General features: G+C 37.7%; 2 protein-coding genes across 3 annotated transcripts; one reads left to right on the top strand and one right to left on the bottom strand.

Moving 5' to 3' along the window:
* Positions 1 to 13,371: 13,371 nt before the first annotated feature.
* Positions 13,372 to 282,428, bottom strand: TRPC5 (transient receptor potential cation channel subfamily C member 5). Of its 2 annotated transcripts, XM_081124814.1 has the most exons (12): positions 281,524 to 282,428; positions 232,479 to 232,522; positions 150,926 to 151,324; positions 116,339 to 116,860; positions 63,666 to 64,002; positions 62,159 to 62,298; positions 56,617 to 56,939; positions 46,234 to 46,429; positions 18,220 to 18,423; positions 17,725 to 17,766; positions 16,828 to 16,917; positions 13,372 to 15,107 (listed from the first exon to the last, which is right to left on the bottom strand). In XM_081124814.1, exons 3-12 carry the CDS (start codon positions 151,301 to 151,303, stop codon positions 14,415 to 14,417), a joined length of 2,925 nt encoding a protein of 974 aa, XP_080980940.1. In that variant the 5' UTR covers positions 151,304 to 151,324; positions 232,479 to 232,522; positions 281,524 to 282,428; the 3' UTR covers positions 13,372 to 14,414. The 2 variants fall into 2 exon arrangements, with proteins under 2 accessions (XP_080980940.1, XP_080980939.1); XM_081124813.1 differs by lacking the exon at positions 232,479 to 232,522 and having other exon boundaries at positions 281,524 to 281,916.
* TRPC5OS (TRPC5 opposite strand) lies at positions 105,061 to 105,393 on the top strand (the record flags this gene model as incomplete). Its single annotated transcript, XM_081126058.1, has 1 exon — positions 105,061 to 105,393. The coding sequence occupies one exon, from the start codon at positions 105,061 to 105,063 to the stop codon at positions 105,391 to 105,393; it is 333 nt and encodes a 110-aa protein (XP_080982184.1).
* Positions 282,429 to 496,807: the final 214,379 nt, after the last annotated feature.

Raw genomic sequence — 496,807 nt, 5'->3', positions numbered from 1 at the left:
CAACTCTAGATTCGCCTCGCACAGCTCCAGTCCACTCTGCCCTCCCTCTGCCGGAGCCTAAGGTGAGTGGCTGCACACAAAACTTTGTGCCTTGGCTCTTTAAGAGGGTGCCTGCATTTCCAGCTGTCTCTCCCTGGCAGACAGAAACTCAGCTGCTTCTCACAGCCAGATGTTATGCGGGCACCTTTCTCAGTTCTGGTGCTCTTGGCTGGGGAGCCCAGCCTGGGGTTTAGGCCCCAGAGTCCTCAGTGGGAACCCCCCACAGCTGAGATATCCCTCCAGACCTTCAGCTGCTGCCTGTGGGAGCCTAGCCAGCCCTCTCGCCTCCGCACTTCCTACAGTCTCTATGCCGTCTCCACTTTTCCTCCTTGGTTATGACGGTGCTCTCCAGCTCGTCTTCAGTTGCAGTTGATTATTCAAGATGGTTTTTCTATTTTAGTTGTAATTCGTTTGTTCCTGGGAGAGTGTCAGTGTAGCTTCCACTCAGTCCACCGCCATCTTTAATCTCTCCCTTTCATCTACCTAAAGAACACAGATTTTTCTCTATTCATCAGTTCTCGTCTGAGGGGTAATTTGTCATGAATCCTTTGTTGTAGCTCAGCTAACAAACAGCTATTTTTAAAGTGTTCCTTCATTGCGACAAAACCTATTTATATTGCCTTTTTAATCAGTTATTTATGCGTGTGAATCAGTTTGTCCTTTCCCACCTTCAGCCATACCCCAGACCAAAATACCTCAGAACTCGAAGTGCTTAAACAGTTGAAAGAATTAAGAGTGGCATCCATTGAAAAGAAGATATTCTGTCTTCAATGTACTGTTTTCAAGATGACTGACATTGAGTTCCAAATCAGTTAGTGCACTAGTTAAGGCCTTGTAATAGACATGGAACTGGTTTTATAAGTGCTTGCTCTACAAGTTGGCATCTGACAACTGTAGTAAAAAAAGATGAACAATAATATGCTGATCTTTATAACAACCTAACTCTGTGTGTTAATATTTATTTTCTCTGCTAACCTCCTGAGTTTTCAATTTGTGCAGCCTACAAATTGTTTTATATTTTAAGTAAAGGTTTATTTTACTCAAGCTTAAATTATGGAGTTAACTCCCTCTCCAACATTTTTCAAACATGCTAACATTTCTGAAATATACACAACTCACAGCAATTAATTGTCCTCTGTCTTCAGCTGTTGTCAGTGGTTCACTAATTAGCTTCTAAGGGGTGTTTTAGAAGATTGTAGTCTAGAGAATGTGGGTCCGGAAATTGTTTGGTTTTGAGACAAGCACATTTGCCTTGGGCTTCTAGTTGATTTGTTTTTATTTTAAACTTGTAGGTTGCTGCCTTCCCTTGAGTTCCATTACTAATTAACTCAATTTAATGAGATGCTTGTTATTAACTTAAACCAGAGATTAATGATCAACCTTATTGTCACTGTCACCAGTATTCAAGTCAACAGTACTTATGGTCTGTTTAAATCATACAAGTATAGTCCACTTATTCATGTAATGCTCTCACTCTTCTCTAAGAAATAATCAAAGAATGTACCCTGACCCTGCTATTGTTTTGGGGGTTGGGCTGGTGAAGGTAATCTGTTCTGCTGAAGAAGTTTGCATTGTTTTTTGAAGGCATCTTCCAGATAAAAAGGAAGTGGTTTCTCTTGGTAATAACAAAAACCTTAAGGCTTAACATGTTTAATCAACCTATTCTGTAAACGTAGTGGTAGACTTATTTTTACATATTACCTCTAGTTGCCCTTGATGTTACAAAAGACGTCCTGCTTTTCCTCTGATGTTATAACCAAATTTCATCGGTTTAGAATTGTTGGGGTAAGGAGATACATTATAAAGGTACTGTGGTTTGTTTTGGACCCTTTATTTCCACTCCCTTCCTGAAATACTGGTCACACTAAAGGTAGAAAGCTGACTTGTTTTCATAGGAAAAACTATTAGAATTCATTTTTAAGCCATGTATATTTATTCTCAAAACTAATTGTGGTTTTCTGCCTTGATTAAGAACAGATGAAAATATTGAATCTGTTTTACTGTTGAAATTCAAGACCTGTGAATTTGAAACATCTTTCATTTCTTTGGATCCTATAATCAAGGCATAACCTTTTAATTAGCTTTGGAAATAAAAGTACAAACAAACCAGGATTTTTTATGTGAACACCAGACATTCAGAACTTAATTCAGACATAAATCTCTATGAATAATGAAATAGTCCATTGAGGGAGAGTGGTGCGTGTAGTTAATCTAGACTTTTTAAATCTGGGACAGATTTGGTGTATTTTATATGAAACCTTTACAGCCGTTTATATTTTCATTTATAATGACTAAGAATTCAAGAGAACTAATATAGCAAAAGACAACCTATTGTTTCTCCCCATCTTACCCAAAATGTTAAGCTTCAGTCAGAACACTTGCCTTCTCTCCTGCCTCAATTATCAAAGGTAGTTTCAGGTATGTGTAGGGAGATGTAGCTTCAGGAAGCTTCAAGTGGACCTGAGTTTAGGTATCTAACTACTGTTGGAATAAAACTGCATTAGAGTGTCAAATCTGGGTATTGTCTCAAAATAATCTGGAAAGGGGGGTTATAAATGAAAGATTAGCTGCATGTTAATAACTTGAACTATAACTGTTAAAACTTAGGTTCATTATGTTATTCTATTTTTTTTGTTTGAAAATTTTCATAATAGTTAAAGAAAAACTGCCTTTGTAACTGGCCATCTGGAGACTAAATGTTTGTTTATGAAGTTAGTAAGAGTTCAGATTTTTAAAAATGTTTTGAATCCTGAAAAGAATTAAACGTGATTTTAGAGAGGCTGTCTCATAAGGCCCATAGGTACCTTGTTAAGATATCAGGGGATGTAGGAAGCCTATAATATAGGCAACTGATTTAAAATTCTGTAATTCTTAAGAATATTCACTACATATAAAACTAAATTTTATTAAACCATGACATTTATTTGTAGTTTAAACTAATTGAGGTAAGTGAACCATTTCAGGTTTTACTGCTTTGCTGTTTAATAATCACCACCACTTTTGAGTTCACTTTTCTTTTTATGACTGCCAGAGGGAAGCTTGGAAACCAGGAAATTACTGTTCAAAAGCTATTTATTTTTTGTTGTTTTTTTCCCTGGTAGGTGGCTCTTGCCAGTGACTAAACATTTGGGGGTGGGGTGATTCAACAATACTGAGGCTAAACCAAATCAATTCTTAATTTAGGCCAGTCAATGAATAAAAATGTTAAGATCTACTTTGGCCAAACATTATTGATTAATAGTAGTGATTTATTGGTGTTATATGTGTGGTTAGTACCTTCACCTAGTCAACTAGTAAATCTTGCAAACCTTATAGCTTCGTCCAAACTATATAATACAGATTTTCCAAATCTTTTGCAGAATTGTAGGAAAAAATGTATCCTTGTAGTGGGGTACTAAAGTTATAGACTTAAAAAAAGAATGTTTTATTTCCTTGCTGCTATATTAGCCCAATCAAAGTGACTATTTTAATCTTGGTAAATTTCAGTTGTGCAAGATGAGTAAGTTGTAGAGCTCTGCTGTACACCATTGTGCCTATAGACAACAGTACTGTATTGTACACTTAAAAATCTTAAAGGGTAGATCTCATGGTAAGTGTTCTTACCACAATAAAAAAAAAGTTCTACCACATGTATAGCCCTACAAAAAACCAAACACTTGCCTTGGCCAGTGTTGCTCAGGGGTTAAAGCATCGGACCAAAGGGTGTCAGGTTAGATTCTTGGTCAAGGGCATGAACCTGGGTTTTGGGTTCAATCCCCAGCCCAGGTGGGGGCAGGAGCAGGAGGTTAGGCAACCTGTCAATGTCTCTCTTACATTGATGTTTCTCTCTTTCTCACCCTTCTCCCCTCTAAAAAAGTCAATGGGAAAATATCCTCAGGTGAGGATTAAGGAAAAACAACAGTTATATTCAGGTGTTTTTTGTGTTTGCTTCTGTAGTTGAACTTTAATTTTCTTTCATTCCTTTAGATCTGCTGAAACAGTTTCAACCATCTAAGTTTTCCTCTTCATTGGTATAGACTTGGCTTTTGTTAACCTAGTTCTTTTGCTTTACTCAATGCTTATTTTTACAATGTGTTATGAAAAATGTTAAACATAGAAAAGTTTAAATAATTATGCAGTGAACATTCATATATCCACCACCTAGATTCTACAGTTAGCATTTTACTATATTTGCATTTTCACTTATCCATCGATAAATCCTTATTTTTTAATTCATCGCAAAGACAGATTAAAGTATGCCTCTTACCCCTAAAACATTTCAGCCTGTACATTGTTAGAGTTCAGTATTTGTTAAAGTTTCTTTTTTTCCTCTTGAGATAAAGTGTACATGCAATGAAATGCACAAATCTTTGATACAGTGCATTTTGACAAATTATATCTGAAACCCAAGCCCTTATCAAGATAACATTTTCACCCCAGAAGATTCCCTCATGCTCCTTCCCAATTTCTGATTCCCCATTCCTGTCCCCTGGGCAACTACTGTTCCTTCTGATTATTTCCCCCATCATATATTAGTTTCTGTTTTTCAGACTGTATGCTCCTTTGTGTAAGGCTTCTTTCAGCCTTATGTATTTGGGATCCATCCATGTTGTGTGTGTCAATAGTTTTTTATGGCTGAGCAGCATTTCATTGTATAGATAAGCCATTGTTTGTTTATCCAGTCTCCTATTGATTGCCACCTGGGCCATTTCCAGTTTCCAGATACAAATAAAGCTGCTATGAACATATTTGTGAAGTCTTTTTGTGAGCATTTGTTTTTATTCCTCTTGGAATGGAATTGCTGGGTCATAGGTTAAGTGTATGTTTAGTTTTGTAAGGAACTACAGGATGTTTTCCAAAGTGACTGTAGCATTTTATACTCCCACCAGCAATGTATGAGGGTTCCAATTGTTTTTCATCCTGATCAACATTTGGTGGTGTCAGTCTTCTTTATTTTAGCCATTCTGGTGTGTGTGTAGTAAGTGACATCTCATTGTAGTTTTAATTTGCATTTCCGTGATTATGTGGAGCACTTTTTCTAGTGCTTGTTTGCTAGTTGTATGTATTCCTTTTTGAAGTGTGTGTAAAAAATTTGTGTCTTTGCATGTACTGGCTGTAGATATTTTTCAGATATATTACTGCCTCTTTTATTGTCCTTACTTATCTAACCAGCATATAAAGGTTATACACCCAGGCACACTTAAAATAATTAGGCCAGGACTTGCAAGTGAGTTATTTGGCTGAAAATTAAGCTGTTCTGGTATGCTAACCAGTGCTCTGGTGGCCTCAATGTTAATGTTAATTAGTAAAATAAAATATAGTAACACTTTAGGAATCTGAATTAATTAGGGGAAAGCTAATTGCTGAAAAGTCTATTACTACAAAAAAAAATTTAAAAGAAGTGTCAGCTGATGCTTAAAATATTGCCCAAATGTACTCCAATTCTAGTTTAATAACCTGCTTAACCTCCATTTGTGTGTCTTATGCACAGAGTCACACTGTTCTATACAATATGTATCATATTTTGGGTACTCAAGAAGAATAAGAAATTTGCAGGATAAGATCTGTAAGGTTTCTCAGTTGTTTAAGCTATAGCTTTATAGCTCTATTGCTCACTTCATGTCATCATCTCCAAGTTCTTTATGAATGTATATTCAATTTTTAAATATTTAATAGTCACAGCTTTGTTTAATAGGGAGTATAAAAGTTAGAATAATATTAATAATGTTTATTCTCAGTAATCTATTTTTCAAACTATATTGGATAGCGGACGTCTCCCTTAAGTATTTCTGCTCGTTATAATGTGAAATCTATTGTTCATACATGTTTATTAATAATAGGTGGCTATAAACGATTACATTGGGAAAGGGAGGAACAAAACACCTTAAGTCTGAGCAGCCATACATTTCAGGGGGGGAAAAAGCAAATGCTTTATTTTTCTTTATACTGAAGCTAAAAATACACAAAATCATTTTATTGTACAAGATTCTTTTTACACATTTAAGAATAACACTAACTTTGTACTTCTTACACAAAGTATTTAAAGCACTAGTTACTAAAGGAGGCTTTAGCTTTTAAGATAGTAGTTTGCAAAGCCAAAATGCCATTTACACAAACACACTTGGGATTTTCCCTTTTCATGATTAAGCTCAGGAGATAAAATTTGAACTTTAAATTTGATGCAAATATTTTATGTATGGTGATGTGTGATTGTGGCTAAGAAAGTGAATTTAACACCACCTGTGTTTTCTAATATTCTTTATCTGCTATCAAATGTTAGCTCCAAACTAAATTCATGGTTTTGAATAGGAAGATACTCTTCATCCTCAATTTCAACCCTGTTTTTGAGAAATCTTGAAATAGAATCCTTTGAAGAGTTTAAATATTTGTATTTTCTTGAATACTACCACTGATGTGCATTCTTATAAGAAACAGACAAATTAAAACGTTTTCACTTGAGAAGGATGTATTTATTCTTATTTCAACTGAAATGTCCTTGAACAGGCCTTTGTCTTTTGTCTTTATAATTGAAATAACCACATGGGTTTACTTTTACTATGTTAAATGAGTAATCTGAAGAGTTAAAATTTTGAAAGTTATCAACTTGGATTGCCTTTAACATTAAGAAAACCATAGATTATGTTAAACATTTGACTTAACTCTTGAGCACACACGTTCATTTTTGTGCCATTGTTTCCAATGATCCTGTTAGACACTTGAGAATTCGAAGTGCATCTCCTGCCCAAGAACACTAAAAGTTATCACTGTGCTTATTAAGACTACAGGCTATATTGCTTTGGTTATTTGAACTGATTGCTTAATACATATTGTAAAAGGAAGTCCTACACTGTTTGACCACAAATAATGAAGCTGTACTTAAAATAATATGACTAAATCTTATACAGAAAATACCTAGTCTGAACAGGTGATTTTCAAATGACCCGAAAATTCAGCTATCTGCCATCATCTTCTCACTAGAGTTGCCTCCTGCTTCTGCTACCAGACCCTCTACTGAGTCCAAAAGCCCCCCCTCCATTTTTCTACAAGGGCTATAGCTTTTCTTTACTGCCCCTTCTTCCTGCGAATAGCCTCGTTGTCAGAACCTCTGCATTATAAAGTGACATTTTTTAAGCATCAAATAAGGTTTGAGAAGCCAGTTCTGAATTTATGTACAACATAAGTGATTGGAACTTGGAATGTGTTTTACTGTTTTAAACGCAAATGTTTCAAGGCTTAAGTCATTATGCTTATTCCTAAATCAGTGAAGGTTCGATACCTAAATACAGTGTTCTTTAAAGTATCCTCCTTGGGAAGCTATACACTTATGCCAGTTAGGCTGCCACTGTTCCAAACATGTTTGAAACTAGAGTCCAGATAGCAAAGAGAACAAGGAATCTTTTGGGGATGGTGGAAATGTTTTGTATCTTGATTTTGGTGATGGTTCCAGGGGTACATACAACTGTAAAAACTCACTGAATTGTACACTTTAAATGGATACAGGAAATTGTACACAAGTTATTTCTCAATAAAGTTGATATAGAAAAAAAACAAACTAGATTGCAAAGAGGAGTTTCAGGTCACTTTACAAACTACATAACTACTGTCTCATTAGTTTATAACTGTGCATATCCAAGTGCCTATTATGTAACAGCACATGAAAAGTATTTTTTATTTTTTTTAAGTATATCTTTATTGATTTCAGAAAGAGGGAGGGAGAGAGAGAGAGAGATAGAAACATTAATGAAGAGAGCCATTGATCGGCTGCCTCCTGCACGCCCCCTACTGGGGATCGAGCCCACAACCTGGGCATGTGCCCTGATCCGGAATCGAACCGCTATCTTCTGGATCATAGGTTGATGCTCAACTGCTGAGCAGCACTGGCTGGGCAAAATGTTTATTTTTTATTAGAAAAAGTAGAACTCAGCTTGATCACTCAATTTTTTACCAAATATGGATCCAAAGTTACTTTTGACTTTTTGAAAATTTAATCCTTTAGGATCATGATTTTCTACCATTGAGGATATTAAGAGGTTTTATTGTAGATTTTGAAAATCCTCCCAAAAGCATAAGTCTGCAATGGTTGGAATAATGGCAGCATTCAAATACGGGTGCAGCTTATGGTGACTACTTTGAAGCACAACATTTGTTTTGGAGCTTAAATTCTGGTATGTTTATGAAAATATCAGTCTCATTATTTTATAATTTTACTTTGCATATTTATTCCAAATTCATGAGGTTAAAATATGACACCAGATACAGAATCTAGCTTTCTTTCCTACTACCCTCCCCAAATTTTACCTTTTATTTTTCTTTCATGTAGAGTTTTGACATTCATTTTATTTCTTAGGTAAAATTTCGAGAAATCTATCTTTCCAATAATTGGTCAAATGTGCATATTTATAAAAGGCAATGAATGTAATCTTACTATGGGTCTGATGTGTTGAATTTAAATACAGTAATCACAGGAGAGAACTTGATACTATCTAAAATTCAACCTGAATATGACCTAACCTGTGAAAAAATGATTTATAGGTTGTTCAGAGCTAGTTTTTATATACTGTTGCACTTCTGGATTTTTCTGAGGGTGAAAATGTTGATATTAATGTTTTACTTTTTTATTTAGATCAAGGAACTCCATCTCAGTGCGGACATCTAAAAAGTTGGACAATCTGGTGTTTTAGCCTTATGTTTTAAAGTGCTTTACTCCATATTTATCCTTACTTTGAAAGCTTTTCCATCTGTCCCTGTACTACCACCATCTAAGTACCTCAGGCACTCCCATAAAAACCCAAACCCTCTTCTTTGTCCTGTCTTCCAAGAGTCAGTTTTAAGGGTTGTAGAAGACCAGAGAACTGTCAAGAAGGTTTCTAGGTTGGAAGGCAGTTAGTGGCAATGAGTATTTGGAGGATATATGGAAATCTGTGGGAAAAGGCATAAAATGGCCAAGCCCAGCATAACTGTACTTGCAAATGGTCAGCCACCTTAGGCTATAATTAAAGGCACACTTCCACCTGCTTGTTCAAGTGCCACGGAGGATGGTGCCTTCGTATGTGTGCATATGTTGAAGTGCAACTCCTAGGATGTTAGGTTGCCCTGAAACCTGCTTATAGATAAAGTCAAAGGACAAAATAGACTGTAAATTGGTGAAAATGACCTTCAAACTGCAGGTCTTGTGTACATCTTCATGTAGTCTTTTTGGTTCTATCAAGTCCTTTGGAGCTACAAAGAAGGCTTTTTGAGGGTGAGAGATGAGAGTAGGGCACATGTGTCCTGCAATCATGAACTTATGAAGGTTGATTACAATGGTCAAAAGTTGCAGGCTCTTTGTGTTAACTACAGAAATTGTTTGTTTTTTATTTGTGTAGTAGCAAGAAGTTCCTACAGAGCTTTCACAACTTTACACATCAGATAAGAAAACTAGCTTTTGGCATAAGGGCGTTCCAATTAATTTTATATTTAAACATTATAATTCTTAATATGTACATGTCTCTCAAGTACCACAAACACTATTGGTACCTCTTTAGAAAAAGACCATGACTCAGATGCAATAAACTAACAAGTGCATATGAGATACAAATACACTGCAGAGTGGGAATAAAACAAATAATGAGTTTTAAGATGCTAGAGCACTCTTGCCTGCTGCCTGTATCATTCCAGTAATTTACTCCTTTGTTTCTTAATAAACATTCCAATCCATAGAAGTAAAGTTCTCAAAACCACCTATCAGCACCTTCTCTGGACCAATATGCAGCATATAGATGGAAATCCTAGGCCACACATTAGCACATGAGTAGCAGTATCTCAGTGTACAGTAAATACGAAGTATGCAGCTCACCAAAAATGTATATTTTTATGTTTACAAGTTAGTGTTTTTTTTCTTGTGACCTAAAAGTTTTATTTTTCCTTCAAACTGGAAACCTCAAATCCTGAGAGCTCTAATATTAACAGTTGTGCTACAGCAGATGCCTTGGTGGCAGTTCATTTTAGCAATTCCTCACCACATCTCAGGAAGTTTTTTTAAGAAGTTTTTTTAATTGAATGTATTCCTGCTTGTCCTCCTTTCAAAATGATCAAATAATTACCAAAATGGATGAAGACCCAAGGCCAGAGCAGTCAAATGGTATTAAGTTTCATTGTGTGCATGGTGTGCACACATGCATCTGTGTGTATATACACAGACAAGGTTCTCACTTTTACAAACATCCCCCCAGAAGTAATGCAAGCCAAAACCCACAACTATTGGGAAAAAGTGATGAAAAGGGCCATTGGAAATATAGTAAAAAATAACATTTCTCAGTACTAAAGTAATATTCACGTTGAATTTGGGTACTCCGTTCCCAGTGGCTAGTTCTATACAGCAAAGTGGATATTTGGAACAATTATGTAGATAAAGCAAGCCAAAGAAACAATCTAAAATACCCATAGATTTGATGCAAAGCTGCAGGGGTTAGGGTTGGAGGCAGCTGACAAGTAGGTATGAAGAGGTTATTTAAATGATCCAAACAATTATATCAACTTATATTGGCTCTGTCTATACAAGCAATCTGTTTATTAGCACTGTTTTGAAAACTTGATTACCAAAATAATATCAATGTTTCTTGTGTACTTTTAAACAGAAAACAATGTCTGCCTAACTTCAAGCACCTTTTACCTGGTGGTTCAACAAACCAAGGTCTGGGCAACTTAAACTGTTAGTCAAAACACCACTTGAGTCTCACCCACAAAGTAATATGAACATCAAATTGTTATATTTTCTGGCCAAGTATCAACTCATATTTTTCACTGAAATTCTCAGTGAAGTTTGCAGGGGAGAGTTTTCACTGCCATAAGAACTATAAAGTTCTTATTGAAAAGGTATTTATTATTTAAGGCATTCAAAAGGTAGAGGACTTTTTTTTACATTCTTTAATCAAATTGCAGACAGATGTTTGGATATTTTGGACTTAGCCGAGATAGCCTACATTAGGTCAGAGTAGAATGAAAAATGACTATGGAAGGAAGAAAGAACTGGAAATTTTCCAGTATTCCCATGTAAATGGACAGAAGTATAACTTGAAGCATTTATATCCCTGTAAAATTTTGCATCTTCCTAAAGTAATGATTTTGAATTTGGGACCTTTTCTCTGTCTTTGTACTCCACTGGACTTAAAGCTATAAGTGGAGGAGATTCCTGAATAATGGTCATTTTTTAATATAATTCAAACATTTTCTTTGTATTAGCATTACCCTTACTAATTATCAGGGCAATTTTAATGTAATTAAACAAATGAATGCATGTGTCTAGAAGTGATAAGAAAGCCACCAGTAATGGAGGTGAACTGTGATATAGATATTTAGACAAATAGTAAATTATTTTTGTACCATTTATAATTATATTTTATTTTTGACCACTTTTTTAACTTTACGTTTAAATATGTCAGTCTGAGATTTGTGGAGTTCACAGCATTTTGGGTAAATGAACAAAAAGGTCTCTATAGTGGCCATTCCATTTTCATATATACATATAAAATAATAAACATCTTATTTCTGTGATCTTCAAGATTTGAGTTTATTTACTTGCTCTGTGACCTTGAGCAAGTCATCCTTCTCTGGGCCTCTTTTTTTCTATTTGTAAAATAAGAGTTTGTGATAGAAGCAATAGAGAAGCAATAGATCCCCTCTAAAGTTCTCTTTTAGCTCTAAAATTTTATGTTTTTAAACTTACTCTCATGTTGGTTCATACTTTCCCTAGGGTCAGAGGACATGTTTAAATTAAGCATTTGATTTGAAATACGTCTCTTGACAGTAGCTGATCCAGAGGTTAGAGAGGTGAACATAAATCTTTCCCTCCCTACTTTCTACTGAGTTAGAGCTAATAAAAACATTAGTGTCACCAACATGGAAGTTAGGGCAATAGCTATTTAGCTTTAATAGCAAACTGGCTTAAACATAGGTAGGCCTAAACATAGCCAGTGAAGTTTGAAGTCCAAGTCCCAAAGATAATAACCCTGAGAAGATCTGAAAAGTATGCACTGTCCATGAAATATTTGCACTGGTTTCTTTCAGGAGTAGAGATTGGCTACTATGATCTATACATATTCTCTCTTTAGAGTGTAATAGAGAGGAGACTGGATTTTGGAGCATGGCTCTATATCTGGCTACCCTTGTTTTCTGTCAGACTGATAAAGTAACTGCCAGAACAAGGTTATACAAGTACATGCATTTGTGAGAAAGACATATATTTTTCTTTTGATAGAATAGGGCCACGTATTGGGTTTCGGTGCCATCAATATGAATTAGGAATGTAGCCCAGGTTCTATTTATTATTCAAAGTAAATTTGATAATTGGGAAAGTTGATTCTATAACTTTAGAAACCTTCCTTCTGGAAAGTAACCTGTTATTGATGTCAAGGCTATTTATGATAGTCCCAGTTAGAGAAGCAGGAGGGCAGTGGGATTTGAGTAAATGATCAGTTCAGATATGATTAAGGAATTATTTTGGGACCATCTATTGTCAAATGGGAATTAGTTCGAATAACAGAAACTACACTGTCAAAAGCTATTTTGGAGGCATGTTTGCATTGTTTGAAAATGCTTCGTTTTGTCTCCTCATTATGGGGCAGTGAAGCTATAGACTGAGCTGTATCTGTTTGGGAAGGGAGAAAAAGCAGCTGACATTCATAGCAGCTTCTCCAAGTGAGTGGTGCTGGAGAGGTATGTAGGACTCTGTGGCCAGCCACAAAAACAAACAAGCAAATAAATAAATAAATAAATAACATATAAATTTTAAAAAGATAATGCTTCATTTCACTTATTTATACCAAAAAGTATGCACAGGAATTTAGTTGGATTCCCATTACAATTGACATTTACAAGAACAGTGTGACACCTAACTAGCTCTCTTACTTTTCTGAACTACATACTGTTAATTTAATCTCCAGGACCCAGACCTAGGGCTGTTTCAGGTTAAACTTGAGGATACCTTTGTGCTAATGTTCGTAAAAACCACCCTTGTTCAGCAGGTTATGTCTTGGCAGTTATAAGGTCTAACACGACCATATGCATCATGGACTTCATTTTCTTAACTTGCAACTTTGTATTCTGATGAGGCCCTCTTATGCCATGGAAAATAATATGTTGAGATGTATAAATGCAGATTTCCTTGAAGACAGTAGAATTTTGACCATGTGTATAGTTCCATGAAATCACTAGGGTTATATTATGTATATAACATAAGTTTACACATGCAATCACATTGGCTCCCAGTGAATATTAAAACTGCAACCAGAATCAGGCGATCTAGACCTGAAATTGTTTTGTGGTGGTTTTTCTTTTGTTGTTTTTTTTTTGTTTTTTTTGTTTGTTTGTTTTTTTAATCAGCAATTAATTAAAATGAAGAGGCTCTTTTCAGATTTTGACAACAAGATGTCATTTTTCTGATAAAAAATATTTTCAAATCCAGTCCTTTACCTTAGAAATACTTTTCAGTAGCAATGATGATTAAAACTATCAAAAGTAGATAGGACCCTATATATATACCAGCTAATTATTTTTTCTTGCCAATGTATGAGATGTAGTAACTTGATTACAGTGCAGTAGATGTTTTTGAAAACAGCACACATCCTAAATATTGATCTCAGTACTATCAAATTTTAAAATGTAGTAAGTTAACTGAAATACACAAACACAAGAAAGGAATTCACTAACTTATTAGATATAACATATACTATGGGGTAGATACTCATTGGCACGCATCAGGAAACTCACACATCTTTAAGAAACAAACAATAGCCCCCACGATAAGGAGAAGTTGTAGTGTTTAAAAAAGAAAACAAAAAGGCCAATTATACCTAGAAACCACTATCTGACAATACTTTGCAGGTTGTTCAGGCTCCCTTTGATGCTGCTCATTGAACCAAAATGGGCAGCATGGAGCACTGAAGGGTAACAGAGAGAGAGGCATGTTTGTTTGCCTTATCTGATAGCTGCTGGGGACGGCTAAGCATAATCCTCAGCCCTGTGGGGAAATGGTGTGGAGATCCTGAGGAAGGTCAGGAACCTGTACGGCAGCAACAGTAGCAAACTGGCACCAGGAGCTTCAAGGAAGCAAGGGTAAGAAAAAGCAAAGCCAAAGGGTTAAGCACCCGACTGCATGTCTGCTGATTAGGGGCACACACCCCTTCAGTTGGTTGTCAAATGGACTTAGTGTTTATAGGTATACAAAGGCAAATAATAGTAATATAATAATAACAACAACAAGTGGAGAATGGGACTATAAAAGATGGTGAAAATAACAGGAGCTTTACTCTCCTTTCTAGGGGTGGGGGCAGTGAGGGGATTATATTCTATGTCAATTCTGAGAGCAAGGAAATTACAAATTTTCGGCTGAGTTCCAGAACAGGTGATAGGGGCTTGACTTAGAGCCGGGTTGTAACTTGTTCTTCCTGTACATCACCCCATTTGTGCATGAGCAGGTCACAAGCCTCTCCCCAAGTTTCAAACACATCCTCTGAAGAGTCTAAAAGTTTAGAACTTGAGGAGCAGATGCTGGGTATGCAGTGAAGAGAGCTGGCACAGGCTAGAGGGCATTCACTGCTCTGAGCAGCTCCCCGGGCTTCACCTGATTCTACCTCACTGAGGTTAATTTCACTCTGAGAACAGGCCTGTGCTTTCCCTTTCTCCATCTCAGAATACCTGATGTCTTGCCACATATAGTGCTGCTGAACGATTCCATCAGAAATTGTGTACATTGGCTCTGAACTGGGTTCAGATGTATGACCATTAAACTTGGAGAATAGGAGACCCAGTTTCTTGAGAGAAGGACCCATGAAGGAGCGTTTGCTTGATGACTCAGCTTTTGACTTTCCTTGGGCACCACTGGCTCTTGGCCTGGTTCTGATGAGAGGTGGCTTGTGGCAGGCCTTTTTCTTGCAGCCTAAACTGAAAGAGACACTCTTGGATTTGGCCCGAGCCCCACCACTGCCATCATTGGTATCATCCCTGTGATAGAGTTCAGTGCTGCTGGTGGAAAAGCTTCTCCGTGGGTGTTTTCTATTTCCTAAAAGGTCAAGCACTTCATATCGAAAGCTGGAGATGTCCTGCTTTAATTCCTAGGGCAAGAGAGAAAGTACATTATGCTAAGGTGTGTGGTCTTTAGTGCAAAATAGGCACATTGGGTATTCTTTGCAATGTTCCAGGTTTTGCCTAATAGCAAATCACAAAGTATACACGAACTACCAGGAAAATCTCACATTATTCCAGTGCAAGAAAAACATTGCACTGTGGGCAGGGCTCTGGTCATTGGAAAAAATGTGCAATTGTTAAAGTTGATTTCAAAACCTCTGCATCAGGAGCACACCAACAGACTAACCCCCGCTAAAGCATTAACTAGCAATTAAGGAATTAGATTAGGGAACTAGCTCTCATAGGTATAAGCATCTGCAAATAAAAGGGCTCCTGAACAGGGAAAGCTTTTAGGACTCTAAGATTTAAAACTAAGGAAGTGGAATGTGTCAGGTAATGAGGCTGCTATTTTGGAAGAGGGGGCCCTGTTCTCCTTATCAGATATCTTCTATCTCTAACTGGCTGCTCAGATCTTAGATTGCTCCTTTTAAAAACTATCTTTTAAAAGCTTAAAACTCTTTGGTAACTTGTCACTGACCATAGAAAAAAGTAGAAACTCCATATCACAGACTACAATTTTTCAAGGCCTGGTATCTACTTATCTCTCTGGTTTCATCCCTTCCTACTTTCCCCAGGCTCTTTACTGCCTACCTGTATGGACATAATCTCTCTTGCCTCTAGTTCTTGGCCTGTGTCTGTTTTCTCTGTCTAGAACACTATGCTCCCCAACTTTCCTTTATCTGGCTCCTTCTTCAAGCCTTAGCTTAAAAACCTGCCCTGACTCCCCAAGTCCCAGTTGAGTGTCCCTCTTCCCTGTGTCTCTACAGCACCCTGTCAGAATACTCATTTATCAGCCTCTATTATTATTGTTTGTGTGTCACCTCATGAGAGTAGAGGCTAGCTATATCTTGCTCACCACTATACTTCAGCACCTAGTGGAGTGCTTGGCACATAGCAGGCCCTCAATAGATGGGTTATGTCTGTGGATTAGGAAAATGACTTTCCTATGTTCCTTAGAAAATATACATGTGTTCTAGGATAGGGTTTCTCAACCACTTGACATGCTCACCTGGATAATTCTTTGTTGTGGGGGCTCTCCTAAGCATCATAGGATGTTTTGTAGCAACCCTAGTCTCTACCCACTAGGTGCCAATAGCACACACATCCTAGTGTGACAACTAAAAATGTCTCCAAACATTGCCAGATGTGCCCTGGGGAACATAATTGCTCCAGCTTGAAAACCTCTGTTTCAGGCTAATGCTAGTATTGAGAGAATTTTAATGTTTAATGGTAGGATTTCTTAAATCTTAGATTTAATAATAGATTCTGTTGGTTTTTACCTTATATTTTTAAATAAAGAGAGCCTTTAAATCTCCAGGCATCTTCCCTTTGCTAACTTGCCCCTCACCACACATTCTTGCCACATCATTTAAAGCACTCAATTTCTACACTGAGAAATATCCAGAATATGAAAAGAATGCATATGGCAGATTCTTTTGTTCATAAAACTGATTGTGGTGACAGATATTGGTAAAATCTACCCATCCACTGGATGACATGTTATTCTAAGAGAGAGAATAAAAATTGTAGCTAGTTTTGCTGTAATATAGGCAGTTGAAATTCCATCACTAGAAACCTCACTGTGAAGATTAAATGATGCTTCAGAAATATGAAATGAAAAATTAAACCACTTCATGGTTAAGTTACCTTAAAATTTTCTTCTGTTAGTCCCTCATTTGTTTTAGAATTTCTTACCATAGCAGCCACATATCTTTTGACTAAATTCCTGATAACTTCCTGGAATTAAAAAAACAAACAAGAAACGTGAAGAGGCATTTCCTTCTTGGGATCTCAGTAAAATAAGAAACATACACAGGAAATAAAATATGCTTAGATCTTCTTTGCAGTAGAAAATTCTCCCAGGATCCAGCTATTTTCTGCAAAACCCCAGTTAATTTCATTGGCTAAATGAAGAATTATTATGTGTCCAGTCAGGTGGCAGAGTAGGCCAGCAAGATCAAATTCACCTGAAAGGAAAATTTTCCACCCAAGGATAAGGTAAACAAGGATTCACATTTGTGGAATGATGAGAGCAGAATAATCCTTGACTGCTCATAGTCTATATCCTTTCCAATCAGGCTGGATTAAACTTTGACCTGTGTAGTTAGTAAGATGACAGTTTTCCTTTTATGAAGTCAAGAAAGTCATTCTTCAGTGTCACAAAGTCTGCTGATTTCAATATTTACTAATTACACAATCAAGATATTTTTCTTAAAGTCAATCTCACTTCTCCTTTACAGAGATAACCTCTTTTTACTTAGCTCTCTGAGAATGGCACACACACAGTCACTATGCTTTGTATTAGTAATGGTAACAATAATAACTATCACTTACTGCAATGTGCCACACACACACACACACACACACACACACACACACTCATACTCATACATACATACTTATCACGCAATTCTCACAATAACACTGAGTTTTGCCCCCATTTTACAGGTAAGGAAACTGAGCCTCAGTGAAGTTAACTGACTTGTACAAGTTCACACAACTGACCAAGAGCTATTGTGCTTAGTCTCTGTGAGGAAGCTTTACCTGATAATGTTGATTCTGTATCAGGCTGTCAGCATGGCGTCCCTATAAGTAAAAATGGACAGAGATTTCATCAGCAGTCTCTAAGCAACCCATCTACCCAAATATTATTTCTAAATATTAGGACTAGAGAATGAAAGGAGTTCCTGCCTGACAAACCCCCAAAGATTTTAGGTTGGAATGATTTTAGTATATTTAAGATAGGGAGTTTCACAAATGAGGAAAGGTAGGAAACAGTTTTGTTTAAAAAGAAACATAGCATGGCTGGCATGACTCAGCGGGAGATCACCCTTAGATTCATGGTCAGGGCACATGCCCAGGTTGTGGGCTCGATCCCCAGCAGGAGGCGTGCAGGAGGCAGCCGATCAATGATTCATCATTGATGTTTCCCTCTCTCTCTCTCTCCCTCTCCCTTCCTCTCTCTGAAATCAATAAAGGCATATTTTTAAAAATAAAATAAAATAAAATAAAAAGAAACATAATTTTAAGAAGCCTTACTGTGAAGCTTCGCAAGTTGCGCCTTCTCCGTCTACCATCAGGGTCTCTTTTGGGGCAGAAGGTGTTATGAAACCAGTTGCCAAGATATAGAAATGACTTGGGACTGGGGATGATGTTGAAAGGAGGTGGCAAGGTACCCCCTTCATCAAAGTAACTCATCCAGAGCTTTGTCCTTGCAAATTTCCACTCAATATCTGCATGATCCTGTGAGAGATATTCAAGGATTCAGGACAGGGAACTCCAAAATGCACCCATGTCACAACCTAAAAGTTCTACCTGCTACTAGACGGGTATAAAAATTCAAATTGCACATACTCTGTGATTCAGTAATCCTACTTGGAGAAATTTATCTTATAAATATACTCATAAGATGTATGTACAAGGCTGTTCACTATAGCACTCTAGCTTGTTAATTGCAAAACATCTGGCAACAACCTAAATATCCATCAGTGGGAGACCAGTTAAATAAATGTTACATGCATAAAATGGCTTACAATATATAACTATTTAAAAATATCTATGAACATTTTATATATAGAACATGTATATGTCTATATTCATTTGTATGTATATTTATAAGACCTCTAATACCTCTAAATCAAAAAAGCAACATAAAGCACAATATATATTGTGTACAATGATCTCATTCATGCAACTGAAAAACCCTTTATGTTGCATGCTTACATGTCCCAGACAGATACGTACTAAACTGTCAACAGTAGTTATTTTTAAGGAGTGGAATTGGTGTGGAGAGACTTTCTTTTAAAAAAATCATTATTGAAGTATGATTTACTCAGAGTAATATTCATCCATTTTAAGTATTTGATGAATTTTGACATATGTATATACCTGTGAAATCACTAACCAAAACACACACACACACACACACACACACATTGGAGTTTTATTCTAAGAGTTTTTGAACGTATATGGACTGATATAACTACCACAATCAGGATAAAAAACCATTCTATCACCCGCCAAAATTCCATAGTGTTGCCCCTTTGGGATCAAACTTTCCCCAACCCCTAACCCCTGGCAACCACTGTTCCATTTTCCATCCCTATAGTTTCCCTTTTCCAAAGTGTCATATAAATGGAATCATACAGTAGGTAACCTTTTGAGACTGGTTTATTTCACTCAATATTATCTTTGAGATTCATCTACATTTTTGCATGTAGCACTAGTCCATTCTATTTTATTGCTGAGTAGTTTTCCATTATATGGATGTACCACAGATTGTTTATTCATTCATCCCTTGAAGAACATTTGGGTTAGTTCTAGTTTTTAGCAAGTATGAATAAAGCTGCTATGAACTTTCATGATAGGTTTTTGTGTGGGCATAAATTTAATATCTCTAACTTAAATATCTAGGAGTGGCATGGCTGAGTCACGTGGTAAGTACAAGGTTAACTTTATAATGAACTTCCAAATTGTTTTCTATAGTGGCTGGACTGTTTTTTCATTCCCAGTACCTGCTCTATATCTTCCTTAGCACTTGTACAAGTTTTTAAAGTTTAGTCATTCTAATAGATAAGTAATGAGCTTTCATTATGGTTTTAATTTGTATTTCTTAAATGGCCAATGATGTTGAGCATCTTTTCATATGCTTATTTATTGTCCATAGGGTGTCCCAAAAATGTACACACACACTTTGAATAGTTATAAAAGCAGTGTTTATTAAAACACATTTTATTTTCAGAATTGAGCTATCAGCTGTCAAAGTGTGTATACATTTTTGGGGGACACCTTGTATATATCCTCTGGGGTGACGGGTCTGTCCAGATCCTTTGCCTATTTTTATTATTATTTTTTTCCTTGCTGGTGTATTTTGAGTTTTTAAAAAGTATACTATAGATACTAACTCTTTGTCAAAAATGCAAGTTGCAAATGTTTCCTCCAAGTCTGCATCTTGTCTTTCCATTTACTTAATGGTGACTTTCACAGAGCAAACTTTTAATTTCCATTAAGACAAATTTATCAAATTTTTAATGGATCATGCTTTGGTATTATATCTAAGACCTCTTTACCTAACCCAAGGTCATGAAGATATTTCTCTTATGTTTTCCTTTATAAGTTCCATAGTTATAAGATCTGCATTTAGTTCTATGATTCACTGTGAGTTAATTTTTGCATAAGATGTGAGGTTTACATTGAGGTTCTTTTTTCTTCTCCCCCCCCCCCCATGGATGACCAATCATCATTTGCTGAAAAGGTTATTGTTCCTCTATTGAACTGCTTTTGTACCTTTGTCAAACATCAGTTAGACATGCTAGGACTACAGGAAATCTACATTCAAAAGAATGAAGTTGGACTCCTGCTTCACACCATATATAAAACTCAACTCAAAATGGATCAAAGAAATAAAATTTGAGAAATAAAAACTATAAAAGTATAAGGAGAAAGCTTAGGTGTAACTTTTTATGACCTCAGTTTCTTAGATATGATACCAAAAGCCAAGTGATAAAAGAAAAAATACTTAAATTGATCTTCATAAAACTTAAAATTATTGTACTTCAAAGAACGCCACAAAGAAAATGAAAAGACGACCCACAGACAAAGAACAATACAACTCAACAATAAAAATATAAACCGATTTAAAAATGGGCAAAATACTTGAATAGACATTTCCCCCAAAGACATACAAATGACCAATAAGCACATGAAAAGATGCTCAATATCATAGAGTGATTGAAACTGAAACCACAATGATATACAACTTCATATCCGCTAGGATGCATATAATAAAAAAAAGATAATAATCAGTGTTGGTGAAGATATGGAGAAATTAGACTCCTTATATACTGCTGCTGCGAATGTAAAATGGTGCAGCTGCTTTTGAAAACATTATGGTAATTCCTCCAATTGTTAAACATATAGTTACTATTTGACCTAGCAATTCCACTACAAGTTATATACCCAAGAAAAATAAAAACATATTCCACTCAAAAACTTGTAAACAAATGTTCATAGCAGCATTATTCATAATAGTCAAAGAAAGCATTTTGATTTTGACAAAGAATAGAATCATGTAGTGGGCCAAGTTAAAAACCATAGGCATCTTTTTGAGCTTAGGAGACCTTCTGGTGCCCCTCATTGCATCTACTCCACTTAGGTGAGGATATGACTTTCGATAAGCATTTTGAAAACAGCTTATGGACCCTAATTGCTACCATTCCATTCCCCTGGTGCTCAAGTTAGCTCAGGTTGGGAATTACTATGTAATAGTTTAGCAGAGAAGTTATTGCAAATTATCATCTCAACAGTCCTTTTCCATTCATTTATTAAGTATCAGTTCATCATCCATCCATTCATTCTTTGATTCCTGTGTCAAGCGACTATCATATTCCAGGCACTCTGCTAGATACTGAGTATAGAGAGGTGACTGTCCAGTAGTGGCAGTGGGACTACCACACAGAACACAACTGGAGTACAGAAGTAATACCTGAATCCTGAAGACTGAGAAATAATATACCATGAGGCAGGATTGGTTGAACAGGTTGAGCTACAAAGTGATGAATAAGGTAAGCATTCATTCATTCATTCATTCACTCATTCATTCATTCAGCAAATACATATATGTTGAGTGCCTGCTATACACTAGGTGTTAAAATTGAACCAGTGAATATGGTCAGGAAGGTGATTTGGTGTGTAGAAATCTGTTTTATTTTCAATCCTTGATCTAGTTTGAATGCCAGATTATGAATATGGCTTTTGTAGTTGTATGTCTCTAAAACTTCCCTAAAAATATTATGTCTAAGAGATTTTCATTCATTTGCATGGGGCTAGCCTTTCACCTTATATGATAGACAAATCAGATGTTAGCTTTGTGTTTGTTTTGGTTTTGTTTGTTGTTGTTTTCTTGCCTATTTTCAGTGTTTCCTTGTGATACCCTCTCCTACTCTCTGCCCTACCCTCTCTACCCAACTATGACTTTTGAACACTCTCCATGATCAGCCCTCGGCTGGGTGCTTTTGTGTAAGACATAACCTACACAATCATAGGCTATGGTCCTTCCTATTCCCAACTTTCTAAAAATTTTAGGACTTTTCTGCTACCATAATGTGCTTTTAACAGCACATAGCCTTACATGTGTATTCTAGTTTATGTGTGTTCCCTGCAATACCTTTGAGATTGTCAGGTCCTGTAGAGTAGGCCAGGGCTTCTATTTATTTTAACTACTTTCACAGTGCCAGTGTAAAGTACTATGACTATAGAGCATACCCTCAAATGTTGTTGACTTGCTCAGATTCTGAACACATGGCCATAGGTAGGTCAAATGAACATGCCTGTTCAATTTCACATTTCTCAATAAATTCAAGCTCAAGGTTATTTTCCTTACAATCAAATACAAGGCCAATTTCTTACCAGCTTTTGACAAATTTTTATATACTCTTTCAGATCTCTTGCCAGCAACCATCTTGCTCTAGCAAATTGGAAAGCTTTATAACATAAGGCAAAGGGAGTGTGGCAGGCACAGACAGAGCAGAGCAGAGCTAATAATAACCTTTAAAAAGAAAAGTTACTCCCAGGAATCTTGGGACTGATGGCAGGTTGGTTAGAGGGATATTTTGGGGAGGGGGACATTTTGGCATCTTTCACATTAATTAGTAGCAACACAAAATGCTCTGACATACGCACTCAAAATTGAGGCAAGGTCATTAACTTCCCTGGCATTTTAAGGGAAGTCTACCTCACTTGTACTGCTTTCTTCTGGTAGAATTCAGAGTATGCTTCTCAAATGTTGGTGTGTATCAGAATCACATGAAGCATTTACTTAACATGCAGATTTCTGGGCCCCACCAGATGTTATATATTGTATTATAGTTTTGCCTTAGAGCTAAAAATGCAATTTTTAAAGCATGTAAGTATTTAGAGTTGTTTCTCGGTATCCTTGGGGGATTAGTTCCAGGACACCCGTCAGATACCAAAATCCAAGGATGCACAAGTCCCACATATAAAATGGTATAGAACAATGCATACAGTCAGCCCTCTGCATCCTTAGATCGAAAATAACATTTTCAATTCCTGGTTGGTTGATTCAGACCATGTAGAACCCACAGATATGGAGGGCTGACTGCATATTACAGTTTTTGTAACTTTGTTTTTGCTTTGATTCATTTAAAAGATACTATATAGAAATCTTCAAAATACAGAATTAGCCCAGGCCCCCTGCAACCTCTTGGTGACCCTGAAGTAGAGAAAATCCTCAGTGTTATCATAGCCCTCCATGCCCTCACTTCCAACTTATTCCACATGTGCATTGGTCTAGAGGAGAGCCAATTCTGTCACTAAATGGTCAGCAATCCTCCTCTGTTCCCCAAGGCTGCTAGGTGGTTAGAATTTCCTGATCTAATCATTCTGGGGCCTGCTGGGAATGACTTTTTTTGGTTTATCTAGTTTAGAACCCTTGCAGCAACCTCAATTTAAGTGCACCTAGGCAACAGGACAAAAAAGAGAGCCTCCCTCCAGCTTCAATTCATTGCCCACCCACTGCTCCCAACACTCCCTTGCACACTAGCACCGATACCGCCCCCCCCAACAGCTCATATAAGCCTTCCCAAATGGGAAGAGCCCCCTCAGTTGATGTTACAAACTGGTCCTTCTCTCTACTGAACATGTGCAGTTGTCTAGTGGGCAGCCATTATGCCTGTCCCCCCACCCCAGGCATAAAATGGCTGTTAGTTCCTCTCCCCAGTTAAATTGCTACATGGTTGGAGTTACTGCATGGCACACTCTGATCTTTCTTTTTTGTTGTTGGGGTGGAGGTGGGGCTGATTATATTTATTTAACATTCTCTGCAGAATTTTTTTCTTTCAGTTTTATTGAGATATAATTGACATCCAGCACTGTAAAACATTAAGGAATGTAGCATAATGACTTGACCTATATATATTGTGAAATGGCTACCACAGTAAGTTTAGTTAACACCCATCACCTCATATAGATACAAAAAGAGAAACAAAGTTATTCTCCTTGTGATGAGAACATTTTAGGATCTACTTTCTTAGCAACTTTCAAATATGCTATTGAGCAGTGTTAATTTATAGTCATCATGTCCTACATTATATCCCCAGTACTTATTTTTCTGGAAGTTTGTATTTTTTGACCACCTTCATCCAATTCCCTCACCCTCCACCCCCCGCCTCTGATAACCACTAATCTGATCTCTTTTTCTAGGACTATGAGAGTTTTTTTGTTGTTGTTATTTTAGATTCCACATATAAGTAAGATCATATAGTATTTGTCTTTCTTTGTCTGACTTGTTTCATTTACCATAATACCCTCCAGGTCCATCCATGTTGTCTTTCTAATGAGAAGGCCGCAGGTTGCTTTGTACTGAGGATAATAAAGTGGAAAAACAAAGAATAATTGCAAGTTGAACCAGTGCATTAGGTCCCTGAGACTACAGAAGGATCTATTTCCTATCTTCTAAAATGGTCCTGCAAGGTCCTCAACAGAATTTCCGGATTTTATTTAGAGACTATTTAGTATACAGAACACAATCATATACCCAAAACAATACAGGTCATAAACAATGAAGCTTAATTATCTTTCCCTCTCTGATTCCAAGGGACATGGCATGAAAGGAGGCAAACTAGTAAGGGCACTGGCTGCTCAGGATTCTCTACTCGGTGATCCACCTCTGACCCACTCTGTTGCCTTCAAACAAATTATCTACTTGTTGAGAGTCAGAATGAAACTAGGGCAGTTTTTAATTTATTTCTCATGAAATTAGCCAGTAGGATTGCAGTTCTTCTGTTCCTCATTATCTCCTCTGCAGTCATTTCTCCAGTTTCAATTTTTCTCCCTTCTTGTCCTCCCTGCCCTACCGCAGGGTGCATTTGGGTTGTGAGGCGAAGAGAAAAATGCCTCAGGGTAGTTGTTATGTAAGGAAGGTGGAACCTCAGTGGAGTTGGACACTGTGTGGGTAAGTTTTGATTAAGGAACAGGATGTAAAGAGAAGTTGGTTGCAGGATGCCCTATCCTATGTAAAGTCAGGAAGGACAGCACCATAAAAGCCTCTAGGTAATATAAAATATATATGTCATGGTTGAGGTTTGGAAATGCACATGTTACTTTCTCCAGACCTTACTTTATAACTGCAAAAAATATTCTTGCAATATCTCAGGTGCTTTGGGTTGTGAGGAAATACAGACGCTCCTCATATTACAATGGGGTTATGTCCCAATAAACCCATTGTGAGTTGAAAATATCATAAGTCAAAAATAATACACCTAACCTACCAAACACCATAGCTTAGCATAGCTTTCCTTAAACATGCTCAGAGCATTTATATTAGCCTCCAGTTGGACAAAATCATCTTGCTACTGCTGCCCAGCATCACAAGAGAGTATTTGACAGCATATCACTAACCTGGGGAAAGATCAAAATTCAAAATTCAAAGTATGGTTTCTACTGAATGTGTAACATGGCTATTGCACCACTGTAAAGTTGAAAAATCCTAAGTCAAACCATAGTAAGTCAGGACAATCTGTAAGCTCTAATAGGACTCCCAGACCCACTGAGCTTACATGGGGCAAGAATTGGCCTTCCTACATCTTGACAACAGGTGCCAGTCATCACAGATAGGGGCTCAGTGATTTCTGAAGCTACCATCTTCTCTACATAAGTGGCCAGTTTCAAACTCAATGAACAAGAAAAAAAAATATCAAGTGTTTCACCTTTTAGCATCCCTCTTGGAAAGGGACATCAGACAACCAATACCTAACATTTTTGTCCAGAGTTTTATACTTTTCTAAGTGCTTTCACATACTTTTTCTCATTTGATTGTCACACCCACCCTATAAAGTTGTAAGGACACCAGTTATTATCTGGAAACTGAGGTCTGGAGAGAGAAATTACTTCGTGAAGCTTACACATCTAGTTTGTAGTATAGCAGACCTAGAATCTTGAATCTTTTGATGCTGGCTTCCACTCACTTGGCTCATTTACTATCTATAGGGATACTGCTCAGACAGGAACAACCCTCACAGGATTTAGTGGGATAATGGTTGGAATGCTCAGCCTCTCTTTAACATCTTGCCACACCCCGTTCCCCATCACAAGCTCCAGGTAGCCAGACCTTCTTGTATCCTCATTCCTCAATCCTTGTTTCTGATCCTTACTCTCCGTCCAGTCCTTCTGAGTCTCGGTATGGGCTCACCAATACCCACTGAACAAATGCTCCTCCTGCCCTCTCACACCCTCAGTTAAATTGCAACTCAAGGCTTTACTCCTCCAAGAGCCTCTGTACAGTGACTGAATAGATAATGACCTGGATAAATGGGGAGGGATTTGGGGACTTTTTTTTCCTTTTGTATGTTATTTTGTTTTATCTATTTTTGAAAATATTTTTTATTGATTTTTAGAGAGAGAGGAAGGGAGAGGGAGAGAGAGAAACATCAATGTGAGAGCAAAACATTGATTGGCTGCCTCCTACATGCCCCCTACTGGGGATAAAGCCTGCAACCTGGGCATGTGCCCTGACCAGGAATTTAACCAGCAACCTTTCCACATCCAACCAACTGAGCCACACTGGCCAGGGCATACTTTTATATTTTAATTATTCTTTTTTCCTAGACAGGAAAATAGTTTATTGTCATCTGTCTTTTCTCAGCTTAACTATCACCTCCTCAAAGAGACCTTCCCTGAGCAACCAAATTAGAGTGGACTTCTCTGTTACTGTATCTCACAACACCCTGTCCTGTTCTCTCAAACCTATCATCACAGATCACTTTTGCGTATTTTTCTCTACTTATTCTTACGCTCCTCACTAGAAGGAAAGCCCACTGAGGTTAGAGACTTTATCTAGTTCACTATTTAAGTCCTAGAGACTGGCACAGAGTGGGTGTGCAATAGATTTTTGCAGAAAGAATTAATTGAAGATCCGAAGGCAGATAGATATATTAGTGAATGGAGCATCAATAATATTATGTAACATTTTTAACTAGACCATCTTTTTTAGTCTTCAAAACAGCCTGATGAGGTAGGTTCTATTTCTATTTCCATTTTATGAGTAAATGAATAAAGCTCACCTGAGTGAAGAAATGTGTCTAAGAACACACAGCTAGAAACTGGGGACCACAATTCAAATCTGGATCAAGTGAACACTAGAACTCAAGCTCTTAACCACTAAGATAGACCATGTCTTTGGGAAGTGCACTGAATTGGATTTTACAATAAGCAGCATGCTCTCCTATGTATCAGGAAAGTACCTACAAACAGTGCAGAAACAGACCCTAATCAGGGTTTTGAGATTTTTACAAACAGATCCCTTTACATACTTGACCAGGCCTCTACCTGCCCATGTTTCTCTTCTTGTTTCCTTTAGCTTATTGTTTCTTTATCTTTTTGCTACAGAAGCGAACTTTGCAGGGCTCCTGCATTCAGCTGTGCAGGCTGTACACTGCATAATTTGAGAGCACCATTCACAGAAAATGTGGCACTGCCATAGCCCACTGAACTCATCACCTTTTCTTGGCATCTCCAGAGATGTAAATTGAACCCTTCAGTCAAGGAGGCACAGACTGTTCTGCTTGCCTGTATCTTTCAGTTTGGGAGTGGGGGAAATTTTTCCCTTTAGAGGATGGAAGCAATTAGAAGGGAGTGAGTGGTGGTTTGCTGAGCTTGCTTTTCAGTGTTCAGAGATAACTGGGACTAACCCAGTCAAGGCTTTCATCTCTGAGCCTGGGCAGAAAAGAAAGGTATGTTTTATCACCTGGGAATGGGAAAATCTACAGGTTTGGTCTCATGTAGTCAGATTGTCATAGAATATGTCTTCTAGCTTCCTGCTTCACTTATCAGGAGCTTACTTTTGGCCCCCCTCCCCAAGCCTTACTTCTATTTTCTATATTGCTACTTAATATTACCTCCTGCAGAGTCACTGGACCTGAGTTTACCTTGATCTAATTCCTTACGCAAAGCAGACATTGTAGAAAGAAAGAGAATGAATGAATGAACTTGCCATGTAATGCTGGACAGGTCTTAACTTTTGGAAGCCTATTTCCTCATTTGTAACATGCAGATAATAGTGCCTACACTCATAGAGTTCTTGTGAGGATCAAATATGACAATATATGCAAATGTGCTTTGGAAAGTATAAAGCACTATATTAACTATAATTATAAAATCCATCATCTAAGCAGACTTCATTTCAGTTAGATAATGCCCCTGCCCATTGCCATAGAAATTTATTCATCTCTAAACGCTAAACACTTGCAGTGGATATAAATCAGCATTATATATTTTCTAACATGGGTGACAAACTATAGTTCCCATATTTCCCCAAGCTTCTCCCTATTAATCAGTAAAAAAGTATGTCTTAAGTACCTACTGTGTTTCCCACATTTTACTCGACATCAAGGAAATATAAAGAAAACCTAAAGCAGGATCTCTATCTTCTGGAGCTCAGTCTACAAAGGTAGAAAAGACATTTGGAAACAGAGTAGGGGTAGGCAAACTATGGCCTACAAGCCAAATCTGACCTCCCACTTGGTTTTGTATAGCCTGCAAACTAAGAATGGTTGTTATATTTTTAAATAGTTGAAAAAAATCAACAGTATAATAATATTTTTGGACACTCAAAATTTACTTGAATTTCACATTTCAGTGCCCTTAAATGAAGTTTTATTGGCATACAGCCACACCCATTTGTTTACACATTTTCAATGGCTTCTTTCATGTTAAAAGGACAGAATTAAATAGTGTGATAGAGATCTTATGGTCCACAAAGCCTAAAATGTTCACTAACTGCCCCTTTACAGAAAAATGTTGCCACCTCCTGAACTAGAGGAAAAGAAGCTTAGGCTTGGTTAGCTTTGTCAGTTGCTCCGTCTTCAACTTTAAAATATTCTGGGAAGTCATATGCATAAAAAATTCATTAATTTGTTCATTTATTCAATAGACATTAAATGAGAGCCTACTATGTGTTAAACAGTGTATCATAGTTAAGGAGGGAGGCATTTTAGCATAAAGTATTTTTGTGTTGGTTAGTTTTCCTGTATGGAATGTATGAAATAAAGTATTAAGAGCAGAACTCTGTGGCATAACCTCTTAGAGAGTTCTTGGGGTGGTGAAAAGTTTTCTGTAGCCTGACTGGTGTGGTTCAGTAGTTGAGTGTCGACCCATGCACCAGGAGGTTGCTGGTTCAATTCCCAGTCAAGGCACATGCCCAGGTTTCAGGCTCAATCCCCAGTAGGGGGCATACCGGAGGCAGCCAATCAATGACTCTCATCATTGATGTTTCTCTCTCTCTCTCTCCCTCTCCCTTCCTCTCTCTGAAATAAAGATATATATTTTAAAAAGAAAAAATAAATGATTGGTGTTGATTATCTCATGAAAGTATCTGCAATACCTTCTTTTCTTTCACTACAGGTATTGGGGACTCCTGATATGCCACATTGATTAAGATCAGCTTTAAGATAAGCATATTTCTCATCAAGCCTTTGTGATTAGCTCACAATTTTATAGGCCCAGGTACTTCTATAAGTTCAAACACCCAGAGGAAATTGGGAAAGAGGCAAGAGGAGAAAGCAAAGTTCTTTCAGTGAAGAAAGGAGAATAAGGGAAAGATAAAACTAACTTTCTCCCTCACTTTCACTCTTAGAGCTTCTCTTTTTCCTTTTTTAGACAAAAACAGATTTACCTTGACAGCTGAGATTGCGTAATTTTACTGTCAGATATCAAGTAAAAGGCAGAGTAATGCAGTGGGTTTTAACCTCTGATCCTCCTGCATATTGTGACATCTGTGTTGTAGCTAGAGGACACCTCCTGGCCCATGCTGTCTCTCACATTGAGTGGGGCTACAACATAGGGCTCCAGTGACCACAGGGAGGGAGAGAGGCTTTATTAATATTAATAATTCAGCACTCACATTTAGTTTCTAATCCTCAAGCTGCTAGGAAATTAAAGAACATTTGTATCACTTAGCTTTCCTGTCAACTGATTCCTGGTGCCCAGAACAAGGATAATGGGAATAAGGCAGAAGTCAAGAATCATGTTCCTGAACTATGAACTTTGGGCCATGGTCATTTGACTTGTCCACAAATATTATTTGTAGCCTATGAAGAGAACATTCTCTTCCACAAGAAACAATTCTTCCTGAGACTCAGCTCTGAAATCTTTTAAAATATAAACAGAGTCATTTTTATCTCCCAATTGTCCATTGATAGTTGCTATTTTATGTAGGGGTTGAAGGCAACTTTGGCTTGGGGACTGTTGCACAGACCTGATCCTTTACACAAATGTGATAATGGTGACATTTTCCTCCAATGCCAACAATCTCTCTTTCTTGTTGGTATTCCCTCCCCAGTCTTCTCCAACTCCCTTTCCTTCATGGTATCTCTTTATTTGCTTTGCCTCATAAGAAAAACTGATCAGTAAAAGATTGGACTCATTTACACCTAGTCATAACTGACCTACTAACAGCTCAAAACACATTTGCATTGTAACTGGGAACAAAGTCCTAAGGTGAGGGATTTCTGGATTACAATGGGAGGATGTCTATAAATCTTCTGAAATTTTATACTAAATTTTAAGTATGTTTGCTCATACGTGCATTTTTTGTCCATATTCATCAGATTATCAAAGTGACAAAAAGTCATAAAGGTTAAGGGCAGTATTGAGGTAAAGAAATGAAATGCAAATAATGATATTTGAAACTGTAGTTCAATGATTGTAGACCCTATGAGTCCTGTTCACCTGTCACCTTTTGCATCCCTAGTGCCAAGAACAGAATGTGTATTACAGAGTAGTCTCTCAATAAATACAGGGTGGGCAAAAAAAGGTTTACAGTTGTTTTTATGGAAAATAATACAATAATGGATAAATAATAATACAAGAATAAACTGTGTTTTATGTACTCACAACTGTAAACCTACTTTTACCCACCCCTGTATTTGTTAAATTCATTCATTTATCCATCCAAGAGATATTTATTGTTAAGTGAATGGATGTAAGAGTAAAGGACATCAGCCAGCAGATAGGCAGAAATATTTTGGGGCATTAGGCCCTTCCTGTCACTTGCATAGTTGGTCCTGTTTCTGTTTGAGTTACCCAAGGTAGAGTTTCCATGACAACTACTAATGTTCCTAATGCACATCCAGGACACGTGAATCTGGAATGCAGAGGAGCAGCCCAGGCATCTATCTGCTCTGTTTGGTTGCCCTTTGGCACAGGGAAAGAAAGCCTACTTCCCTTCATTTGTCCTCTTCCCATTCTCATTTGCATCTTTGTCAGATACCCAAATCATCAAAGGTTGCTGCTGCTGTTGGAAGCAGAGGCTGCTGCTTAGCCGAGACCTGCCACAGTGTATTCTCAACATTTTGAGGCAAAAAGCTTTTGTCCCTAGCAGATTCCGGCTCTCAGACAGTTTGCTGACAAAACCATGAGTGAGCATTGATGCAGAATGACAAAAGAATCCATTTCTGTGTCATACCACCAGAGGGAGGGCCAGGCCAGGCCCAGGCTGGATGCAGAGGTCTGAATAGTTAGCCTTTGGTGCCCCCTGCTGTCTTTGCAGAGAGAATGTTCCTCAGGCCTCTCCTGAAAAGGGAAGGGTGGATATTTCATTTGCTGGTGAAGATATAATTTGAAGAGAGGCTTTAGGCATGTAAGAACTGTGTGGGAAGGAACAGGGATGAGAGGTCCCAAAGCAGGATGTGTAAGTTGAATGAGGAGATCTTGTCATTCAAATGAACTTGGTATCTCTGAACTTTTTACCCTCTGTGGGTGTGGTGATTTCAGATAAGTTGCCTGAATGTTCATTTGGGGAGCCTGGGAGTATTAGGGGCAGAGCTGAGGAGAAACCTTAAGTTTGAAGTCTGATGGACACACTAAGGAGAAAAAGAGAGCTACTGGGTGTCGGGGCAGTGGCAGTGGGGAATCTCAGCTCAGGAAAGAAGGTATACTGGAGATGTTGCAGTGCAGTGCATATCAGGTGCTTCTTGGCCTCAATGTAAGTGTCTATGTGACAAACATAGTAGTTCTGTCCTGGGGTTAGACTACCTTAATTCAAATCCAGCCTCTACCACTCTCTGGCATATGACCAGATCAGTAAACTGGGATATTAGAGTATTATAATATAGTATATTAGCTTGGTTTTTCTCCTACCTCACTGGTTGTTATTTCTCAGTCCCTTTGGGCAATCTATCCTATTTTTCCAACTTCTATACATTAAAATACCTTGGGTCTCATTTTTAGACTTATTCTTTTTACTATCCACATACACTCCCTTAGGGATCACATCTAGTCCCATGGCTTCAAATACTATGTTGGTGGCTTCCAAATCTCTAGCTCTTGTCTGGACCTCTCCTCTAGACCTGTGAAACAACTGCCTACTCAGCATCTCCATTCAGATATCTCATGGGCATTTCCAACATCACATGTCTAAAACTCAACTCTGGATCTCTGCCCATCCCCCTCAGCTGCTTCCTCCCTACTCTTTCCCAACTCAGTAAGGGATAACTCCACCTTCCAGTTACTCAGGCCCAAAATCTTGGTGTTATCCTTGACTCTTCTCTTTTGCTCACACTTCACATCTGATCCATTGGCAAATTGGATCTATCTTCAAAATATATCTAGAATCCCACCACTTCTCATCAAATCCATCATGACCACTCTGGTCTAATCCACCATTATCTCTTGTCTGGTTAATGCAGTGGTCTCATAATTTGTCTTTCTGTCTTTGCCCCTGCACCGTTTTCATCTTTTCTCAATCAGCCACAGCAATCTTATTAAAATGCAAGTTAGATCATGTATCCCCTCTGTTCAAAACCCTCCCATGGCTCCCCATTTCACTCAGAGTAGAAGCCAAAGTCTTTAAAAGGTCTGTCATTCCCTACATGATCTGTCCCTCTTACTTCTGTCTCCTTTGTTTACTTCAGTCACAGTGGCCTTCTCAAAGCTAAAATCAAGGTGTCAGCATAACTGAGCTGTTATATAGAGGCTCCGGAGAAGAATATGCTTTCAAGTTCATTTCCATTGTTGTCAGAATTCATTTCCTTGTAGTAGTAGGACTGAGACCCCCCTACTTCCTTCCATGCTGTCAGCTGGGGCCACTCTTATGACCTAGAGACTGCTCACATTTTTTAAAGTTATTTAATTCTTTATTATTTTTTATTATTTTATTATTTTTTATCCTTTGTATTGAATTTATTGTAGTGATACAGGTTAAAATTATACAGGTTTCAGGTGCACAATTCTACAACATCATCGGTTTACTATATTGTGTGTTTACCACCCCAAGTCAAGTCTCTGTCCATCACAATTTATCCCCCTTTACCCTCTTCTACCTCCCTCCACCTCCACTCCCCTTGGAAATCACACTGATCACACTGTTGTCCTTGTCCATGAGTTTTTTCCTTGTTTTTGTTTTTTTTCTTTTTTGCTCAATCCCTCCTCTCTTTCTCCTCAGCCCCCCTCCCCCATCTGTAACCCCTCTCTCTATGACTCTGTCACTAATTTGCTTGTTAGTTCATTTTGTTCATTACATTCCACATAGGAACAAAACCATATGGTACTTGTCTTTCTCTGATTGCCTTATTTCACTTAGCATAATGCTCTCCAGGTCCATCCATGCTGTTGCAAAGGGTAAGATTTCCAGATTTCCTTCTTTTTTTACAGCTAAGTAGTATCCCATGGTGTAAATGTACCACAGCTTTTTTAATCACTCAACTACTGATCGACACTTGGGCTGCTGCCAAATCTTGACTATTGTAAATAATGCTGCAATGAACATAGGGGTGCATATATTTTTTCAAATCAGTGTTTTGAGTTTCTTCAGATATACACCAGGAAGTTGAATTGCTGGGTCATAAGGCATTTCCATTTTTAATTTTTTGAGGTAACTCCATAGTGCTTTCCACAGTAGCTGCATCAATCTGCATTCCTAACAACAGTGAACCAGGGTTCCCTTTTCTCCACATCCTCACCAACACTTGTCTGTTGATTTGTTGATGACAGCCATTCTGATAGGTATGAGGTGATATCTCATTATAGTTTTAATTTTCAGTTCCCTGATGATTAGTGATGTTGAGCATTTTTTCTTATGTCTATTGGCCATCTGTATGTCCTCTTTTAAAAAATGTCTATTCAGGTCCTTTGCCAGTTTTTTAATTGAATTGTTTGTTTTTTTGGTGTTGAGTTTTATAAGTCCCTTATAAATTTTGGATATTTACCCCTTACTAGATATATCATTGGTAAATATGTTCTCCCTTTCAGTGGGTTGTGTTTTCACTTTGTTGATGGTTTCCTTTGGTATGCAAAAACTTTTTAGTTTCATGTAGTCCCATTTGTTTATTTTTTCTTTTCTTTCCCTTGCCCAAGGAGGTATATCAGAAAAATATTTTTAGGAGAAATGTCTGAGACTTTACTGCCAATGTTTTCTTCTAGGATTTTAATGGTTTCAAGTCTGACATTTAAGTCTATAATCCATTTTGAGTTTATTCTTGTGTATGGTATAAGAAGGTAGTCTAGTTTCACTTTTTTGCATGTACCTGTCCAATTTTCCCAACACCATTTATTGAATAGACTATTTTTACTCCATTTTAGGTTTTTGCCTCCTTTGTTAAATACTAACTGACTGTAAAGGTGCGAGTTTATTTCTGGGCTTTCCATTCTGTTCTATTGATCTATATGTTTGTTTTTATGCCAGTTCCATGCTGTTTTGATTACTATGGCTTTAGAGTATAGTTTGATATCAGATATGGTGATTCATCCAACTTTGTTCTTTTTTCTCAAGATCACTGTTGCTATTTGGGGTCTTTTGTGGTTCCATATAAATTTTTGGAATATTTGTTCTAGTTCTGTGAAATATACCATTTGTATCTTGACAGGGATTGAATTGAATCTATAGATTGCTTTGGGAAGTATGAACATTTTAATGATGTTATTTCCTCCTATCCATGAACACAGCATATGCTTCCACTTATTTGTATCTTCTTCAATTTCTTTCTTCAGTGCCTTATACTTTTCCAGTATAGGTCTTTTACATCCTTGGTTAAATTTATTCCTAGGTATTTTATTCTTTTTGAAGTAATTATGAATAAGATTGTTTTCTTAGTTTCCCTTTCTGATAACTTATTATTGGTGTATAAAAATGCAACTGATTTCTGGATATTGATTTTATGTACTGCCACTTTACTGAATTTATTTATCAGTTCTAGTAGTTTTGGTGGAATCTTTAGAGTTCTCTATTACAGTATTGTGTCATCTGCAAATAATGACAGTTTTACTTCTTGCTTTCCAATTTGGATGCCTTTTATTTCTTCTTTCTGTCTGATTGCTGTGGCAAGGCCTTCCAGCACTATGTTGAATAAAGGTGGTGAAAGTGGACATTGCTGTATTGTTGCTGATCTTAAGGGAAGTGCTTTTAGCTTTTGCCCTTTGAGCATGATGTTGGCTGTGGGTTTGTCATATATGGCCTTTACTATGTTGAGGTATGTTCACTCTATTCTCCATTTGCTGAGAGTTTTTATCAAAAATAGATGCTAGATTTTATTAAATGCTATTTCTGCATCTATAGACATGAACATGTAGTTTTTATCCTTCATTTTGTTTATGTGATGTATCACATTTATTGACTTGTGAATATTGTACCAACCTTGCATCCCAGGAATAAATCCCATTTGATCATGATGTATGATCTTTTCAATGTATTACTACATCCAGTTTGATAATATTTTGTTGAGGATTAGTATCTATCTTCATCAGGAATATTAGCCTATAATTTTCATTCTTTGTAGTGTCTTTATCTGATTTTGGAATTAGAATAATGCTTGCCTCATAAAATGAGCTTGGGAGTCTTCCCTCCTCTTGAATTTTCTGGAATAGTTTGAGAAGGATTGGTATTAGTTCTTTGAATGTTTGGTAAAATTCACCCGTGAAGTCATCTGGCCCAAGACTTTTGTTTGTTGAGAGTTTTTTGATTGCTGCTTCAATTTTACTATTTATAATCTGTTTATTCAGAATCTCTGATTCTTCCTGTTTCAGTTTTGGAAGACTATGTTCCTAGGAATTTATCCATTTCATCCAGATTGTCCAATTTGTTGTCATATAATTGTTCATATTGTTCCTTTATAAAGTTAGATAGTTTATTTGAGATTTTTCTTGTCTATTGAGATAGGCTTGTAAGTGCTGTGAGTGTCCCTCTTAGGACTGCTTTCGCTGTGTCCCACAGATTTTGGGTTGTTGTTTTCTCATTTTCATTTGTTTCAAGTTATCTTTTGATTTCTTCCTTGTTGTCCTTGTTAACCCATTCATTGTTTAGTGACATGTTATTTAGCCTCCATATCTTTGTGTGTTTTTCAGGGTTTTTTTTTTGTTTGTGACTGATTTCTAGTTTCATACCATTATGGTCAGAGAAGATGATATGATTTCTATCTTCTTACATTTATTGAGACTGTTTTGTGACCTAACATGTGCTCTATCCTAGAAAATGTTCCATGTGCACTTGAAAAGAATGTATATTCTGCTGCTTTGGGGTAAAATGCTCTGAAGATATCAAGTAAATCCATAAGATCTAGTGTGTTATTTAAGACCATCATTTCCTTGTTGGTTTTCTGTCAGGAAGACCTATCCATTGATGTCAATGGGGTGTTAAAATCCCCTTTTATGATTATATTACTGTCACTCTCTCCTGTGATGTCCATCAAGATTGTTTACAAGGGTTATGTTTTGTTGTTGGACTGCTTAATTATTATGTAGTGTCCTTCTGTTCTAAAGTCTATTTTGTCAGATATAAATATTTCTACCCATCTTTTTTTCTAAAATTTCCATTTGCATGAAATGTGTTTTCCACTCCTTTACTTTTAGTCTGTGTGTATCTTTCATTCTGAGGTGAGTCTCTTGTAGACAGCATATATACGTGGGTCTTGTTTTCTTATCTATTCTTTTCTACCCTATGTCTTTTGATTGGAGCATTTAAGCCATTTACATTTAAAGTGAGTATTGATAGGTACATATTTATTGCCATTTTATTCTTCTAACTATGTTCCTCTGTTTGTTGTCTCCTTCTCTGGCCCCCCTCCTTTTGTCTTCTTTTTAAAGCAGGCCCGTTAACATTTCTTGTAATATTAGTTTGGTGGTAACAAACTCCTTTAGCTTTTTCTTGTCTGGGAAGATTTTTAAAAAATATTTTTAAACTATGGACACAGACATTGGTATGGGGAAGGCCTGGGGGTGGGGTGGATGTGAGGTGGAGGAGATCAATGGGGGAAAAATGGGACATCTGTAATACTTTCAACAATAAATTAAAAAAAAAAGATTTTTAAAATTGATTTTTAAAGAGAGAGGAGGGGAGAGGGATATATATAGAGAAACATTAGTGTGGGAGTGAAACATCCATTGGCTGCCTCCTGCATCATTATCTCATTGTCTTTAACCTTTACCATCTTAATTATGATGTTTCTTGGTGTGGGCCTCTTTGGGTCAATCTTGTTTGGGACCCTCTGTGCTTCCTGGATTTGTGTGATTTTTTTCTTTGCCAGGTTAGGAAATTTTTCACTCATTATTTCTTCAAATGGGTTCTTGACCCCTTGCTCTCTCTTCTCCTTCTGGTACCCTATAATGTGGATGTTTTAACACTCTATGTTGTGCCAAATGTCCCTTACACTATCTTTATTTTTTTAAATTATATTTTCTTTTTGCTGCTCTGATTGGATGTTTTCTGCTACCTTGTCTTCAAAATCGCTGATTCGACCCTATGCTTCATCCAACCTATTGTTTATTCCTTCCAGTGTATTTTTCATTTTTCAGATATTGTATTCTCCATTTGTGACTTGTTCTTTTTTTATGGTTTCTATGCCTGTTGAACATTCTGATAACCATTACTCTGAATTCTATATTGTCTAAATTGCTTTAGCTCTTTTTCTGGAGATTTATCCTGTTTTGTCATTGGGGCCTGTTTCTTTGTCTTCCCATTTTGGCTTCCTCTTTGTGTTTGTTTTTATGTATTAGATAGATCTGCTATGATTCCCAATCTTCTTGGGGTGTCCTTATACAATATGTGCCCTATGGAGTACAGTGGTGCAGTCTCCTTGATCAGGTGAGCTGGGTGCTCCAGGAATGTCCCTTGTGTGGGTTATGTGGGCCCATTTGTTGTAACTGAGCCTTGATTGCTTTTGGCCTGTTTATGTGTGGGATCAACTGACCCTCAGGCTGGCTGACTGTGAGTCACAACCCTGACCATGGCATGCAAGCAGAGGTGCAGACCACACATAGCAGAATTTGCCTCAGCAAGTTTTGATGCCTGCTGAGATCTCCCTTTAGATATGTTGCTTTTTCAGCTTATTGGATCCTGCTCTGATGTTATCTAAAGCTAGCCACAGGGTATGTTGGTTGTGGGCCTCTTGGCAGGGACTCTTGTACAGGCTAATGTAAGACACTGTCTTTGACTGGGCCTTGACAACCTGTTTAGAGCTACAAGCAATCCAGTTTGTGGATGACTCTGCTTGACCTGGGTGTGCATGGGTAGAACCAAGCTGTACACTAAGGCTGGCTTTTATGAGCACAGGGCCTGGGGGCAGGTCAGCAAAAGTCTCAAGGCACCCAACAAGATCCATATCTCTGCTTATCTCCATCTGTCAGCTGCCTGTTAGGCTGAGTCATTGAAAGAGCCTCTGTCTGTGCTCCTCAGCAGGCATAAGCTCCACAGGGTAGGGGGACAGGAAGTCTAGAGGGTGGGGCTATTGCTTTTCCCCAGGCTGATGCCACACAGATGGAAGTACTCCACTAAAGAAAGATGGCATCTGCAGTATAGGAGAATGGCTTAGCACAGGGATCCTGGAGGCTGTCCCTTCAGCCCCCTCCTCAGAGCCACAAACCCCAGACTCTCTTCATGGGGCTCTAATAGGCTCTGCCCTCCCTCCTTTGGAGCCCAGGATGAGTGGCTGAAAACAAAATTTTGTGTGTTGGCCCTTTAAGAGAGTGCCTGTGTCTCTAGCAGGCTCCCTCCTCTCTCAGGTGGACAGAAACCATGCTGCTTTTTACAGCCAGATATTATGTGTTATCTCTCCCTGGCTCTGGTTCTCTGAGCTGGGGAGCCTGGCTTGGGATTTAGACCCCATGCTTCTCAGGGGGAACACATCACAGCTGAGATATCCCTCTGGAACCTCACCTGCTGCCCATGGGAGTGGGGCAAGCCCTTTTCACGTCTCTGCCCTTCCTACCAGGCTTCTTCTGTATATCCTTGGTCATAAGACTTCTCTTCAGCTAGTCTTCAGTTGGTTATTCAGGATGATTGTTCTGTAACTTAGTTGCAATTCAGGCTTGGTCCTGGGAGAAGGTGAGTGTAACTTTCACTTATTCTGCTGCCATCTTGGATCCTTGTCTAATTATTTGTTAGTTTAATGTAAAGAGAATTTTACATTAATTATGCTTTGGGGGTGTTATATGGCTCTCTCCATCTTCAAGTCACCAGTGGCACATCAAATCCTTCTTGTGCTTAGAACCTCTGATAGTCTCTTCTGCTACCAGCTGGAGAAAACTCTGCTTTTAAAGGACTCATGTGATTAGATTAGGACCACCTGGATAATCTTGATTAGTAACCTTAATTAGATCTGCAAAATCCCTTTTGCCATGCAGTGCAAAATAATCACATGCATGCTATCTCATCATATTCATAGTCCTGACAACTAGGGTGGGAAATCTTGGAAGAGCATTTTAGGATTTTGCCTACCATAGTGATATTCAGACTGTTTAAGAAACTGACCCGTAAGAATACATGCTAGCAACAGCACTGGAGCAGGAGCATGGCAAATACCTGCTGTTCCAAATGTTAACCCTTTACTTGCTGCAGTTTGAGGTGGTCTGGGGGCATCTGAAGTGGAACATCTTGAGTGGCAGCTATTTACCAACTGGTTTGGAAATATTTTACTATTTTAACAACTAGGTGCCATATCAGTGCATAGCAGTTGGTTATCTGCTTGGTTAGAGGGTTACAAATCATGCTATAGTGCGTGAAGTGCTACCTTCTTCACTGTGCTTTGGGAGGCTAAGGTTGGCCCTAGATGACTGGAAGAGGGTGGAAAGACAACCTGCCCTCCTTGGCACTTTGATGGTGTGCAGTGGCTGTTCCCAGCACTTTATTTTATTTTTTTTAAATATATTTTTGTTGATTTTTAGAGAGAGGAAGGGAGAGAGAAACATTGATGTGAGAGCAAAACATTGATCAGCTGCCTCCTGCACGTCTCCTACTGGAGATCAAGCCTCAACCTGGGCATGTGCCCTGACTGGGAATCAAACCAGCAACCTTTTGGTACATGGGACAACACACAACCAACTGAACCACACCAGCCAGGGCCTTTCCAGCACTTTATAGTGCTAGATTTGTTTTGATGAATGCCTTCATTTACATGGCTGTCTTCTGCAGTGTGAGAGTCCATCCATCATTTGAGCCTCAAATGTTGTCACACCAAGGGAGACAACAATGGTATGTATTTGAGCTCTCCCCAAGCCATCCAGTATCTGTGGCTTATTGAGGCAAGTGCTACTTACTCTCAGCATTAGAGTGAATATTCCACAGCAGCCAAAGAAACCGAGGGTTCTTATTAACTTTCTGAATGAGGCTCTATTACAGATCATCATGACCCTATGTTTTGGGAGGACCAATCTCAGGGAATAGAGATACCCTTTGTGGGTGAGCTGGGGGTAGGAATAGGGCCTAAGGTCAATTAACTTTGTGGGACTGGTCTGTCTCTCCCACATAATATTTTTTATATAGGTGAATTTGTTTAAAATGGCACCAGGGGCAGCTTCGCTTGATGGAACTGAGAGTATACACATCAGGAACGGCAGTGACAAGGTGGATGTATGAATGAAGTGTCACAGAGGAAAATAAGCAGCTTGAGGGAGATTTAAATTACAGCTAATTGCAAACAACAACAATATTATACAATATGGCCAGCTTCACCTGCTGATGCTGGCTGGGATCACAGAGCACATGCCTGGAGTGATCCCTACTTTTCCATATTTTGAGACTGACTCTATTCCACCAGAGCAGTAAAGCCTCTTCTGGCATAGAAATATGAATTGCCATATATACACTTCATCAGCAGCTATGCATCCTACACAGAGCACTGAGAAAGAGTTCAACCCTTCAAGGGATTGCTGTTACTTGGTATTCTTGGGCCTTGTCCTAGAATATAAACTGAACAGATTCACAGTGAAGCACATTGACAACTGAGTCTCTACTTAGACTCATTTAATCTGTGATACCTTTTGAAGTAGGAAAGATTTGTCTTCAGTGGATTCCCTTCTTGTAACCTTTTCCCCATATTAAGACCCTTCTAAAAATTGGATTCACTGCTGAAGTGTAGATGTGGCAAGTGGAATCAAATCTATTTGCTGGCCTTTACCACTTAAACAGATCCAGGTATTTTTGGAATCAGGTTGTTTAATATCAGGATTCCACTGGGTCCAGTTCTAAATTGTAAAGATACATTACCAGGGGATCCTAAATCAGCAGGTAGTAGTGAGAATGGTTGGGTATGACCCCAGATGTGTGAGATGGTATAGGTCCCATTCAGGCCATCTCCCCACAACTCACCCATCCCCAACTCCCAGCTCTTTCCCAAGCCAACGTATTTTCCTCAGATGCAGCAGTAGCTAGCATTAAAACACAACATGTTACCAGCAGATAGGGTGACAAAAGACCTGGAGTAGATGATTTCCACTCTTCTTAGCAAAATGTTGCTGAGCTCAGTGGGAAACACCACAGCCATGCATTAAGTGACAAGAAAATATCTCCCTTTCCCACTATCATTAGGAACAATCAGCTGTGAGACAGGCAGGGAGAAAATGACAAATGCCTCAGAATGAATATGGCCATCTTTGGCAAGGGTAGTGGGTTAGCATAGTAGGTATAGGGTTGAAAAAATACCCCTCCCCTGAGATTCTTTGCCTGTCCCCCTTACAGAGACAGAGTAGGAGTGAGCATAGATCATTTCAGATTCTAGGTCTAGTTGTGTTTGAACTATCAAGAGAGAGAGGGATAGAGAGATGGAGAGGGAAAAAGGGAGAATGAAATTGAACACTATTCCATTTCAAAAGCAACAGGTGGACAGAATTTCAGAAGTAGAAAAAACCTTGTGAGCCTATTCAGTTCATGTATAGATACGGAGACTCACAAGATATCAGAGTTGCCAGGGGTATTAAAGACCACTGAGTCAGACATACAGATGCCCAACAGGTACCTGAAAACATGCTCAATGTCACTAAATCATTAGGGAAATGCAAATCAAAACCACAATGTGATAGCGTTTCATACCTATCAGAATGACTATTATAAAAAATATAAAGGATAACAAGTATTGGTAAAGATATGGAGAAAAGGGAACACTTGTGTACTATTGGTGGTCATGTAAATTGGTACAGCAACTATGGAAAACACTATGGAGGTTCCTCAAAAAATTCAAAATGAAAATTGCTGTATAATCCAGCAACCATACTTCTGAGTACATGAAGGAAATGAAATCACTATTTTGAAGTGATATCTGTAACCCCATGCAGCATTATTCACAATAGTCAAGATATGGAAACAACCTAAGTGTCCACTGATGGATGAATGGATAAAGAAAATGTGGTGTGTGTATATATATAAAATGGAATAATATTCAGCTATGAGAAGAAGGAAATTCTACCATTTGTGATAACATGGATGAAACTGTAGGGCATTATGCTAAGTGAAATAGACAGAGAAAGACAAATACTGTATGATCTCAGTTATATGTGGAGTCTAAAAAAGCTAAACTTACAGAAACAGAGTAGAATGGTGGTTTCCATGGGCTGAAGGTTCAAACTTCTAGTTAGAAAATGAATAAGTTCTCGGGATCTAATGCATGGTGAATATAGTTAACAGTATTGTATTGCATACTTGAAAATTACTAAGAGAGTAGATGTTAAATGTTCTCATCACAAAAAGGTGATGAGATGTGAGGTGATGAATGTGTTAGCTAACCTTATGGTAATCATTTCACAATAGATATGTGTATCAAATCATCATGTTATATACGTTAAACTTACACAATATTATTCAGTTATATGTCACTTAACAATGGGGATATGTTCTGAGAAATATGTCATTAGGTGATTTTGTCATGGTGCAAACACCATAGATAGCACTTACACAAACCTAGATGGTATAGCCTACTACATGTAGGCTAAATGGTATAACCTATTGCTCTTAAGCTACAAACCTGTATAGCATGTTACTTAATACTGTAGGCAATTGTAACACAATGATAAGTACTTGTATATGTGAACATATCTAAACATAGAGAAAGCACAGTAAAAGCATGGTATAAAAGATAAAAAATAGTATACCTGTTTAAGGCACTTACCATGAATGGAGCTTGCAGAACTGGAAGTTGCTCTGGGTAACTAAGTGAGTGAGTGGTGAGTGAATGTGAAGGCCTAGGACATTACTGTACACCTCTACAGACTTTATAAACACTGTCCCACAAGCCCTCCTCCTGCTTCCTTCCTACAGGGTCAGAAATAAAACATCAAAGCTGCCAATGCTACTGGTCCATGAACTCTGTGGGCTGGACGAACATGAACATGAAGTTCTATGTGGGATGGATGAATTGGAAATATCGAAGAGAAACTGGCTGGGTAAAGTGTGGATCACCACAATAGCGACTGTCAGGAGGGAGTGAAAGGTGGCCTGAGGATTATTAGGAAAAAGAAACCAAGATGGAGAGATAAAGGAATAAAGGAACATAGGGATAGTCGTGGCAATGTGGTTTTTGCTATCGCATATTGGAGCAATGGTCAGATTAAGACACTCTGTGGTACTCATAAAAAAAACAGGGTGTTTAACATGGAGAGGTATAGAACTGGGGACTCAGCAGTTTGACTTTGGAAATTTGTTTTTGGTCCCACTGACACTACCTGGCACAGGGGCTCTCTCTGGCATTGAACTGATGGAAGAAATAAAACTTTTCTATGCTTTATATATAACAACATGAACATATTTCCAAAGTACAGGGACAGGCTGGCTCCACACTATCACAGAAAGCTTTCACTGAAGTGTCAGTGGCACTTAATACCTGTTAAAGTCGCTCCTGTGGACTTGTGTCCTTGAACAGAATCTTATGTCCTCAACAAAGAATTTATAGCCATGTACTCTGAAGACCATTGGCTAGATCTGGGAGGACTGATTGTAGCACCCTCTGAATATGTAGTGATGGGGGGACAGGCTCCTCTGTGCTGAAACAGGTCAGTAGCTGACTGATGGGGATGTGATCTGTGTACTCACAACTGAAGTGCTGTGAGTGAGAGGGAATCTATTGCCACTCCCCACAGATATTGCTCCTGTCAGAGAAAAAGAATTCCTCCTGAACTGAGTATCCTTCCATTTCTTACAGGAAATTCAGTTCCATTTTAATCCTATGGAACCACCATCATATATGTGGTCCATTTTTTACCAAAATGTCATTATGCAGCTCATGACTAGATGTCAGTTGTATCTTGATAAAGCTGGGGGAAAAAGACCATGCATTCCAATTCCCTCAATTTTTGGATGAAGAACCTGAGGCCACCCAAAATGAAAGTTACTCAAGGTCACAGTTTTAAATGACAAAAACATGACTAGAATCCCTGGTCTTCTAACTTTTACTATATTTTTTCACTATAATCCCATCCCTTCTCCCCAACCTAAGCACCTAAAATCTTAACCATTCCAGTAGATAATTTTATATACTGGTTTTTACAACTCTCTAGTGAAAGAAATTCTACAAATCCACCTAGTAGAATATATTTCATTGCCATTTATGATTAGAAAGTTCTTTCATACATATAACCCAAATGCTCCCCACTACAACATAAATCCATTCCTCTTTGGTCTGTCCTTAATAGAAATGGATCACAGATGTTCACTATCACCAATAACATTTATGAAATATGTCTGTATATACGTGTGCCTGTACAGGCATAACTTTCAGATTTTGCGGGTTTGGTTCCAGAGTACCGCAATAAAGTGAGTATTGCAATAAAGCAATTCGCAATCTTTTTGCTGGTGGAGGGTCCTGCCTCCAATTTGTAAAAAATGCAACATCTGTGAAGCACAAGAAAACAAGGTATGCCTGTACACACACACACACATGTAACCAAAAATTATGTTTTTTTTCTTTAGGCAAAATGACTCAGTGGCAAACCAGATCAGAGAAATAGCATCTATGAAGGCCTATAAGTCACAGGTCTTTTTTATTCTGTGCCTTCAATGCTATAGCAAACCTTGAGCAAGAGATGAACCCATGGGGGTGATCTAGCATCTTAATATGAACCAAACATCCAAATTCATTAATATCCAACTAAATAGGGCCTCAGATAGCCAGACTTCTTTGCTAGATATTTATTTTGGCATCACAAAACAAGGCAGGGCCTAGAATGATCTCACATCCTATATCTTTGCCATTTCTAGTTTAGAGTAATAAATATTGCTGATCCAAATGGTAACATGATGGGGAAAAAATATTCAGCAATGGACTCTATTTAAGAGCATCTTACAGTGCAGTACAGTTATTCATATATCCTTGATAGAAAAAATAGCCACTCTGTCTGAGAAGGTTCTCCTTGTTAATGGAATGCTCAGTTTTGGGAAGAAGATAATTGCAGTGAAGTGGGAGGTAAGACCCTACTGCCTAGAGAACTGGATCAGCTCAATCTCCCTTGGAGATTAGTGGGGTGACATACTGTAGCAAAGCTGTGCTCATACTTTCTGAGCCCTCTTTACTAAGGAAAGAACACAGATTCAGAGATTTAAAAATATTTCTATCAGGTAACCAGAAAGCCTTATTAGAACATCTTTTAGATTTCTGAGATTCAATGGACTAAGAGTCCAAAATGAGTTGCCTTGGAAAGAAATAATTCAATCTAACAACTGGGAAAGCTAATGTAAAATAATTGAGGCAGACAGATTGTTTCATTGAGTTTCCAGTGAGCTCCATGCCAGTGTGACCCCTCCTGAAACCACCCTTGTAAAGGTAACCACCCTTGTAAAACAAAGCTACTCACGGCAATAAGCTGGTAGGAGTTGTTCATCATGGCGATCAGCATGTTCAGCAGCACTACCAGGGAGATGACATTGTATGTCCCAAACATGGTAGCTCCCACAAACTCTGTGAACTCATGTCTGGCTTTCACATTGGTGACATAGAGATTCAAAAGGCCAAATACAGACCAGAAGAGTGATTGAAGGGTTTCAAAGAGCCTAAAGAGATAAAAGAGCAGGTGAGTTAATTCTTTAGGAAGAGCAAAAAGAGAGAGAAAATGTGAGGTGATTTGCTTAATAAGGAGGCTGCCATATTTACATCCAAACAAGTAGACATATTTTGGTCTCTGTCCCATCCCAAATTAGCCAGATCAGTTTGTTTATTTGTTCCCACTTCTATGTCTTATGCTTTGCCTTTCTACCTGTAATATTATCTCCCTATTCTCTATGCAGACCTATAATATTCCAAGACTTATTTCAAGGGCTACTTCCTCCACCAAACTTTCTCTCTCATCTTCAGACCATGTGATTTACCACCAGTCTAATAACATAGTGGGAGAAATGCAGTGGTGCTTGCATTAAGAATATGGTGCTTGGGTTAGATTGCTCTGGGTTAAAATGTCAGCTCTGAAATTTGCTAGCTGAGTGAACATGAGCAACTTACCATTTCTGATACTTCTTTTATGGTTTCCACAGGGCCCAGGATGGTTCTCAGCTCAGATGAGGAGCTTAAAGATTCTTGAATTAACACTATATGCATTATTTTTAATGTTATGTTAACTAATAATTAGTGTGTACTTTAAAAGCATACTAGGCACTTTTACATACATTATCATTATGATCCTTATAAAAACTTTGTTACTGCTAATGAAATAGAGGTTCAGAGATTGAATGACTTGCCCCTGGTCACCCAGCTATAAGTGCTTGTTAACTGTTTGACTTTGGAAAAGTTACATAGCTTCTTTAATCTTCAAGTTTCCTGTTCTCTAAAATGGTTATTGATAAGATAAATACTAATTGTTAACATTTGTTGTCCTCTTTCTATATGGCAGGCACTGTGCTTTTTTCAATGCATTATAATATTTGATTCTCAGAATAACCTTATGAAGTAGCTACTATTTTTTTTTCTATTTTTCCAGATGAGAAACTGAGGTACAGAATGGTAACACAGGCAGGAAGTGGCAGAGGTAGGGTTTGCACCCAGCTCTTCTGACTCTATAACATAAAGTACTGCACTCAGCACAGTGTTTGGCATATGCTTAGCATTAAAAATGGCAGCTATTCTAATTATTTGTGTTCTCCATTAGATTATGAACTTCTTAAGGATAAGGATGTCATCTTACTCAATATCTTCATTGCCTGGCACATAGCAGTTGCTGAATAAATGTTTGTTGAATAACTCTATAAAAGATGACAAGAGAAGCAAATAGCTAAGGAAAATACAAATGAATGGCACCACCCTGTGATGACAGGAGCAACAAGGCTATGAACTGAAAACAGGGGGGAAAGCTGGAGACAATCAATAAAAACCTTTAATATCTGGCCAGAAAAAAAAAGAATAGCCTTTGATGGGGACTGAGTTTGTATCCCTGTAAATAATATGGGAAAATATTGACTGAATGTTGGGTAGAAAAATCAACATTGATTAAGTAGGAATAGCCACAAATGAATGGTGGTTGTCTACAAGGAGGTTGCAAATGACCTTCTAGGTCATGGCTCTATACTGTTTATTTATACACATATTAGTGATTATTGTGATTACATGACTTTACAAAACCAGTTATATCTGCACTCCTGAATAAAAGCACAAACTGGAGCTTGTATGCCTAGATTGAAATCCAGACTCTGCCACTGATCATCTATGTGACTTGGGGGCAGCATGCTTATCTGCTTTGTGCCCTAATTTCTCCATTTGTAAAATGGCTTATAATAATACTGCTTACCTGATAGCATGGTGTAAGGATTAAATGAGTTAATTCATGTAAGGTTCATTTTGTAATAGTGCCTGGACCTAGCACTCAGTATATATCAGTTATTTTTATGAGTATTACTAATCTTCCACCTAAATACAACCTTGTTGTTTTACCTTTCTTTATTGTCTTTATAGATTGCCATCCATTTGCATATCTAGTTGTACATATTTGCAATCATCGTATATATAATTTTTGTGCTTTTGAAAATTAAAGATTTTGCATATATAGTCTTCAAAGGTAACATTTTAATAGCTGTCCAATATTACACCCTGTGAATAACAAGCCTGTCTGACAGTGTTATCAATGCTTTTGATGAGAATAGATGGTAATCTTAGATTTTCAGGTGACACAAGAGAGAGAGCGTTAGCTGGTAGATTGGGTGACAGGATTAAGTTTCAGAAACATTTTAACAGCTTGGAACAATGTGCTAGAACAAATAAGATGAAGTTAGTAGGGATCGATGTAGAGCTTTGCTCTCAGGCCAAGTGCCCAAGTATAGGATGAGGGAGGCAGGCCAAGTGCCCAAGTATAGGATGAGGGAGGCAGGAGAAAGGCCAAGGGTTTTTGCTAACAGCAATTTCAGAGTGGATTAGCAGAATGACAGAGCTGGCCAGCTACTTCAGCCATATGGAGGGAGGGTGAAACAGAAGTAGATCTTCTAGAATTAAAGATAGACTTGCTACTGGATTTCATCCTTTTTACTCAATTGTTTAATGGACATGTTGAGCACTTTTATGTCTTAGTCTCCTCTATGATAGGAACAAGGCTTACTAAGGATCCCAGTCTGATGAAATGAGAGATAAGAAATGACTAAAATACTACAGGTTACCTATTGTAATGGAGATGTACTTATAATACCATGAAAAACACAGAAGGAGCTTGTTACTGAGAACAAGGTCAGAGTAAGAAAAGAGTTAAAAGAGTAGGTAATACTTTGGCCAGAGGCTTAGAGGATGGTTAAGAGTTTTCCAGGCTGGCCAGGTGGGGATGGGCATTTTAAGCAGAGGAAATGGTATGTTATGTATGAAGGCCTGTAAGGTTGAGATAGATCCTCTTCTGTAGTTGGGAAAGAGCAAGATGTTGACTATGAAGGATAGGAGTAAGTGGGTGGAGAGGTGAGGTCCAGATAACTAAATCCTGTGTGATATGGTAAAGGGGGGGATTTTACAATGGAGAAGATTCAGATACCTGGTGAGCATGAAGCCAGGGGGATGACAGGATAACACTGATATTTAGAAAGAAACTTGCATGTGGCAGGTGGGAAGTTATCTAGAGGAGAGATAAGACTTAAGGTTGGCACACAGTACATTTTCTAGGATAGACCACATGTTAGGACACAAAACAAGTCTCAATAAATTTAAGAAGATTGAATCATATAAAGCATCTTCTCTGATCATAATGCTATGAAACTAGAGATCAATCACAAGAAAAACACCTGAGAAACAGACAAAGACTTGGAGGCTAAATAACATGTTACTAAACAATGAATGGGTTAAAAATGAGATGAGGGAAGAAATCAAAAGATACCCTGAAACAAATGAAAATGAGACCACAACAACCCAAAACCAATGGGACACAGCAAAAGCAGCCCTAAGAATGAAATTCATAGCACTACAGGTCTACCATTAGAAACAAGAAAAATTGCAAATAAACAATCTAACATTACACTTACAGGTACTAGAAAAAGAACAACAACAACAATGAAAAACCAGTGACTAGAAGAAAGATCAGAGCAAAAATAAATAAAATAGAGTCTAAGAAAATACAAAAGATAAGTGAAACAAAGCACTGGTTCATTGAAAAAATAAACAAGATTGACAAACCTTTAACCAGACTCATCAAGAAATAAAACAGAGAGGACCCAAATAAATAAAATCAGAAATGAAAGAGAAGTAACAACAGACTCCACAGAAATAGAAAGGATTGTAAGAAATTATTACAAAAAACTATATGCCAACAAATTGGACAATCTGGACAAAATGGATAAATTCCTAGAATAATACAATCTTCCAAAACTGAATCAGAAAGAAAGAATGAGATGGCCCAGATGAGTGTGGCTCAGCGGTTGAGCATCAACCTATGATCTAGGAGATCACGGTTCAATTCCCTGTCAGGGTACATGCCCGGGTTGTGGGCTTGGTCTCCAGTGGGGGGTGTGCAGGAGGCAGCCAATCAATGACGGCTCTCTCATCATTGATGTTTCTATCTCTCTCTCTCTCTGAAATCAATGAAGATATATTTAAGAAAAAAGAAAAAAAAGAATGAGATGATCTGAATAGACATATCACAACTAGTAAAATTGAAGCAGTAATAAAAAAAATTCCAACAAACAAAAGTCCTGGACCAGATGGCTTCACAGGTGAATTTTACCAAACATTCAAAGAAGAACTAACACCTTTCCTTTTCAAACTATTCCAAAAAATTCAAGAGGAGGGAAGACTCCCAAGCTCATTTTACAAGGCCAGCATTATCCTACTTCCAAAACCAGATAAAGACACTGCAAAGAAAGAAAATTATAGGCCAATATCACTGATGAACATAATGCTAAAATCCTCAACAAAATACTTCCAAATCAGATTCAGCAATACATTAAAAAGATCATACATCATGATCACCTGAGATTTATTCCTGGGATGCAAGGCTGGTACAGTATCTGCAAATCAATAAACATGGTACACCACATAAACAAATTGAAAGATAAAAACCACATGATCATATCAATAGATGCAGAAATAGCATTTTATAAAATCCAGCACACAACTATGATAAAAACTCTCAGCAAAGTGGGAATAGAGGGAACATAGCTCAACATAATAAAGGCCATATATGAGAAACACACAGCCACCATCATACTCAATGGGCAAAAACTAAAAGCATTTTCCTCAAGATCAGGAAAAGCCAGGGATGTCATCTTTCACCACTCTTATTCAACATAGTACTGGAAGGCCTCACCACAGCAATCAGACAAGAAGAAGAAATAAAAGGCATCCAAATTGGAAAGGAGGAAGTAAAACAGTCATTATTTGCAGATGACATGATACTATATACAGAGAACTTTAAAGATTTCACCAAAACTACTAGAACTGATAAATAAATTCAGTAAAGTAGCAGGACATAAAATAACTATCCAGAAATCAGTTGTGTTTTTATTACACCAATAATGAATTATCAGAAAGGGAAACTAAGAAAACAATCCCATTTAAAATTGCATCAAAATAAATAAAATACCTAGGAATAAATTTAACCAAGGAGGTAAAAGTTCTGTATTCTGAAAATGATAAGACACTGAAGAAAGAAATGAAAGATGATACAAATAAGTGAAAGGATATACCTGTCCATGGATAGGAAGAATTACCATCATTAAAATGTTCATACTTCCCAAAGCAATCTATAGATTCAACATAATTCTGATCAAGATACCAAATGCATAATTCACAGAACTAGAACAAATATTCCAAAAATCTATATGAAACCATAAAAGACCCTGGACAGGCACAGTAATCTTGAGAAATAAGAACAAAGCTGGAGGAATCATGCTACCAGATATCAAGCTATACAGTAAGGCCATAGACATCTAAACATTATGGTACTGGCATAAAAACAGACATATAGATCAATGGAACAGAATAGAGAACCCAGAAATAAACCACAACTTTATGGCCAATTAATATTTGACAAAGGATGCAAAAACATACAATGGGGTAAAGATAATCTATTCAATAAATGGTGCTGGGAAAATTGGACAAATACATGCAAAAAAAAAAAATGAAACTAGACCACCTTCTTACACCATACACAAGAATAAACTCAAAATGGATTAAATACTTAAACGTAAGACTGGAAATCATAAAAATCCTAGGAGAAAACATAGTAACATTTCTGACATTTCTCTTAGAAATGTTTTTTCTAATATATCCTTGGGAAAGGGAAACAAAAGAAAATAAACAAATGGGACAACATAAAATTTAAAAGTTTTGCACACAAAGGAAACCATTAACAAAATGAAAAGACAACCCACTAAATGGGAAAACGTATTTGCCAATGATACATCTTATAAGGGGTTAATATCCTACATTTATAAAGAACTCATACAACTCAACGCCCCCCCCCAAAAAAAAAAATCCAATTTAGAAATGGGCAAAGGATATGAATGGACACTTCTCCCAAAGGACATACTGATAGCCAATACACATATGAAAAAAATGTTCAGTTACTAATTATCAGAGAAATGCAAATTAAACCACAAGGAGATATCATCACCTCACACCTGTCAGAATGGTTATAATCAATAAATCAACAAACAACAAATGTTGGCCAAAATGTGGAGAAAAGGGAACACTTGTGCACTGTTGGTGGGAATGCAGATTGGTGCAGCCACTAAGGAAATGAGTATAGGTGTTCCTCAAAAAATTAAAAATGCAGCTGTCTTATGGCCCAGTGACTACACTTTTGGGGATTTTTCTGAAGAAACCCAAAACACTAATTTGAAAGAATATATGCACCCCTATGTTCATTGCAGTGTTATTTACAATAGCCAAGATTTAGAAGCAGCCCAAATGTCCATCAGTAGATGGATGCGTAATACAGCTGTGGTACATTTATACAATAGAGTACTACTTGGCCATAAAAAAGAAGGAAATCTTACTCTTTGCAACAGCATGGATGGAGCTGGAGAGCACCATGCTAAGTGAAATAAGCCAGCCAGAGAAAGATAAATACCATATGATCTCACTAACATGTGGAATCTAATGAACAAAATAAACAAACAAAATAGAAAGACTCATAGATACAGAAAACAGACTGATAGCTGTCAGAAGGGATGTGAGTTGGGGGGCTTGGTGAGGAGATGAAGGGATTAATTCCCCAAAATTCATGGACACAGATAACAGTATCATGATTGCCAGAGAGATAGGGGGGTTGGGCAAAGTTAAAGAGGGTAAAGCGGGGATAAATGGTGATGGAAGGAGACTTGACTTGGGGGGTGGTGAGCACACAATACAATATATGGATGATGTATTATAGAATTGTATACCTGAAACCTATATAATTTTATTAACCAATGTCACCCCAATAAATTCAATAAAAATTTTTAAAAAAGAAAGACTTAAGGCTGGGAGACCAGTTAAGTATGCAGCAGTTCCTGGAAGAGATAATTCAGAGCTGAACAAAGACACCAAGACAGTGGGTGTGTGTGTGTGTGTGTGTGTGTGTGTGTGTGTGTGTGTGTGTGTTTTTAGGATGGATTCAAGAAATATTTAGGAAGTTTAGGAAGTAGAACTGACAAGGCTGAGAGACTAGATGTGTTGCATGAGAGAGTGGGTGAGAGTCCCAGATGACTCGTAGGATTCTGGCTGATGTCACTTAATGAGATGAGGAATTAAAGTGAAAATAGGTTAGGGTGGGGATATGGAGATAGAGAATTTAGCTGTGGAAATTTTGTGTTTGAGAGGCATGTGGCACAGCCAGTTGTATTCAGGAGGCATTTGGAGATGAGGGCTGGGGACTAAGAAAAAGATATAAGACTGGCAAGTTAGCTTCTTACCACTTCCACCCTTTTTCTCACAAGTCCTGTGCCCTCAGAATGATGATGCCTTCCCAGTTGCTTCTCTTGACAGTAGATGAAGGCCAGGTACTCCCAGTATGGAATACTGAACAAGAACCATCAATAATACTGTCATGTGGTTGTCAGCAAGGACAATCAAGTTCCCTTGAATTGTGTGCCCAGGGGGAAAAAACATTTTTTTCTCTTTTAAGTCAAAGAATAGCAATGGCATCTCTGGAGAATCAGAAGGAAAAGGATGACAATAAACATGCCATACTTTGTTCTAGGTATACAAACAAACTCACTTTCCCCTACTCTAAAAGCTGAGTCTTTCTGATGTTCGGAGTAGCATGTATTTTAATAGGTTTATAAATGCCTGAGTTGAGTAATTTAAAAGAAAACGTAAATCTGAGTCAGACCTCTATGGAAGAAAAAAAAATCAACACCTAGAGGAAAGTTGAGCTAACATTACTGCTGATTTGGCCCCAGCAGGATGATGCTTCTTCATACCTGACACCCCAAGATATAATTTTGTGTATGGTGGTGCAAATTCTTGTCAATTGTCCCTGCTGGGCAAGTGATAGGAGCAAAATGTCAGTTGGCAACAGGGGTGTTAATAATCACTACAGACTTGCAAGGCAGTGTTTCATAAACTTCCTCAGCAGAGTTTATATGAAATCGCAATTGGCAGAGACCTGGAATCCTGGAAGGCACATTGCATTCAGGTGTTCAGTTCTATTGAATGCTTTGATGGGAACAAATGCAGTCTCCTAGTGCTTAAGCCACTACAAGATTGCTCTTTATATTGAAAACAGGTTGATGTGAAATCTGTCTCTAGAGTTATGCAGGAAAGGAAGCAGTTTCTCGTCTGGAGGCACTGACAAAGTGGCCAGTTGCCATTATACATTCATGGTTGGCTTAACCAAAATAGCACTATTTCTTTGTTAACTCATTTTGGCCTCTCTTTCCTTTCACATGAGTCTGGTTTCCTCATCCAAAATTTTACCCTGAGAGGGAAGAGGTGTGGCCTAGTGGAGGAGGTTGTGTACTGCAAAATGGGCAATGGAGTAAGCCAACATTTTTCAAACTCTATTCAGTGGAACATCATCCTGGCCAATACATTAGGGAAACCTCTCCCTAAATTGTGCATTCACAATGGAAAGTCTCTGAGTCCTGCAGTGAAGAAACCTTTTAAAATTTGTCCTGGTGTTTTCATGTCTATTAACTTTTCCATGAACTGTGGTTATTTGTAACCCATTTTAGGAAATGCTGCTAGAGGCAAATAATAGGAATAAACTAGATAGCATTGTTTTCCCCCTTCTTGATATGTGCAACTTGGGGTCAAGCAGAAATACTTTTTTTCTTGGCCTTTGTTAATAAACACATTTCTAGAATATCTGAATCTCCTAAAGCGCATCAATTTATAGAGTTAAAGCGAAAAATTGTATCTTAGTTTAATGACAAAGAATAAATATCTCACAACCTTGGGGTCATTGCTGTGATACCATTGATGAGTGGTACTCCCCAGAACTGGGGTGGCGGGGGGGAGATGGGCAAGGTATAGGCCACTGAGACCAGGGTAAGCCTATGACCACTCCTGGAACCTAACAAATTTCCTAAAATGTGCTTATTTGCTTTCTCTTGTCTATTTCCCTGACAGTGATTTGTCAGAAAAAAAAAAGTCACTCTTAAGGCTTGAAGATTCCTAAAGAAGCAGGTATTGAATTTACAAAGAAAAGGCACAGGAGTTCCATGTGTCTGGAGGTAGTGGACTCATGGACAGAGAGTCTTGAGCTGTCTACTGTGTCCCAAGTAGGAATGGGAAACATTTCCAATCAGTGCTTGGTACCCGAAGCCTTAAGTTAATCCCAGAAGGTAAGCTGATTTTAATCAGGCCTGCAACCTGTCTCCTCTCTCCAGCTAACTTCTATGAAAGGGGGTACGTTGTTACTGGGAGTTGCTCACAGGCTTTTGCCATAAATCCCATTCTATGCTCCACATAGGACTATGGCACAGAGCATTTGTCCCTACCAGCATTCCAGCTTCTATTCTATACTGTGCTCAAGCAACCTTACTGGTTCCCATTTAGCATATCCAATTAATGTTGCTTGAAAGGTAGAATTTACATGCCTTCTGTTTTATAATCCTAGGTAGGGGACGCATTCCTCACTCAGATACAGTGTTCATCCCAATAATACAATCAGGTAGAAGAGATGAAACCACTTCACATAAGCCAGTTCAAACATACCAATTCTACAAATATTGACCTTAATTTCATCAACCCTTATGTTCCTAACTGCAGCCTCTATTAGGTCTTCATCAACAGGTTTTGGTTTTATAATACTGGGTAGGGAAAGTGTTCTACTGTCAGAAATAATATCTATTCTCATAAAACATTAAGGTAGAGGAGACATACCTTCTTTACATAAAGCCCGCTCAAACATTCCAACTTTCATAATCCTATCAACACATTTTTATATTATCTCAATCTAATTGTAGCCTGAGTCAAGGCTTCACCAATGGGTTTTGTACCACAGTTTGTGGGACTCCTGTATTAAATGAGTCCTGGAAACTTCTCTTTTCCACCTCCTGACCATTTTACTTACTCTTGTGAAAAAGATTTTGGGTCCCCAGCCAGGTGTTGAGCCAAGAGACCCTTGCCCTTTTGTCAATCTAACTTGATTAATTTCCCTAACCACTGCCCCAAGAGATTGCTGGTCATGGTTTTCATTGTAGCTTTTGCCTTCTGGCTTTTAAAATTTCTCCAAACTGGGGTAGGGTGGACTTGTTTGGGGCCCTTTAATGTCAAGAGACAGTAATGAAACTTTGAACTGAAAATAGGGCAAGAAGTGGAAGGCAGAAAAAGGCATAGAGGAGAGAGGGAGTCTTACGTGGAGAAAGCATTGTTCTGTTTCTCACATCGGATCCCCTTGCAGTTGTTTGGCTCATCGATTGCTCTGGTCTCATAATAAAAGTAAAGCTGGTTCAATCCATTGGCAAAAGCCAGAAGGACCAGGCAGTAGATAAAAAGGAATTTGAGGATATCAAGCAGCATTCGCCCCAGAGAGATCTGCAGAGGCCCTAAATGGGAGTTGGCTGTGAACAGGGATATGAGACGCAATGAACTTAAAATGTTGGATATCGCAAAGAGTGCTTCTGCAATCAGAGTCGGGTGCCACATTTCCCATTCTTCCCTTGGACGAGAACCATTATACTGAAAGAAACAAGTGCACAAGATGAGAAGTACAGTGAGCATTTATAAAACTTTTCCCTCTTTCCTATCTTCTGCACCCAAATAAAGCCACCAAAGTAAACATCAAGCATTCATTTATAAACAGGTCCTGTGTATGACACTATTTGTCCCCCCCCCCAATCAATACATGATGCTAATAACTCTCTTTCTCCCACTCCCATCCAAATATATACCCAGGATATAGACATAGAAAAATGAATTTCGGAATAATCATCTGGAGCAGCTACCTGTGGTTTGTCAACAGACATTTTCTAACTGTGAGTTTGCCAGATTGTTGGCGAGTGTCACTGGAACTGAGCCACTGGTATGCCCAAGTGGAGATGAACTACTCTGCTTCCTAATGAGATTTCAAATTAGATTTCCCTCCTCAACTGCCCCCCTGCATTTTGTTCTGAGCACCATGGGCCAGTTGTTACTGAAGGACAAGGGATAGGTTCAGCCTCTGCAGTGTGCAGTGTTCATCCTGACTTTCCTGCTGATTGCAGTTTGGGGCTGCTGGAGCATCCTTAGAGGGTTGTTACTCAGAGTTTTCTGCTAAATTTTTTGCAGTCTGTAATGTATTCCACACTATTACAAATGACATGTCAATCTTCCATGTAGTGAATTTAGTACTGCCCACACAGTGGTATATGGACATATCTTATTGTTCCTTTGACAGCCCTACAAGTTCAAATGTCTGTCTAGCACAAATGAACAACCTGGGGATTGAAGGTGAAGAGGCAGTATTTCTTGGGTTATTATCCATTTTTCAGCCCTGTCCTGGACTTCCAGCTCCTAGAACATTGGCTGTCCAGTCTTGTAGAAAGATGGCTTCATTGTGAAACCTAAGGCACAATTGGACTTTGTCACTTAAAAGTACCTTTATCTCTCACGAAAAGTGGCCACACAATAGCCCAGAGTCTCCAGGGCATAGCAGCAGGCAGACATGAGCAAGCAAGCATGTGGGCAGTAGCCAGAGGACCTCCTAGCATAACCAAGGCAGCTCCAGGTCCAGGGCTCCCATGGTCAGGGCCACCCAGGCAGAGCTATTGTGCTAATTTTGTCATTTTGTCTAAAAACAAAACAAAACAAAACAAAACACAAAACAAAATAACAACAAAAACCCCAAATTGCCTTTATTTCTCAACTGTACCATAGAATAAGGATAATATCTGCTCCTACCCACTCTGCACATTTGTGATTATGTATCCATATGTGAAAGTCTGTGTACTCCATAAGGGGAGATGTTATAGAAATATAAAGAATTGCTTATTACCTTCCCAAGACAGAAGTAGATTTGGCTTGGAATTCAATCTGAAGCATATTGCCTTGAGCTCTCATCTAAATATCACAGTTTCTCAGGACTAAATGTAAACAACTTTCCTGAGAAAATGTTGCATTGGGGGCATATTGTATTGTTAGCATTTCTAAAATGTGCTTCAGTTCCAACAACTGAGAAACTGGTGTTGTTAAAATCATTTGTGTATATCCAATATTCTTTACTGTCAGAGGAGTTTGGAGAAACCTTGCCACATTCTGCTTCTGTTTCAGATATACTTTAGTTGGCCAATCAGTTTTGTACACTCCTGGCCAAATCTTGTATCTCTACATTTTTCCTTCCAAAAAATTTGCTGCCTTGCTATGGAGGGGTGGTATTGTTATGCCTGTTTTACAAGTGGAGGAACTGAAATACAAAGTGGCAGAGTGACTTCCTTAAGATCACACAGCAAGTTGATGGCAGATCCAGGATTAAAACTCAGGTCTTTAAACAGCCTAGCACTATTTCTATTAAATGTTACTTATATGATAGATATGGTAGATAGGCCTTTAAAGTTTTTGAGGTATATGTAAAAGACGGAGACTTGATGATAAGAAAACAGACCTATGTTTTAAAACTAGAAATTATTAACTGGAAAATGTATAGCTCTTAACTTAGGTATTTTTCTCTCCACAGCCACAACTGTAACCACAGGAAAGTCTGCTGCCCATGGAATGGTAAGTCTGAATTTGCAGAACACTCAGAAGTATGAAAGATAATTCTTGTGGTATATCTATGCTTTGCATATACCTTTGGAGAAAGATATAAAATATGAGAGCAGAGAATAAATTTGGAACTCATTTAAAATGGAGGTCAGCAAAAATGTTCTGTTAAGGGGCCAGATAGTACATACACAGAGTGGGGCAAAAGTAGGCTGGCAGTTGTAAGTACATGAAACACAGAATTTATTCTTGTATTATTATTTATAAATTACTATATTATTTCCCATATTAACAAACTGTAAACCTACTTTTACTCCACCCTGTACTTTCGGCTTTGTGGACTATATGGTTCCTGTAACCATTACTCAACTCATTTCTTATAGAACTAGGAGAGAATATGTAAACAAAAAGATGTGGCAGAAGGCCAAATTTGTCCTGCAGACCATAGTTTTCTGACCTCTGATCTAGTACAAGTGGTTTTCCAACTGTGTTAACTGTGTTTCTTGAAACCTGAGGGCTCAGTGGAGGTATCTGGTGGCCAGTGCGGGAGCCATAGAGGAGGCCTCGAAGACCCATTCCTCAATCCTTTAAGCTCTTTAATATATTGAAGTTCTGCATAAGTTTTAATTTCAATATGTGGTTCCATGGAAAAATTAAAAGGTTGAAAGCCACAGATCTAGTCCAGTCTTATTTTTCAGAGGCAGAATTTAAGGCTCAGAGAGGTAGAAGGATGACCTATGGTAATTCAGTTTGTGGGTAGCACAGCAGGTATTAAATTCAGGTTTCCTGACTCTTGAGTTGGTGATACTGGGAAGCAAGGGATTTTTCTTATATTTTTTGAGATCAATGCACCTTAAAAATTGGCTTCAATGCCTTTCAAACGCATGTGAATTGCATTCTGTTAACTCAAAAGCAAAATAGGAAAAGGGCCAGCTTAATGTGGGTACTCAATCATAACAAGGATGGGTGTGTGTGTATCTACAGCTAAGTACTGGCTAAAGAAAGAACTACAATTCAATGAGTATCAAAGTTCAGATTTAGTCTGTATATATGGAAGTAAGGTAGTGGTGGAATAAATCTAAGTGGTGCTATCCTAGAAGACAAAAGGACAATTATTCTTCATTTGTAGGGATATCTAGGGGGCACTGAGGACCAACCTTATGTGTATTTGCTCCTTTTGAGTACTTTAGTCTGTGCCTTTTGGTTCCTATTGTTGTAGACCATGTGAGGTGGAGTATATATATTGTTGACTAGTTTTTCACTCTAATAAGCATCTTTAAAGGCCAGCTTATCCCATGGTGCTTCTGTACTTCCTCAGTATGACAGTAATCTGAAATGTTTCAAGGAGCCTGGAGACCAGCTCTTGTTTTACCTTATAGTGGTTGGCTCAGCTTACATGGTGCTCAGAAGAAGTTCATCTCAAGCTGGTGTGCTCTACGGATGAGTGGACCAGACTGCCCATTTATAATTTCTCATTGCATGTGGCATGTCTTGCTTTGTAAATTTTCTTTTTTATAGGACTACAGCTTCTTGGAAAATGTCTCCTTTGAGTTAAGTATTTTCAGTTAAGGGACATTCATTCAGCTTAGCAGAGCTGATTTATCCTTACATTGTGTGATGGGGAAGTATCTAGCTCCTTGGAAGCCTTACCAGTGAAGTTGGACAGGTTATATAATTAGCTAATGTTGGGCATCTATAGATAAATTTTCATATCCCCAATAGTTAATTATTTTCTTGATCATTTATTTTAAACTTTCCTATTTAGGCAAAACCCACCAATTTCTAGATTGATAATTTATTGTCCCTCCAGTGTATAAATACCAGTTCCAAAGGAAGAAATGTATTTTTTTGGCAAACAGTGTTACTTAGTCAGCAGAGTGCCAGAATGACATGGATTTCATCCAGGCACATTAACCAGAGCTTCAAACATTTCCTCACCAGCTTTTTCTTGTATAAGGAAGTTGTAAGTATGTGTTAAATGATCACCACAAGTATAAGGCATACTCTTAGGCTTCTTAAAAAATGTTCCATGACTGCATTCAATATTCATGCTCTATATAACTAACTCCCAAGATCTTAAAATTTATGCAATATGCATATTATGGATATAAAAATAAAGCAAGTTGTTGGAGATTTGGAGGACAGCCATATTCCCATTCTAAAACTTAATGTGGAATTTAGTGCCAAAAAGCATGAGTGACTAGATAATCTTGGAGACTGAATTGTCAGCCTTTCCTCATACTGAAGAAGTTCAGCTTAGGGTAGAAGGGGGATGGCCATTCCATTATCTAATGAAAACCAAATTTGACCTCGAAGCCTGTGACTACTTAATATAAAGGGCTGGACATGAAACTATTTTTCAGGATAATTTAGGCTGTACAATGTGCAGGAAAAGTATCCAGGTGGTGTGTGTGTGTGTGTGTGTGTGTGTGTGTGTGTGTATCTGTGTATTTGTGTGTGTATATATGTTATCTGAATTGGTAGAGAGATATAGGTTGGGTGATACTAGAAAAAGCTGGATTTATAACAGCTTGAATGATGATCCTGGTGGTGGAAGTGATGAGGGAAGCAGAGACAATTAAAGGTCTATGTCTCATGCAGTGAAGTTTCTAGTGTTCTGCTATCTGTCACAGGAAGAACACTTGAAGAAATGTTAATATTTACTTTGAGAAGAGAAAACTCAGTGGGGTAGGAATAGAACACTTCATATCGGAAGCACTATTATGGAGAAGGAACAGCCTTGTTCTGTTTGACCCCACAGGGAAGAAGGAGTACTAATGAATATGTCACAGGAAGAAAATATTAGAAAAATATAAAGTTAGCACTTTTTAATGAAGTGACAAAAGTTGAGAGAAGCTTTTGGAGATAGTGAATTCAGTGAATTTTTTGTCGCTGTCCTATACAAGCATCGGTGGGGTGTCTTCTTGGAAAAGATATTGTAGAGTGGATTTAAACACTTATTGGATGGATGGGTGGCTGAAAACCATTTTACTCTCAGAGTTTAAGAAGCTAAGGATTTATTTGCAAATTGCTCCATTCTCCACTTTCTTTTCTTAAGCGGACACTGCTTACAAAGTATTAAAAGAATGTTTATATGATACTTTCCCACATGGATGGGACTGTCATCAGAACTTTTCCCTTAAACTTTTTATGTCCCCAGTGTTAAAACTTAATTTAACCAAAATTATTGTTTAAAAAAAATGGCAGACATTCCAAGTTACCTTGACATAGGCCACAATCTTCAAGGAAATAGTTGCCAGGTACAGTGAGTTCATTGCAAAATCCATCAGGTTCCACCAGTCGTGGATGTATTCAGTAAATCCACCATCCCACATTTCCTTAATCTCCCCCCAAATGAAACCTGAAGAATGGAAGCAAAAGGTTTATTTCTTCACAGGGTCAGAATAATCATCATAGTCGGATTCCCCCACATAACTAAACATGAAAGTGAATCAATTGGGGTCAGTGGAGTGAAGCCCCTAGAGACAGTAATCATTTACCTATTTTTCTTTTCTATCTCACCTCCCACTCCTGAACTTACCAAACCTGATAGGCTTTACCTAAGTATACACATAATGTTATACTTTTCTGGCTACTACTCACTTTTAGCATTGTTGCTATAGTTACTGGAATGCTGTTATAATTTTGGGTGCCAGATTCTACCCTCTTCCCATTTTAGAGTGGGGATAATTTCATCAATAAATTAATTAAGTCAGGATTATCCCATAGTCCTTAGTCTCCAATATGTGCTAGTGGGAAAATTTCTTAATGGGTTTTGAGGTGAGCAAGCTGACCATGGACCAAAACACTCGATGTTGGGGCTGAAGCCAGGCAGTGGGGCCCAAGATAACTTAGAATCCTCTTTTCTCCTATCTCTTCTCATTGTGTGGTGGTTTCATGAAATTCTGACTGATAGCATAGATACCTTGGAATGTGGAATGCAGCAGTGTATGACTATAGTCTAAGGCAGTGCTTCTCAGACTTTAAAGTGCATGCAGATCACCTGGGGATGATGTTAAAATGCAGATTGATTCTATAGATCCAGAGTAGGACTTGATATTCTGTATGTCTAATAACAAGATCCCAGGTGATGCTGACATTGCTGGATTGGGGACCACAGTTTGACTAGCAAAGACTTGGAAGATGGCAATGCATTAGAGGGTCCAGTGCAATCTAATTATGCCTGGAGAGTACTAGTAAGGCTGTTTTTACCATGAATTGTGTGAATTTCCCAGGTTCTCCTCCTGATTGTGAAAGCAGTATCCAAATAGGAAGTCTGCTCTGAGTAAATACTTACTGGGATTGTATGGAATAGCCATGAGAAAGAAGTAGATGCAAGTGCCGCCCCCCCTCCCAGTTATGGGAAAGTGAGCATTGAATAGACTGATCAGCACATGCCCTGCCTAACTTACATGAGGCCTGTTCTGACTGACACTTGGCTTTCCTTCTAAACCAACTGACAGACACCTTCGTTGTCCTTGATGATGTTAATTGAGCAGAAACAAGCCCTGGGTGCACTGCCAGTCTCACTGTAAAACAGGCAATTCTGAGTTACCAGGGACTGGGGCAAAGAAGGGATTAAATTTCTGAGACTCCCAACAAAGGACTACCCCACTGCACAGAAGGAAGGTGCCCTAGTTCAGAGCCAGTCCAACTGACTATTCCAGTAGTTTCTTTAGATAGGACAAGAAGTCAGTCTGGTCATATCTCCGAGTCCCTTTGACTCACCAAGAACCCAAGGCAATATCATCCATTCCACGACAGTTGGGGGAGGCCCCTGTACTTGAAGGTCTGTTCTGACGATGTGTTGAGAAGCAAGCAGAAGCATGAAGAGGAAGGTCAGATATGATGCTGTGTGGCAGATAAACTTGATAAAGGGTTTCTTGATGAATAGACCAAGGTTGCTCCTGGGTGAGATCAGATAAGCTATAGACAGCATGGGAAACAGTAACCCAATGGTCATGCAGGTCAGAAGCTTGATTACCCAGTGTTTCCGCCGCCATCCAGGGAAGCCATCATACCACAGAGTGGCAAGCAACTGTTGGCAATTGGGCTGAGCAACAAACTGGGAAAAGAAGAGAACAATTTAGGCATCTGAGATTACCAAGAGGAAGTCTACATTTGTAATACCTTTCCTAGTTTACAGCCAGCTGCGTGGCCAATTCCCCGAGGCCTGATTTCCGGGTTCCCACGAATGGGTCTGACCCGAGATAGCTCTGCATGTCAAGCTATGAGATTAGATCTTTCTTAGGATTATTTGTTTCATATATTAAACAAAATCACTTTGTTTGATTTGTTCTTTGACATGCCTCCCTATTCCACCTCCCATCATGTTAGAAAAATGGTTCCTGAAACCTGGCTCTGCATAAGAATCATCCAGGGAACATTAAAAAAAAATCCATATTCCCAAGTGGCACCACAGGCTGACTAAATGAGCCTCTGGGGGGGGGGGGGTAGAGCCTGGGCAGCTGTTTTACAAACTTCTCCTGAGAACTTACATGCCTCTTAGCAGAGAATCGTGGGGATTTTTCATTTCAAATTGATTCACATTTACTCATTCCCCTAGCCTATGTGAGGTCATCAACAAATGTGCACTTCGGGCAAAAACAAACTGGCAGGGAATCAGCTCATGACTGTGGCTATGGTTTGGAATGGAAATGAATTCCCTTTTTTATTTTGTCTCCACGCCCCCCGCCCCCCTTTGGTCCTGAGCACCTCTTGGTTAGCTAGCAATAAATCAGGTTGCTACTTATTTAATGCCATTTATTTAATGCCCTCTAGTCTAGACATGCAAAGGAGGAAAATATATTTGGGGGCCAATATTATAACATGTATACAACTTAGCTGGGATTTTATTTAAAATCAATCTACAAAGTGTCAGTGATTAATAGTTAAGGAATCATCAGCATTGCAAGTTGCCTTCCAGATTCTCTTTTCTTAGTAAGCAACTCAATAAGGAACTCAACTGTCAGCCATGATTTTAAATACTTGACTACTAGAGCTACCCAGGGGAAAGGTTAAACAGAGCTGCACTATGTATCTTACTTATCCCACTTTACTGTTAATATATTTATGCAGGTCATTAGCTTCTCCACCAAAACCATTCTTCTCTTTCTTGAGTACATAGCTAGACTACATCTCCCAGTCTCCTTTGCCGTGAGGTGTGGCCACATGACTAAGTTCTTGATAATGGAATGTTCAGAGAAATGATGAGTAGCACTTCCAGGCCTGCCTATGGAGATCTACCATGTGTGTTCCTCCATGTTCTTTCCCCCTTCTGGCTGACCAGGATGCTGTAACTCAGGATGATTTAGGGAGTTCTGCCAACCTGTATCCCCCAATGACCATGTGGAGGAGAACTATCCTGCTCACCAATAATACCTGTCTTGGAATGTTATGACTGTGTTTGAGCCATTATATATTTGGGGGTCTAGCCTACCCTAAAGCAGTTTACTCTTACAAAACTACCAAAACTAAGCTGTAAAATCTTTTTATGATGTATTCTCAATTTCTCCAAAGGTGTTCATGATCCCTATTATGGCCTCACATCTCCTTTTCACACACAAAAAGACAAAATCCTATAGTCCCTTTCAACTCTTCTTGACATTACATCCTATGCCAAAGGCTGGGATGAAAAAATGTCCTAGAAAAAAGTAAAGAAAAGTAGAAGGGTAAAACAAGATATTTGGATGCAATGGGGAAAAGCACTGGGAGCACACAGTCTAGTGATGGAGACAGATGTATAAAAAGACAATTATAAAGCAATATAGTAAGGGCACTAAAATGGATATGAGCAAAGCAAAATGAGAGCACAAAAGAGGGACAAATCTGGACTGCTCATCAAAAGCTTCTTGGAGGAGGCAGTACCTGAGTAGAGCATTAAAGGATATAGAAGTTGGCTAGGTGTAGGGGAGGAGAAAGGAAGGGAATAAACAGCCAAAGAAAAGGGGATGACATGACTAAAGTCATAGAGGTGAAAAAGAGCATGACTTGTACAGGGAACTAAAGCAGTCTGGGATACATGCGGTTGAAAATGCTGGAGAGGTAGGCAGGGGTTAACAGAAGGTCAAAATGGTAGTCTTAGGCCATTATAAATAGTATCACTCATTTTAAGAGCAATGGGAAGCCACAAGTGATGTGTGTGTGTGTGCGTGTGCATGTGTGTGCGTGTGTGTGTGTGTGTGTGTGTTTGTAAAGCAATATAGTAGAGTAATTAAGACTATAGACTCTGGAGCTAGATTGCAGTGGTTCTGTTCTTTAACATCTTCATCTGAAGAATGCAGATAATAGCATCTGCTATATACAGTTGCTGTGAGGATTAAGATCTGTTACTACATATGAAGCACTTAGAACTATGCTTAGCACATGGTAAGGGTTTATTAAATCTTAGAAGACTTAATATTGTTAAGATGGCAATACTCCCCAAACTGTTCTACAAGTTCAATGCAATTTATATCAAAACCCCAGGTATTTCATTGCAGAAATTAACAAGATGATTAGAAAATTCATATGGAAATACAATGGAGGCAGAATAAGCCAAGTCAATTCTGAAAAAGAGGAACAAATTTGGAAGACTCATGCTTCCCAGTTTGTCAAAGTGATGTTGTATTTGTGTGTAGGTTAATGAAAATAGAGTTCTTTTCCAATTTCCTCCTTAGGGGGCTTAAAAACAACAACAACAATAACAGTACAGTATGAGCAGTTATAGGAGCTTCTTAAAAGCCAGAAGATTGGGTGTTGCTGAAGGACTAGGAGCATGTGTTAGTTTTTATTATATTCCCAATATTTTGCTAAATCCCCTACACAAGGTAAACACTGAATAAATATTTGTTGAATGAGTGATTGAATAAATAAATCTGTGCTGGATGAATCTTGGCAGAACCCTCTATTTCCAAAGACGCCTTTCCTTAGTGTATGTGGTAGGTGAAGTCTGGTAGCTAACTCAAGTCTTTTAGGAGTTGTAACTAGGAGCTGTTCTTAACATAGTCAGGTTAACTACCATCTATTGAGCTCTTACAGTGTGCCAGGCACTGCACCAGATTTTCACATACATCATCTCACAGCAACACTAAAGGCAGATATTAGTATACCCATTTTGTAGATGATGGGACAGAGCCCAAGCTTTCATTCTTGGTAAGTGGTGGAGCCAGGACTGGAGCCCTAGCTTGACTGACCATAGACCAAGCTCTTAAACACTGTATGCTGGCAATCCATGGATGGTATGATCTGAGGCCTGGAGAAAGCTGATATTCCCAGTATCTTCCCCATCAGCCTTAACACAGTGATTGAAATGCCCATATCACTTATTATTTTGGGTTAAGGCACTGTGTTTTTAGGAAGTAGTAATATATGAAACTACTAACTACCTTTATGAGTTTAAAGTGAGTATATCATACTAGCTAGTTATTTAGCTATAAGGGACCTGCTTGCCAGCAAAGCCCAGAAGCAATGGGGCTCTCCTAGGTCTAGGCTCCTGAGCAGCAGCTAGGAAAGGCAGGAGTAGCGATGCATAGCTAGGAACATGGGGGAAACCTTGAAGATCTTAGCTGCTTGGTTTAGCCCCAGGCCAGATCTTTATGGAACCCACCTTTTCAATCTGTCTAAATATTTTCTCCATAAACCTCTTAGGGCTCTCACTGCAGGTTTTTTCCCCCCTCTAAAATGCTTCATTTCTCCAATGCTTCCAGGCAAGGGCTGAAAATTAATTTTTTCTCTGCTGCTGCACAGGATTTTTGGAAAAGCCATGGTTCTTTTCCTTTTGACATAAAGCTATGTTTTAAATGGAGTGGCTCAATAGCTCTTTGCCCCTCCAAAGGATAATTCTTGATAGGAACAATGCCAGGTTCTATTGGAAAGAGCCCACCCCTCCCCCAGACAACTAGCAAAACTGGTTTGATTTCATCTCAGCAGAGCTCTGACTTCATTCATTCAGTGAAGAGAATTATTTCCCTAGCTCCTCACCAATCTATTGTATGCAACTTTTGTTCCTACAGCTGTCTAAATAATCGTGTGGTTTATGCCTGATTCACATGCTGAACACAAGGCAGGACAGAATTTGACTTGCTCATTGACAAGGGAGTGCAAGATCAACATGATTCAATTTAGGCATTTCAACAAGTATTTCTGTACAGCTGCTCTGTGCCCAGTTCTGTGTGGCACATGGGGAGAGGGTCACAACAAGAGAGACTGACAGTGATTCTGGCCTGCAGCATCTCATTGAGAGACCAGCCAAACCCATATAAAACAAGTAACAGGACAATAATGTTTGTTTTCAGACACCTCACCTTCAGTACAAATGGGAAAAGTGTCAGGTTGCCAGATGGTTGGCTCTCACAGACCTGTACAGGCCATTCTCCTCCAAATCAAAAGCTTTTTGTCAGTAAGGACAAAAAAAGACATGCCCCTTTGATCTCCTGTTAAAAGGTCAGAATAAAATCTAGTCATGCAAACTGGGTCTACTTAATGTTAGGAAAAGCTCACTACTTTGTTATGAGGCACCCTAACATAGGAACTCAGGGCATTTAGAGATGGGACAAATCAGCAGACACTAGAGTCAGAAGAAAAAGCTGCAGAGAATCATTAAATCAGAGAACCTCACTTCCTCTGGAAGTCCTCCCTGATTGCCACAGCTAGAGGAGATCCCTCTTCCTTGAGCCCAGACCACTTTGCTTCTTCATTGTGGTACCTCTTAGAACCTGTTTTGTGTTACACTAACTTGAGTGTAGAACCCATGACTTGGCCTTCTTACAGCATTAAGCTTCTGAAAGGGAGGGACAATTTTGTATGTTGTATGACATTTTATACGTCAAAGGGCTTTGCAGGCATTAACTGTATTTGTTAAAGTGAGAAATTTCTCCTCTCTGTCTCCCTGCTAAAAACTTCCGACCTGAATATTCAACTGCCCAGGAGCATTTCAAACACATAACCCCAACAGAACTGTTTCCCCCCAAAGCCCCTAAGACAGACAGACAGACACACACACACACACACACACACACACACACACACACACGATTTTCTTTTCACCTCACATTTTGTGTGCCTTCAAAGCACTACTACTCTAGTAGTAGTTATAATAGTCACAGATTAAATGTACATAGAACTTATGTTTGGGGTATTTTAAAAAGCACTGTATATGTATTAACAAACCCAGAAGGTTGGTGCTATATTTACACCCATTTTACAGATGAGAAAACTAAAGCTCAGAGAGGTTAAATTGTGATAATAATAATAACAACAACTATCATTTGAGTGCCTACTATGTGTCACACACTGTGGTAAGTGCTCATTTCAGACTAGTGAGCTAGGGATAGACTTCCCTGGTTATTGTTTGAGTCCCCATTCTCTGAGGAAGCAATAGTTAATGAAGGAAAGTCTACTGGTAGGAGCAGAGGGTCTGGGGGTAGGAAAAAAAGCTCTTGAGAAGTAAGCCAGGCTGTGAGGCAGAGAAAAAAGCCAGTAGCAGTGCACTTCCAGTGGCTCCATTAAGAAAGGGGAATGGTCAGAGGAGAAAAATCTTTAACTCCCACAATCCACCTTATTTTCTGCCATGGAAGCTGTCAGCAAGAAAAAAAATTAGATTAGGATCATACAATTCAGTCCCACATTTAGTCACGTAATTGGTTATTTTTAGATGATTTCAAATTGTTCAGTGTGTACAAAAGTGCAATAGGTAAGACTGGAAATAAGGTCACCTTGACATGTTTAGCATTCAGAGGTCTGTAAAGCAGTACAGGCTTGTTTTTCTGGGAAGTGACTAGCAGTGGCTTATCTTTGTGTGTCTCCTAAAAGATCAGCTGACTTCAAGATGGGGAATTTACAGCTGTAATCACTTCCTCCTTTAGTTCATTTGGAGGAAAACAACATCTGAAAGCTGAGAATGAGTCGCCCCCCAACCCCAAGAAAGAAGGTGAGGATCTTGAAGAAAAACTGAGTTCCAGGCTATGGCAGGATAGGAGCTGAGGGTCTTTTTTGGTAATTCGAAAAGTTTTACTGATCTTTCCAGAATTTCCTTATGCTCCCTCAGTGAATGGCTGCACATTGGAATAGACCCAATTTTCATTGCATCACATGTCAGTTCTTTAAAAGATAGCTGGGTTGTGTTTAAGGGTATATTTAAAAAGCCAGCCAGCAGAAATGACTCAAGATAGAATGAGTTTTGTTGGTTTGTTTTGTAGTTGCCAATCAAGCTGGGCTCAGATGAGGAGAAAAATGCTCAAAAAGGAAATCCGTGGCAAGGCAAAATTTCTCGAAGAGGCAGAAATGTTCAAAAGACCTTTCTTCCCTCACCATTGCAGTGATCTTGCTGAGACATATTTTCACAAAACTATTCAGTGTTTTACCACTGCAGCAGAAATTTGAGACGAAGAATAGGTTTATGCAAGTAGTTTAGGCCCAGATTATGATTTTACATGAAGTCTCTGTCTAAGGCAATTTGATGCTTATCCACTCAGATCATTAATCCATGGAGATTTTTTTTTTAAGGGAGATGCGTGTTTACCCAGGGATTACTCAGACATTTTGTACTCAACTGGCTGCTGTTGCAATTAGCTAGCAGACTTGGTTTTGGAGATGGGATACCAATATCAGTGGCAACCCAGGTGCAAAGTCATAATATAAGTCAAGTGGCAATCATGCCTCTAATTTCAAACTAGAGCTAAGCCTCACTAATTTGAACTAAATGGAGGAAGGTGAAACTAGATGCTAAGAACTCTGTTTTGCAATACATTTAAAAAATATAAAACTTTTTATTTGCAAATATACACAGCAGCAGGAATTAGCTAAATGGGGTTTTCTGGCAGATGTTATAATTCTCCTGTGTTGGAGGTGATGGACTCTGAAAACATCTAATGAGGCTGAATTGCTTCCAATGCAATGGCTACTTCTAGCCATGAGATGGCAGCAGAGGGTGATGGGCACTCACTTGTTTCTTCAAAGAGGGACATTCTAGAAGGGAAAATGGGAGATTGTATTGGAAAACTTCTCATCAGGGAGAAGCAGAGAGCACTAGCTCATGAATCAAGCTAATGACACATGGAACAGAGAAGGGGGGTAAGTATAATGAGAGCCAAATATAATGATTCAGATGGCCTAAGTCTTTGAGAGCTGGGTGCCCTGGCTCTACCAAGCCCAGGGATGGGAGGTTGCTACAGGCACACATATCCACAGTCCCTATTCAGAAACTCTTGGGGCCAGATGTGTTTCTGAATTCTAAATTTGTCAGATGTTAGAGCAGTAATATGCTGTCTGTATTATATATTATGTAATACCCCAAGTGGAGTTTGAGGCAGTACTCATAATTAGGGTTGCCAAATTTAGCAAATAAAACTGCAAGGTATCCAGTTACATTTGAATTTAGATAAACAGTGAATAATGTTTTAGTATAAGTATGTCCCAAATATTGTAAGGGACATACTTATACTAAAACATTATTCATTGTTTATCTGAAATTTAAATTTAATTGGGTGTCCTGTTATTTATCTGGCAACCCTACTATAATCAAATACATTGATATTTCAGCAGTGAAACCTGTGGATGCTTAGACTCAATGGCATAAATCAAGACCATAAATTTCCTAACATCTGTTTATCTCAGGGTTTGCCATAGTATGAGTTTTGATAGAAAATTTATTATTTTTTTTTCTTTTGGTTTTCAGAAGTTGGTAGATTTTAGAGTTGTAGACCTGTAATTGTTCAATAAATAAAAGAAAACAATGGTGAGATCTATGGTGAGATACCTTCATGCCTTCAGTGTATCTGTTCCTAAGGACCAAGTTCTCCTCCCCGCTTTTTAGGTGACATGATGTGTTCAGATACTGCAGATCCTGAAGGACTGGGGTGAATGGGAGACTAAGTTAGGTATGACCAAGTAGTTTTCACATTTTTAACAAGGCTTGACTGGAGGTTTCATGACCTGCTGTGAGCTGCCCCCTTCCATTAAAATCTTTAGCATGAAATCAGAAAAAAGGAGATGGAGGAAACTTAATCCCTCTATATAATAACACATTTTGAAAACATATATATTGAACTCTGACTCTGGTTTGGCCTCTGATTTGTGGTGAGACTTGGGGCAAGTCTTTGTGTTTGGGCCTTTACCTGTGCAACAGTGATCCTGCCACCTATCTAGCCTTCCTCATAGGGATGTCATGATGATCATGGGTCCCAAAGTGCTTTGAAACATTCTCAAAATGGAAGATGGCATTACTCATACATCTTTGTTAGCTTAACAGTACAATGTAGGCTGTAAGCACAAAGATATTTCCAATAAGGTAAAGAGGTAGTATGGTCTTTGTTGTCAGACAGAAAGACTTGGAGTTCAAATTTCAGCTCTACCACTTCCTGGCTGGGTGACCTTGGAAAGCTGCTTAATCTCTCTGGCTCTCAGTTTCCCCATCTGAAAAATGAGGATTATACTAGTAACCCATGCTATAAGGTCATTATAAAGATTAAGAGTTAATTCAGCCCCTGGCAAGAAGCAAAAATATAATTTTTTCATCATAGATTATTGTAAAGATTAAATGAAGAAGCAATCAATAAATGTTAGCCATTTTCATCATTATGGCTGTTATTTTAAGATGGAAAATTGTTACTTCTTGGATAGACAGTCTTGAAATGACTGTATATGTGACTTGACACAAATCTCGCCTAGAAAATTTGCACACATTAGCACTGCTTCCATTATCAATTTCTCTGAATGTTCTAAGGGTGTGTTTTGTCATGCCAATTATTGGCTTGAAATTCTGGAAAGGAGACTGACCGTGGTGGTAGTAGGGTTAGGGAAAATGAGGCAGGGAAGAATAGTCCATTGGAGAGGCATATCCAGTTGGAAACTACAGTTCTGATTGTACAGTCAGATCCTATAAATAACTCTAACAAATCCTGGAATGAAAAAGTGATTATACAAGATACATTTTAGAGCAAGGGAGGTAACTTCGTAGATAAAGAAGAGAATTTTTCATTGAGAAAGATTGGCAAGTTAGGATTGCAGGAAGGATGGCTTTTTCAGGGCTGGATGACAAGGAGAGATATCTCAGGGGGTTTCTTAAAGCCTACATAGAAGATTCTATGAATATGGTTTTAGCTCAAAGCAGTACACTTGCTTTAAGTGGCTTTAACTGGATGATTATTCAGGGGCAGGACCTAGAGACCAGTGCCGCATGGCTCTTGTGTGCTTAATGTAACCCAAGAACAGGATGTTCTGCATTTCCTGCCCACCCAACCATCCCTCATACTCCTGCACCTTCCCCTCTCTTTCCCCACATTCATATTCATTCATTCTCTCTCTCTCTCTCTCTCTCTCTCTCTCTCTCTCTCTCTCTCTCTCTCTCTCTCTCTCAGAAAACCAGGGTCCTCCATGGTTGAATGTCTTTTAAGAAGTCACTTTCTTTCTGCTTCCAGACAGGACCACTCTGAAGCCAATTCAATTAAGCCAGCAACATTTACTGAGCACCTACTCTGTGCCAGGTACTTGGGACACAGGCATGACTCCAGTGGCCAGAATCCTATTCCTGAAGGAAACACATAACACATAATAATAAAATTATATTCCTGCCCTCCCATGATCGGGTCCCCAGGGCCTGATGAGAACTGCAATGAAACCAGGAGACTTTCTCACTAAGGACTAAAACAGGAATGTAAACTCACAAAAGAAAAAGGTTTGTGTAGCTGAAGGGAGAATAAAATGAACTGGAATCCTGCTTCTGTGTATAAAGATGATCAGGGCTCTGGTAGTTTGATTTTCAAGAGAGTGGTACCTATCCTAATTCCTTTCCTTTCTCTTCCTTCTAGGGACCAACCTTGTGGTAGGCTTTTATTAATGACTTCTTTACTATGTGTCAGGTAGTCAAGTCTCTCTCTCTCTCTTTAATCTTAATCCTCACAATGACTCTATGAGGGAGGAATTATTGCTGTTCTGCAGATGAAGAAACTGAGACACAGAGAAACTAAAGAACTTGTAAGTGGTGAGAGCCAGGTTTTGAACCCAGGTCTATCTGAGTATACATTTGATACTCTGACCCAGGAGTTATCAGTCTACAGCCTAATCTAGCCTGTTACCTGCTTTTGTAAATAAAGTTTTATTGAAATACAGCCACTCTCATTTGTTTATGTATTATCTATGGCTGTCTTTGCTCTATAGTGAAAGAGTTGAATAATTACAACAGAGAGCATATGGCCTACAATGCCTAAACTATTTGCTATCTGCCCTTTACAAAAAAGTTTGCTGACCTCCCCTCCCCACCCACTCTAACCACCATATCACACAGTCTCTGGTATGTAGACTTTGGAGTTAGAGCTGAGGTCAAACTCTGGCTTTGCCATTTGTTAACAGTGTGCCATTCGACAAGTCTTTTTACTTCCTTTGTGCATCAGTTTCCCCATCTGTAAAATGGAAGTAATAATATTGTCTATTTCTTAGCCTTGTTGTGAGGGTTAAATGAGATGCTATGCATGAAAAGTTGTTAACACAGTGGTTGGATGCCTGGTACATAGTAAGCTCTTAAAAATGGTAGTTAAATTATTTGGAATGGTAACAACACATAGAATGTAGCTCTGTGCCTGGCACTTAGTGAATGTTCAATTAAACACCAAATATCTGTATTTATCTTATTCTTATTTTTGCTAACTTCTCTAGGGCCTTCTAGTGCTGAAGAAAAGACTAACGTTTAGAGCTAGAGGTACAGGTGTGGGGATGAGCAGGACAGGGCAATGAACACAGTGGTTCTAGCCTAGAGAGGGGTTGAGAGCAGATAATTTACTCTGGAACAAGCTGCTTAATGCTTTAAGCATGAACCAGATTATAAGACCAAAGTGAGGCATGTGAGTGAGCAAGAGCAAGCACCCCCAATTCTGTGAGGGTTTTTTTTTTTTTGTATCTTTAAAATCCCTCTTTCTGTTGTGCACTTGAATAAACTGTAATTCCATTCTTTGAAAATTTGGGAGTTTTCTTAAAGATTACAATGTGTGCTGACCTCCCCATTCTCCCAGTTCCTGTAGCAACTATAGCAAAAATGACTATGTGGTATACTTTGTTCACAGTTGTGCTTGACTGGTCTCCCTGATTAGAATTTAAACTCCTGTAGGGCAGAAACCATGGCTTTTATCTCCCAGGTTGAGGGAGAAGGAGAGTGTTACTGTTATTAAACAATGAAGGTGTGTGTGTGTATGTGTGTATGGTTGTCGTTGTGTGTGTGTTCCTGACTGGGAAGGTCCTTGATAGAGAAGGGAGAATGAATTTCAGAAGCAAGGTCTTTGGGATATAAATGAAATATTTTAGTGTCCTCTTAAGTGACAGAAAAACTAGAAAAACAAACATGGCAAAAAAGGCAAGACCCTAGCAGCAGGGAACCTTCTACTGGGTGGCTACATCTTTCAGTTACCCAGAAGGGAGAGGAAGTTACCTACAATGGCAATTCCTCCCATTAGAGAGGTAAACCACTGGGTTATGACACTATTTCTGATGGCCATCTTTTCCTAATGTCTCTGTGAAGGTTAGCCCTTCAGTCCCAAGGTGAGTTCCTTCATAAACAATTCACCTCTTGCAAGTGTCTGAGACAAATATGTTTTGCTGAGGGAGGAAGGGATGAGCTCTCTTTCCCTTAGGAAGAGCACTTGCCTTGTCATCTGGCAGTTTCCATTTCTCATAATCTATATTTTGAGTTCCCCTCCCCATTATTCAAATGGAATACATATTTCCTGTCACTGATATAAACATTATTCGAGCAAATTCTCTTTTTTTCTTGCCAGTTTGTGATGGAAAACCTATGGCTCTTGCAACAGTGGTGATTTGGGAGTAGGGCCACAGATAAGTTAAGAACAAAGGGAGCAAATGGATTCTCTCTCGAGCTTAGTTCCTGCATAATGTAACTTCCATTTGATTCTGTTTCAGAGGAATGTCAAGGCCATAACTGATTTATACTACCCAGAATGCCCTGGAAATACTTCCTTGCCTTAACCGTGACAGTCACTTCTCTGAAGAAATGAGCAGATGTAATAAGTGACAGACTCAGATTTTCTGGCTTCCAAAGGTATGGTGGTTGTTTTTGTTTTGTTTTACTTTTCCCTTTTACTTACAGCTCACATTATCTCTCAGTGTTTAGTCAGTTATGGCAACATTTCTTAGTTATCACACTGTGTAGTCATCATGCTCAAATGCCGGGGAGCCTTGGTTTAATACTGTTTTGGGGGTTCAGTTTGCAAGATTTCCATATTGATAAGATAACTATGTATGTATGATCCAATTTGTGTTTCAGAATAATCAGTCTTGGCTGTGGAAGATGAATTGGCAAAGGGGATGGGAGCAGGGTTATGGGGTGACTAGAAGCAGAGGAACTGATTAGGGATCTGTTATAAGTTTCCATGTGAGAAGTAATAAGAGCCTGAATTAGAGCAGTGGGGATTGAAAGGAGGTGATGTTAACGGAGCTATTTTGGAGCTAGAATTGACAATATTTGGCAATCAATTGTATGAAGGGGTGAAAGGTAAAGGAGTTGAGGCTCTCTCTGATATTAAATGATATAGGGGAGTCAGGAGATAAGTAGGATGACTAAGTTTGGAACAGATATGGGTGAGTTCATTTTCAGTATGGTGACTTAATGTTCCAGAGTGTCTGCTATTAAGGGGATTCCAAGGACAATGAACTTTCAATGCTAAAACTCTGAAATTCCTGGGCAAACTATGAGTTGGTCCCCCAAAGTTTAGGATATGTTGCATTTGAGGTGTCTTCAGGCAGTCTCCAGTAGGTGGTTGGGCAGTAGGAGTGGTGTGTAGAAAGGATATCAGAATCAGAGGCACAGTTTGGGGATTTGCCAAAATAGAAATAATGGGTAAAACCACATGAATGGGTATGATAATTAAAGGAGAATGCATAGCATGCAATTATAACTACCTCAGATCCCTTGTGGAATTATGTATCCTTGTGGATATAAATGAATGAATAAATTAATAAAAAGAGAAAGATGAGTGAGAAAAAGGCTTCAGGCTGGAGCCTGAGGTACATTTGTATAGGATAGCTGTGGAAAGAAACCTGAGGCTGAGCCCCAAGAAATCTAAAAGAAACCAGAATAGATGATGATGTTGTAAAAGTCAAGGAGGAAGAGAATTTCAAAAAGGTGGAGATTGAGAAATATTAATATTGAGGACAGGTGATTGGCTCTGGTTATTACTGTGTCACTGTTCACCTACATGAGAACATTTTCTGTGGCGTTCTAGAGTCTGAGGAGTCCTGAAATCAGATTGCCAGATGCTGACTGAACAAAGAATGGGAAGAAGGAAGAAAGGAAATATGGGTAGTAAGCATAGATTCATCTTTCTCCCAACAATGAGATGAGAAAGTGTAGTTTTCTCCTTCAGATTCCAGCTCACTATCCAACTCTTCTTAAGTTTTTCTGGCCTGGCTGTGTGGCTCAGCGGTTGAGCATCCACCTATGATCCAGGCAATTGTGGTTCGATTCCCTGTCAGGGCACATGCCCGGGTTGTGGGCTTGATCCCCAGTGGGGTGCGTGCAGGAGGCAGCCAATCAATGACTCTCTCTCATTATTGATGTTTCTATATCTCTCTCCCTCTCCCTTCCTATCTCTGAAATCAATAAAAACATATTTAAAAAGAAAAGTTTTTCTGAACAATTGTCATGGCTGCTGTTATCCTTCTCAAAGTTCCTGTAGCACCCAGAGGCTATATCATATATATGGGGGAAAAACTCTATGTGACATACTTCTTTATTTTCTAGTAGCTTCTGTGTGCTTGGTTGGTCTCCCTATTAGACTCTAATCTTTCTTAGGGTAGAGACCATGGCTTACATCTCCCCCTTTGCCCACAGAAAAGATCTTCAAGTACATTTGCTAGATGCTAGGATGGGAAGGGTGGAAAAATTCTCTATGTTCGATTTTCTCAACTTGAAGCTTTTACCTTTTGGGATGGAAATATCTTTGATTTGGGACACTGTCCTGTGCATTTTAGAATCTTTAGTAGTATCCCTGGCCTCTACCTGTCAATTGCCAGTGGCAGCTCCCTCTTCACATCCCACAACTGTGACCGCTAAAACTGTTCCCAAATATCACCAAATGTTTCCTGGAGGTGGGGGAAATAAACTGAGTTGCAACCTGCTGCTCTAGATGAGCTGGACCTAGCTTGTTTATCCCTTGTCCTTCATCACATCTCCCATTGTAAAACATTGGTGTCCAGTTCATGGGCTCCAGAAAGAGATGTATAACCTCCCTTGGTTACTTGCTGTCAGTTCTGAGACCCTTCAACTCATTCCTTTCCCTGCCTCTCCCTGGAGGGAGTGAATGCCTCATTACTTGAACTTAAACACAAAGTACTAAAATGATGCCAACACACTTCCTTTATGATCCTGAATATCAAAGCAAAGCCAGGGAGATATCTAATTACAGCAGTGGTTTGCAATGTTTCTGGAACTATAAGGGAAGCAGTTGTTAATTTGTTCACAAACTGCAGCTAGTAGTTAATAATGCTTTTCCTTTTCTAATTATCTTTCAAATATTATATTTTAATTCTGACTGTAGCCTCCTTAGAGATCAGCCAGAGGCTGGGAAAATCAAAAAAGAGGGAATGTATAAAATAAAGGTACAGAAGGTTTCGGTGCCCAGGCAGAGCAGAGAACTCAGAATTCTTTGGTTCTCATTTTTTCATGTTAAACCTGGAATATGTTCCTGACACGTATATGTATCATCCCAATGGGGTCTGTAGTTTCAGGAAACATTTCTTTGTTATGGTCACAAGGAATGAATAGATGTGGGCTGAGTTGGACAGGGGGTGAAGATAAGGAAAAACTGATATCTTGCCCTATTCTATTACCATTTTCCAGGCTTCTGAGGTTCCATGGTATTGCCCTGTGAATCTTCCAACTTCTCTACGGGAAAGTCCAATAAACCAGTCAGTACATTTTTGTTGAGTGCCTAATGAATATTCTTTTTTATTTTATCAGTTTATTTTGTTTATTATATTCCACATATGAGTGAGATCATGTGATACTTCTCTTTCTCTGGCTGGCTTATTTTGCTTAACATAATAATCTCCAGTTCCATCCAGGCTGTCCCAAAGGGTATGATATACTTCTTTTTACAGCTGCATAGTATTCCATGGTATATACCATGGAATATACCACAGCTTTTTTATCCACTCATCTACTGATGGGTACTTGGGCTATTTCCAGATTGTAGCTATTGTAAATGATGCAGCTATGAACAAAGGGGTGCATAAGTTCTTTCTGATTAGTATTTCGGGTTTCTTAGGATATATTTCTAGAAGTGGGATCACTGGGTCAAATGGCAGTTTTCAGTTTTTAATTTTTTGAGGAAACTCTACACTGTTTTCCATAGTGGCTGCACCAGTCTGCATTCCCACCAGCGGTGTACTAGGGTTCCCTTTTTTCCACATCCTCGCCAGCATGTGTCATTTGTTGATTTGTTGATGGCAGCTATTTTGATAGGTGTGAAGTGATATCTCATTGTCATTTTGATTTGCATCTCTCTGATGATTAGTGACTTTGAGCATTTTTTCATATGTCTCTTGGCCATCTCTATGTCCTCTTTGGAGAAGTTTCTCTTTGCCCATTTTTTAATTGGATTGTTTGTCTTCCTTTTGTCAAGTTGTATGAGTTCCTTATATATTTTGGATATTAACCCTTTATCAGATGTGTCATTGGCAAATATAATCCCCCATACAGTGGGCTTTCTTTTTGTTTTGTTGATTTATTTTGCTGTGCTGAAGCTTTTTATTTTGATGTAGTATCATTTGTTTATTTTCTCCTTTGTTTCCCTTGCCCTAGGAGATGTATCAGCAAACATATTACTATAGGATGTCTGAGATTTTGCTTCCTACATTTTCTTCTAGGGTTTTTATGGTTTAATGTCTTACATTTAAGTCTTTTATCCATTTTAAGTTTATTTTTGTGTATGGTGTAAGTTGTTGGTCTAGTTTCATTTTTCTGCATGTACCTGTACAATTTTCCCAGCACCATTTATTGAATAGACTGTCCTTACTCCATTGTATGTGCTTGCCTCCTTTGTCAAATATTAATTGAGTGTAATGGCTTGGGTCAACTTCTGGGTTCTCTGTTCTGTTCCACTGATCTATTTGTCTGTTCTTGTGGCAGTACCAGGCTGTTCTGATTACAGTGGCTTTGTAGTATAACTTAATATTTGGTATTGTGATCCCTCCAACTTTGTTCTTCTTTCTCAAGATTGCCGTGGCTATTTGGGGTGGTTTTGGTTCTATATAAGTTTTTGAAGTGTTTGTTCTAGATCTGTGAAATATACTGTTGGTTTTTAATTGGGATTGCATTAAATTTATAGATTGCTTTGGGTAGTATGAACATTTTAATGATGCTGATTCTTCCAATCCATGAACATGGTATATTCTTCTACTTGTTTATATTTTCCTCTATCTCTTTTTGCAACGTCCTGTAGCTTTCTGAGTATAGGTCTTTTACCTCTTCATTAAGTTTATTCCTAAGTATCTTAATTTTTTTTGTTGCAATGATAAATGGTATTGTTTTCTTAGTTTTTCTTTCTGAGAGTTCATTATTGGTGTATAAAAATGCCATCAATTTCTGTGTGTTAATTTTGTATCTTGCTACCTTGCCGAATCATTTATTAAACCTAGTAGTTTTTTGGAGGAGTCTTTAGGACTTTCTATGTACGAAATCATGTCATCTACTTCCTCCTTTCCAATTTGGATGCCCTTTATGTTTTCTTCTTGTCTGATCACTGTGGCTAGGACTTCCAGTACTATGTTGAATAAGAGTGATGAAAGTGGACAGCAGTGTCTTGTACTTGTTCTTAGGGGAAATGGCTTTAGTTTTTGCCCACTGAGTATGATGTTGGCTGTAGGTTTGTCATATATGGCCTTTATTATGTTGAGGTATGATTCCTTGATTCCCACTTTGCTGAGAGTTTTTATCAAAACTGGGTGTTACATTTTATTGAATGCTTTTTCTGCATCTATTGATATGATCATGTGATTTTTGTCTTTCAATTTGTTTATGTGATGTATTACATTTGTTGATTGTCAAATATTGTAGGATCCTTGCATCCCTGGAATAAATCCTACTTGGTCATGATGTATGATCTTTTTAATATATTGCTGGATCCAATTTGCTAATATTTTGTTACAGATTTCAGCATCTGTGTTCATCAGGGGTGTAATTCTTCTTCTCTGTAGTGTCTTTATCTGATTTTGGAATTAGGCTAACACTGGCCTCGTAAAAATAGCTTGGAAGTGTTCCTTCCTTTTGAACTTTTTGGAATAGTTTGAGGAGCATAGGTGTTAATTCTTCTTTGAATGTTTGGTAAAACTCCCCTGTGAAGCTGTGGAGACCAGGGCTTTTGTATGCTGGGAGGTTTTTGATTACTGCTTCAACTTCATCAGCTGTTATCAGCCTATTCAAGTTTTTTGACTCTTCCTGATTGAGTTTTGAAAGGCTGTATTTTTCTAGGAATTTTTCCGTTTCATTCAGGTTGTCCAGCTTGGTGGCCTATAGTTGTTCATATTATTTTCTTAGAATACTTTGTATTTCTGTTGGATCAGTTGTTACTTCACCTCTTTCATTTCTGATTTTGTTTATTTGGGTCCCCTCTCGTTTCAGGGTGAGGCTGACTAAAGGTTCATGAATCTTGTTTATCTCTTCAAAGAACCAGCTCTTGGTTTCATTGATTTTTTTTGTATTATTTTTTTAGTCTCTATGTCATTTTATCTGCTCTGATTTTTATTATTTCCTTCCTTCTAGTTATTCTGGGCTTTTCTTACTGTTCTAATTCTAAGTTTTTAAGTTGTAGGGTTAGATAGTTTATTAGAAATTTTTCTTGTTTTTTGAGGTAGGCCTCTAGTGCTATGAATTTTGCTGTCAGGACTTCTTTCATTTTTTCCCATGGATTTTGGGTTGTTTTGTGTTCATTTTCATTTGTTTCCAGAAAGTTTTTGATTTCTTTCTTCATCTCTGGTAACCCATTCATTGTGTAATAACATGCTATTTTGCCTCCGTGTGTTTGAATGTTTTTTAGTGTTTTTATTGTAGTTGATTTCTAATTTCATGCCATTGTGATCCGAGAAGATGCTTGATATGATTTCAGTCTCCTTCAACTTGTAGAAACTTGTTTTGTGTTGTAACATATGGTCTATCTTTGAGGATGTCCCATGTGCACTTGAGGAGAATGTATACTCTGCAGCTTTGGGGTGGAATGTTCCGTAGATGTCAATTAAATCCATCTGATTTACTGTGCCATTTACAGTCACTGCTTCCTTATTGATTTTTTTTGTCTGGAAGACCTATCCAGTGAAGTCAGTTGGGTGTTAAAGTCCCCTACTATGGCTGTATTGCTGGCGATCTCTCCCTTAAAGTCTTCCAGAAGCTTTTTTATAAATTTAGGTGCTCCTATATTGGGTGCATATATGTTTATCAGGGTTATAGACTCTTGTTGGATTGATCCCTTTAGTATTGTGTAGTGACCTTCCCTGTCTCATTCTGGTCTTCATTTTGAAGTTTATTTTGTCAGATATGAATATTGCTACCCCAGCTTTTTTTTTTTTCATTTCCATTTGCATGGAAATTTTTTTCTAGCCCTTCACTCTCATTCTATGTAGTTTTTGTTCTGAGATGTGTCTCTTGTAGACAGCATATATTTGGGTCATGTTTTCTTATCCACTCAGCTACCCTATGTCTTTTTATTTGACCTTTTAACCCATTTACACTTAAGTTTATTATTGGTAGGTACTTATCTATTGCCATGTTAATTCTTTGTGCCTATGTTTCTCTCTTTATTTCTACTTCTTATTACAGCAGTCCCTTTAACATTTCCTGCAATGCTGGTTTGGTGGTGATAAACTCCTTTAGCCTTTTTTTTTTGTCTGAGAAGCTCTTTATTTCACCATCTATTTTGAATGATATCCTTGTTGGATAGAGTATTCTTGGTTTCAGATCCTTGTTTTACATTACCTTGAATACTTTATGCCATTCCCCTCTGGCCTGTAGAGTTTCTGATGAGAAATCAGCTGACAGCCTTATGGGAGCTCCTTTGTAGGTAATAGATTGCTTTTCTCTTGCTGCCTTTAAGATTCTCTCTTTGTCTTGAATTTTTGGCAATTTAATTATGATGTGTCTGGGCGTGGGCCTCTTTGGGTTCTTCTTGCTTGGGACTCTCTGTGCCTCCTGAACTTGTGTGATTTTTTCCTTTATCAGGTTAGGGAAGTTTTATGTCATTATTTCTTCAAACAAATTCTCTGTCCCTTCCTTATTCTCTTCCCCTTCTGGTATTCCCATAATGCAAATATTGTTATGCTTCATGTTGTCCCACAGCTCCCTTAGACTGTCCTCCAATTTTTGATTGTTTTTTCTTTTTGGATGTCTGTTTGAGTGAATTTTTTCTACCCTGTATTCCAATTCACTGATCTGATCCTCATCTTCCACTAATCTGATGTTTATTCCTTCCAATGTATTCTTTATTTCTGCGATGGCATTCTTAATTTCCATATTTCTTTTTCATCATCCTTACGATCAGTATTCTGAATTCTATACCTGATAGACTGCTTATATCCATTTCATTTAGCTCTTATTCTGGAGAATTCTCTTATTCTTTCATTTAGGGCTTATTATTATTTTTTTTGTCTCCCTATTTTGGCTGCGTATTTGGGTTTGTTTCTATGTATTAGGTAGATCTGCTAGGACTATCAGTCTTCTTAGAGGGTCTCTGGTGTAGGTCAGTGTCATACACTGTTTGTGACTGGACTTTAGTACCCTGTTTGGAGCTATCAACAACCCACGGCTTGTGGTTACCTCTGGTGGGGTTGGATGCATTTGGACAGGACCAAGATGCATACCAAGTCTGCATTTCTAAGGCTCAGGTCCAGAAGCAGATCAGGCAAAGATCCAAAGCGACTCTTCCTAGTGAATATTCTTACAACACTAAAAGGTGATGTGAATAAAAGGAGTGAGGTTGCACAAGGCATAGCTCATTCTTCCTGGTTCTTAATGGAGCATGTTAACTTATTGAACTAAGCATTTTCCATGTATTCTCAGATTTTGGCCCCATAGTAAACCCAGGAAATAGGTATTATTTGTACCCATTTTCTTTTTGCAGAGAAGGAAGTGTGAGGCTCAGTGAGGTTAAATCATGTGCCAAGGGCTTATAACTACAAGGTGACAGAGCTGTCATTCAGATCCTGATCTGTACAATTCCAAACTCTGTGTTTCTACCTACAACACTAATATGATACATTTATCTAGTATACTTTTCCTTCATTTTTTTCAAATGGGTAAGCTATTCCATTTTATTGAAGAACTGAGGACTAGAAACTCTAAATGACTTGCCCAGGATGATGTTGTGGTGGTGGTAGTGATGGTAGGAGGAGAGCAGAAGGAAAAGCCAGAAAACACATTTTCTTCCTTATACTGTGTGTCTTTTTTCTACCTACCCCAGTCTTTCCAGGTCAGAAGATAAGACACTTCTCATTCTGGGAAATAATTAAAGACTAGAAAAGGCAGTGTGCCATCAATTGTGTGATACTGAATTTCTGAACTCTGTGGCAATGACAAATCAAATGATGGAGCCATTTTCTTTCCCAGTCGATGTTGGAGGTCATAAGCTATACTTAGCTTGCCAGCAGGCTTTGAGTGGAGAGTACATTGTGTCCCTGAAGGATCTTCCAGGGGAATTGAGGAGACTGAAATATATACTACATACTTTGACCAGGATACTGGGATAGAGAATCTAGCTGCCATGAACACAGAGTTTTGCCAGAGCATTACTAAGTTGCTTCTGAGTCACTTTGAGGAGGGGGATGGAGAAGAGATCAGAGAACAAATTAGCATCTTCCAATGTTTAACTGAATGATGGTTGGAAGTTCTTAACAACGTTGGGAATTTCTTGGTCTTAAGGCAGTTTGGTTTCCTATTCTTAACTGGAATCTCTTTATACAGGTATGGGCAAAACTAGGTTTACTGTGCCATTGTGCCATTCCTTTGAGTTAATAGAGCTATTGTAATAATCATAACCTGCATGTCTTTTTCCATAAGAGCAACTGTAAACCTACTTTTGCCCATCCCTGTATACTCCTGTTCACGAAACTCCCTCCCATCATTGGATTAAGGTGAATAAATCAGAAAGATTGAGCTAACCTCTTGCTTCCAAAATTTTATTTTTGCTTGATATAGACTGTATATATGTGCAAGCATTAGTTGTTTTGTTGGCAGGATGTAGACAATTAAGTATTATCATTCCTTACAACCCCAGAGATTACTGTAAATCCTTAGAGAACTTTGTTGCACTGGATAGCCACAAATCTTCCAGTTATTTTCACCCCATCTCAATCATTTACTACAAAAGAATCCTCATGAAATATCCATTTTTGTTTCTTTGTTTTTCCACTAAAATGGTCATATCCCAGAGGTTTTATACTATTGTAACAACCTCTTTATGCCATGCTCCTGGGGGCCTGTCACCAGATTTTCATTCCTCTCTCTGCATCAAAACCATATCCTTGCCCCAACATCTAGAAACAGGCAGAACTAAGGAGGAAAGACTGAGGTGGTGGTTAGTAGCTTTAGTAAATAAATGTGAGGACTCTTAAAGTTCTTTACTTTGTTTCTTGAGATTTCTAGGGCCAGACATCATTACTGTAGTATGGTGGCACTGGAAAGCATGTAGGCTCTGGAGTCAGTCAGTTCTAGGTTAGAATCCTATCTCTATTGTTTACTAGCCAGGTGACCTTCAGCCACTCTCTCTTTCCATATTTATAAAGTGAGGATAATACTCTTTTGTTACTGCTGTCTGTTTTGATGACCACATGGCCATTTGCCCAGGTTTTTACCCCTACTTTCTACAGCAATTCTGTCATTTTGAGCTTTGCCCATCATATTTGATTTTGCCCTGTGATATTCGTAAGGTATAGATTGTTTTATGCTAGGCTGCAACCAATGGCTATACAGACACTTCCTTGGTTTTGTTTGTACAATGAAAACTCCATGAGTGCAAGGGCTGTGGTTATTTGAGCTTGTCATTATATTCCCAGTCCCTAGGACAATTTCTGGCACATAGTAGGTGATCAATAAATATTTGTGGGATGAACGAATGCACAAACTCCATGATCCTGGTGCCCAGATTAGTCTCTTTGACCTACTGCCACATACAGCCTAATATAAGGAGTAATTACATCCTACTGGAACAATCCCTGTTCTGGCACTATTCTATGTGAGCAGGACCAGTTATCCATCTTGTCCTGGATAGTACCTACAAAGTTCATTCAAGACTGATAAGGAATTACCCTGTATTTGAAGGGGATAAGACTGTATAGGCCTATTTAAGTTTAACTTAGAACTTGATAAGGATGATGAAAATCATTAGCTGAGCCTAAGTGAACACTCAATTAGAAATGAATCAAATGTATTTTACTAAAACGTGAACATACATTCATGGGCCACATAATGAAGTTACAGTCATTGATGGACTGCATTTACAACAGTGGTCCCATAAGAATATAATGGAGCTGAAATTTTTCAATTGCCTAATGATGTCATAGCCATCCAAATGTCATAGTGCAATGCATTACTCACATGTTTGTCGTGATGCTGGTATAGACAAACCTGCACTGCCAGACATATAAAAGTGCAGCAATACAATTATGTATAGTATATAATAGTTGATAATGGTAATAAGTGACTATGTTACTGGTTTATGCATTTACTACACTTTTAATCATTATTTTAGAGTATATTTTCTACTTATAAAAAAAGTTTGCTATAAAACAGTATGTTGTGTTATGCCAGCAGCAGCCTCATATATCTTGTGTTTATGGTGTCTCTTGATTGCATCATATTATCTTGTGCTTGATTTAATTACATGGTGTTTTGTACAGTAACATGCTGTACAGGCTCATAGCCTAGGAGCAATAGGCTATGCCATATAGCCTGGGTGAGTAATAAGCTGTAACATCTAGGTTTGTGAAAGTATACTCTATGATGTTTGCACAATGTCGAAATTGCCTAATGATGCATTCTTTAGAATGTATCGCTGTCATTAAGTGGTACATGACTGTACAGGTTTGGGAGTATATATTTATATACTAATATAGCAGGGTTTTGGAGCCAATTACCAATCTCTCATTGCTAGAGTATTGAGGAAACCATTAGACAGGAATTCATGGTTCATGCTCCAAGCTACATTCATCATCCTCTTCTTTAGTCATCAACTAAGGTCTTCAGTATTCTTTAATAGTCCAAGCCAGTGTACATCATACTGGCTACTTCCTTACATTAGGCCTGATAAAATAACTGTGGAGAATTCAGTGTCTATAAATGCTCAGGGTTTGTCCTTGTGAAGCTTATACTCCCTTTGCTGCAAGTGTTGTGTGCCAGCTATCTCTTTTCTTAACTGATGATTGCACATTATGAGCAAAAGCTGTAGATATATCTCCTGTACTATCTATATCTGTTACAAACTTGTTACAAAATATAGTTGAACAGACCATCTTTTTTTTTTTTTTTTACCTAAAACAACAGAAATGTATTCCCTCACAGTTCTGGAGGTCATAAGTCCAAAGTCAAGGTGTTGGCAGGTTTGGTTCCTTCTGGGGGCTCTAAAGAAGAATCCATTCTATACTTCTCTTCAGCTTCCGGGGGCTAACAGTAATCCTTGGCATTCTTTGGTTTCTAGTTGCATTGATCCAGTCTCTTTTTGAGTCTTCATATCACCCTGTCCTCTGTGTATTTTCTTCTCTTCTTTTCTCAATCTTTTCTTTTTTAATTTTTCAATTATAGTTTATATTCAGTACTATTTTGTATTAGGTTCAGGTGTACAGCACAGTGGTTAGACAATCATATACTTTACAAAGTAGTCTCCCAAATGGAACTGTACATAGTTATTGCAATAGTTATTACTGACTACTTTCTTATGCTGTACTTTATATCCCCATGACCGTTTTGTAACTACCAATTTTTACTTCTCAGTCCCTTCACCTTTTTAACCCAGTCCCCCAAGATCCCTCCCCTCCGGCAACCATCAGTCTGTTTTCTGTATCTATTAATCTGTTTCTGTTTTGTTTGTTCATTTATATTGCTCTTTAGATTCCAAATATAAGTGAAATCATACAGTATTTGTCTTTCTCTGACTAACTTATTTCACTTAGCAAAATACCCTCTAGGTCCACCCATGCTGTCGCAAATGGTAAGATTTTGCTCTTTTTTATGGCCAAGTAATAATTCCATTGTATGTATGTCCCACTTATTTTTTTATTGAATTTATTGGGATGACATTGGTTAATAAAATTATACAGGTATCAGGTGTACAACTCTATAATACATCATCTGTATATTGAATTATGTGCTCAACACCCAGAGTCAAGTTTCTTTATTTCACCATTTATTGCCCCTGTACCCTCTTCTACTTCCCCTCAACCCCCTTCCCCTCTGGTAATCACCATATTGTTGTCTGTGTCTATGAGGGCTTTTTTTGCTTAGTTCTTTCACTTTTTTCACCCAGCCCTCCAACTCCCCTCCCCTCTAACAACTGTCAGTCTGCTTTCTATCTATGAGTCTGTTTCTATTTTCTTTGTTTATTTTGTTCACTTAGATTCCACATATAAGTGAAATCATATGGTACTTGACTTTCTCTGATGGGCTTATTTCACTTAACATAATACTCTCCAGGTCCATCCATGCTGTTGCAAAAAGTAAGATTTCCCTCTTTTTTACAGCCAAGTAGTATTCCATTGTGTAAATGTACCAGTGCTTTTTTACCTACTAATGTACTCATGGACACTTGGGCTGATTCTCAATCTTGGCTATTGTAAATAACACTGCAATGAACATAGGATAGGGGTGCATATATTGTTTCAAATCAGTGTTTCAGGTTCCTTCAAACATATTCTCAGGAGTGGAATCCCTGGGTCATAAGGCAGTTTCATTTTTAATTTTTTTAGGAAACTTCATACTGTTTTCCACAGTGGCTGCACCAATCTGCATTCCCACCCACAGTGCACGAGGGTTCCCTTTTCTCCACATCTTTGCCAACACTTGTTGTTTGTTGATTTCTTGATGACAACCATTCTGACAGGTGTGAAGTGATATCTCATTGTGGTTTTAATTTGCATCTCTTTAATAATTAGTGATGTTGAGCATGTTGGCCATCTGTATGTCCTCTTTGGAGAAGTGTCTGTTAAGGTCCTCTGCCCATTTTTTAAATTGTATTGTTTGTTTTCTTGGTGTTGAGTTGTCTGAGTTTTTTATACATTTTGGATATTAGCCTGAGTCTAGTTAAATACTACGTAGCTCATTTAGGGCCTAGTTAGTCCACTTATTGCCTAATCAGGGCTAAGGCCCAGTTAAGGCTTTATTAGCTCAGTTAAGGCATAGTCAGGGCTCAGTTTTGGCTTAGTAAGGGTTCAGTTCACTTTTAATCAAAACCTGAGATGGCTTAAGGCCTAACCAACCCAGTTAAAAGTTATCTAGGGTCTAAACATAGTTTAGCTCTAGGTAGAATATGTTTAAGCTCTAGCAGTGCCAAAGCCTAATTAAGTTCTAGTCAGAGCATAGTTAAGGCCTAGCTGGGACTTAAATCTTGAGAGGGCATATTCAGAGTCTAGTTTTGGGATTGCTAGGTCTAAACCTAGTGAAGACTTTGCTCAGTGAAGGCCTAGCCAGGGCTTGTATTTAGGAAAGTCCTCCTCAGAGTCTAATTAAAGCCTAGTCAGTGACTAAATGTAGTTAAATCCTAATCACAAATGAGTTAAGGTGAAGTCAAAGCCTAAATCTAATTAAGGCATAGTTATCCCAGTTAAGTCCTAGTAATCCAAGTTAAGGGGTTGCCAGTCCCTAAGCCTAGTTAAGACTTAGCCAAGTTAAGGCCTAGTCAGCCCAGTTATGGCCTAGTTAGAGATAAACCTGAGTTAAGGCTTAATCAGCCAGTCAGGGCCTAATTCTAGTTAAGATCTATTTGAATCCCAGTTAAGGTCTAGCCATGGATGAAACCTATTTAAAACCTAGTCAAAGTATAGTTAAGGTTTATCTGAGGTCTAAGTATAGACAAGGCCTAGTCAGAGTTTAGTTAAAGCTCTGCCTGGGTCTAAGGCCTTGCCAGAGCCTAAACCTAGTAAAGGTGTGGTCAGACTCTAGTCATGGCCTAGACACAGCCTAAGCCTAGTTAATACCTAGTCATTGTGTAGTTAAGGCAAAGCCAGGGCCTAAGTCTAGTTAAGGCCTAACCATCTCACTTAAGGTTTATTCAGGCCCTTGACTTTGTTAAGGACTAGTCAAGATTTGTTATGGACTAGTCAAGACTAGGTAATCAAATCATTCCAGTTTGTCCAAGACTTTCCATACTTAGCACCAAAAGTTCTAGAACTTAGAAAATCCCTTGGTCCCTGGTAAACCAGATTCGTTGGTCACTTTAGTCAAGGCCTTCTAAAGAAGACTTTTCTTTGCCTTGGAATTTATAGTTTAAAAAACACATTTTCAACAATATTTTATTTGATTATAGCAACCACTGGAGATAGGTGTCATCCTCCTCCTCAATATACAGGTGAATAAACTCAGGTTTAGAGAGAAATGCCATACAGTTAGTGTCAGAGGTAGAGTTTAAATCTATGTTTAAATTCAAAAGCCATGCTCTTATTTTTTAATCTAAAGGGACATCTCTCCATAATTAAAAGTTATGAAAAGGCCTGGCCAGCATGGCTCAGCAGTTGAACATCTACCTATAATCCAAGAGATTGTGGCTTGATTCTTTGTCAGAGCACATGTCCAGGTTACGGCCTTGATCCCCAGTAGGGGGCATGCAGGAGGCAGCCAATCAATGACTCTCATCATTGATGTCTCTCTCTCTCTCTCTCTCTCTCTCTCTCTCTCTCCCCCTCTATCTCTGAAGTCAATAAAGATATATATACATATATATATATATATTTATAAAGTTATGTAAATCATAAAAGTAGTACTTGCTCAAGGTATTATCATCCTATTTTGAGATCAGAAAGTAAATCACAGTGAGCTTAAGCTACCTGTCCAAAGCAAGAAAATTTTAAACTTGAACCCAGATTTCTCTGCCTCCAAACCCCTTACTCTTCCCCTAAAAAATAATTTCTTTCCTCCATCCTTTCCCAGTGTCAAAAACTTTAGTACCTGTCTGTGTGGCTGAAATTGTTGTATATGTCTTCATGTTTCAGTAATGTTTGCGTCCATGTATTATCTGAAGCCTGTCAAGCATTTGGTAGACTGTACCCGTGTTATACTTCTGTTTTCAGTCTGAGGTTTATTTATTGAATTGATACTTTCTGTTTCGTTAGGGGATATTTGTTGAGCCTGGAAACAGAGCTGACTTGGTAGTAGAGTCAAGCCTCAACTACTTGATTTGCTGTGGTGAAAGGACAAAGGCACTGAAGAGAAACCTGGTCTACTTAGTAATTCTTGGGAGAGTTACTGGATATTTACATCCTTGTAATAATATTCTGGGGACCAGGGAAAGAGATCAGGCTATCCTTTCTGATACTGTGGATTCAGCTGCCAGAAGGAACTGAGAACTTGGCTTGCCTTTTCCTGGCTGTGCCATTTCTGTTGCATCCTGTGAGCTTACCAGGGGTGACGAGTGTCTCTGTTAAAAAGCTTGTATGTAAATATAGCTGTATCTTCCACTATGTTATCCTGAGGACAAAATAGTTACCACCCCTGCAGAATGTAGCAGCTTCTGGATTGGATGCCAATGGTAGCAGTATGCCAAGCATGAAGTATACTGTTCCCCCCTGCCAAGTAAACACCAGCTTCCTCTTCAGTAGTACATTTAAAGGGACAGTATTCACTCTTCTTGTGTGGCAATGGCAGTAGGGGAGAGCTTTCAACATGGCCAGTCAGTGACTTAGATGGTGGCACAGTGGAAGAGGCCACTAAAATGCACTTTAGGTAGCAGATGCCTTCTTGGACAGTAATTTCCTCCTTTCTTCTCTTAAGTTGCTTTGGACAAATGTTTGGTTTAATGTGTAATACAAAAGGTAGGCAGAGCTGGTTAGGAAGAAACAAATGATTTAGTCTACTCAGCAGCTGGTATATTCAAATGTTGCTTCCTTTCTTGGAGAGAGCATCATTTGGGAATGGCATTATTTTCTCTGACATTCACATGGAGATTCCCCCACACAAACTCAGGTCTTTAGATGACTTTATGTGTATATATTTCCATGATCTGGAAAATTCACACATTCAGCTTCAAGGCACTGGGTTAATGAAATAAGCAGGACATGTCTCTGTTCTAACAAAAAATCTGAAGGCCTTTCCTTAAGGACTGGGGGCTTTGCAGTATAAAGTTGGAGGCTCCGGTAAGAGAGCACAGAACTGAGTTCCTGTTCTACCACATTCCAGCTATGTGACTTTGGGTAGATGGTTTTGCCTCTCTGAATGTCAATTTTCTTAAATGTAAAATTGAAATAATAAGCTCTGTGTTGCCCTACCCATGTTATATGGTAATTGGGAAGTAATGTAATGTGAAAACACTAGAAAAAGTACAAAGCACTATAAAAATATATAAGGAGTTGTCAGTCCTATTATTCAATCAACAAACATTTATTGAGCACCCACTACATGCCAGACACTGGTTTTGCACTTGAACAAAATAGAGATCACTGCCTTCATGGAGCTTACCTTCAAGAGAGGAGAGCCATAAAATAAAGGATAATCATAATAATTAGACTGCTGGGTATATATTTGAAGAAACCCAAAACACTAATTTGAAAGAATATATGCACCCTCATGTTCATTGCAGGATTATTTACAATAGCCAACCTATGAAAACAATACAAGTGTCCGTCAATAGACAAGTAGATTAAAAAGTCATGGTACATATATACAATGGAATACTACTTGACCATAAAAAGAATGAAATCTTACCATTTGTGACAGCATGGGTGGACCTAGAGGGTATTATGCTAAGTGAAATAAATCAGTCAGAGAAAGACAAATACCATATGGTTTCACTTGTATGTGGAATCTAAAGAGCAAAATAAATGAACAAACAAAACAGAAACAGACTCATAGATATAGAGAACAAACTGATGGTTGCCAGAAGGGAGGGGGATTGGGAGGCTGGGTGAAGGGATTAAGAAGTACAAATTAGTAGTTACAAAATAGTTACAAGATGTAAAGTATGACATAGGAAATAGAGTCAATAATATTGTAATAACTATGTATGGTGCCAGGTGGGTCCTTGAAACATTGGAGGGAATACTTGTAAAGTATATGATTGTCTAACCACTATGCTGTACACCTGAAACCAATAGAAAATGATATTGAATATAAACTGTAATTGAAAAATAAAAAAAATTTAAAAGAATAATCATAATAAATAGGTAAACTATATAACATATATAGAAGGTGGTAAGTTCTAAGAAAATTTAAATAGGAGAGCAGAATAAGAAAGACTCAGAAGTGTCAGTTTGGGAGCAGGAGGTTCAATTTTTTAAAAGGTGGTAAGAGTCAAAGATAAACTCAAGAGTTTTTTAGCCTGATTGGTTAAAAGGATAGACTTGCCTTCTACTGAGATGGAGAAGGCTATAGGTAGAGTAGGTTTTGGAGGGAAGACCAAGGATACAGTTTTGGATATATTAAGTTTTAGATGTTAAAAATCAATGTAGCCTGGTCAGTGTGGCTCAGTGGTTGAGTATCGACCCATGCACCAAGAGGTCCCCTGTTCAATTCCCAGTCAGGGCACATGCCTGGGTTGCGGGCCCAATCCCCAACAGGGGGCATGTAGGAGGCAGCCGACCAATGTTTATGTTTTTCTCTCATTGATGTTTCTGTCTCTCTCTCCATCTCCTTTCCTCTCTCTAAAAATCAAGAAAAACATATTTAAAAAAATCAATATAAAGGAAATAAGAGTCATCTGCATATAGGTGTTATTTACAGTCTCTATGAGATCAAGGAAATGACTGTAGATGAATAAGAGGAGGACTTGGGGAGTGATGAACCATGTCAAATGCTGCTTATAGCACAAGTAAGATGAGGACTGGGAATAGACTATTGGATTTAGGAGTGTGGAAGTTACTGGTGACTTTGACAAGGATAGTTGGGTGGAGTGGCTACTATACTTAATTAAAAGTATATTTATTTTAGAGCAGAAATACTTAACCTGGTAATATCAGTCACAAGAGATAAGAAAGATATTTTGTTCTTGTTGAGTGAACCTCCTTTGAGACTCCCTTGCTTTTAGCTAATACTAAAATATTATAGGATCCCTGTAAGGAATCCTCTAAGGTCAACTTCATCCAGCCTTTCACTTGAGCAGCATGCTGGTCTGGTATTGGGAGGGCTCTCGCCAAAGGGCAAGGCTCTAGGGCTCTGGTGTGTTTTTCTGAGTAATAAGCAAATACACAATGGAATTTGCTCTTTATCTATGTTTAAAATGCTAACCTTTGGCTCCTTTATGAACCCTGAGAGGCAGAGGAATGGAATCTTCAGAGGGAAAGGAAACAAATTTATGCTCAAGGGCAAAGCATTTTTCTTTTTCGGAGATTACGAAATATTTTTTTCTGCCTCACTTCCTCCAATTTATTCTAATTGTATCTATCTCAGAGGTCAAAAGGGAGAAGTTAAAAAACAGGGGACCAAGAATACTCTTGTCTTATTTTTTATATTCATAGATTAGCATATGCTCTTACAGTGATTTTAATGTTCATTTAGGTTTTTGGTGTCTCGTTTTTTCTAGAGCATTCTAATTGCAGGTACACTGTGGGAACAATAGTATGGAGCACTGAGGACAATGAAATAAATGGTTACTCTCAAGGGGACTTGTGGCCTATGATCCACTTGGTAAGCCACTTACCATGGCTATATTGTGTTCTTGTTGACATCTTAAAACTGTTCCTTATTCTGCTGGTGATTTGAAGCTTCCCACATCATCACTAGGCAGATCACAGTGTGACAGCACAGAGGGCTGAGAGATGAAAGAATCAGATTCTTACTCTTGCTCTGTGTTACTAACCAGCTGTGTAATCTCGGCAAGTCGCTTATCCTCTTTGGGTCTTCATTTTCTCATTGTAAAATAGGGATGATCCTTGCTGCACCAGATTGTTATAAGAATTAAATATGTTTATGTATGTGAAAGTACTTGAGGATATAATTAGCAGAGGAAGGAAACTGTAAAACACTGAAATGAGCTACCAAGGGAGGTTATGGAATCTTATTTTGAGATCATTTAAAACAGAAGCTTATCCTTTGGTGGATAAGTGGTAAGCACATTTGCAGGCAGCAGGAAGAAATGTAAGACCTCTGACCTTCTTTCAGGTGAAGTCATACTAGACACAGGGTAATGGCCTTCATTATCTTGCCTCAATGATTTTGCCAATTACTTTCCAAGTACATTTTTTCCAAGGCATAGCCAGTTAGTGCTTTGAAAGATTCATTGCCATAATACGAAGTGGAAGGCTTTCTCCATGCAGCTGGCAGTGTTTGGGAGGAATAGTCAATGAGCAGTCCGAAGTGTAGTCAGCTTTTGCCTGCCAGAGCTCAGAGCCAGAGTAAGAAGTGTTTTAAAGGCAAGAGGAGATTAGACTAGGAAAATCCACTAATCCTCAAGGATTCCCTACTTGATTGGTCTCAGGTCTCCTGAAAGTGTTATGTGTGAACAACAGCCACAAGACAGTCCTGCTCTCTCAAATCTTTATCCAAGTTCAAAGTCATGTTGGTTCCAACTATGAGATGAATTGTATTTCTGGTGCTTCCTTTCAGTTTATGTAATGTCTGCAGCTATCTCCCCTCCTACCTTCCAGGGATCACTAGTCAGCCCCCAGGATGCACCACATCCTGGTCCCTGAATCCTGGGATTTCTCCAAAACAATTATATTAGTTAGCATTTATTAAGAGCTTACTACATACCACGCACCATTCTAAACTTGTTCATGTATTAACTCATGTAATTCTCACAGTTGTTATTATCTTCATTTAGGCAAAAAATAGTTTAGCAAACTTCCAGTTAATAAGTGGAAAAGCTAAAATTAAAATATAGGTCTGTTTGACACAGATCCTATCCTTACGACTAGCATCATTTTATTGTCTCTTCCAAAGAAAGTATACAAATAAACACAAATAATTTTTTTGAGGAAAGGTTTAGGAATAGAATCCCTTTTCCTGTTACCTCCAAGTTCTGTTTATATTTCCCTTATTTTAGACCCTGTCCTCTGCACTGGTAGTACTTAAAAACTAAGACTCTTCCTGGAAGTATTACAATTCTTTTCAGGCTCTCTGGGGGCCTGTGGGCTTCTCACAACAGCCAAGATTCAGAGACAAACTGGTGCAGGGTTCTACCAAGTTGAGATGGGGTGGCTGTCCTCTTGTTTGGATAATGTTTTGAGAAAACTATGTATCTGTCTAGGAAAATAATCAAGAGTTATATTTTCAAAAGTGATTGTTTTCTCCAATGACTAGGTTGTTTTTCTGAAGAGTAAGCAAGAATCTGTGATTCTCTCTGAAGCAGTGAGCAAATTTGAAGGAGGAGGAAAGAAATTCAGTAGAATTTGGTTTAAATTGACCATAAGGACATTTCCTACTCCCCCTTTTTTTCAGCTTCTGTTTTGAATTTTTCATATATTTTCAGGAAGGGGCCTTGTTTAGCTACTCAGCCACACAATTCCTTTCTTTCTTGATAAATTAAAATGGTTCATGGGGATTTAAAATGTCAGATTCTGTAACAGGCAAATGCCTTATTGCACCAAGATTTTTTTTAAGGCAAAGGTTTGTGGCTTTAAAAAAAGAGTTTAAAGGGTAAATATTGTTGCTTTGTTCACTGTGGCCCCCCAGAGAGCTCCTGCTATGTCAAAATTATAAAATTTGCCCTTTGGGGATAAGGACCTCTTGATGTTTTCCTCAGGAGTAAGGAGGGCAATGAGAAATAATGTCTGGGGGTGTTTTTCAAAAAAATCTATATTGAATGCATTTATCCAAATGGTACTGCAGCAGTAAAGTATGGAACATTATGAAAAAAAAAATTACTGCTTGTAAATAGGAAACTGGCACCTATATTTGCCAGAGGCACATTTTAATTTCTCCCACATAACTGCCTGTGCTCCCTTTGGATATGAACTAATTTACCTTGCCTGATGCAGAGAAGCTTATCGACTATAAACATAGGCTGAGAGGATTTGGATTCCTTTGCTCCTTTTCCATCCTCCTGTTAAACACTTATTGCCACTTTGCCACTTGTGAGCATCACAAAATAGCAGGGTAAGACTGTCAGATAAAAGAAAAATGGTGGCTTTTGATTAGTTGTACTGACAAAAATGTCATAAGTGTGAAATTAATAAAAATCTATGAGATTAAAGATCCTAGTTATCAGATAGAGAGCATGGCCTCTGCCCCAGCTAGCTTTCTGAGCTACTTGTAAGATATGGGTTATCTCATTTTGCCTCAATTTACAACTCTATCTAGCTATAAGGACCTCTTTCTTTACTTAGCACTAACAAGAAGTAGAGAGCCACACAGGCCAAAGGGACCCTTTTCTGTACCTTCAGACTTCATTTCATTTTCATCGGCTGTGATTACTGGCTAGCCTACTTTGGGAAAACTCTCACCACTTTCTCACTGTCCTTACTGGCTTTATAGGAAGGAAACCCAAAATTAAAAATAAAATATTTTTTATATATACCATTCATACAGTGAAGTATATAAATTATAAGAGTATAGTTGAATGTTTTCTTTACATATGTAATTATATCAAGACATAGAACATTTCTAGCAACCCCCACCTAGAGGAAACTACTGTGTTTACTTCTGTTCTATAGTTTCATTTGCCTGTTCTTAAATCTCACTTATATAAATGAAATTACATGATACACACTTTCATGTATTTGGCTTATTTCAACATTCTTGTACATGTAGTTTTATGGACATTTGTACTCTTTTATTTTGGTTATATACTTAGGAGTAGAATTATAGAGTCATACAATAAAGGTGTGTTTCATCTCAGTGCATACTGCAAAACAGTTTTCCAAAGTAGTTGTACCAGTTAACGCTTTCACCAACCATGTATGAGAATTCTAGTCAAGTTGCTCCACATTCTTCTCAGTGCTTGGTCTCGTCAGTTTTTTCAATTTTAGCTATTCTGGTGGAGTTTTGTGTGTCTCACTGTAGTTTTAAATTGCATTTAACTCATAAGTAATAATAATGAAAACCTATTCGTATGCTGGTTGGACATTTAGATGTTCTTTTCTATGAAATGCCATTCAATTTTTTTCTACTTTTTAAAATTGGATAGTCTGTTTTTTTTTCTTGATGATTTGAAGGAGTTTAAAAATATATCTATATACTGGATACAAGTCCTATGTTGGATATATGTATTGTGAATATTTTCTCCTAGTCTGTGAGACTTTTCAGGCTCTTAAGGTGTCTTTTGATAAATGGAAGTTCTTAATTTTAATGAAATCCAATTTATCAACTAATAAGAAATTTTTGCCTACCAAATGTATTGAAGATATTTGCCTATGGTTTGGTCTAGAAGATTTAATGTTTTACATTTCATATTTAGATCTATTATCCATTTCAAGTTATTAGTAGTATTACTTTGGTATCTGGTGTGAAGTGTCATGGTTCCATTGATTTACTCGCACCAGTGCCATGCTGTCATAATTACTGTAGCTGTATAGCTAGCCTTAATATATGATAGTATATATCCTCCAATTTTGTTCTTCAAGATATTTTGTCTACACTAAGTCCTTTCTATATCTTGAGTTTTAGAATCACTTTGCCCAAAGTGCCCTTTGGGGATGGTTTTAAGCTTATTAACTTATTAGCCACCCCAGGCTCTCCCATCTTCAAAATCCCGCCTTCAAAATCCCGCCTTCAAAATCTTGCCTTCAAATCCCGCCTTCAGATCCCGCCTTCAAATCCCGCCTTCAAATCCCGCCTTCAAATCCCGCCTTCAAAATCCTGCCTTCAGAGAGCGGCAGTGTATTTACGGCAGTTCCTCTCCCACTACTGAGAATTTCTCTGAAGTACCGCGAGACTGCGGTACATTTCACTGAGGCTTTCACTTTTCGGCGCCAGCCTAGAACCGAGCTAACTTCAGGTAAGGAAAACTAGCCCTGTATTTCAGGCTTCTCAAATTTCCAATCTATTATGCTAGTCTCAAATTTTATGAAAATTTCTCCTTTTCCTTAGTAGAGTCACTCTGCCTTGGGGCCAAAACTCATCTTCAACTTCTACTCAGAATTAGCAATCACCTCATGACTATCGGCTCACTTACGAAGGATTCTTAGTTCTCTGAAATTTTAGTTCGGCTTGTCTTTGTTTCCAAAGATTGTGGATATCTTTAAACCTATCAAATTTGCTGTTTATCCTTTTTCGTTGTTGTTTTTTAGTTGTGACGGGAACGTTCGTATTCCATTTGAAAGCGAAAGCCCAGAAAACGTTTACTAGGCAGCACCTTGACCCTCTCATCCATCTCGGCTCTGTCATAGGTGAGTTAAAGTTTATGAGTGTTTGGGCCAATTCAGTAGGTCAGTGGAAAGGCAGATAAAATGGACGCCACATTCCTGTAACAAATGATGTGGATCCCTGAGGGGACTGATCAGGCTCTCTCCGTCTCTCTGCTGTAGGACTCACTGTCTTAAGAATTTGGAATTCAGCCAGTTTCCAAGGATGGCAAATTAGATTAACACTGTCAGTTCTATTCCTGCTTAGAATGTGATGTCTTCTTTGGTGCAAATAAGGCAAATTTTGCTCCAGTAGGCACCAGAATTTGTGTCTCTGGCAAAGGACTTTAGGACTCAGACCTGGGCTGATTTCCAGTTCTGCAACTTTACTTACCATTTTACTATGGGCAAATTAATTTCTCTGATCCTCAGTTTTTCTTTCTGTAACTATAGAATCATTGTGAAGATTAAATGTACTAATATAAGAAAAGTAGGTTTCACAGTGCTTAAAATATAATAGGTTCTTCCATAAATGTGAGCATTTATTAGAATAATTATTTATGGGCATGTCATCTCATCTGATATATAGTTCTTGAGGCTGGGGATTATACTTGGTTACTTTTTGAAGGGAGTAAAATTTACATACAGTGAGATGCACAAACCTTAAAAGCACCATTCTATGAGTTTTGACAAATCCATACTCTGGTGTAATCTAAAACTCTTAAAGCATGATTATTATCATCACTCCAAAAAGTTTTCTTATGCCTCTTCCCAGTCAGTTCCCAATCCCCTAGATGCAACCACTATTCTGATTTTTTCTACCATAGATAATTTGGCATTTTATAGAATTACATGTGAATGGAATCATACAATATGTATTCTTTTGTGTCTTTTTTTTTCATTAAGTTTAATGTTTTGATATCCATCCATATTGTCCCTATCAGTAGTGGCTTTCTTTTTATTGCATATTAGTATCACATTGTATGAATATACTAGTTTCCTTAACCATTCTCCTTTTGATCAACACCTGGGCTCTTTCCACTTTTTTGGGGGAGAGGTATTATGCATAAGGCTGCCATGGCCAGTATTGTGAAAATCTTTTTGTAAACTTTCATTTCTTGGGTAAATACCTTGGAGTAGAATTGCTGGGACTGCATAGGTGCTTGCTTAATTTAAAAAACACCAAACTTCCAGATGTTTTAAAAGAGGTTGTACTATTTTTACACTCCCACCAGCAATATGTGAGAATTCTGGTTGCTCTACATCTTTGCCAACATTTGATGTTACTAGTCTTTAATTTTAACCAGTCTAGTGAGAGTGTTATGGTGTCTTATTGTATGTTAATTGCATTTCGATGATGATTGATGATGCTGAATATATTTTCGCTTTCTTATTAGCTACAGGCATACCTTGGAGATATTACAGGTTCAGCTGCAGACCACCACAGTAAAGCAAATATTGCAATAAAGCTAGTCACAATGTTTTCCAGTGCATACAAAAGTTATGTTACACTATACTGTGGCCTATTAAGTGTGTGATAGCATTATGTTTCAAAAACAATGTACATACCTTAATTAATGCTTTATTGCTAAAATTGCTAACCATCATCTGAGCCTTCAGCAAGTCATACATTTTTTTGCTGGTGGAGGGTCTTGCATTGATGTTGATGGCTGCTGACTGGTCAGGATGGTGGTTACTGAAGGTTGGGGTGGCTGTGGCAATTTCTTAAAATAAGACAACAGTGATGTTTGCCTCATCAGTTAAAGTTTGCCACATTGATTTACTCTTCCTTTCATGATTTCTCAAATATCAGTGATCACAGATCACCTTGTTATAACAAATATAATAATAATGAAAAAGTTTGAATTATGAAACAGGGATACAAAGTGAGCAAATGCTGTTGGGAAAATGGCATCAATATATACTTGCTCAATCCAGGGTTCCCACAGACTTTAATTTGTAAAAAACACACTATCTGTGAAGCACAATAAAGTGAAACACAATAAAACAAGATATGCTTGTATTTCTTTTTCTTCATGAAATGTTTGTTCAAATCTTTTGGCCATCTTCAAAATTGGTTTGTTTGTCTTTTTACTTTTGAGTTGTAGGAGCTCTTTATACATTCTGGACACAACTTCTTTGTCAGATATATGTTTTGTGAATATTTTTCTCTCAATCTGTGGATTACCTGCTCATTTTATTAACTGTGTGTTTTAATTAATTGGTTTAATTTTATACCTCCTGCTATCCCCATGCATGGTTGTAACTTGATAATATTTACTGAATAAAAGACCTAAAAGTTGTTCCTCTCTCCTTTCCTTCCTTCCTTTATTTAGCAACACTTACTGTTTACCTACTATGTGGCAAGTTCTCTTCTGTGCTTTTGGGGATACAACAAAAAGCAAAACAGACAAGCTTCCTAATCTCATGGCACTTGCATTTGTGTGTGTGTGTGTGTGTGTGTGTGTGTGTGTATGCTGGTGGGGTGGAAGACAGAAAATCAAATAAATAAACAAGAAAATATGAGGTAATTATAGGTGCCATAATATAAAAATGCACTGTATGCATAATGAGAAAGGGATGATTAGGGAGTCTTTTCATGTTGGAGGATCAAAAATCTGAAGAGATAATATTTAAGCTGAGACTAGAATAAGAAGAAGCCATTTTTTTCCTGGGGGAAATGGATCTCAGGCAGAGGGAACAGCTAATAAAAAAGTCCTTAAGGTGATTTGGGGCTAAGCATAAACTATACAAATTAAGCATAAACTATGCAAACTAAGGTGTCCGGGATTGGTTGCTTTGGAAATTATCATAACTGGAATAAGCTGATGCTATACTGTTACTCTTTCTTAGTACTACAGTACTTAGCAGTTTCTAAACATCTTCCTTGCCCTCCCACACCCCCAGCTCCTAGGGTCCAAGATGCTTTGAAGATAGGAATTGTGGATTAGTTAACACAGTGGTCATCTGGGTTAAGGCTAGGTCAGGAAATTTTTCCCATCAAAGGTAACCAAGTGGTAGACAAAGTAAATCAAGGGTTCCATAAGTAATAGCTAAATTAGTCTTTATAAGATAGTAAAGTATGAAATGTTCTACCTCTGCTTTTCATCTTTAGAGTGTGCAATGTGAGAGTCTATAAACAAAATACCATTTTGATAAATGGAATATAATTTATTTCTAAATTTTCCCCATTTAGAGAGAGAGAAAAGAAAATATGATGGGAAGGGATAGTGGAAGATAGAGACAGTAAGTGAAATAGAGTAAAAATCATGAAGAAATGGAGGTATATCGACCAAGAAGAGGAATGAAAGAGTTCTAGAGGGAGGTAGAGTACCCGAGAAAGAACTGGGTGAAAGGGAAACCAGAAGTTAAATAGTTTTTGTGTGAGAGTGTTCCTATCATCCTCTCATGCCTTTAGGCTATGGGTACCATAGTAGGTTATTGTTTCCTTTGAAAATGTGACGGTGTTCTCTAGTAAAATTTAACACATACCTTTCTTCTGTGTTTCCCTTCTGATGAGCTGATTCAATTCTACATTAATGCCAAATTCCTTGCATGATTTCTTTTCATTTGAGTTAATAAAACAAACTGTTATGCCTCTAATACCCATTCTCCCATACTTCAGATGGAAAGTTGCCTATAACCAAAATCATGCCTTCTGATCATTATGGTTTTGACCATTAATATAGGGCAAACCCCATTTCTACTGTGAGGATTTTAGACCAAAAAATAGTGTGGTGCTGACAGGACTTACGCTAAGGGCAGATAGTTTATAACTGAGTGGGTCAAACTAGGCCCTGTGGAGACCAGCAAGTTCCATGTGAAAATCACAGGCCATCTGGCTGATGACTTGCTGTACTCCAGTAAAGGTCTAAGGTATAGTGAGCTGAGCATTGCTGTGGTCAGAACTGCTGGAAACAGGGCAATAACAGATTTGGAATTATTCTAAAGGAGTGAGGTGGATGGCTGCTTCCTAATACTCTCCATTAGAAGAAGTTTGAGGCTGGAGAGAAAAAAACGGCCTAATATGCAGGACTGGTAGCTAGGAATTTAATATATATACATTCCCAAGAAAACAGTCAAAATATATAGCTACAGTGATCAGCCACAAACTGAAGATATATGCTGTAATGTAAAATTATAGACTGGACTATAGCAGGAACAGCAATCCCATAAAGGGCGATATAAAAATAAACCAATGAAAGGAATTTAACAGTTCATGTAGGATATGTACCAGCTCATCTTAATCTACATAAGATGAAGCAATTGGATACCCCCAAAATAATGCATACTCTAAAGTCTTGGGGACTCCAAGTCCCAACTCAGTTCTCTTGCCAGTTCAATTTAAGGTTGCAGAATTGGCACATGAAACCTCAGGGCATATGGACATGAATGTCCTAGGTAAACAGGGGAGAGTTAAAAAAAAAAAAAAAGTAAAAAAAGTATGAATCAAACAAGAAAGCAAGTAAGCAATATAAGGTACGTCAAATTACTAAAAACTTGAATCTTCAACAAGCTATTTTTCTTAAAGTATATTTGACATGGAATATTATATTAGTTTCAGGTGTACAACATAATGATTTGACATTTATATTACTTACGATGTGGTCACCATAATAAGTCTAGTAACCATCTGTCACCATACACACTTATTATGATGATATTGACTATTTTCCCTATGCTATTTCCACAGATATTACATCTCTATGACTTTTTTATTTTTTATATATAACTCATTTTTAAGGGAAGTGGTGGTGGTAAACCAGACAAATGTGACATGTAGATTATATTGGGCCAATTCCTAGATGTTTAAACAAAGAATATTGCTTTATAGAAGCATAAGCACTCAGAAAGAAGGTTTGCAAAGCACACCAGATGAGAATAGTATGACCATGGCTTTTAGACAAAGTTAGAGAAACTATATGCTAGATATGGAATATTGGCAGTAATAGGAAATGACCAAAGAACTAATTTTACAAGAGAAGCTGTCCAAAATTTGCAAAAGAAAGAGAATGTGGGACTTTCATTTACCATAAATTTCCTAGGCTCCAGAGGAAGTTGGAAACTTTAGTGCGTGGATTATTAAAAGCACAGAAAGAATTTAGCAGCACCAGATATAAATGGCAATCAGGCAAAGATGTTAATAAAGACAGAATTAACTGAAAGACTGAGTGAATATATCTTCTTTAATAGAGTTGTTTAAGAAAGATAGATAAACTCACCTACACTCACTTTGTTCTCTAATCCCCTAAGAAGAGATAAAGACCATGAAGTATTTAAAGGAGAGTATGAGTAGTAGATCCTTATAAGGATCACAAAAAGAGGAACAATAACATCTAGGGATACCTTTTCAACCTTACCCTGTAGCCAGAACCTGTAGGATGCATAAAGGCTCAAGGATACTAATCTTTATATTTCTCTTTTTTGTTGTTAGGTCTGCTTTGCTGTTTTCTCTTGGCTGTGACAATCTGCCAGATGGTCATTATAACAGCAGTTCACCACCAGTACCAACAAGAATACCACATGTAATTTTGTGGAAGGTTCACCAACTTTATCAAAAATTGTTATAGGACCACTGGCCTCATTCTGTACTTGATCATCATCATAATCATATCAACAGCCTGATTTCTGGACCAACCAACCACAGAACCATTGCCAGCCCCACAGGATTCATTGTCACCAAGAGTCCATTTGCAACAGCTTTTAAGATTATTTTATCTTCTGAGAAGAGCATTGAGGCATGGAGGCTGTGCCAATCCCTGTGCTAGTTGGTGGACTTGTTGATTGCGTTGCCCAGTTAATAAGAATAGCTGAAGAGATTTTGCAATTAATTTCACAAGAACAAGTTCCTTGTGCAGAGCAAAATGATGTAGCAGAACAGATAGAAGCGGGTGCACCTCATTCCGAGGAAGATCCACTACCAGATCTCGCTGATCTCTCAGACTTAGAATCAATACTGACACCAAGAGAAGATGAAGACCTAGTGTTTGATATAGATCAAGCTATGTTAGACATAGAAAACATATATGATGATGTACTCTCTGGTGTAAATGATGACTTGAGAAGTGGATGAGACCCCACTAGCATGCAAGAACTGATCGTTTCTCTGTTTCAAATAATTTCTTTTCTTTTTGTTTCAAATATTTTCTGATTTTTCTGAATATTAGTAATACAAATTTTCTCCTAGTTCTGCACATTTTCCTTACTAATACCATATAGCACCAATAATATTTGATTTAGTTCCAGCAGAGGCTGGTCTCTTTTCTTCATTGTACTTGTTTTAAAAGCTCTTACTTTAGCCATATGGTTCTTTCTTTGCCTGTACTTGTTCTCCTGCTAAGATTCCTGATAACAGGCATAAACAATAACAAAAAAACTCCTCACCTAACAATGGAGTGAAGACCTGATGAACTCTATTACATCTTAAGACCCAATTCCATTGTTCTGCAATGAATGGAAACTGAAAGGGGAATAATCCCTAGGATGACCTTTAGTGAATATTTTCACATCAACAGGACAATACTGGAACACTTCTATTTAAGAAGATATAACTTCTTACTTTAAAAGGCCTCCATACTAGGCCTTTAGGAAAGTGTGTCAACCAACGGATTCTATAGCCGACTAGGGGAAATAATTCTGGAAAAGCAGCATCTACCAGATAATAAAACTGCAAAAATGTTTTCAGATAACTTATGCAGGGGAAAAGTTTTCAAAAAGCAGAGGCCAAGAGGTTGCAATGCAGGACTGTTTCCTCCTCAAATGCTGACCCACATTGAACTACTCTGCAGTATTGGTTCCCCGAATGGAAATGGCAGATTATACCAAGTAATGAGAGAAGTACTAGTACTAGAAGGGGGCTAGATAAAGCCCTACAAGAACTAGTCACCAATGGAAAGCCAAATACTTATGGCATAGACTTAGAGATAATGGTCTATAAGTAGTAATGGATAAAGTATATCTCCTTGGGTATAGCTAGTAATGGATAAAATATATCTTCTTGGGCATAGCGAAATGTATAAAGAAAAGCTGATAGGCTTATTATAGTGAAACTGCTGTAGCATTGACAGAAATTTTAACTCACTATTTTGCTAATTAGTTCATTAGATTCCACATATAAGTGAAATTATATGGTACTTGTCTTTCTCTGATTGGCTTATTTCACTTAGCACAATGCTCCATAGGTCCATAGATGCTGTTGCAAGGGGTAAGATTTCCTTTTTTATGACTGAGTAGTATTCCATAGAGAGAAGGCTGACAGCTGCCAGGGGTGGGTGCCTGGGTGGGCATGGGTAGAAGGATTGAGCAAAAAATAAAAATAAATAAAAAAACTCATGGACACAGATAACAGTGTGGTGATTGCTGGGGGGATGGGGGGAGGAGGGTGGTGGAGGAGGGTATAGTGAGGGTAAATGGTGATGGATGGAGTTTTTACTTGGGATGGTGAACACACAATACAGTGTAAAGATGATGTGTTATAGAATTGGGCACCTGAAACCTGTATAATTTTGTTAACCAGTGTCACCCCCAAAATTCAATAAAAAGAAAAAAGAAATATAAACTACCTTTAAAAAAAATTTTAACTATTGAGAGATGGAACAATATGAATTTAAACAAAGTATGGATTGGTATTTACTTACAATAATTCTAAAGATACCAGAAGGGGGAAATGTAATAGAGGACCCCCATATCAAAAGAGAGGGCCCAATTAAATGTGTGGAAAATTCACTGATCATACTAATTCCATGCCATGTAGTATCCTTACTTCCATTTGGAAGAATAGCTATCCTTCAGACAAGTCTATGGACACTATGGTCCTCCTTTCCAGAGAACGATTTTTGCATCTCATGACATGGGTAACAACTATATAAAGACATAAAAGTGTACCATTAGACAAAGTGATATATGCAAATTGTGAAGAAGTGACACGTAGAAGTCAATCCACATTGACAGAAACCAGACTATACCAATTCATATAGAGTCCTAAAGCATATTATAGTCAAAGGGAATAAAGACACTTAATTCAGGTAACTTTAGAGCTAACCAACATGACCTGTTGCATCTAATACAGAGGTTTGCATACACAGACAATTGGCTACCTTTAAAGGTAAATGGGGGAAATTATAGACTATATAACCAGGTTTTATTTGGATGAACAGTAGCAGGAGAAACATAAATCATTTTTGTTACTGAATTTCAGGACAAGTTGATTTAACAAATTTAAGAAAGAGACTGCTTTATCAAGAAAAGCTACCACAGATCTTTTTGAAAACTCAGAACTTATGGAGCTGCTCAAACACACAGGTATGAAGAAGTTCTACAACAGACTGCTATTTAGAAAGATTGATAGAGTAGATGAGGATACAGGAGAATTGAATTGTACCACGACACCAAGAGAAGAAATAAAAATTATATCATTAAGCAATTACTGTGCATAATTACATGCCATATCACACAGCAGCTTGAGGAACTTTGCTGCTGTAATAACTGGACAAACTGAACCTAATTTTTCCAGTGTAGGGGACTCTAGAGATACAGTATGTCCAAAATGGCAAATAAAAAATGTGGTGTAAATGGACCCACCTAACTGGAGCAGTGGAAAAGGAAGAAGAATGTCTATCCTACCATTCCAGTAAAAGCGGTTTTACAAGGAAGATTAGTGATAACGGTTAATCAAGGAAATCTATACATGTAGCCACCAAGAAGAAGAATAACACAGGAAGTGGATAGAAGTTAATAGGATCTATGCTTTTAAAAATAAGTTTTTAATTTTTATTAAAGTATAGTTGGCATATAATAGTATATTAATTTCAAGTGTACAACATAGTGATTCAACATTTATATACCTTATGATATATTTACCACACAAAGTCTAGTAACCATCTGTTACTATGCCAAGTTATTACAATATTATTGACTATATTCCCTGTGCTGGGAATTATTACATTACTACATCTCCATGGATTATTTATTTTTTAACTGGAAGTTTGTACCTCTTAATCCCCTTCACCTTTTTCTTTCCTTTCACCCCCCTACCCCCTCTGGCAACCATCAGTTTGTTCTCTATTTTTTTGAGTCTTTGTTTTTTTTGTTCATTTTTTTAGAGACCACATATAAGTGAAATCATGGTATTTGTCTTTCTCTGTCTGACTTATTTCTCTTTGCATAATACCCTCTATGCTTTAATTAAAAGTTTAGAAACGGCCAGGGACGATGTGAACTCTGCACTAGGAATTTGGACTTTGGGAAATTGGGCTATAATTTTGTGTCAAAATAAAGACTCAAAGCATAAATACTTGGGCAAGATCAGGAAACATATCCAAGGAAAGCCTATAAGTTGCTACAAATTCTCTTTGATGAGCAATTGAACTGTAAATAGATCTGGTGCTCCTCAAATATATGCACTAAAGGGTAGCTATTTCTTCTACTAGGATTCCGGAATATGGACTTTATACAATTCTACAACAGATTAGTTAGAGCTTATTAAAACTGTTAGTATTATGAGAGAATACAAGCAACCATGCTAACTTAAGGAAGTCATCAAATAAACCAAGAGGAATCTGTGAGACTATTCCAGACCTTGAAACAAGATAAAACTTGAACTAGCCTATAAAACAACAAATGGTCAATGTGATCCTTAGGTATCAAAGCAGGAACATGCCACAACCTCGTAATATGTGGAGCTGGCTAGCCGCTTGGCTAAGTGGGTCACCTGGAAAGACTGCGCTATAATGATGCCTCAGGAATAGATAAAATATATTGCAGTGTTTACTTTGATTGTGTGGTTTATGTGTTTAAGAATTATTAGATGTGACCCTGCTCCAAGCAGTGATATTTGTGTTATGTTTGTTCTTTGGAACAGAATTAGAAATAGAATCAATAGTGATAAGAAATAAGTGTAGGGCCCAGCCGGGCGTGGCTCAGCAGTTGAGCGTCGACCTAGGATCCAGCCCATCAGGGTTTGATTCCTGGTCAGGGTACATGCCCGGGTTGGGGGCTGTAGCCAATCAATGGTTCTCTCATCATTGATGTTTCGATCTCTCTCTCTCCCTCTCCCTTCCTCTCTCTGAAATCAATAAAGATATATTAAAAAAAAGAAAAGAAATAAGTGTAGGAAATAAGGGAAGGTAATTAGGGAAGATATTTTCAAGAGAGAGAAGAAAAATAGTAAGTTGCCAACAGTTATGCAGCTGTTTATGGTGGAAAGCCATGGCAGAGAGTTAGTTTCTAAGCAGGTTTATGAACCTACCCTTGTTTTTGTCATATGGAAATTAACCAACCCTAAGTTGTTGATATTGATAGAAATAGCTGGCTGGAAATTGACACAAGTCATGCACTTAAAAGCCCAATTAGAAAGATATATTAACTAGTCAGTCTACTGATTGATACCTCTAATTGGAATCCCGAATTTCTTCTTCAGGAGAATGAAGAGAGTTGCTGGCCCATTATCCAATGTAACCCTTTTCTGGATCTTTTTTAAAAAAAATTATTGCAGTTACATTAGTTAATAAAATTATATAGGTTTCAGATGTACAGTTCTATAATACATCATCTGTATATTGTATTGTATGTTTACCACCCAAAGTCAAATCTTTCTTTTCTGGATCTTCTTGAGACCAACACCAAAGCCAATTCTTGTATGGCATGGAGGGATAGAGAGGGAGACAGGTTCATCATTCTGAGACAGACTTAAAGGTGTGAAAACCAAGGGAGTTAGGCTGGTAAATGGCAATGAATTAGGAAGCACAAGTCTTCATCCTGTGCACTTTGATTAAAGTGTGTGGTAAATTGTGATTACACTGTTGCATACTTATGTGTGATAATTACTGCCAGTTATTAGATTATAATAGAATATAAACCTTATTAGCTATTGAATCCCACCATTTTATTGTTATGTGTTTTAACAGATTTAACTAATAACCTTTCATTCACAAATCAAAGAACTTGTAGTCATTTTAATTACTTGGTGGTGAGTTTGGAAGCTATGAAACAGGCATAAAAGAACCCCACTCAATAGAAGGTGGAGTATATTCAGAGAATATTATACCAGGAGTCTGAATTTCTACTTCTGGCTTTGTCAGATAATCCTGAACAAATCTTTGAAAAATAGTCTTTTCTTTTTTGTAAAATGAGAGTTAAAATAATTTTTCTGCCTACTTTCAATGGTAATAAGGAACAAAAAAATGATACAGTTTTCAATGGCCTTGGTATGATATATCTGACAATAGGACAGAATATATGAAATAATGGCTTTTAAGAAATATCTGAAAATGTCTATATGACAATACTTGCAAGTCTATGTGACAAGTAAAGATTATCCAATAGTTTTATACCTGCTTTATTAGAGATTAGCACTTTCTTAATTTACTCCATATCAAAGTTATAGTTTGGACTCCATGTCAAAGTTATAGCTTTTGTTTCATTCTTCTGAGCTTGTTTTTTTTCCAACCAAGTTAAATTCTTTTTGGGAGTCCACTTGAGTTCTAGTAGGAGTATCAATGAGGAAAAAACAACAATGAAAAAGCCTTTCAGAAAATAATAAATTATATTCCATTTAAGGTTAATATTTTGTTCCTGAGGGGTTATGTAACTCGGAACATTATTAATCCCTTATTATTCAACTAGATTTTTACAATTTTTTTTTACACCAAAGCTGATTATGTGTTGTTGTATTGATAGCCTTAACAAACTAGAGGTGTTTACTCATTTCCTCTTGGACATACTTATTACTTTTGCAAAGACCTTATCCCTCCAGTCCACATTTAAAACTTATTTTTCATATAAATATAATACGCTTAGTTCACCAACCATCCAACTAACCAACCAACCAAAAAACCTTAAAAATAACCCTTTGCTCCTAAAGTTATTTGGGAGTTATTTGTATTGACAGATAAAACTATACATCGGTCTCAAATGTCACATCTCTTGAGGGTAATAAAGAATCTTTGAGGTTGATTTCCATTTATACTCCTGAAGAATGGAACTAACTACATTTTAGTAGGGTAAGGAAAGTCACTGAACCCTTTACCCCTTGTCACAATTTCATCTTAAAGACCCTAGTGAAATTCTGAAAGGATCTCAAGAGGTAGAACACAGCTTTTTAGCTCAAGGTTTAAGAGACATAGAGGCATGTTGTCTGTTTGAAACTTTTTGATGTGGGTGGGCTAATCTTTGGGTACTTTTCCCTGGTGCAGGAGTCTCTGGTGCTCCACTCCTACAATACCTCTACCTGTTGAAAAAGTTTCTTTTTGTACGAGTATTTCTGCCTGGTTGGAATCACAGAATGCTTTAAAAGAAGATTGAACATGGTGTCAGCAGGGATGACACTAGAGAATGGAGAAATGGTGCATCTGCTCTTTCCTTTTCTGAGTATAGATACTGAGGAAGTAACCTACCTATCCTTGAAGATATAACCTCATGGTCCAACTGGAATTAAGCATGGAATCAGGTGTGAAAACAAAGACAAATTTTCTCTTTTAGCTCAATTGTCCCATTCCCATCTACAGTTTATTTCTCCTTTGAATAATTCTGGTACTGGAAGAGAATTCTTGTCCAGCTTTCTTTAGGGCCTGAAGCTCATCTGGAAAAACTTACCTTTCAAAAGATGTCTCCAACTTTTTTAGGGGCTCCTAACATGCAACTTTCAAACCAAATGTGTTCCACCAGACCCTGGAGTATGATTTACTTAAGATGTTAGTTATTTTTCTTCTTGATGAGTAAGCACCCATAAACTATATGCCTCCAAGGAATTTAAGGAATTTTATCTAACAGAAAAGCTGAGTTCATTTGCTCTCTATATAATCTAAGGATAGATTAGTTTTCATTCATTTATTTGTGTCCTATGTAAAGATTAGTTTGTCTAGTTCTATAACATCCTACATAAAGAGAGTTTGTTCTGTGAAAATTGGTGCTCAAGTGTATTGCATAATATAAAATAAATTATCAAGATCACAACACTTTTTATGCTTGTGGCCTTAAGCACTATTTGTATGTTTCCCTTTTTTTTTAAATTTTCACCTGAGGATATGTTTTTATTGATTTTTAGAAAGAGAGGAAGGGAGAGAGAGAGAAAGAAACATTGATGTGAGAGAACAATTGATCAGTTGCCTCTCGTATTCGCCCCAACTGGGGATAGAACCCGCAACCTAGGTATGTGCCCTGACCAAGAATTGAACCCACAACCCTTTGGTGTATGGGATGATGCTCCAACCAAATGAGCCACTGGGACAGGGCTATATGTTTCACTTTTTAAAATACTAGATTGTGGATATTTATTGAACAGGCTTAGACTACTTCCTCAGTTCAAGGACTTCTGAGAATGAAGTGCTGACAAACACCTAAATTATTAGAAGACCAGTAGCTCAAAGGATTGTGTTTTTTATCCAAATACACTAAATGTGAAACTACAAAAACACCCCAAAATAACAACATTGCTGATTTGTTCAAGGTGAGAGTATTCAGTATTAAACTAGACGTGGATTAGAGAACAATTAGAGACTGCAGCTGATTCTTGAACAACAGGTTTGAACTGTCCAGGTCCAGTTATACATGGATTTAAGAAAAAAACGTATAATACTTTAAACATACTTTCTCTTCTTTATGATTTTCTTAATAGTTTCTTTTCTTTAGCTTATGTATTGTAGGAATACAGTATATAATACATATAACATATGAAGTATGTGTTGATTGACATTTATATTATCGGGAAGGCTTCTGGTCAATAGTAAGTTATTAGTAGTTAAGTTTTTGGGGAGTCAAAAGTTATAGGTGCATTTTAAATTGTGTGTGTTTGGGGGGGTCAATGCCCCTAACCTCTTGCTTAAGAGTTAAGTGTGCACCCATTTGAGACTCAGTGGAACCATAGATTTAAAAAAACTATTTCAGAGATTGGGAAGGATTGCAGAGTTCTTTAGTGGAAATGAAGTCACGATTCAGAAGAGATTTATATAGATTTTGATGAATATAAATCATGTTTTGCAGTCTGGAAGAAGTGTATTTGAAGTGCAAACCTTAAGGTATATCTAAATTTTCAAGCTTGCCCTGCTAATCAGTGTGGCTTAGTTTGAAGAGAAACTAAACTAAAATTGATCTGTAGTCATTGTTAAGGTAATTTATCTTGGAAAATTTGGAGCTAAATATATAAAGCCTGAAATAATTCTGAAGTCTCAGGCCATGTAATTAAATTTTGGGCCCTTTGGGGGTTTACAGGAAAGTATATTCTTTTCCATGAAATTATTGACATTGGAGTTGAGGGTCACTCACTATCCTTGCTGTATTTGCTGCAATCCTGGAGTTGGAGTTTGATGTGCTCTGACTGAAACTGTTCAGTCTATTAAATTCCAGAGTTCTCATTGATTTGATTCACAATGATGAGGGAATACCACCAGGCCTAAAATTGTTGATTTTGCATAAACAGTGCTTTTTGGATTGCTTTTACATTACTGCTGAATATCCATAATTTGGAATAGTTAAAAGGTGCTACTTTGCCTGTGTTATTGATTAAAAATAATGTTGTCTGTAAAATATGAAACTTTAATTGCATGAGCTCACAATTGAAAGAAAAGTGGACACCCCAAAACTTGTGCATCTTCAAAAAATGACTCCTGGTGGTGATGGTTGCCCAACACGTGAAAGTACTTAATGCCATTGAACTGTAAACTTAAAAATGGTTAAAATATAAATTTTATGTTATGTATATTTTACCACAATAAAACAAATAACCTTTTCCTCCACTTGAATGTACATAACAAATGGACCCCCAAAACAGTTTTGGAATCTCTGGTGCTTAATTAAGTGAGCAAAAAGAAATATAGTTCCTTCTTACATCCAGGTTGGTATAATGATAGCTGAGAAATATCTTGTATGAACATATAGTAACATAGAGACATTATGTAATAACAATAATAAGATAAATTATGAAATAAGAGACATAGGGAACAAAGTTTCAGGAAAGTAAAAGACTAAAACATGAGGGGAAAAATGAGGGTTGGAGGGCAGTGAATGTAGAACCCAACAGTAAGTCCATGGTCATATGCCAAGCAGATCCCCATGAGAGTAAAGAACTCATCACAATGGTTTACAAATGGAGAAGGAACTAAAATTGGCAAATGAAGATTATGTGAGCAGGAGTCAAGTGGTAAAGTAGTTGGGAGATAATCCATTAATACAAAATTGATGAAATATTGCAGTGAAATTGTTTAAAATTAAGTGTTCTGTCAATTTTCAGGGGGATGAGGGCCTAAAATTATGAAGTGTATCTGCTATCTAGTGAGGTAAGGAATGCAAACTGGAGTTATATTCTCTAATATCTATTTTTTACAGTTGTTTGCTCATTAACCATTTTGTTACCTGGAAACAGTTCATTTTCTAAAAATACCTGTAATCTTTTTCTCACAGTATTAGAACAATTTATGTAAAGTAAAAAACACACTGAAAGTATAATATACATCATTATTAGAAATATACACATAAATCAAAGTGAAGAAAAGTCAATTAGACCTTCTAGCAGACTACTTAACACAATTACTACTATATATCAACAGTAAGGCTGTGGGAGGGAGGAGGAAGTAAGGGAGAGGATGGGTCATTACTGTATCTATTACCTACAATTTTAGTACACAGAATCAGACCATATACCATAAAAATGAATAATAATAGCAGCTAATATTTATTGAATGCCTAATGTAGGCTGAATATTCTGCATAAGTATATTATGTTTTATTTAATTTAAACTTTATATTTTTCCAGGGGGGTAAGTGTTCCTGTTATTATCCCCATTTTTTGGAAGAGAAAAGTGAGGTAGAGTAACTTCAGGCTAAGTGAAATAACTTAAAGTGATTAGTGAAAACAGGATAAGGAAACTTGGGTGGGCCTATCCATCTGCTATCTCCCTGAATACAGTCTTTCAATATTCATGTTGTTCTTTTGTCATTTTAAATCCCCTTCAAGGTTGTCCCTGGTACTCATTTTTGCCTCATTTCAAAGGCATGGTATTTTTTTTGTTTGTTTGTTTCAGATAAAGAGACCAGGTGAGTACACAATATGATTTGCCTCAGGGTTTGGTGGACCCACGAAGGGGTGGCCCTGCCAGTTGCCCTTCAGATGGTAAGCACCTCTTGATTCAACCTATTTGAATCTGCCTCCTGGTAGTGTTGGAAGAAAGATGAAAATGGACATTAATGTACTTCCTGTGCCACACTAGTATTTTCTCATTTATTTCCTTTAATAACCCTATGAAGTGGAGGAATTACTGTCATCTTCATTTTATAAATGAAAACACTAATGTCCTGAAAATTTTGAGTGACTTTCTTCAGGTCATAGAGCTAATGGGTTGGAATTGCATCGTGTTGTTTTCGCTCTAAAGTTCCTGCGCTTTCTACTGTACCATACTGCCTCCTTAAAGAGTTAAATTAGGCTTCTGGGGTTGCTAGGAGTCTCCCCCAAATTGTTTGATTTAATGGTATAGAACATCACTGGCCAGATTGTAAATGTGACCAAGGTGGAAAACAAAGCCTTTCATTCTGTGTTCTGCTTGAACTGACCTACCTCAAAGTGGTAAACCCCAAAAGTTAGGAGGCCATCTTTCAAATGCATGCCTCGGCCTTCTTGTTGAGGGGCTTCCAAGGACATAGTTCTGTCAACAATTACCAACATCCAGACAGTGAGCCATCCATAATTACTGTGCCCCATGTCTACCATGAGCTTGTAAGCTCCATGAAGACAGGGTGAGTATCTAGTTTTTGTATCCTAAACAGCTAGAAGAATGCTAAATAAGCATTTGTTGAATTAATAAGTGCTTTCCTATCAAAGAGCCAGGTGATCGGTATTTTTCCTTACTTATCTGGCCATAAAGAAAATATGCAGAGGCTGTATGCACCTTGGATAAGTGGATCTGTTTTTGAGGCCTGTTTAACCATTTGTTTCTTAAAGGGCTAAGAGGTAGAAAAATGCTGACTCTGCTCCACTACTCTGGACTCAGAAGGGCTTAAGCTTCCCTGAAAGCAGAGAAGGACTCAGCTTACCTCTTTCTGGTGGTATTTGATTGCTACCTTCAGCTTGGCCAGGTCATGGCACTTCTGAGGGTCAAGGTCTTCACTATGGTCATCTCGATGGTTGAGAATGATCTCCAGTTCCCGGGAGCTCCGAGCTTGGTCCAGCAGGTCTTTCGCAAAGCGCTTGCACTGTTGGGAGAGCTCCTCATACTCAGCCTTGAACTCATTCTCTACCTTGCTGAGCTCCTTGAGCTCCCAGCCCAGGCGGAAAGCAGTTAGGATAGGGTCCTCGCTTGATAAGGCAATGAGTGAGGGACTTGCCAGAGCCTTATAGATGTTCAGACGGGAGCGGGAGTGACGCAGGCTGTCTACCTCTGAACTGGACACACACTCCACACAGTTGCAGCGGATCTGGTGAGGCCGTGGAATAGTGACCCGTTTTTGGACAAGCAGTTTGATGATTTCATAGTTGTTGGTGTGGGCAGCCAGCATGATGGGAGTGATGTCTGGTGTGAACTCGGAGAACTGGGTGTCCATCATCAAAGTAGGAACCTAGGTAAAATAAAACAAAAAGCATAAGAGGGCAGGATTAAGGATTGGAGAAAAAGGGAGCACAGGGCCCATCAATGTTAGTGAATTGGGAGTTGGAGTCACCATTCCTTTGTCAATTCTCCTCCTTACCATAGTGGCTATTTGTGAAATGCTTATTGTATGCCAGCCACTTTTCTTAGTGCTTTATGTGTATTTACTAATTTAATCTCCACAACAACCTTTTGAGGCAAATATTCTCCTCAAATGAATAAACACACACACAGAGGTTAAAAACATACCTAAGATTACACAGCTTTTAGTTTCAGAGCCAAGATTCAAATTCAGGCAACATGACACTAGACCATTTCTCTTAAAATTATGCAATCACAATATGCCCAATTCTGTCAAAGGCACAATGGGAGATACAGAAAAGTAAAGGACATTTTTCTTGACCTTCTGGAGCTTAGTTTGATAGATCAGACTTACACAAATTTGGTAAGTAGGAGTACATAATAGTTTGTGTTCAGTTTCAAAGGAGCAGCAGAGATTGCAGATATATGTTTTTATTGTTGACAGTATTACAGATGTCCCCCATCTTCCCTTCCTTTGCCCCTCCCCACCTAGCCCTCGCCCCACCCCAGGTCTTCACCACACTATTGTCTGTGTTCATGGGCTATGCATATATGCATATATGTTCTTTGGTTATTCGTTTGAAAAGCTAAAGGCAACTAGTAATCTTAAAGACCATGCCACTAAATCAAGCTAAAGAGAAAATACCCTCAAATGGTTGCACTGGCTTTGTATATATATAGAACATCAGGGCACCAAAGACTAAGGCGATACAATGTTCCTCCAACTTCCTGTAGGTCAAAACAAGGTAGATTGCATCCTTTATTGTCAGGCAGAAGTAGTCTGTAAGGGAGGACCTCTAGGCTTAGGAGAGGGATTACCAGTAGGAAAAGGAACTTTGATAAAATTGCTATGTCCATGATGTGATGCTTGGTGTAAATAGCAGGTATAGGTAAAAGGTATGGAGTTCTTCGGGTATTCAGGAGCATCTCTGGGTGAATGCAGAACCTGATCAATGAAGAAAAAATATTTGAACTTTAAATGTATCTTTTGGAACCCAGTTTGTTCACACTCGAACAGTGAAACTTAGGCAGCTCACTAGACCCAAAAAAGAGTCTCAGTATGGTAGAATCTAGAACTAGAGAATAAGGAGGACCAGAATATTCAGAAAAGGCCTCATGGAGGGGTGGGGCTGAGTATTCAAAGCATATATAGGATTCCAGGAAGTAATGAAATATTGATCTTTATACACTTTAAAAAAAACAATTTCAAATACTTATTTTAACTGGGGGAGAATATGGAAAACTGATATTCTCACAGAATAGACAAATATTATTTTAATGGATAGTTTCTTTTTACTCTTAATTTTTTTTTAGAAACCCACAATTGCTGGAGAACTGACAAAAGGATGAGTTACAGTTTTTCATCATCTTTGCCTCCTTCCTACCTTGGATGAAAGATTCCCAAACAGGAAAGTGTTCAGAAAATAGGGAATAGGAAAAAGGTGGAAGAGAAAGAGGGGGAGGAATGTGCAAGAAATCTGTTTCCTTCAGGAAATGGTTGCATCAGCCTCTGAATAGTTGAGAGCTGGCTGCATATTGGTCATCAATTGCTTGGATAAAGCAGCAAATAAACATTGTTAAACATTTAGAGGGAGCAGCAACAAACAAGACAGCAGGAAGTGAGCAACTGGCTCGTAAAGTAAATTGGACACAGGACAGAATAATTTCAGAAATTAACATATGCCTACAGGCTAAGGAAGAAGTAGGTCGGAGTGGGCCTGGTAATAAATATAAATACCACAACTAGCACAAAGCCTAGAGTTGGGAGAGATGGTAAGGGAAAAATGAGTCACAGTTGGCCCAGGAAGAAAGGAGCTCAAATCTAAGAATCTGCCAATTCTCAGTGGGCACGGGCATTCCTCAATCTCTGTCAAAATCTAGAGGCAGGAGATGGAAAAAAAAAAGTTAGTAGCACAGAATTCCCTGGGTTAGACTGAATGTATGTGTCTTCTCCCTACCATGGTGCTCTTCCTGTCCTTTCTCTCCACTTCCTTGCTCTTTCTGTTTTTCCTACTCTTTTATTTTCTTCTTTCTTTCTGTATCAGTGCTGCCTAGCCTGTCCAAGATACACAATGGTACTTGTGAATATTGCTTAGCCCTGTGTGTGTGATAAAGCTAAAAGGTTGCTGTCTATGCCTAGAATATGAAATGGTTTTCAGAACCATCTGATTCCGTTGTCTTTGACTTGGTACTCAACAAGGAGCGTCTGATTCTTCATTTAGCTTTCTGGGTATGTGACAGCAGAGATGAAAACTATTCAAAAGAAAACTGGTGTGCAGTGACCAACCATATCCTCCTACCCAGACTGCCCTTTCTCCTTCAGTCAGCCTTATCATTCACAGGTTGCTGCACCTAGATCATTCATTGCTCTCTGTGTGTATGTCCTTATGGGATCCCTGTGTGAAACAGTCTGCCTCATTTTTCTGCCAGCTAAGGGCAACTGTAAGCCATGGCTCCTTCAATAGCTAGTTTCTTTACTTGATCTCACTGCTTACTGACCACTCAGGTGTTGTGGGCACTAGGTTACATCCAAGATCTCACCTTTCTGGTACTGCCATATGTTGTTCTCTGATTATTTCACATATATCTTATTTTGCCCCTTCAATAAGGTTGTGAGCTCTTTGAAGGCAGAGCTGTCTTAGTCTGCTCTTGTTTTTCCCATAGTTTCCAGCACACTACTAGACACTCAGCAGGCACTCAGCAAAAGGAAATTAAGTTTCCAAATCTCAAATTAAGAAATTGACTCTCATTTACAAACCTGGCTCCTACAATTTGAGTCAATGTGAGCTAATTTCCTTGGGTCTTTCCTTCCCATGTCCAGCTAAGAAGGTAGACATTCCAATACTCTAATGAGGGTTAACAAGCAGACAGGTTCTATAAGGAATATCCTGACATCACAAAAGCTTAGGACAGTCCCTGCCTGTCATTTTCACTATTCTATTGCTTCAAAATGGAGACTCTGACCCAAAGTCTATAGATTTCTACTCCTCTTCTACTCTCTTCTTCCTCCTCTCTTCATCTTGCTGCTTTCGCCTTCCTAAACTGTGCAGGGACCATGGACTATCACAAGAACATCATGGTAAAGAAAGAGAGATTCTATAGTGAGGGTCAAAGGTTTCTGTTAATAATCAGGAACTTTATGATATGATTGACATCAAGGGCCAAACAGTTAATAGATACAAAAATGAAGACTAGGTTTGGATGCACATGCACAATTTTGATGAATAAATGGTAGGGACTGGTGAACTTTAGAGCACGTACCTTCTCAAGAGGGCCATCTGCTGCTCAGCTTCTTGTTGCTATAAGCACAAATGAGGGCCCAGTGTTGCAATTTTTAAAGAGAAATCAGAAATATGGATTTGGGGACAGAATTTTTTAAAGATATAAATGTTGGCTCAATAAGGTTAGAGACAATGTGCAAGCCAAACAAAATACATGTATGAAGGAATTTAGGCTTGAGTGAACCAGTTTGTGATCATTGAGCTAGCATATAAGTTCTGAGACTAATAAAGGAATGGGAGAGGGAGCTGGACATTTAAGCAGGAGCCAGATGATAACAAGCTTTGTTTGCCATGTTAAGGAACTTAATGTTATTTTTGGCCATAGGAAATCACTGAAGAGTTTTAATCAGGAAAGGTGCATAGTGGAATAAGAATTTTACAAAGATTAGTTTGGCCAAAGTGTGGTGAATTGGCAGTGGTAAGTGTGTTGCTAATCTTTAATAAGCAGCTTTCCACACAAAAAATCTTGATTTATAGTGTTTGCCAGTTTCTATGGTGTAAATATTCCCACTGTGGCCAATTTCAAGTTATCAATATGACATCATAAAACACAGAGTTGGGAAGAGATGGACACAACCAGTTCTCACCAGCTGGTGTAAGCCAGCTCCAGCACAACATTGGATGAGTTTCAGAAAGATAAAACTACTTAAAATATACACTAGTCTAGGTGAAGAGATGGTGAGATGTTAAACTGTGATTCTAGAGATATACAGGAAAGAACAGATTTAAACATTCATTGGATGTATCAGATTGTACTGGAGGGAGATGGAAATCAAGGAGGTGAGGTTTCTGGATTGCATGTCTGGTTGATTATGGTGTCACCAATTTAGATAGTGAATACAGGAGGAAAAGCATGGTTAGGACTTTTTAAAAGGTTCAATTTTGGACATGTTGAGTTTCACATACATATTGGGACAGTTGCAGCAAATTGTATAACTCTAGCATGAATCTCAAAGGAAAGGTCAGGACTGAAAATGTAGATGTGAGAGTTCTTAGCCTATAATAGTTGAAACCAAGAGAGTGGATGGGATCAGCTTCCACCTGCTCCAGCTTCCCCATAGTTAGGCCTGCTGATCTACCCCAAGGACTCAGTCCTGTCCCAGTTTCCAGAGCAACTGAAGCTTGAAATAGGAAGCACTCAAGTGGCCAGCCTCAGCCTCCTTCATTCCATCTTCCAATCATTGGGGATTTGCATTATGACACTCTCCTTGTTCTGTTAGTCTTTGAATCCCAGCTTCTTCCCCACCTTAACCCTAGTTTGTAAAACAAGATTTCTCCCTGGATCCCTATGAGTTTCTGTTCATGTAATGGGCCCAATAGCCCAGGCCTAGAATATTTTCTGAATTATCTGTGCCTTTGATCATCTTTGAGTTATTTTATACCTTTGTCAATTGTAATGCAAATATTTCTTGTCTGGCAGAATGCAATTATTGCCTTGTGCATCTACTTGTAAATTTTTTTCAGCAATCCTGATGGCCTATATCAGGGGCCAACAAACTTTTTATTGTAAAAGATAAGATAGTAAATATATTACACTTTGTGGACAATGCAACTCTGCCATTGTAGCAGGAAAACAGCCATAGGCAACGGATAAATGAATGGGTATGGCTGTACTTCACAAAATTTTATATATAAAAACATGCGACAGGCTAGATTTGGCTTTTAGGCCATAGGTTGCAGACCCCTGGCCTCCTGGTTCCGTCGCTAATTAATGAGTTAAACAAAAATTTTGACATGTGTTCTCTTGAATTTTGCATGTAGATCAGGATTTAACCATTTAAAAAATTATCCTTTAACAGCTAATTGTGCTCAGATTGAGGTCATGTGGAAAATTCAATTTTATTCTTTTCATATCAAATTTTGCTTCCCCTTTGAACTCCAAAATTATACTGAATGGTCTTGGGCTTACCATTAAAAATCCTGTTTTTTAAAAGGAAAAAAGTGTGGTGGGGGCTGGAGAAAAGGGAATGAAATAAACACACCAAGAAATTAAATTTGGTTCATATTACCTACAACTGTACTTCTAAAGAAACCTGATACATAAAACAACTTGATTGAGTTTTTAAAATTTGCAGTGATGTGACTTGGGCCATGGCCATTAAAGAATACATTTCCTCTGTCTCCCTGGGGCTTTGTATTCAGGCCTTAATGAGTTTGCCCCTGGATCTGCTCTAGGTCTTCCTGTTAAAAAGCTAGCACTGTATTCTAGAATCCTTCAGGATTTATGAGCACAGGACAGAGTTGCTGGACTCAGAGCTCATCATATGAAACACTGGCAGTACAATGAACAGAGAGAGCTCAAGTAAGTTCTTCATATTTTCAGCTATATTCCATTGCTGGAGGACACAACAGAGGAATAGATGATGCTCCACTTTCCCCACTCTCAGAACTGACTAGAGCTTTTACAAGGTTATTGTTCTCAAGGGGCCCAAATGATACATTCATTTCCATTAACCTCATGGTTGGACACAATCTACTAATTGGAATTTTTCTGAACCCTATTGTTACCAGCCTTAGGCAGACATCCTTGCTGGAGTTTATCACAGACTTCTGAAATTAAACCCCCCAGTGGGCAAACCCTTATCAGGAGCTACCTTATTCATACCCACAATGCCGTCTGGTCATAGGCTAACCTATCCAATTGGCACTTCCTCACATGAATGGCCTGACAGTATCATGTCTGAAATAAATCTCCCATTTTGTGCCGGGATTTAGTGAAATTGCAATACCTCTTTTTCCATATGCTGGGCCTCCTCCTCCTCACCCTAACATGCTAGATAAAATCAGTGCTCAATCTTTTCAGCAGTTCGAGGGACTGTTGGAAAGGAAATTTCATTTTTCTGTATTACTCAGAAATGAAGAACACCTGCATCTAATCACATCATATTCCAGCTACCCACTCTGCTTTACCTATAGATTAGTTAGCTAGTAGTGGTGATGCAGGAGCTTACTCTGGAGTAGCCATTGGCATCAGATGGGAAATAATGTTTCCCAGACTCTGATAAGAACAGAACCATCAGAATTAAGATTTGGTGTACCATCTGAGCTGATGTCAAAGCCAAAGTGTATATAATTTAGATTGGAAGACTAAAATGGACAAAACTTATTTGGGGATAATGTCACAAAACATGCCCTGTGTTTTTAAAAAGTCAATATTGATATGTAAAAATCAATAATGTATATAACAACAGCCAACATTACCCTTTGTAACAAGGATAAAAATAACATTAATGGCTACTAGTTATGGAGAACTTTCCATATGCCAGGCACCATTCTAGAGTATCTCATTTAGTCCTCCCCTTGACTCTAAACATAATAACTATCCCCACTTTACATCTGAGGAAAGTCATCCATAGAGAAATTAAGTGCCTTGCTCAAGGTCACATGTCTAGGAAGTAGAGTTGCCAGACCTTGAACCCAGGCAGTTTGGCTCCAAAGCCTGTACTGTTAACCAGTATGCTGCTTCACTCCCAACTAGTGAAAGACCAACAACTTGATTTATTATATCAATAAAAAATCTACAATCATAATATTGAATATTCATACATATCATAATTATGTATTGCAGGTTTTATTGAGTAATAATTAACCTCATCAACTAATATTCTACCTTAAACCCAGATACACATTATGTAGCATTACTAAAGATTTGGGAGCCATTCTTAATTTCTTACCAGATAGGGGTTCTTAATTTTTCAAAACACAAGAGCTAACTCTATGAGAAAATAATACATGGCTAACACCATAGGCTGTGAGAGTTTATAATTTCAAGGTTCTAATCAAGGAAACCTGGGAAGGCATTTTTCTCAAATCTAGATAGTCACAAAGGGTCAAATGAACCATTCTATGCATTTCCCTTGCAAAATATGGGTTATAACGAATGATGGGGGCATGGACTCCCCAAATAAGGTGAGCTTTGCGATGGATATTAGAAATAAAGGAAGAGGTAAAGGAAGCCAAGGCAGGAAGGGGATATACTGTGGGTGGTCTTTGGGGAGCCAGCCCTCTGTGAGGCCATTCTGTAAGAAGTGAAGTTATGGCATTTCTTAGGAAATTATAAAAATGGTGCAACAAGTCAAAAAATCAGTAAACCAGAACATGTGGGTTATTATGGATGTGGAGAAAATGTCAGAAGTGAAGTAATAGTCATTGTGTCTCTAGCATTGCACAGAGGAATGGAGCCCTGACCTGCTGGTATGAGTGTAGTTTACTTTGCAGGTAGCCCTCTGATGGCTCTTGGTACAAATAGCTCTTTAGGAAAGCCATTGTTCTTGATTCATTTTTTTATAAGTCACCATGTAATTTTTAAATTTAATTTATCTTGTATATTGCTTTACTGGAAAGAGGATGCTGCCAAGCTGATTTAGAGTTTTCTATATCACTGCTCATCATGTGGACTAATGTGAGTTCAGGTAGAATGATAAAGGTTTCTGGACAGGGCTGAAAATCCAGATGCAGAAACCTTGGGGATCAACCAGAGCACAGGACCATGTGAAGGCCACAATAAGCAGATTGATATCAACTATATGATAGGATTCAATACAAATAAACATTTATTATTTTCTAATTTTTCCAGTGGACACTGATCTTGATAGAAACACTTCTGCCAGCAAAATAAAATCAGAATGAAAAAAGAGGATCTTTCATGCAAAAAGAGGAGCCAAGACCCCTTATTTGTTTTAAGTAGTTCACAGCCATACAATTGAAAAGTATGTTCATTGCCATACAGTGAAAAATTGGTAGGTATTATTGGGAGTCCCAGTTTAGGCCTAGAAGAGCTTAGGTGATAAAAATTAAGCTCAGTTGGTTCTCAGAGTATAAAGGAAAATTTTAACGGGTAATTCTCCACCATTACTCTCAAAAGCAGTGTGGAATAAACCTGAATAAAGAATATGGCCTTTAAATAGGCTTGTGGTAGGTAAGAGACCTTTTTAAAAGATGTAAAGGAAACCAGACTAGAAATATAGAAGCAAAACTTATGTGAAATAATGTCAAGTGTACTCCTTTTGCCAGTCATGATTTTTATTTCATGCTTCATATACATGACAAATGATGTTTTGTTTTAAAGTTGTGCAGTTCATATGCAGACATTGGATTCAAGGGTTATATGACTGGAGGACAACGCTTGGGAGAGGAGATTTTGTCACATTTCTCAAGCAATTATTGCACCCACATTTCTGCTTATGTTAGTTATTCACGCTTTAGGCAAGCCTGACAGCTGGCAGTATTATTCAGAGATAGAATACTACTGCTCAACAACTACTTTAAATGTAGCCATAGTCCCTAAGGTTGGAGAGGGTGTTAATTTCTCTTTACATGATTATCTTTGATCTTTTCAGAAAAGGAAACATTATAAGGTCAACTATCTTCCATTTTCCAAATCTCCAGATAGTGGTAAAATATCTGCAGGGTTGAATTTTGCATATTTGGCCCTGCTGATTGCTGTTACATAGAGGCATTCAGTGTACAAAGTACAGTGAAAAGTAGGGGCCTATTATGTAGGGTGGTTTAGAGATTCCTCATGCTCAGGCAAAAAAAATATTTTGATTTATCATCTAAATTATCAAGTTTGGTATTCTGGAATGAACATGGTAGCTTTTAACTTTTCCCATGAAGAAAACACATGAAAAAATGTACATAAATTGCAGCATGGAGATATTCAGGAGACCTAAGATCTAGCCAAATGACTGACTCAGGCCAATGGGCTTTACAACCCAGATTTCTATCTTTGAGGAACAGGAGAAGGTGGTAGGGGAAAGCAGGAATACTTTCCATGCTATCAATGTCAAAGAAATGTGGCCCTAATATTTCTGGCCCCTCTAAATAATCCCTTATGGTTTTGAAGCTGTAAACATATCTAAATTCAGTCCTTTTGAGAATGCATTTACTTTCTTACACTGTATCACCTTTGGAGGTAATAAAGTCAGCCATTTTATTGCACATTGTCATTCATCCTAAAACTTTAGCAGGTTTGAGGTTTTCAAGATGGTGGTGGAGTAGGTGGAAATTTCTCTCACCTCCTCCCTGAACCAAACTGGAAATAAAACTAAACTGGGGAACATTCACCCTGAATTACCACCTGAAGACTAGCTGAAAAAGTGATTTGCAGGTTCACAAGAGGGGCTGGCCCCATTCCCATGGGTGGCAGGCTGTGGTTGCAGAGGCATATCTCCGCTGTGGGGGGGTTGTTCCCCCTGAGAAGAGTGAGGCTTGGACCCCAGACAGAGCTCTCCAGCCCAGAGGGCAAGAGGTGGAACAACCACCCACCTAACACCCAGTGGTAAAAGGCAGCAGTTTATGCATATATGCATATAAGTTCTTTGGTTCATCTCTTCCCACCCACCCACCCACCCACCCTGCCTTCCCTCTGAGATTCATCAGCCTGTTCCATGCTTCTATGTCTCTGGATCTATTTTATCCATCAGTTTATTATGTTCTTTAGATTCCACATATGAGTGAGATCATGTGATACTTGTCTTTCTCTGACTGGTTTATTTTGCTTAGCATAATACTCTCCAGGTCCCACCATGCTATCCCAAATGGCACAAGATCCTTCCTTTTTACAGCTGCATAGTATCCTATGGTGTAAATGTACCACAGCTTTTTTATCCACTCATCTGCTTACGGGCCCTTGGGCTGTTTACAGATTTCAGCTATAGTAAATTGCACTGCTATGAACACAGGGGTGCATATATCCTTTCTGATTGATGTTTCAGGATTCTTAAGATATATTCCTAGAAATGGGATCACTGGGTCACAGATAATAGTGTGATGAAGGCCTGGGAGGGTGGGGCAGGATGGAGGGAGGTCACTGGGGAAAAAGGGGGACATCTATAATACTTTCAACAATAAAGATAAAATTTTTAAAAAGGCAGTGGGACTTCTATCTGCCAGGGAGGGACAGAGCATGCTGGAGGCAAAGCCATTTTTTTTTAAGGGGCCAGTGCTCAGACTTTCATTTGCAACCACTCACCCTGAGCTTTGGTAGAGGGAGGGCAGTGCAGACTGGAGTCACCTGAGGAAAGTCTGGGGTGGGAGGCATTGAGAAGAAATGTGAGAGAAGGGCTGCCAGGATACCTGTGCTTAGTAATTTCTCCTCAATTATTACAGCAGCCATTTTTCCTAAGAGACTCAAGCTCCACCGAGCAGCAACAGCCTGAGGAAAGGCAATTACTCCACCCTCTGGGATACAGCTTGCCTCACCCTGAATCTTGACCTCTGCTGAGGAGGCAGCATTGGAGGCCTGGACTATGGGCCTGGGCAGACTCAGGAGGTGTCAGTGACTGGCTTTGGGGTAGAATCATTTTCCCTACTTTCCTGGGGATCTCTCTGGTGCTTCCTCCTCAGGAGAGAGCTGATAGAAACTCCTGGCTCCTGTCAGACCCCTGGCGTGCCTATGAGAGGCTTATTCCAACTGAGGACAGGGAAATATTCTGGGACAGACTCAGACATGTGGCTCTGGGACTTAGGAATACACCCACCATCTTCCTTGAATTCTAAATGGCACTCTCTCCTCACGGGAGATCCAGAGATCCCATCCTCCCGATTCCACCAAAAGCCTTTTCAGAAACAGTCTTTTCAGTGACTAAGTCTGATAGTTGGTTGGCAGGCAGAGGTGGGCAGAGGCAGATCCAGAGGTACATTGGGACATTTGCTGACCTGCCCTTTTTCTTCTTTTTCTTTCTTTTTTTTATTACTGTTTTTCTTTTCCTATTCTTTATTCTTACTTTTTCTTTCACTTCTTTCATTTAATATTCTTTTTTCTGTCCCTTTCTTTCTTCTTGTATCTTTTTTCTTTTATTATTCTTGTTCCTTTCTTTCTTAATTCTTTTTTCATTTGTGGCTGTTTTTGTTGGTGTTGTTTGGTTATTTTGCATGTTTTTGTTTTGTTTCTTGTTTTGTTTTGTTCTGTCAGCACCTGTACGACAGCTTGCACAATGTAGTCAGGGTTGAGCCTCATAGTCAGTCAGCCTGAAGTGAGACCCCTCCCATGAATAGGACAACAACAATCAAAACCCAATTACAACAGGAGAGCCCAAGTAACCCACACAAAGGTCATTACTAGAGCACTCAAATCAGGAGATCAAAGAGACTGCACCACTGGGTCCCATAAGACACTTACTACATGAGGCCACCCCACAAAGACTGAGAGTCATAACATTTCTACCTAATACATGGAAACAAACATGAAGATACAGCTAAAATGGGGAGACAAAGAAACAGCCCCAAGTAAAAGAAAAGAAGGGATCTCCAGAAAAAGAGCTAAATGAAATGGAGGCAAGCCACGTATCAGACATAGAGTTCAAAGTGATGGTTATAGTGAGAACTATAAGGAACTTAATGGGAATGACAAGAAACTTAGTGGGAACTACATCAGCATGCAAAAGGACATAGAAACTATGAATTAAAAGTATGCTGGAAGAAGCAGAGGATCAAATCAGTGATTTGAAAGACAGCAGAGAATAAAACACCCAATTAGAGCAACAAAAAGAAAAAACAACGAAGATAATTTAAGGGACTTTAGTTCAACATGAAATGTAACAATATCAACATCTTAGGGGTGCAAGAAGGAGAAGAAAAATGAGCAAGAAATAGAAAACTTGTTTGAAGAAATAATGACAGAAAACTTTCCTAACTTGGTGAAGGAAAAATTCACACAAGTTCAGGAACCACAGAGAGTTCCAATCAAGATGAACCCAAAGAGACCAACAACAAGACGCATCATAATTAAAATGGCAAAGGTTGTCCTGGCTGGTGCAGCTCAGTTAGTTGGAATGTCATACCATACACTGAAAGGTCCTGGGTTCAACTCCCAGTCAGACCACATATCCAGGTTTCTGGTTCCATCCCCAAGGTACATAAAGGAGGCAGCTGATTGATGTTTCTCTCACATCAATGTGTTTTTGTTTTGTTTTTTCTCTCTCTCTCCTCCTCTCCCTTCCTCTCTCTCTAAAATCAATAAAAACATATTCTCAGGTGAGGATTAAAGAAAATAAAATGGTAAAGGTTAAAGACAGAGAATCCTAAAGGCAGCAAGAGAGAAACAGTTAGTGACCTACAAGGTTGTTAGTTGATTTTTTAACAGAAACACTTCAGGCCAGAAGTGGTTGGCATGAAGTATTCAAAGTAATGAGAAGCAAGGACCTGAAACCAAGACTACCCTATCCAGAAAGGCTATCATTTAAAAGTGAAAGTGAAATAAAGAGCTTCTCAAATAACAAAAAAGGCTAAGGGAGTTCATTACCACTAAACCAGCATTGCAAGAAATGTTAAAGGGACTACTGTAATAAGCTTAAATGAGAAAGAGAGAGACAGACAGAAAGAGAGACAGAGAGAGAGACAGAGAGAGAGAGGAACATAGGTATAAAGAAAAAAAATGGCAATAAATAAGTACCTATGAATAATAACCTTAAATGTAAATAGATTAAATGTTCCAATCAAAAGACATAAGGTAGCTCAATGGATATGAAAGCATGACCCATATATATGTGGTCTACAAAAGACCCACCTCAGAACAAAAGATTCACACAGAATGAAAGTGAAGGGATAGAAAAAATATTTCATACAAATGGAAACAAACAAACAAACAAATCTGGGGTGGAAACACTCATATCTGACAAAATAGGCTTCAAAACAAAGGCCATAAGAGACAATGAAAGCTGCTATATAATACTAAAGGTATCAATTCAATAAGAAGACATATCCCTTGTAAAATATATATGCACCCTATATAGGAGCACCTAAATATATTAAAAAACTCTTGGTGGACTTTAAGGGAGACATAGACAGCAATACAGTCATAGTAGGAAACATTAACACCATTATCATCACTGGATATGTCTTCCAGATGAAAAATCAACAGGGAACAGCAACCTTAAATGACACACTGGATCAGATGGATGTGATATTTACAGAACATTTCATCCCAAAGCAGCAGAATATACATTCTTCTCAAGGGCACATGGAACATTCTCAAAGATAGACTACATGTTACGAAACAAAACAGGTCTTAACAAATTCAAGATTGAAATCATACCAATCATCTTTTCAGATTACAATGGCATTAAACTAGAAATCAACTACAATAAAAAACTCAAAAATACTCAAAATCATGGAGGCTAAATAACATGTTATTAAACAATGAATGGGTTACCAAGAAGATTAAGGAAGAAATAAAAAACTTCCTGGAAACAAATGAAAATGAACATACAACAACCCAAAGTCTATGGGACACAGTGAAAGCAGTCCTGAGAGGGAAGTTCATAGCATTACAGGCCTACCTCAAGAAGAAAGAAAAATATCAAATAAACAATCTAACTCTTAACCTAACAGAACTAGAAAAATAACAAGAAAATCCCAGAGTAAGAAGATAGAAAATAATAAAGGTCAGAGTGGAAATAAATGACATAGAGTCTAAAAAAAAAAAAAATACAAAAGATCAATGAAATCAGGAGTTGGTTCTTTGAAAAGATAAACAATATTGATGAACCTTTAGCAAGACTCATCAAGAAAGAAAAAGAAAGGACTCAAATAAATAAAATCAGAAATGAAAGAAGCAAAGTAACAACTGACATCACAGAAATACAAATGATTGTAAGAAAATACTATATATGCCAACAACCAGGACCACCTGAGTGAAATGGATAAATTCTTAGAAACATACAATCTTCCAAAAATGAATCAGTAAGAATCAGAAAACCTGAATAGACCAAAAACAACTAATGAATTTGAAGCAGTAATTAAAAAAACACCTGAGGATTACAACACATTCTCATCAGTACAATGGCTTATTGAGACAATAATTATTAATGTCTGGAAGGAGGATGAGTAGGAATGTCCCTCCTTTCCTCAGGAGAATTTACTGGAATTTTATTTTTGGTGGAATAGTAAGTTTGAAAAACCCTAGAAATGTGTTGTACATTATGATAACCACTAACCACATTTGGCTATTAAATTTAAATTAATTAAAATTAAATAATATATTAAAAATTCAGTTTTTTAGTCACACTGCCTACACTTTAACACTTTAATGGCCATACAATGGATACCTATTGGTCAATATAGATAGAGATATTTCCATCATGGCTCTTTGCTGACAGAGGCCTTTTATGTACTCTGCATTCTTGGGAGAACCATAGACTGAACTTTCAATTCCCTAAATATTTATGCTTTCTGAATCAACTACTGCAGGGAAGTTTCTTGTCCCATCATCACCATATTACCACTTAACCAATAGATTGTGATCTGCCCTGACTAATTAGAACTGCACAGATTGTACCCATCATCAGCCAATCCACGCTGATTAGACTTGAAGTCTTCATTTGTGTGATGGGAACCTGGGCAGGAACTTTCTCCATAAAAGATGGCCTCTCCTTTTTCTCTTCAGTGCACTGTTCTATTTTTACCTGAGGCTGCACCTTCGTGGTTTGAAAACTGTTTGCCTGAATAAAGTCTCTCTCTTTTTTTTTCTCCAATACTTTTTAGTGAATTTTTGTTGACACATGGCAGGAAGCATGTTTTATTGCTTTGTACTGTTGGAAGCACACTGGGTGAATTTTGTATTTGGGTTCTCCCTGCCTGAACTCCCCACATGGGATTTCTGAGTGACTTCTCTGAGAAACACTCATGCAACAAGAAGTCCCTCACTCTGAGGTAGGTCTTCACTAGGAATGGGAAGCCTTTTAGAAAAGAAGCTTAAGTCTGGACAATGCCAAGAAGCTTGTGTATGACAATGCCTAGCACAGACATATCAGCTGGATTTATTTCCTAAGAATCTTTCTTCTTTAGCAGAAAACCAGATTTAAACATCTCTGATGGCCATGAAAACACACGTCATGATGATCAATTGATTTTCCAGTACACAACAGCCAGGATTATATTAGCGGGTCATAGTAATAAATGGGTCACATTTAAAAAACATATGTAACTTTTGGTTGACAGGAAAAGTAGTGTAAGTCATTTTGTGATTGAACTGATGCCAATCATATTGACCTTGTCAGTGGTAAGCAAGTTCTTTTTAAATACAATCTTTGACAAGCAAAGGTTTACTGATATTCATATAATGCACTGCATTTACTCATATATTTTCCATCTATTACATTTTGACAGGAAAACCTCAAGAAAAATGCCCCTCCTCCGTAATTTCTTCCTCTCTCTCACATTACTTCTAATTTTATTGTTTTGAACTGGCAGCTGCATTGTCAATAGTGCCTTCTTATGCAGAATGCCTTTTGTTCTTGTCAGAACAGACTATTAAAAAAGCAGGAGCTTCATTGCCTCTGGCTGGAGATGAGAGAGGGGAGAGCAACTTTGGGCTTTTAACTCTGCTGTTTCTGCCTTTTGCTTGCCTTTCTCTAGTATGCTCCCAAGCTAGAAGTGTGGGCTGCTGTCTCCCTAGAGAAAGGTAAGCTTGGTGTTGATAACTACTGAATTAGGAAAACACCAAGTGCCTTGTCCTTATTTCCCTGAAGACAAACATGCCCCAAATATGAAACTTGAAAAGTCAGAGACATTTTAAATGTAAGGATGACCTTTCAATTGCTTGCAAAACATTCCCCTCTCTGGAAGACACAAGTAATCAGACATCTTATAGTTTTAATGAAATCTTTCACTCTGCAGTACCTTTTCAAGAACGCAGGGTAGGGCTAATAGAAAGGAAGTGAAGGGGCTGATCTTTGCAATGAAATTCATTACCACTTAATTTTCTTTTTTATATTTAGTGAATGATAAGAATCTCAAAGAATGAAGAAAAGTTGCAAGAGTGGTAATGATTGAGGCCCCCAGATATTTGATTATTCCACCTCCAATTTCTAGTGAGGGAGAAAACAACACCCAGCTCTTGGAAGGCTCGATAGATGCATAGGATTGTTTGTCTATTGTTAGAAAAGAGCAGCTACGGTGATCAGGTATGTAAGGAGGAGGATTAGCTTCCAGCAAATTCTTCTATGCCTGGAATCTTATAATACCATTCATTCATAAACTTGAGACTCCCTGGAGGACCCAGACATACATTTGAGAATTCGGGGCAACTGACACTTGCACAGAATTGCTTTGGGACTTCTTTCATACCCTGCCAAAGTTCCATCAAATTAACATTGGGGTGTTTAACTCTTTCAGAAGCTAGAGATTAAATACCTCTTGGATTGATTGCAGTGACAGAAGAATGGGCTAGATTGCTACCACGTTTCATCTAATCCTGATGATTCTATGATTAAGTGGACCACAGCCAAACAGATATCCACCAGAACTGCAGGGGTTTTATTCTAGAAATGTATCAATGACACCATTACTTGTGAAGTTATTAGTGAACTCCCCTGTGGCTTTTATAAATACTATAGTTTTGTATTCTTGCCTCTCTACTAAACCAATTAGGTGTCTGAAATGGTACTTATTTAATGTGGGTTATAAAGTAATTTTAGAATAATTTCAAAATGTTCATTTCCTCATAGCATTCCTGTGAGGTTATTTAGTATTATCCATTTGCTTTCAAATGGTAAGAGGTTAAGCTATAAAGAGGTTGAGTACTTTGCCTAAGGCTACATAACAGTTGAGGGATGGAGTCAACATGAGAACTCCATTCTCAGACTTTGTCCATGATATCATGTGCCACAACTGATATACACATATACAAAATTGCAAGGTTGGAAGAGACCTGGAGATGACATAGTCAAACCTCATAATAAGAGTTTTGTTAACACTCCTGCCCAATGGCCATTCTTCCTCTGCTCAAACACTTCCTATGGCGACATGCCATTTCATTTCTCTCCACTGATGAGATTATTGTTTTGAAATTGGGTGACCACATTTTATTCTTCCCCATCAAACACTACTGAGCACCTTCAGACTGCTCTCTCTAGTATGGAACTCAATTAAAAATGTTTTCCTGAGTAGTGATGTGTCGTGCAGCAGGCAGTGAAAATGTACTCCTTCCTATTCTTTTACTCCATTTTTGTGGTAGTGTTCTGGTGTGACCCGCGACAGACGACCACCAGAGTTTGTGTTTGAATTTTGGAGCCTTTATTAGCTAGCCAGCGGCTACAGTTGCAGCATCTCACCCATGTAAGAGCCGAACTGCAGCCCTGACCCTCAGTTCTTCCCACATTTTATACTCAGTAACTACAAAGGCAGCTACGGTAAAGGGGCTTCTAATAATTTGATAATTTGTTAGGTTGTCAACTTTTGTAACATGAAACAAGGGGGGACCCTTAGTAACATAAAAGGGATGATTTAAACACAATGTCTTACAATGAGTAATGGGGTTATGCTTTACCAGAGTGTGACTGGTTTGTTTTGTTTTTCTAAAGGACTTCAGGGGGAGTGGTAATTATTAGGCTAGCTTGTGAGGCCTTGTCCTGTACAATAGGGATCTTTTACTACCTTTACTGTTAGTTCCTTAGGTGTTCTTCTGGCCATGGTGGCCAGAACAGTAGCCAACATGGAGTTGTTTGTCCATGCCCAGGAGCTACACACCCTCAAGATGACTGGCCAATAGACTGTTGCACAGATCAAGGCTCATGGAACCTCACTAGAGGGCATTGCACCAGAAGATCAAGTGGTACTCCTGGCAGGCACACCTTTGGAGGATGAGGCTGCCCTTGGTCAGTGTGGGGTGGAGACCTTGACCATGCTGGAAGTATCTGGCCACTCATGAGGCCTTCCTACCTTGGATCTCTAAATCCCTGCCATCTAACAAGAGAGGCTTGTTTCATGGGGTTGATATAAGTCTTTTGGGGCACCATGGAGATCAGAAACCCTGCCTTGAATTCATAAATGAGATTGCTTGTCTCAAACTTTATATAAATGGAATCATAGGAAAAAACACACAAAATATTTTTGGGTACTTGCCATGTTCCAAAAGCTATTCTACACACTGGAGATTCAAAAGTGAACAAAATAGGCAGACTCTTCTCTAGAGAGGTGACATAGGCAACAAACATATATGTTAGATGGCGATAAGTGCGATGAAGATCTTGAAGCAGGGTAAGGGGATAGGGATCAATGGAAGGAGGAGCTATTTTTATATGGGGAAATCAAGGAAGGCTTTCCTGATAAGGTAGCATTGGAGGAGATATCTAAAGAAATGAAGGAAGCCAGTCATGCAGCTACTTGTATGAGGAACATTTCAGGAAAAGGAAACTGAGGGTAGACCATTCCTGTAAGAGGTGAGTGTGGCTGGAACAGATCAAGTGAGATAAGAGTGGTAGGAGAAGTGATCAAAGAACCAGGGGTCAGTTCACTCAGTCTTTTAAATGTGGAAAAAGGCTTTGATCAGACTGACACAGATTTATGTTTTAAAAGTATGACTCAGTTTCTGGGAAAAGACTAGATTATGTGGGGCTGAGAGGGAAAGAACAGAGAATCAGTTAGAAGGCTACTGTAATTGTTCAGGTGAGAGGTAACTAGGGTGAGGTGATTGGGTGTTGAGAAGTTGTCAAATTTTACGGTGGTCTGGAATGATTCAAAGCTTGAAATCTCTTGTCATAGGCATCTCATGATATCACTATTCTTTTTTTTTTTTTTAATTTATCTTTATTGTTGAGAGTATTACAGATATCCCATTCCCCCCACCCCAATTGATCCCCTCCACTTTGCTCCCACCCCCTTCCCAGGCCTTCACCCCGTTATTGACTGTGTCCATGGGTTATGCATATAACTTCTTTGGTTAATCTCTTCCCACCCTCCACCCCCTTTCCCTCTTTCCTCTGAAATACGATGGTCTGTTGCATGTGTCAATGTCTCTGGGTCTATTTAGTTTGTCATATTCTTTTGTTCATTAGCTTCTTCTAAAAGAAGACCCTTCAACTTTTCCTGTAGTGCTGGTCTGGCGGTGATGAGCTCCTTTAGCTGTTTCTTATCTGTGAAGCTCTTTATTTGACCTTGAATTCTAAATGATAGCTTTGCTGGGTAGAGCAATCTTGGTTGTAGTTCCATGTTTTTCATCACTTTGAATATTTCTTGCCACTCCCTTCTGGCCTGCAAGGTTTCTGTTGAGAAATCAGCTGACAGTCGTATGGGTGCTCCCTTGTAGGTAACTAATTGCTTTTCTCTTGCTGCTTTTACGATTCTCTCTTTGTCTTTAACCTTTGGCATTTTAATTATGATGTGTCTTGGTGTGGGTCTCTTTGGGTTCCTCTTGTTTGGGACCCTCTGTGCTTCCTGGACTTGTAAGTCGATTTCTTTCCCCAGGTAGGGGAAGTTTTCTGTCATTATTTTTTCAAATAGGGTTTCAATTCCTTGCTCTCTTACTTCCCCTTCTGGCATCCGAATAATATGAATGTTGGGCCTCTTGAAGTTGTCCCAGAGGCTCCTTATGCTATCTTCATATTTCTGGATTCTATTTTCTTTTTGCTCTTCTGGATGGGTGTTTTTTGTTTCCTCAGGTTCCAAATTGCTGATTTGATTCTCAGCGTCCTCAACTCTACTGTTGATTCCCTGTAAATTATTCTTCATTTCAGTTCCTGTGGTCTTCATTTCAAATTGATACTTTATTATGTTATCGATTTTCTCAGTTATTTCCCTGATAGTCTGCTTAAACATCCTTATGAACAAATTTCTGAACTCTCTGTTAGCTTGCTTGGATCTATTTCAGTTAGTTCCTCTTCTAGAGATTTCTTCTGTTCTTTCTTTTGTGGCATGTTTCTTTGCCTCCACATTTTGGCTGCTTCCAGGTGTTTGTTTCTATGTATTAGGTAGAGCTGCTATGTCTTCTGGAATTTGTAGAGTGGCTTTGTGTAGTAGGTGTCCTGTAGGGTCCAGTGGCTCAGCCTCCCCAGTCACCTGAGCTGAGCCTTCTAGGTGTTCCCCTGTGTGGGCTGTGTGCACTGTCCTGTTGTAGTTGAGCTTTGGTTGCTGTTGGCGTCCCTGGGAGGAACTGACCCCCAGGCCAATCAGCTGTGAGGGCCAGTTGCAACTACAGCCAAAGAGCTGCTGTGCTGGAGACACTGTTATGGATCAGGAATTACTTCAGTGGAGCTTTGGTGTTCACCAAGTGTGTCCCTTGAATGTCACTGGTGGATGTGGTAAGGTTGTCATCCAGTGTGGTCGAGTCTGACCGCCAGGTGCACTGTCTCTGGGGCTTCCAGGGAAGTGCAAAGTGAGCCTGTGGCAGTGCCTTGGCCTGGGCCACCCAGTATGAGCTACACAGCAAACCGTAGTTGGCTGCTACTTGTGCTGGGCTTTGCGTTGTCCAGGAGAGGCCAAGCTATGAGCTAATGCAGGCTGCCACTAGTGCCAGGCCTGGGGCCACTTATCAAGCTGTATGGGGCCCACTGCTGCTTGTTTGAGAGATTTTAGGAAAGTCCTAAGCATGAGGCTCGAGAGGCCACTTGCATAGAAAAGCCCCTGGAAATGGCCTGGATGAGGCTGCAGATGGGGAGAGGCGGGGCCTCCGGAAATCACAGGGCGGGGCCAAAGGTGGGAGTCAGGTGCTGGCGATTCAAATATGGCGCCTGCCTGCCAGCTTTGTGCGGGGAGGACTCGCCAAAGGAACAATGGCCTCTGCCAGCTCTTCTACCTGGGAGGAAGCTGTCCCTCCACCTCTTGCCCCGGATTTTAGGCAGGTTAGTTCCTCCCCAAGTGTCCCAGGTCCTTTCAGGCTGCTGCTCAGCGCTGGGGCACAGAGGGAGCGTGTCTGAGTCCGTGCGCGCCCCTTTAAGAGGAAAGGCTGGGGCTCCCACAGCCTTCGCGTCCCTCAGGGACAGTCTCCACTGGTTTCACAGCCCGAAGTTGTGGGGATGCCTCTCCCTGGCCCTGGAGCCCTGGGCTGGGGGTCTCCTGTGGGGCTGGGACCCCTCACTCCTCCAGGAAACCCCCACCGCCAAGATTCTCTCCTGGGTTTCAACCACGGCACCAGGTGTGGCACGTCTCCGATTCAGCCCTGATCTGCCCGCGTCTGCGCCCCTCCTACTGATCTCGGTGCTTCTTCAGTTCCCTGGTTGTATGGCTTCTCTTCAGCCAGATCTCAGGAGGCTCTGAGCAATGGTGGTTCTGTATTTTAGTTGTAATTTTGATGTGGTCATGGGAGGCGGTGGGTACAGCTATTACCTATGCCGCCATCTTGTTTCTCCGATATCAGCATTCTTTGAGGCCCTTCCAGACATTATGAGTCTATATTTGCAGTTCATGTATTTCAAACATGGGGAAGCTTGATTGATCCATTTTGTGAATTCCCAAACTTACTAATTCTTCTCAAATCAAAGTAGAAAAAATAACCTAAGTAATGGACAATTGATGTTGTTGGTAGCATCAATCAAGAGAAAGCTTCTCCTCTTTGAGCTTGTTAAGGTTGTTCTATTCCAGAGGTAAACACCATTCTATTGACTGCTGGACAAGAAGAAACTAAAAGCCTCTACATCAGTCAGGACTGCCTAATCATCTATTTTGACACTATACACCAGTACTCTCAGTGTCCAAACATTTTAATCTAGATGATTATGTCAGCATGGCATTAAATAAAGGAAGAACTTGGAAACGATCAGATTTATCTGATCAGTGTAGACAATTTGGAGAGTTTAGACCAGAAATGGTACAGATTTTTCATGTTATATGTTGTCTCCCTTTTATGTTTCCTCTCTACTGAGGTAATCAAGGAAATGTTTTCTTGTATATTTGATACTTGCCGTATTTTCTGAAGTAGCAACTCTGCTGGCAACGAAGTCAGGGCAAAGAATGGATTAAATGGATTTTTTCCATTGCTTGAGTGTTAGAACTCATTCCTCTGCTAAAGACCAACCCTTCTTCCTGTTTCTGTCTCTTATCTACTTCCCTTGGGCTTGAGATGTAGGCCCGAGCAGTCCTCTATTTCTGGGCTGTCAAGTCAGTAAATTCTAGTTTTAACAGCTATATAGACTTTTGTTCCTTTGAACAAAGATACTTAAGCCCTAAACTGGTGTTTAAAAATAAATGAATAATTAAGCATGAATACTCTTTCATCCAGTCTCTCTTATACCAGAGAGACACTAAGACATTTTAAGCATCACTAAAACAATCTTATATTTTTATGCAGAAAAGTTCTAGAACACAATTAGCTTTGTACTTTGCTCCATTTGCTGTAAAAGTCTGGGTATATCACTGATCTTTATTAAATTGGGGTAATTTTAAAAAGAATGAAGTGCTAGTAATTTTAGACAAATCAGGAAGAAAAAGATGAAGACTTTAGTAGAAAAACAAGTTAAAAATTAAAGGTTGACCCATAAAAGAATAAAACAAATTGCTTATAATGTGAAATCCCACTTACAATAAGGAAATTCAAATGTAAAATGATAATGTAATTGCACTTTTAACCTGTCAGATTGACAAATGTTTTTTAATCTTTGATTTTTTTTGCAATCTATGATTGCAAAGATGTGAGAAATGGGCACTCTTACACACTGTTGGTAAGATAGCAATTTTGCAATGTATAGCAGAATTTTAAAATGCACACACCTTGTGATTCCATAATTCCATTACCAGGAATTTACCTTACAGATATAATCACACAAGTATTCAAAGACATATATACAAGGTTATCTATTACAGCATTGTTCAGTGAAGCAAAAATATAAGAAAACTCAAAGCCTAAATATCCTTGAAACAACTTAAATAGATGACTGGTTAAATAAATATGGTGCATTTGTATGATACAATATAATACTGTCATTAAAAAGAATAGAGTAAAAATACATATCCTCACATGGAAAGATGTCCACATGTATTGTTAAGGAAAGAAAAAACAAATTTCAGAACATTTTAGAAAAGAAGTCTGTGTATCTGTGTGTTTCTGTTTGAATACGCATAGAAAATACCTAGGACAATACACCTATATTGTTCACAGTGATGACTTTTATGGAGTTGATTATGAGAGTGGGAAACAGGATGTTTCCCTTACCATACTTTTATACTGTTTTAATTCTTACAGTTAACATGTATTACTTTTATAACAAAAACTCCAAAGTAAACAAATTGATGTGGAGAAGGGTGGTGGTGACTTAGGATCTTGATACTTGAATAATTTCACACCTCAGTTTGAGAGTTAAGAAATAAGGAAAGGGAGCCCTAGCCAGTTTTGCTCAGTGGTTAGAGCATTAGCCTGTGTACTGAAGGGTCTTGGGTTCAATTCTGGCCAAGGGCACATACCTCGGTTGGAGGCTTGATCCTGGACTCTGGTCAGAGCAAGTGAGGGAGACAAACAATTGATGTGTCTCTCTCACATTGATGTTTCTCTCTCCTCTCTCTCTGTCTCCTTTCCACTCTTTTTGAAAAAGCAATGGAAAAAATATCCTTGGGTGCGGATTTAAAAAAGGAAAAGAAATAAGGAAGGGGGAAAAGGGAGACAATTGCTTGAGTAAATATGACACATTTTTATTTTGGTTGTGTAGACAAAGCCCAAACTGTTCTAAACTTTGGCTGATTCAGTGGGCATTGAAATCTTACCTGTGCAAGCCCATTGGAAGGTGGGAGATACTATCTTCCTATTTGAAGATGGGGGGTCCATTAGAGGATCTGTAGAGGCCATTTTTTAGCTCCAAAGTTCCATCTACAATTCTGATATGGATAATGGAGCTGATGGTGGCTACAAATATCAAATCACTCCAGTCTGTCCTTGAAGAGCAGAAGGGGAGTTAGAAATATCACTGTCCAGCCTCAGGGTTTTTGTACTGGGCCATCACCACCCCTTTTCAGGGGAAGAGGTAAAGGTGGTAGACTCACAGTCTATTTGTCATTGGGACCAGCTTGTCTTCCTTCTCTGATTTGACTATCTTCTGATGATTCTTTCAGTGCCTTTTTCTTATCTGGCTCACAGCCCTCCTTTACTAATGAAAAGACATTAACAATCCACTGAAAAGACATTAACAATCCACTGATAGCTAGTGAAACTAAGTTTTATCTCATTCAAGCTCTTGATATTCACATGCTGATTACCTTCCCTTCACTGAGAACTTCAGAAGGCTAACATACTTCTTAGAACAGAGAATAGCTGCTGGATTGGGGTCATTTAATTCTACCAGAGGCAACAAAGTTTGCATTCATCAGTTGGTCCCCGAATCCAGCATAACCCTCACTAAGGTGACTCTCCTGACTCCAGAGACTTTCTGTTGACAGGAGAAGAAACAACTTCCCTTATCCTGTCTTGTCTTTTGCCTCACTAAAGACCCCAATCTTAGGGCTGGATTTATCAATGACAATTCAGCTGATTTGAAAGGCCACTGTCCAGCCCTCTTTCCTCAAACTATCAACCCTGTGCTTGTATTTTGAAATTTATTCCTTAGGAAATAAGGAACAGCTGTGGTCATTTGAGTGACATGATCAAATGCAGGACTCTCTTATCTCTAACAACATTTACATTTCACCTAATAGTTTATATGTTTGCCTCTGCACCTCAATCAAGTTACTCAAAGGAACTTGGTAACCAACTGGGTGTGGTAGTTGAAAGAGAGGGTGAAGATGAAGACAACTGCAAGATTTCATATCTAGATAACTGAAAGGATAACTGGAAGGAGATGGGTCATCGCTTGAGAGGATACACTGGATGAGGAGGAGGCTTTGGAGGAAAAAATGAGGCTAGCACAGGGATTAAGAAAATAGATTCTACTGCTAGGTCTGCCTAGGTTTGAATCCCAGTTTGTCCACTTACTAGCTCGGGAAAGTTATTTAACCTCTTTGTTCCTTATTTAACCTCCTTATATCCCCACTTGTAAGAATGGATAACAGTATTATCCTGCATTACAGGATGGTTGTGAGTATCAAATAAGCAGATGTATGTTATGTATTTAGAATGGTGTCTGGCACATAGCAAGTGCTAAATTAGTATTTGCTATTTTTATTATTAGATATAGTGAATTTTAAATGTTTGGGGTACATCTCGATGGGTATATATAGCTGAAATTTGGAAAGTAAATTATGAAGTTTATGATAGATATTGGGTTACAAAGGGAGAAATGACAGAACTCTGGGTAGCACTAATATCAAAGGATTTAGAAAAGAAACTAAGAGGTAATGGTCAGAGAAAGAGAAGGAACCTGATAAGCATGATATGAATGCCAAGAGAGTTGTCAACCAATGAAATTAAAATGCAACACAGACATTTGACCTGTGTGTATGGGGAGGGAAGGGAGAGACTGTCATTTGGGGAAGTATGTAGATGAAAGGGGAAAGTCAAATATCAATATGACCAGTTCCTCACAAATATTTGCTGTCCAACCAAGACCCTGGGTGATCGGCTCCAGCTTCTTTCTTTCATTCCACTCTAGCCCTCTGAGCTCCAACTGCCAGTCAGAGGACAAGTAACAACCAGCTGGGATTGTGGTGACTGTTTACCAAGGTCCCAACTAAGAAGCATCTTAGCTAATGTCCATAGACTCATTCTCCTTTACTCCAACTAGAATCAGATTTTTTTTTTTTTTAAAGAAAGGAAGGCAGACGAACACAGGAACCCAGCAACTACTGTTTGTGATAAGACTCAAGGCCCACCTAGCCCAGTGTCCTGACTCTGAGTGAGGTATCTGTGGCCTTCCTCTATGAGGCTTATCTTGTGAGGGTTACATGAGCCCCAAGCATTGCTTTTTTAAAAATCATTAACCCATCACTCCAGGACCCACTGTGAACAAGACACCATCATTTCTACTACCGATGTCATTGTCCATTTACTTCCTTCTGACCAGTGTGCCATCCCATTCTTTCTTCCTTTCCAGCTCAAAACCTATTTCTTATCTGAAATTTTTCTCCCTTGAAACCTCTCTAATTGGATCCAGAGTGACCTCCTATATTGTCCACATTACACATTTGGGATGATGTAGCATATATTTCCTTGTTGTTGGCATAAGGAAAAGAATCAGTGCGAGGCAGTATTTGATGCACTGAGATAAAACTGCTGGAAGGGGAGATGGAAGAAGAGCTCTGAGTGTTACACTGATATTTCACACTTGAACTGAGTTTGTGACAAGAACCATAAGCTGTAAAAACCAAAAACAGTCGAGGATCCTGGGGTGAAAAGGAGACAGAAAATAGTTGCCCTCTAGAAAACTGTACCTGTGAGGTGAAGGATGACAGAGGAGAAGAGGTAACTCTATAAGAGGTTAGGGTTATATACAACCATGAGTATGAGGTTACAGAAAGAAAGCCATGGCCCTAGCCAGTTTGGCTCAGTGGTTAGAGCATAGGCCCATGGACTGAAGATCCTGGGTTTGATTCTGGCCAAGAGCACGTACCTCGGTTACAGGCTTGATCCCCGGCCCCAGTAGGGGCGTGCACAGGAGGCAACTAATCAATGTGTCTCTCTCACATCGATGTTTTTTTCTCTCTCTCTCTCCTTTCTACTCTCTCGGAAAAGCAATGGAAAAAATATCCTTGAATGAGGATTAAAAAAAAAAAAGAAAGTCATGAGTTGGTGGTAACCCTGAAAGGAGGTGGGAGCTAAAAAACCTCGTGTTTCTACTTAGTGACTTGCTTTTGAGATTACTTCATGGTTTCTTCCTTGTGAAGTGTTATGTAGCCAGCTCTCTTGGTCTACTTGAGTCCAAGTTTAAATAATTTTTTTTCCTGAAAAGCAAACATCACTGTTTTCAATCTTTTGTGACACTTGGAAATAGAAGTCCATGCTCACTAAGAGGGACTAGTTAGACCGCATGTGGATGTCTGTTCTCCCCACGAGACGATAAATTTCTTGAGGGCACTAATTGTATCTTCCAAATTTATTTTGAAGCATATGATTATTAGTAAAAAATGCTTAGAAAATTGAATAGAACTCAAGAGAATTAATCATTTGTTGGAACTCTGTTATCAATGAGTTATTCTAGACAGACACTACTTGTAACTGCTTTGTTTATTTTCAGTCTTATTGTAAATGTTACCACTTCTAACGATTCCTTGGAGGCAGAGTGAGGGAGTAGAAAGAGTGGCTTGGGAGACAGAAAGCTTTTGTGCCAGTACAGGGCTCAGCTGAGTAACCTTGGACATATCACTTCAGACCTAATGATCTCTAAACTCTCTATAATTCTGATCTGTGAGTTAAGTTGGCCATGTTTATTAAAAGTCAGCACAAATATATGAGAGGAGGTAACTCACTTCATCAGTTTAGCGAATATGATGCCATGCAGTCACTCTTACCTTTTTTTCCAATGAAGTGGCTGATTTATTTTCTTTACTTAATTGACACAACCCAATTTTTTGGCCTAGAACTTTGATTGTGCAATGAAAATCATAGAATTAAAGCTGTTGCTCAGATTATTATAGGCATAAATACCTACTGTTATATTGGGAAATTCAGGTAACAAAGAGTTAATAATATTAATAATAGTTTGTATCAATGCTAATGATAAGAGTATCATATATTGAATGTTATGTGATTATGCCAAATAAATAATAATTCTCATTTTAAACTTGCAAAAACTTATGATGTAGGTAATATCATTAACCTCATTATACAGATAAGGAAACTGATGCTCAATCAGGGTAAACACCATTCCGAATGTCATGCAGTCTGAACTCTTAGCTATTATGTGTTAGTGGGTGCTTAATACATTAAAAAATGAATAATTGAGATTAGCAAGAAGGTTATATCATCATAGTTTCAATGAATAGGAGTATAGGAGTAGGAGTAGTTAGTACTAGCTATCATTTGTTGACTATTCATGTGTCAGGCACTGCTATAAGTAATATACATGTATTCTTTCATTTAACTCTCACTAGAACTATGAAATAGACCCCATTGTCATTCCCATTTGCAGATGGAAAAACTGAGGTTTGGGAAGATTAAGTGACTTATCCAGGGAAACATATCTCATAGGTGGATGAGCCCAAAGCTTCTGTTCTTTCTACAACTTCAGGCTGTCTATAAATAGCAGGGTAACTTTTACAATTCTCTCCTTTATTTTCTGCTCTCATATTGAGTGATATTTATAAGCTAGACTCTATCCCCTCTTTGTGCTCCAGTCACCTTTGCCTGGGCCTTTAATGTCCTCTTCCATACTGTGCAATCTCTCCCTGAGACCAAGGATCAGACAGGACAAGGAGTAAATAGAGTGTCTTGTTGCTGATTTGCTACAGTCTCAACACAAACACTTACCAGTGATGCTGAGACTTAATCTCACTAGTTCATCCATGAGACCAATTTTAATTTGGAGCCATCTGCCACAGAAAAATGAGTAATTATGGCAGAACCCAGAGGGGCGGGCCATGGGGAGAAGGTTAGCTTAGCCTCTTTCCTCCTGCCTGCATTGACGCAAGTGACCAAGAAAGGAAATTACTTGGGTGGGCTGTTGGTGCAGAGGCCAGCAGCTCTACCTCCCTGTTGCTCAAATCCTTAGACTCCAGTGAACAAAGAGGGATGACTTTGAGGTAATGCAGTTTGCCTGACAGCAAAAGGGAGACCATTGCCATCAAGGCCAGGCAGAAGGAGGTAATTTGTGAACTGGGCCAACTCGTTCACCAGACTCTCCCTCTCACTGTACCTGTAGTGCCTTATGATGAGTGCCACTTGACAGCCGGTCTCTCTACACAATATGAGGAATTAAGTCAAACTGATAGAATGAAGATGAAAATAATAGTCATTGGCCTCTGTCTAGCATTTAAAATTTTTTTTCAAAAGGCTTTAACATATTTTTATCTTATTTATTCCTTATAATAGCCCTCTAGATTAAGTAGGAGCAGGTATTGCTAGCTTCATTTTACAGATGAGGAAATTGAGATGTAGGGTGATTCCATAATTGGACATGTGTAAAAGACCTTATGAATTGCCCAAGATTACCCTGTAAGCTATAAGCTGGCTAGTACCTGAAACTCTGAATTAGAGCCTGTCATTTTATTGTCTAGACCAATAGTATTCCAGCTGTGCTTGCTCCTCAGGGGCCCAGCAGATATGGGTGTGTGTGTGTGTATGTGTGTGTGTGTGTGTGTGTGTGTGTCCAACCTGCATTTAAATTAGGACAGCTCTGCTTGGGTCTGTCTATTTTACATCTGCGCAGGATTTCATTTAATGAAAAGCCCTGACAATGTTTGAAAACCACCACTTCTCTAGACTAATATTTCTCATAAAGTGTATAGTGTATTGAACTGTGCCTCCTCAAAGATATGTTCAAGTCTTAAACCCCAGTACCTGTAAATGTGACCTTATTTAGAAAAGGGGTCTTTGTAGATGTAATAAAGTTAAAACGAGGTCATCCTGGATTAGTGTGGGCCCTAAATCAAATGACTGGTGTCTTTATAAGAGAAAGGAGAGAGATATTTGGATGCAAACACACCAAGGAGAACTCTATGTGATGAGAGAAGCACAGATTGAAGTGATGTGGCTACAAGCCAAGGCATAGAACAGATTCTCTCTTAGAGCCTCCAGAAGGAACCAGCCCTGCCAACACTTTTATTTTGGACTTCTGGCCTCCTGAACTATGAGAGAAGATTTTTTTTTTATTTTAAGCCACCCAGTTTGAGGTAGTTTGTTATGGCAGATATATGAAACAAATACAGAGAGGTACATAGACCTCTTACCTAGAAACAGGCAGGGGATGGGCTTATTAAAATGTTGATTCAAGGCCCAAACCACAAAATTCTGGTTCTCTAAGTGTGCAAAAAGAATCAGGAATGTGCATTTTGACAAGTTCTCCATATGCACAATGATTGATCTTTGAGCTTATTGTGACCATACACAGATACCAGTCTCTCTGGAGTGTTGCTGGATTTGCTGTCCCTGATGCTGATCCTTTCCTAGTGGTTCCCAGAGTCAGTGGGCTGAAGGGAGTAGACTTAATGGACAAGAAATAGGCTGGTATTAAACCTTCTGCAGTCCAAAATATTTGAATTTTGAGAATTACTTAAGAGTTTTTACCCCAAGGAATCACAAGTCCTCCAACTTGCCCAAATCTGCCCCTAATGGAATAGGCCATAGTAGATTGAGACTGGATGCTGACGAGAGGGTCACATTTTTGGAGCAGCATGAAGACCACAGAATAACACACACAAGAAGATGGCAAAGTAACACCACACACACACACACACACACACACACACACACACACACACAGAGGATTCTACTTGTTGTCTAGTGCAGGGAATTCTGATAGTGAATCACCATTTTTACTTTAAGATTTGGTCCCTATTAAAAATTCATGTCTCCATGTAAGTGTTGATACTTGAAGTCAGTATCAGTCATTTATGCCTGGCTTCCAATCTTTATCTGAGAGCAATTTTGATAGGCTAAAAGAAAGAGAAGAGGGCAATGGGCTGGGGTAAAGATGGAGCTGAGGGGGTCTTGCTACCAGCCTGAGGTCAAATTCCATGCCCAGTAAAGCCAAAGAGGGCACTAGTTTACCCAAGATTGATGGAGGTCAGCTGTGCCCAATCCCTTGGAGAGGTGGGGGAAAGCCTCTGTGAAAAAGGACAGGTGTTTGGGTTCTAATTGTGGGAGGAATGCCTTCCTGAGAGTAGCCTACTCATCTGAATCCAAGGTCCTTCAGGAGGCCTGCATTTGCTTACATCCCTGATTGCCCCCAGGTAAATAAATCTTGTTTTTATCTCCCCAAAAGACAGAGCTCCTGCACTGTGGCAGCCTGTTGTTATAGTTACTGACATATGACTTATCACAGTGATTGTCAAAGCAATGGAAGAAAATGCAATTTAGCAGAGGCTGGTGATGGAGATTGGGAGAGAGGAGAAAGGGAAGAAAAGGCTGCTGGAGAGACTTGGGGATGGCGCTGACAGCTTTGTGGGTCTGTATGTATGGTGTGATATTTGAGTATGGACAAAGGAGGTCTTATACTGGTAGTATGTCTGAAAGGATCTTGGTAAAGACAGCTTCTCCCAAATAGGTTTCATATGTCTGATATTCCACCATTAGTGATTCATTTCTGAGAGTTAAGCACTGCTTTTCTCCAGGGAAAGTAGTTCCTTAGATTGTACTTTAGTGTAAGTTTACCTGGTACCTTTCTTCCTCAGGGTTTACCAGAGCAATGGGGAAAGATGGAGGAAGTGGAGGTCATCAAATAAGGACTTGGCCTACTTTAAAAACTCAGATGGGGTTGGTATTGCTAGCTCTCTTTGGAACCATCCTGTGCTCTCCTCTCTTTCAAAATAGTTATGAAGCCAAATGGGATTGAATATGAAAGTCTTGGAAGTCTTTCAGTTAGCCATGCGCTTTTCTGGGAGATACACTTAATTTCTTCATGTTAATCAGTAAATATTTATACAGGGGTAGGCAAAAGTAGGTTTATAGTTGTGAGTATGTAAAAGTTTATTCTTGTAGTATTATTTATTGATTAATTATTGTATTATTTATTATTATTTACCTACTTCTGCCCACCCCTATATATTACCCATTATATACTAGGCACTGGGTTAGGTATTGATGGGGGAAGCATGGAAATAGTTGGGCATTATATTATGCCCACATTAAAAAAATACAATCTAATTACAGAGACCAGACAATTATACAAGTAAGGCTGACCAATAGTATATAGTAGTGAGTTATTGGTGTCAAGTGAAGGGCTACATAATCTCAGAGGCAAGCAAGATCATCATGCTGCAGGGTAGTTGGGTAAGCCTTAGTTCAGATCAGCATGCTAAATCACTCAGGCACTTAGCAGGGCTCTGGGGAAATGGGACACAGAACAAATCATTTTTGATGTGGATGGTGATGTGGACTAAGTAGGGAACATGTTTGCATCTCTCTGCTTTGGTATTAATCCACATGATGAATCCTTTCCAGAGAACTCTTCCATCCATACTCCACTGACCTACTCCATCTCAGAACTCCTGTGCTGGAAATTATAAGACTTGCTCAGACTGCCAAAGAAGTAGTACAGCCTAGTTAGTGGTTAAGAGAGAGGTAGGCTGCTTGGGCTTCAGTCCTGGCTATGACATTTATTGTGATCTTGGACAACTGAGTTAATCATCCTGTGACTCAATTTTTCTCATTGGTAGAATGGGGATGATAATAATAGTGTATACCTAACAGAGTTACTGGGAGGGTTAAATAAAGTAAGTCATGTATGGTGCTTAGCACAGGGCTGATTGCATACTATTCATTCATAGAATAAATATTTATTGAGTGCATGTGATATTGCAGACACTTTCCTGGTGTTGGGATACAGCAGTGAAGAAGAGAGATAAGGTCCCTTTTCTTTTGGCACTGTGGTAAATGCTGATGGAGAAGAAGGGGATTCAGGCCCTTTACTCAAGGAACTTTTAATCTAGTGTCTTCCTTTCTGCTCTATCAATTATAATTCTTAGTGTTCTCTTTATCACTTAGTTTATTTTCATTTCTTTTTGTTTAACTAGGCAATTATTAAAGCTATGAATTCCCTTTAAACCCGGCTTTGGTCATATCCCATAAGATTTGATGTTGAGTGTTTTTATCATCAATATTTTCTAAACACTTGGCAGTTTTAATTTTGATTTGTACTATTTCTACTTTTTAATGTATTGCACTATTCCACGTTTTATGACTTTGTATTTTCTTCATCCCTACCATGCACCCAAAGCTATGCTCCAACGGAAGAAATACAATCAAGAGATGTGTTTGATTTGAGGAGTTTAGAAGAGACTAGGGGAGATTGACAGCGATAGGACTGGAAAAGACTGTTAATGAAGAGTGTTGAGTGCTAGGCTTCATGAGTTGTTTTTTCTTTTAATGGGAAGACATTGTAGTTGCTGAAAGAATGGACAAGAATTATAGAATTGTTACAATATTTTGGGAAGAAGATAAGCAACATCATTGTTTAGAATGTGTTGAGAGAAAAAAAGAGGCTAGAGGGAGAGAGTCCAGTTAGAGGACTTTCATGTTAGCCTAAGACATTTGTTCCCAAACCTGAGTATGCATAAGAATTCCCTGGAGGGCTTTGTAAGACACAGCTTTCTGGGCCCCACCCCCAGAGTTTCTAATTCAGTCTGTGGTGAGGCGTGAGAATTTGCATTTGCATTTCTAGCAAGTTCCCCTGGTGATGCTAGTGCTGGTGGTCTAGGGAGCACACTTTGAGAAACATTCTTCTAGAAGAGAGATGATGAGAACTAGAGGCAGAGTGGTGACAGTTGGGCTAGAGAAGAAAGTATGTAAGACATATTGGGAAGGAAGAAACCACAGGGTTTGGGGATAAGATATGGAGTCAAGGGCTCAAACATGACTTCAGAATATGAAACCTAAGTTCCTCTGAGGTTAGGGGAATCACGGAGACAAAAACCTGAACATCTAGGGATGGAATGCAGTCATATGACAGGTACTGGAAAAATATGTGAGAAAAATATGTGAGTCCCTGTATCCATCTGTATTTGCATGGTGATACTGTTTAAAGACCTCCTCTCCTTCAGGAAAGAGGCTAGTAAAAGGAGAAAGCTCAGGTTTGTGTTTGGTTTCTTCTCTTCTAGAATGTAACCTTTGAGTAGTAGAAGAAAATAAAGATAGAGAGCAGAGGGTAGTGAGGGTAGAAGGTGCTTGAATAATTTGCAAGTGGAGAGCACACTTTTTGGTTGTTAAGTATTGAATATATAAGGGCAAATAGTAATAAGAAAAAGGCAAATGAGTAAAACTCAGCATAGGCCATGCAGAGTAACTCTAGAATACCACCTGAGACCACTGGTGCTATTTCTGAGAGCAGAGGGTTGCCATGATAGGGCTTCTCAACTCTAGGCTACCTGACCTTCCCTAGTTTCAAGGTTTCTGAATATGATGCCCTGTTGTCCCTCGCTATTTCCCAGCCTATAGGGACTTGTCTTACCGGTTTCTCTCCACTGGGCCTCCTGTAGCTGAGCAGAAGCTCCACAGCACCCACCACTTCCTTGCGGATGGCATAGAGCAAGGCATCACCTACATACACGCTGTGGTTCAGCAGTAGCTCCATGATCTCCAAGTTCTCGTTCTCAATGGCAATGAGCAGAGCACTCCGGCCCAGAGGATCCATGCAGTTGATGTTGACATTGTAGTAGATCTCTGCCTCCTGGAGGGCCTGCTTTACAGTGGCATAGTCCCCCTTCTCTACAGCATTGAGGAAGGCCTTCTCCTCTGCAGAGAGCTCCGTCTCAGCCCTCACAATTTGCAGGGGGATGCGATCTCTGTATGGTGAGTAGTTGACCTTTTTGTAGTACAGTTGGGCCATGGTTCATAGCAATTTAGAAACCTGAGTGAGGAGAGAAAGGGAGACCAAAGATATTCTTAGATACCTGAAGGTCTCAAATGGCCAACTGTGGAGGCAGTCTTGCTAACAGGTTGGAAAATCCCAAATTGTTTTAACGTCACAATCTTTTTCTTCTTGCAAAGGAGTATAGCAGAAAAGCCTAGGCACTGGGGTCAGAAAGACCTGGGCCCAAATTCTAACTTTACAAGCTCTGTGACCTTGGATAAGTTATTCAAGCCAAGCCATCTGTTTCAGTTTATTATTATTAAGGTTATCAATATTAATAATATGTACAGCAGTTATCATTAGTTACTGCTCACTGTATACCAGGCCCTGTGCTAAAGAATAATCCTTACCTCATCAAGCTATCATAAGAATTAAATAAGATAATACATTATCAAAGCAGCTGGCTCAGGGTAAACCTCCTGAGACATGGCACAAGCTAGTTTCTTCCTTTTCTTCTACTGCCTGAAAATACATGTGATAATACTTCTCATTGATGATGCAAAGTAGGAGTTCATCTTTGGCCAATTTCTTTGGGCTCTGGACCTATAAGTTTGTCCTGATTTTCAGTACTACATTTGCAGCTGCCCCAAATGCAGATCCTGGATTGCAATCCTGTTTTAGTGCTAACTGAAATTCTGCCTCTTGCTGCTGTTCACTGGGGAAGGGGTATTGGCTCCAATAGACCAAAGGCAGCTGCAAAAGGTAAGCACATACCCTCTCTGCCCATTCATGATTTTTTCCTCCACTCTTTCAAACCAAGGAGCTGACAGATCTGAGAATGTGATTCAAATCTGAGAAGTGAATAGTCTGTTTTACATGCTCCAAATCTAAAGCCAGATTTTCATAGAATTGAATTTAAAGTAAAACCTATTCTTGAGTTCCTGCAATGTGTTTAACTCTCTGGGAGGAAATGTGGCAGACTTTGCCTTCAATTGCATAGAATGAATCACAGTATAGAGCTCCCGCCTTGTAGTTCCCAAATCAAATTCATGAACCTTCCATATTGACTCCTTGTATTAGCCCTGTGAGGTAGAAATGGCTATCCTCCCCAGGGTAGAAGATGAAGCTCAGGCTCATTAGGTGATTGCCTTTTCCTCCTACTCCTGGGACCTCCAAGGTCCTCTGGAGGCTTACTTTGGATAGACTTATTTACATGTCTTTCATTACCAAACTGTTTTGCCAGTAAAAGGAAATGTAAATGTGATAAAGGGACTCTTGTCTCATCTTCTTGATGTAAGAGAGATGAAGACATGAAGCTCCCACAAACGTTTGCCTCCCTCTTCCAGGTAATTACATCTCTGTTTTGGCAGAGGGAAAAGCATATATTCCAAGTGGCATTTGCAATTCATGTGCTTATGATCTTCTGGGAAGCTAATATTTGAAGATGAGTGTTACCCCTTGCCCTGAACAGGCCTAAATGACAAATTTCTCTCCGCATTGAAATCTCAGGAGAGTAGGGTGCTGTTTGGCTGTCTTGAGAAATACTGATATTTTCCTGTGCTACTTTCAAGTAACTCAGCAGTGACTAAAGGAAAGCGGCACTTAGAGTAAGCATATGTCACTAAACAGCAAATGACTTTAATACTACTAATTGTAGACTGCTTCCCTATCTCCATTATAAACAAAAGGGAAGAAGAAGAAGAGACAGTTTGATCTCCTGGAGAGGGACTCAGCAACTCAATTCAGTTTATATTTATTTAGCTAATTAATGTGAACATGGTAGAAGCCTTCCATGTGACTAACAATATGCTAGTCACTTTTGGAGGATATGAAAGAACATATCCTTGCCTTTGTTATTTCTCACCTGGACCAATGCACAGCCTTAGAATTGATCATCCTGATTTGATTCTCTTCTCTCCAGGTTGTCTACCATACTACCCCTAAGTTACCCCATGAAACACAAACCTGATACCATTTCACTCCTCCTTGGTTGATTTCTTGCTATTCTTTTGATAAAATCATCACTTCCTGATGAGGTCTACCAGGTCTTGGCTTGTGTTTTTACCTCTCCAACTTCATCTTAAGCCATTCTCTCACCCTCATCCACTATTTTTATTTGTTTATTTTAAAATTACAGTTGACATACAATATTATATTAGTTTCAGGTATACAATATAGTGGTTCTGTATTTATATAACTTACAAAGTAATCACCCCAATAAATCTAGTACCCACCTGACATCATACATAGTTATTACAATATTATTGACTATATTCCCTATGCTCTACTTTATATCCTTATGACTATTTTTTAGCCTTGTGGAGCTTCTTTCAATTTTTCCAACATGCCAAGTTTTCGCCCCCCCTCAAAATCTTTCATCACCACCTGGAACACTCTTCTTCAGCTCTTTTTATCTTTCCACCCTCAACAACATGTCACCTCTTTAGAGCAATCCTCACTAACTACCCTCTATAAAGTAGTTACTTCATATTCTTCTCCTAATCATACTCTATTCTGTTCCTTCTTAATGCTTACTACAATTTGTAGTTATATATTTCTTTTTCTTACTGAAAATTGTCTGCTCTGTCCAATTATCCTTAAAGCTCAAGTGCAAAGATTGCATCTCTCCTGTTTTTTCAGCACCTGCACCTCGCCAATTCCTGGCATACCATAAATGCTTGATGTATATTTGATGAAAAATGAGTAAACCTTCCATGATATTCTCTCATCTTACTCCATCCCACCCTAGTTCTAGCTGTATTGACCCATGTTCTCTGAGTTGCTGTTTTATGAACATGTCTTTGCACATGGCTTCATCCTACTATCTCTACTTAACAAAATCCTTCTTGGCTCCACTACTTTCCTCATAGGTCCCCTTCTCTGTAAAGCCTTCCCCCAATACCCTCAGAAAGTTAGCCAACCTTCCTCTAAATTCTCCATGGACACTTGGATCATAATTCTCCAATGTAACCCAACTGCATGTTTGTCTCCCTGCCACTAGGGTAAGAATACTTTGATTCTTGTCCTCCCAGCACTTAAATGGTCTGAAACATGATGGGTGCTTAACAAATGACTATTTAATGAGCAACTACAACCTAGCTGAGGAGGGTTGGCAAGGTCATGAATGAAGTACTAAATTATGTGGTAGTGATATGAAGCTTTGGGATTTCAGAAAGGGCTCAGTGAGGGCTGGGTGTCTGAGAGATTTCACAGAGAAGGTAGCCATTAAGTCAGTCCTTGGAGAATGAATTAAATATAAAAATGTGAGGGTAGTCCAGACACTGCAGAGTGCAAGAACAAAGGTGGTGAGATTTATCATGGCCTAGTTGGGAAACAGTGGTGTAAGATACAGGGATTAGAGGTGAGCTAAAATTCCATAACCTTTATTTCCCCATCTGGAAAATGATCTTAAACATTTGCTGCCCATTTGCCATGGAAAGAAAGGCTGAATGTCTTTTCAGATGGTGTCACTGGTGGTGCTGGGTTAACCATTACTGCTACAGGAAGATTTGTGTCTACTGCAGTAAGGCACAGCTGTGTGGGAAACTGAAGACAAATGTATCCAAGAGAATGATGAGAATGAGTGGAACTAACTAAATTAGTGCCCTATTATGTTCCAAGCACTATGCCAGGAGCTGGTGCAATAAAATAATTATTATAGTCTTGAATATATAATATGTCCCAGACACTGTGCCAGGTACTGCAACAGCACTATTACTACTACTGGTTCTTGTAGCAATAATAATGAAGGCAACAAGAATTCATTAATCTCTCACTATGTGCCAGATCGTGGGCTATAGTAGTGAAGAGAGAGGACAGTAAAATCATGGTAATTTGAAACTTGAAGTAAGTATAATTGAATGATATATAGTCAATTCAGAATCTAGCTTTACTTTTCATCTCTTGCACTTGAAATTCATCTGGCCTATTGCATTTCCAGTGAGTTGTGTTGTGAGAAATTTCATAATATCCCCCTATAGAGAAAAATATCTCCTCCAGAGGTCTGCCTGATATTATACTATTATAGTTACTCCTTTGGTTTAAGACACTGCATCTCTAAAATTATCCCTGGAAGGAATAATAAATACTGTGGCTGAACAGATAATAACACCTTAATGTGGATTCCTTGATTAGAAAATTTGCTGGGGCCTTGGGTACAGAGGATGTGTCTAGGACAAGAAAGATGTGATGGAGGAGAAAGGAGAAGACTGCTGTCCAGCCTAGGACATCTCTTTTATGTTTCCATGCCCACCTTTATATTTTGCATTGAGTGATGTAAAATGGGTTCCCTGCATTATCTGCCTACATGTATAGGCTTATGTAGATGTCTAATGACTTGCCTAGTGCCCTGCACTCTTCCAATCCACACGGCTTTAGCATCAGCCTTGCTCTGGGTTCTGAGACCAATCCTTTCTCTGTATATTTGCTGCTAGTCTTAGTCTGCTATTATTCTGGGAAAAAGTAACTAATAATGGAATTTCTGGCATCTCTTGATGGTGTATTATTGGGAAGTGCCTTCCGATCACTCTTTACCATTATACTTGGCAGATTGCACTCATCTGCCATTAACCTAAGCCAAAAGATGAATGAGGTTGGCTTTCCCAACATTATGCACTGGCCTTGAGGTGTATTCTTAACTGAACAAAATGATACCAGCTAGCACTTCATACCATTGTACAAGTGAACCTCACTTGAAATATAGTCCCCAAAGCATGAAATATTAGAAATGGTTTAACTTTTTGCCTCAGGAAGCTTATCATGTTCTCTCTTTTCTGTGATGCTAACCAGACGAATTTGTCTAATGGGATCTATGACATTTGTAGGCTTGAATGATACAATTTAAAGAGCTAAATCACTGGACTGGGCAGAATGCCAAGGAGCAAAATGGTCTTGCCAAATCCCAGTCCAGATCACTGCCCAGCTCAGGACTTTGTGAGGATAAAAGCTTTGCTTTCCACCTAACTAAAAAAAAAAGTGCCTTTGGAGGGACATGTTATATGTGCATGGCCTGCACTTGGTGCCATGAAGCTTGAGCTTGAAAGGTGAAACCCTTGTTACCTCTCACCCTTATCCAAGCTTACCTATCCACTTGTCCATCTCTTTAGAGCCTTTTAAGGCAGGTAGACTTAATATGATAAACTTGTACAATCTCAAATGTGAATGGCAGGTAATAAACACATTCAATGAATATGTACCAGGCACTGTGACAGAAGCTGATGATATTGATTGAGTGGCTTAATGCAATACCTCTTCTAGGAAAAAAGAATTACATTTGAACAAGAAGCTTGAATGTCCAATTCAAAGAGTGACTAAAGTGGAAATTTCACGTATAAAGACACAGGAATGGGCTGGTCAGAAGAAGGTTGCATGTGTGCCGGTGTGTGTGTATTTGTGTGCATGCATGCACGCACACATTTGGTGAGGTATTAATTTTGAGAGTGTTTTGTCTCATTTTCAGAGTATCACTCTGAGAACATCCTAATTTTAATATAGTAACACTAATCTTTCCCAGAAAGTTCCAGATCTTGAACCTCCTGCAAGAGACTTCAAAGATCATCTAGAATAATCCCCTGCCCAATGGAAAAGTCCCACTGTTAACTGACCATTCAGTTAATGAACACTTCCACCTATTGAAAAGTCACCACTTTCTCATCTGCATGGTGAATGCTGACTTTCAGCAAGTGCTTCTCTAGGTTCAGCTGAAATCACCTGCTACAACTTCTATTCCATGGCCCCAAGTCTGCTCTCTGGAGCAGCATCAAGCAAAGCTCTGCTTTTTTCCACATGACAACCCTTAAAGTTTTTTATTTCAGCTCTCATGTCTCTCTCTGTCCTGAATCTCTCCTTCAGTAGAATCATGAACATCTGAGTGTTTTGCTTCTAGTTACACAATACTTTTTTTTTCTCTCTTAAAGTATGATGCTCAGAAATGAACCAGTGCTCTAGAATGGTCATGCTAGCACATATTATACCATGGCTACTTTTAATTCTTTCATTCATTCAGTAGTGCTTTGCTGAGGTCAAGATAACATCTTGTTTCAGAATGCACCTTAAACCATCTTGCCTAGTGTTGTATTTGCAGTATTATGATTTTAATTTGTATAAATCTTATTAATTTAATAACTTTATTAACTTACAAATAATAATAAATTAACATTAAGCACTTATCATGTGCCAGATATGTGTGCTAAAAGCTTCACATACATTATTTAAATTATTCTTCACCTTTTAAAGACAGTTACCATTATTATCTCCCATTTCATAGATAAGCGACCTGAGGTGCAGAGAGTTTAAGTAAATGGCTTAAATTCACACAGCTAATAAGTAGTGAAAATGAGATTAGAGCCAAGCTTCTGACTCCAGAGTCTACCTTCTTAACTACTTCAATGAAGATAGGTTCTCTTGTATGCTCGATAATGCCTATAATAATGCTAGGATTAGTAGCTATTTATGTTTCAATTCAATTAATATTTATGTACCTACTATTTGTCAGGGCCAGAATACTCGGTAGTGGGGAATACAAACTTAAATGAGACATAGCTCTTGCCTTGAAGCAACTCCAAGTCCAGATGGAGAGGCAAAAATAAAAATGAGTTAAATGTACTACTGTGTGATAAGGATTCTAATACATAGTAGGGACACAAAGTGTTCCTGCTCTACCTGGGGAGGTAATTGAAGACAATGTAATATTTGATCTATGTCTTAGAGGGTTGGTAGGAGTTTGAGAGACAGCAATGTAGTGATGGTTATTCTAGATGATGGATATAGCATGTGCTCAGGTGTGGATTTATAAAACACAACATATTTTAAGAGAATACTGACTTTCTATTCTTCAAACCTCTCAAGCATGTGACCATTTTGGGACACTTGCACATGCAGTTCAGTCTCTATAATCCTCTTCCACTGGATCTTCAATTTCTTTTGTATCATGTAGGTTTCAGATCAAGTGTCATCTCCTCAGTAAGGCTTCCAAGACCACCTTTTCTGACAGAGCAAGCTCCTCACCCTCTATCTCATTACCCTGACTTGATTTTCTTCAAGAATTTATTACTATTTAAAATGACCACATTTTTAATTGTTTATTATTTTAATATATAGCTTTCCCAACATAAATTTTATTATTATTTTTTTAAGTTTTATTATTGTTTAAAATATTACAGATGTCCCTTTTTCTCCCCAATGACCCATTCCACCCCATCCCTTCCCCCTCCCCAGTCCCTCTCCCCACCATTGTCCATGTCCTTGGGTTGTGTATATATGCACATAAATTCTTTGGTTACTCTCTCCCCCTACACCCACCCGCCCTCCTCCATCCCTCTGACATTCATCAGTCTCATCTATGCTTCCATGTCATTGAATCTATTCTGTTCATCAGTTTATTAAGTTCTTTAAATTCCACATATAAGCGAGATCATATGATATTTGTCTTTCGCTGCCTGACTTATTTCACTTAGCATAATATTCTCCAGGTCCATCCATACTGTCCCAAAGGGTACTGGATTCTTCTTCTTTACAGCTGCGTAGTATTCCATGGTGTAAGTATCCCACAGCTTTTTTATCCACTCATCTACTGATGGGCACTCCCAACATAAATTTAAATTCCATAACAGCAAGGGCCTTATCTGTCATGTTTATTACTCTATACCCAGAACTTAGCACATAGTAGGTTCTCAATAGACATATGGTATTGAATTACTAAATGAACTAGTGGTGTAGATAGCAATGGGGAAATGCTCTGTTGGTAGAGTTCTGGTTTTGTTTGCATGTTTAACCTCCTCCCCTCCATGCAGCCCTTGATAGACAAGAAGCCCTTCTACCTCAAGGAAAGAGTCTTAATTAGTCTAAAACTGTTAATATTGCAAATTCCATTTCTTTGGCCAGTAATTGATTCAGCATTTAAGGCAATTCTGGACAATCAGATATGCTAGATGGCTTCTGGGAAAGGCTTCTTAAAAAGAGATGTGAAAAAAGTATTTCCCTTTGCACCTATGAATGTTGTAATTTGCATGTGACAGCAAAGACTTTGGTAGCCACCTTGGGACTATGAGGATAGCTATCCTAAAAGATGGCGCCTACATGCTGAAGATGGCATAAATTGGGTCTTTTATATGTCGTTGAACCACTGAATTAACCAATTTGGGAGCTGCTCAACCTCTAGACTTTCAGTTTTGTGAGATGAAAACTCTCTTTTTGTTAACCCACTTTTAGGCATGTTTTTATGTTACAAGATGTCAAAGTCATCCTAAGTGACAAGATTTTCTGGAAATTACCAAAATCAAAGTAGAAATAAGTAGATATCCTGAACATATTAATAATCACAGAGAAAATTAAAACAGTTTGAAATATCTACCAATTAAAAGTCATTCAGTTTAGGTTATTTCATAGCTGTATATAAAACTTTAACAAAATACAGATGGTATCTTGATATTAAAAATATTTCAGCCTTGGCTAGTGTGGCTGGGTTGAGTGTTTCCCCCTGCACCAAAGGGTTGCTGGTTTGATTCCTGGTCAGGGCACATGCCCTGGTTGTGGGCACAATCCCCAGAAGGAGGCATGCAGGAGGCAGCCAAATGATGTTTCTTTCTCACGTTGATGTTTACCTCTCTCTCTCTCTCCTACTCTCTCTTTAAAATCAATGAAAGCATATTAAAATATTTCATATTATAGAAAAAGAAAAACACATGCTTCGATTAATTCTATAGAGCTTGCATAATCTTAATGATAAAAATTGATAAAGGTACCCAAAATGAAAACTATAGACAAATTTCAACCATGAAAATAATTCTGAAAATTCTAAATAAAATATTAACAAATTTAAAACCAGTACTGTATTTAAAGAATAATACATTATAGCCAAGTAGAATTTATCCTAAGAGTACAAACATGGTTCAATATGGGGACATTTTCAATACAATTCAGTAAATAAGTCTATAACTTAAAGGAAAGAAAACATGATTATATTAATAAAAATAATTTGATATAACTCAGCACCTATTCCTTAAAATATTGGAACAGAAGTAAACTATGTATGCACAAAAGACTATTTACTTCAAATCAATAATAAATATCATCATAAATTGTGAAATACTGGACCCATTGCTATTAAAATCACAAACAAGATAAGGATGCCACTATTGATATTATTTTTCACTTTTAAAGTTATGAGTAATGTAATAGAGGGTATGAAAATATTATAAATATTTAACAGAGGAGACAAAATTACCTTCATATGCATATAATGTATTTGTATAATGAAACACCCAAGAAACTTTATAAAACTCTGTTAGAACCAAACAAGAGATTTTGGTAAGGTGACAGAACACAAGAAAAATATACAAATATCAACTACTTTGAAAAATTTATAACACTAATCATCATAATCACTCAGAAATTAAAATGGAAAAAATCCAATGTACCTTAGGGACAGCATCTTAAGATATCCATGAATAAATTTACTTAGAAAGGAACAGGATCCACGTAAAAGAAGTTACTGAAGGGGATCAAACAAGACCAAAGAAAATAGGGAAGCACAATGTGTTGCAGAAAAGAAAGACTAATAAAAGTATAATTTCTTCCTTAATTAAGATATAAATTACAAAAAGTATTCCATTTGTGTTTTATATGGAGCTGGACAAAAAATTTAAAGTTCAAGTGAAAGGATATATGTGCAAAAATTTTCACCAAAAATTTGATTAAGAAAAAAATGAGATGATAAAAAATGGCAGAGTAAGGAACTTCAAAAACCCTTATATCCACTAATGCAATCATTAACCTAGCAAACACCATCAGAATCAACTTTTTCTGAACTCTGGAATCTAATAAAAACTTACAACAAGCAGAGTAATGCTTAGTAAAGAAAGAAGCTACTGCCCGGCTGGGCATGGCTCAGCGGTTGAGCGTTGCCTTAAGATCCAGGCGATCAGGGTTCGATTCCCTGTCAGGGCATATGCCCGGGTTGCAGGCTCGATCCCCAGTCAGGGACGTGCAGGAGGCAGCCAATCAATGACTCTCTCATCATTGATGTTTCTCTCCCTCTCTCTCTCTCTCTCTCTCTCCCTCTCCTTTCCTCTCTCTGAAATCAATAAAGATATATTTTTTAAAAAATTTAAAAAAAAGAAGCTACTAAATTTTGGCAAAAGGGTGTTGTGGCATTTTTTACTGAACTGCTTACCATCCTCTACTTCTTAGTTTGGGGACAGCCATGGGGACAGTGGCCTGCATTTCTAATGTGGCTTGCTGGTGCCAAGGTGAGGGGAAATATGGATTTTGTTCTCAAAGAATTGTGATTGTATATTTTGACTGGTCAATACATATCTATTGAATTGCTGTATGAAAAAGAGGGATCATCTCAGAGGACTGACTTTCTTTTTACCCCTCTTTGGAATTTCTTAGAGTTGGAGCAGCCTCCCCAGCAGTTTGTCAAATGCTAAACAGTAGATATTTGAGCAGGAAGAAGAAAGAATCAGTGAAGCTGAAGATACATCAATTGAAATAATCCAGTTTGAGGAGCAGAAAGCAAAAAAGAATGAAGAGAAGTAAATAGCACCTCAGAGTATGTGAGACACTATCACCAACAAGTGCATAATAGGAGTCCCAGAAAGAGAGGAGAAAGAGAAACAGGCAGAAAGTATATTTGAGAAAATAATGGTAAAAAATGTCCAAAATTTGATGAAACACATTAATCTATATATTCAAGAAGGTCAACAAACTCCAAGAAGGCTAAACTCAAAGACATTCCACACTGAAACACATTATAATCAAACTGTCAAAAGACAAAAATAGGATCTTTTTTTAAAAATATATATATATATATATTTAAATATATCTTTATTGACTTCAGAGAGAAGAAAGGAGAAGGAGAGAGAGAGATAGAAACATCAATGATGAGAGAGTCATTGATCGACCCTACAACCCGGGCATATGCCCTGACCAGGAATCAAACCCCGATCACCTGGATCCTAGGTCGATGCTCAACTGCTGAGCCACGCCCAGCCAGGCAAAAGATAGGATCTTGAAAGCAGCTAGATATGTGACTTGTCACGTACAAGGGTTCCTCAATAAAATTAACAGCCAATTTCTATTCAGAAACCATGGAGGCCACAAGGCTGTTGGGTGATATATTTAAAGTGTTGAAAGACACAAAAAAACTTTGACTAAAATTCCATATCCTGTAAAAGTATTCTTCAAAAATGAAGGTGATATTATGACATTCCCAAATAAACAAAAGCTAAGGGAGCTCATTGCCTGTAAACCTGCTCTACAAGAATGCTAATGGCACTCCTTCAGGCTAGATAGTAATGAAAAAGACACATGAAGAAATAGTCAAGTTACTTTTAACTCTATAGCTAACTATAAAAGCCAGTATTATTGTACTTTTGATTTGTAAGTTTTCTTTTTTGTTCCCCCTATATGACTGGAAAGACAAATGTGTAGAACAAAATCTATGTTATAAATTTATGTTAATGGATATACAATATATAAAGATGTAGGTTGTCACAATAACAACATAAAGGGAGAAGGACGTAGTTGCATAGAAACAGAGTTTTTGTACTACTGAAGATGTTATTACTTCAAACTAGTTTGCTATAATTTAGAGATATTAATTGTAATAGGCATGGTGACCACTAAGAAAATAACTAAAAACATATATGGAATAGAAAATGAGAACTGAATCAAAATGATACATTACAAAAATAAATTAAACACAAAAGAGGATGGTATAGAATGAATTGAGGAACAAAAATATATAGACATATAGAAAACAAATAGCAAAATGGTAAAAATAAGTCCAGCAATTATAGTTTGAAGGATTTGGGTGAGGGTAATAGGAGGTAACAATGTCCTATCTGGATGTGTTGGCTTTTGAGGGTTTTTGGAGACATCAAGAAAGAGAGATCCAGTCAGTATGTGGAGAACAGCATTGAGATCTGGTGACATAGAATTTGGAGATATCAGCATATTGATCAAAGGTTCTCAACCCCGGCTGTGCATTAGAATCATCTGTGGAGCTTTTGAAAAATACTCATGCTTGGGTCACAGTACCCTTCCACCACTGCCATTTAAAAACAGCTTCCCAGGTGAATATAACATACAGCCAAGATTGAATGCCATCATTGTAAGTGATAATTGAAGCTGCTGAGTGTGGATGTGATCATCAGGGAAAGTGCAAAGAGATCAGGGGAACTGGAGAACAAATTTCTACTTAGAGTAGAGAAGGGTCTAGATCTTCACTATCCAGCACAGTAGCCATTAGGCACATGTGGCTATTTAAATTTAAATGAATTAAAATTAAAATTAAAAATTCAGTTCCTTATTTGCACCAGTCACATTTCAAGCATTTAATAACCACAGGTGACTTATGGCTACCATATTGGAGAGCACAGATATAGAACATTTTAATTATTACAGAAAGTTCCATTAGTGTGGGATGACCTAAATGTCTCTTCTACCTCTTATCTGTCTATAGTACAGAGGACTCTTCCCAATTCAGGGTAGAAATGTACAGTATTTATGTTAAAATGTGGGTACTTTCATTTGCATAATGAATTTTCATGGCTATGGACATGTGGCATTTTTATTTTTGTTAGGTCTTCTACTCTTTATTCACTTCTCTTTGGTGTCCAGAGGAGTTATGTAGAACTGCTGGCAGCTGGATTAAATCAATGCTTTTCATTTTCCCTGGAGCAAAAAATATATATTTGTCTCCCTCAAGTCACTCAGCTGTATGGGGGAGTTTAAACCTGTTGCTCAACACTCATTATCACTTTGTCTGCATGATGTTTCTTGAAGTAGTCAAGGGAAAGGCAGAATGGAATGACACTAATTACAGCAAATAGTAGGCAGTGTAATTGGTTAAAAGTCTTGCATCTGATTATTAGTCTTGGGGCTGGCTTTCATGCTAGATCCCACAGGCCTTGAGATATGAGTGTCTGGCCCCTTTTTGTTACTCTTTCACTTTAGAATCTAAAGTGGCAATGTTCACTTAGGAGCTTATTGGCCAAACCCTCCATAAATGGGGGCAAAGGGACTCTAAAAGTTGTTGTTGTTTTATGCTAAGAATTAGGAAATCTGAGTGAAAGGGTGCATGGGAGTTCTTTATAATTTTCTTACAACTTTTGTGTCTGAAATTATTTTAAAATAAAAATTATAAAATGTTACTTAAACCAGCAAATCACATATTCTCATAAAAATAAAACAATGTGGCTTAAAATAAAGAAATATTTCCAGTCTTCCCCCCCATGCATTTTTTCATGAGTTTTTGTATATACATTTTCTGTTCAGTTTTTTTCTGTTCAGTTTTCTTCACTTGATATTTTGTAAGAATTTCCCACCCGTCTGTAATAACACTCTTTGAATCTCCTGCCTTCCCACCACCAATTTTCCCTATGAGGAAGTGGCTCTGCTAGGGGAGATTGAGACAGTATGTTTCATATATCAGATGTTAAAACATCACATTACATGGCTACATAGTATTTTATTGGGTCAGATCAGGTTTTTAAAAATTTATCTTTAATATTGAAAGAATTATAGATGTGTCCCCCCCCCCCCGCCGCCATTTTACCATGATGTATTTAACTAGTCTCCAGTTTGGGGATATTTAGGGTTTAGTCCATTTATCTCCAATGCTGTAAATAATGCTTTGATAGATACTTTTGTACATAAAGATTTTTGTATAGTATATTCAAGCTATTTGCTCAGTATAGCTTCCAAGGAGTCAAATTACTGAGTCAAAAACCAGGAGCATGGAGATTTTGCTGTAAGAGAAAGGAGTCTGATCTAGAATGCTGGCAGTCAGAATGGAGAAGGAGAGAAGAATTTTAGAGTTATTTCAAAGGAAGAAAAAACAAGACTTGGTAAAAAATATAGGAGTCAGTAATCAGTAGACTATGGGGAGTGAGGTATAGAGAGAACTCAAGATGATATCTAAGTTTTAAATTTATTTTATTATTTAAAAATGTATTATTTATTAAAGTATAATTGATATATATTAGTTTCAGGTGTATAGCATAGTGATTTAACATTTATATACCTTATGATATGATCACTACAGTAAGTCTAATAACCATCTGACACCTCACAAAGTTATGGTTTTATTGACTTTTTTCCTTATGCTGCACATTACCTTTAAGCCTGACTGACTAGAAGAATGGTAATGCTGCTATCCATGTGATTGTGAAAGATTCTTCACTAGGCTGGTTACTAAGGTCCTAAGAATTTTGGTCAAACAGATTCTATTTCTTCATCATTTCCATTTTACTTCAAAGATGCTTATTTTGCCTTCTTTTTGGTCTTCATTTGGCAATGACTTTTAACATTTTGACTGTTTTCCATCCCAGTGGGTCCTGCCAAGTAATGATCTTAAATGCTTAAATGCACTCAAGAAGTTCTGCTGAGCATTCCCTTACAATGCAATCTTCTTCAGTGTGACTGTTTAGCAACTTTTTCATTTTCCATATTGGGATCTCTAAAACCAGGTCATCCTTGTTATTCCTTAGAGGGTTTTAACTTTTGTACAGGATATATTTCCTGCAAAGTTGGTTTGTTCTCCACCTCCCTGACTGCCCTAAAGTATAAGATTAGGACTTGAAATGTTACATTAGTAAAATTTTTAAAACAAAAGATAAAAATTTGTCAGGGAACTTATCTAGAAATAATGGTACATACCTCTATGTGTAAAATGGTGCAGGTTAAAGAACAGTGTCTTGGGAATTAGGAGACCTGGATTCTAGTCTCAGTTCTTCCACTAATTTGAAATATGAACTTGAGCAAGTCACATTACCACTTCTTTAAGTTTCTGTTTCATTTTCTGTGAAATGAGGGGGACAAAAAGGTGATTGCTAAGATCAATGCCAGCCCCCAAATAAACTATTTATTAAAACAATAGATGCTTGTACTGTATTAGCAACATTTATGATACTTAGAGAACACTAGATTAGATATAGCACAAAGTGAGGGACACATTTATCATCAGTTAGCCATGTGTTTACTTCATAAAGACAGGCAAACAGGAATGATTCAGACTTAAAAAAATGAAGTTTGAGATTCAGTTACTGGTTTGGGCTGTTTTTATAGATAAAATAACATGAATAATCCACATCAAATAACCTTTCCCTTTGACACTGGGACCAGCCCAACATTATATGCCTGTTCTTCTAAAGTAGAATAGAACAGAACCCAAAGATGGGGTTGCTCTGATTTTCTGAGTCCTGTGCTTATAGCCTCTTGAGTGATAATTCCCAGGTATAGCAGTCATACTGTCCAGAGCCATCTTAATGAATTTTAGTGATTTCCACCATAAGGGGAACCAGCACAAGATCTTTCATCTAATAGAGGTTCTGAGGAGTATGTTGTTAGAAGAGAGGATTTTTCCTCCATTGTGCCCATTCCACGAATTAGGACTATTGCCAGAGTATCTCTGCTGCCTATTAATGATCCCCTATGGCTCTCTCATCCACAACTTAATTTTAGTGCTTCTCAGATCTGGACAGCAGATCACGTAGAAGTCAGGATGCTCTCTATGGACCATATAAAATATTGCTATAAATATAATCTGAATTCTTTGAGCATTTGCATCCACTACTTTATTTATTAAATATGTTTTTATTGATTTCAGAGAGAGGAAGGGAGAGGGAGAAAGAGACAGAAACATCAATGATGAGAGTCATTGACCAGCTGCCTCCAGTATGCCCCCTACTGGGGATCAAACCCTCAACTGGGCATGTGCCCTTACTGGAAATCGAATAGTGACCCCCCTGGTTCATAGGTGGATGCTCAACCGCTGAGTCACCCCGGGGGACCGCATGCATCACTTTAATATGCAACAAGTACTATGCAAATAGAGGGGCATACTAAAGGATACAAAAACTCTGCCCAGCAAAGCTTTCATCTCCTGCAGCAACCCAAGTCCTGTTCTCTCATGCTGTCTGTCATGCTGTCTGTTCTTTCAGCTACATATCCTATCCACAACTTGCTCTCTAGATTAAATGCTAATGTGAAACTGTGTTCTTCTTGGCTGAAAACTGGCTTATTTTCAGAATTTTCTCCCTCCAAGACTGCCTCAGGTTACAATTGCCCTCTTTTGCATCTCTTTATCCCCCTCACCTACTTTCCCTTGTGGGGAAGTGGCTCCTATAGATGAGATTGAGTTAGTATGTTTCTTTCTTTCTTTCTTTCTTTCTTTCTTTCTTTCTTTCTTTCTTTCTTTCTTTCTTTCTTTCTTTCTTTCTTTCTTCTTTCTTTCTTTCTTTCTTTCTTTCTTTCTTTCTTTCTTTCTTTCTTTCTTTCTCTCTCTCTCTCTCTCTCTCTCTCTCTCTCTCTCTCTTTCTCTCTTTCTCTCTTTCTCTCTTTCTTTCTTTCTTTCTTTCTTTCTTTCTTTCTTTCTTTCTTTCTTTCTTTCTTTCTTTCTTTCTTTCTTTCTTTCTTTCTTTCTTTCTTTCTTTCTTTCTTTCTTTCTTTCTTTCTTTCTTTCTTTCTTTCTTTCTTTCTTTCTTTCTTTCTTTCTTTCTTTCTTTCTTTCTTTCTTTCTTTCTTTCTTTCTTTCTTTCTTTCTTCTTTCTTTCTTTCTTTCTTTCTTTCTTTCTTTCTTTCTTTCTTTCTTTCTTTCTTTCTTTCTTTCTTTCTTTCTTTCTTTCTTTCTTTCTTTCTTTCTTTCTCTCTCTCTCTCTCTCTCTCTCTCTCTCTCTCTCTCTCTCTCTTTCTTTCTGCTTCTCCCTCTCCTTCTCCTCCCCCACCCCTCCCTCCTCCTCATCCTTCTTCCTCTTCTTCTTTTGTTACCAGATTGATTGCTTTTGTTTTCTCTCTTAGGACCTTCTTGGGATTGGGTAAGGTCACTGTGTTTATTTCAACAAAAATTCAGAGTTTTGAAGATGTGTCCAGGTATAATTCCAACTGTCCATGATCAACAGATACAAGTAAAAAGTTGTTGCTGAGCAAAATAAATGATAATGGGATAAGAACTTTGCAAGTTACTTGATCAATGGAAGTAAATATGTTCTAAATTTAAAATCAAAGCAGACTTCCATCACTGTCACAAATTATAATTTTTACAGTTTTTTTTTAAAGTTCTTTTTAGGCTGAAATGTTTGGATTTGGTTCAAACTGAATATCTTTTGGGGTAATTAACAGGCATTATCTAAGAAGGTCATAAAAAATAGCACTTAAAGCTAAACATATGGTTTGAGATCCAGAAGAAACAAAATCATTATCAGAGCACATAGAAAATACCAATTAAATTTAGATTACCACCTGCCTAGTTTCTTTTGAAATTGTAAACATTTATTTATTTATTTAAATTTTTTTATTGAATTTATTGGGGTGACATTATTTAATAAAATTATATAGGTTTCAGGGGTACAAGGTTATAAGAAATCATCTGTGTATTGTATTGTGTGTTCACCACCCCAAGTCAAGTCTCCTTCCATCAACATTTATCTCCCCTTTCCTCTATTCTTCCTCTCCCCACCCTCCTTTTCCTCTGGTAATCACCATACTGTTGTATGGTATGTTTCCTACATCGTATGACTACAGGGAATTTTTAATAGCAGTTTATGTGCAGGCACAAGTATGTGTCCACAAACAAATAAAAGCCTGATATGCTTTTCCTAGGTGCTCTTTTTCCACAGGTTCATTTGTTTGGCTGTCTGCTAGCAGTCACTAAAGATTAAGAGGAATTTGTGACTGAAAAACCTGAAATGGAGAAAATTCTCCCCATGAAATAAAATTGTTTCTATAAGTTGAAAAATGACTGCCACAGATTGATTTTGGCAGTAGAACACTTGAGTGCAATCTGAAGGACATCGGTGATTTGTGGAACCATACTTTGATGAGTACTAGTTGACCAGAAACTTTTTTTAGTGTTATTCATCTAATTAGTCATCCTGTACTACTTCTTATAGTAAGAAGTTCTATAAGTTATGTTCACAATTTACTGTGCAGTATGGGACTTTAATTTATCCTCAAATTTCCTCAATATTAGTATCTTGGAATTTTGTACCTCCCATTAAAAAGGTCTTTTTTGGCCATTGTCTTTCCCAGATGAAATATCCTTAGAAGTCAGGAGGTATCTAAGCTCTCTATAGTTTAAATGTTCCTGATATTGATCTAGAGCTTTATGATTGCAAAGTTCTTCTACATAAACCATCTCATTTGGTTCTTTCACTTACCCTCACCTACCTCACAGAGTTGTTGTCATTTCCATTTTTAATAGGTGAATATTTTCAGCATTACAGAAATTAATAATTTGCTCCAATACCCAAGGCCTAATAAGCAGCAGAGTCAGGATTATAACCTCAGTCTTCTGACTACTCCATGTTTTGGGCTTTTCCCACTTTGTTGGTCCATTCGGTGGAAAATGGAAAAGTGAAGTACTGTATGAAATACATTGATCGAAGCAAAAGCCATTGTGTGAATTATTTCTGTAGCCATCCCAGGGCTGCACTTCACATTGTATTTGAAGACAGAGTCACCATGTTTCAGCTGAACTCCAGAGAAGATTTGGCCCTTGTGCCCTTTACCAAGTTGACCATGCATAAAATATTTTTAAGTGACAGAAATCTTCCCCACTGCTATGGACTGAATTATGTCCCCTAAATTTGTACGTTGACGCCCCGACCTCCAGTGTAATTGTATTTGGAGTAAGGAAACAATTAAGGTTAAATGTGGTCATGATGGTGGGTCCTTTCTAGGATTAGTGCCCTTATAAGAAGAGACCCCAGGGACCTCACTCACTCTTTCCATCAAGTCAGAATGTAGAGAAAAGGTGCCACCTGCAAGCCAAGAAGAGAGCTCTCGCCAGAAACTAAATCAGCTGACTCCTTTACCTTAGACTTCCTAGCCTCAAGAACTGAGAAAATAAATTTCTGTTGTTTAAGCCATCCAGTCCCTGGTATTTTGTTAGGGTAGCCCAAGCTGACTCAGATATCCACTTGAGTTTTTATTATTTTATTTTATTATTTTATTTTAAATTTATGTTTATTGTTGAAGGTATTACAGGTGTCCCATTTTTTCCCCATTGACCCCCTCCACCTTGCTCCCACCCTCTCCCCAGGCCTTCACCCCATTATTGACTGTGTCCATGGGTTATGCATATATACATATAACTTCTTTGGTTAATCTCTTCCCACCCCCACCCCTCTACCCTCTTCCCTCTGAGATGTGATCATCTGTTGCATGCTTCAATGTCTCTGGGTCTTTTTTGTTTGTCAGATTCTTTTGTTCATTAGCTTCTTCTTAAAAAAGACCCTTCAACATTTCATGTAATACTGGTTTGGTGGTGGTGAACTCCTTTAGCTTTTTCTTATCTGTGAAGCTCTTTATCTGACCTTCAGTTCTAAATGATAGCTTTGCTGGGTAGAGCAATCTTGGTTGTAGGTCCTTGCTTTTCATCATTTTGAATATTTCTTGCCACTCCCTTTTTTGAGAAATCAGCTGACAGTTGTATGAGTGTCCCCTTGTAGGTAACTAACTGCTTTTCTCTTGCTGCTTTTAAGATTCTCTCTTTGGCCCAGCCGGGCATGGCTAAGCGGTTGAGCGTCGGCCTAGGATCCAGGCAATCGGGGTTCGATTCCCGGTCAGGGCACATGCCTGGGTTACGGGCTGCAACCGATCAATGACTCTCTCATCATTGATGTTTCTATCTCTCTCTCTCTCCCTCTCCCTTCCTCTCTTTGAAATCAATAAAGATATATTTAAAAAAAAAAAAAAGATTCTCTCTTTGTCTTTAACCTTTGGCATTTTAATTATGATGTGCTTTGCTATGGGCCTCTTTGGGTTCCTCTTGTTTGGGACTCTCTGTGCTTCCTGGACTTGTAAGTCGATTTCTTTCCCCATGTAGGGAGTTTTCTATCATTATTTTTTCAAATAAGTTTTCAGTGTCTTGCTCTCTTTATTCTCCTTCTTGTATCCCATAATACGAATGTTGGGCCACTTGAACTTGTCCCAGAGACTCCTTATACTATCTTCATATTTTTGGATTCTTTTTCGTTTTTGCTCTTCTGGTTGGGTGTTTTTTGTTTCCTCACATTCCAAATTGCTGATTTGATTCTCAGGGTCCTTTTTTTCTACTGTTTATTCCCTGTGAGTTATTCTTCATTTCAGTTTGAGTAGCCTTCATTTCTGATTGGTATTTTATTATGTCATTGATGATCTCACTAGTTTCCTTAATAGTCTTACGAAGATCCTTGAGCATCCTTATAACCATTATTTTGAACTCTAGTAGCTTGCTTGGCTCTATTTCATTTATTTCCTTTTCTGGAGATTTCTTCTTTTCTTTCTTTGTGACATATTTCTTTGCCTCCACATTTTGGCTTCTTCCAGGTGTTTGTTTCTGTGTATTAGGTAGAGCTGCTATGTCTCCTGAAATTGGTAGAGTGGCTTTGTGTAGTAGGTATCCTGTAGGTTCCAGTGGCTCAGACTCCCCAGTCACCTGAGCTGGGCCTTCTAGGTGCTCCCCTGTGTGAGCTGTGTGCACTGTCCTGTTGGAGATGAGCCTTGGTTGCTGTTCCATCACTGGGAGGAATTGACCCCCAGGCCAGTCAGCTGTGAGGACCAGCTGCAGCTACAACAGAAGAGCTGCTGTGCTGGAAACACCTCTATGGATCAGGAATTACTTCAGCGAAGCTTTGGTGTTCACCAAGTGCACCCCTTGAGTGTGTGACCTGTGGATGTGGTATGATTGTCATCCAGGGTGATCAAGGCTGACCACCAGGTGCACTGTCTCTGGGGCCTCCTGGGAGGTGCAAAGTGAGTCTCTGCTTGTGCCCTGCCCAGGGCCACCAAGCACAAGTTAAACAGCAATCTGTAGATGGCTGCTACTTGTGCTAGGCTTGGAGGTGTCCAGGAGAGGCCAAGCTATGAACCAATGCAGGCTGCCACTAGTGCCAGGCCTAGGACCACTTAACGAGAGGTATGAGGCATGCTGAGGCCAGCTGCTGCTTGTTTGAGAGATTTTAGGAGAGTCCTAAGCATGAGGCTACAGAAGCCACTTGCATAAAAAAGCCACTGGAAATGGGTTGGATGAACTTGCAAGTAGGGAGGGGCGGGGTCTCTGGGAATCACCAGGGTGGGGAAAAAGGTGTGAGTCAGGTGCTGGACATTCAAATATGGCGCCTGCCTGCCAGCTCTGTTGGAGGAGGGCTCATCAAAGGAGCCATGGCCTCTGCCAGCTCTTCTGTCTAGGAGAAAGCTGCCCCTCCAGCTTTCTTCCTGATTCCAGGCAAGTTCCTCCCCAAATGTCTCAGGTTCCTTTCAAGCTGCTGCCTGGTGCTGGAGCTCCAAGGGAGCGTATCTGAGTAAGTCTGTGTGCAGGCCCTTTAAGAGGAGCTGCCTGATACTCCAGCAGCCTCTGCTCACTCAGCCACAACCCCTGCTGGTTTTTACAGCCCAGAGTTGTGGGGACTTCTCTTCCCAGCACTGGAACCCTGGGCTGGGGGTCCTGATGTGGGGCTGGGCCCCTGCACTTTTCTGGGAAACCTCCACAGCTGAGATATACCTCCCGGTTTCAAACCACGGCACCTGGGTGTGGGACTGTGGCTGTGTCTCCACAATTCAGCCCAGATTCTTCCCTGCATCTGCACCCCTCCTACCGGTTTCAATGTGCTTCTTCAATTCCCTCATTGTAGGACTTCTGTTCAGCTAGATTTCAGGAGGTTCTGAATGATGGTGGTTCTGTATTTTAGTTATAATTTTGATGTGGGTGTGGGAGGCGGCAGGTACCGCTGTTACCTATGCTGCCATCTTGTTGTCTCCCCTATTTATTTTATTTTTTAAATCTTCACCCAAGGATATGTTTACCCATTTTTAGAGAGAGAGAGAGAGAGAGAGAGAGAGAGAAGAAAACATCAATGTGAGAGAACTATCGATCAGTTGCCTTCCCAACTGGGGATCAAACTTCCAACCTAGGCATGTGCCCTGACTTGAAATTGAACCTGCAACCTTTTTGGTGTATGGAATGATGCTCCATCCAATGGAGCCACCTGGCCAGGCACCCAGACATCCACTTTAGATTTCTTCTTACCTTGGAAAAGTTAAAAATCTGAAGGTATCCTTTACATCCTAACAGCTGTATAAAAGAGCACAGGTCAAATCTACTTATTGTTTTCTGGAGTAACACACGAAATTATTAGACTCCACTCATCAAAGGCAGTGAGAAGTTGCCTTGAGTTCAGGATTAAGAGGAAGTTAGGGATCTTTATTCAGTGACTTGGGGGTGATATATATATTTTTTATTGGGGGAGGATGTTGGTAATGTTCTGCCCCTTGAACTCAGTGAAGATGACTGGGAATTTGCTTTGCCTGCTTGGTGAATGGGCCTAACAGCTTTATACAGGAATTGCTGATTATTGTTAGAGGAGTTTGATGTGGCTGTTAGTACTCTTCTTCCTTGAAGGTATTAAAAAGTTTGTACACATTCTGTGTATTTATCAATGGACTATTATACATCACCCAAGTATAATTTCAAAATATTATTTTAAACTCAAGTAAAAAATGACAATTTCATTGCAAACCTGGTTGTCTATATCAAATTCTTTATTTTTCTCTGGTTTCTCATTCTAGTCATCCTTTACTTACATGAACGGCTGAATGTTCCTTACTTTTTGTATTTTGGCATAGCTGTTATTGAAAGGGCACTTTATTTTATTCTGGAAGGGTATTTTAATCCTTTTAAGTTTATGGATGATCTTGTTATCTTTTTCTTCTTTCAATTATTCCGTAATATAAAAATATTCTTAAGGGGATGGGCAAGATAGAATGGTCAGCAGCTCATGTGGTATTCCCTGCTAGTAGGCAGTCAGGCCAAAATGGAATTCATTTAGTATTTTAAAACCCTGTCCAACATGTGGATACAGTGGAGGTGCACTTCTGAAAGACTATGAAAAAGGCAGTTTGGGGGCCATATTTCTACTTTCCCACTTTTACTTCTCTCTGGCATCTACCACTGCTGCCTACACCAAGCACAGAGCCTATGAGCCAATGACACAAGACCTTGTTCTTATTTAGCTGCCTAATATCCATACAATTAAAGGGCTGAAAATATTACTGCTCACAAGAAATACCTTGCCATTTTAAAAAGGGATTCTTAGAAATCCAAAAGACTTCAAGGTCTATAATAATTAATTTTTAATGGTGGAGCTTTGATAGCTTTTTTGACTCTGGAGAGAAAAAAGTGGTAAAATGCTTGCTTTGGGTATTTGATAGTGTGGCCTGACACCCTTAGTGAGCAAGGAGCATGCACACATATCCCCAGGTAGATGAAGTCTGTTCCTTGTATATTGGTTTACAGTGATGCTTCCACAGTGATTCTAACCCCCAAAGATAGAGGCAGTAGTGTGCTGCAGACAGCTCACACTATTTCACAAGAGCTGATTGTTAAAATTTCAGGAATTTATTTTAGCTAGTATTTAAACAGTTATTATTAAAAATTAAATTATATCAACTTAAAATTAAATAAATTATGTTAAAAACAAAGTAATACTTAAAACTTAATCACATCTTAATTATCTTACTGTAATTTTTGTTCTTGAGATAAATTCCATATATTTTATCTATATAATGGAAATATTATATAGCTTGAAATTGGCCACAGTGGGAGAATTTACACCACACAAATTGGCAAAATGCTATAAACTGGGGCTGTATTTATTGTTTTGTTGATGGTCTAAACTTAAGGAATTGATGAAGAGACAATAATATGTAAAACAAAACAAAACTGGGCAAAAAAAGAAGTGATGGAGAAAACATTAATAATGCAGAAAAAAACTTAAAATTATGGCCTGGTGGTGTGGCTCAATGGTTGAGTGTTGACCCATGAATGAAGAGGTCATCTGTTTGATTCCCAGTCAGGGCACATGCCTGGGTTGCAGGCTCAATCCCCAGTAGGGGGCGTGAAGGAGGCAGCCTATCAATATTTCTCTCTCATCAATGTTTCTCTCTATCCCTCTCCCTTCCTCTCTCTCTAAAATCAATAAAAACATTTTTAAAAAGTATGTTATGTAGAGGCTTCGGCTTCTAGCCAAAATCAAATAGCAGAAACTTAATTTGATCTCACACTTAAAACAACTAAAAGTTGAGACAAAACAAATGACACAATTGCTTTCAGGAGACTGGATATCAGCTAATGAAGAACAGTTGTTTCTGAGAGATGGAAAACAAGTGATGGAAAACAAGTGAGGAGAATTCTCTAATTTACCAACCTTACTGCCTTCAGAGAGTTTTTAGGCCATGGTATAGGGAGAAGGAACTGAGACAGACACTGGAGGGCTCCCTGTGATAAGGAGATAGAGCTAGGTGTTCAGGGATACTAGGTCATCTAGAGATGACAGGATAGAGTATTGGACAAGAGAGAGTTCTACAGAGGAAACTCCAAATATCTGTATCAGTACATACATATGACAAGGCAATCCAAGGCTGGAGAAAGAACCACCTGAAGTATTAGATGGAACATTACCTGGTGTTCACAAAGGGGAATTGATCCTATTGCTACTAGCCAGACTGGAACCTTTATACATAAAGGGGCACTAGGGAGAAAGGCCTTACCTTGATAGTGAGAAATAATTAGCCCCAGATTAAACAAATCTCTGGTCCCATATAACAAAATTTAATGGGGCTGGGGGTTGAGTTTGGGGTAGAAGGGATCAATGGGGACAAAAGGGAACATGTATAATGCTTTCAACAATAAAGATAAATTTTTAAAAAAGCAAGACTGTAAAGGATCATTCTGTTCCCAAATATCTTACCTGTGTCCCTAGCAAAGCTGAAGAATATTTATAGTAATATGAAAATACCCAGCATAGGAGAAGCACTTCTGGCATGGTGATGTAAGGATCTTTCATAAAATCAATGAGAACACTGGCAAAAATTATTCAAAGTGACATTTTCAGAGCTCTGGAAATTAATCAAAGGCTTGCAACAGTCTGAGAAGCAGTTATTCCAAAAATACGGCTAAATCTCAGTAGCAGCAGAGAACATTTCACTTGCTTTAGTCCTATTGCCCAGTCTCCAGATTTATGGTAGCCTTGAAAACCTGCAACTTCAGAACCATAGTAACTAAAAAAAACCCCAGCAGCCTAGTAGCCACTGCAGATGACAGAATGGGTTTGGAGCTCCCCACAGGCCCGCCCCTGGAAAATTGTCACTATATGACCTGTCTGGCAAATCTCTGGAAAAGCTCCATTCTCAGGGCTTGTCTTTATATAACATTACTTCAGAGATTTTTTTTGTTAAGAAAACCTTATTTCTGAGCTGTCAAAATAATCAGGTGAAAAATTTTAACACTATAAGATCCCTGAGGCAGTTGGGGCAAACAAGGGGCTGATCAAAAACATAAAAGAAGAATATGGGGAATGAGAGATCCATATAGTGCTTTGAATAGCTCTGAAATTTCCCCCAGAATCCAAAAAATAATGCACATGTGCAGGGCTGTGTGTATGACCAGAAAATACCCAAGAAAAGCCTTATTTCTCACATAAGACTGAGCATGAGGCTCTGCACAATCAGGAAGTGAATGTTAAGGAATAACTGTAAACTGCCTGCCAGGGCATTGAAGGCTTACCCCAACAAGCACAGGGCCACTTGGAAAAAGCTAGGAAAATTAGTAGTTCAAGGTATTTAAATAAATTTATGTCTAATCATTAACTGAACACCAGGCTAACCTGAGCAGAGACTTCAGTGGCCTCACACAACATAGAATATAGACTTTACATAATTAGTCCAGGAAAGTCACTAAATAAATAAACAATAGCAACAAACAAAAACAACAACAATAAAACTGAATAAGGGAGCAATATGATTTCCACAGCTGCCATATCATATATATTTGAAATGTCCAGTTTTCAACAAAAATGCCTAGACACACAAACAGGATAGTATGGCTCATACATAGGAAAAATGAACCAGTCAATAGGAATGCCCCAAAGGAAGCCCCAAAATTGAACTTGTAGACAAAGATTTTTAAATCAGCTATTATAAATATATTAAATGAACTAAAGGAAACCAAGTCCAAAGGATTAAAAGTATGCAAACACTATTTTAACAAATAATATCAATAAAGAATAATTATTAAAAAACAAAAACCATACATTTTGAAGTTGAAATGTACAATAATGAAAAATACACTAGAGGGGTATAACAAATTTTGAGCTGAACAAAGAAGAATCAGTGAAATTTAAGATAGATCAATTCAAATGATCTAGTCTTGGGGACAGAAAGAAAATAAGAATATGGAAAAGTGAACAGAGTCTCAGACACTTGTGGGAAAAGTGCACCAAGATACACATAATGGTAGTTTCAAAGAGAAGCAATAGAAAGTGCAGGAAGAATATTTTAAAATAATGACCAAAACTTTCACAAATATTATGGAGAGATATTTATCTGCACATCCAATAAGTTCAACAAATTTATCTGGAGTAAACTCAAAGAGATATACACCTTGTCATACCATATTAAAAGCGTCACAAGAAAGACAGAATCTTGAAAGGGACAAAAGAGAAGTAACTCATTATATAAAGTTTCTTCAATAAGATTAACAACTTATTTTTTATCACAAACAATTGAGGGCAGAAGCGTTGGGAGTCATGCTCAAGGAGCTGAAAGTAAAACTGTCAACAAAGAATTCTATATTCAGCAAAGTCATTCTTCAAAACTGAAGGCAATACAAAGACATTCCCAGATAAACAAAGACTGATTACACTTGCCCTACAAAAAGTTTTATAAAATAATTGCTGTAGGCTGAAATAAAGGGATACTATACAATAACATGAATGTATATGAAAAAATAAAGAGCACCAGTAAAGGAAATACATATATAAATGAAAAGGATAGTATAATGGTATGTTGGTCTTTTGTCCTCCTTTTTTATTTAAAATGAAAGTTCATAAACCATTAATTACAAAAGTTTTTTGATAGGCTGATAATATATACATATGTAATTTTTCTGACAATAATACCTGAAAGGAGAGTGTAGGGAACAAAGGTATATTGAAAGAAAGTATGGTTTACTCTTAAAATTAAGTTGGAATTAATCCATGTTAAATTTTTTTAAAGTTAAAATGTAAACCCCTTATGGCAGCCACCAATAAAATAACTAACATACATAGAAACAAAAGAGAATTAAAGTGCTATATTAAAAAATATCTACTTAACACAAAAAGGGCAATAATGGTGGAATAAAGAAACATAAACAATAAGACATATATAAAACAAATAGAGAAAAGACAGACATAAACTCTACATTATCAGTAATTACAATAAATATAAATACAATAAATATTTTAAATAAAAGGCAGTGATTAGCAGAAAGGAAAAAATCAACTATATGCTATCTTTAAGAGATACATTTTAGATTGCTAGACATGACTAGGTTGAAAGTAAAGGGTCAAAGGGTCACTACACTTATACCATTGCAAATAATTACAAAAAGGGAGCTGGGGTGGCTATACTAATATTAGATAAATTAAGCTTTAAGACAAAACACATTACTGGAGAGAAAAAAATATTTTAAAATGAAAAGGTCATAAAGATACAGAAATTATAAGCATATATGTGCCTAATAACAGAGCACCAAAATACATGCAGCAACAATTGAAATAAATGAAGTGAGAAATAGAAAATTCAACAACAGCTATTAATATTATAGCCCACTTTCAAAAATAGAACAAAAAAGTAAAAGATAAACAGGGATGGCTCAGTATCTTCCAATCAATTAACATAATACACCACATAAACAAAATGAAAGACAAAAATCACACGATCATATCAGTAGTTGCCAAAAAAGCATTCAGTAAAATCCAGCACCCATTTATGATTAAAACTCTCAGCAAAGTGAGAATAGAGAGATCATACCTCAATGTAATAAAGGCCATATATGACAAACCTACCACCAACATCATTCTCAATGGGCAAAATCTACAAGCATCTCCCTTAAGATTGGGAACAAGAGAGGGATGTCTGCTTTCACTACACTTATTCAACATAGTACTGGAAGTCCTAGCCACAACAGTCAGGGAAGAATAAGAAATAAAAGGCATACAAATTTGAAAGGAGAAAGTAAGACTCTCATTATTTGCAGATGACATGACACTGTATATAGAGAACCCTAAAGATTCGACCAAAAAACTACCAGAACTGATAAGTGACTTCAGTAATGTAGCAGGATACAAAATAAATATTCAAAAATTGATTGCATTTTCATACACCAATAATGAACTACCAAAAATGGAATCTAAGAAAACAATCTCATTTATAATTGCATCAAAAATACTGAGGAATAAATTTAACCAAGTAGGTAGAAGACCTGTATTCAGAAAATTATGAGATGCTGAAGAAAGTGTTTGAGAAAGATACAAATAGATGGAAGCATATACCATGCTCATAAGTAGGGAGAATTGACATTATTAAAATGTCCATACTACCCATAGCAATCTATAAGTTCAAGGCAATTCCTATTCAAATACCAATGGTGTATTTCACTGAACTAGAACAAATAATCCAAAAATTTATATGGAGCTATAAAAGACCCTAAATAGCCACAACAATTTTGAGAAAGAAGAAGAAAGTTGGAGGGATAACACTTCCTGATATCAAACAAGGCTAGAGTAATAAAAAAAATATGGTACTTGCATAGAAACAGACATATATATCAATGGAACAATAGAGAGCTGAGAAATAAACTCACACCTATAAGGTCAACTAATATTTGACAAAGAAGGCAAGAACATACAATAAGGTAAAGATGGTCAACTCAATAAATGGCATTGGAAAAATTGGACAAATACATGCAAAAAATCAAACTAGACCACCATCTTATGCCATATACAAGAATAAACTCAAAATGCATTAAAGATTTAAATGTAAGAATCAAAACTATAAAACTCCTAGAAGAAAAGATAGGCAGTAAAATCTTACAAGTTTCTCTTAACAATATTTTTCCTCATATCTACTCAAGCAAGGGAAGCAGAAGAAAATATAAACAAATGGGAGTACATCAAACTAAAGAGTTTTTGCACAGCAAAGGAAACGATTAACAAAACAAAGACAACCTACTGAATGGGAGAACATATTTGACACTAATACATCTGATAAAGGGTTAATATCCAAAATTTATAAGAAACTCATACAACTCAATATTAATAAAACAAAAAATCTAATTAAAAAATGAGCAGAGGACCTGAATAGACACCTCTCCAAAGAAGACAGACAGATGGCCTATATGAAAATATGCCGATGTCACCAAGCATCAGAGAAATGCAAATTAAAACAGCAACAAAACATCACATTAGACCTGTCAGAATGGCTATCATTGGTAAATCAAAAGTATTGGCAAGGATGTGACAAAGAATAAATCATAAGGGAAATAATGAAATACCTCAAAATGAATTAAAATGAAATACAACATACTCAAACATATGGGATTCAGCTAATGCAATACTCAAAGGAAATTTATAGCTATAAGCAACTATATTGTCAAAGAAAAAAGATCTCAAATAAATAACTTCCAGCTTGAAAAACTAGAAAAATAAGAGGAAACTAAACACAAAGGAGGTAGAAGGAAAATAATAATAAATATTACAGTTGATATAAATAGACAATAGGAAAACCATAGAGAAAATAAACTCAAAAGTCAAATATGTGAAAAGACTAACAAAATTGACAAACCTTTAGCTAGAGTGAGTAAGGAAAAGTTTGAGAAGATACAAATTCCTAAAAGCAGTAAAGAAAGAAGTGACGTAACTACTAACTTACAGAAATAAAAAGGATTAATAATATGAACAACTGTAAGCTGTTATAGTCAAATTTGTGTGTCAACTTGACTGGATTATGGAGTGCCCAGGTATTTGGTTAAATATTATTTCTGTGTGTGTCTGTGAGGGTGTTTCTTGATGTGATTAACATTTTAATTGGGACTAAGTAAAGCAGATTGTCCTCCCCAATGTGGATGGTCCTCATCCAATTTGTTGAAGGCCTGAATGGAATAAAAGACTGAGTATGAAAGAATTCTCTCTCTCTACCTATCTTCAAGTTGGGACACCAGTCTTCTGTCTTTGAATTCAGACTTGAACTGGAACTTACACCATTGACTTTCCTGATTCTCAGAAACTTGAATTTGGACTGGAACTATACCATAAACTCTCCTGAGTCTGAATTTCTGTGCCTTCTTAATTGCATGATTCAATTGTGTGTGTGTGTGTGTGTATGTGATGAATGTGTATACACACATTGTATATAGATCATTGGTTCTGTTTCTCTGGAGAACTCTGACTAATATATATGCCAATGAATTAGATAACTTGCCCAAGAAGAAATAAAAATCTGAATAGACCTATAAGAAGTAAAGAGATTGAATTAGTAGTTTTAAATCTTCTCACAAAGAAAAACTCAGGCTCTGATGGCTTCACTGTGAATTTTACCAAACAATTTAAGAAAAATTAACACCAATTCTTCACAAAAATAGAAGAGGAGGAAACATTTCCAAACTCATTTTTTGAGGTCAATAGTACCCTGACACTAACACCAGATGAAGACATCACAATAAGGGATACTACATACCAATATTCCTTAGGAATATAAATGCAAAACTCCTTAACAAAATGCTAAGAAAGTGAACCTAGCAACATATAAAAAGGATTATATACCATGACCAAGTGGGATTTATCCCAGGAATGTAAGGTTAGTTTAACATATGAAAATCAATAAGTGTAATACACTGTATCAATAGATCAAAGGTCAAAAGTCAAATGAAAATCTCATTAGAGGCAGAAAACACATTTGACAATAACCAACACACTTTTATGATAAAAATACTCAATAAACTAGGAATAGAATGGAACTTAACCTGACATTTGCCATCTACAGAAACAAACCATGTCTAACACCACATTTAATGGCGAAAGGCTGAATGCTTTCTAAGGTCAGAAACAAGATAATGAGGTTCATTTTGCCGCTTTTATTCGACATAGTACTAGAAGTTCTAGCCAGGGCAATTAATTAAGCAGGAAAAAATTTTAAAAGGCATCTAGATTGTAAAGAAATCTATAAACTATCTTTATTCATAGATGGCATGACCTTGCATAAAGAAAATCATAAGAAATTCACACAAAAAATGAATAGAACTAAAAAAATCAGCAAGTTTGCAGGATATAAGATCAATATACAAATTAAATATATCTTTATATATTAGCATTCAACATTCAGAAAATGAAATGAAGAAAGCAATTCCATTTACAGTAGCATCAAAGAGAATAAAATACTTAGGAATAAAATTTAAAAACCTAAAGAAGTGTACATTAAAGTATCACTGAAAGAAGTTACAGATCTAAATAAAAGGGAATATATTCCATGTTAACATGCCAATGGTTCCCAAAGTTATCCACAGATTTAATGTAATGTCTATCAGATCCTGGTTGGCTTGTTGTAGAAATTGACAAACATCCTAAAATTCATGTGGAATTTCAAGGGACCCATAATACCTCAAAATACCTAGAAAAAGAACACACTTTGAAGACTTATTCTTCTCTCTCTTAAAACTTACTAAAATTCAAAATAAAACAGTGGTATTGAAAAAGGACTGACATATAAATCAATAGAATAGATCTGAGAGTCTAGAAATAAAACCATGTGTCTATGGTAAAGTGATTTTTGACAAGGGTGTCAAGATCATTTAGTGTACATAGAATTGTCTTTTCAATAAATGGTACTGGGACAACTGGACAGACACAGGCAATTTTTTTATTTATTTTATTTTTCAATTACAGTTGATGCTCAATATTATTTTATATTAGTTTCAAGTGTACAGCATAGTAGTTAGACACTTAAATAATTTGTAAAATGATCCCCCCAATAATTCTAGTACCCACCTGGCACTATACATAGTTTTTACAATATTATTGATTATACTCCTTATGCTGTACTTTACATCCCCATGACTATTTTGTAACTACCCATTTACAGTTCTTAACCCCTTCACCTTTTTTCAACCAGGCCCCCAAACCCTCTCCCATCTGGCAACAATCAGTCTGTTCTCTGTGTATATGAGTATGTTTCTGTTCTGTTCATTTATTTTGTTCTTTTGATTTCCATATAAGCAAAATCATATGGAATTTGTCTTTCTCTGACTTATTTTTCTTAGCATAATACTGTCTAAGTCCATCCATCTTGTCGCAAGTGGTCTGTTTCTTCTTGATTCATTTTGGGAGATTGTATGTTTCTAGGAATTTGTCCATTTCTTCCAGATTGTCCACTTTTGGGCCTATAGTTGTTCGTAATATTTTCTTATAATCCTTTGTATTTCTGTGGTGTCAGTTGTTACTTCTCTTTTTTTATTCATGATTTTATTTATTTGAGTCCTCTCTCTTTTTTTCTTGATGAGTCTGGTTAACAGTTTGTCAATCTTGTTTATCTTTTCCAAGAACCAGCCCTCAGTTTCATTGACATTTTTTATTGTTTTTCTTAGACTCTATTTTACTTTTTCTGCTCTGATCTTTATTATTTCCTTTCTTCTGCTCACTTTGGACTTTGATTGGTGTTCTTTCTCTAGTGCTTTTAGGTGTAAAATTAGATTATTTATTTGAGATTTTTCTTGTTTCTTGATGTAGGCCTGTAATGCTATGAACTTCCTTCTTAGAACTCCTTTCACTGTGTCCCATAGATTTTGGGCTGTTGTAGTAAGGTTTCATTCTTTTATGGCCAAGTAATATTCCATTGTATTTATATACCACTCTTCTTTATCCACTTTTCTTTCTCTGATTGACTTATTCACTTAGCATAATACTCTCTGAGTCTATCCATGCTGTCACAAATGGTAAGATTTTTTAATTTTTTATGGCCAAGTAAGATTCCATTGTATATATGCACCACATCTTTTTGATCCACTTCTCTATTGATGGGTTGCTTCCATAGCTTGGCTATTATAAATGAAATTGACCACTTTAGCTATAATGTTAACAATGTTTACTTTTACATCTAAAAGTAAAACCTTTAACAACAATAGCACAAAAGCTGCAATTAGAGAAATGGGAGTATACTGTTTTAGGTTTCCTATACTGCAAGAGTTCTTCCTTTAAGGAAGATTCTCCTCTTTGCTCTGGATCTTAGAAAAAAAGCAGCCCACATCCAGACACACTGGCAACTCCAGATGCACTTGAAATTCTTTTGCCACTTTGCTTCTAGTCAGAGAATAAGAATCTGCTCAAATTTGTGTCAATAAGGTATCATCTGCCTGTCAGTCAGTTGGTAAAAAACCACACAACTGCTTTGTTGACCCTTGTTGTATTAACTGAAGCATTTTATAAAGCATTGAAGTTTCATGGAGATGGTAGCTGTTACTCATTTTTACCCATTAGACCCTCCCTTACTCCTCAGATTGACACAAGTTTTCCTATGCACCAGACAAGACAAATAGTTTGAAAACACAAGGTTGTCACTTGGGCTGGAACTTAAAGGTTCTAGGCTGGTATTCAAGTATTGAGTAAACACCTTTTATGTCCTAAGCACTCTTATGAGTATGCATTATATTATTCATCTTTATATTTTGCCAAAGTGTTTAGCATCTTGGCTAATTGTAGTAGGCACTCAATATATGTTTGTTGAATGAAGAAATGAATGAGACCTCAAGGTGCTTATGATTTGCTTGCTGTCAATATTCACAGTGCCCAATCCAGTGTGCCTGACCATACTTACTAATCTAGTATTGTCCATGATATATAACTTCTCATGGATTCAAAAACCTGGTCTGTCATGTTCACTATTATATTTTCTCACCTAGCACAGCATCTGGCACATAGCAATAGTAGCTTTGTAAAATTTTGTTGAGTGAATGAATGAATGGATGAATGAATGAACAAATGAAATTTGGGAATGCCATTTAATCTCTCTGAGCTCTTGTTTCCGAACATGGAAAATAGCATCAATAATTTCATTCTAATAATATGTATATAAAATACTTAGCACATTGCTTGAAGCATAGCAGGCATCAATAAAAGTCCATTTTCTTTCTTTCTCCTTTCTTTTGCTTCATCCTGACCACCTACCTGGATGCATGTCCATCTTCTATAATGAGTTCCTTGGAGCAAGTTATCAACTGCCTGTTGATGACCAACATTACCTTTTCTATCAGGGTGGGTCCAGGGCGATTTTATGAGTGAAAAAACCTTCAAGATCCAAAGCTATAAGACTGAAAGGAAGGTTTTTCAGACTGCAGAAAAAGAGTAGGGTAAATATTTTGGGCTGGGTGTGATGCTTCTCAGGGCCTACAGTGCTCTTGCATATTTCCACTTGTTCAGAAGTGTAGCTTTGTCACAGCTTTTTATTTCCCCCAGGGATGAGCCCCAAAGCTCTGCAGTACACAAGGCCACACATTAAGGCTGTTGGGATTACCAGCTTTGGGAAGTATTTAAGTTCAGAATTTTCGCACTCTTTAAGCCAATGCTCTAATCTCAAATTGCACCAACTAAGGCTTTCATGAATGAGCCCGGATAGCGAACTTTAGAGAAGTTAATCTGCCTCTCATCTAAAATGTGAACTCTAGTTCCAGCTGTGCTGAAACCTACCTTGGGCCAATCTTTAACTTCTCTAAACGTCCATTCTCATAAACCTCATAAAGAAGATTTGTAAATGTCCATCAAGAAGGAAGTGGATAAAGAAAATGTGGTACTTTCATACATGAAATATTAAAGAACAGTTAAAAAGAATGATCTAGATCTCAAAACAATGCTGAATAAAGAAAGCCAGAAAGCATGATACCTTTGAAAACAAATTAAAACATGTAAAAATACTACTACATGTTTTTATGTATGTAGAAATACCAAAAATGATCTGAAAGGAAAATCAGCAAACTGATAATAATTCTTACCTCTAAGGGGATAGGGTGGTTCACAAAGATGTGTCTGAGATTGAGAAGAGATCAGCTTTGTCTGTTATGTTCTGTTATAAATTAAAAATAAAAAATTCTAATTTTCTTAACTTTCTAAATAATTTTATAATATAAAAATATTCTTCTAAAAAATGGAGAGTCCCTAAGTTCCCTTTGAGCTCCAAAATTCTATGGCTCTAAGATGAAAGGAAGAATTCAGTAATGGAAGGTTGCAACAGCCTCTCAGAATTCTATTGGATGGAGCTTAACACTCTCTGGGATAAATAGTTTATGTTAAAATGGCCCCAAGGCAGGGTGATGAACAAGATGACCACTAGGAGCTTACTTTGGCTAAACTTTGTCCTGAAAGATCAGAGCAGATCACATTTAAGTCTATTTTAACACTGACTGTCTGTGACAAAGCAAGTGAAGATGGACTCAGTTCTCTTAAATGATTCCTTGCTTTCTGGGTGCCTGCATGAACTATGTTTTGCTTTCAAAATAGAGGTTGGAGATCAGAAGTGTTTGACTACCAGATGGCCAACTACAGAGAGGTTGAGCCTTGGATGTTTCCCACCATGGAATACTTAATCTTTGACAGAAAAATCAAGGGAAAATGTTTGCCCTGTAGAATTTTCTTCCCCTGCTTACTTTTTCTTTTGTGCTAACTGCTGTTGCTAATAGAAGCTGCTTTAAGCAGAATTACTTTATCATTTGATGAGTAGACAAGGGATTATCTGAAATGAAAAGCCCCAGACATCTGATTGCCACGTATTGTGGTAAAAAAAAGACAGAAGAACTAATGGGCAAATACTCTCACTCCTCTTTCTTTTCTGTGTCTCTATCTCTTTTAGGTCAGCAATGCATGGCTGTTAGATATATTCAACCCCAAACACTGGGACGCCTTTTCTCTCTGTCTGTACCCACTACATTTGCTACACTCATTCCTGCCTCTTAGTAGTTATCCCAATGGCTAGATGCATCTGGAATACTTCCCCCTTCTCCTTTGAGCCTATGTACAACTCCTCTTTTAAAAAGTCTTCCCTGACCACTTTCATGCACAGTGACCTCTCTTTGTTCTATGGCATATCGACTGTACCATATAGATTAATCCTTATGTTATACTGCTTTGAATACTCTCACCATTTAAATGATATTAATCGTCTTTCCACATCATTCCATTTCATAAACAGGGCTGGGAATTGGCTGAATGGGTGACAGTGGCCAAGGGTAGTGATCTGTTAGGGCACAGATGTTCACACAATTCTTCACTCCAAAGTTTTCTTCCCACTTAGAGTGAAAATGTTAAGTTAATGTGTGGTGGAGGAAACTGAGCAAATGAACAAAGTTTATAGACACATAGATGTAATAAAGAAAAGCCCTCTAACACCCCTATGCATCATTTTCTAAGAACTTGGCAGCAATCTATCATTTCTAGGTCCATTCATCAAATAAATAGTTTGGGTAGGTTTTATTTAAAAATTATCACATGATCTCACTTATATGTGGAATCTAAAGAACATAATAAACTGATGAACAAAATAGATTCAGTGCCTGGCCGGGCGTGGCTCAGAGGTTGAGCGTCGACCTGGGATCCAGGAGATTGGGGTTCGATTCCCGGTCAGGGCACATGCCCGGTTGTGGGCTTGATCAATGACTCTCTCATCATTGATGTTTCTGTCTGTCTCTCTCTCCTTTTCTTTTCCTCTCTCTGAAATCAATAAAGATATATTTAAAAAAAAATAGATTCAGTGACATAGAAGCATGGAACAGACTGATGAATCTCGGAGGGAAGGTGGGGGTGGGGGTGGGGGTGGAGAGAGGTTAACCAAAGAATTTATATGCATATATGCATAACCCAGGGACACAAACAATAGTGTGGTGGAAGCCTGGGGAGGAGAGTGGGTGCAAGGTGGAAGGGGTCAATGGGGAAAAAAGGGGATATCTGTAATATTTTGAACAATAAAAATAAAAATAATAATAAAATTTTTAAAAAGAATATAGCTGCTGACTGGTTCTTCTACCTTTGTCATAGCCTGGGACCCACTCTACTGGATAAATTAGAGATTTTTCAAAAGCTTATAAACACCAAACCCATTTTTTCTAATACATAAAAGCTCAAAGGATCCCTAGGATTTCAGTCTATTTGATAAATAATCTGCATCTTTTGTTTATAAAGGGAAATCAATCAGCCCAGCTGAATTTTTACATTAGCTTTGTAAGCCAGGGAAAATTTATCATCACTCTTCTTACTGTGGTTAACCTGGATGTCAGCCTGAAGTTGAAGTTTGGCATTATGGATCCCAAGTCACAGATCAGGAGGCCTAGGGCTGGGAGTGGGTGCAGGGTGGAAGGGGTTAATGGGGAAAAAAGAGGACATCTGTAATATTTTGAGCAATAAAAATAAGCAGAAGGAGAGTTCACCTTATTGGGGAACAGTGGGAGTTTGCAGTGGCCTCCTGACACTAATCAAATGAACCCAGTATATTACAGACAAAGCTGGTATGATCATTGGGCAAGAAAAACCTCACCTAAGTTTCTGCCTTGCACATTCAAAAATTAATTTGTGCTTGGAGACAGGGTGAAGGACAGAGAGGGGGTTGGAATGAGGGCTTACAGAAAAGCATTGAACTTTTTTGGGGTGATGGATATCTTGATTGTGGTGGTTTTATATGTGCATAGATATGTCAAAACTAATCAGTTGTAAACTTTAAATATGTGGAGTTTATCAGATTTCAATTTTACCTCAATAAAGCTGTTAAAAATAACTTAAAGATACACATTTTAAAAATATGTATTCCTTCATTCAGGCAAATTCTTCTATGGCCTAATTTTTCCTTTAAACCTTGTGGTTAAGAAAACTGGCTTTGAAGATGGCTAGACCTGTGGATCTGTCAGTTATTAGCTTAGTGACTGTGTGGAGGAGGTTTTGTTTTTAACCTCTCAGAGTCTCAATTTCTCATCTTAAAAATAGAGATTTTAATGAGAGCACCTAATTCATACTTTCAGGGCTAAGTGAGATAATGCATGGGAAGCTAGCACAGTATTGAGCAATAATTAAACCTTAAAGAAATGACAACTATTATTATACCTGCAAGTGTGATATTAATCTTGTCTTGGGTGAAAGCATACATACAGAATTACCTGCAGATTCCTAAAACAATTTATTGGTTGCAGATAGCTGTGGGCAGATCTCCATAACTGAAACTGATGGGAAGTAAAAAGGTGTATGTCAATCAGAGCCTCTGACCTCTGTAAGCTGATAAAATTAATGGGATAGATGGGATACATGTTTGAATGAGATTATACCAAAGCATGTATGCAAACATACAAAGAAGTCCCAGTTGAAGTAGTAGAAACAATACAAGTAATAGTGAGTGGACAATCTGGGCAGGGTTCACTGGAGAGCACAGAAGGAGAATTCACCTTATTGGGGAACAGTGGGGGATTGCAGTCAGACAGCTGGGACTTTAAGTTCCACCTCCACCACTTTTTAGTTGGGAGAGCCTGGATGGGTCACTGAGCCTTTCTGAACCTCATACTCATGCATTAGAGATACTAATATCTTCCTCCTGGGGTTATTATGAAGATTAGATAAGGTAATACATTTTCAGTACTTAGCACAGAGTCTACAATATAGTAAGCATTCAACAAAATGCATGCAGTTTCTATGATTATATCTCCAAATCTCAGGATTCTTTTTCACTTTCATTCCCCCACATTTCTTTCTACCATATTGATGTAAAATTTCTATGGAAGAATCCCAGGGTAATTTTACTGACCAAAGCCTCCTGATTTTCCTGGCAGTATGTCAGTTTCTCAGAAGGCCTGATGACTTCTGCCCTTCTGAATTCTACTTAGCCATTCTAGTGATCATTAGAGCTAACACTTACATGGTCCTATGACACAACATGCTGGTGAAGCCTCTCTTCCTGGTTTGTAGACAGCCTCCTTCTAGCTGTGTCCCCATAGGTCCTCACTCTGGTGTCTCTTCTTATAAGGACACTAATCTCATCATGAGGACTCCACCCTCATCACCTAATCTAACCCTGATTATCTCCCAAAGGCCCCATTTCCAAATAGCATCACATTGGACTTAGGGTTTCAATATATGAATTTTGGGGAGCACACAATTCAGTCTATAGACCTAGGCTACTAATTTATGTTCAGAATCAAGTAAATGGCAAAAGCATTCTTGCAGTTTTTCAGGCCAAAAATCTTTGAGTCATCTAGCAGTTAGGATTCCGGGTTTGCATGTAAGGGGTCCAGGTTTGATTCTTGGTGGGGGACTACTGGCCTGGTGGAGAGGCACTGGAGTATAGTGGTTTGAACTCAGACTCTCTAGCAGAAAAACTCCTAAGTTTGAAACAAGGCTTTGCTACTTACAGTTGCAAGACTTCAAAGAAATTAATTACCCTTTCTGTGAGGGTAATCATCCTAAAAATGAAGCTAATACCATACATGTATACATAGATACATACCTTTTGGGTTGTGGTGAAGATTAAATAAGTTAAAAAAGAATAGTGCTTAATAAATGTTAGGCATTATTTTTCACTAGAAAGTGAGCTCCATAAATATAGGGATTTTTGTTTGCTTTGTTCACTGCCATGTCCCAAGCACACAGAAGAGTGCCTAGTACATAGAAGATGCTCAGTTAATATCTGTTGAATAAATGAATGAATATTTAATTTCTTCTTTTTTTCATACCTCATAGTCAATCCATCAGTTCTATTTTTAAAATATATCTAGAATCTGATCAGTTTTCACTGCCTTCTCAGCTACCATTTGGTCAATAACCTTTATCTCCTTTCACCTGAATGATCACAACAGCATCTTAAGTGGACTTGCATTTTCTTTCCTTTACCCCTTGAAACCTCCCTCTCCCCTCCCCAACCAGAATCTTTTCTTCAAACAGCACTCAAAGTGATTCTTTTAAACATAAGTTAGATCACACTGCTCCTCTGCTAAAAACCCTCTCCTGACTCCAAGCTCATTCACAGGAAAGGGCAAAACTTTTACCTGATCCATCCTTAGCTATCTCTCTAATCTCATCTTCTACTACTTTCCCTCTTTGCTTGTTGTGTTTCAGTCACACTGGAATCAAATAGCATTTCTTTAACACACATACCAATTACATACTCCGGCCTCAAGATCCTTGCACTTGCTGTTCCTTCTGCCAGGAATGTTCTTCTCCCAGATACACCCTTGGTTCATTCCCACACTTCCTTCAGATCTCTGCTTAAACACTGGACTTAAAGAGACTATTCCTGACTATATCATATAAAACAGCATTCCAACCCCTAGAAGCCCCTCACCACCTTACTCTCTTTGGTTTTCTCCATGGCATTTATCACCACCTGACATATTTGTTATTTGTTTATTACCTATTGACTGTCTCATGTCATTGAAAATATTATCTCCTCCAGGACAGGGACTTTGGTGGTTTTGTTCACTGCTTTATCCCCAGTGCCTGGAATATTTTGTTTCTTCAATAATTATTTGTTGAATGAATGAATACATGATCTTAAAACAGTAATATCCTTCACTAATGTCTTTTTTTTAAATTGTTAGTCTTTTGAACTATTTTATTTTATTTTTAAATATGTCTTTATTGATTTCAGAGTGAGGAAAGGAGAGGGAGAGAGAGAGATAGAAACATCAATGATGAGAGTCATTGATCGGCTGCAGCCCGCAACCTGGGCATGTGCCCTGACCGGGAATCAAACCCTGATCTCCTGGATCCTAGGTCAATGCTTAACCGCTGAGCCACACCCGGCCGGGCCACTAATGTCTTTTTACTCCAAGGAACAGCTTATATTCTATGGTAACCTTGTTCCAAGGCTAGCTATATTTGGCTTTGATTATTGGAGAGTGAAAAAAATAAAATTTTACTTGATAAAATCAGTGTAGTAAGCAAAATACAGAAAAAACTTGGGGCCCATGGGGGGAAATATTAAAAGCCCTTGGGGATGAAAATTTGGAGGGACAATGGCTTTATTGTGTGGCATCACTCTTCCATTCTATGGGCTTGGTCAAAACCTGCCAGCTGAAATGTTAAGTACTGAAGGCCCTCTGGTTGCATTTAAAAATCATTCTGAAGCCCGGCCGGGCGTGGCTCAGCGGTTGAGCGTCGACCTAGGATCCAGGCGATCAGGGTTCGGTTCCGGTCAGGGCACATGCCCAGGTTTTGGGCTCGATCAATGACTCTCATCATTGACGTTTCTGTCTCTCTCTCTTCTTCTCCTTTCCTCTCTCTGAAATCAATAAAGATATATTTAAAAATAAAATAAAATAAAAATCATTCTGAAGAGTCTATTCAATTACTTTTATAAAATAACATCTTTCAAAAGACTCAAACTATTAACAATGTCTTTTTTGGTAAAGGAAGATGGGAGAAAGAGAAGGGAAAATAAACTTTTACTTTGATATAATTCTGTATTTTTAATTTGTTTTTACATGGTGCAAGAATTATCTTTTTAAATAAAAAGAGCAACACATTGGAAAATAATAATTGATGATAACTTTTCCTATTTTAAAAATTTAACATTCTTCCCTGGCAGGTGTTGCTCAGTTGGTTGAGCATCATCCAATGCACCAAAAGGTTGCCAGTTAGATTCTTGATCAGGGCACATGCCCAGGTTGAGGGTTTGATCCCCAGTTGGAGTGTGTGCAGGAGGTAACTGATTGATGTTTCTCTCTTACATCAATATTTTGCTCTCTCTCTCCCTCTCTCTTCCTCTCTTTCTAAAAAAAAAAAAATCAATAAAAACATTAAAAAAATTAACATTCCAACTTAAAAAAAACTATAGTAGGCAAGTGTAGAAAAATAAAAGAAACCTAAAATCTATTGACAAGGTTATCAAAGCTTTGGATTATTTAACTTTTTGAACTTGCAGTTCCAAATAAAATGTTTGACTCACAGATCTTTGTTGAGGCTGTGAATTTATGCTCTGGAGTGGAGGGAATTTAAAAATTAAGAAGACACTGGTTTTCCTATTTGTGTTAAATCCATATAATCAGATGAGTCACAATGAGCTTTGGTGTGTGATGGGGAAAGAAAGTGCTGTGCTTTATAAACCACAGGTCCATCGGAACTCGCTGAGCCACTTATGATTTTGCACACACAGGCTAACAGTCAGGGAGCAGTGCTAAGCTGCCAGAGTAAATGATTCAGCCTCTTAGGTTCTAGCCCAAATTATAACCTAAGGACTGGGAAGGAGGGTCAAGGCAGTTGTCCTGAACTCAGGTTTTAGGGTAAGAATGGGTAAAGCAAGTGGGAGTCAACTTTTCTAACCCTGGCCTCAGCCAAATGCTATTTCCTAGAGGTCCAGGAAATGTTTTCAAATAGCAGACATCCCATCAATGATACCATAATGTCCTGTGTCACCACTTTCCTCCCTAATTGATGCCACTGTTCCTTGGGTCCAGTGCCCATGAGGTGTTTCCACTCTTCTCAACAGCTCCTCTCCCATTGTATACCTGTACATAGCTCTTACCCTTTCTTTTTCTCTTTCTTTCTGATTGCCTAGATTATGACATTAAAAAGACAGACAGACCAACTCTAAACCACTTAGAGCTGAAGCAGACTGCTGTTTTTATTTTTGATGTAGACCTCACTAGAGGGATGAGGTGTAAGTGGCTCCACCACTTGTACCATATTTCAAATCTGTTAGACTCTTGGCAGGGTGTTTTTCAAATTTTCCAAAAATTGAACAGGTACTCTGCATGTCTTGAAAGCATCAAAAAGTGAACAGACAACATGCTTTAAACTCTCTTTCAATTGTTTTCATATAACTAGTATTGGGAGCAGGCAATCAATCAAAATGTCTGTGTGCAACACTTTGGAATCAGGAAGAAATTGGAAACATAACCATTGTTACTTCATTCTAAGAAGGTCGAATACAAAGCAAAATAATTAAAGAGAAGAGCCTTTCTACTCTGTCCAGTTCTCCCTTCTACCTTAGAGTCAAGTGGGAGACAATTGTTCTAAGACCCCTGAAAACAGATCATGTTGATAGCTGCCCACCTGCCCCTTAAGCCTTGATGAAGACTGTGGGATAATTATGTGAGATATTCATGGGAGGGAGGAGAGAGAGAGAGAGAGAGAGAGAGAGAGAGAGAGGTGCTGAGTATACAATGGTGAGCAAAAACAGATGTGATACCTGTTTTTTGGAGCTTCTGATTTCATGGGCAAGACAGATATTAATCAAAGAATTACACAAATGAGCATATAATTATAAACTGAGATAAATATTCTGAAAGAAAGAAACAGTTCTAAGAAAATGTACACTATAATGGGAAGTTAATGAAGACCTCCACAAAGAAATATTGCTTATACTGAAATTTGAAGGTCAGTTGGAATTAAGTAACTGATCAGAAAAGAATTGTATTCCAAATGGAAAGAACAGCAGGTCTGTTCTGCTGTGGAGGACTAGAAATGAGGCCAGGGTGGCTAGAGTCCAGAGAGCAAAGGAGTGGTGGGAGATGAAGCTGCAAAGTTCAATGAAGGTGCCATTGGATTTGGGGTAGAACAATTCTACAATGGGGATGGGGGCTACTACTATGCAAGGCTTCAGGAAGTTTAGCCGCTCTGGTCCATCCACTAAATGCCAAACTGTCCCCTTGGTATTTATGGCAGCCAAAAAGTCCCTAAATTTCCAAATTTCCCCTCAGTTAAGAACCACTAAATTCAAGGCCTTTTTGGTCATTTAAGGATCTTACGTTTTGTCCTACAAGCAAGGGGAAAACAATGGGAAACAGCTTAAGCAGAGGGAGAAAGTGATCTAATTTATATTCTGAAAAGATAATTCTGTAAATGCATATTAGTAAGTAAAAGAAGCCAAGCTGAAAAGGCTACAGCAGTATGATTCCAACTATATAACATTCTGGAAAAGAAAAAACGATGGAGACAGTAAAAATATCAGTGGTTGCTGAGATCAGTGCGGGAGAGGGATGAATCAGTGGAGCATAGAGGATTTTTAATGCAGTGTAACTACTCTGTACAAAAATGATGTATCATGTAATGATAGATAAATGTCATTATACATTTGCCAAACTCATAGATTGTACAATACCAAGAGTGAACCATAATGTAAACTATGGATTTTGGATGATTTTGATGTGTCAATGTAGGTTCATTGGTTGTAACAAATGCACCACACTGGTGGGGGATGTTGATAGTGAGGGAAGTAGTGTATGTGTAAGGGTGTGGGGTATATGGGAACGCTCTTTACCTTCCCCCTCAATTTTGCTGCTATTCTATAACTGCTCTACAAAATGAAGGCTATTAAAAAAACAAAAACAAATAAAGTCCAGAGGATTACTGTCAGAGTAATGAAAGTAGGAGATGAAATCTAATTCAGATACACTCTTGAAAGAAAAGAAGAGAAAGTCAGTCCCTTAAACAAACAAACAAAAAAGATCATTCTGGCTACAGTGCAAAAAAGGGAGGGTTTTCCCAGAGATCTTCCCTGACAAGGTTGTTTTTAGATTACAAAGCTACCTAGGATGGGGTAGGGATAACTAGGCAAGCTTTCACTAGGTACTAATCATACAGTTTAAATGCATTTGTAATAGCAACTATTTATTGAGCATTTAATATATGTACTTTATATACATTATTTTACTTTATTCCTTGTAATAATCCTGAAAAGTGTGCATGATATCCCTGTATTACAAATGAGAAAATGTAGCATCAGAGAAGTTTATTGGCTTTTCCAGTGTTATACAGCAGCCAAATAGTGGATCCAGGAATCCATAAGATCTGTTTAACTCCAGAACCCATGCTCTTAACCATAGCACTATATCTAGAGGTTTTATTATCAACAGAGCATCTTAGCAGAGTATAGATACCAAAGGGCATGTGAGGAGGGCAGAGAAGTCTGGCTGGAACACAGGAACCTTTGCTGTGGAGCATTTGAACAGCCAGAGACCAGTATGAAAACCCTGGTGCTTGGGAGTGGGAGAGTAGGAATCAGAAGTCAGTGAATAGAGATGGAAACATGGTGAAGATACACTTGTTTTCTTAAAATTTGCCAAGAGCAAATCCTGCTAGAATCTTTTCTACCTGGAACTGCAATGTCATTTTGAAAGACGCCTTTTAGAAATTCAGGAAGGGGAGAGCAGCTTCTACTAAATCATAAGGGAAAGCTAAAGCATTTGGGACTTACGCTGCCCATTCAAAGAAGAATGGTGCTATTCTATGTGACTCAAGTTCAGTTTGCAGAGGCTGCCCACACACCCAGGCTCCCTCTACATGTTAGAGTAAACAGCTTCATTCAAGACATATTTACAGAGCTCTTTCACTATGAAATGCAGAAGTAAGCATCATAGTGAATACAAACATGACTATAACATAAATCCATCTTCAGTGGCTTTATAGTTTAATAGAGGAGGCAGAAATAAAATCAAATAAAACATCAGAAGAGTGAAGAACACAAATGTTCACTTTCACCTGGGAGGTGGGGGGTAAAGGAAGGCGTTGTGGTGCAGACAGCATTTGAGCTGGCCAGACCTAAAGGGTAAGGTTTTTCTAGGTTGTCTTTTGACTAGCAGCATCAACATCACTTTAGGATTTTTTAGTTTGAAATCTCAGGTCCACTTGGACCTATTGAATCAGAAACTCTGGGGTGAAGCCCAGCAATCTGTGTTGTAACAAGGCCTCAAGTTTGAGAACCACTGCCTTAGGCAAAAGGGGGGAGACATTCTAGGTCAAGAAGAACAGTATAAGCAAAATTACAATGGGATTAATCTAGGTGGTGCCTCTGTGCACTGATAAAGAACTGGATGTGACTGGAGGGTAGAGTTTGTGGGTGAGAGTGGGAGGAAAGTGAGTGGGGTCATATTGGGAGGCTTTCTATTGGTCTTTCATATGGACTTTTTATTTCAAGCAGTAGGTGACATAGCAATGTTCAAAAAGGAGAAAGACATGGAAACCAGGAGATGGGTTAAGGGCCTACTATTCTTATCTAGTTCAGTGGTTCTTGGCCCTGGCTGCACACTAGAATCACCCGGGGAGCTTGTCAACATCACCAATGCCAGGGCCCCTCTCCTGGACCTTCAGATTTAACTGATCTTGAGGATGGCCCAACGTTGGTATGCTTCAGAAGTCCCACAGGTGATTCTCTAGTGCAGCCAGGGTTGAGAACCCCTGTTCCAAGAGAAGAATAAAACACATCTGTAAGTTAACGTTATTAATTTATACTAGATGCTGTCCCATAAGTGACTTGGTCTCTCCCTTAGCCATGAAGCTATGTTTTACTTCTTTCCTGAGAGGTTTATTGAAAGTTTGTTCCTAGGAGCCAGAGGCAGGTAAAGTATACTCTAATCCAATCTGCTTTCTCTGGACTAGAAAGGAATTTCCTACATAGGTTAGAGTTGGAGAGCACACAATAATGACTTCTCCCTTCTTCCATGCTGAAGAGTCTGTGAGGATCCTGAAGGTCATTCCAGGTACAAGGGGGTCAGGCAGTGTAACTGATTCATTACCTTGACTTACAGCTTCCCCTATATTCTCAGTGTTTCCCTGGTCTGTTTCCCCCTAATCTTTTACTTAGAACACAGAGGCACTCTGGGTGATCCTACTCCAAGATAAGAGCCTTTAATGGTTCCACAGCAGGTTGACTTGCTCTCCGACCAGGTCACTCTGACAAAAGGGTAGTCTCTGGACCCAAAGGAATCAGAGAGGTTTCAGTTCCAGTGCAGCCTGACAGGTCTGCCTGTTGATCAGTACTGGGATGGCCCAGTTAGGATGTAAAGAACCAGAATGGAGGGGACCACTCATCACCATCTAACCATCTGGTGATGCCACTCCATGTCCTACTATTCATTCCCTGTTTGTCTTCTGTCTCATAAAATATCCAGCTCTACTCTAAATGGCACCCTACAAAAAAAGTAGGCCCTCCACTCCATCCAAGATGAAACCCATCAAACACATGCTCATAGGTTAATTATCCTGGTAAGGAGGGCCTGGGTTGGACATACGTGAGGAGATGAGTGCCTTAGTGGAAAATATGAGTGGCATTGGCCCATTTCCTCCCTGATCCTCAACCTACAGGGTCCTTGACATGCCACAAACCTCAGCAATATTTATAATGACAAATGAGAGATAAAATATTGATAGATCTTCATGCAGAAGTCACTTATTTTTGCATGGAGACCCCACTGTATTTTAGAAACAGAGAAAGTGGTTTTGGAGATAGACAGAGAATCTTCAATTTGCCACTTACTAGCTATGTGACCTTTAACCAGGTGTTTAACTTCTTAGAGCTTCAATTTTTTATTTATAATAATAACTACTAAATAAAGTTACTGTGAAGATTAAATGAGTTAATACATGTAAAACATTTATAACAGTGTTTGGCACATATTAAATGTTTGATAAATGGGATATTCATCATAATCTTAATCATAATGATGGAAACTGAGTGGTTTGGGCATGTAGGCTGTGTAGACATCACAAGCAGAGAGCCTGGGATGTAAGCTGTCTTAGGGGATCTGCCTGTGACTGTCAGTCAATAACTCTGGCTTATTCACACCATTAAAAGGCTTTCTTGTGCCTTCTGATCTGGATGCTTTGCTGTTGCCTTGTTCTTTCAAATGTCCAAATGCCACTTCAGTGTGGGTGAGCTGGGAGCAGACTTTACTGAAGAATGTCACAGCCACAAAGGGGATAACTGAGTTTGGACACCTAATCACCAGAAACCTTGTTCATTAGCCTGGGAGCCTCTGCTCTCACAGAAGAGGACCTAGTTTAAGAAGTCAGATTGGGGGGGGGGTGTTAAAATAAGAAGAAGGTAATGTCTGTCTTCAATGCAGTTTTATTTTCCCTTGTGGGGCCTTGCTCTCCCTGCCTCTATGTACCCAGTATTTTCATGAAATTCCTGGCTACTTAGGGATCCTCAACATGGTCATCCTCAGCCTATTTCTCCTGGGCAACTCTGCCAGCCATAGACCTTTCTTAAATTCCCTTCCTCATCTTTAGAGCTTGGCTGTTCAGGGAGCCAAAGTCTCAAGACTCAGCTCAGCTTTGAATATAATAACTTGCTTTGGGCCTGGGTATTAATGACCGAGGATTACTGCATTACCCCTGCCAAGTTTTACTTACAATTCAGGAATGGCCTTGGTTGCCTCAGAAAAAGGAGCAGAGTATGAACTCTGACTCAGCAGGGCAAGGGGAAGACATTTGAGAGCAGAGTTCTTTACTGCCCCTCCCCCAATCCAAACCCTGGTGCATATGGTTGTACCACTGGGTAAGGCCTCTGGCCTTCTCTCTGCCCCCATCTACCTCTTAGAAAACTCTTACTTCAGGGGATAGAACAGGATCTGGAGCCAGACTGCCTGGTCAAATCCCAGCTCTCCCACTTATCAGATTGTGACCTTGGGCAAATTACTTAATTTTTCTGTGCCTCGGGTTTCTCATCTGTAACATGGGCTAAATAACTATACACTGCACAGGGTCGTTATGTGAATAATAGATCAATTACTATGTATATAATGCCTAGAACAACACATGGTGAGCATTACATAATTGTTTGTGATATAAATATGTACCCAGAGATGCCTTGCACACAAACATCCTGCCTGGAAGAGGGCCAACCAGACAGCCACCCACTTCCCTCAGGGAAAGGCATGAGGAGAGTACAGGATGAAAATGGAGTGGTCTTAATCCTCTACAGCAGGGACATGTCACCTCCACCCCCAAATTTGACAAGGGCAAAATAAAGACTATATCTAAGGAGGCTGTGTGGGGAATAGAATGAGCATGATTCCATCATCAGCTGGGATGGGGCTGCTTTTGGGAAACCTTCATCAAAGAAAGCACTCCAAATTTTCCTTAGATTTATCAGGGCTCAATTGCCTTGGCTGATTTTGCTGCTTGCAATACCAAGGGGCCTAAACTGCCTGTGCCTGAACAAGGGCCTAAACTGCCTGTGCCTGAACAAGTAGGAATGTATCTAATTTGGTGGGTGTGAAACCCAGTAAGCACTCAGAGAAGGTGGAAGTGGCAGGGCTCTGGGGATATGGATATATTTTTATAATGAAAAGGTTACAGGCATCATCATGACTGTGACTTAGAAAGAGTCATCTGCTGCTGCTGCTACTTCTCAGCAGAGATGGGCTCTGTGAAAAGTGCTTGTTCCCGCTGGTCAGAGACTCATGGAATCAAAGAGCAAAGCCTGTTACTCACCTCAACCTCACTTTGATTGTGCTAAGCTCCTCACCTTAGCCTTTAGCCTGCCAGTGGAGGCCTTCTCCCATGGGAGCTAAGTCTTCCTGTGCCCTCATATCCATGAACTGGCTGCTTTTGGGAAACCTTCATCAGAGAAGGGAATGGGGCCAGATGGGTGGCCAAAAGGAAGGTATTTGGAAAAAGCAATTCAGAAAGTATGGGGATCTCAGTAGGTCACACAGCCCAAAAGGAGAGCTCATAGGCTGCCTTTAGGGCCCTAACTATACCTCCCTGCACTGCACATTTTGTGTTATATCCAAGTCAGCACTTGGTTAAACATTTGGGGATTGCTGTTGTTTTCCTGCACATCAATCATTTTGCGAGAGTATCAGACTTTATATGAAATGAGGCAAGGCTCATTTATTAGGCCAAATCATAACATTGGTGAGTTTGTCAGTAAAATGATCAAATGTTGCAATTTTGTATGATTCTGCCTGCCACTTCTTGGCTATGCCTCACAGTAACCTGCCTGGAGCTGGGTACATAGCAGGTAGAGGTCAATCCCAGTTTTTGTTTGATTAAATTGTAGGTAACCAGGATCTCACAATTCTGTTTGCTTTCCCATGCACAGGTAATTCAGGATAATAATATTCTCTTTCATTGACTGATTGTTTCAGATTGTTCTGGGCTCTATATTGGGCCTTCACATAGTCAATTCTTTTATTTAATCCTCAGAACAACCTCATGAGGCAGGTGGTGTTATTTCCTTTTCACAGGTGAGTCTGTGGCTCAGAGATGTTAAATGGCAAATCTAAGTTTACACAGCTACTGGGGAGCAGAGATTTGCACCAGGTCTGGCCTCTTTTGTGTTGAGGGCTTTCCTTGACCTTTTGCTGTATGTCTCACCTTCTAATAATTAAGGGCAATTGAGGGGTTCACCTAGCTCTACAACCCTAATGAGCTCAAGCAGTTTGCCTCAGTCATTTGTGCATAATGTTTCCCAGATACTCCAAACAGCTTCCCACCACAAAGAGAGACTGCTGTGTACTACCCAGAGGATGGAAAACTCTGATTATGAAATGGGTCAGGACAGTGTTTAATCAGGTGTTTGCAGGGTGGCTTGCCACACATTAATGATTAACCCACTTCCTGTAGTAGTAGTAGTAATAGTTATTTGCCTGGTGCTAGAAATTAATCATGTATATAGAACATATTCATAGGTTTCAGAAGATTTTGTGTTTATGTGGTTTTGTTTTTATAGAAACTGTCTGGGTCACTAAACTCTCTCAGTATCACAGTGCAAACCTTTAAACAAAAACAATTTTGAGGTTAACAGAGCCCTTGGAGATCGTGTAATCAGAATTTCTCTTCTTTTGTAACTGAGGAAATTGAGGCTGCCTTGGGAAGTGCTTTGCTCCAGGTCAAAAGGCTACTTTAAAGACAGAGTCAGGCCCAATCTCAGATGTCTTACTCCTACTGCCTCCACTATCCCCTGCCTCCTTCAGTACTATTATCCTTGGTTTACAAGTACTCAGATAGATATTTATTGAACAATTGTTGTGTGCCATATTTTGAACCAGAGATGTTAGGTGACCTCCTAAGAGTCACACTAGAGGCACATGTCAGGGTTTAGAGACCCACTTCCTCATGTTTCCTACCAGCATCATTGCCAGTCCTCACTGCAGCCCTGTTCCTTTCTCAGCATTTTCCAGTGCAGTTCTGAGGAGAGTGTGATGGGGGTTACATAGGCAGGCTTCTTGGTGAATACTTAATGATGTGCAAAAAGAAAACATTGATGACTCCTTTGAGGGTCAGTTGAATGAACTCACTAGAGCTGTGATTCTCAAACTTGAACACACATCAGGGTTACGTGGAGGACTTGTTAAAACACTGATTACAGGGCCCCACCACAAAGTTTCTGATTCAGTAGGACTGGGGTAGGATCTGAGAATTTATTTTTCTAACAAATATCAAGGACCACATATTGAGAACCACTATTCTATTCTATAAAATCGGTATGATAATACTTAACTTAATTCCTCCCTAAAGTTGTCTGAGTCACCTCAAAGTTTTAGATGAGAATGGTTTTGGAGACAGTACTTCATTTTTCTCCATCATTGTGAATGTGCAGAAACAGCTTCTAAGTCATATCAGCCCTTATGCTTTTTCATATTATTCTAGAAGAAATTTAGAGGAAATATTAGGTCATTTGGTCTGTCCTTCTGCATCTAAGCTGGGATGGCTCCTCCCACTTCTTTTGTTCATTTAGTCCTTGAATGATTATGATGAATGCCTTCTCTGTTTGGTCCTGTGAATTAATCATCTCCTTATCCTAACTCTTCCACAGCAACACTCCCAGGAAAACTACCTGCTCAGGGCTTTGTGGATCTAGTGCCTAGTGTCATGCTTGGTACATACCAGGCACTCAATATGCATTAGCTACCTTGCCTTCCTCTTCTCAGTCTGGTAATACTTCCCTATCACACATGAGCCATCCTGGCATTTCCCTGCTTCAAACCCAGGCATCTGCCAGGTGATAGCAAAAACGGGAGAGTCCTCCAGATGACATCCTACCCTATGTTTCTAAATGTGGTGGTTCTCAGCCCTTGTTGCACATTAGAATCACCTGGGTAGCTTTTAAAAAAATTCTAATGCCTAGGTTCCCCATTAAAACCCTCTGAATCCAAACTTCTGGTGGTAGGGCCCAGGGATCAGGTTTTTTAGAGCTCTCTAGATGATTCTAATGTACATTCAAAGTTGAGAACCACTGTTAAAGCCAAAGCCACTTCTCCCTTTACTCTGACTTCTTGCCTTTTAAAGCAGGGTTTCTCTAACTATGGGCTTTACTTTAGAAGGGATTACATAAAGTGGTGGTTCTGAAACCTTAGCATGCACCAGAATTGCCTGAGTCACAAATACTTCTGGCCTTACCCACAGTTTCTGATTCACTAGCACTGGGTTCTGGGCTGTAGAAACTGGATTTCTAACCAATTCCTAGGTGGTGTGGATGCTGCTGGTTCAGGGACCATGCTTGGCAAACCACTGTTGTTAAGGGAAGGGACTCACTTCTCTTCATCTAGTACCCCTTAAAAGGCAGCTGTAACAAGCGATTTTTTACCTTCAATCTTCATGACAACTTTCAAGCACAGCTGCGTTGGGGAGAACGATACCAAAGTTACCAAGTGTCCATTTGCAAAGGCAAATGGACTGCATTAAGGGAACTAAGAAAATGTTCTCCTGGGTAATGGGAGGCAGCCAGCAGCTGAGGAAAGAGTTAAATCATTAGGTTGTTTATCTTGATTTAGTTTCTGTACAGTTTGGGTTCCTTTGCCTCCATCTCCACCTGTCATGGTTAGAACGGTCTACTCTCATTTAGAGAGGAACAGGTTCATTGTAAAAGCATAAGGGTAAATTAGAGATCACAGGCACAAAGAAAGCAGAACAAAACAAATCAAAGCCATTCCTAATCCAGAGCAGCACACCAAAAAGAAGACTGTTTTGGATTGTTTTTTTGTATGTCACAGTCAGCTTTAGCTAACACTGCCCAGTGCTTGCAAGCTTAATTATTCTCCACAAAGATTGGGGGTGGGGGAGAGTTAGGGATGATGAGTTTGGGAGGTAATTGGTTAGTCATTTTGTTGGCTCACAATGGCTGGCAATGCAGCTCCTGCACTTACCATCTATTCCCTCTTCTCTACTAAGTCAAAGACAAGAACAGAGGTAGTAAATGAGTCCAGCAGCCCTGAGACACTTATTACGTTACACCGATTAGAATGTGTGTGTGTGTATGTGTGTGTGTGTGTGTGTGAGAGAGAGAGAGAGAGAGAGAGAGAGAGACCCAACAATGCCAATTTTATTAGATAATAACTCATCCTTCCTAATTTTTCTCTTGTACAGCCAAGAGTAAGGATGAGCTGGCATAAATGCTGACCTAGCTAGGAGTACTCAGAAAGCAGAGTTGGCATATCAGTTCTGACACCTTTTATCTTCCTGGCCCCACATCCTAGTATGTTAAGACCATGAGGAACAGGATGATCTCCATCCTCTAAGGTCCTTTCCCTCAGAATGACCACCTGCTCACATTCTTGAGAGCTTGGTCCAACCTAACTATGTACTTCTCAGGGCTAAGCTTTTGCTGTATGTGCATAAGCATGCACATGTGTGTGCACATGACATGTGTAGAGGGAGGTGAAGATGCCCTATAGCTTACTGTTAATAATCCAGATTCAGACTCCTTGGTCTTAAATCCCAACTGTATCTCCTATTAGCTTCATGACCTTGAACAAATCGCTTCACTACTCTAAGCCTTAGCTCTTTTCTGTAAACAAAGGGTAACAAAAGGGCCTAAAATAGAGATTTACTGTAATTGTTAGGATATAATACATGTAAAGTACTTAGCTCTGCACATTATAAGGACTTAATTATGTCAGCCATTGTTACCATTATCAGTAATTTTATGGAGGAAGAGAGAGACTTCTGGGGCAGTCAGAGAAGTCCACAGTGCTGGCAACATAACCTAAATGTCAGGGGACTGCAAAACCACTATTTTGGGCCCTCAGGAAAGCCCTTTCCTTGTGTGATTGACATTAACATCATGGCCAAAGTAAGCTGACTGTTTGACAGAATCTGAAGTGTAAGATACTTTGGGGAAGAAGGGTTTAGAGAGTAACATTTCCAAGCAGAGAAAGGACTGAGCAGGATTTGCTTATGAGTTACCACCCTAAGAGGAAGAGACAGAGCTTACAGGGTGAATCAGCAGGAAGTGAGGCTAATTCCATGGGAGGCATTGGGCCTTTCTTCCTTCTCCATCCACACTCCAGCAGTGTCTGAAATACTGGTGGTTCTTTGGAAATGCTCTGCTTTCCTTCCTCTGGGCTTTGACCATCCTCATCCTTCTCACCTTTCCAGTTCTTTGTTTATGCTATTCCCTCATCCTGGAACACCCTTTTACCCACCATTCACCTGGTTAATACTTATTAAGCTTTCTTTGTTTCCCCCTCCTCCCCAATTTGAGTTCTTGCCTTCATGTTTCCACAGCTCTCAGTAATTCTCATAGTATAACAAATTATCACAGTGTTTCATAGTATCAAGTAGCTACAAGCCACATATTGTTATTGAGCATTTGAAAAGTGGCTAGTCTGAAATGAGATATTTTAGAAGTGTAAAATACACACCAGAATTTGAAAAATTAGTCCACAAAGAATGTAAAACTTCATTAGCAATTCTTTATATTAATCACATGTTGAGGTGATATTTTGGGTATATCGGGTCAAATAAAATATATTAAAATTAATGTCACATTTTAAGCATTTTTCTAAGGTGTATACAAGAAGGTTTAAGATAACAAATGGAGTTTGCCTTATATTTCTGTTGGACCATGCTATACGAGACTGTCAGCTTCATGAAGGCAGACACTTGGTCTGTTTTGCTTACCATAGTGTCCCCACTGCCTGCCATAGGGTAAGGCTCTTTAAATATTTCTAAATAACCAAATGAAGGAACTGATCTTGTATCTGGGTTTGCATTGAACCTTGGAACTTTGGCTAGTAGTTGCTTGGAATCATTGGCTTTATTTTTCCATTCATCTGTGTAACTGGGTATTTAATTCACACTAATGGTTTTCATGTCTTTAATTTCACTAATGACAGGTAGTTGTAGCAGTGGATAAGTGAGGGAATTTTGTTTCACCTACAGATTTATTATCTGTAAATCTTTTTCATGTCTGTTCAGAGAAGCAATGTGAAGAAGAATAAATAATTCCCTAGCTAAGAAAAAAAGTGGAGAGGCCAACAGGAGACAGGACTCTGTGGCTAAAAAGACCTGTATTCATGTTCTATTGCTGCATAAAAATTACCACAAAATTCATGCCTTAAAACAACACTTTTATTATCTCACAGTTTTTTTTTGGTCAGAGTCTGGGCACAGCATACCTGGATTCTCTGCTCCGGGTCTCACTGTACTGAAATCAAGGTGTTTGGCCAGGGCTACATTTCTCATCTGGGCTCAGGGTCTCTTCTATTTTCATTCAGGTTGTTGGAAGAATTTGGTTGTCACCAGTTCCTTGTCATGTGGCCCCCAAAGACAGTTTCCACTGGATGATCTCTAAAGACTCTTTTCAGCCTCTATAATTCATGCTTCTCTGTGCATGTGCGGAATTTGGGCTGGATTGTGAGATTCATCAGTCTGTTCCATGTTTCTATGTCTCTGGGTCTATTTTGTTCATCAGTTTATTTTGTTCATTAGATTCCGCATATGAGTGAGATCATGTGATACTTGACTTTCTCTGACTGGTTTATTTTGCTTAGCATAATACTCTCCAGGTCCCTCTGTGCTATTTCAAAGTGTAAAGATCCTTCTTTTTTCCAGCTGCATAGTATTCCTCGGTGTAAGTGTCCCACAGCTTTTTTATCCCCTCATCTACTGATGGGCAGTTAGGCTGTTTCCAGATCTTAGCTATTGCAAATTGGGATGCTATGAACATAGAGGTGCATATGTTCTTTTTGATTGGTGTTTCCGGTTTCTTAGGACATATTTTTAAACCAATTGTTTAAGAGATGAAGAACTTAGGCAAAGAAGTGGTACTATTTCTCATTCAGGACAAAGTGAGGTGGTAGAATTATTTGAGAACAGCCTTTTAAGGGCAGATAATTCTAGGCCCTTGGCTATTGAAAACCAGGAGTCTTAACAGCTTTGGATGGAAATAACTTTTGAGCTTCAAAATTTTCTGTTCAGGCCCCCCAAAAAGATGTGATGAGGAACACAAGAAGTAATGTAATACCCTAGGGTCTCAAAGGAACATTACCTGAGTGACATTGTAAAAAAGCTTACATACAATTTGTTTATCCAGTGCTAACAGTACATTATCAGTATGATGAGATGAGGAAGTGTTATTTTTGCAGAAGCAGAAAAAAGAAAAGAAAAAGGAATCTCTGGGGCCTGACTGACTTTTTGTGTTTGTCAATGACTGAATTTAAAGGTACAGCTGCCTCCTCTGTTCCTTACCTTTGGATTTGGGTTGGGACCTGATTCACATCCCTGCCAAATCAGCTTAGGTTACTTACTGAAAATGTTTTCTTCTCATTGTTCATGTTCCCAGGGGTTCAGACACAGGATAATTTTTCTACTGCAAAATAATCAATAATCTGACTGCATCTGAGTTTTTCCACTCACAACAGCAGTCAATTCTCAGCTCTTCTGGGGATATTTATCTAGTTGCTTGATGCTTCAGGCTACTTGCTTGATGATTTCCATTCACTTCTGGTCTTTGGGGTCTTTATCCTCCTTATTACCACCTCCACCACAGGATCACAAGAGGATAGAAGAAACTGGCAGAAAATAAGTTTACTTTCTTATTGTTTGAACCTTTAAGGAAAGGTCTGCTATGAGTTGTGGTAGAAACAAACTATTGATTCTACTGGGCTGTGGGGAATTATCTGTCATTTATCCCTTTCTCTTCTTTTCCTGCCTGTCCTATTGTTACCTATAATTGAAAACTGAACTGGTGGTGCATGAAACCCCTGGATTTGCAACATTAAATGGCATCCATTGTGCCAACTCATACAGTAAATGTGATAGGCATGTAAAAAGCAACAAGAAAAGAACAAACAAAAATACCCAACAACACAGACAAGCCTCCAGATGATCGGTATAGGTGCTTCTATCTAATTAAACTCCTTATGGCCATGTCAAAACTGAAAGTTTTCCCCACCAACCAGTGGTAAAGTAGAATATTCATAAATTTCACCATTCATATAGATATCTGAGACTGTTCTTTTGTTTCTTCTATCCTTGCATTAGTTTCTATTGTGAAACTGCCCCAATCTTCAATTTCCCAATCCCAAAATGAATAGGGACAGAAATGCAGACTCTCAGTCATATGTTAGTGAATGAATCACTATCACCACTACCTCCCTGTCCTCTTTTGGTGTTCCTATGCAAATGTGGAATCTAGAGGGAATAACAGCTGCTGAATAACCAAGATGATTAAATATACCCGAAGTATTAAGGCTACTGTGTGTGCTGTGTTTGTGGCTGTTTTATGCACACAAGGGGATTGATGGGAGAAAAATATTCCCCATAAGGACACTAGGGAGCAAGAGCTGTGGAGTCAGGCAAAATATTTTCATATTCCAAATGGACTATTTAACTAGCTATTGTCCTTGGGTAAGTTATTGACACATCTTTCCCGGAAACCTGAAGTCCAGGAAAGTTTAGAATATCTATTCTACATCTACCAAAGGGTTGTTGTGAGAAATAACTAGAATAATTATGAGTGCGTCTAGCCAAGTGCCTGGCACTTAATGGGTATTCAGTAAATGTTTACAGATTCTGAATGATGGCCCTAAGGTGTCTGGTTTCAAAAGGCCTAGGAGCTTGATGAATATAGCTTAGATGTACATTTTGGAGTAGATAAGAGTCCAAGGGATTAGTGAGGGAAGATACTGTTTTTATACCGTAAGAATTAGATATTCTAAGACACACTCATATTTCCATTTATGCCAATCTTCTTTCATATTTGATAGAGAATAAGAATACTTTTCTAGGACTCAGATACTCCATTAAACCATTAAATTACAGACAGGGAGAAAAGAGCTTCTATTTACAGTGAAAAGCTGACTCTTCATGTGTGTACCAGAATAGGTCCAAAGTCCTAGTTATCAGGTCTTCCAGAGAGCACATTAGGAATTCACAAGAACACAAACTTTATGAGACAGGGGATTTTTGTGTGGTTTTCCAACTGCTGTATCTCTAGTGCTTAGAAAAATGCCTGGCACATAATAGAAACTCAATACATGTGTTGAATGGATGAATGGATGAATGCTTTCATTCCTCACCCCAGATAGGACATTCTCATACCTATATATTGCTTTGTAGTATAATTGTCTAGGAGTGGGAGTATGAAATCTAGAAAAGGTGTCACTGTGAGAGAAAAAATTTTAGGTAGTTCTAAAATTGCAATCACACACTAAGAAGTTAGGTTAGTAGGGCCTTCAAACAGCTCAAGTTCAGGGGGAAAAAGTTATGGTACTTGAAGTAACATTTTACTGGAGCAAGATCAACTGCTATGGATTTTACTGACAGAAGACTAACATTTTCTACCTTCTTATTGTTTAGCATTTATGTAGCACAATTCTAATACTACAGTGAATCTGTCTATTAAACCCATCCTTGGGACTGGGGAAGATTTGTTATAATCAGGATTTGATTACTTTAAAGTTCTTTACTGTCTCCTTCCTTCTTGGCCTTCTCTTTTCAATTCTCCCACCTGCTAGTGAAATCTGTTCCCAACTTCCAGCCTCTAGTGGGTTTCTCAGAGCCCTTGGCAGATCCTACTGAGAAAGTTCTGTGACTTGCAGCCATGTTGGTCCTAGATTGGGCAGATCCTGTCAAACAGGTCCCCAGGCTCCTGTGGAAAAGTCTAAGAGGATTCTTGTCAGAGACAAGTTGGTTTCCAAGTCTTCTTGTCTCTGGACCTTTGTGTCAGCCTCTACTATTCTGACTCTTTCCTTGGACTCACCTTGCTCTCTGGCTTCTGGAGACTTCTGTTGATTATTTGCCTGGCTATGATCTGTTATTTTATTTTGACCTGCAGTTTCCATGAACTCCCTGGAGTTGGACCATTTTTTGACATGTTATTATATTCTATTTCTATAATCTACCTTTATCTACAGCTATAGTTCCATGTTTTTCTTTAGCTCATGTTCCTTTGCCTGACATTCTCATAACCTTGATGCTCCAAACCCTGCCTAAGCCCCAACAGAGGGGAAAATGCTAGGCGAGATCAGTCCAAATAAAAGAAAATAAATCATTATATGAAAATGGACTGAGGGTAGTTCCAACTAGTAATTTTATACCCTTTTCTTATTTATAGAGTTAGGATCATTGTGTCCTCAATCCCCTAAAAATATCTTTATAGGAATTCTGGTTTCAGAAGTTTCATTGAGTCTAGATCATCTTAAAAATGAACCCTACTTTCTTGGAGATGCTGGTCCTTTTCTGAGTAAAAAGAGAGAAGAGTATGTTCCCTAAAAAGGAGATTAGAGTTTCCCCTATCTCTGCTGTGATAATTAATTTTATGTGTCAAGACTGGGCCATGGGTGCCCAGATACTTGATCAAACATTATTCTGAGTGTGTCTATAAGGGTATTTTTGGATAATATTAACATTTTAATTGGTAGACTGAGTAAAGCAGATTGGGAATTGGGGAAGATTTGTTATAATCAAGATTTAATTGCTTTAAAGTTCTTTACTGTCTCCTGTTATTCTATTGTTACCTCTAATGTAAGTGGCCCTCATCCAATTAGTTGAAGGCCTGAATACAACAAAAAGGCTGATCTTGCCCTAAGAGGAAAAAATTTCTACCCAGTTGATTGAGCTGAACATCAGTTTTGTCCTGCCTTCAGGCTTGAACTGAAATATCGGCTCTTCTTGTGTCTCAAGACTGCCAAACTTTTGGGCTAGAACTTACATCATTGGCTCTTGTAATTCTCTGGACTTTTGACTTGGACTGGAACTATACCATTGACTCTCCTGGGTTTCCAACTTGCTGATTCACCCTGCAGATCTTGGTATTTTTCAGCCTCCATAATCATGTGAGCCAATTCCTTTTAATCTCCATCTCTCTCTCTCTCTCTCTCTCTCTCTCTCTCTCTCTCTCTCTCTCTTTCTCTCCTTCTTTCTCTCTTACTCTTTCTCTCTTCCTCTCTCCCTTCCTCCCATATGTACCATAATAGGGATAGGGGAAACTCTTATCTCCTTTTCAGAGTAGATATAACTTGGAAAATCATTAGTCTTTCTCCTTCTGCATAGATAGACCAGTATATCTATATCTCTATCTCTATCTATCTATCATCTATCTATCTATCTATCTATCTATCTATCTATCTATCTATCTATCTATCTATCTATCTATCTATCTATCATCATCTATCTATCTATCATCTATCTATCTATCTATCTATCTATCTATCTATCTATCTATCTATCTATCTATCTATCTATCTATCTATCTATCTCTATCTATCATCTATCTATCTATCTATCTATCTATCTATCTATCATCTATCTATCTATCTATCTATCTATCTATCTATCTATCTATCTATCATCTATCTATCATCTATCTATCTATCATCATCTATCTATCTATCTATCTATCTATATCTATCTATCTATCTATCTATCATCTATCTATCTATCTATCTATCTATCTATCTATCATCTATCATCTATCTATCTATCTATATCTATCATCTATCTATCTATCATCTATCTATCTATCTATCTATCTATCTATCTATCTATCATCTATCATCTATCTATCTATATCTATCTATATCTATCTATCTATCATCTATCTATCTATCTATCTATCTATCTATCTATCTATCTATCTATCTATCTATCTATCATCTATCTATCTACCTATCATCTATCTATCATCATCTATCATCTCTATCATCTATCTATCTAATCATCTATCATCTATCTAGCTATCATCTATCTATCATTTATCTATCATCTATCATCTATCTAGCTATCATCTATTATCATCTATCTATCATCATCATCTATCTCTATCTCTATCTATCTATCATATATCATCTATCAATGAATATATATAGATATATATCTCTTATTATCCTATTGTTTTTATTTCTCTGGAGAACCCTGGCTAATATACCTGTAATCACACATTGGCTGCTCCAAGAGCAAGAGAAAAGATGGAGGAAAGTTTCAAGCATCTTATTATACTTGAAAAAGTATTTCACATTAGGGTGATTTGGGGAAAAGAAATCTTTGTTAAGAATTAAGAAACCAAAGTTGTAATCCTGACTCAATAATTTATTTGTGGTGTGATTTTTGGTAAGTCATCTCCCCTGTATTACTTGCATTTTATAGTGAGAGAAACTGTTGTAATGAACACTCATACTATACTTATGTCCTAGGTGTGCTATAAAAAGTCAAAAAGTCAAGCAGCTCTATAATTGTCAATGAGCAATAATATCAACTCCCAACATTTTTCCTTTGACCCAAAAATAGTTTATTATAATCTTTCCTGATGCTATTCATACCAAAGGCAACATTAATCCTTTGCTTTATTTTGTGTCTTGTAAATAGTAATAGAGATATAATGTCTTTTAGGAAGAATGGTTTCTTGTGGTCATGACAAGTCAGCATAATTATGTGCAGGAAATGGGCACCCAGATATTATGAAAAAAGTATAGCCATACATAATCAAAAGCTCTGTAAATTATTGCATATAAGATTTGATATTGTATCTCCAAGCTTGTTATTGGAGATAAAAATAAGAATTAACTGATCATGCTAATTGTCAAAACTGCCGCTTATTAGGGCTCATACCAAAACTGACTTCATACTTCAGTACTGATATAATTCTGAAAAGGTCAGTAGGAACAGATTTTGTCAGAATAGGAATCAAAAATTTTGAAAGCAGAAGACATAGGTAACTGACAACTTTACCACAAAGAATGGCTGGAAGAGCATCCTGGGTAAATCAATGCCCCCTGTACCTCTATTCAGATACTACTTCTGCCAGGAACCCTTTCCTTCCAACTCTTGAAATCCTCCCTACAGGCCATAGCCCAGTTTAAGTTCAATCTCCCCTAGGAAGCAGTCCTGTCTACCAAGTCCCCCTGCTTCTGTCCCTGTGATTGTGCTTACCTACACGATTTGTCTCCAGCATTTATTTGGCACTTGACAGTAGCAGAGATAACACAAGGCAAATGTAGTCTCCTATTTTCAATGTTTCATGACTTGGCTAAACACTTGCAGCAAAGCCTCAAATGGATTGTTGGACCCTTCATGTTGAAATGAAGAATTTGCATCAGGCCCAGCAGGGCATGGCTCAGCGGTTGAACATCAACCTAGGATCCAGGCGATCACGGTTCGATTCCCAGTCAGCGCACATGCCCGGGTTGTGGGCTCGCAGCCAATCAATGACTCTCTCATCATTGATGTTTCTATCTCTCTCTCTCCCTCTTCCTTCCTCTCTCTGAAATCAATAAAGATATATTTAAAAAAAAAAAAAGAATTTGCATCAGACTTGTGGTTTTCAATATTTGTTCTGGTCATTAAACCTTTTACTAACAAAATCTGTAGAAGTCCAATATACAAAATGGATTCAAAAAAAGGGAATTTCGTAAAGAAAATAAGGCTATGGACCTAGAGCTGTCTGGGTACAAAAAAACCCTAGACCCTTTCTTAATGTTGGTTTGAGGCCCTTCTGTGGAACCTTAAAAGCTCTATGAAAGAATATAAAAACCACTGGATGATCTCTAAAGACCCTTTCTAGTCTCTATAGTTCATGCTTTTCTGTGCATGTGTAGAATTTGGGCCAGATTGTGAGCTTCTTAATGTCAGTGATTGTGTATGACATTGGTTTCCCAGATTATATATTTCCTGTGGAGAGAAGGTGCTACATTAAGATATGTGGGACAAGGAGGAGGGTGAATTCCCCTGGAAGCATTTAGTCTTCTGTTTAATAGTCTGAAGAAGTTTTTGCTTTTTTCCTGGACTAAGGAGGTGGAGGCAACAGTTATCACATTCTGCCCTTGACCTTGAGAATTTGAATTTGTCCTTTAAGGGCCTTCCTTAAGTTTTGGCCTCCTAGAAGCTCTACCTTTGGCAGTATTGATAGATTGCTTGACTGGGTGAAGGTGATTCAAGTGTTCTTGCAATCACATCTAACTGGTGTAATTTGAGAGACAAACCCTATCCTTTAGGAGAAGAGGAGTGGTGTGTGTGTGTGTGTATATGCATATTTGTGAATTTTGTAAATCCTATTATGTTTCATCTTTCAATTACAGGATTAGAGCTTAAATAAGCAGTCTTGATAGTGAGAGAAAATGTCCTCCGCCCTGGAGGTAGACTATATAAATATTTCAGATCAAATAACATAATTCCCTTTTTTAGGTTCCCTTTTATAATGACCTCAAAACCATTCCATGCCACAGAGCTCATCATCGTGTCTTTGAATACAGGTTGATTCATTACATCCAGATAGTGACTATTATATACCCATGTTATTTGCACACTCTATTTATTCTATGCATATAGATTATAGATACTTACTTTCAGAAAGAAGAAACCTTAGAAGAAGCTAGCAAGGAAATATATGTGATCTCCATTCTAGGTGCTGGTCTTATATCATTCTAACATTAAATAAACTAGTTGACCTCTTGAGGTCCCTTAAATATTCACAGGTCTATGACTCTTTGTTTCTTGCTAGCAAAGGTTGTGACTTTTCCTTCACTGTCAGCTTTAGTCAGTAGTTTCATGTAAATTTAAAACTGGAAGGGATACTCGGGCCCAATTTCTTCATTCATTATATGTAAACATAGGCCTAGAAAAATGGTATGCTAATTAGTGGAAAAGCTAGGGTTAAATTCAGTGCTTCTAACTTTTAATTTGTTATATTTTCCACTGACAAAAGCTCCTTGTCTCTCAACTTTTAAATTGAGCCAGATTGGTAGGGGCCTGTATAACCTAATATAGGGGACCCTTAAATGGCAATTTCAATGAAAAGAAAGGTAGAGATGACTATACACTTTCATGAAAGCCTTGGAAATAGACTCACAGATATAGAGAACAGACTGACAGCTGTCAGAGGGGAGAGGGGTTGGAGGGGCTGGCTGAAAAAGGTGAAGGGATTAAGCAACAAGAAAAAATCAAATACCTCATAGACACAGACAACAGTATGGTGATTACCAGAGGGAAAGAGGGGTGGGGGAGGTAGAAAAGGGTAAAGAGGGGATAAATGTTAATGGAAGGAGACCTGACTTGGTGTGGTGAACACACAATACAATATAAGGTGATGCATTATAGAACTGTACACCTGAAAACTATATAATTTTATTAATCAATGTCACCCCAATAAATTCAATAAAAATGATAAAAAATAAAAGCAAAGAAAATAAGTTAATTTTTAAAAATTTTAAAAAGGAGTCTCTGTAAAATAGAGTAGAATTTAATGTGATAGGAACAAGGAGGGAATTAACATTTATGGGTTATTGACTATGTACCTGACATTGTGCTTAAGCACTTTACATATATTATCTTGTGTAATACACACAATAAATATTATTTCTTATAAATGAGAACTCCAAACCTCAGAAAAGGAAAGTGACTTGCCCAAGGTCCATAGCAAATGAAAGGGAGATCTGGAAATTGAACCAACATCTGTCTGGATCCATGCCCACATTTTAGTCGCTATAGCATTCTGAATCCTAGAGCCTCCTTAGAAGGATGAGAAAACCATTACTCTTCTTGATAAAATGATTTCATTATGATTCATTGATTACCTGAGCTTCTCTTTGCTTATGGGATGTGGATACATTTGGTTTCTTAGGGAGCCCATAGAAAAGACAAAGATTCTGGGGTGAATTTGCCCATCAGCCTTGTCTTTCTCTCATTCTGCTGATATCTCCTGGAGAAATCTGATTTTATCCCTCCTCATGCATGATGTTTTACCAGATTAAAAAGCATTGCTTTGGATACTCTACCCCATCACCTAATATAATTGTTTTGGTATCTTTTGTAATTGAAGTTTTGGTTTATTATCCCTCCTCATCAACAAACTCTATTTATTTTTGGAGGGGAAGTAAAGTGGGAGAGAGAAGTCATCTGTAATTTGATTGAAGAAAAATAACTAGCATGGAATGTCGCTGTGTGCCAGGAGTGTGTTGGTCATTGTATCTATCTCAGTTAATCCTCACAATAATGTTTCAGAGTTATATATCCACATTTAAGAGAAGGGAAAACAGGTTGAAGAAGGCTAAGTAAATAACCTGAGGTGACATGGTTATTAAGGAGAAGAATTGGGATTTGAACCCAGGTCTTTTAAACTTACTCTAAAATCCATGGTCTATTCCACCATAATAGTCTTAATTTAAAACACAGTTATGCCTAGGAATGTATCCTAAGAATCCTAAAACACTAATCAGGAAGAATATATGTACCCCGATGTTCATAGCAGCACAGTTTACAATAGCTAAGATCTGGAAACAACCCAAGTGCCCATCAGTAGATGAGTGGATAAAAAAGCTGTGGGACATTTACACCATGGAGTACTACGCAGCTGTAAAGAAGAAGAATCTCGTACCCTTTGGGACAGTTTGGATGGACCTGGAGAATATTATGCTAAGCGAAATAAGTCAGGCATCGAAAGACAAACATCACATGATCTCGCTTATATGTGGAATCTAAAGAACTTAATAAACTGATGAACAGAATAGATTCAATGACATGGAAGCATAGATGAGACTGACGAATGTCAGAGGGATGGAGGAGGGCAAGTGGGTGGAGGGGGAAAGAGTAACCAAAGAATTTATATGCATATATGCACAACCCAAGGACATGGACAATGGTGGGGAGAGGGACTGGGGAAGGGGATGGGAAGGGGTGGAACGGGTCATTGGGGAGAAAAAGGGACATCTGTAATACTTTAAACAAAAATAAAATTTAAAAAACAACAACAACAAAAAAAGCCACAGTTATGGCTTTCTACAAGAGTCTAGATAAGCTGAGAAATCTCAGTCTTAATCAACTGTCTCAAATCCTAGCTCCCCCTCTCTAGGGGTTCCCCTGCGGTAGAGTGAACACAATCTACCAAGTTCTCCAGAAAGAAAAAGGGCAGAAAGCACAGCTCCTTAAGATATTTAATTGAAAGATTATTTTCTGTTTCTACCGGTCCCTGCCTTGGATGAAAGCTTTGAGAATACCTCTGCTGCCTCTGATCAAATCAGGGACAAGCATCTGGGAATGGCTTCTTGGCTGTGTAAGTCAGATAGTGTTTTTATTGCCATTTTAACTATGAGCATTTCTTCCAACCTCCTGTTTCCAATTCCTGCACCTGCTAATTGACTAATTTTGTTTTCAGTTTCCTGAAGCTTGTGTATTCTTAATTATGTTAATAGGAGTAAACTATTTAAAATATTAACATTTAAAACATTTACTGAGCACCAACAAAGTTTAAAAAAATAATATACCGAGATAAAATGCACATAACATAAAATACCCTCTGTGACAGCATGAATGGACCTGGAGATAATTATGCTAAGTTAAATAAGCCAGTTAGAGAAAGACAAATATCACATGATCTCACTTATATGTGAGACCTAATAAACAAAATAAAGTGATGAACAAAATAGGTCCAGAGACATGGATGCATGGAACAGACTGACATATCTCAGAGGGAAGGCGGGGGTGGGGGCTGGGAACAGATTAACCAAAGAACATTTATGCATATATGCATAGCCCATGGACATAGACAATAGTGTGAAGGCCTGGGGTGGGATGGAGGCTGAGTGGAGGGGGTCCAAAGGGAAGGGATAAGGGACATCTGTAATACTGACAACAATAAAAAATTAACCATTTTAAAGTGAACAATTCATTGGCATTTAATACATTCACAATGTTGGGCAACAATTACCTCTAAATAGTTCCATCACTATTGAGTGAAACCCTTAACCCCTGAAGCAATTTCTCATCATTTGCACCCCCAACTCAACCCAACACCTGGCAACCGCCAATTTGCATTCTGTCTCTAGATTTATCTATTCTGGATATTTCATATGAATAGAATTATACAATACGTGACCTTTTGTGTCTGGCTTCTTTCACTTAGCATAAATGTTTTTAAGTTTCATACACATTGTGGCATTTCAGTATGCCATTGCTTTTTATGCCAAGTAATATTCCATCGTATATATGTACCACAATTTCTTTATTCTTAAATCCACTGATGGACATTTGGGCTATTTCCACCTTTCAGCTATTGTGAATAGTGCTGCTATTAATATAAGTGTACATATACTTGCTTGAGAACCTGATTTCAATTATTTCAGGTATATACCTAAGAGTGGAATGCAGGTACATATTGCAACTCTATTCTATGCTTAACTTTTTGAGAAACCAGCAAACCACTTTCCAAAATGGCTGAAACATTTTATATTCTCATCCTCAATGTACAAGAATTCCAATTTCTCCACATCTTTGCCAACACTTATTGTCCTTTTTTTATTATGAGATGTCTTATTAGCTATGAAGTGTCTCATTGTGGCTTTGATTTTCATTTTCCTAATGTCTAATGATGTTAAGTATCTTTAAAGTACTTGTTGGCCATTTGTATATCTTCATTGAAGAAATGTATATTCAAGACGTCTGCTTATTTTTAATTGAATTTTTATTTTGTTGTTGTTTAGTTGCAAAAGTTCTTTATATATTCTGGATGCTAGGTCCTTATTAGATATATGATTTGTAAAAATGTCCTCTGATTCTGTAGATTATTCTTTCAATTTCTTTCTTTTAAATATATCTTTATTGATTTCAGAGAGAGGAAAGGAGAGGGAAAGAAAGAGATAGAAACATCAATGATGAGAAAGTCATTCATGGGCTGTCTCCTGCAAGCCCCCAACTGGGGATCGAGCCCACAACCTGGGCATGTGCCCTGATCAGGAATCGAACCCTGATCACTTGGATCCTACGTCGATGCTCAACTGCTGAGCCACACCTGGCCAGACTCTTTCAATTTCTTGATAATGCCTTTTGATGTACATAAGTCTTTAATTTTGATGAAGTACAATTTATCTATTATTTTCTTTTGTTGCTTATACTTTTAATGTCATATGTAAGAATCCATTGTGAAAGCCAAAGTTATGAAGATTTAATCATATTATTTATTGTAAGAATTTTTATGGTTTGAGCTCTTACATTTAGGTCAGTGATACATGTTGACTTAATTTTTGTTTATGGTGTGCAGTAAGAGTCCAACTTCATTCTTTTGCATGTGGATATCTAGTTGTCCCAGGACCATTTGTTGAAGAGACTATTCTTTCCCCATTGAATGGTCTTAGCATCTTGTTGAAAACCAGCTGGTCATAGGTGTATGGGTTTATTTTGGACCCCTATTTCCATTCCATCGATTTATATGTCAATCTTTATGTCAGTACCACACTGTGTTTATTACTGTAGCTGTACAGTAAGTTTTGAAATCAGGATGTGTGACTCCTCTAACTTTGTTCTTTTCTCAAGACTGTTTTGGCTGTTTGGAGCCCCTTGCCAATACATATGAATTTGAGAATTGGTTTTTCCATTTCTGCAGAAAAAGCTGTTGGAATTTTGATAAGAATTGCATTGAATCTGTATATCCCTTTAGGCAGTATTGACATTTTAACAACATTAAGTCTTTTAATCCATGAACATAGAATGTCTTTCCATTTATTGAGGTTTTCTTTAATTTTTCAGCATTTTTTTTTCAGTGTGTATCTTTCACCTCCTTTGAGAAATTTATCCCAAGATATTTTATTCTTTTGACTGTTATGGTAAATAGAATTATTTTTATAATTTCCTTTTTGGATTCTTCATTGCTGGTGTAAAGGAACACAACTAATTTTTGTATGTTTATTTTGTGTCTTGAAACTGCTGAATTTGTTTCTTAGCTTTTGTACATCAATTGAGGTGATGATGTGCTTTTTCTCCTTTTTTCTTTTAATGTAATATTTTACATTGATGGGTTTTCTTATGTTAAACCACCCTTTCATTTCTGGGATAAATCCCATCTGGTCATGGTATATAATCATTTTAATATGGCGTTGGATTCAATTTGCCACTATTTTGTTGAAAAATTTTGCATCTATATTCATAAGGTATATTTTTCTATATTTTTCTTTTTTATAATGCTTTTTATTAGGGTAATGTTAACCTCATACAAAGAGTTAGGGAGTTTTCTCTCCTCTTCATATTTTTGGAAGTTTGAGAAGGGTTGGTGTTAATTACTCTTTAAATGTTTGATATAATTCACCAGGATACCCATCAGGTCCTGGATTTTCTTTACCGAGAGGTGTTTTGTTTTGTTTGTTTTTACTAATGTAATATCTTTATTGTTCAGAATTTCTATTTTTTCTTCAGCCAGTGTTGGTAATTTTAAGAGTCTAGAAATTTTTCCGTTTAATCTAGGTCATTTAATTTGTTGCCATATAATTGTGCATAGTATTCTTTTATAATTCTTGTTATTTCTGTACTTGAGATTTTTCTTTTTTTAAAAGTAGGAGCTTACAACTCTAAATTTCCCTTTTAAGAATGGGTGGAGGAGAGCAAAGGGGGCAAAAGGGGGACATCTATAATACTCTCAACAACAAAATAAGTTTTAAAAAAAGAATGGATTCCCTTAGCGGTTTATTTCTTTTTTCTTGTGAATAGGCCACACTTTCCCGTGTCTTTGTACACTTTGTGATTTTTTTTGTTGAAAACTGGACATTGACTATTATGTTATGTAACTCTGAAAATTATATTATTCCCTTTCTTCAGGATTTCCTGTTTTTGATTACAGAAGGCTGTAGTTGTCTGTGTAATGACTTTTCCAAACTATGTTTTGCAAAGACAGTATTTCTTAGTCTTTTCTATGTGTGGTTAGTGAAGTGTCTGTTCTTTTAGCTAGTGTTTTGAGAGAGATTACCTTTAACTCCAGAACACACACACACACACACACACACACACACACACATCCCAACATAAAAAACTCAAAAGCCCACCTTTCCTAGTCTTTGCAGATTGGTTTTCTGTTGGGACACTCCTTCAATACTTAGCCAACCCTGGCTTAGCCTTTACTTCCTGCTTACACTGAGCCTAGAAATCAGTCAGAAGTGAAAGCTTATGTCTTTTCAGAACATCCATCCTTCCCTGGGATTGTGCACGGCTTTCTGATTTCTCCAGTATATATGGATGCTTTTGAATGTCCTACTTCCCCACCCCCCCAAAAAAAACACCTCCCCAGATATTCTTTCAGACTTTAGGCAGCCTATTATTTGTCGCAGTCTTAATCTTTTGCTCAGGTGAGTGCAAATTTTTCATTTAGCTTACAATGTTTTTGAGCAAAGTCCACTATTTTTCTGCTCTGAGTGATTTCTGAGTTAGGTCAAACAGAGACAAGTGCCTTGCACCAGTCCTTCAGGGAGTCCCAGACAATTTAGAACAGATAAATACAATAGTTCTCAGAGAAGGTCTGCTTTGCTCCTTCTAGAATCGGAGACCAGGCTCTCACACAAGGAATGGAGGTTACTGTCTTCAAGACCACTACCGAGCTGGAGGTGCCGTGTGAGGGGAGGAAAAATGCCACAAAACTTTTCTACTATGTGGAAGTTGCTTTTTTTCTTGATTCAGCACTAGCTTGGTTTATGTAAGACTTTGACTGTTTTCTAGAGTTTTAACAAAGTTAATATGATCCCCCAGTCTGTTCCATGCTTCTATGTCTCTGTATCTATTTTGTTCATCAGTTTATTTTGTTCATTATATTCCACATTTAAGTGAGATCATATGGTACTTGTCTTTCTCTGACTGGTTTATTTCACTTAGCATAATACTCTCCAGGTTCATCCATGCTGTCCCAAAGGGTAAGAGATCCTTCTTTTTTACAGCTGCATAGTATTCCATGATGTAAATGTACCACAGCTTTTTATCCACTCATCTACTGATGGGCACTTGGCTGCTTCTAAGTCTTGGCTATTATAAATAACGCTGCACAAATTTTAATTTAAGCATTTGCCTATAACTTTTTTCAACATGTATTGCACACTTCCTTGCCTCTTTAAGCAGAATATATTGAAACTAATTTCATCTTTTCTTGATGACTCCATGCTATGATTTTCAACTTCTCAGTGTGCTGTATCCAGCAATGCCCTCGGGGCCTATTACAGGTGATAAGGATGTTTGCTCCAACACCAAATGTTCCCAGAGTGCAGAGAGTTATTTTGTCAGCTTTTTCCTAGTTTTTTCCCTCCTTCTCTCTCCTTGCTGTGAGTGCTTTCTTTTCTTTGTTTTAACATCTACTGTCTAGCATATGACACGATGTTCCCTCATTGCTTGTTTCTGCTTCTTGGCTATGTTACAGGTGAAGGGTCACTTTTTTATATGTGTCAATTAACTTTATCAAAATACAATTAAGCCCTATTATCCTTCCTTTTTTCATCAGAACATTTTAGTTATATCTTGAGTGAAATATAACCCACAGAAATTCACACGCAGTACTTAAGCTGGTTGCTCCACAACAGTGAAATTATTCCTGTCCCTGGAATTTCATAATGGTAAACAAATATACATTAATTTACATACAGCATAATTACCATTTATAGAAATGGATTTTTAAGGGAAAGTAGTTTAAGTTATTAATATACAAATAATTTGTAATGATAATTCAGGCATTAATTAACTTCAACACCCTTTTTACTCTTAGGTATTAATTTAAATTCCATTTAATTAATGTTCTCCTCAATCTCTTTGGCTTTAATAAGAGTGACTCATTTTTGTTACTTTAAGTATTTAGGGTTTTCTTGTAGGACACACATACACAGGAGCCTAGGAAAGGCAATCTCCCCTTTCTGACTGTAGGCGTGCTGGTCCTTCCCTCTTCCACTTATGCCATTCTTTTTTTGTTTTTTTTTTTAATCTTTATTGTTGAATACTTATGCCATTCTTACTCTCTTTTGGGGGGTTATTCAATAATCAACCTTTGAAATCTCACATCATAGCTTGTGTGCCTCTCCACAGGCTCAGAATTTTTTGGGGGTATTATTTTATATTGGTTTCAGGTGTACAGCATAGTAAATAGACAATCATATACTTTACAAAGCATTCCCCCTGATATTTCCATCATCCATCTGGCATCATACATAATTATCACAATATTATTGACTATATTCCCTATGCTGTACTTTGCATTCCTGTGACTATTCTGTAACTACCAATCTGTACTTCTCAATCCCTTCACCTTTTAAACCCAGGCCCCAATACCCCTCTCCTCTAGCAAACGCCAGTCTAGTCTTTGTGTCTATGAGTCTGTTTCCATTTTGTTTGTTTGTATTGTTCTTTAGATTCCACATATAAGTGAAATCATATGGTATTTGTATTTCTCTGACTGACTCATTTCACTGAACATAGCACCCTCTGGGTCTTTCCATGCTATCACAAATGGTAAGATTCCATTCTTTTTATGGCCAAATAATATTCCATTGTATATATGTATCACATCTTTATCCACTCATCTACTGATGGGCACTTGGGTTGCTTTGCTATCTTGGCTATTGTAAATAATGCTGCAATGAACATAGGGGTGCATATATTCTTTCAAATTAGTGTTTTGGTTTTCTTCAGAAAAATACCCAGAAGTGGAATTGCTGGGCCATAAGGCAGTTCCCTTCTTAATTTTTTGAGGAAATTCCATACTGTTTTCTATAGTGCTGCACCAATCAGTGCACTCAATAGTGTATGAATTCCTTTTTCTCCACATCCTCACTGACACTAGTTTGTTGATTTATTGATGACAGCCATTTGACAGGTGTGAGGTGATATCTCATTGTGGTTTTAATTTGTATTTCTCTCATGATTAGTGATGTGGGCATCTTTTCATATGTTTATTGACTATCTGTATATCCTTTTTGGCAAAGTGTCTATTCATGTACTTCGCCTATTTTTTAAATTAGATTTTTTTTCTTGGTGTTTAGTTGTCTGAATGTTTTATACATTTTGGATATAACCCCTTATGGGATGTATCATTGGTGAATATCTTCTCCCATTCAGTATATTGTCTTTTTGTTATGTTGACGGTTTGGGTTTTTTGTTTTGTTTTGTTTTGTTTTTTTAGTTTGATGTTGTCTCATTTGTTTATTTTTCTTTTGTTTTCCTTGCCTGAGGAGATATATTAGAAACAATATTGCTAAGAAGAAAGTGAGATTTTACTCTCCATGTTTTCTTCTAGGGATTTTATGGTTTGATTCTTACATTCAAGTCTTTAATCCATTTTGAGTTTATTCTTGTATATGGTGTAAGAAGGTAGTCTAGTTTCATTTTGTTGCATGTACCTGTCCAATTGTCCCAACACCATTTAATGAATAGACTCTCTTTACCCCATTATATGTTCTTGCCTCCTTTGCCAAATATTAATTGACCCTATAGGCATGGATTTATTTTGGGCTCTCTATTGTGTTCCATTGATCTGTGTCTTTTTATGACAGTACCACACTGTTTTGTTTACTATGGCTTTGTGGTATAGTTTGATATCAGGTAACATGATTTCTCCATCTTTGTTCTTCTTTCTTAAGATTGCTGTGGCTATTTGGGGTATTTTGTGGATCCATATAAATTTTTGGATTATTTGTTCTAGTTTTGTGAGATGTGCCATTGATAATTTGATAAGAATTGCATTAAATCTATAGATTGCTTTGGGTTATATGGACATTTTAATAATGTTAATTCTTCCTATCCATGAGCATGGTATATGCTTCCATTTATTTGTATATTCTTTAGTTTCTTTCTTCAATGTCTTATAATTTTCCCAGTACAGGTCTTTAACCTCCTTGGTGAAATTTATTCCTAGGTATTTTATTTTAATTTTTAAATGCAATTGGAAATGGGATTGTTTTCTTAGTTTCACTTTCCGATAGTTAATTATTAATATATAAGAATACAACTGATTTCTGAATATTTATTTTGTATCCTGCTACTTTACTAAATTCATTTATTAGTTCTAGTATGTTTTTGGTGGAATCTTTAGGGCTCTCTATATACAGTATCATGCCATCTGTAAATAATGACAGTTTTACTTCTATTCCAATTTGAATGCCTTTTATTTCTTCTTCTTGTCTGATTATTGTGGGCTAGGACTTCCAGCACTATGTTGAATAAGAGTGGTAAAAGCAGACATCCCTGTTTTATTCTTGAACTTGGTTAAGGGTCATTTTTTACAGTAACATTCAAGTTCCTGTGAGTCAGAAGGAAGTTGATAATGTGCTTCATGGTGCATTCCACAGTTCAAAATTATACCCCTATTATTTCACCTCTCTCAGAGAAATATATTAAAGCCAGAGCTGATGGCCATAATTTAAGCATATGAGTGGGTTGTACCTCTTTCCTGCAACCTTAGTTTCTGATCCTATGAGAACCTTATACCTAATTCCCAGAACTGAAGGCTTTCACTTATAGATCTTGCAGAGGGAAGAGATAAGGTAGACAGCAAGGGTCAGGGTAGAGTCCCTTTAATTTTTAATTTTTATTTTTGCCTGTGCTTAAAGAACTTTTGGGTTGATCATATCCCTAGGTTTGAATGGTGCAATAGAGATGATTTCTTACTTGGTACATACTCTTTGGGAGCTTGGATAAAGAATACTCCTTTGATTATTGTCTTAAGGAATAACTGTGGTAGGAGTTTTTCACTTAAGTTCATGGTGAGAAAGACATGTGCAGATCCTTTTGTCAAAGCTAAGTGTCTTGTTCAATTCTTTTATCTATCCTGAAGCTGCAGGGAGCCTCTATTACTGTCATGCAGAGCCTAAAAGCAACTTGAAAAAAAACAGGGACAATCAAAACAGCAGATTTGTGCTGAATCACATTTGGTGAGGAGCATTCAGATGTTAGCAAGTCCTGTGTCTGCCACTTAATTTAATCAGATTTATTTTATCACAACCTCTAGACCCAAATTATTTTTTATGAAAAATAAAAATAGCCCAATGTGACCTTGGTATTCACATGCATACTGAATATCTTGAAGGGAAGGCAAGCACAGGCGAGTTCTTTACTAACGTATCTGTTTGTACACTGCTTCTCTAATTACAGGTCTTCATGGGGGACCAGATGGCCATTAATTAAAGAGGCTCTCAAAATAAGAGACCTTAATGTACAGAACCTTCTTGTGCTCTACATCTAACAAATGCTCAGGCTAACTATCTCAGTTATAGTACCCAGGATTATGGGGTATTTCCCTTTTTGTAAGAGATACAGAACATAGAGATGGCCCAAAAAAGATGGTGCATCACATAAATAAATCCTTATTACCCAGTAGTGCATCAACTGGGGAACCATCAGTACCCAGCTCTTCTGTAAGTCTTTCAATTTAATGGGAATTGGTACGTACACACATGAGCCTGAGGCCCTTGAGATCTCAATTTTCTAACAAATTATCAAAGGAAACTTAACTTGTATTTAGTACAACCACCATGCTAAGTGTTACTTTAAAAACACACACAGTTTCAGCTAATTCACAACTACTCTATTAGCTAGACTCTTTGATGAACTAGAACAATCTATTTCCAGACCCTGACAGATAATTCAGTTTTCATTAGATAGATGGCTAGTTAAGATCATACATTTAAAGAACAAAATGATAAATATGCATGTCACACATGGGAAAGTTCAATGGTATGAGTCAATTGGAGTGTGACCCTTTTCTGCCTTGCACAGACATACTTTTGGGAGATCAACTGATCTAAAATAAGGATAATGGGGAATTACTGAAATTATCAGTCTGTTTGTGTGCAGCTGGGAAATGCTATGATACATACTCTGGTAACAGAAAAAAGAATATAGCTAGTCAAGAGACTTGGGTTCTAGGCCACGCTCTTCCTTTAAGTATCCACAATAGTCACAACTCAGTCTACTTATGCAAAATTATTATGTCTGCCCTCACCTATATCAGAGATTTGTGAGCTCATAATTTGGATTCCTCAAACTAAGGCAAGTATCCAAGTGTAAAGAGTTTGAGAGTTGAAGGAAACACTGATAGAAGAGTGGGGTAGTGAAACAAGGAGGGGAAGAAAGCAGGAATTAAAGGGAACATTATTAATAAACTAGTTACCACAGAAAGAGGCTGGGACTTAAGCCTTCAGGGAAAAGTCTGGGAGATAGTGTACAATATCTGCTTCAGAGTTACCCTGCCTGAGGGGTGAGGTGAAACTAATTTCTTTCAGAATTTGATTGAAGGCCATTAATACATTGGCGCATCCAACCTGCCTCTCAGGTTGACAAAGCAGGCTTTAGCATTCAGAGAAAGTTCTGAGGCAAAGAAATGCAGGTGTTGGCAGCAGGACTTTGGGGCAGCATGCTCTGAAGTGGTAAGAGTGAAGAGGTATGACGACGATAACATCTTCTACATTTGGTCCAAGGGCATAAGTGATTGTGTTTTGTATAAATTAAAGTTCTTGATAATTATAAGCATTAGAATTATAGTTATCTACTAATATCCATGTAACTGATGACAGAGACATATTGCTGGAAAGAAATTGAAATAATTATAATAACATCTATTAAATACCTACTATGTGTCAGATACCATGATATGTGTTTTAAATATGTTGGTTCATTTAATCCTCTTTATGAGCTAAATATTGTTATTATCTCCATATTATAAAACAGAAGTTCAGACAGCAGACATAACTTACTCAAGGTGACAGGGCTAATAAGTGGCAGACCTGGGATTTGAACCCTGTCAGTCAAATTATCCAGTTCATACTTTTAAAAAAAAAAAAATACATCTTTATTGATTTCAGAGAGAGGAAGGGAAAGGGAGAGAGAGAGATAGAAACATCAGTGATGATAGAGTCGTCATTGATCGGCTGCCTCCTGCATGCCCGTGACTGGGGATTTTGCCCACAACCCAGGCATGTGCTCTGACCCAGAATTGAACTGCGACCTCCTGGATCCTAGGTTGATTCTCAGCTGCTGAGCCATGCCCAGCTGGGCCCAGTTCATATTCTTAAAACCACTATATTCTACCAACATCCCTATGGGGAAGGGGCAGAGTAACCTCTTTGGTGACCTTGAAGATCCTGTCTCTTTAATTTTTTATTTATAACCAACCACCTCAGCTGGTAAAGAGGATTTAAGGTAGTTTGCTGAGTTTTTTTTTTTTTGTTTTGTTTTTTTTTTGCTAGTTTCTCAAACAGTGCCTTGAAATTAACAGAATGTCTGATCTATTTTTTACAGGTTATGTTGCATATACCTCTGCAGTAGGAAATAAGTCAACATGTTTTATGAACATTGTTCCCCTTATTTGCAGGAAGATATTTTATAGTTTGACTCTTTCATTCTCAATGGTCTTAGACAAGCTGGTCAATTTGGAAAACACTTTTGTTTTACCTGTCAGTTTATGGGCAGTGAAGTTGAATTGATCAAATGCAAATCAAATAAATTAAGTTTAATTTGCATGCCTCAATCCACTCACGAGAAGCAGCATGGGGAAGCTAGAGTGTTAAGGATTAGAAACTAATTCTCTATGCTCAGCCTATGATGAGGCTGACAGATGCTCACTGCAGATATGACACGTGCATATTTTATCTGAAAATTGTCTTTTGCAAGGAGTTTGTTACAAGCCTTCTTACTGGTGCTCATGAAATGACAGTGTTGCAATCAAGTTTCCCAAGCGATGTGACAGCCATTAAATGCACAATCCATGGGGAGGGAAGATTAATAGCACTGAACATTTGGAGGAAAAATGGAAGATGCCACATTGGATCTGGGGACTCTGATGTTATTGATGGGCTATGCTCAGTTGCTCCAAGAGGCAAGAATGTTTTTTGTTTAACTCTCTTCCTACATTTGAGACCACATCTTCAATTGTCTCTTCTGTGGATGTACCTATCACCCTCAGAGACTAATCATACCAAAGAGAACTCATCACTCTTTTTTATCTCTTGTTGGGCTTCTGTTAGTGCTGATGGCTTTCTGCTCTTTCTCATTGGCTTATCCCTCAAAATCATGGTCACTCCCTTTTCTCTTCCTCTCATGGATTGTCCCTTTTCACTCCCCCACACCTGGCTTCTCCTTTGTCACTAATCCTAACTCCAGAACTTCTCTGATCTAAGCATTCTTACTGCTACAACCCAGTCTTTCATACCCAGAGAGATGAAAAGTATTAAAAGCTGATCATCTTTTTCAGGCTCTCTGCCTTTAAGATCATACGTTATATAACTTGGCTATATTTCTCCATCCTAATTTCTGCACCATCCAGGCATGTCCTTATTCTGACATGCAATTCTACCAAATTCATTCTCTCTGCCTTTGTGAGCTTATTCCCTCCACCTGAACTATTTTTGCCTCTTGTATATGTTCATGTAAAATATAACCATCCTTTAAATTTTCTTCCATGAAACCTAGCTATCTACTATAATCTACTGTACTGTACTTGATACTATCTACAATAACTCTTTAAAATAGGTACTTATGTATATGTTATATCTATACTATAGAAATGCTTCATTTAAGAATCTCCTCTCCTCATTGGATTGTAAATCTCTTGAGACAGGAACTGTGGCTTACATTTCCCCTGAGCTCTCACAGCTCCTAGCAGAGTGCCAAGCTTAGACAGTTTCACCTTTCAGGCTGGTGACAACCTAGACATTGTTTACTACAATATACCAGTGTATCTCTGGAGCAACCATTGAACATCTTTGTATAAAAGTGCTTAAATATGTGTGAATTTTTTGATTTGCTGTTTTGTTGTGAGGTTGGGTTTTTATCACTTAGCTTGGAAAAAAGGATTCCATCTGTGGCAGAAGGCACTGTGTGGATGTTGCAGGTATTTAGAGATTTGCTAAGGAAACTCATCATCTGTAAATTTCAAGTTACATTAAGCTAGCAACTACCTTTGAAAATATATCTTTTTTTCCCCCCTCACTAGAGGATATGCTTTTTTTTTTTTTTTTTTTTTAATTATTTTGGAGAGCCAAAGAGAGAGAGAGAGATTAATGAGAGAGAGAAACATCAATTGGTTGCCTTCTGCACAGGCCCGGCTGGGGAATGAACCTGCAGCTTTTCGATGTACCAGATGCTGCTGCAACCAACTGAGCCACACCATGCAAGGCCCTTTGGAAATATCTTTTCGGAGGAGGGATCTTGCTATCTGCTATAGACTGAATATTTATGTCCTCTCAATATTCATATGTTGAAACCTAATGCCCAATGTGACAGTATTAAGAAGTGGGGTCTTTTTTTTTTTTTTTTAATATATCTTTATTAATTTTGGAGAGAGGAAAGGAGAGAGAGAGACAGATAGAAACATCAATGATGAGAGAGTCATTGATCAAGCCCGCAACCCGGGCATGTGCCCTGACTGGGAATCGAACCCCGATCGCCTAGATCCTAGGTCGATGCTCAACTGCTGAGCCATGCCCGGCTGGGCGAGAAGTGGGGTCTTTAAGAGGTCCTTAGGTCATTATAGTAAAGCCCTCATCAATGGGACATTGCTCTTATAAAAGACATACCATAGAGCCCCTTCTGCCATGTGAGGACACAGTAAAACATGAATGTATCTGAACCAGGAAGTGGGTCTTTGCTAGACAATGAATCCGCCAGAGCCTTGATCTTGGATTTCCCAGCTTTCAAAACTGTGAGAAATAAATGTTTATTGTTTATAAGACACCCATTTATAGTATTTTGTTATAGCAGCCCTAATGAACTAAGACACTATCTTTATAGGACTCAAATGAAAATTTACCTTGTTCTTATAGCAAGAAAAGCTATGAGGCTGTGTGCTTCAAGTAATAACACATTGCTATTTGATAGTTTCTTTGCTGAGAAGAGGCAGAAAATATAAAGATAGGAAACTGAAAAGGAGAAACTGTCTTGCCTACTCATTTCTCATTCTAGAAGTCCTTCTTTGAAATCTTAAAGAGAAACTGGGGACAAATAAAAGCTTTTTCCACCTGAGAAAAAGAGCCCATGGCTCTTTTGTTGGTTAGGCAAATAGAAATCTTGAGGCCAAGTGCTAGTCAGGAAGAAATTTGATTTAAAAATAAATATTTAAAGTAAAATGTATCTAATTATAGTCTGAGGATGGAACCAAGCTTTAGTTCAACTATAGTTGATTAAGGAATTATTTTGAAAGACAGTAAATTATATATTTAATTTTTTAAAATGATGTTATGTGCCTACTATTTAAGCATATCTGAACATATTAAGATAGACTAGCAAAGTTTAATATTCTTTATAAAATTTAAAGTACTGGAAAGCCACATTTCTTTTTCTTTTTTTTTGTTAATCCTCACACAAAGATATTTTTTCCATTGCTTTTTAGAGAGAGTGGAAGGGAGAGGAAGAGACAGAAACATCAATTGGTTGCCTCCCACACGCAACCCCCAACCAGGGCCAGGGATCTGGCTTGCAACTGAGCTATGTGCCCTTGACCAGAATTGAACCTGAGACCCTTCAGTCTGCAGGCCAATGCTCTAACTACTGAGCCAAACTGGCTAGGGTGAAAAGCCATATTTTTTGTTGTAATATAAGGTAAGTACACTTAGTTTAAAGTTGATCAATCAAACCACTTACCCAAGGAACTTACTGCCACCTGTTGTTCATGTATCTGAATTACATGAAAAGTGCCTAAAGGGTATTTGAGTCTCTTGATGGTTGAACTACATAACTAAATATATAAAGTGTCCAGGCTGGTGTGGCTCAGTTGGTTGGGCATTGCCCCATGCACCAGAAGGTTGCTGGTTCGATTCTCAGTCAGGGCACATGCCTGGTTTGTGGGAGAGATCCCCAGTAGGGGGCCTGCAGGAAGCAGCCCATCAATGATTGATGTGCTCTCACATTGATGTTTCTCTCTCTCCCTCTTCCTTCCTCTCTCTCTAAAAATCAATTTTAAAAAAATCTTTAAATATATAAAATGACATTTGTTATTTATACTGACATCTCAGTAGCTATGGATCACAACCTTATGAGACATGTGGATATGTCATTCTTAAATGAGACATGATATTTAAAGACACAATTATGACAAGAGGAAGAAAGCTTGGATTTTATTCCAATTTGAGAAAGTCACTTAACTTTCTGAAACTTAGTTTCCTCATCTATCAAATTAAATGATTATAATGATTGCCCTTCCATACAGATATTTTATGAGAATCCAACTGGAGACTATTGTGTGAAACTGTTTTGCATAATTGTACATAGCATATGCCTACTCAGGCTTATGTACAGTGATGAATAGCAGATAAAACAGAATGCTGTCATACACTCAATGCATATTAAAAGGCTTACCTGCTTTCTTCTAATACCAGGTTAAGTCTCCTTTTGTTTGCCTTGTTTTATTCCAATATCTTGAGAGATTCTATGTGGTTAGTTACCCCTAAAGCCCTCAACATGATATAAGGTTTTCCAGAATCTTCCCTAGCCAATAAATACTACTTCCCAATCCTCATGATTATACAAACTCCACAATGCCTTTACCTATGCTTTCTGCAGGAAGGTGAAATAGGTATCTACATTTCGGGGCCGTAGTTAATTAAAGAAGGGTTATGAGCCCTGGATTCTTGCTTGATCTCTGCCAGTCTCTCATTATGCAACCTTTTATGTCATTTAACTTTTTTTTACGCCAGTATTTCCTCATATATAAAATGGAAATAATAATCTTTGCTTCTTACCTGCTTCACAAAGATCGTGTGGTAGGCTGATAATTGGGCCAACCCTAAAAAAAAAAAAAATGCATGTTCTAATCTCTGAAACCTGTGAATGTTACTTTAGAAGGCAAAAAAGAAGCCTTTGCAGCCCGGCTGGGCATGGCTCAGTGGTTGAGCGTCGACATGGGATCCAGGTAATTGGGGCTCGATTCCCAGTCAGGACACATGCCCAGGTTGCAGGCTCGATCAATGACTCTCTCATCATTGATGTTCCTATTTCTCTCTCTCCCTCTCCTTTCCTCTCTCTGAAATCAATAAAGATATGTTTGTTTGTTTTTAAAAAGGAAGCCTTTGCAGATATGATTAAATTAAGAATTTAAAAAAATTTTATCTTTATTATTGAAAGTATTACAGATGTCCCCTTTTGTTCCCCCCATTGAAGCCCTCCACCCTGCTTCCACTCCCTCCTCAAGCCTTCACTGCACTATTGTCTGTGTCCATGGGTTATGCATATATGCATATAAATTCATTGGTTAATCTCTTCCTCCCCCCCTTCCCTCTGAAATATGACAGTCTGTTGCTTGCTTCAGTGTCTCTGGATCTTTTTTTATCAGTTTATTTTGTTTATTAGATTCCACATATAAGTGAAATCAGAGTATTATGCTAAGAGAAATAAGCCAGTCAGAGAAAGATAAATTAAGGATTTTAAGAAGAGGAAATTATGGTGGATTATTTGGTAGACTCTTAATACAACCACATGTATCCTTACAAGATAGAGAGATTTGATAACACACAGAAAAGGAAGAAGTAATGTGACCACAGAGGCAGAGATTGGAGTGGTGTGGTTATAAGCCAAGGAATTCTGGCACCAAAACTTGGAAGAGTCAAGGAACACAAAATTCTCCCCTGGATGCTCTGGTGGTAGTATAACCCTGACACTACCTTGATTTTGGCCCAGTGATGCTAATTTCAGCTTCTGATATCCCAAACTTTGAGAGAATAGATTTTTTTTTTTTAAGCCACCAATTATGTGATAATTTGTCATAGTAGCCACAGAAAATTAATACAGATGGTATAAGTATGAAAGGCTTTTGGTGCATAGAAAATAACTAATGAATATTAAACTGAACCCAAATAAAATGACAGATTAAAAGTATGACATGTCATTTGTTTGTAAGGAGTAGTTATCATATTTAGGCTCCTTATTGTTTATTTTTGGGAATTCATGTTTAGTTAGTGAAAATATTGCTCCAATGATGCTGGGTTGTTTAGTCAGTGGAGGCATAGGTTTTCAAGAGGGTGCTAGAGTAGGTGGATCTTTCTAGCACCTCCTCCCTGAAGCAAACTGGAAGTAAAAATAAATTGGGGAACAATTACCCTGAATTACCAACTGAAAATAATCTGAAGTGAAAACTTTTAACCAAAGACTGGCAGAGGAGGCCACCTCAAGATTGGGAGGAAGGGTGGAGACACAAGGGGCCTGGCCCCACTCCCACAGACAGCAGCCCAACATTACAGAGGGATCCCTCAGCTGTTGAAGGTTCCCCCTGAGAGCTATGAAGCCTAGACCCCAGATCAGGCTCCCCAGTTCTGAGCGCCAGAAGCAGGAACAGGTACCTGCATAGTATCCAGCTGTGAAAGGTGGCGGGAATTCTGCCTGGCAAGGAGAGGCTGAGCCAGCTGGAGAAAAAGCCACTTTTTTAAAGGGCTAATGTGCAAAATTTTCATTTGTAACCACTCACCCTGGGCTTTGGTGGGGGGTGAGGTGGGCAGTAAGCACTGGAGTTGCCTGAAGAGAGTCTGGAGTGGGTGGATTTGGGGAGAGACACTCTTGAGCAGCTGCAAGGATCCTTGTGCTGGATCATCCTCTGATACCAGCAGCCATTTTTCTTGAGAGGAACAAACCCCTCCAAGCAGCATCAGCCTGGAGAAAAGCAACTACCACACCCTCTGGAAACCTACTTGTCCCACCCTGCATCTTAAACCCTGCTAAGGATACAGCTGCATAGGCCAGGGCATAAAAGACTGGGCAGACTCAAGGGTGTCATTTACTGGCTTTGTGGCAGGGCCATTCTTCCTATTTTCCCAGGAACCTGACTTGTGCTTCCCCTTTATGGGAGAGCCAATAGAAACACCCTCCTGGCTTCCAGCAGACCCAACCTCTGGGCTCCAGAGGTCCCACCAGCCAAACTACTAGGGGCTCTGCCCTACTGAGCTTCAGACAGGCTGCCTAGGGCCTGGCAGGGAGAGCATCTGACAATGGCTTGCACCAGAGAACCTCCTGGGAGGCCTTGGAACAGAACACAAAGTGACCAACTTCAGACAACATTGGTGGGTTTTGCATCACATCAGAGCTTCACCCAGGTAGACACATAAGTGGTACACCCAAAAGAAGATTTCTGTAAGCACCAGACCCTGTTGTGAACAACACTGCCTCAGAAGGAAGCCCCTGCATGGAGACTCATAGATGGTGATCAAGGTTTATCTTTATGGTCACCCAGCCTGAAACAATAACTATATCCATAGAAGGGCCAACAGCATTCAAGACTCAATGACAACAGGAGGGTTCACATAACCCACAAAAAACATTCCTAGAAAACCAAGCTCAGGTGATCTGGAAGACTGTGCCACTGAGCCCAACAAGACACCTATCATAAAGTCATCATAACAAGTTTGGGAGACATAACAGATCTACTTAATACACAGAAACACAATAGGGGACAGAGAAATATACCCCAAATGAAAGAACAAGAGAAATCTCCAGAAAAAGAATTAAACGAAGTGAAAGCAACCAAAATACCAGATGAAGAGTTTAAAACAATGGTTATAAGGATGCTGAGTGACCTTAGGGGAAGAATGGATGATCTTAGTGTGAACTTAAACAAAGAAATAGTAAGCATTAAAAAAATATAGAAACCATAAAAAAGAACCAGTCAGAAATGAAGAATACACTGGAAAGAATCAACAGCAGGTGCAATGAAGCAGAAGACCAAATCAGTGATTTAGAGGACAAGAGAACAGTAAACACCCAAGCAAGGCATCAGAAAGAAAAAAGAATTTTAAAAAATGAGGATCCTGGGCAGTGTGGCTCAGCAGTTGAGCATCAACCTACGGTCCAGGAGATCGAGGTTCGATTCCTGGTCAAGGCACATGCTCGGGTTGCGGGCTCAATCCCTGGTGGAGGGCATGCAAGAGGCAGCTGATCAATGACTCTCTCAACACTGATGTTTCTATCTCCCTCTCTCTTCCTCTCTCTGAAATCAATAAAGATATATTTTTTTAAAAATGAGGAAAGTCTAAGGAACCTCTGGGACAACATCAAGTGTAACAATATCAGCATCATAGGGGTGGCAGAAGAAGAAGAGAGAGAGCTAGGGACAGAGAAACTGTTTGAAGAAACATGACAGAAAATGTCCCTAACCTGTTGAAGGAAAAAGTCACACAAGTTCAGGATGCACAGAGAATCCCAATCAAGATGAACCCAAAGAGACTGACACCAAGACACATCATATTTAAATTGGCAAAGGTTAAAGACAAAGAGAGAATCTTAAAGGCAGCAAGAGACAGTTACCTACAAGGGAGTTCCCATAAGGTTATCAGCTGATTTCTCAACAAAAACACTATAGGCCAGAAGGAAATGGCATGAAGTATTCAGAATTATGAAAAGTAAGGATCTGAAACCAAGACTACTCTATCCAGCAAGGCTATCGTTTAAAATTGAAAGTGAAATAAAGAGCTTCGAGGGGAAAAAAGGGTAAAGAAGTTCATTACCACTAAACCAGCATTGCAAGAAATGTTAAAGGGACTGCCTTAAGAAGAAAAAGAAAGAGAGACAGGAACATAGGCATAAAGAATAAAAATGGCTACAAATAAGTACTTATCAATAATAACCTTAAATGTAAATGGATTAAATGCTCCAATCAGAAGACATAGGGTAGCTGAATGGATGAGAAAACATGACCTATATATAATATGCTATCTACAGGAGACCCACCTGAGAGCTAAAGATTCAGACAGGCTGAAAGGGAAGGGATGGAAAAAAATATTCCATTCAAATGGAAACAAAAAGAAAGCTGGGGTAGCAATACTTATACCTGACAAAATAGTCTTCAAAACAAAGGCCATAACAGGAGACAAAGAAGGCCACTACATAATAATAAAGAGGTTGCTCCAATAACACTGGTAAACATATATGCACACAATATAGGAGTACTGAAATATATAAGAAAACTCTTAGTGGACATTAAAGGAGAGATCAACAGCAATACAGTTATAGCAGGGGACTTTAACACTCCACTGGCAGCCCTGGATAGAACTTCCAGACAAAAAGCAACAACAAAACAGCTACCTTAAAAGGAACACTAGATCAGATAGACTGAATTGATATTTACAGGACATTTCATCCCAAAGCAGCAAAATATACATTCTTCTCAAGTACACAAGGAACATTCTCAAAGATAGACCACAAGTTAGGAAACAAAATAAGTCTTATCAAATTCAAGAAGATTGAAATCATATCAAGCATCTTCTCGGATCACAATGGCATGAAACTAGAAATAAACTACAATAAAAAACTCAAAAACATTCAAACACATAGAGACTAAATAGCATGTTATTTAACAATGAATGGGTCACCAGTGAGATCAAGGAAGAGATAAAAAAATTACCTGGAAGCAAATGAAAATGAACACACAACACTACCAAATCTATAAGACACAGTGAAAACAGTCCTAAGAGGAAAGTTGATAGCATTACAGACCTATCTCAAGAAATAAGAAAAATCTCAAATAAACAATCTATTACTACAACTAAAAGAACTATAAAAAGAATAATAAGAAAAGCCCAGAGTAAATAGAAGGAAGGGAATGAAATAAAGATCAGAGTGTAAATAAATGATATAGAGACAAAAAACAAACAAACAAATAAAAATCAATGAAACCAAGAGCTGGTTCTTTGAAAAGATAAACAAGACTGATGAACCTTTAGCCAGACTCATCAAGAAACAAAGAGACAGGACCCAGGTAAATAAAATCAGAAATGAAAGAGGAAAAGTTACAACTAACATCACAGAAATACACAGGATTGTAAGTAAATAGTATGAACAATTATCTACCAAAAAATTTGACAACCTGAATGAAATGGACAAATTCCTAGACAAATACAGTCTTTCAAAACTGAATCGGGAAGAATCAGAAAACCTGAATAGACCAATAACAACTAAAGAAATTGAAGCTATAATGAAAAAAACTCCCATCAAATGAAAGTCCTGGACTGGCTTGACTTCACAGGTGAATTTTACAAAATATTCAAAGAAGAACAACCACCTATTCTCCTCAGATTATTCCTAAAAATTCTAGAGGAGAAAAGACTTCCAAGCTCTTTTTATGAGGCTAGCATTATCCTAATTCCAAAACCAGATAAGATACTATGAAGAAAGAAAGTAATAGGCCAATATCCCTGATAAACATAGATACTAAAATCCTCAACAAAATACTAGCAAACTGGATCCAGCAATACATTAAAAATATCAAACACCGTAATCAAGCGGGATTTATTCTGAGTATACAAGATTGATGCAATATTCACAAATCAATAAATGTGATATACCACATAAACAAAATAAAGGATAAAAATCACATGATTATATCAATAGATGCAGAAAAAGCATTTGATAAAATCCAGCACCCATTTATCATAAAAACCTCAGCAAAGTGGAAATAGAGGGATTATACCTCAACATAACACAGGCCACGTATGATAAATCTACAGTCAACATCATACTCAATGGACAAAAGCTAAAAGCATTTCCCCTAACATCAGGAACAAGACAGGATATCCACTTTCACCACTCTTATTCAACATAGTACTGGAAGTCCTAGCCACAGCAATCAGACAAGAAGAAGAAATAGAAGACAACCAAATTGGAAAGGATTGAATAAAGCTGTCATTATTCACAGATGACATGATATTGTACATAGAAAATCCTAAAGACTCAACTAAAAAAACTTCTAGATTGAATAAATGAATTCAGCAAAGTAGCAGGATACAAATTAATATCCATAAATCAGTGGCATTTTTATACACCAATAATGAATTCTCAGAAAGAGAAACTATGAAAACAATACCGTTTAGCATTGCAACAAAAAAATAAGGTTCCTATGAATAAACTTAACCAAGGATGTAAAATATCTGTACTCGGAAAAGTATAGGACATTGAAGAAAGAAATAAAGGAAGATACAAATAAGTGGAAGCATATACATGTTAATGGATCAGAAGAATTAACATCATTAAAATGTCCATACTATACAAAGCAATCTACAGATTCAATGTAATCCCTATTAAAATACCAATGGCATATTTCACAGATCTAAAACAAATATTCCAAAAATTTATATGGAATCAAAAAAGACCTTGAGTAGCCTCAACAATCTTGAGGAAGAACTAAGTTGGAGGGATCACAATACCGGATATCAAACTACAATAAAGACATTGTAATGAAAACAACCTGGTACTGGCAAAAGAACAGGCATATATATCAATGGAACAGAACAGAGAGCCCAGAAATAAACTCATGCCTTTATGTCAATTAATATCTGACAAAGGAGGCAAGAACATACAAGGCAGTAATGATAGTTTCTTCAATAAATGGTGTTGGGAAAATTGTACAGGTACATGCAAAAAAATGCAACTAGACCACTTACTTACACCATACATAACAATAAACTCAAAATGGATAAAAGACTTAGATGTAAGTGGCAAAACCATAAAAATCCTACAAGAAAACATAAGCAGTAAAATCTTAGACATCTCGAACAGCATTATTTTTGCCAATATATCTGCTACGGCAAGGAAAGCAAAGAAAAAATAAACAATTGGGACTACATCAAACTAAAAAGCTTCTGACAGCAAAAGAAGCCATCAACAAAATGAAAATGGAACTCACTGTATGGGAGAACGTATTTGCCAATGATACATCTGATAAGGGGTTAATTTCCAAAATGTATAAAGAACTTATACAACTCAACAGCAGGAAGACAAATAATCTACTTTTAAAAAAATGGACTAAGGACCTGAATAGACATTTCTCCAAAGAGGACATACAAATAGCCAATAGACATAGGAAAAAATACTCAACCTCACTAATCATTAGAGAGATGCAAATTAAAACTGCAATGAGTTATTATCTCATACCTATCAGAATGGCTACCATCAATAACTTAATAAACAAGTGTTAGTGAGGATGTGGAGAAAAGGGAATCCTCGTGCACTGCTGGTGGGAATACAGACTGGTACAGTCACTGTGGAAAATGCTATGAAGTTTTCTCAAAAAATTAAAAACTGAACTGCTGTTTGACCCAGTGATTCCACTTCTGGGCTTATATCCTAAGAATCCTGAAACATCAGTCAGAAAGTATATGCTCACCCCTATGTTCATAGCAGTGTCATTTACAATAGCCAAGATCTAAAAACACCCCAAGTGCCCATCAGTAGATGAGTGGATAAATATCTGTGGTATCTTTACACAATGGAATACTATGCAACTGTAAAAAAGAGGGATCTCTTACCCTTCATCACAGCATGGATGGACCTGGATATTATTATGCCAAGTGAAACACACCATTCAGAGAAAGACAAATACCATATGATCTCACTTATATGTGGAATCTAATGAACAAAATAAACTGACAAACAAAATAGGACCAGAGGAATGGATACATGGAACAGACTGACAGATCTCAGAGGGGAGAAGGTGGGAGGTACTGGAAGAAATTAGCCAAAGAAGATATATGCATATATGCATAGCCCATGGACATAGACAACAATGTGGTGAAGGCCAGGGTGTGTGTGTGTCAGGGGCTGGGGGGGCAAGTGGGGGGAATGGGGGACATCTGTAATAGTGTCAACAATAAAAAAAATAGTGGATGCAGTTAAAAGAATATTATAGGTGGGAGGGAGTTTAATATTCAAATTATTTATGTGAATCTTGGAGTGATGTCCTCTGTATTTAGACTGATTTGATCCATCAGGCTTCTAAAATATAATCTATGAAGTTCCACAAGAGTTAATGTCCACGATCTCTAAACTGCCCTTACATCTAGGGCAGTGGTTCTCAATTGATGGTAATTTTGACCCCCTTCCCCACAGAACATTGGTGATATCACATTGGTTGTCATAATATTTTTTTTCTGTGTGGAAGCTACTGACATCTTAGTCACTGGAGGCCAGGGATGCTGCTATACAATGCACAGGACTGTCCCACAACAAATAAATATCTGGCCTAAAACATCAAGAGTGCCAAAGTTAAGAAACCCTACTTTGGGGCAGAAAAAAACCACAAACTAGTAGCAGCCTACCTCTTTCCCTCTGTTTTTTAATTTATTTCTTCTCAATTAGGAAAGAGCATTTTTAGAAAGTTTGTTCAAGGCTGTGGAATTTGGTGGGATAGTGAGCTCATTAGATCCCTTCTCTGGATGGCTTCATTGGCTTACAGTCAGTGGAAGGAAACGTTCTGTATCTCTTTCCAAAGTTCTTAGAGCAATGAGTGGTTCTCCTGGGAAGAGGGGCTGAGCCATAGCCTAGTGTTTTCCTCCATACCAGGGCTTGAGTCTGTAGCTTAATTCCCTGACCCCTCCAGGTTTTCATGCTCTAACACTCACCAGCGCCCCCAATATATTATTTGGAATCAGAATATTTGTTTACATGCCTAGACAAAATGGATCTGGCATTTCTGTTGTACTGCAGTAAAAGGTTAGGGCTTACATAAGCCAGATAAATGCAAAGTCAAGGTGACTTTATTTTATGTATCACATTAACACAGAACTGCAAATCCTTGGGGCACATTTCAGGAATCGATTGAGGCAGTAGCTCCACTGCCTAGAAAAGGAAAAAAGGATGCATGCAATTTGTAGAAATAATATGGGTAATGAGAACTGCATAGAACCTTGGCATCTCTCCCATCTGGAATTTATTTCTGTTGTGGAGCAGTCTGTAAAGGAGATTTGGCAGCACCAAGTTTGATGGATCAACTGTATCCACTTCTCTCTTTCCACTATTGTCTCCTCTATCCTGACCAGAATGTACTTACATTGTCACTGACTTATTTTTCCTGCTTTCCAACATTTCAAAAACAGTGCAAGCTAGAACTTTCCTTGGCCACCCAACTCACTTTCAGGAATTGCTACACTAAACAATCAGCTTTGTGAGGGGAGGGATCCTAGTCTTACTTCTTTATTAAATCTTCAGTACCTAGCACAGCGTCTGGTGCATAGTAGGTGCTAAAAAAATATTTGTTGGACAAAAGGATAAATAAACTTTTTTCCTCAAGCCTTTTTTGTTGTGGCAACTGAGACCTCTATTGTCTGGTTTGTATCTTTGGTGGCATTATTGATCAGATGACCTACCTCCATCTACACATATCCATTGACTATCCCCTTCAGAATAGTTTTCAAAGTTAATCATACATCAGAACCATGTGGAGGGCTTCTTAAGACACAGATTACTGACCCCCACCAAAGAGGTTCTGATTTAGCCAGTCTTGATGGAGCTGGAGAATTCCCATTTCTAACAAGTTCCCAGGTGATGTTACTATACTTTAAGTTTCCCAGAGGGAACATTGAGAACCACTGCACTAGGTGTATGCTATGATTACGTATAATCGACACGATCTGGTCACAACTGAGAACACAGTGCTATTGATTAGCTCTTTTGGTGGAGAGGAAACAATATGAAGTAAAAATATATGTTCAACCTTAGAAATAATTTTTAAAATGCTAATTTAAAAATGGAGTTCCCTGCCTAGAAGATTGGTAAAGAAAAAGGAGACTATCCCATATTGGTAGCAGAGTGGGTATTTCACTGTTCACTTGGGGGATTCTACTTTGGTGCAGCGTTTCCCTCACTGGCTGTTTCTTTCTTATCCTTCAGAACTCAGTTTAATTGCACCTTCCTTAGAGAAGTCTTCCATGCTTGCTTAAACCAAAGACAGATTGTTCTTATCCTTCACAGTGTTTGGCATTTTATAAATCTCCCTATATATTTATTAATATGTTTACTGGTTTATTACATTCTGTCCCTACTAGATTATCACCCCTGGAGGGTTGGTTCCATAGCTATTTTATTCATTGATGTTTCTCTAGCACCCAGTACTATGTTTGGCACCTAGTAAGGTCTCAATTTTTCAGTTAATATCTGTTGCTTAATGCTATTTGTAGTTGAGAAAAGTTTTAAACAATTTAAATGGCCAGCAATAGGTGTTTGGGTTTTTAAAAATGTGATAGATTCAGTCAGTAAACTGTTTTGCATCACTAAATATATTGTTGTAGAAATATATCTCTTTACATGTAATGATGCCAAGAAACATAGGGGATTGTAAAAGGTTCCAAAACAGCAGTCTGGCATAATTTGGGGGAAAATAACATTTCTCATTGACTCTTAAATGCCATGATCTTAAGACACATCATCTATATGATAATCCTAACCATATTTGTGAGGGCAGCACTACCACATCAATTGTGAGCATTCATTGGAAGACATGGCCCAACTCCAGAAAAAGGAGCATAAGAAAGAAAATGCATGATATAATATAATATCCATAGAACAGGGCCTAGAATATTATATACCACGGTGTAAATAGTAGTCATGCTCTGAGAAATATGACATTAGGCAATTTCATCTTTGTGTGTGAACATTATAGAGTGCACTTACACAAACCTAGATAGTATAGCTTACTACTGTAATTGTATGTGCTATACTTTTATAGGACTGGCAGTAGGTTTGTTTACATGAGCATCACTACAACTGTAATTGAGTAATTGTAGTATAAGCCCTGACAGTTGACTTTTCTTTTTGCAATGCAAGTACTTTGATTGTCAAGACATCCACTTCAAAGATGACAATCTCAAACACATTACCAACCACTCAACCAGATAAAAGAGCCAGGCTGCCTCCCCCATGAAACTCTAGGCTCCCATCCTTGACTACAATAAAAGCAGAACCCAGGTGAGCTCCTTCAGCTCAATTCCTTCTCTCCCTCTCTCTGTCTCTCTGTCTCTCTGTCTCTGTCTCTCTCTCTCCCTCCCTCCCTCCTTCTCTCCCTCCTTCTCCCCCTTATCAGAATTTGCTGTGTGAACCTGATGTGCCTAGTCCACTCCAGAGCCAGTAAGTAATAAACTTATTTTCTTCAAAGTTTCCTAATGGTTATTGCTGAAGGGCATCTTGCAATTGTAATAAGAACCACAAAGGTGGGTCCAATTGTAACATTAATTTAGAAAGGGGAGATGTCCCTGGGAAGCTCACCTGGGCCCAGGTGAATGCCCCCAGTCATTTCTAGCTTGTAGCATTACTATCAATAGACTGAGAATGGGACAAAACAGTAAGGCATTGTACTACAACATTGAGATGGCTACAATGTCACTAAGAGATAGGAATTTTTCAGCTCCATTATAATCTTAGGAGACCACCATTGTTATGTGTGGTCCATTGCTGATTAAACATCATTATGTGGCATATGACTGTAATTTTTCTGGACAGGTATCTTTGGGTGTTTGTTTATTGGTATTTTGATTTTTTTCTTCTTTTTGCTTATTTGCAGTTTCTGATCTTTCTGTAATGAGCATGGTTAACTTCTGCAATAAAAGAAAACCTCTTTAAAGATTCTCTGCTTATCTCTCCATCCTTGGAGATTAATCAGGGGTAAGAGGATACCTTCATCCCTGCCTCCTGTCTTGGAAGTAGAATGCTTAGCACCAAATGGCCAATGAGTGAATCACTGCAAAGCTGAGAGAATCTTACCTTTCTGCCTCCAGCCTTGGTGCATTAAAAGAAGCACTGGATTTGAAATGTCTAGACCTGCTTTTGAGTCCTTTAAAAATATATGTAATCTTGCTGTTTTTCATCTTTGAAATGGAGGTCATACCTCCCTCAATTGTTTATAAATGGCATGGTGCATGTGAAAGCTCTCTGCAGCTGCAAACTACTCTTTAAATGTGAATTATTATTATTTGTGCACATAGAGCAGCTGCATTTCATCTTGCCTAATAATGCCAAGTACCAAGGGACTGCCTGGTCTTAATGACATTCTTGTGTACCTTTTTCTGATTTGGTTAAGAAATTTGTGCCTTTTTTATGTCCCTCCCTTCCCCCCAAAATCAATCTGGAAGCACCTCACTGCAGGGGTCACCAGGGCAAGGACTGAAAGAGAGAGAGAGCATATTTATGGATTAAAATATATTTCTAATTTTAAATATAACATTTTTGGGCTGAAGTATGAATGCACAGAGAGGCTATTTAGGTATAGGACTGGGCTTGAGATGCTATGGGGACCGTGGTGGTGGGACATTTCCATAGTCAAATAAGCTTGGCAAAAACAAAACAAAGGAAAATACTACATAGTTTACTGCTATAACACTCTCAGAGATGCACAACATACATTAGAACATTAAAGGCTATGAGAAGTCCTACGGTAAAGGTGCCTTTTGCCTTTGTTTATCCCAGCATTTTCCAGACAGATTTGATTTTCCCCTTATAACACTTGTTAACATTCTGGATGAACACATGCTGGGCAATATTGCCTTGGATGATTATCCTAGAGACGATTGGTCTCCCACATGGTATGATATAAAAGACAAGGTAATAATCAATGCCCTGGTTTCTGCTTTCCTGGATGGCAATATTGGTTTGATGAAAGCAAAACCGAATAACTGTGATTGAACAAATATCTGTGTGTGACTTGAGGCAGAGGAAAATGAAGGGCTGTGTGTGTGTGTGTATCTTGCTGGAAAAATCTATAGAATTGGAAGAGGCATTGATAAGAACATTTAGTTCAGATATTTATACATGGAAAAACCAAGATTCAGAGAAAAAAAAGTCACTTGTTCAGGACCAGAGTTCTCCCACCTACCACCTACCAGTTTAGTATTTTCTTCTATGCCATTTTGTTTTCTGACCTTCCCATGTAGAACAGAAAGGGTTAAGGAAAGAACAGAAGAAATATTTTGCCATGTCTAACAGCACTTTGTGGGGTAAAAAGGATTCTGTCATTCATTATTTTATTTTAGTCTCATAGAGTCCCTGTCAAGGAACAGAACAGGGGTTCCTATGTAAAAATTCCTAAGTGGGTCAAGAATCAAAAAGTAGGTTAACTGATTTGCTTAAGTTCCCGTGGTTAGTAACGGCACCAGGACTAGAACCCAAGTGTGCTGCCTACTCTGTTTGCCAGCTCCAACACATATATGTATATAGCCCATATCTAGTTGGGATCAGCCAATGGGAGTTTCCAGCAGAATACTGAAGAGTGGGAAGAGATAGAGCTCAGGATATTTCTTCTCTGCTTTGGTGCTATTTCCTTGGTGCTGTGACTCCAGCTTCTGCCAGGAAGCTACCCCTACAAGGTTGTACTTCTTATTATTTTCCCCTCTTATTTCTTCACCTCTAGGGTTAACAATGGGACCCTGGTGTTGCTAGTCTCTGGGTACTTCATTATCTCATAGTCCATTCCCCTTATTAGAATCTTTTGAGTATCTGGGGGGAATTCTGTTTCCCGCTGAGACCCTGACTGATACAATGTGTCTCGTCAACTGAACATATGCTGCTTTTCTCCTCCACCCTCTACCTTAGTAATACAGAGTGAGGATTGGAGGTGTTTACCAAAGCAACCTTCATCTCCTACAAAGTTCACAGAAGTTCAGACACAGAAACTGAATACTTGTGGCAAAAGAGATCTTTGCATTGCTCCATCTAATCTTGGAGACATTTTTGTCAGAAAACCCATTTTTACCACAATTTTAAAAATTGTGGTAAAATTCACCTAACATAAGATTTACCATATTAACCATTTTTAGGTGTATAATTCAGTAGTGTTAAGTACATTCACATCACTGTGCAACTAATCTCCAGAACTCTTTTCATCTTGCAAAACTGAAATTCTATACTCATTGAACAACAACTTCCCATTTTCCCCTTCCTTCAGCCCCTAGAAACCACCATTCTGTTCTTGTCTCCAGGAATTTGACTACTCTAGGTACTTTATATAAATGGAATCATACCTATGTGTCCTTTTGTGTCTGTCTTATTTCACTTAGCACAATGTCTTCAAGGTTCTTCTATGTTATAGTATGTGTCAGAATTTCCTTCCTTTTAAGGCTGAATAATATTCCATTGTATGCATATAGCACATTTTGTTTACCTATTCATCTGTCAATGGACATTTAGTTTGTTTCCACCTATTGGCTATTATGAATAATGCTGCTATGAACATGGATAAACAAATATCTCTTTGATGCCCTGCTTTCAATTCTTTTGGTATGTACTCAGAAATAGAATTGCTGGATCATATGGTATAGTTCTATTTTTAATTTTTTGAAGAATCTACATATTATTTTCCATAGTACCTGTACCATTTTACATTCCCACCAACAGTGTACAAGGATTCCAATTTCTCTACATCCTCTCCAATATTTGTTGTTATTATTGTTTGATAGTAGCCATCCTAATGAGTGTAAGGTGTTAACTCATTGTGTTTTTGATTAGCATTTATGTAATAATTAGTGATGTTGAACATCATTTCATGTGCTTGTTGGCCATTTGTATATCTTTGGAAAAATATTTATTCAAGTCATTTGTTCATTTCTAATGGGATTATTTATTTCTTATTGTTGAACTGTAGGAATTATTTATTTATTCAGTATATCAATCCCTTATCAAATATATGATTTACAAATATATTTTTTCCATTCTGTAGGTTGCCTTTTTATTCTGTTGATTGTGTCTTTAGGTGAATAGACGTTTTAAATTTTTATGTAGTCCAATTTGTTTCTTTTTGCTTTTGTTGCCTTGAGCTTTTGGTGACATATCCAAGAAATCATTTCCAAATCCAATGTCAAGAACTTTTTCATGATGGTGCATATCTTTTTCTAAGAGTTTTATATTTTTAGCTCTTACATGTTTAGGCTTTTGATCCATTTTGAGTTAGGTTTTGTATATAGTATAAGGTAAAGTGCCAATCTTTTTGTATGTTGATATCCAGTTTTTCCAGTACCACTCATTGAAAACATTGTTCTCTCCTCATCGAATGGTCTTTACAACTTTGTAAAAAATCTTTTGAGCATATATATGAGGGTTTGTTTCTGGATTTCTGGGCTCTCTATTTTATTCAATTAGTCTATGTCTGTCCTTATGTGCCAGGGAAACTTTTAAGGACAGGTCAAAATATATATACTTTTACCATAGTGATATTGCTCCTCACCCATTGAGTTATGAAGCTGAAGGGTGGGGTAGCAGTAACAGAGTAAGGGGAGGAATCAGACGGAAACACCAGGCAATTTGAAGAAAACATGTCAGCTAATGGTAACATTAACTGTAGGGGACTCAAGGATAATGCAGTCTAACTGGAAAAATGAAATAGACACACTTTACAAAGGAGCTCACAAATGTTTTAATGGTTCAAATTCTGGAAGTTGGCATTTAAATCAACTTTGGGAACTTGGTTTTCATTTTTCTGTAAAGAAAAGCCACATCATAAAAGAATATTTACCCCAGAACATGTTTGAAATTGCAATTATTGGTAATAAAAATATGGTAGTCTAGAATACCATTTTATTCTTTGAAAGACAGTAAACGGAGATATTAATTTGTTTGATTATCTTAAAAGTAGTTCTGGAGTAAAAAAAAAATAGTTCAAGGAACAAAATGGAGATTGGTGAAGATTTGAAGACTCTATAGGGACCTTCCCAGATTTTGGAGCAGAGTGGTAAGGAAAGGACTTTGAGATCAGATAATCCAAGTTTGCGACTTTCTAGCTATATGACTTAGATTCTTTGAACTTCAGTTTCCTCATCTATAAAATAGTTATATGTTTTCAGGGTTGTAGTGTGGACTAAATGAAATTCTGTATACTTAGAACCTATCATAGCACTTGGTTCAAAGTAAGTGCTTAATAAATGTTGTTCCCTAACATTTAAAGGCTTTTAGAGGTTAATGACACCAGCTGTAATGTTTCTGTGTCAATAGCACCATCCCCTTAACACATTATTTAAAATTAATAGAGGAATGGCTAGTTGGGGCTATATGGGTAAGTGGTGGAAAGTTTTTTCTGGAGTTGAAAGCTGTGCCAGGGAGAAGATATAGGAAGGGTGTGGAAGATTGTGTGTGTGTGTATAAAAGAATTTCCTGGTGTGACTAAGTGGAGGAAATGGGGAGCACTACAAATGTACACTTACCCTGAGGTTGGAGAGAGGAGTTGACAGGGGAGGGGTCATGGCACCAAGTATCTTTCTTCTCATATATGAGAGGGCTTAACATACTTAACAAAATTGTTTTTAAGTAATCCATTAGGTTACATGTATCGAATTAGCTCACATTTATCTTGCTTACATGTGTCTAATTGATGTACTAATTATAATTTTACACAAATTTTAATAAAGCAAACCTGGCCAGGCTGCTTTTTGTAATATTTTGTGACTCACTGGTTTAGGTGGACACATGCAATTAAAAACAAGCTCCATATTCTTCAAATTTATCTTTTTCTTTACTCATTAGAATGCTCAACTAATCTAAAAAATTGTGAGGTTTGACTCTGGACCAAAGAGATTACAATAGCTTGAGGTGATGTGGGAATATAAAGTAAAAAGGATAAGGTAGAAAAATATGGGGATATACCTCCTGGAGACAATGTGTTGTGAGCTGGGCCTTGAAGAGAGTGATATGGATTGGTAGTGGAGGGGGATGAAATTGTTATGGGAGAGGAATGTCATATTAAATAATAATAAAGGCAGGAGATATGTTGTGGTTGAAGGGCTCAAGAAAGTATCTTAGCACACCAAAATGAGGTTGAGGTGAGGGTGCTAGAGACTAAACTAATGTGAATGGATTTAACTTGGTAGGCAGTATGGAGGCAAAATGGAGCTACTATGCAATATTGCAATAAAGAGTGTCAGGATGTGGGTAAAAAGATTATATAATCATGATCATGGCCATGGTATACTTTGGTGGTTCCCAGACCTAGATTAGAAAATACAAATGCCTAGGTGGCATCACCAAAGATTTGAATTAAAGGAGTGGGTTTGGCAGAGGTGAGCCTAGGAAGTCAGGGGTGACATGTGAGAGAGGTGCAGACCATGGCCAGAGCTAAGGATCAGAACCCAGAAGCCTGCCTGTCTCCAAAGTCTATGAACACAACCACCCACCCTTTTTGACAGTTCTCATACTGTTACCTCTTCCTGGGATGCCCTTTTTCTCCATCTTCTAGAAAATTCTGCCTGTCACCATCACTTTAATATTATTATTATTACTATTATATTGCTATCATTATTCAAGGCCCAGCTCAGATGTAGCCTCCTATGAGAAGCCCACCATGGTCCATATCTCCCTTCAAATTGCTGTGACTTCTCTTGTGGTTACTATGGGGAAAGATAGAACTAGAGTTCAGAGGGTAATTGGAGGAACTCAGCCAGTCCCAGGCTGTGAATACTAGGGGAAGGATCTGAAGGGCAGGATGGAAGTTACAGAACAAGGAGAAGTTGATGATACAATCTTCACTCCTTCATTTACTCTCTGCATTAGTGAAATGTATTAGTTTGTGTGTGCTTGCTTATGTGGAATTAAAGATCATATTTTCTAGATTTAACTAACCTAATCCTGACAACATGAGCAAATACTTTAAAATTTGTCCTGCAAACAAACCAAGCATTAAGGAGAAACCTAGTGTAAGCACATGAGACCAGTAAGAAAATGGCAGAGCTAATGCCATTCCGTTCCTATTAGGTTCTACTCCTAGAATGAGCTCATTGTCAGGCATTTTACCAAATCAAAACAGCAACAAATTAATTAATAAACTGATAGGAAGTAGTCCAAAAAGATTTGCCAAAAGTCTTTGTGAGGTATCTTTTTTCAGGAAGGCTTAACACCAATAATTGAAACCACTGAACTTAGAATTGGAACTTCATAGCATTGTACAATGAAAGATTAAACTAAAATTTTAAAAATGAAGTTTATTAAACATGTTGCTGTCTATACTGACATTAATTTAATATTTTTTAGTGAAAGCAAAAAATATTTTGGAGTTATTAATGTATTTATAAATTATTTTAAAATATGGTTAATTTCATCTTTATTGCATACTTTTAAATTTAATTTTTGTGTTTTATAATGTATACAATGTATTAGTTTGAGTTATGCAATGTTGATAACCAATGATCTAGCTGTGTGATGCTGAGTTAATTATTTTCCCTCTCTGAGCCTCAGTTTCTTCAGTTATAAAATGAAAGAAGTTGAGTTAGATGATCTGGAAGGTTCTTTCCATCCATAGCACAGTATGTTCAATGTGTTCTGCTGCTTAGTGATGTATGAAAATTCTCTGCCAGGCAGCCTGTGCAGCTACATTTTACTGGCTGGTTTTGGCTCATTTTCTTGAGAAGGTTGAAGGTATATGTTCATTCTAACTCTGTTTTTAGAGAGAGACCACTTCTACCATTAATTGCACTTTCTTCCTCTTGCCAGTATCTAGCAGGCATCTTTAAAGTGGGGTAGCAGCATAGGCAGATTTTACAGCCAACCCAGAGTGGCAACTACAATTGTTTGATTATCCTTCATACGACTATATGCTCAACTGAATACCACATTTATTCATTTAACTTGTAAATTATTAAAAAAATGTTTTCTTTCCTGGCTGCTCCAGTCGATAGCTGTGAAACAAAAGGTCTAGCTTCAGCAGTTTGAAGGCTTCATCAGAGCAGCTGAAGATCTATGAACAGTGTTTTTTGAATCTATTCACTTTCAGTCACAAAACTTCATTAGGTCTCCTTTAGATGGTCTGCCCAAAATCTCAGAAGAGTTCCTGCTTCAGCTGACAAGCAGTAAGCCCTAATTGGAAGGCAAAAATATAGTGAAATAAATGATGTTTTCTTCTCAAAGTTGGGGGAGGAGAGGGAAAAATGGGTAGATAAGTAAATAAACCAAGTAAGCTTGCTCTTCCCATCAATGACTGATGTAATAAAGACTCATAACCATTTAGCTAGCTATGTGACCTTGGACTAATGACTTTCCCTCTCTGAGCATCAGTTTTCTGAGTTATAAAATAAGTTCATTTGGATTCATAGACCTTAAGAAATATATAGAGAACACTAGAGGATTTTTTTTTTCTCACTGATTCCTTGTTATTATTCCTAGAGACAGAAATATGAGCCTCCTTTCAGGTAGCTGAGTCTTCATGTAGTTCAGGCTTTCCTCTAAACTACCAAACCTAGTCACCTTATTTTTAAAAACAGAAATATGTGGTAAGAGTTTTTGCAGCATTTATTGGTTCTACATTCCTAAGTGCCTAACTACTTTGCCAGAAAATATTTTACCCAATTCAATTTTCTACAGCTACAATTATACCAATTTCTGGTCCATAACTGACTTTTCCATAACTGAGAACCCAAAGAGCTATCAACCATTCAAGTTGGATTCAGGGAGCTGGCAATTATTAGACCAGTGGTTCTTAAGCAAGTTTCTCAGTGGACAAATGAATGAATCACTTGGGGAGCTTATTAAACTGTAAATTCCTGATCCCCACTAGCAAAGATTCAGATTCAATGGGTTTGGGTAGCACCGAGGAATCTAACATTTTAACAAGCACTCCAGATGATTTCACTGTAGGTGACCAGTGGAGTGGTCCGCCATTGGAGAAACATTTCTCTTGAAAGATGGTAATGGAGAAAGACAACTAATGCCAGTTGCTGCTTGACATTTCTAAAGCCCCTGGCCTATCTTTTTTCCCCCAGTCCAATTTGTTGTATTCTAGATTAGTAAACAGGCCTAGAGAGAAAATCTGATGAGCCTAAAGTCACACAATGGGTTAGCAGTATGAGGGCAGAGACACTGTCCACTATATGTACTACCTTAGTCCTGTGAGTAGCTCTGAGGGGTAACTTCAGCATGCCCGGCTGGAGCCAGTCTGAGCTGTCCTGCTGAATTAGGAAAGTATATGTGCAGGACACTGATTCCTAGTCAAGGTGTGAAACACATCCATTAATTTTGTTGTTTTGTAACCATGGATCTAAGGAGATTGGGGATGGCTTATACCAGCTTGTCAGCATCCTTTTAAAAAATTATTAAAATATAGCTAACATACAATATTATATTAGTTTCAGGTGTACAGCATAGTTATTCAACATTTGTATACCTAAATAAATGATCACCATGTTAGGTCTAGTAACCACCTGACACCCTAGAATGCATTACAATATTATTGACTATATTTCCTATGGTACATTACATACCTATGACTTACTTATTTTATAACTGGAAATTTGAACATCTTATCCCCCTTCACCTTTTTTGCCCTTCCGCCCACCCCATTCCTATCTGGCAACCATCAGTTTGTTCTTTATATCTATGAGTCTGTTTCTCTTTTGTTTTGTTTGTTTATTTGTTTTGTTTTTTAGATTCCACATAAAAGTGGTATTGTTTTCTTTATTGATCTATAATATCCATATAACATTATATAAAGTTCAGGTGTACAACATAATGACTTAGTATTTGTATATATTGCAAAATGATCACCACAGTAAGTCCAGTTATTATTTGTCACCTTACATAGTTACACAATTTTTTTTCTTGTGATGTGGACTTTCAAGATTTATTCTCTTAGCAACTTTGAAATAATATGCAGTACAGTATTATTAACTATGGTCACTATGCTGCACATTACATCTCCATGACTTATTTTATAGGTGGAAGTTGGTACCTTTTTACCCTCTTTAGATCTTGTTCCTGCTCTCCGTGCAGTGTCTTTGAGTGAGAAGGGAGAGCTATTATAAATTCTATTTTCTCCTAGTTCAGAGAAGGGAAGTGACTTCTCCAGAGCCCACACCCAGTGAAGAAGGAACAATATTAGAGTTTCCTCTCTTAGCTGGACTTTTTAGAGCAGTCTTACCCTGTCATTCAGCATGATAATAGGACAGGATAGAAAGCAAACCAATGCACCAACCTTAGTTCTTTTACCTCCCAGGTGGTCTGTGTAATTCCATTGACCAGTGTTAGGTTTGTTAAGGAACAAAAGGAAACAACTGATAAATAAAACATTGCCCTCAGATGCTTGCTGCACCTTTCACTGCTAAAGGATGATCTCTACTCTCCCTTAGCATCTGGAGTGAACAGTTGAGCTGGGGGTAAGAGACTTTATTTCCATAACTCTGGTGTCATAGAGTTAAGGCAGAGTAGAAAGGACCACTCTTAGTTTTGGGGACTAAGAAGACCTAAGATATATGTAGGGTATCATTCCCTTATACCAAGGTTTAGGTAAAATGGAAGCATTACCTGATCTAGAAAAAAAGGTTGTGCTATGAAAAAAAAACTGCTTGAAAAATCTATGATATAGTCCCACCATGTCATTTTATGGATGGGAAAACAAAGATCCAAAGAGGGGATGTGACTTACTTAAGTTATCTTCAGATCTTTATTTTGTATTGATTTCAATTCTTACTGTTAATAGCTTATAAGAGGAAGGCATATTAATAGCTAATTTATTTGTATATGCATTACATGCCAGGAAGCTGTTCTATGTGCTTCATATTTAATCCCCACAGCAGCACTGTAGGATAGATATTATTATCAACCTCATTTTACAGATAGAAAAACTAGAGAAGCAAAGCACCCACAGCCTCATAGAAAGCCTTACATTTGGGATTAGAACCCGAAGAATCTGGCTCCAGAGCCTATGAGCTTAACCACTATGCATCCCCTCTCTTAAACACAAGGGGCAGGATTACCAAAATAGTCTTCATCAGAGTCTCTTGAACCTGACAATTCCCTGCTCAAAAATCCATATTGTATTCTGATTGTAACAATACTGAATTTTAGCTGCTTCACTGATGTTTGAGGAATTCCAACCATGGTAAAATGAGTGCCCCAACTCACTAACCATATCTTGCATTACTACTCATGGACTCCACCATCTCTCCAAGCCCATTCTGCCTTTCTGGATAGTTATTCATCATTAATAAAACATGTTTGGTGCTATCCTATGCACAACACATGGAATGATGTCTGCCATCTAGGAAACTTTACACCTAAAGCATTCTGCAGCTGCTATGAGCAGTGGAGCTTCTTGTTTGCATACTATTATTTGGTTGCTGTAGTCTCTGCCACATGATGCAGTTCCATTTCTAGAACTGTCCACATTATTGATGTAAAACCCATTCAAAGAGTGTGGTTCAAGGTATGCATTCAGTGGGCAAGGTAGCTCTCTGGAGCTTCTAAATTATGCTAGAGTTTAAGGGACAGAAGTTTAGGAAGGTGTAGAAAAGAGAGTCCAACAATCAAGTCAATGATTCTCTGCTAACTTTAGAACTCCATGCCCATCCCTATTAGACTAAAGTGCCTGTTTCTCAATTTTCAGGTCTGACAATCTCAGAACAGGACCACACTAGGGCATCAGTTCCATACTGTCCAAAATACCAGAGTAGCTGTCACAGGGAATAGGTCGGGACTTGATAAATGAAAGAAAAGAAAATTTACGAAGATGTTTCAGTCAAAGTAGGACCATGCAACGCTTTTATTCTGGAGGATGGAATAAGAAGAGTGGTATTAAGGTATGAGAAAATTGGTTTTTACTGAACCTCATTTAGATCTAATCCTTAAGGAGTTTTGATGGATTTGCAATGTTAAGTACAAAATGACCAAATCATCTATCTGAAAAACGCTGAGGACTGATCAAGCCCAACTCTCCCCTCCCCTCCCCTCCCCTCCCCTCCCCTCCCCTCCCCTCCCCTCCCCTCCCCTCCCCTCCCCTCCCCTCGCCCCTCCTCTCCTCCTTTCTCCTCTTTCTCTTCTCTTCTTAACTAGGGGCAGAAAATGAGGTTCCAAAAGTTGAGTCCAAAACTTAGGAACTTATGTATGCTTGGCCAACATGTGGTTTGAAAAAGTTTTGAATATAAGACCTATGATTGGGCATTTTCTCTCCTGATCACCACAGTTCTCAACACTCCCAATTGTCTTGTACCCAACCATTTTACACGTTTATGTTATCTGCCTGGTCCCTGAAGATATTTAAATTTGCAAGCCCTGCCAAACTTCCTCAGAGTGATGAAATTATATATTGCGTGGGGAGGGGTGGCTACTCAGGGCCACATGCAACTGCTCTGAACTTGAAACAAGAGGGAATAAAATATGTTACTCTTGCAAATTCAAGTGAGGTTGTGAATACTAGTAATATGTCTTCTGAAGGATTTATAGTCAATACTACTGAAATGTATATTTGAAAGTTACCAAGAGAGTAAATCTTAAATTTTTTATCACAAGAAATAAAATTTGTACCTCTGTATGGTGACACATGGTAATTAGACTTACTGTGGTGATAATTTCATAGTGTTTACAAATATCAAGTCATTATATTATACACCTGAAACTAATGTAATATGTCAATTATACCTCAATAAAAATGTTTAAGCTAGACTATGACTGAAAAGATATCAAGCTCTTTTGTTCCTAGAATGAACAAAGTAAAAAATATCCTTCTAGCATAATCAAAACATTATTTAATGTTTTCTGCACTAAGTACCTATTTCTGAAATCCCTTTTAAAACTCCATTCATTACCACTTCAACTTGAGGAAAGGTAGGGAAAGGAAGTTAATGAAGATAAAAACCAAGTCAATAAATATGGGTAATTTTTAGTGGATGGCATAGGTATAAAGTTTAATTTATTGAGAAGGATGAAATAAGCATGTTTTATGTGAGAACAATCTCAATATTGATGTACATGAAGGTACATCAGTGTAATATATCATGTATGAGAAAAGATTGGTTTGTTAGTTGCAATTTGCATTCTCTTTGAACTCATGCATCTCTGGTTCCCCTGTAAAAAGGGGAAGATAAAATCTGTCTCTCTTTGTTTTCTTATTTCGTGGACTCTTAGACGAAAATGTCTGATGGCTTAATCTTGGCTTTCCCATGTACTCTCCAACTATTGGCCACTTCCAAGACCTTAATATTCTGTTTCCACTTTAGAAACTTCCTTCTAATGGTGAGGAAAATAATTCCTGATTTGGTTCCATCCTGATTTGTGTCTTATTCAGCTTGTAGACAGTTGAAGCTGTTCAACAACTGTTTATTAATTTAACACCCACAGGGGTACTTGGATTGTACTGAGCTCTGTCTACTTTGTGGTCAAGCTCAATTTTGATCAAATCTGTACTGAATGCAACAGGGCAGGTGACCAACCAGGAAAAGAGTGTTGACAGAAATCTTCATCTCCTACTGAACACCAGAACTCATTCCTGTCAGATTCTCTATGCTGTACAAGCACTGAGGGTGTACTTGTGGATAGTCCCTGGATAGTAGAGCAGACTTGTTTCATTGAAAGGCCAGGCACAAGGTGAGGCTAAGGGAGAATGGAAAGCCATGTCTGAGGAGGAGTGCTGAGGGAAAAACTGAAGACCATGATCTGACCTAAGTGTGGAACCTGAAATGAGAGCTAAAACAAAAGAAGAAGACCTGGGTGAAGACAGAGCAGGTGAGAAAGCAAGTTGCCAGAGAGTCTCTGGCATTTGGTATAGGGTTAGGACTGTGGTTCCACACTCATCTACTTAATCTGAGCCCTATAAGGATGCAGGAAAGAGCAAGTTTTACCAAAGCAAGCAGCTTGCTCTCTCTCTCTCTCTCTCTCTCTCTCTCTCTCTCTCACACACACACACACAAGAAACACACAATCTTGTTATATCCCAAGAGTGTGTGTGTGGTGTGTGTTCATGTCTGTAGGGGCTCTAGTGGTACTTGGAGACACAACAGGGAGGAAAGAGTGTGAGAGGGAGGAAAAGAAAGTAAAAGAAAAAGTCCAGAAGTACATTCTTCTGAAGCTAATCCACCATTTTGCTTTCTTTATACTAACCTACAATATGTAAGGAAACCTAAAACTCCTAACTGGAGGTTATTAAGTTTTGAAATAGTTCTCCTGTTTAAAACCAGAAACAGTTTATTCCAATGACATACTGGTTTTTAGTTTCCTTTATGAGTTATAGTCATCTTTCTCTTTCTCCTTTATGATATAGGCTTTCTTTTTTTTCTTTTTTCTTTTTTTAAATATGTCTTTATTGATTTCAGAGAGAGGAAAGGAGAGGGAGAGAGAGAGATAGAAACATCAATGATGAGAGAGTCACTGATTGAGCCCACAACCCGGACATGTGCCCTGACCGGGAATCGAACCCCGATCGCCTGGATCCTAGGTCGACGCTCAACCTCTGAGCCACGCTCGGCTGGGCAATATAGACTTTCTTTATACCTCCAGGCCATTCCATTTAATCAGCAAGATGTGCTTTTCTTCTAGATTTGGAATTCAATTTTATTGTGGCTGAGATAACCAACTTATTTTACTTTTGCCCTGTTTCATTTAGACAGTTTCAATGCTTACTGACAGTAAATCTCTCCTTGAACAATAAGATTTCTAACAGTAAATATGCTGTTATAAAAATAATTGAAAAAATATGTATTGCCTTCCTATCATATACAAGGCAATATGTTATTTCCAGGGTATGAACTGAGGGTTGAATAGAAAGAAATATAGGACCAAGTCTCTGCTCTCAGGAGCTTAGTCTACTTGAAAAGAGAAAATGTTTAGACAGGAAACTATGGCTAATAATCACATAAGAAAATAACTTAAAAAGGCCAATTGTAAAAATTTAGACACTACCTTATGAACTCAAACAACTCAACATCAAAAAGCAATCTAATTAAAATGATGAATTTACTTCCTCCTTTCCAATTTGGATGCGTTTTATTTTTTCTTCCTGTCTGATTCCTGTGGCTAAGACTTCCAGTACTATGTTAAATAAGGCTGGTGAAAGTGGACATCCCTGTCTTGTTCCTGTTTTTAAGGAGAGTGGTTTTAGTTTTTGACCATTGAATATGATGTTGGCTGTAGGTTTGTATTATATGGCCTTTATTACGTTGAGGTGTGTTTCCTCTATTTCCACTTTGCTGAGAGTTTTATCATAAATGGGTGCTGGATTTTATCAAATGCTTTTTCAGCAACTATTGATATGACTATGTGGTTTTTATCCTTCATTTTGTTTATGTGGTGTGTCACATTTATTGATTTGCAGATATTATACCAACCTGGCATACCTGGAAAAATCCCACTTGATCATGATTTATGATCTTTTTAATGTGTTGCTGGATCAGTTTGCTAATATTTTGTTGAGGATTTTAGGATCTATGTTAATCAGGGACATTGGCCTATAATTTTCTTTCTTTGTAGTATCTTTATCTGGTTTTGGAATTAGGATAATGCTGGCCTTGTAAAATAAGCTTGGAAATCTTCACTCCTCTTGAATTTTTTGGAATAGTTTGAGAAGGATAGATGTTAGTTTTTCTTTGAATGTTTAGTAAAATTTATCTGTTTTATTTCTTGGGAGTTTTTTGGTTACTACTTCAATTTCATTAGTTGTAATCTGTTTATAAAGATTTTCCGATCTTCCTTATTCAGTTTTGGATGATTGTATGTTTCTATGAATTTATCCATTTCATCCAGATTGCCCAATTTGTTGGCATACAGTTGCTCATAATATATTCTTACAATCATTTGTATTTCTGTGGTGTCAATTATTACTTTTTCTCTCTCATTTCTGATTTTATTTATTTGGGTCCTCTCGATTTTTTGATTTTTTTTGATGAGTAGGGTTAAATGTTTGTCAATCTTGTTTTCTTTTCAAAGAACCAATTCTTGGTTTCATTGATTTTTTGTATTTTTTTAGACTCTATTTTGTTTATTTCTTCTCTGTTCTTTATTATTTCCTTCCTTCTACTTACTTTGGGCTTTGTTTGTTTTTATTTTCCAAGTTCTTTTAAATATAAAGTTAAATTGTTTGAGATTTTTCATGTTTCTTGAGATAGGACTGTAATGCTATGAATTTCCCTCTTAGGACTGCTTTCACTTTGTCCAACAAATTTTGGGTTGTTGTGTTCTCATTTTCATTTGTTTCAAGGTATTTTTTTTTAAATTTCTTCCTTGTTGTCATTGTTAACTCATTCATTGTTTAGTGACATTTTGTTTAACTTCCATGTGTTTGTGTGTTTTTCAGTTTTTTTCCTTATGATTGATTTCAAGTTTTATTCCCTTATGGTCAGAGAAGATGCTTGATATGATTTCAATCTTCTTAAATTTATTGAGACTTATTTTTGCCCTAACATGTGCTCTATCCTAGAAAATGTTCCATGTATACTTAAAAAATGTATATTCTGCTGCTTTGGGGTGAAATGCTCTGAAGATATCTATTAAATCTAACTGATTTGGTGTGGTATTTAAGACCACTGTTTCTTTGTTGATTTTCTGCCTGGAAGATCTATCCTCTGATGTCAAAGAGGTGTCAAAATCTCCTACTATGACTGTATTATTGACAGTCTCTCCCTTGATGTCCATCAAGATTTGCTTTACATATTTAGGTGCTCCTATGTTGTGTGCATAAATGTTTACAAGGGTTACATCTTCTTGTTGTTTTACTCCCTTTATCATTATGTGGTGTCCTTCTTTGTCTCTTATGATAGCCTTTGTTTTAAAGTCTATTTTGTCAGATAATAAGTATTGCTACCCCAGCTTTTTTTTCTTTCCATTTACTTGAAATATCTTTTCCATCCCTTTACTTTTAGTCTGGGTGTATCTTTTGTTCTGAAGTGGGTCTCTTGTAGACAGCATGTATATAGGTCTCATTTTCTTATCCATTTAGCTATCCTATATCTTTTGAGTGTAGCATTTGCATCATTTACATTTAAAGTGATTATTGATAGGTACATATTTATTGCCATTTTATACTTTTAACTATGTTCCTCTCTTCTTCTCCTTCTCCTCCTCCTCCTCTTCCTCCTTCTTTTTCAAGCAGGCCCTTTAACATTTTTTATAATGCTGGTTTCATGGTAACAAACTCCTTTACCTTTTTCTTGTCTGGGAACATCTTAATTTCTTCTTCAGTTTTAAACAATAGCCTTGCTAGGTAAAGTAGTCTTGGTTGTAGGTACTCGCTTTCCATCATTTTGAATATTTCATGCCAGTCCTTTCCGGCCTCAAATGTTTTTGTTGAGAAATCAGCTGACAGTATTATAGGAGCTCCCTTGTAGGTAGCTAACTGTCTTTCTCTTAGGGCTTTTAAGATTCTCTTTTTGTCTTTAAACTTTACTATTTTAATTATGATGTGTCTTTGTGTCGGCCTCTTTGGGTTCATTTTGTTTGAGACTCTCTGCGCTTCCTGGAATTGTGTGTATTTTTCCTTCAGCAGATTAAGGAAGTTTTTGGTCATTATTTCTTCAAATAGGTTCTCAATCCCTTGCTCTCTCTCTTTTCCTCTTGGCACCCCTATGATGCAAATGTTGTTATGTTCCATGTTGTCCTAAAGGTCCCTTAAACTATCCTTATTTTAAAAATTCTTTTTTCTTTTTGCTGTACTGATTGATTTTTTTTTCCTACCTTGTCTTCCAAATCACTGATTCGATCCTTTGCTTCATGCAATCTACTCTTTATTTCTTCCAGTGTATTCTTCATTTCAGATATTGAATTTTTCATTTCTGACTGGTTCTTTTTTATGGTTTGTATATTCTTTTTCATGCTGTTGAGCATCCTTATGACCATTTTTTTAAACTCTATATCTGATAAATTGCTTGCCTGCATTTAATTTAGCTCTTTTTCTGGAGATTTCTCCTAGTTTTTCATTTGGAGCTTATTTCTTTGTCTCTCCATTTGTGCTGCTTCTTTGTGTTTGTTTCTATGTATTAGATAGACTTGCAATGACTCCCAGTCTTTGTGGGGTGGCTTTATGTGGTAGGTGTTCTGTGGATCCAGTGGTGTTATCTCCTTGATGACCTGAACTGAGTACTCTTGGAATGTCCTTTGTGTGGGTTATGTGGGCCCTTCTGTTGTATTTGAGTCTTGATTGCTATTATTCCTTTTGTGTCTAGGATTGACCCTCAGATTGACTGACTGTGAGAATGAACCTTGACCATGGTGTGTGAGCTGCTGTGCAAGTGCTGATCACATGAAGCAGAACTTGCCTCAGCAGGGTTTGGTATCTGCTGAGATCTCCCTTTGGATGCTCTACTTGTGAAGCTTATTGGAACCTACTCTGATATTTTCTGAAGCTCGCCAGTGGGTGTGTTGGTTTTGGGTCTCATGGGAGGGACTGTGGTGCAGGGCAATGTTAGACACTGCCTGTGATTGGTCCTGGGCAACCTGTTTTGAGCTACAAGTGATCTGCACCAATGCTACCTTTTACCAGCAACAGGCCTGGGGTCAAATCAGCAAAAATTTAAGGTGCCCTAAGATCTGCTTCCACCTGCCTCCACCTGCTAAATGCCTGTTAAGCTCAGTAACTGAAAGTACCTCTGAAGATACCCAAGTTGCATGGTGTAGGTTCACAGTGAGTTACCAGGTAGGGGCATGTGGTTGCCCTGTGAGGGAGAGGTGCTGATCAGGCTTATGGGAAGGTGGTAAGTATGGCCCCCACCTCAGAGCCACACAACTTAGTCTGTCCCAGATTTTACCCAGAGCTTGACAGGGCATAGGCACTAGAAGCCAGGAGGGTGGGGCCTCTGGAGCCTGGAGGGTGGTTCTAGCAGATCTCCTGTGAGAAGCCAGCACCAGTCAGATTCACAGGAAAGTGGAGAAAATGGCCCCACCCCAAAGCCACTCAACTCAGTCACTGACAACCTCTGTGTCTGCCCATACCTCTACTCCCTGGCCAAGGTAGCTGACTCCTGTGCATGGCATAAGCTCCATAGGGTGGGGAAAAAGGGAATCCAGATGGTGGGTTTATTGCTTTCCCCCCAGGCTGATACTATAGGGAGGAAAGTGCTCCACCTAAGAAAGATCGCATCAGCACTATGGGAGAATGACTCAGCACAGGTATCCTGCTGGCTGTCCCTTCAGCTCTCTCTCCAGAACCACAAATGCCAGACTCTCTCCTCATGTGATTCTAGTCCACTCCATCCTTTATCCACCAGAGCCCAGGGTGAGTGGCTATAAATTAAATTTTGTGCATTGGCCTTTTAAGAGGGAGCCTGTGTCTCTAGCGGACTTTCATCTCTCCCTGATGGACAGAAACTCTGCTGCTTTCATTAGCCAGATATTATGTGAATGCCTCTTTCTGGCTCTGGTGCTCTGAGCTGGGGAGCCCGGCTTTGGGTTTCAGCCCATGCTTCTCCTAGGGAACCCCTGAAGCTTCAGAGGCTGCCAGTGGGAGAGGGGCCAGCGCTTTTCACGTCTCTGCCCTTCCTACCAGTTTTGATGTGTCTTCTTCTGTAAATCCTTGGTTATAAGACTTTGTTAAGTTAGTCCTCAGTTGGTTATTCAGGATGATTGTTCTATAATTTAGTTGTAATTCTAGTTTGGTCTTGGGAGGAGGTGAGTGTACTTTCCACCTAATCTGAAGCCATCTTTGATTCTCCTAACTTTGTTTCTATCATTGTATCTTGGGACTCTGAGGCTTGAAGAGACCTAGAGAGTCTAAACTGGTATGTTTGAAATCTGGACTTTAGCCAGGGCAAACACAAAGTATGGCAGATCAATTCTATTGTGTACTGATTCACCTCTCTTGTTATTTTATTCAGATTTCAAGTCTGTTGGTTTTTTCCAAATTTTCCTATTTTAGGCAATACATTTAGGGATTGAATAACGTATTCATTGGCATGCCTTCCTTCTCACTCACCTGTGAAGCACTGTCTCTCTGCTTGACATTAGCACATGCCTTCATGCTTATTTTTGGGCTTTATGAACTACAGACATCTCAGGGATTGACATTTGCTACTTTTTTATGTAACTGAAGGCACAAACCACAGAAAACTAATGATGCCTTTATTTTTATTTTGTTAATTTAAATAAAGGAGCCCCTTTGTCCACAGAAGCACAGGAAGATTGTATTTATTTTTTTCCTTTCTTTATAGGGGCTTGGGTTTAGTAGTATATGTTTGAATAAATTCATTGAAGCAAAAGAGATACCAGAGGAAGATATATGAAAGATTAAAAGAATAATATCAGGTAATATATAAAAATCTACTTAGAATTTTATGTGCTTACTTATTCCTAAGCCATTTATAATAATTTAGTTTGTCCTCAAATCAGAATATTCCCCACTCAAACACATGCACACACCAAAATAACAAATTTCTATGGTCACTCCTATATATTGGAAAGTAAATGGAGGCAGAATAAAATACCATTTTTGATTGGAACCATGATAGGTTGGAAAGTAGAGTGCAATGATCTTGGTGCTTGAAATTATAATATATTTTTACTATGTATTTTGAAAAGCATTTTCATGCACCTTAGTTCATTCCATTCTCACACTTTCTTGTGAAGTAGATCATATAGATGTCATTATTTCCTAAGCAACAGAGAGAATAAATTACTCAACCAAGGTCACTGAGCAATTTAGCATTGATACCCTTTCATTTTCTTCTTCTTTTTCTCTTTTATATTCCTTACAAGAGGAAAGGCTATTGCCAAGTTTTACTCTGGGTCTCAATCAACAATCAGTCATCAGGGGCAGGGAACAGCTGGAAGAAAGATGAAATCCCTCCTGCAATGTAGGGACCACAGAGCTGTGGAAGCCCCACATACCTCTGTCTGCTAACTTCAGAAATGGGAAGGAAGCACCCAGGGTTTCTGGCTCAACTCCCTTAGAATGGGAGCCAATGCTCCATCTTATCCATATCAATGATTGATTTTCCTTAAGTATCTAGAAATATTGTATGGGAATAATCTCCCTACCAAAGTTTAGATAATGGGTCATAGAAAGGCAAGGTATCTCTTTTTATCTGAAGACCCAGAAAACTCCCTTTCAGCATAAGATGAATCAAGTGATGGTCTAGGTGATTTCTAAAGAGATCAATTTCATTTACACACATGGTTTTAGTGAATTATTTGTACAGCAATGAATATCAAGTTTAATCTCCTTCTACCTCTCTCTCTTGAACTTAAGATCTATGTGTCAAACTGTCTACTATGGTATATAATTCCTCTATACATACTTCAGACTCAACAGATCTAACACCAAATTCATTGTCACTCTTATCTTAATCTACCTCATATATATATTTATATCTATCTGTTTTTGGCAGCATGACATATCTAGTTTCTTAGGCCAGGAAACTGGGAATTATCCTTGAATACTCCTTTTCCATTACTCTCTCACATCCCATCACCAAGTCTATCAATACAGACTCTAAAACAGCTCTTATCTCCATTCCCTTCTCTCTATTCCTACTGCTGTTGTTTGGGTTCAGGACTTTGCCATCACTCTACTGGACTACTGTGACCTCCAGTTTTGTGCTCTCTCTGACTTCATGCTCTCCTCCATATTTCACTCACTTTATGAGATTTCTATAACACAAATCTGATCATATCTTTCTCCTACTTAAACATTTGCTAATGATTTTACTCTGGCTACAGGATCAAGTTTGAATTGATCAGTAGGCTGCTACCAGATCTCCAAAAGTATCTTCTGTTACTCCCACTCACATATCCTAGACTCCAGTCACACCAATCTGCCTGTCCCCAGCACACCTCTGAATTTCCTCATGCTTTTCTCTTAATCTGGGATGCCTCCACTTTGGTGCCTGTTTTCTGCTTGTGAATACCTAATTATCCTTCAAGTTTCAGCTCAAAAATGTTATTTTCCATCTCTACAGCTCTCCCTGACTTCTCCAGGCAGAACCAAACCCTCCTGCTACTGTGCTCCCATGGTCCCAGAGTTGTGTATAGTTCTGTACATACATTGAAAATAGTTCCTGTCTCAAGGTATTGTGATTATTTGTTTCTACAAATAAAAGATGATTGGAGGTAGGGAAATGGGTCTTATCCACCCCTCCCTCATCCTAAACACTTTGCATATTACTTGATACTTAGATGGTTTTCAGTGAATACTCATTAAATTTGTGTTTAATTAATTCATGTAATCATGCAATCCCTATGTTAGGTCCTTGGCATTCAGAAATGAGCCAGCAAGGCCTGGTCCTGCTCCTCATGGAGCTTACCATCAGTGCTTAGACTAGTGGGGGATACACACACAAAAAAATGCAGAATTCCAATACAACATGATAGGTGTACAGTTTGAATTTAAGTTGTCAGACAGCATAACAGAGTTTAAGAGCATGATCTCTTCTCTGGAATGGAGCTAGCCTGAATTCGAATCCTGGTTCCACCACTTACTAGACGTGTTGCTTGAGGCAATTCACTTAACATCCTTGTATCTTGCTTTCCTCATATGTAAAATGAAAATTATTATGGTCTTTACCTCATAGGGCTGTTATGAGAATTATGTGAGTTAATATTTGTAAAGTAGTGTCTAGTATATACCAAATGCTAATAAAATAAATTAAATTCTAGTGGAGAGTACAAAGGAACTGAAGTTGCTTGGCTTGAGGGATAGTGTGTCTGGCCTTGTTCCCTCCTTACCAACTCTGATTTTACCTCCTCATAATGACCTTCCCCATTCCTGTCGCTTTAAGTTCAGGGCTTGTTTGGGGAAAGGAAAGAGGAAGGTATGGTGGAAATATGCCTGCATGGTGGATTTCATAGCCCAGCATCCTGCCACTCTGTCTACTTACTTACCTCACACAGCCAGAGCCTCAAACTTATTCAGGGCCAGTCACCTCTGTGTGACTAGGGCTGAATCATGGGGCACTGACAAGTGGGCCTTAGGTACTTCTCTGTCCTATTTCTCTTTCTTCCCTCTTAGCAAGAAAAAGAGTTGAGGAATCTGAATTCTACTATTGAGCTGATGACTGATCCTTAGTAGCAGATCTTGTATGCACGTCCTAAGGAGTTCATCTTTTGAACAAGGACTGAAGCTTAATAGAGCAATGCTCACCTGATGGAGACATGGACACCAAGGTCAGCTGGTAGTGGGGAGAGGAAACTATTTTAAATATGAATCTAGAGCTCTCTATTTTCAAATACTGCTCAGTTGCTACAGGAGTAAAGAGAAAGATGTGAGGTTCTTGCTTCTGACATCTGCCTGAAAGGGGCTCAGTCAGTGCTGCTGCCTTTCTGGATAGTGAGCAGCAGGAAAGCACACACATTAGCAGAGTCTCCACTGCTGGGACCATATGGGACTCTCTATTCTGGGTAGAAGACCAACTGCTCCAGGAAAATATAAATGGGAAGAGCCCTGGGTTAGAAGTAGAGGGCCTTGCATTCTCATTCCTGGTTTGCTGTTGCTTCATTGAGTAAATGCCTTTACCTCTCGGGTCCCTTTTCTTATCTGTAAAATGGGATGAAGCTCTCTCAAGTGGAAATTGAATGTCTAGAGAGTACTGTATACATTTTGCACACAGTATCTTGTTTGATCGGCAAGTCTTATTTAAACTGAGGATGAGGAAACAAGCTCAGAAATTTTATGTGACTTGCCCAAAATCATGACCAGTAAGTGGCAAAGCAAGCCCAATTTTGTTCATGTGTCAGGGTCATTATATGTTAAATGGAAATGATGATGTCGATGATAATGGTGATGATGACAATAATGGCAGCTAATGAGCACTTATCATAAGCAGGCTCTGTGCTAAGCACTGTTATTTAACCCTCACAATAACTCTATATAAGGACAGTACTATTATTATCCTCATTTTACAAACGCTAAAAACTGAGGCTCAGTGGTTGAATGTCTTGCTTAAGGTCACACTCATAGCAAATAGCACAGCTAGTGCTTAAACCTAGGACTCTTGACCTCTAGGTTAGTACTCTTGATACCATACTAGTATGCTTAAAATACTAGATGAAAAAGTGCTTTGGGAATGTGTGGTGCTATCTGATTGCAAACCGATCCTCTACAACATTTTATCAGGCCCACCAAATGAGCCTGGAAGCCTCTAAGGGGAATGCACACTTGTGTGAGCACCAGGCCAGAAGGTCAGAGCAAGATGAATCAATGCCTACCCGAAACTCCCTTTCACCAGCAGGGGGCTCAAGCTCTCTGAAGGTAGTGTGTACAGATCCTCAGACCTATTCTGTTGTGTCAGCTGATCTGCATTTCACTGAGGGCTCAGTGGGCACCTATTTGAGAGCAAATGTTGTTCCATTTTTTCCTTGCCACCTTGACTCCTAAAGTATTTGTTCCCTGCATCTCTGGCCTTTTCAGGCAACTAGGGAGACACTTCCTTTTTCCCCACCACTGCTCTGTCTTTAGTTTGCCCAGATAAGAGTTGGGCTGTTATCACTGTCACTTTACCTCTTGAGTCTCAAGGGAACCAAAGATAATACACCAGCTGTTGTAGCATTTTATTTGGATCTATGCTGGGACACCATAAAGCTTGCTTCCTGCATCTTGCAAATTAAAAGGGATTTTGTTGGATTCATAGAGTCCTGATAGGTACTGAACTATCTCAAGCACTAGCCCCCATTTTTCGGCAGTATCACTCTCTCTCCATAAGTCACAGCTTCTTTTTCTCTCAGAGCTTTCCAGTATACTGCCTGTCTATTATCATGTTGCAAAGAGATTTCAGGGAAAGAAATTCAGAAATGTCTGGGGAGGCTGTGCTATCATGAAAACTCGATACCACACCAAGTAGGACAAAGATGAGCAAGCTGCAGAGACTGCTGACAAGACAGTGGTTCCAGAGACAGGCTAGTATGGGATCAAGTTGTTGCTAGTGGTGGCATTGTATTTTCTAAGGTTTTCAACACACCTGCAAACCCTGACTCAATTCAACCCTCTATTTCCTAGATTTTTTCCCCCAGGCTTTCGCATACCTCTAGAGCAAGTCACATGGCTATGCAGTTTGGTCCCCAAAAGTTCATATTTTCTAAGCTCTGCTAATCCCATAGCACTATTCCATACAAGTCTCTCTTTTGAATTCCTTGGGTTGGCTTCCTTTTGAAAGTCCTATAGGCAGTGATCCATCCAGTTTCCCTGTGCCCCCATCTCCCCACTTCACACAGAAAAGCTTGTCTCCTACCACACAGAAGAAAGAGTCTTTGAACTATAAACCCCCTCTGCTCCATGGCAAATACATTTGTATGCAACATTGTTTTTTTGAGGTGTTCATACTCATTTCTAAGGCTAATTTCTCCATCTTGGCTCTTGATCCCCCTACCTCCTACCTCGTCAGTATGTTCTTCCATTTCTTTTTTCCCTGATGCTCAATCTTCTCCACTCAATTCTTCCCTTCTCAGCCCTTGAATGTGTTTGAGTCTTTCCATCCACAATTAAAATCCCCTCCTCAAGCTACTTCCTACCCTATCCTCAACACCACTGTGATAATAGTTCCCATTTGTGTAGTCTTCATGTCTAATTCCTTTTGCTACCCATTACAGTTTGACTCTGTCTCCTTTGCTCATTTCTACCACATCTGAACATTAACAGCAGCTAACATTTATTACTATGAACCAGGCACTGTGTGAGGCACTTTATATGAATTATTTTATTTGATCTTCACAACAACCCTATGAAGTAAGTACTATCATAATCTCCATTTTATGCATGATGATGGTTAGAGCCTTTGAGTGACTTGTCCAAGGTTACATAGAAGAACTTGGATTTAAACAGAGGTAATCTGACATTAAAGCCCATACTCTAACTTAGGGGCCCACACTTGTTCTATAAAGGTCTAAAGAGTAAAGGTTTCAGACTTTGAGTGCCATAAGGTCTCTGGGCTACTGCTCAACTCTGCCATTGTGGTATGAAAGCAACCATAGACAATATATAAATGAATGAGAGTGACTTTGTTGCAATAAAACTTGATTCATGGACACTGAAATTGAATTTCCTATAATTTTCACATGTCAATAAATATTCTTCTTCTTTTGACTTTTTCTCAGGGATTTAAAAATGTGAAGGCCATTTTTATCCCAAAGCCCCTACAAAAACAGGTGGTGGGCCAGCTTTGTCCCATGGCTGTAGTTTACTGATGCTTGCTCTAATCATTACACTATTCAGGGCTCCCCTAATTGTCAAATCCAGTGGTTACAGCTTTTAATGCTGATGATTCAGCCCCCCTTTTTCCCCTCTGATGATTTTGAAGAAGTCAACATTGACTTCCAGTTTTCCATCTATTTTTATACTCCCTTAGTCTCTTCTGATAGTCTTTTTCTTCTACCTACCTCTCAAATGTTGGTATTTCCAAGGATCAGTAGTTGATTTATTTTTTTGTTTACTCTGCTGTAGTAATTGATTCTGCTTCCATGACTACACCTGCTGTTAATGTAGTAACTTTGAGCATGGGCTTTGGAGTTTTACTTGCCTGGGTTTAAATCCTGCTCCAATAGATACTGTTTGTGTGACCTCATAGGGTTGTTGTGAAGATTAAATAATTATTTGAAAAACTCTAGAACCATGCTTCTAATATAATAAAATATTAGTGTCATCATTGTGCTACTATTATGGGATGTTGACTTCCTAATCTATATCTCCAGTTCAGACTTCTATTTTTGATCCCTAGACCCAAATATTGAACTGGCTATTTAACATCTGTACTTATATATCCCACTGGCACCTTGGCATCAACATGTCCCAAACCTAACCTATCACCTGTCTCCCACTCCCACATCCCCTCATGCTAACCTGCTATTTTTCCTCCATCATTCTTTATTCCTGTTAACAGTAGCACTGTCCCCTCAGCCACTTAACTGAGAAAGCTGGGAGTCCAGTTTCATATCAGAAAATAAATGACATTAAACTTATACCTTTAAAGCCAAGATGAGACTGAACTTTTTAAATTCCCCTGAGTTGGAACTTGAGATTAGCTACGAGGTTGATTTGAAAATTGTTCATCTCTTCCCTTTCCTAATCTTCTCCCCTCCACTCATGTCAGACTGATATCCTTTCTCTCCTTTAAACTTGATGTGCCCATTTCTAACTTCTCACCTTTGATCACACAGTTCCTCTCATCTAAAATGTACCTCCTGATATATTTCCAAATGTCATCCATCATTCAAGAGCTGAAACACCTATGAAGCTTCCTTGACTTCTCTAGTCAACAAAATAAGGTATATTTTGGAACTGAGAGCTTATATTTTAAAATTGAATTTCTTTATTACATATTTCATACTTTATAATGCTTTCTGTCACAAGTCTCTAAGTCATATTGTTTCAATTAGATTATAAGCATCTTAAGTTCACAGAGCACAGAATGTTCTTGTGAATTCTCCATAGTGCCTCATACAGGTCTCCTTTTGACTTCAATCACTCTTTTTCTGGCTCTTCTCCCTCCAATAAATGTGGACTACAAGATTCTACTTTATCTGTTTTCTTCTTCTTTTGACTTTCTTTCTTGAATATTTTAAATATATTTTTGGAGACGTTTTAAAAATAGTTATATCTATGACTTTTCATATTTTCATCTCATAAACTAATCTCTCTCTTGATCTCCATTCCCACATCTCAAAATTTTTGGTGGACGTTTTCATGAGGATGCCTTGCCTGCCTTCCAACTTAATACTATATCAAAATCTCAACTCATCATTTTCTCATCTTACCACACCTTGACATTTCCTATGGCATCATCAATTTCTGTTACCTGGATAAAATTTGTAATTGTCTTGAACTACCTTCATCACACATATACAACCATTTGCCATAATATACTACTATTCCTTTATGGTGTCTTTGATGTCTCTTTCTTTTCAGGTCCACTACTAAAGTAATAACAACAACAATAACAATTATAATGGTAAATATGAATCCAGCATAAAGTACTATGTATGAAATAATTTCATCCTCATAGTATTCCCATGAGGTAGGTATTCTTACTATCCTCTTTTCATAGGTGAGAAAACTAAGATTCAGAATGGCAGAGCTAGAATCATACCAAAATGGGTTTGGATGCAGATTCTCACCTTAACTACAGTGCTATTTACTCCTTGTGCCTAGATTTCTACAATTGTTTACTAACTAGTATGCCTGCCATTGCTTACTCTCCATCAATCCTTCCTGCATACTATTTCCAGAATATTCATCCCCAAACATTGCTATCATTATTTCATTTTTCTTCTCAACATTTATTGCTATCTCTCTTTCATCCACTAAATTAGATCTATCCATAACCAAATATACAAAGTCCTCTACAATCTTATAACAACCTAAATTCTCAGCTTTATTTTTATAAGTGTATGTGTTCCTTGCTACTGAGTTGGCTCTGACTTCTGGTGACTCTATGAATAAGTGGTGTCCACAGTGTTTTGTCCTCAACAGCCTACACAGCTTCTGTAGACTCATGCCTATGGCTTCTTTTATGGAGTAAATCTATCTCATATTTGGTTGTCCTCTTTTCCCACTGCCTTCTATTTTTCCTATCACTATGTTCTTTCTGAAGAACCCTACTTTCTCATGATGTGCCAGAAGCAAGAGAGCTTTAGTTTTGTCATTTTTGCCTCCAGCAATGTTTCAGGCTTAATTTTCTCTAGGACTCACTTGGTTTGTCTTTCTGGTGGTCCAGGGTATTCGTAGCATTCTCCTCCAACACCCTATTTCAAATAAATCATTTTTTTTTTCCCTAGGAGCCTTCTTCACTGTCAGACTTTCACATCTGTACCTGTATATATTTCCATGAATAAATTAATCCACACTGCCCTACTTTGCCATACTTTGATTTCATTTCATGTTTACCCCTATCATCCTACTCTCTTCTGACAATGTTGTGAGCTCCTAGAGAGAAAAATTTGGACATGCATGTTTGCAACCCATAGTGCCTCCCAACTAGTCTACACTCAGTGAATATTTGTCAAGTGATTGATAGTAAGAGTTCAGTTACTTGGAGGATTGGATTGTTTAATTATACCTTAACACTCTCTTTTTTTCCTTCCCATTATCCCTCTCATTTTTTTTTTCTCTTCCTTGGCACAATCACCCCACCACAAATGTGAAAATCTTCTTTTCTGAAACATTAAGATCTTAGGAAAACCTTTACCTATGCATCACCACTTCATCAGCTTTCCCCTCACCTTATCCCCAAACATACCTTCCTGTCAATCTTTCTTCATTTCTTGGTATTTATCATTAGACTGAAAGTTACTAATATAGGAAAAGTTTCTAGAGATGACCACTGTGTAATGACAACAACACAGTCTGCAGAATAAAGTTCTCTGGTTGCTCTTGAGGTGAAATATTTTACATAAGCTGCAGAATTTCAGGCCATATTCAGCAATGGCCAGAGCCCCTGAGCCATTGTATCTAAGAGATGGTAATGGAAGTGACAGCTGGGAAGCCCCCTTCCAAATCCAGATGTCATAAATCTCTAGATGTTCTTGAATCACAGAGAGAAAACAATCCCATTTTATTGGATTTTTTAGCTTGTCTTTGGATCCTTGCTGCTTTCTAGGCATTGCCATAGATTAGGGACCACAATGCCAAGGAACAGCATGGAATTCCCTTACAGTTCAGAAACATTAAGGTTTTTATGTTTAGGGGAGATTCATTTATTTATAAAGGTTATTTGTAACATCTGGTCAGTGATTCTGATCATTCAAAGTTTTTTGACATAAATATTTTGGCAAATAAATATCAAACTTTTTGACAAAAAAACCCAGAGCAAGAAAAATTTTTACATTGCACCCAATATACACACAAATGTGCACATTTGCACATGCACAGACACTCACACACATTACTGAACAAAAGTTTCATGAAACAATGTTTACTCTTAATACATGAGATTCACATTTTTCTCTTTTAATCTATTTTATTTAAAAATAGTGGTGGTGATGAACTACTAAACTGATTTCACAGTAAGTAATGAATCATTTCCCACATTTTGAAAACACTGGTTCAAAGGGTGGAAATGAAAAAGATGATCATATGTTCTATTTTGTGCTACTAGAAGGCCAATAAATATTGCATGCAGCTGCTATGCTGGGAAGAAGTACTTAAGTTACAGCTAAAGAACAATATTCATAAAAGGATAACAAAAATAATTAACTGTGGTGTATTGGTTTTATTAAAAGCTTTATTCAATCCTTTGTTTAAAACAAACTTGTCATCTTTTGCTTTCTGTGCCTGTTTCTATATAACGCATTACACAACTATATGGTGCCCTGTTTCAATGTTTACAACTATGCGAGTTCCACGTTCTTTTTTGCAAGTTAGATGGAAAGCTTTGTCAATTTCAAAGATTAATTATAAATAAGATATTGGGCTTATTTATACTAATATATAATTACCTCATTACTATAAGGAATAATAATAACTATATTTCATGAATTTGTTATGTTTTTTCCCCCCAGTGTGTGAACTGTGGACATTTTTCCCCTCCCCTCCCCTCCCCTCCCCTCCCCTCCCCTCCCCTCCCCTCCCCTCCCCTCCCCTCCCCTCCCCTCCCCTCCCCTCCCCTCCCCTCCCCTCCCCTCCCCTCCCCTCCCCTCCCCTCCCCTCTCTGTCTCTGTCCCTGTCTTCTCTGTCTCTCATGTTTGTACTTCCTGGAATTCCTGGATTCTGGAATGTTCAGATAAAATTGGTGGTATATATAACAGTACTGAGGCATTAGGGTTATATAATATATGCAGTATTCAGGTGAGCATCATGGAGCCAACGGGACTATAAAACATTTTAGAAAGTGGGCATAATCATGAATTGCTTGGATAACTGATTGGTCCAAAGGTCTGTTCTTTAACACAGATGTTAGTTCTTCCAAAGTTGCACTGTAGAGGGAACACTACAGGAGGACAAAATGGATTTGAGCTGTAATTTGAGAAATTTTGTTTTGATGTAAAGATTCTTCATAACATTAATTCATAGTTTCTTATATTTTCATCCAGAAGTTCTGGAGGAAAAACATAAAATGGGGGCTGGGTTGTGGCAATAAGGTAGATGTGAAACAGAATAGGAGCAAGCTTTTTCACTGAATACCTTTTTATATATGTATTTTGATTTTTTTACCATAGACATAAATTACCTAGTCAAACATTTAAATACTAAAAAGAAAGCACAAGACAAAGTAACAACAAGGAAAACAAAAATAACAACTAAAAGAGCTTTCTGGCAATGAGGATGCCAAGGAAAAATGCAAGACTTGGAGAAAGAGAGATGTATGTTCTAATCTTGACTCCATCATTTACTAGCTGTGATTTATGAGGCATACCACGTAACTTGCCTGATCTTGTTTCTTAATCTATTAAATGGGGACAATAACTATCACATAGAGACTGTAGTGAAGATTAAGATAATGTATTTGTACCACTAAACACATAGAAGATTGTGGTAGGCAGGATGATGACCCTCTAAATATGTCAATACATCCCCAGAACCTGTGAATCTGTTAGGTTATATGGCAAAAGGGATTTTTCAGATGGAATTAAGGTTGCTAGGGAGATTATTCTGGATTATCCAGTGGGTCCCATGTGGTCACATGGGCTCTCAAAAGCAGAGAGGGAGGCAGAATAGTCAAAGAGAGATGCAAAGGAAGAAGAGGCAGGAGAGATTCAAAGAGTGAGAGGTACTCAATCTGCCTTGGTGGGATTTGAATTTGGAGGAATGGGGCCATGGGCCAAGTAATGTGGGTGGCCTCTAGAAGCTAGAAATGTCCTTCAACTTAGAGCAAGCAAAGAAATCAGGACTTCAGTCCTACAACTGCAAGGAAATAAATTATGGCAACAACTTGAATAGGCAAGGAAATGGATTCTCCCTTAGAGCCTCCAGAAGTGAGTACAGGCCTGCTGACAACTTGATTTTACTTTAATTATCCCTGAGTCAGACTACAGAACTATAACAATAATAAATTCGTGTTGTTTAAAACTGCTAAATTTGTGGAGGTTTTTTACAGCCACAATAAAGAACTAATACAAAGATGTTCAATAATTGAGAGCAATTGCTATTTTTAATTTAAGGTGATCTCAGAAATCTTACAAATTAGTGATTTATAGTGTCTATTATAATATTTTTGATGCCACACTAATCTTATCCTCTTAAATATCAATGCATGTCGGGCAACCTCAGTTCCAAATGAAGCTGGAGGTCTCAAACATGCCAAGGGACTGGGACCCAGAGTTTGTGGTGTCTTTGCAATCAGGCTGACCAGATTACATATGCCAATCAATAAGTCTTTAGAGATTATAGTGCTTAGTGATCTTATTGAAATTTATTAGAAGTTATAAAATTATTATAATTCATAGGTACTACACCTATCATATTTTGCAAGTGAGAAAATTGAACAAGTAGAGAGAACTATGGGCTGGGAGGAAGTAAAATCTGCTCACTTTTTTCACCTGTAAAGTAGTGATAGGTATAGTATTTACCTAAATTGTTAAATTATAAAATGAGCAAGTTATTTAATAATTCCTTTGAGCTTCAGTTTTATCTGTAAAATAAAGATGATAATGTATCTCATGGAGTTGTGAGGTTTAAATGAGATACTGCATATAAAATGTTTGGCACGTAACTGAGCACTCTCTTAGGTGTTAACTGTTGTTGTTGAGCTGACCTTTGTAAGATATGTTGATAAAGTAAAGTATTTCTTATCTAACACCACCAGTTTCTCGAATAAAAATCATTGTAGCTCAGCTGGAGATTTTTCTGCAATATTTTTGCCCCTTTTGTGAGCTCAGATTAAGAAATATTTATTGAGTTTCTCTGCTATGCTCCAGAAGGGGGCATGCAGGAGGCAGCTGATGGATGGTTCTTTCTCATCTATGTTTCTCTCTTTCCCTCTCTCTCCCTTCCTTTCTCTCTCTCTCTCTCAAATCAATAAAAAATATTTTTAAAAAGAAATATTTATTGAGTTTCTCTGCTATGCCTTTACCTAAAATTTATTTTTAACCCAAATATCACCTCACATTCATCTTGTGAAGTAGGAGTTATTATTTGCCCAGTTTTACAGATTGTTAGGCCAGAAATCCAGTAATATTTACTTCTGCACCTAGAATACTATTTCAGCTTTGATTTTTTTTTTAAAGTTTGTCTTTTGAAGAGTGTGTGTGTATGTGTGTGTGTCTGTATGGGTCTGTATGGGCATGTGCTTCCCTGCTGCATATATGTGCAAACATGCAAAAAGAGCCTCACTACTAACTTTCTAACTTGATAATTTTGAGACATGTCATATAGAAGTATAGGGTCACTTCTGACTTCAGTCTTATGCTATGAAGTGATTAGGGACACCTCTAATTCTTCCTGAATAATATTTGGTTTTGGACCTCCACTCTGTTCAAATATATTTTACTTTTGTGTCTCTTTCTCAGTATTCTACCTGTGGAAAGCACAATGTGATTCACAACAATTAGAAATAGATGTTAGGTGCCTCAAGAGATCACATCAAGTGATGAGTTTTCTAGCAAACTAAAATTATTGGCAAAATCATATTAATTATAATATCTTCCATGTTTTCATTCTTCACAGTATATTAGTGTCTTATAATGTCTCATTTAATGTTATTAACATCTCAATGTCAGTGTTAATCCCTTTATACTGATCAGGAATCTGAAGCCCAGAGATAAAGTACCTCATACAAGTTTACAAAGCTAGTTATTTGTTAGCATGACTAGGAATTATTTTGAACTCAGGTTTGTGTGAGTCCCCCAAACCCAGATCCTTCTGGTAAATAGAACAATCCTGTGGTCTGATTCCCTTTGACTCACTCTCTTGCCTACACTTAATGCTTTTATGCTGGATAAGGGGAGAAGTGAACCTGGGGGAAGTTTATATTTTCATTTTTTAATGATAAACTTCATGAATCGTCCCTAAATGCCAAGCATACATTGTTTCTTTTCAAATGACTTTCAGATGATTTTTGGGATAAGCTCTAGCCCAGTGACTCTCAAAGTTGAGTATGCAAACAGATCAGAGGATCTTCTTAAAAATCAGATTCCAATTCAGTAAGTCTGAGGAAAGATATAAAATTCTGCATTTATAAATAGCTTCCATTGGATGGTAGTTCTACTGGTGTGACAACAACACTTAGAATAGCAAGACCCTAGACCACTTCGCCCTAACCTCTCTTCCTTAACCTTGTGATATCCTCATTATAATATAAAAGTTCTTCATATCATCCTTCTGGCTGTAATAAACATGTTTGCATCAGCCTATTTTTCTCAGGTTCTAAAAGAAAGTATGGTGGGATTAATGGAAACTAAGCATCGAGGTTAGGGAATGGAGTTAGGAAGCAACACCCCCTCCCCCACCTCCTCACAAACCTCCCTTTTGTCATAGTCTACTATAAAAACCATCTCACTTGTCTTTTCTATTTCCTTTTTTAAAAATTTTTCAGACAGTGTGTGAATGCGTGTGTGTGTATGCATGCACATTTATGGGGGTCAATTCTGAGACTGAGTATATAGAACCAGAGCCATAGTCACTGAATTTCACCAGCTTCCATTCCTCAAAACTAATAGGGAGCTGCAGAGACTGGATTTTCTAAGCACCTTGTGAGACAGATCAGCAAGAAAAGTGTGAGCAGTTAAACCTTTGTCATGTTTAATTCTGCCCTCCACCTGAATATGCTAGTTGTAGGCATATGCCATGTTTTCTTAGCTAGCAAGATAAGGGTGTGTGTGTATATGCTGGGGGCAAGTGGTGAGTGAGGAGGCAAGTCACAAATATATGGCAATAAATATGTAAATATCAACATGTAAATATGAATATATGGCATGGAAGTAGAGGGCTGTGATCTTGGTAAACTTTGCTTTAGTTTCCTTTTCATTTCTTGGAAAGATATACAGAGAGCTTTAGGAAATTTGTTCAGTACTAGCAGGCAGTCCTGAATTCTTGTTTTGGTTCTGTCATTAGGTAGTTTTGTGATTTCATCATTTCTACTTTCTAGACCTCGATTTCTCTATAGATGAACGAGGAGATTGGACTCCGCCGCAATCCCTGCATGTTTCCCTCCATCTGCTCTTTCTTTACTTTTGCTAAGGCAAAAAGCTGGGGCAATTGCATCTAAGTGCCAACTCTATAATGGGTGATAGAGAACCAAATATAGGGAGCTTGCAAAGTGCTTTTGACCCAGTAAACTGTAATTTTTGCTTTGTCCCAGCAGGTATTATTATTATTATTTTGAAATAATCTGTTGTTACTCAGTTGAACATGATGTACGCATTTGTTTATAAGACCATAGATGAGTCATTCAGAATTCAATCTTTGCTAATGGGATGGGTTGGTTAGTCTCACTGGACAAAGGGCTTAAGAGACCCATCAACAGGAGGAAAGCCACATGAGTTTTAGAAAGGATGACACTATGGAAACCTCAGCTACTAAGCTCTGGGCTTGGTGGCTAGTGTCAATTTAGGCCTAATCTGTGGTTGATTAGCTGCAGTTTATGCCTAGAATGAGGTATCATTTCTGTGTGCAGGCTGCAAACTCTTTCACACCCCTCCCTGAAAACCTGGAAAGTGACAAGGCTAGATCAGGTTGGTGGCAACTCAGGGAGAAGTGTCCTGCCCCTCATATTCCCCGGCTAACGAGAGACTTCTGAATGGTTTAGTGTACTTAGCTGAAAACGAGAAGCTTTGGCAGAAGTAAAGCAGGCAGAAATGTTTTTGTCCCTCTCCTTCAGTGGTGGAGCCATGAAAAAAGACAAATTTGAATATTTGGAAGCAGGCTGAACAAAAGCATGACACATTTGATGTATCCATTTGATAATTAAGCACCTGCATGGCTCATAGATAGGAATTTAATATGCTAAGTAGTGAAACAAGATGCAAAAGTGAAAATGTACTCCAACATGTCCAGTTCTCTGGTTCTAAGGAATTCTATCACCGTTTACTCAGTGTAATTTTAGGCAATCTTAGGGTGCTTCAATCTGAATCAGTTTCCTGGACTAATTCCATCCCCAGCCAAAGCAAAGGGAAGCAAACACCAGGATGGTTTTCTCTCCATGTGTTTCAAAACATCTTTGTGTTCTGTCCTATTCCTCTTCTTCCTTCTGATTGTATCTTTAATTTTCTGACCCAGCCTTCTCTAATCACTGTGGTTCTGTGTATCATTCTTGTTTTGGTTGTTAATTCTAGGAAGAATGGAATTATAGGGCTATAGGTCCTACAGCTAGTAGAGATGGCAGATCTGGTCTAGGTCTCTATGTTGGAGCATACACCAAAGCCAAGTGACCTGTGTCAACACAACTGGCGATATCATTGGTTCTGGATCCCTGCACTGCCCACTTCCTTGTCCCTGAAGAACCATGGAGCAGGACCCACTGCGGCAGCCAGATACATCACCAAGAACAGAGCAAAGACCTACACGTTAGGCTTCATCCCTGTTCACACTTTCAGTTCTTCCGAAGTATGAAGCTGAGAGTTCTTTCCTACCTGTCTGCACTCTCATCTTTGCTATTCATGGGAAAGTGTAATTTTAACCTACCTAAGAAGATATTTGCTTATGATTTCCTAAAAAAGTAACAGAATGTAACAGAATGGGCACCTTTTCAGATCCTGCTTGAGTAATCCTCATTCTGTTCTGTCCCTCAGCAGTCAGCATTAGAACAAATTGCCTGATGCCACATAAACAGTTCCACTTAATGCAAAATCTGTTCCTCTCATTTGCTGAATTGGAAGGAGGTAATTCATTGTATTCCAGTAACATAGTAATAAACAGAAAGTTTAACAGAAGAGCCTGGGTGCTTTGGCACAAATTCAAATGCTCTCTTCTCTGCTATAAGAACACAGAGACCAGATTTGTAGTACGGGGTTGATCCGGGTCCTTGAAAAAATACACACACACATACACATACACACACACACTCTATATGAAAGCATCACACACACATACTATATGAAAGCATCACACACACACAGTATATATGGTGAAACTTCATGAAACCAGCATCTCCTGGGGACCAAACATAAATTTCAAGTAGCATTCAGTTTTTCCTTCAACCTCGCAAACAGAGCAGCCGAGGTTCCTCTTAGCCCTGTGGATTTCTTTTATCCCAGTCCAAACGTTGCTTTGAAACCTACTTGGTACTATGTGAATGTATTTCCATGCCTTTTGATTTAGAATAAGCAGATGTTAAAGATTGATTGAAAGGTACCGTTTGACATCATTTATACCTCAGCTTTTTAAGAGTCTATGGGAAAGGAGACATGATATAGATAATCTATAGAACACCAAAAAATGACTGACAATAGACAATTATGAATGCTGCTATATAAACTTGCCATATTTGCTAAATGCTATGGATATAAATATATGGCAAGCGGGTCTGAGTGCCATGTCAGTGGAGTAATTATTTCTCATTTGAAGCCAGAGCTGACATGAACAATATCTAAAGACAGCATTATTGATTAGTCTGTGTCTCTCCTAGTCATATAATAAACTCAGGTAAAGTTCAGAGCTCCTGCCTTTCAGGCTGGTTTCCAGACTCCAGATGTCTCATGAAAGAGTGATAATGTTGCTAGCCATTCAGCCATTACCATGCACCTGACTATGGCCAGAAGAGCCCAGGTTGGAAATGCAGAATAAGTCCTCCCAGTCTCATTCTTAGAAACCAGGAAGAAAGATCAGAATCTGTGAATACAGCTCAGTGCCTGTGTGTGTGTGTGTGGGGGGGGGTGAACATGACTGTCCAAGTCAGTGTGTGTGCTTGCTGGGAAGAGGGTGTCCACTTTGGAGCAGAGATATGACTGATGCCCCCCAATCTGCATTTCCTATTTCGGTTAAAGAAGCCAGGAAGATGAATCTGGCCATTTCCTAAGTTTGAAGAATACAAAACAGAAAGAAGTTCCTTCTTCTTGTCCCTGAACCCTCAGGAACTCACCCTCTGCATCGTAAAGGGGCTTTTGGCAAAAGGGCCAGTGCCCTTATTGCCATGCCCACCGCCCAGGGTGATTTTAAAGAGGCCTATGAGTAGGTTCCTGGGGAGCTTAATACCTACCCAGGAACGGAGCAGATAACTGTACAAAGGTAGGGCAAAGCTCTGGTTTAGGACAACATCCCAAGTGAAAATGATGTTTTTGGTTATTTCCAAGAGCCACATTATCTTAATGCCCCTAGAGCTTCCTCCTACTACATCTCTACCCCATATCCAAAAACTATCTGTTGCTGGCTTTGCTCTGCTCCTCACCACCCCAGCCCACAAACAGCCGGCCAGTGTTTGCCAACCCTCAGCATCCCTATCTCCACACCTTCTCTCAACCCGCACGTTTCCACCCCTTGGAAGCGTTCCTGCAGCAAAGCAGAGGGCACAGGGCCGCCTGTCCACTTACCCCTGGTCAAGTGATTTATTCAGATCTGCGTCGTCTGGTATCCCTGAGCCAGGGCTTTCAGTGCAGCCACCTTACAGGACTTGTCACCCGCGGAGTGCAAACAGCCGCCTGGGACAGCGCTGGGCCTCCAAGCTGCTGGGCGGTAGGATGCTGAGCACAGCGAAAGGGGCGGAGTGCTGTGAGGGAGGCAAGTGCTGGCTCCTACGTTGGTTTCTCTCTTTGCTCCTCAATTATCTTCAAACTTCCCTTTTGTTGGCTGGCCCTTCTCACCTTTTGCCTTCATCAGAGCCCTGAAACTCTTTGGTCTACCTCTCCCTAGCTTCTCCTGGCTCTGAGACAACTCAGGCCCCTTCAAATGCCCAGCTCCCTTCAGGCAATCAACCACACAATACCAGGAAAAGCAGAAACTGACACCGGGAAATTGACAGGGATAGCGGACACTGGGAGGGAGGGAGGGAGGGAGGGAGGGAGGGAGAGAGAGAGAAAGAGAGAGAGAGAGAGAGAGAGAGAGAGAGAAGGACCGCATTCACACTCTTCACACTCTTACATACACAAATGCACACTCAAGCCCCAGCTACTAGGTAGCAGCTGTTGGGAGCCCCAGCCGCCCCTCAAAACCGTTTCAGAGTAGGTTTCTGTCCGCTTTTGCGGCTGCTTCAGGAAAATGCTATATACAGGGAAGGGGAGAGAAAAGCAGAGAGGGGAGGGGAAATCAAGGAGGCACGCTCCCTTTTTCCTCCCCACCCCTAGCTCCAAAAATGTCCAACCCTGAGCTCTTCCCTTTTCCCTCTATATGCTTCTTGCTTATCTCAGCTCCTGTTCTTTCTTCCTCGCTTTGGGTGGCTGTGAGCTGCGGAGAACCCGTCGCAGTTTGTGTGTGTGTGTGTGTGTGTGTGTGTGTGTGTGTGTGTGTACGTGTGTGTGTGTGTGTGTGAGAGAGAGGAGGGAGGGGGAGACTGCGAGGCTGGTGAAAGCACCTCTCACCTCCCCCCATCCTAAGCTGGTGCCTCACAGCCCGCTCTCAGCAGGGGCGGGTGGGGCGGGGCGGGAGAGGCAGGGCTCGGGTAGGGAAAGAGGGAGGACGGGGCAGCCTGCAGGGGCAGCAGCTCCTGCCTTCTCTGCAGCTCGGTGGCCAGGGGTGGAAGGAAGCCGCAGCCGCAACCCCAAGTCAGCCCCAGCTGCCCTGTCCCACCGTCTCATCTCTCCCCCCTCGGTACGGAATTTTCTGTTTCATTCGTTTGCTCTCCCTGGGCCTCCCCCCGGGTGGTGGCAGAGACTGGGGGGCTGAACGCGGGTGTGGGTTGAAGGGACCGGAGCGCCTCCAGGTGCCTGGCTTGCAGAGTCTCTTTTTGCCCGTTGCTCTGAATGTCCCCTGCTTTGGACAGTGCCCCCCACCTGTCCCTTCATTATCGGCTCGGGGCAGGTGGCAGCAGCCACATTCATCCCTCGGCAAGGCGAGTTGAGCCAGCGGGATAGCGGGGGAGTGGCAGGTGGACAGCGGGACAGAGGGACCCTGAGTCGCTGGGGGCAGACTTGGTATCCTCCTGGGCGGGCTTCGATCCCTGATGGATCTAAGTGTAACCCAGTGCAGGCAACCCAGAAGTGCAGCCTAATTCTTCCATCCCTGCCCCTATTACCCATGGGGTCGGTCTCCCCGGATCCAGCCGAGATTGAAAGGGAGTGAGGACGGATAGTGGTATAGTAGGATGAAGGAGTAACTTGCTTAGTGGTGGCAGTGGCGTCTGTGTGTGTGCGGCATGGGGGGCTGGGGGGCAGAGCTGTCACCGGACCCTTGGGCACTCTGATCTTGGTGCCACGTGAGACACCTCTCACCCTATACTCTGTAACTCAGTATGCCGACCCTCAGGAACCCTCCTGAAACTGATTGAATGGCCCCTCCCCCACCACAAGCCTGAGATTTCTACCTGTAACCCTGGCGCTTAGATCCGCTAGTTGGCAGCATCTCTTGACCTGGTCACACAGCCCCAAAGCTCTGCTTTGTCTTTTATCTCCCTCATTACGTCTCTCTGGAAAGGGGGTGGGTGGGAGGATCTGCATTTCTGGACTCTGGGCTGGTACCTGAAACCTTTTCCCTACCCATTCTCAGAACAACCCTGAGCTGAGAGAAAGCTCCCTTGTTGCCTTAAGCCCCTGAGCACACATTGGGAGCCTAAGTAGAGCTCCAGAAAGAGCCAGAGCTGTCTCTCCTGCTTATGTGGCCCAAGATTCCCATTCCCTTCCTGGTGAAGGGTAAAGCTGGCATAGTTATGTTTAGTGGCTGCGCTAGCAATGCTCCTAGGCTACCTTGGGAAATCCCCTCCAGACACCAAGCAAGAGAAGTTTTTCTGTTGTTCTCAGGCCCCTTAGCCCTGAGGTGGTCCAATGTTCTGGAAAATATTGAGCTTTTGTATGGGAGCAAGGCATTGGGAAAAGGTACTGCTTTGAGGGATTGAAGAGTTTGTATTTCCGTGTGTGTGTGGCAGGGAGGGGGCAGGGAGGGCGGTCAGGGGTGAGTTTGGAGCCTCTCTTCTATACTGTTAAACACTTCAGGAAGTGTTTGTAAAGACGGGCCAATGATGTGGGTGAAAAAAACACACACACTAGATTCTGGAACTTATCTGCTTTTTTCCCATTCAAAGGCAGTTTCAACTGTGGCCAGCAACCTCAAATGTACAGCCTCCCAAACAAAAGAGGTCTATGATATGATTAAGCTGGCCCCTCCTTTGGTATGAAGGGTGAATAGGATATGTGGCTTAGGACAAGACTTCGGTGCATGTCCTTTTCTCTGACCAAACTGCAGTCCAACTAAGGTTTCTTTTCCAAACCTCGGACACAAGCAGGAGTAGTGCAGAGGGAGAAGGAATGCCCTATTTTTGTGAGCTGTCTCCTTCAAAGGCCCTATATACAGTGCAGTTGTCTTTAACATATGAGGATTATGGATGTTTTGAATTTGGGTGCTTTCCCAGTACATTGTGGATGAGACCCAAAATTTTCTACCTGCTTCTTCCCTACTCTGCAAACCTCTTCAGGAGATCAAGGATATAAAAAGGAAAACCCTTTCCAAAGTTAAAAGCACCATGCAAATGTCAGGTATTGCTATACAAATTCCTGGACAAACCTACTGGAGGATCTAGTGCAATTAAGAAGCTGATTTGGACAGGAGCCCAGAATTGCCTAGTTTGCCTCTGCTATTGCAGAGTGGCTCATCTTCTCTGTGGATATGGAAATATTTAGGTTTTCTACCTGGTGGCTGTGAGTATATGTGTGTTTGAAATCTCCCGGGGGAGTTTGCAACCAGAGGCCACATCTGCAAAAGTGGTTCAAAGTGAAAAATGGAAGTGACTATGAATAATTTAAGCCCAGATCTACCTGGCTTCTAGGCAAGGTTTACTCACATGGATTGGTCTATTCAAACACCATCTAAATATGACTGTCAAAATGTAATTGAGACTTAAAAATTCAGGGACAATCTCTTTACTCTTCTTATAGCCTTTACTATAGTAGTAAGTGGAATATATAGTCTGGATTATAGTGTAGTATCACATAGGCAAAGAGAGATTGATATGAGGAACCCAAACATTAAAGGCATTTTCTTTTCCCCATTAGCAGAGTTTCTCAACCTGGATACTATGGACATTTTGGGGCAGATGATTCTTTATTGTAGGGGACTTCCTGTGCACTGTAGGATGTTTACCAGCATCCCTGGCCTCTATCCAATAGATGCCAATAACAACTCCCATCTTGTGTCAACAAAATGTCTCCAGATATTGCCAAATGTTCGCTATAGGACATCTTCTCCTTTGAGAACCACTGCCATTTAAGGTAGTGTTACATTTCAAGACAATATTTTACCATAATTCTACATATATGGCATGTTCATAATATGTATTAAACAGAATCTTAGAAGATGTGGGATATATTTTGTGAGGAAACAACATAAAAAGGAATCCTCATGAATTAATAAATTTTACAAGTGATTGAATTCATTATTGCCAGCTCCTCATCACAATCTAACTTTTGTTGAGCACTCACTGGGAGTAGGGTATTGATTATAGCAAAACTAAAGGCATAATCCCAGCCTTCAATATACTAAGACACTATCAACTTTTATGTCCCCAAAGAGGAAAGGTTACAGATCTTCATGGATAACTAGGTTCTGAATTGAATCCATCCTAGCTTTGTCCTTCTTTTATTTCCCCTTTGTCCCCAAACAGTGACTTATTCTTTAAGATCCTGCTTTAGGGAGATTGTTGTTTGTCTTGCTAATTACCACAGCCCCTGTTGAATTTTTTGTGACTTCCCTATAACTGGTACTTATGCCATAACAATGTATCCAACATTGAAAAGACCACAAAGTCTTTAACATATTGAGAAGTTTGAAGGTAAATTTTTATTTATAAAGGAAAAGGCTTCTAGTTACCTTCTTGTTAGAGAAATACTTGACAATAGCTAAGGCAAACAAAATGGAATGGAATGGAATGGAATGGAATGGAATGGAATGGAATGGAATGGAATGGAATGGAATGGAATGGAATGGAATGGAATGATTCTTCAAATACTGTGGAGTAAAGATTTCAACCAGTGTACCACAAGAATTTTTAAAACATGCAATACCTTAATTGAATTGTTTGTTGTTGTTGTTTTTTCTGTTGAGTTTTATAAGTTCCATATAAATTTTGGATATTAACCATTATCAGATGTTTTGGGAATATGTTTTCTCATTCAGCAATTTGTCTTCTCATTTTTTTGATGGTTTCCTTTGCTGTGCAAAAACTTTTTAGTTTGATGTAGTCCTATTTGTTTATTTTTCTTTTGCTTCCCTTACTCAATAGGATATATCAGAAAAAATACTGTTATGAGGAATATCAGATTTTACTGCCTATGTTTTCTTCTAGGATTTTTATGGTTTTGAGTCTAACATTTAAGCCTTTAATCCATTTTGAGTTTACTCTTGTGTATGCTGTAAGAAGGTGGTCTAGTTTCACTTTTTTGCATGTATCTGTTCAATTTCCCCAACACCATTTATTGAATAGCTTACCTTTGCTTTATTGTGTATTGTTCTCCTTTGTTCAATATAATTTGACCATAAAGGCATGGTTTCTTTCTGGGCTCTTCATTCTGTTCCATTGATGTATATGTCTGGGTTATTTTGCCAGTACATGCTGTTTTGATTACTATAGCCTTGTAGTATAGTTTGATATCAGGTAGTGTGATTCCTCTACTTTGTTTTTCTTTCTCAAGACAGCTGTGGCTATTTGGGGTCTTTGTGGTTCCCTGAACACTTTTGGAATATTTTTTCTAGTTCTGTGAAATATGCACTGGTATATTGATAAGAATAACATTGAATATATAGATTTCTTTGAGTAGTAAGGGCATTTTAATGATGTTAATTCTTCCTATCCATGAACACAGTATATGTTTCCTCTTATTTGTATCTTCTTCAATTTATTTCCCCACTGTCTTCTAATTTTCTGAGTACAGGTCTTTTACATCATTGGTTAAATTTATTCCTAGGTATTTTTTGAAGCAATTGGAAATGGGATTGTTTTCTAAGTTTCCTTTTCTGATAGTTCATTGTTGATGTATAAAAATGGAACTGACTTCTAAATATTTACTTTGTGTCCTGCTACTTTACTGAATTCATTTATCATTTCTAGTAGTTTTTTGATGAAATTTTTAGGGCTCTCTGTATACAGTGTCATATCATCTGCAAATAATGACTGTTTTACTTCTTCCTTCCCAATATGAATGCCTTTTATTTCTTCTTCTTGTCTGATCGCTGTGGCTAGGACTTCCAGTACATATGTTGTATAAGAGTGGTGAAAGTAAATATACCTGTCTTGTTGCTGATCTTAAAGGAAACACATTTAGATTTTGCGCATTGAGTATGATGTTGGCTGTGGGTTTGTCATATATGGCCTTTATTTCATTGAGGTATGATCCCTCTATTCCCACTTTGCTGAGAGTTTTTATCATAAATGGGTGCTGGATTTTATCAAATGCTTTTTATGCATCAATTGATATGATCATGTGGTTTTTATCCTTCATTTTGTTTATGTGATGTATCATGTTTATTGATTTGTAGATATTGTACCAACCTTACATCCCCAAAATAAATCCCACTTGATCATGGTATATGATCTTTTTAATGTATAGCTGGATCTGATTTCCTAATATTTTGTTGAGGATTTTAGCATTTATGTTCATCAGAGATACTGGCCTATAATTTTCTTTCTTTGTAGTGTCTTCATCTGATTTTGGAATTAAGAGAATGCTGGCCTCATAAAATGAGCGTAAGAGTCTTCCCTCCTCTCAAAATGTTTGGATTATTTTGAGAAGGATAGGCATTAGTTCTTCTTAAAATGTTTGGTAAAATTCACCAGTGAAGCCAACTGGTCCAGAATTTTTGGTTTTGGGGAGTTTTTACTTTTTATTACTGCTTCAATTTCACTAGTTGTAATCTGTCTCTTCAGATTAGACACTTCTCCAAAGTACATACAGATGGCCAATAGACATATGAAAGGATGATCAACATCACTAATCATCAGAGAGATGCAAATTAAAACCATAGTGAGATATCATCTCACATCTGTCAGAATGAATATCATCAAGAAATCAACAAAAAACAAGTGTTGGCCAGGATGAGAAGAAAGGAAAACTCTCATAGACTGTTGGTGAAGATACAGATTTGTGCAGCCACTGTAGAAAGCTGTATGGAGTTACCTCAAAAATTAAAAATGGAACTACCTTATGGCCCAGCAATTTCACTTCTGGGAATATATTCAAAGAAACCTGAAACACTAATTTGAAAGAATATATTCACCCGTATGTTCCTTGCAGCATTATTCACAATTGCCATTTTGTAAGCAGCCCAAGTGTTCATCAGTAGATAAGTGGATAAAAAAGCTGTGGTACATTTACACAATGCAATACTACTCAGTGATAAAAAAGAAGGAAATCTTACCCTTTGCAACAGCATGGATTGAGCAGGAGAGCACTATGCTAAGTGAAATATGCCAGTCAGAGAAAGACAAGTACCATATGATTTCATTCATATGTGGACTCTAATGAACAAAATAAGCTAATAAAATAGAAACAGACTCATAGAAAGAGAACAGACTGACAGCTCTTGGATGGGAGGGAGGTTGCAGGGCTGGGTGAAAAAGGTGAAGGGATTAAGCAAAAAAACAAAAGAAAGCTCATAGACACAGACAACAGTATGGTGATTACCAGAGGGAAAAGGGTGATAAGAGAGAATATGGGGAGATAAATGGTGATGGAAGTGTTACCAAATAATCAAACTCCACCATCGCTTGTGGGAGTGAGGTGGAGATTCTTGGGGATACCTCTGAAATAAGAATTTTCAGAAGCCCCCACAGGAGAATGAGAGGTGGTAGAAGATTTTATTGGCGTAGAGTTACATTCCTCAGTTTCCAATGTCCCATTTCCCTTAAGCCAATCCTAATAGAGGGGCAGTTGGGAGTTCAGCAAAGTCAAAAGCAAGGCCAATGTCCAGAGATTCTGTTCCTTGTTGCAGACAAGTGTAGTTCAGCATCCAAGTGAATTAAAGTCCAATAGTCCACTGTGGAGTCATACCATGGCCATGAGCCACGTGGGCCCAGGGAAATACAGCTCCCTGCAAGAGGAGTCCCAGGAGCCCAGCACCCTGGAACCAAGAGAGCAAAGTTCTTTGTTTAGAAGTTTAAATATTCAGGTTTCTCTCCAGCTTGCAATGGCCACACCCATTCTGGCCACTGACTGGCTCCCAGATATGGCTGACAGACTTTTTCAAGTCACTCAGACCTTACTAGGCATGCATCTAAAACTGTCTTTGTCCAGTCCCTTCCCCCAGGGATCAGTGGGGAAGGGACATGGAGAGTGTTAAATGCAGCTTTTTGGCAAAGCTGTATAAATGGCATGCCTATGTTATTTAGCCTTCCTTTTCCTCCTTTCCTGTTAAATAATAACCAGGTTATAACAACAGCATCAGAAGGAGACTTGACTTGGGGTGGTGAACACACAATACAATATACAGATGATGTATCATAGAATTGTACACTTGAAATCTATATGATTTTATTAACTAATGTTACCTCAAAAGATTCAATAAAAATAAAATAAAACATGCAATAACTGACTATTTAGTCAGAGATACTGACCTCTTTTTCTGTTAGATTGTCAAGTAAGAAAATGGACAATAGCCCACACAACAATAGCCATTCAGTGTGAATGAATCAAAATTATACCTGTTTTTGTTTTTTGGTCAGATTGGCAAAAAATGTAACATATATTTTGGTGTGCTGCGGATTTTTAGTGCAGTCAAACTTAGTTCTTGAACATCTCCCATCTTGAACAATTTGATTCTTGACCAATTTGTTCATGGAAAAAGTATCTCGGTTGTAGAACAAAAAACTTTGGTTTTCGACCCAACAACCCTTTCATGCTGATACCTGTATGATCAGTCACTTGTCTCTCAGGTGACAAACAAAGGAGAGAATGTATGAATATGAGTCAGTTTACTGCTAAACCTCATATTGTTAACATCCCAGGAAATTGTGCTGTGAATGTTTTTGTGTGTTTTTGCTTTTGGGGGTCTGGAATGGATTAATTCAATTTACATAATTTCTAATGGGGGAAAAATGATTCAGTTTTCGAACAAATCACTTCTCAAACAGCTTTCCAGAACAAATTAAGTTCAAGAACTGAGGTTCCACTCTAATTAGTTTATGTGTTCCATGAGATGAAAAAGTTTGAAAATCATTGCTGTGGAGTGTTGAAAAAATGGGTGTGATTTGGGTTTTTAACACTCAGCGATATCTCTGCCCCAGGAAGTCAAACAACAGTAATATGCATTGTAGGATCCTGATTAGAAATTCAGCAAAGGGAAATGCAGGGGATGTGTGGGATATCTGTTCAAAATAGGTGAGTAAGCTCCTGCCTTAGAAAATAAGTTTCCAGTGAGTCAGACCTACATCAGTGTCACTTGTTTTGAATAACTCCTAGCCCAATGCCATGCATAAATACAGAAACATGTCACTTGTAAAGACAAACACAGGGACCAACAATCAGAACATTCAAACTGTATGTTCATAAATTATGATTCTCTTGCCAAGGCTAATTATTTATTTAAATAAAAAATTTGCCTGAATTGGAACCATGAATGGCTTTAATTGAAAATATAATTCACATTTGAAAAGTAGGTTTAAATTCTTATGTCACGACAGGATCCCTGTAACCAAGGCATATGGCCTTAAATAGTGAATAATCTTAATAAAAGAAGTGTAAACAAAACCACACTTCGTGGATTAGCTAAAGACTTTGCTTTTCTTACCATTAATAGGAATGCAAATGGGGCTGACCCTGAGCACATTTACAAAGAATCACAGAATATCAGAGAACATTGGGCCTGTGAGAAGGTCCTTGCCTGACGTTCCATGATAGTGACAGAGACAAGACTCCAATCAAAGTTTGCTGCTCTGTGACAGACAGTGTGGCCTCAGGAAGGGCAGGTTTTTTCTTTTATTCTGCCTTACCCCCCCTCAGAGTATTATCATCTGCCCTTGTGGAATGATGTAATCTGCCCTAATCAAAATACCAATGTGTTCCCTCTCCCAGTGGTAGCTCTGTCTTCAGCCTTTTTTCCAACTGTGGGGAAAAAAATGCTCTAGCTCCTTAATAAAGAGAGTTAAAGCATGAGAAGACAGGTATTTTTTTTGGAATAAAGACTTCCTGAGGCCCCTGAAATCACCCCAATTACAGGTAGGAGTTGTAAATCTGTGGAAGCTGGGAACAGAACAGAGAAAGTTTGCTTCTCCTGCCTTTTCAAGAATAGACAATTTTATTTATTTTATTTTTTTTACTTTATTTTTACTATTGACATTAATACAGATGTCCCCATCCCTCCAGACCCTTTGCCCACGTCTACCCATCCACTGCCCCGTTCCCTCTGGCCATCACCACACTGTTGTTTGTGTCTATGGTTATACATATATGTTCTTTGGCTAATCCATTCATCTTCTTTCATCCAGTCCCTCCCTTCCCCTCTGACAGCTGTCAGTCTGAACAATAGACAATTTTATTTTTAAATTCAGGGAGATATTCATACAAAAATGAAATTTTAATTTGAATATTTTTCTCTGGAGGGTTTGTTGGTGTAGAATATTATGAGCTGTGCTTTATTCTTGATTAAATGACACAGATCCTTATGGACACAGTAATGAGGGGCTAGCTATAGAAGGCTCTTGATGAAGGGGTTGTAGAGAGTTCAGGCTTTGGAGTCAGGCAGACTTGGGTTGGATTTCCAGCTCCATGTCTTATTAGTTGTGAAAAATTAAGTTATGCGAATCTCTATTTGCTCATCTCTAAAATGGGGATTATGACTCACATAGTTGGTTAGTGGATTTAAATGGATAATACATAACCTCGGCAGAGAGCTTAATCTACAGCAGTAGCTCAACAAGTGATAATTTTCTTTCTTCTCCTTTTCTTCCTTTTTTTGTATTGAGGTGACACACATAACACAACCATCTTAAACTGTACAACTCAGTGGCATTTAGTATGTTCGCATGTTGCACAACATTGATCTCAATCTAGTTTCAAAACATTGTCATCACCCCAAAAAGGAGACCCTATACCCATTAATCTAACTCCACATTCCTCCCTCCCCTAGCCACTGAAACAATGAATTTGTTTTTTTTTCTCTATATTTCCAGCTATTCTAGATATTTCATATAAATGAAATCATATAATATGTGTCCTCTCTGCCTGGCTTGTTTGCTTAGTATAATGTTTTCAAAGCTTTTCTATGTTGTAGCATATATCAGTACTTCACTCCTTTTAATGACTAATATTCCATTTATGGATATATATATATATATATATATATATATATATAGAGAGAGAGAGAGAGAGAGAGAGAGAGAGAGAGATCTATTTAAATATGTATGTATGTATGTATATATGTATCATCTGTGTATCATTTATCTATACTATCTTACTCAGTTGAGGCTGTTATAACAGAATACCATAGATTGGGTGGCTTAAATAATAACCATTGATTTGTCACAATCATGAGGTTGGGATTTCCAAAATCAAGATGCCAGCAGATTCTATGTCTTCCTGGTTTGCCAGCAGCTGCTTTCTTGCCATTTTTTTTTTAAATTTATTAATTTATTTTTATTGTTGAGAGTATTACATATGTCCTCCATTTTCCCCCCATTCTCCCCTCCACCTGGCTCTTGCCACACCCCAAGCCCTTCACCACACTTGTTATTACCTGACTTGTTGATAATGGCCACTCTAACAAATGTGAAGTGGTATCACATTTTAGTTTTGATGTACATTTCCCTAATAACTAGTAAAGTTGATTATCTTTTTATATACCTGTGGGCTTTTGTTTGTCTTCTTGGGAAAGGTGTCTGTTCAGGCCCTCTGCCCATTTTTTTAATGTATGATTTTTATTTTTACTTTTTATTGGATTTATTGGGGAGACATTGATTCACAAAATCATACAGGTTTCCAGTGTACAACTCAAGAAAACATCATCTGCACACTGCATTGTGCATCCATTGCCCCAAGCAATGTCTGTTTCCATTCCCATTTTCCCTCCTTTGGCCCACCTCCACCTAGCCCCCACCTCCTTTCTTTCTGGCTATCACCGTACTGTTGTCCATGCCTATGTGTTATGTGTAACATTCTTTCTTCAGCCCCCCAACAGTCCTCCCCTCTGACAGCTGTCAGTCTGTTCCATGTATTTATGCCTCTGTTTCTATTTTGTTCATCAGTTTATTTTGTTTATTAGATTTCATATATAAGTGAGATCATATGCTATTGTCTTTCTCTGACTGACTTATTTCACTTAGCATAATAATGTCCAGTTCCATCATGCTGTCACATGACCAGCAATCTATGTTAGTTAGAAGGATCACTCTATCTATGGAGAATGGGTTAGAAGGGAAGAAATCTAGAGGCAGGAAGACTAATTAGTAGGATATTGAAATGATATAGAAAAGAAATAATGGTGGCCTAGAATAAGGCAGTCACAGTCAGGATGTAGAGAAGCAGACAGAATGATGAGATAGCCAGGAAATATAATCGACAAGAGTTGCTGATGGATTGATCATGGTGGGTGAGGAAGAAGGATGTGCCAAAAATAACTCTAAAGTTTCTGGCTTGAACAAGTAGGTGAATCGTGATACTATTTTACTAAAATGGCAAAACTAAAGAATATGCATAGTTGAGGAGAGTAATATGAGTTCAGGTAGAATTGGAAGAGTTTAAAATGCCTGTGAGGCATTTAAGGGAAGATGTTAGAGAGAGTTAGTCATGCAAATCTGGAGCTCAAAAAAGATGTCAAGGTTGGTAACAAGATTTGGAATTTTTCAGCATATAGACGGTATTTAGTGTCATGTGATTCAGTGATATCACCTAAGTATTAATTGAGGAAGGCAGAGGGCTGAGCCTTGGAGTCCACTCTTTATAGATCAGGCAATGAAGTAAAGGCCAACAAAGGAGATTGAAAGTACTAGAGAGATAGGAGAAAAATCAGAATAGTGTGATGTTCCAATAGAAGTTGAGTAATGTGGCCAAGGAATAAATGTTTAAAGAGGGAGCAATCCACATTATCTGATGCTACTAAGGACAAAAAGTGATTGATCATGGGGGTTAATGACCTGATAGTCATGGATTCCTTGATTTTAGTTAGAATGCACTGGACTGAAGAGTGAGATTTGTCAGAAAAGAGGAAATGAAAGAAGAGACTAGTTGGTAGAATATACAGGGTCAAGTGATTGGCTTCCTTTGATTATTTTTAAGATATGAGAGCCTTTGAGATGTTCAAATGTTGACAGGAAGGGACAAATAGGAAAAATCAGAAGGAGAAAGGAGATAATATAGTGGGGTCCCCAAAAAGGGGGCAAGATTAGCTTTAGAGAGAAAGGAGACACCTTTTCTATTGTAACATAAATGAAGGAGCAAAAATATCACTGTGAATTTAGGTAAGATTGTCATATATGGATATATTTTCTTGGTAGAAGCTGGTTCCAGAACATTATTACATCTATTATCTATTGCTGCTTATTACACCAAAACTTAACAGCTTCCAAACAGCAAACATTTATTATATTATAAAGCTTTTGAGGGCCAGGAATCTAGGAGTGGCTTACCTGGGTGGTTCTGGCTCAGAGTCCTTCAGACCTTTGTTGACAAGATGTTGGTCAGGCTGTGGTCATATCAAGGCTTGACTAGTATTGCAGAAGCTTCTTCCAAATTCACTCACATAGTTGTTGGAATACCTGTTCCTTTCTCCCTGGCTGTTGTATCCTCATGACATGACAGCTATCTTCCCCCAGAGCAAGGGATCAAAAAGAGTAGAAACAGAGACATAGAAGGAAGCCACATACTTCTATAACATTATTGCAGAAGTATCATATCATCACTCTGTCATCTGATATTTGTCATGCAGACCAACTCTGTTAGAATGTGGGAGGGAACTACACAAGGGTGAGAATACCAGGAAGTGACAATCATTGAGAGCCATCTTGGAGGCTGGCTACCACAACAAATATGCATATATTGCATGTATAGAAATGAAAAGGAAAAAGATAGGCATCAAATTATCAAGAATATTTGTCTCTGGGTGATGAGATTATGGGTATTTTTAAAATATATATATATATTTAAATCTATTTTTATATTTAACATAATTTCTGATGTTTGATAAAATCAACAGGCAATCAATACATTTTACTAAATGAATGAATGGGAGTTGAAGAAATAAAGAAAGTGTGCACAGATAATTTTTTCAACAAGTTTGGTAATCAAGGGAAGGCAGAGAGATAAGATTTTAGGAATAGGCATAGTGAAAGCATGTGGATTTTTAATAGAAAAAATATGACTGTAGACTGAAGGGAAAGATCTGGAAGAGAGGCACAGGATAGAGATGGGAGCATTTATAGAGCTCTGATGGATGTGGGAGAGAGTACACTCCTATGTAGAGGTGGAGGCCATTGTTATAATCACAGTAAGTAATAATGAAAGTATAGATATGTGAAGGAGTTGGCTTGGACATGACAACCTGTAAGCCTTTAGACAGGGAGTATTACTGGCCAACAACAGTTAGCCATAAATTGGAGTGGGAAAACTACCTCTGAAATATGAGAGGAGAAAAGGATGGGTGACATTATTAGAAATATTAGAGTATTAAGGCAGGAAATTTGATGGAGTTCACACTTAGTAGCACTTTTTTTCCCCTCTGATAAAGGCTATGGTGAGTTTGACTATGATGGGTAAAAGACCTATAGAGGGTTGTCCAAGCTTAAAACACCTGTTGTTTGGAATGGGAAAGAAAGCCAGCCAGGGAAAAGATTTTGGAAAAATCTTTTATGGTCTCTTATGTGTCACCTTTAAACTCAAAGAACAACAGTACCAGCTCTAATGTGTATTAGTGTTCATCTGTTGATCATAAAAGTACTTGCTGCCTTTCACGTTCAAGGAAAACTGTTTCTCTACTTACGATACTTTTGACACCAAATACATGGTCATCCCCTTCCCAATACATACTAACCAATTTTCCAATTCTCTGGATGCTAGGTGGATGCCCTATAATAACTCAGTCCTGACACTAATTACCCAGATTTTGTATCAGACTTCACATATTCGCTTCTACAAGACTGCCCTCACTTCAGATGCCATTGGAAAGTAATAGGTCCCTAGGATACCATACTTCTGTTTGACTTGGCTACAATGTTGGGGGTGCTCATACAACCCTCCTTAGTTTTGACAATTTGCTGTAATGGCTTGTAAGACTCAGTGAAACATAGCTTGTTTATTACAATGGATATTATAAAAGATACAGATGGACAGCTAGATGAAAATGTACATACATAGTATAAGGTCTGGAAGGATCCTGAGGGCAGCAGTATCTGTCTTCATAGACTTTTGCTGCACCATATTCTTGGCATGTGGATATGTTCACTAACCCACAAGCTCTCCACACCCTATAGTTTAGATATTTTTATGGAGAATTCATCGTGGTGGCACGATCAATTATTAACTCAATCTCCAGTCCTTCTCCTCTCCTCAGAGGATAGAGCTGAAAGGTTCAAGCTTCTAATCATGGTTTGATCTTTCTGGTGACAACATCTGGGAGCCTACCAAGTGTCTCCTAATTAAAACAAAAAAATGCTCCTATCATCTAGGGAATTCCAAGGGATTTAGAAGTGCTTTGTATGATGTTCCTATCATCCTCATCACTATTACATATATTACTATGCACAAAATGTAGCAGGGCACCAAGAATGATAACCAACAGACACAAAAGACAGTAGTACCTCCAAAAGGCTTAGATATTGGATTTATAAAATACATTTTATTTTTAAAATTATGTTTATAATACAACTGTCTTATATGTTTATGCAAATAAGCAATGAGTTTAAAATATCTCTAGAGAACAGGAATGTATAAAATAAATCAACAGATTTAAATTATAATTAAATATATTTTTTAGAATTAAAAAATGCTGTCACTAAAGTTTAAAACTATGTGACTAAAAACTGACTATGGAAGAAATAGAAAATCTAAATGCCTCTATATCAACTAAAGATATTTAATTTATAAATAAAAATCTTTGGTCAAAGAAAATACCAATTTCAAGTGAATTGATTGGTGAGTTCTACCAAAATTTTAAGAAAAATCATATCAAGCATACACAAACTCACTTAGAAATAGAGGAGGAGGGAGTATTTCACAGCACATTTTACAAAGCAAGAATTTCCCTGTTATAAAGATAATAAAAATAAATTAAAAGACAAAGAAACTATAAGCCAATATACCTCATGAACACAGACAGAAAAATCCTTAACAAAATTTTAGCAAATAGAATCTAACAATACATAAAAAAAGATAGTACTTCATAGTTTATTTTCATCCCAGTATTGCAAGATTTATTTCCCATTCAAAAATCAAAATATGTCATTAAAAACACAAATAGATTAAGGATAAAAATCATATAGAATCATTTTATTAAATACTGTAAAAACATTTGACAATATTCAACACCCAGAGACTTCTGCTTATGGCCAAGATGGAGTAACAAGGACTTGATTTTCCCTTCTATCTAAAATAACCAAAAAACCTGAGCAAAACATATAAAACAATGATTTTCAAGATGTTGCATATCAGTAAAGGAAGGCTGGCAATACCTGAGAGATAGAGAAAAAAATTAAGTGATTCCCTAGATTACTGCCTAAAGAGAGTATTCAAACCATGGTACAAGGAGAGTAAACCAGGTGAAAGCCAGTAAACTCTGCAATTTGAGGAGATGAAACTGTGAGTCTGGGGAGCAAGATAAAATTAGACTTCATAAGAATAAGTACTGAAGAGGACAGAGCTATATAGAGGGAAAACCTATGGATATATGTAGAGTGTCACCCCTGAATATTTAGGGTAGTACTGATAAAGGCATGCATGTGATGAAACTATCTATACAAGGGAAAGAACCATATGAAAGGATTAGAGAAAATAGGAATAGTTACACTTTTCACCAGTCAGAATTTTAAACCTTATTATTAATAGGTCTGGGTAGATTACTTAGAAGTCTTTGCTTCAATAGTGGGACAAATTTAGCCAGAAAACCACAGATCTGGTCCTGCCTAAGAAAATGTGACTCAAGATTCTACATGATAAAACTTTTTCCAATTAACTTTACCATGTTCTAGAAAAAAAACCCTCAAGTATATTTATAGGAATACAAAACTTTCTAGCAACCAAAAAGGTAAAATTCACTGTATCTGAAATCTAATGCAAGATTATCAATCATGCCTGCAAAGAAACAGTAAAATAAGACCCACAATGAGAAAAACCAAGTGGTTGAAACTACCCAGAAGTGACATAGACGATAGAATGAGTAGAAAGGGTATTAAAACAGTTATAACTATGCTCCATATGTTTGGAAGCTAGAGGAAAGATGGAAGCTATTAAGTAGAGACATGGAAGATATTTTTAAAATAGCTAAATCTGATTTCTATAGAAGAAAGCTAAAATGTCTAAAATGAAAAATGTAGACTGAATGTATTAATTTTTTTTTAATATATCTTTATTGATTTCAGGGAGAGGAAAGGAGAGGGAGAGAAAGAGACAGAAACATCAATGATGAGAGAGTCACTGATTGAGCCCGCAAACGGGGCATGTGCCCTGACTGGGAATCGAACCCTGATTGCCTGGATCCCAGGTTGATGCTCAACTGCTGAGCCATGCCCGGCTGGGCTAATTCTTGATATTGTAGAAGAAAATGTTGGTGAACTTGAAGATACACCAATAGAAGCTGTTCATTATGAAATATACATTGATAAAAGACTCATAGCAAAAATGAAACAGCATTAATGAGCTGTTGAAACAATCTCAAACAGCCTAATATGTATGTAATTGGGGTCTCAAAGAGAGGAAGAGGTGCAAAAAATTTGAAGAAATAATGACAAAGTTTCAAATTTGAAGGAAGTTATACAAGAAGCTCAACAAAACCCAAACCTAAGAAACATGAAGTAAACTATGCCTAGTATGGTAAGCAACCATTTGAGATACATACCTTAATGATCTCTACCTCCTGAAATTCATATCCTTGTGTAATCTCAGCCTTTTGAATGTGAGCTTGACCTAATAAATAGAATATACAAAAAAATTATCGGTATAATATCTGACATTTGGTTACAGATGACTGTGATTTCTATTTTCCTGGCACACTCTTGCTCACATTGATGAAGCCAGCTGCAATTTTGTGAGCTGCCTTATGGAGATGCCCACATGACAAGGAACTGAGGCTGTCTGCTGACCAACAGCCAGTGAGGGACTGAGGAACTAAGTCTAACAACACACAGGATATGAATCGTTCCAAGAATTACTAAGTGAGCTTGGAATCAGAACTTGGCCCAACTGAACCTTGAGATGACTGTGATCCCAGCCAACAACTTCATTGTAGCTTGGTGGGAGACCCCGAGCCACAGATGTAAGCAAGCTATATTCTAATTCCTGATGCACAGAAACCATGAAATAATAAATGTTTCATTAAGACCTTGAGTTTGGGAGGTAATTTTTTATACAGTAACAAATAAGTAATACACAAAGGTATATTATAGTTAATCACTTAAACCATTGATATGATAAAGAGAAAATATTAAAAGTAGCAATAGAAAAAACACGCAGTACTTATATTTAGTATCCAGAATGGAATAAGACATAAAGCTTCAAAATACATGATGTAAAGATTGATAACACTGCATGTGTAAATAAATAAATCCATGATTATAGTCAGAGATTCAACATTCTCAATATTTGATAGGACATGTACATAGAACAATTGTAAGAATGTAGAAGACTTGAACACTATCAACAAATTTACTTAATTGACCTTTGTAGACTATTCCATCTAAAAACATCAAAATACACTTTTTCCCCCCAAGTGCATACTGAACTTTTACCAAGGCAGACCATATTCTGGAACATGACAATTCTTTATAAATTTAAAAAGAGTCAAGTCATACAAAGTATGTAATCTGATTATGATGAAATTATATTAGAAATCTATAATAGAATAATATTGAGAGAATCTCCAGTTGTTGAGAAGGAAAATGACACACTTTCAAATGCTCTAAGGCCCAAAGGAGAAATAAAAAGGAAATTTGAAAGTATTTTGAATTAAATGAAAAAACACACAACCTATCAAAATTTGTAGAATGAAGCTAAAGCATTAGTTGAAAGTTTATAATATTAAATGCCTATATTGGAAAACAAGAAGGATCTGAAATCAGTAACTTCAGATTCTATCTTAAGAAATTATGAAAAAAGACAATAAAATGCAAAGTAAACAGAAAAAAACAAAATCATGAATATCAGAGCAGAAATCAATGAGGAAAATGGAAAATTATAAATATATATATTTTTTGTTGAAAGCAAAAGCTAGTTCTTAGAGAATATAAAATATTTGATAAACTTCTAGCTAGACTGTTGAACAAAACAGAGAAGACATGAATGATCAATATTAGAAATGAGATAGGCAACATCATTAAAGAGTTTCTACAGATATTAAAATGATATTAAAATAATTTATGCAAATAAGTTCAACAACTTAGATGACCTGGACAAATTCTTTGAAAGATATAAAATACCAAAACACACTCAAGAAGAAGTAGTCTGATACCTATTAAATAAAGAAATTTTAATTGAAAATCAGTATACAGATGTTGTATTATAAAATTGTACACCTGAAACTTATATAATGTTATTAACCAATGTTACCCCAATAAATTTAATAAAAATAAAATGATGTTTTTAGAAAGAAAATTACAGGGTCAACCGGTTTCACTGGTAAATTTTAACAAATATTTAAGGAAGAAATCTTAAATAAACTCTTCCAGAAAATTGAAATGGTGGGAATGTTTCCCAATTTATTCTATGAAGCCAGCATTACCCTGACACCAACACCAGACAGGCATCACAAGAAAACTACAGACTGATATTCTTCATGAACATAGATTTAAAAATTATGAACAAAAATTTAGTGAATTGTCTTCAACAATATATAAAAAGGGTAATAAATCATGACAAAAGAAATTAAAGAGTCACTTAACATTATGTCTATCAATGTAATTCAGCATATTAACAGATGAAAAAAATCAAATGATCATCATAATAGACAAAGATCAAGCACTTGACAAAATCCACCATCCATTCCTGTGACAAATCTCAGCAAACTCGGAATAGAAGGAAACTTTCTTAACCTGATAAAGTGCACCAGCATAAAAATAACTATTAGCTAACATTATATGTAAAGGTGAAAGATTCAATGTTTTTGCCCTGAGATCGTGAACAATGCAAAGATGTAGTTATTTACCACTTATATTCAACAATAGACTTATAGATCTATCCATTGCTATAAGGAAAGAAAGAGGAATCCCGATAAGAAAGGAAGGACTGAAACTAAGACTGTCATTATTGTTAGATTTAATGATCTTCTTTGTAGAAAATCTGAAAGATCTACAAAAAAAGCTACTAGAGCTAATTAAGTGAATTTATCAGAGAGTTGGGATAGATCAACATACAAAAATCAGTTGTACCATGCTTCTATGTCTCTGGAGCTATTTTGTTCACCAGTTTATTTTGTTCATTAGATCACATATGAGTGAGATCATGACTGACAAATCTCAGAGGGAAGATGAGGGTAGGGGGTGGGGGGAGAGTTTAACCAAAGAACTTATATGCATATATGTATAACCTATGGACACAAACAATAGTGTGGTGAAAGCCTGGGGGTGGGGTGGGGAGATCAATGGGGAAAAAATGGGGACATCTGTAATACTTACAACAATAAAAATAAATTTTAAAAAATCATTTATATTTTGTATGCCAAAGACACTCAGAAATTGTAATGGAAAAAACAATGCCATTAATAGTTACATCTAAATATGTTAAATACTTAGGGATTAATCTGACAAAAGATGTGTGAGACCTGTATAATGAAAAAAATGCTGAAAAAAGTTAAAGGAGGCTTAAGTAAATACAGAGATATATTGTTTTCATGAGTAAGAGGAAGATATGATATTATTAAATATTAATCATCCACAATTTCATCTACAGATTCAGTCTCAATCAAAATGCTCGTATATGGGTGCTAGCTGGTTTGGCTCAGTGGTTAGAGCATTGACCCCCAGACTGAAGGGTCTCAGGTTAGATTCTAGTCAAGGGCACATACCTCAGTTGCAGGATTGATCCCTGGCCCCAGTCAGGGCATATGTGGGAGGCAACCAATTGATGTGTCTCTCTCACATCGATGTTTCTCTGTCTCTCCCTTCCACTCTCTCTGAAAAGAAATGGAAAAAATATCCTTGGGTGAGGATTAAAAAAAAAAAAAGCTGGTATACGGTTTCTTTTGGGTGGGGCGGGGAACTGACAAACTGATTCTCAAATTTACATGGAAACAAAACAAACCTAGAGTAGCCAAAACAAGTTCAAAAAAACAAAGTTGGAGGATTTGCACTGGTTGATTTTTCCAGTTTTATTATAATGCTGCAATACTCAAGACCATGTGGACATAACATTAGACAACCAGATCAATTTTTGCCAGTATTCATGAAACTGGCAGGGTAACTTGTCAGTTTGCAAGTAGGGTAAAATCTCAGACCCTTCACAGTTCTTGACAAGAGGGTCTTGAAAGGAATTTGTAATGATATATTTCTTAAACTGGGTTGTAAGTACATTGATGCTCATTTAATGTTTCTCCATATCTTATACATATATTATATTTGTATGCTATATTTAATAATAAACATTTTTAAAATACTTAAATTATTTGGAAAAATTCAGTAAATTCATGTCACTAAAGATGTTGCTGTCAAACCAAATGTGTCTACGGCTACTGTAAATATTTGGGAATAAGAAAATAACATCTAGGAGTATTCTTCACTCAGTATACTTTACAAGTGTCTGTATGTTCTTACTCCATGTTAAGGGAACTGGAACTAGAAATCATTGGTGACAACTATGAGTGAGTTTTACACAAGAAAAATGAAAATCTAAGCCTTGGTCCTACATAAAAGTATTGTGAAATGAATGTACATTTATGATTTAAGTTAAAACAAATTATCTAATTTAAGATATATGTATCATTTTTATTGTTTTCTGATTTAAAGGAGATTTTAAAATCAGTCAACATTTTATTTGTCTCTGTTGCATTGATAAGAGGGCTTGTACCATATGCTAATTAATTAAGATAGCAAACAAGACCTGGGGTAAATATTGGCCTTTCATTTAAGTAAAAGCTCCAGAGCTTGAATAGAACTTCAAATCTCCATGGCACCCACAGACTTATTTTCAGTTCTGAGGACAACAGGAAACCTGACATTGATTTTGGCTGAGACTGGGCTATCCAATGGGGCAGGGTAACTTTAGAAGTAATTGCGTATTTATATGTCAGATTTCAGGTGAAGATGCAGAACTTCTCTAATGAGACCTGGTATTCCTTGAAATTTGATGTAACAAATGCCTTCCATTTTCCCTTGAATATTTATGTCTTAGAATCTTTCAAGTTGCTCTGTGTTTCCCTCTTTTCTGACAGGTGGATAGCAGGGAGGACAGATATAGAATGAGAGAAAGCTAAATATTAAAGAGAGGAAGGGAGAAAGAAATTGTAAAAGAAAGAGGGGATGTAAGAAGGTGAGAAGGGGCCAACCAGGAAAATAAATAGACATAGTGGGACAGGGACAGAGAGAAACAAATAGAGGGAGTGAAAAAACAAAAACAAACAAACAAACAAAAACAGGAGTAGGAAGACTGTGCCTATAGTGATTATAGTGATTTCAAATAAGAATTTTTACTATTTATTATGCCTTTTCAATTTACCATGCACTTTGCCTTATACCCTTCAATTTATACAACATTATGAAGTAGCTTTTATTAGTTCCATTTTATAAATGAGGAGACAGAGGCCCAAAGAAGTTAAGTAACTTCTGGAGTGGTGGAGTTTGGATTTGAATCCAGGTCTGTATATCTCTAGAGCCAATACGTTTTCCACTGTATCAGCTAACCTGTGTATGTTACTGAAGCAGGTTAAAAGACAAAAGCTTATGCTAAACAGGTTATTTGGCATCATATAAGCAGAACACACATGAAATAATCTAGCTTTTGTTTCTCTTCATTACCTCACCTTGAGCTCCCAACGAGGGAGATTAACAGGCAAGCAGATAGAAAAATAAAGCCCTAGGCTCAGTTTTCATTTCCACTAGAGCTTTCAGGTCATGCAGACAGCTTACTTCTCTTTGATATCACAAAGGGCTTAATGCCCACTTCACTTGTAGAAAAGGTCCAAACCAGTTTCCTAACCTTTTGAGAGTTATGGACTCCTTTGATACTCTGATAAAAACTAAAGACTTACTTTCTAGAAATATACATATATGTGCAAAATTTTGTATAACAATTCAGGAGCTTGATAGGCCCCCTCAAAGTCCTGAGATCTGCATCTGAGATGAAAATCTCAGGACCTGGAACTGCAAAGAAAGTGACAGTGAAATTTGAGAGAGAGCATGAGCACCAAACCTAACATCCTGACTCTATTAGAACTTTGACAAGTCCTTTTCAAATCAAGGTTGGTTGTGGCTGACTTCTCTACCATTTTAAGGACTATGCTTATGAAACATTTGATGAGAGAAGCTTAAATTTCCATTCCTATGTAAACTCCTACCTGATTTGCATTAAGAAAAATGATAAGTGCCATTATAGTATTAAATACTTTCTATACTCTGGTGCCCACTGGTGGTCAAGGGAAACTCTTTTGCCTTGAATATTTGGATGTTAGAGATGGCTATTAGTTCCTGTAGGAGGAGAGTTCACTCTGAATTTTAGAACAGGGTCTTCTCTCTAGACATTACTTACTTTCAACTTTGATTTTTTCAAAACTCATGTATTCTACTAAAATTTTGATGAGGCATTGTTGGAATTCATGTTGAAATAGTGGTATGTAGGAAAGAGTGTTGGACAGAGTCAGGACCTGCCACTAACTTGCTGTGTTATTTTTGCTAAAGTTAAAGTGCATTCCCTTTTTGTCCTCAGTATTTTCATCTGTAACATGAGGAGATTGTACTGTTATTGGTACTTTACAAACCCCTTTAAATTTATTTTTTAGAAATGAAAACTTTATTTGAACATAAATCTTGCACAGAATGTAAATATGTAAATAAATAGGAAGAGCTGCTCTGGTTAAAAAAAAGTGATGATGGTGATGGTGAGGGGTCTCAATCCCTCCACACTCCCTCTTCACCACCAACACATCCATGAAGTACTTCCATAGAATATAGTTGAAAACAGTTGATCTAGAGAGCAATATCATGTAATGGTCAAGAGCATGTGCTTTGGAGTCAAGCATATAAAGATTGTAGTCTTGGCTTCACCACTTAAAAGCTCTGAGCTCTTGGACAAATTGCTTAATCCTGATGTGCCTCAGTTTCCATGTCTGGCAAATGAGGATAAAAAATAGCTTTTATTCCCTAGCCAGCGTGGCTCAGTGGTTGAGCATCAACTTATGAACTAGGAGGTCATGGTTCAATCCCCGATCAGGGCACATGCCCGAGTTTCAGGCTCGATCCCCAGCAGGGGGCATGCAGGAGGCAGCCGATCAATGACTCCCTCTCATAATTGATGTTTCTCTCTCTCTCCCTCTCCTATCCTCTCTCTGAAATCAATAAAAACATGAAGAGAAAAAAAAAGCTCTTGTAAGACAGTTGTGATGATTTAATTAGTTAATACATATAAAGTGATTAGCCCAGTGCCTGGCACATGGTAAGTGCTCAGTAAAAGTTTGCTATTATTATTATTATTTATTATTTTACGTACTTTTAAATAAAGGCTTGGCTCATGAAAAATTAAGACATTTAGCTTTCTCATTCTTCTCTCTTGCTCAATAAGTCCTTTTTTCCTGTTCCATGCTAGAGCTATTGTAACTGGAATAGGAAGCAGGACCTCCCAGTCTCTCTAATGTTTTAGCTACACTACATTAACTACCATAAATGGATGTAATGAAAAAAATTAGTCACATAGTAGATTGTTAAAGCTATACCTGTGCTTCTCCTTTTTCAGTTGTGGAATGCTTTTATTTTTTCAAATAAATTATTACTCTGAAATTCAATATATAAACAGATAAGAGTGGAGTTACTATAACTGAAGCAGGATCAAAGAGAGAGCATTACCTCCTATGACTTCTCAACCTCTATAACACCACCTTCCTTATGGACACATACACTCTGGGGAATCAGAGGAACTCCAGTGCTCCAGAGAGCAATATTTGCAAACTTCCTAACCACTAAGGCTCTTCCAAATCTTAGGTTCAGTGGAATTAATTCATTTCAGACTTGGACAAACAATTGGAGATTTTCCATACTCATCATTTCAAGGAAAACATAGGTCCTAGAAAAGGATATCTCACCCCTACAGATCATTCTTACACCCATTGGATGGGAAAGTTAAGGCTCAATGTCCTACTACTGTGATCCATCTTGAGCCAATCTGCTTTGAAATCCCATACTACTTTAAAAAAACACCCCAAGTTTATGAAAGCATAATTGGCATACAATAAACTACATATTTAAAGTATACAGTTTAGTATGATTTCATATATGATGTCTACACCTGTGAAATCATTACTACCATGAAGAAAATGAACATAGCTATCATCCCCCAAAGTTTCAACAGGACCCTTTGGAATGAAGTCCTTCCCAGCCCCAGGAAACTGCTTTCGGTCACTGTACATTAGTTTACATTTTCTGGATAATGGATAAACGAAATTATATAGTATGTTCTCTTTTTATGTCTGGCTTCTTTAACTCAATGTAATTATTTTGAGATACATCAAAATGTTGTGTGTATCAACAATTTATTCATTTTTATTTATGAGAAGTATTCCACTATATGGATACACCACAGTTTGTTTATACATTCACATAAACATGGACAGTTGAGTCATTTCTCGTGTTTGGCTATTACCAATAAACTTGTTATGAGGATTCAAATACAAGTTTTTATATAAATACATGCTCTTGTTTCTTTTGGATAAATACCTGGGAGTAGAACGGCTGAAGCATATTATAGTTGTACGTTTAACTTTTAATATTTTAAGAAATTGACAAACTGTCTTCAGAAGTGGTTGTACCACTTTAAATTTCCAAAAACATTGTACAAGAATTCCACTTGTTCTATATTCTTGCCACACTTATTAAGGTCAATCTTCTTAATTTTAAGCATTTTAATAAGTGTGTATTGATGGCTTATTATGGTTTTAATCTGCATTTCCCTAGAGAATAATGATGTTGAGCACCTTTTCATGTGCTTATTGGTCATGTCTGTTTTCTTTGTTGAAGTGCCTGTTCAAAATTTTTGTTCATTTAAAAGATTGAGTCAATATTTTTCTTGTTATTAAGTTTTGAGGGTTATTTAACAAATATGCTTTGCAATAATTTTCTGCCAGCCAGTAGTTTGTCTTTCCATTCTTTTACCAGTGTTGTATAAAGAAAATGAGTTATAATTTTGATGAAGTAAAATTTATCTGTTGTTTTGTATTAATTGTCATTTTGTTATTGTAGCCAAGAAATCTTTGCCTAGCACATGATCACAAAAATATTCTGTTTTCTTCCAGAAGTTTTAAAGTTTTAAGTTTTACATTTAAGTCTCTGATCCATTTTCAGTTAATTCTCATTTACTGAAAATACTATCATTTATCCATTGAATTTCTTTTGAACTTTTGCCAAAAATGTACTTAACATGTATGTGTGGGTCTGTTTCTTGCTGTCTATTTTGTTCTATTGACCCATTTTTCTATTCTTATATGAATACCACACTTAGGTAGTTAAAGATAACTTTAACTTCATAAAAAGTCTTGCAATTTCAGTGTTTGAGCTCTAACTTTGTTAACTATGTTCTTTTCCTCTAAAGTTGTTTTGTTATTCTAGGTTATTTTCATTTTCAAATTAACTTTAAAGTCAACTTGCCAAATTTTAGAATCAGCTCTATTTACCACAAATATTGCAAGGTTTTTCAACTATTAAAAAATAATACTAGGCTTCCTGACCAGTTGCAAAAATAACTTATAAGATGCCCATCTACACTTTGCCCAGGTTTTCCTACTGATAATATCTGATATAACCATGGTACAATGATCAAAACTAAAAAATTAACATTGGTACACTATTAACTCTAGGCTTTATTGAGATTTCTCCTGTTTTCTATTAATGTTCATTTGTTGTCTTAGAATCCAAACCAGTATATCGCATTCCATTTAGTTGTCATCTCAATCTGTGAAAGTTTTTTAGTGTTTCTTTTCTCTTGTGACCTTTACATGTTTGAAGAGTAATAAGTATTTAGTTGAATGCCCTTCAATTTGCATTTGTAAGATATTTTCTCATTATTAGACTGAGGTTATGGATTTTGGGAAACAGTACCATAGAGATAAAGAGCTCTTCTCATCACATAATATCAGGGATTACATGATATCAAAATGACCTATCATGGATGATAACCTTGATCACTTGGTTAAGGTGATGTCTGCTATACTTCTTTATTGTAAAGTTCTATTTTTCTGTTTATGTATTTTGTTCATTAAAAGAAAGTCACTAAGTTCATCTAGCACTCAAGGGGAGAGAAATTAAACTCCAATGAAAGGATAAGCATTGCTTGGAGAAGTGTCTGATTTTAGGGCTGGGACAGGGAAAACATAAGGTAGGGCTGGAGCATCTTGTAATGCCAAAAATAAAGAAGTACTTATAAAAATTAATATACATTAATCTCATAGCCCAGTGCCTGGCAAATAGTGAAATTTAGTAAATGATGACTGTAGTATTGAGATTGTTGTTATGATTACCATATTTCTCATTATACAAATACATACTTTTTAAAGACTAAAAAAAAGCAACTAAGACTGCTCTATCCAGCAAGGCTATCATTCAAAACAGATGATGAAATAAAGAGATTTCCAGACAAAAAAAAAAGTCTAAAGGAGTTCAGTACCACCAAACCAGCACTGCAAGAAATGCTAAAAGAACTGCTTTAAGAAGAAGAAATATTAAGAGAAAGGAACATAGGCATAAAGGGGGAAAATGGTGTTAAATAAGTATATATCAATAATAACCTTAAATGTAAATAGAATAAATGCTCCAATAAAAAGACATAGAGTAGTTGAATGGATAAAAAACAGGACCCATATATATGCTGTCTACAAGAGACCCACCTCAAAGCAAAAGATTTACACAGGTTGAAAGTGAAGGGATGGAAAAAAATATTCCAGGCAAATGGAAACAAAATAAAAAGCTGGGGTAGCAATACTTATTTCTGAAAAAATAGACTTCAAAATAAAGACTATAACAAGAGACAAAGAAGGTCACTACATAATACTAAAGGGATCAATCCAACAGGAAGATATAACTCTTATAAACTTATATGCACCCAATATGGGAGCACCTAAATATATAAAAAATTTCTTGGTGGACTATAAGGGGGAAATTAACAGCAACACAATCACAGTGGGGGACTTTAATACCCCACTGTCATCATTAGACAGATCATCCAGACAAAAAATCAACAAGAAAACATAGACCTTAAATTACTCACTAGATCTAATGGATGTAATTGACATTTACAGAACATTTCATCCCAGAGCAACAGAATACACATTCTTCTCAAGTGCACATGGAACATTCTCAAAGATAGACCACATGTTACAACACAAAAAAAGTCTCTATAAGTTCAAGAAGATTGAAATCATATCAAGCATCTTCTCAGACCACAGTGGCTTGAAACTAAAAATCAACCACTATAAAAAAACTCAAAAATATTCAAACACATGGAGGCTAAATAACATGCTATTAAACAATGAATGAGTTACCAACAAGATCAAGGGAGAAATCAAACACTTTCTGGAAACAAACAAAAATGAACAAACGACAACCCAAAATCTATGGGACACAGCAAAAGCAGTCCTGAAAGGAAAGTTCATAGCGTTACAGGCCTATCTCAAGAAACAAGAACAAGTTCTAAAAAGCTATCTGACACAACAACTAAAAGAATTAGAAAGAAGACATCATGAAAGGCCCAGAGGAAGTAGAAGGAAGGAAAGTATAAAGATCAGAGCAGAAATAAATGACATAGAATCTAAAAATAAAAATTAAAAAAAAAATGCAGAAGATCAATGAAACCAAGAGCTGGTTCTTTGAAAAAATAAATAAAATTGATGAACCTTTAGCCAGACTCACCAAGAAACAAAGAGAGAGGACCCAAATAAAGACTAAAAAAAAGAAGTGCTTCGAAAAGCAAAAGATAGAGCCATCTCAAAGGGACAAAGTAGCTGACTTGAAACAGCTTCCAATGTTCAAAACTTGAACAATTTGAGCAACAAGCGAAGTAATGATAGTATTGGATTATAACCGAAATAATAATATAAATATCTTTGAATCCAGACTAAAATAAATAAATGACCAAATTAATCAAGGGGAGAGAAGTAATAAGTCTTCCTTACAGAATAATTCAAATTAATGAATGTAACAGGAATGGGGAAAATAGAAAAGAACTGTTATAACGTTACGGTAACAATTGCTGCAGGCAAACTCCACTGATAAATGGTAAAATTAGTGGCTAAAACTTTAAGGAGAAACAGGATATTTACATAGCCTCCAATTATATTTTCTAAAATATTTATTAATTACTGTATTGTTTTTAACATATGCCCACATTTTTTTGATACTGTTCCATCAAGGAGATGGGGGGAGAGGTTGAAAACCCCTAGCACTTATTACCTCCCTCATTTGACAGTTTCCCTTATTGTACAATGTTGCCTAGGGCCAATCCTGATTTTTAATCTCAATTTTGACCTATTTTTAAGGTTCATGATGCTAGCTTCTTCTGACTTTGCATGTAAGCCTGTTCTTCCCCTCCTTCCCAGTGTCTGTGGTTTACAATCCAATTTCTTCCTGTAGCAATAAGCCATTCATCACCAGAACTATTGTCCTGAAAGGTTCTGTGCAGGAGCTCTTCTTTACAATTTTTACAACAGGTGATATTTTTAACCTCTTTATTTATAGCATTCTGCTTAATTTCAATATGCCAATCAAGTAACACTTGTTGGAATATCTTAATTATTGCACATTCATCATGGCCATCGTTAGGAACAGTACTTTTGATTATGATAAATCTTTTCTTTAAATCTTTTGTAGACTGGAGAAATCAGTTTTGCCATGAAAATAATACTTTCAGAGAGCTATATTGATGTTTAATTTACCTGTCAGTGTTGAGGTGGTGTGAAAAGCAGTTTCTTCCCAGACTCTCTATGGTCTTACCTAGATCATGGGCTTCAGTTGGGAAGGGGGATTCACAGAAACAGGCAGGGGATGTTGAGACCCAGTCAAGTCTTGTCTCTAGTCAGTTTTCTATTTTCATTTATATACTCTACATATATTTGCTAAAGGCCTACTGTGCTGGCCACTTTTCTAAGTGCTGGAGATAGAGCACTGGATAAAGTAAAGTTCCTGATTCATGGCAATGACATTCTGTTGTTTAGTGTGTGTGTTGAAGACACTTAAAAATGTAAATAAGTAAAAATATTATGTATATATACATACAATTTAAAATAGTGATAAGTGCAATGAAAGAAAGAAGAGGGCTAGTGGGATAGAAAGTGCACTGGGAGTGAGGGCAAGGCTATACTGCTTTACTTAAGAATGTCTAATGAAAAGTAATTGCAGGAAGTTTTAAGTAGAGGAATCACATTTTCTGAATAATGGATTTAAAATGATCACTCTGGACTCTGCATAAAGAATGATATATAAGGTAGCAAAAGTGAATACAGGAAGATTAGCATGCAGATTGTTGCAGTAATTTAGGCTCGGGGTCATGGTACCTTAGCCTAACATTTTAGCAGTGCAGGGATGAGAAGTGGGTGAATTTGTGAATATCATGAATTCTAGAGGCATAACCAATAGGACTTGCTGATGGGTTGGATATAGAATGGGAGGAAAAGAGAAAAGGTGCCTGGATTTTTGGTTAGAACAAGTGAGAAGATGCTGGGGGCATTTATGGAAATGGAGTACAGTGGAAGGAGGAGCAAATTTGGGAGAAAAATAAAAAATTCTATTTTGGTCATATTTATTTTAAGATATCTATAATAAAATGGAGATACTGGATTGGCATCATGACTCTGGCACCAGGAGGAAAGAGGTCTGAGCTGAAGATATACATTTGTAATTCATCAACATATAGAAGGGATTTAAAACAATGGGCCTGAATGAGATGCTTTGGTAATAAGTGTAGAAGAAATCAAAGAAGAGATCTAAAGTGTGAGCCCTGAAGCAATCTAAAGGTTAATGGTCAGGGAAATAAGGAGGATGCAAAGGAGACTAAGAGGGAACATCCAGGGAGGTAGAAGACAAGCCCAGTGAGTACCTTTCCCAAAAATATAAATGAAAAAATGTGAATCCAGAGGAAGGAGTGGTCAACTGTCTCACTCTGACTGGTGAGGCTGAAAGACCTGTCCTGAACAAGTGTGATGTAGAGAATAGAATGCTGCTTTGAAAAGCAAGAAACTTGAGTTTTAAAAATTAACTGGAACTAAGTATATCATCATAATCATCATCATAATGATCATCATCAACAAATCAACAAACCACAAGTGCTGGCGAGGGTGTGGAGAAAAGGGAACTCTAGTACACTGCTGGTGGGAATGCAGACTGGTGCAGCCACTATGGAAAGCAGTATGGAGTTTCCTCAAAAAATTGAAAATTGAGCTGCCATTTGACCCAGTAATCCCACTTCTAGGAATATATCCTAAGGAACCCGAAACACAATCAGAAAGAACTTATGCTCCTCTATGTTCATAACAGCACAATTTATAATAGCTAACATCTGGAAACAGCCCAAGTGCCCATCAGTAGGTGAGTGGATAAAAACTGTGGTATATATACACCATGGAATACTATGTAGATGCAAAAAAGAAAGATCTCTTACCCTTTGGAACAGCATGGATGGAACTGGAGAGTATTATGCTAAGCAAAATAAGCCAGTCAGAGAAAGACAAGTACCACATGATCTCACTTATATGTGGAATGTAATAAAAACAAATAAACTGATGAACAAAATAGACCCTGAGACGTAGAAGCATGGAACAGACTGAGGGATCTCAGAGGGAAGATGGGGGTGGGGGAGTGGGTGGAGAGACATTAATCAAGGAATTTATATGTTTATAAGCATTACCCATGGACATAGACATTGGTATGGGGAGGGCCTGAGGGTGGGGTGGATGCAGGGTGGAGGGGGATCAATGGGGGAAAAAGAGGGACATCTGTAATACTTTCAACAATAAAAATAAAAAAAATAAATTAAAGAATAGAATATATGTGAATAGGACTAGGCTCAATTAAAAATCAAATAACTGAGATATTGGACATAGTGTGCATATGGGTTTACTTATATTTTAAAAATATTCTGAATATATTCATCACAAATATACTACTCCAAATTTCCTGATAATTGTAACATTTAATACAAATTTTATATCCTGAATTTCAGTTTTAAATTATGTGCAATGTATAGGGAGAAACTGGGTTAATTGAAACGGCCAGTGGGAGGACATCTCTCCTATAATCTGCAAATAATGCAAAGAGGAATACAGAAAAGAATAAAGACTGCCAATTGTCAAGATTGGAAAGATAGCACATAAAAAATCAGAAAATGGCATATTTATTTTAAAAACATACTAAGCATCCTGTAAGTATGATATCATGACAGATTCTGACTAAGGCTAGGTCAGCATCAAACACTGACATAACAGTTCATGTCACAGGATACTTGACTTTCGAGAACATTTGGAATACTTACCAAAGACATGAACCAACTTTAAAAGTCCCATGGTAAGGTGCATGTGAATAACAATAGGACTTTGTAATTTAACTGGAAATTGATTTTAACCAGGTAGTATTATGGGTCACACTTGAATGCTCCTGTATGCTGAAGTTTAGAAAGATTTAGACTTTTTTTCTCCATAATAGGTACAGATCATAAATTGTATCTTGGACTAGTATATTTCCTGAGTGCTTGGTAGACATTGCTACTTTTCTGATAGAGAAAATGAGGTTACAAAATTGCTCTCTCTCACTTACTCTTAGATGGAACAGGTAAAAATCCTTCGGAAAATCATGTTAATGGGCTACAGGTTTTTCAAAATTTAGCTATATGCTTGGAAAAAGAGTAGAATGCAAACTTCAGATTTGAGCAACACCCGCATTCCACTTTTTATAATGGCAGTGTGGTTTGGTGAGGTATTTTAAAATTTTGAAAAGCAGAGCCAGAAAATATCTCCTTTTAAAATAAATATATCCAGCTGAAAGCAATTTATTTTTCTTTTTACCGGTGCTCAATATAGGCTTTTTGATAAAGGGACTGTTCAAGACAGCTATAGTTTCTTTTATGGTGATTAAGACAAATTCTTATCCTATGAGATTAGAATATGTTAAGATCTCAAATAAAATTCAGTCCACCCTGAATCCTATAAGAAAAAAAAAATAGTAGTAGTAATCTATTTTTCCATATCTAGTATGTTTTAAGCACTGGCCTAAGTGTTTGAATGCATTATCTCAGTGAATTTTCAAAGCAATAATATGAGGTATATGTTACTATCACTTCCATTTTACAGATGGGAGAATTGAGGCTTACAGAGATAAAATCATTTGCCCAATGTTACACAGTGTCATCTGGGGTAAATTATTTCCCTTTTTGAACCTTAGTTTCCCTCATCTGTAAATTGAGTGAGTGGATTAGTTTAAATTCTTTTCAGCAATAGTACCCTTATCTTAAACAAAAGCGGATGCAAAAACTCAATATATAAAACAGTAGACTTGCACTATTTCAAACTTGGTGTAGGGTCTGTAGTTTCATACCCTGGGCTTCTACCCCCCACTCTCTGTCCTATTCTTTGCAAACCACTCAACTGGATGGATTCTATGTGTCCTTTGGCTTTTAAAACTTGAATTTGTATTCTTGCCTGCCCTCACCCTTGTAATGAAGCGGTGACATTACAGGGTTATTGATCAGGGTTAGGATATTCTTCTGTGCTCTGGACCACATACCACAGAACCATCAGTACCTGTGGGATGAAGTCATGGTCACTTGCACTTCAGTAAACTGGCCATGTTGTAAAGTCCTCACTGCCCCAGTTTGGAAGTAAATATCTGTATGAATAAGGCCCAGCACTATGCCTTGAAAAACTGGTCTTCAATATGTGCTTGATTTAAAAATAATTAAGTAGTCTTTGCCATCCTTTTAGGAAACCTTTCTCTACATCCTCTAGTAAAAGTTAGACTTCCCCCTCCCTGTGTGTTCCCTGCACCCTCTTTGAATTCTCACTATAGATTTTTGCCACATTGGGTGGTTATTTATCATCTGATTACCCATGTCTCTCTATTAGATGGAATTACATTCACCTTTCTGTCCTTGACACTAGCACGGAGTGTCCCCTCCCAACAGCCACTGTGCTGATCCAACATAACATTGAATGGGTAAGAGACTCTCTATTTTGGGAGAGGATGGCTGTAAGAACAGGAGGAAAATTATTTGGCAGACCTCAAGGGAGTCTGGTGCCTCCTGTTCATTTGGTGTTCAGTGAAATGTTTGTCTCTGGGAATTTGCTCTGTATGGTGAGATAGGCTTGGAATCCCTTAGAGACTATTAGCATGTCATCAACAAGGAGTACATGTGTTCCACTTCTCCCATTGTGATCAGACTGCTATGTGACACTTAAAAGGTACAAAATTTTGGATTTGGTTTTCCAACTCCAGCTCTCTTAATGGAAATGAAATATAGTCAGGCAAATACAGTGAACAGCTTGCAAGGGAGAAGATTGACATTTGTCATAATGTGCTTCCAGGGGTGGGGCACAGCAGCCATTTATTTATTCATTTGTTTGTTTATTTATTTATTTTTAAACCAACACAAGTGACTTATTTTTTCCTTTCTATTGAATTTATTGGGGTGATACTGGTTAACAAAATTATACAGGTTTCAGGTGCACAATTCTATAACACATCATCTGTTCACTGAATTGTGTGTTCACCACCCCAAGTCAAGTCTCTGTCTATCACCGTTTATCCCCCGGTGCGCTCCTCCACCTCCCCTCACCTGCCCTGCAATTACCACAATGTTGGCCATATCCATGAGTTTTTTCTCTCTTTTTTCTTTTTTTTTCTCAGTCTTTCTGCCCTTCATGTCCCCTCCCAACAGCTGTCAGCCTGATCTCAATTCCTGTCAGTACAAATGGAAAATATTCACTGTAAATAGCAAGTAATGCCAAGTCTTAGGATTTTGACCTGTTGGTCAGAATTGAAACATTGGATGAGGGTACATTTCTCTCTTCAAATAAAGTGTATTGGTAGAGCAGAAGGAATGGAGTCTCTGCATCCTATTGACCTAGGTTTGAAACCCAATTCTGTTTATTTCTAGTCATGTGACTTTTGGAAGTTACTCAGTTTCTCTGAGTCTTAGTTTCCTCTTCCATAAAATGAGGATAATAACATATACCTTGATAAGTTTGTGTGAGGATTTTAGGTGGTTATATAAAGGACTTGGCACGCAGTAAATTCTCAATTTGGAGTAGCTTAAAAAATTAAATTAGTTTTATTTTTCCCAGAGTAATCTCTGCATCTCATCCTATTGATGTGTCTTACCTGCTAAGCACATCAGGTAGGGTGATGATAACACATCTGAGGGCAGATAAGGAAGACAGCCTCCTTGCCCTTAAGTATCTCAATACTTCCTGCACCTTTCAGTGGATGGAGGCATATGTATTTTTATTTGTTTAGCCATTTAGTTATTCTATTCTCTTAGAAATAAAAAACTCTCAGCCAGTGATTTCTTTAGTGCAGCTTACCCTAAAAGATTATTCTTTTTGATTGATTGATTGATTGATTGATTGATTGATTCATTCATTCATTCTTTTCACAGATTTAGTTAAGTGCCTACTTATGAGTGAGACCTTTTTCTAGGTACTAGGATATAGGGCAGAGTAATACCCTCACTTTCATAGAGCTTACAATCTTTCTGAGAGAAACAGGCAATAAATAAGGCAAGTTAACTATATCGTTGAATGTTAGATAGTTCTAAGTACCAGAGAGGAAAAGCAGGAAAAGATGATAGGAAGTATCAAAGTGACAGAGTTTCAGTTTTAGGCAAAGAGATCAGGGATAGGATCATCGAGAAGGTGACATTTGAGTAAAGGGCTGAAGAAATGAAAAATCTGGGGTAGAGGATTCTAGGCAGAGGATATAGGACAAGTACAAAGGCCCTCAAGCAGGGGACTTGCTTATGCATATACAGGGTAGCAAAGGGGCCAGTGTGGCAGGAGTCTAATGAACAAGAAGTACAGTAGTAGTAAATGAGGCCAGAGATGTAGCTGGGGAGTTGGAGGCCAGAGGGTGAGGGCCTTGTGGGAAATAGCAAGTACTCAGTATGAAATGCGGACCTATGGAGAATTTAGAAGGATCTCTCTAGTTACTACATGATGATTAGACTTTTGGGTGGAAGTGCAAGTAAGGGCAGGATATCAACTTGGGAGGTTATTGCCTATTTTACCCACTGTCATCAGCAAATAAAGTTGTAGAAAGGAAAAGTTTTTCTTTGGAGGAGGACTGTGGCCTGTCAGTCATTCTGAAAAAATCACCACTTGAGGATGTAGATGCAGAGCAGTAAAAGGAGGGTAGAGATGGGTCAAAGCACAAACTGATTTAACAATTTTGCTGTTAGCTCATTTTTCCTGGCTGTGAGTGGGTTGGGGGGATCTTTCCAACCTCAAGGCATTGCCTCAGCTCAGCTGCCATGGCCATTGTGACAATAGCATCATCTTGAGTTTCACTCTGGCCCTTGAAAAAAGCCCAAACTCATGGTGAAATGCCAAACTGCAAATACCTCTTTCCTGCTATGTTTTTTCCCCCCATTATTTTTTCCCCCTCAGATTTAATCTTAGGCTTTTGCCATGCACTCACCACAAGTTCTTTAATATAAACAACTGGATGTCTCAGAGATTCGGGAAATTTGTTACATATGTTCTTTCCTCTCTGTATGAGGAAATTGTGGGTTACAAGTTCTCCAAGGCTCAAAGCTTTAATATTGTCAGTTTTCTTAAATTACATTTACTTTGAATATCTAGAAATATGAGCATGGGGCTGTTTCTAAGTTTCCTGCTATCTGAGAAATAGTCGAGGTACTAATGGCAGGATGTCACATCCTGCCTACTGCTAATTGCACCCAGAGGCAAGGAGCACATTTGGCAAATTTAGTAAATAAGTAAATAGGCTCCAAGAAGAATGAGACAGTGCTATGTTTTTAGCAATCAGGTGGCCATAATGAGGGCAAGGCTAAGGTTATTTCTGTGTAGGCCAAATGATGTGATTGTGGCAGAGCTAATCCATTGATATCCACTGCCTTGATCTACTGCTTTCCTCCCAGGGCAGTTCTGTGTACCAAAAGAGATGACATGGACCAGACTATTCCACCACACACAACACAGCTCATCATTTGCCTCTTGCCTTTCTAATACAAGATTGTTAATATACTTAGCCCTTTTTAGGTTATTTTTACACATACGCCATTTCATTATTATGAGATGTGCAGGGCAGGGATTGTTATGTCTATTTTCAGATGAAGAAATTAAGGTCCAGAAGATGGAAAGAGTTGTGCCCGTAACTAAAGAGTAAACCCATACCTCGAATCTAGGCTTCATTGCTCTTTTCTAAACATGAATCACAGTGCCTGACACAGAATTATTAAACAGATTTTATTAAACAGGCATTATTAAGTGTCCATTTATACTGGATGCTGTATTAGGCATGAAATAAAAAGTACACAGATTTGTCATCTCTAAATCTTCATTCTCTGTTTGCAAAAGGTATACATACGATAAATAAGAACACAGAGACTGCCCGGCCGGGTGTGGCTCAGCAGTTGAGCATCAACCTAGGATCCAGGCGATTGGGGTTTGATTCCCAGTCAGGGCACATGCCCGGGTTGCAGGCTCGACCAATCACTCTCTCATCATTGATGTTTCTATCTCTCTCTCTCCCTCTCCTTTCCTCTCTCTGAAATCAATAAAGATATATTAAAAAAAAAGAACACAAAGACAAAACAATATCAAATTTGGTGACATTGAATCTGGGTTGAAGTATGGGTACTGTAGGGTAGAAAGAAACGTGAGTTTATAGATATGGTCTGAGTGACAACTAGGGTGATGAACTCAAACAGAAAACATTTTTGAGACAGAACTTTCAGGGCTAAAACCAGGAAAGACTTATGCAAACCAGGACAAGTTGTCACCTTAGACAACCAAGCTTTTCTTAGGGTAAAATATGGAAACAGAAGGATGTCATGAAAGGAGCACTGAGCTTGGAGTTAAAAATCTAGGTTAAAATTCTGACTCTATCATCTACCAGCTATGTAACCTAGGGAATGTCATTGTTCTTCTTTAGTTCACAGTTTACTCATGTGGAAAACAATATCATTGGTGCACATCTCATAGAGTAGTGAGCATTAAGTGAAATAATCCTTATAGGTAAAAATGCAAACTGTGAATAACTATACAAATGTAAGGCTTTATTTCATGATGGCTTCAAAACAAACTCAAGAAAAAAATGAGAACAAGATTTCTGCTTATTCTCATTTATCTGCTGTATATATGAAAATAAAGTTTCAATGAACCTGAAGTGATCTGAAGAGTCAAGTAAATCAGCAAAATTGTCCAAAACAAGTTTGAGACTGTGCTACGTATCACTGTCTTTTAGATATCTGGAGAATAAAATATTAGCAATTATAGATGATACTTTTCTCCTCTACCAAACTGAATATGAGACAGCATCCTTCTTCTACTTACTTCTGTTGACCAGTTTTCTCAAAATCTGTGGCTAGACTTCACATGAATAATGACCACACAATATCAAAAGTGGAAAGTAAAATATTCATGTTAATTGGGGATTTCCTTCCCTATATGTTCCTACTTCTATTCCAAATCCTCAAATAGTGGTTTTGAGGAAGTTACCTATTTTTTAAACTGCTTCCCCTGCATTGGTATTAGGACAGTGTAGGTAAGAAAAAGAAAGATCTAACTTTTATAAAGGTATTTTTTTAATTCATTTAGTTATTAAACTCACATTTATCGAGAGTGCACCAGCTTACCATCAGTGCACTCAGGCACTAACAATACAAGTAGTGAACAAGGCAGACCATGTCTCTGACCCCTCATCTGCTTTCATTCTACTGGAAGGAAGCAGATGTTAAATATCTTTTTAAAAATAAATACATGATAATTACACATGTTGAATGTTACTAGGAAAGAAAAGGACCGGGAACTCTGACAAAGAAAAATAGGAGTTTTAATTTAGATTAGAATGCTTGACAGTAAAACTTATACTTCAAGGTCTCATCTGACTTTGGAATAGAAACAAAATGTATGATTAATATAGATTCTTTTCTTTTCCCTTAAATTGTCAACAAAAAACTCAGTTTGGGAGCTTTGATATTGAGCTCTCTGCTCATCATTTTCTGCTCATTGTTTATGCAACAAATATTTATTGAACACCTACTATGTGCTAGGCTTTGTGCTAGGGACTGGGATAAGGTACAGGGAACAAAGTAGATGGAGTTCCTGCCTTCATGGGGCTTATATTCTAATGGGGGGTGGGATAAATAAATATATGCCAAGTGTTGAGACATGCTCAAAAGAAAAATAAAATAGGGTAAAGAAGGAATAGAAAGCTGGGGTGGAGGTTAGTCACTTTTAAATAAAGTGGTCAGAAAAGACCTTTCTGATAAGGTGATGTTTTAGTAGAGACCTGAAGAAAGAGGGAACCAGACATGGGGATTTATGGTAGATTATTTCTACATAGAGCAAAGGACCAGTACAAAGATATGAGCCTGGAGTGTGCTTATATGTCCTAGGAACAGTGAGGAAGCCAGTGTGTCTAGAGCAGCATAAGAGAAAAGAATGGCAGCCCGGCCGGCATGGCTCAGTGGTTGAGCATCCACCTATGATTCAGGAGATCCCAGGTTGATTCCCCATCAGGGTACATGACTGGGTTGCAGGCTCGATCCCCAGCAGGGGGCGTGCAGGAGACAACCAATCAATGACTCCCTCTCATCATTGATGTTTCTATCTCTCTCTCCCTCCCTCTCCCTTCCTCTCTCTCTAAAATCAATAATTTTTTTTTCAAAGATAGAGGAGAATGGCAGAAGATGAGATCAGCATAGTAAGTAGTGAGATTGATGGGGTGGGGTGCAGGGGGATGCAATCATGTAAACTTTGTAGTCCATTGCAAGGAGTTTGGTCTTTAGTCATCTACTTGAAAAAAAAAATCATGGCAATATTTAAGAAAATATCTCTAAAACTTGGCAGAACTATTCTACTGTCCCTATGAATAAAAGACTATGTGCACTGTCCAGGAAGTTAGAATGATCCACTAATTAAGTCATCCATGTTATAGAAGTTATAATATAGCTTGGTAGCTTTACTTAGAAATAAAAATTTTAATTTGGAACATGAAAAAGAATATGAAGACCATGAGACAGGAAGAATTCCAAGTGTGGCTAGTATCTTGGTGTATAAGTAAAGGAATTGGTGCCAAGAATTAGGTTCTTAGAATGGATTTATTAATCAGGTAGTCTTTCTGAAATTGGAGTTGGAGGTTTCTTTATTTCTTGAAGGAGCTGATAGAATGGAGAAGGCAAGTAACCTTGAAGAGATTAAAGGATGTGACAGACACCTAGGTAGTGGAGCTCCAATTAGCTATCCTAACCAATTGCTCCCGACTGAAATGAATTATCCCCACCACCTACCTAGACATAGCTACTTTTCTTTTACCTTTCTCTCCCCCTTGAATCTGCTGAAATTATGTCCTGTAGTGTCAGCACACAAAAAATTAATGTTGAACTTTTTTTGTAGTAAAAGATCCCATTGAGAATCTGATAAAAGTATGAAATATCTTTTCTGAAAGATCTATAGTCATGTGAATGTGAATTTTTACCTATTTTCATAGGTTCATGGACCCCTTGCTGCCCATCCATGGATACTCAAGGGAAACATGGAATTCACGTTAAATAACTCTATACTAAGAGATCAATCAGGGATTTTGCTTTAATAAAGGCAAATGTGGGATGTGGAGAAATCTGAGAGGAAACACTCAGGAACCATTACTCTGATAGCATTAATTGAGATTATTTTCCTACCTACATATTTTCTCTGGATTCTGAAAAGCGCTTTGTTTCTGCTCTTCTCAGGTGCTGATTATCTGGTTTACACAAGGGATTTATAGGGATGTCAGGCAAGAACTCTGCTTTCTTATCATCCCATGGGAAAGGGATTTGCCTACATTGTCTGAAATAAAGTCAAGAAAAAGAGCAGTTGGGGTACATCAAGGAATCCACATCTCCCTTCATTTTAAATTCTCCCAAAAGGAAGGATGTCATTTTCAACCAGGTTGAGGCATACAAGACAGCCCCAGGCTGACTGTGAATGCTGACGTCAGTACATGGTCTCACAGACATTTGCCGCATTGTCCATATTTTCTTTGTCTGGAAGCTTCCTTTTTGTGCATGATGTTTAATTCTTTCAGCAAATATTCAATGGAAAAAGCTCAGGGCTAAGCCAAAGGCAATTTTGAAGCACTTATATAATTGAAGACTGACAAGTAGTAATTATTTGAAGATGTTTGCTTTCCTTACCTCTTCACCACTCTTTTCAACTTCATCCCCACGACTTCATATGGACTGACCTTTCAGTTTATCTTGGCTCATTACCAAAAGTTTGCCTTTATTACTTCTACATAATGTGGAGAAATATCAGTAATAAAGCTATTTGGGCTACTTTTCCAACATTGACTTTAGTTAGAAGTCTGATGATTTCATGCCAATGCTGAATGTCTTTTCACTATTTCCTTTCATTAGCCATTAGGATAAGGAAGAAACAGATTTGATGGTGTTCAGTATGCCTTCTATGTTTCCCTGGAAGCAAAATGAGTTTAATTCACTTCTACAATCTCACCTTTTGTTCCCTTCAGCAAAGCAGGTGTTCGTGCTGCTTTAATCCATTCAAAGCAATGACTATTCAAACTATTTTGCAGCACTTCTGTTCCAAACCTTGACCTCATAGCTTCTCTGAACACAAAATCCCCATGTTAACATCCATACAGGTTTACAAATAAAATGTCAGAGGGAAACAAAGGAAAAGAAAGTAGCCCTTGTGGTACAATACAGTTTTTAATGTGATTCTTGAGCCTTTGAGCAAATCCATAAACCAGAACAGCATTTGGGAGGGAGTGATTCTTCCTATTAGCTTTCTAGCCTTCCAAGGACCAGTCAAAAACAAGGAGATACGGTTATAGCATCTTGTGCAGGGCATTTTCTTCTTTAGTTGAAATCAGAGTTCTATCTTCATAAGCCTAAGAAGATCAAACACAACAAAAGACTACAGTTGTCCCTAACACCTTTACAAGATAAAGTACTTTTGTGTTAGGGCTATAAATGGGGCCAGAGTAAGGGTGGGGGTTCCCAATTTTTGCCCAGTGTTCTGCATTTTGGAATATGTTGAAAAAAATAACTTCATTCTTAGCTCCAAATTTTACTGGTAAATGGCTAACATAGATTTGGAGTGTACTTTGAAAGGCATTTAGGAAACTAGAACTTGAAGAATAAAAATTATACTTCACCAGACTTTAATCTCCTTAAAAGTGAGTCCTGTGACTTTTTATGTTCACTGTTGTATCTCCAGGGTCTAGTACAGTGCCTGGTTCTTGATAGCTTTTTATTACATATTTGTTGGATAAATAAATGACTGCTCTGGTAGCAATTTGACTTTATCTCCTCTCATGTCCAGACATACAGGTATATAGGGAAGAAAGACATATATATTTTTTGTAGATTAACCCAGTTGGGTAACAGTCCTATTAAAGAAGGTTGGAAAAAGTGTTTTTTGACCACTTCTATATCCTGTAAACTTTCTGAAGTCTTTTTTTCCAACAGATTTATACTACTCTTATCTCTACTAGAGAATTAGACTCCATAAGACTTTGGTTCTTTATTGTATTTTTCTTCAATAACATTCGAAGTCTTTTCAAATTGTTTGAGACTGATTTTTCTGTTACATCAAAGTCTTACTGGCTTTAAGGAAGATACACACAAGGAAGTTGGATTAGCTTGTTCATGTCTCTAAAGGTCCTTAAAGATCCTGTAAAAAAGCTTACCAAACATTGTCCTAGTCATCTGAAAGCATTCAATAGCTACCAACATACTTAATTTACAACCAGATACAATTGTTATGTATCTGAAGTCCAGACAATGGAAAAGGTAAAATAAACAGATTTCTTTGGCATTTTCTGCCCACTACTTTGATGAGAAACAGTAAGCAAACTGACATAAGGAACTGATTTTTTAAAGCAACATCCAAGGACTGGTTAAGACTTGCTGCATATTCAACCTAAGTTTCTAAATTATATTTAGAATACTGGATGATGAGAAATCGTATTCTCCATTAGGACATTAAAGCAGTAAACAAGGTTCAATCACTGAAGAAAAAACAGTCATTCTCAAAAGAGTAGATTTGCTGTTTTTTATGCTATTATATCCTGATTGTTTGAAAAAATCATAAGTTATATAAAGTAGAAAGAGGTAATAAATTTTCATTGCCCAGAGTAATCAATTAACAAATATACCATTTCCCAATCAAACTGAATAAATGAAAGTTGATTGTTGAGATATTTCTGTAATTGTTTTTATATTTTGATGTATTTAATAATCAAGACTTCCCCTCCCCCCCAAGATAATTTGCCTGCAAATATTTTGATTATGGATCCAAGACCCAAACAATCAGGCTTTCTGTAAGCTAACATAATAACAAAGAAACACACACAATTTCCCATACAAATATTTATTTCCATAGAAATAAAACTCTAACAGGAGAACATCAAAATATGTGAAGCAAAAACTGATAGAAATGCAAGAGGAACTAGATGAATCCATCATTGCAGTTGGAGATTTCAATATTCCTCTAACAGAAATGGACAGATCGAGCACAGCCAGTGTGGCTCAGAGGTTGAACATCGGCCTATGATCCAGGAGATTGCGGTTCTATTCCTGGTCAGGGCAAATGCCTGGGTTGCAGGCTCAGTCCCCAGCAGGGGGTGTGCAGGAGGCAGCCAATCAATGACTCTCTCTCATCATTGATGTTTCTCTCTTCCTCTCCCTTTGTCTCTCTGAAATCAATATAAATATATATATATAAATATATATAAATATATATATATATATTTTAAATATATCTTTATTGATTTCAGAGAGAGGAAAGGAGAGGGAGGGAGAGAGAGAGAGAAACATCAATGATGAGAGAGTAATTGATCGAGTCCGCAACCCGGACATGTGCCCTGACCGGGAATCGAACCCCGATCGTCTGGATCCTAGGTCGACGTTCAATCGCTGAGCCACTCCCAGCCGGGCTAAATATATATTTTTTAAAAAAGAAATGGACAAATCGAGCAGGCAGAGAATTATTGAAGGCATAGTTGAACTCAACCACATCACCATTCAACTAGGTATAATGGACATCTATATACTACTTCATCCAACAACAGTGGAATTCAATTCTTCTCAAGCTCACATTTGAACATTCACTAAGATGTATACCATATTCTGAGCCATAAAACACACCTTAACAAGTATAAAAGAATAGAAATCACAGAATGTCTTCTCCCACACAACAACGGAATTAAACAAGAAATCAATAACAGAAAGAAAATAAGTGATTATAGCAAGGTTGCAATATACAAGGTTAATTATATAACAGGCAATTGCTTTTCTGTGTACCAGCAATGAACAAGCGGAATTTGAAATTAAAAACATGATACCATTTACATTAGCACCTAACAAAATAGGTACAAGATTTATATAAGGAAAACTACAAAACTCTGATGATCATAATCAAAGAACTAAATAAATGAAGAGATATTCCATGTTCATGGATAGGAAGACACAGTATCATTAAGAATTCAGTCTTCCTACCAGAGGGTACGGACTTGATTTCTTCTACAAGGACCACACTGCTGTCATGTTTAGTTTAATGCAATTTGTGCATCTTCTAATCATATATCTGCAAAAGTTTCTTAGTTTTTAAAAGATTTTAAATTGATTTTTAGAGAGAGAGGAAGGGAGAGAGGGAGAGACAAAGAAACATTGATGGGAGAGCAAGACATTGATTGGCTGCTTCCTACATGCACCCCACTGGGGATGGAGCCCGCAACCTGGGCATATGCCCCAACTGGGAGTCTAACCAACAACCCCCATGGTGCACGGGACTGCACCCAATAATCCAGGCCACACTGGCCAGGGCAAAAGTTTCTCATTTTTGTAAAACTTTGAAATCATGCAAGGAAGCTAAATGTTGAATGTATGTAAAGTAGCATTTGGTAACTGTGCTACAGAAATGCATTACTGGTAAAAAAAAATTTTTTTGATTTGGTTGGTGAAGATATCATTATGACCTCTTCTGGGTGTCAGGCTCTAATATTTGATTGAATAGAAAAGAAATAATGATTTTTGAAAATCAATATATTGTGAATTGAGCTGCTATGCATTATCCTTCCACAAAATACATCAGAGCTATTAGTGCTTTGTATATTTACACATTATTTTATGATTGTAAAAGAAAAATATACTGAATTTATAGAAAACAAGTATACTCCTAATTAATAGTTTAAAATTTTATCCCTACCAATTAAAATTACAATAGATTTTGGTAAATAAAATAATTGGAATATGGCTCATTTTTTTCACACCTATAAATCTTCCCCCTCCTTTTTTTAAATTTTAAGAGGTTTCTTGTTTGTTTGTTTGTTTGTTTGTTTTAAAGGGATTTTCTGTTAGAATCTTTATAAGAACAATTAGATGCTTGTTTGAATTTGATGGTCTATAACATTTTTCAGATCATATTAAAATGGGAAAAAAAGAACAGAAAGAGAGAGAAAAAAAAGAATTCAGTCTTTCCAACTTGATTGATAGATTCACTGTAATTCTGATCAAAATCCTGGTAAGTTATATATGGATATTGACAGAGTGATCCTAAACTTCACAATGGGAGAAACAATACCTAGAATAGCCAACCTAATATTAAAGGAAAACAGAGTTGAAGAACTGAAACTACTTGACTTCATGACTTAATAAAGAGCTGCAGTCATCAAAACCATGTATTATTGACAAAAGAATAAACAAATAGATCAATGAAAAATAATGGAAAACCCAGAAATAGATTCACATAATTCACATAAATATCATCAACTAATCTTTGACAAAGGATTAAAGGCAATACAATGGAGCAAATATAGTCTTTTCCACAAATGGTACTGTAACGAGACACCAACATTCAAAGTAACGAATCTGGACACAGACCTTACATCCTTTACAAAAATTAACTCAAAATGGATCACAGAACTAAATGTAAAATGTGAAACTATAAAATCCCTGAAGATAACATAGGATAAACCTTAGATGACTTTGGGTTTGGTGATGGCTTTTTTAATATACAACACCAAGCAAACTGAATCCAACAATAAGACAAATCAGTTTATCCAAAGGCACTAACTGAAGAACTAATAATATGATACATAAAATACATAATTAATAAGCTGGACTTCATTAAAATTAAAAATTCTGCTCTGCTAAAGACACTATCAAGATAATAAAAAGATATGGCACATAATGAAAGAAAATATTTGCAAAAGACACATCTGATAAAGGACTGTTACAAAAGGACTCTTTATAAAATATATAAAGAACTTTCAAAATTCAACAGTAAGAAAACAAACAAAAGTAGCCCAATACCTTAACAAAGATCTTTCCATAGAAGATATATAGATGGTAAATAAGCATATGAAAATATGCTCTACATCATATATCATCAAGGAAAGGCAAATTAAAACAATGATATATCACTACACACTTGTTAGAATGGCCAAAGTCCAGAATACTGATAAACATCAAATGCTGAAGAGACTGTGGAGCAATAACTCTCATTCATTGCTTGGGGAAATGTGAAATGATGCAGCCACTTTGGAAGATATTTTTTTTTCAAAACTAAACATACTTTTATCAGCCATCACATTCCTTGGTATTTATCCAAATGATCTGAAAACTTACATCCATACATAAACCTTCATGTGAGTGTTTATAGCAGTTGTTTTTCCTAATTACCAAAACTTGGAAACAACCAAGATGTCTTTCAGTAGGCAAATGGACAACCTATGGTACATCCAGACAATGAAATATTATTTAGCACTAAAAAGAAATGAGTTATTAAGCTATGAAAAGACAGAGAAAAGTTAAATGCATATTACTAAGTGAAAGAAGCCAACCTGAAAAGGTTACACTCTGTATGATTCCAAGTGCATGACATTCTGGAAAAGGCAACACTATGGAGACAATAAAAATGTCAGTGGTTGCCAGTGATAGAAGGGAAGGGAGGGATAAATAGGTAGAGTACAGAGGACTTTTAAGACAGTGAAAATACTCTCTATGATACCATAATCATGGATACATATCATTATACATTTGCTTAAATTAATGACTGAATGATCACTAATGTAAAGCCTAGTGGACTTTGAATTGTATGCATGTGTCAGTGTAGGTTCTTCAGTTGCAACAAGTGTGTCACTCTGGTGTGAGAAGGTGTTGATAATGAGGGAGACTATGCATGTGCGGAGTCAGGGGGTATATGGGGAATCTCTGTACTTTCCTCTCAATTTTTCTGTGAGCTTAAATCTACTCTAAAAATAGTCTTTTAAAAAGAAAAACTACTTAAGTATGTATGTTAACAAATAGGAAGTGAACCCATGAAGAAGGAGTGGGGTACAAGAAACAGTGGTGAGGACAGAAACAATAAAACACGTTGAATACTTAATTAACTATAAATTATATAAAATACTGGCATTAATGCATTTATAACAGAAGATATAGCTAAAATTCTAGAAAGCAATCACAGGAAATATGTAGATATTTGTTTGATGATATTCAAAATACTAAAGTCTTTGCTAATTTAAAAAGGTAGATGTACTGGGTGACTTTAGACTTTGTTAGATAAGTCTGTAGTTAATGTTTGTTAGAAATTTAAAGATACTCACTAAAAATGTAAACAAAACTTATAATTTGCAACCAGATGGGGGTAAGTGGAATAAAGAAAACTTTGTCAACTCAACAGTAATTAGGAATGATTAAAAACAAAAGCCAAATAAAAAATGTTGGTAAAAGGCCAAAAACAGATGGCAGAAACAGGTAAAAAGAAATCATTAATCACAATCAATGTAAATTAAACAAAACTTTTATAAGACAGGACCATCCAATTTGGATTAAAAATAATAAAATGTAGCTGTATACAAATTATAAGAGACACATCTAAAATAAAAACACACAGAGAATAAAAAGAAAGGAATTAAGAAAAACAAATGAAGCAAACACTAGGCAAAAGAAAAGCTGCTGTGGTGATAAAGAAAGAGATCACCTAGTAATAAAAGGAACAATATGTTTTACAGATAAACTATTGTTACTAATAAGAGAGTTCAGCAAGTTATCTAGATACAAGATAAATACTAAAAAATCAAGGAAATAATATGTACCAACAATTAAACTTAGAAAAATATGATGGAAATCCATTTTATAAAAATAACAGAAACTGTAAGATTGCAAAACATTTTATGAAGGGAGTAAAAGTAGTACTGAAGAAAAAGACATGGATATAGCATTCTAGTAACCAAAATACTTGACATCATAAAGACCTAAATAGGAGGCTGGCTGGAGTGGCTCAGTTGGTTGAACACCATCCTGGTGAGTTAGATCCCCAGGTGGAAAGCAACCAATTGAAGTTTCTCTCTCACATTCATCTCTTTCTCTCTCTGTCTCTCTGTCTCTCTGTCTGTCTCTCTCTCTCTTTCTCTTCTTTCCTCTCTCTAAGTATGTCCTTGGGTGAGGGTTAAAAAAAAAACAAAAACTAAATAGGAAAGAAAAATTTTATAATTTTTGTGTAGGTGAATCTATAACCTCAGAGCAGGGAGGGATTTCATAAAATATGGCATAAGGACAAACCATAAAGGAAAGTGTTGATAAATGCATTAAAATCAAATATGTGCATCAAAAGACAGTTCACAGAATGTGAGATGTTTGCAGTGCATTTAGCTGACAAAAATGATCCAGAACATATTAAGAATATGTACATATTATAAGAAAAGAGCTAACAACCCAATTTGAAAAATTGGAAATGTATATAGGCAGGCAATTCACAGAATAGAAAACCAAAATGGTTAAGAAACATGCCCATCTCCACTAGTTAAGAGAGAAATGCAAGTTAATATATTTTTGGATACCACTCTTCATCTGTCACAATGGCAAATTTTAAAATGTCTGACTATTCCAAATGTTGCAAAAGTGGGGAAATGGTACTAAGGGAGTGCAAATTGGCACAGACATTTTTGGTGAGCAATTTGCCAATATCTAGTCAAACTGAAGATGTTCATATTATATGATCTTGCTGTTGATAATGATGCTTCTTTCTCACTTGGACATTTCCTTCCACACTGACGGAGTCCCACCGATGTAGAACTTTTGGCCTCTCTCTGTCCCTTCACTCAACTCCTCCTCGGAGGACAGAAGTGATTGACTTTTATTGGTGAGTTTAGGAGGAACCAAGCCTGTGAGGCCCAGCCCTTCCATCATTAACTTCCTCTTGGGACGATCACGTGAGGTTGAGCACTTGTCCTCCTGTACTCCCCTATGTTTTAAGTTTTACTGCTGCTTGTGACAGGAGTGGATATAAATTTGCTTTTAGAATTAGAAAGTATACTTGGCTGCAGATATAAACAAATTCTTTAATGTTAGTTTTATTTGTTAATAATAATCTTTCCTATTCACAAAATGATACCATATATTGTGCAAACACATAGGAAGAGGAAAAGTAAAAAATAAATATTTTTGAATGATTATACCTATTTAAGGGCATGGATTGACCTTTTGTGGGTCCGGGTAAGAATGGAAATAAGATTGGAGAAGCATACCAAGAGACTTTCAACTGTATATGTAGAGGTGTATGTGTTTCTTAAAAAGAACTAGAGCAAAGCAAGCAGGGTATTAAAATTAATGAGATCTAGGCTATGGGCACATGGTTGTCTGTTACTTTTTTCTGTACTTTTCTCTATGTTTTAATCCTTTAATAACAAATAATATATCCCAGAATATCATTTTTACTATACTAACCTCAATTTCTCACTGAAATATTTAAAAATATTTTGACTCTGAATTCAGGATATGAGCTGTTGAGTGAACTTGATTATTTTCTGCCATGCTTTATGTATTGTATTATATTGTATTGTCTTGTTTTGTTTGTTTTAAATGAAAGTTTAAGCATATCCTTTGTTTCTCTGGTCCTGAATTTCCTCATTATAAATCAAAGGAGGTTGGGCTAAATGATCTCTAAGTATAGTTCCATATAGTTCTCACTCTGATATTCTGTGAGTTTGGAATGTTTTTCTCCAGGCAGATGTTGAAAAGAAAGAAAAATTACATAGCAGTAGCCTAAGTCTTTGGGAAAACTGTAATCTCCCCACCTCGATCCTAGGCTTCTCAGATGTTCTCTTCTTTTCACCCTCTGAACAATACTTAGCTGGTCTAGTACAGGTAGGTAATGACAGAAAGGTGCTATGTATTTGCCTAGGCAGCAATGACCTCCCATGCCTGTACTGGCAAGTGTTGTGTTCCTCAGACAAACAGTGCACATCTGGCAATCTTTTTCTGTTTATGCAAGGAGTGCTTCTCAAACCTAGCACAGAAATTCTCAACACTCATGCTTTCCTGTGCAGCTTGCTGAGCTGTCATCCCTGTTCTCTGACTAGTCCCTATTCTTCAGTTAGTCCTTTTTACCTGATTTGAAGCCTCACCCTTGGTCCTCCCATTAAATGCAGAGTCTGCTCCCCACCATGCACTTCAGCTCAGTCTGGCACTGTGAAAACTGACCTTTGCCAGGTTCTTCTGCCGATGTCTTTCCTGTAGCCTGTTCTCTCTTAATCAATGGGACCCTATTGACTTCCCTGGACCCTTTCCCTGTCTGCCTGTGGCCCTACTGCACTTGTAACCTCTCTTGCCTTTACCACACTAACCTGGCCCCACCTGTCCTGACCCATTGCTTCCTAGGTGGCTGCTTTGAAGGGCAATGTGAATATAATTTGGTTTCAAAAGTTATAGTAATTTTAGCATAGACTAGAAACTCTTCTAAAGGAGCTAATATCTTTCCAAAAACAAGTAATTTTTAGTAAATAGTTAATAGACACTCAATATGATTTTTAAAAGTTTTAAAAATAAATGAAAATAATGTTTATTATTTAAATGTAGAATACAGACAAGCAAAAAGAAGATAATAAAAAATATTTGCTATCCCACTACTGAGAGAGATGACTACTAATATGTTGGTGTGTTTCCTTCTCAGTCTTCACTCATATATATATATTATATTAACAAAAATTTTACCTTAATATGTATTTATAATTGAAAGTCATTAAATATGTGTGTACATATATGCATATATGTATATACAACACACATACATGTATATATATATATATAGATACACATACACACAATTAGAATTTTTTTACTGAACATGATCAGATTGTATATATTTTGCCAGTTAGTGATATATGATAACCATTTTTCCATGTCATTATACGTTTTTCTATAACATTTTTATTAATTATTATTATTATTATTATTATTTAAAAATATATCTTTATTGATTTCAGAGAGAGGAAAGGAGAAGGAGAGAGAGATAGAAACATCAATGATGAGAGAGTCATTGACCCGCTGCCTCCTGCACGCCCCCTGGTGGGGATGGAGCCCACAACCCAAGCATGTGCCCTGACCAGGAATCGAACCCTGATAGCCTGGATCCTAGGTCGATGCTTAACTGTTGAGCCACGCCCAGCAGGGCTACAACATTTTTAAATGGCTGCATAGTATCTATTTTGGACATACTAAGATGTAATTTAACCATTCTTCAGTTGTTGGACATATAAATTATTTGCAGATATTTTTGTTATTATAAATAATTATGTAATTAATCTTTCTGTGGATAACTCTTTGTGTCATTCTCTGAAAATTTCCTGAGGATCAATTCCTAGAAATGAAAACACTGGGTAAAAGAGTATGCATTTTTTGAAGGCATTTGAAATGTATATCCACACTGATTTTCAAAAAGTTTGCACACTCTAACCAGTGTATAAGACAAAGACTATTTCTGGGAACTCTTGTCACACTGGATATTACCTATCTTTTAAATCTTTAATGATTTGTTAAAAAAATGCTATTTTATTCTTGCTTGGCTGTTCTATTCTTAATTTGCATTCTTTGATTACCATTAAGATTTTTATTTTTATTTTATCATATGTTTATCGGTCACTTGTATTTTTTTCTATGAATTGCCTTTTTGTACCCTCTGCCCATTTTTCTATTAGTGCATTTTTCTTTGTCACAGTGATTTGTAACATCTTCTAATGAGATTTTTAAAGCATAGATATGAAGTAGCTTCACTATAACCATCACAGGCAATTTTAGTTATAGGCAGGAAGAGGATCTTTTGCTCATTTATTATTTCAGCATCATTGTAAATCAGGACTGGAGCCCAAAGGCAGGATAGACATGTCTCAAAGCATGAAATTAAGTCCCAGAGAGATTCAGTGGCTTAGCCAGCATTACTGTGGAGTTCAGTGTCTGAGCTGAGATGTGATACTCATCTTCCCAAATATTGTCATGTTAAGTCCTAATCCCGTATTCCAAAGAGATCCCTATAAGAAATAGTAAAAATACCTCTCTTGATGTCAATGTGTTTAGATTTAAATGAATCCAAACACTCAATTTTACACAGGGTATTTAATAATTGACTGGGCAAAATAAAGCAAATATTTTATCACTTTATTCACTTTACCACTTTATACCTCATCACACAAACCTCTAGTAGCTCTCCATTTTTTCCAGGCAAGTTCAGACTCCCCAGCTTAGTAATCTGCTTCCATGTGGCTCCACTCAGAATGGTCTTCTCAATGATATCACATATTCCCCTCTCTGTAGCAATCCGTGTGACATCACTGTTCTCCACATCTGCAATGCTCTTTCTCCTCCCCTTTTCTGTGCCTATATAAATATGTCCTGCCTTCCAGGATCCAGATAGAAAGCCACTTCCATGAAATGTCCACATCTCAGCTTTTATAGACCCTTTCCTTCTCACACATTCTGTTGCTTCACTGTAGTCTTTCCTGTGCTGTGTGAATTTGGTTTTGTCTTGTGTCCCCAAGTAAAAGGTATAGATTTTGTGGGGTTGGGACATAACTTCAATACATCTTGCCTATTGGTATAGTATAACCTAGAACAGAGGTTTATAAATTGGTAGGTGTTGATTGGTGTTTACTGAGTTGACCATTTCATTGAAACACATATCGAGCACTTATTGTGTGCCTTCACTTGGCTGAATGCTGAAAGGGTTGCACCTTTAAGGAAGTCACAGTCCACTGAGGGAGGTTGACCTCAGTTCTAAACCTGTCTCATTAGCAACTTAATTATTTACCATGGGAATGTCATGTAATCATCTCCTTCATTCATTCCACAAGCATTTACCTAGGTGCCAGGCAGTGTGCTTGGCATTGGGAATACAGAGATAAATGAGATGAGTCCCTGCCTTCCAAAAGCATGTATGTTGGAGGGACTTGGAGAAAATTATGCTAAGTGAAATAAGCCAGGCAGAGAAAGGCAAATATCACATGATCTCACTTATATGTGGAATCTAAAGAACATAATAAACTGATAAACAAAATAGATTCAGTGATATAGAAGCATGGAACAGACTGACGAATCTCAGAGGGAAGGTGGGGGTGGATGGCTGGGGATGGATGGCTGGGGAGAGATTAACCAAACAATTTATATGCATGTATGCATAACCCATGGACACAGACAATAGTGTGGTGAAGGCCTGGGGAAGAGAGTGGGTTCAGGGTGGAAGGGGTCAATGGGGAAAAAAGGAGACATCTGTAATATTTTGAACTATAAAACAAACAAACAAACAAACAAACAAACAAACAAAAAGCATATCTAGACACAGCTCCTTATGATACAATGTGGTAAGTGCTGTGGTAAAAGTATGTACAAAGTGCTATGGGAATTAGAGGGAAAGTCATGCTTGAGGGCTTTCGAGATGACAGATACTATCTAAATGTTTTCAGCTTGAGTAAGGGTGGTGCACTGAGGCCGAGTTTAGGGGAGAGCTTTGTGGAAGGTGAACATTTGAACTGGATAATTGGTTACTGACTTAGAAGGTAGAAGGATAGAAAAAGCATGGCTGTTCAGAATATGTTACAGGAACTGAGGGGTGTGTGGCTATATGTGTCTTGTGTGTGCATGTTGGGAGGAAGAGAAAGAGTGGGAGAGCTCTGAGCTTAGGAATGGATTATGAAAGACTTTGCATGCTCAGGAATTTGAGGAAAGAAATAAATGTTTGCAATGTTAACTGTGTGGAAGGAGGAAAGAAATGATAAATAAAAGGGAATAAAAAAAGCATGTTCTCTTTTTTTTAATTTAATATATTTTTATTGATTTCTGAGAGAGGAAAGGAGAGGGAGAGAGAGAGATAGAAACATCAATGATGAGAGAGTCATTGATCAAGCCCGCAACCCGGGCATGTGTCCTGACCAGGAATCGAACCCCGATCGCCTGGATCCTAGGTCGACGCTCAACCGCTGAGCCACGCCCGGTCAGGCGCATGTTCTCTTTAAGACATTTTCATTCAAGGGGAACTCCCTCTTATAGGTCTCTATGTGGTATATGTATATGCAGGAGCTTGGTAAACTGTAAAATCTTGTGGTTGTATTGTTCTTGTTGTTGCTTAAGTGGAAAACGTGATTAGACACATAACTTATAGTGATCACCTCAATAAATCTAGTACCTATCTGACACCACACATAGTTATTACAATATTATTGACTATATTCCCTATGCTATAATTTATATCTTCATGACTATTTTCTTACTACCAATGTGTACTTCTTAATTCCTTCACATTCTTCATCCAACACCCCCAGACCCCCTCCTATTTAGCAACCCTCAGTCTGTTCTCTGTATCTTTGCCAATTGTTATAGCCTTTGTTTTAAAGTCTATATTATCTGGTATGAGTATTGCTACCTTAGCTTTTTTGTTGTTGTTTCCATTTTCATGAAATATCTTTTTCCATCCCTTTACTTTCAGTCTGTGAATGTGTTTCAATCTAAAGTGAGTCCCTTGCAGAGAGCATATGTGAGAGTTTTGTTTTCTCATCTGTTAAGCCATCCTAATTGCATTAGTTCTTAACATGTCAACACCAAGGATTTATCTTTTTGGTAAAAGCACTCCCCTTTCTCTGCCTTCCTTTCTTCAAAATACTAATACCTCTAAGAAAATAAACAATAAGCCCCTCACCCTTCAGTGTGAATGAGTTTTAGTTCTAGTTTTCCTTGGGGGAAGCAGAAAACAGCATGAGGTGAGAAAGCCCTGGAAGGCAGAGAATATAAAGCTGTCCCTACCATCAAAGTAGGTAGGGACTTGTTCAAACACATATAATGAAACAATAGTAACTACAATTTGTTGAGCACCTACTATCTGCCAGGAACTGTGCTAAGCATATATATTTTATTTTTTAAAAACTAAATGCACATACACACAGTGTGAAATGGGTATGGACATTTTCCCCATTTTACAGATGAAGAAACTCAGGCACATAGAAAGTTTGTGTCACTTGCTGAAGGCACATACATATTAAGGGGTCTATCCAGAATTAGAACCCAGAACTTCCTATTTCTGAAGCCTATGATTTCAACAATAACATTAACAACAACAATGTTACATCCCCCAAAGAATATTCCCTGAATGAGATGTCAAATTGATATTGCAGTCATTTATTCTGGGAACCTTCCATCAAAAAGTACTTAGTGAGCTTTCACTATGTCCCAAAACAGTGCTAGACCCTAAAGAAATGTATAGTCTAATAGGAGAAGCAAGACCTATAGTAGAAAGACTTTAGGACAAGGAAGGTTACATGTGGCTTCTATGTATTCACTCCACTATCTCATGACCATCACCAGACGTCAGTAAACTACCACTTCATTTGTTCCCTTTAAGCCTGGACTCAGATTCAGTCCTTTTCAACATAGATTTCCAATCAATCACAGCTAATTAGAGTTGTTGGCAAGATGAAACTTATTTCATTTTCTTTTTCTGGGAGGACAAAGAACAAAGAGTTCATAGGGGATTGGCACTGTGAGAAAGAGTAGATTTAGATTGCGATGATTACTATAAATGAAAGCATAGAAATGAGAAATAATCTGGTGCAATTAATTTTTTAAAATCCTCACCAGAGGGTATTTTTTATTGGCTTTTTAGAGAGAGAGGAAGGGAGAGGGGGAGAGAGAGAGAGAAACATCGGTTGCCTTCTGTATTTACCCCAACTATGGGGATCAAACCTGTAACCTGGGTATGTGCCCTGACTGGGAAGCAAACCTGTGACCTTTTGGTGTATGGGATGATGCTCCAACCAATGAGCCACAATGGCCAGGATGAGCCTGGTGCAATTAAGCGCTGTAAAGCTCTTCATGAACTAGCATGGCAGATGCCCATGTGCAGTATGGAAGGGAACATGGTTGGGGAATAAAGATGAATCAAATTATAAAAGCTATTGGAAACTGTGCAACTTGTATTAAAAGACAGCCTACTAAATGGGAAAAATATTTGCAAATCATATATCTGATGAGGGGCTAATATTCAAAATATGTAAATAACTCATACAAATCAATAACAAAAAAGATCAGATTTAAAAATGGGCAGAGGATCTGAATAGATATTTTTCAAAGACATACAGAGAACCAATAGACATATGAAAAGATGCTCAACATCACTAATCATCAGAAAACTGCAAATCAAAACTGCAACGAAATATCTTATCACATCTATTAGCATGGCCATTATCAAAAAGACAAGAAATAACAAGTGTTTGTGAGAATGTGGAGAAAAGAAAACCTTTGTGCATCGTTGGTGGAAATGTAAATTGGTGCAGCCCCTATGGAAAACAATATGCAGATTCTCCCAAAATTAAAAATAGATTTACCATACAATCCAGCAATTCCACTTCTGGTTATTATCTAAAGAAAATGAAAACACTAACTTGAAAATATATATGCACCGTCATGTTCATTGCAGCCTTATTTACAATAGCCAAGATATGAAAACAACCTAAATGGCCATCAATGGATAAAGAAAATATTATATATATGTATATATAATGGAATATTATTTAGCCATAAAAAATAATGAAATCCTGCCTTTTGTAACAGCACAGATGGACCTTTAAGGCATTATGTTACATGAAATAAGTAAGACAAAGACAAATGCCATATGATCTTACTTATATGTGGAATCTAAAAGTAAAAACAGGACCAAAAACCAAGTTCATAGGTACATAGAACAGATTGATGGTTGCAGGGGTTAGAGGGTGGACAAAATGGGTGAAGGGGGTTAAAAAAAAGTACATACTTTCAGTTATAAGTCATGGGGATGTAATGTATAACATGGTGACTATATTTAATAATAATACTCTATTGCATATTTGAAAATTGCTAAGAGAATAGATCTTAAAAGTTCTCATCATAAGAGAAAATATTATGTAACTATCTAAGGTGACAGATGATAACTAGACTTATCTTGGTGATCATTTCACAATATATACAAACATTGAATTGTTGTATACCTGAATCTTATATAATGTTGTATGTCAATTATACCTCAATTTTTAAAAAAAGGAAAAACAAAAAACTGCCTAGAAACATTTAGACGTGATGTTCATGACAGTAAATGTGTTAGATCTTGATGGATTTAACAGAAAAAATGACAGGCTGAAAAGGTGCTTTAAGGAATGTCAGGCTGGCACAATAATTAGGGTTGGATTGGCCTAGCGTCAGATAGCATAGGTCTGACAAATGTGGAAGGAAAACAGATGATTTACTAACCGTATAAGCAAAAGGAAGAGTCATATGTATGCAAACCATGTCTTCTGGTTTAAACTAGTCATCTTAGGATAGTTTTTAATATCTCCCCCTTCTATTCTCAAGTGTCGAGATTTAGACTGTAAATTATCTGGTCACCCCTAGAGGATATTATGCTAAGTGAAATTAGTCAGACAGAGAAAGACAAATACCATATTATTTGACTTATATGTGGAATGTAAAATAAACAAACAAAACAGAAACAAACTCATGTATACAGAAAAAAGCTGATGGTTGTCTGAAGGGAGGAGGGTTGGGAGGCTGGGTGAAAAAGATGAAAGGATTAAGAACTACAAATTGGCAGTTACAAAATGGTCACAAAGATGTGAAATACAGCATAGGGAATATAGACAAAATATTATAATAATTATGTATGGTGCCAGGTGGGTAAAAAAAATATCAGGGGATCACTTTGTAAATTATGATTGTCTAACCATTATGCTGTACATCGGAAACTAATATAATATTGAATGTCACTATAATTTAAAAAAATTTTTTAAAAATTTAAAAATTATATGGTCATTATGGTTTTATGCCTAAGAGAATGGAGTGCTTTTGACAGGGGTAGACATCCGAGGGAAGATGAGTTTTGTATGGTGAAGGAAGGTTATGATGACTTCATAAGGTGAGTTTGAGGTGACAGTGAGATATGCCCAGTATACTGCACCCGAGAGCCAAAGATTACCCTCTAGTCTGACTCTTTGTGTAAGTCCAAACAGATTCTAGAATCAACATCCTTGCTTCACTTCCCAAGCCTCATCCATACCTGGTCTCTTCACTCTCAATTGCAAATTCCTGGTCTCCTCTTAATGTTCATTTAATAGTTTTCATGAAAAGAAAACAGGTTCTAAAGAGAAGACTGGCATAAACCATGCAGCATAGCAGAAAATCTTACAGACTCCCCTCCAATAAGTCCAGTCACTTACTATTTATATAATTGGTGTCTACCATGAGCATAGCATCATCCTAGTTACTACTGGAGGAAATAAAATAAGCAGAAGACAAGTTTCTCACTTTCAATCATTTTAAATCCTATTAATAGCTTATATGCAACCTTTGTATCAGTTCAATTGAACTTTACATTTTAGAATGAGAGACTAAATACAGACTATGAATGTGACATTCCTATTGTCACCTAAAGCTTGAAAATTTGAATATTGAAAAGGTTATCCATCCATGTAAACCTGATCCTGCAATTTGTATACTCTGGCATTAGGTAGTTAGTACATATCTTGTTTGAGAACATTTGAACAACAGTCATGTGTTGTCTGAGGTCCAATTACAGCTATTATTTGTTGTTTTCCTTTACAATATCTATATCTATGTCTTATCTGTACCTATATATATTAAAATAACTAAACATAGAGCAGATAAATAGATAATTTCTCAGAGCAAGCTTTAAAGGAACTAAACATGTAGATACGATATGGTATCTGTCATCAATCCTTAACTATAGTTGCAGCTTAGTTTACCCTGATACTTGCCCCAGACATTGATTAGATTTAGAGTCTATCCTGAGTCCTATCTTCAATTTAATTTACCTGAGAGATTGTTGAAACTTCAGTGCTAGAATCATAACAGTTGAGCATGAAAAGCCATCTTAGAGTTTCACAGTTGCCAACTAGTGTACTTCAGCCTAAAGAATCATTACACAACTTGTTGTCAAACGCATTTCCTGCACGTTTCACCTTTCATTTCTCTCCTTTATATGGGTGGAAGAATGCAGAGTGGGAGAGAGCCTCCGAGCACCATCAGGCCTTGTACTTGCCAGAACTATACTGCCAGGTTGCTGTTCTTTCTTTCTCTTTTACTTTGAGGGAAAAAACCATTCAAATGTCCCCTCTCCTTTCTGATCAATACCTTTTTTTCCATGTATATACCATGACTTGTAATAGTAATGCCCTTGTAACCAACAACTTTTATAATTGGCTTCAACAGGATAGATTTTTAGAAATAACTTTTATTTCTCTTTATTAAACAATTACATTGGTTGTTTACAAAAGAGGGTTTTGGAAAGATATTTTAGACATCACAGAGAATATTAGTATGTTGCCCATGGTTAACCAATTAATCTTTTTTAACAATAATAACAAAGACAACAATAAAACTCTATGAAATGTTTGTTTTACTTTGAATCAATCCTGACTGAAGAAAATCTGAGGCAACAAACTGCCCTCCAAAGAGGTGAGTTTTCTGCTTGTAATATCCATTTTTTCTCACTGTTCTCCTTGGTAGATTGATATTTGGTATGGATGTTGTAGGGACAGTGTTCCCATGATTGCTTGTAAAACCTGTAAGCTATCCTTTTGCAATTGAGAAGACAATTGGCCTTGCACATTTTCCCATTATGGAGAAGAGAAATGATTTGCCTGACATCATTAGTGATAGAATTTGGTTTAGAACCTCCTGCCCACAGTACTTCTACTACACAGTATTTCTTAGCAGGCTTGCCCTGCCTTGATTAAACTGAAATTGTTCTTTAGATAAAATTAAATGGGAGAGGGTAAGCCTCAGGACAAAAAGTGTCTTTGGCATTAAGCCGCTAGGAGACACTTATTATGGTTAATTGTCATTAACTCTATCTCAGAAATTCATGGATTCACGTCATCATCTTTGCCATGTAAAGTAGACAAGCTTCCCCTAAACATACTTTATTTAGGAATACCTACTGCTGTTTTGTTTTCTTCAGTTTTGCTCAGTATTTTCTGCTCCTAAAGATCCAAAGGAGATAGAATTTCATCTTCAAAAGTCAGGAGAATTTATTACTATTACTGTCATACCAGGGAAAAGAGATAAATTTATTTAGGCAGCATCTGAAAATAGAATTGCCTCAACATTGACGTTTGCTGCTGATGCTAAATGATGAATACTAAGTACCTGGCATACACTTTGCACTTTTCTTTATCTGTTATTCATATTCCAGTGCTTTAGGATGCATAGAGCACATTTTCACTGTGTTCTGCTCTTCATTGGGGCCATGCAGTAGATATCATTGATTATTTGTTGAGCATCCATAACATGTGGGGAACTGTACAAAGCACAAAGCATTGAATTGTAGAAAGAACACAAGTATGTGGAATCCAGACAGAAATCCTGAATTTGAATATTGACTCTGTCACTTTTCTAGCTTTGTAACCCTGGGCAAATTATTGAACTTCCCTGAGATTCACTATCTTAACTCTGTAAAATGGGAGTAATAGTAGCAGTCCTGTGTACCTTATAGGATAGAGTTGAGGCTCCACTGTGTTATTACTTAGACTAGAGTTCTGCAAACTCTGATGTGCCTGTGTGAGCTACAGACAAAGGACAGCCCTTACCATAGGTGTATGGGCATCCTCCTCCTTGTTTCACAAAGTACCTCTTAATGCTTCCACTCATGAAGCCTGCATTTCTTTTACTTTAGGGTAAAGCCTTTTGTTGCACAACTAGAAACTCTGCTTCAAATGGTGGTCACATCTGGAGTGGAAAGTGCTTGAATGAACTAAGGAGTCAGACACATTCAAGTACTAACTGTGTGATCTTGGAAAATAAACATTACCTCTCTTAACCTCACTTTCCTCAACTGTAAACTTCAGATGAATAATAGTACCTACTTTCATAGGGTTGTTGGAAGGTTTGTAAGGAACCAAGTATGCAAAATACCTATTAGTTAAGTGGTCTCTCTCTAAGTGATAGTTCCTTTTGAAAACAGGGATTGAGGTGGGCGTTCGCAATACATTCCCACTTTTTAAAAAAATTTTATTTTTATTGTTGAGAGTATTACAGGTGTCCCATTTTTTCCCAATTGACTACCTCCACTTCTCTCCCACCCCCTCCCCGGGCCTTCACCCTGTTATTGACTGTGTTCATGGGTTATGCATATATGCATATAACTTCTTTGGTTAATCTCTTCCCACCCTCCACCCCCTTCACTCTTTCCTCTGAAATACGATCGTCTGTTGCATGCATCAATGTCTCTGGATCTATTTAGTTTGTTGGATTCTTTTGTTCATTAGCTTCTTCTTGAAGAAGACCCTTCAACATTTCATGTAATACTGGTTTGGTGGTGGTGAACTCCTTTAGCTTTTTCTTATCTGTGAAGCTCTTTATCTGACCTTCAATTCTAAATGATAGCTTTGCTGGGTAGAGCAGTGTTGGTTGTAGTTCCATGTTTTCCATCACTTTGAATATTTCTTGCCACTCCCTTCTGGCCTGCAAAGTTTCTATTGAAAAATCAGCTGAGAGTCATATGGGTGCTTACTTGTAGGTAACTAATTGCTTTTCTCTTGCTGCTTTTAAGATTCTCTCTTTGTCTTTAACCTTTGGCATTTTAATTATGATGTGTCTTGCTGTGGGCCTCTTTGGGTTCCTCTTGTTTGGGACCCTCTGTGCTTCCTGGACTTGTAAGTCTATTTCTTTTCCCAGGTAGGGGAAGTTTTCTGTCATTATTTTTTCATATAGGTTTTTAATTTCTTCCTCTCTTTCTTCTCCTTTTGGCATCACAACAATATGAATATTGGGCCTCTTGAAGTTGTCCCAGAGGCTTCTTATACTATCTTCATATTTCTGGATTCCTTTTTCTTTTTGCTCTTCTGGTTGGGTGTTTTTTGTTTCCTCGTGTTCCAAATTGCTGATTTGATTCTCAGAGTCCTCTACTCTACTGTTGATTCCCTGTAAATTATTCTTCATTTCATTTGCTGTAGCCTTCATTTCAAATTGGTACTTTATTATGTTATCAATTTTCTCAGTTATTTTCCTAATAGTATGCCTGAACATCCTTATCAACAAAATTCTGAACTCTGTATCTTTTAGTTTGCTTGGATCTATTTCATTTAGTTCCTCTTCTAGAGATTTCTTCTGTTCTTTCCTTTGTGACATGTTTCTTTGCCTCCACATTTTGGCTGCTTCCAGGTGTTTGTTTCTATGTATTAGGTAGAGCTGCTATGTCTCCTGGAATTTGTAGAGCGGCTTTGTGTAGTAGGGGTCCTGTAGGGTCCAGTGGCTCAGCCTCCCCAGTCACCTGAGCTGGGCCTTCTCGGTGCTCCCCTGTGCAGGCTGTGTGCACTGTCCTGTTGTAGTTGAGCCTTGCTTGCTGTTGGCGTCACTGGGAGGAATTGATCCTCCAGCCAATCGGCTGTGAGAACCAGCTTCAACCACAGCCAAAGAGCTGCTGTGCTGGAGACACCCTTATGGATCAGGATTTACTTCAGTGGGGCTTTGGTGTTCACCAAGTGTGCCCCTTTAGTGTGTCACTCGTGGATGTGATAGGGTTGTAATCCAGCGTGGTTGAGTCTGGTCACCAGGTGCACTGTCTCTGGGACCTCCCAGGAGGTGCAAAGTCAGCCTCTGCCTGTGCCTTGCCCAGGGCCACCCAGCATGAGCTACACAGCAAACCGTAGTTGGCTGCTACTTGTGCTGGGCTTGGCGGTGTCCCGCAGAGGCCAAGCTCTGAACCAATGTAGGCTGCCGCTAGTGCCAGGCCTGGGGTCACTTATCGAGCCATATGGGGCACGCTGCTGCTTTTTGACAGATTTTAGGAAAGTCCTAAGCATGAGGCTCAAGAGGCCTCTTGCATAGAAATGCCTTGGATGAACTTGCAGGTTGGGAGGAGCGGGGCCTCTAGGAATCACCAGGGTGGGGCCAAAGGTGTGAGTTGGGTGTTGGTGATTCAAATATGGTGCCTGCCTCCTGGCTGTGTGGGGGGAGGACTCGCCAAAGGAGCAATGGCCTCTGCCAGCTCTTCTGTCTGGGAGAAAGCTGCCCCTCCAGCTCTTGCCCCCATTTCAGGCAAGTTAGTTCCTCCCCAAGTGTCTCAGGTTTCTTTCAAGCTGCTGCCCAGCGCTGGGGCTCAGAGGGAGCACATCTGAGTGAGTCCGTGCATGGGCCCTTTAAGAGGAAAGCCTGGGGCTTCCGCACCCTCAGCGACCCTCAGAGACAGTCCCCGCTGGTTTTCACAGCCCGAAGTTGTGGGGATGTCTCTTCCCAGCCCTGGGGCTCTGGATTGGGGGCCTGACGTGGGGCTGGGACCCCCTCACTTCTCCAGGAACCCTCCACCGCCAAGATGTCCCTCCTGGGTTTAAACCATGGCATCGGGTGTGGGCCTTGGGCCCGTCTCCGCTATTCAGCCCCGATCCGCCCCTGTCTCCATCCTTCCTACCGGTCTTGGTGCTTCTTCAGTTCTCTCCTTGTAGGGCTCCTGTTCAGCAGATTTCAGGAGGTTCCGAGTGATGGTGGTTCTGTATTTTAGTTGTAATTTTGATGTGGTTGTGGGAGGCAGCGGGTACAGTGGTTACCTATGCCACCATCTTGTTTTTCTCTTACCACTTTTAATTTAATCTATTATCTTGAGGCTGGAAGGATTTGCATGAGCATCTTGGGAAGGGGCCACTAGTCTCTCTCTGCAGTCATGGCAAGACAGTTTAGTGAATGATAAAAATATGACATGCATCCTTTCGAACACTCAACTATCTCATCAGTAAAATTTGACTAATTTTGTAGTTAAGGAAACTCAGGTCCAGAGGGTGGAAGTCATTTATCCATGGTGAGCCAATTAGTAAGTGGTAGACCTGGGATGAAACCCAAGCAGTCTAACCCCAAAGCCTGTGTTATTTCCACTAATTTCAAGTGGCCTTATATAGCTAGAGTTTTATGATACTTCTCATGGCAGCTGATGAGAAGAGGTGTGCATGGTAGGCTCCCTCTATGGGCATCCCAGCTCCTGACCTCCAGGCCTGTTTTCAAAGAGGGAGAGTGCTTCCTGAAAATGGCAATTTCACCTTATCTGCCCTCCCCTCCATAACCATTCTGCTGAAGTTCCCAGTGGCTGCTGAGCTTTTGAATGAGGAAATACAAACTGTTCTCTGGAAGAAAGAATTGGGTAAGTCAAATCTCTCTTCTCTAGTCATTTGCTAAGACCACGGAGGAATGGGAAATGTTAAATCCTATTTCTCTCTGGCTTCCCCTCTCACTTGCCAGCCCTTGACTGTTTAGAGATGGCCCAGCAGGGCATGGAAGTGTGTCACTGTGGTACTGCTGCTGGCTATGTCTGTTGCCCACAGGGACTGAGTCTCACTATCCTTACTCTACCCATCTAGATACAAGAGCCTGTCTAACATCTGTTTCCAGCTTGCCATTTCCTGTTGTTATAGAACCCCGCCCCCCCCAACTCTGACTCTGGACTGGGCCTGTTTCATGGTTTTTTATCTGTTTCCTTACAGCTGCCTCTCAAAGGCTAACCCTCTTAACTCACCAGAGGGTACCTTCCTAAATCAATTCATTTCCTAAACATGACTGTTTGGATCTAGGATACCTCATACTGTAGGTCTCCCCAAAAGAGCAAGTCCTACCTATTTCTCCTGCCTGATCTCCTAACAGTTTTGTAAACAATTTCAGCTCCAACCAGACTTCTCTGCTATTGCCAGGCTTCATTCATTTTTGTAACTGGCATTCTTAATGCTGTTTCTTTGTCCCTTCCCACTAACCATACCAGAGCCTACTGACTAATTCTATTGCACTCATTTTTCAGGTCCCTGATCAGAAACTGCCTCATGTATGGTGACTATCCTTCATACTGGGATCACAGAAATTGTTCCCATTTTAGAGAATCAGAGCCCATATAGCATATTTCTATCATTCTAAGATGTCCCATTGGTTTTAAAAACAACTTTCCAGAAAACAAAATGAAACATGGAAGCACTACATGAAATCAACACAGCAATTATAAAACAGCCTGAATTTTCAGAAGTGTTCATATGCCAAAAGAAATGCATGGGTCTTAGTCTTGAGAAAATACTGTTCCTGCACCATCTTATTCAACATGTGCTTATAGATTGGGGTGAACTATCCTCTGTGTCCTGTCAGTATGTCTTATCTCCTCAACTAAGTGCTCCATTCATTGAAGGAAAGAGCTTCTTATTTTTTTCTTATTTCTTCTTATTTTGTAATCCTCCCTCCAGACCCAACCTCCATTCTTCCCTCCTGCCTTGGCTCTGAGCACAAAGCTAAGCACATAGTAAGGTCTCAGCAAATCCTAGGGGAATTTGATTGATTGAATCTAATCAGCTTGAAACATTGTTCTCCTACTGGGCCAAGACAGTATGAAATCTTATTCCCTGCTGACAGAGATCACTGGCTTAAATCTATTCTCCCTTTTATTTTTAATAATGTTGACTCTAGTTTATTTTCTGTACTTTTTATTACTTTGGCTTTGTATTCATATCACTCTTCCTACACAGTCAGGTAACAACCAAGAAAGGCCTTGCCAAGAACACAGTGAATGATCTGTCACTAACTAGTTCCTTCTTCTGTGTTTAGAAGCTCTTCTAGCTCCAAGATGGTCAGGTCCTGCAGGTGTATTGTAAGGAGCTTCCTTAGGTTTCCTTCCTGTCAAGAAGTATCAACATTGTAGCACTTTGCCTTCTACTCAAATGCTATTAATAGAGAACATTTTCATGAGAAATGGAGCATATGTTCATTAAAATCAATTCATATAAAAATGCAGCACTCTTTAGGAGAAAGAAAATTAAGGAGATCTGCAACCTAAAAAATAATTGACTTGTTGAAACCTCTTTCATCCAAAATATCTGTCCTTTCTTAAAAACTTGAAAGAGTAATTAATACAGTGTTCTTAACAAAAGTGCTTATTAGTCTTGGCTTATGGATCCGTGTTATTCAGCAATGTCTTTCAGAGGCTCTGTCCAATGAAAACATTTCAAGTGCCAGTGTAGCCACGGGTCCACTAATTGGGAATGTAAAGATAAGGTGTAGTATGTTCTTTGGGTATTTAATTCTTTCAGTTGCCTTTCTCATTTCCTATAAAGATCATGTTTTAAATCACCTGAATTGGCAAGAGGAGGGGAGTAGTAAAATTGCAGGAAACGGAGCATTTTTTGTGCATAGGCAACTACGAAGGGGACAAGATCCAGTGAGCTCAGATAAATGAAACATCAAGAAGACGGTAAGGAGTTAATCTTCAGGAGCTGCTGGACACAATTCCTGTTGAAGTGTCCTTTTAGAGATCTCAAGTGTTACTAAGTGTGGGTGAGGATGACTGCAGGCTAGAGAAGGTGAGTAAGTAAGGATAAAAATGTATGTCCAAAAAGAAAAACTGCCTGGAGAAGCAAAGAACACTTAGGGGATATCTCTTTTACCCAGGCTGACTGCAACCTGTGCTTAAATGTGCTTTGTTTCTTAGAGAGGCGACATAGTGCTGTGTTTACAAGCAGAAAATCAGGAGTCAGGCTGTGGCTGCTCATCCTTTGCTTTTGGTTTGGCAGGTATGTCCTACTCTGTTCTCTTACTTGATTTCTTCTGTTTAAAGGTAAACACACTGTAAACCTTCATGTGTCTGACAAAAAATATATACCACAGACCACAAGTTTGTGGGTGCAATAGGTAAGATGGGCTCGAGCCAAATCCTGTGTTCATTTAGAGTCTCAGATCATTATGGACAGTGACAAAAGAACATATTTTCATTTCTGTGTTAGATTCACATTTAACAAGATACATTTTCCAGTGACATACTTGGGAACCAGGAGAAAAGAAAGGGTTTTATATTGGATATACGATATGAAATGGTGCCTTTGGTGACCAGAATATCAGTTTAGCTATCTTCAAGATAAGTGCTTTCCAAACCCCTGCACTGCATCCATTGCATAAGTATAAAATATTTCTATGAAACCCTGGTGTACAAAGATGATTCTTATATCACCCAGAGGCAATCAGCATTGGGACCTTGAGGCTGAGTGATCTATGTATCATTGGTATAGTGGCAAACCTCTGTAACTCATTTGGAGTACACTAGAGTGTGCGGGCAGACTGATTAGGAAGCACTGCTAGTTGACAACATTATCTAGACTTTTTTCATATAGCTCTCCTGTTTATATCTCTTTTGAACTCTCATGGTTCCAACTTCCACAGTTTCTGGCAGATGTTCTATCAGACAAGAACTAGCCTACAGACTGTAATTAGATTGCTGGTGGTAATGTTTTGGCTCCAAGAAAGAAGAGTGGGTTGGTAACAGGTGCTGCCAGAACACAGAGTGAGCTTGTGAATTCCCTATTGCCCCTACAGAAACATCAGGCAGTTGCATCAGTTACCTTAGGAAAGTTTCCAATCCTAAAATAATTTTTAAAAGTCTATTGTTTTTCTGATGTTTCCCTTTTAGCCACAAGCAATGGTGGAGGATTGTAGATCTGAAAGTATATCTAGTGTGGTGGTCAAGAGTATAGTGCTCCAACTATCCCAAGCTGCTTTCCAGATCTGCCACTGACTGGCTATGTGACCTTGGGCAAGTTGCTTGGCCACTCTAAGCCTCAGTTTTCTCACCTCTAAAATGAAGACAATAAAATAAATTATGGTTGTATGATTTTAGAGGTATAGGGGAATGAGCAATCTGCTCTTGAGCTCTAGGGAAAGCAGAGGCCTGTGGTAGAGGTAGATTTCAGTTAAGCAAAGAAGTGTTTTTTTGAAGAAGTGGAGTTTGTTATTGAATTTGCTTACCTTGAAATGGTGGTTCCAGAGATCACAGTGGAAATGGTTGGAAGGATGATAGAGGGAAGAAATTACAGAGCAGTCCTAGGAGTAAGAGGGGATTGGGACTAACTGAGGGCATTTAGACATTTTGACAGTTTCTCTACTCTACTGTTATTATAGGTGGTCAGATGCATGTCTCTTATTCCTCACTAAAATCATAAGGGTTTAACTTCTCTTTGTAATTCAAGAGGGCCAAGCACTAAGTATTCAATAAAGACTTGAGTGATAAAAATATTATCTTATCTGATGTTAATCTAATGTTTTAAAGTCATCTTGAAAATACAACCTTGTCAAAAGAAAGCATTAAAATATATAAGTAGATTATACCCATGGGTTTTCCTTATTTCTGTTTCTTAATATTACTGTAATCCTGGTCTCTCAGTACTGGACAGGAATGGTTTCCCCCTTCCCACAACCATGCTTTTCTAGCCTTTCTGTGGTTCAGTGATCTACCCTTAATTAGCAATTCCAGCATATTGAGTGTGAAGTAGAAGCCAGGCTCGGAAGTCTTATGTTCCTAGAGTTTCCAGGGAAACCTCAGTTATTATTGGGCATGCCACTGGTCATACACCATATCTCTGACATAGGTTGCACCTTTTGACTGACAGCTGAACAACTTCCACTTGATAGAGGTCATTCAAGCTCTTATTTCTCTACCTGTTGATTGAATCTAGATCACTTTTTCTATAATGGGCCAGACAGTAAATATTTTTGGCTTTGAGGGCCAAAGGGTCTCTGCTTCAACTAACCAGTTCTGTCTCTGTAATGCAAAATCAGTCATAGACCATACATGAACAGATGGAAATGGCTGAGTGTTCCAATAAAACTTTATTTACAAAAAAAAAAAAAAAAAAACACCAAAAAAACCCAGATAGCAGGCAAGATTTGGCCTGCAGGGCTATAATTTGCTAACCCCTGATTTAGAACATCCCATGTTTTGGGCACACTTTAATTTAATAACCCTAACATGGCTACTTTATAATACAAGTTTGTTATTCTTAATAGAGTTGGAGGCAGGGAATTTGTTCTGTGTCAGCCTGAATGCCTGACCATAATGCCTTTTCATGCCTGAGCACACCCCTCCCTGCCACTGCGCTCATTATAGAATCCTACTAAATTCTTGGTAGTTTCTTCTCCTTGATGAGTTTTCAGAAACTCTGCTAAGTGACTTTGGGGTCTCTGGGATATGACCATCAAATTCCTTTTTTTCCACCTAATCTCTAATTGGCACCTGCTGTTGTTCTCTTTCTTTTTCCTCATGCTTTTCTGTTATATGAAAGATGCTCTTCACCTTGTAACATCCTTTTAGATTTTGCTGTTTAGCCAAGCTCCCATTAGCTGCACCATGTAGTGCCAACTAACCAGGCTTTACAGCTAAAGAACAAACAAACACACAAACAAACAAAAAACTGTGAGTGAGCAGCTTTGCCCTAATGAGCTGGGCTGAGCTTAGCCTTTTGATTAGATCTTTCCACTTTGTACCAAAAGCTATCTGTTAAATGCAACATGAGATCCTAGATTATACCCTGAAACAGTAAAAGGACATTAGTGGAGAACTGGTGAAGTGCAGTAGTTTAGCTAATAGGACTGCATCAATGTTAATTTATTTTTGACAAACGAGCTATGGATATATAAGATGTTAATATTAGGGGAAACTGAGTAAAGTTGTATATGGGAACTCTGCAGTATTCTGGAACTTTCCCGTGAATCTAAAATTAGTCCAAAATACAGTTTATTAAAAAAAAAACAAAAAAAACTTGCCTGCTTAACTGATATCCCACCCTCAACCCTCCCACTTTATTGTTGTCTCATGGCAATCTCATCTGTGATTTTATATGCAAAGTGCAACTCCCCTCCACCTCAGGTCCAATTCCCTCATTGCTTCCCTGGAATGACATACCAAGGATACTTCCATAAGGGATTGGAATGCAATTCTCATTATATTTCTCTCTGACTCCACATTTCTTAGAAAATGGATCCTTAACATACAGTGAGAGGAAAAAGAATGTGAAGAGACTCTTGAATTGTCAATAGACAAGAGTCCTCTTAGATTCTTGGCCTAGTAGACAATAAGCTATAACAGTTAGTTGACAAAAACAAAAAAAGTGGTTGGTTGGATTGATTCCTTCTTGAGGAACAGATTCCCAGTATTTAATGTTTTCTAAACACTTTTTCAAGCATGGCCTACCCAGTATGCTAGTGGAAGAGGGAACCAGATAGAGATAAGAGGTTACAAAGTCCTCAGTTTCTGTTGCCCCTAATGAATGTGGCCCATAATTCTTCACTTCTGTGAGTTAAGCCTAGGGCATTAAAGTGTTCTTTATTAAAATTCAAATACTGCCTAGGAAGGGCGGTATGTTAAGTAAGGCCAAACAGAGCCTGTGTGAAGGATGAAGACCTTGAGGGGGCTATCGTGGATAGTTATGTTTCTGCCTTATATATTTAGGTCAAAACCATTTTAAGTACTCAGGAATATAGTAATACAAAAAAAATCAGCTTTAAGCAAAAATGAATAAATGAGTAGCTTTGTGAATGGGACCTTTTGCATGAAAAATACTTTGATTTAGCTATTTTCTCCTCTGGGTTAAATGCGAGTCCAGTTCACCAATTAGAATCCAGTTATATTGGTAAGGCAAACAAAGGATTGATGCTCAAGGAACAGGAAGATTAGATGGATGTTACAGATCTGAGACAGATGGAGATTGAGGCCCAAAGGGCCACCTAAGACAAAAATGAATAGTCAAGCATCACTCATTTATTAATTTATTGAATGCATTATTTTGAGTGCTTAACTATGTACCAGGCACTATTCTAGGCACTGAGTAAACAAAACAGACAAAATTCCCTGCTTCTTGGGGCTTATACAGATTGCAAACAGACAAATATATAATATGTTAAGAGGTGGTAAATGCTATAAAATAAAAAGCAGGGTAAGGGAATAGATAATGATGGTGACAGGTGGGAATTCTGTCTCAGAAATAGGTGAGCATGATTTAGAAGCTGAAAAATTCCAATGTAGAAGCAAGCCAGCACTAGTAAGGGATGCTAAATACAAATGCTAATACTAGGACAAATGCATTTGCTCTCTGATTTAGTTTATCCTTTGTTGGATGTGGCAGACCTCTGTCCACAGGTATTGACCAGAATTCTAAAGGAGTCTGAAGAACAGGTACATATCTTTCCTCCGATTGAGAGTGGTGTAAAGTGCTATATATGGTCACTAAAACATCTTGATGTTTAGAAACATTACCTTATATGCCAACTGTGGCTTGCACTTATGTTATCTTGCATGCCACATCCCCTTTCCCCTTTCCTGGTAGCTTAAAATCTGGATTAAAGGACTGGGTTGGAGGAAAATGAGAAAGGGAGGAAATTCCAAAGCAAAGTGGAAAGTCTTAAAATTGTCATTGAAGTCCAAGCCCTGGAGGCTCAATATCTAAATACAGTTCTTAAAAGCCAAAGAAATATGAAAATACCTAACACAGTTCTTGACATAAAACCCATGCTTCATAGATATTTGAATGAATGAATGAATTGAACAAATGCCACAACAAAAGGAGCAACTAGAAGAAAAAAGGAGGTAAAATTGCTTCCTGTGAGATGAGATAGACTTTTTCTCCAAACATAAATTCCTACTTTTGAAATGTCAACTTATAAGCAGTCAATTAAACCTCCTTTTTTCCTTAAAAAACAATCCATACTAATTAAATAAGGAAAGTTCATTTTTCTAAAAGAACTAGTTAGTGTAGCTTATGGAGTTGTAGGCCAAAGCAATGTGATCTCATTGCATCCATATACATTCAGGACCTTGGTGTTCTTGGACCTAAGAGCAATCTCTTTAAGTCACCTCATTTTCTTTAACGATAAAGGGAAGACTTTTGTCCCCCAGTTTTTTAGTTATCTGATTCAGATGCTTCAAGATATAATGTTAAATCTGTAGCTGTTATCTTTTTTTAAGAGATGGGTGCTGGAATTATGACCTTAGCCATGATATCGGAACTTCTCACTTACTTAACTCTATTATTTTAAAATTTAATTAGAAAAATGTATTCAATTCAAACTGCAGAACAGCAAACATAATTGAATAGGATAAGCATTTTCTCTCTCTTAACTTGCACATATCAAGAAATACAAAGATTTGAATCTAGACTATAAAATGAAATTTCTAATGCCCTCACTCCCACTTTCTCCCAAGAGAAAGAAGGAAATTAGTTGTAGTTCATGTTTTTCTTCCTGGCCACGGCAGAAAGTATTTATCATTCTTTGAGCAGAAGGTCATGTGGTTGCCTTGAATAATGCTTTACTTTCCCATCCTGCTATTTGATAAAAGTTTCCCTGGAGACTTTTTGGATGAAGAGATCACCTGTTCAAAATGAATATGTTCATCTTTTTTATTGCAACACAAGAATTCATTTGAGATATTGGTGAGAAAAATGGCTTATAGCCTATAGCCAGTGACTGCAAAACTGATTTATGACCAGATAAACTGGCCCAGCTATTCCTTCTTTCTCATCAAGTGTTTCAATAAAACTAACTAAATGTTAGTTATCTTGTTTTCTATTAAGAGTCCGCAAATAATCACCTGGGAGTCCACAGCTCATTACCCAAGTGTTTTCTTAACTGAGCTGGAAACCTGGACAGACTCTAATTTCATAGGCCACTGGTTATAGAATCCTAGAACTAGAAGGAGTCTTAGAGAGCATAGAGTCAGTCATGTCATCTTAGAAAGGGGAAACTGAGTCTCAGAGGTGTTGTCACTTGTACAGAGTTATACAACAAATCAGTGGTAGATCTAAGATTATAAGGCAATTTTCATGATTCCTAATCCAGTGCACTTTGTAATATCCTTTCATAAATGTTCAGCACTGCAAACAATTTGTGCATGATTATACTCTTGATAGGCTGATTTCTCTGCTGTGCAGTAGATAGCTTTTGTATTCTAATAGTGGTCTCAGGGGAAGGGAATGGATCCTGCTTTTTCTTTACCTTTGCCCAAATTTAGTCAGGTTAGTCTTTCCTTTTGTGTGAGTTATACTGTTAAATATATATATATATATATATATATATATATATATATTTTTTTTTTTTTTCTTTCTTCTAAGCATATAGCTAAATAAGATTGGTAAGTAAATAGAGATATAAATCTATAATCCCATTCAGGCTCCTTTTTTATATGCTGTGCTGTCATAGAATTGTGTTCCTTTTCTCATAATACTTATTTACCTCTCTGTGCATAATTTCAAACTGAGATTTGAGGAGCAGATAATATGGTGGTTAATCACACACACACACACACACACACACACGCACACACACACACACGCACACATACACTCTTAAGCTAAACTTCTTGGGTTCAAAACTTGGCTCCCCTTATTTATTAACTGTGCGACTTTGGGCAAGTTGCTTAATCTTTCTGAGCCTCTGTCTTTAAAATGGAGATACTAATAATATCCACCTTAGTCTCAATTAAGGTTCCATCAGAGGAGCAGAACCACTATATGTAATAGAGATTAAGGGGTTTTAGTATAAGGCTTAGCCATTATGCAATCATGAGAGCTAATTAAAATAGTATTCATAAAGCATATTTCAGCATTTGGTGTTGAGCCTAAAATCAGCAGGGGAACTAGGGGAGAACAAAGACAAATTGGTACCTAAGAGGACAAACTGGATCCCACAAGGGCAGTCTGGAATCTGTGCCTGTATTTCACCACTTCCAGCCTTGATGATGTGGGTAACCTGCAGGAAAAACCGGTGCCCTTCACCATAGAGCTGCATGAGTACCTGGCCCAGAATTCAGAGAACCTGAAGGAGGACATTCTAGAGGAGCTGTGAGTCCAACTCCTGTTCCATGGCAATGAGATAGGCCAGAGAATTAGCCAACATGGTCATGAACTGAGACAGCACTTTGCCTCACAATGGCTTTGAGTGTTAAAAATGGTTGCTTTTTCACTTTTACCTTTCAAATGTCATGCAATATTCTCTTGTGGCCAACTCTAACTTGGAACTATACAGGAAAAGTAATGCTGGGAAGCATAGCTTTAGATTATAATTAATTTGGCATAATACAAAGCCACCACATAGTACCTGACATATTATAAGCAATTACTAGATAGTAGCTCTTATATTTGCAAGTGTAGTTCTTTTATTAGAGTTTTTCTCTTGTTCTAGATTGCAATTGCCATGAGAAGAGTGAATGTGTATCATTTTTGTATACCGTTATAACCCACCACCTAGCACAGTGAGTGATATATGGTGGAAACTCATGAAATCTTGTTGAATGAATAGAAAGGCAGACAGAAAGGAGACAATTTGGAGAAATTGTAAAACTTGGAAAACAATATGTCAGCAAGTATTATGTTGTGAGGGAATACAGATAGATGTATCACATCTGCTCTCTAGCATAACTTGCAGCTGAGGGGTAAGGAAGTAGACATTAGAGGGTCAAGAACCTCAGTAGCACAAGGAAGTTTGGATAGGGCAAAACTGGTGATAGCAGAACTGGTCGACCCGTTAGTGTAGTCTCCCATAGAATTATCCACCTGTGTTGAATATTGCCCATCTGTTCCTCTAAATCCAGTCCTTACCCTTCAGCATTCTGCTATGTGCCTCAGCAGGCTGACCTTTATGGATGTATCAACTAGGTTATTTGGCTTTTTTACTTCTCAGTTTATACAGCTAGTGGAAAACAGCAGCAGATGGGAGGAGATGAAGGTTAGGATACTTATTCCTTCAAGTTTATGTCTGTTGTCAGTGGCCAAAGTTGTACTTGAAAGGCCACAATTTGGGTGTGTGTGTGTGTGGGGGGGGTAATCTCCTATAGTCACAGCTATGGGTCTCTCTATGGGATCCAGTAACTGTTTTCTCCACTTGTCCCTTTAAGCCTAAGAGTGGTAAAGGCTCCTCTGTTATTGTCAGCTTTAGAGTACTTCATCATGTTTTGTCGGGGTCTCTTAAACTTTGGCACACTTTTTAAATAGCCTCTTTCATCAAACTCTCCTCAATTACCCTTTCTGAGTGTGCCATCTATTTCCTTTTGTGGCCCTGATTTACCATCAGTCCAATATGGTACTCAGAGAAATGTACTGGGGTTTGTGAGGCATGGAGTCAACAGATCTAGGTGACAAACAACACTCAGTATCTGGTATGGGGCAGCATCCTGGTTCTCAATTATCAGTGTGTTGTAATAAGAACTGAACCATAGCTGAGCGTAACATAATACAGAAGCCAGATTTCTGAGAAGAAACTCGTGAGATTTAGGAATACAGACAAGATAAGCTTCATTTTTACCAGGAAACAGGCAGAAGCTCAGTCATCTTGATTGAATCACCATGGCTTAGGGAACAGACATGCCACAGAAACATGCATTCAAGGATTACTACAGGCTCACTGGATACCATGCATGGGGGCCAACAACTAAAGCCAATCTACCCACCGGAAGAGATAAAGCTCCCAGTACATTCCAAGCCATGGTTAGGATTTGTAGGATAACTGAGCAGGCCTACACTGCAATTAAATGGCTTCAAAGACTAATGAAGTGGCCAGATAAGGCCAAATTTTGGAGGGCATTAAGTGCTGAACAAAGGAGTTTGGATTTGAAATCGTAGGAAATAAATAGTCTTTGAGGACTTTTTAACATTTAATGTCAATGACCTTTGATCAGTCATTTGTCATGTGAATAATTTAGGAATGTCTTTACTGCCACTATGAAGAGAAATTTGTGATGATGTTGATGATGTTGATGATGACAGCAGTTACCATTTATTAAGTACCTACTAGGTGTCAAGTGCATGTCCCACTCTTTATACATAATAGCTTATTTAATCTTTATAATAATCCTTATATAACTAATATTACTATGATCTGCATTTTACACATGAAGTAATTAAGACTCCAAAAAAGGTTAAACGCATTGCTCAAAGTGCTGGAGATAGAGTTGAGCCAAGCTTGAATAACTCTAGGCCCTGTACTTATAATCTCTATAAAAGACCATCACCATTTACCATTTCATTGTCTTCTCCTGACCTCCAATCTACCTTTGGCCTTTTTGTCTTGAAGTCGACATTATCCCCTCAGCAATATTACAAAATATACCAGTTTACCAACCTTATTCATGAGCACCAAACACTGCCTTCATATCTCAGGCAGATACTGGGCTCTATGCCAAATTAATGGCACTGATAGGAATCTTTCAATCCTCCTGCATTTGGACAGCAGATGATGAGAAAAGAAAGTCTAGAAACTTTGAAGCTGACTTTGAAATTGTCCTCTATAATTTGTTTGAAGATCTTAGAATGAGTCACCAATTTTTGTTTTGTTTTTTGGTGCCCTGACAGGGAATCAAACCAGCAACCTTCCCGTGTATGCAATGATGCCCAACCAATTGAGCCACACTGGCCAAGGCATGAGTCATAGTCACCAACTTTGCATTTACTGGTCCTTGAAGAGGAAATGTTATCTAGCCTTGGCACTGGACATGTATGGTCTTGACTTTCCAGTGACCCCAAAGCTTTAGAAAGATACTTTAGAATAGAAAAGAAACTCATGTTCAAAAAGACTAAGTCCTCATTGCCATGGGATATTCAATTATTTTCCTCCCAAATTCATATATGAACTTGTAATTTTAAATCAAATGCCTGAGTTAGAAAGGCCCTTAAGGATCTAGTTCAATCTCTTCAGCTTACCCATGGGAAAACTGAGGCCCATAGAGGAGAAAGAACCTACCCACAGTTACATAGTAATTTAAGGTTAGAGCCAAGACTAAAGCCCAGGTCTCCTGGCCTCCTGGCCCTTTCCTGATTCTTTTTATTATCCATAGTTTATTTTTTTTACAGCTAGTGTGTAAAGTCTTAAAGACAGTTACCTGTTCTATATTTCTTTCTATATCTATGAAACACTTAAAAGTGCTTGGCATACAGTGGGTTCTCTGTTAATGTTGATTAAACTTTTTTCATTTGACCATCATTGGAGCAAAAGGAGTCCTTGTTCAGATTTGGGGTATTGGCTCAGTTTGGAACTATCTTTTCCATTTTAATTTCATCTCAGTGCAATGGTCCAATGGAAAATACAGTTGAATCTTCTCACTTAGCAAAAGGACTATCAAAGAGGTGCAGCTCCCCAGAAGATATTGTCTAATCCTGATCCTTAGAAAAATTCCTCAGGAAACCCACTTTCTAACAAAGCCTGATTTCATTTTCTTTGAGAGCTAAGGGTTGATGAAGTTTCATTAGAAACTCATTTTAATAGATTATATGCCATAGGAGTCTCTCCTGGTTTTTCCTTTCATGTGGGAAATTTATGAATGTTATTAACACTTTACAGTTTAATTTATCTGTCCTCTCTCATCAGGATCCATAATTACATATATCAGTGTGTTTCTCTCTTCCTAGTCTGAGAGTGGTTTAGAAGCATCACCAGAGACATTGGAAATGAAATAGCTGTGTCTTATATGAGGACCTCTCCTCCTTTTTGGGGGTCAATTGTCTGCATGTGGTTAGTCCCTGATATGGTATTTGATGATGAGTAACTGAGTTCTGTGGCTTCAGTGTCTGTGAATTGACCTTCACCTTCCACCAAAATAAGGAAATCCCTTCCCTCATATTCTAAGAATGTGTTGGTAAGGCCACCTGTAGCAGGCTGAGCAAAATGTCATAATGCCAGTCCCTGGATTGGGCTGGGTAGTATCTTGGAAGGCTAATATTACATGATGATGAAACAGTGGGTGGAAAATTTTCAAAAAAAAAAAAAGTAAAGTGTGTCCTTTATGCTCTACTGATTGCTGTTTCTGTCTTTGAGTAATCTCTTCTTTTTCCTTGAGTGCCTCATGCTGGCCTGTTCTTGTGGAAGATTGCATGTGTTCTTTCCTAATACTTCCTTTTCATCAAAATAGTCTTGATGCCTGACATTTTCCCTTTAGAAGGCATATGTATGCCATGCAAAAAGCAATTGAGTTGGATACAGCATATCTAGATTTTTTTTATTAACTTAAAGACTGGTAAATTATATGGCTACTTGGAACCCTGTTCTTGTTTTCCACTCTTCCACACTCTTCAACATTCTTGGCATCTGTAGCTTCCCTGGAATCCTAGGGTATCATAAAAAACAGGACTAAATCAGTTTTGCTTGAAAGAATTTTAGAAATTTCATTGATTTTATTTTGCCCAGTCTCAATAGGGAATTAGGCATTAGATATCTTATGCACAACTCAAAGTATAACTGTTTGGCTGTATTTGTACTTATTAACCTTGATTATTGTCTCTCTTTCCCCACTAGTATATGAGCTCCATGAGGGCAGACATTTTTGTCTGATTTGTCTACTAATGTATCCCTAAAGCCTAGAATGGTGTCTAGTATGTAGTAGTGTTGCTTGTGGAAATAGGATTCTTCCACGGAGCCGTGAGAAATGCATTTCAGGTACCCATGCACAGGAGGACTTGAGACATAGTGGTAAGATTTACTGGAGTGAAAACAAAGGACTGCCCCAGGGGCCCCATGTCTCATCCATGACCAGGTGGCTCAGCTCCCTCTAGCTGCAGAAGTAGTCCTGGGCTGGTAAGCATAAATTCCCACCACTAGGGTAAGGATCCAGAACTGTAATGCCATTACCCTGGGCTCCAGTGGTCCAGCATAGTCTCTGTTCCTGGCTGCACTCTGGCCGGATCTATGCCTTGTTCAGCCCACACTGCTACTACAGGGAGAGAATGCCAGAACAAACAAGCCTTGAGACTTTGGGACTTTGCTAAACTTTGATTATATTTCCTTGGGTTTGGGAAGGTGTAAGCTTTCTTCCTAACTAACCAATCTTCTTCTTAATTCTTGTCAGGCTTGTGCTGAGCCCTCTTCTTAACTAATCCCTTTTCTGAATCTTCTGGGGTTCCATGCCCTTATCCTACCCAATCCTTTCCCCAGATTTTCCCAGGTGAGACTCTTCCCCTTTATGCTGACATTTTAGCTCTTCCTGCGCATGCCGCATACTGGAAGGACCTTCCCCTGTGCTGTCTTAGCTTCTACTGCACATGCCTCAGCAGAGGAATTTCCTCCTTCCTGTTTTACCCTTCACCTTGGTAATCCCACCTAACAGGCTGGTTGCCCCCTGGAGAGATTGGAAAGCTAGTTTCTCCTGCCTGCTTGGAGATTAACGACCATTTGGAGGAGGATGCACTGTTTCCTGGGGAGTCTGTGAGTGCTACAGCTTCCTAATTAATCACACTTAATGTCTGATTCAGCTCCCTAGTTAATCAAGCTTAATGTCTGATTCCATTTGCTCCCTTCTTTTATTAATAATTAACTAGCTACTATACTAACAGTAGGCTCCCAATAAATATTGGTTGAATGGATGTATGAGTGAGTAAATGAATGGCTTGGAATTGGGAGACCTAGGTTATGGTCCTGATTTTGTCACTAACTAGAGATATTACCAGGCCATGTTCCTTTTCCTGTGCACAGTTTCTAAAGTTATGAAAGATGAGGATTGCACTAAAAGATCATTCAGGTCCTTTTGTCCTCTAGTATTCAGTACTTCTGTAAAGATTTATACTTATCTGTAACCTATCTATGATATCCATTCATCGATTTACTCATCCTTTCACTCACCCATTCATTCATCCATTTCTTCATCCATCCATCCATCCATCCATCCATCCATCCATCCATCCATCCATCCATCCATCCATCATCTATCCATCCACCCATCCACCCAACATTTTTTGAATACTGACTATTGACAAGGACTTCAAGATATACAAGGATTTGTGTCAGAGGTAAAGCAGGTGATTAAAGTTTTCCAGAGTACTGTGGAGAACCATGGAGTCTATAACTATTTATAACTTATAAGCTAAGGGGCTGGGTAATTTTTATTGTACTGAAATTAGGTGAGGGCAGTGAGGTTGCAGAAGTGGATACAGCATTACCTACAAAGGGAACAACAGATACAAAGGTCCTGAGGCAGAAAAGAGCTTTAGTCATGTAAGGGAAAGCAAAGACTGTTGATTGAGTTTAGTGAGCTAGGAGCAGAGAGGTATGAGATAAGATTAAAGAGTTAGACAGGTACATATAAACTCTTAAAAGAGGGATAAGAGATCAGCTATGTGCACATATTGTCTTCTTTTCAACTACTTGAAGAAGAATGAGTGGAATGGTGAGTGAGGGAGTCTTCATTAGCCACCTCTTAATTCCCTGTCTACTTTTTCCCTCAAATCATTTATTTTCATTTTTACAATGACTTTTAAATTTTTTAATTGTAGTTGGCATACAATATTATATTATTTTCAGAGGTGCAACATAGAGATTATACATTTATATATTTTACGAAGTGATCATCCCAATAAATCTAGTACCCACCTGACACCATACATAGTTATTACAGTACTACTGACTATAATCTCTATGCTATATTTTATAGCCCAATGACTATATTGTAACTACCAATTTGTATATCTTACTCTCCCATTTTTTCACCCATTTCCCCAACTCCCCCTCTAATCCAGCATCCATCAAAAGGTTCTCTGTATCTATGAGTTTGTTTCTGTTTTTTAATTTATTTTGTTTTTTAGATTCCACTAATAAGCAAAATCATATGGAATTTATCTTTCTCTGTCTGACTTATCTCACTTAGCATAATACCCTCTAGGTCCACCCATGTTGTTGCAAATGGCAAGATTTCATTCTTTTTTTAATAGCTGTCATATTCCATTGTACTTATGCACCACTTCTTCTTTATCCAGTAATCTAATGATGGATATTTAGATTGTTTCCATATGTTGCCTATGGTAAATAATGCTATAATTAACATATAGATGCATTTTTTTTTTTTTTTCAAATTAGTGTTGCAGGTTTCTTTGGATAAATACCCAGAAGTGGAATTTCTAGGTTCTTCTTTGTCTCTTGTTATAGTCTGTATTTTAAAGTCTAATATGTTTGGTATAAGTATTGATACCGCAGCTTTTACTGGTTTTCATTTTTATGAAATATCATTTTCCATCCCTTTACTTTCAGTCTGTGTATGTCTTTCAATCTGAAATGAGCATATTATAGACAGCATATATATGGGTCTTGTTTCCTTATCCATTCAGCTACTTTGTCTCTTTTTATTATAATATTTAATTCATTTTCATTTAAAAGTATGTATTTATTGCTATTTTATTATACGTATTTATATTCCTCTTTTTTTTCTTTCTTCTTAAATATTCCCTTTAACATTTCTTGTAATACTGGCTTTATGGTAATGAACTCCTTTAGCTTTTTCTTCCCTGGGAAGCTCTTTATTTCTCCTTCAGTTTTAAATGATAGCCTTGCTGAATAGTGCAATATTGGTTGTAGGTCCTTGCTTTTCATCACTTTGAATATTTTTTTGCCAATCATTTCTGGCCTAAAAAGTTTCTGTTGAGAAATCAGCTGACAAATTTACAGCAGCTCCCTTATAGTTAACTAACTGTCTTTCTCTTGCTGCTTTTAAGGTTTTATGATGTGTCTTGGAGTGGGCCTATTTGGATTCATCTTGTTTTGGACTTTCTGTGCTTCCTGGACTTGTGTGTCTTTTTCCTTAACCACGTAGAAAAGTTTTCAGGCATTTCTTTAAATAGGTTCTCAATACCTTGTTCTCACTCTTCTCCTTCTGGGTCCCTTTAATGTGGATATTTTCACCCTTCATGTTTCTCAAATGTCCTGTAATCTATATTTTTTAAAATTATTATTTATTTTTTCTGTTCTTATTGGGTGTTTTCTGCTCCTTTGTCTTCAAAATTTCTGATTTGATCCTCTGCTTCATCTAGCCTGCTGTTGTATTCTTCATTTTTTACTGGGTCTTTTTATGATTTTTTATGTCCTTTTATATGCTTACTATCCCTTTGTTTAAGTTCTCACTGATTTCATTCATTCTTCCTTCAAGTCCCTTGAGCATTCTTATAATCATTGTTTTAAACTCTGTATGTAATAGATTGCTTGCTTCTATTTCATTTAGTCTTTTTATGTTTTGTTTTTTTCCTGTTCTTTCATTTGAGGCATGTTTCCTTGTCTCCTCATTTTGGCTGCCTTTCTGTATTTATTTCTGTGTATTAGGTAGATCTGCTATATTTCTCAGGCTTGGTAGGGTAACCACATGTAGTAGGTATCTTTGGGGCTGAGTGGGAAATTCTACCTGATCACCTGAGCTAGGTCCTCCAGGAATGTCCCTTGTGAGGATTATGTGAGCATTCCTGTTATAGTTGTCTTGATTGCTGTTGGGGTTGACCCACAGGCTAGCTGACTGTGAGAATCAACCTTAACCACAGTGAATGAGCTGCTGTGCAGGGGTTGATCCCATTAAACAGAATTTACCTCTGAGGGATCTGGTTCCTGCTAAGATCTCCTTTAGGGTATACCACTTGTTGAACTTTTTAGGTCATGCTCTGATGTTGTCTGAGGCTGACAACTAGGTGTGTTTGTTCTGGGGCCTCTTGAAAGGGACTCTGGTGTAGGGCATTGTCAGATGCTTCCTGTGACGAGCCCTGGGCTACCTGTTAGTAGTTACCAAGCAATCCATGGTGGTTGGCTGCCTCTGCAGGGCCTGGGTGTGCATGGGAGGGGCCAAACTGTGTACCAAGGCCATCTTCCACTAGTACTGAGCAAGAACAGGTCAGCAAAAGGCCCCAGGCACCCTGAGATCCACCTCCACTTGCAGGCTTCCTGTTAGCTCAGTCACTGAAGGAATCTCTGGCAATAATGTAAGTTGCATGAGGCAGGTTTTCAGTGAGTTAGCATATAGGGGCAAGTAGTGTTCACTAAGTTGATACAGATTAAAACTCAGAGCTAGTAATGTGTCTGAGACCACTCAGCAAAGGACTCATCATACACTAACCTCACCCAGGAATTGCCCTCCTGGGGCCTCTGAAATTTTTTGGTGGAGGGTGTTACAGGGAGGGAGTCATTAAGGTGAGGCCAATAGAGTTCATCAGGCTTACAAACTTGTCAGGGCTGGCACTCAGGGAGTTGGGAATTTGGCTTCAGTGCATCTCCTCAGGTTGATTCCATTGGGGGGGGGTGCTGGTAAGGTACATGGAGGAAAATGGCTCTTGCCTCTAAGCCAGACAACTCAGTCTCTCCCTGTGTGTCTATGACACTGATTAGTCTGCCTGGACCCTCTCAGGTACCTCCTAAGAAAGACTGAACCATGAGCCCAAGCTGGCTGCAGCTAACTAATTTTTCTGCAGGGTATGAGCTTGGCAGAGCAAGGCAACAGGGAGTTGAGAGGGTGAGGCTAGTGCATCTCTCCAGGCTGATGTCCTATGGAGTGGAGTGATTGACTCAGAAATGATGGCATCTGTGAGCTGTGTGGGAAAGGAAGCCCACACAAGGATGTTTGCAGCTGTCCTTAAGCCCTCTTCCTGATGCCACCCAACTCTGTCTCTCCCTGTATGACTTCCCTCCACTCTGAGCTATCATCCTTCTGCAGGAGCCCAGGGTGCGTGGCCACAAATGAGATTTTCTGTGTCAGCCCTTTAAGAGGGCACTTGGGTTTCTAGCAATTTCCTGTCTCACCTTGGCAGATAGAACCCTGCTGATTTTAAAAACCAGATGTTATATGAGCTCCTCTTCCTGGCATTGGTTCTCCAGGCTGGGGAGCCTGGCATGGGGTTGAGACCCCCTCCTTCCTCGGGGGGAATCTTTTAGCTGAGATATCCCTCTGATTCTCAACATGGGTATGGGGTCAGGATTTTTTGTATCTCTGCCCTTCCTACTTGTCTTGAGGTGGCACCTCTGTATGTTCTTGGTTATAAGACTTCTGTTCAGTTAGCCTTCTGTTGGTTATCAGGTTGACTGTTCTATAATTTAGTTGTAATTACAATTTGGTCCTGGGAGGAGATGAATGTAACTTCCACTTACTCTGCCACCATCTTGGATCTTCTCTGACACTCTTCTAAGTGCTTTACATAACTCATTGAATCTTCAACACAACCTATAAGTAGGAGCTATTATTATACCCATTTCACAGTTGAAATGAAACCTAGAGAAGTAAATTTGTTGTTCAATGTCCCCAGATAGTAAGTGAAGAGTTAATAATTCAAACTCAAGGAATCTAACTCCAATGATTGGGCACTCAACTATTTGGTTGTGTAGTGAGCTAAGCCAACATGGACTATCAGTGCCAAGATACAAAGGAATAACAAATGGCAAAAGTCAACAAATAAACACTAGAATTCAGTTATCAAATTAGAGATTGGAGAGAAATTCATGCTCAGATACTTGGATCAGTTACCCAGGACAACCAAACATGAGAGGGATTAATTTGAGCACCAACATTGGTGTGGGTGATTCTGAATCAAAAGCCAAAATGAGAAAACCATAAATTGGGATGGAAACATCATTCATAAATGTGCAGTCACTCTGACTGGCTCTGTTGGTTTGAACATATGCTCTCTTTGAAAGCTTAGTGTACCTTCCTCAGAAAAACTGCCCAACTTAAATGTAGGCACCTGAATTTGTTATGAACTCTATGGAGAAATAAGCATGGTGGAATAAAGAGAGTAAAAGCAAGAGAAGGGAAAGAAATAATGAAGTATGATCTTTTCCATCACCATTATTTGAGTCTCACCCCCAACTTGTTCTGCCATTCTTCTATTTCTATTTTGTTTGGTAAATCACTTGCATTCAGTCCCAAATTAACCAAAGGGAATTCAATTCACTGCATACATCCCAAAGGCAACTTTAAGAGAGTAAATCACTTTCATCAATGGTTATAGTGCGCTTGAAATATATCAAGGGCCAGAGAAATACAAGAAATACACAGAAAGGAGAGGAGACTGAAAAGCACATACCCCATTGAGAACACAGTTGAGAATAAGGTAATAAAAGAAAAAAGAGCATCTGAGAAATCAAATTTGGTTGAAGTGAGTGCCTGCAGGAAAGCCTCCTTCTGTGTGAGAAATGCATTTATTTTAGGACATAGATTTTGCATGGTCTATTTGCTTTGTAATGTGTATTGATTTTTAAAGTGTTTTATTTTGTTTTAATTTTGCTACATGAAGTTGTAAGTAATAATACAGAGATACCTCAAGTACGCTTTACCTAGTTTCCCACAATAATGACATCTTGCATAGCCATCAAATACATCATAACAGGAAATAATAGTGATAGACCCCAACTATAGTGTTCAGATTTCCTTAGTTTTACCTGTTGTGTGAATGTGTGTATTTTTACTTCTATGCAGTTTTATCACATGAACATATTTGTGTTACCACCACCAGTCAAGATATTTCCTTTTATTACCAACTCCCCAAACCTTTCCTTAACCCTGGCAATCACAAATCTTTCTCCATTTCTGTAATTTCTTCATTTTAAAATGTTATATAAATTGAATCATGGAGTATTTTAATCTTCTGTGATTGGCCTCTTTTTCGTGCATTGTAACTTTCTAGAGATTCATCGTAGTTGTTCCTTTTATCAATAGTATGTTTCTTTTAACTGCTGAGTAGTATTCCATGATATGGCTGTACCTCTATGGCTTGTTTAATATTTAATCATTTAATGTTCAAGGTTATGTGGGTTGTATTCAGTTTTTGGATACTATGAATAAAGCTGCTATTGATATCTGTTTACATGGTTTTCCATGCACATGAAATTTCAGTTCTCTGAGATCAATACCCAACAGTACAATTGCTGGGTCATATGTAGCTACATGTTTAGTTTTATAAAAAACTGCCAAACTATTTCTCAGAGTGGATGTACTATTTAAATTCCAAATGGTAATATATGAGTAATCCAGTTCCTTGCATACTCCCCAGCATTTGGTGTTGTCACTCTTTTTTATTTTAGCCACTCTTATAGGTGTGTAGTAATATATCATTGTGTATTTAATTTTGCATCTCTATGCTGGTGAATAATGCTGAACAACTTCTCAGTGCTTATTTGCCATCTGTATATTCTCTTCATTGAAACGTGTGGTTTTTTTTTTGTTTTTTTTTCATGTCTTTTGCCCATTTTATACTTGGATTTTTTTTTTTTTTTAACTGATGAGATTTGAGAATTCTTTATACATTCTAGATACTAGCCCTCTGTAAGATATATGAGTTGTAGCTATTTTCCCCTCATCGGTAACTTGTCTTTTCATTCTCTTAATAGCAGATAAAAAGTTTAAAATTTTGATGGAGTTCATTTTATCAAATTTACTTTTCTGGATTATATTTTGTTATCAAGGCTAAGATGTTTTTGCCTATCTTTGGAGCCTAAAGTTTTTCTACTATTTTTTTCTTAAAAATTGCAGTTTCAGTTTCACATTTAAGTCCATCACCTATTTTGAGACATTTTTCATGTAAGGCATGAGGGTTAGAGTAAGGTTGCTTTTTATGAGTGTCCAAGTGTTTCAGCAACATTTGTTAAAAATGCTACTGTTCCTTCATTAAATTGCTTTTGTATCTTTGTCAAAAATCAGTTTCACAGACTTATTTTTGTCTGGCTTCTTATTTCTGTTTCATTGATCCATGTATCTATCCCTCCACCAATACAACACTGTCTTGATTATTTTAATTATATAGTAAACCTTATTATTATGTAGAATGACTTCTCCCACTTTATTCTTATTTATCAAGGTTGTTTTTAGCTATTCTAGGGCCAGTGCCCTTCCATATAAATTTGAGAATAGGCTTGTCTATGTCTAAAATAATCTTGCTAGGATTTTGATAAGAATTGCTTAAACCCAATTTAAATTAATTTAGGAAAAAATCTTTACTATCTTGAGCCTGCCAATCCATGAACATGTTATATCCTCTCCATTTAACTAGATGTTCTTTTATTTCTTTCATCAACATTTTATAATTTTCAGTTTGCAGATCCTGTACCTGTTTTTATTTAAAAGTGTATATCTAAGTATTACATTTTTATTGGGGCAATTACAAATGGCATTACATATTTAATTTTGGCTTTTACATGTTCATTGTTAGTACATAAAAATGCAATAAATTTTTTGATCTGGTATCCTACAACCTTGCTGATATCTATTTACTTTTATTCCTTTCATAGTTCTAACAGTTTTCCGAACCTGGTTTCAAAGATTGCTGCTAATTAGGAAGGAGAGGGACTTCCCAGGCAGAAGCACTTACAGCAGTACACTATGAAAGTTGGAACAAGGGAAGGAGGAATATAATTTAATTAGGTGGACATAAAAACTTCAAAAACACAGGGCTTTGGGGCCCTTTGACAAAAGGATATCCAAATTATACTCTCCCAAAACATTCTTGTATAATTGAGGTTTTTGATGACTTAAGGGGTTATTAAGAAGTCATTTATGACCTAAGAGGTTATGAAATTAAGTTCTTAATAGACTTAAGTGCTTCCATGTCTGTGGTCCTATCTTGTTTGTCAATCTCTTTTGTTCCTTAGATTCCACATATGAGTGAGATCGATCATGTGGTACTTGTCTTTCTCTGACTGGCTCATATCACTTAACATAATACTCTCCAGGTCCATTCATGCTGTCCTAAAGTGTAGGAGATCCTTCATTTTTTTTACATTTGCATAGTATTCCATGGTGTAAATGTCCCATAACTTTTTTTATCCACTCATCTACTGATGGGCACTTGGGCTGTTTCCAGATCTTAGCTATTGTAAATTGCGCTGCTATGAACATAGGAGTGCATATATTCTTTCTAACTGGTGTGTTGTGATTCTTAGGATATATTCCTAGAAGTGAGATCACTGGGTCAAAAGGCAATTCCATTTTTAACTTTTTGATGAAACTCCATACTGTTTTCCATAGTGGCTGCACTAGTCTGCATTCCCACCTTTTATTTTTAGACTAGCCAGTATTCACTGCCCAATGGTAATTATAATTCTATTTCACCAGTTTGCATCAGAAGCTTTATCTCTTCCATTTGTTAAAAGATATACACTGGAGAAACAACCAAGTCAACGAGGAAAGAGCTGGCTAGACATGGGCCAGCAAGGTAGGCAGTGCATCAGAGGAGGGTGAGATAATTATATGTTAAAATATTTATTGGGGACTGGGGCTTCTAAGTTATCTTCTTTAAATGTAAATCATGGTTTTAAATTATCTACAGATCTTTCTGCTGAAATGATTTGAATGTTGTTTGCACAGGGTTAATATTGGCCGTTCCCTATGCACATTTTGAATTTCTCTTTATTGACTCTTGCTCTTCTCCTGGGGTGATAGAAAAAGTGCATTTTTCTCTAGGCACATCTATGGTCTTTAGCTGCCACCCTCCCCCCAAATCAAAGATTTGTTCTGTCAAATTTTACTGGGCCAGATCTCATTCCCAGCAATAGTTTTAAGCAACAATTTGCAAGAAGATGGTTGCTTGCAGTGCTTTCTCTTTATAAATTCTCTCTAGTTTTTTTTTAAAATGCAGTCTTCTACTGGCTATGGCTGTTATTGTACCTCTATAAAGTAGGTAGCCAGTTGATTAACAGGGTTTCAGAAAGGGCTGGAAGACTGTAATGACTTACTTCTCCCCAAATCTTCTATCTCATTACCTTAAGCCTGAAATTACATAATCACTTTTCTGTGTTTACCTTACTCTACTTCTCAGAAACTTTTGACACAGGTGCATAAACCCTCCTTTCTGAAGCACTCTCATATCTAGACTTTAATGACACCACACTTTCCTGGTTTTCCTCCTACCTGACATAGTACTTTTTTCCTGCTACTTTCTTGGCTCTTCCTTCCTCTGGCTTCTAAAATGTGGGATTCCTCAGTGCTTAAATGTATTCTACTCATTGCATAGGTGATCTCATCTACTTTTATGGCTTTTATATCATCTCTATGCTGATGACTTCCAAATTTATATCTCCATAGCACTCCAGACACCTATATCTATTTGGTTTCTTGTTATTTCTTGGATGTCTCATAGGAATCACAAACAAAAAATTTTCAAAAGATAATTTACTTGAGCCGTGGCTGATTTGGCTCAGTGGTTAGAGTGTTGGCCCTGGGGACTGAAGGGTCCCAGGTTTGATTCCAGCCAAGGGCACATACCTTGTTTGCAGGCAAGGTCCAGGCTGCAGTCAAGGCATGTGCTAGAAGAAGCCAGTCGATGTGTCCTTCTCACATCACCTTTTCTTTCTGTCTCTCTCTATCTCTCTTCCCCCTTCCACTCTCTCTGAAAAGCATGGAAAATGTATCCTCAGGTGAGGATTAAAAAAATTAATAATAATTTACTTGATTATGTCTTCTACTCCCCTCTTCTACCTTGGTCAAACCTCTCTGTCCTTTACACTGCTGTGTAAGGTACCTTAACAGTACTACTATTAACCCAAATGCTTAACCCTAAAACACAAGGATAATTCTTGATTTCTCTTTTTTTCTCACAACTCACATTCAGTCCAACATCATATACTTTGAGCTCTATCGCTAGAAGTATACATGACATATATCTACTTTTCTCAATCTTTCATGTACATTCTAATTAATCACCATTGTCACTCAAATGAACTATTATAATAGTCTCCTTAATGCTTTTCCTTTTTCTTTCTTTTTTTTTTTTTTTACTTTTTAAATTTATCTTTATTGTTGAGAGTATTACAGGTATACCATTTCCCCCCCAATTGATCCCCTCCACTCCCCTCCCACCCCCTTCCCAGGCCTTCACCCTGTTATTAACTGTGTCCATGGGTTATACATATAACTTCTTTGGTTAATCTCTTCCCACCCTTCACCCCCCTTCCCTCTGAAATTTGATCGTCTGTTGCATGCGTCAATGTCTCTGGATCTATTTAGTTCATCAGATTCTTTTCTTCATTAGCTTCTTCTTAAAGAAGACCCTTCAACGTTTCCTGTAGTGCTGGTTTGGTGGTGATGAACTCCTTTAACTATTCCTTGCCTGAGAAGCTCTTTATCTGACCTTCAATTCTAAATGATAGCTTTGCTGGGTAGAGCAATCTTGGTTGTAGTTCCATGTTTTTCATCACTTTGAATATTTCTTGCCACTCCCTCTGGCCTGCAAAGTTTCTGTTGAGAAATCAGCTGACAGTCGTATGGGTGCTTACTTGTAGGTAACTAATTGCTTTTCTCTTGCTGCTTTTAAGATTCTCTCTTTGTCTTTAACCTTTGGCATTTTAATTATGATGTGTCTTGCTGTGGGCCTCTTTGGGTTCCTCTTGTTTGGGACCCTCTGTGCTTCCTGGACTTGTAAGTCTATTTCTTTTCCCAGGTAGGGGAAGTTTTCTGTCATTATTTTTTCAAATAGGTTTTCAATTTCTTCCTCTCTTTCTTCCCCTTCTGGCACCCCAATAATATGAATGTTGGGCCTCTTGAAGTTGTCCCAGAGGCTCCTTATACTATCTTCATATTTCTGGATTCTTTTTTCTTTTTGCTCTTCTGGTTGGGTGTTTTTTGTTTCCTCATGTTCCAAATTGCTGATTTGATTCTCAGCGGCCTCTACTCTGCTGCTGATTCCCTGTAAATTATTCTTCATTTCATTTCCTGTAGCCTTCATTTCAAATTGGTACTTTATTATGTTATCGATTTTCTCAGTTATTTCCCTAACAGTCTGCTTAAACATCCTTATAACCAAAATTCTGAACTCTTTATCTGTTAGCTTGCTTGGGTATTTCATTTAGTTCCCCTTCTAGAGATTTCTTCTGTTCTTTACTTTGTGACATCTTTCTTTGCTTCCGCATTTTGTCTGCTTTCAGGTGTTTGTTTCTATGTATTAGGTACAACTGCTGTGTGTCTCCTGGAATTGGTAGAGTGGCTTTGTGTAGTAGGTGTCCTCTAGGGTCCAGTGGCTCAGCCTTCCCAGTTACCTGAGCAGGGCCTTGTAGTTTCTCCCCTGTGTGGGCTGTGTGCACTGTCCTGTTGTAGTTGAGCCTTGCTTGCTGTTGGCATCCCTGGGAGGAACTGACCCCCAGGCCAATCAGCTGTGAGGACCAGCTGCAACTACAGCCAGAGAGCTGCTGTGCTGGAGACACCCTTATGGATCAGGATTTACTTCAGGGGAGCTTTGGTGTTTACTAAGTGTGCCCCTTGAGTGTCACTCGTGGATGTGGTTGGGTTGTAATCCAGCATGGTCGAGTCTGGTCACCAGGTGCACTGTCTCTGGGGCCTCCTGGGAGGTGCAAAGTCAGCCTGTGCCAGTGCCTTGCCCAGGGCCACCCAGCATGAGCTACACAGCAAACCGTAGTTGGCTGCTACTTGTGCTGGGCTTGGAGGTGTCCAGGAGAGGCCAAGCAATGAGTCAATGCAGGCTGCCACTAGTGCCAGGCCTTGGGCCACTTATCAAGTTGTATGGGGCACCCTGTTGCTTGTTTGAGAGATTTTAGGAAAGTCCTAAGCATGAGGCTTGAGAGGCCACTTGCATAGAAAAGCCCCTGGAAATGGCCTGGATGAGCTGCAGGTGGGGAGGGGTGGGGCCTCTGGGAATCATGGGGCAGGGCCAAAGGTGTGAGTCAGGTGCTGGTGATTCAAATATGGCTTCTGCCTGCCGGCTGTGTGTGGGGAGGACTCGCCAAAGGAGGGATGGCCTCTGCCAGCCCGTCTGCCTGGGAGGAAGCTGTCCCTCCACCTCTCGCCCCGACTTCAGGCAGGTTAGTTCCTCCACAAATTTCCCAGGTCCCTTTAGGGTGCTCCCCTGCGCTGGGCCCAGAGGGAGCGTCTGAGTAAGTCTGTGCGCAGGCCCTTTGAGAGGAGTTGCCTGGGGCTCCCGAAGCCTCCTTAACCCTCAGGGACAGTCCCTGCTGGTTTCACAGCCCGGAGTTGTGGGGATGTCTCTTCCTGGCCTGGAGCCCTGGGCTGGGGGCTTGCAGTGGGGCTGGGACCCCTCCCTCCTCCTGGAAAACTCCGCCACCGAGATTCCCTTCATGGTTTCAACTGCGGCACCAGGTGTGGGCCCATGGCACGTCTCTGTGATTCAGCCCCTATCCACCCGCGTCTGCGCCCCTCGTACCGGTCTTGGTGCTTCTTCAGGTCCCTGGGTGTGGGGCTTCTGTTCAGCCAGATTTCAGGAGGCTCAGAGTGATGGTGGTTCTGTATTTTAGTTGTAATTTTGATGTGGTTGCGGGAGGCGGCGGGTGCAGCTGTTACCTATGCCCCCATCTTGTTTTCCTCCATGATTCCTTAATGCTTTTTCTAATTCCTCTCTTGCTCTGCTTCACAACCAGGCCCAGGACTAATCTTTTGAAAATTTTAATCAATACGTACTTATACTCCTTTGGTGGCTATATGAACTACCTCTCAGATCTCAACTTGAGTCACTTTACATATATTGCACTGGTTCACTGAGTTCCAGCTGATTTGTCATTCTCTCTATACTATCTCATGTAAACTGTGACCTCCTGGAGGTCTTTCATGATCCCTATCCTATCTAACATATTTTCTTTATGCACCAATCTAGCCATGCTATTTCATTTCCCTGTTCTAATTTATTCTTTGTACTTATGACTATCTGAAAAAAATTTCTTCAAAAATGGGTGTGATAAATTAATGGATGGCAAACTTAACCATGTATTTTTGAACAGAGAATTTTTCTTGACATTGCAATTTCATTACTTGGACACTCCATCCATGTTAATGATTAATCATGTCTGGATTGCTTGCAGTAATGACTTATAAAATTAATATTTTTCATCATTGGCATCATGTTTTTCAAGTAAAATCTTCTGTGAAACCCAATAAATCAAACAGATAAAAATGGAATTGCTTTGGTGAAGAAGGGGATAGATGGAGATGATGAGCCTGCCCAGTCAGCCTTGTCCCTTGAAGCTTCTCTAGAAGCCCCCCTAAGACCCACCATAAAATCCTGGGGCTCTAAAACATGGCTTGAACCATTGAATTAGAGATTTAATAGAATGAAATGCAGGATCAAATACTGGGACCAATTCCTCTAGCTCATGCTCATTCTAAATCTATATTTAGCAGTAGTGATGAAAATCAGAAACCCTATACAAATGAACTCCATTGAGTTCAATTGCCTGAGATATGTCCCACTTGACAGATATTAGACCAGGACATTGTTCAGTTTGCTCAAAACAGGGACTTGTAGCACTAAAGTCAAATATAAAATCAAAGCACCTACTGCAATGCCAGGGAAAAGTACCCTTGAAATTAATGGATGGTGCTTAATTCCAAACTGCTATTAGTTGGAAAAGAGTTCAGCTAAGAAGGTCACTGAGTGATTATTTGTGTAGAGAAGATGTTCATGTTCCTCTTGTTTCTTTATAAATCATTGGTACTAATACAAATTATGACTTCTGCAGTGCTGAGAAATAGAACCTATTGGGAGTGGCCAGTTCAGGAGATGTGCTTGATCTGAGAGACCTCGCCATCGTTAAGCAAACCCAATATTTTTCTGCCTGCAGGATTATGTCCCTATGATAGTGAGTAGATCTGAGGACAAGGGGTGACTTGGCAACAGTTTATCGGTATTCTTTTAGTAATCAATTCAAAAAGTAAAATCCTTGACATCTTCACTAAGACTGTTTCCATGAACTAGAATGATATCCAATGGCAGGGGCCATTTGGAGAGACTGCAAAAGCCAATGTAGCTATCACATACCTATGGTCTCAATTAAGCTGACATTCTAATCAAGGGGGAAAGTAAGTTTCAACATCTGTCTTGCTAGATAAAGAAACCATTTAAGATGCTTACAAAGAGTTTAAATTATCAGAAATGTTGGGTGTGTATGTTAAAACACAAGCATAGACACACTACCCTGTTTTAGGCCAGAAACTAAAGAGCATAGTTCAACTGCCTATAGAAGTCCTTGAGATAAAAGCTTTTTTCTCTTTCAACAACCTTGACATGTAGACAACCCACAAATTTATATCTCAAACTGAAGGACTGACTGTATCAGGTCTATCTAGGTCCTAAATTCTTTTTTGTTATCAGTTCACTGCACACTCATACTGTGTTCCTAGTGATGACAACATAAGCCTTCAGGTTGATGTACCAATCAGCTCTCCACAAATAAGATTGGGTTAGAGACAGGATCAACTTGTTTACAAAAATGCACTTAAAGAAAGAAAGTTCAATCTAACTCTATACCCTTTCCCCACTCACTTCCACTCCCACATACAAATGTCTAGAAGAAGGCACTGCAAGGTAGCCAGGCAGTGTTGCCATCTTCTAAGTGTCCTGGCAAGCTTGAGAATAAAGCTCCTAGTGCCTTCAAAGAGGTAGACTACAAACAACCTTGAACTTCTAGCCCTTTCAGATCTCTATTTCTGAAACAAATTTCTGCCAACATGTCCTTCAGCTTTCTGATTTCATTGTCACCTCATTAAGAGATATAATTATATCTCTTATTGAGATATAATTCATATATTTAAAATTCGCCATTTTAAAACATATAATTTAATGATTTTTAATATATTCAGAAAGTTGTGCAACCATCCTCATTATCTAATTCTAGAACATTTTTATCATCCCAAAAAGAAACAAACTTGTTAGCAGTTACTTTTCATCCCCCTTCCCACCCAGGTACTTCTGTCTCTGTAGATTTACCTGTTCTGGAAATTCTTCTCATGTTAACTGCATTCTTTTGTTTAAAAGTATTTTCCTAGACATTAGGATAATGTTTCAGTTTTCTCTTAAAGATGGCTTAGAGTATTTAGATTCTTAGAGTTTGCTTTACTGTAAAAACAGCACCAAGATCATTTCATGCTCTATGATTTTTTCATCTGGTCCTCTTAAACCTTTATTCATTGTCTTATCTGAGAGGCAGTATAAGACAGTGGCTAAGTGTGGTGTTTAGAGTCAACAGACCTGTGTTGTATTTCAACTCTGTCACTCAGGAGCTCTGTGATCATGGGGCAAGTTTCTTACTTCTCTGTATTTCAGCATCCTCATGTATAAAATGAGAATAGTAATAGGACCTACATCATAGGATTGTTGGGAAGACTGAAGACTTGAATAGGTGAAAACACAAGGCACAGTGCCTGACAAAAGTGCTTATTTAATGGCAGCTTTTATCATTTCTGAGCTACAGAATATAACGTAACTTGGATTATGTGACAACATGCAGTCATGACAGGTTCTGTATGACTTAGTTCACAGATAACAAGAACATTGAAGATATTGACATACAGAGGTAATATTTTAGTTTCTTGTGCACTATTGCATTTTCATTGTATCTTATCCAAAATTCATGTTGATTACTTTCCTGAAGATCAGAAACCCCTTCATCTTTTCATCCCTGATACAAGCTGAGCTCTCCTAAGCCAATGGGAATGCCATAAAGACAGCAACACAAAGCAGTGAGCTAGTCAGTTGATTTGCATTCATTACAGTTCCAACTGAAATTTTCAGATGGGTTTCAGGGTGTCATATTGAAAGAGGGAAAAGGTTCTTGGTAGCAGGTCTCAGAGTTTTCAGCTCCTATGAGAACTTAAGGAAAAAATGTTTGCAGTTTAGCTTGGATTTCACCAAGTCCTAGAGAATACCAAGTTTCTCTGAAAGAAAACTATTTTTTTTTTTTTTGAGAACTGTCTCTGCTATGTTGTGGAATATACATTAAGTCTTCACCATTAGAATATAATAATAGAAATGACAAGGACATAAAGAATTCCTTTAAAACAGCTGGTTTATGTGTTCACAAACTCTCTTTAAAAAAAGGATAGTAAGGCATTGGAGATGAGACTTCACCCTTTTCAGAAAATGACACTACATGAAAGCTGAATACATCTCTCTCTGCATGAGATGATATTAGTGGCCTAGAAATAGAACTTAGTAAAATGAAGCTCACAGTCATAAATAGACAACTGAAGGTTTGGAAGTCCAGGGGGGGGATTTAATCAGGAAAATATTATTTTAATTTTAAGCGTTTTTTTGTAGCAAAGCCACTGAGGAGCTTAGAAAGAAGACTAATTAAAACAGAGGGACAGAGGTGAAATAAATGATTCTTGTATCAGTGCTGCTGAAATACAAGAAAAGTGTATTGGTGTATTTGCTTCTCAAGAAAATTGTAAATCTGTTTGTGTGAAACACAACCCAGGATGCATTGTTAGAATGTGTATTACAGTTAGAACAGTGCTGTCTAGAAAATAACCATGGGAGTCGCCAACAGAGTAAGACAGCGTTTAGTACACTGTTTTAGGAGTTCTGACTGCTGTTGAATTGACTGCTTTCACACAGCACATGTATCTGGGTTTGTTGTGAACTTTGTAGATGACTGAACCAGAGTGTTGGCCAAAATTTGGTGCTGGCAGCTTACAATTTGGTGGTTAAGAGCACAAGCTTTTGAATTAGATCTACCTGGGTTTTAGTTTCTCTTTTCTTCTTGGCTCCCTTCCCTCCCATAAGTGCTTATTGAGTGTTAAGTGATATATAGACACTGTGCTAAGCAATGGAGATATAATGTGGAACAATACTAGGTATGGTTTTTGCCCCTTTAGAGTTTATAGCCTAGTTGGGGCATGAGCAAAAAATAAAATACAAATTGTAGGAATTGCTATGGAAGAAGCAAACAGGGTTTGGTGACAGGGGTAAATGGGGAATGTGTAATCAGGTAGTTTGGTAAGTTTGACTACTAACTCACTGTGCAAACTTACCCTTTCTTAGCCTGAAATTATCTTACCTGTAAACTAGGAGTAACAATATACCTTCTTTATAGTTTTTGTTTGTTTGTTTTTTTTGGTGAAAAATTTAAAAGATAATGGACAAAAAGGGGGAAATGTGGGACATCTATAATAGTGTCAACAATAATAAAAAAGAAGTTATGCATAAACAGTGTATAGATCAGTTCTTGGCACTCAGTACAACCATCACCACTGCTATTCTATTATTAACAAGGCCTAGTGGCACTAAACCTTCTCTTCTCCAAACTAGCATCCTAGGTCCTTTGGCCATTCTTCTCCTAAAATGCTTTCCTGATCTCTTGCTATTTTGGTTTTCTTCTTTGTAGATATTGAGACTGGTGTTTTGAGTACTATTGCCATAATCTAATAATTTAGCATTGGGAGAGGACACAACTAAGGTTCTGAGAGAGTTGCTAGTGGCAAAGTTGAAGTGCAAACATATTGGCAGGGTGGGCCTGCGTCAGAATAGCTTGCAAGATTTTTGTTCAGTATTTCTCTAGTAACCTTTCAGTGTCCCTCGCTTGATCAGTGGATGTTTTCCTTCCCAAGTTTAACCAAAGTTATCACTTCCTACTAAAAGTTATTTACATAGGAGCTGCTACATTTAACTACAGTGATGTATAAATGACTAAGTCAGCTTACAATGTGGACTTGAACTGGCTGACCTCACACCCACGGTGTTGGCTTTAGGCACCAAATGACTCTAGAATGGATATATTAGTATGCTATGTGAGTAGCAATATTTGCTTTCTTTGATATGTTTGTCCTATGAGAAGAGCTGATAAGCTCACTTCTGTCTTTATTCCATGTTGGGAGGAATAACCAGTAAAATACTTACAGAATAATCACAGCAGTGGGGAAGAACTGACTGGGCATTAGTTCATGGAAAGGAAAAAATACCTGGGGCTTTTAGTGGGACTCAAGACTATGATGTATTAAACGTTTTAGAAGCCACACAATGCTGTTGGCATGCTGCAGTTTCTTCCTCAGTAAAATAAGACTAATAGCATTATTTACTTCACAGGATTGTGAAGGATTAAGTGAGTTAATAAGTGAGTGGTCCTTGGAACAATGCCTTCCATATTATAAATATTCAAAAAGTGTCATTGTTTTAGAGTATGAGATTAAGTCTGTGCTTATTAAAATATGTGCTCCAGATCAAGGGAAATGGCAAAATCTGTTGTGTGTGGTGCAGGCCAAAGAGTTGGATCAAGTTCTTGGTGTCATACAGGCATGTTTGACATGTACTATTTTATTATTAATTAAGCTCCAGACTTTAATCAGATTTCACCAGTTTTTTTGGCTTGGGTGTGTTTTTTTTTGTGTTTTTTTTTGTAAATTGTGGTAAAATATACAAAATAAAATTTATTGCTTTAGTGATTTTTAAGTGTACATTTCAATGGCATTAAAGATATTCACATTGTTGTCCAACCATCGTTGCCATCCATCTCCAGAACTTTCTGATCTTCCTGCACTGAAACTCTGTATCCATTAAAAAATACCTCTCCATTTCTCTCTGCACCCCCAATCCCTGGCAACTATCATTTTTATTTCTGCATTTATGAACTTGATTACTCTTGGTACCTCATATAAGTGGAATAGTAAACTATTTTTCTTTTTGTGTCTGACATATTTCACTTAGCATAATATTTTCAAAGTTCATCCATGTGGTAGCATGTGTTGGTATTTTCCTTTTTAAGGCTGATTAATATTCCATTGTATGGATATACCACATTTGTTTATCCATTAATCTGTTGGTGGACATTTGGATTGTTTTCATCTTTTGGCTATGAACATGGGTATATAAACATCGGTTTGAATCCCTGCTTTAAAATCTATGGGGTATATACCCAGAAGTGGAATTGCTAGGTCATATGGTAATTCTATGGTATTAAAAAAAAAAAAAATGTCTTTATTGATTTCAGAGAGAGAGAAGAAGAGAGAGGGAAAGAGAGTGATAGAAACACCAATGATGCAAGAGTTGTCATTGATTGGCTGCCACCTGCATGCCCCCGACTGGGGATTGAGCCCATAACCTAGGCATGTGTCCTGACTGGGAATCGAACTGCGATCTCCTGGATCCTAAGCTGATGCTCAACGGCTGAGCCACACCCAGCTGGGCTATGTTATTTTTTTTTAAAAAACTGCCATACCATTTTCCACAGTGGCTTTACTATTTTATACTCCTACCAGTAATGAATAAAGGTTCCAATTTCTCACCACTGACTGTTTTTAAAGGGTTTTTAATTAGTTGCCAACACACAAAAATCAGATTTTACATTTGTCAACCCTGTTTTCCTTTATGTCAAGGGGAGAGGATGCTATTTGCTTTAATTCCAGATTGTAGCTCTAGTTAGTAGCACCAAGGCCAAGGAATAGAGGTTCTAAGAAAGTGAATCTGGAATCAGTTTGGAACACCTGCAGCACACTGGGATTCCTTGGAAAGTAGTTACCAGTCATCTCTTGAGGTCTTCTCTGTCAAGTACACTGAAGAGAAGATTGGTGAGCTGAGGGAAAATTTGAAATAGAAGGCCTCTTGGTCTCATCCAAATTATTCCAACACATGAAACACTAACAATACAATTAAGCAACAGGAGTGGTTTCATGAATGCTTTAGAACATCATGCCTTTATAATCACCATACCCCTAACTGTAGGATATTTGCATTTTAATAGTTGAAAAACATTAAGCCCCCAATAATGAATCTATCTCTAAAGGAATAATTTTTAAGGATTTGTATCTGGGCACTAGAAGTATATTTTGGCTGCACTAGCCCATTACCTAATTCATCTATAAATTCTGGTTGCAGGAACTTATATGAAAGCTATTTTAATATTCTTTGTTAAATTTGAGGTCTGTAATCTCACTTTCCCCCACTTCCTTGACTTTGTCATGCAAAGCTTTTCTACAATGATGGATGGCCCTATTTTTAATGGACTTGTGAAAATGGAAGTTCTGATTGCTTTAGAGGGCCCTGAAATAAAATTGTCTCCTTAGGTATGTTTATTTTAGTACAAAGGAAATAAGAAATCCTCTCCAGCCTCTGTAGGATGAGAAATTGGCTCATTTCCCCCAATGGAGGTGGAACAGCCCATTAACATCTATACATAAATTGAGTGCATCTTGCTGCTTTTTTCAAAGTCTTTGGCCTCAGCATACTTAATAAGAAATTTAATCCTGCAGTCCTTTCCTAGTGGTGTGAAGAGTTAATGAACCATTCTTGACAACAGGGATCCTCCAGAACTTTATTAGCCTTGAGATCAATAGCTCTCATTAAACATTAGAAAAATTGGCATTTCTTGGCCAGAGGCTAGCACTGGTCAATGCTACCCTAAGGGAAAGGAGATTAGAGAATGAGATCAGGAGAGAGAGAATAGATACAAAGTTTTCATTGCCTATGATCTCAGGGACGCTGAACACTAACCCTAGAGAGCTCTCCTGCCTTCCTGCCCCCCTGCTCTCCTGCTCTCCTGCCCTCCTCCCCTCCCACAGGAGTCTGAAATAGTGGCAGTAGGCAGCGTTCAGAGCATTCTTAGAAAGTAAGAACCCTGAGGATGCCCTAAATTCATGGGGCACATGAATATAAGAGGTGGAGAACAGAGGAGGCCTGAACCCAAGAAGAACTTTGCCTTTTTCATTATAAGTGTCTTGATGTCAAGAACACTCACCTCTTTCATTTCTAATTCCCAATAGGCAGTACAATGCAGTTTTAAGAACTCCAACTCCAGAGACCACTTGGGTTCCAATGTCAGCTCTTCCAAGTACTACCTGCATACTCTCATCCAATTCTTTAACTTCTTTGGATTTTAATTTATTCATCTGTTAGTAAAGGAAATCATGACAGCAGGCCACATAAGATTATTGTGAGCCTGGCCAGACATGACTCAGCAGTTGAGCGTCAACCTAGGATCCAGGCGATCGGGGTTCGATTTCTGGTCAGGGCACATGCCTGGGTTGCAGGCTCGATCAATGACTCTCTCATCATTGATGTTTCTATCTCTCTCTCCATCTCCTTTCCTCTCTCTGCAATAAATAAAGATATATTTTAAAAAAAAAGATTATTGTGAGTATTAAATGTGATAATGCACAAAATGAACAACCAAATGTTGGCTGAAGAGAAAAGAATATGCCCATAATATTTTCTGCCAATAGTATATACACAATAAATATCTAATTGCTCTGCTTAACACAGAGTTGGCCTTAAAGGAGCTTAGGTAGTATGGTTCAAAATTATCGGGCAGTTACCCTGCCTGAAATATTTCCTTTATTCCCTATCACAGATTCTGAAATTTCATTAAGATTTCATTTCCTTGTCTATGGGAGACTTTCTAGTCTTCAGAAGTACCTTGCAAAAATGAAAAGAAAAGTAAAAACCATCAGTGAAAGGAAATACTGTAAGCCATTACTAGACAATTTATCAATTAATCAAAACATCTTATCGAGAGTTAATTGACAGGTAGCTAGAAATGTTTGGGAACAACATCTAGGCTAAGTATAGGAAGAATCAGAAGTACCAGGAAAGGGACAAGGGAAACTAAATGGGAAATGAAGGTGGAAGGCAATAAAACAAGCATTGTCAATCGCACAGTTTTGCCTAGTAGCTCATCAAGAGTTCAGAACACTTAGCAAAGCTGGTAACTTTGGTAAGAACCAAAGTGAACAACAAAATGTATATAGGCAAGGGACACAACCTCTGGCTGTGTGTCTTTTCCTTGGCTGAGATGAACTAACCTCTCAATGTCTTGGTTTCTCTGTCTCTGTCATGCTGGTCTGCATTGAGCCATCTACCAAGATGCTAAATAGGCTATGCTTTGCTAGCTGGTACAGAAGTCAAGCTCCTTTTCATGTTTTTCCATCTGAGGAAAGAAGGAGGAAGCTGTCACAGGACCAGAGTGTGAAGCGCAAGAGCCAGTCTAGGATGAGGCTACCCGAGGGTCTTTTCCCATAGGGTCTCTGGAACACTGCTGTTTTTTTATTTTCCCCCCAGTTTTCCATTGTCTGCTTACCGGCAAGTGGCATTCTCAGTCGATCTGCACCCAAATTCAGTATTCCTCAAAAGAAGAACAAAGTAGTTTAAGCCATTTAAGTCCTTAGCAAATTTCTCCCACTGGTGGCTGCTCTCCACCATACTTTCACACACCAATCTGGGTGCGGTATGATCAGCATATTCTAGTTCTTGGTTTGTAATAAAAATTCCTTGGAGCTTTGGCCTGTGTGTCTCAGTGGTTAGTGTCAGCCTTCCAACTGAAGGGTTGTGGGTTTGATCCCTGGCCCAGGTCAGTGATGCAACCAATCAATGTGTCTCTAGATATATCTATTTCTCTCTCTCTTCCTCTCTCTCAAAATCAATCAGTGGAAAGAAATATCCTCAGGTGAGGATTAACAACACAAAAATTCCATGGAACTATTGGTTTCTGATTAGATATTCTACCTGCAATTTAACTACTACTGTGTAGACATTAGTGCTGCTTGGTTACCAGCTCTGGAGTGAAGATCTGAGTGACTGGAAATTGCTATAGGTGCAGTTGGTTATGGTTGACAGTGTCTGAAATTTTTGTTGCTTCTACCAGTATTTTCATTTTAAGACTGTTATCAACAAATAAGGACAGAAAAGGTTTACTATTTTAGGAGTCACAAAGGCTACAGTGTGTTTTTGGCTTTAAGAAGTAGACAGGGCCTGGCCAGGCGTGGCTCAGTGGATAAGCGTGGGTTTAGGATCCAGGAGATTGAGGTTCGATTTCCGGTCAGCGCACATGCCTGGGTTGTGGACTTGATCCCCGGTCGGGGGCATGCAGGAGGCAGCCAATCAATGACAACTCTCTCATCATTGATGTTTCTATCTCTCTCTCCCTCTTCCTTCCTCTCTCTGAAATCAATAAAGATATATATATTTAAAAAAGTAGGCAGAGTAGCTCCTGCTACCACATTAGAACCATCCAGTGGATAATTAACTAAACATGGCTTAGGACTTTTATGATGGTACATGTGTATGTGTTGTGCTGAGGAGTGTTCTAGGGCAGTGGTCTCCAAAATGGTGTGCTGAAAGAAAATATTAGAAATCCTAGGATAACTTTCATTAAATAAAAGGAATTAGGATGCACTGATATTTAATACTTAGATTAATCTTGGTACCCTTGTTTAGTATCTATGTTAGAGTGTCTCATGCCATCTAAGATATACAGGGTATTTTGAAGAAAGGGTAATATTTCCACAACTAGAAACTTATTGATTTGCATTCAGAACACTGCAGTACATTGCAGTTTACATATGTCCAGATCAGCAAATTTATGAATCATGTTATCTGATCCGAATTAAATAAACCCTCACAAAATGGATATGTGGCTTAATAAATATTTCTTTAAAGCAACTGTGGATTGAAGATCATACTCATAATGTAAGCACAAATGAACAACAAAATGGAGCTGGCGCCTTTCCTATTTGTGGTATGAACTTTTCATCAGCTATTGATTTATCAGGTAAAAACAGTGGTAATCTAATACATTTGGAAAAGCAGTGTCCAAAAGCAAAATAAAATTATTAAGAAGACTATTAAAAAAAAACTGTCAATTATCATTAATGAACATATCTTATCCTAAGGTATACATTTTTGCTTTGAGATATTAGTGAATCACAGTGGAGCATATACATAATTTATAGATAAGTAAATTTACATAGATTAGTATGTATTCTCCCCAATTTTTTTGTAATGTGGTGCATGATCTCTGCTTTTTTGCTGGGTGTAGATCTGGTTAGACTAATGGAAACTTAATCCTAAGAATGCTTAAGATAGAAAATTCCTTCTCCCTCCACATCTTCTGCCCCTCTGTTCCTCAGGCTTTACTCTACCTCCTCCTTCTCTGGTTGTTTCCCTAGATCTTTACTTCCAAATCATCCCAATATTTCTATCCCCACCTCCACCTGCACTGTCAAATCAATAATCTCCTCTCTATGTAATAAGTTATAATTACTCATTAAAAATTCATAGCAGTTTTATAGCCTGGCTCTTAACACTAATATTTCTCTTCAAAGGGACTCTGACCCCTTTTTCTAGAACATAATTGAATTTTTAAGTGATCCTATAAAATAATGACTTATTTAAGAATAAGGTCCAATTGTTTTTTCTAGTCTAGATTGTATTGCTGATTTAAAAAAATATTTGTCCTTATGAGATCATAGTATAATATATATTTTTAAAAGGACTCTAGTCAAGTTGAAGACATGACCCAGTTGAGGCAATGGTGACACTATTAATAGTAAAGCCAATAATCATTCAATTTATTGAATTCAAAGGGACTCCAAGGTGATATCCAAATAACAGATATAATGGTTTAATTATATATTAATCAGGAGTTTTTCAGTTGTGTGTTAGAAAAAAAACCTCACGATGGTTTTGGAAGAAAAATTGACTCATATAACTAAACAATCCAGAGATATACTTGGTATCAAGTATAGCTGGATCAAGGTATTCCACCCAGGTCATGAGTAATCTGTTTATATCTCTGGGTTCTCTCGGTTGTTCTCAGTCAAATTTTTCTCAAATGCTGAGGAAGATGGGCATGGACAGTTCTAGACTTACATCTTAAGAGCTTGGCAACCCTAGCAGGCAAACACTCTTTTCCAGTAATTTCAATTAATATCTTAAGGTTTACACTTACTGGCCAGACCTGGGATACGTTTCCATGAAACCAGGGGATGAAATCAACCACATCCAAACCACATGAACTGAGTGTAGTGGAGGTATTGTTTTCTGAAGGAAATTCAGAGTATTATCAAAGGAAGGAACAATGGACTATCAAGAGCAAAGATTTTTTTTTTTTAAATTTTATTATTGTTTAAAATAATACAGATGTCCCTTTTTCTCCCCAATGACCCGTTCCACCCCGTTCCTTCCCCCTCCCCAGTCCCTCTCCCCACCATTGTCCGTGTCCTTGGGTTGTGTGTATATGCACATAAATTCTTTGGTTACTCTCTCCCCCTCCACCCCCCTGCCCTCCTCCATCCCTCTGACATTCATCAGTCTCATCTATGCTTTCATGTCATTGAATTTATTCTGCTCATCAGTTTATTAAGTTCTTTAGATTCCACGTATAAGCGAGATCATGTGATATTTGTCTTTCCTGCCTGGCTTATTTCACTTAGCATAATATTCTCCAGGTCCATCCATACTGTCCCAAAGGGTACAAGATTCTTCTTCTTTACAGCTGCGTAGTATTCCATGGTGTAAATGTCCCACAGCTTTTTTATCCACTCATCTACTGATGGGCACTTGAGCTGTTTCCAGATCTTAGTTATTGTAAACTGTGCTGCTATGAACATCGAGGTACATATATCCTTTCTGATGATTCCACTCCTAGGAATGTATCCTAAGAGCAAAGATTTAATTTCCTTATTATGGCATCTTTTGGGCTAAAATGTGACTCCTTTGAGGTCAGTCAATTGTTTTCATTTTTCAGTTGGCCAAGTTTCCTGTGAAATTCTGAGCTCTTGTTGAAAATAAGGCCTTAGTCTTTTTTTTTTTTTTTTATTGTGCACTAGATAAAAGAAACAATGAGTGTGAAACAGTAAAAGATCTAAGCTTATCTTGGGTTCATTCTGTGCTCCTTGTTCTCTCACTCTTAACAAGATGTACACAAAAGGAAAAAGCTAATTTCTTAGTGGAGGATGAGTTCTAAGATATTACTGTGGTAACTCTGTGGCATTCTAAGGAGTCAAGGACTTAAATTTTTTTCCTTGACTTCATGTAAGCTCACCAGACCAATGAAATCTGAATTCATAGTTGGAAAAAATTGATAGGAAGACAATAGTCTCCCTGTGTTGTCTTGCAAACAAACATTAAGAAATCCCTATCTCTTTTTCCACCACGACCATTACAGTGGGTTCTCTTACAACTGGGGATAGGAAATACATTTTGAACTCTAGAAGATCAACTGGGCTGCTGACTTCTAGAGTCAAGAATAGGGCCAGCTTCAACAGCTATGACTGGTGGAATTGTTCTGGGGTGACCCGCGACAGATGACCACCAAAGTTTGTGTTTGAATTTTGGAGCCTTTATTAGCTGGCCAGCAGCTACAGTTTCAGCGTCTCACCCATGTAAGAGATGAACTGCAGTCCTGACCCTTAGTTCTTCTCTCATTTTATACTCAATAACCACAAAGGCACTGTGGTAAAGGGGTTTCCAATAATTTGTTAGGTTGTCAGCTTTTGGTACAGGAAACAAGGGGGCGCCTTTAGCAGCACAAAAGGGACAATTTAAACACAATGTTTTACGATGAATAATGGGGTTATGCTTGGCCTGAGCATGACTGGTTTGTTCTTTCTATAGGAACTCAGGGGAAGCTGTAATTATTGGGCTAGCTTGTCAGGCTTTGTCCTGTACAATAGGGATCTTGTTCTACCTTTACTGTTAGTTCCTTAGGTATATTCTTCTGGCCATGGTGTCCAGAACAGAATATGCTTTTTATATCATCTTTAAGAGTAAAGATATTCCTGTCATTTGTTAACATCCAGTCAAAGAAATGCTGAATTGGGCTGATGTCTTATAACTGGCAAGAAGGTCTCCTGGCCCTGGTGTACTGCTAGCAGAAGCAGCAGAGGTGAGGGAGCGGGTCTTTAATAATGTTTTTACCCTCATTAAGTCCAGACTGAACATATTATGATACAAGTATTAATATATTATGAAAACAGAATTATTGACAATTCTCAGCAGTGACTAAAGCATGCACAGAATGTGAACACTGCTCCTTTGGCTGAAATTTTGCAAACGGGCTTAACTGGGTGTGGGAGAAAGGAGGGAGGGTCAGGTCGCAAGACAAGATTATCATTACTAGGATTTTTTTCTGCCTATTCAAGCTGTGACTTGTTAATTGTATTCAGCTCTAGTCACTGTTGGTAAAGAAGGGCAATTGGAATTATGAATATAAAATCTTCCAGCTTTTTAATTCATTTTAACCAATGAGTGATTGAGTAGCACAACTGGTTTTGCATTTTAAATAGCTTTTTGGCTTCTTTCCACCACCTAATACAATACAGATTATTCCCTGACAGCATGCCAGAGATAATACAATTATTATTGAGTTTCCTTAGACACGTTTTATATTACCTACTTAAGAGAATCCTATTTCCTTGCTGTAATTTAATCTAGCTTAGACTTTACTATCTTAAATGAGACAGTTTAAAGACAAAAGGGAAAAATGGAGATGGGCTAAGGTGCTTGCTACCTTTGCCTCCCCTGTGAGACAGCATCTTCAGTCTTGTCTGTGTCAAAGAGGCCACAGCCCCCAGTTCTGCATCCTTATGTCCCTAGGAATGTCTGTGGGTAGCTTCAGGCTGTTTTCTTGGATGTTTCCAGTTATTATAATCATAGGAAGAGATCTTGAGGTGACTTTTAGTTCATTTTACACCCTCTAGTAGGAACTACATTGGGACTATTCCAGGAGACGCTATCCTGAGTTCAAACTTTGCTTGAGTGAGGTCTTTCAGCCTCTCTCTGCCCTACCCCATAATTCACAATAGTGTACATTACTCTTTTCTCTTAGGAAGTTCTTCTTTATATCTGACCTAGTTTACTGACAGTGTAACTTAGTGTTCATTTTTCCTTAGTGGATATTTACAATTTTATCTTCCTTTTCATGTGATGAATTATAAGTGATGCCTTACAATTCCTGGAAACCATAGACAAGTCATTTTTTGGTCTTCCCCGGTAAAACTGTTCCATTTCCTTTATTTTTCCCTTTTAGACCTTAGTTTTTAATAGTTAGTAAGCTATCTGCTCTTCTTTGTCCCACCTGGTTCCCCACATGTTCTGAAGTTGTGGAGCCCAGAATTGGTGCCGACTGTCACAGCCAGAATAGGTGCAGGCAGCGACTTCTGAGGAGTCAGGGGAAGACAGTAAGTCTGACTAAGAATCATGCCAGTAGAGACAAGGCCCACAAAGTGAAATAATGCAACTCTGTATTTTGGGTAACATCAAAAGAGCTTGGAAAATTGCAATATTTGTATGAAGAATACAAATAATTACACACCTTCTGGATTCTATCAGAAAACTAGTTCAGCCATCCACAACAGGGATGTTTGTGCTTTCCACTCACTCATATGTCACCTCAATAGCAGGCTAGCTCTCACATTGGTCACATAAAATTATCACAGTGGTTTCCATTCCCAGGTAGGTGACAGTTTGGTGGAGGGAATCAATGTTGCACTCCTCACCCCCACCCCAATTTTATTTTCATTAAGCAAGTAGGCAGACTCTAATTTAGCAATGAAAACAATTTCTGGCCCTTAGCCCTCAGGACTGTTTTCCTTTGGACTGGCCATTTATTTATTTAACGAACATATATAGTGTTCCTTATGTGCCAGGTACTGTTCTAAATGCTTTACAAATATTTATGTAATCTTCATAACAAATACTGGGAGGTAGTTATTAATGATAGCCTCAGTGTACAGGATAAGTAATGTGTAGCACAGATTTATTTAATAAATAACTTGCCTGAGGTCATAGCACTAATAAGTGGCAGGACAGAGATTTAAATCCAGGCAGTTTGATTCCAGAGCCAACCTGCTTACCTACTATACTTCTCTGCCTTTTTTACTTTCTTCTCCATCCTACCCTCTAAGCCTACCTCTTTTCCTAGACTAGACCTTGATCTCTCCTAAACTCTTATTTTTCCAGTAATTTTCTCTGGCACTTTATTAATGTACATTGTGCATGTTTTGGGGAGAGGGAGCCTGGGAGAAATCACCCTGCCTAAATCGTAAGCATTCTTTTACTTTGTGCATTTTGTTTTTGTATTTTTTTTTGCCACCTTCATTAGGATAAAAGGTTTCTCTCCAACTGCTTAATCAGTTGCTTTCCCCATGGTAAAAACAGAAAACCTGGTGAGAAATTCAAGCAATTCTGTTCATTTCTCAGATGTCTGTGATTAGCGCGGGCAGAGTCCTGCATTTTGCTCTGCTTCCATTACCTGCAGTGCCTGTATACTTAAGGTGAGACAAAATGCTCTACATAAACTCTAACAGAATCTTGGTTGGGGGGTGGGGATCTTGTAACGTTACAGATTCCTGGGCTCTGCTCCTGACTAATAGCACATATTAGCACACATATTAGCAAGCTCCCCTTCAATGATTTTGATGCATACCTAAGTTTGAAATCCACTGCCCCAAGAAGAGTTATGAGTGGTGAGGCTGCATAATTAATGTGGAGTTTTTGAAAAAAAATGTAGATGTCCTGACTCCATCTCTGGAGAGTTTCTGTAGTGGTGTAGTGGTAAATGTTTGACAACCATCTCTCTAAAAGAAGAAAAAAAAAAAGAATTCCTATTTGTAGCATTTTCCAATTTCCAGGTGTTAATATTCCCACCATTATTTATTTCCAACTACATATGTGAGGTCACTGAACTCAGAATTGGGAAGACATGTGCGCAGTTGATTCTTGCCAACTAGGACTAGCTGACACCTGCACACTGGATGGGTGAATGTGAGAGAGTGTAAGAAGTTGGCAGTAACATAGTGGCATTGAATGCAGCTAGTAGGTGACAGAGCTGGGATTTGAACTTAGCTTTTCTCATTCCAAAATCCATGCCTTTAACCCCTGCATTTTCATGCATTTATGCACACTATAGCCAATTTCAGGAATATTCTTTCCCTTCAGCTTTATCCATGAAAATTCTGTTCATTTTTCAAGGCCCAGCTAAGCTGCAGCCTCCTCCTTGAAGCCTCCCTTGTATCATTTTTTTACTCCCAACAAATGTGTACTCTCACATTGCTATGGGATAGATTATGGAAAGATAAAACTATTGGAAGTGTGCACTTTAAGCAGATCCAACCTGCTTAAAACAGGGTAGTGTGGTACAAGAAAGCAATGGGGCACAGTGAAAAGAGTATGGGTTTGGGAGCCAGATGTATAAGAACTTAAATCACTGATCAGCTGTGTACAGAGGAAATCACTTCTTTAAGCCTCAGTCTCCATGGATGTACAATGGGGATAAGAGCAAACCTGCACACTTACTGTAAAGATTAGTAGTAATTTATGGGAAGTGTCAGACACTTATAAAATATCCAGTAAATGATGGCTATCATTATTCATGTGTTTGTCTTACACCAACAAATGCCACTCATGGCTTAGTATCCTAAATTATTTGATATCAAAGGTACATCTTATAGTGTAACTTTTTCTTTATCAACTATTTCTCCACTCACCCAACAGGAAGGGCAGCATTTGAGCTTGTCTTTGGTGACTCTCAGCCTCTCCCTGGGCTTTGGTCAGGGCTGCTAACCCATGCAGGAACTATGTCCTTAACTGTCCTTCACCCAGCTAAGCTATAAATGGCAGACTTGCCTGATATCCATTCACCCTTCCCACCTCATCTTTGTGGCTGTCAGGGATGTGAGTATGTGAGGAGGAATAAAGTCAAGATTGAGATGGGGCCCATGTCCTATAGTACCAGTGTATTAAAACTCACTTCTTAGGCACTGCAGTCTTTTGAATGACAGTCAGTCTCTGTGGGCTAATGAAGCAATGAAGTGGTTATCAAAGTAACAGCTAATACCAATCCATCAATTCAGTCTTTGGCCTACAGCAGGAGAGAGTCATATGTGCCTGGAGGTCATAAGCTGAGGCCTGGATCCCCCAGGATGATGATTGTAAGGCTGGTGTGCTGGAGAATAACCAACTCTACATAACTCTCTGGTGTCTAAAGTCTTTCTAAAATTATCTTCTTTAAACTAAGGCATTATTGAAGGCTGATGTTCAAAGCGTGATAGTTATTGGTGGAGCCATTATCTGCTGTTGACACCTGTGCAGAAATGAGCTTATCAGCTTAGTCATCCAGTAATGCTGAGTGAGACTCAAGCAAGTGAGGTTTGAAATTGTGACCAGAAGGGGATGATTGCCTTTCAGAACTGGGCAGGGTTTAACTGAACACTTGAATAATAGGGTGGGAGAAGAGGGAGAATATTGGGAGTGTTGTGGCTCAGGAGACAAACTTTCTAGACTTTGTCATCTTGCCTCAGGCTGATTCTGGGTCCCAGTCTCAGAGCAGTTCCTGAATTGCCAAGCTGCAAGCTGTTGGCCTGAACAGAGCAAAAATAGATAATTGTGTGACAATACTTGGACATACTTGTATGCACTTATTGACAGCCCAGGGACTGGGGGGTTGGAGAACTGTATTTCAAAAGACTTTTTCAATACTCACTCTTTCTACCTGTGGATGCAAGGATCCTGGGATATCACTGAGTCAGAACTAAGGATTTGAATAACACTGAGGGAAGTCAGTGCTGACCCCATTTCCTAGAAACCTTCTAGTTGAGGAGAGTGGTAGCTGGTGAGGGCAGGGACCCAGGATCATGATTGGCTTTGGTTTAACTTCTTCCTTATACCCACAAGTTCAAAGAAACCATTTTCATTATAACCCAGTGAAGTTTCTGAGGGATGTGTTTTTCTCTCCATGTAATTCTAATTTTATCTCAACAAGATATGATTAGTTGGGAATTATCTCAGAAAAATGTTCAAATCAATTTACCAAAACCAAGCAACCACACCCAGAGGCTTCCATCACTGACTTCATAATAGAGATAAAATGCCAGACACCCAAACCCTCTCTATGAGATGGGTGAAGCTTGACATTTATGCCAAAAAAAGGTGTCCCCTCTAGGGGATAAAAGTAGTTCCACAAGGATTCCAACATCATTAATCCTTATCCAGCCTAACTAATTGTAATAATTACAATTTACTGATAACTGAATATGTGCCAGATACTTTAGACATATTTTCTCTAACAGCCCTATGCAGATAGACTATTATCCCCATTTTACTGATGAGCAAACTGATGCACAGAGAAGTTAAACATCTTGCTCACAGTCATAAGTGGTAGAAGTAAGCCTTTAAACTTAGTTTTCTCTGGCCCAAGAGTCAACCCTTTTATTCTATTATGTGCATTACTGTGATAAGGGCTTTACCTTATCCCATGTGATACAAAAGCCCTATAATGTACTATTATTACTTTCATTTTACAGGTGAGGAGACTGAGACTAAGAAGGGCTATGTGCCTTGCCTGAGGTCATATGAGGAATAAGTGGGAGGGACAGTGTTTAAGCCCTGGCAGTCAGATTCCAGAGCGTATGTGCTTAACTGCTGTGTTTCACTACCTCCTATTACATGCGAATGAAGAGGCCAGTGAGACATATCAGTGACAACAAGATGGGCAAATTAGAATAAGAAGCCCCCATAGATGAGCTTGGGTTTGGTAAGTATTGTAATTCATGTAGACCAATGGAATGCCAGAAACAGTACATGGAGCAGAAAGCAGGTAACTTAGGTTCAAGTACAAGAAATAAAGCACAGAAATGTCAGCTAAGGTGGGTAATAGCATAGATGCATTCAGTGAAGTGTTTATATCAGGTATCTTCACAGAAGTCAGGAGCTATGGGTCCTAGTCTGAGCCCTACCATCACCTCCCTGGAAATAGTAGGCAAGTTAGGTCTCTTTGGGCCTCAGTTTTCCATTAGCAAAATCCAGGTTAGAGTTTCTGCTCTGTATATCTTACAGAGTTATTGTGAAGACAAAAGAAAATAATAGACATCAAAGTGCTATTCAAATGTTTTCATTTCTATTAAATTCATTTTTGGAGTAATTAGACCCATTTTCTATATGTTTTCACATCATATAGGCACTGCCTGAGTTTATCTGGCTCTTGGTGATTAATTGTCCCAAATGGACCCACGAATTGCCTTTAGAAATATCTAGAAATGAGTCAACCATTATTCAACAGGTGTCTCCCTGGGACCGTATACTGAATGACTTGGGCATAGGGCTGAACTGATATTCCATCATTTTTACTATTGACTAGTTTTTTTAAATTGCTCATTTGGTTAAGAGAGAGGACATTGGAGTGGGCTTTCCTGAATTTGACAGAAAATTTCCTTCTTTCCTTTGTTTCTTGAATTGTTTACTGTAATTTTTCTTGCCTCTCCATCCAGGTTACAAATTTATTCCCTTACCCTAGCCCCCACCTTCCCCACTATTTGAGGATAACTGAGTTAAGGCCTAAAATCCTTACCCTATTTTGGACCTGATTCTCAGGAAAAAGAGATAGGGATATTATTACAACCACCATCACCACTATTCATAAAGTAGGAGGAAGAATGGTCAGCTAATCATTTTAAAGTCCTTAGCTTCTTTGGGACAAAAAAATAGTAACCATGTAGTAGGATTTAATTACCCCTTTAGACTCAGAAAAACATTAGTGTATCTTGGTGGGCATAAAGGGGAGAACAAGCTTCATTTCTACTTCCCACTGGTCATCTTGGTCACACACCAATCATGCACCTGCCAACAGAGTGTGAACTCACAGAAAGATCACAGCAGGCATAGTCGAGCAAGTTACAGATAGGAAACTCAAGAAAATAACCAATATCCATCTCCTTCAAATTGGTTAGCTTATTTATCTTGTGGTTATAACTGAATTAAACCTGTCTTTTAGAATGTGGCTGTTTGATGCTGGAGAGAGCTCAGAAGAAGCTAAAACACATTGTTCTGGCCTAGAGTCAACTGATTTTGGAGCCAAGCCCTGTTGCAGCTCTTGAGGCAAAGAGAGAATCTTCTACTCTCATTCTGGACATGACTGACTGAGTTCTTAGATGCCTCATCAAAGTCAACTGTTACTGAAGGAGTAGCAGCAAAAGGAATGTTGTTGGACTTTCTAAATCTTTCTATTGTCACTTTACAATTTTGATTTTATTTATTAGAAGATTTTTCTCAACAATAGATAATCCATTGATTATGACTTTGAAGTCAGATAAAACTCTTACTGGCTATATGACATTGGATGATTCACCTCATCTTTCTGAGCTATAGTTTTGTTTTGGCCCTGTCCAACAGGGTTAATAATGCCCTTCTCAAAAATATGCTTTGAGGATTAAGTGAGATAGCATAGGTAAATCAACCCGCATAGTGCTCTGCCACAGAGTAGACATTCAACAAGTACCAATTCCCTGGCATATTTGACAGGATGACATGATAAGTATTTGCCTTAAAAAAAACAACAACTTTCTGCAACAAATATTAAGTGGTTGTCTTGTTACTCAGGACACTCTTTATCTTTTGAAACCTAAGGGCAGAGTGTCAGCTTATTTTTATTTTAGTTTATTTTTCTGCAAATCCTCACCTGAAGATATTTTTTCCATTGATTTTTAGAGAGAGTGGAAGGGAGAGAGGGAGAGAGATAGAAACATTAATGTGAGAGAGACACATTGGTTGGTTGCCTTCTGCACCCAGAACCTGCAACCCAGGTACATGCCCTTGACCAGGAATCGAACCCGGGACCCTTCGGTGTATAGGCCGACACTCTAACTACTGAGCCACACCAATCAGGGCCAGAGTTTCACCTTATATACTCTCACAGATTTGTTCCTTCTGTTAGCTCCTAAGCCCTGCACAGGTAGGACATAGCCATGGAAAAGAGAAACCAGTAATTCTGAAAACCTAACCTGAATTCATATAAAATTGTTGAATTTCCTGGGGACATCCATTGCAGCGGCACAGTCATTAACACCATATATTCTGGGGACTGTGAGCCCCTGGGTTTTTAGTCTAAATACAGAAGTGCTATCTTCATAATTACTGTCAGCTCCAGAACTAGTGATAAATTTGCCAAGGTTTGTGATTTCCACATAGGCTATACTTAAGGCAAAGAGCTGTAAGCCAGAAGTTATCCTTGAATCCCACCCACCCACCTGTACTCACTCCTTTTTTTCCTCAGCTATTGCCAGAGCAAACAAGTGGCTAGAGAGAAGCCAGGTCAACAGGCTCTAATTTGTACTCCATAAAATCTGATTTTGAATCTACTTCAGGCAAGTGGATCAACATCACTTCCCCCAGTAAAATGCAAGCCTGTATGACTTGATTTATCACTCTCAAACAATTTCATTATGATTCATTTATGTTTAGGAGCAAAAAAGGGGGATTACATAATAGAAGCTTATGATTCTGGTCTGGTGACTGCTTATATTCACCTTGGCTTTGAGGTTTGGTTAGTATTTATCAAGTGGAAGGGTATGCTTGGCTTCTTAAATGTGTTCAGGGATTCTGCTCTTGGAGCTCATGATTCAGACTTGCCTGTTTTCTGAATTCAGGTATCTTTCCTTGCCTTTTTCTACTCCAAGTTGTATCTGGTAGCAAAACTTAGAAATATTATCAAGATCTGCTCATAGAATTATTTGATAAAGGTATCAAACTCAAATGAATAAACATTTCAGATGTGGTTTCTTTAAGACCGGCCACTTGCCCTCCACAGCCAACTTATGTTAGTGGATTCAGTCAAGGACAAATGACAAATAGCTATTCTAGGCCAGAATACAGTCTCCTTAGCAGCAAGTAACATGACCAAATGTGAGTTCAACTTGAGCCTGCACTCTACTCAGTAAAGGAGAGTAGACTTCAGTAGGTAGGTCTGAAGTTCTAGAATGCCCATGCTAAATTCCCAGAATGCTTTAGTGCTTTATAAGAGCTATGTTTCTTTGGTTTTGACCCAAAGAAACCCCTGTAATTATCTTCACTGCCAGTACTGTTTACCTTAGACACAGACTGTGTGCCTGAATGTATCTTCTGTTGACCACACAGCCTGTCCCAGAGCTCTAGAACATTTCTTCTCAAATTATTGAGCAATATTTTTTTAGCTATTGTGACTTAAGCAAAAGCATAAATAATAGTTCTATCCAATAAAATACCAAGCCAATTCAGAATTTTATAAGGTCTAGCCAAAGCCTCACTGAAAAGTTGGACCTGGCACCCTTCCCTGAAGGTCAACAGACTGGCTTTATTGATGCATCAAGGAAGGAGCCATTCCTGAGGTAAGAATGACTTGCTCCCTCCCACTCTGTCCTTGGTTGTTTGAGTCTAGGAACTATTATCATAAACATATTGGGAAATGTCAGCTCCTAAGAGTCTACTCACAAGTAAGGCTGAACAAATGATCCATTTTAGAGCTGTTAATGTTTATAGAAATAGCTCCTTACAAGTACTCATATGGAGTCATGTATCCCAGCCTGTACCAAATGCTTTTGGCAACAGAGAAGGCTATTGCTTTGGAGGCGAAGTGAAAAAGACATGAAGAGAAGAGGGAAAATGTGAAAAAAATGTATACTGTAAAGTTAGCTCAAGTGCCAGGGAGGGGAAGAGAATGGTTTGAATGAACCTAGCAACTCAACTAGCAGTTTACTTTTGCCTAATTTTGATGAACTGGTTCATGGAATTTAGTGTTACAACAGCATTTTCTCAACTATGATTTCCTATCTGTGTGATCTAAATAAATGATGTAACCTCTAGGAACCTCAGTTTCTTAACTTCAAGACGGGGATAATAGTATCTACCTCATGAGTTATTGTGATTATTAAATGCCCTTCGCTTCCCCTCTCCATGATACAGTGCCCGCTCCTCACTCTCCTTTATATATAGTATACCCTTATATACAGTATGTTATTCTTTCAGAGTAACCAAAAGGTGGAGAAATTCACAATGTCCACATTCAAACCAGGGTCAATACCAGGAATCAGTGGAGACACCAGAGACAAATTTTGGATTATAAATCCAGACCATGAGGTGAAAAAAGAACAAAGCAGAATAATCCCCCACCCTAGCCAAACATCCTGATCTCTGGAACCCATAAACGGGTTACCTTACATGGTAAAAGGAACTTTGCACCTGTGACAAAATTAAGGACCTTGAGATGGGGAGATTATTTTAGATTATCTGGGTTTGGGTTGGGCTAATATAATTACAAGGGTCCTTATAAGAGAGAGCCAGAGGATCAAAGGCTTTGAAGACTGAAGGGCATGATGAGCCAAGAGAAGTGGGGAGACCCTAGAAGCTGGATGAAACAAGAAAAGAGATTATCTCCTACAGCCTCCAGAAATGAACCAAAGAGCCCTAGAATTAAGTGGTCTTTAGTAAATAATCTTAAATTTCAGAACGTTTTACCCTTCACTTGATCAGGACTAACCTTCCTGTGTGAGAGGTCAGCTGTCAAGATGATTTTATTTCAAGGGCATAAAATCTGGACATAAAAGGGTTGTCTTGCTCATAAGATTTTACATTAGAATCACACAGGAAAGACTTAAGTGGTTTATTGAGGAAGTAGGACATTTAGATAGCAGCCTATGGGATTAGGGTGGTTTTGCCACATAGCTACTCCCTGCGTACAATTCATAGGATGTGCAGGGACTAGACTATTGCCTTGGGAATTCCCTAAAAATGAAGGTAGTGACTCCAACTTGATCCCCCTCAAAGCTGAATGGTCTCTGAAGGGCAAGTTCACAAGGGAAGAATTGCAGCCAGTAGGGGAGAGATGGCTACTATTTGCTAATTGGCAAATTCACTAGGGATTAGCTCCTTCATTAGTCTAGTTTAAGTACATAATAAAAGAAGGAAACAGATTTTTCCCTCCCTCCTAACCTTTACAGCTCAACTGTTGTATCCTATCAAACTCTAAGGGGAAATTAATCTGAACATTGCTATAATAGAGGTATATACTCTGTATACATTTCTATTATAGCTCTTGTATAATATATTTTATTGCTAAACATTGCCTGGGTCTTTTTCACCAGTGTATGCTCAACACTTAGCATAGAGAAAAGCACTTACCATATTCTTTGTGACTGAATGAGGAGCAGTTTGTTCTGAGAGTCAAATGATGCTGAGTGAATCTCAATGAGATTGGGACATGGGAAGAGCTAAAAACCATGATCTATTGAAGGAATATGTCGTGCTTTTCTAGAGTTAGTAGTTGGCCTGCTACAGGCTGCATAATGACCACTTCTTCATAAAAAGTCCTATTTCACTAACACGGTTCTTACTACAAAGCAAATGTGTTATTTGCTTTCCATTGAGACATATTAAAAATACAGAAAAGTGAAAAGAATACTAACACCCCAGTCCTATAATTAACTATTAGTATTTTGTTTTATTTCCTTCTAGTCTAAGAAATATAAAATTAAAGTTAAACTAAGATCCCTTTAACCACCACCCCAGCCTTATACGTCTCCACATTAGCGACAAGTAGTATAAAAATTTCATACTTTTATGTATATTACCATAAAAATATATTCTGTTATTGTATGTATATGATTTTTATATTTATGTGATTGACATCATACTTTGCTTATCATTCCATATATTATTTTTTACTCACCATTGTTTTTTAAGATATACCCATGGTGATGTATGCAGATCTAGTTCATTTATAATTGCTGTAGTAGTTTACCTTAAAACTACACCAAATTTAATTATTCTATGTCTTTCTTGAGAGAAAACTAGGATGTTTCACTCTTACTGTTATTACAAAGAGCACTTGAATGTTCTTTTTGCAGACAAGCTAGAGCAGCCCGATTCCTCTCATGTTCTGCCTCTTTACAAATATTGAAAAGAAAACTGTGGACTTAACACACCAAACAAACAAGAATTTTCCAAAAGGAGAAAATAGGGTGAATTGTTTTAGTGATCTCAATATTAGAGGAAAAACATAGCAGTAATTTTTCTAGGTTTGTCTTTTACCTCTCATATATCCCAGACAGGGTACTGTAGTGGTTTCCAACCTGGAACCAACACAGGCAATTTTTTTAAAAAAAAAAAAAAAGCTCCAAGAAAAGCTTGTTACTCCTAGGTAAAGCACTGTGAAAAGGATGCCTTAACAACCAGAAACCTTTTTGACAATACTTGCCCCAATCAAGCTAAACACCAATGAAAAAACTATATCCCACCTTCTGTGGTTTCAGGGGGACCAAATGGAAGCTAATTTTCTCTCTCTCTCTTTCTCTCTCTCTCTCTCTCTCTTTCTTTCTTTCATCACCACACTTACCTCATTTTATTGCATTTGCCTGCTTACATAGACACCTCTTACAGGGCCTTCCACCAGTCTGTGAGCTCCGCAGGGCTAGGGCCTCATTTTTCATCCAACCGCGTATTCCAAATACCTAGCACAGAGAATAACACATAGTAGAACTTCAGTAAATGGATGAAGGAATGAAGGATGCTTCAGAAGCTAACTTTCTACCCCATCTTTCTGTCTTGCAGGAACAGGTGACTATTCTCCCACCAGGAAGCAGATCTTCCACCCTATCCCTACCCAGTGAGAGAAAATGGTGGCCCTTTGAGTTTCTCACCCCAGTGCTACTGATAGGAAGATTAGGGAGCTGTTCTTCCACTTTCTCACCCCTTCACCCAATTATATCTGGCTCTGTAGAAGAAAGTAACATTCTGATTTCCTCCTTGGGGTGATATTGGCAGGCTGAACAGAAGGGACCTCATTTTTTATACACCTATATGGCAGAAGCAGATGTCACTCAGAGTGAGAATTCTCCCCAGTGGGGAGGCGGGCTTCCTTCCCTGTCCAACATCAACAAAGTAGGATACGGAGGAATAAGGTGAGTCTGGTAGGGTAAGCTCTCCGATATAGCCCTATGTAAGCAGGGTTCAGTAAGGAGAACTGTGGGGAGTTGAGTCCATCCCCACCCAGTAACAATTTGATTAGATGATGGGGCATAAGGCAGGGCAAATGAGCATTCTGCTTTCTGCCTTCTTGGTATCAGCTTGTCCCAGAGAAGAGCTGAACTTCCACTAGCACATGACAGCAATAAGGCAGAACATGGCTATGCAGTGTAGTGAGAATTGACCTGTTTCCTCCCTCATTCTTGGTGTCAGCAGAGCCCAGAGGGGTGCTGAGCTTATATACCCATTTTATGTGAGTTGGTGCCCCACTTTCACTGGAAATGTCAGTGGGGCAAAGAAGGGAGTTGAGCTTCCATTCCACCATTTGCAAGGGTCTGGTGTGATTTAGCTGACATCATAGTAACAGGCCCAAACAGAAGCTGAACATCCATTCCCACCCATACCTGCATATTATGCTTAAACATGGTGACTGCCTATCATGAAAAAGGTTAAAAAGAATCCAGAGTCTCAGAATATAATACAGTTGAAACTCAGTTGTTATACCAAGAATCAGGAAAACCATAACTTGAGTAAGACAAGAAAATGAACTGACATCTCATTAGATGTCTCAGATTCTGGAATTATCTGACAAAGATTTAAAGTAGAAATTATAAAAATGTTTCATTGAGCAATAACAAATACTCTTAAAACAAATAGAAGATTAAATGTCCCAGTAAGGAAATAGAAAATATAAAGAACCAAAGAGATATTATAGAACTGAAAAATATAATAACTGAAATAATTTTTTAAAAAACTTCCTAGCAAAAGTGTTAAGAAGGAAAGACTTGCCCGGCCAGGCATGGCTCAGCGGTTGGGCATCGACCTAGGATCCAGGCCACCGGGGTTCGATTCCCGGTCAGGGCACAGGCCCAGGTTGCGGGCTCGATCAATAACTCTCTCATCATTGATCGTTCTATCTCTCTCTCTCCCTCTCCTTTCCTCTCTCTGAAATCAATAAAGATATATTTAATAATAAAAAAAAGAAGGAAAGACTTAGTGAACATGAAGACAAATTAATAGAAATTACCCAATCTGAACAACAGAGAGAAAACAGGTTGAAACAATAATGAGCAGAGCCTAAGGGACAGTGAACAATAGCAAAAGATCTAACATATGTGTTATCAAAGTCCTGGAAGGACTGAAAAAATATTTGAATAAATAGTGGATAAAAACTTCACAAACTTGGTAAAAGACATAAGCCTACAGATTTAAGAAGCTAAGTGAACTTCAAGCAAAATAAACCCAAAGACACTCATGCCAAGATCACTTGATAATCAAAATTCTGAAAACTGAAGATAGGAGAATATTGAAAGAGGCTAAAGAGAAACAACAAATTACCTACAAAGGATCAATGATTCAAATGTCAGTGAATTTATTATCTGAAGTCATGGAAGCCAGAAGAAAGTAGCACTGAAGGAACTGTCAGCATCAAATTCTATATGCAGCAAAAATATTCTTCTTTAGTGAAGGGGAAAGGAGAACGGTCTCCAATTAAGAAAAACTAAGAGAATTTGTTACCATAAGACCTATTCTTAAAGAATGGCTAAAAGAAGGAGACTTGACTTTGGGTGGTGAACATGCAATACAATATACAGATGATGTACTACAGAATTGTACATTTGAAACCTATATAATTTTATTAACCAGTGTCACCCAAATAAATTCAATAATTTAAAAAAAGAACGGCTAAATAAAATGATAAAAGAAGACTGGGATTTAAAGAAAGAAGAAAATGATGGAATGGGTAAAAATAGGGGTAAATATAGTAGACTGTCATTCTCCTCATCAACTTTTTTTAATTGTTTGATGGTTCATGCAAAAATTATAACATTATCTGATTGCGACACCCAGTGTGTTTAGAGGAAATACTTCAAATATTTACATTTTAAAATTGGGTACAGTAAAGAGGCTTAAATGGATGTAAATTTTTCTCACTTCACTTTGTAAGTCGTAAAACACTGGTACAAGTAGATTGTGATATTGTCAGCATATACATTATAATAACTACAGTAACCATTAAAAAACTATATGAATACATTATAAATTATAAAATTTAAACATATTAAACATAATTCAAAATAGAATTCTATTAAATGTTTATATGCCCCAAAATAAGGCTTAGAAAGGGAAACAGAAGAATAAGAAATAGAATGAATAGAAAATAGATAATAAAAAAAAAAACAGACATAAGCCCTACCTACAAATAATTACTTAAAATGTAAATGGTCTAAATTTACCATTTAAAAAACTGAGATTTCCATCATCTTAAAAAGAAATCTATACCCATTAAGAGTCATTCCCCATTCCCCTTTCTGATCCATAGCCCTATTCGACCACTAATCAACTTTACATTTCTATAGATTTGCCTAAACTGGACATTTCAAACAAATGGAATCATACAATATATGGCCCTTTGCGACTGGCTTCTTTCACTTAGTATTATGTTTTCAAGGTTTATCCATGTTATAGCATGCCCCATCATTTTTAAAGTTATCATTTATTGGGCATACAACATGGTGCCAGGTACTATGATGGGCTCATTGAGTGCTTTATTTTGTTTGCTCTTTAAAACAGTTCTTTGGAAGCAAATAAGACTATCTCTTATAGATATGGAAAATGAAACTCAGAAAGGTTAAATCATTTGCTTAATATTCCATAGCTAATAAATGGCTGATCCATAAATTAAGCCCAGGTTTGATGCCAAAACATCTTTCCACTATGCCATGCCACTTCACTGTTCAAGACATGATGGATGTGTTCCAAAAGACAATTCGGACTCTGTTCGACAACCGGTGATGATTATTGTCTGTAACAATAGTATCTGAGGATCCTATTGGCCTTGAGTTGGGTTGGTCTTTTTGAGAACAAGAATGTCTGGTTCCCTCAAACTCTGAAAGCTGATCTTGCAGAAATGGGCCTTCTACATCTTTCATTTGTGACCAATTCTGCTGCATGTAAACAGATTTGGTTAATATTCTTGCCCATCTATGACAAAGGGGTTTTAAGCATCTTCAAACTACTGTGGTTTTAGATGAGAGGGATGTATATTCTATACTGTATTTGGCAGTGATTTATCTAGGCTTTCATGCTTAATTAATGTAAGTGTAAGACATTGTTTGCTGCAGATAGCTATAATTATTTCTGAAAGAAACTTGCAAGTGTCAGGGAAATTTGGTATTTTATTTTGTAGATTCTTTCTATAGTCTCTTTAAAAATATCTATTTTCTTTTAGTAGTGAAAAGAGCATTTTAAAATTTCATCTCAGAGACTTGCCAGCAGAAAACTTGTTGAACAAATCATGTGAAGTTGGGAAGAGCAGCTTAGGTAGCCAGGTTTTCAGTCAATAACCTGATATTCTTTTTTTGTTTAATTTTATTTTTGTTTAAAATATTACAGATGTCCCTTTTTCTCCCCAATGACCCATTCCACCCCATCCCATCCCCCTCCCCAGTCCCTCTCCCCACTATTGTCCGTGTCCTTGGGTTGTGCATATATGCATATAAATTCTTTGGTTACTCTCTCCCCCTCCACCCACCCACCCTCTTCCATCCCTCTGACATTCGTCAATCTGATCTATGCTTCCATGTCATTGAATCTATTCTGTTCATCTGTTTATTAAGTTCTTTAGATTCCACATATATGCGAAATCATGTGATGTTTGTCTTTCTCTACCTGGCTTATTTCACTTAGCACAATTTTCTCCAGGTCCATCCATACTGCCCCAAAGGGTACAAGATTCTTCTTTACAGCTGCGTAGTATTCCATGGTGTATATGTCCCACAGCTTTTTTATCCACTCATCTACTGATGGGCACTTGTTCTGTTTCCAAATCTTAGCTATTGTAAATTGTGCTGCTATGAACATCGGGGTACATATATTCTTTCTGATTTTCAACTTGATATTCTTAGATTGTCAAATACTGTAGCCATCCAGGTAATTTGCTACTTTGAACCAAAACACAATTCCTTCCCCAAGCCTCCACAACTTATTTTTGTTGTTTGAAATGTTGCCTAAGACTGGCTTTCTCTCTTCAACTCACCATTCTGAACCATTTGTTAGGAGAGTGCCTATTTTGAACACAGTATTTCACACACCCTATCATTCTTATAGATCCTGGAGGAGCAAGGCTGTTTGGAGAAGAAATCCTAGCATTGGGGAAGGGAAGAAAGAGAAAAGGTGGAACCTTTTAAATATATCTCTATGAAGTTTCTCTTCCATAGCAGGATAGCTGTTTCCTGGTGGTCTATCCTTTGAATGTGGGGAGTGATGCCAAATTAAAAATGGGTTAAGATATAGTCAAAGCCAGACCCAAATCAAGTAGAGAGTTTATGGGTCAAACCCCAATGACTGCTCATTGGGTGCTTTATTTTATTTGTTCTTCAAAACAACCCTTTGGAGGTCAGGAGGTGTTTTTTTTTACTGTGTAAAGTTAATATCAGAAGTGGAGTTAAGAATAAGAACCTAAGTTAGCTATAAGATAGCAGTAGAACAGTACTGGAGAATAAGACAAAAGCAATTTAACTTTATCCTGCCTGACAGCCTATTGCTGCTACAGGTGGACTTTTAAAGTCCTGGCAGTATTGCTTCTAGGCTGAACTGCTGTTTTTCTTTTAGGTGTTTTCAACTATAGCTTAGCATTATCAAGTGTCTGGGGAAAGAAATGAAAGTGAGATATCCAACAGTTTTCAAAGCAGCCAGTTAAAGTGAGATTAGTGAGTGGGTTAAGGAAACAGACTTATCTTCTTAACCTCCTAACCTCAAGTAATCCTTTTATGGGCACTTGATGGGGGAAACAGAAAATGTTGATGGGTGACAAACCTTGTGTTATACTGTGCCAATGAATAAAGATTTGGGGGGATGGGTTCACTGTGTGAGCATGTGAATAGCTTCCTTTTTTATCTGACCATCTTGATCAACCCTTAGATCCTATGACAGTGAATTTTATGTGTCAACTTGACTAGGCCAAGGGGTGCCAGATATTTGGTTAAACATTATTTCTGATTGTGTCTATGAGGGTATTTCTGGATGAGATTAACATTTAAATAGGTGGACTGAGTAAAGCAGATTGCCCTCACCAATATGGGTGGCCTGAATAAGAAAGAATGCTTTCTTTCTGCCTGATTGTCTTCAAGTTGGACATTGGTCTTCTCCTGCCTTTGGACTAGGCTTTCCTGGCTCTGGACTTCTCAACTTCCATAATCATGTGAGCCAATTTCTTATAATAAATTTCTTCTCTCCCCCCCCCTCTTTCTCTGGATAATACCAATACAGTACCAAAATCCTCATTGCTTGCCCCTTGGGCCACACACGATCAGTCCAATTCTCTCATAGGTAACCTTCTTGGGAGAACAAAGAGGAATGTCCATGAACTTCTCCTGTAAAAGAAAGAAATAATTCTCTCCTGCTTAAACCAACAACCACCTTCTTCTATATAATCACAAAAACCCATATGTAGGCTTAAAAATTTGAGAACTGAAGTATAGTTGTGTGGTTCTTGATTTACGCAGTATAGTGCTTGCTCAATTGTCTGTAACTAGCTAAAGTCAACTTTTTTGACGGAATTCACTGGCCAAGAGATGAGTGGGAATGTTATGTAGACCCAGCTTGTGCATTACTTATGTATGGGGTAGCACTCCTCTAAGTGTTCACAGGACAGAGATTGCATTGCTATAGTGTTTATACAGTGTCTAGGATGATGCTGCATAAAAATGGAGGCTTCATTAGAATAATTTGATGATATAATAGCTAGTGATTTGCACTCTGTATGCAGATCTCTCAGGAAAAAGTAGACAAACCAGAAGCACTGTTATGTCGTGTGCCAAAAAGTATTTAGTCACGAAAGAAAAATCAAAATGTTTGCTTGTTATCAGGAGAGGGGAACATTTAATCCCCAGAGGGGGGAGATCAAATCTGTAGCTTATTTTCTTTAAGTCCATAAGTCAGATTTCAGGAGATGATCCCATCTATGTGTGTAGTTGGGAGCACAAACATGACATTTAAAGTATTTTGTAGATACATTTTCAAAACAAGAAGAGAGGAATGATTTTCTATGCAAGATCTTTATTTTGGAAAAAATATAATGATGATGATGACTGTGATGTTGACTATGATGATAATAATAGTAGCTACCATATATTGAGTATTTACTAAGTAGCCAACACTCTTCTAAGTGCTTTATATGTAAAAACTCATTTAATCCTTAAAAAGACTACCTTTAGCTACAAAGCTTCATTTAGGGATGCTTCTTAAGTGAGAAAAAGGAAGCATTTTATGAGTTCTTGCACTACTGAGCTTTACATAGAAGTTAAATTCTGTCACTTTTTACTATTAAAATACAAAGAATTCTATTATTTTCTTTTAAAATAGTCTATGTGTTAGATCTTTGTTTCTGGGCTCTTTGATCAGCATCAAGCTCTTTCTGTCTTTTCTGACCTTGCCTCCTCCTTTCTGCTTATTCTTCCTTTTTTCCCATCCTCCTCTTCTTCTTCCTTCTTCAGTGACCATGAATAGAAAAATAAAAGACAGTATTGTGGGGTGGGCCCTGTTTATATCCTGCAAAAGGTAACACTGTTCATCAGTCCATTTGAAAACTGGATTACTAAGGAAATATTTCAATATTCACAAGGTCTAGAGTAAATAACTTAAGTCTTGATCCAACCAAGTTTTATATCACATTAGTTTTGACTGTTTTTCACACTTATATCGATAATATATAATGTGTGCATGGTTGTATGTGTTAGAATTCAGGATAAAGGATTAAAAATGAGTATGTTGATCTTGCAGGCCAGCACCCCACTTCTAAAATATTTTCAGCCACAACTCCCAGTCCCTATCCTTCAAATACCTGGTGAAGATAAGCTAGGATAAAATAGCTTTTCATTTGAAAGCATATGTACAGCTTTATTTTTTTTAAATGCCTTGATGCCTAAGAGAAAAACAGGTGCACTTTGATTTCAAATTATTTACTTGGTGAAGTTGTAAGCATTTTTTATTGAATTTATTGGGGTGACATTGGTTAATAAAATTATTTAGGTTTCAAGTGTACAATTCTCTAATACATCATCTGTATTTTGTACTGTGTGCTCACCACCCCAAGTCAAGTCTCTTTCATCACCACTTATTCTCCCTTTACCCTCTTCTATATACCCCCACCCCCCTTTCCTCTGGTAATCACCACACTGTTGTTTGTGTCTATGAGTTTGTTTGTTTTTTTCTTAATTTCTTCACTTTTTTCATCCAGCCCCACGAACCCACCTCTTCTTTGACAGCTATCAGCATGTTCTCTGTCCCTATGAATCTGTTTCTATTTTTTTTGTTTATTTTGTTCATTAGATTCCACAATAAAAAATGTATTTCTGCAGTCCAAGTGTCCAGCAGTAGATGAGTGGATAAAAAAGATATGGTATACTTACACAATGAAATACTATGCACCTGTAAAAAAGAAGGATCTCTTACCATTTGAGACAGCATGGATGGACCTGGAGAGTATTATGTTAAGTGCAATATGCCAGTCAGAGAAAGACAAGTGTCACATGATTTCACTCATATGTGGAATTTAATGAACAAAATAAACTGATGAACAAGATAGATTCAGACATAGAAGCTTGGAACAGACTGGTTAATCTCAGAGGGAAGGGGGGAGGGGGAGATGGGAAGAGATTAACCAAAGAATTTATATGCATATATGCATAACCCATGGACACAGATAATAGTGTGGTGAAGGCCAAGGGAGGTGGAGGCAGTGGTGAGTGGAGTTGGGCAAAGGGGGCCAAATGGGGGACATCTTCAATAGTGTCAACATTAAAAAAATTTAATTATAAAAGGATATTATTTTAGAACTGGAACTCTTATATAAAGTATGGCATTTTTACTATTATCAAATGACTTTCTAAAATATATGTTCAAATTTATATTCCTATCAGAAATTCATAAAGAGTCCAATTTCTTCAAATCCTCACCAGTCCTTTGATACAATAGACTAGGATTAGGACAAGGCAAATGGCATGAGTCATGTAAGTGCATGGTCAGATCCTGTCTTTATTTAAAATTTAATACTTTGTTCATTATGTTTTTTTTATTAATTTTGAGATTTGAAGATATTGCATTAAAGTATTATCTTGACTAGTGAGTTTTTGTGCTCCCTTACATTTTAGGCCTCAAGACAGTGTCTGCTTGATGTTAATGAATTTTATTTCTTTTTGCAATTCTGATGGATGTTAAAAGGTCCTTTATTATCCTAACTTGATATTTGTCTGATAATTAGCAAAATTAAGTATTTTTTTCTATACATATTAACTATCTAGGTTTCTTTTATGAAGTATCTGAACTTATCTTTTAGCCACTTTTCTGTTGGGTAGTTGGTGTTCTCTAAATTAATATGTAAAACTTATTTATATGTTCTATAAAAAAAAAACCTTTGTTGGCTTATATGCATTACAAATATCTTGTCTAAGTCTGTAGTTGACCTTTTCATTTTGTTTGCTGTACATTTTTCATATAGAAATTTATAATTATAATGTAGTCAAATTCATTCATCTCTTCATTTATGATCTGTGCCTTTCAGTGTGTTTGTTAAAACATTTTCTCTACCCCAGTGTCAGAGTACTTCTCCCCTCTTTCCTTCTGAAACTTTTAAAGTTTTGCTCATCATATTTACCTCTTCAATTCATCAAGATGAAATAAGAATCTAATTTTATATTTTTTCATATAGAGAGTTACTCAACAAAATATATTAACTAGTTCATCCCACCTTTTATTAATTACTTTATAATGGAATCTTTGTCATATTCAAAGCTCAGATATGTAAAGTGGGTCTGTTTCTGGGTTTTCTGTTACATTCTATTTGTTTGTCTGCTTTTGCATCAATCCTATACTTAACAAAATGATAGTTTATAGTAAGTCTTGATTTCATGGTGGGTAAAATCTCCATTTATTATTATTATTATTATTATTATTATTATTATTATACATTATCTTGGTCACTTTGGCCTTTTATTTTTAATATAAATTTTAGGATGAGCTTTTAAAGGAAAAAATGTTGTTAGAATTGTATTGGATTTATGGATTAACTCAGAGAAAATTATAATCTTTGCAATATTGATTTACTCATCCATGAACATGACACATGAACATTGACATTTTGCTATCTATTTATATCTTCTTGTGTTTTTTTAATAATATTTTGTAATTTTCTCCATAAAAGTCATATGCTTCTGTTGGATTTATTCTTTAATACTTATATTATTGTTTTTCTATTGTAAATAGTATCTACATTTATTTTACTTTAAAAATTTTTGTTACTGATGTAAAAGAATACAATTTTTGTACATTAATGGTATATCTAGCAATATTTTAGTTTTACAAGCTCAGTTTTTCTGTGTAGACAATTGTATTATCCCAAATAATGTCAGTATTTTCTTTCCTTTTCTGATATATTTTATTTATTTTTCTTATTCAATTGTGTTGGCTGGGTCTCCCAATATAATATTAAATAAAACAATGGTAATAAGGCCTGGCCAGGCATGACTCAGCGGTTGAGCTTCGACCTAAGATCCAGGTGATCAGGGTTTGATTCCCGGTCAGGGCACATGCCCGGGTTGCGGGCTCGATCCCCAGTCGGGGACGTGCAGGAGGCAGTCGATCAATGACTCTCTCATCATTGATGTTTCTCTCTCTCTCTCCCTCTCCCTTCCTCTCTCTGAAATCAATAAAGACATATTTTTTAAAAATTTTAAAAAACCAACAATGGTAATAAGCATTCTTTATTCATTTTTTACTTTAAAGCAAATATTTTAAAAGTATCATCAATTACACTTGTTATATTTTCCAGTAGTTTACCTTTATCAAGTTAAGGAAATTAGCTTTTATAACACAGTGTTTTTAGAGAAGTTTTGGGTTTGTAACAAAATTGAGAGAGAGATACAAAAATATCTCATATACCCACCTGCCCACACACATGCATAGATTTTGCCCTTATCAATATCCCCAACCAAAATGGTACTTTTTTTTTTTTTTTTTACCAAGGAAAAAACTGCATTGACACATCATAATTATCCAATGTCTGTAGTTTACCTACATATCCTTTGTGTTCTGCCTACTCATCCCATGCCCCAACAACTGGCAACCAATAATATTCTTGTCTCCATAGTTTTTCCTTTTAGGAAATTAACTTTTACTCTCAGTATTTTAGATATTCTATCCTGAAAGTTTGTTAATTTTTATCAAAAGCTTTTCCTGTATTTCATTAAATTATTTTTATGCTTCATGTTATAATGACATATAATATTTTTTTCTTGAATGATAAACCATTACAGTCTTCAGATATGCCAGACTCAAGCATGATGTGATATATAGAATGACTAGATTTATAATATTTTATTTAGTGTTTTGTGTCTATTTTCATAATTGAGCTTGGTCTATAAATATTTTCATTCTGTCTTTTTCTACTTTTGATGTCAAAACTAAACTAGACTCATTACAGAATTTAATACTTTTTAGGAACATTTATGTAAATTGGAGATTATATGTTCCTTGAAAGTTTGTTTTTTAAAATTTGATTGAGGGTATAGAGTTTTTAAATTGAATTTATTGGGGTGACATTGATTAATAAAATTATATAAGAGGGAGTAGATTTTTAATTATTTAGTTATTTAATAATAATTGTAGGGCTTGTCAGATTTTCTGTTTCTCTATGGGTTGTTTTGGAGAGAACTTTCCCTACATTTAATTTTATTAGCATAAAGCTCTTCATAATATTCTGTTTTGATGGTTAAATATTCTCACTAAAAATGTGTTTAACTACAATAGGATATGTCATTGTACATCTGTATAATGCAAAAGCATAATGTATAATGAAAAGACAAAACTATGAAGACAATAAAAAGATCAATGATTTCAAGGAGTTGGGCATGGGGAGGAAGGATGAATAGGCAGAGCACAGGGGATTTTCATAGCAGTGAAACTACTCTGTATGATACTATAATGGTGGATACATGCCATCATACATTTGTCCAAAACCACAAACTGTACAACACCAAGAGTTAATCCTAATGTAAACTTTGGACTTTAAGTGATTATGATGTGTCAGTGTAAGCTTATCAATGGTAACAAATGTACCACTCTGGTAGAGATGTCAATAGTGGGGGAGGCTGTGAGTGTGTGGAGACAGGGGTTATATGCAACTTCTGTACCTTCCACTCAGTTTTGTTGTGATCCTAAAACTGCTCTAAACAATCTATTAATTTAAAATATGCATTTAATTTTGGGTGAAGTTAAGTATCATATAATTAAAAGCCATTTTAAAATTATTTTGTGGATTTCACGTCTATGAGATTTATCCATTTTTATTTGAGTTGTTAGTGTTTTATTACAGATTTCAAATAACTCTTATATATAAATGAAATCAGGTTTTTGTCCTATGCTATAAATATTGTTTATTTTATTCTGGTATAATAGTATTTATCAGTCTTTTCTTGCATGACTTCTAGGGGATTTGCTTTAAAAGGTCTTCCTCAATATTAGATTATTTTATAAAATATTCTTCCATGTTTACATTTAGTATTTTTATTATTTTACTTTTTATATTTAAATATTTTACAATTGTCACCTCCCCCCCCCCAAAAAAAAGGTTTAGGCTGTAACAAACAATAAAAAGCATTTATTTGAGCAAAGGATTTCAATGCAAAAGACAAATTCAGGTAACAACCCAAACATGGCTTTGTGAGAACAAAGGAAGGCAGGGCTTATAAAGGCAAAACTGCAAAATGTAATTCTTCCATGCAAATGAAGGATTGATGGCCAGGTTAACAGGGATTGGTAGTTCCAATAGGCAAATGAGGGTGGTGACAACTCCAAGGAAGAAGTACAGTTCATATGAGTCCATACAGCAGTTGTTTATGGCTCAACCTTGAACTGAGTTTAGCAACAGTTTTAGCAACTAAATAGCAGCTTTGAGAGCTGAGGCACAGAATGTGCATAGTCTGCATAGGCCCCACTTCCCTAACAGCCTCCTGATTCTATTTTAAGTGACTGTCTTAGCAATGTTTATGCCATTTTATTTGTTTTTATTATCATTATCTGGAATGTGTTTTTGGTTAAGGAGTTAGTCTATTTAATACCAATCAATAACATTGATTATTAGTCAGTTGTCAATTCAGTAATATCGGTTATTGAATAATTCATTTCCTGGTAGATTTTGAATACCACTTATACAGTAGAAAATTCTTATATGTATAGATGATGACAATAATAGCTGCTACTTCCCAGAGATGTCCCAAGGATTAAAGGAGATAATGTATTAAAGCTCTAGGCACAGTGCCTGGCATGTAATAATCACTCAATATTTGTTCGAGAACTTATTTCTGGGCATTATATAATGAATGTATGAGGGGTATACAATACAGTGCCACCCAGATATCTGCTTCCTCGTCATAGCATCTAGCATAATATACATTATCTTATTTACATTTTACTGATACTAAGCACAATGTCAGAAAAGTTTTGCAGATTTGGGCTTCAGGACCATAAAAAAACACACATTAATATCTACCTTTAGATAAGCAACTTTGCTTTGAGGAATGGAAGGTTAAGGGCCTTATCCAGCTTTATTCAGAAACATTAAATGGTTACTTGATATAAAGCATAAATTGTAATCTGGAACATTGATCTCAGGGACTTACAATTTGGTAAAGCAAAGGTAAGGTCAAGCAGCTTGAATTCATTTGTGAAATAAACATTAATGGAATGTCCATAACATATCAGGCACTGTGCAAAGCACTGGATACAAGAATGAACAGACCCTGGGCTCTACTTTCAATGCAATTGTAAATGAGTGCGGTGGTAGAGAGAAGCATAAGATTCAGAAGTGATCACCCAAAGAGGGCAAAGGTAGAAGTCATGAAGCACAACAATATTTGAGGTTTGAGCAGAGCAAGAGAATCCAGAATAGGAGACTAAGGCTGAATGGCCAGAAAAGGAGAGAAACTAGGAGAGAATGATTTATAAAGTCAACAAAGAAGAGAGAAGTTTAAAGAGAGAGTAGTCAATCATGTCGATTGGAACAGAGAGGTCAGGTAAGAAAAGGACAGGAGAGTATCCATTGAATTTGGAATAATAGAGATCATGACTTCAGGGAGAGCAGTTTTAGAATTATGAAGGATGAAGCCAATTTGCAGTAAGTTGAAGTATTAATGAGATTTCAGAGAGTTAAATGGTGACTACAGACTCATTTCAAGAGCTTAGCTAGGTGGGAAAGGAGAAAAAAAAGATGGCAGCTAGAAGGAGTTGTAGGTTAAGAAGCATTTTTTATTTTATGTAGAATATCCTTGAGCATGTTCCTATGCTGCAGGAAAAAACTCAGCAGGAGAGAATGAGGTTGAGGCTAAGAAGATGGAAGGATGTTTTATACATCAGTATCCCTGAGAACAGAGGAGGTGATAGGATCCAAGTGGGTGAGTTGGCCTTGGACAAAAGAAGTGACAGCTCACTCATTGGGACTAGAAAAAAGTAGTTAACAGTGAGGGTGGCTGCTGGATAGGAAAATCTTTCTTGATGACCTTGAATTCCTGAGTGAAACAAGAGACTCAGGCATCTGTAGATAGTGAGGGGAGAGGTGGCGGAGTAAAATTTATGAGTCAGATGTCGGCTGAAACCATGGTGTCCAGGAGAAAATAGGGGAAAAATAAAGACAGCAACTCCTACTACTACTAGTACTAAATCTTTGGAAATTCACAACCCTAAGACGCTGGGAGGTTTAGCCTAGTGTATAGGAAGATGAACCAAGCTTCTCACTAAGCAACTCAGCAATTTCTTTAGCTGTGGATCCCTGCTGGATTATTAAGGCAGATCAAATTTGTGTTTGGAGGCTTACCACCTTCCTCTGTAAACAGTGCCACAAATACTGCAGGTGCCAAAAGTTTGAAATATGCCTGAAGATGATAATGATGATGATCATGATGATAAGAAAGAATGGTTAGTAGTCATCAAGTGCTTTCTAAGTGCCAGGCACTGTGTTAAACTCTTTACATGGATGAGAGTTAGCTGACTAAGTAAATTAATCCGTGGAAATTGATTATGTGTGTGTGTAAAATAAATATCATATAGATGACATATGTATAACATATACTCCACACTGTGCCTGGTATTTAGTGGAAACTCTAGTTTTTCTTTTCTTCCCTCATCCCTCCTCCATTGTTAGCTCTTCCCACTCACCACCCTCCAGGGCTGGGGTTGGAGAGGGGTGAATATGGAAGGGGTCTCTGTGTCATTGTCCCTGGTCACAGGCTGTTTAGTGGAAGAGAGAAAAGCTCTTGGAGTTGCCTTTGAACTTTGGTCTCCCCATTCAAGCTGTTATTTCTTTGAGGACAAGGGCTATGCTGTACCCTTGCCTGTGTCCCCCATAAGCACCAGAATGGTGGTGGGCACAAGGCAAGCCCTGAATAAACTCTTTCAGGCTGGGCTCAGCTTCTGAGGTTTTAGTTTTCAGTTATTGCTACTGCAGGTCTTGGAGCCACAGCTGACAGATTCTCAGGAGCACAAAGAGCAGTAACCAGGGCAACCCAGTAGCACCCCTTTTGGCTGTGTTCTGCTGGGGACAGGGCACCAGGCCAGGAGGCTGAGAACCCACAACCCAGACTTAGCTCTGCTCCCAACCCCTGTACAAATATTTCCACTTGCCTGGGGCTCAGGATCCTCACCTGTGAAGTGAAGGTCATAATCCTTGCTCTGCCTACTTCACAGGGGCTCAGGGTCCTCACCTGTGAAGTGAAGGTCATAATCCTTGCTCTGCCTAGGTTCTCTAAAGACACAGTTTGGATGACAGTCATAAAAGCTATTTGCAATGAGAAAAGCTTGCAGATGTGAAGGGATGTTAACCCCAAGAGCCAGGGCTTGACTCAGAAAAAGATAGGAAAGGAGAGTCATTGTGTAACTGGACATATGGGGGCTTTAATTTGTTTTCCTCTTGTTTAACCATCATCATGATTCAAGCTGGTACCACATGTAGAACACTCTGTCCTTTGAGATCTCTAGGGATGAGAATTTGTAAAGCAGCAAGGCAGCAACCAGCTCATGGAATAGTGAAAAAATAGATGAAATATGGTGGGGTTCATACTTGTGCTTCTTAAAACATTGTCTGGAAAACAGCAGTCAGGTGAAAGACAGGTAGCTTGTCTTCTGCTCACATCTCTAGAAAATCTTCCTCTCTTAACCCCACATGCTCTTGCAGTGTAGTCAGGCCCCACAGCTCTGTTCTGAATCTTTTTCCCTTCTCTCCCCTTTGCTCATTTACCTTTTCTTCCTTTATCTTCCCTTCCTCCCCTGCATAATATTGTCTATTCTCTTTTGATTTTGTTTAATGTAGAAGAGTCTCCCAAGTCTGTGTGCCTGTAGCCCAGAGCTCTGACCTGAGCCCTAGATCTGAAACTACTTAGATGTCCTATAAGCACCCCAAAGTTACCTTCTGCTTCAGATTGAGCTATGGGAAGGAGATGACCTCAAAGGCAGAAAGGGAAATAGTTTGGATTTAAGGACACAGTCCAGGCCCCTTGTCTTATGAGACTGAGAAGAAAGGAATTGGGGATAAAGTATAGAGAGCTGGGTGAAACACAGATGAAGCTTTGTGTTAACTGATTTCACTTTATATTCATGACCACTATTCTCAGCTGGGCCCTTGATGCTGACTTTCACTCCTGTACATATCCTTAGTCCATTCATTCTCTCACTCTACACTTTTCCCTCCTCAAACTTCCAACACCTCCTTTTCCCTCATGCCCCCTCATAACTGCTAACCCTCTTTTATGACTTAAGCAGTCATAAAAGAACTCCCACAGACTCCCACGTCTGCCCACCTACCTGTGAATATACCCACATTCTTTCTCTTTTCTCTTATTACTATAGAAGAACCATCTCTGCTCCTATCTAATGCCAACTCCTATATTTGTGCACTACATCCGAATACTCCTAGGTTACTCAAGGCTATTCTCTAGCAATTCTCCCCTTGACCTTGTGCATCAGGGGTTTTCTTTACCTACTGGTTCATTCCTACCACTTTGTAGATATAATGTTCTGTTCACATCTTTAAAACACACACCAAAAAAAACCCCAAAATTCCTCTTGACTCCACCTGCCCCAACATCTATGGCTTCATTCCTCAGTTCACCTTTCTAGCAAAAATCCTCAAAAGATTTATTTTTACTTATTGTCCTCAATTCTCTTTTGGCCTTGCTCCAATCAGGCTTTGTCTCCATCACTATATCAAAATTATTCTTTGTAAAAGTCACCAATAATCTCTATGTTAGTTAAGTGATCGGTTTGTATTCCTTATCTTGCGATGTATCAGCAGCAATTAACACAATTAATATACTTCCTGAAATACTTTCTTCACTTGACTTCCAGGAGTTGGCACTCTTCTAGTTCTCCTCCTACCTTACAGGCTACCTTGAAAGCCTGTCTTCCATATATACATGTAGAACTTGCTCCTTAGTTACCTTTCTTTAATTCCAAGCTACAAATTCACTGAACCAATTGTCTAAGCAGGATTTACAATAATTTGAATCCTGAAGCTCACTTTTCTCTTCCTCTTATTGTCCAATTCACTTTTAGGCACATATTTCAGTGATCTTAAAGCATGATGTTCCCTCCAGGGAAAAACATAATTGTACATAGCTTTGTGGCATAAGCAGGATTAATTATGGAAAAGGATAATTTGAATGCTAGGTAAGACTATTTATAACATCACTCAAGTCAAATTATTAGCAAAATCCTTAGAGAAGACCCATTTCCTTCCCTCTTCTGGTTTTATCAAGTTCACTTTTTCTGATTCCTTAAAAAACTCTGTTGGGAAAGTCCACCTTTAGGTGAGAAAGTTTAATCACATCTGTTGTGGTTACATCAACCAGTTGGAAGGTGAATGAATCAACCTGTTTGCTAAGCACTTTGGAATCACTGGAAGGTGCCATGGCTGGTTTGGATGATATTTTTTTTTAAATTACCAATGATAAATTAAAGTTCTTTCTACAATTCTGCAAAACAACAAAACATTTACTAGCTTAAAAATGTAGTCACATATCTTGAGTTCTGTTTTTCAATTCTATTGATAACAAATGACCATTTTGATTAACATAATCAAGATCAGAGTATTTTAAGACACTATTAATCATTAATAAATTTGCTCAGATTAGTTTTCATGACAGGAGCATTACTCAGCAGGATTCCTAGAGAGAAAGAGAGAGACATAGAACAGGTAAATTTTGATGGGAAGAAGAGAGATTATGGAGTTCAGGCAGTGATTCCAATTGCTATAACAGAATTAGCCTATTATTTTATTCTTTTTTCTTCCTGCCTTTCCAGGGCTAAGTCTTTCTTACCTAGACAGCTAGAAGATAAGACTGTGTCGTTCACTGAAGGGGAAATGGGTTGGCAATTAGGAGGTAAAATGTTGATGTTCTGTGCCTAGAAGGCATGGAGGAAGGAGAGTACATCCCAAGGGAACCAGACTCTCTCATGCTTTAACCTAGAGAAGTGAATAATGAAAAATGCTTCTTCTTTACTGTATCACAGGCTGTAGAAAAGGAGCATTTGAGGGGCCATGGGAGTTTTTTGAAGGCCCTTTAGTGACAGAGGTAACTGATACATAGGCCAGCTATGCCTATTAGTGATCATAGTTGCTCAGGGGTAAAGAAGCACAGTCAAAAATCAATGAGGCCCCCACTCTAAGCTATGCAACTGCTGCAAAAGATTTGATCCTAGAGAGAGAAAAAAGCAGAATGGAACAGTAGTTCACATCAGTTAACATTTTCAGTAAAGAGATAAGAACAGCACAATAGGAATTAAATTGGTACTCTCTCATGGGATTAAGGAGAACAAGCAGGGTTTTCAAAGACAAAAAGATAAGGTAGGAGAATTGAGTGATTCATAAAACAGAGTGTGAGATTACCAATGACTAAAAAATGGCTGAAAGCCTGAGCTGGTTTTAGATCAATCTTTTGAGAAGAGAAAGATAAGAAAATAAATCATTGACAGTTTGAACATGTTGAATGTTTGGCAGGAATTGATATAGACCACATTGCCCCAAGCCAGCAGCTTAATTTGCTTTGTTTGTGACCTACTCATCTATACAATTAATTGCTTATTTTGTTAAAGGTTTTTTTATTGATTTTAAGAGAGAGAGGAAGAGAGAGGGAGAGAGGAGAGAGAAACAGCAATGTGAGAGCAAAACATAGATCAGCTGCCTCCTGCAGGTCCCCTGCTGGGGATCAAGCCCGAAACCTGGCAACCTTTCAGTGCAAGGGATGATGCCCAACAAACTGAGCCACACTAGTCAGCATACAATTAATTGCTTTTTACTGTGCTCATTAGATATTTGTACATAAAAACACTGTTTAATTCACGTATTCATTAAACAGTTAATATAAACCATTTGTGTACCTAGAACTGAGGTGGAATTGAAGAAATACATGTTTTCTGCCCTTCAGAAATTTATGATATTGTTTCAGAGACAAGATTTACAATTATTAAACAATTATTAGAAATCACGTTGATACAGAAATTTTCTTGAAAAGATCCAACTGTATCATGGGTTAAATAGATATTTTGTTGTACTAGCCCTAAAGAACAATCTTTTTTTTTTCCTTTTTTTTTTTTAAATATATCTTTATTGATTTCAGAGAGAGGAAAGGAGAGGGAGAGAGAGAGATAGAAACATCAATGATGAGAGAGTCATTGATCAAGCCTGAAACCTGGGCATGTGCCCTGACCGGGAATCGAACCCTGATCGCCTGGATCTCAGGTCGACGCTCAACCGCTGAGCCACGCCCAGCCGGGCAAGAACAATCTTGTAGAACATTATTTTCTGTAGGGAAATGGACTCTTGAGTTGTAAATTTAGAAGCAAAGGGGTCATTGTGAGTTGGAGTTTCTCTGGGAGGTAGATCCTAAACTGGGCCTGAATGGATGGGCAAGGAGGAGGGAGAAAGCAACAGGCACAGATGCAGAGGCATCTGTAAAAGGGTGCACTTGCTAGCAGTGAGTACAAATGTTTAATTGGAATATAGGGTTCATTTTGAGGAGGTAGATTGGCCTGTGAATGTGGAGGCTCTTGAATGTCAACCTGAACATATTGATTTTAATTCTATAGGGCTTTTAAGGAGAAGAATGGCATGATCAATTTCATATCCTTCTTCTGTCACTTAACAGTGTACCATGTCCATTTCACATACCATGTAGTCTTTGAAAAAATACATTTTAAATTGAAATGATTAAGTAAGTAAGATATTAAGGGTTATTTTTCAGCCTTTTGTCTTCCAGTGTCCATGCAGACATTTAGAGTCTAAAATTAATTTTCACAGTTGAAAGCATTAAGATGACAGTCACCCTGACCTAAGTGTGCCACCTTGGCATTTCTTTCTTTCTTTTTTTTTAAATACATCTTTATTGATTTCAGAGAGAGGAAGGAAGAGGGAGAGAGAGAGATAGAAACATCAATGATGAGAGAGTCCTTGATTGGCTGCTTCCTGCACAACCCTGACTGGAGATCGAGCCTGCAACCCAGCATGTACCCTGACCGGGAATCGAACCGTGAACTCCTGGATCCTAGGTCGATGCTCAACTGCTGAGCCACGCCTGGCTGGGCCCACCTTGGCATTTCTATACCCAGGCATCATCTCATGACAAAAGAATTCTTCAATTTAACAAAGCAATTTTTAGAATCTCTGGACAATCACCATCTGGTGACAACAAACTGCACAATAACCTTAAATACAGGAGCATGTTTTCCTCATCATATGAGGAAAGAACTTTCAGGAAGGTGAATAATATTACCTCAGAACACAGGTTCTTGAAATCACATAGACCTGGAATTGGAATCAGACTGTAGCTACCTATCTAGGCCACTTTAAATAAGTTTTTTCACCTCTCTGAGCCTCAGTTACTTCATCGACAGAATGGAGAGAAGCATTCATACCCTATAGGGTTTAAGTTTAATTAACACCATGTATGCAAAGCTTTCAGCAGAGTCTCTGGCACAGAGTAAGTATCATAGTTTGTTGAAAGTGGTGTTCATATTTTTGAGTGCATACTGCATGGAAGGTGAAGGAGTGCAGTGGTTAAAATAAAACTTTTGGAGCTAAGCTACCTTGACTTGAATACCAGTTCTGCATTTTAACTTTGGGCAAGTAACTTAACTTTTCTATGCCTTAATCTTTTCACTTGCAAAATGAGATTAATAATGGTAACTATGTCATAGAATTATGAGGGTTAAACAAGTAAATACATGTAAAAAGTTCTAGGACATTGCCTGGCAATGTAGCAAACCTCCCTAAGTATTAGCTACTATTGTGCTCCAGAAATTATGCTGAAGGCTTTACATGCTTTATCTCATTTAATCCTCAGATGACCTATGAAGAGGTAATATTATTATCTTCATTTTGAAGAAAAGGAAATTGAGACTCAGATAAATTCTATTAATGTGCCTAAATTCTAGTAATTGGCAAATCCAGCTCTGTCTGACTCTAAAGCCCTCCAAGCCCCCTAACCATTCCATGGTTAGGCCTGCTTCTCATAGAAGTTTAGGTGTGGTACACCAGGGACCAAAAGGAAGGGAGGGACAGTCTGGAGAGGATGGCAAGTTTGATGTGAGATACATTGAATTTTCAAGGCTGGAGGGGACTTTCAGAGGAGGATGTCTTGCTATTTTCTGTAGAAAGATGTGTTCCCTTTAAAACTAAGAGGTCTTTGCAAAGTCTATGCTGTAAACACCTCAGGGGGTTGACAGTGCTTTATTAGAAAACTTAAAAAGTATTTTAAATAGCAGTACCACAAACTTCTACTTTAAAGGACAAAAAGCAAATGAAGAGAAGTATAAAGTGAAGAACAAACTTTCTGACTGAGAAACAAATGCAGTATCAAAAAAAAAGAAAAAAGAAATCAAACAGGTAGCAAGGTAGGTTAGAAAAGTCTCATAGGTCACATCCTCAGCTACAGGACTGAAGAAGCAGGAAAGGAAAGATCTTAGGGTCTTAACCACTTGACAGGACTTGGTTGGGGTCTCCCTTTCCACAATGATCTTGACTTGTAGATGAATTTCTGTTTCTCTGCTTTCTTTTAGAATGTTTGCAATGTGAAGTTCTACTTTTTTGAGATTCATTTCTTTAGCTCTAGAAAGTTTCCCATTATCAAATAGTGATAGTCTTAATAGCGTGATAATAATCATAATTAGAAATAATAGAACATGTATTATGAGCCACACCCTGTTCAAAGTGCTTTACGTTTATTAACTCATTTAATCTTCACAACAATCTCATCAGAAAGATTCGATTATTATTCCCATTTTATAGACGAGAAAACTAAGGCACAGAGAAACTAAGAAATTTATGAAAATCATACAGTCGATAAATTGCAGAGCCAGGATTCAAACCCAAGTAGTTTGGCATCAGCAATGCATGTTACTCATCACATTATACTGCTTCATTGGGCTATTATCTGATATCAAGAGCTTGGTATAAAAATATCTTGAAGTCACCAATTTCACATGTGGGAACCAGCCACAGAGAAGAATAAAATTCTGACATCCCTGTAGGGTAGGATATGTTGTGTTTAAAAGGTGGGAATATGCCAGTTAGACCAGCTTTGGACTAGCCCTAGAGTTAACTGTGGCTCTTTCCCTGAAAATGTCATGATAGACTCTTTTTAAAAATATATTTCTATGGATTTCAGAGAGAGGAAGGGAGGAGAGAAAATCAGAAACATTGATGAGAGAAAATCATTGATTGGTTGCCTCCTGCACGCCCCCTGCTGGGAATTGAACCCGCAGCCCAGGTATGTGTCCTGACTGGAAATCAAACCATGATTTCCTGGTTCATGGGTTGACACTCAACCACTGAGCTACACCAGCCAGGTATGATAGACTCTTTTAACAGCTTATTCAATGAGCAAATTCAACATGGTGTTTATGAGCACCACCTTTGGAGGCATATAAACTGGGGTTCAAAAGCAGGCTCTGAGATTTGCTAATGACCATTTGATCTTATGTAAAGTACTGGAGTTTTCTGTGCATGAGTAATACTGACAAAATTAGGAAAAAACTAGGACCAATCTCACAAGATTGTTGGAAGGAAAAATGAATTAATCAATGTTTGGGGTGGGGGGAGCTAGTAAAGTGTAAGCACTCAGTTCATTTGGCTGTTATTCCCTCTGGGGTGATTTTAGAAGTCTCAGTAGTTAATTTCTGAGTCCAGTTCACCAGCCATTTCTTTCCTTTTCCTTTCATCTTTTAGAAGGTCTCCAAGGTCTTCATTCATTTGTCTCTATGGATTTTCTTTCCCCTACATTTGCTTTTCAATTTAAAGGAAGAGGGCATTTATTTAAACCAGTCAACCTTTTGGCAGCCTTGACCATATTCATATTCTTTGCTAAAATGTGCCAGTAAATCCAATAATTTTTCTCAGGGGCAGAAATGAAAGGAAACATGAATGAGGAATTGATGTTGAAAAGACACCAAGATGGCAGTACCTATTTTCCTAATGAAGCATTTCCCAAACTATAGTCTGTGGAAGATTAGTTTTATAAGATGCTCCTGGTGGAGAATAAAGATTTATATTGTCAAATGTTTGGGAAATAAAGCATACTTTACCTCCTTCTTAGAGACCTATATACTACATACTATTCTATTGAAAGCTCTAAGTAATTTTACAGTAAGGAAATTTGTTTAGCTCTACCTTATCCCACACTTAAAAATTAATTTGACTTCAGGACTTCTCAGAGTGGAAAGTTACCTTAATGCAATGCTCCAAGTATGGCACCAGGCAGGCTATCCTAGAGGTCATGGAGCAGAAAGGCTCACCACTGAATTAAGATGTTTGAACCATATGGTTTATTGAGTTAATTCAAAATATACAGTGAAAATTAAAGGAAAACAGATGGATATATTAACAAATAGCATATGGGGCTGCTGGTACAGCTCATCAGTTCATTAAAATTTGCCTATTGAACAGGTTATTTGTTTTAAAATAATAGTGACAAATAATTAACACCTACTGAGTGCTAGGTACTGTTCTATGTTTTTTATATACAGCTAAAACAGCCTTAGTTGTGCATATTTTGTGGTAGGGAAATAGATAAAATTTTTAGTTGACACAAAACACATTTGGTATTGTCATACGTCAATAATTTGAGTACCTAAAGTTTCTTATTTATAATCAACTTTGTAGATTTTAATAAGAAAATAAATAATCAAACTTTGGAGGTCAAGATGCTGGTGGATTGAACACATGCACCTAATTTTATTCCAAGAGTTTCCTTATTTCTTGGGTCCACTGAAAACTTCTGGAGTAATTCATACAAGGGCAATGGTGCTATACCAAAACCAGGGGTATTGAGTAAATTTATGCATACTTAAGTCAGAAATCTCCTGCCATCTTTCCCTACTCAACTCTTAAAATGTTGGGAGCCAGATCTTTATTTTGTAGGCAGGAGATTAGAATCATATACACTGGGAAATCTTACCAGTTTAGAAGGAAAGACCCAAAGATACTGACATTGAGAGTTTATCAAACCTTCAAATAGCTCTAAATTACAATAAATATAAATATAAATATAAATTTTTAGAGGCATAAAGCCCACAAGAAGAAATAGAGAAAAAACAATAATATTATGGAAGATGGAAAGCAAATGGATCGAGGTTAACTGAATGAGCAAATCTGAGAAAGATGAATTCTAGACTGCCAGGGGGAAAGCTGAAAGCCAACCTGGTTGACCCTGCAGAATCATCAAAAGGATCACCATTTGCCTCTGGAACTGGGAAAAAAGTGGATGCTATTAAAGAAAGATTGAATGAAAGCTATTTAAGAAATAAATCCCTAGATGTGCTCCCTCAACTCCACACTTTTAGGTGACTACCCCTCCTCTATCTCAGCAGAAAACTGGAGACTTATTCTCTAGGGATGGTAAAACAGAGGGTCTCTGGACTGAAGGATATCATGAACAGTTGACAAGCTGAATATCATAAGGAACACAGGATTATGTAAAATGAATCCTGAATGCTGAACTCCTTTAGGTCTGTTCAGAAAACATTCAAAAGTTGAAAATAAGGCTAAAAGAGTCAGCATGTCCTTTTAACATCATATGAAACATTGGGGAAATATATCTTTATTTGACTTTGCTAATATATTAAGGGCTAAGACTCTGCAAAGTAGTATTTTAACTTGCAGATTTCAACCAGTAGAGATGCACATAATTGTTTTCCAGTAGAGAAGATAACTTCAAAGATTATAGTTTTAATTGCCTGTTGGGCATTAACCAGTTGTACATCTAACCTAGCAATCTTATTCTAAAATTTCTTCTTAACTGACTGTGAGTAATGTTCAGATCTCAAAATGTTATTTGAATGCTCTTGACCTTAGATTTGTATGAGAGTCATGTTTTTAATTTTTTAAACATTTTATTTTGGAAGTTTCTCGAATGTTGGCAGTCAGACCTTTACCTCCAGGTAGAAAAATGAAAGAAGATTCCCTGGAAAACTTGACCAGCCAAATATGAAAAACCCAAGGATATTGACATCTAGTTTCCTAACAAACAGCCCAGATAGATCACCTTGAGTTTAGTATGACCATATATGTTATCATACAAAATAGGACTTTTGAGAGTAAAAGGAGGCTCTATTAATAATTATACTGGGACAAGAGGCATAACCTAAGACTGTCCTGGCAATACCAAGACATATGACCATACTACCTATAAGTGAAGCTCTCAGTTAGCAATCCCATCCACGCTCTTAGAATTTCCAATCAGCTCTTTAGTCTGCCTATATCTGAGCAGAAATCCAAACATTACAATTATTTGATGAGAGCCTCTAACCTGAAAGATAGATATCAAAATGAAAAAAAGTAGTTAAAGACTGCCTGGGGGAAATGTAAACTATACAGGGACAATAAAATCTCCTCCTCTCAGAAAACACTACCATAAATACCATCAGAGAGCTAAAATATGTATTGGATTCATGAAATGAGAATAGGATGATGTAAAAAGGGGGGGGGGGAAGAATTCAGAGGAAACACAAGCACACACACACACCTTGAAAATTTAAAACATAATAGCAAAAATGAAAAAACCGAGTGGAAAGAACTGGCAGATAAGCTTTGAAAATCTCACAGAAAGTAGAACAAAAAGACTAAAGGTGTAAAATAAGAGAGAAAGGGTAAGAAAATTAAAGGGCCAATCAAGGAGGCCAAACATCTAAATAATAGAAAATACAGAAAAGATAGATATGAGAATAGAGAAAATGGAATAGAAGAAATCACCAATGAAATAATACAAGAAAAATTTCCCATGCTGAAGAATATGAATTTACATATTTTAAGGGCGCAATTAGTGCTCAGCATAATGAATAAAAATGAGCCCACAGCAAAGCAAATTATTATGAAATTTTAGACTATTAAGGACAAAGAGAGGATCATACAAGCTCTTGGTTTGGAGTAGAGGAGAGTCAAAAACAAAGCATCAAGAATTATTTTGTATTTTTTAACAGCAAAACAAGAAGCCAGAAGATAATGGAACCGTACTTTCAAAAATATGAAGAAAAAATATTTCTGACTTAGAAACCCCAGACTTTTATTAGTTCCAGAGAAAGTAAAAGTTGTGTAGTAAAGGAAAAATAGTCAAAGTTTACTATATACTAATAATAATGTAAACATTGATCTAAACTAAATATAATTATATTGGGAGTTTAGAGAGTTGGGAGATGTATATATTTGTGGTAGGTAGGGAAAATCTTCGTCTTCCAAACAGGCAAATCAATAGATACGCCTAAAACTAAAAATTCATGAGTTAACAATACAAGTATGTAAATTTAGAGATATGGAGATATATATCAAAGAATCAATGAAAGTATTTGAAAGTGTTTTTTTAATGGGAAGGAAAACTGGAGTAAGGGAAGAATAGGGACTGTTATTTGGGCTAACAAACCTTTTAGAATTAACTGATGTATAATCAGTGCATGTGTAACTTTGTTAAACATTTTAAAATAATAAATGAATCTTATGAACAAAATAAACTAACAAAATAGAACCAGTGCCTGCAGATATCTCATAACCTGCTTCTGTGGTTGTAAGGGTAAGTCACTTAGCCCTCTCTGTCGCACACTATATATTATGCAAAAGCAGAATGCAAAGGTTAGGAAATACTATTTTTGCATTGTTCCTGAACTCAGGTGGTTGTAACCTTCAGCAAACATTCTGTCCTCTGTCCATGCTAATACAGGGTCAGCAGTTGGCAAGGTTCTCTAAACTGTGGGAGCCAAAACACCATTCTGTGACCTTGGATGGTTATGTAGTACCCAAAGGAATCTTTGCCTGAGTCAGACTTTAATCATTATTTAATGGGATGGTGCCCGCTCTTCCTTTTTTACTTTAGGGCGTGACTCACAAACACCTGGAATCCAGGCCTCTATGACTCCTCTGTTCAAACTGCCTAATTCTTACCAGCTCATTGTGCCTCTGGCACAAAAGAGGCATATTGTCCCAGGTGTCATCAATTTAGCATGTTTCATTTGCCCGTTCTGATCACAGAGCCACTCGAGAGCCTTAATTGTTAACTAGTGAGAATAAATCTGTGTGCTCTTAGATGGACAAAAATGGACCCTGAATAATTCAAAGGACATTTTCTCAAAGCATCCAATGGAGTTGAAGGCTCCTGATTTTATTCTTTTACAACCTAAGACAAACAAACTAAATGACCAATGTTGATGCTTTTATTCCTCTAAAGACAATGGTTCAGTATACATGCTAGGTGATCAGAATGTATTTGCTTATTGAAGTAGAAAATCCATTTGGAGGAGCTTGTATCTTTGGATCTGCCTCCAGCTGGGTTCCAGACACTGAAGAATGAATATTGGTTCAGTTTCTCCTAACCTGTTTCAAATGTGAGTGGTTAAAAAGAATGAGGGACAAACACAGTAAGCAGACTAAATGAAGGCCAAGGATAACCTAATAGTTACAGTGGCATATGCCTGGGTTTTAGTATTAATCGTATTCCCGACAACAGTTGTCTTAATATATTCTTAAGCAACTCTAAATTATGAACCATAATAAACATTGTTCAGGCATATTTTCAATGGATGGATCCTTTGTGAATATGGCTTATCACTTCGAAGATCCAGAAAAAAAAGGTTGCTTTCTGAGGGTGAGTTTTATTTTGTATATGTAGGAAATATTGGCCTATTTTTAACCCACCGTCCTGCCAAATCAAGACAAACCTGCTGGAAATGGGCATTCAAGAGCCAAGGGAAAATTGGGAGAGATTGAAGGAAAAAAAAACACCCCAAATAACAATGACATCATACAGGTTTTTAATAGTGTTGATTCTCATAGCCCAGTCCTGAGTCCTCTTCCCTTTTCACTTTATACACCTTTCTAGTTTACCTCATACTCAGCCAGTCTCATGGCTTTTTCTTTTAATAAGAAAAAGTTTATTTTAGAGTTACAGAGGTAGTAGAAGTGAACCAGCTGGGCTGCATAGGTTCAAGAAACAAGTTACAGAAGCAAAAGAAGGGCCCTTGGAGCTTAGAAGAGAGAAAGGCAAAGGTAACTTCCTTGGGGGGAAGAAGAGGGAAAGGGAAAGGTACAGGCATACTCCTGAGCAGGAGAACATGCCCAGTCTCAAGGTTTTAAATACTATTTCTATGTGTATGGCTCTCAAATTTCTATCTCCAACTTTATCTGTCTTCCAGACTCCACTGTGCAGCTGCCTACTGGACATCCCAACTTGGATGTCCAATCATCTCCAAATCAACACATCCAAAACTCAACTCATTGTCTTCTCCCATCCCTGTTCCTACCTATTAGGTATAAAACACAATTCTAGGTGTGAGAGATAAAACACTGAACAGTTTTCTGACTTCTAGAGTTTACATTTTACTGGTAGGGAGTAATAAAAAAAAAAAAAATATATATATATATATATATATATATATAGAGAGAGAGAGAGAGAGAGAGAGAGGGAGTAATAACAAAAAATGAAAAAATATATAAATGAGCCTAATGGTTTTCATATATAAAATATATATTAAGTATATTGAAGCAAAGTAAAATGGACTAAGGATATAGAGAGTGATGAGGAAGATACTGCATTTGATAGGCTGATCAAGGAAGGTCTCTCTGAGAAGACACTAATTAAGGAAAACCTAAACAAAAAGGAGAAATAAACCATGCAAATATCTGGGAGAATATTTCACATAGTGGAAACAGCAAGTGTAAATGCCCTGAGGTGGGAATATGCTTGCTGTGTTTGAGAAAATGCATAATGGCTGGAGAGTAGTAAGTGAGAAGAAAAGTTTTAGGTAATGGAGTCAGAGAGGTAGCCAGGAGCCAGATCATATATGGGTTTGTAGACCATGATAAGGAGAATTTGAGTTTTGTTCCAAGTGTTGTGAAAAGTCATTTTAGGGCTTTTAGGAAAGGAGTTTCATAATTTGAATTAGGTTTTGAAAGGATTGCTGGCTGTTGTGATGAGAATTGACTGCAGGGGGCTAGAGCAGAAGCAAGGAGACAAGTCAGAATGCTATTTCAAAAGTCCAGGGGATAATTGATGGTGGCTTGGACTAGAGTGATAGCAGTGGATATAGTTAGAAGGGGTTAGATGCAGTATGTATTCTGTATGTAGAGCCAATGGATTTGCCTATTTAAGGGAATGGGACCACCACTATCCATCCAGTCTACAAACCAAAAACCTAGGAGTCATTCATGTGTAGTAGGATCTATTAGACCACAGAATATTTCTCAGGGAAATGAATTGAAGAAATAGCATCTAAAATTAAATATTATTGCATGAAATGACCTTGTCTGATTCCTCCCTCAATCTAAATTATGTTAACCTTGTTTCATGCTCCCACAGTTCATTATTTTCCTTTATGGCACTTATCACAAGTTGTGGGTACATATTTATTCATTGATTATTTATTTTTTGTTTATCTCACAAGGATGAAAGCTTACGTAAACACAAGGGACAAGTCTTACTTATCTTTGTATCTCTAGTGCCTAGCACAGTACCTAACTCATAGAATGTACTTGATCTTTGATGAATGAATGAGTGAATATAAACATAAAAATTCTGACAATCTTCTCAAGGGATTTAGAGCACTGAGAAAGAACGGGGTTAGGCATAAGGAAAAGAAACAAAAAAAATATTTTGACCAAAATATTCTTAAATTCTGGAATAAGTCTAAGAGTAATAATAACACCTCATTTCTTATGTTCAGCAGACAAGGGACTTCCAGGTATGGAATATACAATAAGTTTGTTCCCGCATGGACTAAGTGGTCTCTAAATTCCCTTTTCAAATTTTAGGATTCTGAAAAGTATAATTGACCAGCCACTAATCAAGGGAAGATTCATTGACTTATTAATGTGACAAAAATGTATTGAGTACCTATTCTATACTAGGCACTGGGTTAGGCATTGTGCACTCGATAGCGACTCACATTCCCTACTCTCAAAGGTCCTGCATATTAGTAGAGGCATTCATTTTAGACATACATATGGTATAATTAGGCATGATTTCTTGCTTCCAGATCTAGGTCCCAAGTATGACATCTTAAGGACTAACAACAAATGGCACATGTAGTTGTCAAGTTTCTCTGAGAAAAAAATACCAAGATGGGATGTAATCTCCAATAATTTTATTAGGGGAAACACCTGTGAGAAAAATAGGGATGAGGCCAGTAAATGCTAAAGAGTTGTCAGACCATATTTTAAGTCTGACCCTGAGTAAAGGAGAAAGAGAAGTAAGTCCAGTGAAGTGTCCTAGAAGGTTTAGTGGTCTAAAGAAGGTTTGGAGAGGCCTTGAGAAGTTGGCCATTAGAGAATTCCTGTGTCTCCCAGGGATGGGCCTACCTTAATTTCTCTGCTGTACTTTGTCTGAATTAGCCAGTAGGGAGTGTGACTTGGAAGCAAAAGCTCTAATGAATTTTAGAGTGGAGCAGTTAGGACAGTTATTCTCACTGTAGGTTGAGGTTTGTGTAAGACTCATTCTCATGACTGCCACAGCCCATTATGGAGTTATAATGACTTATGCAGATCACAAATATTTACTTGGAGGATATGCAGTGAATTGTTTCCCAGGGAGGACATTAGAACTCTACTTCTGTGGAAAACAACCAAAAGAAATAGTTCAACAACAACAACAACAACAACAAAATTGATTACCAGGTTGCTATACAGGAAGCACTCAATCTCAGTTTCCTGGTTTAGGTGTTTACCAGAGCTATGCAGGTATATGTATACAATTTCAGTGTTCTGGTGTTTGTTTTTATTAGCATTCTATAAGGAAGGAATTCCCTACTTTGGTGAGGGTACTGTCATAGTCATAACTGACTTGTAGTGTTGTTTCCCCTCAATATGCTCATATTCAGCCTTCCAAACCCCATTAGTCAAGTAGACAGCTATTAGTAAATCATTAGCAACAGCTGCAAAGGAGAGTGGGATGCTGCTTTCTTGGTTCTTTTCCTTTCACTCTGCATCGATCAGGGCAGAGTATGCTGCAGTAAGAAATAACCTGAAAAATTACAGTGGCTTCCATTGGCAGAAGTTCATTTTTTACATTCCTTGTGGATTGGCTGGGGCCTTTGTGTCATCCTTATTCTGGGATGCAGGCTAATGGAATAGCCACCATCTGGAACTCTGCTGCTTATTGCTGTAGAGGGAAAAATAGGAGTAGCTAAGCATGCAGTAAACCTTCAAGCTTCTGCCCAGAAGTGACATGTGTCCCATTTCACTGACCCAAACAAGTGAAATGCACCAGCCCTGGCTCAACAGGGTAGGAGATATTATCTTTCAATAGGGAGGTGATCTTTATATTAGTGCACACTGATATAGAGTGCGCTGTTCTGGTCTGGACAGTGTGTATCCTTGGTACCTAGATAGGTACCTGGCACATAGCTGGTGTTCAATAGATATTTGTTGAATGAATGGACTACAATAGAGACTAAAAATGGTGCCTATTATTAATTGTAACACATAATTAGAGAACAATTTGAGAGCATTTATGAATAAGGGCTTATATATCTCAGTAGAGATGAGGAAGTTTGTAGGTGTTTAAAGAAGAAAGCTGTCAATAAAGGATGAAATAATGGGGGAAGGCTTTATAAAAGAGGTAGAATATGAAGATTTAGATTTCTCAGATAGAAAATAAGCCAGACCATTGTATGTGGAGAGGTGATGTCAGACAATGACAGTCCTGAATGATGAGGAAGGCTGATCTCAAGGAGCCACAATACAAGCTGATAACACACACACACACACACACACACACACACACACACACACACACACACACATGATGGTGGCGTTAATACCTTTCATGAGTATTCAACATTCTTGTTTGTACAGTTCAGAATTGTGTGGTAGACACAGACAGAGTTTGTGGACTTAGTTTAGGTTCATACACAACTGCTGTCACATACTAGCTGGATAACCTTGGACACATTACTGACCTTATCTAATTCTCAATTTTCATGTTTCTAATGTGAGTATAAGAGCACAATATTTATCACAGAGTTGTTTTAGTAATTTATTTAGGCAGTAGCTATGAAAACAGTGAAAGAACTCCCCAAATATTACTATTTTTTCTGCATTTCAGTAGATCCTCCTGTGAAGTAGATAATGCAAGCTTTCTTTTTGAACCTTTTTTTTTTTTTTCAGAGAAAGAAACTGAGATTCGAAGAAATGTAAGTTTAGAGATATTAAGTGATTTACCCCCAAACTACATGGCCCTTAATTAGTATAAGGTCATTCTGACTTCCAGTCTAAAATACATTCTTTTATCATTACATTTCTAATAAAAGAGCTAGTGACAGCACAATTTTGTGGAAATAAGACCCAGGATATAAGGAGGAGGGAGGCAGAACTAACTCTGACTGGATCTTTGTATGGGCAAAGGGATTGGAAAAGGGCTCTAAGTAGCCCCAAGGCAGCATGAGGGTCCTGTTGGTGGGATAGGTAACCAAGTAAGTAGCAGGATGCAGAAAGTATGGACTGCACTACATACCAAAAATTTCTTCCTCTCAGTTTGACCAGGTCCAGTTTGACCAGCCTGAGAGTTGACCCCATCTCATAATATGCATTCTGCAAAGAGGATTTGAGCCAAATTCATGAATATAGATATAACTGTGGAGTGGTGGAGATGAAAGGGGAAGATTAATGTTTGGAATTGTTTTTAACAGAAATATTGGCATCTAAAAATGGGGTATATAGAACAATATGAAACATCACAATGCAAAAGCCAGAATGAACACTATTCGCCCTTATGTACTTGACCTAATTAGACACCCTCTAGTTCCAGCAACCATCTCTCTCTCCCTTTCCCTCCCTAGAAGCTGAATTTCCTCCTCCCACTACTGCTACACTCACCAGTTGCAGTAGGGTGATTTCTGGAGAAATTGAATTCATTAGAATTTTTATGGATAATTATAGTTGCAATATGCTTGGAGTCATTTTATTAAAGCATTTATGAGATAATTAATCTTGTCAATAACCTCTGGAGTGAATGTGCATTTTATGTATTCTCCAAACTTTTTGCTTCTGTTCAAGTCTCTGAAAATATCTAAATGTGTTTGCCACTTGTGATGTTCTCACCCACCTCCAGAGCTGACAGCCAGCTGCAAGCCCAGACCAGACTTATTTTCTTGGCCAAGGAAGGAGATAAAGAACAGAAGATCTTTAGTTGCCCTTTGATTTTTTCTGTTCTTCGCTACTTAAGAACAAAGAACTACCTGTGGCTCAGTGTTCCCCTTTGGCCCCTTCCCAAATTAGGAGAAATGACACTGTTGTCGTGTAATGACTAGCAATGCAAGGCCCTCTGAAGCCTGTTCCCTACATTAAAGACTCATGTACCTCCATTTCTAAGAACACCTGGAAAGGAGAACATCTGAAGATATAGTAGTATGATATTTGGATGCTTTGCGTTATTATTATCAAAAGATGATTGCTTACCCAGAGGTTTTCTTTAAACAGATATTTAATATAGGATCTAGTTTACAAAACCAATTAAATGAAAAATTCTATGAACTAAATTTTTTGGAAAATGCTAGTTTGCTAAACTCAAAACCTAGCTACACTTCAGTGTTTTGTTTTGTTTTAAATTGAACTGAGAATCAACCTAAAGATTTTCCCCCTAGATGTATGAATCAAAACAGTTCAACCCAGGAAATATATACATATTATTTTAAAATAATGTTTTTATTTATATATTTTAATACATTTTAAATACTAGAGCATTTAAATACTAGAAAATCAAAACGTTCTATTAACAGAACCAATTGTTCATTGACTTACTGACTTTTAGTCCTCTAGTTACACTTAACTTCCCAAGAACATATCTTCTGTGTAAAGAGGGCAACTTTGCTCTTTCTACTGTGCTTGTGAAAGCTGCTGTCTTAAGAATCGCTAATGGCAATGCAGGCAGCCTAGGAGAATCAAAAGACAAGCCAATCTGCACCTCTGGCAGGGTTTGATCTTCTTATAACTCATGTTCTCTGTAACTCAAAGGTAATGCCAGAGATGGTCATTATTCTTCTGGTGGGCAAGATAGCTGGAGAGGTATGTAACAAGTTGTCCCCTGTGTTATGATTACTTTCATCTTCCTTCTGTGGCTGGCTGAGTCAGAGAGAACCTCCATTAAGGGCCTGCATTTATAGACATATACCCAATCCTGAAAGCATACATTCCACTAATAGATACACCTTCCCCATATTCCCCATTTTTTTATTTTGCATTATTCTTGCCCTTTAGCTGCCAAGTTTATAGAAATGGCATCCATTATCCATTCAGCTTTTTAAATGAATCATGAACTTCCAGTGAGATTTTTGGAATGATAATTATCTGCCAACATTACCTGAAAATTATCTGCTAATAACTTTGATAATCAATAAGAATGGGGTGATAGTCTCCATTCAGTCACCTGGTCAGCAGGACATCTGGTGGAATTATGCCTACCTTAGGACAGAACAAAGGGAGTTGAGATGGTTCTTAGTTAAAATTAATTACCTTTCTGGCACTAAAAAAATCTAATTAACAAAATACAGTAGCTTCTAATCTGTAATATCTCTTGGTCACAAAACTGTTGCTAAGGTTACATTGTTTACAAGACAGCCTCCCAGTTTTTGGACATGGAAATAGTACACACAGTGAAGTTGATACTTGCTCAGAATATTAGACAACAAGCTAAACTGTAATTTGGTGAAATTCCCTAATTCTACTAGTCTGAGCAGGTTTCACACTCCAAAGTCAGTTTCCTGATTGGCTAGTGTCTAGAACTGATTAATAGGTATGAAATAGCAAGTATTAATACTTGGGAAACCTCACTGGGACTGGAACATGTCTAGAAGTGGTTCTTAATTTCGGAGGAGGGAGGACTTTGACCACTTTGGGAATCACATGAAAATCACATTGATTCTCTCCAAAGAAATATTTATATTCACACATTTTTGTAGATAATTATAGGAGGTACTCCAATATTATAAATCTGGGTCTATCCCTCCCTTTTCCTCCTCTCCTGCAACTTCAAACCTCAGAGCCAAATTCAGTACCTTGAGCTTCTGGAGTGTGATGGCCAATCATTTTCAGCTGTGACTGAAAAAGCTTAATGGGTCTATTTCCATTCCTGCCTTCATCATCTATAAGCCAACTTAATCAAGCACTCTGAGTACAGCTCATTAAGTTTGCATTCTTTTTTTCTATTGGAATTACTGTGCAATTTGTATTGAGTGTTATTATACTGAAGTACATGAAGATTGTACCCAAATGTCCCAATTCCAAAATCAGGTAAGTGACAATAAGTTGTACTTTATATTCCTAAAATATATTACTCAAAAATATTGCTGAAATGTATTCCTTTTACTAGAATGAACTCTCTGGCCATTCCCTTGCATGTCCCCTACCACACTGCAGAGAGGCAGGAGGATGAAAAGCTCATTTCCTCCAAAGAAACCAAAGCCCTCTGGGGGAAGCTGTGAAGGCCTGCCTTATGTTACATAAGACCCTTTATCATTTACCATTGAGGCTTCCTCTCTATCTAGTGTCATTTCTCATCACTTCCCACATGCACCCTAAAACTCTGGCCACATCAAAGAACCTGAAGTTCATCATCCCTATTATTCTCTGGGTTGCCTTACTACCTTAGTTCACGCTATTGGTCCATTCCCCCTGTACCTGGGTAATCCCTATGGGTATTTTAAGACTCAGCTCAAACATTGGTTCCACTCTAGAATTCCTGGGTGCATCTCAGGAGTTATGGCAGAATCAAATAAGCCCTTTTTAGCTGTACTTCACTCTGCATTTCACTTCCTCCTCCAAACTCACAGAAATACTGTTACCTCCTCCTACAACAACCCCTGCCAGTTCCCAGCATGGCTTCACAGTATTCTTTCCCAGTCTCTTGTTTTCTTTTCTTTCTGGGTTTTCTGCTCCTGAGAACCCCTTTTCTTTGCCTCCCTTTCTTAGCCTTTTTTCTCCTTAAGTTATTCTTAGGTGCAAAATATTGGAGTTAGGGGAAATGAAATGACTGTGTCCATGTTTGCCACTTTGACAGTGCTGACTAAGTTTTCCTACATTCTAGTGAGCTGTGACTCACCTGCCATAAGATCTGGAAGCGAAGATAAAGCCCTCCATGACACCTATCCCCTTTTCTGTCTTTCCTCAGCCTCAAGTAGAGTTAATGGTTTCCTCCTCTGTTTGCCTACAAAATGGGAACAGAGGCCATATTGCAGTTACTGGTTTCTGGGTATGTCACCCTACAAGACAGTGAATCTCAACATTTTAAAAATGTGATACATATGTTCCACAACCAACCCTAGATTGGTTGTGGCCTACACCACTTGGACTGTATAGAAAAGATGGGCAGTGAGTTCTGGGACACTCTTATCAGGGCAGATCTAGCTACAACTCTGTCTCTTTTCACAATAGACCTGACTGAGAACTACTATACTAGACAGGATTTCCTGAGAACGGGGCCTGAGACTTGATCATTCCTGTATCCAAAGTCTGGGAGAATGAGCAGGTGTCTAGGAACATGCTGGTTGGTCGGTTGGTTGGTTAGCTGGTTGAGTTGATGGGATAACTTAGTACAGTAGTTTAGAATCAGGGTGCCTGTATCCCAGCTTTGCCATTTACTTTTAATTTGACCTTAAGCAAGTTATCTTACCTCTCTGGCCCTAAACATTCAGCATAAATAATATTATATCCACCTCAGAGTATTTTTGGTTTGTTTTTGCTCACATTTATTATATCTATTATATACTAGACACTGTCCTTACTACTTTACATGGATTAATTCATTCAATCATCCCTGTAAAGATTAAATGGAATAAGGCATGTAAACTGCCTAGCATCTAGTAAATGTTCATAGATGTTAATTATTATGAAAGAGACAGCTTGGACGTTGCTATAAAGTTCTGCCTCTAAAGCACAATCTGAAGAATCTTAGAGGTTCAGCCTCCCTCTACCTCTCCAATGTTACAAATTAGTCTTCCTTTCCTCAGGACCCCTTATCATGGGGCAATTTTTTTTAAAAAAATATATCTTTATTGATTTTAGAGAGAGGAAAGGAGAGGGAGAGAGAGATAGACAGAAACATCAATGATGAGAGAGTCATTGATCGAGCCCACAACCCGGGCATGTACCCTGACTGGGAATCAAACCCCGATTGCCTGGACCCTAGGTCCATGCTCAACCGCTGAGCCACGCCCGGCCAGGCGGGGCAAATTTTTTAAAGCTCTTAGGTTTCTACTATTGAGAGTTTTCTTTCTACAGTATGTCCCTATATTCCTTATTCCCCAGTAATAGGGTCAATGTTTGGAAAGAAGGATATGTGGTCTGGGTCTTAATAAATGCTCCTCTGCTTAATATTGGTTTAGTGTTCCTGACCCCAGACTTTGCCTGACTTGGATGAGCCCAGTTGTTGTAGTCCCGATGACTGAATGCAACCCTCCCCCTTAAGGGGAAGTGGTGTTCTTTAGGGACCCTTTTCTATGCTAGATCTAAGGTGTGCATGGTACCAATAGCAGAAGAAACTCTTTAACTGACCTTTACTTAAACCCTCTGTAAAATATGGCACTCTGTTCTAATAGAGACATGTAAGTGACCTCAGATGTCTTTGAATCAGTTAGTTCCCAAGACCCTTTGTGCCCTTTTTCCCTTTGCAGGCTGCTCATACCAGTAACAGGCCATTCAAGACATAGGCATTTTAACATAGGCATTCAACATAGGCATTTTAACTTTAACCCTGAGTTTTTAGAGGTGATTCCCTCAGTCCTTTGAACAATACTTTCCAGCTGGTAAGATGAGGCATACTGATGTGCCCTGAGTGAGTTACAGGTGCACTGAGCTATTGATCCTTCTAGATTATCTGATAGATACTGAGGCAGCCAGAGTCCATGGGCTACTTTTGCTTCTGGCCATGAACACACTTGTCATTTTACTTTGATGTACCATATAAACTTTATCATTTTCACCTATGTCATGCCCTGGAAAAATCAGGAAGTATTGTTTTTAGAGCATTAGTTATCTAATGTCTTTTAATTTTGGACTCACAATATATGAATCAGGTTAAAATGAATCTTCTTTCCTAATACCACTGAACTGTATGCTTAGAAATGTTTAAGATGGTAAATTTTATGTGATGTGTATTTTGCGACAATTCCTTTTTTTAAAAAAAGTGAATCTACTTTAAGTAAAATACTAGCCCTGGAACCTTGGCATTTCTCTCAGCAGATTCTGAGGGCTTCAGGGAACACAGCTGAGAAAGCACTGCTTTAGAACAACAATTGGAAGCCTCACTCTCCCCTTGGGCTCTAGTGTCTGCAACAGAGCTTTACTCTGAGAAGCCAGCCTTCAGCAAATTTGCAGCGAGGCAGATGGCCTCCTGGGCTTTCTCATGGAACATGTTTATTCTTCCTGACAATGTGTCCTCTATCAACCTCCATGGACACTCAGTGCCAATATAACTTGTCCCTTCATTTTCCTCCCCAACACATTGAAACATCACCTATCATAAATACATATAAATATTTAGTGACAGGCTTTTCATCACCAAACTGTAAATACATTCCTTTCGATGGGCATAAAATCATAAGAAAACCTCTTCCTGCACATTTTTTATCCCATTCCTCTCAGGCAAAACTATCAATGACAGTTTTGTATTTTTTGTATCTCTTTATCTTTCCAGAAAAACTTTTGCATATAAAATCATCTGTCTATAAATATGTACAGTCCATTTTACACATGTGATTTTGTGGTTTTCTCTTTGTACTTAATAACATATCTTTGTAATCACTTCATATCATCACTTATATACTTCAAGCTTTATAACAGCTGCATAGTATTCCATTGAATAGTTGTAACATATTTTATTTTTTTAAATTATAGTTGACACACTATTATATTAGTTTTAGGTATACAACAGAGTGATTCAACATTTATATATACCTTACAAAGTGATCACCATAAGTGTGTAGATAGTTATTAAAATGTTATTGACCATATTCCCTATGCTGTACATTACATCTCTGTAACTTATTTTGTAACTAGAAGTTTGTACTTCTTAATCTCCCTACCCTTTTCTGCCCATCCCCCATTCTTTCTTCACTAGCCACCATCAGTTTGTTCTCTGTATCTGTGAGTTTGTTTCTGTTTCATTTTGTTTGTTTGTTTTGTTTTTGAGATTCAACATATAAGTAAACTTATATGATACTTATCTTTTTCTGTCCAACTTATTTCACATAACGTAATAGGTCTGTCCATGTTGTCACAAATGGCAAGAACTTATTCTTTTTTATGGATGAGTAATATTCCATTATATATATATTTGTGATATATATTTCACATCTTGTTTATTCATTCATCTATCTGTGGACAAACACCTAGGTTTCTTCCATATCTTAGCTATTTTAAAGAATGCTGAAATGAGCATAAGGGTCCATATATCTTTTCAAATTATTGTTTTTGTTTGCTTCCGTTAAATACACAGAAGTGGAATTTCTGTGTTGCCTGGTAGTTCTATTTTTATATTTTTCGAGAAATCTCCATACTGTTTTCCACAGTGGTTGCACCAATTTACAATCCTGCCAACAGCACACAAAGGTTCTTTTTTCTCCACATCCTTGCCAACACTTGTTATTTATTATCTTTTTTATAATAGACAATCTGACAGGTGTGAGGTGATACCTTATCGTGGTTTTGATTTGTATTTCTGTAATGATTGGTGATGTTGAGTATCTTTTCATGTGTCTGTTGTTCATTTGTATGTCTTCTTCAGAGAAATATCTATTATGGTCCCCTGTCCATTTTTCAATTGGATTGTTTGGGTTTTTTGATGTCGAGTTGTATAAGTTCTTTATGTATTTTTTATATGAACTCCTTATCAGATATATCATTTGCTAATATCTTCTCCCATTCAGTTGGTTGTCTTTTCATTCTGTTGACGGTTTCCTTTGCTGTGTAAAAGCTTTTTAGTTTGATGTAGTCCCATATGTTTGTTTTTCCTTTTGTTGCCTTTGCCTAAGGAGACATCCAAAAAAAAAAAAAGAAGATTGCTAAAACTTATGTCAAAGAGTTTACTGCCAATGTTTTCTATGATGAATTTTATGGCTTCAGATCTTACATTTAAACCTTTAATCTATTTTGAGTTTATTTTGTATATGGTGTAAGAAAATGGTCTGGTTTCATTTTTTGCAGGTGTCCAGTTTTCTCAACAACATTTATTAAAGAGACTGTCTTTTCCCCATTGTATATTCTTGCCTACTTTGTATGGGAAGCTCTTTATCTTTCCTTCATTTCTAAATGATAGCTTTGCCAGGTAGAGTAATCTTGGTTGTAGGTCCTTGCTTTTCATCACCTTGAATATTTCTTGCCACTCCCTTCTGGCCTGCAAAATTTCTGTTGAGAAATCAGCTGACGGTCCTACGGGAGCTCCTTTGTAGGTAACTAATTGCTTTTCTCTCGCTGCTTTTAATATCCTCTCTTTGTCTTTAACCTTTGGGATTTTAATTATGATGTGTCTTGGTGTGGGCTTCTTTGGGTTCCTCTTGTTTGAAACACTCTGCGCTTCCTGGACTTGTATGTCTGTTTCTTTCGTTCACCAGGTAAGGGAAGTTTTCTGTCATTATTTTTCAAGTAGTTTTTCAATTTCTTGCTCCCTCTCTTCTCCTTCCAATACCCCCATGATGCGAATGTTGGAACACTTGAAGTTGTCCCAGAGGTTCTGTATACTATCCTCATATTTTTGGATTCTTTTTTCTTTTTGCTATTCTGATTGGCTGTTTTTGCTTCCTCATGTTAAAAATTGCTGATTTTATTCTCAGCTTTATGTACTCTACTGTTGATTGCCTGTAAATTATTCTTCATTTCAGTTGTGTAGCCTTCATTTCTGACTGGTCCTTTTTTATGTCATTGATGTTCTCACTAAGTTTCTGGAATTTTTCACTAAGTTCCTTGAAATTCTCATTAAGTCTCTTGAGCATCCTTATAACCATTGTTTTGAACTCTGTATCTGGTAGTTTGCTTGCTTCCATTTCATTTAATTCTTTTTCTGACGACTTCTTCTGTTCTTTCACTTGGGGCATGTTTCTTTGTCTCCGCATTTTGACTGTTTCCCTGTGTTTGCTTCTGTGTATTAGGTAGAGCTACTATGTATCCTGGGATTGGTAGAGTGGCCTTGTGTAGTAGATGTCTCGTAGGGCTCAGTGGCTCAGCCTCCCCAGTCACCTGAGTTGGGCATTCTAAGTATACCTCTGTGTAGGCTGTGTGCACTGTCTTGTTGTAGTTGAGCCTTGTTTTCTGTTAGCATTACTGGGAGAGTTTTACCCCAAGGCCAACTGGCTGTATGGACCAGCTACGACTACAGTGGAAGAGCTGCTGTGCAGGAGATGTCCCCATGGAGCAGGACTTGCTTCAGTGAGGCTCTGGAGCTCTCTGAGTCTTTCCTTTGAGTCTGTCAATTGTGGATGTGGTTGTAATTTGGCATGGTCTGAAATTGACCACCAGGTGCACTGACTCTGGGGCTTCCTGGGAGGTGCAAAGTCAGCTACTTCCTGTGCCTTGTCTGGAGCCACTTGGCCTGAGCTATAGAGCAATCTGCAGATGGCTGCTACTTGTGTTGGGCTTGTAAGTGCCCAAGAGAAGCCAAGCTGTAAACCAAGGTAAGCTGCTGCTAGTGCCAGGCCTGGGGCCACTTATGGAGAGGTATGGGGCATGCTGAGGCCAGCTGCTGCTTGTTTGAGAGTTTTTAGAAAAGTCTGAAGTCTCATCCAGGGCAGGCCATTCATATGGAAAGACCACAGCAAACAGTTTGGGTGGGGTTGCAAAATGGGTGGGGTGGGGTCTCAGGGAGTCACCAGAGCCATGGGCCAAGTTGATGGAAACTGAAATATGGCTTCTGCCTCTCAGCACTGTGGCACAGAGATTTCAGCAGAGAAACAATGACCTCTGCCAGCACTTTTGTCTGGGAGAAAGCTGCCCCTGAGTTCTTGCCTTGATGCCAGATAATTTAGTTCCACTCTATATGTCCCTGGACCCTTTCAAGCTGCTGCCCCAGCACTGGAGCTCAGAGGGAGAAAATCCGAGTAAGTCTGTGTGCCAGCCCTTTAAGAGGAACTGCCTGGGACTCCAGCAGCCTCCATGTTACTCAGCCACAATTCCCTCTGGTTTTTACAGTCCAAAATTACAGGGACTTCTCTTCCTGGCACTGGAACCCTGGGTTAGGAGTCTGGTGTGGGGCTGAGACCCCTTGTTCCTCACCTGCTATCACCATAGCCAAAATATCCTTTCTGATTTAAAAAAACCCACCACATACGGGTGTCAGTCCAGCCCATTCCATGCCTCCTATCAGTTGCAATATGGCTTCTTCTTTAATTCCTTAGTTGTAAGACTTCCATTCAGCCAGATTTCAGGCAGTTTTGAATGATGGTTGTTCTGTTGTTTAGTAGTACTTTTGATCTGGTTTTGGGAAGATGTGAGTGCCACATTTACCTACACCGCCAACTTGACTGGAAGTCTCTCAAGAATGTTTTATATTTCAATATGCAGGGGTGCCTGAACTACAATCATTACTACAATATTACTTCTACCCACTATCTAGTGCTTACAAACTAATAATTGCTACCTACTAACTTCCAACAACTACTGACCTTAGGATTATATTTACAATCTTTACAGATGCTAATGTTGCCTTCTTTTTCTTCTTTATTTGACTATGGTTATGTTGTTGGATGTGGGACCTAGACGTGAAAATAAAGGACCTGACTTATTGTGGCTGATGTCCAAAGAGGGTTACCCAAGGATAAAGTGCACAACTCCAGTCACACCTTTCTGTGGCTCTAAGGCCCATACCAGGAAGACAGAAATCCTCAGAGCCAAGGGTGTTTGCAATGAGGAAGGAAACTTCGAATGGAAAGGTGGCCAAGATGCCCTTCTCCAAGGCACCAGCCACTGCCTGCTGGGTGTCTGTGTCTCTTTAAGTATGTTGTCCCCTATGGTACTGCAAAGGCATGTGATTGTTTTGGCATGAATGGGTAAGTGTAAAATGGAATTCTAATTTTATTACTTCAAAATGTTTTAAATAGACCTGTTCCTGATGAAAAGACCAGCAGCATCTTTCTTAATCAGAGAAGTTTCTGGGAACACTGTATGAAGTATATCTACTGGGAATGTGGTCAAAATATAGAAGTCTCCAAGTAGTTTTTCAGTAAAGAAATCTGATTACTCTTTGCTTACCAGAATTTTCCCACACATTTTTTTTTTCTCTCACAGAAATCTTTTCTGTGTGCAGCCTACTGAACACTATTTCACAATACATGTTTTGAGAGACACTCCTTCCTGCCCCCTATTTCTTCATACTTCTTACTTCCCACTCCACTCTTCCATTTTTCTGTCCATCTCTCCTCATGTCCTGTTCTCATTTATTGACATATTACTAAGAGATTTGACCATCATCAAAGGCATTTCACAAACCAAGAAAAGGTGAAAAAATACTTTCTGCCCCTCAGGAGCTGTCAGTAGCTCATAGATCTGTGCTGGGTGTATATGCAGATTCTTTATAACATAAGCAATCTACATGTGAGCAAATGGCTGAACACCTGGTTTGTTCATGGAGGGAATGAGGAGTAATCAAATTGAATTACAGCTACACCTTCTTCAGTACCAACAACTTGCCAAACACAGTTCAGCTGGGAGAGAAGAAACACAATTGTTATTCACTGTATAATATATGCCATTGTACAGCCAGTGCTGTACTCTCAGAGGGACATTGTGTAATGTTCAGATTTTGTCATGTTCTGCCTCCCTTGGGAAGCTGCACAAGAATTAGGAGGCTTGGTTTTGACTGCCAGCTCAGTAATAGACTTGCTGTGGGATCTTGAGCAAGCCACTTTGCCTCTCTGGGCCTTAGAGTGGAGGTTTCATTAGGTGATTTAGAGTGGCCCTTCCTTTTCTGGTCTGAAATTCTGTGATTGGTCTGATGGGATTGCTGCCCATTGGTGGTGGCTTGAGGTGAGGTGAGGTGGGAGATGCAGGTGAGCTGTTTCCTCTCAAAACCTACTGCTGGTTTCAAAATACTTTTGCCAAATGTCACTTGGGAGGGGAGAGACTGACAGATTTGTAAGAGGGAGCTGATTGTGGGTAGGTGTTTGTGTGTCCATCTCCATACCTTGACCCCTCCCAAACTTCAGCATTGCTCTGTTCAATAAATATTTGATTTTGAATCACATTTGTTTATATGTCATTTACATTCTGGGAGTAATTTATGATATATTAGTCAAGAGAACAATGTACGGCAATTGAATAACCATGGCAATCACTTATCTAGAACTTAGACACAGGCAAGACTCTAGGAGAAGAATTTATATATTATCTCACTTAAGCTTCACAACAATCCTGTAAACAAGGCCAATTCTAATTATCCCCATTTTACAAGTGAGGAAACCAAGCCTTGGAGAAATTCCATGACTTGCCCATGGTCACACACAAAACTGGAGGAGCCAGCTTTCAAACCTAGCCAGGCTGACTCTGAGGCTCTTAACTAGTATGCTTTTCTTTTAATTGAATAAAATAAGTGCTGTGGGAAGTAAGCAGTTATGAAGATGGAAGGAGAAAAGCAGAGTCCCTTCCCTGGGCTGGAAGAGCCCTGGACTGGGAAACATTATTAATTGTCTATGCTCACTTTATGTAGAAGCATTGGATACAGTGGAGACCAGTCTCCCCATCTCTGTTGAAAACTCTACTCCCTGGAAGTTTGGTGGGAGCAAAGTGGAAGGGCTTCTGCAATCCACATCAGGAAGACTCTCCCAGTGCTGTCTGTACACATGACTGGCCAAGAGCTGAATCATAATAATAATTCCAGTCTTGCAATAAATCACTTAAAGCTATCTTTGACATCTTGGGGTATATTTGTTCCTTCTCTGCTTAGGTGTGCTTGATGTAAAGATTATAAGCTTTGTCAGAGCAGCATAAATTGGTCTAATATAAATGATGCCACTTGGAGCTGGGCCCTGAAGATGTCTTGAGCTCTGGGAAAATGCTGGGAGTAATTTATACCTGTGTGTGAATGAAAAATCTGAGAAGAAATTTTGGTGATCATGAATAGAAGTGGATATGATGAGGCTGAGAACATGAGAGCACTGAGGGAAAAGAAGGGGTAGACCTGAGAAGTTGGGGTTCTTGACTGATTCTATTTAACAGTTTCAGTTTGTTGGAGGAAGAACTAGAATTCTTGGAACCTCTTTTTCCATATGATTCCCTGACAATTTCATAAGCTGTTAGCTGTACTTCTAAGATGGTCCTTAGGTGAGTTCTAGAGAGACAGATTAATTCCTGAATCCCAACAGGTTTTGTTTCTGGGGTGGAAATGGGGGCATTGGGCAAGAATCCCAATGCAATAGCCTGGTTTAAATTTTCTACCAAGAGCATGGGGCCATGATCACTGAGACTTTTTCTTTCTCTTAACCCCTCTTTCAGAAAGCAATATTTGATGAGCGCATATTCCTCCCTTTATACCATGTAAGCCACAATGAACTTAAATGTAATTTAAATGGCATTTTCCACCATTAGTGCATTTATCATTTCCCGAGCTTTGCTTTAAAATCTTCCGTGTAGGTGCTCTGGCCTGCCTCTTAAATCATCTTAGTACCTTTATTTGTCCAATTTTCAGGCTCTCTTTCTTTCAGTCCCTTTATTCCCTTTTTCTACTTTCACAGACACCTTCTCCTTTGATACTGCTGTGTATGCTTAGAAAGGCCTCGCTTTAACCTCAGAATGTTTACTCTGATCTTCCCAACCTAAACCACTGTTTCTTATTAATTTTAATTCACTAAAAATAATTAAATAATTGATAATAGACATATGATACCCCAACCAATGCTACTTAAGTTCACTTGAATGAACTGCTTCATTTATAAAACCTCATTCTCTTGGCAATAATATTAACAATAGCCACCATTCATTTCTTTTCACATTTAATTATGTAAGCGATTTTGTGTGGCAGGTATTAGTATTTTCATTTTAGAATTGAGAAAACCAAGGCTCAAAGAGAAGAAGAGACTTGTCCAAGGTTTCTCCTAGAAAAAGTCCCTTACTCAAAAATATCTCTGCTGCTAACTTGGTAGAGAGTCACTCACTGGGTATATAATTGAAATGTTTACATTCCTGAGATAAGTAACACATTAGCTTCTTTCAAGACAGCAGACGTTAGTAATTGAAAGCACAGGTCACATTATTGAACAAATTTGGGTTTGAATTAAAGCTTCACTGGGTGATCACCTTGGAAAAGTCACTTCAACTCTCTTGACCTGTTTCTATCTGTAAAACAAGGACAATAATGGAGTTATTATAAGTACTAAATGAGATGGTATCTGTAAAGTGCTAATAGAGTAAGTATTCAATAAATGACAATTTATCTTTAAAAGTCTAAGATTCAAATTGGAAATGATACAGATCCTGCCAAATAAGGAGCAGAGCTTGACTTCCAAATGTAGAAGTTAACATACTTTGGAGAAAATACCTCAGGACTCCAGGGAGATCTTTGAATGGTTTCATAGTTAAAGACTGCTCATTATCTCAAGGAATGAAGCAGTTCAGAAAACAATTTGACCTGGTTAAAGAGGTCTTTCTTTATAATTTGAATAAATCCCAGTTGCCCCATGGCTTCATCTCTCACAGTGTTACAATCAAAGGAAAACAATTCCCATATCCAAACTAATTGAAAAGCAGTTGAAATCTTCACTGGAAGCTCTTTCTAAAGTGCCAAAGACAGAGTGCATTCACAAGGAACAAAAATAGTTTTTCAAAATCTCTTTTGAAATTTCCTCCTCTCCAATTTCTCCATAACTCTGTCTCCCTACATCTTTCGCACAAATGGAACCCATGAAGATGCTTGTCTTTCTATCCTCCTTCACCTCTATTCCCTAGATCAGCTCTTTATTTTGTAGTTTCACTTACCTAGATACTACATCGAAAAGGAGAGCTGGCAAGATGCTCTAGATAGCCTGACCACTGCCATGAAGTGTGTGTGTGGGGGGGAGCATAGACTAGGAAGTAGATTGCAAACACTTATAATTTAATAGCTTTTAGATTTAGAGCAATTTTAATTCATTGAAATTTTACACTTAAGATATGGCTCTTCAGATGAAAAAGTAACTTTTTTTTCTCACTTTTTGGGTAGGAGCTTAACAATTCACAGATGCAGTACCAGCCTTTGGGGCTATTCTGATTGGTAGTTATTTATGTTTTTAAAAAAAGAATATTTACCTGATATATTTCAGTAAAAAAAAAAAAAGACCAAAACAAAACAAAAAATCCCCTCAAAACCCAGGTTTCAGAATCATGGTGGTTAGAGAAGATAAGATGGGCTTTGAGTGGTGAAATGTTTGGAAACCTCTGATATGGTGTTTCTACCATACACATGATCTCATTTAGTCTTCACAACAACTGGTAGGTGGGTGTTATTATCTCCATCCTGCAGAAAAGGAAACTGAGACTTATGAAAAGGAAGTTTGTTATCGAATGTCACTCAGTTTATAAGGGATGAAGTTGGGGCTTGCTCCCAGAGAAGTATGACTCCAAACTGACAAGCAAAATAAAACAAAGTTGCCCATATAGCTCCTCTCCCCTCCTCTTCTTTCATCTCTCTCTCTCTCAAATGCATACCCAATCTGAGAGGAGTAGAATGAAAACAGGTATGGTAATATGAAGCTCAAACTCAGTTATAGAGCCTGCAGATGACATTGCTCTGGCAAGACTTGAGGAAGATAAGTGATTAAAGTAGATAAGAACCAGCAAAAGTACCCCAAATTATGAAGTTATAAAGATAGATGCCACCAGGACAACTGTTTGTGTACCCACTATTTAGTGTAGCAGTAAAACATTAATAATACATTTGAAGCCCCTGTGTAACCCTGCTGCCATTTCAGGAATAAACGTTATAGTGAATTTGTCTTTTTTATTGTCCTCCTTCACTCCAAAAAGATGGATGCCAATGGGAAATTTGAGAATACCAAAGAAAAAGGGCAGAGAAGCTATGTAAGTGAGTATTCTCAGCATGGAATTTAGAGGGCAAAAAGATATCAAAATGAAAGTGGGAAAATTTTGAATGCCTCCTATATACCAAATAGTATAACATATATAAGTAAAACTTACACTATACTAACAACATATCTATATACAGCTGATTGCACAACAATCTTGTAAGAAAGCTATGTTCATCATCATTTTACAGATTTGCATTCAATTCTCCATGCAAATGCCAGTTACATGCCAAGCATTGGTTAGTGTGAAAAAACTGAGATTCAGAGAGATTAGAAGATTTGCTTCTCTGTGGCAGACCTAAACCTACTTTCCAACATTACACTAGGAAGTTTAAAAGTTGAAAAAATAGCTAGGTAGTCGTGGCTTAGCAGTTGAGCATTGACCTCAGATACTCCAGATCAAGGTTCGATTCCCATTTAAGGCACATGCCCAGGTTTTGGGCTCAATCTCCAGGGGGCAGTGTGCAGGAGGCTCTCTCATCATTGATGTTTCTATCTCTCTCTCTCCTTCTCCCTTCCTCTCTCTGAAACCAATAAAGGCATTTCTTTTTAAAGTTCAGAAAGTAGGATAAAACTGATTAAGCAATGTACAACTCCCTAACACCATGTGTAATCCTAATGCTGGGAACTTTTTGATCCTGCTTGGCAGGATCTTTTCATTTCCCTTCATTGTTCTGTTGGAGGTTAGGATAAATACGATGGAAAAACAGAGATGCTGACACCTCTAAAATGGGCAAAAGTGCCAAGGAAGTAAATGATTCAGTAGTGATGAGGAAGGTTATCCAGGTGAAGGGTATATAAAGAACTTTTAAGATTGTTGTATTATTGAGAAAAATGTAGGCAATGTCTATTAGACCTTTTATGAGTTTTGGCAACTAGACAGATTGTAAATATGGAAATAGTTCAATGATACTGTTAGCTTAAAACTTCACCCTACTTCCACATGTGTTCTCTTATTGGAACCTCACAAATTGGTATTTTGTTTTCCTCATCATTGTGCTGCTTATAAACATAAGACATTATTAATGAGGTATCTGTTCCACCAGGCTGGCTTTTCTGACAATCTCCTGTAAATTTTCAGGACTTCCCAAGTTTTCCTCCTTTTCCATGCACACTCCATTTCTGACCAAACCCTTTGAGTCGTCTTCAAGGAGAGGAGTCCCTGTTTCTTCTGTCTTATTTGCGTACCTTTAGACACTTAATACCATGCCTCAAGATTCTGGGCTTTGCAGCTTTAACAACATTCCTTTTTATTGTAAAACTAGGAAGTTGTAAAATAATCATGACTGTCATTGGCCATGATGAGTATTTTCTTGTTGCCTGTGAAGTAAATATGGGATGGCAGCCCTTACAGTAAACCCTCCTGGGAGAAGCCATTGGGGAAGCAGAATCCTTCATTCTGCTGAGGAGAGAAAGCTCCAGAAGTGGGGGCACGAGTGGGGACAGGGGTGATTAGGCAGGAGCTCTCCCTTCAAGAACCAAGTGACAAGGAGTTGAACATGGAAATGGTAGAAAGTAGGTCTAGCAGGCTCCTTTGACCTAGACATCTCCTCAGGGAGTGCTGAAGAGAAGCTGTTACTGAAGGAGCCAAGGTAGAGCAGTCTGATCCATAAGTAAAGCCTGTGGTTACCCTGTGTTGTTCAGGGCCTCTCAAGTTCTTCTACCAAAATAGCCCCAGGGCGGCACCAGAAACTTCCCCCACTCTACCTCTGCCTGTACTCTCCACAAGATTAGGGACAAAGTCCAAAGCCAGTCTGAAGTAGAACATTTACTTGAAATCCATTTTCTTTTTAAAATTTACGTAAATCTGGCATTCTAACTCCTATTTATTTCATTTTAATTTTATTCCCCTTTAGCCTCCTACTCACCTTCCCATTTTCTTCCGCCAACATATGCAATGATGCTCATGTGTTTTTGGACATCTTTTTATTTGAATGTATTATTCTAAAATGTATTTTTTTACATGTATACATTTTAATTTATGCAAATAGTATTTATTATATATCTTCTTTCCGTACCTAGATTTTCTCTCAGCACTGTGTGTGTAAGAGCCATCCATGCTGTTTGTATACATCTAATCAATGAAGCATCACACTCCAGCATGTCCACTTTCCCTGGGATGAACACTCAGATAACTGCAAACTCTCTGCCTCCGAGGAAAAGATGCAGGGAATATCTTTGTACATGTCCCCATATGGACCCATGTGAAAATTTATTTGGAATATATAATAGGAAGTGAATTGTTATGCCATAGAATATGTGTTTCCTTAGCCTATGCCATAGACTAAGGTGTGCCAGATTGTTCTCCAGAATGGTTGCACCGGCTTTGACTCCCACCAGCAGTAGAGGAAAGTTTGTTCCTCTTTTTCCTTATCCTTTCCAACCCTTAGCAATATCCAAATTTCTGATTTTTGTCAGCCTGAAAGGTATAAAGTGAATATTTTAATTTGCATGTCTCTGATTATGAATGATTTGTGTTTATATTAACTGTAGCAAAGTTGGAACAACAAAAATCAAGACAGATCAAGTTAATCCTATTGTTTTGGGTTCCCCTCACACACCTCCATCTACTCCCTAGGTTAGGCATATATCATTTGAGGGAGTACCATTACTGTGGTGTGATCTTGGAAAAGTTGCGTTCCTTTTCTGGATCTCCAGTTCTTCATCTCTAAAGGAAGTTCCACTACATAATCTCACAGAGCCTTTCAAGATCTAGCATTTTTTTATTCTAATGATGTTATCTTGAACCATCAAACACTCTACTACCCCTTCTGTATTAAACTCTCTTTCAGCCTCTTCCTTCTGTGCAAATCCATTCAGTTCATTTTTCTACCTTGTAGCACTTTATTCTCCACTAACAGTTCTCACCTTTCCCTCCCAAATCTCTCAACCAGGGAAGTAAGCTGCAGTTACACTCTCTCTGTAGTATGTTAACAGAATGATGCCAATTTGTTCCTGCTGTTCTTTAGTCTCCCGCACAGCATTTGCCCAAATTACAGACCTGTCAAACTTGGCTGCCCCCAGTCAGAACAAGGGGAAGATTAAAAGACAAGCTTGAGCTCAACCACATGTCGCTGTAAATATGAAATGCAAAAGAGGCTAATTATATTACATTATAGTCTGACAATCACATGGCACTCATCATTCTGGGCATCAAACAAATGCTACTTATGCCCATATTTTGTGGCAGGTGAGAGTAGGGAGGAACAAGTAATTTCTAATCCTTCCCTGATTCAGCCTTAAAGGAAAAAAAATAAACCAATAATTTTAAAATTCCCTTAAAAATTCTGTAATGGTGTATTAGATTGAACCATATGAAACTGGAGTTTTTATAGGTAAAAATCAGTTAAATATCAGCAAGTTCATATGGTTCAACCTAGAAGATGTGGTATAGTCAAAAGTATTTTAAAAATCCCAGAGGGGTCATTATCTATGACTTCATTAATACTACCTTTAACCCTTTCCAAATAGTACTAATATATATTCTTTGCTTGGTAGCCAAGGCCTAAACAAGAGCAAATTATTGCTTTCCTGATGTTGAGTGACTGGATGTAGTATAGAAAAAAACCCCATCCTTCCCCTAGCTAACTTGGTCATGGGCTCTCTCTTTCCTCGAATATTTTGAATGTTTGCAGTCCGTACTGCTTATTGTAACCCTGCCTCCCAGGGCTGTTGTGTGAATCAAATGTGATAATGTCAGGTAAGTTCATTTATCTAGTTTTAAAGCATCAGGCATGTGCAAGGAATGGGGAGTAACTACTACTTACTTTGTGTCAGACATGGTGCTCAGCATTTCACACACATCATCTATTATAATCTTTGTAACTACATGAGAAAGTCACTGTTATATCCATTTTATAAATGAGGAAGCTAAAGCACAGAAGTTAAATAACTTGCTAAAGGTTGCATAGCTACTGGGTGGTAGAGTTGGGACTCAAACTCAGATCTGTCTGACTCCAAAGCTTATGCTGTTTGCAATACTTCTTTCAGTTTCTTATTACAGTCTTGAATAATTTCTAACAACTTTTTTGGGGGATGTTGCTTCAACAATGACATAGGAAGTTGCTAAAGGGTGAGAGCTCTTGTCCTTGAATAAGCTGGCCGTTGGTGCCCATTGCAATTGCACGCAGCACTTATTTTACACATATTTATTGAATATCTGTGTGTGTTAGGCAAAATACTACCAACAAAACTACAAGCAACCTTAATATACAAATACCTTTTTGACTTGGGTTTCACTTTGCCCCTTCCCCACCTCCAGGTTGCTTTTTGCCATGTATGCCAGAAATTACCACAATCTTTCTCAATCCTGTATCTCAGAGACTTGAAACTTGCTCTTCCTCGCTCTGGAACATTCTTCCCCTCAGGCCAAGTGTCACCTCATCAGAGAGGCCTTCCTTAACCACCATCCAATATAGAATTCCCTGTCACTTCTGAATTCCTACACTTTTATTCTTTTTCTGCATTGCACTTATCACCATCAGATTTGTACAATGTCTACTTTGCTCAACACATATTCCCAGCTATCTAGAACAACCCCAGGCACATAATAGGTGGTCAATAAATGTTGAACACCTATAAAGGTTGAATAAATGAGCAAATTTTTACAGTTGAAGGAGAATGTGCCTACATTCATTGTGCCACCACCATTTTGATGAGCGAAACAAAATATGTACGATTGGGTTACTATATAACATTAGTAATGTCAGCTTTGAAGAGCTATTTTTTCTTGCTTGATTTTATTCTCAAAATTAATTTTTAATTTGATTTGTGAATATCTTTATATAATTTTATACATTAATTTAAAATGCCATACATATAGATGCATATATAATTTTATATAGATGAGATCATAATCTGTAATTTTATTTTTCCCTTTTCTTTTTGCTTGGTTATCCCTTCTCCTCTGTTTTCCTTTCCATCATGTAATCCATGTTACTCAGAGTATATCCTTCCATATTTTCTCTTGCTTATACATATATACACGTATATAGGATTTTGTCATTATTTAATGAGATTATATTATATGCACTTTGCTGCATCTTGCTCTCCTAAATCTAGGATACTTTCTGAAAATCTCTCCCAGTCATCTGGGATAGCATTGCTATATTAGTTTTAATTGCTATATAATATTTTATGGAGTGGATATACAATAATTTATTCAGCCTTCCTGTAGTAGAGGGAATTCTCTAATTTGTTTTTGTTTATGTCTGTATGAACAGTGCTTCGATAAACATGATTGTACATGTCTTTTTATAATGGAATAAACTATAATAAATTGGACTGCTGAATTAAGGAGTAAATTAATGTTTCATTTCAATAGATGTTTCCAAATTATTTATAAATGGCTATAGCACTTCACATTTCCACTAGCAATATGTGGGTATTGTATGGATCTTTAAAGTTTGCCAGCTTGATGGATTTAAAACACCTCATTTTTGCTCTAATTTGCATTTCCTTGACTACAACTGAATCTTTTTGTTTTTACTCTTCTATGAGTTGGTTATTCAATACATTTGCCCATTTTTCTATTGGGTTTTTTGTTTTTTTCCTTCCAATTTAAAAGTGTTCTTTGTTTATAAATTAATCTTGCATCTTTCATCAGTATTACAAATTTTTGTTTATGGTATTTTGTTTATGATATATTTTACCACATAAAAGTTTTTTTTTACTTTAAGTGATCAAATATGTCTACTTTTGTTCCAATGAGTCTAGCTTTCCTAGATTTCTCATATATTCTCTCAATTATAACATGTAGTGCCTTAGATTTCCTATAAGATAGTGATTGTATTATTATTATTTTATTGAGATTTAACTCACATACTATAAGATTTACTCTTTTAAGCTGTACATACATAATATTTTCAAAGTTTACCCATATTGTAGCATATATCAGTGCTTTATCCCTTTTTATGGCTGAATTAATATTTCCCTGCATGGATTTGACTAATCCATTCGTAATTTGTGTTGTTTCTACTGTTTCACTATTATGAATAATGCTGATATACATATTCAAGTTTTACTGTGAACATATGTTTTCAATTATCTTAGATATATACCTAAAAGTAGAATTGCTGGGTCATATGGTAACTCTATTTTTAACTTTTGAGGAACTGTGAAACTATTTTCCAAAGCAGCTGAACCATTGTGCATTACCACCCACCAGCAGTTGCATGAGGATTCCAATTTCTCCACATCCTTGCCAACACTTGTTTTATTGTCTATCTTTTTGACAGGCATGCTGAATGGATATGAAGTGGTATCTCATTGTGATTTTGATTTGCATTTTTCTGATGACAAATGATGTTGAGCATATTTTCATATGTTTATTGTCCATTTCTGAATCTTCTTTGTATAAATGTCTATTTGAATCTGACCATTTTTAATTCTGTTTATTGAGAGTGTTGTTTTTTTCCTCTCCCCCTTAGTTCCTGGCACACACGTTTCTACTCTTTGCTTCTCTGAGTTTGACTTTTTTTAGATTCCACATAAAAGTGATACCATTCAATATTTGTCTTTCTCCATCTGGCTTATTTCATTTAGCATAATGCCTTCAGGATCCATCTATGTTTGTAGCAAATGGCAGGATTTCTTTCTATTTAATGGCTGAAAAATATTCCATTGTATTTATGTATACACCATATCTTCTTTATCTATTTATCCATCGATGGATACTTATGTTGTTTCCACATCATGATTATTATAAAAATGCTGCAGTGAACATGGGAGTACAGATATTTCTTCAATATCTTGTTTTCATTTTCTTCAGATATGTACACAGAAATAGAATCGCTGGGTCATAAAGCAGTTACATTTGTAACTTTTTGAAGAACCTCCATAATATTTTCCATAGTAGTTGCACCAATTTACTTTCCCACGAACAGTGCACAAGGATTGCCTTTCCTCCACGTCCTCTCCAACACTTGTTATTTCTCATCTTTTTGTTGATAGCCATTTTCACATTTGTGAGTTGATATCTCAATGTGGTTTTGATTTGCATTTCTCTAATGATTAGTGATGTGACACACCCTTTCATGTACCTGTTGGCCATTTGAATATCTTTTTTTAATTATTGAATTGCAAGAGTTCTTTATATATTTTGGATACTAGAGCTTTTCAGATATATGATTTGCAAATATTTTCTCTCGTTCTGTAGATTGCCTTTTCATATTTTTTATAGAATTCTTTGAACTCAAAAGTTTTTAATTTTGGTGAAGTCCAATTTATCTGTTGTTTTCTTTTATTGCATGCTTTACTTGTCATATCTAAGAAAATAATGCCAAATCCAAGGTCACAAAGACATACACCTATGTTTCCTTTTAGATGTTTTATCATTTTAGCACTTGCATTTAGGTCATTGAACCATTTTCAGTTAATTTTAGTATATGGTGCATAGTAGTTTTCTAAACTTTATTCTGTCGCATATAAATATCCAATTGTATAAACACTACTTGTTAAAAAAGGTTAGCGTTTCCCTTATTGAGTAGTCTTGGCACCCATGCCAAAAGTCAATTGATGATAAATATTAGGGTTCATTTTTAGAATATGAAATATATTCCATTCATTTATATGTCTATTCTACATCAAACCACACAATCTTAATTACTTTAGCTTTGCAGTAAGTTTTGATATACAGAAGTAGCTTTGTAGCGAGTACTCCAACTTTGTCCTTTTTAAAGATTGTTTTGATTATTCTCAGTTCCATGTGAATTTTTGGATTAGCTTGTTAAGTTTTGAAAAAAGATTCTTTAAAAGGGATTTAGTTAAATCTGTAGAAAATTTGATGGTATTGCCATATTATTACTATTAAGCCTTCCTATTTATGAACTGGATATCTTTTCATTTATTTACATCTTCTTTCATTTCTTTCAACAATGTTTTGTAATTTTCAGTGTAAAATATTGAACTTCTTTGGTTAAATTTGTTAGTAAATATGTTATTTTTTTCTATATCATTGCAAATGGAATAATTTTCTTAATTTCAATTTTGGATTGTCCATTGCTAGTGTACAGAAGGACAACTGCTTTTTGTATGCTGACCTTATACCCTACAATTAAGCTGAACTTATTAGCTTTAATATTATTTTTGTGGATTCCTTAAGACTTTATATATACATGATCATATCATATGCAAAGGAAAATAGTTTCACTTCCTTTTTCAACCTGAGTAACTTTTATTTCTCTTATTTGCCTGATTATCCTGATTAGAACCTCCAATACAATATAGAAGTGTTGAAAGTGGTCATGTTTGTCTTAGTCCTGATCTTACAAGAACGTTTTCAGACTTTCATCATTAAGTATGATGTTAGCTAGGGGTTTTTTGAAAAATTGCCTTTTTTAGGTTGAAGAAGATCCCTTGTATTCCAAGTTTAATGAGTGTTATTAGCATGAAAAGATGTTGAATTTTTTAAAATGATATTTTGGTGCCTTTTGAAATGATTTTTTTTTTAATGCGAGGTTTTCCCCTTTATTGTATTAACAAGGTGTATTACACTGATTGCCTTTCATATGTTAGGCCAACCTTGAATACCTGAGATATTCTACTTGGTCATGGTGTATAACAGTAATAATACTGGCTTCACAGAATGAATTTAAATGAAGATTTTATCTTCCACTTTTAGAAGAGTTTATTTTAATTCTTCTTGAAATCTTTGGTAGAATTTAAGAGTGAAGCCATTCAGTCCTGGGCTTTACTTTGTGGATAATTTGATTACTAATTATATCTCTTTATTTGTTACTGCTATATTCAGATATTCCATTTCCTCTTTAGACAGTTTCAGTAGTTCATGTCTTTCTAGGAACTTTTTTATTTCATCTAGGTTATCTAACTTTTTGTTGTACATTTGTTCATAGTGTTCCCTTATAATTCTTTAATTTCTGCAAGGTTGGTATTAATGTCTTCTATTTCATTCCTGATTTTAGTAACTTGAGTCTTCTCTCTTTTTACCTTTTTGATTGCAATAACATTGGTTTATAACATTATATAAGCTTCAGGTGTGCAACATTATAATTTGAAATCTGTATATACTACATTGCTCACCACCAAAAATCTAGTTTCCATTTGTCGCCATACAATTGATCTCCTTTACTCATTTCATTCTCTCTCTTCCCTGCCACTCTCCCTCTGGTAACCACCAATCTGTGGTCTGCCTTTATAAAATTGTTTTTGTGTTGTTTGTTCATTTTTTTTTGTTTTTTATATTTCACATATGATTAAAATTATACCATATTTGTCTTTTTCTGACTTATTTCACTTATCATAATACCCTCAAGATCCCTATCAAAATTTTAATGGCACTTTTGACACACACACACAAAAAAATTGTATGGAACTACAAAGACTTCGAATAGTCATAGCAATCCTGAGAAAGAGATCAAAGTTGGAGGTACCATGCTCCCTGACTTCAAACTACTACAAATCTATAATAACCAAAACAATATGGTATTGGCAGAAAAATAGAAACATGGATCAGTGGAACAGAACTGAGAGCCCACAAATAAACCCACACATATATAATCAGTTAATTTGTGGGAGGTGGAAAGAGAATATGCATTGGGGTAATAGGACAGTCTCTTCAATAAGTGGTGTTGAAAACACTGTAAAACCACTATCTTACACTATACACAAAAATTAACTCAAAATGGATGAAAGACTTACCTGAAATCATAAAATTCATAGACAAAAGCATAAGCAGTAAGCTCCTTATATTGGTCTTAGTGATGTTTTTGTGGATTTGACTCCAACAGCAAGGAAAACAAAAGCAAAAATAGACAAATGGTACTACATCAAACTAAAAAGCTTCTGCACAACAAGGAAACATCAACAAAACCATAAGGCAATTTACTAAATGGGAAAAGGTATTTGAAAATCATCTAATAAAAGGTTAATATTCAAAATATATAAATAACTCATACATATCATCAACAACAAAAAACAAACAACCTGATTTTTTTAAATGGGCAAAGAATTTGAATAGGATTTATCATCTATCTATCTATCTATCTATCTATCTATCTATCTATCTATCTATCTATCATCTATCTATCTATCATCTATCTATCATCTATCTATCTATCATCTATCATCTATCTATCTATCTATCTATCTATCTATCTAATCTATATATCTATCATCATCTATCTATATCTATCTATCTATCATCTATCATCTATCTATATCTATCTATCTATCTATCTATCTATCTATCTATCTATCTATCTATCTATCTATCTATATCATCTATCTATCTATCATCTATCTATCTATCTATCTATCATCTATCTATCTATCTATATCTATCTATCTCTATCTATCTATCTATCTATCTATCTATCTATCTATCTATCTATCTATCATCTATCTATCTATCATCTATCTATCATCTATCTATCTATCATCTATCTATCATCTATCTAATCATCTATCTATCTATCTTTATTTTATTTTTCCCCATCACCATTTATTTCCCTTATACCCTCATATTTTTTAAAAGAAGACATACAGATGGCCAATAAGCACATAAAAAATTGTTCAGTATCACTAATCATTAGAGAAATGCAAATCAAAGTCACAATGAGATCACTACCTCTTAGAATGGCTTTCATCAAAAAGGCAAGAAACAATTGTTAGGATGTGGAGAAAAGGGAGCCCTCATAAATTGTTGGTGGGCATGTAAATTAGTACAACCACTACAGAAAACAAAATAGAGATCCCCCCAATTTTTTTTTCAATTAATTTTTTTTAGTTTTCACTTTATCTTATTTTTTATTAAATTTATTGGGGTGACATTGGTTAATAAGATCATATAGGTTTCAAGTATACATTTCTATGATACATAATCTGTATATTACAAAAAATTAAAGCTAGACATACCATATGATCCAGCTATTTCCCTTCTGGATATTTATTCAGAAGAATATGAAAACACTAATTCTAAAAGATGCATGCACATCTATATTTTTTGCAACATTATTCACAGTGTGGCCAAGATATGGATACAACCTCACTATTCATGGAGAGATGAAGCGGTAATGAAATGTAGTTTATATATGAATACTACTCAGTCATAAAAAGGTGAAACCCTGCCATTCTCTCTTTGTGTCTGTCAGTCTAGATAAAGGTATTTCAACTTTTCATCTTTCCAAAGAACCAACTTTTGGTTTTATTTTTCCTACATATCTATTCTCTATTTATTTTCTTTATGCTGTGATTACCATTTGCTTCCTTCTGCTTGCCTTGTGTTTAACTTTTCTTCCTAGTTTTATAAGGTTGAAGGTTATGTTATTGATTTGTAATCTTACTTATTTTTTAATATAGACATTGAGAACTATAAATTTCCCTGTGAGTACTCCTTTTAGTTCGAATCCAAAGTTTTGCTATATCTTGTTTCTATTTTCTTTTATCTTAAATTAGTTTCAAATTGTCTTTGTGGTTCTCCTATTGTGGTCAGAAAATATCATTTTTATGATTTCAATCATTTTAAATATATTGAGATTGTTTCATAGCCTAACATTTGGTCTATCTTGGAGAATGTTCCAAATGCACTTGAGAAGACTGTGGATTCTGCTGTTGTTAGAGTGTTTTATAGATGTCTGTTAGTCTTAGTTGCTTTATTGTGTTGTTCAAAAATTCTATTTCCATGTTGCTCTTCTGTCTAGTTGTTCTATCTGTTATTGAAAGTGCGATGTTGAAGTCTCCAACTATTATTGATCAATAGTTTATTTTTTCCTTGAATTCTGTCAGTTTTTGCTTCATTCATTTTGGTGCTCTGTTAGGTGCCTCTGTGTTTATAACTTATGTCTTCTTGATGGATTGACCCTGTTATCACTGAAAAATATCCTTATTTGCTTTTAGTAACAGTTTTTTCCTTAAAGTCTATTTCTCTGATATTAGTATAGCCACTTTTCTTCTTTTATGGTCTATCTATTGTTTTCCCATCCTTTCAATTGCAAAGTATTTGTGTCCTAGAATCTAATGTATGTCTTGTGATAGTTTATAGTTGGATCATATTTTTATCCATTCTCCCAATTTCTGTCTCTAATTGGAGTGTTTAATTCATTAACATTTGATGTAATTACTGATAAAACAGGATTTATGTTTGACATTTTGCCGTTTGTTTTCTGTGATGTCTTATTTGTTCGTATATTCCTCCATAAATGCCCTCTTTTGTATTAAATAGATATTTTCTAATATATCATTTAAATTCCCTTGTCTTTTTAGTTTTTTTGTTGTTGTTAATCCTCACACGAGGATATATTTTTTTAAATATGTCTTTACTGATTTCAGAGAGAGGAACGGAGAGGGAGAGAGAGATAGAAACATCAATGATGAGAGTCATTGATTGGCTGCCTCCTGCACGCCCCCTGCTAGGGATCGAACCCACAATCCGGCCATGTGCCCTGACGGGGAATCAAATCTCGATCTCTTGGATCATAGGTGAATGCTGAACCACTGAGCCACGCCGGCTGGGCCGAGGATATATTTTCCATTGACTTTTAGAGAGAGTGGAAGGGAAGGAGGACGGGGGAGAGAGAGAGAAAGAAACATCAATATGAAAGAGACACATCACTTGGTTGCCTCTCACACAGCCCCAACTGGGGCCTGGGGAGCCAACCCCCAACCCAGGTATGTGTCCTTGACTGGGAATCAAACCCGATACCCTCTGGTGTGCAGGCCAACACTCTAACCGCTGAGCCACCCCAGCCAGGGCTATTTTAGTATTTTTTGTGTTATTTTCTTAGAGATTTCCCAATTAATGCCTTAATGTCAACTTAGTTTCCATTGTATGCAAAATCTGTTTGAGTGGGGTTTTTTTATCAGATTTTAGAATCGATATGTTGCTGATATTATAACCCCTAAATTTTTCTTAAATTAGTTAGTACTTTTATTTCTAAACTTTTATTGTTCAATATAGTAGCCACTAGCCACAAGTCATATGTGATTATATTTAAAATAATTAAAAGTAAATAAAAATTCACTAACTCAGTTGTTCTTGCTCCATATCAAGTGCTCAATAGCCATACATGGGTAATGAACACTGTATTGGACAGAATATATATGGAACATTTGTATTGTCACAGAAATTTATATTGGATAACATTGCTTTTGATCAGGGATTGGCAAATTTTCTGTAAAAGGCAAGATAGTAAACATGTTAAGCTTGGTAGACCTTGTCTCTATTGCAGCCACACAGCTCTGCTTTTGCTTTTCACATAAACAAATGAATATTGCTGTGTTCCAATAACTTTATTTGTGGATTCTAAAACTTTCATTTTCCATAATTTTCACGTCATGAAACATTCTTGTTGTACTATTCAACAATTTAAAGAGGTACAACAAAGCATTCTTAGGTCACGGGCCATACAAATATAGGTGACAGGTCAGATTTGATTTTTGAGCTGTAGTTTGCCAGACCCTGCTCTAGACATCTACAAAGTTTCTCTTAAAGCATGTCTCCTTTATGAGTCCTTGTTAAACATTTTAAACATATTCCCAGGCTGTCTATCCTAATGTATGTACACCAATTCATCTCATAGTGACCATCTTTTCTTTTAATTAATTTAAAGAATTGGGTAGATGGAAAATTATTCTTTTTTTATTCCAGAAAATGTTTTCTATATTGCACTTGAACTTCATTCCGTGCTCTTATTTTTATTTAAGTTTTTATCTACCCTTTCCAGCAGTTCTATTTTGCTGAGCATGTATTCAGTGTGTTCCGCTTGATCTTCCTCTCTCTAGCTGCTGGGTACCCTGAGATGGGGTTGTTACTTTCCACTGTCAGCTCTTTGGGATTCAGTTCTGGTAGGCAGCATGTCCTGAGTGTCATCAGTCCTGCAGTGAATCCAAAGTGCTCTCTATCCCTGTAAGCCAGGAGTATCAAAGTAGGTAGAGTGCTAATCTCCTAGTGAGACACTTGGAAGAAGTCTCATTACTCTTGTTTATCTCATATTCTTCTTTACTCAAGGAGGAAAAACTTGGATCACTACCTCAGTTTCTTGTTGGAATTTAGGAGGCAAGGTGACCTGGCAATCTCATGTAAGGCCAATATCAATCCTTTCCACAAGGATTCATAGGTGTGTAAAAGTTCAAGATCTAGCAATTTACAGTCTTCACTTTAGGCTTAGAGGATTCCTTAAAGTCACCTTCATGCACTTACACAGTATAGAGGGAGAGAGTTCTATATCAGTTTTCTCACTAACAAAGCCCCAGGTCTTGCTTGTACCCAGCTGCCCATGGGCACTCATATCCATTTTGCTTGTAGTTAAGGCCTGAGGGGAAAGATGCTATATATTCAGTTCACCCATGTTCCCAGAATCTCCCTTTCTTAAAATTTAATTAACCAAATCAGTTCATTATCAAAACATATGTGTTTATTATACATACAGGCACACACACTTTAAATAAAAATTTTCTCTGTCTCAAGAATACAATTTGAGGTAATTAAACTAAATGTGACTATCAGAAAGTAAATTTGAGTTTAATAAATTAATTGAGGATGAATTCAGGTAGTTCTATAGAATATATTACTTAACCTATCCTGATCCATATTGTACAAATCATCTGTTGATTACATTAATTTTTTAATATAAAAGAATGTTAGCTCCTAGAAATCATATAACTTAACCTTATTTCTTTGACAGATGAGTAAACTGAGACTTAAAGAGTTTAAGTGATTATGATAGAACCAAGAATAAAAACCTCAATCTCATAGCTCCTATTATAATGCCCTTCCTATTACATGCCTCTAAGAATGAAAACTGTCAAACCACTCTAGCTAAATGGGTGAACCTCAAAAATCATTTGAATATTAAAGATTTGTCAATAGAGTCATCTTAGTAATGGCAGGAAAGGGTTGATAGAATAGTTTATGCTATTATCATTTTATATTTTGAAGAATATTGCTCCTTTATCCAAGATGTCTTTCCTACATCATGATTGTAGATAATTATCTAAATCAACCAATAAATCCATACATATACATGTATTATGAGAGATAGTCTAAGGGCTGAACAGTTACAAAACCTATGACACGACAGCCAGGAAGTTGAACCACCACACTGAAGCAAAGGGTTAAATATTGGTGGGTTCATGAAGTTGAATCTGTGCCAGGCTGACCCTTCCTCCAAGAAGCTTTCTCTGATTTGCCTCTGCTGGAAGTAAGCAGTGCAAATCTGGTGCTGTCTTATAGGACTTATCACTGCCTTCCTCATCACTGGAGGCACGTATTCCTTACCTTCCATATAGCCCCAGTTCCAGAAACAGGGGCTGCTCAACAAATGTCTGTTGAATCCATAAATGGGATTAAATTCCTACTTCTCCCTGGAAGCAGTTCCAAACTATGGGCACATAGAAAGTTCTCAATAAACATCTGTGGAACAGAAATAAATGATAGATGATAGAAAGATAGATGATGATAGATGATAGATGATAGATAGATGATGATAGATAGATGATAGATAGATGATAGATGATAGATAGATAGATAGATAGATAGATAGATAGATAGATGATAGATAGATAGATGAGATGATAGATAGATATAGATAGATAGATAGATAGATGATAGATGATAGATAGATAGATAGATAGATAGATAGATAGATAGATAGATAGATAGATGATAGATAGATGGATAGATGATAGATGATAGATAGATAGATAGATAGATGATAGATAGATAGATAGATGATGATAGATAGATAGATAGATAGATAGATAGATAGATGATAGATAGATAGATGATAGATAGATAGATATAGATAGATGATAGATAGATGATAGATAGATGATAGATGATAGATAGATGATAGATAGATAGATAGATAGATAGATAGATAGATAGATAGATAGATAGATAGATAGATGATAGATAGATGATAGATGATTGATTGATTAATTGATTGATAGATAATAGATAGATGATGGATAGATATAGATATGTAGATATAGATATAAAAATAGTTCTTATGTGAAGAGAACTCATATTTTGAGAGTTAATATTACAAAAGAAAAAATATACCGAGTCTAAGATTCCATACTATAGGTAACATATGAGTGTTCTAGATACTAAGAGAACTTGAAAGAAGGAAGCTTTGTAGGTTGAAGACATCAAAGGCTTCATGGGAGCAACAGGATTTGAAGTAATCATTGAAGGAAGGATATGGTTCATAGCTATGAGAAACATATAATCTGTTGTCCAGAGTAGGACACTTTTGAGAATGAAAGGAAGCATCATTAATAGTTATATCAGGATAACATGTATAAACTGAGATGTCAAGGTAAAGAAGCAGGAATTATCTACATATTTATAAAGGCACGATTTGGGGCATTCCAAAAAAAGAGAGTGGTTTGAAGGAAAAGACAAAGATAAGGATGAGCTGGGTGTGTTCTGGATAAAGCAAAGATGGTTCATACAGGGAACAAATAAGAAAGGAGATTAGAAAGGGTATTGACTGCTAGAATAAGGAGCTTGGTTTTATTCCATGAAAGTAAGAACCATTTCAACAGAGGTGATTTTCAAAATATTTAACAGCCAGCAAAGCATGGGCACTAAAAATGAAAAGGGTAAGGCTATAACAGTGCATAACAGCTGAATATCAATTGTTCAATTGAGGTTTTTGTCCAGAAGAGTAACATGACATTGGTATTTTAGAAAAATGAATGTGGCAATGAGATACAGGATCAATGAAGAAGATACAAGAGCAGGGGTCAGCAAGTGCTTCTTGTGAATGGCCAGGTAGTAAATATTTTAGACTATATGGTCTCTGTTGCAACTATTCAACTCTACCATTGTAGTCCAAAATCATATTAGTTAATACATAAACAAAGGAGTATGGCTATGTGTCAATAAAGCTTTGTTTACAAAAACAGCAGGATAAATTTGCCTTGTGGGCCATAGTTTGCCAACTCCTGAACTAGAGATAGAGAGACTGGTTAAATGGCTTGCAATACTTCAAGCCCTTTGCCTGGGCTAGGTTAGTAATGGGAGGAATCAAAATTAAAAAAAAAAAAAAACTGCATAAAGGAAATCTCAAAAATATTAAATAATTTTAGTTGTCTGGATAATTTGGACAAAAGTTCATCTTCAGCAGTTTGAAAGAGCCAAACAATTGAGGACAAAATGTTTTTACCTGTATTATTCAGTTTGCTTCCCTTTACTTTCTGTTCATGAACACAGCCCTAGCTTTCCAAAAGGATGTGCCTATGCACATACCAAAGGGATTGAAATAAATGAAAGGAAACAATGAACTCAGTCACTTAAACAGATGCCATAATAACCAGTTGAACTGAAATTTTTACTAAACTGGATTACGAATTCAATGAGGATTTTGAAGACATGGCCACAACAAATGAATAAATATGTTGAGGGATTATCAAATACCAAAAATTAGCTAGAGAAGATGGGCAAAATATCTGAGAAGCTAGAGCATCTTTGAAACAAAGACCCAGGGGAATATAATATTATCTTTTTAGGGGAATAAAATGCTATATAACATTAGTAAAGGAGCAAATAAGAGCATTTTAAATGGGATTAATTGAGCATTGTGTTACATGAAATAAACTAAAGGACAAATTTATTTGTTAAATAGGAGATGTGGACAAATGGAGATATTTTAGAGGGCAGAAAGAGATGGTTATCATTGATATGTGACTTAGTGCAAAAAAAAAATGCAGTTGTCAAGTGACAGCCAAATGTGGTTAACAAAGTTAGGGATAGAAAGAAGGGGTGACACAGTAGACTTTAGCAATAAAAAAGGTGTATTGATCATCTCTATCCAAATTGTATCCATTGGAGCCTAAAACTATCTACTAAGAAGCTAAAATGTCAAACTCATAGCCAGTTGTTCAGAAAATGTCAATGAAATTGTAAGAACATGGTACAAAAACCTCTGGTCAGTTTGGTCAGGTTCCTCAAATAGCTGGTGCTTTTGTGAGCATGGGGCTGGGGGATCAAATTGTTTTTGTTTTGTTTTTGTTTTGTTTTTGCTAAATTTTACGTTTGATTTCATTAAATTGGCTGACCCCCACAATCAGTTTGGTAATTGGGTAATTTAGTGGCCTGCATAGACAACCAGCATTACTTGCTATTCTCACTGTATTGTTTTTAGAAAGAGAAGACTAGAAGAAATTGTTAACATTAAAAAAAAAAAAAAAAAAAAAAGCTCCTTATCCCAGTTCCTTGTAAGATACAAAATATGCTATCACCAACAGGGACAAAATGGATAAAAATGACTCATAGTTCACAGGCAGCAAATGTAGAGGCTCAGATGAGTAATCTTAAAACTGAAAGGGGAGAGCAATGGAGAAGTACAAGGAAAGAAGACAGTAAAATTTTGATGCAGTTCTTGACAGGATCTCTGAGTAAGTAATGTTTTTCTTCCTGTACCTTTCCTATTCCCTCCTGGCCCTGTTAGATGACAAGCTGATCCATTAAACCACAGGATACCAATGACTAATAATAGCTTTAATGTTCTCCTTCGGCCTAGGGTATTTGCATTTTAATAGGGGACTCTGGGGGCCTAACATAAAACAACACACCTCTAATAGGGAGAATTTCTAGAAACTATGATTATTCCATAGGGAATTTGGGGAAACAGAGGGATAAATCTACCCAGTGCCCCTCAAATCATCCCATGTTGGCAGACACTCTGCTTGAATACAAATCCAGTATGGAATAATGGAATCATAAAATCTGCCATACTAGGCTCTGTACTTTTAATGAAGGGTTAAAAATATTTAATCCTGCTATTCTCGACTCTGGAAGCATTCTCAAGTTATTTTCAAGCCTTTAAACAATAATATGTGTGGGGCCTACCTCCACAGATTCTGATTTTATTGCTCTGGAGTGAAACCTAGGCATTTGGTATTTTCAAAAAACTCCCCCAAGAGATTTTAATGTCCAGAGAGGTTTGCAAACCATCAACCGAATCCTAGACCCTTAGGATTGAAAGAGACCTTAAAAATCATAAAGATCAATCTCTACCTTATGACAAGCTTGCTGAATGATTACTACATTCTGCTTGCACATCTCCAAGGGAAGGATTTATTCCTCCAAGAAGCTTTCCATCTATGAACATGAGAAGGTGATTTCCTCATCAGCTACTGCCAGTACACACTTCTGGAAAGCAAGAGCAACAATGGGAATGTCTCTCTTTTCAAAGGCCAATGATATACCCCAATCTTCAATAATCAGAACTCAAACAAATTCAAAATTAATCTTCCACAAAAGAGCATAGTTGAGGGCGGGGGTGGGGGAAGAGAGAGAGGAAAGAGAGAGAGAAGGGATTTTAACATCAGGAGTTCCAATAAAAAAGGTACAGCTTTCATGTCTGCAGCTGAAATGGTTATTTGTTCATCAAATTAAACAAGCTCAAATGTCATACATCTCAGTCAGGTATAAAGGGATTAGAAATGGGTAGTGGCTTAGAACAGTGTATTTCAACCATGATTCTGTACACAAACCACCTATTAAAATGTTTTGTGCCTGTTTCTTCTCCCTTTTCCTCTATAGTGACAGCAATTGGCACTTCTCTTGAACCTCTACCCTATTTTTCCTTTTTATTGTTCCTCATTTTTGAATATTTTGATAGAGAATTTAAGTTAATTACTCTTCTGCAGAAGTTTCTTATGCAGTGTGCTCTGTAGCACACTGGCACCATGGAATGTTCATAAACATTTCTTCAAACAAAAGTTTTGATAGTCAAGTTGTACTGAGAAAAGCTGATTAAACAAAGTAAAACCTGATTTATTTATTTATTTATTGCAGAGCTCTTCATAAAGTTTAGTGTGTTAATATACATAATGAATCTTCAAGAGAAACTGCAACATTCCCAATGTTGACTAGGGAAATCTTTAAAAAGAAAGCATGTCAAGATTAGTATATTGCAGAATATTCTTCAGGATGGATGAATTGGTTGTCGCTATAACATAGGCTGAGGAACACTAGTTTGGAAAGTACATCAAAAGCAATAGGGAGAACATACTTGCCAATGATACATCTGATAATGGGTTAATTTCCAAAATATATAAAGAACTTATACAACTCAACACCAGGAAGACCAACAATCCAATTAGAAAATGGGCAAATGACCTGAATAGACACTTCTCCAAAGAGGACATAGAGATGGCCAAGAGACATGAAAAAATGCTCAATGTCACTAATCATCAGAGAGATGCAAATTAAAACCACAATGAGATATCACCTCACACCTGTCAGAATGTCTATCATCAATAAATCAACAAACAACAAGTGCTGGTGAGAATGTGGAGAAAAGGGAACCCTCGTGCACCATTGGAGGAAAAGCAGAATGGTGCCACCATCATGGAAAACAGTATGGAGTTTCCTCAAAAAAATTAAAAATGGAATTCAATTTTGGGAATATATCGTAAGAATCAAAAAACACCAATCAGAAAGAATATATGCACCCCTATGTTCATAGCAGCATTATTTACAACAGCCAAGATCTGGAAACAGCCCAAGTGCCACTCAGTAGAGGAGTGGATAAAAATGATGTGGTACATTTATACACATTCCTATGCAGCTGTAAAAAAAGAAGGAACTCTTACCTTTTGTGACAGCTTGGAGGGAACTGGAGATTATTATGCTAAGTGAAATAAGCCAGTCAGAGAAAGACAAATACCATATGATCTCACTTATATGTGGAATATAATGAACAAAAATAAACTGATGAACAAAATAGAAACAGAGGCATGGATACATGGAACAGACTGACAGAGGTCAGAGGGAAGGGAGATGTGGGAACTGGATGAAAAAAAGGTGAAGAAATTAGCCAAAGATCATATAGGTATAGCCTATGATCACAGGCAACAGTGCGGTGATGGCCAGAGGGAGGAGGTGTGGCTGGATGGAGGTGGGTAAAGGGGGTGGGGGGAATGGAGAATATCTATAATAGCATCAACAATAACATTTTTAAAAAATGGTAGGAAATCTGGTGATGAGAGCCATCTTGACCCTTTGCTTATGCTTTGTGCCCAAACCTTTCCTGTTCTTGATTTTCCCCTCTTCCTGGAAACCTTCTTCAGCCCTTCTAGGAAATACTTATCCCTAGCTTCTCTTGTTTAGATTTCTACATGTTCACTGGCTGTGGTGTTCTAGTCCTAAACACTGGGATAATGAGTACCTTTTCTTCTTAATTGTTTCATTTTTCTTCAAAAAATGAGTAAGCTCTTTTAGGGCACAGTGACACATTCTTCTTTCATAAGATGTCTCACTGTGACTAGTCAAATGCTGTCTTTAACAAGTTTTTTTTGTTTTGTTTTGTTTTGTTTTGTTTTTTTACGTTCAATGTTATTTTGTGTTAGTTTCAGGTGTACAGCATAATGGTTAGACAGTCATGTACTTTACAAAGTGTTCTCCCTGATATTTCCAGTACTCAACTGGCACCATACATAGTTATTACAATATTATTGACTATGTTTTAATTAAAAATGTTTACTGAATATCTACTATATGCAGGCTTAAAAGTTAGCTATTATGTACAGTAAAACCATATGTTGTTATAGCCCACATAACCAAACTTCTCAATCTGTATTCTTTCATTCCACCAACCCCACTTGTCCTCACCTTGATACTGACCTCTTATACCAAAGATTTACATGATTTGAGCCACACCAAAACACTGTTATTTAACCATTTTTTATCACAAAAATAGCAAGTTTTAGTTTCATACAGTTTTTGAAAAATTTATCTGGAAAATGTGGTCTGCATTCTCAGCCCAGTTTCTAGCCTCTCATATCTATTGCAGGCTAAGTGATTGCTGTTGTTCCCAGTGATGACCTGAGTCCTCTTGCCCTCAATCAGCAAGTAGAGGGTCTATGGCAGTAACTGTTACAACTCTAAAGACCCTCTGAACTTTCCATTGTGTTGATCTGTTTCCTGACCCAGATCCTGAGTTCCTGTGCTTCATCCCTCTCTATTTCAAAAATATTTGTTTATCGCTGTCTTGAATCCCCAATCCAGACCTGTGTATACTCCAACTCTGTGCTCCCCTCCTACCTTTGGGACGTTGATCTCTGACCTCTGACTCTACCTGTGCTGGGCCTCCAATTAATCTGGACTTTTCTGAGTATTATTCTCAGCCCATGTACTATAATTTGGAACTTGCTTATGCTCTTTCTGTTTCTTCTGACCTCCTGGATACTATCTCTAGCTTCATCCTTATGACTTACTTTAATGTGTGAACCAGATCCCCAAAGGGGCCTAGTTAGACTATTAGCCACAAGCCCATCAGTCCTACTTGACTCCTGGTTCTAGTACTTTCTGGCTTGTCTTAATTTACAATAATCTTTGACCCAGTGATAGCAGTCATTAGACTTTTCAAAAAACAAGACAAGAATTTAATTTGTCCACTTTATAAAGTTTTCCAATATCATGTTTTATATAAGGATATTTAATGAAATAAGAAAATGTTCATGATATATTATTACTAAGAGAAAGGTCAAGATCCAAATCCTTATGTACAGTAAGTATTGATCCACTTAAAAATTGTATGTGTGGCCCAGCCGGTTGTGGCTCAGAGGTTGAGCATCGACCTAGAATCCGGGAGATTGCAGTTTGATTCCCAGTCAGGGCACAGGCCCGGGTTGTGGGCTAAATCCCCAGTCAGGGGCATGCAGGAGGCAGCCGCTCAATGACGACTCTTGGCATTGACGTTTCTATCTCTCTTTCTCTCTCTCTCTGAAATCAATAAAGATATATTTTAAAAAATTATATATGTATCACCCACACAAACACACAGACACACAGACACATACATGCTTGCATACAAAAAAACCTGAAAAACTATATGTTGACAGTGGTTTAGTTTGAATAATGAGGTAGGTGCCCAATGAATTTTTCCTTTGCTCTTTTCTTTATTTTCCAAATAATATATAATGAGCATTTTATATTTTGGTGCTTAGAAAATACATTATTTTTATTATTTTTATTTTTTAAATTTATCTTTATTTGTTGAAAGTATTACAGATGTCCTCTTTTCCCCATTAAACCCTTCTACCCTGCCCCCCCTCCACCCCAGGCCTTTACCACACTATTGTCTGTGTCCATGGGTTATGTATATATGTATAGAAGTTCTTTGGATAATCTCTTCCCACCCTCCCACCCACCCCCTTCCCTCTGAGGTCTGTCAGTTTGTTCCATGCTTCTATGTCTCTGGATCTATTTTGTTTATCAGTTTATTTTGTTCTTTAGATTCCACATAAGAGTGAGATCATGTGATAATTGTCTTTCTCTGACTGGCTTATTTCACTTAGCATAATATTCTCGAGGTGCATCCATGCTCTCTCAAAGGGTAAGAGACCCTTCTTTTTCACAGCTGCATAGTATTCCATGGTGTAAATGTCCCACAGCTTTTTTATCCACTCATCTACTGATGGGCACTTGGGCTGTTTCCAGATCTTAGCTATTGTAAGCTGTGCTGCTATGAACATACAATTATATACAGCACATAATACTTCATAATGATAATAACTGACTATGTATGTTATTGCTTTATGTATTTACTATATTATACATCTTATTGTTATTTTAGAGCATACTCTTTTTACTTAAAAAAAGTTTGCTGTAAAACAGTATAATCCAATTACCTTGACAGCAGCTTTATACATCTAAAATTTACCGATTCTCGATTGTTTGATTGCATCATTTTCTCTTGTGCTTAATTTAATCTCATGTTGTTTTGTACAGTAACATGCTGTACAGGCTCATAGCCTAGAAGCAATAGGCTATACCTTATAAACTAGGTATATTGTAGGCTATTTCTTATTATTTCCATTTTAGAAATGGGGAAACTGAGCAATAGGGCAGTTGAGTGACTCGCTCAAGGTAACAAAGCTGAACCATGCACAGGTAGCAAAGGTGAAATTAAGAGATTAGATTTGAATACAGGAAGTCTGTATCCAAAGTCCATACACTTAAATACTACACTATTTTTTTTAAAAAAAAAGGAATTATATTCAGTTTAAACATTTATATACAATGTATTATAAAAGATGTATAATGAGTTCAGAAATCAGCTTATAGTTTTCCCTCTCTAGAGAAGGAGTGTGACTTCATCTGTTCTGTGTGCTGACAGTATTCCAACCTCTCTCTGACTCCATGGGGATGCTTTTTGTCTGTTTCTGGGTTCCTTGTCCAGTGGTCTAACCAATTAAAGATGGAGCTTCCAAACTTAAGAAAGAACAAGCTCCATCCTTCTGTCCTTTTTCTTTCAGCAAAGAAAGTGATTGGCTAATCAAGGGGAGATTTTGATTGCTGGAGAGTAGATGTCTAGGAAAGGGAAAGCAAGTGATTTCTTAAAAATTATTTATTAAAGGAACAGAGGATAGTGCCTTAGAGTTAAAACTAAAGTCATTTCATGGCTCTGGTGACTACCTTTGCAGCACTCATGGGTGACTGTAGAATTGTTCCATGACTCTTTTGAGCCAGAAGCTGTATCTCCTAGAAAGGTCAGTAGACTAAGGTACATATAGTTTTGCCACCAGAAGCTTTCTCTCCAGGAGTCTACAGATGCTGAGAAGGTGGCACTGAAAGGGGAATTACTTGAGAAAGTGTTGGCCTACACCCTGTCGAGGAGATGCAAGTACTTGGCAGGTGTGTGTGGAAGGGGCAGCACAGCATTATGGTATGGAGCATGGACTGGAGCCAGGCTGCTTAGGTTTGAATCCAGGCTCTATTACATACTGGCTGCATGGTGGTGAGCTATTTGTATAGCCCCTCTTTGCCTTAACTTTCTCAATAGTGAAATGGTGGTGGCCACATATTAGTACCTAACACACTTCATTGGGTTATGAAGATAAATGGTTTAATATTTGTTAAACTTTTATATGCCTGTCACATATTTAGTGTTATGTGAGTGTTTATTAAATTGGAAATAAGGCTTCATAAAGTTGGTTTCCAAACCTGTTTATTACTCATTTTAGCTCAGTACTTAAAGACTTGTCTTTATTCACTGAAAAAAACAAAAATCTTTGTGTCTCTCCAACATTATAAACAAGCTGCTTACTGCTTTTAAGGAGGGAAACCTCCCTTTTATCAATATTTTCTTTCTGCAATGGCAGTGGATGACTTGAATACAATAGCATTTTACTCTGATAACTGCTCTAGCTAAAACTTCCAATTACAAATCCAAACTTGTGTCAGAAAAAAAATGAGATAATAAATCTGAAAGCACTTAAAAAACTTAAGAGGGCCTGAGATTCTGGTGCTAAAGCCTCTTTGAGTGTGATTCTTTGGTATGGCCAGTGTTCAAGGGTATCTTGTCCAGAACTGCAAATGTGAGCATTTTAATATAATAATAACAACAACATGAATTACATTTGCTGAGTCTTCACAATGTGCCAGGAACTGTGCTAATGCTTCACATGCATTATTTTATGTAAGTGCTGCTTAGTGCTGCTGCCTCTGCTATTGTCTTCAGCTAAGAGGAGACAACTAAGATTTCCCAAGAGGAAATTAAGTTGAGCTTTATTGTTCTGACAATGGAGGCAAAATATTCACTCCTTCTTTGCTTCTAAGTTATTTTAACAATGCTCTGATTATTATTAATTCCTTACATAACCTTGGTAGAGTAGGCATTTTTAATGACACATTCATTTTAATGATACAAAAAAACCATCCTCCTCAAAGGAAAGGACGAGAGGCTCAAAGGGGTCAGAACACAAAAGGAAAAAGGGGGAGGAAGGATTGGTAAGGAAGGGAAGAAAACTCTCTACCCAAATCATTAGAATTTCAGGCTAGAAAATAATAATATGTAAGACAGTTATTCTCTCTCTCTCAACAGATTTTAAGCTTCAAATTGAGAGTCAACAAATTGAGGTGTAGCAGGCACTCTTCTTTATGTTTAAAATCCATGCCACAGACCAACCCAATCTTCTGCTTTTAGCTATGTTTCCTCTAGTCCAGGTAGGTTTGTAATGAACTTTCCTCATCCTTTGGCATAGTGCTGGGATATGTGGGTGAAAGGGCCAATTGTTTGTAAAGAATAAAAGCCCACTCAAACTAGTTTTCTTTGTGCAAATGGTCCTTGTGTATATGTGCTCTATTCTACTGTTTTCTTTACAGATTAGCTTTCTTTCTTTATGGTTTCTATGATTTACCATAACTATGGCTTGTAAGTGACTTTGTCTGGCCATGACACCAACTATAGCCCAACTCAAGATGGCCTTATAGCTAATTCCTTCAGTCATTGTGTACAAATGATTGTCTCAGCATAGTTTATGGATTGATAACTCCTGGGGTAGGTGTTTACTTCAATCCAAAACATCCCCACTATCTTTCCATCAGGGACTAAGACAATGAGGACAATTTCAAAGAAGGAGGCTTTAGCTAAGTGACAGCTTATATCTACTATATGTGCCACTGTGGATGTGAGGGAAATAAAAGCCTGCATTAATCAGGGCTCTTTTGGTGACAGAAAGCACAGTTGAAACTAGTCTAATCAAGAAAGGGGAATATATCATGTAATGTGTCTAAAAGTTTCAGTAGTAAGGCTGAGTTGAGCAGAAAATTCAAATGATATCTTTAGAAATCTCCATCATTTTTCTTTTATTTTTTAGAAATATATCTTTATTGATTTCAGGGAGAGGAAAGGAGAGGGAGAGAGAGTGATAGAAACATCAATGATGAGAGAGTCATTGATCGAGCCCACAACCTGGGCATGTGCCCTGACTGGGAATCGAACCCCTATTGCCTGGATCCTAGGTCGACGCTCAACCACTGAGCCATGCCCTGCCGGGCCGTCATTTTTCAACTCTGACTTCCTTTGAGCTGAAAGCTATTCCAAACAAAGTAATAAAGAAGATGTTCAGCATCTCTAAACTTCCATTCTACTAACATAACAACCTTAACAACAACAACAACAAAACAACAAAAAAGAAGCTCCTCATCTCTACTATTGCCATAAGTGTCCCAAGAACTTCTCTGATTCAACTGGTTTGCATATTTACTAACTCCCAAGCTAATCACTGTGACTAGGGGAATATTCTCCTTTTATTGGCCAATCCTGAGTCATTTGCTCATTTTTGAACCTGAGAGGGACGATTAAGCTAAAAGGAAGAGTTGGGCTCTTTAACCAGGAAAGAGGATGGTGAGCAAGTAAAAATTACTGATGCCTACCTCACTGGCACATATAGGATTAAAACCATACCCTTAATCTCATCTGTAATCTGCTCTAATTAATAGCCATCTTGCTTCAACTGCAGCAAGTAGATTAAAACATCAAGCATGCTGCACTGAGGGCAACTTTCCTAGTAAACCATCTACATATGCAAGCAGCTTATATGTGGCTATACTACAAACAACACTGATATAATCAGGGTGTGGTGTTTGGCTACTAGCTGTGTGGGATAATCGTTCTCCCTATGGACCTTAGTTTACCCATGTGAAAATTAGTATGGTTGTACTAGACAAGCTTGCTAAGGACCTCTCAAACACTGATATACAATCTAACTTTAGACACACAGAGACAGCAAGCACCAGGAAGACTCTAAGGCAAGCACTTAAATATGAACTGATCCTTGTATCCAGAGTCCCAAAATAATAGAAAGTAATTATATCTTTGTTTATACTATCAATACTATTCATACACCTTAAGCATGGACCTTGTGCTTTACAGGTTTTTTTTAGTTATAGAAATGGGTTTCAATTGAGTCATCCAAACTCACTTTCAGCCAATTCTAGGATGCATCTGCAAAAGCGCTGAGCACACTTATATGGAAGATATAACATATTCATAGCCAACTGGCCCAATTTTGTAGAAAGAAACCAAGATAAAATTAATTTATTCATTAGAACTCTTTATATTTTAAGTGACTGAAAACTCAACTCAATTTACATAATAAAAGGACTCAAATAACTTAAAATTCCAGAGCTAAACAAAGCTTGACCCAATAGTTTAAATGATGTCCCTGACAACCCAGTCTCTCTACGTCTTTCTACTTTGACTTCTACAGTACTGGCTTCATTTATCCTCATATTTCACTTGGTAGATATTTGGAAGCTCTAGCCTCTCTCATTTCATGGTAGGAAAATAGCCACTGCAATTCCAGACCTTTCAATCTCCTTATAATGTACAGAGGGAAGACAGAATTTCTATCAGTAGTTTCTGTACTAGTCCTATTCATTGTCCATAATTGCCCTGAATTAAGTGAAGTGGTCATCCTTAAACTAATCACTTTGGCCAGGAGGTATGAGATCTGCTGATTCATTTAGACCAAATCAGCACTTATCTCTGGAGTAGGTGGAATCAACCCAGTCCAAACCATACTGACTGAAAGTCAAAGAATAATGAATTCCTCAAAGAACGATTAGTGGCAGCATTGATGGAAGAATGAAGTGCAGCTGCTGGAGATGCAAACAAATGTCTATTTTTAGCTAATGAAAATAGTATATGTAGAACATATCAAACCTGCAGTACTATACCTTTTAGTTAATTATAAGAAATGTCTTAATTTTCTATGAAGATGACTGTATTCTATAGCCAGTTAATTATTAAACAATAACCAAGACTTAAACAGGTCTTAACAGAAAATCATTTTATTTTTTTCACTCCTTGTTGTCCTAAATTATGCTACTGAGAATCCCCTTTCTTGCCCCACAATGACCCCTGGAAAGAGTGTATAGCTTTTCAGGTACTTTCAGTTATAAAGATAGCTTCATTTTAAACATTAAGATTTTTTATTTAATAAAAAAATCTGGCCAATGTAAAGTAAAACTTCAGTTTCCTATGTTTTTCCTTTCCCTAGCTCAAGGATCTACAGTTAAGAAGGAAGATCTCTCTTTCTCTATTCCTAATAGCTCTTTCATGCCTGTCCTTTCATCTTCTTAGTGACAGGGACTAAAGAAAATGAAGCAAGAGTCTCTTTCTTTCTTTCTTTCTTTCTTTCTTTCTTTCTTTCTTTCTTTCTTTCTTTCTTTCTTTCTTTCTTTCTTTCTTTCTTTCGTTTTTTACCTACTTGGTGCTTCTGACAGCTCTCTCTTGGCTCTTTAATAAAGCATGTTTTTTGGGTTCTCTGAATCTACTTTCACAGATGCCACAACACTGCAGTTTCCTGATGCAGGCAATATAACCCCCCTACCACCACCAGAACTAATGCACATTTTGAAAGCTACAAATTTTCAAATGGGAGCAGTAATTTATAAAATCAAAGTGAAGTGCTTCTAGGAAAACGGAAAGTCCCAGAGGCTTCTATACACACTTAATGCAGAATAATCATAATAATAGCAAGAAAGAAATTTTGTTAAGTTAGCATCTTGTTATACCCCTTTCTTTTTGGGAGTTGTATACTTTAAGCCTCTTCTGTCTGAGCCTCATTCTGTCTTCTTTCATATTTCCCATAGTTTACTCATTGCTCATCTTTTCACAGATATTCTACTACTGATCTTTATCCTTCCACCTCTTCCAATAAGGACTTCACCTTACCCCTATCCAGGTTCTTTTTAATCAAGTTGTGGATTGTTAACACAAAGTTGTTCTTAAGTTCCATGCCCAGTCCTTCATCTCTGTCACAGGGCTCAAGTGCTAAATTCCATTTATAGACCCAGTATCAAGACCCAAATCCATAGTATAAGGATTCACACAAAGGGTATGTTTTTTAAGATTTTTAATATGTAAAATAATAGAACATAGAGGAAAAAACTTTAGAAACCCTAAGGTAACACAGACTCCAGTTAACCATTGTTTTTGCTGCTTACCAAGGGACCTAGATCAGAATAGTGTTAAGAGGAATTCTTTCAGAACATTAAAAAATGCATTTTTTTTACTTTGACCCTTGTTTATATTTATTTCATAGGTCTTTGAACCTTTTGTCCTCCTTCCATGCTCATACAATATTACTATATATGTCTACCTTCTGCTCTTTGAGTCCCTTTCTTAAACTCATTTCAACATTTGTCTTTGGCCTTTTATTCACAAGAATATCATGGTGAGTTCCGTCATCACCATCATCATCATCATCATCATCATCATTATCCTATCCTCATCTACAGACCTGCAATACCCTACACAGATGACACACTCAAGTCCATGTATTGACAGGTGACAAGGCCCCTCCCTGCACAGTAGCTGCCTTAAGGGAAAGATGACATGTGATCCTGGAATTTACGGCAAGATGTGTGCTCACTTGATTAAACTTCTCTATCTGGACAACTGTTCTGTTCTCCAGAGTTAAGTATCTGTTTATTCAGTGGCTTATTTCATCAATACGCTAGGCTACCTTCCCAGGCTGCTGACACACATTCTCCATGCACCCCTGCTTGCCAAATTCTTCTATTGAAGGCAACCCTCCCCCTTTATTTGTATCCACACTCCATAAACTTGTGCATACTTCAAATCTGTCTGCATTAGCAGCATTCACAAATAATACCTATAATTTTTTCTGTATGTACTTGATAGAGACAGAATAAAAATGACAAGTTTTTCTTCCTGTTGAGGACCCAAAGTGTCAAACAGCAAGCCTGGAGGTCTTGTCTGAGGCAGCTTTGGCCAGCCCTGAAATGGAATCCTGGGAGGCTCATTCTGAATCCAACAAACAGGGCTTGGATTCCCAGCTATGGGAGTAATGGACAGTTCCTTTTTAGTTCCCTTATCCTGCCTAGAGCACAGCTGAGAATCAAGGGAGCTATTCAAAGGACTACAAATGGTCAAAATAGCTGCTGGATGCCCTAACATTGGTATCCTTTACACGGGGGTGGGGGGGGAGGAAGAAGCTCTTTCATCCTTACTTTATGCCAATATAGTATTATTTGTATGCAGTTCTAATATAATTGACCATTTCCTTTTCCTGCTTTTTATCAGATTATAAACAACAAAATAGGAAAGGAATAGAGAACATTGGACTCCCCCGTTGCTATTGCTAAGTTATTAGTATCAATCATGCTGATTATCTGCAAGAAATGACACACGAGTAAAAACTGATAACTAAAAAGACCCTAGAACAGAAAACTTCAGCTGTCTGGAACATTTGAGTAGGAAGGCAAATAATAATACCTGTCCTCAGAGTCCCTAAAGGCATCATTACATAATGGCACAATACTATGATGAGACTTAGTCATCAGGAAGAAAAAAACTACATTATATTAGATATCTTCTCTTTAGGTAAGCATAGACCAATAGAAGAATAAAAAGGAAAGCAGAACATTGTAATGAAAAAAACATTGTAACTCAATAATCTTGTTCCTTCCATTCTTTTATTCATGAAATATAAATTGAGGACTCAGCTGTGTGGCAGGCACTGGGGATAAAATGGTGAATAAGACATATCCCATGCCATCTTGGAGATCACATTTAGTGGGAAAATAGGCAATTAAAGTGCAAGGTAAGAAGAACATTAACAGGGAGCTAAGAAACCATACAGGAGGGACACTTAACCTGGACATGAGAATTCAGACAAGGCTTGCTGGAGGATATGACGTCTAAGTTAATATGTTATTCAGACAAAAATAAGGGGTGTGTGTGTGAATAGTGCTATGCAGAGGGAACATCATATAAGATATACTGAAAATAAAAAAGAATATGGCATATTTGTGGAAATACAAGTAATTTAGTAGGAAGGAAAAGATGTGCAAGTGCCAGATAACAGATTAAGATGCTTGACATTTTTCATGAAGACAATGGGAAGCCACTGAAGAGTTGTAATTATTTAAGTTTTAAATAAATCAATTTTTAAAATTTAAATTGTTTACACCATGGCTAGTGTGGCTCAGTTGATTGGGCATCATCCTGTGCACCAAGAGATTGCTGGTTTGATTCCAGGTCAGGGCACATGCCTGGGTTAGGGATCAATCCCCAGTAGGGGGTGTGCAGGAGGCAGCCGATTGATGTTTCACTCTCACATCAATGTTTCCCCCCCTCTCTCTCTCTCTCCCTCTCCCTTCCTCTATCTCTAAAACTAAATAAAAATCTTTTTAAAAATTTAAATTATTTACTTTGGCTACAGTGTGCATAATAAACTGAAGAGTACAAGACTAAAGACAGGCAGTATAGTGGGGTGGCTGTTTTCATGACCTAGGTGAAAGAAATGGAAGCCTGGTCTAAGACAGTGGCTATATCAATGGGGAGAAGATGGGTTTGGAGGAGATTTGTGTTGATAGGACATTGTGAATGTTGAGGGAGAGAGAAGAATCAAGGATAAATTTCTAGCATGGGCAACAGTGGTACAGTGGGTTGTTTTTTTGTTTATTTGTTTGTTTTTTGTAGTCCCTATTAAGTTACACATTAGCTTTGAAATAAAATTCAATTTCTTCATTGGTAAAATGAGGAATTTGGACTAGATCATTGGTTCTCAAAATAGGAGAACTTGTTCCTCATGCAGGGTATATTTGGCAATGTCTGGAAGCATTTTAGTTTTGGCATCCAGAGCAGAGGTGAGTTACTGTCATTTAGAGATGTTCCTAAAGATTCTACAATGTATAGGACAGTTCTTTCCCCTCAACAAAGACTTATTTGGCCCAATACATTAATAGTACCAAAGTTGTGGAACCCTGGGCTAGATAATATAAAGAATTTTAACTAAATAGTCACAGAGGTCTCTTCGAAGCTTATTAGATTACAAGCCAGAGTAGTTATGTACATTTTGACACATCAGTGGATCAGCTTTAGTGACCTGGAAAACACTCCTCTGTGGACCAGCTGGATAAATGAGACATTACTAAAATTATATGACTGATAAGAACCAAACATTGGTGTATGTGATCTCAGTAACTTAAGCCAATTTTGAAAAGTATTGGGGTGAATCAAGTGCTGCAAGTATTTGGAATATATGTACATGTGGCACTTGGAGTGTATCTGCAAGCTTATTCTGATCTTGTGGAGATATAGAGTGCCTCTTGCCCATGTTGTTTTTGTCCAACATGCAATGTCCCCATCTGCACGTTAGGGAAAAGGAAAGGGAAAGAAACCTGGACTATCCAGGGGCTTCTTAAAAGAAAGGGAATAAAATTCAGGCCATCTGTGTTAGGCTATGAAGTTCCCACTAGGAGTCTTCCACAGCCAGCTAGGCAATGGAGTCCTTACCTCAGTCCTTCACAACACATAGTAGGCATTCAATAAATAAATGTTCGTTGAATGAGTGAATGAGTTTTCTACATTTTGCGTGGCAAAGAGGAATCCCTGAGTTTCTTGGAAGGTAAAAAGGAGAAAGACAAATCTAAATTATTACTAGATATTTACTGAGTGCCCACTATTTGGCAACACTGTTCAAAATGCTTAGAGGTTTTCAAATCTGACTGTTATAGATTGAATATTTGTGTTCTCCCCAAAATTCCTTTGTGGAAACCCAATCCCCAATGTGATGGTATTAGGATGTGGGACCCTGGAGAGGTAGTTGTGTCATGAAAGTGTAGCCCTCATGAATGGGATTAGTGTCTTTATAAAAGAGGCCCCAGAAAGCTTCCTAACCTTTTCACCATGTGAGGACACAGTAAAAAGTCAATCATCTATGAATCAGGAAGTAAGCCCTCGCCAGACACTAAATCTTCTGTAACCTTGATTTTAGACTTCCCAGCCTCCAAAACTGAGAGAAGTAAATTTCTGTTGTTTATAAGCCACCTTATCTATGGTATTTTTGTCATAACAGCCCACATAAAGTAAGACACCGACTTATGCTTAAATACAATCCTTTTCTCTAAAGGCTAGAAGACCACCTAGGAATCTATTGCAGTAATCAGAGGCAAGAATTAATGGTGGTGAAAACCAGCATGGAAGTAGTGAATGTGGTAAGAAATGGATGGATTATGGATATATTTTGAAGGTAGAGCCAATAAGATTTCCCTATGGGTTGGATGTGGCTGCAAGAGAAGAGAGGATGCAGGATGACTGCATGATTTTGTACCTGAGCAATAGGAAGTATGGAGTTGCCCGCAACTGAGATGAAGAATACTGTGCATGGGTCAAGATTCAGTTTTGGATTTAGTGAGTTTGATATGAGTACAGACATCCAAGTAAAGAAGTCATGAAGAGAGTTGGTTGTATAATCGAGTTTGTGGAGAGATGTGGAATGAAGATATAAAAATGAGACTGAATGAGATTATCAAGGAAAGGTGTACTGATAAAAAAATCAAGACCTGGCCGTAACATTAATAGACTTTTATCATTTGACCTGGGATTAGCCCTTTCTGCCTGCTATTTTCAGACTGAGCATTGCAGAAGAACTTCCTGCCCCCAATACACAGCCTCCAGAAAGGGGCTTGGGACTTTAAAACCTTCTGTCTCTAGACTATGTTCCATTGTGCACTCCTCTCATAGCATTAACAGCTAAATCCTCCATGTGATATTTGAATCTCAAGAGATTACTTGGTTATAAATATTTATCATTTCCTTCAGGCCAATATAATGATTATTAATCCTAACTTAATAAGAATTCATTCTTACCAGGATAAGGACATTTTTTTCTCTGCATAATTCATATGCAAATATTTTGAAAAACAGTTTAAAATACAAGCTGCCACCTGTTAGTTTGCTTTTTGTAAGGAAGGAGAAAGCACCATTGCCCCTGAATTCTGAAAAGAGCAAGCATTTGGCTTGCTCTTCACATCTTCAGCTTATTGTTTGTAGACTGAAAGGCTAATGTGCTAGGAGCTACTTTTGGTAGAAGATCTACATCCAACGCTATTGCACAAAATTTATCATTGCTCCATAGAACACTTCTCTTGCTTTGAGAGAACCCTTGCTCACCTTAACTCTTCTTGTGGTGCAGACATAAACAGGGGTTTATTGATTTCTAAAGGAGAAACTGGGAAAGGAGAAGCAGCAAATACTGGGCTGAAGCATTGCTCTGAGGTTACCATGTTCCCTGCTCTGCCTCTCAGGATTGCATCTAGAATTGGTCCTAATTACTTTGAAACTGTTTAGGTATATTTCACATTTTAATCAGAGTAAATCAATCTTGATTTCTAGGTTCTGTGTCTCTGGTGACAATAACTCGCATAACAAGGCTCTTGGTGTAGGGGGCACACATGCTGTCTAAGATAATAGTTTTCATACTGGAATGAATGTACCCTTGGGGATACATGAAGACTTTCTAGGGGACACACAGACACAGTTTTGAGAAAATTATTTGCCAGATTCTCAATTTTCATAAGTGCTTTTTTTTCCTAAAAGAGATCTGTAGTTAGAGTGTCATGCTCATTCTCCTTTTGCACCTCTTCTTTCAAAGTCACTCTTCTGCTCAACAAAAGAAAGGCATACCCTCACCCATGCTGAATTAGTGTGATGTAGTTCACCCTCTGACTGCTGCTAAAGATGCAATATTTTGGACAGAGGGCCTAGTGAGGGTAATATAGAGAAAACCTTAGTAAGGAATGCTTTTTGCAGGTTCTACATTTACTATTAGCCAAATACCTATCTTCTCTTTGCTATTAATTTCCACAAAGTACATTAAGCTGAAATTTTAAAAGCATAACATCTTCTTATATAGAGAAGCAGGACAAAATGTTCCCAAAATGTGCAATCTAGTATGTAATGACTTGAACTTTAGAATATCAGCTTCATTTCATTAAGGTTAATTTCTCCCTCTCCGATATGTTCTATTTCTGTCAAATTGTTTTCAACCATGAAATGAAATTATTGGCTTATCTATGTATAATAATTCTCAAAAGTCCATGTCTCTATTCATCTGTCACACTATTTAAGGGCACTTTGAAACCATCTATGTTAGAAATTGAAATTTAGCATTAAATAGTTAGATCCTAATTCACAATCTTTGGGGAAAAAACATATTATGCATACTTTCAAATTCTATGAGTTTTTAATCCTCCAATTGTTTATGTTCAGCTCTTCAGAAAAGGTGCCTCTAAGTGAAAGAGTTACATATATAATTAATGTGCTTTTATTTTTATAAATAAATTACTTTTGTTGATGCATAATATACATACAGAAAACTATTCAAACAATAACTGTATATCTTTAGAAATTATCACACAGTGAATAGACTCATGTAACCAATCAAAAATTAAAACCATTTCCAGTATTACAGAAGGCCCCTTGAGTTTTCCAATCACTGTCATTCTTCTTCCCTATAGTTAACCACTCTCCTGACTTCTAATAGCATAGATTTTTTCTTTTTAAAAACTTTTTATTTAAATTAAATCATACAGCATGTATTATAGTGTGCCTGGTTTATTTTATTCAACATTATATTTGAGAGATTCATTCATGTTTTGTAGTGTGGCAGTATCCATTTATTGCCATTGCTATATAGTATTCCATTATATGAACATAACAATCTATTGAACATTCACTATTAATAGCATTAGGGTTGTTTCCAGTTTGGGATTATTACAGACAATGCTACTATGCTTGTGTCCTGGGAGTTAAAGGATTTTCTACCCCTCTGCCAGAGGCAGATGGGGATTTCTTCTACTCCTGCCCACAAAGCAGTGAATTTTTACCTGGGCCTTAAAAGAAGAAAGGCTTTGTTGCCCCACCACCAACAGCTTACAAACTTCACTTTGTAGGAAACAAGGATGCTGGGAAGCAACTGGGCTTCTGGCCCATCTGTCAAGAAGCAGCGGATCACATACTGCATCACCAAAGGGAGCTGGGGCTGTTAATCTCCCACCCTTCTTCCAATCTTCTTCAAAACACCTGGAGACTTCCATAGATGTAAGCTTGTGAGCAAATGTGAGCTCTTCCTGTGTCAAAGACTTCTACCTATTCCAAACTGATTGTTGTCCATACTTGTCTTTAAGAATTTGATAAAATTCTAGCTGATTTCATCTTACCTGTTTGTATGTTGGCCACTTTTTCTCTTGTGCTCTGCCAAAGGTGAAAAAAGTTTTGTGTTGCATCTCTCCTTGGAGGCATTTGTCATATATTGGAATGTTTATTTGGTTGCCTTGATAACTCAACTATGACAGACTTGAGAAAAGTTATTCTGTAGATTATCCATCTTCTTTGCACTATCAGGGTGGGGGCAATTTTCTCTAGTGGCTTTCTACATTCTAAGCATAAGTGGAACTCTGAAATAATGCTACTGTGGACATTCTTATAGATATCTTTGATGTGCTCATATACACCTTTCAATTGGGTATATACTTAGAGTAGAATTGTTGAGTCATATGTAAATGTTCAGCTTTAGTAAAAACTGCCAGTCTTCCAAAGTATTTTACCAATTTACAATCCCATCAGCACTGTAAGAGAATTCTAGGTAACACATGTATTTATCATTTGTTGTCATTGTTTTGAGCATTCTTATTGGCATATCGTTGCAACTCATTGTGGATTAACTTGAAACTCTCTTGAGCACATTTTCATTTTAACTATTTTAATTCTTTTAGCCATTTTCTATTGTGTTGTTAATATTTTTAATATTGATTTGTGGGAATTCTTTAATTTATCTTTATTGTTGAAAGTATTTTTTAAAGTGTATCTTTATTGTTGAAAGTATTACAGATGTCCTCTTTTTACTTCCATTGATCCCCTCCACCCCACATCCTCCCCCCACCAGGCCTTCCCCATACTATTGTCTGTGTCCAAGGGTTATGCATTTATGCATATAAGTTCTTTAATTAATCTCTCCCCACCCACTTTATATATCATGGAAATGAGCTCTTAAAGTCATATGTGTTTCAGATATTGTCTCCCACTGTGTGGCTTGCTTCTTTGCTCTCTTAATGGTGCTTTTTTAAAAAGTCAAATTTATTGAGGTATTATTTACATACAATAAGTCTAATGCAATACATACAAAAAATGGACCCATTTTAGGTGTACTGTGCATTGAGTTCTAACAAATATATACACCACCACAATCATGGTGGAGTATATTTCTTTCCACTCCAAAAAGTTACCTTTCCTTCTTCACAGTCAATCCCCATTCCCCACCACTGACTCTCATCAACCGCTGGTCTACTTTCTCTCACTATACATTAGGTTTATCTTTTCTGGAGTTTCTCATCAAAGGAATTATTTAATGTCTTTGTTTCTTTTGTTTTGTTTGTTTCTAATATGTTTTCTCTTTATTTATTCTTAACACAACATTCTTGAGATTCACTCATGTTGTTGTATCAGTAGTTTGTTCCTTTTTATTGTTGAGTGGTTTAATGTTGACTTTTGATGCATAGAATATTGTATTATAATATTTTCCTAATATAAATTAGACCAATTTATCAATCTTTTTCTTTATTGTTAATGATTTTGAGTCCTTTATGAGTGTATGAACTGTTTGCCTACCCTAAGTTTATGAAGATGTTCTCTTATGTTATTCTCTAGAAGTTTTGTTGTTTTACCTTTCACATGTAGGTAAAAATATAGCTGGCATTAATTTTTGCATCTGTATTAAGGTAGGGGTCAAGTTTCATATTCAATGTAGATATCCAAATTACCGAACACCATTTATTGAAAAAAACTGCTCTTTACTCAATATCACCTTTGTCATAATTCAGTGGTCCATATGTGTGTTTGTTTCTGTACTCTCTATTCTGTTCTACTGATCTATCTTTATGTCAGTACCACACTGCCTTGATTAGTATAGCTGCATTGTAAATTTTGAAATCAAGTTAGTGTAAGACATCCTTTGTTCCTCATCAAGATTTTCTTTGCTGTTCTTGATCCTTTGCACTTAATGTATACATTTTAGAATTAGCTTGTCACTTTTTCTATGAAAATATCTGCTGAAACTTTCATTAATTTATAAATTGATTTGGAAATGACTGACATTTTTGCAGTATGAGCCTTTCAATCCATGCATATGGAATATCTCTCCATTTTTTAAAGTCTTTTTTTTTATTTTTATCTCCAAATTTTTTCTAAAGTTATCTGTATAAACACCTTGCACATATTTTACTAGATTTACTCTTAGTAAGTAGAAACTGGTGGGCTGCCCATAGCTTCTCAATCAGGACTAAGGATCTCATTCCCCCAGCTGCTGGGAGTTTTGGGGGCCGAGGGCTATTTGTTGTCTTTTTCCAGAAATTTTCCTCTGCTGCAGAGAAGTGACTAACCATAATTCTCATACTTGTCCCACTCACTGATTGATGCAGGAGAGTAGTTATAAAGCCTTGTTCCCTTGCCACAAGAGTAAGGTTGTCAGATAAAATATCAGATACCTAGTTAAATTTTAATTTCAGGTAAACAAGAATTTTTGTATTAATGTCTAAACATACTTACACTTAAAAATTATCCTTTTTTAATCAAAAATTCAAATTTCACTGAGCAGCTTATTTTTGTTTTTGCTTCTAACTAAATCTATCAATGCTATTCAAGGGTGGACAACTATGAAGTGTGTGTGGTCTCAGCTTCGTAGTCGCTTGGGTTTGGATGAGACTGTTGCTATTGCATTGTACTTCAACTTCTTCCTTTGCACAATTCTACATTTTACACTCCCCCACAAGTGTTGACCCTGAGGATACTCTCCAATAATCTTACAGCATGCAAATCTTTATTTCAGAGTCTGTCACCTAAGCCACTTGGTATCATGAGTGGTCAGAGGATGCAGACTAAAAATGAAAATTTAGACCTGACTTGCCCACTAGGCATCTGACTATTAGGACCCCATCAGTAGTGGGGTAGAGCTTCTGGCATGCTGTAGTGATGTAATTGTTAAAACATTCACGTGGTGAATTAGGATAAGATACTAGTTAAAGAAAATGCATTGGTTAAAGAAAATTACACTGGTTGGTGTAATATCAAGCTTTTGAGAGGAATATTAATTATAAAGAAAATGGAATCAGATGGTGCTAACTGAATGCCATCAGCGCATTGAAGAAAGACAATGAATGGCTGAGGGTGATTAAGCACCAGATGAAAATAAAGTGTGAAAGACAAAGGCCCTATTTGGCAGCATATACTAAAAACATTCTTATCTCCTGCAGAAGAGACACAAAATTTAGGATTAGGTTCAGGACTCATCATATGAATAGCAGTGCTCCAGAAGAAGTTTATTTCTCAGCAACAGACAGTGTTCCATGTCAAATTTGGAGCCCTAATTGTATAGGAGTCCTGGGATTTGCAATAGGGACAACAGGGTCATACAACTAAAAATCCTTGGAATTTCCGTTTCTCTTGAACTCTCTAGGCCTGTGAAAGTGGGCTACTCCTCCCTGTAAGAACTACTAGCATTTCTCCTCTTGAAGATGAGCAGAAGACTCTGCCTTACAAAGTGACATGTGTTTCCTTCTCAGTCTACTCCTATCTCCCCTCCTGGCCACAAGACCAAACACTAGGGCCAAGTCACAACATAAACTGAAGCTGCTAAAGAAGAAAAGGGACTATACCCCAAAACAGCTACAGAACCTGGAAAATGGGAGCCAAGAGAATATGTGTGAACTGAGTCATAAAGGTGTTAGAACAAGGTGGAGGGACAAGTATAATATAAGATTGGATAAAAAAGAGTAAATTGATATGGGAACATTCTCCATTGATCCAGACTTTACCATCCAGGAAAAGTCCTTGGGAAGCAGTGCTTCGAAGCTGCTAAGATGACTCTTAGAGACTTAGAGAAAGTGATAGTTCACACCAAGTAAAGTAGAACTGCTAGAACTGCCATAGAAGCCAGTAAAAGGAGAGATCAAAAGGTTCACAGTAGTGGGCATGCTAGAGTAGGAATACTACATAGGCTGGAAAATTCAGTAGTTGATTATTTTTGTGAAAGGACACGCATTCAATTTACCAAACCAATGAGGAATGTGCTGGTGAGAAGGGGGAATCAGCACTGTTGAGAAGCTTAGGAGGGATTATCTTCTTTGGGCTGGGGCTGATAGTTGGAAATGCTATTACAAAACTAGGCTCCCTGACAACCATAGGTGTGGCAAGTAGAGAACAGATTGTGTGGGTGTAAGGCTGGAAACAGAGACACCTTTTAGAAGGTTGGTTTGCACTAAACCAGATAACAGATCATTGGTAACTTGCGCTAATGTTGTTGCAGTGGAGATAAAGAAAAGGGGATAATAAAAATAAACAGATCTTGGAGAAAGATAGAGACAGAGGGAGAAGGCATTATAGAGGATGATCTATAGTGATGTACTCTTTTGATTTCTGACTTTGAGTATTTGCAGGATAATCATAATTTAGAATCTAGACCCAAACATTTTGAGAATGAAATGAGATGCTAAACCAGGATGTATGGTCACCCTAGAAACTTCTGGCTTCCTTCCTTTTTGGGGATCACTATTACCAATGTCTTTCAATTTTACTCATCTTTTTAAAGAAACTAACTTTTGGTTTTGTTTATCTTTCTAATTATATATGATGTGGAGTACGGGCTTTGGAGTCAAACTTGGGTTCATACCCCAGCTCTATCATTTACTAGCTGTGTGACCTTAGGTGACTTTTCTTCTGTGCCTCAGTTTCTTCATGTGTAAAGTTAGATACAAGACAAATAGTACCTATTTCATGAAAAAGCTGAAGGATTAAATCAAATTATATATATATATATATATATATATATATATATATATATATATATAGGCTTTAACACTATATCTGACACATAGTAACATGAAAAAATATCATCTATTGGTAATTTGATTCCATCTAGACTATGACAACCAATTCTATATACCAAATCATAAGGGGGACACTAACAAATGTGAACATAGCCAGGATTGGAAAGGGAGTGGAAAACGTTTCATATGAGGGATAACTGAAGAAATAGAATCTGTATTCTGGAAGAGATAAAACAAGAAATACAAGTATATAGTACAATTTTTTGAAGACATTTTTTCCTTCAAGGAGAAGAATTATGCCTATTCTGTGTGGTTCCATGAGAAACAAAGGGACCAATGGGCAGAGGATAAGGAGGCGTATTTGTCTCAGTGTAAGCAAGAAAAATCTTACCAAGAGTGGTATGGAATATCCAATGAAGTGCTGAGTCTCTCATCACAGGAGATAATGAAAGAATTCTGTCAAGGCTGATGACAAAGTGATTTCTCCAATAGGGAAGAAGCTGGCTTGATGAATTCTAAGATCTCTTTGACTCAAAATTGGTGATATTCCACTTTGGAAGCAAGAGTCTCTGGATCCCAACTGGCCAAAGTAACATAAGGGATTTCATCTCCCCAAAGAGCCTACTTTTGTACCCTCTCAATATCGGTATCTATTCTATATTTCTCTTGCTTCAGTGTGAAGCCATTCCAGATCAAACCTTCAGTTGAAAATGAAAGAACAGCATCTCACTAATACTCCATAGAATATGCTTTTCTAAGCTCTAAAAATGATTATTTCAAATTCCATTAGTCTTTTCATCTTTCTTCTTTGTTGACTCTTATCCTCTGGTAATTACATGTGTACCTTGAGGAAAATAGAGAGCTTTAGAGGAAAAAAAAAACAACCCACTGTTTTCTGTAGGATAAAATAATGGCTATTTCAAGAAATAACTCCTGGAGCTACACCAGCTTTTAGGTCTAGCTGGCTTCAAATCCAAACATCTAGGAGAGGATGTAGCAGGAGGAGGTATGTCAAGGAGAAGAAACAAAGTGGATGGGCAGTGGGCTAGGAGCAGTGGCTGGACTACAATTCCAAGTCTCAACTGCCACTTCCTAAGACTCATAATCATGTTTGTGAATATGGTCTTACAAAGATATGACTCCCCAGTGAAATGTCACAGCAAAAAGGAATTCTCTGGGCAAAAATAGGATAGATACAAAAGAATAGCAAGCTAATAACCTATGGAAAACTATAGACTGCAGGCCAAAACCAGCCTGCTGCTTGTTTTTTTGAACAAAGATGTATTATGGTAGCCATGCCCATTTGTTTACATATTGTCTATGGCTGCTTTTGCACTACGATAACAAGCTTGAATATTTTCAATAGAGACTATGTAGCCCACAAAGTCTAAGATATTTACTATATGGCTCTGTAGAGAAGAAGTTTGCTGATCTTTGTTTATAACACCTCTTGTCCAAAGTAGGGGGTAACCTGAGGAGTACACATGACAATGAGCTGGAATACGGAAAGTTTAAGGACTTCTAATGTTGATTTTTTTTCATTTTCTTTACTTCTCATTTTGTATACATTTTATAGTGTTTATATTAGTACTATTAGTACTAAATTGTTTTACAAATAAGGAGGCATAATCTATGAAGTTCAGAGGCCACTGGTCTATAGTTGTGGTCCTATATCAGAGTCACCTGGAGAATGTTAAAATGCAGATCCCTAGGGCCTACCTGTGGTAGGCAGAATAATACACCTCCCTCCAAAATATCTACATCTTAATCCCCAGAACTTGTAAATATGTTACCTTATGTGGCAAAAGAGGCTTTGCAGGTATGATTAAGCTAAGATTTGAAATGGGGATTACCCAGGTGGACCCAATGTAATAACAAGTTTCCTTTCAAGTAAAAGAAGGAGGCAAGAGACTCGGAATCAGAAAAGGAGATGTGATGACAGAAACAAAGATCAGAGTGATGCAATTGCTGGCTTTCAAGATGGAGGAAGAGAGAGACCATGAGCCAAGAAATGCAAGAAGCCTCTCTAAACTGGAAAAGGCAAGAAAATGGATTCTAGAGCCCCCAGAAGAAACAGAAGCTTGCTTAAAAATCTTGGTTTTAGCCCACTGAGATCCATTTCACACTTCTGACCTCCAGAGCTGTAATATAATAAATTTTTGTTGTTTTGACTCACTGACTTTGTGGTAATTTCTTACAGCAGTAGTAGGAAATGGGTACAAAACTTCTAGAGATTCTAATTTAGTATGGCTAGATTTAGGTGTCTAGATTCCTGAATTTTAGATCTATGGCTGCTACCAATCCAATGTGTTTCCTCAGGCAAGCCACTGATCCTCAGTTTTAAAGAAAAGAAAGTGATACTTCCAAAGGTTAATGCTTTCTTAGCTTATAAAGTTCTTTTTTCATTCATGTGAGGCAAATGGAAGAGATAATGCTTTGAAAAAAGTAAAAGCACCATTCATATGTGAGCTATTACTGTTTGCTCTTTTGTCAGCACACCTGCATTTCACTTAATATCACTTTAGTTTTGTTATATTTTCAAGAGATATCCGACTTCTTTTTCCTCTAAAAGCTCTGAGAAGATGAAGATTTACATGAAAACATTCTGCAGCTTTGTAAATTATTATAACAGTGCATTTCACATTTGGCTTTATGGTTTAAAAAGCACTTTTAATTTATATTACATTACTTGACCTGAATAACAACCCTCTCATCCACTCAAGTATTAATGTTAATGACAGTAAAGGTGAGAGATTATATATTTGTAGAGGCTTGCAAAAGCGGATAATCCAGAATTCCATACACAGTGGCTTTGTATTGGGTTATGGTAATTAGATTGGAGGCAGGTTTGCCATATGCACTAAGAATTTACCACAAGACGAGATTTGAATTAGAGCTAGAAGGTGATCTAGCATTCTCATTTTCTTCAAAGAATTCCCTTCAAATAATTCTTCCCTGTTCCACGTCTCTGGGATAAGAATAAATCACCTCATGTTTTGGCTAGAGGCAAAGTACTGAGATGAGCTTGCTTGCCTCTCTAGAATCTCTGTTTGTGGATTGGTCAAAATTATGTCCTCCATAAACTCTTAACTCCTTTAGTCCTACCTTTTGGCCTTTACTCATGCCATTCATAATGTTCCCCCTCTTCCACCTACCAAATCCTATTCCTCTTAGAAAGTAACCTCCTCCATAGGGCTTCTGGTCGCCACTCCAGGTCTCATTTATTTGTCTTCCTTGTGTCCCTATAAAGCATGTAGTTCACACTGTTTTAATATTACCTTATTTTGGAGAGCTCATTCTGCCACCTTACTTGGTCCATATTTTATCCTTCTATTCTATTCCTATAGATCCAAACATAGGTCTGGGAAATATTTTGAAATTGAAAAATACTTATTGTTGGGTTCGATGTTTTTTTTTAGCTTTATCAAAAGGTAATTGACATATAACATTGTGTAAGTTTGTGGTATACTGTGTAATGATTTGATACATGTACATAATTTGTACATATTATGAAATGCTTATCAAACTAAAGTTACTTAACACATCCTTTATCTCCCTAATTACCATGTTATTATTGTTGTTGTTATGATGAGAACATTATACTGTACTCTCATAGCAACTTTTAGGTATACAATACAGTCTTGTTAACTATAGCCACCATGATGTACATTAGGTCTCCAGAACCTATTAATCTTATAACTGGGAGTTTGTACCACCTGACCACCGTCATTCATTTCCTCCACCCCTCAAACCCTGACAGTGACCATTCTCCTCTATGTTTCTATGAGTTTGTTTTGGATTTTACATTTAAGTGAGATCATACAGTATTTAACTTTCTCAGTCTGACTTATTTTACTTAGCCAAGTCTCCTTTACCCTCTTCTACCTCTCTTCACACCGCTTTGTCTCTGGTAATCACCATACTCTTGTCTATCAGGTTTTTTTTCATAAAATTATTTTAGAAGTAGCCCCTCCTCTTCAATTTTTAAAAAGAGTTTTGGAAGATTTGGCATTAATTCTTTAAATGTTTGGTGGAATTCACCCATGAAGTCATCTGATCCTCACCTTTGTTATTGTTGGGAGGTTTTTGTTTTGTTTTTTACAACTTTTTAAAAATATATACCTTTATTGATTTCAGAGAGGAAGGGAGAGGGAGAGAGAGAATTGAAACATCAATGATGAGAGAGTTGTCATTGATCGGCTGCCTCCTGCCCACCCCCTACTGGGTATGTGCCCTAACTGGGAATCAAACCACGATCTACTGGATCCTAGGTCAATGCTCAACTACTGAGCCACACCCTGCTGGGCAGTTGGGAGGTTTTTGATTACTGATTCAATTTTCTTACTTATTGTCATCTGTTCAGATTTTCTTTCTTCTTCACTCACACTTGGTAGGTTGTATGTTTCTAGGATTTTATCCATTTCTTTCTTGTCCAATTTATTGGTGTATAATTGTTTATAGTAGTCTCTTATGATCCTTTGTATTTCTGTGGTGTCCATTGCAATGCCTCATTTTCATCTATAATTCCATTTATTTGAGTCCTCTATCTTTTTTATTGCTAAGTCTACCTAAAGGTTTGTCAACTTTTATATTTTCAAAAATCCAACTCTCATTTTTGTTTATCTTTCCTATGATTTCTATTCTCTATTTGATTTATTTCTGCTCTAATATTTGTAATCTTCTCCCTTCTTAACTTTGGGCTTAGTTTGTTCTTGTTTTGCTAGTTCCTTGAGGTGTAAAGTTAGGTTCTTTATTTGAGATATTTCTTTTTCTAAAAACTGTAGGCATTTATCACTATAAACTTCTTTTAGCACTACTTTTGCTGCACATAAGTTTTAATATGCTGTATTTCCATTTTTGTTTGTTATAATACTTTTTACTTCTCTTATGATTTCTTTTTTGACCAATTGGTTGTTCAGGAATGTGTTGTTTAATTGCCACATAATTGTGAATTTTCTCATTTTTCTCCTGTTTTTGATTTCTAGTTTCATAACATTTTGGTTGGAAAGGACACTTGGTATAATTTCAGTCTTTTTAAGTTTGCTGAGATTTGTTTTGTAACCTAACATATGAATTACTCTCCTGAAGAATGTTTTATATATGCTTGAGAAGAATTTGCATATTGCTTCTCTTGGATGGAATGTTTTCTATATGTCTGTTAGGACTATGTGGTCTAAGTATACATCAAGTTCAATGTTTTCTTGTTGACTTTCTGTCTAGATGATTTATCCATTGTTGAAAATAGTGTATTGAAATCCCCTGCTATTATTGTATTATTGTTTATTACTCCCTGCAGATCTGTTATTATTTTCTTAATATATTAAAGCTCTCCAATGTTGGGTGCATATATATTTATAATTGTTATGTCCTCTTGATTAATTGACCCCTTTATTATTACATAATGACCTTCCTTGTCTCTTGTTACAGTTTTTCACTTAAATTCTATTTTGTCTGCTATAATTACAGTAAACCCTCGATTTTGTGGACCTCAATTTAATGGACTTTGGATTTAACAGACAAAATTTCCAGTCTGTATGCCATATGTGAAAATTAACACCCTGTTAATTTTAAATGCTTTTAACCAAGATTTTCTTATAATTAAATTAAGAGGTTATTCTTTGTTATTAATTCACTGTTATTTTTAACAAATTTTAGTGAATAAGCCATATGTTGGAAAAAACACTGTAGTAATTTCACTGACATAAATAAATATTACATATCTACAACTATAATCTACATATTTAAATCCTAGGGCCACCACTCATAAACAATGTTCGGAGAATGATTAGCACGTGATCATACTGCATGATGTGTGGTAATTGGTTCTGTTGTGACTTTCCTGGTGTGACTTTCTGTAGCAGTTTTAAGGTGTGCTGCCAATGTTCTGACGTGTGCTAAGCCATGCCCCAGCCATGCACATTTGTTTACTTGCAATGACTGGTGAATGCACACATTTACTATTCAGTATAAATTTAAAATTACATTAACACATGTAGAAACCTTTTTTTGTGAAATTAAACTGTTCATACATACTTAATTTTGTTTTTTGTTAATCCTCACCTGAGGATATTTTTTCCATTGATTTTTAGAGAGAATGGAAGGGAGGGTGGGAGGGGAAGAGAAAGAGAAACATCAATGTGTGAGAGAGACATTGATTGGTTGCCTCCCACATGTGCCCAACCAGGGCTGGGGATCTAACCTGCAACCCAGGTACTTGCCCTTGACCAAAAATCAAACCCGTGACCCTTCAGTGCACAGGTGGATGCTCTATCCACTGAGCCACACAAGCCAGGGCAATACATACTTAATTTTAACTACACAAAAGTGTCTACATAACTAAAAACAAGTAAACTAATTTGTCAATTTCTTAGCATTCAGAAAACCTATTTTATTATATAATGGACTTTCCGCTTTAATGGTCACCCCCTTACCTAAATTAGTCAGTTATATCGAAGGTTTTACTGTGCTATTATTCTCTTTTGGTTTCCATCTGTGTGGAATATGTTTTTCATGTCTTCATTTTTGAGCCTATATGTGTCCTTGAAGCTGAGGTGATTCTTTTGTAGGCAGCATGCAGTTTAGTCTTTTCTTTTTTAAATGTACTCAGCCACTCAATTAGGCTATACGATTTACAATAAAGAACACTGGCTCTGAAGCAATACAGATGACCCTCTTCAAACCCTGGCTTTCTCGTTTATTAGCTGAATAATCTTAGACATATCACTTACCCCTCTCTGCTTCAGTTCATTCATCTCTCAACAGAAATAACAACAATTGCTATGTTATGTCATGGGGTTATTCTGAGCATTAAATGCAATAATTTGTGCAAAGCATTTAGTATAATTCCAATAACATAGTAAGGTCCCATTACATGGTAACTGTTATTTCTTTTTCCTAAAGTTAGGATGATAAATCATATAGAAGTTATGATCAGGGGTTATGAACAGACCAGGCATGTGGCCATGAAGAAGTTACTGAAGTTCTATGAGGCTTAAATTCCTCTTCTACAAGTGAAGGTTAGAATAGTGTCCACCTCATAGGGTTGTTGGTAATAGATAGGAATCATAAATTGCAGCATTTGACACATAGTAGGAACTCAGTAAATGTTAGCTATTCTAATTGTTGAGAAAAATTAAATAAATTGAGGATAGTGTCAACAACAAAGAACGGTATCACCTACTCT

Source organism: Miniopterus schreibersii (assembly GCF_964146895.1).
Source record: "Miniopterus schreibersii genome assembly, chromosome: X".
In the NCBI taxonomy this organism is placed as follows: domain Eukaryota; kingdom Metazoa; phylum Chordata; class Mammalia; order Chiroptera; family Miniopteridae; genus Miniopterus; species Miniopterus schreibersii.
This window is presented reverse-complemented; position numbering and strand designations above follow the sequence as displayed.

What these genes read in the sequence shown, in the direction of transcription:
- TRPC5 (XM_081124814.1), bottom strand. Translation starts at nt 151,303, where the DNA reads ATGGCCCAACTGTACTACAAAAAGGTCAACTACTCACCATACAGAGAT. An exon ending in GATATTGCCTTGGGTTCTTG is followed by an intron (nt 62,299 to 63,665) that starts GTGAGTCAAAGG and finishes TCCATTCTTCAG; the next exon opens with GTTTCATTTGGGGGGAGATT. An exon ending in TAACAGAAGAAAATTTTAAG is followed by an intron (nt 15,108 to 16,827) that starts GTAACTTAACCA and finishes CTCTTGCCCTAG; the next exon opens with GAATTAAAGCAGGACATCTC.